This window comes from Eulemur rufifrons, chromosome 1 (genome assembly GCF_041146395.1).
Source record: "Eulemur rufifrons isolate Redbay chromosome 1, OSU_ERuf_1, whole genome shotgun sequence".
In the NCBI taxonomy this organism is placed as follows: domain Eukaryota; kingdom Metazoa; phylum Chordata; class Mammalia; order Primates; family Lemuridae; genus Eulemur; species Eulemur rufifrons.
The window spans coordinates 9,018,850-9,595,565 of record NC_090983.1 but is presented as its reverse complement, the minus strand read 5'-3'; the positions used below and the strand labels follow the sequence as shown (position 1 = coordinate 9,595,565).

The 576,716-nt window shown below is 41.3% G+C and overlaps 2 protein-coding genes and 1 non-coding gene across 5 annotated transcripts in view; 1 reads left to right on the top strand and 2 right to left on the bottom strand.

Moving 5' to 3' along the window:
* PID1 (phosphotyrosine interaction domain containing 1) overlaps positions 1 to 198,974 on the bottom strand; it is a 216,042-nt gene extending 17,068 nt beyond the window's left edge. Inside the window, exons 1-2 of one of the 3 annotated variants that reach the window (XM_069474347.1) lie at positions 198,676 to 198,974; positions 97,369 to 97,515 (exon numbers count right to left, since the gene is read on the bottom strand). In XM_069474347.1, the coding sequence (XP_069330448.1) occupies positions 97,369 to 97,515; positions 198,676 to 198,705 (177 nt within the window). In that variant the 5' untranslated portion in view covers positions 198,706 to 198,974. Of the gene's footprint in view, positions 1 to 97,368; positions 97,516 to 198,220; positions 198,265 to 198,675 lie in introns of those variants that run through there. The other 2 variants (XM_069474425.1, XM_069474503.1) reach the window with 2 other exon arrangements.
* Positions 198,975 to 259,952: 60,978 nt separating this feature from the next.
* Positions 259,953 to 553,018, bottom strand: DNER (delta/notch like EGF repeat containing). Its single transcript, XM_069466390.1, has 13 exons — positions 552,605 to 553,018; positions 431,947 to 432,249; positions 429,191 to 429,285; positions 426,878 to 427,044; positions 399,653 to 399,798; positions 371,937 to 372,090; positions 351,819 to 351,932; positions 325,407 to 325,631; positions 300,556 to 300,678; positions 289,851 to 289,964; positions 274,438 to 274,569; positions 267,854 to 268,100; positions 259,953 to 260,968 (listed from the first exon to the last, which is right to left on the bottom strand). Exons 1-13 carry the CDS (start codon positions 552,881 to 552,883, stop codon positions 260,857 to 260,859), a joined length of 2,211 nt encoding a protein of 736 aa, XP_069322491.1. The 5' UTR covers positions 552,884 to 553,018; the 3' UTR covers positions 259,953 to 260,856.
* Positions 519,990 to 520,114, top strand: LOC138388044 (small nucleolar RNA SNORA19). The gene has a single exon (XR_011234056.1). It is a non-coding gene; the product is annotated as a small nucleolar RNA SNORA19 (small nucleolar RNA).
* Positions 553,019 to 576,716: the final 23,698 nt, after the last annotated feature.

Genomic DNA, 576,716 nt, shown 5'->3' with positions numbered 1-576,716 from the left:
TAGTAATAAATGTTTCAGGTGAAAAGCATCAATAGATGCTGGAACTCAGGACTAAACATCTGACGAGAAACTGGATATTTACATAGTCTCAAAGAGCCTCCACAAAACATCTATTAGTTATAAATGGAAAGTAATAATTTTCAGTGGAGAAATCTAACAGATCCCAACAACCAAGTGATAAAGTAACATGCAACATCACGTCTATGATCTCCCTGCCAAAGACCTGGTCCTAATCACATGGAAATGTTGGACAAACCCAAATGGAAGGGCATTGTTTAAACTTCAAAAGTATAAAGGTCAGAAAGACAGAGAAAGAATTAGGATCTTTTCCAGATTAAAGGACACTAAAGAGACCAATCACATGATCATGGCTTGGATCCTGGGCTCTCATTTATTAATTGTTGATATAAAAGAATTAGTTCACAATTATCAAAATATGAATACAGTCTGTAGATTAGGTAATAGTATTGTATAAATGTTAATTTTCTGATTTTGATAATTGTACTGTGGTTAAGAGAATATCCTAATTCCTAGGAACTCTACTCTACAGTATAAGGATGTCATGTCTGCAATTTACCATCAAGTAGTCCAAAAAATAATAATTTTGAGTGTGAAAGAGAAAAACACACACATACACACACAGAATACAAAAGATAAAGTAAACCAACATTTGGGGAACATGGGGAAAATGTACATACATGTATTAAAATATTTTGTGTGAACTTTCAACATTTTTGTGTCTAAAATTATTTCATACTAAAAATTAAAAAGAATGTCAATGAAGACACTTGCCCTTGGCTCAATGCTGATTTAAATGAAAAAGAAAAAGACTTTTTATGAGCATATGTAGCTGACTAAGACATATCCATATCATGAAGAATAAATTTAGTTTTAAGATATATTCAGCCAAAGACCTGTTTCTGGTCAAAATTCATCCCCTCATGCTGATTGGATAAATCTATGTCAGTGATATGTGACAAGTTCTACTCTAATTGTCCTGGTGTACCTGTGTGTGTGTGTGTGTGTGTGTGTGCGCGCACATGTGTGTTTACCTCCAGGGATTTAAGCAGAAATATGACAGGTTAAATATGTTCCATGTGCCAAAGCAACAGCCCTTATGAAATAAAACCTTTGGCAATAAAATTTGTGATCACTCAAGAGCTTTCAGTGTCATATTCTACCTTCTGTTTACAAAGGAGAACCCAATGCATGATGTGAAAGTAATTTTTAATGACTGGCCCCATTACGTTTTTATATTCTTAAAATAATCTTGGAACCACAGCTTTCCTGCTGTTAATTAATGAGCTGGGCCAAGGAAATTTTGTGACAATTTGATAATACTATTCTTTTCATATTAGAATCATCACATTGGGAAAAAAAAAATCCCATGGGAGTTTCCTACTAGATTTCTTTTTGAGAAAGGAGAATGATATCAAACATTTAGCAATACAGAAGCAGGTACTTATAAATAGAAGCTTATGTACTGTAGCTTTGAAGGGTGTCTGGTTCAAGTCACTGCCAAGAAGCATATTCTTAAGAGAAGAGAAAAGAAAGAAGCTTTTTTATCTTTGAATGTTTGGAACACGAGAATAAGGAATGAAGTAGATCATAAGGTATTGCAAGATGGACAACTGCTTCGGCAAGTACGTTTATTTGTAGCGAGCGTGTACTTGCTCTGGAGCAAAGGTTTCAAATGATGATGGATTAAGGAAAAGCCAGAAGCTCTTTCGTTATTTTCTAGAAGCACCTGTTCAGCGGTTCAGAAAGTGGGTCTCACGTTTTTATTTTAGGCCACGGTAGCACATTACCAGCAGGGCAATGCGTGCAGTGTCCAGCAGACAAATTCAGAATTGCTTCCTTCTGTTTCACTCAGAAGCAAAGAGCCACAACTGGCCAGCCATGGAAGCCGTCAGCCTAGGTAAGCAGGAAACGCATCCTGGCACTGCCAGGTGCAGACTTGTGAACGATGTCAGCAAGGGAGAACAAGGACAGCATCCAGTTCCTATCTCCTGAAGTCCTTTACAAGGGGGGATTCTCTGGCTTTCTGGACCCTTCCATATTTCAGGACTTCATGTGCATAAAACAAAGATATAGAAACTGTGACTCACAGATTTAAACCAGGAAAGCAGATGGCTTTTTAAAAAGAACTTTATTTCCATTGTTGTAGGAAATGTCTCCCTGTGAAGCTGAATCATGTCCCTGTAAATTCACTGGATTTTAGACACGGCTGTTTGCATACTGACTGTCTTGATGGCACTTTCCCAATAGTCTTGCTTTCTCCCTGGCACCTGACTTGCAAGGATGCTGAGATGATAACATCTACCAGGAGTCACAGGGCAATGCGTGGTCCTAGGGAGTATAAAGCCATATCGCCGGCAGAGCTTGTGCTGGTTCGGCTCTTCCCTGCCCATCCTACCAGGAGGAAGGTGGGATCTGCCACTCTGGTGCCCCCTGTCCCCTTTGCCCAGCTTCCTCCCTAAATTCTCTCCCTCACCATCCTATCTGAGAGACAACCCTGAATGTCTCTCTCCTTCCTGAGAGGCAGCTCTGAATGTCCCTCAGTCATTGCCAGCTCTCAGACCCTGTCCTCAGGATTTGATGCTGAATCTAAGTTGTGAAGCTTTGAAGAGAAGTGCACTAGGAAGACAGATGATTTCTTTTCAACACCAAGTTCTATGTGCAATGATAGTGAAGATAAGTCTTTGTGCTCGCTGTTTCCTGAGGGACAGGCCATCACAGCCTTACACAGAAAGTGGCCCCACTCTGCCCCGTCCCCAGGATTCTTTCTTTGTGCTTCTTGCAAGGATCCTCCGTTTTGCCTGTGTACAAATATGTAGGAATTCATAATGACAGCCCATGTTAGAGTGTAAGGTCCCAGAATGGAGAGATGTGAGTCATATTAACAGCTATACACTGCTTGAGCCCAGTAAATATTAAATGAATAAAAAATGAATTAATTCTCTTTAACCTCCAACATTTTAATGGCTTAATAATATAGTCTGTAGTATAATTTCTAATCTCTTAAAACTCAGGCTCGTTTCATATGAAGAGTGTATTTTCCTTTTGAATGTTGGTCTATTTGTAATGGTGAATAAGTGATGATAATGGATTAATTAATAATTTCAATAGATAGAATGAATGACTGATATCCTAATAAGTAAAGATGTCAATGAAACCTGAAATGCAGCCAACCTGATATTTAAGGGTCATAAAAATTAATTTCCCTTACTGATTAGTTCAAAGGAAAAAGAACAGACAGAAAAGGTTAGCGGCTGGTGGTGGTTCTAATAATACTTGTTTTGATGGTTTTGCTGATTCATTCACGTTTTCTCCATTGTCAGGTTTCTAGGTGACAGTGATGCCTTATTTTGTTTGGGAAGTGCTTTGCATAAAACTGGGGAATGTGCTCAGAAGGTGACAGTGAGTAGCACCTGGGATGGGCTGTACAGCTAAACAGAAAGGTAAAGACGGTGAGTTTGGGGGTGAGAGAGAGCGTTGATCAGGAAACCTTCCTTCTGTGAACACAACTACAATGACAAGTTTCAGGAACCTTGCAGGCGACTTCGATTAAACAGCAAATAGCTCAAGCCACGAAGCTGCCCTGCCTTCCCAGCACATTCCCTCAGGGGTGGCTCTCTGGGCCAACTCCCACAGTCATCTGTCGGTCACAGTGGCTGTCTCGTGTCAAGAGCAGTAAACCCCTGCACAGTCGTGCAACCTGCCCTGAGTTTGCAATCACAAGATTGGCTGCAGGAGATGACAGGAAGGTCTCCGCTGCCTGCCCCAAGTGCCAACGGCTCAAATCAAACTGAATGCAGCCCGTCTCTGACCACGGTCATTCTGCCCCTGGCTGGTAGCAATTCAATCCAGGGGCTAAAAGACAAAATGGCTCTAGGAATGTCTCACATATTCCATGAAAGAACCCACCAACTCTACCAGAAACCACACTGCAATAAGGCAGTGTTTCCTCATCACTGTTGACTGTGCATGAAACTTAAATCTCCCCAAACTCCCAGTGTGTGGTTATAAAAATAGTATCACTCTCAGCTGATATGCACTCAAGTAATGTGGCAAGATCTCCTATCATCTTCATTGCTGCAAAATAGCTCCCAGTAAAAGACTGGCCAGTTATTTGGGGATTTCTCCAAGGAAAGTCCCCCTGTAGCCCCACAAAGTCTGCAATCGCCATGTGACACCACCATGTTCCTTCCCAGCTCTGGTCACCACTTGTTCATATTTGCTGCTGCTCCTGCGTTTTGGAGCAGAGTCACGTCCATGAGGGTAACACCAACATTCTCACCAAGAACACAGCCCCTGCTTTCAACAACCCCTCGGCTTCCAGAACCACTCAAGGTTACAATCGAGCTGAAAAACGGGCTCCTTCCCACCTTCTCTTGAGTTGGTCCTTCCATCCACCCTCACTCTTCTAGCAAAAGGAATTTAACCCCACGCCAAAGGTCTGGACAGGAAGCCCAGGCCAGCTGGATGACCCTGTGACCCCACAATAAGCTAAAAATGAAACAAAACATAATCCTCCTCACTGGAAGCCAATGCCATACTAAGTAATGATCTAATTAGGGGGAAAAAAAGGAATAAGAACAAAATGAAATTTAAAGAAAGTTTTTTGTCACCAGGAAATTAAATTATAATGAACTTGTTAGGACTTATTATTTTAGAAAACTCATCTAAAATATAAAAATAATAATAGCATCTAACATTAATGGAGTGCTAACTATTAGGCATTGTTTTATTTCTCTAATGTATCAACTCACTAAATTCTCACAGTGGTCCTGTGAAATAAGCACTGTTATCATCACCAATTCAGAGAGGTGGAACTGAGGCAGAGAGGTTAAGTCCCTTGTCCAAGGACACACAGGCAGCATGGTATCAAAGCTCTTAACCATTTCTCATATCACCTCTTAAAGTCAAAATGGGACCTGCATTCAGACACTCTCCCTCTTAGCTCAAGTACCCGAGCAAAGGTTTTTGAAGGGCTGGGCTTTCAGACTCTGTTCTACGTCTTGGTGCAAGATCTCAATCAGAGATGGTACAACCAATCACAAGAGGAGAAAAGCACTAGATTCTGCATCATAAGAGTTGGGATATAAAGAAACCAAAATGTCCCTTTATGACAAAGTACTGTCACTTAAACAGATTTTGCTTTTCAGGGTGGGCACTATAGTGGCAGATTTCTTCTTGATACATTCTGTTCATCATACCAGGAGCTGTTTTCTAATCCTAAAATAGTCTCTTCTTGGGTGTGAATAAGTGAGTTGAAGCAGCATAGCATAGGATCTAGTGATTCTCCTCTCATGCAACAAACCCTCCTCATCGGCCTAAGTCATGAATATTCCCCTAACCCAAGAGCCTCCTTTGGGGCAGTGCCATCAACATGTCTCAACCCTCTGCACGACCAAGCTGCCTCACCCCATTGTTCACCCACACCCCACACAGCCTCTTGTCTATCCTCACTGCAGCCCCACTCCCTAGAAACATTAACAAAAGGCTGCACCTGGCCTGGGGGAAGAACCCTTTGAGGGAGCAGGTCTCTAGTGCAAAAGGGAATTGCAGTCCCTCCTGGGCAGGTATTTTTTATTCTCTCACAAATCTCTACCAAGGAGAGAGAACAAAGCAAAATTTGCAACTCAAAGGTGTCGGCCAGAGCAGAGGAGAGGCCCCAAAGGTGGTCCTCACAGCTCCACTCAGGGGTGCTAGCCATGGCAAGAAGGGACTGAGATTCCACCAGCTCCATGGAGGCTGCAGCTCAGGAGGGGCAGAAGCCAAGTGCTAGTGATGTACATTAAAGTAATCATGGGTACTTAATTTTTAAATTTTTCGAAATGTAAAATTTTACTTTATGCTTTATTTCTGTAATTTAATATATAAAACATTAAATACGGAGTTTCACAGATTTTATTTTATGGATTCCTTCCAATTTTTAGAGTAACAGTATTTTGGGTGTTATGCAAAATCAGTATTGCAATATAGGGTACTGTCATTTTGCTGGGGTCAGGCAATCACTGCACGACCCAAGAAATTAAATGCAACCTTGAGTGTACATTTGCATTTTTCCAAGTGAGGATTCATTCCTTTCATCAGATTTTCAAATGAACTAGCAATGCAACAGAAGAAAGAAGACACTGCCTATAGTAAATTCCTAGAGTAGAGCTGTAGTAGCAATGAATATGGGCAATCCTTTTTAAGATTTTCATGTATATATTAAATTGTCTTTCAGAAACATTTTGCCCATCTTTAGTTCCCTTAGCTGTGTAGGAGTCTCTTTCCACATGCCAGATGTTTTTCTACAATGGCCATCATCATTTTACCATCTTGCCAATTTGTCAGATGGAAAATGTTATCTTGCTATTTTTTGATTGCTAATAAGATTATATTTTTTCATATGTTTATTGGCAATCTGTATGTCTTCCTTAGTAAATGATCTGTTAAATTGCTCCAACCCTTTTTGTTTCTGCATAGGGTTGTTATCGTCTTTCTAATATTTATATTTGTTTTTGTTTTACACCTCACTCCATTGGCCACAACGTCCAGAACGAGGACAAAGAATACAGGTGATGATGGCCACCCTGGTTTGCAGCCTGAATTTATTTAAAAGACAAGCCAAGTCCAGAACATCAGGAACATACCATGTGCAAATGTAAGCACCCAAATGGATTTCAACAACTTCTGCGTTACCTAGTGGTTACTAATACTCAGAAAACTGATAGCCAAGAGCTTACTACAGCATGAGATGATACAAGAGACGTGTTCTCTCTCATTTCTCTCCCAAGTTTAACAGCTCAGAAATCCAGAGGTTAATTTCTTTGCACTCAGAAGATCATAATGAGCTTTCTTGTTACATTCATGCTGTTTTTAAATTCAATCAGAGGGGGAAAATGAGGAAAAAAGTCATCTATACAGAACACACATAACTCTGAGAAGAAAATCGCTGCACTAGTGTCCTACTATTGAACTGCCTTTTCTCAGAAACAACCGATTCTCTTATAACCAATTTACTTAATCACTATCTCATGAAAAGTTCACATACCAAGATATATATACACATGCACGGAAGTATTTATATATACACATTCATATCTATATGCACACACCTATATACTTCATGCAGTCAAAATTCTATAAATATTGATTATACAAACGAAAAATATGGGGAAAAAATGCCCAAAGAAGTCATTTGTCTATCAAACTTTTCCGAAATCACAGTCTCCAATTCTTCAGGTTAACTTTTCTTGAATCTCAACAGAAGCGCAATCCCTGAAGCAAGCGGAGAGGCTGGAAAACTGCAGGCAACAGCACAAAAGGACCTGCAGCCGGGTCTGTAAAACCCTCCGTTAGAACACGCGGCCGTTAGTTCCACATCTCTCCCACATCACAGTGCAAAACGAGGGCCGGGACTGGTGAAAAGCGTGGAGACTCCTCTGGCTGTCAAAATGTAGAGCCTCTCCAATCAGAGCCCTTTGGCTGTCTCGGTCCTAAACTGGGAAATCACGCGGGATGCCGCAGCAGCGAGTCCATTATTCTGACGGAAGACAGACTGTGCACATCTGGAGAGGTTTTTAGGCTCTGCTGAATTGAGCCATGGGACCTTAACAATATTCCCTTTCTAAAAAGTCCTTCTGTCCAGATATTCACATGGTAAGTATGCTCTCGGTTCGCAGCATGGTAGCTGCCAAATGATGCTGGGTGTGGAGAAGCGGCACGAAGCCGTGGCCACTCTCCCTAAGTGTGGTGTGCACTCTCCCTGTGTGCGTGCAGTATACACGCAAGGGCCTCCCACAGAGGCACACCTGTCCTGCCACTAGCCATCTTGTCATCTAGTGTCCCATCTCAAGCTGTGGGTGGAACTCAGACAGACGTCACTGTGGGCCTCTAGTGAATGAGCCACACCACCCTCCTTTCTCAGCAGTACAGTATGGGTCAAAATTTAAGACAAAAAAAAAAAAAAATCCTATGCTTAAAAGCCAATCAATGCTTTTCAAACTATATTTCTTTTGAGCATCTATTAACATTTTCTATGATGAAAATGACCATTTGCTGCCCATAAAACATTAGAAACCTGCCAGGCGTGTGATGTGCACAACGTAAGAGAAAAGCTTGCAAAGAAATTAGGCAGGAGGGCCAGGTAAAAAGGGAGTTCTACTCTAGGTCTCCAACTTTCCAATTTTCTTTTAGGATTCTCTACATGTACTCTCTCAACTGTCACCACAATTCCTGGTCCCACTCCGTGACTACTTCAGGTACGAACCCCTGTTCCTTTCCTTTTGCCTGCTGCATGGAGAAAAGAAACTCAAATTCTCCATAGAATTTTATTAAAAGAAAAGAACAGAAAATGTAAACAAATAGAAAATGTTAATCCATTACAACAGATAAATATGCAGAAAACAACAGCTTTTGGATCCTAAGATATCTGATTTCTTATTACCTGAATCAAGGACTTTTTAAAAGTAGCAAGTGGCTGGGCTACCTAACTGATACATGGTCTCGGGCAGATTCCTCAATCTTGGTGTCCTTATCTACAAAATGAGGATTCATTCAACAAATGTTTGAGTACTTAACTCTGTCAGACTCTGAGAACACCGCAGTGAATGAAACACAATTGAAGCTAGTAGCCTATTATGTAATAAAAATAACAATACTCATGTTATAGGATTGTTGTAGGGAGGAAACTAAACAAGGTGATGTGCATAAATGGTCAGTATAACATCTGCCTCACTGCAAAGTCTTCATCATAAATGCTTTCTGATTGTTACGCCCGGATGTGGCCCAGCTTGGATTCTCCTCCAGTTCCTAATTCTCTTTCTCCCTATTTGGTAGGTAACACATTCCTCCTCTAACATTGGCTTGAATTCTTCACATCCTCTCTAAAGCCAGACCTAGACTAAATATCTCCCTTCAGAAAAGCCCTTGCTGCCTAGTGCTCAGCTCAGAGGTGTCCTTTGGTCCCCACCACAACTGAAGGTCAGGGAAGGGCGTGGGCTCAGGGTCCCACAGATGCCCAGAATTGTCCCAGTTCAGGCTTTCCCTGGTGGAACCATATGGAGGACACTGGATGGTAGTTCCTGCCGACCACTTTCCTACCCTCCAAATTATGCTAAAGTGGTTTAACAACATTATAACACCATAATATTCAGGAATAGGAATAAACAGTGTATATGTGAAATCAGCCTCATAGTTTACATATAGACCCAAAGGTTACAACTGCCCAGAAGAACATACAGACTGAAAATCATCTTCTCGGGGCTACTAGAAAACATCCGTAGAAATATGCTATGAATGTTCGTGCCAGAGGAATTTCGGACTCCTTTATAATGCTGGATATAGGGGGAACCTGTCCAATACATCTAGTTTAAAAATAGCTTTATTTCAACTAATAGGTTTAGCAATAACATTCCATAATAAGTTTCTGCTCCTCTAAAGAGCAGATTGGCCATGTCTCTTGCTACCAAGGACCTTCCTACCTAATCGCTGTGTTAGATGGGACTTGGCTGAGCCTCTTTCTCAGCAAATGGGGATCGATAAAGCACTTGCTGCTTTTAAGACAGATTTATGTGTTGGTCCATTTTCTCCTCCAGAAGCCCTCATACAGGAAATAAATTTACTTGGTAATCCATTGTCTAATTCGACCTGTGGGAAATACTCATTTCAAGCAGGAAGGAAAAAACACTGGCCTGAAAACTACCTGGAGGCTACTGGCATCTATTTGACATGAGGGAAAAGGCATTGAATAATGCTTTCGGGAGCCAGCTCCACGTGAATATTGACAGTGGACGAGGAATAATTAAGCAGAATTTTACCTTAAGCCATTTGGAAGTTTCCTTTATGAGTAGGAATTTTATTTAATGAAAGGTTCTTTAATAGTAAAACACAGCTTTGTCTCAAATGATTTTCATTCTTTTATATGTGCTAAATATGATTATTTTGAAGACTATATTTCAATCAGGAAATTATTTTAAATGACATTTTAGTCAACTATGGTTTAGAGCAACCAAAGCATGTGCCACAAAAATCTAATAAAACATTTGGAGACATAAGCATACTATAACCACCTATAGATAGAAGACATTTCTATCAATTAAAACATCTGTAAGGCATATACATGTATATGAATATTAATATGTAATACACACATGCCATATTTTGGCTCAAATTATATTAACTTCTCTTTTTCTTGACCAGACATTTCTCATATAACCGGGTTTTTTACCTCAATTTCTGTATCTATTGGGAAAACAGTTTAATTTGAATACCACCAAAATGGGATTTTCAAAAACTGCAAATTCATAAACTATAAATATGTTACACTGATTAGAGAATGAAAAACAAGCATTTGTTCACTTAAAAGCAAACATTTACTGAGCACTTAAAATATGCCAGAACTGTTATAGGCATGTGGAGATATTTAAAAAAAAAAAGGGTTTGCAATCAAATTGGAATCAGCAAACATGAGGTGATGCAAGACAGGTAACTAAATGTGAGGTCGTTTGGTACAACCCATATACCTGCTAAGGGGTCAGAGAAGACAGGCTTAATAAGGTATAGGATTAAAGAAGAGATTCTGCATAATACTTGGCTGAGGAACTAATCACGTGCAAACAGGGAGTGGAGAAGTTTCCCTGAATGGAGCAGGGTTGGTGTTCTGGGGAGAAGCGGCAAGTACATCTGAAGATGGAAGGAATTATGAAAGGACCAGATTAGTGGTATGAATTCAGACTAGGTGGACTCAGTGATGGAAAGCCAAGGAAAATTTGGTGGGAGTGAGCAAAGTGATGAAAACAGTGTTTATAGAAGTTCACTCTGGTGGTGTGGTCAAAGTCAACACAGTGCGACCGCTCAGTCACAAAGAAGAATGTTATGTTGTGCCTCGGTGGAAAACCAGGCACTGTCTAGACTCTAGAGAAGCCCTCAGGGTTATCCGATTGCGGTACCAGGGGACTATTTTATAATTCCTACAACTCCATAAGTTGTAGGTAAATGATAGCAATGCAAACTGATTCTTGAATATGTATGTACAAATTCTGTCCTGTTCAAAGCAGTTTGAGTGGCTCCCCCAAACGGGAATTTTTCCTCAATTTGCACATTCATGTCAATAGTCCTTATTTATCAATGAGTCTGTTCTTTGGATTTTCTTTTGAGAACTGGTTGTAACACCTGCCTGGCTCCCTCATTGATGGATGAGTAGAATAAATTCCTAACACGTGTTCATTTTTTAGCTGTACGAAAGTCAGGATTTTGTCTTTTTCTGAAAATTGTCTTTTAACACATACTGGGAGATAAAGTCAAGTCATGGTGCAGACATGATTACCTTAACAGAGTTCAGAATCAATGCAAATAGCAAATGGAGAGAAGAGAAAAAAACAGATTCTTCAAAGAAAATGAAAAATGATGGACAAGACATAGTGACTGAAAAACTACGGTGAACAATTCCCAGCTCATCCGGGTGGTCTCATACACTGATCATTCACGCTTGGTGCTCATGCTCTCAAAGTTTACAGACCTTCGATAATCAGTGAAACCAAGCATAGGCGCCTGGTGCAAGAGATTCAAAGCAACTCAGGCAACTTAGCTTCTCTCAACACCTGCTCTTTTTACCACCTTTCCCATTCCTTATGGGCAGCTGATCTCCCAAAATCTATTTCAATCACCAGCTCTTCTACCTGTGACTTATCTCTATGCTTCAACCTTCCCTAAGGAGAAATGGGATGAGAAAAACAGGGTAATTTCATAGGCTTACAGGGCTTTTCCTTTTGTCCTGCTAAGCCACAATTTAAAGGGGAAAATTGAAAAACAAGCAGAGGAGAAAATACTGGCACGAGAAAGACAAAAAATAGAGTTGCCTCAGATATGCACCCATTTGATTAATCTATATATGGATAATTAGAAATCGATTCTGACCATAGCGGTGACTTCTCCTAATCATATAAGCCAAATCAAGACAGCTATTTGTATCTTTTAAGTTATCTGTACATACAATATATTTTTGGTTTGGCACATAAAACACAGCATGTGTTAAATTGGAGATAACACTGTACTCATATTTAAGCAAATAAACTTATGAATGTATCTACCACTTTCGCTCTATAAAGCAGGATAAAGCCTGAGAATATAGCCACAGATGCTGGATTTGAACATTCTTAGAGGCACAGAGCCTGATTTCAGTATGATTTCAGTATGGTTACCCATTTGTAGTACTTTAACAGTTTGCCAAGTTATTTCCACGTGGAGCCTTATATTCAATCCTAATCTGGTAAGTCAAAGTTCCCATTTTACAGAGGAGCAAGTTGAGGTTGAGAGCTTGAACTGCCTGCCCCAGTAGACACAGCTGGTTATTAAGAGCTGGAATTCAAATGCAATAAAATCTCAAATTCCAGTTCATTCTTCATTAACCAGAAAAGGCAAGTCATCTATGTACTATATACAATCCGGTTACTCTGAGTGGTAGAGCATATCTATTCATGGACACTGTTTCTCATTTCCAAATGAAATCTCAGTGGCTCCTCTCAGGGATCTTACTCAAAGCTCCTGCGTCCAGGTTAGCCAAACAGTAAGAATATTGTGAGTATGAAAGCCACAAAGTAAAGCCCCAACCTCTAGGAGACTAATTGAATCATGTTCATAATTAATGCCCAAACCCTTAGCATTAATGGCCACGATATTGCTGCACAACAAACCACTGAGTTTGGGGGTAATTTGCTATGATTAATATTGTGGCCATAGAATACTGACACCCACTGCCTTCTGTTAGGCACACTTCTGCCTGCCTTTGACCCTGAACATATATCCCTCCTGCGAGGAGTAATTTGAATGATTAAGTGGTCTGTCTTTAGGAAACTAAATTCTGAAATGCTAAATGTAGCAAATCAATACTGTCTCAGCATAATGTAGTATAAATGAATCTCTTTCCAAAAAAATAAAAATCCATTCCTCTCTAACTCCAATCCAGAATTAAATTAATCATTTCACATGATTTGGCTTTTTTTTTTTTTCCTTCCCAATACAACCACCAGGCAATCTGATAATGAAAAGGTGTTCACACTTTCCTTGCTAAAATCAATTTCCAGGATAATAAAGTGCATTGCCACTATGATTAAAATAATTTTACCTCAATGTCCTTAGTGGTCCCTCCTCTAATATACTTTAATGTTAGAGACTCATATTTCCTGATTTTTCATGCTTTGAGGTGAGGCAGAGTAGCTTGGTGTTTACCTAGCTGGAAGAGACAACGTATCTATTCCAACAAAGGACTGCCAGCTTTACTTGATACAGAATTTTTTTTCAAATGGAAAGTATTAATAATATACACAACTTCATAATAACAGACAGAAATTATTTTTGCTGACCTCAAGATGTGCTGAATGCCACTGTGACAACACCAGAAATAACAACAAAAAAGCCCCACAACCCAGAAGAACATAAAAGTTTTTTTTTTTTTTTTAAAAAGTTCATCTTTCAACTTTATTTCATCTTTATTTCTGTCTAGTGCTCCTGCCTCCTGGAAACAAACTAATGCTAATTGCTTCATCAAAATAAAGATACACACTACAAACAGCATTGAAACTGAGTGAGAAAATGTTTGACACCATGACAACTAAAATTATAAAAGAATGAGAATTTGGCAAATAAAATACCTAAATATTATTAATGTATCAGAAATACCACCAATGAAGGGAAATCTAGTTTAAAATACTATTCAGCAGATTCTGTTAGTTGGTACAACTCGTCAGCCTTAAGAACTGTCTGTGTGGGGTTTTGTTTCAATTTTCCTGAGGAGTTGTTGAGTAGACACATTGAGATTACACACCTAAAAATAATGTTCTTCTCAAAATTATGATTGCAAAGAGAATGGACATAGTGAGTTTTCCACTCACATTCATTAAAAGCTGCATAGACACTTAAAATTAGTATTAAATATGTGTCAGAAATGGGACAATGATATTTTGCTAAATGTTTACGAAAGAATGAAAAGACAATGAGAAATGCAAGGCTTTTTTCCCCTCTGAGGCAGGAAACAATTAGCAAGATCAATTGTGCTATGCGAATGGCTGTGTCCCCCCTTGGTAGATGAGGTGCTGGAATAAATACAAGTCCCATGGGCTTGCAAGCTGCTGATTCTTCATGGACGCCTGAATACTAGAAAATCCCAATCCTACCCTATATTATATCATCCTAGGATGGATATGCAATAAAATATTGTTGGAAGCCTGCTTAGAAAATCAATAAAAATACACCTAGCATCTTTACTGACAGCTTTCAATATTTCTATTTCTTTAATGAAAAACACCACATATTGAAAAGGAGAGAAGAGAGAAGTTCACATTGCATGAATGTTGAAATGTATAAACTGGTTATACTGTGAAGATGCCCATATGAGAGATGCTTCTGCTGACATACATGATACATCCTGCAATTCTTAGTCGTTCTCTTGAGTATATAATTCAGAACTACAGCTCTCTGCCAGCATCTCATTTTCAGTCAACCTGAGTGCGATTGCACTTTCAAAGAAACTTGATAAGAAGGTCAATACATGCGCCTTTGATCACATTAATGAATTAAGTCGAGAGTAGTAAGTTTAAAAAAAAAAAACTGTGAGTTACATGAAGGCAGAGATGGAATCTAGTTTTTTCGTAGCACTGGTTATATCGTGTCCTTAGGATGTATTTGTCAACCATGAAATATACTTACAGAAAAAAGCTCCATAAGCACAGATTAAAATTTAGAACTTCAAAAATCCATGAAAAGTGATGTAGCCAAAAAAAAAGTGTGACAATACTTCAAAAAGGAGACAAATGTGAAATTATCTGTTAAATAACACTGTCTTTCTTTCTTCAGTGTCAATATAAATTTTATAAATATAAATTTGAAGTTACTTCAAGATTCTTTAGCTCAAAATAAAACAAACAAAACAAAAAACAAAGCTAACTTACAGACACAGTTATCCCAATCCTTGAGTGTTTTCTATAGCATAAGATACAAAGGGAGAAATGGCTGAGAAATAAGGGAATGGTTAACAAACGGAATTCTTGGAAATGGGGTGTGTATATATGTGTGTGTGTGTGTGTGTGTGTGTGTGTGTGGCTAAGTTGGTTAAAGTTGTATTATTAGCTTTTTTATTATTAGTTTTTAAAGTAAAATGAGGACACAAAGTTTGAATTGGTAAATTATGTCACAAATTGTGACCTGAATTCATGTAAAAAATACCAAAGCATCTTGACGTACATGAAATGTTAGTATTTCTTCGCTCTCATTCATGGCCATACATGAAACCATCATTTATTGAATATCTACTCTATGTTAGGCACCAGGTGAGGGATTTTCACATGTATATTTCAGGATCATTATTACCTCATTTAGCAGAGGAAACAACTGAGCCTTAGAAAAGTAAACTGACTTGTCCAGTTCCACCATCTAAGGGATACCACCATGGCTTGAACCCAGGATTTTCTGCATCCAATTTTGGGGTGCTTTCTACCCAACCATGCTACTGGAGCTAAACACTGAACACTAAATCAAATTAGATGGTTTCAGCTAGCAAGTTTACTGTTAAAGTGCCATGATGTCTTCACTTTGCATGAAGATGCTAGAAAATATAATTTGATAAACCAACTACAAAATCTGTTGAATGACATTTTTACCTCATCTTATAACATGCCCCCCAAAGTGAACTTTCCTTGATTAAACAATTATTTACAGAGCACATACCATGTGCCAGGGGACAGGGATGTAACAAGGAAAAGAGTCCCTGGTCATATGGAGCTTAAATGGAAGAGATGATGCAGAGATACAAACAACATTCACAATCAGTCTGTGAGGTCCTATTTTTCCCCTCCAGTTGACTTTTATGTATTTATATTTTATTTTTTAATTGACAAATAATAATTGTATATATTTCTGGGGTACACGATGATGTTTTGATATGTATTTACATCGTGGAATGATTAAATCAAGCTAATTAACGAATCCATCGCCTCACTACTTACCTTTTTTTGGTAGTGAAAACATTTAAAATCTACTCTTTTAGCAATTTTGAAATATACAATGCAGTACTATTTATTACAGTCACTTTCTAACTCAAACTTTGCACCCTTTGATCACCCTCTCTCCTTTCCCCATCACCCTCCTCCAGCCTCTGGTAACCCCCATTCTACCCTCTACTTCTATGAAATCAACATTTTTAGATTCCACATGAGTGAAATCATGCAGTATTTGTCTTTCTGTGTCTGGCTTATTTCACTTAGCATAATGTCTTCCAGGTTCATCCATGTTGTTTCAAATGACAGGATTTCCTTCTTTTTAAAGGCTGACTAGTACTCCATTGTGTATATATACCACATTTTCTTTATCCATTCATATCATGATGGACGCTTAGGTTGGTTCCATATCTTGGCTATTGGGAATAGTGCTGCGATGAACATGAGATCGCAGATATCTCTTTGTCACACTGATTTCAATTCCTTTGGATATATACCAAGAAGTGGAACTGCTGGATCACATAATAATTCTATCTTTAGTTTTCTGAGGAACCTCCATACTGTTTTCTGTAACATCTGTATTAATGTACATTCCAACGAACAGTGCATGAGGGTTTCCTTTTCTCCACATCCTCACCAACACTTGTCATCTTTTGTCTTTTGGACAATAGCTATTCTAACAGGTGTGAGTGATAGCTCATGTGGCTTTATTTTGTATTTCTCTGAGGATTAATTATGATGAACATTTTTCATATATCTGTTGGCCATTTGCATGTCTTCTTTTGAGAAAAAATGTCTATTTAGGTCCTTTGCCTGTTTTTTGATTGGGCTATTTGTTTTCTTGTTATTGAGTTGTTTGAATTCCTTAAATATTTTGAATACTGGCCCCTTATCAGAAGCATGATTTGCAAATATTTTCTCCCAATCTGTAGGTTTTCTCTTCGCTCTATTGATTATTTCCCTTCTTGTGCACAAGCTTTTAAAATTTGATTCAATTCCATTTGTTTATTTTTGCTTTTGTTGCCTGTGCTTTGGGGTCATCACCAAGAAATCTCTGCCCAGATCAATGTTGTGGAGAATTTCCTTTATGTTTTCTTCAGTTTTACAGTTTTAGGTCTTACTTTTAAGTCTCTAATCCATTTTGAGTTCATTTTTGTATATCATGTGAGTTAAGGGTCCAATTTCATTCTTCTGCATGTGGCAATCCAGTTTCCTTAACTGCATTTATTAAAGAGACTGTTCTTTCTCCATTGTGTATTCTTGGCATCTTTCTCAAAAATCAATTGACCATAAATGAATAGGTTTATTTCTGGGCTCTCTATTCTGTTCCATTAGCCAATGTGTCTGTTTTTATGCCAGTACCGTGCTGTTTTGATTATGATGTTCCATTGGCCAATGTGTCTGCTTTTAGGCCAGTACCATGCTGTTTTGATTACTATAATTTTGTAATAGATTTTGAAGTCAGGTAGTCTGATGCCTCCAGCTTAGTTCTTTTTGCTGAGTATTGCTTTGACTATTCAGGTTATTTTGTGGTTTTTTAATGATTTTAGGATTATATTTTCTATCTTCTTGAAAAACAACATTGCAATTTTGATAGGGGTTGCACTGAATCTGTAGATCACTTTGGATAGTATGGACATTTTAACAATATTAATTCTTCCAATCCATGAACAATGAGATACCTTTCCATTTATTTGTGTCATCTTAAATTTCTTTCGTCAATGTTTTATAGTTTTCAGTATAGAGATCTTTTACCTTCTTCGTTAAATTTACTTCTAAGTATTTTTTATGTTACAAATGGGATTGATTTTTAAATTTCTTAAATCAATTTAAAATTGATTTTTAAATTTCTTGTTGTTAGTGTAAAGAAACACAATATTTGTGTGCTGATTTTCTATCCTACAAATTTACTGGATTAATTTATCAGTTCTAACAGTTTTTTTGGTGAAGTCTTTTGGGCTTTCTACATAAAAGATCATATCATCAGCAAATAGAAATTTTCACTTCTTCCTTTCCTGTTTCAATGCCTTTTACTTCTTTTTCTTGTCTAATTGTTCTGGCTAGAACTTCCAGTACTATGTTGAATAGAAGTGATGAGAGTGGGTATCTTTGTCTTATTCCTGATCTTAGAGGAAAAGCTTTCATCTTTTCACCATTAAGTGTGAAGTTAACTGTAGGCTTTTCATATATAGCCTTTATTATGTTGAGGCACATTCCTTCTATGCCTAATTTGTTGAGAGTTTTTATTATAAGAAGATATTGAACTGTGTCAAGGTTTTTTTCTGTCTCTATGGAGATGACCATATGTTTTTGTCCCTCATTTTGTTAATATGGTGCATCACATTTATTGATTTGGGTTTGTTGAACCACCCTTGCATCCCATGGATAAATCCCATTTGATTATTATGAATGATCTTTTTCATGTGCTGTTGAATTCAGTTTGCTAGTATTCTGTTGATGATTTTTGCATCTATATTCATCAGGAATATTGTACTGCCATTTTCTTTTCTTGTAGTCCTTGTCTGACTTAGGGTAACGCAGGCCTTATAAAATGTGTTTAAAGGTATTCTTTCTTCTTCAAGTTTTTGGAACCTGAGATTTCCTTTGAGAGGGGATTTTTTATTACTGATTCAACCTCCTTCCTCATTACTGATCTGTTAAGATTTTCTATTTCTTCTTGATTCATTCTTGGTAGGTTGTATATTTCTAGGAATTTACTCATTTCTTCTAAGAATTTGTTGGCAAATAATTGTTCATAGCAATCAAGTAAATAATCCTTTGTATTTTTGTGGTATCAGTTGTAATATTGCCTCTTTTGTTTCTGACTTCACTTATTTGAATCTTCTCTCTCTCTCTCTCTCTCTCTCTCTTTTTTCCTTACTTTGGCTGTTTTTTTTTTTTTTTTGTCTGTTGGTTTTGTTTATCTTTTTAAAGAACCAACTCTTAGTTTCATTGATCTTTTCTATTGTCTTTTAGTCTCTGTTTCATTTATTTCTGTTCTTATCTTTATTATTTCCTTCCTTCTACTGAGTTGGGCCCAGTTGATTCTTCTTTTTCTAGTTCCTTGAGGTGTGATGTTAGGTTGTTTATTTGAGATCTTTCTTCTTTTTTGATGTAGGCATCTATTGCTATAAACTTCCCTTTTAGAACTGCTTTTGTTGCATCCCATAAGTTTTAGTATGTAATGCTTGTATTTTCATTTCTTTCAAGATACTTTTTAACTTCCCTCTAAATTTCTTCTTTGACTCATTAGTTGTCCAGGAGGATTTTGTTTAATTTCCATGTATTTAGAAATTTTTACAAAATCCCTCCTTGTTACTGATTTCTAGTTTCATTCCATTATGATCAGAAAAGATACTTGATATGATTTCAATCTTCTTAAATTTGTTAAGACTTGTTTTGTGGCCTAACATATGATCTATCCTGGAAAATGTGTGTGTGCTTGAAAAGAATGTATGTTCTGCTGCTTTTGGATGGAATGTTTCATATCTGTATGTTAGGTCCATTTGGTCTAAAGTGTTGTTTAAGGCCACTGTTTCCCTATTGATTTTCTGCATGAATGATCTATCCATTATTTAAAGTGGAGTATCAAAGTCCCCAATATTATTATATTGCAGTCTATCTCACCTTTCATATCTATTAATAATTGCTTTATATATATTTAGGTGATCTGATGTTGGATTTATATATATTTAAAATTGTTATATACTCTTGACGAATTGATCCCTTCATCATAATATAGTGACATTCTTCATCTCTTTTTACAGTTTTTGTTTTAGGGCCTATGTTAGGGGAAGCAATGTGTGCCAAGGAGCACAGAGGAGACCTCCAAACCAGACTCAGGGGATCAGGGAAGCGTCCTAGGGAAAGGAGTTAAAAGTCGAGGCCTGAAGAACTGAAAGGGGCCAAGCAGAAATCCTGAGGCTGGAGAAGAAATGAGCGTATAAGTCACATAGAGAAGCTTGCACTTTATTCTGAACCTAATGTTGCAGCCATTCAAGAGATTGGAGCAGGCAAATAACATGCACAGATCTTTTTATTTTAGAAAGATCCTTCTAATTGCAATGGGTTAAATGAATTGAGGGGATTAGAGGGGGGCAAGCAAGGTAAGAGGCTATTGCAGTAGCTAGTGAGAAAGAGGAGAATGTTATGAATTAGGGAGGGAAGGGCAAAAAGAAGTGGATGGAAAAAAAGCAGAGCTGGTTCATGCATAACTGCCTGGACAGGCATGATCATGGGGCAAGAAGTGATGACATCAGATGAAATGTCCCCTAGGATACTTGACGCAGTGAGGGTTAGTGCCACTCACAGGAGAAGCAACAATTTGGGAAGGGAAATGATGTATTCACTTTTGGATAAGCTGAGTTCATGTATCTGCCAGGTACTTTAGCACCCAGGTGAATGGTCTGGGCTGCATATAAATTATTATGCTTTTCAGGGAACTTTTTTGAATGGCAATAAGCATTGAACTTTCTTTTGATTTCCTTAAAAATAAATAATGATCTTAGGATTAATTCTTTAAATTCATAAATTCTCTAATTTTTGATAAAGAAAAACTGCCACATCAGAGGGGAAAAAAAGGTGTATTTGTTTAGTGTTTTTGAAGAGCCACATTGCAACTGCCCACTAGCATAATGGCTTAAAATTATTTAAATTGTGGCCATTCTTTCTTTGATAAAGAGAAATTTGAGGAAGTCATGGAACATGGTCATATTGGAATCTTCTAAACTAAAGCCTTGGAGTAAAAATGTAATTAAAGAGAAATAAAACCTACTTAACTTGAATGCTGACTCCAAAGACAGCCCATAAAATGTAGACCATATAAAGCCAGCATAATGGAAAATGTGCAGGAGTCATGGAATGGTATGGCGATTCCTTGTAGTGAACAGATGGTGGCTATGAAAACTGTGAAATTTAATGAGCCTGGAGTAGCCTTTTAAGTGAGCCAGGCTCAAGAGAGCGATAACCAGATGCCAATCACTGGCCCCGTATTGACAGTTTGCTTCTTATTTTAACAGCTTGCACAGATGAACAGCACATTCTCAAGGTGCTTGGAAAGAAAGATCTTGGCACAGTGGTAAGTACCCAGCACTTTCAGAAACTTTGCTTTCAGTTTAAACTACTCATTTGAGTACCTGAGGGGAACTCTTCTTCTGACCGCCAGCCAAAATCCAGGATTCTAGAGCTGCCTTTTTTTGAGAAACAGTTTTAAGTTCTAGTTTGGTTTGTAAGTGTGATAGGAAAAAAAATCTGTTCCAAAGCAGAGTAGGTATGACAGATATAACAAGCAATGCTAGTGACTATTTTTCCCACTGTCGTGACCAATTAGATCCTGCAGAGAGTGAGTGCAAAGCAGAAACTGTTGGCTTTGCTGTGTGCTGCATGGATCTGCTGTCATATGGAATATTAATTCCATTTATATTACAATTTCTTAAATGCTTCTCACTTTCTACCTCCCATCCAAGTAAAGTGCAAATACACACACACGTGTTGCATACACAGACACAGGCACACACATGCAAAGCAGTTTTTAAATGTAAATTAAAACCGTAAGGAAGCTTTTCCAAGGTTTATTGAGGTCATAATTTCCTCTTGAGACAAGTTTTTTCATTGTATTTCTTTTTCAACTAAAGCTACAAATGTATCTTTCGTGATTAAAAAAAAAAAAATCCAAAAAACCCAGCAAGTTAAAAAAGTCAGTGATTTCTATTAAGCATTAACCTGGGTGCTAAATTCAGCAACTACAGCTACCATGTTGACCAGCTCATAGTCTCTTCCACCACATTTCCAAGGGTTCTGCTCTAGCGGTCAAATGCATTTGCCAGTGGTGGATGAAAGTTATCTGTATGCTTGACAGTAAACTATGGACATAAACATAGGCCCTACCCAAAACATTTCTTGAGTGCAGAAATGGTGTAATCTGTACTTCTTTATGCAGTCCAGGGAAATCAACATGATCCACCAACAACCTTACTACCTCTAACGGCACTGCAGTTGAAAGGAAACAAGCACATAGAACTATGTTTTAAGCTGCACACATAAAAAAGGAAGAAACAAACAAACAAAGAGAACTAAATTGTCAAAATGAGCACGAGAGGAGCTGGCATATGGTAGAACCTTTAATTTTCAGAAATCTATGTCTACATTTAGACTGCACCTATTCAATGAAGGGAAGTAAATGTGTATATTAATATTTAATTTCCTTTGATTCATTTTTTGAAAACAAATATTGCTAATACTGAAGAGGAGTAGAATATGATCTTTAAATGCATTTTTACTATGAATTTTAAAAGCAAAAAACTCAGAGCAAGGGGCATCTCTGAGTTGGAAAGTTTCCTTGATGGGCTTCAGGAGGGATTGTCTCTAAACTGACCCTAAGAGGGGTTCCCACCTGCCACAGGACATTGTATCGCCTCATAATCCTCAAAGCAACATAACATTTCAGCAACCACACCACACTTGCTGCAAGTGAGGGCAATTCTCCTTGTTGAGTGGCATTGTTGTTGCTGCTGCTTTTGTTGTGGTTGATGTTAAATATTCTCTGAGCACTTGCTAAGCACCAAGCCGTCTATGCATGCATTGTGTTACTTAATAACAACCCTATAAGGTAGATATTATCATTATTATTATCCCATTTTACAGATGGGAAAAACAAAACAGATGAAGTACAGCTGGCCATTCTGTAATATCCTCTCTATATAACTAACAATGTTCAGTTTTGATCATCTTTCTGCCATACACAGATTCATACATGTTAAGTTCTAGTTGAGGTCATTAAAACCCTGGATGAAATTATGACTACAACTTTGAAACAATAGAGCTGGAAAAAAGTATCTGTTATGAAAAGGCCACAATAAAAGAAAACTCTTCGGTATTTCCCAGTTTATCATCGTGACCAACTTTTTGAAACAACCGAAATCTGTCATGAAAAAAGATGTTATGGTGAAGAATAAATAATGGCCTATTTTATCTATGTTGGCTCCTACAAAATAGAAATCCCTGTTTTACTTCTAAATATCTTTTCTCATTGAATGGAAAACATTTTCCACACTATCCTTACAAAAGTAATTTAATTTCTGTGACATAATATTGAAATTTTCTTATTTGATATTCTCAAATGGCCCAGGATCACTCTTACAGTTTGGCGAAGCCATGGATCAAATACAAATCAATAAAAATAATGATTACATTCCCCTCTTGTCAGCAGAATTTGCATTTTCAACGGTACAATCTGACGGAGTCCATCAGTCTGAATCAAATAACACAACTCACTGTTTCATTATGAACCAGGCATGTTTCTATACTTTTTACAAGTTCATAAACAATAACAGACTAGGAGAAAATAATATATAATTAATTGGCAATGGGAGTTTTGTGCCATCTCAAAGTCTTGCTGTTGTAACTTTAATATCCAGATGTATACTAACTGTATAAAACTATAACTAATTCATCCAAACCTAGTGGTAGATTTTCAGCTTCACTGGCAGTGTTTAGCTGTGGCTTTCCTTGAAAGTTCTCACATTAAAAACATGTATTCTTATGGATTTGGCAGTTGTGCTTCAGCTGTTTTCAAAGCGGAGGTAATCATCAAACTTGAAGCAGGCTTTACGCACAGGCATGAACACCAAGATAGGAGTTTAATCAGGTGGGAAAGACTCTAACAGGGTGCAAAAAGATCTTCTGGGAAAATAAAGAGCTTCTAAAAGGTGTTAGAGTGCTTTCAAAATTGGAAGCCAAGGTTAAAAGATCTCTCCATCATTCCAGGGCTGCAATCTGGACAAACCTACTTAGCAAGGTGCTTCTAAGTTGCAGAGCCTAAAATGGGGCTATCTTCACAAATTGGGTAACTGCTGCCACCTTTAAGCTAGGGTTTGACCATATAGTTATCAGCAACAACTTGAAAGACAATTTATTGCAAAAACTAAACTTTATTTTAAAAAATGGGAGGATTATATCATGGTTACATGCAAAGCTCTGCTCTGTACTGCTGGAGGAGTTTGGAGTTCTCAGGTTCAGCACTCTCCTGTGGTTAACAGAGCTAACACTAACCCCTTAGGCTAAGCAGAGGACATGCACTGGCCTAACTTGGCCATATTCAGTAGGAAGTCTAGGCATCATGGAGTACTAGACAACTAAAACTAGCTTTTAAAGAAATCAGTTAAAATTATTACAGATCCAAACAAACCTTTATTGGGTTCAGCCAAAAAAAAATTTTTTTTTTTTTTTTTTTTTGAGACAGAGTCTCGCTCTGTTGTCTGGGCTAGAGTGCCATGGTGTCAGCCTAGCTCACAGCAACCTCAAACTCCTGGGCTCAAGGAATCCTCCTGCCTCAGCCTCCCAAGTAGCTGGGACTACAGGCATGTGCCACCATGCCCGGCTAATTTTTTCTATATATTTTTAGTTGTCCAGATAATTTCTTTGTATTTTTCAGTAGAGGCAGGGTCTCACTCTTGCTCAGGCTGGTCTTGAACTCCTGACCTCAAGCGATCCTCCCTCCTCGGCCTCCCAGAGTGCTAGGATTACAGGTGTGAGCCATTGTGCCTGGCCAGTTTAGCCAAAATTAAAGCTAACACAACTTGCTCCAAGTTGGTGAATAAATTTTTACCATTTAGGGCAATTTTGAGAGAAACCAGGGCATTTAGGTTCCTAAAGATTTTGGCTACTAGGAATAGAGCTGGAAAAAAAAAGTTTCTATTAAAATGAACCTTACTTTCTTGTTTTAGAGGCTGCAAAATGGCTCACGGAAAGCAGTATGTCTAAGTATACATAAACAATTTTCACACTATTGTAAGAAACGGCATGTTTTCCAATCACGGGGGCATACTTATCTCTCTGAATCATCCAAATCAAATGTGTGTATTTGTTAAGGCTCCTTCAAAATAGAATTCATTAAAGTATAAATCAACAGCTGACAGACTGACTATTTGTCAGATTTACATTTAGGTTTTACAGGCCTTGTGAAATGGCAAGTCAGATGGTAAAACCTGTTTATAAATACAGTACAAGAAGTTTCAACAAATGCTACAATCTGTTCAGTTAATGATGTTTAAGATATTTGATTTCTGACAACAGATACCCACTCTTCTAGGTTTTCTGAGAAACAGACCCATCCCAGAAAATCCAGAATAAAATATACGTCAAGGGATAAATATTACTTAAAGGGAACTAATAACAAAAGGATGGAGCAGTAGGGACTGGGAAGTGGAAATGGGGAGCAGGGAAGGGAGAGAGAATGAGGAGTCAACCAAAGCAAACGCAAAATACATGGAGGATTTTAATCACATTTTTAAAAATGTAGTATTGTTTATTAGTAAAACTGATGGACAGTTGTGAAAATGACCTTAGGAGATGATGATAATTTTAAACATTTAATAAAATCTCATGATTCCTCATCATTCTTCAGTTAGGTGTGCCTGGATAGAGCCCAAGTGTTAGAAAACATTTACTTATTTTTAAGTAGTTAGTGTAGAAATGATTTAATAAGCCTGGTCTAAAATATGTCCCAGATAGTTTCCAAAATATAAGTTTGGTGATAAACTACATAAATGAATTAAATCAACTAATAACTCTATTTCCCTAAATGACTAATAGCCTATAAATCTATGGCAAAACATACATTGAGATTTCAAAGTTATTTGAGCTCACTGTTGAGAAAAATCTAAAAAAAAAAAAAAAAGGCGGGGGGAGAAAACCAGTATTATTTTTTCTTTTGCTGTTCATTTAGCTAAAAGTATAGAATTAGTAATTATGTAATATACAGATGCTCCTTGACTTACAATGGGGATACATTCCAATAAACATGTCGTATCATAAGGTAAAAATATTTTAAATCAAAAATGCATTTAATACACCTAACGTGCCGAGCATCATAGCTTAGCCTAGCCAACCTTAAACATGCCCAGAACATTTACATTAGCCTATAGTTTGGCATAATCATCTAACACAAAGCCTGTTTTATAAAAAAGTGTTGAATAATTCATATAGGAGTAACATATCACATGACACTAGCTTGGGAAAAGATCAAAATTCAAAATCTGAAGTATAGTTTCTACTGAATCTTATTGCTCTCACACCATGATAAAGCCAAAAATCCTAAGTCAAACCATCATAAGCCGGAAACCATCTGTATATGCATTGAGACATTTTATCTATATTAATATTCCAGTAAAATATACCAGTACTTATAATTTTTAGTCACTTTCATAGTTTTCACAAAAGCCTGGCTCATCTGTCATGCCCACCACATATCAGTGAACACTGATTGCTTTTAGAAGTTTGGATTTCGAAGTATAAACCTAATGAAACTCTAAAAAGTAATTTGAAACATGTTTGTAATCAAAATAGCCACATGCCTGTGGCAAATGTACAAACGAGAGGGACTATCTACAGAACAAGGTCACAAAGACAACAATCACAGGGAAATCAGTCACCATCTACAACACTTTTTCCTATGTTCTCCTCCATTTATTGTCACAGAAACTGGGTCCCCAACTCTCACTAAAGATCAACTCAACACCTATGCCCTTTTTTTCTCCCTGAGAAGTATTGCAAGGATACTGGCCTCATACTTGCTCCTGCCCTCCCTAGTATCTTACTTGTCTTCCACCACTGATCCTTTCTCCTTAGTGTTTAAGTCAGAATCTCTTCCCTAGGGCGGTGGCTAGATCACCTTGCTGTTGCTTCCACCCACCACTTTGTCTCTTACCTTCCTTTCCCTAAGTCACTTCCAGAAGCAGCAGGATATACTGGTTGCCTCTGCTATAGAAGTTCTCAAAAAGTGGTCTACAGACCATTTATAATTCAGAATCAGGAGGGATGCTTAGTTAAAAATGCAACTTCATTAATCTACACCAGACCTCCTGAATTGGAGTTTCTTTGGATAGGACCCAGTAACCTATATTTTTAACAAGTTTTCAGGATGATTATTAAGTAAATTTTGAGAACCACTGCTCTCTTTCCTCAACATCCAATCTCTTCTTAATCTCTCGGGTGTGACTTCTATTCCTGAAAATCCTCTTAATCTTCTCCCCAATCCTCAATAACTTCCCTACTGCAAATCCCAAGCAATGTTCCCATTCATGCTCCTAGACCACTCTGCTGCCTTTTGTGAAACTCTCTCTTGTTCTCATTTTCACAGATGACACCATCTCCATCTTACTTGCCACCTCTCAGAACACCCTCTCTTGTTCTGACATGTTTCCTACTTGTCCTCCCACTTTACGTCTTCTCTGTGACTGAATCCTGCCTTTTCTTCATCCTCTTGCATTTTCCTTTGTCATCTCAACCTTCTCTCTCAAAGAATTCATCCTCTCAAGACTTTCAAGACTTTCACACTGTCAACTCAGAAAGACATATCTCCAATACATACATACCTCTCCCTGAAGTTACAGCCCTGGATCCTGAATGATCTATTTAACATATATATTCACTTATTTATTTGGTGTGCCCTCCTACTGTCTATGTCCAAAACACATCGTAATCCGGTGATGGTTAATTTTGTGTGTCAACTTGACTGGACTAAGGATGCCCAGATAGTTGAGTGGCAAAACCTTATGCATTTGTAATGGTGTTTTCAAAAGAGATTAGCATTTGGGTCTTTGGACTCAGTAAAATAGATTGCCCTCCGCAATGTGTGTGGGAATAATCCAATCCACTGGGGGCCTGAATAGAAAAAACAGACAAAGGAAGGGCGAATTTACTTTTTGCTTGAGCTGGGTCATCTAATCTTCTCCTACCCATGAAAAATGGCCTGGTTCTCGAGCCTTCAAACTTAGACATGAACTTACATCATTGGCCCCTGGTTCGTAGACCTTTGGACTTGTACTGGGATTTATACCATTGGCTCCCCTGGTTCTCAGGCCTTCGGGTTTGGACTGGAACTACACCATCAGCTTTCCTGGGCCTCCAGCTTACAGACAGCAGAGCTTGGGACTTCTCAGCCTCCACAATCACTAGTCAATTCTTTGTTATAAATCAATCTTCCTTCCTTCCTTTCTTCCTTTCCTATTGGTTCTGTTTCTCTGGAGAACTCTGACTAATACAAACTCCCTTCTTCTTCAAGCTAGATCCTTCTCCATCATCACTGAGAAATCTACATATGCAACTCTAGAAAGATACATTGATGAATTCCCCAGAGCAGTATTCCTGAATTTCTACTAGACACAGAGAACCATGTTGAGTATAGCCCATTACTTAATGAGATTTAGATCTTACCCTTGCAGACCTAAGGTTAGAGATAAGCTGCAGATGTAACATTAAGACAACGTAGATGGCAGTACATACTCTAGAATCATTACAAACACAATGCTATGATTTTTAGAGGCAATCATATAGTCCCAATTCATGTGACATAATATGAAACATGGTAATACTGAACCTAAGTTTTTCCATGGAGGTAAAACTTGAAAATTCATCCTATTGGCAGGTTGCCATATAAAATATGCATTGCTATCGGGTTATAACAAATTTTCACCCTTGTTCCTCAACTTCTTTGCAAAAAAAATAATTACTTTTTGGAGAATAATGGAGAAACTTGGAAAAAATGCTGAGGTAAGTGTAGTTTAAATAAAATTGTTTCATAATGTTGCTTAAACAAAACAAGCGATGCTAAGTTTTCAAGGTGGAATTGTTTGCAATATCAAGTGCTTGTGGGAATACCAGTTTAAAATATAAATGGAGAAAATAAGTTGAAAGTAGCAAAAAGTAGATTATTTAAAAGACTTACTTCTATTTTTTTTCAGGTTATTTTAAATCAGAAACCAAAGCAAATTTACATATCAAAGCCCAGGCTGAGCCTGAGTCTAAGTGAGGGGTGACAGGACTGGCCTTGAAATGATATTTTAGCTCCAGAAAAGCCTCTTTGGGATATTTCTTATTTGCCTAGACTGCTATAAGGCATATTTTATGCACAATGTTTATTCATTGTCTCTATTTATCTCTATTCAACAGAACTTCAAAGATTTAAAGATGCATTATTTTCAATAAAAAAATTAGCATCTCTCTTAGTTTTTCAATTTGCCAAGAATATAACCTCTGATGAACAAAAGACGGGCAAACTCTGAAAGGATTTCCATGAAAACATGTCCTTTGAGTCCCCTTCCTATGTTGCTGTTTACTATCTGTCTTTTAATCTTCTCTAGCTCCATTTTGGTTCTTATCATTTGTTTCCCAGTTCTCCACGGAGGCACAGGCTGCTGTTGGATGTCTGGCACTCAAGGCATGCCAGGGAAGGTTGCCCACTACATGTTTCTTGCCCTTACTTTAAGTTCAAGAACAGGATTTTCAGTATCTCAAGTTATTCCATTTGAGGAGATAAATAGTGGCATGGCAAGAAATAAGATGAGACAAATCTGTGTCTCTGTGTGTGTGTGTGTGTGTGTGTGTGTGTGTGTGTTCTTTTAAGAATCAATACATCTAAAGTTAAAAGAGCAGAGCCTGGAACCAAATGGCTGAATCTATCCAGCATCTATTGTGCCCCCATTGTATTGTAGGAAGAAAAGAAGAGTTTTAAGCAGAAACAGTCTCAGTTATTCCAAAGCAGGGCCACCTCTTACCGTCCACCCTCCCCGGGGCACGATTCAGGAGCACCAAGGAGCACATGCCCCTCCAGCAGCTGCATGGACAGTAGTAGAGTCAGGCAAATTTTCGTCTACCGTGGTTCATGTGAAAGAATAAAGAAAAATAAAATACTAATCTCATCAGCTTCCTTCCTTAAAACCCTTCCATGGTTACTCACTGTCTATGAACAAAGTTCAAAGCATCTGAGGCTTTTTATAATCTGACTTCTACCTTCTTTTGCAGCCTCACTTTCACCCTGGTACTCAGGCCCTAACAAATTAGGTGCATTTCCTTCAGCGCACACAGCAGTACACACCTCTGTGCATGCACACGTCTGGCCTTCTCTTCCTGGAGCGGTTTGCCAGAACCCCATCCCCGCTGCCTGATTCTCTTTGCAATTGCTCCCTCATCCTAAGACATACTCCAGTATCACCTGTTCCAAGGTGCTTAGCCTAGTTTTCTCCTAACCCACCAGGTGAAATTAGGTGCTCAGAATTCTGTGCTCAATCCTCACGCACACTCCCTATTAGAGCTCTCATCATAGAATAATGCATGTTTTTATGCATGTTTTTTTCCAGGAAGCCAGGATTTTCTCAAGAGCAGAAGTCACATCTTATTCATCTTGTATCTTTCTGCTGTTAGCACAGTGCAGGAACACAGTAGGGACTCAATAAATATTTATTAAATAAAGTGTTGCGAAAGTTGTCTGAATCAAAATGGAGTCACTTGGGTAACTTGTAAAAAACAAACAAACAAACAAACAAACCCCTAACAAATAGAGCCAGGGAAGCCCATGAGAGGGTTCTCATGTACAAATGCCTGCTGATGATATGAATTGTCACACAGCACTTACCACATAGCAGACCTCTGCAAGACCCTGAAGTTATAAGGGTAGATAAAACATCATCATTATGCTTGAGAAGCTTAGAGTCTTGCAGGGAAGACCAAATTTGTAGACACATAATTATAATGCAACATAAAAGGTACAGTGCTAAGGTATATAATAGGTTCAGAAGTAGGACTTCAGAGAAAATACTGAGATACAACCTAGTGATAGCAGAGGCTTTAATCTAGGCAACAGGGAGAAATAAATTCAGCCTGGAGGCTTCACGCTGATTTAGCAGCCAGCAGAGAGCCATGACGGGCTTGGGAGAGGAATGGCATGCTGATGCAAATGCCACTGTAGAAGAACCGTTTGGCAGCAGCGTGATGACACCACTGGAGCAAGGAGAAGGTGCAACAGGAGATGCCGTAAGCTTCCTTGTCCTGAATTACAATGTAAGATTCCCTCCTTTACAAAGCTGCCTTAGTGTTTGTACCATCCGAGAAAGGCAAGAAATGAGTGCTGCAAAGAGTTAAACGCTGGACAAACAAAAGGTGGTGGGGGATGCAGAACATGGTGCACGATGGCATTTACTGGGCAGTGCAGCTAAAAGCAGAAGAATTTGCCAAACAGCTCAGGAAAATACCCTAGAATTCTCAAAGTCCAGGGAGTTCAGTGGGACCCAAGTGCATCCAGAAGCATTTTCAGTCTAGTACTTCCAGCTGGCATTTCAGAGAAACTGTTTAATTTTGGCAATACTTAAGTCAAATGAGGGAAATACAAAATTACAAGCTTAACTTAATAGAAAATGTGCATGAAACCTCAGTATTCTTTAATATGTCTCAAAATTATATTTCCTAGTCTAGAGCAGTCAAGATCAGGACTTCTGGAGACGTTGCCATGACACTGAGTAACCACTCACAATTATCAAATTCAGATCCTCCTTCAGACTCTGGGAGCAAAGAGGATGAGGCTCAAACACAGACTGGGATGCCAAAAAAGAAGATATGATGTTGCGTAGAGAAATGCATACCACTGCCAGCAAATTAAAAACAAACAAACAACTATGCTCATATAATTGTACACTCAATGTGGCATTTCTTCCCCCTCACCCCTGTGGTAAGCATAATTCTAAGACAGATCCTCTGCCCTTTGCCCCCTGGTGCTACTCCAGTGATAATGTTACATTACATGTTAAAAAAGATTGTGCCAGTGTCATTGCGGTTACTAATCAGTTGACCTCAAGAAAGAGATTATCCATGTGGGTCTAACCACATAATTCCTTTAAGCAGAGAATTTTCTCCTGCTGTGGCAGAGCGGGGAAATCAGAGAGACTGGAAGCACGAAAATGATTCCAACACTGCTGCTGGTTTGAAGAGGGAGGAAGCCACAAGAGAAGGAATGGAGCCGGTCCCTAGGAGCAGAGAGTGGCTCCCGGGTAATAGCCACCAAGGAAATAAGGACTTCAGCCCTTCAACCACAAGGAACTGAACTCTGCCAAAGACCTGAATGACCATGAAGTGCATTCTTCTTCACATCGTCCAGAAGGAAATACTGCTCAGCCGACAACCTGATTTCAGCTTTGTTAAGATCCCAAGCAGCAGACCCAGTCAAGCCCACCAGACCTATAGATAATAAACAGGTGTCATTTTAAGCCAAAAGTTTGCAGTAATTTGTTATAGCAGCAACAGAAAATGGATGTACCTTCCCAAACTTATTAATATGATACACATTAATTGATGTACATAAAGGTCTTGAAACTGAATAAATACTTCATCCTAATTTAATTTTATAAAGTAGGTGAATGGTACAGGAAACAAAAACTAAGAGGTAAGAAAGAAAATTAAAGAATGGAGAATTTAGGAAAAGCACCCTGAAGGAAATGTGGCCCCGTAGGAACAATCTCTGCCCTGCTGTTCAGAGAACCCATTCCTTTCCATGGCCCAACTGAACACCATATTTTATGGTAACATAAATACGATGAATCCATCCAATCAACTGAACATCCATTCAGTCACTCATTCAGTCCAACATGCACGGAAGTGGCTGATCTACACCAAGCAATGGAGTACTCAGCACCCCAGGCCAAGAGCACAAGGCCAAGGAATTCTACTTGGCTATGCTACAATTCATCACTGCCCATGACAGGCAAAAAATAAACAAACAAAAATAAAATCCAATGTTACCAGGAAATAGGATGTTAAGTTAGAAAGGGAAAGGGAGCCTCTGCCCAAACACTGAATCAATACTGGCCATAAACACTAGTATGAGGCCAAAGAACTTGAGGCAATCAAAATTAAAATGAGGGGTAAAATGTCTATTACTTAAAATATAAGTGAAAAGCATGATACCAGCAAACAAATACTTGATTCTGAACCATCTCTTCAGTGAAGCAGTCAAAATACGTGTCTTATCATCCTTTGGTGACTATCAGAAATAATTCTGTTATGAAAAGATCTCTTGGTTTGATGAGAGTGAAATTGACCCAGGGAAGCTCTTGAGACTCAAGGGTTACCTGTTCAGAGCTAATGTGTTTATGCCAAGTACAACCTTGGCAAGCAGTCAAAGGCAATTCAGATTATTCTACCCTTGGTCACGTGCAATAGCTCAAACAAGCCAGTGCCACACGGGACCTGCCACAAGGGCAACCCTCATGGCAGAAGGATGTGAAGGGTTGATGGAACATTGAAGAAGTAGCCACAGAGTTCAAGGGCTGCCAGATTTTTACATTCTTCGCATGACTTTAACCAGGCAGTGATGTTCAGTAACCTACCACACGCTGCCTGTATAATAGGAAACATTTACTATAGCGAATGATTATAAACAGAAGGTTCTTGAAATAGCTCCCTGCCAATTGGACCCTTTAAATATTTACATTCTGCTGCCTGACAGAGACCTGGTGTTTATTACTGTGGTTGCTCCAAGCAAGCTCCAAACTAGAACTACACGCAAAGAGGGCACTCCGGCTTCCCTGACCACGCCACTGGCTATGTCAGGGATAAAGAGGCAACAAGGTCAGCCTCGAAGCCAGAGAATACGTGTCCTCCTGTTATTGGCCACCTGCTATATTATTTATTGTTATCATTATTTTTATTCATTGCCCACGTGGTCACCATTGCAGACGAAGGGGAAATATTCTCTTGGTATATCTGCATGGGACATTCTAATTGTTCCTAATCCCAAGAAGTGGAGGAAAATCTTTTCTTTCTAACCAGTAACGGTGTTGATGGCCCTCTGCTTTGTCTCTAGGTTAACCAAAGATGACTGAGCTGGCAATAATGATTTGACTCAGCTGGTAGGCTTACAGGCAAATGAACTGGGACTGTCTCATCCTGGCCTGCCGTGATAAATGGTTTCTTTCCCTGGCTCCAAATATAATTATGTTTCTGATTAATAACAAATGTGAAGACACAGGCTCTGCAGCCATGCTAAGGCAACTGATTTTCAACCGCCACATTTTTTTTTATGACCATTAAAAAGAGTTCACCAAACTCACAGCCAAGATGACAAACCTTTGAAGAACAAAGGGCAAGTGGGGTCTGTGCAGCAAACATAACATCACACCTGAGATGAAACGCAGAGCTTTAACTCTCAAGTCACTTGAGGGAAGCACACATTCTCTTTACTGCCTTAAAGCTTCATAATTCACAGCAAGCAAGCAGTTCCTTTCTCTGTTAGGAGATGGCCCAAGAAAAATATTGCTTTATTTTCCTTAGTAGTTCAAAGGAGACGGTTCATGCCAGTAGGAAATCAATTCACTTCTTTTTAAAAAGATATTTTATTCTTCTCCTTTCCTTTCTCCTTATCATGTCTGGATTCTGAATCTCTCTCTCTTTAGAGAACTTAAAACAAAGGTTCCTAACTAGCAAAATGAAATAAGATAATGTACCATATTTTTCTTTAAATAAATAATTGCAACCATTTTATTGCAATTATTTTAATGATACAGATAGCTAAAAAATAAGAAAAGATTAAACCTATTACATGCATATATCTCTCATCCTCATACCATATATCCTTATGAAAAACAAAGAACAAATACAGGTATTGTCTTCATGCAAATGAGGGAAGCTTAATTACATGATTTGATATGACTTCGTTGGTCTTTCAGGAAGTCCATGAAAGATCTTATGGATTGATTCTAGAGTCCTCTGACCTCTGTAAGAGCATGAGTCTTTATAGTCAGGAAAGCTGTCTCATTCATCTTTGCAATCTTACCATCAGTCCCATGCCTTGAACTTAAAAGGCGTTCAATAAAGCTGTGTTGGATTGAATTGAACAAAGAGAGAGCTGACTGACCAACCAATCGTGGCATTCAGGTTCTGAAACATTTTAGAAGCTTCACGATCATTTGATTGACTATTGTAGAAACATCAGGCAAAGTGGCACTTAGAAGATATCCATGAAGAAACATTGCTTAAATATATATGAGATATATATATATGTATGTGTATGATAGCTGGTAACACAAGTGACCTATGACAGAAATGGAAAAGTAAATTTTACCAATCAAGCACGCCCCTTTGTCCTTCAGTTAATCAATTGAGTATATGGTTCATCTGACTACAAAATTCAATTCAATTTCAGGTGATCTGCATTATACCAAATTGTATTAATCCATATGATAACTGTAAATGGGACAAACTCGAAATTATTGGGAGCATGAAGGAGGCATTCAAAAGAACTGATTATAGCTTCTGAATAATGAATTTGGAGGAAAATTATCTTGTATTACAAAATATACAATTATATTCAGATTAACATTAAAAATAAGGCAAATGTATTTCCTTAACAGTCAATATTTTCTAGACCCTATAATACATACCCCATTTTGTGCTTCCTAATTATATTTAAATTCAAGGCCTTGTCAAAACTATAATGGACATGAAAAAAGCAATGTATCTTTATTTTTAAAAGATAATTAGTTTTGGATGATTTCTTATTTTCACGTTCTCTATTAGCTTAAACTTCTATTACAGATGCTACTGAACTTACAGCAGGGATCCCAATAAACCCACTGTAAATTCAAAATATCATTAAGTCGAAAATGCATTTAACACACTTAATCCACCACACATCACGGCTTAGTCTAGCCTAGCCTACCTTAAACGTGCTCAAAGCACTTACATTAGCTCACACTCAGGCAAAATCATCTAACATAAAGCCTATTTTATAATACAGTGTTGAATGGCCCATGTAATTTACTGCACTGCACTGAGAGTGAGAGACAGAATGCTTGTGTGGGTACTCAAAGTACACTTTCTATTGAATGCGGTTGCTTTTGCATCATCGTAAAGTCAAAAAGTTGTTAAGTGGAACCATCGTTAAGTCGGGTTCATCTACATTTTTAAAGGTTTTGTAAAAGTAAAACAAAAAAGGAAAGAATTTAAATGACACAATTGCTGTTGTGGCAGAAAATTAGGCAGCTCTTTTATTTTGGCGGTGTGGAAACAGTTAACAGAAGGCTTACTGGGAATGAAGTAGAAGGCAAGGTAGCAACTAGAAACGGATACACAAGCTAATGATACCAATTAAAGTTTCCTGGTGTGAGTGGCCAGAGATAGTGATTTGTACATAATATTTGTAAAGTTTATTCTCATAAACAGCAATATCATCTTCCAGGGTAGCATGCTTCATATTTGCAGAGCATCTGCATATGAATGACACCATTTTTATCACTACAGTTATACATGTTTGCCCATGCTCGCTCGCGCTCTCTCTCTCTCTCTCTCACACACACATATACACACACACTGAGAAGGCAGTCAGTGACTACCTTCCATTTTCCAACCCCAAACTGCTGTTAGAATGAACACTATATTTTAGCTTTTCAAATAACCAGAAATAACACCAGACTAAGGAAAGGAGACAGCTGCTGCATTTAAAGTTTCACAGTTAGGCAAACACATTGCGCTCAACGTTGATCAAATTCACTAGATAATTGCTTATCAAATTACGTCAGGTTTTTTCCTCCCCCTTGGGAAGAATTGAAGATCATGATAATGATTATCAGGGCAGATATTGACAACAAAAAAAAAAATCTTATTGTGGTCTAGAGCATATATACATTCTTCAAATCAGGTGCAGTGGAACTCACCAGATTTTTAAGAGTCACTGCCAAGGGCAGGATGTTAAAAGAAGCCACACACACAAAAAAGAATACTTGCTGTGGGATTCCTTTTATATGTAGTTCAAAAACAGGCAACACCAATGTATGTTGTTAGAAATCAGGGCACTCTCCCTCTTCAGGGCTGACGACTGGCAGGGACCAGAAAGGGACCTGAGGGGGGTCCTGCAAAGGTTGTACAGCTCTGTTGCCTGAGCCCCGTGCAGGCTGCACAGGTGTGTTCACATCTGCAAAATCCATCAGGATATACATCTATTACTTCCATGCTTGTCAGAATGTACATTATACATCAATAAAAGTTCCTCAAAAACAGTAACCATTGACTAAACAGGTCTACAATCTTTCTCCTTTTCTACCTTTTTCCTTAAACACACACATCACACAACACACACACAACACATACCACACCCACATGTACCCATACACACACTCGTACCTATATACACTCATGCACCCCACACACCCAATACACCACACACACAGCACACACACACACAATATACATGCATAACACACACACATGTCATCAGTATGTTCCCAGTGAGCAAAGATTAAGGAAAGTGTGTCCAGAATGGTTTTTCCCTTTAGACCTTAATTCTCAAGTTGTCATCATCTTAAACACTCACAGTGGAGATCCATTTGAAAGCCAATAAACCAAGTTTTCACTCTTGCTTTAAATTTTTAAAGTATTGTAACAAGAGCTGTGCGGCCACAGAAGGCAGGCTCAGGGAGATTAGGAACACTGAGCACGCACTAACCCCCAAGACACAGAACTGAGCTCCTCTCACTAACAGCTTCTTGCAAATAGTTCTGGAGTTTCTAAACACAATATATTCTGAAGGCTTTAAAGATTCTTTTTTTTTAATTTCAGCATATTATGGGGGTACAAAAGTTTAAGTTACGCATGTTGCCCTTGCCAACTCCCCCAAATCAGAGCTTCAAGATTCTTAACAAAACATTTAGGTCCCTATGAGAGGTCAGGCACCTGAGGAAGGTAAGCAAAGATTTCATTTTGTTTTATTTTGTTTTGGGGTTTTCTCTTATACATGTCTTCATTTCAAAACATCACTTGAGAAACTACTATATTCCAGGCCCTCAGGGTGAGATAGTAAAGGAGGCAAATGCCTTGGACACAAGGAATCCTCTCTAGTAAGGGGAGGACAGGCTCTCTGTACCATAATAAAGTGACAGTGGCAAATTCATAATGAAATAAAGGCGTGGACAGAATACATCCTCCCAGCAGAAACCAGAGCCCCTGCACAATAAGGAATACTCTCTTGTTCTCAACTTTCCACCATTAGAGAAAGGAATCTGGAAACATGGACCTGAAATAGAGACTAAACACATACGGTATCAGTGGCTACACAAATGAGAGTTTGACTTTTGACTATAGTTTTCAAATTCATGCCAAGCACTTACTTCCACTTGTGTTCCATTGTCATAATCTACAAAGGAAAAAAAATCAGGGGCAAAAATATACTGGACCCCTGCTTCTACTCTGCTGAATAATCGCCAAAAACCAGTTCACTATTGCCCAGGAATTCATCTTTGTCCAGTTTCTCCTCTGTTTATATATGCAAGCTATACAGTAGCTTATAAAATTAGAGCCACTAGAATAAATTCTTCTGCTTGCAAAGAATTGCAATGGTGATTTCCATAATTTTCTCAGGAAATTCTTAATCTTTGCTATTGAAAGCCTGTTTAGTATTTCAGTTCTAACTTCAAACTGGCAAACAGAAGATAGGAAAAAGAATCTTATTTCCATACTACAAGACACTGAGAAGTAAAAAAAAAAAGAGAGAGAGAGGAGAAAGGCCATCATTGTTCCTTCTTTTTTATTCCATTAGTAGCCATAGCTGGCCATCAATGACTCTTTTACTTGCTGCTTGCCTGCAACTATTCCTTGACAGATACCAGTAAAGCTCTATATATTTAATGATGTCTGAAAGCATTGGCTTATTTGTAAACTTGAAAAGGCACTGTTTAAAATGTATGTTGAAATACTCTGTTTCTTGGAGTTACAGTTAGTCCTCAAACATTTAAGCCCCATGGGTTTATTTCTACTAAGAGTTTAGTTGTATCAACCTTGAATAATCTGGACTTCTTCAAAAGGAAAAGGTAACGATCAAGTCATTGGAATAACCTTGATCCCTAGACTCTGGTATTTCCCTCGAGTGAGCATTTCTTATTGTCACACTAATTAAGTAAAAACATAAAGACTTTCCCAACGCTTTTCACAAGGGAGCTCTTCTCCCAGATTTTATTTTATGAAATCTGTAAAATGCTTGGAGGCATGCTAATTAACTGCAGCAATGCTAAACATATATGGAATGCATAATTAATTACCACATATGATATACTTAATACTTGAATCCTGAAGAGTCAATTCTCAGTGATTTCTCTAGGAAAGGAGCCTTTGTTTCTAAAGAAAGGCAACATAGATTTTAGACTGCAAGGGTAATTTCCATTTTGCCAGATGGAAAATGTCAGTTATCAGCAACTAAAAGGTATATTTCTATGTGGATTGCAGTAAAATACTCCATGGTGGATAAATGGGGGCAGAAGGTAGAAAGAAGGGAAATAAATGGGAGAGAGAGAGAGAGAGAGACTGAAATTGAGATTGATTGTGGCCTGTGGTTCTCTAAGTAAGTGAAAGCCCCATTTGATTGAAATGATTTTGCACACCAAATATGTAACATACGTGAGCAATTCCTACTGCTATTTCCTGGCCAAAGGTTATTATTTAATTTATCCCGGTTAAATCTGATCTTAACTGTAATTACCATGCAAAGCTCAAACTCAATCCAGACTCTATTCAGATCTCCCTAAAATAAAGACAATGATCTCAAATAATTTGCTCACGAGGCCCCCAATCAGAACATCTGAATGTTAACCTATTAGTAGTGTATTCCCCTTTGTTATTTTATGTCTAGTCAAATAAGTTAATCAACTTAGAAATAAAAGAACAGGATCTATAATAAAAAGTTCGGATAAGACAAAACTGGAATCTGCAGGACAGACTACTTTAATTAAATTCATTTTAACCACCTTTTATTGAATACCTGAATATCCACAAGGCACTCAACACTGAAGAGATTTAGGTCCTATCACCCTCTACTCTCTCATGATATGTGGAAGGAGTTGGAAATTATTTTCCTGCTGCTTTGGCTCTGTTTCCCTGCCAGGTCACGGGAGGCAGGAGGTTGTCACGGGGCAATTGTAGTGTCAATGGCTTGCAGCTCCCAGCATCCTGATGCTCAGACCTGAGTTTTCTTCAACTTAACTAGTACAAGTAGGCCCGAGTCCTACTCCTCCCGTCCTTTCAGTAATTTTTAAATACCTGATTCCCGGTATTAAATCCCTGTCTGCTTAAATACTAAGTGCTTTTGTTTTCTGCAATGAATCCTAATGGATGCCTGGATGCTTCATTTCAGTAAAGTAGACATGAAATAGAAGCCAGGCAAGAAATGAGAGAAAAGTCGGTTATGAGCTGTCATCATTCCTTCATCCACGCTTGCATTCACTACACAATTCACGCATATAATAATTTACTGAGCACACACTCTGTGCCAGGCACTGCGGTGTCACCATTTGATTAAGGGACCAGGGTACTGATGGGAGTAAAACAGAACCTGGGAACATCCACTAGTGTTAATCCCTCTGGCTCAGTCTCCTCTATTGTGCATCGTGTTTGAAAGTCATATAATGATTATTAACCAAAAGGGTATGCAGCTCCCTTTAAAGCAGCCAGGTGTTAGGCAGACGTGAATAGGTAAGAGATTTTATTCAAAGGAAGGGTCACAAAAACACTCTGGTAAAAAAAATGTTGATAAGTTATTACATTTTCAGGAAATATCATCAACCTCCCTGCCATGGCCTGAATGTTTGTGTCTCCCCCAAAATTCATATGTTGAAATCCTGACCCTCAAAATGATGTTATTTGGAAGTGGGGCCTTTGGGAGGTGATTGGGTCATGGGAGTGGAACCCTCATGAATGGGGTCAGTACCCTTATAAAAGAGGTCCTAAAAAACCCTTTTCCCCTTCTGCCACATGAGGTTGCAGTGAAAAGAGAGCCATCTAGGAAGCTGGTCCTCACCAGCACCTTGGTATTAGACTTCCTCGCCTTTAGAAAGTGAGAAATAAATTCCTGTTATTTATAAGCTCCTCAGTCTAAGGGTATTTGGTTACAGCAGCCCAAATGGACTAAGACACTAACAGCTTTGCCGGGTAGTCACATCAATAGACAACTTGAACATCAGTCCTGATAGTCACAGTGAATGGCAATGGTAACCCTTTGGCTGGAATCCATGTGGATTATCCATTGGCATCTGTGAGCAGCAAGTATCTGCTGCCCAGGAATTATCCTTATCCTGTAGGATTGCTCTGTCCAACAAGCTACTACTGGTACAAACAAAAACTGAGGATGCAAAATGCCTCACTGCACATTTGGCTAAATCATGCCTTGAAATCAAAGTGCACGTTCAACCTCTTCTTGAAGTTAATGGCCAATTTTCCTGGCCCGTGCTGATCTCTTGTCATTATGAATGCCTATTAACATTTACAGATGAACTAACAAATCTACCAGCAAGGTGTTTCCTGCTTGTTTCAGTATGGGTTTATAATCCTCAAACTGATATTTGTGTTTAGCTCAATATTTAAGCATATACTTAGCACCTAGTCATCTAAGGGTTTCCACTGTAGGGTTGGTGGAACACGGATGGAAAGACACAGTAGCCTGACTTTAAGAAGTGCACAGTCTAGTCTGGGGGTCTGGTAGACCAGCATAGACAGTTTTTGTCTGAAACAAATGAAAAGCAAGGATGAGAGAAGCTTTTCAACTAACTACCCATCTCCTGTGTTTTCACACTGCAAAAGAGAAAATAGTGAAGGTGTGAAACTAGCAAAAGGGGACAGAGAGCCACCCTGGCTCAGCTGGCCTTCCTTGAGGAGCCTCTCCCACCTCCCCCTTCTCGTGTTGACGTCACCATGGTCCATGCTGAGAGGCAGCGTGTCCAGTTTGTCACTCAACTAAACCACCAGGGACTGTGTGTGATGGGTAGGACCCGAGTACTGCCAATTAAGTAACAGTTCTACCTTTCCTCTCTTTCCCAGTGCTAATCGGGAGCTCCTAAAGTCACAGCACCCTCAGCTCACATAACTGGAGCTAATGTGGGTCCCACCAGTGCTTTTGGAGGTGCCCAGGAAACCAAATCTCTTAAACTCATGCTTAAATACGTCCTCTCGCCAAAAAAAAAAAAAAGAAAGAAAGAAAAGAAAAGAAAGACAGCTAATATACTCCCTGTGACACCATTTCTTTTATCAGTAACAGATCTTTGTACCTCTCTCTCAAACCTTTTCTTCCTTGCCAAACTGTGGGTAAGAGAAGTCTACAAATCCTGTTTAAGTTTCTTCATGATCTGTTCACTGTCTTACACAATAGCTGGGCTTCCACTCCAATCCCCGCACTCAACTCCATTGAATTCCATTCTCTATCAAGGTTAAAAAGAATGCCCAAGTGATAGATTCTGGGTCCACTTCTTATTATCAGCCTCTTTTTTGTGGTTTGTGATGTCCCCTGGTTCTCCTTTCTACATCCTGTTTCTCCCTCTCCTTTTCTGGTCTTTCTTCTTTAACCTTTCCTGTATCAGCTGATTTTTGCTGTGTAACAGAAACGTCGGAAGCATGAGTGGTCTGCAACAAGACATGCTGATTCCTTACACATCTGCGGCGTTGAGCTGGGAGGCTGTGGGTCTCCACCACTTGTCCCCATGTCTGTGCGTTGGCTGAGGGCTCTGCTCTAGGATGGGCTTGACCAGGGCACCTGAGCTGGGGCAGCTCTTTGTCTTTTGCTTTTCTTCCCAAGAACTGGGGGCCTAGCCTGATCATGTCCTTCTTGTGGCCATGGCAATAGTGTAAGAGGGTGAGTAAAGACATGTGCGGCCTCTCGAGATCTAGGGGCTGAACTTGCAATTGTCAACTCCACTTCATAGAGTTGCCCAAAGCAAGTCAGTCACACACTGAGCCCAGATTCAAGGGGTGGAGTAGTAGACTCTCTTGGCACTCAGAAAACTGTAAAGTTACGTGGCAGAGAGCATGGATCTAGGAAGGGGTAAAGGAATGGAGTTCAAGGCTATTAATACTATTTATCCACTCCCCTGCCCAATATTTACACATGTATGTATAATATGTATATACATACACACACACACACACACACACACACACAGAGCAGTGGATCTCAACCAGAGACAATTTTTGCCCCCGTGTCCCAGGGACATTTGGAGATGTCTGGAGACATTTTTCACTGTCATGACATAGGGGAGGGAATTTAGTGTGTAGAGGTCAGGGGTGCTGCCGAACTTCCTACAAGGCACAGAACAGCCCTCCACAACACAGAATGATCTGTCCTAAAATGTCCCTCGGGCCAAGACTGAGAAACCTGGAGCACACTCAGTCACACACACTCAGAGAAAGGAGGAGAGCGAAAGAGACTGCCCCACAAACCTTGCAGTCCTCTCACTCACTCCTTCCGCCCTTGTGACCCCTGGCCTGGGGGCGGTGCCTAAATCCACATCTCTCAGAGCTGGCCCAGCTACATTAGGCCAGTCCCTCTACAGTGCTCCCCGCGTATGTCAAGAGAACTGACTCCACTTGAATTGATCTCCAAAGCCAAGCCCGTGATCCTGGATCCCCTGTCTCCAGGAGCAGCTCCATCATTGCTCTGTCGCCTCAGCACGACATAAAGCAAGCACTGGGTCTGGAGTCAGAGGGCCCGAGATGCCATTCACTGTTTCAGGTCCCAGCTGTATGTTCACAGGCCAAGCATTCAGCTACTTCATGTGCAATACTACCTTTCTCAAGGTTGACATAAGCATTAAAGTAATTAAAATGTATGAAATTCAGTAAATATTAGTTTTTTCTCAGAAATGAAACTTTGGGCTTATTGTTGGTCCAATGAATTGCCAAGCTTGAGAAAGTCAAGAGCTACCACTCTGGAAAGCCTTTCGTCTTTGCGTCCCACTGCATCCTGGGCACTGGCCACCTGCTTACAGAAACCACCTGTTCTGCCAATCATGGTGGGTGATTTCATTATACTTGCTCCATACGATTTTTGTGAGTATCAAATAAATTGGTGCCTGTACTTGCTAAGCAAAGTATCCAACATGGAGTAAACGCTCAATAAATGTGAGCTGCCATTTTTGAATTACATTATTATTATGTATTGGTATTACGGAAGAAAAGACAACTATAAAATTACATTTTGCTTCCAACTTCTTTAAGTCCTGTTTTTTAAAGAAGATTTTAGTTGGGTCACCATTTACTACGGGCCAGGTGCTATGCTACATGTGTTATATTATGTGTATCACCTACAAAACACTCCAATAATAGATGGCACTACCCCCCTGCACAGATAGTCACAGACCTGTAATTCCTTCCCTTTTTCCACTTTTAAGGACAGCAAAGCTACACTTTCTGTGTTCTTCCCTAGTCCCTAAACCATACAAACACAGACAGACCCTGGTTTCTCCTCTCAGAAACACAAAAATGGAAACATTTAGAAAGATTAAGGTAATAAAAATTTGGTCTATTACCTCTATCTTGGGTTTTTTCATCTGAAGGCCAAAGTGAGAGAAAAATACTTAATGCAAAGGGATGAGACTTTCAATCCTCTAATGGTAGAATGTGAGCATCCTTGAGGTTTACATATTGCAGTAGGTAAGCCTCCCTCAAATTATAATATTTAGGGAAAATTGCCAATTTTGTATTTTGGGACAAAGGCACCATGGCCTCATTTTTTATTGTACAAATTAGGGGTAATTTCTGATTAACAAGTTACTTTTAAATTGCTTTCTCTGCATATTCTTTCAGAAATCCAATTACAATTCCATTATTGGGAGGAGTGAATTAGAAAGTGAAGAGATGCTTGCATAAAATTAACATACCAATGGTTTTCCTTGCATTGATAAGCAAATTTCTTTTCATATCAGAAGCCATTCATACAAAGATATTCATTATAGACATTGGAATCTGTCAGCACATTGCACACGGCATCATGCTGTACCCAACATTTGCCCAATTTCACATAGATTCATCAGTCCTTCACTGAAGCCTACAGACTGAAAAATGCTTCTTCAAGATGTGGGCAGGGGTATAAAAAGTCTTTGATTTATAGCTGCAAAGTTATTGCTCACTCTTACATATGTGATAATTATTGGACTTTTCTGATAATTACTAGATTTGGTCCTGCCCAATTTGATTTCCAAGTTTTTAGGTTGAAAAGAATAAGGTATCTTTGCATCAGGTCAATGTGGGAGAAAGAAGTTATAATAGTTTCATCTTGTATGGAACTTTTAACACATAGGAAGATCTATAAGCATGTCAAGTGATGTTGGAAAATAGTCATACAAGTAACAGAGAAATGTCTACAAGCAAAACCTATCATTTTGTCCATAAGCAAAATTCTCTAATTGTCTATAAGCAAAGTAGCCATATTTGTATTAGAATTAGGCTTAATACATAAGAAACTTAAATTCAAGTTTCAGCAGACATTCATTTAGAGGTGGGATCTAAGGAAATATGCACATATTTCTTTTACTTTGGAAAAACTGTGGTTAATTTGAAATAGGGAAGGGAATCACAATGCCAGCATTTGCCAATTTATTCCTTTACATTCTCATTTTACTGAGTAAAGGGGTTTGTCACTTTTTGGACAGTGTCAGCATTAGTCTAAATAATTTGTTTTGGAGGCAACATCCCTGCTAAATGGAGTGAAGATAATTTGTAGTCTGCCCTCAAAACAAAGTCTCTTTAGGCAGCAATTTTCCCTTAACATGTCATCAATAAAGATGTCTTGATCTCATCCACCTGAGGTCCCTGTCATGGGCTAATTTCACAACAGGTTGACCACATGACGTAAAGAAGACAACCTGGTGATTATAGCTGACTCATGGACGCATTATAGCTCTTGACTTAAGCTTTAGAAATACTTTATCTTTCCCACCTAGGGCATCAGCTGGAAGATAATGAAATGAGGCTCTCTGAAGAGGATCAGATGGGTCATATGAAAAACACCAGAGTCCTAAGTGCTCAAAGCTTTCAGAAATTCAAGCCTGGCTTATATCTCCTTGGGAGGAAAAACATCATGCTTATGTTTGGTCAGGAAAGAAAATAATTTCTGAACCACGTCTCTTAACCTCTCACTAAGGAGCCCCTCAATGTGCCCTTGTACTACTAACCCCACAGTTGGATCTCGAGACGAGTGTCCTGCTTACAAGAAGGCATTCAGATGTGTCATGAAAAATAAACAAGTCAAAAGGAGAGAGCAAAGTAGGAACATATGAAACACACTATAAATCTCCAGCACTGGGACCTCAGCTGTGAAAATAGCTTGTTAAAGTCATCCTGTGTTTGATTAAAAAATACAACATTTCTACAAAAACAGCCATGTTTGAAGTCCACCACTGCTACAAGATAAAATAAAGCCTTTAAGGAATTTTCAAGGTGGAAATGCTTGAAGTGTTTATGAAAACTAAGTCCTGTCGACCTCACGTGCGAAATCTCACTTGAAGCTGGTATACAAATGCCTTACTGAAACCTTCAAGTTGAAGAAGTCAGACCTGGTAGGTGAGCATCAAAAAAGTGACAAAAATGCCCCCTATCTTACATAGTGTCCTTTGTTCTTTGTCACAAATGGGAATGCTGAGCTTTGAATGCATTGGAGAAAATATTTTGACCAAAATCTGAGCATATTAACTTGGGATATCACTGCTAATATAGCTGTCTCGGGTTGTATGTGCAGCAATGAGGGAAACTATACGCCTTTAATTAGATGTTGCTAAGTTTCTTTCTCTCTCAAGTACCTCCACCCAAAGAATAAGAATCAGATATTCTATGAACCCTACAGCTTTTCTGCCTCTAATAACTCATTTAGTTGACAATGTTAAATATAGTTTTTCTGAAGAACAAAAGAGAACATTAAAGAGCGAAGCATCATTAGGAATAGTTTCCAACTAACGGCTTGTATGCTCCTTGAGTTACTCTGTAGAAGCACCTTCCAATCATCTTTTTCCCTCGTAAGTAACATTTATAAATCCCTCTTTCTTTTCTTAACATAGCCCACTGGAACAGTTCCTCTTACTTTTCCTGAAGAGGTAACGCGTAGGACTTGCACTGAAACCACAGTAGTCTGATTCTACAGGAAAGACAAGCAAGGAGAAGCCCCTGGAAAATTTGCTTTAACTAAGCAAACTTGCTGCCAGTGAGACGCAGAATGAGGCTTATCTGAATTGTTCTGAAACCAGAGCTAAGAATTCAGTGAGGTCAAACCCGTGTGATACTGCCAGGGTTTCTTGGATCTCTTAACACAGACATGAGCTTGGGGTCGAACAAAAGTTGTGCTCAGTGCAAAAGCATCATTTGGGGGCCCATGGAACCATGAATCTATGTTGTATAACATTCAAAGAATGCTCCTGTTGGGATCTGGGACTTCCAACAACTACAAGCCCAGCTCTGTACACAACTCTGGGCTTCTCCTCTCAGCTCAGTCCTTCCCGAATAAAGAATCTTAGACAACTACCTTTTCTTTTGGCTCAGCGCCTCATTTGTAAAAATGTAGGAGATGGACAAGAATTCCTTCTAAGTTTGTTTCACCTACCAGTGCTTATGTTCAAAGCAAAAGATAAAAGGAGAGGGAAGTGATATCATCGTTAAAAAAATTTGGAAAGTGTTAGAATGGGGGACAGTTTATGACGAGACTTCTCAGAGCCTTGAAATAAAGCCTATTTGTCCAATCTATGCATGTCTAAAGCACATTAAAACATTCCTAAGTAGTTTCCACTTGTAAAGTAAGTGCCCACCATGAGCCCATAATTTTCTATTTCTTTCAGAAGAAACATATTCCTTGCGGTTGAAACAAATAGGAGCTGCTCTTTCCTAGGGTTGTGAGGGAAGAAACTGGAAGAATATTTCATCCCAAGAAACATTTAACATGCGAGAGTGAAGGTCCCTTCTCAACCCACTGTCTTACTCCTATAGACACTTCCCTGAGCGCACAATTCCTCCCCTTTCTGAGACGATGTTCACGTGGCCTCTCTAAAGCTCTGCTCCTTGTTCGTTCTTTCTGAGACAGCATCTCTCCCACTAGCTACTTGTGCCACGGATTTCATATTCCAAGTGAGTTAGGAGTTAACAGACTATTTGCTTTGGCAGTGCACAGCAATTTGCTTTCACCATGTTCTTGCTTTTTTCCAGCTTTTCTTATTCCTTTTCCCGACTGAATCTCCATCATCACTTTTTGGCTTTCTGTTCCACTGCGTCTCTCTGATGCTAGGGGGATGCTGAGAACTTTCTCTCCCTTGTGCCAGAGCAAACAGTCAGAGGACTGCGCCCGGCCAAGTCACTGCGGCTGCACCGGGGAAGCTGGCTTATGCCTGGGAACTTTCAAGAACCAGAACTCTTTCCCGATAATTTCTGCATCTTTCAACCACTGACATAGTTTTTAAAAGACCAACCTAAGCCCTCCCCAGCCACTCTTGCACTGTATGATCAGTAAGTTAGAAACAAGGGAAGAAATTTTTAGAATATGTGTTTCCAAGAGTAGAAAAAAATTAATTTTAATTGAAAGAGAAGACATCGGGCGGAATAAAAATCATAGAAGTAATTCGTATTTTATTCCTTACCTTCCCACACATTAGGCAGCAGATACGGTTTCTATGAACCACATTACTCGGGCCAATTTGCACCCCTGGCTTTGACACAGACCATTCTGAGGCAGGAAACTCGATACCAGAAGGCAGGACACCAGCAGCTTAGCTTACTGCACAGGTTTCCATGAATTTTGAACTGAACGTTATAAAGATACACAGAAAATTCAGAGAGATGGGAGAGTTTATGTGGTTACAAAGTTGGAGTAAGAACATTCCCGTGAAATTTAAGTCCCATGTTAGGATGGCACCCTGACAGTGACTGTACCACAGTAAGCTGAAATTCAGCCCCAGAGGAAGTGACAGTAAAAGGCACAGCATTTGATGAGAGCTTGAAAATTTGGAATCATCCATAGGAGACCCCGCTCTTGGTCCAGAAATTTTGTTTTTTTTTTTTAATTTATTTTTTATTTCAGAATATTATGAGGGTACAAATGTTTTGGTTACACGCATTGCTTTTGTATTGCTTGAGTCAAAGTTGTAAGTGTGGCCATCACTCAGATAGTGATCAAAAAACAAACACCACATGGATTTTTTTCTCACTGTAAAATAACTCATTTACCCAAAGTGATAATTTAAAGATTTTTAAAAATTAAAAACTTTTGCCATTTGATACAAGAGTCAGTTTTCTAAACAATAAGACCTAATAAAGATAGCACAAAGCACACAGAACGTCAAAAACTCTTTTCATTGCTTAAAAGCATCAAATTGAAAGAAGCAGACAGTGGGAGAAAATGTCATTCATTGTACCTGCATTTGAAAGCATAAGGACATCATTTAAAAAAGAAAGGAAAATATATCTATGACTTAAGGGGCATAATTTTTTTTAAAGTAAATGTATAATCATCTTCTTTCCTTTTTTATAGAAGTTGGTCTTCTTATATTGCAAAATTGGAACATCATGCCTTTTGCAACAGAGTTGCAAATGTTTGTGTCCCCTCAAAATTTGTACATGAAAGCCTAACCTGCAATGTGATGGTGTTAGGTGCTGAGGCCTTTGGAGGCAGTTAGGTTATGAGGGTGGAGCCCTCATGAGGGTATTAGTGCCCTTGTAAGAAGAAACATCAGAGAGCTTGCTTCCTCCGTTTCTGATCTCTCCCTTGTGAGGATACAACAAGAAATTGGCCATCTACAGACCAGGAAGAGAGCCCTCACCAGACACCAAACCTGCCAGCACCTTGATCTTGGACTTCCAGCCTCCAGAACGGTGAGAAATAAATTTCTTTTGTTTAAGCCACCCAATCTATGGAATTTGTTATAGCATTGCAAAGTGACCAAGACACCTTTATATTTATTTTATATTTCAAATTCAATTTGAAAAGGGTTGTGATAGTTTATAGAAAGACCATATATATTAACATTTTAATTCCATGTACTAATTTACAATTTAAATAAGTTCCTTTTATCACATCAAACATTTCAAGGAAACAATTAGAAAAACTACAAAGGAAAGATGACTGCCTAATGATCCAGTGCGTTTTCTCCCAGAGGATAAAAACCAAGCTTCTCACTTATAACAATGGTGCAACCCGTTAAAAAAAAAAATGCATCATGGATTTCTTTCTTGCTTCTGGCACAGGCAATAATTTAATATTTAAATATGCACACAGACCAGATTCTCTGTCTTTCACCAACTACTGCAATAGAATTTAGAGAATTCACTCTGTGCCTACTCCTAAGGAAGTAGATCTGAGATCCTTTGACTCCTCAGATGGTTTAGTCCTCAAAAGCCCTTGTGCTCAGATAAAACCCACCCCAGGCCTGCTTTGGCGGTGGAGACCTATTTAAGTTGAAACAGAGTCAGAGCCCCTCTGCAAGCAGTGATCAGAAACGAAAGGTTCCAAAGTCAAAAACCCTTTCCTGCGCTTACCTGCTCCTTGGTAAGCCAGATGCTCAGGGAAGTCCGATATTGCAGCATAAGATCTAGCAGCTGACAGCCCTTTGTTCCTTTAAATAACCCACTGCACTATCCACACTTCTTAGCAAATACGACTACTGGCTTCCTACCGAATACATCTTCCAGTGATCTGTTACCCAAGAGATGGTGTGCGCTTTGCACAATCCAAGCAGTGAACTTGACTAACAAGGGGCTTCCTCCCCACACGCAGACTCAGGAAATCAGGGAGGATGGGGAAGGTGTCCTGCCCTTTTTGAACACAGGATTAGTGGACGTGAGGTGAAAAAACAGGACTGGGTGACAAATGCAAAAAGGGAGAGTTTTCATTTCCAAAAGGGCTTTTATGCTCCTCTGTAAAGAATCTTGACAAGCCACTCTGCCTCCACCCATAGAATGCACAAGCCAGCGTAGCATGCGCTGAAGCTGAGCTGGGCAGCACACTGCCATGCCCTGGGTGGGCAACAGCAATAACCCGACAATGACCAACAACCAGAGCATCAGCGCTAAATGTGAGCCAAATGCTACGCAAAACGTGAGTGTGTCATTATCTGATTTAAATTCACAATGACTCTATGAAGGCAGTCTTATTATCATGCTCATTTTACAATGGGAGGGATGGAGGCACACAGAAACCAAAGAGTTTGCCCAAGGTCACAAGGATAATAATCGACTAAGGTAAAAAAATCTGATGCCAGAGTCTCTGGCCTTCTGCTCACCAGCTTCAGTTGCCTCCTCCTAGTCTCAAACTTCTGCTCTAAGACCGCGAGCAGACGGGTTTGCAGAGCCTGTGGCAGGCAGAGTAACAGCTCTCTAGACATCCATATCCTACTCTCCAGGACCTACGAATACGTTACGTTACATGTTAGAGAGGACTTAACACAGAAGATGAAATTAAAATTGCTAAGTATCTGACCTTAAAATAAGATCACCCTGGATTAGCTAGGGGGCCCAATGGCTCCTTAATGTAGAGAAGGAGGCAGAACAGTGAGTGTCGGAGTGACACAGTATGAGTCGGCCTCCACTGGCTGTTGCTGGCTTTCAACACGGACGAAGGGTCACACAGCAAGGGATGCCGGCAGCCTGGAACCTGGGAACAGCAGGGACACAGATTCCCCCCTACATCCTCCAGAAGGGAACACAGCTATGCCCACTAGCAGATTTCAGCTCACTAAGACCATCTCAGACTTCTGATCTGCAAACTGTAGGAGAGCAAGTTTGTGTTTTCTGTAACACTATATAGAACTGCTCTAGAATACACAGGCCTCCTCAGGCCAGCCCAGAGCTGCGCCTTTTCTGCGGGGGAGGAGAACGAAGCCTGACTCGAGAGGCTGCTCGTGTCATTTCTGGCGCTGCCTGTAACTAGGCAGGGAGATGTTTGTCGTTCTTATCACAGAGTGAGGGCTCGGTCTCATCAAATCTTCCTGTCATCTTAATAGAAGTCACAGGAAAAGAGCCCTCGAGGTACAGTTATATATAGCCTCTGTCCTGAGAGGCCCCACCTGACAATCAGAGTGAGGCACAGCCAGGCACAGGGCACCGTGGGAGGACCAGGCCAGCAGGTGGCAGGACCAGGACCTGCCATGCAGCTCGGAATCCAGGACCGCTTCCAGGGCCACCTCCCAAAAGGGTTTATAGAAAGTGCCGTTTCTTGGGCACTAAAGCCGCAAGGTCCCTCACAATTTTAGCAGAAATTTTGTCCAGTCTCTTAGCACCAAGGAGCCTGACAAAGAGGGAGTTACTCTCGGTATTCAAATTTCAGACGTTACAGGCAGGGAGAAAAAGCCTTGTTTATCAGACATCAAATGTTAACAGAACTTCACCTCCTTAGGGCTAAGACTCCTCTTTGTAAATTGGGATGATAAAACCCACATCACAAAATGATGCTTGCAAAGCGCTGAGCACAGTGCAGTGGCACATGCCCCAGAGAGGCAGATTTCTAGCGAAAAACAAAAAGTATCTGGGTGAGGGAGGAATGTCCAGTGCCCAGTAACATCAGAGTCCCCCACTCGGGGCTGGGCACTCTGCTAGGTGACAGTCCCCAGTCCCTGCAGTGAGGTGGGGTCATGTGACTAGCACCTGTCAATCTGACGAGGAAATTGCTGATGTGGTCACCTTCAGGGAAGGCACATGGTCCTCACTCTTTGTCCTCCTTGTTCGTCACCAGATGCCAAGGACCCAGGGTAGAAAGCCAAGGCCCCAGGGCATGCTGGATGGAGGGACCAGATGGCAAGAGCTGAGACTCTGGACCCTAGAGAAGAGCCCCCTTATTGACAGCTCATACTAGATTTTTCTGTGTGTAAGAAATAAAGACTCATTGTATAATATTAAGCCACAGGGATTGTAAGACTATTGGTCATGGAAATTAGCCTAGACTAACATGCTGGATTTTATAAACCCAGGAACTTCTCTGAGACTGGTGATTCAGTGAGCTCTCCATTCATTGCCTACCTTTGGATCATCAAAGAAAACCAGATGCTCTGTTATAATAGGCTTATATTTCTTATTAGCCTTTTTTATTTCATTGTACAAGTAACTCGGCCTTAACTTGTGTATCTGCCTTTTCTACAAGAGCCTAAGTTTCTAGAGGGAGCTATCTAATCTGTCCTTCCACCTCCTCCTCTGAAGCAATGTTACCAAATTAGCTGTCCTCAAAGATGAATGAAGGAAGGAAATTTACATTGCCTGACACGTCACTGGCTTACTTGGTTCAGCCTCAGTTACAGACAAGCTTTCAATAGCCTGAATGGCCACTGCACATGCCCTTGTGGGATAGCTATTAATTAGTCTGACAAAGCAATACAGGTAAATGAAAATAAATGTTTGCAAGAAATGTTTAATATGAACAGCATATTCAACAATACAACTAGGAACAAGCTAAGAATTGACTTCCTGGTAGAACATTATAGAGGGGTGTTAAGCTGATTTTAAATAATAAACTATATGTTTTATTTGATTTTTTTGAAATACAAATATTTTGGACTCAAATTAGTCTGAACTCATATAGTGAGTATTGACTGTGTCACTCATTAGGAATTATGCACTATCTTTTGGAACATCTTCTGTCCTCTTGAACCCATAGGAAGTTGCTAATCACCACAGCAAGCTTCCAACTTACAAAAGCCCAAGGTGGGCAGTGCTCACTCAGAAATGCCCTGCTGAGATTCTCGGTTCTTATCTCGTCTCTCTGGCTTCCTAGACATGGAACCTTGGAGAAGTGACTCTATAGCTAAAGAGCTTCTACCTCTTGGAGTTGACTTTCTCACCTGTAAAATACATATAATATTGGTGCTTAACTCATAAGGAGGGAATGACATGAGAAGTCACGTGAAGCATTTCACATCCCACCTGGCACGTAAGGAGCCTAAGCACATTGCTGCCTGGAAACAATGTAAGTGTGGGGATCTTGGCAGGTCCCTAAATCTCTATGGGCCTGAATTTCTTCACCTAAAAAAATAAGAACAGACACTGACACAAATATCCCTCAGGCGTCACAGAGCCAAATGCACAGCTCTGACAAAGTCCCCACACAGGAAGCAGAATGCCTGCTGAGCCAGTTAAGTGACAGCCACCACTTGCTGCATGGTTATGTAGTGGGTGCATTTTGTGGAGCAAAGTTTTTTTTTTTTTAATTGGCCAATAGACTTTTGAAACCTCCTAGTGCAAGAAAGCCCACCACACTGTAATATGTTATTGCTTGATTTATCTCAGTTTTAGAATAGGAAGGAATTTCCATAAGCCAGGGAGATCTGGGGCACTTCCTTTAGCCCGGACTCCAATCTGATCTGGGCCCACTTCACTCAGAGCAGCAGCACGTGGAAAGGAAACACCACGTCCTCCCGGGGGAGATTCAATCAGCATCAGTGCGTTTCCTTCCGGCTACGGGCAGTTAAAAGCTGAATAACTGATTCAGCAATGCTGAACACAATCCCTCCCCTCAGGACAAAAGGAAACAGTTCATTTGAAAATGGATTAGATCCTGCGATCTGAGATATAAAAATGTTTTTAAAATTCCTTTGTAAATGGGTGAGAGCAGGGCTAACGAGCGTGAACTCACCAGTTCTTGTAATTGTTCAAGTGCCACTAGTGACTTCACCTGCTGAGTACTGTCAGGTCCCTGAGTCACCCAGAACTATAAAGTGCATGGCTCCAGCAGACTGCCTGAGAGAGAGGTCAGTCACTGCGCTGCGTGATTTATGTCCCTCCTTTTATGTCTGTCCTCAGAAAAGCCCAGCTACGTACGTACTATTATCCCAGTTACAGATGAGGAAACCAAGGCCCAGAGAAGGCCAGTGAGCAGCTGGAGTTGGCCTTGCCCTAACAAATATTACTTCTAAAAACAGGCTCTGTCCCTTAAACACCTAGCCTGGCACAGAGACAACATGCAGTGAGCATTACTTTCAGCAAAATGTACCTCCTTTGAAGAAAACCACAGGAGGAGTTGGAATCAAAGAAAAGACTACTTGGGTCCCTAGCGTATCTCCAGGAACAGAGTCCACTGAGGCCTTGCTTACCAACACGCCTGCCTTCCCACAACATTTTGACATAATTATTCATAACCAAAATTTCTTCCTTTCCTGCAGCATTTTGTATTTTATAATACATTCCATTACTGGCATTATATTTGACTCTTACCAATAAGATTGTGATATAGGTTTATCCAATAGCATCATCCATTTTGTGGGTATGGTAAGGTGATTTGGTTAGGCCGGTGGTCTGCTTCGTGGTCCATACACGTGAGCCCGTGGGGCAGCGCAGGCCAGAGCTGTGCCCCAGACCACGTGAGTCGGAATCCACAGGGATGGCAGCCAGAGATCACTAAGGTGATATATCAGATGAATACTTTTTGCACTGAGGACATGTCGAAGTGAACATATTGGGTTAAATAAAATATACTATTAAAATTAATTTCATGTTTTTTTCACTTTTCCAATGTGGCTATTAGAGAATTTGAATGGCCTATGTCACATTATATTTCTGTTGGATGGTACCGCCTTAGGGCAAGTCTGTGCTCACTTCACATTCATTTCCTACTTAGCATCCCGTCAACCCTGTAACATGGAGACTCCAGTTAGCCCCATTTTACAGATGAGATAACTGAGGCACACAGGGTGGATGTACTTTGCCCCAGCCACACCACTGGGGAGAAGTGGAGCTTGGATTTGCTTTAGACAGACTAGAGCCTGGTTTACTCTTAAACACCACACTGTACACTATGTTTTCTGTGCAATGGAATCTGTGTAATATAGGTTAAATATGTAGGGAAGTACCTAAAGAAATAAAAGCTTTCTATTACTTCACTGAAGGATCTACTATCTACACATAAATTTGAGCTCATATGTCAAGGCCAAATATTAATAATTTGAAGAACCAAAGTAGCATATTTTTTTGGTGATGAAATACTTCACTCGTAACAAGGCTGGCATAGGATACATATCCTCATCTTTAAAGGCAGCCATTTCAAATCACAGGATTCTGGCTTAGCTCTCATTGTTCACCAAAGAATAGATCGAATATTCTTTTCTGTGGATACAATTATAGTCCTGGAATTTTGTTTTTGCAATGAAGATTGATTTCTGGAAAATTTGGTTTCTACCAATTCCAGATACTGAGAACAAAGCTCAAAATAAAACAGCTAAATCCTGTGGGAGGGCTCAGGACAAGTGAGGACTCTATATTAAGACACGGTGAACCATCCTAGAAAGCACTAAGGACTAAATGAGTTTTCCAGTAGCTGCTTGTTAAGTCATTTGTTAACCAGCCATCGCTTTGAAAGATAAGACCAGATTCTCTATTTAATGGCAAACAGCAGTGGGACATTCATACACATTGTCAAGAGACTCTGAAAAAGTGATACAATGAAGAATTTACTTCCATCCACCATCTGGCTCCCTGTAAAAGCAGCTCGCCAAGGAGATAGGTGGTGAAATATGAAACTTACTTTATGCAAGGGAAACACATCCTACTTTCTGCAATCAACTCACAACGAATGAGCTGTGTATAAACTGATGTTCTGATCCATCAAATGATCCTTTTCAAATGCCTCAGAAATACTTTGTCTTCACATTAATTGGTGTTGGCTTCTAAATTCTTCTATATCTAGGTAATCAATGAACAACAAACCAGGACTTGTAGGCACTAATAATTCATAGTCTTGAAAAATGCCTTAGTACTTTCTGGGATGAGATGCAGCACCAATAACTGAATAGACAGCAGACAGCTGGGTAGATGGCTGGGCAGCTGGGTCAGTCAGCAGTCAGAAAGGAAAGGAGAAAGGTAACAAGAAGGTTGGCACAGTAGAAAGAAGTAGATTAAAAGGGAAAAAGAAAAATGAATAAGTAAACACAGAACAATTATCTAAAGGCAACTTCTTAAAACAAAGGAATCTGAATATCATTCAATAATAGGTATCTCATAGTTGGGAAGATTAAACAAACACTTCAAAAAAGTCCTTTGCACAGACTCTATCACATATAAAAATCCAGTTTTGTTCATTGTTGTTTGTCTAATTACCACGATTACCACTTTGAGGGCAGGGGCTGTGGCATAGGCACCTTCCTAATCCTTCCTCTGACAAAGGACCTCCTGCTGTGCTCCACACAGGACAGGATGTTTGCATGAATTATTCTCTTGCACCAATTGTTATGGCCTGAATGTTCATATCCTTTCCCCTCCCCAATTCATACGTTGAGACTTAATCCACAATGAATAGCATTAAGAGGTGGGGCCTTTAGGAGGTGACTAAGTTATGAGGGTGGAGCCCTTATGCATGCGATTAGTGCTCTTATAAAAGTAGCCCTAGGTAGCTCATTTGCCCCTTCCACCAAGTGAGGACACAAAGAAGGTGCCATCTATGAAGCAGAGAGCAAGCCTCACCTCACAGAATCCACCAGTGCCTCAGTCTTGGACTTTCCTGCGTCTAGAAATACATTTCTATAAGAAATAAATTTCTGTTGTTTATAAGCCACCCAGTTTATGGCATTTTTGTTACAGCAGCCAAACTGACCAAGATACTAATGTTGATATTCTGGATCCATCGGGGATTGAGGGAACTAAGGTCCAGTGGACTGAACAGTGTCCACCAAAAAGTCCTAACTCCCAGTACCTGCAAATGTGACCTTATTTGGGAATAAGGTCATTGTAGACATAATTGAGTTAAGGATCTAGGGATAAGATCATCCTGGATTTAGGGTGGCTTCTAAATCCAGTGACTGGTGTCCTTATAAGAGACAGGAGAGGGAGGTGTGAGACACAAAGACACAGGAAGGAAGGCCATATGGGGATGGAGGTAGGGACTGGCATCATGCGGCCACAGACAAGAAATGCTGGGAGCCCCTGGAAGCTGGAAGAGGCAAAGGACCCTCCCCTGGAGTCTTTGCAGGGACAGTGGCCAATGACCCCATTGACAACTTGATTTTAGCTTCTGGCTTCCAGAACTGTGAATGAATAAATTCCTGTTGTTTTAAGCCACCAAGTGCATGGTGTTTTGTTGCAGTGGCCCTAGGAAACTACTGTGCAGGTGCTTTTTAGAACCAGTGGGAAAGACGTTCTAATCTCTGGACACAAAGATATTCTCCTACAAAAATATTCTATTTCTTCACCCAATGGCAATGGGAGGCAATGAATTGGCTTGGGGAATGCCACAAAATGGCCAGCTACTCTCATGAAATTTTACTCAACAGAACGGTGAGATGTGCCTCCTTTCAGGCTAAATCTGACAGCCAAGAAAAAGAGCTGAAATTAATCAGGATGCAGCACATCTTGTTTACGTAACATAAACTTCCACAGACTCCAAAAATGTCCTTCATAAGCCTAGACAGACAACAATATGAGTTTTACCCAGGTTTCTTATAATCAAGTTGTTGATAGTGCTTTTTTATTTGAGCATTTTGAAACAGAAGGGAACAACTTTGCTTTAAAGTCTCACCCGATAAAAACACTGAGACACCGTCTGCATGCTAATGCCTCTCACTCTAAATGTGCTCTGTGGACTGGTAGCATCGACAACCCCTGGAAGCTTGTTAGAAAATGCAGAATTGCAGGACCCTTGCCAGAGCTAGAGTCAGAGTCTGCATTCTGACAAGAGTCCCAGGTGTTTGGCTGGCACAGTAAATTTCGAGAAGCTTGCCGCCAAAGCATTTACTAGACAACTGGAAAAGGAAAGGAAAACATGGAAAAGATTATTTCATGTGTTTCGCTGTTTTTGTTGAATACGATATTTTCTAATTGGGTTAGACTCCTACATAAGAGTTAGTCCCAGAAATCGAAGGGATCAGAAGCAGTGCTTTTTGTAAATTAGCATTGTCAGCTGTGGCTTTAGTCTCTTATTAACTCAGTTATTAGGAGAGCCCAGTGCTCCCATTACAGCTCAGTGAGTGACCGCTACACCCTCTGCCACCACTACTCTGAGCACACAGCACTGAGGGACAGATGACGCAGACGCATTGGTGAGCAAAGTGACCAACACAAAGCAGGGGAGAGAGAGACAGTCTCCTTCAGCATGGTGAGGCAGGGGCTGCAAGTGCCTGGGTTCGAATAGAGCACACTTAGTCCCACCTGGGGGGACCAAGAAACACGTCCTGGAGGAAATGGTGTCTATGCAGAATCTTAATGAGATGCACAATCCTCAGAAAAGGAGGTAGAGCAAGGCAGGCTAGGCAGAAGGAACAGCATGAGCAAAGGCACAGAGGTGTGAACGAATCTGGGCTCCAGCAACCATCGAGCACAAAGTAGGAACTGGAGAGCCACGGAAATGATGCTGGAGGGGCAGGTAAAGGCCACTCTGTGGGGACAGCCTCCTGGCCCATGCTAAGGGCCTTGGACATTGTCGTATGAGTGATGGGCAGGTCATCTTCCTACACTGGCGCTGGGAAGAAAAAAACTTCCTGAATTCTCTGGAGTGTCTTACAAATCAGGCTTGATCGTGGAATAATGAAGCTGTGAGTATTCTCAATATAATATCAGCAAAAAATTGGAACACTTCTAAAAGGCAAGATGCATTCTGTTAATTAGATTTTATGATGACAAGGTATAAAATACAGGAAATATTTAAGTCATACCACATGGTTAACTCAGGGCAATAATAGCTCTAGAAGGGAAATGTTATGAGAGGAAGCTCACTAATACCAAGATGTGTAGGTCTTGGTAATTATACAGCTAAAAATGCAGAGGGTGGATTTCAATCCTTACAAAATATTTTCTGCTAAAAAACATCCTCATGAAAATCACTGTGGTAATTTGGCAGCTGAATCACTTATTTGAGGAGATTCTTTGACCCTTCAAAAAAAAAAAAAGATAAGGCACTAAAGGGCCTTCTGAAGAATGTGCGAATTCAAGCCCTTCATGCTGCAGAAACCCGAGTTCTAATACAGTGTGCATTTGTGTATTCGGGGCAAGGAGTCAGAAAAATAACATGAAATTTTCCAGGCAATTAGGGAAAGAGAAAAGCCTGTGTTTGTCAGCCACACATTAGTCGGTGTGTAATGCACCGGAGGCTGTGGTGTGGGATCCCACGCGGGCCAGCCGGCAGACACAAACTGCACCATGACCTGCCACCCACTGCCTGGCAGATGCTTGCTCCCACCACAGAAGGCATCAAGCAAGAGGACATGGATGATTTAGGACCGCTGTCAACATCACCCCCAAATCACCACTGGTACTGATAGAGGACCATTGGAGCAATCCTCATAAACAGAGAACTGAGATATTATCTATTTCTGTTATGATTATTTAACATAACCGTATTTTGTATCTTTAATTAGAACACATGCATACAAAGGAAATACATGCAATACCTGGAATGCACTACACCGTGGCAAGATTTGGCATCCTGGGTGAATTAAAGAAAAAACAAACCCAACAGATTCATATCTGGTGAGTAAACAGCAGCTGCATATGTTGCCTGGCCAGGGCTGCAGGGCACCAGGGAAGAGCAGACTCCATCTCTGCATCTGTCCCATGCTAGAAACAACACTTTTCCCCTTTAAATAACCAAGCTGTTTTGAGATATTCCACCTCATCGTACAGAACATATTAGAGAGGACTCGGTCACTGGGGGAGTCACTCCACCTGCTTGGGTCGATGGGTAGGAGCTTCGAGACTGTGCCCCTCCTTGCTGGGCAGGTGCCTGGACTGTCACTCTGCAGGACCACTTTGGACACAAGACCTTTGGAACACAGCAGCACTCTTACACAGGCTGGCGTGGAAGGCTGGATAACTGTGTTAACAGGACCCTTTGATTTTATGTGCTTTGTATCATCGTTCCTTGTCCCATGACACATGCCAGGGACATCCACGCACCTTCCTGGCTGTGGGGGTGAATCAGGACTCAGCCAGGGTGGAGATCCTGGAGCCAGTTAGGGAGGAAGTGACTACAGCCCCCCATTGCCAGGAAGGATGAGCTAAGAGGAGCACAAAATGGGACAGGTGAGGACAAGAACATCCAGTTCAAGGACAAGAGTCCTACCTAAGAGAAAGTGTCTGTACCTGAGGAGAGGCAAAATAAGGTGAGGGAGGAGGGAGGGGGAGGAAGGGGAGGAGAGGTTCCCTAGGAAATGGGAGGCAGAGCCACGGAACAGTTCTCAACATAGCAGCGGGAGGACGTTCTTTTTTTTTTTTTTTTTTTTTATTTCAGCATATTATGGGGGCAGAGACTGCATGTTGGAAAAAAAAAGACTATGAGATCTGAAATCAAAGGGTTGCAAAGACTTTGTTTTGATATCAAAGATGATAACAAAGATAAAACCATTAACTGTATCAGAGAAATAAGGAACCCTAAATCTCTGGGTGAAAATGGTTATAGAATACTGTAATTATTACATTTATATATGATAATATATACTAATATTAAACATTAAGCATTAATATAATAATAGGATTGATCATTTCTATAAGGTTTGCACTTTCAACTTTCTAAAAAGAAATTTCATAACTATATTTTGTTTACTTTCCCTGGGAATTAAAACACACACACACACACAACAATAACAACTTGAACACTCTAACCTATCACGTTAGGAGTGGTCTAGCCCTAGGCTGGGATGTGAGAAGCAGAAGCAGTAGACAGTGAGGCTGGGTAGTTAGTGCCATGACACACCCTCTTCTTCAGTGTGCCTTGAGCCTTCCGCCCTGCCCAGCTCTCCAGCCTGGGACCCACCTGGACAGCCGGGAGAGAGCCCAGGGCATAGGATGCCCACAGAGGATGCTAACAGAGTAGCAGGTGCCACCACCCGCAGGGGCAGAGCCATCGTGTCTGGTTTTTGACCCAGGTGGAGTTCAGGCAGGAAAGAAGTTTCCAATAAAAGTCCTGAGGAATGTCCCAAGCATCTCCATGACAAAACTGACATTGGATTAGCCGGAATTTTCATTGTCTCAAATTAAACCATAAAAATATACACTGATATAGTGATATTTTCTGACCCAGAAATCTACAATTCAAGCATTGTATATTTAGTTGAAATCTGCCTTTTACAAAACCCCAAAGAATGGGGGAAAGATACGAGATTAAGGCTGAGGAATTCAAACAGAACCACTTTTCACTTCTTATATCCCAATTTTAGTAAACAAAAATGAATTCTTATCTGTTTTTTTTTTTTTTTGGTTCAAATTGAATACTCAGTGTCACTGAAACAATAAGAACAATTCCAAAATGAGATCTTAAAAATTGTGATGGACTTATTTTAATCTAGTTAAACCTTTTAATAAAGAATATATTGATTGAAAAGTAAAGTAGATTTAAAACAGCTTGTCCAACCATAGCAGTGAGCCTAATGCTCTGATCATATAAGTTATATGACATCAAAATAAGAATGAAGGCAATTTAAGATAATTTGGGAATAATCTTTCAAAAATTGTCTCAAAATGCCAGAGACAAAATTCTAGAGGGTTTAGCAAGAAAAGAGAATGGCTGGTCAAAGATTCAAAGATGAATGTCCTGCCTGAATTGCTGCGATTGAGGGAAAAGGTACTTGATTGAATGTCACAAAATCTTCAGAGCTGTGTGGACAGTACATTAGCACATTGTTCCAACTGTTGGATAGCACATGACAACTAATTCCAGAATGTCCACTAGACGTGCTAAGACCTTTTCGTCTATTATTTCAATGCTAAAACTATTTCATCCATGCAAAGCTCTCAGTTCACACTGGGTCACATATACTTCTTTTTATCATTATTATTATTATCCTTATAGCAAAACAAAACTAAAAAATCCTCACCCTAGACAAGCAGAGAATTTTTTTTTTTAAGTTTGATTCTATTGGCCATTTTCCTAGTTTCTCTGCTAACAAGAAAATGCTTCTGATGATTATTTTTCTAAGTAACTTCTCCTAACATTAGAGTTCACAACTAAAACTCCCAACCTCTCCCAGCAATATACTCAGCTGCGTCAATGAACTTCACATCCAGAAATGCTTCTCCTAAATAGAAGGGGCAAAGTATTTCTATTTTTTTTTTTTAAAAGAAAAATGAGCCAGTCTTTCTCTGAATGCCTCACACCTGAACGGGAACAATGGAACCCTAAAATCAGCCCACAGATGCCACTGCTACCTCCCCAGACTCGGTTAATTCAGCCTTATAACATTAACAATATTTTCACTTTGCTCTCGGTCTTGGAAGTTTCTCTCTGTACAGGTGAGCCTTATACCAAGGATCCATCTTTATCTACCTTACAAAAATTCAATAATATATGTTAATATCTGACTTCTCACCAGACCTTATGTAAGGGTTCTTTTAAGTAGGAAAGCCTCCTGGAATGTTTCAAACATGATTTAAACTGTGGAAATTTGATTTAGTTAACTTTAGGGGAACATATCTACTGCGTAGCATGGAATTCTGAAATGAGAACGATGTAGTGACTTAGTTGTATGAATTCAGCAAGTCACCCAACCTTCTCATGCACTGTAGGAATGTGTTGGGGTGGACAGCAAGGTACCTCGCAGATCTCAAATTCCACAATCTTAAAATAAGTTAGGCAGCACCGCTTCACTCTGTGACAAAGAGATAATAACATATTCTGGTTCAGAATGGATATCGGAATGGATCTCAGGTGTTATGCAGCCCAGTGTCACCATTTCATACATGAGGAAACCAGGAGGGGACCCAGACACTGAAAGTAATTTGCTCAAGGTCACCTAGGCCTTTCCTAGTTACTGTGATGGTTATTTTATAACGGTGGTGGTTATTTTACATATATTCATAAATTTCCCATTTCATAGATGGGAAGACTAAGGCAGAGAGGCTAAGTAATTTGTGCAAGACTGTGTGGGCAATGGTGGGTGGGCTAGGATTCAAACTCAGGCCCTCTGGCTCTTAGATTCTGGTTCTAACAAGGCCAAACAAGGATATGGAAGGGAATGGTTAATTTTCTGTGCCAATTTGGCTAAGCCACGGTACCCAGATACTTGGTCCAACAGACATCTCTGTGAAGGTATTTTTCAGACGGGAATAACATTTAAATCAGTAAATAAAGCACACGCCCCCTGTAATGTCAGTGAGCCTCATCAGAGCAGCTGAAGGCCTTGACAGAAAGAGACTGACCTCCCAGGAAGAAGAGAGGATTCTGTTAGCAGAGTGCCTTTGGACTCAGACTGCAGTGTCATCTCTTCCCTGAATCTTCAACCTGCTGATCTACCTTGTACATTTTGGACTTACCAGTTTCTACAACTATGTGAACCAATTCCCTGAAATCTCTCTCTCTCTCTCTCCATGTATATATATGTATATATATATATATATATGCATATATATATGCATACACACACATCCTATCAGTTTGTTTCTGATTAATACAGTTACAAAATTGAAATTGGAGCCCAGACCTTTTTTTCTCACTCTTCAGTTTGTTTCTGTTCTATCTGAGAGGTGTAGCCATCTTGTCACTGGCAATGTTTTCTTGTGCTATGCCCGGACCACTGTAATAGTATCTTGACCAGCCCCCCTGCCTCCAACCCTGCTCCCACCCTAACCCTGGCCAGAGATTAGCCCTTGTAATGCATAAACTGCCAACAGTCAACTGCTTGAAATTCCTGGACAGCCCCTTAGCTTGGCACGCAGGTCCTTCACAATGTGGGTCCCCCCTTCCCTGACAGATTCATTCCCTCCGCTCCACTAGATTCAACTTCACGCTGAACATGCCAAGGGACCCCTCCCTCCAAGTCTTCACTATCCACATTGTTCAATGTGACTCAACTCAAGCTGTTACTTCCTCTGTGAATCTTGCCCCACACTATTCCACATTCCTTCTCTGAGTTCCTGAAACACACTTCGTAATAGAAATCACCTCCTTGTCCTATAATTACTTGTATACACTTTCTTCCCCACTCAACTATGAGCTCCCTGAAAACAAAGCCCATGTCTCATGAATCTCCAGAAACTTGCACAACGGATTTTCCATGCATTTTGGGGCGGGGGGGGGGGGGGGATCTATAAAAACCGAATATCCTAACTCTTAGTTAAGGATAGACCTAATTTAACTTGAACGGTAAAATTTGGTTGTTTCTTTCTATACTATTTTTCACATATTATTGAGCAATAAAGAAAATCAGAATTTAGATTTATAATCATCTTAATTATTTAAAAGAATAATAGAATACCTGAAATTTATATCCAGCTTAGAATTCAGTTCCCTATTTTACACTGCTCTTTTATGTGAAGAACCCAATCAATCAACCAAAACAAACAAAACAGCTGCACTCCTCATTCAGGTGTGTAGCACCTAAATAATAATTAAAGGAAATTCTATAACACTGACCGGAAATGTCAACATTTTCAAAACTTTACCATAAAGTACACATTTCAAAGCAGAATTTAAGGAGAAGAAATACATGGTTTGAATCCTTCAAGTAGCAGTGTTTCCTAATCTGTGTTTTTAAAATCTTTCACCCAAGTGTTATTTTTTTAGACTGTGCCCTATTCACAGCCAACACTCAAAGCCCATCCAGTGGGAAACCACGGGAACATCGATTCACAGTAATGGCCCACCAGACGTGCCCCACATCATTAAATCATACTGGAGAGGATATTTTCAATATTTTATTTTGTTAAGGCCTTGAACTAAACAATCCAGAAACAGCATTTACTCAAAGTTACTGTGTGGCTTTTCTGCTGGCCCCAAATCCAGAGGCGAGTCAACTGAGTTCGTTTCCTAATTGCCTCACGTGTTTCATTCTACATTCTAACTGGCTTCCAAGTCAAATTCCAAAAAATATATATAAATAAATCATTTTAATCCGAAGGGGGAATTCTACACAGCTTAGTAATGAGCCATTCAGTTGTCAGGGCAAAATCAGATCCTGAGTCTTTATGCTTTAAGGTCTGGGCCTTCCCTTCCCCTAAGGGCACCACACCCTGCCACGCCCTCCGCAGCATCCACACGCACTCTTGTGTCGCCGTCCACAACATCACACTGTCCTGGCTTTTTGCCTTCCACCCGGGTTGCTTTCTCTCTTTCCTCTCTGAGGTTCTCCTTCTATCTCTGTACACAGTCTTCGTTCGACCTTGCGGCCCCCACCCGCGACCTTGCCAGAGATGATCTCCCGTAACGCACATCTTAGGAGGCCATTCAGCCGCTCCTTGGGGCTCGTCCTGCACCCACTTCTCCTTTCCTCTGCCTTTCCCCTGTGGTGACTTCATCCCCCCACGTGGTTTTACACGTCATCTGTAAGTGGACAGATCCTGTATGGATCACTTCAACACAGTTCTCTATTCTGAGCTCTGGAGCAACACAACCAAGATCAGCACCTCTATTTTGATGACCCACATATCAAACTTAGTATAAGTCCAAAAGATACTCTTGTGGTTCCATCCCCCAAAACAAAACAAAACAAACCAAACAAACAAACAAATAAAACTTCTTCTTCTAGTCATCCTGTCATCAGTAAATGGAATGTGCCATGACACCAGTCTCCCGTGCCCCAATCTGGGGAGTCAGCATCGAAATCTTCCTGTGCCCCAGGCTTCACCTCCAATCAAGTCTTCCTTCATAGTCTATATCAGCTGTATCCTGCCTCTCTCCCCTGCCACCTCCTCAGCCAAAGACAACTTTATCGCTTGCCTGGATTATTGCAAAAGTCTCCTGCTAGTTCTCTCATGCAGCTCTGCCTTTCTCAGTCCTTCCTTCCTCTGAAGTCAGGATGGTGATGTTTCCACCCTCTCAGAGCTTTTAGTAATTTCCTGTTGCTGTAAGATACAGGTCAAAATCTTTTGCATGATCTCCAAGGCTCTTCCAAGACCCAAACCAAAGATTGTCAATGACTCTTCCCTGCCGATCCCCGTTGCATCTTTCCACCTGCTCTCTCACTTCAAACCTCTCTGGTTCTCATACATGACAAGATCCTTGCTGCCTCAGGATCTTTGCTCATACTCTTGCCTTTGCCTAGGTTCTTCTCGCCCCCAAGCCTCCACCAGCTGCCACACTCCTACCCACGTGTCTTGTCTTAGCTAAAGGGTACTTATTTAGGAGACTTCCCTGGACTTCTGCACTCAGTCTAAATGTCCTAAGAGAGGGGCTCATAGTATTCTGCCCTTTTCTTTCAATTATTTATCCTCACTGCAGTCACAGTACAGTAACTGGGTGGTTTCTGATGCACTGTCTATCTGTCTCTCTAGATAGACTGGATGTTCCATGAGGCTGGGACAGTTACTATTAACATCTTCTTCACTCCTGTATCTTTAGCGACTAAAGCAGAATGTGGCACATAGTAAGTACTCAATAAATGCTTAATGAGTAAATCAGTAAGTGGATGAATCACTGAGAAGGAAAGAGATATTTGCTCAATTTCTTTTTCTGTCTTCCCTCTACATTCACACTATTCATCCTCCCAATGTAAACACAGAATAATGAAAGGAAAAGCAAAGGGATGGCTTATCTGGAAAGTCTCTCCTGCTCAGGATTGGTAGCGATAAGCAATATTATTTTAGAGAAGCACTAGAATATTACTCCCTGTTTTTCTAGGCTTAACAAAGTGTTCTTCATTTCTAGTATTCAATTGCCTGTATGTCAGAAGAATGCCAAGATGATGTCCTTAGTATTGTAAGGGGAAAAAAAAAATCTGGCTCAATCACTAACCAGCTCTGAGACTAAGGGTGAGTCATTCAATAGGTCTACATCCCAATCATTCTTTTACTGATTATTGAGTTGTAACATTTCTTCATAGATTCTGAATACAAGTCCCTTATCAGCTACATGATTTGCAAATATTTTCTTCAATATTTTAGTGCACAAAGTAGGCTAATACCAGGTAATGAATCTCCTTTCAGGAATGATGTCTTGGCAGGTCAGATTGCTGTGAGGCTCTGCTATATCTTAAAACACAGCAAGACTAGAAGGTAGCACAAGAGATCTTCTCTGTATGTGGTTGGTAAATTAAAACCTAAGGCAAAAACAAAGTAGAATGAAATTTTTAGTCTTCAGGCATCATGCTGAGTTAATTTTATTATTTTCTTTTTGACCTAACAAGGAGTTTCAAAAGAGAAATCTGGAGTTTTGTTTTTGTTGGTGGCTGTATTATATGGATATTAGCTAATCTATTTTCCTCATCAAAATCTACCCATCTGTCCTGACTTCCCACAGCCTGGGATGGTTCCATTTCATTGCTATGTTGTTTCTTTTAGTTTCCCCAAGGCAACTGGCATTTTACTTATTTTGGGTAAAAAAAAATTTAAAAATTGTAGCAAAGAAGACAAAAATGAAAATAATACCAATATAACATTGTCTTAATGCTGTAAACAGTTACAAACAAGAAATAACTGAGGTTGTATCTGTGGCAATCAATTCTTGATAGCATCACCTTTAATTCTCTCTAATTACACCTTTAAGTCTTTTTCTCACACTTCATATTTGCCTTTAGTCTGCTCAACAGACCCTGAAAATGAGATTCAGTGACTTTGTCTTACATATGTGGACACATTGCTCACTGATATTCAATCTGCTGTTTGAAAAGAAAAAGAAATTCTTAAAAGTCAAAATCTAGTCTAAGTTATATCCACTGTATATTTTAAAATGAGATGACTAAGTTAAACATTCTTGGTTCAGAGACTGTATTGTGCTAGTTATTAACTGAGTCTGGGGCGGGTAAGTGGCCCCTGAATGCCTTTCTACTACATGTTGACTAACGATTCCTCAACCAGCAGAAGAATCTTACTCATTGTGCAGTTTCTGTTCCAAGCTACAATTATGAAACTGTCCCTAATTGGACTTCTTTATTTTCCTCTGGGGTCCAGTTTTGCATTTGGACTTAGGGCTAAATGTCTATATGTGTGTGAGTCTATGTCCGTTAGGATGGGACAGTGAAATACACACTACTATTATTTACCAATATCCAGGTCCTATTTCTGGTATTCAGGATGATCAGACTTCGCTCTTAGAAGTTAGCTTTGGCTATAAGATTTGCTGTGGCCAATAAATTGAGTAAAAGTGATGTGTCTCTTTCTGGCTATCACATTAAAAAGCCCACGTGTGCTCCTCCATGCTTTTCCCACTTGTTGCTGTGTTCTGTGAAATTCCATACAGAGGAGCCTTTATCAGCCGGGGTCTCAGAGTGAAAATGACACGCACTGGAGCTCTCCAGCAATGAGTATGTAGTGTGAGTGAGAAATAAACCCTCATTGCTTTTGATTACTGACATTTGGGGATGTTTGTTACTGTAGCATAACATTCCACTCTGACTAATATAGACAACAAAAAGGAGCTGTTTTCATTTTTGGTCCCATTCTGCATCAACACACTTAGAAGCTCTTTTCCATTAATTATTGAGGCAACTGACAACCCAAATCCAATTTGGTAAGACCATGTTGCAGAACTTGACTCTTGGAACACAAAGAAAACATAAAAAAAAAAAAAAAATCCATCTAAAATATAGGTTCTACTATGCTGAAGTGTATTAAGTGGCTTCCCCTTTCCTTTCCCTCGTGTGCCCTAAAATGTACATTAGAGACTCATATCCATAAAAATAAAATAAACTATGAGAATACACAGTTTTGCTGAAAATCATCCCATTCCTTAAATTTTTAAATATGGAATATTGCGGGTTTACTATACTTGATATGTGCACTCCGTGCACATGTTCCCATGTGCACTGCAGCCTGTGGGACTCTGGCCTGCCTGCGGGTAGCTGGTGGACCAGTGAAGGCTTTCTGTCCTGAAGAAAATGGAGCATATCAAGCAAAATCTGAACCTTCTGTTTCTCAGCAACAAAGTTCCTGCTTAGGTTCTGAAATGACTGTGGTCTGTACATTCCTCAGGTACTATTTAGGGAGCAATAGAGGATAATCTACCTCTAATGTGTTTACCAGGTCACTTCTCCACATAGTTTTAAAGCCTAATTTCTCTTTCAAGCCATCCCACAAAGATCGTGAAATGCAACCACATCACGAGTTTGAAACACTCTCAGAAAGAGCCACGCCACCTGCCAGATGCAACAGCAAATATCTCTCATAAAAACACAAAAAAGCAAAATGTCTTCATAAAAAGATGCTCCTGCCCAAAATTTCTATGAAATAATGATGATGCAACCCCAAAGGAGATAGGATTTTGGAAAGGGAGGGATAAAAGCAAAATGCATTTGGAGCCAAGGCACTGAGTTTTTCCCACTGTGCTACATGAAAAAAGATGGGTCTGGAGGCAATTTAACAAGTTTAAATTACAATTTGGAAAGTAATAAGCTTTGGCTCCTGAGATGTGCAACCCACTGGGAATGGTCTGGCAAAAATACCACGCTGTATATTCCACATTTCTCAGCTAAATCCCAGACTCACATGCAACATTTAGCATTTAGGAGATAGTATGTGACTTTATGACTCTTCATGCAGGGTTTAGGAACCTGAAACTAAAATGACTGCCTGTGATATAAACAAGCTTTCCTCCATCATGCAAAATTCTGATAAAGGGATTTTAATGTATATTTCTATTCTTAAACATGATTCAGAAGAGAGTATGTGCAAATATGAACACCAGCATAGTCAGAAGCATCATTAATTTCCAAAACTTTGTACCTTTGCACATCTGGTTGAGGTGAGTTTCTCCACATAATCCCAGGAAGGTGGCCACAAGCCGTGTCCCCTCATGTCTACACTTATCATCTATTTCACTGTTTTATTAGTCAGAGCAGGCTAACTTCCTTAACTATTACCTCAACATTTTAGGGGCTTAATACAATATGTTTTACTTTTTGCTCATGTAACACTCCAAGGCTAAGCCTCCTGGTCGGGCAGCTCTCCTCCTGTAAGCAGCAAATCAGGGACCAAGGCTCCTCCCAGCTCATCCTCCTCCTAGGACACATGCTTCCTCCAGACGTGCAGGTGCGGCTGATGAGGCCGTGTGCCTTCGTGTGCAGTGAGATGGCGGGGCTCTCTGTGTCTTCCACTCCCCCAGGACATCAATGTTGCAACTTTTTTTTTAGGGAGTAATTACTAAACAAGCCTCCAACAAAAGGCAAATGGATTGGGATCTTTATACCAGAGTACTGCAAACTTCAAGTCCTCCCAACAGCTAAAGGTGTTCCCCGAGAGGCAGTAAAGAAGACTCGACATGTGCAACCTCACCACAGGGCACTTAATCCCAAGCATAATCCAATTTAGCAAATGCATGCCCTTTAAGCCTCGTCTACAAACTTACATAGAAAAACATGTCTAAATCTTGGTCCAAATAGTGACACTGATTTTTCTCCCTTTAATTATTAATAGCTGTCCCATTTCAGTAATTAGGGAAAGGCTCTCTGATGTCTGGTATAACTATACAAAGTTTCAAGTGTTTCAAGCTGAAATGTGCAAAGGCACTTATTTATTACTTTTGTTGCTAAAAGAAGCAATGGAAATGAAAAAGTAACTTTGCCCCTTCGATAAGGAGAAAAAAATCTGTTCAAAGCCAAAGTATCTTTTTATTTGAATATAGTGAACTTACCGCAGGATGACAATGCTTGGAAAACCCAAGCTATTTAATGAATATTATACAAATATTACAGTAAGAACTGTGAGATTTTCTTCATTTCAATTTATTTTTAAACTGAAAAAAAAATAAATTCTAAAAAATAAATAAGTAATAATAAACACCATGCATTGACTGTCTATTATTTCTTAGGACATTTATGTTCATTATCTCTAATTCTTGCAAATACCCTGTAAACTAGGTATTTATATCATAATTTAAAGAGATGAATAAATTGAGGCTTAGAGAAGGTAAGTGATTTGCCCTGAGATGCAAAGCTTGGTAAATACAGAACCAGGACTTGAGCCCAAATCCCCCTGACTCCAAAGCCCACCACACTTGTCCTATTTTTCCACTAGGCTGTAAATGGTTCCATAGGAAATTCATTTATTGAAAATTCCATATTGGCAATCCCAGGTACTTCTACACACCAAAACCTAAATGTCACTATGGTAATAAGTATTTTAATTTTCATCCCATTGCCTGGCAGTTCTCCTCAACTGGATAATATTCTGGGTTCTGGATAACTAAATGAAATTGAATCCCAGTTACTTAGAAAGCATTTATTCGTTAATATCTTGGAATAGTAGTTTATGCAAAAGTATTGTTGAGAAGCACATTTCTAGCAACAATCTTATTTGTCTCTTTCCCCCCAAATTAGCCATGGTCTCTTCCCTAAGATAAGCACAGGGAACCAAACAGAGTGTGTCCCCAGCTCACTGCCCCTGTGTGGTGACTGCATGAGCTAACGAGGGAGGTGGCTCCTCGAAACAGCGGCACCCATGGCTGGGCTGTGGTGTTCAACCTCATTACGATGAAAATCTGTCCTGCTGCCCAGTGGGCTCAAGTAACCATGGCAACCTACCAGCAACATTGCTCATACAAATGACAGCAAAGAAGCTGGGACCGGCTCCACCCAGAAACTAAAGCAGTCACACGAAGAAGGAAACATTTTTCAAGGACACTTTGCTCTTAAGTAGCCATTAGCTATCCTGCAACTGTTCAGCTTCATCAACAGAATAAATGTCAGCTAGTTTTTCCCGACTGGTGTGCAAAGCTTTTAAACATAATACACTTGAATCTTGGTTATAACCAAACTGATAAATCACAGTTTTGAATAACTCTCTGTGTCACAAGCACAGCACATCTGGAATGGTGCAGGCACACATGTCCTCGTGTTCACACAGCAGCACGACTTTCCCCACAGAGGGGACGGGTCCCAGCGATGCGTCTGCGAGACAGAAGTGTGGCGTGAAGTCATGCCTGTGGGATGTCGGTGGCAAAAAAAGGAAATGCTGCCCTTTTGGAAAGCTCTGGTTTTCTTTTCTTAGAGAAAAGACTGTAAAAGTCTTGCAAAAAATCATCTTTAAGAACTACCATATGAGAAGTAGTAGAAAGTCATTTGCTGAGTGGTGATGAGGAGAGTGGTGATTTGAATAGTCCCTGTGGTATGTGGTTAAGCAAGTTCATTAGGAAATTAGTAGGCTTGTCAGGCAGTTTCATGGGCCTCCTTGAAGCTGGTGACTATGGATTTAGAGGGACATCAAAATTCCCAATCCACATCTGTCCACCTCTCCCACCAGACTGTGTTCCTGGAGGGCTTAATTCATTTTGTATCACCAGCACCTAGCTCAGCTTCTGGAAGAAAGCAGATGCTCATAAATGTTAGGTAAACTCAACCAGAATGGCAATGTCTGCAGTGTCTGATGTATTAGTTTCCTGGGTCTGCCAGAATGGAGTTTATTGTCTCACAGTTCTGGGGCTAAAAGTCCAAGATCAAAGTGGCAGCAGCCCCTGCTAGGGAAGGACCTGTTCCAGCCCTCTCTCTCAGCTTCTGACAGTTCCTCGACTTGTGGTAGCATAAGACCGATCTACACGTGGCATTCTCCCTGTGTGTGTCTGCGTCCAAATCTCCCCTTTTTATACAGATGCCCATGTTTTTGATCAGGGGCCCTCTCTACTGCAATATGACCTCATCTTCACTAATTAGATCGGCAATGACCCTATTTCCAAATAAGGTCACATGCTGAGGTACTGGCAGTTAGGACTTAGGCATATTCATTTTGAGGGGTGATAATTCAGCCCATGAAATCTGAGCATAAACTTTAAGCAAATACTAGATGTTTCTATGTGAAAAAGTCATGTGAAAGGGACAAAGAATCCTCTTTGTATACAAAAATTTCCATTTCAGCTAGACTTTAGAAGTATTTTATAGTTCAGGCAAATTGTTCATTTTCCCCAAAGTCATCATAAAATATTCATATTAGACAGGAATTTCACTAATTAATCCTATTTAGCAATTAAAAGCCAAGATCTCAGGAGTCAGCAGAGTTCTAAATAATTGACAATGGTCAACCAAGCAACGTTCAGTTCTTAAAAAGGGCACAACATTTTCTGAAAGAGGCAATGAGAATCAGTTTCAGTGGAAAGAAGTATTAAATAGTCATCTATCTCAAAATCAATCATTGTTGAGCCACACTGATGTAAGAGTCGTCAGAAGGTTAGTTACGAGCTAGTAATACCATCCTCTCATCTTAACCCCAGAGGTGAGTTAAGCTCTAGAGAAGGTTAAGCTATCTCAGAAAGAGCAATACTGACATTGACAATCTTTATAGTTCTTGAATCCAATTTCTTGAATATTCACTTTGCTTCCATGCACTCCAGATGGTGGTCTGTTTTCATTTACTTAAAGGCACTTAGTAGGACCATCTCCTTTTAAAGGTATATAGACTGTTCACTTCTATGAGATGGAAGACTTAAAATTGGATATAGGAAAGGAAGGATACACTTCATCTCGGAGGATAAAGGATTAATAGCCAAATAAGGTATGTTCCATCTTTTTAGAGTCATGGCTCCAATGATCTTCTGAGGACCACAACCGTTTACGTCCCATGTAGGACATCAGGAAGAGGGAGTCCCCTCCAAGCCCTGGCTCCTCTGTATTCACGTGACAGTCAATCACAATTCCAGGAAAATCAAGTGAACAGTCAACATTATACAATTGGCATTTGAACCACACAATTCAACAGAAATAAATAAACATGAGCTATCCAGCTTTCGCTGTCACTATCACTATATGCTTTTCTGGTCTTGAAAATTGTCATAAAGCCTCATGCTTACTACTGGCATGTACTGCTGAAGCTCTGAAACAAAGGTGCAAGTGCTAGAAATTTTTAGTTTTTCTCTGATGCATACCAGTTTGAATTTTGTGTGAATTAGCTTTTAGATTCAGGTTAAGAATTAATGCAGGCTCATTATGTAATTAAATGTTTGATTAGGAGCATGAATTAACATATTATGCAGAGGCATATAATTTTATGAGACAAACTCTTTAATCCCAATAAAGAGATTCCCCATCTCGACAAATTATCTGACCCATCCAATTCAATATGTAATTCAAAATGATTTTTCAAATTACCTAAAAATATAGTCATTATTAAATAGATATATTATGATGTATGCACTGCACTGTAGAAAGTTTTTAAAAATACTTGGGCAAAAAATGAGAGGGTTTTAACTGTGCTTTTAAAAATACACAGAGAGTAAAGATCAAAGCTGAGATTGTGAAAAAGGATAAAATGTTGATAATATTGTAACCAACACTATGTGCTTTCATTTTTTTTTAACTTGGTGACATTTAGAAATGGTGCATTTAATGTATTTTTAATCTTTCTGGTTATCTTGGTAAAATGTGACTGGCTCGGAGCATTCTACCTGGAGACAGATTTGTTTTAACTGCCAGAAACAATCTGTATTAATCACTCCAAGGTCTTCAAGTACAATTTAGCTTGGTACTTCAGGAGCGGGTGGCACACAACTGTTCACCGCTGTTTCTAATTACACTTTGATCCAATAATAACTAGATATTGTTTAGAGTTCTTGCAGTACCTACTTGAGGAGATGTGCAAGATCAATAAATGAAAGTTAACACTTCCAGGCATAAACCTGCATAAATTAGAACCTGTAGAAAAGAAACGCAATTCAGTAGGTGGCACTATTCCCTCAGCCAGAACTCTCTTCACTCCCTGCGACTTGAGGACTCTTTATATGGCAATTACCTATATTAATTTCTTCCACGGAGTTCTGTGACCTAAATTAGTATCAACATACTAACTTCAAATCTGGTTTCTTCCCTCTGAGCTACAAAACCCAGATAAAAACTATGTGTGGTAGCAGGTATAAGAGTGAAAAACAGTTTGATTTCATCTAAAAGCCTTAGATATTTAGGTCAGCATAGTGTTACAGGTTACTTGAAAGCAAATTAATTCTCCACACCCACTGAAGATAAGTCAGTTGATTGACCTCTTCCATGGATATTAGCCAATGAGCTAATTTAAAACATTTAATTAGCCAAAGAGCCATTTCTCAAACGAGGCATTGACAATCGAGCTGGATAATTCTTAAATGGGGAGAGGATGGAACAACATCCTAAGAATTCTGGAAAGTTTAGCAGCATCCCTGGTATCTACCCATTAGATGCCAGTATCACCTCCCTAGTGTGACCACCAAAAATGCCTCCAGACATTGCCAGATGTCCCCTGGGGTAGGGGTATGACCATCCCATTTGAGAACCATCAGTCAACAAGTGATCTTCCTTTATACTAAAGACAGATCTCTGGCTTCCTTGCCAAGGATTGAACTATTCCACTTACATACTTTCAATAACTATGTTTACTACTCTTTTTATCTGATGCCAAAAGTTAATGCACATGCATTGTTGAAAATTTTGAAGCTATAAAAAGCACAAAGAAAAATAAAAGCCACCACTAACTGTCCCATATCACAGTAATGACTTATAATTTTCACGTGCATCACCTGAGCTTTTTCTGGCATAAAGACACACATAGAGTACATGTAATACTAATTGATTTATTAAAATCTTATAAGCACATGGCAGTACTACTTTGTAAAAAGCTCTTTTTTAAATCTCTAAATGTATCCTATGTCATTAAATACTTTATTAAGCATGATTTAATGGCTACATAATGTTCTTTCCAAGAGATATAACCTTCTTTTTTTCACTCTTCTCTTATATGGACTTTTTATCTGATCTGAAAGGTTAATGTATATTACTTTAACTATGTACTTGGGATAAATCCCCACAAATAGAAATTGTTAGTACTAACCTATTTTAGTTCTGTCTTTACACAAAGGAAACATAAGAAAAAATGAAAAAACAAAGAAGGAAGAAAATGAAGAGGGAAAAATGAAGGACAGGAGGAAAGAAGAGAGAGAAGGCAGAAAATAATTAGAGGGGAAGCATGGAGGAGGGGGAGCTGCATGGAAGGAAGGAGGGAAAACAGAGGAAGGGGAGGGCTCTGTTACAATAGGAGATAATTTAGAAATGAACTTGACTGGCACAGTCCCCACGTGTCTCTTCTCTCAGGATTTGCACAGTTCGTGGGGGTAGTCCTCCCACAAAGATGACACTGCTCTTGCCCCCCATTTGCAGAGCATGCACTCTGAAGTACTTGTCCTCTTGAATTCTTCCCGTGATGTGCACACATTGGTGAACTGGCAATGTAAAATAAAAGTGAAAACCTTGAAAACACTATGCTAAGTGAGAAAAGCCAGACATAAAAGGCCACATATTGTATCATTCCATTTAAATGAAATATCCAGAATAGGCACATCCATAAGGACAGAAAGTAGATTGGGGAGAGGGAATGGGGAATGATTGCTTAACTGGGATGAGGTCTCCTTTTAGGGTGATGAAAATGGTCTGTAACTGGATAGCAGTGATGGTTATGCAGCGATCTAAATGTACTAAATGCCAACGAGGGATACACGTTAAGGTGGTTAAAAGGGTAGATTTTATGATACATATAAATAAAAGGCCACAAATAAAACAAGGAATAAAAAATATACTGTTTAAAAATCATTTGAGTTGAGGGGATTTAAAAAATAAATAGAAGTAAGAAAATAGCTACTATTTCATTGAATACCACTACCTATCGATACTAGTCTTTGCAACAGCCTTGACAGGTGAGTCTTGTTTCCACTTTACAGGTGCGTAAGAGAGACTCAGAAGGTTAAGTGGCTCAAGGAACTACTGAAATGCAGAATCAGAATTTGCTTCTGATCCCAAAAACCAGTAGCCAGGGAACAATTCCAGGTCAACTAGGTGCATAAAACCCTTGACTATGGCCTCACAGATGTATTAGCCTAGCAAGTCACCAAGACACATGGCCCACAAGTCATTAAGGAAAGGAGAAAAGTCCCTACATTGGCAGCCTAATTGAAATTTCTCATCCCAAGGACGGTACTATTTCTCAGCAGAAAAAGAAATGGAATAAAAACACAAAACACACAATTCTAATTCCTTCATCCACAACTGTCTGCAAGAGCACAGGAAAGCCTTAATCTCCCACTTGGGCCAAATGAGATGTAATCAACCAAACAAACTAGCTAGGTCATTGGGGCTGGCAGGAACATCTTGAAAATTAAAACAGAAAGTTTTATGCATATATGACTAACTTCAGAAATCGTCTTTTTTTATGATGCTCATTGTGAAATGACAAGCAGACAGGAATAGCTGATAATCAACCCATCTCATGTACATAATTTTCATTGGCTTACAAAGGGTCAGCACCCCAGTCAACCGCCTATTTTGTCTTTATTACACCGTAAAAGTAATTTAGCCAATGCCTGTTGCAGTGAATAGTTAGTTAAAAGTACCAATATCTACTTCCTATGACTTGGACAGGGTTCTTTTATTACTGTGGTTCTGAACAGGATTAGTCAGTCAGAAAATACACTGGCACCTGCTCTTCCAACCCTGATGGGATGATGGGAGCTCCACTTAACAGAAAAGCAATGGTATGTCAATATCTCTGGTTTGCGAACTGTGAGGTCTGTATATTTATACACAAGTAGACTATCTTATGAAAAGGGTAGTATCTTCCTTGTGTGGTACTTTATGCAAAGTACTATAAAAATGCTTGGTATATAATTACAGTAAAACCTAGGGCTATAGAAAGACCAGTTTCCAGCATGTCCAGTGATCCAAAACAGCACTGAACTGAAGGGTGGAGGCCTGGGGAGTGATGCTTGGCGTAAAAGCATCTCATGTCAAGAAGGAACCTCAGTGTAGCAAGAAAGACCCGAAACTAAGGATATGCCATGTTTTGAGGAGGGAGAAGAACAATCCTATGAAATATAGAACTCAGGTTATTACCAATCTTAGCAATATGCTCACTTTAGGTTTATTGATTAATTAATGGAATGAGGTCCAAAAAGTGGTCTGCAAATGGAGTAGGCAGGTTCTAAGATGGCTCCAACCATCCTCATAACCTAAAATTCATGCCTTTTTATTCTCCCCTTGAGTATAGGCTGGATCTGATTGGGACTAGCTTCTAAGACGCCCCGTCCAAGCCTGGGTTACAAAATAACCCTGTTTTCTGTCTTGCTTGCCCTCTCTTGCTCTCTCACTTGCTTTTTGGGATGAAAGCCAGCTGCCACATTGCGAGCTGCCCCATGAGAGGGTCTTGTGGTAAGGAACAGAGGAACTCTCTAAAGCCAACAGCCCAACAACCTACAAGGACCTGAATACTGCCAACCACCACTGGAGCAAGCTTAGAAGTGCAACTGCCCTCAGTTGAGCTTTCCAATGAGGCCACCGCCCCAGCCAACAGCTTGATGGCAACCTCAAGACATACCCTGAGGCAGAGGCAGCCAGTTTAGCTACACTCAGATTGCTGAGCCACAGAAACTGTGAGATAATAAATGTCTGTTGCTTTAAGCCACTGACTTTGGGGTAATTTCTTATGCAAGAGTAGATAACCAGTACTGCAGGGTTTTCTGGTATCTCACTGTTCATTAGATAAAGAGAATCATTTCAGAAATGTAATTTTCCTCCCTCTTGGACATAGCTGTATATTAATGTCCCTAAACAAAGTGCCTACATATAAAATGTTTCTTCTGCCCCTTTATGTGAATTAAGGATAATGAACTGTTTACCCTCCATTAAAAAAATCAATTAAGGATTGGCACTTTCTCTCTTTGATTTAAATCTATTGACCGGTTCTCCTGAACCTCAGGGACACAAATTGACAAACGAAATTTTTAGTGCTATTAGAGCCCCTCAGAAAATTCAGACACATATTCCCTCAAAATTCTCAGCCCTCCTTTCACTTAAAACTATTTGCAGCAGTAATGGACAACAGCAGTGATGGAGAACATTAAGGTTCACATAGCCTATGCTGACGCTTACTGCATATCTTTAGGGTAAATACGTTTCTCTTGGAGAAATAAGCCACAAACTAAAGTCCAGGCAGCAGAAAAATTCAAGACCCTGAAGGCAAGTGGGTATCTTCTACCACTGAGCTTTACTTTGCTCATGACAGCAAGGGAAAAGTGCAAAGGAAAGATGAGGGACTTTTTTTATTTTTATACATTTAAGAGCTTTAATAAATTAAGTTCATGATCTTTTTTCTTTAATCACAAAATCTCTGCATATGTCATCAATTTCAAGTAAAATAAACTGCACAAGGCAATGCCCTTTTCTGATTCCTCATAAGTAGCTGTTCTGTTTAATACACTTGAGAGGATCCCAGGAACAAAAGAGTAGAGAGAATAGAATGATTTCTGTCAAATGAGCTATGCCTATTTGTATGAGTAAGTAGCTTAATTGTGACACATGCGTTTTAATAAAAAGAACTTCAGGTCCTGAGTGGGGAAAATAAAGCATCCTCCCTTATCCCTTTATCATTCTTCACCATGAAACATATTTAAGTTAATTTCTCATAGTAAAGATGACATTTATCTCTTACCAGAGGACTAGCTTTTAATACTGACTACATTTCAAATCAAGGACACTAAATCTAGTCTGATGTTTCCAATTAGATGTTAATGGTTTAAATATAATAGTTCCTGAATCAAGGCAGAGAAATGCACAAAGGCACAAAGGCACGCAGCACACTGTAAAGTAAATCAACCTGCAGGTGCTGAAAGACTCACAAAAACAAAGACAAGCAGACTCCTCCACTTAGAAGTGCACAGAATAGGTGAATTTATACCAAATGCATCTGCCTCAATTATGCAGGTAATTCAAGCTCTATAAACCAGCACTAAGAGTTATGCTTTCTATAAATGAAGCACTTGGGTAATTTATAAACATATATATAAATATATACATATCAAGGCCATGGAAAGCTCACTGGACAAACTCTCTACTGCTCTGTTGAGAAACTGGAATATAGCAAGGGAGAGACTTGGTCAGAACAAGAGTAAACCCATCGTCTGTTCTCTACGTAGAGCGGACAAAGCTTTTGCTTTGTGCAGATGTCTACAGACGGCCAGATGGAAACAAAGCGCACTGCGCTCCGCAGAAAACACTGGACCCTGGCCAGCAAAAATGAGAAACCATGTTCCTGGAGAAAGGCAAACAAGTTCCCAGAACCCTGGAGGATAACTGACAGCAAAGGGCCTGACACCTCAACTGTCAAATCAGAGAGCAGCCTCTGCCCTCTCCTGGACCTTTGGAAGGAGGAAGAAAATGGCAGTGATGCTCATGTCCCCAAGAGCAAAAGCTAGCACAGCTCCTGTACAAACTGTGTTCTCAAAAACGCCATGCGTATAAAAATGGTGCTGAACGTTAATTCATGCAGCTTTTCTCCTCTATCTGTCCATCACCAAAATCTGACTGAAATTCCTGCTCTTCAATATGGGTACCAAGAGCCTCTTGCAGAGTTCCCTACATATCCTCTTGCTACTCACTAGAATGCCCACTTGACTCTTGGGTGATCACTGGACCAAGACTGGAGAAGCAGCAAGATGCACCATAGCCCAAGGTGTAATGCTCCACCTCGTCCTCTGGCCACATATGATGTGTGTACGGGCTCCCTCTGCAGCAAAGCAGGTGCCGTTTGTTGTACACAGTATTGTGTTGTTCCCCAGTGTCCACTGCTCCCTTCCACATTCCCAACATATCTGAATTCCCTTTGGGAGTCCACGTAGCTCTGAGCAAGCTGACCCCAGGCCCAGCTCCATCATAGAAGAATCCTCCCAGGCTAGTGCATTCTCCATCCTGGGCCAAAATCAAATCAGAGAGAGGTCTGCCTGTGTTTCTGCTGGACAGGTGAGACGGAGAGTGTAGGAGAAGGGAAGGAAATAGAAAGTGGGGAGAAAAGGAGCACAGGGGGTAAAGGGACGGGAGAAGAAAGGGGTAGGAGGAAAAGGCACTGAAGGAAAGGGAGAAATAAAGACAAAAGAGAAGAGTAAGGCCGAGAAAATAAACAAATATAGCTGCCCTCAACCAAACACTCCCTTGGAATACACGTATTCTTAGTTTTGCTTCAACATCATTGTCAAGGCACTTAGCCTATCTTTAGCTACGCTTCAAAGAAAGAACAAAGAATACAGCGTCCCAAATGCCACTTCCCTCACAGTGATGGTACAATCATTAATGAGTCAAATGCTGAAGCCAAAAGACAAACCTCTGCAGATTAATGAACTAGGCAAAGAATCTATTTGTTCTACAAATACAATGAAAATACATTTTGTTTCTCTCATAGAATTTAAAAGTTTCCATATTTCAGATGGTGCTGACCTTAGCATCTTTCTCCTCCAGGAATGCGTGCTGTGAACTATTGAACAAGGAAAAAAACAAAAGTCAAAAAACAAAAACAAAACCTCCTAAGTCTAAATACCCCAGCACTGAGAAAGTCTCTTCATCCTACAAAGAAATCTTTATTGACAGAGGTATAGTCTTCCCAAACTAATGAACCATGCAGGCTATAATAACAAGCTGCTAGTTGTCAATAAATCCCAGACCATGGCCAAGGCTACACCAGCTACATTTCATTTTAATGTCTTTAACATCCATACAAATGATTATGACTTCTTTTCTTAACTGCCCTGCGTTGTAGTAAGGAGGAACAGTGTCCCCACTGGAGGACTGGTCCAAAAATGAAGAAAGCTAAATGCCAATTCTGCTTTTATACCCATTTGTTGATAATGTCATTCGACCTGACAGGTGTAGGGTTTCTCACCCACGGTGTGGGGTCCAGGAGAGGATTTTCGTCTACATGAGAATATCTGACAAAGACCCATCACTTTCTCCTGAAACAATAGCAAATATCAATGAATGAGGTTGGCATGCTCTTCTGCAAAGCCACAAAGCAGCCTCCATATCCTCAACACAGTACTCCAGGGCCTTCTCTCCAAAGTACACTATGTACCCATGTACACCCCGGAAGGTATATAATAAAGTCACCTACGCCGGGGACAGAATATATTAGAATTTCTATGTACAGTTATTTTTATCTTCAAAAATATGAAATAAATTCGGCATTATTAATGCTTAACATACTGGCTGACCAGCATCCCCATCTGGTCCATGTGTCACGTAATCAGTGTCACACACAGGATTGGAAATACCTTACGGCAGGGAGGGAGTTCTACAGTGGAAGAGGAGTTGACAGGGGCATCTATCTCACAGGATCACTCGACTCAGAGCGTTAAGATTCACATTTGCTCATTTCAGTGGATTTATGGATTACATGATCTTGTTTAACAAAATCCGGCTGAGATTCCTGTAAATATACGACAGACTTAAGATAATGAAAACAACGCACACACAGGCACACGATAGGAAAATGACGGGGCTGCTCTATCTCCTTCTCCTGGAATATGATCTTTCCTACCTCACTCTGGGCTGAAAACTGATGATCCAATTGGACCTGACAAGGAGTCAGCCAAACAATACAAAACTATCAGAGCCATGTGAAATTTGGTTTTACATCTGCTATTATTAAAGAGCCTTTCCTAAAGTAACTGTAATAGCCACCACAATTACCAAGATATATATATACAACATTGTTTATTTCTAATCTATTTATAGCCCATTCTTCTAAAAGTTCTATTTTATGATTATTTTGAAATATACATAATAATTAGTAACCATTACATAGATTTAATCTATATGTTAATGCTTTTATAATGATAAGTAGTGCTTATTTCATTTAAAGGGGTGTGTAATTTAAAAAGAAAAAATGTGTAGGGTCTCTAGGGGAGGATTTTACTGACCGTGAATGAATAAACTAATTTTTTCATTGTCCTACTGTGTCTGTACATTCCCTTCCCCGACTGTCTTTTTCTCAGAATGACTCTAATACATAAGTGGCAGGGTGAGTTATCCCCCTCCCTGCTCTTTCTCTTTCGGGAGGTGACCCTTGCTAAAAAGGAGAAATGAAATCAAGATTCCTTTGGCATAATAACGATGAATGCATCAGGTTTTTGTTATACAAAACAGTTTCTTTATCATCAAGATTAAGGTCTATTTGTCCTATTGCAGATTTATGCTGCAGGTCCTGAAGCTCTCTTTCCTTGGAGTTCTCCCTACCCCCAAACCAGCTGCTCCTACCAGGCCAAGGCCCTCAAGGATGGGGCTGCAAGGAAGGGCCAAGGAGAAATAGGCTTTAGGAACTTTCTAGAAGGAGAATGAAGAAAGGAGAGCAGGAGAGAAGGGACTTTTATCTACAAGCAATGAGCTTGGCAGGCTCTTCTGCAAAGCCAAAAGCAGCCTCTGTATCCTTAGCACAGGACTCCAGGGCCTTCGTCCCCAAAGTACACTATGTACATCCCAGAAGGCAGGTAATAAAATCACCTATGTTGGGGACAGAACATGCCAGTCTCTGAATGTGCTGGTGAGCTCTCCGATAAGCAAAGTAAAAACGTGTTTTGTGCCAGCCCATGAAAAAACTGATAGGAAAATGCCTTTGTGATAATGGATGGTATTTCTCCTGCCCTAACAAATATTATAGACATACTACGTGCTGACAGATGAGAGAGAACTCTAGTGCTGATCATAGGTGTCATAAAAATAATTTTTAAAGAGAATGCATTACTCAATTGGTGTTGGGGCGGGGGAGGGAACTAATTTCAGTAGGATCTTCAGCTCACAAGGTAACTTTCCTGGCTCCCCAGATGATAAATTTCATTTATCCCCATTACTTCCCGAGTAAATTATTTTATAATTCCTGGATTTGGCTTATGAAGATGCCTGGTGACTCATAAATGCCAATCTGACTAATGTCTCATTTAGAGAACTCAGTACGCACAGAAGCTCAGACATCATTTCTCTTGCCAAGAAATGAATGTATAATATTTTCAATAAAAACAAAGAAATTAACAGCCAGCACACCAAGGAACACATCTGCACCTGTTGTTACAGTGGTTTTTATGTTCTATTTGCTGGGTAGTCAGGAGCTGAAACACCCAAGGATATAACAAGAAATCACTGTTCATATTTAAAAGAGCATCTTATGACCTTTTTTATGACCCCAAGTTATTTATTGCCACTTTTTTGCCATACCTTATTTGCCAGCACTTTGTCTATAGTTCATTGACCTTTACATTCAAACCAAGAGGAGCTGTGTTTGAATTGCAGTATTTTATTTATATAGCACTGCTCCTGTGAAAAGTTCAAAGTACTTTATAAATATCTCTTTGAACCTAAAAGTAACTTAAGTGTCACTGTTTCCAACTTAGATAAAGACACCAGAATAAAAGGAAAGTTCAAATAGCTAAAATTAGCAATTTAGAGAGGATTTAACAATTCAGAGAAGAGTTCTGGATAAAGACGGCAAATTGACTTTGAATTTGTATCTCCTCTCTGTTCCAAGCCCAATAAATTGATCGTAATGGAAAATTCTAAGTTATAAACAAAAAGGACAAAAATGAATGGGAGAGACACAGCATACTAGAAGTTTCAGGAAAGATTTGGAAATTCTAGGAAGTTCACTAAATCTACACATATAAGCCACATCTTCCAAAGCAAGTTTTATAAAATTGATGTTTTGACCTAATCTATCTGCATCATATGACTTTATTTCTTAAATGGTTCTCAAATTAGGTGGGGAAGTCGGGATTTTACTTAAAGTTGACTAAACAATCGATAAACAAAAATTTCTACATTTAAAAAGACCCCCAACCATCGACTGGATGAATTAAGGGAAAAATCCATACCAAGGCATGTCACTATGGAATTTTAGAGGACCAAGATCAAAAAGATCCTCAAAGATTCCACAGTATAGAGGAAAAAAGTCATATACAAAAAAACATTACTATCTGAACCAAATGGGATCAAATTCTTCAAAAGTATTCATAACATAGGACAATAGAAGTCAATGGGCAGTGCCCTCACAGTTTTAAGTAGAAATTTTTTCCAATCTTTTTATACCCAGCCAAACTTTCAAAAAGGTGAGGCCAGAATAAAGAAATTTTCAGAGGCTGGACACCATGTCTCATGCCAGCAATCCCAGCACTTAGGGAAGCCAAGGCTGGAGGATCCCTTGAGCCCAGGAGTTCAAGACCAACTTGGGCAACATAGTAAGATCCCATCTCTACAAGAAATAACAATAAATTAGCAGGGCATGGTGGCATGCACCTGTACCCAGCTACTTGGAAGGCTGAGGCAGGAGGATTACTTGAGCCTAGGAGTTGAAGGTTGCAATGAGCTATGATTATGCCACTGCCACTCTAGCCTGGGCAACAGAGTGGACCCTGTCTCAAAAACAACAATAAAAACAAAACAAACAAACAAACAAACAAAAAAGGAGAATAAAAGAAAAGAAATTTTCAGACATGCAAGGCACACAATTTTTACTTCTAGAAGATGCACTCCAGCATAACAAAGGAATAAACCAAAGAAGGGGAAAAAAAATAGAGAATTATACAACAGAGAAGTACAACAGAGAGAAGTCCCCAAGTCACAGAAGTGCAGCTGGCCTAAAGACAAAGAGTCTACTCAGGAGAACAAAGAACTCTGGGGTAGAGACCAACAGGAGGAGATGAAAAAGAATTCACTATCTTATATGATTGATTAGTTGAGTAACATATTGACAAGCATATGCCAAGTCTGATAGAACATGTGTAGAAAATTAAGTATAGGTGCATATAAAACTATACAGTTCTAAAAACAATGTTTTTTAAAACTGAACAAGAAAGAAAATAAAATTATAATGCACTAACGGGCCCTTTAGTTATCACACAGATATTGACTTCACTCAACTTTCAGAAGTTAACTATATTAGGAAGATGGAGGAAAGAAAGTGAGTAGGGTTATTTTAGGTCTAAATCTTCATCTACCAAAATAGAAAGCCAAAAGATATTATCTAAAATGGGATATAGCATCTGCTTGGAAATATGAAGGTAAACATAAGAAGAAACTGACAAAATAAATAACTATGGTTACTTCTTGAAGCAGGAGTGGAGTGTGCAGGAGGAATGAAGGAGACAGCTAAAAATATTTTATGTTTAGTTTCTCATTATTATTTGATGTTTTCATCTCTGCAAGTACTGCTTTGATAAAATTTAAAACTTTAGGGGAAAAGAATCCCTTACCAAAATAGCCCAAGTTTACATGAGATCACACTCACAGTCTATATTATTTAATGCTGTTTTATTTAATGCTCATTTTTCCATTTAACAAACAATAAATTAGATTAGTCTTAGAGTAGCAGGTAGACTTGCTCTAACATTTGACTCCCTTGGTACAGATGCCTCTAATGTAGAAGGTGGATAGAACACTGCGGAACAAAATGACCTAAAGAATGCCAAGTCGAAAAAAGATAAACTTGAGAAAATCTTTTAAAAGTTAACTTCTTATAGTTAAGCATTATATTTGTATAAACCAGATTTTAGTTTTGAAATTGTCATAACCTTCTAGGAGTCTTTACAAAGGGGTATAATCTCTGCTGGAAACCATAAGGCACATTATTAATGAATTTTTACCAACTTAATTGGTTTTCTGGGTGGTGTTTCTGTGGTTGCCTAACAAATGAAGTCTGCCACAGAAGAACTATATTTTATCCACAAAATTAATCCAGGAAAATATGCAGAATAGTTAACCTATTTTCTCAATAAATGAACCCTAAATTCAGATACCAAGTAAAATACATTTCTAGAACTAAACCAATAAATTGTTTCAAAGACAAACTTTGCAAACAGAAAATCATAAAGGGAAAATAACTGCATGACAAAGCACTTCTCTCAGACATGCACATTATCCTCATAATATTTTCTGTATCATTTTCAAAATTACGCTTATAGCTTTCTGGGCATGGGGAGAAAAGCATTTATTCACATTCCTTGTGGTAGTATTGTGAATTTTTTATAAATGTGGCTTAATATGCCTACTGCACTGGAACATGGTAAACTGCAAATGCTGACAGATTTGTGTAATAAACCTGTCTTCCATATGAAATTTTAAGGTAGCTCTTCTTTTTCAAGAATTTTGACAAAAAATAAATTTGGCTCAACACAGGAGTAAGACGCTACTTCTACAGACCAAGCTTCCTCATTTTTCTATTTTTTTAATAGCTCTCTGAATCCCAATGGAAGAATTTTCTTAGGCTCTAGAAAAAATAAATGTAACCTAAAGAACTGATTAACTATGAACATATAGTATATTATATATTATATACACTAATATATATAATTTATAGTATTATTTTTAGAAATCTAGACATTTAGATAGTTTTTCCATTTTTCACTAATGATCTTTGCTGATCTCCCAAGAGTGTTTATAGGCAAGAAGTAGACTAACGTTGTCAACACCACCACAAATTTGGAGATACAGGAATAGTCCTTGACATTAGCCCAAAGGTTAAGCTTTAATGCCAAATCTGACTCCCTAGAGTAAAATGGCCATTTGCAGCCACAGCTCTTGTAGAATGGGGGGCACCTGGAAATAAAGTTTGAAGGTTTCGGGGATCCCCACAGAATCCCTCCATGGGACAACAGCTCTACTGTACCCATCAATCATGAGAATGAATGACCCCATAGAGAACTCTGTGATCCAACTCAACAAGCATAAACTGAGTGTCAATTCCATGTGGCAAACTAGAGAAATCAGACAGAATGATAATTTTCACTCCAAACACTCTTATCAGCTGAAGTGAAGAGAATTCCCAGCATGAAAAGATTTTAGTCAACAAATAACAAAAGTGATCTCATGAAAGACAAAGAGCTTTGCTGAAGCCACCATGGTTGTCAGTGAAAAGACCAAAGGATAGAATTCAAAGTCATAAGTCAGGAAAGTTTACATTAAAACCACAAATAAAATATCTTTCCATGCTAGGTACCATAGCAGTAGCATTAAGTGTCTGTATCTCAAACACATGTATAAAGACCAATCAATACTAAAACAATATACTGGGGCTTCAGCTGTCCCTGAAGTCTTATCCATCTTCTCCCCTGAGTCCTCTGAGACTAGAACAGGGTGGTTTGGAGAATGAGGATCCTCTTGAGTGGGATGAAGATGGAAGAACATGACTTAGTGTCAGTACCTGGAGGTCCCTCCGGTTTCCATAATGTGCCTTTTCCAATGATTCTGCTCTCTCTCTGATCCTTAAATAGTAGAGGTGGGTGCACGTGTGCCTGTCTGTCCTTCCTCTTCTCAAAGACCCATTCTCCGCGAGGGACCAGACATCTGTAAAATTCCAGATCCGTATAGCAACGTGCCCTTTGGGTGTTGTCCACTGGTGGCCCCATAGACATCTCAAATTTCACAAGCTTGAACTCATTATCTTCCTGAAATCCTGCTTCTCTTTCTCTATTCCCGATTATTTTTTTTTTTTTTTTTTTTTTTTTTTTGAGACAGAGTCTCACTCTGTTGCCCAGGCTAGAGTGAGTGCCGTGGCGTCAGCCTAGCTCACAGCAACCTCAAACTCCTGAGCTCAAGCGATCCTCCTGTCTCAGCCTCCCGAGTAGCTGGGACTACAGGCATGAGCCACCATGCCCGGCTAATTTTTTCTATATATATTTTTAGCTGTCCATATAATTTCTTTCTATTTTTAGTAGAGGTGGGGTCTCGCTCTTGCTCAGGCTGGTCTCGAACTCCTGAGCTCAAACGATCCGCCCACCTCGGCCTCCCAGAGTGCTAGGATTACAGGCGTGAGCCACCGCGCCCGGCCTCTATTCCCGATTATGAGTCATGGATTGCCAAAAATAGAAACCTGGGGTGAAAAGCCTAAAAAGGGGAGTTCAGGATTTCTACAGTGAACGAGGACATCCTCACCAGTAAGACAAAAGCCCCTAATTGCAGAAGGCCAAACCACTTGGCAGCTGATGGTAGCTCACAATGGCCTGCAACAAGGGCCCTAGGGCCCTAGGGCCCTAGGGAGTGGCCTGTAGCTCACTGAACTTGGGCTTAACTCCTCTATGCAAAAAAAATAAAAATAAAAATGAAAAACAAAACCTCCTCCATAAGTATTCCAGGAATTGGACTGGACTGTAACAGGGAAGGGAAAGGCATCCGTTGTTCTGCAACCTGAGGACACTCTGCACCTTCTTCCACTGCCTTTTGTTTTGTTTAGTGCAGTGTTTATTTGTCTCACTCAAGACCAGGAAGCCTAACTATCTTATTTATACCTCTAGCCTCTCTCTTTCCTTCTTTCCAATACATCTCTGATTTCTTTTGGGGGAATTTGGGGTTCTGGGGAAACTGGTTCCCCTCCCAGTTCTGAAAATAGAACACTTCAACTCAGGCAGGGCAACCGGCATATTCAAACATATTCTCCAAACACAAACACAGCTTCAGAGGTGAGCACGTGACCACATCCAGTCTAGTCGGAGCAAAGCCTAGGACGGCTGCCTGGAATGCCAGGACAAAACGTACCTCCCACGGCTTGCTGCGCTGGGCAGAGCTTGGCCTGGAACCATCGTGCCAATTTTTGTTAACATAAGAGAAGCTATTCTAAGAACAAGGCTGGACGTGGAGGCAAGCAGAAGCGAGAGAAGGGTAATTTTATGGAGCCAGACCAGGGATGCACCCCTGGAGTGTATCCGAAGCTAACCCTCCTGCCAGAATTTACCGACTGGACAGCAAATATATTTCAGTGATTTGAGTCGATTCAGAGTAGTTTTTCTATTATTTCAAACTAAACCATCCAAACTATTGTTCATGTTTTCCTATTAACTCCTGGAACATCTTGAGAGTGTCCAATATATTCTTGTGGATAAAGAGAGAAATAAAGGAAGAAAATTAGGAAAGAAGGAAAGAGGAAGGGAAAGAGGGAGTGAGGGAGGAGGGAAAGAAGGAAGGAGAGATAAACAGAATTTACAAATCTACAAAGAGTAAAAATTGCAGAGAAATAAAAGTTTGTCTCTTAAAGAACAGATGTTAGCTCATATTAATTTTTAGCTTCCTATATTTGAGGAGACAAGCAGAAGTGAATGTGTTTTGATCTGTTTATAGAAAAGTCTGAGAAACAATAAAGAAAAAATAAATTAGATATTACCCATTCTTAATTTAGAGAAAAATAACCAATAAATACCATGACCTTGTATCTACTTTATATATTACTATTATTTTATTTTATTTATTTATTTTTTTATTTCAGCTCATTATGGGGGTACAAAAGTTCAGGTTATATATATTGCCCATGCCTCCCCATCCCCCCTCCCCCCCCCTCCCCGAGTCTGAGCTTCAAGTGTGTCCATTCCCTAGACAGTGCACATCGCACTCATCATGTAGGTATGCACCCATCCCCTCCCCCCACTCCCATCCCCCCCAGTCAGAACTTCAAGCGTGTCCATTCTCCAGGCAGTGCGCATTGCACTCATCAAGTAGGTATACACCCATCCCTTCCCCCCAGCCCCCACCTCTGTCCGATACCTAATTGGTGTTATTCCCAAATGTGCACTCAGGGAAAACAGTTTGCTGGTGAGTACACGTGGTGCTTATTTTTCCATTCTTGGGATATTTCACTTAATAGAATGGGTTCCAACTCTCTCCAGGAGAACCAAAGAAATTCTCATTTCTACCCAAAGTCATGGAAGCTAAACAACCTTCTCCTGAACAATCATTTTATAAACGAAGAAATCAAGTCAGAAATCAAAAGATTCTTTGAATTAAATGACAAAGGAGACACAACTTATCAAAATCTGTGGGACACAGCTACAGTAGTCCTGAGAGGAAAATTTATTTCCATAAATGCCTATACCAAAAAGACAGAAAACTTACAAATAGACAATCTAATGAATAGACTCAAAGAGCTGGAGAAGGAAGAACAGACCAACCCCAAACCCAGCAGGAGGAGAGAAATTATTAAGATTAAATCAGAACTAAATGAAAAGGACAACAATCAAACCATAAGGGAGATTAATAAAACAAAAAGTTGGTTCTTTGAAAAAATATTATTTTACATATATTACTATAATTTACTTCATTTTTATTCTGCCTTGACGTTGAAATCAGAAACTAACTTTGTAAAAAGAAAGTCTGCATAATTGGCATAACAGGATTCCAGCAATGTCCAAAATGACCTGCACCACTGCAAAGACACATTTGATGGGGATGACAACATAATAAAATCAACATTTCCATTTGTGTTAATGGGTAAAAAAATGGACTTTTGTCTAAAATGAGAAAAAAAATGAGACAACATGACTATATGTCTAATTAAATACATAACTGATCAAATAAACACAGATTTAAGTATAGAAATCAGGTACACGTGATGCTAATTTTGAATATACTTATATTGAAATCAGGAGCCCTTTCATAAGATAAATTGGATTGCTGAAATTCACTTCTAAGACTGGCCATTTTACACAAGTGCTCAATGCTAGGATTTGAGGATTACCTGCAAAGCCTTCAGCTCAGAAATGTCTCTTCTCTGTCCCATGAAACTATAAATCAACCACATCCTTCCTAAGAACTAAAGGACTAGTATTGCTCCTCCTGAATGCAAAGAACCTCAAAAAGAGTAGTATAAAAATTGCTATTAGGCCGGGCGCGGTGGCTCACGCCTGTAATCCTAGCACTCTGGGAGGCCGAGGTGGGCGGATCGTTTGAGCTCAGGAGTTCGAGACCAGCCTGAGCAAGAGCGAGACCCCATCTCTACTAAAAATAGAAAGCAATTATATGGACAGCTAAAAATATATATAGAAAAAATTAGCCGGGCATGGTGGTGCATGCCTGTAGTCCCAGCTACTCGGGAGGCTGAGACAGGAGGATCCCTTGAGCTCAGGAGTTTGAGGTTGCTGTGAGCTAGGCTGACGCCACGGCACTCACTCTAGCCTGGGCAACAGAGTGAGACTCTGTCTCAAAAAAAAAAAAAAAAAAATTGCTATTGATAAAGAATTATTAACACCTTCTGAGAAATTAGTTTGTTTGAGGGTTTCCGCCCTCACAAAGGGGAAGACACAACAACAAAAGCCTTAGATGGGGCTTCACACCACACCAGGCCGAGTGCTGCACTCAAGAGGAGGTGGATTTGGGAACACAGAGCTTCCTGTGTGAGCACAGACGCAGGTGACAGGCTGGTGGGGCTCTCAGTGAAGGATGAGAGGACAAAGGCTGCTGGTCACTGCAGAATGGGCTGGTCTGAAGGTAGTGAGTTATCTCAATTGATCACAGTCAGTTACAGATCGAACTCCTTGTTCTACTCTTCCCCCCCCCCACTACTGCCCTTGACTAGTTTAAAAAAAAAAATAAAAAATAAATAAACTAATAAAAAAAAAAAAACAGGCTGCAGAATGAAGATAAGGACACTCTCAGTCTAAGCAGGGAGGGGACAGAAAGGGAAAGGAGCAGAAAGAAATGTCACATGCTGAATTAGCCGTGTTCATCACTGATGCCCAAGGTTGCCTTCTTGGTGGCCAAGAGAATCACCCCCCTTGAGCCCACCCTGCAAGACCTGCCTCAGGCCCTGGCCCTGCCAGTTGTGCTAAGAGGATACAGTGGAAACACAACCAGATAAATACAGAACCAAGGCAGACAGATTCAGGCCCAAACAGGAGACCCATGCCAACAATTGCTAATGATCCTTCTTGCACCTTTTCCTACACATCTTCCCTTGGTACTTCTCCTCTGGATTACTTTCCTTCTGCAACTTATGGAAATCCTTACACTCAGAAATCACCACCAATCACAAACTTCATGAAATATTTTAAGTTAAAGATAAATGCTGCATGCTAAACTCCCAATTATGCATCCGTTTATTACAGCATTGCTACTATTTTGCCTTAAACTGTAAGCACCGTGAAACTGGAGACAGTCTCTATGGAATGGGATTTATACAGTGTCCACATGGCCACACAGGAACTCACTGGCATTTTGTTTGTGTTTTAGATACATAATTTTCATTAATATAAGGCATATGACTTTTCACTGTAGACTGTCTTTTTTTCATAAACTAAATTTGAGAATCTGAGTGGCATATCTGGGGTAAAATTATATGATATCTTTAGTACACGTTGCCCATGCTTTCTGGATTCTGTAAGAAAAGATAAAATTCTAGTCCAATTAAACAAGGTAAATCTTTGAGGCTTAGACATTGGGATAAATGAGTCTATGAGATTGACCAACCCTAATTCTGGCCTACCAAGGGGACAAAAACTGAAGCCTACAGAAAAGACAGGACTTGCTCAAAATCACAGCCCATTTTAAGAGCTATCTGTGGACAGATCCGGAAACTCCTCAGTGTCATTACGAAGCAGTGGAATTTGCTGAGGGAGCAGAGGCTGTGGAGTCAGAGCAGCAGAGTTCAAACCTGGGCTCTGCCAATTACTCACCGGGTACCCTGGGACAGGCTGGTGAACTTCTCTATGCCTCAGCTAGCTCATCTGTGAAGTGAGGCCACATATGGCACTTACATCACTGAGTTGTCACGGGGATGAAATGTTTCTAGACCCCGGGAAGTGTGTGGATGAGTACTTGGTGTATTAATAAACATATGTTCTTTGGTATCACCATTTCTGTATCATTGGTATTTTCATCACAATTTTTATAATTATCATCATTATCTCTGTTTCATGAAGGTTTTGAGACCTTTCGTGAGTGGGCCTGGATGTGAGTCAATGCAAAACAGGGCAGCTTCCCCTGGAGGATGAGGAGGTACACGCAGTAATCCCAGAAGCCTGGGTCTTCCTTAGAAGTCGGTCTCCTGGCCTGGCCCGCTGTAGCGAATCCATTCTGACCACTCAAGTACAAGTCAGGCCCCAAATACCATTTTCTACACCATCCCCCACCTCCCAGGGGACGTGTCCATTCATGTCACTCCCATTGCTCTTATCACACACCTCTCTGTGGCACCGATCTTCAAGACGCAAGCACGGTTCCCCTTCATATAAATTACATGGCATATTTCAACACAAGCTCCTTTTCCCCACCCGGAAGCCGAGTGCTGGAATCCAAATCTCTGGGATGAAGGTCCAGGAATTTTCCTGCCAGGGTGTACTGACACACACACAAGTTTCAGACGCACTTGTGCTTTCTTTATTTGGGCCCTTGTCTTATTCCATCCACTTAGCTGTATGTTGCATCACCCACTACACCTACTTTGATTCCTTTTTCTACGACTCCATGCACACAGTAGGTTTTCCATGATTATCGATGCAGTAAATGTTTGCTAACAAGCAGAAGCCACCTGCAACTCCACCCTGCTAGACGGGAGGAGAGAGGTGTGACGAGCCATCGTTGCTGCAAAATCGGACACAGCGTCTGATACTCCAAACAGTTCCAACAAGCGTCCTAATGGGATGCAGTGGGTTGTACAGTTAAATAACTCCACTCCAGAAAAAGAAAGTGGCAGCAATAGAGAAGAACACACAAAGACCCAGCTGCCCGAAACATGAATAGCCTGGCAAGGCAATCCCGTCAGGACACACGGAGAATACAGATCAGAGGGAAGTGGGAAATCTGAGATGAGCGAGGGTCTCAATGGCACTCACCGTAACCCATTTTCAACTCCCCCTCTCCTTTGCTTCCCCCCTACCTCTTCCCTCCCCAAACCCAAAGTTGTAAGCGCTGTTAGGAAAAAAGAACTACCACTGTGTGAAGACGGAGGGTCCCGTGCGCCGGCCCTGCAGCTGGGCCCGGGCTACATTGTGCTCATTATTCCTGGGAGGCATGAGCTCCAGAGAGCTCCTTCTGCAGCTGGCATCTCGTGAGCTAAGTTACTCGCAAGAATCGGAGAGGAAACACTGGACTTTGTTCTTGAAGATGATCAGAAAAAAACTGGAGGTGGTCTTGGGATTTTAAACAAAAATATCAAGGTTCAAAATTCTAACTTCTTAAACAAAAGAATATGACTCTGAACACAAGCATGACATTGTCCTTTAGAATTAAGGCATGTAACTCCCGTACATTTACAGTTAAAATTTAAATGTGTAAAGATGATAGTATACAATTTGGAGAATTACACGTTGCAAGTTTACTTCCTTCACATACAATGATATTGCTGGAAGGGACCTCAAGAGGTATTGGCCCAGATCCCTGACTCCAGGGCTGTGATTATCTACGCCTGCAATTCCCTCTTCACCATTCCTAGGGAAGGAGAGTTCATAAATTTTTTACAGCCCGTTGGAATGTGTTTTTCACCTTGAATGCAGAAGTTCTTCCTTGTGTGCAACTGAAATCATTGCTGCCTTCCCCCTGTCTAGCTCACCACACCCACTGATGCTGGTGCGACCCTCACTCTCTTTGGCGTGCTCTTCTGAATTCCTACTATTTTTTCCACATCCTTTTAGAAGTAAAATAAATGAACACAACCTAAGGCAGTACACAGAAAAAACTGGTCCATGAAACATGAACCCTATACTCCTTTTCAAAAAAAAAAAAAAGATGGTTTTTATCCTAGCAAACATTTTTTTCTCTCTCTCATACACACGCACACATACACACACATATTTCTTTCATATCTGGATCAGACGGTTAGATTGCTAAGGTCTCTTTATTCTGCAACTCTGGGGTTTTTCTTTCCATTTTAAACAACCTCTGTAGACTTTATCATGCTAAACTCTCTTCCTTATACTGGTCCCTATTGACTTCATCTTGCTTTGAGGCACCATCTTCCCTAATCGGAACAGAATTCAAAATTACATTAGTTAATCTTCTAAAGAATGTATAAAGAATTTGATCTCACATCACTTTCAAATTTAATGAGTATTTTTTATAATTCCTTTATATCATCAATTCACCAAAAACATTAAATACAACGGGCTTAAGGCCGGCTCTGTTGATTTACTCTCTCCAGTTACAGCCGAGCCACCGGCAACTGCTCCAGGAAGTTGAGCTCATCAGTCATCATTTCAGATCACTTTTCTAAATGGATTCCTTCGGCTCCCCTGCCTAATCCCACCGATGGTTTCCCATCGTCATCAGAACAAACTCTAAACTCCCTGTCAAGACCACGGGGCTCTTCCCCGCCCCACGCCACCACTCCCCACCACTTCCTCACCTTCTCAGGTACACTGGCCCATCCTCTCCAGTCCAAAACATACCAAGACCACCTCAGGGAACTAGCACGCTCTGTTCTTTCTGCCTGAAAAGTTCCCCTACAGGTTCTTCACAGACTGGCTTTCTCACCCATCAATGCTTGTTTGTCTGCATTTTCTCCTCCACGTCTCCCCAGTAGCAGCAAAGTTCCATAAATATTCTGGTGGGTCCTGTGACCCAGTGCCCGGCAGACAGTGAGCACCCAGTAAGTATGTGTGGAATGAATGACTGTGTGTGAGGCTTTGTGCTGCCACCAGCGCCCCAGATTGCTGTAGGCTCCGAACTGACCACAGCTATGCAAGGACTGCTTCCCTAACCGGAGCAATGAGGAAGGGAGTGTCCCCAGAAAGCAATAAGGAAAGCGATAAGGAAGAGCGTGGATCTACAAGGTTATAAAAGACATCCATACACAAACATGCATTTCCCTTGCCCCTTGTTTTATTTTCACTACTTGAAACAAATATCTGATGACAAAATATGCATAAAACATATTTTCTTTGTGACCTCTAAACTGATGACTATAGTCATCAGCTCAAGCAACAAACATCATGTGAGGAATAATCCAAAATCTCACCAAAATTATACCTTTCATTTCTAGTTTTGTTTCCATGTTGGCATTCCGGTTTGCATAAATGAAAAACACTTTTTTATGGATTCTGAAGCATTAGTACAAACTTTCAGAGCTGAAGCAAAGCAAAAATGCAAAATTACCCCCAAAGGACTCGGAGAGTACAACTGCTGGAAAACTTGTTTTTTGTTTTTTTCATTCTCTAAGGTATGTTTTATGCAGATTGAAAGTACAAAGGGAGGAATTATCATTAAAGATAAAACTTTCCTTGTGATACCTAAAGCTCCATAGAGCTACAGAAAATACAAAGAGAATGCTATTTTATTCATATATACTAAAACCTATGTCTTTAATGTGTGCCCCAAAATGATAATGAACGCTACATCATTAAGGAAAATAAAACAGGATATGAATTCAGACTGCTATCACTCAATGAGCTTATTTTGTTAGTCATTTTATATTTTCATCCTTAAAAATGGTTACCATCGTAAAACACAGGTCTCAAGGCTACGCATCTGTTAGCCTGGCCCGCCACGAGAACCCATGCTGGCCACGTGCCCCTTACCTTGCAGCCACTGTGGGTCCTCGCCTTCATCAGCGGGGTGGTAGTGCAGAGCTCGATGGCCTCCGGCTCATGGAAGATGACGGCTGGGAGAGGTTCCTTTTTCAGTGTTAGGACATTTAATTTAGACTTCAGCATGGTCTGAAAGTGCTGAAAAGCAAAAAAAAAAAAAAAAATAAGTCAAATGTAGTTAAATCTTTGGCACTTATATATGGTGCAATTGTACATCAAACCCAGTAGCAAATTCTTTGTTTTATTCACTCTGTTTTACTAGGGGAGGCCAAGAGGTATTTAGCAAAACAGAGGGTGGGAGGCACCTGTCGCTTAGGATGCTACTAAATGAAACTGTGGTAGACAGTCAATCCCTAAGCAGGGACCATGAAAATATGGGTTAGTGGTAAAGTCAGCTCACCCAGGACCTATGTTCTAAGCAGCTTTTCCAAGGTGCTATACACAGATGAAATCATGACAATGTAATCTAAGTGGATTCAGCCACACAAGTAAAGATGTTTGGAAGAGAATGTTATAGGAGTTATTTTGAGAAAACATACTGTGGAAGGAGCAGAACAGACAAAAAAGAGTTCTGTTCTCTGCATTTCCTCAGCTCTACCCTGCACTGGCTGTAGAACCTTGGGAAATTCACTACTTCTCCATGGACCATTTTTATCCTCTGTCTTGGGCCAGGACCCTAGGTAAATATCCTTTTCATATGCAACTCCTGTTGGCACCAATTTTGAAAGACACCCAGAATCCAAACATATTTAATCACTGCTATCTATACCACCCAGTCCAAGACCCCCTCTTTGCTTGGTCTATTATAACAATATCCAAACTCCTCCTATCACTTCCAACCTTGTCTCCATACAGAGTATTTCCACACAGCAGCTAGAGAGATCCTTCTAAAATCTAATCGTCCCATGACACATTGCTGCTTAAACTCTCCCAACTCTTCCCATCTCCCCATAGAAAACAACCTGACCTTGGCCTTTGAGGCCATTCATGCCTCTCTGATTTCATCCCCTACCCGTCACCCTCTCACTTAGGGATCCGCCACAGTAGCCTCCTGATGCTTCTGAGAATAAGCCAAAGATGCACATGCTTGGGGGCCTCTGCCCTGGGGGTCTGCAAGCCTTGCTTCTTTGCCATCTCGAAGACGCTGATCAAATGTCACTTCATGAGACAGTCCTGTCTCATCGATATCTAAAACAGCATGCACAGACACACACCTGGCTTCCTGGGTATGCAATCTGTGCAATCACGCAAGGCCCCATGCTCAGGAGAACCCCACACTCGGAAGGGCTCCACGCTTGGTTGAAAGCCTTTGGTTTCATGTCCCCATCTTGAAATTCTTAATAATTTTATCCTTGAACCTGTGTTTTGTAAGTAAAGCCTGACAGGACAATGGAGCACATGTAAGAGTAGAGGAGATACACACAGTATGTGCATCCCGCATCCTCGCCACCCGTTTTCAAAGAGCCTTAGTGATGCCCATGAGCACAGAATTCTGATGGACCCATGACACATAGGAACTCAGCAAGAGTCAAAGTGAGGACAAGGGAAGCACGTTAAGCCTAAGACGCAGCAAGCAGGGGCACACACAGACCCAAGAGGCCACACTTTGGAATCAGGACGTACTTCAAATGCAGAAAGAAGTCAGTTGTGTTCTACGAAACATGGATGCTTGAGGAATCCTATCATACCCTTTCCCACTTGTATTATTTCCCTGTATTAGACAACCACTTAGGCTGAAAACGATGACCTAGAAGGAAAGGGAAAGGTCGGGCAACCGCAGCTCCCTCTCCCCTTCAGCCCCTCCTCGCTCATCAGTAAGCCCAACGAGAGGTGCTGGGAGAACACACACGTATCAAGAAGGGAAAGAATAACAGGTAAGCTCATTTCGTGCAGTGCTTTCACTGTTCTGATAAAAACAAAATACAGTATGAGTTAGAAAATGCAAATTGTGTAATTTCAATGATTCTACTCTTACATTTGCATTTAAAGTGGGCACCGCACAATATAAATACCAGCTCATAATCTAAATGTTTAATTTTTCTTTCCTTAGAACAGCATTAAATAGCAAATAATAATAATTTTTAAAACACCATGACTTTTCCAGGAAGAGATTCAAGAAGAAAAAGGAAAAGGCTTTAAGTTTTAATACTTTTAATGGCAGTTTTTTCCTGCTTTTTGAACAGCGAACGCAGCGTTTTCACTTTGCACGGGGCCCCACCAGCTGTGTAGCCAGCTCTGCACACACACTCATCACTGTCTAGTCCCTTCCTCTGCTCTATTATTCGTATCACTTATCCCTACTTGCCGCCACTATAAAATAATATAGTTATTTTTTATTTATCTTATTGTCTCCCACTAGAATATAAGTGTCATAGGAGTAGAAACCATTTTATTCAATGAAGCTTCCCAAGGGCCTAAAACAGTGTCTGGCGCATTGCAGAGGTCTGATGAATATTTGTGGGAGGTAATGAAGTTAGGAACAAAAGAAAAATACAAACTACAAATATAAAAATAATCATCTCTGAATCAGGGTTCATAGACTAAACCTGCTCGCTACCTCATCCAAGTGGACCTTACTAGACCCGCAATGGTTTATGAAACCAACATAGGACTAAAACAAGTGAACAATAACACACATACACAAGCACATTCGCCTAAGTATAAATCACCAAAAACAATAATTCAAAAAATCTATACAGTTTAGTATAAAGGCCGTAGAGATTTTGGAATTTGTAGGAGGACAAAGCCTGTATTTTGCAAATCCACAAAGTGTCTATTAGAACTCCAGCAGGTCACTCTGGCGGTTAGTTTGTGTGCCCACGTGGCTAGTCCACCATGCGCAGTTATTCAACCAAACACTAATCTACGTGTTGCTGTAAAAGTATTTTGTAGATGTGATTAAAGTCCATAATCAGTTGATCTGAGGTAAGAGGGATTATCCTAGATAATTTGGGTGAGCTTGATCCAATTAGTTGGAAGACCTTACTTAAGAGGTGAGTTCAGGCTTCCCTGAAGAAGAAGATATTCCTCCTGTGGATGTCAGCTTCAGCCCAGGACTAAGAGCTCTAGCCCACCCTTTCTGACCATCTGCCTTATGGTTTCGGACTTTCCTAGTCAGCCCCCACAATTGTGTAAGCCAATTCCTTAAATAAATCTTTGATTATAGATGTCTTACTAGTTCTGTCTCTCTGGTTGAACCTCCACTGATACAGCCACCTTTTAGAATACAAACTTGCCAGCTCTGAGGTCAACTTTTTTTTCTTTTTTTAATGGGAGGGGAGACTTCATCATACATTTTCCAGAGAGTATTGATTTGTGTTTAAAAAGAAAAGAAAAGTAAGGGTAAGCCTTCATATTCATCTGGAAGTGTCTGTCTTTGCTCCTAATTAATTCCAGTCCAATGGAGGGTGTGGGGTTTGCAGCTGCCAAGCAGGGCGAGCGGATCACTGAGAGCAAGAACCGAAGTTGTTTTGCCTCCATGGGAAAGAAACGAGGGCGGATGGAGGAGGAGGATAAAGGGGACAAGAGCTCAGAAGCCAACACACAAGCAGGTGGTGGCACCTCCCCCGCCTGCCATCCTGTTCAGGCTCTATGAGAGGTACACGAAAGCACAGACCATCGCAATCTGACCTCTGCCACACAGCAAGTTCCTGAAGGTGGCACTAGAAGTGGAACCTCCTCTCAGGAGGGTGGAACAAGCACACTGCCTGGAAAGTCTGAGACTGCCCTCCTGTCCCCGCTGTAGAACCAAATGCCACAGCTGTTGATTCAGTCACTCAGCACACCCGGAGGCTGAAAGTCGGTCACTGGTGCACATACTGCCTCCTTGATTGCTTGGCTGGGGAGCCAAGTTAAAGAAATAGATAAACAGAAAAAACACAAAATGCCTAAATTGGGGATAGGAAGATAACAAAGTTCAAATTCCAACTTCCACACACCGTGTTGTGCAACCTCAGCTTCCCGACATTTAGCCAGACGGGCACATGCCACGTACCCACCCCCCTCACCCCCCCACCCCCGATCCATTCCATACACCTGCCCTGAACAACCACGTTGAGCCAAGGACTGTGGTGAGCACAGCTGGGACAGAAATAAAACGTCAGTGTCTGCGTGAAAGGGTTTCTCACAGCTGGTGGAGACTGAGAAGTCAAATGGTAACTACATATCGGTGCGAGAAGTTCTTTAGGAGAGCCAGAGACAGGCTAAGACAACATTTGAAGTGAAATAGAGAAAATGATTCCTTTAAAAGACATTCTTTTTCTTTTGATGGTTTTGTCCCCTTTGCCACTTTGAAAGTATAAAGATAAAAGAGGGAAATAAAATGTGGATTACTTGATGCATTATTGAATCTATAAGACTACATATTTTTTATGACAAATTAACACTTTATGTCACTCTGAGTTGTTCCTGGAAATTTTTGGTGGTAAAAATGTGATAGTTATGGCTGTTTCCGATGAGAACACTCTTCTGCCCCCTTCCTTGGGGAAACTTCTACACTACGATATACTGCTTTGTGGAATGAGGTTGTCGATCATAATTCCCTGTCCTCTGACAGCATGACACAAAGAATTTGTGACACAGGCTGATCATCTGAGTCCCAGGGACATCATATGTCCCTGCCCAAAAGCAATGGGTCAGAAGAAAAAGGCTCTTCTGGCCAAACGGGCTCTTCTGGAGATCAACATATAGGTTTGCAAGACTGGGGTGATGTGAGTCCAGTGCTCTGACCTTCCCCATGAAGGTCAGCCCGAGAATGGGACCACATAGAGACCAGGACAGCTGGGCAATGGAGAAACAGCCCTGACGGTGTCGAGCCCCTGCACCCAGCCATGTTGGACTCATATCCACCCACAGACCCACCTGGACTATGAACCAATGCATTGCCTTTCACGCCTAGGCAAGCTTGAGTTAGGTGTCAGATCCTTGCAACTAAGAGAGTAGTACAATACAAATTGCTTTGAAAGGAAAAATCATCCGTGAAAATAAAATGGAGCCATTAACAAAAATTTTAAAAGGACTTCATCAATTTTGAATTGCAGAAATGCAGAGTAACATTATCTTTTTTTAAAGAAAAGTGAATACTGCACTTAAATAGACTGAACCTTAATGGTAAAGTATCAATTAATAATCTAAAGTAGGTATTATAGTCCCCAGGTTATTCATATCTAAGATAAAGCCCTCTGAGCTACTGCCAAAGTGAGGTGAATTACAAGGTTCCAGAGGCAGCCAAATAGTGGAGCTGCAGTGACATCCAGCTCTGGTGGCCAGTGCTCTTACTAGATAACAAAGACCCAGATTCCGTACCCAGCTCTGTCAGAGCTGTGTGGCCTTGTCCTTCCTGGGCTTCAGTTTTCTCATCTGTCAACCTTAAAATGCCACGTTAGCCATGTCAAAAACGTCACTTGTACTTTACAAGGACAACAAGTGCAATAAAGATAATGCAACTTAGCATAAGCCAGCAGCATTATAAAAAAAAGCAACAAAAGAGGAATCAAACAGAGGAGCATGGAAAAGCTACGGCTCCCAAATCAAAGATGCACAGAGTTGCATAAAGAAAATGTGTTATTCATTCTTAAATCAGGGAAGTGAATAGTGTTATAGAAAATTAGGGCACTGCCCTGGACAAATTAAACAAAGCTCGGCTTTCTGCTGGTGGTGCTTTATGTGTGATCCCAAAATAGAGCCTCTAAATCAAGCCCTATTATGTGGATGGGGTAATCGCTATGCCCTGTATAATTTTACAGTTGGCGTTGCTTCCTACTCCTATTCAGACATTAATCTCTGACAGTTTAGCAAGCTGCGATTTACATATTTTACCAATTCAAATTGGGTGTACCTCACCTTTGCATTGATTTTCTATCCAAAATATAAAGCATCTTTGGAAGGCAAATCCTGCTTCTTTTAATAAGATAACTGGAATACTATCCTCACTCAAATTAGAGGTAAGGCATTAAGATTTTAATCTTTGGTACATCCTTGCATTTTGAAGGCTGACTATAATGGTCAGTTTTAACTTGCAAATTACTGATTCAGTAATGCTCTAATCAAACTTCAAAAATATTGCAAATGTTCTTCTTAACAGAACCACAAGGAACAAGTGGGTGAACCAGAATAATGGAAAATTTCAGTACTCCAAATAAATGTTAATTTGTACAAGTGCATAAAAATCAGTAGAGCTTAGACATTCTATTCATAATCACATTTCATTTTATTACTTTAGGATTACATAAGAATTAAAGGAATTCACCTGTGGTTTTTTGATATTTTATACCATTTATTTTAAATAAGGTATACTCACGCCCCAACTATAATAAAATAAAAAACAATGGCAACACTCTTTTGTGGCCTTTAATAACATACATATTTTGCTTATCATTTTCATTTTTAAATGTAAATTCTCAGATTTCTGCTTTTAAATATTTGTTCTAGTATTTCCACAAAAATAACATAATAGCAAAAAAAAATTTTCTGTTAAATAAACAGGAAATAACTTGCATGTAATTAGGTGTAGTTATATGAATCAAAAAAGAAAATTTTAATTAAATTCAGCATTTATTTAAATGTTTTTAATGCAAAGAGCTTGCCTACTTGTTTTTTTTTTTTAACATAAAAAAGATTGGATAATCTCCCAAAATCTAGCAATCATACAAAAAATTAAACTATTTGATTTCCAGAATTAATTTATTTATTCAGTTAATGTCAATCTAGTATTTCAAAAAAAAAAAAGAAAGATCTATACCAATTTGGCATTTACCTCCTTGCTACAAATTATCCTAGTAACTGTTTTATTCAAAATAGTTCCAGCTTAATTTTAAAGGCCTACATCCTGACACTCATAAATTTAAAAGGCTGTCTATATCTATTAAAGAGATGGCTATTGCTAAACTAACTGAAAATGCTTCATGTTCACACAGCCGTATTTATTCATACAACTTTGATCACGGAAGCACTTCTTCTGAACATCACAGATTCTCTCAAGTGATCATGTGGGAGAGGCACAAAAATAACTCCCTGCCCAAGGAGTATGCAAAAGCCCCCCAGGCTTGTGAAAGGCTCACTCTGTGTGTGTGTGTGTGTGTGTGTGTGTGTGTGTTCACTTTATTTTCGCTACTGATCTGAAATACACACACATATATACAGAGTTTTTTCTGTCATCTCCTAAACTATTTTATATATATATATGTAAACAGGTATTTTTCTACTTTTGTAATTGTGAGGAGTTTAATGTGCTGTGAAACATGAGTTGGAAGCTATCAGCCCAAAGGCATATTTGGCCTACAGGTATGTTGTATTTGATTCACAGACGGCTTTATGATTAAAATTTGAAGTAGGATGAGAAAACTGAGATATATATGTTTAAAATCTGTATTTCCCCTTCTTTTAAAAAAGCAGATTTGCAAAAGTAATATTCATTTCATCACAGCAACAATTAGCTGGGCCAGCTGGTTGCTGCAACTGCCGCTACTGACCTAGCGGCTTCCTCTGCAACTGACTTTGGTCTTCCCCTGCCCCTGCCAGCTTTCTCTTCTACGCTAAATACCAGTGGCTATTTTTATAGTCATTTTACACCTTACCAAATTCATTTCTATATATTACTTGCTGACCCTTATAGGCATTTGATTTTGCAACCCCCGATGTAAAATGAGAAATGCTAGGAAAACAAAACAAAAATTTGACCTACTCATTAAAAAATTTTCAAGTACAGCTAAATTAAATCTTACCTATATTTAAATTATAAAAATTCAATTAAGAGAGTGTGAGTCAGAGAATAATAGAGAGAAGTAATAATACAAACAGGCCATCATGTCATTCCACTCAATGAGTCTGGGCCAGGAATTAGCACTTAGGAACCTGCTCTTCTCTAAGTTATTCCCACATGCCCCTGGTGGTGTATCTTTTTGCACTAAATATAATTCAACTGCTAAAGATCAATATTGTTTACTCCCACTTTCAATCAGGATGCATTAACAGGAACCAGAGTGACCTTCCTACTTAAATCAGCCAAATAAACTTTAAAAAAAACTATGAAACAACAGTTTGTGAGGCCCTGGGTACCAGGCAATGAAGGACAATGCTCCCAGAGAGATGGGAAACAAGTGAGGTTAGCAGTACGACTGCTGGCCCAGCTTGATGCCTGGAAAGAGTTTGCAGCCCACAGAGCAAGGAGAAGAAATGCAAGCAGGGCCCAGCAGACTCTCTGAGCTAAGGAGGCAGAGACAAAAACCCAGGGAGACAAACAAGAGGAGAGAATTGCACAGAGAGAGAACTCTGTAAATCTTCAGAGGGTCCCCTTAAATATTCAGCTGAGCACTGATCAGCATGTGCACGAAAGAAAACTACTCAAAGTTGGAAAAAACAGAAGAATTAGAGATTAGAGTGCTGGTGCTCACACAGGGCCAGTTATATTGCCCGCTCCCACCAACCAGCCTGGAAAACTCATGTGTCACAGAGCAGTGGGTAGAGTCTGCAAGAGGGTCTCGTCTCAGTAGTGGGGAATAATTAGGACTAGACTAAATGTCATTCCACTCCCATCTACAAATCTTAAAAGGAAGATTCAAAAGGATCAAATTGCTTCTAAGTAATTTAATGGAACCCAACAACAATACAACAATAAAAGAAATGTTAAAGAATATTTTTAGGAATGCAAAAATACCCAGCACCCAACAAGGTAAAATTCAAATTGACATCCAATCAAAAATCACCAGACATGCAAAAAAGGCAAGAAAATAAAATGCATGATGAAGAAATAAACAAATTATTCAAAATCTATCCAGAATTGACACAGAAGTTATAATGAGCAGGCAATAAAAATAGAACTCTATTCTGATTGGGTGCAGTGGCTCATGCCTGTAGTCCCAACACTCTGGGAGTATCCCTTGAGCCCAGGAAGTTTGAGACCAGCCTGAGCAACATAGTGAGACCCCATCTCTACAAAAAAATAAAATTAAAAATTAGCCAGGCATGGTGGCACACACCTGTAGTCCCAGCTACCTGGGAGGCTGAGCAGGAGGATTGCTTGAGCCCAGGAGTTTGGGGTTGCAGTGAACTATGATGATGCCACTGCACTCTAACCTGGGCAACAGAGTGAGATTCTGTCTCAAAAAATAATAAAAAAATTAAAAGTAAAACTCTTTCATATATTCAATAAAACTTTATAAAACTGAAGTTTTAGCCAGTGCAATTAGGCAAGCAAATGAAATTAAAAGGCTCCAGAGTCTGAGGTTAATAGTATTTATACATGAAAATGACCGTGTCTCTTCTGCTGCTCAGGTTCCTTAGTGTGGGGTGTCAAGTCAATCTAGTCTGGAATTGAGTTTGGTTTGGGTTTTACTGCTGGAAATTTCTCTATCATTAGCTTCTCCTTAGGATGGAGTCTGGTTTGCTTAAAGGTAGTATTCCACTATTGCATCAGTATTTCTTCTCTACCCTCAGTTTTCAGACAGACTTCCCTGTATACTTGTGAGTCCCAGAAGCTCCCTTTCCTCACTCTTGCCTTGTCCCCAAAGGCTGACTGCAATTGCTCCATACAGGTGCTTTCTAGCCTGGGGCTTGGGGGTGATGGGGGCAGGTCCTGCGTCCTTCAGTCTTGTGAGTGCGGCTTTCTCAGTGATCCCAACTTTGCCGCAGCTGTAAGGGGACCTCTCACGGGCTTGATCCAGGCTGGCTTCCTGCCTCTCCTCACATGGAGAGGATATTTTTGTCTTTTCCCCAACACAAGTTGCAACAGATCTTCACCTATGTCCTGAGAGCAACGAGATTTGCCACCTTACCCCCGCTGTGCAGTCTGTGCTCCTTAGGGGAGCCCGGTCCAGGTAGAGCTGTGTGCAGGGTGACCATGCCTCCCCTCCAGGACTGTGCCGTCCACAGAGGCTTGCTCTGGTGTCTGTTCTGGCTCTTGATCTTTCTCCTGAGCCACAGTGATAGTGTATTTAGAAAAGTCTATGAGTTGGTGTAACTCTCTTCGGTCACCCAGCTCCCAGGGATTCTATACTCTTACCCTATCCCACAATTGACCTTTAAAAATTTGTTAATAATTTTAGCTGAATTTTTCTTACCCTCTTGCATTGCAGGGCATGGTCCTCCTGTGATTCAACACGAGTGAGTCAGAATCCATATGTAATCTCTCTTTTGAGGCCCCGTTTCCTATATATTTCAAGCTAGGTGGATGTGCTATGACCACAGCTCTTTGATGAGTTCAAGTTATGATTCTGTAAATTATCTGTATTTTTCTTATTGGTAAAATGAAAGTGATGCTCTCTCCAGCTTTCTACATCATAGGCAGAAACCAGTAGTAAAATTCATATTTGTAACCAGTCAAAAACTAACTGCATTGAGGAATGTTCTGTGTTTGGAAGACAGAAACAAATATTATGAAGTACATAATAGTACACAATCTATCATTTCCAAAGGTTCTTTCCCCAAAACTTTATCTCTTTCCAACCCAGATATTTATGTCTTCGTGATGCTGCCTACTGTCTGGTTGTGGTGAGCTTTCTATCTCCGTCTCCAACACCTCCTCCTACAGACAGATAAGCCCTACCCTCCATGACAAATAAATGTGGAAACACGAATCCTGCAACGCTCTGCGGGAGGAGCTACTCAGAACCACAGAACATTAAGAATCGGGGCAATCTTCCAGATGACCTAGACCAACTTCCTCATTTCACAGATGAAGAAACTAAAGTCCGGAGACGTGAAGCAACGTGTCCAAGGTCACCCAGAGCTACAGGCTTCAAAGACAACAAAGCCCAGAACCCAGACATCTGATGACTGGCTCAGTTCTGGAAGCAATGTGTCATCCCAGATCACTTCTGCACACTGTCTGCAGCTGACAAAGTGGCGGCTACATCATCCTTTAGAACTGCACAATGGATATGATTCTGTAGTAAATAGTACCAGGCACACAATGAAATGGGAGCCTTTATAATCAGAAAATCGTAAGTTCAATAATGAATCTGAATATTTGACTTTGGCCAAGTTGTATATGCTTTCTGAGCCTCGTGGCCAATAGTACCTTTCCTGGAAAACTGATAAAATGTCTGTGTATGTGTGTATGTGTGTGTGTGAGAGAGAGAGAGACAGAGGAAGCACATGCACACAGCACACGTGCCTGGGCATGAGTGTGAAATCTACACCTCTCATCAAGTGCCTGGCACTTTACAAAGATGACCTTATTTCCCTTCCAATAATACACTTTACCAAGCAGGGCAGATTCCTTCTGAGGCATTCTGACGTCCAAGCCCAGATTCTCTGACATCCTGCAATATTTCCCACCATATTAAGTACCTGGAAGAGTCACTGGCACATGTACACACACACCAAGATTTTTTGTTCCTTTTTCTCCCTGTTTTCTGTCATTTAAATAGAGACAACCATTTAAAAATGTCTGGAAGCACGTACACAAAAGTATTCACGGTAGTATTAACAGTAGCTATTTCCAGGTTGTGGAATTGCATGTAATTCTCTTCTTTGCTCTCTTTCTTTTTGCTAATTTGTATTTTCTACAATTTATAAAACCAAGGCACTTTCATTTTATGGAAAGTTTAACGTAAGTTCTGTATAATTAAACAGTAGATGAGGCACAGCTCCGGGAGCTGCCTTTCCGTGCCCTCCTCCGGCGCGTGTGTGGGAGGGCTCCGGGAAGCGCAGGCAGCCTGCGAAAAGCTGACCAAGACCAAAGCACAGCGCAAACAGCCCTGAGTGCTCATCTTCCCCCAGAGCCATCAATGAGGGCACAGAGAACAGAGATGAAACAGAGTAAATACACTTTCAAAAGAATGAAAGAAGTCAGACAAAACAAGGTAAGATTTGGAAACCAGACCAAATGTTATGAGTTTAAGATTCCCAGGCCTGTTTCTCAGATTTCCCTCGGGGACTTCATTCAGTCCCCAGGGCACCTCCTGGTCCCACTGAAGCGCTTTGCTTGATGGTGTTATGGAATACCCTGCTCATCAGGACATAGCACGTATCTGTTATAAACGCGCATACATTTGTGTCCATGCACATTTGGTTTTGTTTCCATTTCACTTTTGCTAGGCAAAATTTCTCTGCAGCACTGTGCTTTGGTTGATGCAGAATTGAGTATCACCTTGGTAGTTTGGGAGGAAACTAAAAATAATTTTATCCCAGGGCTGCAAGCGGTCAGGAAGGTGACACACCAGAGCTTTGGCAAGCCAGAGTTCACTTTGAGAAGAGCTCAGTGGAGAGCACTGTTCTGCAAATCCATCTATAGAGGACAGAATTTACTTATTATACATGTTATCTTTAGGAAGGTTAAACAAAAAGAGAAAAAATTGCCCACATCTAGGGAGACAGCAAGTCTAATATTTTGTTGACATTATCTTCACATCTACAAAGGCTTTTCTGAAACTCCTAACTTCTTGTCCTGGAACTAACCTTTCCCCCTGCTTAATGCCTGAACTGTGCCTTATATGATAATTAGTATTTTCATGGCACCTGTAACACCTGAAAGCATGTTGTCTGTTTTTTGGATTCCCAGTCTCTAAGAAAATGCCTGGCACATGGTAGTCACTAAATGAACATTTAATTAGTAAACGAATGAATATGTGACTAAGGAAAAGACATTACTAGAATTTAAAAACAATGCCTTCAAACCAAGCACACGCCTAAGTCGCACTGTTCCCATCGTGCCTCTTTGCCTCCATTCCTTGCCTATGTACCAGTTACCCCAACTAGACTGTTCCGTCCTGGAGACCATCTTGGCAGTGGGCTCTGCTCTAAATTCACAGCAAAATATCCAAACTCGTTAGTGGGATGCTGACAACGTTCTGCCATGTGGACCATGACTAATGGCCACACTTGGATCCACTGGAATCTTGTGGATTTCCTTGCACAAGAATCGCTCTGTGCCCACAGCTCCATGGACAGCCTCATGCAGGAGGCATTGGCCACCTCCTAGGCCAGTCACCAAACCACAACAGCAGAAAGAGCTCGTTCCCACTGGATCCCGGCAGAGACGTGAAACCATTTCAATGAGGAACATGGCTCCCTGCTGAGTCACAGCCAAACGGTACCACCATCTGCAGAAGGGCCCCTCTGCCTCTCTGCCCTCCTGCACATAGTTTAAGAGTGGAATGTCCTTTCTAACCAGAGGAAACCCAAAGGCAATTATGAAATATTAATCAATGAAGCATCAATACAAAAGGAGGCAAGAAGCAGGAAGAGGAGAAGCAAGGACAGCAGGGGACAACTATTTGGAAAAAGGCTTTGGCAGACAAAGAGCGAGAGAGAGAAAAGAGGACTTTCCTGGAGTTGCTGTTACAAAGTACCAAAAACTGGGTGGTTTGAAACAACAGATTTATCATCTATAGGTTCTAGAGGATAGATCTAAGTCCAAAATCATGGTTTGACAGCTCTAGGAAAGAAGCTCTCCTGGCCTCTTTCAGCTTCCGGTGTTGCCAGCGACCCTCGGCGTTCCGTGGCTTGTGGCTGCGTCACTCCAATCACATGGCCGTCTTCTCCTGCGTGTCTTCACATCGTCTTTCCTCTGTGCACGTCTGTCTCTGCGTCCAAATGTCCTTTCTTCGTAAGGACATCAGTCGTATTGGATTAGGGCCCACCCTAATGACCTCACTTAATTACCTCTGTGAAGAGCCCATTTTCAGGGCCTGGTGTGGTGGCTCACACCTGTAATTGTAGCACTCTGGAAGACCGAGACAGGAGGATTGCTTGAGCTCAGGTGTTCGAGACCAGCTCTGAGCAAGAGCAAGACCTCATCTCTACTAAAAATAGAAAAAATTAGCCTGGTGTGGTGGCACATGCCTGTAATCCCAGCTACTCGGGAGGCTGAGGCAGGATTGCTTGAACCCAGCAGTTTGAGGTTGCTGTGAGCTAGGCTGACACCACGGCACTCTAGTCTGGGTGACAGAGTGAGACTGTCTCAAAAAAAAAAAAAAAAACAAACCTATTTCCAAATAAGATCACATTCTGAGGCATGGCGGGGGCGGGGCTGGGTAAGGGGTCACAATTCAGCCCACAACAGAAAGGAAAGGTGCCCACCATGTGGAGACTCTGTGAGTCCATCTGAGCACAAGTATTCCACCGGCTACTGCCAATCAGTATTTGTCTTCACCTCACCTGAACCCAACATAATCCTAAATACCTCAGGACTAAATATCAGTGTCAGCGGGCAGGACGCTGCCTGGGGCCTGCCTGAATTCAGTGGACGTGAATTTGACTCTGGGCTGCAAAGTCACCAAGATACCAAGGAGTCAATCAGCAGATCAGGCTGCTGCCAGGCACAACTCTACCAGTCTGTTTGTTTGCTAAGAGTTCACGGAGCCAAACAGCACCTGACACTTGTCAAGTTTCATTACCGGCGTGTGTCTTTCCTACTCTGACCGCCCTTGGATTGGAACACAATAAAGAACACGCCCCTTAAATCCCAGTGCTGGTTTATTTGGCCATTTGTTCATTAATCCTCTTATTTGATGAGTCAGGCAGGCACTCTGCTGAGTATACAGTGTTGAATAAGACAGGCATGTGTTCTGTCTTCACGGAGCTGAACTTCAACCAGGGTTATGGACACTGAAAAAGTGAGAGTCCACCATTTCAAACAAGGCCACTCATCACCTTTCTTGGACTGCTGTAGTCGTAAAGTGCTAAGGAAGCCTGGAGACCTAGATGGTATTGGGGACCTTCCCTTATTCCACTTCTGTGTGCCCTGAGGCTTCTTGCAAAGCCACAGAAGGAAAGTGCAGTGGAATCACACACCCTAGAGTCCTCAACCAATGAATGAGGGAGTTAAAGTATAAGTACCCTAGCTCCCTGGCCCTGCAAGTGGTTTACCTCTGCATTGGGGGGTGGGGGGGATATTTTGTTTTGGTTACATTTCTGAGAAATTCTGCACAGGATTCAGCTGCACTCACTTCGCTGGAGGAAGCTAACTCACTTACCCGAGAGCCCCATCCCTGGCACCCCACCCCTGTCCCGCTTCCCTGATCCCCAACAGGGTTTCCTGTACTGCACAAAAGCCTATTTGCACTTAATTCCTTATCTCCAGGTCTGTATCTGCAAGACCCCAAACCAAGACAAAACTTAACTTTCCCTTAATCCATTTTAATTCAATTCACTGTGTATTGATTGAGGGCATTCCACAGGGACATGTTATATGCACCTAATGGGCTCACAGTCAGGTCAGATAAAAAGAGAGACATTATATAACCAGCTTAAATACATTGCAGATATACAAATGAAATGGTCTGAGTGTATGAAAATGGAACGATTAGGTGTGACTGCTGGGATTGGGCTGAGATGGTCGTCACGGAAGAGAGGATGGCAGATCTGGGCCTGGAAGTAAAGCAGTGTTTCTCAAACTTTTTACATGATCACCTCCCCGCCCAAAGTAGCTTTTTAGATTTTTGTTCATCCTAATTGCCTTTCCCCACCCACAGGTATACTTGTGTATCTGTTTATGTTCTATGGTGTAGAAATTCCCATTGTAACAGCTATTCGCCCCACCCTACCCAAGAACTAATTTTTACTCCCATTGAAAGTGTATGAAGTAAAAAAAGAAAAGAAAGAAAAGGAAGAGAGTACAAGTAAAGAAATACCACAAGAAATGCCAAAGGATATGAAAGTGAACAACTTAGAGAGGCAAAGGTAAATAGTCCAATTTGGTCCCTGGTAGATTAATGATGGCTGCAACTTATTGGATACTCCTACCTCAAGAGGAGGTGTCTATTTCTCTTCCAGTTCAACCCTTAAGAGACTGGCAGCTTCCACTTGCTGTCTCTTGGATCATTAGGTCTTGGCATCCAGCCGCCATGCTGTGAGGAAGCTCAAAGAGCCCTAAGGAGAGGTATGCAGAGAAGAAACAGCACAGCCCAGCTCAGCTCCTGGCTAACAATCAGCACCAATTTGCCAATGAATAAGCCATCTTGAAGTGGATCCTTTAGTGCCAGGTGAGCTGTCCCCGCTGGCCCTCACAGCCCTGTTCAAATTATAGATTTGTGAACAGAATAAATGCTGTTGTTTTGAGCAACTAATTTTGGGGGTGATATATGATATAGGAATAAATAACCAGAACATGATGCTGGTAGACAACACTCAAAACTACCAAATCACACAGCAGGTCCGCCACCTATTCATACACCACAGTCTGAACCAGTCTTTATTCGTTGTTTTTGACTGTCGTACATGCTAAGAAACTCAAGTAAACACTGGGTAAACAAGTTCTTAAGTGACTGATTCATTAATTAAGGTAATAAGGTCATACTTGGCTTGTCAAATGTACTTTTTTTTTATTTTAAGAAAAGCTGTTCTTGTTTATGAGTCAATTAGCTTATAACTAAAAACTATCACAAGTCTCCATGAACAGCATTATTGTATTTCCAAGAAGCAGGGAGACACTTAATAAACACATTAAAAATAAACATCCAGCCCTCAAAGACCAGAGCTCAATCAAGTGAAAATATTTTCAAATCCATGTGGTGGGAGCACTGCCCCACCCCTACCCTGGCGTACAACACAAAGGGGGGTGAGAGAGGGGAGTAACTGAGGAATTCTCATGCACAGCCCCCATGCCATGCTAATCAAATTACCTCTTACTCTAAAACAAATAAGGCCCTTTCTTATCATTGCTTCCATTCACCACATTTAATCAAATATTGACCCAACACTACGATTCAGACAGTTATTAGAAAAGATATTTTTAAAGTCCAGATGAACTTTGCTGTGTTTGTCGCCACAAAGATCGGTTTGGGAAAGTTGGGTGCAATTTCTCCCATAAAATCTCCTGCTGGCTCTAACTGGACTTTCAGCGTGCGGGGAATTCGGCACCGTCCCCAAGCCTGCTGCCTTCCATAATCCGCCTCAAGTACAGCACGGGCTCCCTGAGCTCATTCCAAAAAGTAACATCTATCAAAGCGACAAATTCAAAACAGGTGCATACTTAGTACGTACATGTAGAACAACTTTATATTTCCTTGGCCGCATTCAACATGCTCATAAAATCTAGATTTCTGCAGTTTAGGCCAAAGTTCCCACAACCTTTAAAAATAAGAAAATAAAAAATAAAAAATAAAAAAACAATTAGTAAATTAAATTACAAACAAGAAGGATATGGAAACTTGAGTCACCACCAGTGAATGGACTTGGTAAACAAACCTCCAGTCTCCATCCAAGTGTCCATTAATTAGTTCCATTTGGCTCCAAGCTTCCCGCCTCAGCTCACAGTCACACACCCAGCTGACTTTGCCCAGGGGGCGTATGATTTTCAGTTCCTGGATTCAGCATGCATTCCCCACACAGCTTGTGCTATATGTTGTTTCTATTAGGTAACCAGGCCCCCAAATCCAAAACCCTACCTTCTGGCAAGTTTTGAAAACTCTAGTATTCTAATAGCACCAATGATACATAATAAAACAAGATATTTTCTTATAACATACAGTCTGTAGATTAGTCATGCCTGATTTCAACAATTCTTGATGGATGTCTACATCTACTATGTAGTCTGTTGCCATTAATGTTTCATTCAACCCTACCATGAAAAATAAAAAGACATTGTACAAGCCCTAAGCTTCCAAGTATTTCACTTACATGACAACATTTTCATGTGCTTTCTCCTTAATCATGCAATTAACAAAAGAAAGCAAAAAACTCTACTGTGGGCCAGAAGGAATCCACTAGTAGGTCAAGAATGAATGTAAGAAGCTTCTTTTCCCACAACAGCAAAGGTTGCCTGAATTTGAATCCTGGTTCCACCTCTTACTAGATGCATGATCTTGGAGGATCACTTAACCTCCCAAGCCCCGGGTTGCTCATCTGCAATGGGGACAATAACAGTACCTACACTTTATAGGGCTGCGCAAGGATGAACAGGGTAAAATGAGCAGGCAGGTAGCACAGCTCCCGCCTACTTGAAGGAACTGCAGCGAGGCTTGAAGTTAGCCAGAATTGCAATGTGAATCATTACTACATATTTAATCGTTATTTTCTCCTCATCTTTATTTGGTTTGGTTTTGCCTTTTGCTTTGATTTTTTTCATTTCTCATTCTTTTAATTGTTCATCACATTTCTTTTCTTCCCCTCCTTATTGCACCAATTTCAACATTTCTTTTCATCCTTCTCATCTCACCAGGTGGCTTAATTCTACTAGTGACAGATGAATTCTGCAGATCATTATTTTTGACTTCTGATAAAGGAAGGATTAATTAAAAAACATGTTGATCAGAGAGCAACAACAACCCAATGAAGCCTTGGAAATCATCATCATCATCATCATCGCCATTATCTTGGCTAACATTTATTGAGCTGTGTCTCCAGCGCTATGTTAGGTGTGATGACCCAGGACATGCTCACAACAACCCTCTGGGTGGAAACTGCAATTAAACGCACTTTGCAGAGGTCAAAACTGAGGAACAAAGAAGTTAAATAACTTAGCCCACATGCATGCAGCTCAGAGTCAATGACCAAAACTGGGCTACTTGCCTTTTCCGGGGTAGCTCCGGAGAACCTGCTCCTGTTTTCAGGGTATTCCTCAGCCCCAGCGTCAACTCAGAGCCCCAGATCAGAGACCTGGGCTGCGTTTCCACCCCTATCTCCTTCCTAGGCTGCATACCCACTTAATCAAAATAGCCAACCAGTTAGTCAGTTTAATCAAATCCCTCCATGACTACATTTCTATTTTATCAGAAGCTGAGGAGAACAGGTAGAAGCTCTCACATTTGGGGCGAACGTGAATTTAAATTGCGATGTCACCCTCAGGGCTCTCCATGCTTGTCCCCCATAGAGGGACCACAATAGAACCGAAACTTCACAGCAGGGGAGCCCAGGCCTTTGCGTGCCCCTCCTGGCTGTCATTAGCAGCTGTCTAGCAAAAACCAGTAAGCCCATGATCTCAAAGGCACCTTGATCAAACAGTTGTACAAAAGATTTTAGCCTATTTTCTTCAATTAGTTTTTTTAAGAAAAAAATAATTTACATAATAATTTTTTTGTTGGTGATTATCTTATCTTCCCATCATTAATCTTGATTGTAGACCTTTCTTTTTCAGTGATTCTACCCCTTCCTTGCAACCATACCCTAAATTTTATGGTTCATTTCCTATAATAGGCCATGATAAAAACAGTCCATTCATTTCTTGTGTATGTTTATTAATTCTATCCAATTAAATGTGTTTTATTATTTATAAAGGCATTTTAAATCACACAAATTGAAATTAATTTTTATCATTTCAGTGCCAAATACTATACACAGCCAGACTAGGTGGTCAGGACTACGTGTGCTCTAAAAATTCAGAGGCGGAAAGGACCCCCTGTGGTCTGGAGTTGGAAAAAGATGTGAAAGAGGAAGTGGGACTGTCCATGTGCACCGGGCACAAATCAGGACGGGGAAGGACGAATGGACATGTGCAGACCATGCTACGAGCAGAGCTGACCCCAGGGTGGGGCTCCATCTGACTTTCCAGAGAGTGCGGCCCCAATCCAAAGCTAGATGTCCTCTGAAAAGGTCAGATGTGAAAACTCTGTCCAAAGAAATTAAGTGTAATCAACCGCTGGCTCATGCACTAGGCACCCTCTGGTCTGCATGTGTTTGAAAAGAGAGGGTGAACATTTTGCTCCCCTCTTGGTCCCAAGGCCATTAGCAAATCTCGCCACCTGTGATCTCAGGCTCTGTGCCCCTCCCCATTCATGCAAGGACAGTTTCCCACAAGTCTTGGGTTCCCACAGGCGGAAGCCAAAGAGAAGGGAATTGGCCAAAGAATGGCAGGTCCTCACAGACAGCACCTGCAGACTGGGGCCCCAGTGGGCCCCGATGGCTCCATCAGCCCCCACTGAGCCTGCAAGTCGGAGCCTTTTCACGCCCATAACCATCTAAAGACATCAGCAGAAGCCCGGGTTCCTCTGGTTGCTAATCTTATGTCTCATTAGGAAAATGCTTCACATTCAAAACTGTAAAGCCAAACTCTTAAAATGGAGTGATGAATAGAAAACACCAAAAAGAAAGACAAAATTTGGGGGGAGAAAAAGTACACACAAAAAGATTTTAAGTAAAAGACACCCTTAAATTTTTACACCGTTTATAAAGAGATGATAGTGATCATTTTAAAAACCAAACCATCCTCATTACTAACTTATCGAAAATTGTATCTTCCTTTTAATGCAACATTATAATAAAACTCAGTCATGCAAGATTTCCAGCTTTTTTAAAAAAGAAAAAAAAAGAAAGAAAGAAAAGGAAAAGAAAAAGAAAAAAACTCCTAAAAGCAAAGGTCACTAGATACAAAGTAAATGCCAGATTTTATTTGGCTGTTTGAGAACACAGTCTGCTGAGCTGATTTAAGCAAAGGCAGCTGCGTGTAGGTCATTTGTTTGTCCTGGATTTAGCCTGAACTGAGCAGCACAAAGTGAAAAAAGAGGCTAGAATATCCTTGACCACAAGGACCTTTGTTCAGAAACAGCCCAATCTGCCCAGACTTATCTTATCCCTCTTGTCCTCCACAGAGCCCCTCATGAGACATACCCCCCACCCAGCACAAGCCCAGATCTGCATCAAACACAACAGCCAGGTCCAAGGGACTGGCTAATTCTCCCGTAGTTCGAATAAAGGCCAATAATTGCAACCACATGCACTTTGTATACATGTCCCAAATCTGAAGTCTCCGTCATCTTTTAAACCTCTGCTTTATCCATCTTTGTAGAAAGTTCAAATGACCTATTTTTTTGTAGAGTATCAAAAGTGACTGATGTTTATAAATGATTTACCTTAGGCAATACATAAACAGAGGTACCTGTCGACGCACTGAAGATTAAATTATGTTCAATATAATGTCGTGTTGTAAATATAGTTTGTTGGAAATTAGTAATCCCTCAAAAGTGCATAATCTTTCTGTGTATAGAAGGCATTAGATTTATTGCTTACTAAGTATGTCCTGACATTATGTTTGCAGTGTGACAGAATAAAGCTTTGGGGGTGGGAGAAGTTTCAAAAAATGTCAATGGAACTAAGAAAAAGATTTTGAACCTTTAGCAGCTAGTTCTTAAAGAGTGCATTCCAGACTCAGCATCAGCATCACCCGGGAACTCACTGGAGTCATGGGGGTTCCATCTCCCACCTCAGACCTGCTGAATCAGGAACTCTGGGGATGGGGCGTCTAGCAAGCCCTGGAGGTGATGCTGATATGCGATACTGTTTTCCAATCACAGCACTAAAGGGAAGCCTCGTTAATGAGGAATCCTCTGAGCAGGGCCTTGAAGGTCAGATGCGATAACAGGATGTTAACAGATGAGGCCCTGGGAGGAGGGAGAACCCAGAGGCAGGAAAAAATCCTGCATTTGAGAACCAGCAGGTAGTCTAGTTTGGCTGAAATATATAATACAAAAAGGCGAACAGTGGAAGTTGATGCTGAAAAAAATAGATATGGGTCAGGTCATTAAAAACTATACTGTTCTGCAGGCCATGAGAAGTCAATGGGAATCTGAAAGAAGAGCATGATAAGATCAAAGCTACCCATCAGTAAATACTTTTTGAAATCAGATTTGCTACCACATTATAAATAACAAACGGCGACAGCAAAGGGAGGAAGTGACATGGATGCCTTTTCTCCAAATAGTCCTCCGAGTAAGGCATCTCTACTGATAATCAGAAGACTCAAATTTATAACCTCAATATCCTTAGCATCTTAATTTTACATTTAGAAGTTCTGAACCAATGAACTGCAACAGAACAGCTCAGAAATGACATTCTGTTTTATTTCTCATTGTAGACATTACTATCATCAGAGATGTCTCTCACGTAAGTGATGAAGACTTAAGAAAGCATCACCAGTATCAACAGATTACTTTTTTGTAATGAAAATTAATAGCCCTCTGAATTTGCCCACGGCAAGAAGACTGAATGGCATAGTTAAAAGTAATAAAGAGAAACTTAGATGCATACTACTAAGTGAAAACAGCCAATCTAAGAAGGCTATACATACTACATGACATTCTGGAAAAAGCAAAACTATGGTGACCGTAAAAAGATCAGTGGTTGCCAGGGGCTTGAAGGGGAGTGGGGCAGAGAGGATTTTTAGGGCGGTGAAACGACTTGGTATGATGTAATAATGGTGGATACATACCAATGTAAATGTGCTCAAACCCATAGAATATACAACAGTAAGAGCGAACCCTAATGGGAACTATGCACTCTGGGTGACAATGATGTGTCAATATATTATAGGTTCATCAATTGTAACACTCGTACCCGCTCTGGTGGGGGATACTGATGATGGGGGTAGGATATGGGGGGTGGGGAGAAGTAGGGGTTTTGTGGGAACTCTACCTTCCATTCAATTTTGCTGATATACTGTAAGTGCTCTAAAAAGTAAAATTTATTTTTTTGAAAAAGTAATAAAAAAGGCTTCTTAGAACAACAGTGAGTCCTAAAAGGAAATTTACTTAAAATCTTAGGTAGTTAGAGGCCACTTGTCCACAGCTCCATTTTAAGCATCTATCTCTGACCACAATCTCCTATTTTTTCAGCTGACTGCTGTAAATAGCTTGGACTCCCACCATCTCCGTCCAGACAGTGCCCTCAACCCATTCATTCCTCTACCACCTGCTCCCTGTGACCCACCTCTCATGTCCCCTTGGCCTTTCATACCCGGCCTAATTTCCAAGATCAATCATCATAACAATTCCCCTTCCTACATTTTTAATGACCACCTCATCAACTCTTTTGGAAAACCGACCCTGCTAAAACCCGCTTTCTGCTGGAGTCAGGGGTGCACTCGCCCAGCTGCACAGGCTGAAGAAATCCACACAGCCAAGCCGGCTCTTCCCATGTGCAATTCATGACCATACAGCCCAAACGGGCAGTTCGGGGGGCTCAGCATTCTCACTGCACTTCCTCAACACACTCTTTTACATGAGTATTTTACACCTTCTCCTCTCCCCTATTCTCATTCTCAGCTGAGAGTTTTGCTTCCTGTTAGGCTAAATGGTATCTCTCCATGCGTTTGAAGTCCTAGCCATGACACCTGTGAACGTGACCTTATTTGGAAATAGGGCCCTTGCAGATGTCATGAAGTTAAGGTGAAGTTATACTGGGTTAGAGTGAGTGCTGATCCAATTACTGGGTCCTTATAAGAAGAAGGAAATTTGGACACAGACACACATAGGAGTACACGGCATGAAGACGGAGGCAGAGACTGGAGTCGTGGCTACAAGCCAAGGAACACCGAGTTGCCACCAACCACCAGAAGCTAGGGGAGGAGAGGCACGGAACAGAGTCTCCCTCAGAAGGAACCAACCTTGCTGACCCCCAGATTTTGGATGTGTAGCCTCCAGATATGTGAAAGAATAAATTTCTGTTGTTTTAAGCCACTGTGCTGGTTAATTTTATGTGTCAGCTTGATTGGGCCACATGGTGCCCAGCTATTTGGTCAAACAGTATTCTGGGTGTGTCTTTGAGGATGTTTTGGGTGAGATTAACACTTGACTTGGCAGACTGAGTAAAGTAGATTGCCTTTCCTGATGTAGGTGGGGCCTCACCCAATCAGTTGAAGGCTTGAATAAAACAAAAAGGCTGGCTCAAGTAAGAGGGGATTCCTCCTGCCCGACCTTCTTGAGCTGGTACATCAGTCTTCTGCTGACATCAGACTCGAACTGAAACATCAGCTCTTCTTGGGCCTCAAGGCTGCTGGCTCTCAGACTAGAGCTAGCACCGTCAGCTCTCCTGCTTCTCGGGGCTGTGGACTCAGGCCTGAACCCCATCCTGGGCTCTCCCGGGTCTCCAGTTCGCCAGCTAGAGATCTTAGGACTTCTCAGCCTCCATCACCACAGAGCCAACTCCTTATAATAAATCTCTCTTAAATCTGTGTGTGCATTATACATACATAGATACACATATATGTATGCATAATACATGTGTACATACATATGTATGTACATATATATGCGTGCAAATTTTTTTCCCATTGGTTCTGTCTGCCTGGAGAACCCTGACTAATGCAGCCACCCAGTCTGTGGTGCCTTGTTACAGCAGCCCTAGGAGACTAATACACCTCTTGATGCACACAGAAGAGCCTTGCTGAGCTCTCATCCCTCAGCACCTGTCCTCCGAGAGCTGCCTTGCCTCATGCTGTATAGACGTCCCTCCTACACCCCTAGGGGTGGCAACTGGCCCACTCACATGCTGACCCTGTGCCCTCCTGTCTACTCAGGGGCACTGCTCCCTCAACTCTCCCCTCCCTCATTTCATTTATGTCTCTCTCTCCACAGGATCATTTCCATAAGCAGAAAACATGCTATAATTTTCCCAGGTTTTACAAAAGAAAGTCCTCTCTTGAACCTACCCCTCGCGACCTCCCCTCCACGACAGCTATGTTCTCATCTCCCTCAGCCCCTCTAGAGCAGAACTCGCTTTGCAACGTTTCTTTTTCCTCTTCTCCAGTTCCCCTCATTCCACGCTCTTGCAAGCCCATGCTCATCAGGCTTTTGCCCCATCGCTCCACGGAAAAGGTGCAAAAATATTTACTGAATGACAGATACACACCCTGCCACCACTAGGAATGTTTGTATCCATCGCATTCCTATCCCTACGTATTCCCACTGGCTTTCAAACCCCTAGTTATCCCATCGATTCTGAGGCATGACACAAATTACATGTTACAAAATGCACATCGTCACAATCGCACAAGTGGTGTGTCTGAGGCAAGTCGTTCATTCTCTCTAGGTTTCTTCATCTTGATATAGACGTGGAAACAGTTGACTCTGAACCCTTCCTGCTGTGACGCTGTGTGACTGGCTTCCATTCATTTCCTGGTGGTCAGCTATGGTCTAACAACGCCATGACCCATAAGGAAAACATCTGCATGATTAGAGACTTTGGCATGTATTTACTTCTCCCCTGAAAAAAGAGAAAGGGAAGGAGAGGAGAAGGGAGGAGAGAGGGAAAAAAGTGAGGGGAGGAAAGGAGAGAGAAGGGGAGGGGAGGGGAGGAGGAAGAAGAGAGAAGAGTTGAGGAGGGACCAGAGGTAGGAAGGAAGAAAGGGAGGGAAGGAGGGCAACATCACTCAGAACACAGTTCTGTTAAAGACATATTGATTTTTATATCATTACTCTAGTTCATATAATCATCTCTTACTGTAACAGCAAGAGATAATTATGTGAACTAATTGCTCCTTAAATCTCCTTGGTCTTTAGTAAGCATGCTTTTAAATATTTATATAAAGTCTATTTTTCTTCTATATTAAATTTTTTCAATGACAATTACTGGTAACTGCTCCTTAAATGTTCCTTAGAACAAAAAATAAATACATAAAGGGCATACCTGAAAAAAACGGAACTTCTCGGATTACCCCTAAATCATGAGAAGAACCTGAAAAAGTCATCCCCTTATCTATTAACCCATATCTCATTTACCATTATACAGAGCAGCTGGGTGTGGTTCTGTAGGTTGTTCTTGCAAACGAGTCCCCACAGCCAAGGGCAGTGGAGGGTGAAATCCACTCGATCCTCTGCTCGCCAAGCGTGCACCTATGGAGATGCACCCAGCCCCAATTCACACAAATACACCCTACGTGCTAGCTGGGGCCATGCATGGTTAATGAGGACAGATCTTCATTCGGTCATGCAAGTGACAGGTGACACTGCTGCTCTTTGTCAGGTGTGGTGCTTGGCGCTAGTAACACAAAGGGAAATAAGAAGCCCCAAGTGGCTCATACTTGACTGTTGATGACATGCATGGACAGGACAGTCAGGGGGCAGATGAGGGAGAAGCACAAAGTTTACTAGGCTCACCCTGACCAGTGTTTCCCAAAGTGTGGGAGAGACCCCTGGGGTTCACGAAATAATTTTAGGTAGGACACAGATACAGAATTACGTAGCACTCATCTCACCTAAATAGTGAGAAGGTTATTCCCATTTGAATTCTCTTTCAAATTGATAATATCAGGGAGAAAGTCTCAGTTTGATGCCAGGATACACTGAACACCTTACACGCGTATCTCCCTCTTTAGCTCAGTGGGTACTGATTCCAAGCTTAGAGCCCCCAGAAAGCAATAATTGCTCATGAACACTTTCCCACTATATTTATTTTTATTGTTTCCTTCTAGTTATGGTAGGTGACATTGGTTCCCCATGGAAGGCAATGGCATAAATATTTCTTTTTAAATAAATGTATCACCTACTAGGGTATGTCAATTTAATGACAATGGAGAGTAAATATTTCATTTAGCATTCAGTTATACAACAATTTTGGAGGTGGCAAAAGGTATCAAAACACTGGAGATTGCACCATGCAAATGAGAGAGGTGGACCACCCTGGGCTGCACACCAGGCTGTGGCGGCAGGGCCATGTCTGTCTGTCCTAGTGGCACCCTGGGCATTTGGCATACTGCCAGACATACAACGGGTCTCACTCAGTACTGCTGGAGTGAATTAAGGAAATGGTCATTTCCTGACCAACTACAGAGGAGATGGGCATGTAAAGATAGGATATGAACACGAAGTTCTGTCTGCAGATTGTTTTTGTGGAGGGTCTGTCCAGGGCAGGGTGTTTCCCTGATGAGAGGCAGGAGAAAGAGTAAGTGAGAATCTGTTTTATCTGCCTGTCTACAACTCATAGTTGACTACCGATACCACATTGGGCAGACATTTTGCTTCCAAGCATCCACATTAACTCCTAGGCATATTGCCTCTTCGTGTGTGCGCGCGCGCGCGCGTGTGTGTGTGTGTGTGTGTGTGTGAATGTGTGCATATGTGTTTCTCATTCAACACTTTGTTATGGACTGGGTGACTTGTAAGCCTCTCACCTCCCAGGGTGATCCATTGGCACATGCACTCTCCACAGGGACCATATCACCCCCAAGGGGCCAAAAACTGGTTAAAGGTAGCTGAAAAAAAATCTTATTCTTTTTATGTGTAAAGCATAGATATCACTACAGTACATAAACCATTCTATTATACAATATATTAAAATTTCATTGAGAAGGGTGTTAGTAGGGGAAAAAAGGTCTAAAAGGATCTTTAGGAAGGCACAAATAAAAAAGAAAGGTTGAGAAACCACAACTGGGTTTCTCCGCCTTGGCACCACTGACACTTGTGCCACATAATTCTTTGCTATGGGGACTGTCCTGGAGTTGTTGGGTGTGTAACAGCGACCCTGGCTGTCTCCCAGTTGTCTCCAGACACTATCAACTGTCTCTTGGCAGGAGGGCAAATTGCCCCAGTAGAGAACAAGCAGGCTAGAGGAAACTGTTCACAGGTATCAGATGAAGGTAACCAGCAACTCAGCTACGTGCTCCAGTGCTCTGAGAAGAGGGAGCTTCTAAGGAGGAGAACATCCCCTCTCAAGAGAATGGGATGAAATTCTTATGTAACAGGCAAGGTTCCTCTCTCCAGGCTTCCTTTGGCATGGCATAGGGCCCAGTTTCATATACAAAATAGTTCCCAGTAAATAACATGGAAGGACACATCCATCAGTGCCGGAAAGAGATCGTCACCGTGAATAAATCTGAGTTCAACAGCTAATACACACCCTGAAACTAAGCTCTAAAAGGCTTAGGGGTATTTTTCAATCCACTCAGCAAGTTCATTCATGAGATTATACTTAGACACTCTTAATACTTCAACCAAAATTAATAGGTTCAAAGCACAAGGGAATGCTATGCAATATGTGAATCAGCACTCTTAAATTGGATTAAGATTTTTAAAAGAATCAGTAAGTCAAATTTAAGTAAAATAAATCTCGTCAACTAAAGAGCAAGCTCATGAGAAACAGTGAGGCATTTCACATATCACAGACAAACAGGGTTAGAAAATGAATTCAAAACCCAGTTCCAACTTTGACTAGCCATGTGGCTTTGGAAAACCAAATCAATTTAAAGTGGTAAATGCTTAAAATTTTAAACCTGAAATAACACATGTGCAAACACAAATTAAAGGCACCCAATGAATATTAGTAGTTTCTTGATTTATTTTATTTCTGCCTGTGCATGCCTTCCTTCCTACCCTCTGCCAAGATCCATTTCTTTGGAATATGTGTCAACTGTTGTAACGAGTATGCTTCCATTTATTAGGTGCACCCCACACTTTCTAGTGTGGCTTCCTCACAACCTGACCATAGACCAAAAGAACCTTTTGACATTTTTGATTCTTTCTACTGCCCCAATGTATCATGATTACTGAGATAAATCATGCTGCAGACTACTAGTGTTGTACTACTTTACAATTATGAAGTTTATTTTGGTACAATAAAAAAGAAATTATTATTGAGCTATCAAAAAGAGGAAATCCTAATTCACAAGCAATAATTTGAAGAATCTTTGACACAGAATGCTAGAAGACTAGAGGTGAACAACAAACGTATCTTATAGAACATACAGGAGCAGGTTCCTGATCTCTCTAAGCCTGTTTCCCCATCTGTAAATTGGTAATAATCATAATAATGTCTAGAGTTTACAAGGATGGTGCGGTGATTACATCAGATAATGCATTAAAATGCTTAGTTCAGTGCCTGGAACAACTGTATTCAATAAATGTTTGCTTTTATTGCATTGAGATTAATTGTCATTGTTACTATTATCATGCCAATTCTATCTGGAAAAAAAAAAAGTTGAGAGAAGTCAGATAATTTGCTCACATAAGTTATTAGGAACAAAACTGCAGCTTAAATCTCCCAGCTCCTAAATTCCACACTGTTTCCACAATAGTCCGTTTAGTCACATCCACACTGTTCTTAAGAGATTTGTATATATATGACATTTTGGTTATCTCTTATTGTATAAAAAAATTACTTCGAAATTCAGTGGCTTACTACAGTGTCCTTTTTTACTACATCTCATGATTGAGTGGGTCGGGAATCTGGGCAGGGCTCAGTGGGGTGATTCTTTTGCTCCACGAGGTACTGACTAGGACCACTCAGTATCCTGTGATCAGGGTCAAGACGGCTTCATTCACAGGCCTAGTGTTTTTTGCAGGGACAGTTAGAAGACGGAGCTCCAGTGAGACTCCTGACCAGAGTCCTTGCCCATGGCTTCTCTAGGATGGTCTCCAGGTAATCAGATGTCTTTCATGGTGGCTCAGAGCTCCCAGAGAGCATGTTCCAAAAGGCCAAGGCAGAAGAAGCTGCTGCTGCAAGACTTCTTCTGACCCAACCTCAAAGTCTCAGAAAGCCACTTCTGCCACTTCCTGTGAGTCAAGTCACTGAAGCCAAGCCACATTCAAGTGGGGTGGAATTAAACTCTATCTCCCAATAGCAGAAGCATCAATGAAATTTCAGACATTGTTAGTCTACCACACAGATCACATGTAAACATAAACGATAATATTGTTGCTCTTATGGGTCAAGTCCCTAGTATATTACAGAAGAGGGTTGTGTTTTGTTATTTGTCCTGTCATGTGTGCGCATGTGTGTGTGTGTGAGTGTGTGCGTGGGAAACTTAATTGACCTGTATAAATAAACAGTATGCACTTAATAAAACTACATTGTAGCCTTATTGGAAAAATGACCTTTCCAAAGTAGCTTTTCCAGAAAGAAAAACAAGTAAAATTGATGTCAACTACAATTTGTTCCCAGCCAAATTAAACACTGACTTCACAAAATGAAAGGGAAGCCATATGTTATTTTCAAAATGGCTTCCCAAGAGGGCAAGCAATATTTTGAAGAGGCATTGAAGCCGCGGAATGGGGTCACTGTCAACGAGGACTTATTACCCCATGTATAACAAGAATAATCTCCAGTCCCTAGACACTAGGTTATGGTTCAGAAAGCCTAATGAAAATTCTAGAAGGGAATTAAATTTAATCTGTTGTGCTGGGCTTCAGACTGACCCACAGCTATTCCAAGGGTATAATAAACCTTTTGGGTTTTAAAAAAAATAATTTCAAAATGGCTAGTTAATCTCAAGGTCAGAAGAGAAAAATAAGAAGTCACAGATCAAATAAAAAAGAAATCTACCTAATTGGATTGAAGCAACAGAAGACCTAAGATTTATTACTGGCTCAATCTTTATGACTTTAGGCATTTCTCTTTAAGAAAGAAGAAGAAACCAACACAGAGCCCTTGGAAAATACTCTAGAACGAGAGAAAAAGGATGTCATTCTAAAGACTTAAATGAAGAGGCAAGCTTTCACATATTGTTTACTATAGGAACACAAAAATTTTTAGAAAATCATTCTACAAGTTCAATGGCATATAAGATATCTCTTCTAAAGAACAGAATTTTAAAATTAAGGAGAATGTGAATTGAAATGACAATAGGATTACATTAAATAACAGAGATAGTTCCAATTCAAAATTAGAATTACAGGGTTTTCATTTAATACTGGGTTTTATATTTACTAAACTCTAGGTTCCTTAATAACATCAATGTAGTCACTGATTTTTTATTTTATAATGTATATGTAATATATAGAATAGAACATAATAGTCTACTATAAATCTGTTAGTGTATGTGAATGAGTGTGTGTATACATAGGATAAAGCAAATGAGTAACAGAGGATAGGATATTGTATAATATAGTATATTAGAATAAACAATGATTACTCATATATATTATAAATATATACATATGCAAATGTGCATTATATATTATACATACATGCCCATACACACACATACAAAATCAGTTCAGAATAACAATGCCAATATCATCTCTATAAAAAGATTACTAAAAGCAAATGATTACCAAATACAGTTTAAGATATCTTTGCAGATTTTTTTTCTTTGTTTTCAGGTTGTATCTTACTAATGCTGGACAGTGACTGTTACACAGTTATTTGAAATAATTCTTAATTTTTTTTTCATAACTGCACAGTGCCCAGGACATGGGTATCCCACATTTTATTAAAGTGGTCCCCTCCTTATAAATTCTGAGATATTCCTAGGCTTCTGCTAATATGGTGTCACAATGAATAGCCCTAGGATTATGTCTTTTTGTATTTTCAGCTAGACTATTATAGAATTTTGATCAAAACAAAGAATCCATCCAATACGTCATTTATATAGATTGTAAGTGCTCAGAATATATGTCACCCATATTTCCTTCTTTTCCTATAAATGTACTGAAAGATGCAAACTGAGAGAAGTACCAGCACTGAGAATCTAAGGATTGTAAAAGTTTGCTACAGGAGAACTGACCACAAAACCAGTTAAACATCAGGTGAATTCAACAGTTAACTGATATATGGATAAAACACTGAAGCAAGAGTCAAAACTACTGATTGAAGGAGAAAATATGTAATCCAAAATAATAATTAAATAATCAACAACCTGGGCATAAAACCCTTAGGTTATATTTTCAAAGACTGGACAGCAGGGAGGGAGAAGAAAAATAGAAGTTTGCTGAATTCCATTTTATACTTAGAGAGAGGAAAAAAATACAGTTTTGTTGTTAACTTTGATAACAGAAATATAGATTAAACTTTTCAAAAACATCCTTCAAAGATAACCAAAGAATCTATATCCTCAAAGACAAAAAGCTACTGTACTTGCCAGATCACTGGAGAAAACACAGACAATTCATGAAAACAAAATACCAGGAAACATGAGACTCACTGGCTCAAAACCCAGAGTTATAAAGTAGTGGCAGCAAAATGAAGAACTGAAACGAAATTTTTGAGTTCTTGGTGCAAATCCAACCAATTACAAATAAAAATGCTGACAGCTTTCAAGTTTAAAGTAACAAGAGACTAAAATATTGGCACACTGAGAAAGCTATCAGCTTTTCAAACAAATATTTCCGGGAAACTGCACGTACAAGTCTTTTCCAAAGTTATTATCTTTCCCATCATACTAGGACAATACCAAACAAAATACTTTTAGTTTTTGCATGAAGGTTTCATAATTTAGTAAGGACTCATATGCAACATAAACAGCTTTCATACATTCACCAACTGTAAGGCAATAATCTGTTCTCAACATCTGTCCTCAGAAACAGTCGATACGATAGTCCAACATCTCGAGGTCTGGTACGGGAGGATCCAGCAGATCCGTCCTCTGCTCTCACTCTCTCCTAGGTAATCTCATTCTGCTCTGTGGCTTTAAATCTCAGCTATATTCCAATAACTCTCAAGCACATTTGCCTAGATGAGACCTCTCTCCTGTCATCCAGATTTGTAATACACTTGTCTTCTTCATGTCTTTAATTAGATGCCCAAATCAAGATCTCAAAATTAATGTAGAATACACAACACTTTCTACAAAAATTATATCATCATCTCTTCCCTGAAATCCTTCCCATCCATTTGTCTAAGGTGAAATCCTAGGAGACACTCTTCATTTCTTTCTCTGAGAGTCTGCACCCTATCTATTGATAATTCCTGTTAGGTCTATATTCAAACTGTATCCCAAATCCAACCACTGCTCACTGTCTCCCTTGCCATAGCATCTAGTTCTCTAGACTTAGTACAGCAGCCTCATCACTGGCCTCCTTGCTTCCACTCTTGTTCACTACAACCCACCCTCCAAGATAAAAGTCAGACATGCACTTTATGAAAACATAGATCATAGAACAGCAACTTTGTTTTACGAGCCACCACTAGCTTCCCGTAACTCATGGGATAAAATTCCAAACTCCTTACCTTGGCTGGCAAGATTTCCCTCCTGACTTTTCCAACCTCATTCTCCTCCTGTGTCCTGTTTGCTCACAATGTCCTAGATACTGTGACCTAGCTTGCTCCTAACCTAAGGCCTTTGCCAGCGCTATTCCTTCTGCCTGCAACGTACCTTCCCCAAATTTGCATGAGACAACCTTGTTATCGTTATTCATATTTCAACGAGCACCTTCTCAAAGACAGTTTCCTTTTCCTGAGCCAAAGCAGCCCCCACCAAGTGTCACATTGATTTATTTTATCTTCTACGCAGTATTAGTACCACCTGAAGTTATATTATTGTGCTATCTTATACAGTATTATATTTTCATTTTTTGTTAGTATGTTTATCTTATGTTCTCTACCGTGGCAACATCAGCCCCTGAGAGCAGGAACTCCCTCACTCCCCCCGACACTCATATTGGTACCAATGTTCTGGTACCCGGAACAGTGCCTGGCTCATGACAGACTTTTCATATAATGCGCATTACTGTGGTTGTGACGAATCGGAAATTCTAATCAAAAATATATACATAAAAGCTGATATTTTCTATTATAGCCCATCAATTCCAAAAGTCTTCCAGTAATATTTGAGAATTCTGTAAGTCAAAGCTTGTCTATACAATAAAACATGCATCATGGATCAAAGAAATGTAATTTTGAAATCAAATAGCAAAATGTTCCTACATATGCAACATATATATGTGTGCACATAGACATATATTTTTAATCACGTTTTATAACTGTATTTCACATCACACTTTCAGGAGGTCAACTTGAAACTCATGCCCTCTCATTCTGGCAGGAAGCACAGACTCCCGCACTGGGAGAACCTGGAGAAGGCAATTTGGTTCATTTGTGAAGCTGTGTGGCTAAACGACAACTCTGCCGCTACACTCCGCAAACCCACGCTGGGCCCAGCGGGAAGGGAGACCCTGGCCGTTTAAGGAGCTCTCATACTTTCTTCTCAGGTCGTCACATCCATCTGCCTCTCCCTGCTTTACAGGGGCCAAATGAGCAAGTGAATATATACAGAGAACTGTTTTGGAGAAGTGTCCCACAATGTTTTTTTTCTTTTTCCCAAAAAGGTACTGAGAGTAGAGTAGCTAGCTGAATTAGCATTCATATGGGGCCCATACCGCATAGACTCTATGAAGGAGCTCTCTGAGGCCACATATCTGTTCAGTTAGCCGTTGAGATGCTGGTCTGAATCTCTCTCTATCATGTATCCAGCAGTAGCCTAATTGTGAGCAACAGTATCTGCCTTCCTCACCCCACAGTTTGTCAGGGGAAAGGAAAAGGTCTTTTCAGCCCCGTCACTGAGCTCCCACTGCGCCACCTGCCTGGCCAGCACCTCTACCTCCTCACACTTAGGACTTTCAACCATGTCATTTTCTTCTTTCGTGACTTAATTTACCTCTACCATTAGAATGACATGATTTTCACTGAAACATTTAATAATCTCTTCAATTTCTTTCCAGCCATTAAAAAATGCAAATAGAAAACTAAGCATATTATCATGAAATTATGTGAAATGACATATGAGAAGCCAAGGATCAGGTCACAAAGCAGAATGCATCACCTGTTTCCTGTTTCGTACACGCATCTACGTGCCCACATGTGTATGCACAGAAAACAGTAATGCCGAACAGATACCAAAGCATTAATAGCGGAGTATGATCCAGGTTTGCTTTCTTTTTCATACCTTTCTATACCGTGAAACCTCTTAGTATGAAAACACTCCTGTGCTCAAACCAAAAAGTCCAAAAGACATTTCTTAAAACTGTGTGAAAACACCTTTAAATCATATTCCTTTCTTTTCTCATTTTTTGATTGTAGTAAAATGTAAACATAAGATTTAATATATTAACCATTTTTAAGTATACAATTCAGCGGTATTAAGTCCATTTGCATTGTTGCGTAACTATCACCATCATTTCTCTCCAGAAATCTTCATCTTCCCAAACTGAAACTCTGTCCCTATTAACCATTGCCATTTGTGCTCTCTCCCCAGCCCCTGGCAACTACCATTCTATTTTCTGTTTCTATGCTTTTTGCTATGAGAACTTCAGAAAAATGTAATCATATAGTACTTGTTTTTCTGTGTCTAGCTTATTTCATTTAGTACAATGTCCTCAAGGTTCACCCATGTTGTATAGCATATGTATATGCTATAGCATATATTTATAGCATATAGCACAATTTCCTTCCTATTTAAGGCTGATCAATTCCACTGTATGGACATTCCACATTCTGCTTATCTTTTCATCTGCCAATAGACACCTGGGTTGCTTCCCTGTTTTAGCTACTGTGAATAATACTGCTATGAACATGGGAGTACAAATATCTCTTTGAGACTATGCTTTCAGTTCTTCTGGGTATATACCCTGAAGGGAATTGCTGAATCATACAGTAATTGTACTTCTAGTTTTTTGAGGAACCATCATACTGTTTTCCACAGCAGTTGTAACATTTTATATTCCCACCAATAGTGCACAGGGTTTTCACTTTCTCCACATCCTCACCAACAGTTATTTTCTGATTAGTAGCCGTATTAACAGATACGAGGCAGTACCTCACCGTAGTTTTTATTTGCATTTCCCTAGTGATAAATCATATCCATTTTTGCTTCAATGGCAGTTTTTTTCTAGCTGCGAAGATTAAGCCTTTTCCTGTCTCAACTAGCCAAAGCCACATTACTAAAGCTCCCACAATAATTATTAGGCCAGGGCTTTCTCCCTACCACCTGCTATTCTGTAAAAAGAAAAAGAAGTGAAGCTAGTACTTGACTTATTTGTTTCTTCACTCACAGAGGGAACGCGGACACTTCTGGGAAACAATTGTCAAACACTTCTTAAAGAGAAAAGCACACCTAATCCCTAAAGAAAAACTACCTACTAATTTGACTGTCTGGAAGTGTAAAAAAAGTGTCTGAAGAATAGGAGGTTTTTATCACTACTCTGCAAAAAGTCCTTATTATGAAGAAGTCTTAGAGAACCGAAGAAACGACGAATCCAGAGCAGGCATCGATTTGCCTTTTATTCACTTCTCTCATTGAACCTCAAAGAATTTTTCTTAGAATTCAAGTTAATTACTTTGATAACATGATCTTTTAATCTATACTAGCAGTGTGTCTGTCCCAAGTTATTAATGCCTTCTTACCATTCCATTCCTATGAAAATGAATGGCAGATGAGGGGTTTGGCACGAAATAAAAACTTCAGGAGCATTGGGCTGGACAGCTAATTGTCTGGAAGTTTCCCAGTTGCTGTTCCAATATTCATAAGGCGTCTTCAGATTCCACCACACCAGACTCAGGTAAGATATCAGTAATGTACTTCTGCATAAACAGTAAAAACCTAATCTGCCTGTACATGACACCCTGCCGTCAACTATTATTATTTTTATGTAGTATTGACAAAGTACATAAAATGGTATTTCAAAAGCAGTTCTTTTTATTAGTTGATAAATAAAATGGTTTATTCTAATAGTGTTCTAACTGCAATATGCTTTCATCACATATTGCTAATGGATTGGTAAATTCAATCCATTTGCCTCTCAAGCTCAAGGAGTAACAAGTATATGGTTACAATTAATGTCCTTCATTCCATCCACAAGAACAGTGGTTCATAAACTCTTTTGGGATTTCAGGCCTCTTTAGGAATCTAAATAAAACCATGGATCCTGTCCCCACAATATGATCACAATCCAAATTTAGAAAACAGTTTCAAGGGTATCTAGTCATCCCTCCATAAAGTCCATATAACAGAGCTCATTAGGTTTCAGAACCCTTTGAGGTGCTGGGGAGAAAAGAAGATTCTTGAGTAGGAGAAAATTGTCTCCATTTTTAACAAAAACCCTGGTGATTCTAAAGAATATCAGCACTTGAGAGCCTGTGTCCTTGCAGTTGACAGACACCAGGAAAAAAATTCCTGATGCAGGCTGGGCAGGGTGGCTCCCGCCTGTAATCCTAGCACTTTGGGAGGCCGAGAGGGGAGGATCGCTTAGCCCAGGAGTTTTGAAACCCACCTGAGCACCATGGCAAGACACTGTCTCTACAAAAAACAGAAAAATTAGCCAGGCATGGTGACACGTGCCTGTAGTCCCAGCTCCTCAGGAGGCTGAGGCAGCAGAATTGCTTGAGCTCAGGAATCCGAGGTTACAGTGAGCTATGATGACGCCACTCCAGCCTGGGCAACAGAGTGAAACACTGTGTCCAAAACAACAACAACAAAAAAATCCTGATACAGAAGGTGGGGCTACAAGGTAACAGGATGGGTTTTCAGCTCTCATTTGCATAATCAATCTCATTATAATCACATCTATGAAGGGGATGAGGAAGGAAATCCTTAAGCCAAAATACATGAATACAGTAAGTCCTCACTTAAAGTCATTGACAGGTTCTTGGAAATGGTTACTTTTTCTATTTTATTTTTCAATTGATGAATAATAATTGTACATATTTATGGGGTACCTAGTGATGTTTATATATGTGTGTATATATGTATATAAAATGTATGGTGATCAGATCAGGGTAAATAGCATATCCATCATCTCAAACATTTATTATTTCTTTGTGTTGGGAACAATCAATATCCTCCTTCTACCTATTTGAAACTATATAATATATTATTGTTAACTATAGTCATCCTACAGTGGTATAAAATACTGGAACTAATTCTTCCTATGTAGCTGTAATTTTGTATTTTTTAACAAAGAAAACTGCAACTTTAAGTGAAAGACATATAGCAGGTCCTCAAATGTATCCTTCAACATTGTTTCATTGTAACACTGATGAGGAAAAAATGTTAGTTTTTCCATATGTCATTCCACTTAAAGTCAGTTTCCAAGAACCTATCCATGACATTAGTGAGGATTTACTGTATAAAAAAGATAAATAACATAATTACATATACATTCAATACCACAGACAGTAGGCTGTACGACTATAATTTAGTATCATTTCTAGTAAAGTGCTCTTGTCTTGAATGTTTACTGTGTCAACAAAGGATGGAAATGTGAGCAATGGAATATGAAAGACTTGTGCACACAGGTGACCCACAAGCACAGCCTATGCACAGGTGGACATACCCAGGTCCTTGAGCACCTGGCTCAGCCTCTGTATATCTTCCCCGCTCCAAGCATGGGGACTAATGCCTTGTGCATGGAAGATGATTAACACATACCCTTCAGATTTCATTTTAATCTGTCTCTGCTGACAGCTCTATTCCAAATCCAACTGTTTGCTTAATGATAACTAGATCTTACTGTAATGGCCTAATGTTTAGACCACTAGACCTATCTAGACCTATGAGACCAATAAGGTCTAATGTAACGGGCCTTATTGATGTCTATTACAGTATTAAAATAGAATTTAATACAGCTGAAAATCTGACAAACCACACTTGTTCCTCTCTTAATTCTCAACACACACCATGCCTTCATTCAGTCCCTTCTAAAGCAAATGAATTTAGAATGGTCAGAAGGACTCAAGTCTACATATCTATTGCTTATTGCCAGAGCTGCCAGTTAGGGGTGGAGGATAGATACAGTGTGACCAGCGAGAAATGAGAACAACTCTTAAATGAGTACTTAGAAACATCAGTTTCTTAATTTAAGAATCATGTTTACTGTACAAAAAAAGAGATGATGCAGAAAAAGACAACACATATGAATCCAGTCCAGTATGACTGCATAGGCACTGAGTTAATAATCTGATGTGTGGTAGAATGATCTTTGCAAGGATTACCCCTTGAATAATCAGCTAAATCCCAATAAGCACAAAATTCATGTGAAATTTTCACATCCTGTCAAGGAGTTCTTGGGTCCCTAGAAAGCCATCTGTGCCCACCATTTTGTTTCAGCAGCGTCTGGTAAGTTCGTCCACCGACATGGACGATTGTAAGGGAAACTCAGACAAGGAGAAAGGGCCACGGGAGGTGAGGCTGCTCAGGCTTTGAGTCTGGGGTGTTCTGTGCAATAGAATGAACAGAGGATCTGGGCCCAAGCAGTCCTGACTCGAGGCTCGACTGTGGCTTTGTAAGCACAGAATGGCCAGGACTGCTGTACAGACCCAGTGGATGAATCATTATGGACGGTCTCCAGCTAGTAAATGAGATGTCATTTTTATTAAACAAATGTTACACATTTTTTAATTATTTAGGTGCCTAGATGTTATTAATACTATCCTCTAGGTCAGATTTATGGCATGAACTTCTCAGATTATAACTAGAACTTTACACAAAGTGACTTTGGTATTTATGTTCATAAGACATTTTGGATAAAATTCAAGAAAAACTTGACTTACGCTAATTCTACTCCAAAGTGAAAAGAAGAAAGTAATCTTTTTTACGTAAATAGAATAACATTTAACTTTAAATTTCTTCTTAAGAGATAGCCAAAATCATCATTCCTAAAAAGGCAAATGTTTAAAAAGTAGCTAGAATATACATCATTAAATTGCACCCTGAACATTTAGCCACCAATCTACACACATACACGTACACACACAATCACATATATACACATATGCATATTATTTTTACATCTATGCATCTTTCTGTGTATGTGTACATATATGAATCATCATATAATCTTGATTTATTTTTGATTTCCTGACCTCTGCTTGGCAATAAGTAACTTTTTATCTACCAATTAAAATCTACTGCAAATTCATGTCTTTCACAAGTTAACATGACTTTCAAAGAACACATAATCTGGTGGGTGGAGTAGTGGGGACTTTGCTCAATAGGAACTTAACTAAACTATTATTTTCTCACCATATTTTATCAAAAAAATTATATTCGATCCTAAAATTATACTCTTTTTCCATATTGTATCAACAAAATGTGGAGTTACAAGATCAGCAACAGCAAGGATTTTGTGAGGCAGACGCCACCATTTCAAATCCCAGAGTCAATTCACAGTAGCTACTTAAGAGATGCAAAAAGCCTGGCAAGAGTATTTATTTCCTGCAAGAGTCCTCTGCAAGCAAACTGTCCAGTCAGCAGTTCTGCAGGCTACTGTTTGACCATGCGACAGGCCCACTTATTCATAAACAAATCATTAACATTCTTGACATAAATCCATAGTGGACCCTGAATCCCAGCTATGATAATGTTTTAGTACATTTGCTCTGCCCATCATGAATGAGAGTGTTGTTCCGCCGAACCCATCCCTGACAAATAAGAGACAAATTATGCCCCGTGAGAAAACTTGGAGAATGAACGGCTTACACACCAATTACTGTCTCATTATCTGGCTGATGCAGAAATAGATCCTGTGTGCTTTGGGTGAAATGTAGATTTTTCTTACTCGGACCAAAAAAATATACATATAAGTATATACAAAACCATTTGCCAAAGTGATTTTCGTTGCTCAGATTCACCTTCAAGCCACACTCTCTGGGAACATTCCTCACAAAAACAAATCAATAATTATTGCTTAAGAAAAGCAAGCAAGCAACAAACCAACAAACAAAACGCCAAAGACACTAACAACAATAAAGACCGCTGGTTAACATTGCTTGTTGGCATTTCAATGTTCATTATATTTTGCCTGAGAGTTATCAGGAAAGGGGTATGAATGACAGGGATAAGAAACTTATTTAAGTTAAACAGACTCCATCCCTGTCAAGTCCCTTAAATTCAGTTTATAAATTCTCCCCACAGAACTCGAACAATAAACCTCTTCATAATCAAAAAGCCTGGGACGCACCAAGGCATAAGAAGTACCCTGCTGGCTGTTTATATGGTCTAAGCTAAATTAATCCAATTCTAGCTCTTTAACCCTGACATCGTAAGTTAAATAAATATACTAACAACCCTGCAAAGGTGACCAACTCAAACATCTTATTTTACGTATTAGTGTCCATGGTTGTACCTGCACACATCTGCTGCGCTGAGGCTCAGGCTCGGGCTCTGTCGACCAGCACTTCATCTATTTGCATTGGCAGAGGCAACGCCACGAGCCTTTTAATTTCTCCATAAGGTATCTGGCTTGCAACAGCTGTTGCGTAGAACAGTGCTTCCCAAACTTTATGTGTATATGAATCACCTGGGATTTGGATAAAATGCAGATTCTGACTCAGTAGGTCTGGGGTGGTACCTAACAATCTACACTCCCATCAAGCTCCCAGGTGACGTGGATATGGCTCTCCTGGGACCACCTTTGAAAAGCAAGGTGAGACTTGACCATGTGTTGATTTTGGCTTAGTAAACCAATAGCTGGCTTCTCTTTAGGTGTGAAATGGAAGCCTCCTCTTCCGTTCAATTTTGCTTTTCCTGTTACTAATATAATTATTAATTTAATCACCAAATTTAAAGCCAAGTTTTACATGAGTCTTGGTTTAGAGTAAGACTGAAAGTGCAGAAATCTAGAAGAGTATTTGTATAAGACTGGTGTGGGGGAAATCACCCTACTGATGACCTGGATCTGCATCTTAGTCTACCCTTTCATTAAATGAAACCAGGGGACTGTAGTTCTCTCTGCCTCAGTGTCCTGATCTGTAAAATGGGAATGGAAAATACCCACCTCACAGTATTAGCACAGGATGAAATAAAAGCATACGAAAAGTGCGTTAGCACAACAGGTACTCAACAAATGTGAGTTTCTTCTCTTGCTTTCCTTGATTATTACCAGATATTAACTAGTGTAACCTAGTTAACTAGTTAACCTGGACCTAGTAGGATGAGCTCAATCAGGTTAAAAGACACAGCTGGGTTTGAATCCGTGTTCTGCTATGTATTAATTATTCGTATTGAGGCAAATCCCTTCTTAGATGTGATTGTCGGACCTATATCAAGCTATGTAAAATCACTTGACAAAAATTCAGATTAGATTTCTCTGCCTACTGCTTTGGAATTCTCATACAACAGGCTTGAGATGCCATCTCGGAATCTACATTTTTAAATACTTCCTTAGCGAGGATTAGAAATCACCTCCTTCACCTTTATAGCCTCAGATGCCTCGAATGTAACGATGCCCGTGACAACAGTGATGCTCACCCACCTGCTGGGATGGGGCTGTGACCACAGGGCTTGGTAAACGGCAGCCTGTGAAGGCCTTGTTGCCATCGCCACCCCTGCACTCAGGCTCAGAGGATCAACTCAGCGACTCCCCTTAGCTGGAGACACTGCTTTCCCTGACTCTGTACTCCACTTTACAACTCTAGCCATGACTGAATCAGAAGCAACTGCAAGCTCCACTGCCTGGTTTTGTTTTTTTTTTTTTTTCCTCTTTAATCACCACGAATAATCCCTTCACTCTGCCCAGGCTCCTGGGTCTTAAGGGAGATGGCTTCACTGAACCCTCCTACCTGTGTGTTCAAAAGTGGGTCTGTTCCCGGTTACCTCCATGCTCTGCCTTTCTCTGACACTTCTTTGCAAAGTAGGAAAGCAAGGCCCCGGTCACCACCCAACAACTCACCACACAACTAGTGCGACAGCCTCACCAGTCACTACCACCAGCCTTTGCAATCAGAAGGGAAGGATGTTTTTCTCAGATCACCACTTTATCATGCCTCTTTTAACACTTCCCATCTGGGTTATCTTGGATATGTATATAATCCAAGCAACAACTGTCACAGAAAAAAAAAAAACATATATTCCTACCCTTTGGTTTTAGAGGATAAAAATCTCATTTGCAATTACAAATCTTAGATAGAATAGGATTGGGCTCATGAAACATATTTATGCAAAAGGCAGCTAGGTTTTAATGCAGACTGGGGAGTTTTTCCCAAAAGCACAGAATGCATCCCCTCCCCTATTCGCTGATTCCTTCATTCTTCTCCCTTGCTCCTGCCTTCCTCCCTACCTTCCTTTTTGCTCTCCAATGGCATTTGTATTTCTGTAAATGCACTGAAACATTTCCTAACCAACCAAAATATTATTTCTTGGCCCTAACTGTCAAAGCAAATGTGTCCCTTAACTCCTACAGTATAATGAGAGACAGAGGGAGGAGGGAGTAAAGGAAAAGAGGAGAGGATGGGGGGGAGACAAACAGGGAGATGCAGAGAGAGAAAGAGAGACTGGAGGGGGAAGAGAAGGAGAGGAGAGACAGAGAGAGAAACTGAGAGAGACAGACAGAGACAGAGAAGGAGAGAGAAAGAGAGACAAAGACAGAGAGAGAGAGAGACAGAGAGAGAGACAGAGAGAGGGAGAGAGTCAGTCTCTTGGCGCTCTGGTTTCCAATCCTGGAGTCATGCAGGTAATGAAAAGCAGAGAAGAGCCCAGGTGTAAGACGATAAATGGCAAATAATACTTGGCTTTCGTGGCTGGGGAATGGGGGTTGGGGGTGACCAGGAGTGGCCAGAACTGTGCCAAACAAAAGAAAGCATGCTCCCATTCAATGTAGAGTTTCTGCTCAATTCTAGACAAGAGTGACACGCAGGAATATGGAATCAATACTGTCAGACTGTCAAATTTTTTCATAAGGCCACATATTATGTGAAATCTCCTGATCTTTTGGTCCTTGCTATGGTTTTAAAATTCTTTAAGCACTGTGCTGGCCAAAGGAAATATAGCAGCAAGGCAAATGTGGCTTGCTGGCCAACCACTTGTAAACCCTCACCTGGACAGTGAGGGTTTGTTTCTCTTCCTTCCTGGGCACTCGGCTGGACCACACTTGTCCACCTCCCCTGGCGTTAGGTATGAATTGAATTCATGACTGAGTTCTAGCCAATGGCATATGTGCAGAAAGAACACGCGCCTTTTATGAGCGAAGACTCTAAGGAAGCAGCTGCACGTCCTCATGCTATCTTTCCACTTGTGTTTACTAGATGCAAACAATAAGGAGACTATGAGGGCCATGGGACCATAGTGGGGAAGAAGCCTGGGTCCCTGAATCATCACATGGAAGAGAGCCACCAACTGTCCTGAAACACAACTTTGGATTGTGACTTGCAAAAGCAAACATCTATGGCGTTTTAACCGTTTTATATATTAGGGTCTCTTAATCACTGCAACCCCGCCTGGGATCCTTTGGCTTTAAAAAATAGTGATCCATCTTCATCCTTAAGATGTCCTTCCTTCCAATGTGGGTGAAATGCTATTTATTTTTCTTTCCTAGGAAAGTTTATCTTTAATTCTGATTACAACAGGTCCTCTATGCCAATTCAGATTGGTTTAGTTTTTATTTGTCAATTACCTAAGGGCAGAAATTATGATCTTCTAGAACATTCAGAATTCAGGCACTTAGGATCAGATTGCAGGCTACCATGACAGGTCTATCAAGGAAAGGTTACTACAGGGAAAAATAAACACATATTTTGAAAATCCCACCATCCAATCACTTTAAAAAAAAAAAAAAAAAAAACACAAAATATCTCCCAAGAACAAGGTAATTACTTCCATACAGTCTCCTTCCCTAAATTTGTGTTTATAGCCCTTCCTTTCACTTGAGATGACCCCTGAGAAAGTTTAGTATCAGAAAGAGAATAAACTGAACTTAAAAAAAAAAAATGGTTAAAATCTGTGAAGGGGAAGGGGCAGATATATTCCAGATTGGGAGGAAGGATATGGCTCAAAGACCTAGAGGGGAGAAGTCAGAGGTCTTCACAGCACTTTTCTCAGCATCCTTTGCTACACAGGTAAAGATAAAATTCAAAGAATGTAGCTTTTTGTCTTAAAACTTCTTTATGTGCAGATATTTTTTGGGAAAAGTGAGCAAAGAGACTGAATGCCATGTGCCAGTATGGTGCTGGAAGCCAGCAGTGAACCTTGGCAGTCAGGAAATAGGACCCAACCCTCCAGACAAGCTCTGGTATCTCCCAGCAGCAGCGGTCCCTCCGGAGGGGCACACCTAAAAGCTTAGGGGAAACTTGGTGAAAGCTTGGCAAAAACAGTTAAGGAGGGTTAATCACTTTTTCCATTTACTTTCAGCCAATAGGATTTAATTAAGCATACTTTAATTAAAATTTAATCAAGCTTTCTGTGGCTGCAGACAGCCATTGCTGAAGATTGCATTAACTAGCATTTTCCAAAGCCCCTTTCTAAATAAAGCTGCCTTATAATGAAGAAATATTTATTGTGGCAATGTCATAGTCTCTCCTCAAAAGTGAGAAAAGGAGACCAACCGGGGGACAGTGAAATGATTATATAAAAGAGATTATACAAAAAAAAAGTATGAATATGAGAGGCTGGTATGAAGAAAATATTATCCATAAATCAGAGAGTTGAGCAAAGGAGGATTTGCTAGATTCAGAATTACAGTTACACCTCGTTTACATAAGTCCCCGAGCAACGGAGCGTTCCGCGTACCCTAGCATCTACGCTCCTTCCGTCCTTCGCTCATTTGTTCATTCGACACAGTTATGGACAGCCACTGTTCTAGGGACAGTGGTCTGAATGCAAAGCTAATCTCCCGCAATGCCAAGCCTTTGGCTGACTGTGATGAATGAAAAATCTTTATGTGCATAATTGTGGTTCTCTTAAAAAGTATGTAAGTAAAATTTAGCTATTTATTGATCATGTTGATTACCCATTTGAACATACATTATGTTACTGGGATTACATGGGGAACTGTTGTCTAGGCTACTGAGAAATGTACGCTTCTCTTCCCTTGGTGAAAAAGTACCACACTGTATTTTTGATACTCAGCTGTGAGCTCTCTATCTCGTCCACAGAGGGGTCTGCATGGGCTTTGTGTCAGCTGTCTGAGTCCCACGGGACTTTCTTACCTGCTTCTGGCCAGACCCCAGTTGTGTTCTGGATGAAAGAGGTTATCGGAAAAGGTACTCTCTAGGAAAGTGAGTATCACAGTACAGCTTTATACATCCCTTCCAACAGCAACACGCAGTGAAATGTTTGGCACTATTAGCAAATTCTGATTAATTAGAATTTTAAGAAGATTGTATGTTCTACTTAACTGAATTTGTTTCTCAACTTGAAGTTGGACACAATTCTGAAAATAACTGCAGATTTCTCCAACGAATAAGAATCATAGTGGGTCTTAAACTCATTCTTCTGAAATCAATTTTAAGTTTATAGTTTCATAAATATAGAAGGTATCAGACTGGTCTAATGTATAACAGCCCCAGACTCACTCAGAGTGTTTTTAAAGTTAGGTCTTTATGATGTTCTCTTTTTCTTAGAATTTGCATTTTCCGGAGAGTTGGAACCCATTCTACTAAGTGAAGTATCCCAAGAATGGAAAAATAAGCACCACATGTACTCACCAGCAAATTGGTTTCCCTGATCATCACCTAAGTGCACATTTGGGAATAACACCAATTGGGTGTCGGACAGACGTGGGGGGTGGGGGGACGGGATGGGTGTATACCTACATAATGAGTGCGTTGCGCACTGTCTGGGGAATGGACACGCTTGAAGCTCTGACACGGGGGTATGGGGGAGTGGGCATGGGCAATATACATAACCTGAACTTTTGTACCCCCATAATAAGCTGAAATTAAAAAAATAAATAAATAAAATAAAAAGGAAGAAATGCCTGGTGGAAGGTTCTACCTATTTCGTTTCTTTTTTACTATTAATAGTGTGCTTCCTAAGTCATGTTTAAGGGAGAATTGTCCTCTATGCCCTTGAATCAAGTGTCCAAAAGTTTCTTCTGGAGAAACTTACTATTCTCTTTCAAAGGACAACTTTTTGAAGTTCACCTGGAGATGAAGTAGTAATTCATCACAGAGAGATGTTATAGCTGTCATATGTTGTACAATTTCTTTACTTTTCCCTCCTACGTTGAAAGAAACACAGCCCAGGGTCCTGTACAGCAGAAAAAGAAACTCCTATGAGAAAGTCACTAAGGAATGAAGTCAAGTGTGAAGAAGCTCTCTGTGTTCTAACATAGAGCTAAAAAGGGGAGCTAGATTTGGAGAAGTGCCCTCTCCAACTTCCTATTTTAGATTTATTTCTAGTCTAAGATATCCCTATAAAAATGTTAGTAGGAACAGGCCACAGAGATATACTAAAAGTTTCCTTTTACAAAGGCTGAACCTTGTGGTCATTCTCGCCATCTGAAGGTTTATAATTTAGGGTGGGGCACAAGTACCTGCCCATAAACTACACTGAGCACTTTACAAGCTTTTAGCATTTACTTTCCCCACAAACACTGCAAGACAGGTAATATTATTCCCATTTTACACATGAGAAAAATGAGGACTAGTCGGTGACCCCAAAGCACAGCAAGGCAAGTGAAAGAGACAAAATCAGAACACAGGAGCTCTAACCCCCATACCCCAGCCATTCTCTCTCGTGCATTCCAGTGGGCCCACCATGAAGTCCCCACTCTCACCACCCCCATCCCATGACCCTGAGCCGGTTCTCCAAACTCATTCTCAAGTCTAATTCCCTTTGCAACCAACAACACAAACTAATGATGCCAGGGGAGGGGATTAAGTATATAATTTGTGGTTCATGAAATTAAACATTAAGTTAACCAAGGAGACTAGAGGGAGAAAAAAAGAAAAATTACATACATATATATGTATATATATATGAGTTAAGGAGTAGGTCAGGCCCGGGCTCCAATCTAAGCTCTGTGACTTACTACTTTGTAAGTTTGGGCAAGTAAATGAACCCTGCTAAGCCTCCATGCTTCACAGGTAAAATGCCCAATTTCCAAGCTATCTGGGAAAATTATAAATAAGTAGATCCTGGGGCCCAGCAGACAGAGGGCACCATCCTCTCTGCCCTCCACCTCTGACGCGACATCCAACCACGACCCTTGTTCAACAGCACCGGGTTCTCTGGGCATTCTGAGTGCCATTTCTTTCTTGTTATTCATCCATCTACACCATCCATATGCATCAAATGTTGGCTTTCGTCAATTAGGAAAATCAATTTCAGAGGATTTGAGCCAAATACAAAGGCAAAACTTAGACTCTAGAAAGCTAGAGAAAGTGTTGACTTGGAGGACAATTTCCACATCTTAAGCTCTAGGGCTCCTTGCAAGAATATCAAATTGTTCACAATTCTTCCTCCAATCACCTTCTCAGTCAATAATATGTTGACTGACACAGTTCATTTTATGGGCATCCTCTTCCCCAAAATTTCTACAAGTCATTATACCCCTATTTCTCTCAAGAATAAACATTATATCTTCTTTCCATTCTCAGTCCTCAGCACAACAAATATGTGATACTGACTTTGTACAGATATACATGAAACAAATCATGCAATGTGCTGTCTTCACTTAAGCTAGCCCAGGACCCTTGATTTAAAAAAAAAAAAGCAGTAAATTCACTATCAAACACCACATACAACTATACATAACCTTAAACCATGTAGGTTTTAAATACAGAACATGCCAGAAATGCATGCATTCAATCATTAAATTTTGGACTGGAAGAAGTCCTTCCACTTTATCCTGTCCAGCTCTCTTAAATTATAAGAAAACTGAAACATAGAGGTGAGGTGGGCATGTCTATAAAAAAGCAAAAATGAAAGAGTAACAATATCGGATGTAATTAAGACTATGTTCCAGATTCCCTTTTAAATGTTTTATAAATGTTATGACTTTTCATTCACACAATTCTGTGTAGTTGGTATTATTAATAGTCCCATTGTACAGATGAGAAACAGGCTGAGAGAAGCTAAGTAACCTGCCCAACAGCATAACTCAAGCAGGTGGTAAAGAAAGAAGATGATCTAAACCCAAGTCATCTGACCTAGGAGTCCATTTTCCTAACCACTACCCTTGACTGAGAACCTGGAGTGTAGGATTCCCCACTCAGAGTAGCCTCGGTTTTCTTCCACCCTGACCTATCCTGCCACTGAGATTGCAGTGAGCTGTCAGGGCAAGTCAGTCAACACACACTTACTTTGTAAGAAGTACAGTCTAAGGATATTGAAGCCTTGATCAATTAAAAACAAATCTACAAGTATTTAGATTTTAAGAAACAGAAAACTAGAATCAGATATGAGGAAGGATTAGGGGATTGTTAGAAAATAATTGAGAAAGAACGAAATGTTTTTTTTTATTAGTTTTCTTATCACTGAAGATCTACCTGTTCATTGTAAAAGAAAATTGTAAAAAGGAAATTGAATTAATACAGAAAGGCAAATAGTGAAATAGAAAAGATCTCTCCTTATGCCCTAGACCTCAGGGTCAAACCCCAGAGTCAACTACCGTCAGCAGGGTTTTTTTGTTGTTGTGTTTTATTTTGGTTTTGGTTTTGCTTTGCATTTCTTTCCAGAAATTTTTAATGCATTCGTAAGCACAAGAAGATTTTTCTTTCCATTTTCTTATGTATATAAATGTGATCATACCATATGTACTATTTTACAGCTTATTTTTTCCTCTATATTGAACATTTTTCCCTAAGAGAATGCAGAATATCTTCTCTCTCTCTCTCCCCCCAGCCCCCCGCCGCGTCCTTAGGCTCTATAGTGTTGCCTTAAATTATGGTACCACAATTTCACTAATCATATATGGAGATTAAGGTTGTTTTTAGCAGTTTGGGTTTATTGCTATTATTACAAACACTGTATAAAAAGTACACATGTCTTCAACAACTATGGAAATAAATTTATGGAAGGGAAGCTGTTGTGTCAAAAGAGTGTGGGTTTTTATTCAGACATATCACCCGAACTATCCAAAGAACTGCAGCAGTTTACACTCCTACAAATAACAGTCGCGTCTGAAAGTGCCTATTCCTCCTGGTCCAGCAGCACTGGGCTTTGTCTTACTTTTTAACCACTCCCTGCCTGCCTCACAGTTGGGTATGTGGTAGAAGCAGGGACCAGAGGAGCGGAAGATTCTTTCCCGCTTCTTGTAACATTTTACAGTTCATTAACTGAATGAAGCCGAACATCTTTGTTGCATATTTATTGGAAATTTATACTTTCTTTCTGTTTCCCTATTTGAGTCTTTTACACATTTTCCCACTGGATTGTTTGAATTTTCCATATTGATTATGCAAGAATATTTTGCTTTGTATATGAGCAAAACAGACCCTTTGTTAGTCAAACGTATTGCAATACATTTCCCCCAACATGTCATTTATATTTTGGTGCTATTTAGGGTAGTTCTGCCTTAAAGTTTCAAATGCTTACTTAATCAAATACACTAGATTGCAGCACACTTCTTCATTCTCACAAAACCACTTGGCCATGAGCAGATTGGGGGCCAAGCAGGTGCACCTGGGCCTTCCTGGCATTCGGTTGAGTGCTCAAACGTGCCAGGGTGGGGTATTCCCGAGGAAAGTTATGCATAAGGACAGGTGCAGGCTTGAATTCAAAAACAAACTGTATAAAGCTAATGTCTAATCAGGGACACATTTTTATCACAAGTTCAAATATGTGCACAGACATGGCAGGAGAAATTTTATTATAAAATCAAAATAAATAAATAAATAAATAAAAGATTTAAATGCATGTTCGTGGTCTCTAGTTAATGCCCTGGTGGCCTGCCAACTTGTTAAACTGTAATGCGTAACACAGTGCACCATTTCTACTTACTTATTATTACAGTTTCTAAGTAATGAAAAGATACTTTAAAAATATAATCAAAACCAAAATCCTTCATGAGACACCAGGATCGCCTCTGCCGAACGTGGTCTGGAGATCCCAGAACACCAAGAAGAGGCCGGCAGAGCCTCATTACCCCTGTGGCAGGGAATGCCCCCTCGGCAACCCACCTCCACTGAGGCTCCACTGAGGCTTCACAGCCAGACCCTTGGCTTTGAGAAGAAAGGCTCTGGAAGGGGACACCTGTAAAACATGGCCTTGTGACCTTCATTGCAGACTTAGGCAGCAGCAGAACGAAATACAAAGGTGGCTTTTTAAAATGGCTAATAGCAAATGTGATGCCTGCCATGCGGTCCCCCTCGACATGCCAGGGGCCACGTGAATCGTGGCAGCCGTGCAGGAATGGACACTCACATTCATCGGAAGGCTCCTTCCCCCAGTGCCCAGCAGGATACTGCCAGTCTGCTCCTCAACCCAGACATCCACGTCACTGTGACGTACGGTTCCCCCTCCCCAAAATGATGGGGTGAGAAAGCAACATAGACAGGGGCTCCAAGGAAGAAGAATATACACTACCACCAAGATAGCCAGCATCACAACGACCATGTTGCTGAGAAAAGATCAGAAAAATGACGGCGATGCTATGAATTAAAAAGTCAGTAGATGCAAGACTTCGATGTTAATCTTCTAAAACATGTGCAGGTAATCCTCAAATTGGCAGGCTCTTAAAAAGTAAAATATCATAACTCTTGCTGCTGTGGACATCTTGAACTGTTTTTTACACAGTATTTATTACATATTCTTCTTCTATGAGGGTAAAATAAACCAGATCCAAAACCCATAAAAGAACCTGGCATGTCACTTTTCAAATGAGGAAACTGACACACAGAAGGAAATAACTGTCCCAGAGCCATAAATGATATTGTTGTTGTCACTGTCCCTCTAATTTTCAAAATTCTCTCCTGAAAAGACACCTCAGAGCTCTCATTAGGAAAAAAAAAAAAAAACAAGGAAAGGAGAAGGAATATTTTTGAAATTATAGACTTTTTAAGTTAGAATTTTTATTGGGGTATAATTTGCATAGAGTGAAATGTACAGATCTCAAATACACAAAGATTCAACTTTTAAATAAACAAATAGATAAACCCACTATATAACCATGGCCCAGAGGTCCATATTCCAGGCTGCTGGAACAATCTGGCCACAAGTATCCTTTACTTTCTATTGCCTTCTATGCCAGAGCATCCCACTAGGGACAGAGCCCAGTCTGGTCAGGACTACAGGGCGACCCATCAGAGCTCTGGGATGACTCCGGAAGACTCTATCCAGACAGTAAGGCACAGCATGAAATGCTCTAGCAAAATGACTGTGTGCAGTAGGTAAGCTCCAAGTTTAATTTATTTTATGCTGATGAGGTTTATGGGACCTTTAAAATATGAAGCTCAGCTGTTTTGGATTTGCTTTGTTGACTGTGCTTTAATTAATGATAGTGCCTTTCTGGAGAAAAAGCAGCATCAAGAAGAAATACAGTCAGAAATGATCCACTCAAAGCCTCTCCTTGGCCCTGGCTATGAAGTGGATGAGATTAGTTAATCTCACTCCGGGTCAGAAAGTGGGGGAGTGTGGGCGAGGGGATGGGGTGCAGGTGGCTCCACCTGTGGAGGGGGGGAGCTGCCATGGAAATCACAAGGCCCATCCCTGAGGCCGGGCTGGCTGGAGGTGGTTGGTGTACGGTCAGTAATTTATGAAGAGGAGCCAGGATTACTAATTTCGTAAACAAGATCTCCAAAGATCTTCAAATAATATAGAAAAACCCAACATGAAACTGGCAGTAGTTATTTCCAAGCTTCTCATAGTAAAACCTCATTCATTTAAAGTCAGTGCATCAGAGTTTTCAAATATTCCCCAGCACCTGCCGACATCCTGCTTCCCACAGCATCCCAAGGTAGGTCTACACACGGCCCCAGCTCTATCTTTCTGGCTCATCTTCCGCTTCTCCTCATGCACCCTCCAGCCACCCCAAACCAGTCCATTTTCTGCCCACGTCTTTCACTCCTCCCAGCCCTTCCCTATGCTGTGTTCTCCACCATCAATGCCCCTCAACGTTCGGGCTGACGTCACTCCCACTGGGAAAACCCCCCAAGCCTCACTGCAGACAACTGGCTGTCTCCTCTCCTGGGCACCCCAAAATCTTTGTGCCTGTATCTAAAATAGCCCTTTGTTTTCATGAATTAGTTATTGTCTTTCTCCTCCACTAAAGTACTAATTCCTTTCCAGTGGCCAAAAGGGAGCCTACAATATAGCAGGTGGTTAAAATGATTCAACGTGAATGAATACAAAAGTTCATGACAGTGGCTCGTATAGATTCGCTCATGAAATTCTTATCACTTTAAGTGAACTTCTCCATAATTGTGAATCCTGAGGGGGAAAAAAATTCATGACAATAAAAGAAACATAAAAAAGAAGAAGAAAATCACTGACAATCCTCACTTGTTTTATTTTCCTTTGTTCCCATTCATCCCACGTCCACACACTGTCGAGTAGTACAAGCTGTAATCACGGGGCAATTCCTGCTGCATGTACCGCAGAGATCTATAGAGGAGCCAAACCGAAGCTTTGGCAGTGACAGGACAGGGAAGGGTAGAGGTCAAGATCAGGGTCACTAACTACCTGGAGGACAGAAATGTTACCCTAAGGCAGGATGGTCCTGAAAGATCTTAAAGGACAGATCAGCAAACAGGCAGGATGTCCAGCGTGCAAGAGGAAGGGGAAGAGCCAAGCCTGGAAGCAGATTCCAGGTACAGAGGCCAGGTTGGGAGCCCTGGGATTTGGGGAGGAGGAGGAGGAGATGGACAGCCAAAGTCCGAAGGCACAGGACAGATTCAGGGATGGAGAAGAAGGAGCTACAGTAACAAATGGAAAGATGAGAAACAGGGATGCAAGCGACCAAGCCCAACATTTGCCCAATTTATTGATTTGCTCAGCAAAATCCCTCTGCACGGATCTGCATAGAGATGGATTAACTAATCTCGGTCCACACTCCCTTCTTTGTAGATTCTCTTTGAGTCTTTCTTCCCAACTGCATTCTCATTTTCACGTCAGGATGGGTCGAGTTGAAACCTTCTCTTGAAGTCAGTCTCTCAAACCACCACACTAATACACACGTATTAATCCTCAGCCCAAGCTTCAACCAACGGTAGAGAAAATGCAATATTCAAAAACTGCACAAGACCCTACAGAGATCATCTAGTTCAGGCTTTTTTTTTTTTTTTTTTTTTTTTTTTGTAGATAAGGAAATTGGGAGCAAGAGACAAGCCTAATAAATGGTTGGAGAAAAACCAGTAATAATAAAAATACGGAACAGACCATGGGCTAAGTACCCTCTATTCCTGATTGACTTTAAACCCCACAACACCTTGAAATCTCTTTTATTGACTGAGACACAGGAAGGTTGGGTGACACGTGCAGAACTAGCAAGTAGCACACAGCCAGGTAGAAGGGCCCCAAACAGAGGGGCATCCTTACTCCACAAACATCATTTTTAATTCCTGCAAAAGATTTGTATAACTGACGAGGGAAATGAGTCACAGAGAGCCTGAAGCTGGCCCCATGCCCATGTGGGTTGGACACCAGGGCTCCGGTGGCCCATGCTCTGCAGCAAACCAATAGGCAATGCGACAGGGAACCTGTGCAGAGAACCAGACCGGGGGTGGCAGCTCCGACACCCAGGGGGGAAGCAGGCAGGGCCCCGCCTGCTAAACAAGCAGGTCTGAACTGACTCCGTGAGCTGAGTTAGCTCCACTACATGACTTGGGTCTCTTCTGGGACAAAGGGGCTACTAGCATTGTATGTCTTTAAACTCAGTGTCTTCACGTATCAAATTGCGCTCTACCTCCCCATTAGTGCAAATTAATGAGGTGTTTTTATAGGTCTTTATCCCCCTTGGCATAAAATTAAAACAAAATAAATAAAACAGTAATTAGAAACTCAATAAGGAAGCTATTTAGCTTAAAACTGACAATGTTTACAGTGCCGCTTTACTTGCTACAATTTTATTGTGCTACTGTCTTGAGTTTTTTAGCTAAAAAAGTCTTTTTAAAAAACAAAAAACTCAGCTCATTTTTCCCAAAATTTCACCAGATTGCTTCAACCCAAAAATATTTTCAAAAATATTCCCAAACTCTCTGTCCCACTGAATTGGCAGCGCAGGGCAGACTCGCTCCCTTGGTGTCACTATTTAACTGCATCATGTGCATACATCTGGTGTCCCCACCCAGCTTTAGTCTCTCTTAGAGAACAGACAGTTCAGCTTACACACTTCTGAGTGGAGTGACCAACGTGCCACGATTTCCCCGGGGACTTTCCTGATTTGAGCAATGAAAGTTCCACATCCTGGGAATGCTCTCGGTCCCAGGCAAAGTGGGACACTGCTCCCCCTATTTTTGAGCTTCTTAAAGTCCCGAGTGTCACCTCCCTCTAGTTTCTCACTGCACAGTGTCTAGTTTCTTTCCCCCATTTGGACCCCATTCCCTGCTCCAGTGTGACCTGTACCATCCGAGGTGCAACAGCCCACCCCAAGGCCACCTGCGAGACTTCGGCCTTTGGGATCTGCAGCCCTGTCCACTTCCTCCTTGAGATCCGCTCCTCGTTCCATGTCCATATCGCCCCCCAGCTGCTCCTTCTCCAGCTGTTCATCAACGTCTCTCTCCATCCCCGAGCCTTGGACCTCCCAGAGTTCTGCCTTCAGCCAACTTCTTTTCTCCTGAAATGCACTTTGCCTGGGCATCGGTTACTCTTCCAACTTCAGCTGTGCCCCCAAGCCACCATGCCCAAGTTCCACCAGCACCCCCTGCCTCCTGAGGACAAGATCCATATTCCACCTATCTTATGGAACAAACACGGGGCCTCACAGCGACCTGATTCTGCCATCTTGCCTCTCTCCCTTTTCCTCTTGAGAGCACCCCTCTCCAAGCTAGGAGAGTGGCAGCCCTCCTCTTCCTCCCCGTCCCGCGTTCCCATATCTGAGCACTTGGTGAACACTGGGAACCACCCCCCCCCCCGGCAGTCTCCACCCCTCTTCATCCAGCCCCAGCCCTCCCCACCGCTGTCCACCCTGCCACGGCCACATCTAGCTGAAGCTCCCACCACCTCCTGCCCAGACCTTCAGAAAGTCCTAAGCATTCCGCTCCTACTCGGAAGCACTTGGTGTTGTCAGAATTCCCCAAACATGAATTTACTTATGACACCTTCAGTGACTTTCCGATGCCGCTAAGGACAAAGTTAGGGCTATTTACGATGGTATCTGAAACCTTTTCTCATTTGGCTCCAACTTCTATTCAGCCTGATCTCAGAACACTCCCTTTCGCACCCCCAGAACTCCACTCCCCCCAGGACCACGTGCCAGGGCCACCAGCAGCTCATATGCCCCAGGTCTGAGATGAGCCAGAACCTCCCCATCCTGTCACATCTGTTATTTTTACTTTTCCATATTGACTCTTAAATGCTAATCCATGTGTGGACTTTTATTTTTGTGATTAAAGGCATAGTATTGGTATAATTTTTCTTTCCTTTTTCAATTAACATCATTAGTATTCTCATATTTCTGTATGGCTTTCATAATCAATTCGATGGCTATACAGACCGTCGTGGTTAATGTTACATGTCAATTTGACTGGGCCACAGGGTGCCCAGGTATTTGGTTAAACGTTGTTTCTGAGTGTGTCTGTGAGGCTGTTTCTGGATGAGATTAACATTTGAGTCAGTACACTGAGTAAAGCAGTTTGGCCTCCCTAGGGCAGGTGAGCCTCATCTGATCTGCTGAAGGCTGGAATAGAATACAAGGCTGAATAAGAAAGAATTACTCTCTCCACCTGTCTTTGAGCTGAGACATCATTCTCCCCTGACTTCAGACTAGGACACCAAAGGAACCTACACCATCAGCTCTCCCGGGTCTGGGCTTCTCAGCCTCCATAACCACCTAAGCCAATTCCTTATAAAAAATCTCTTAATACACACACACACACACCCACACACCCTATTGGTTCTCTTTCTCTGAAGAACCCTGACCAACACACCAACCCCCATAATTTACCAAATCACTTCCCTGTTATGGGACCTTTAGGTGGCTTTGAATTTTTTACTATTACAAATATTACTGCAACGAACATTTTCTTACACATGGCTTTTGTTGTCTTTTTAATAATTGCCTCGGGATAAATTCCCAGGGGCAGGATTGCTGGGTCAAAGAGTGTGGAAATTTTATGATCCCTTATAATTGCTGCCAAATTGTTTTTCCAAAGAGCCGTACAAATTCCATGGCCACCACACCAAGGGCCTAATAATTTCCCTAACATTGGCCTAAAAAAAAAAACAAAACAAATAAAAAACTTTTATTCATTGAAAACATGTAAAATGCTACCTCATTATTTTATTTTGCATTTCTGTTGTTATTAAGAAGCTTAATTTTTTCAAATGTGCTTACTAAGCACATTCTAATGTTTATTCATATCACTTATCTGTTTATCAACATGGTGTTTCTTATGCATCGGTTAAACTATTTGTCATAAAATGTAAACCTTCAATTGTCATACCTGATGCAAATATTTTCCCAGTCTGTTTTACTGTCTGCTTTCAGCTACATTATTGTTCATTTTATGGAAATTTAATGAGTCCTACAAAAGAAAGTGCTAATGTCTTCCTTCATTGTGTTTCCTACCAGTCGGGATGGAAGTGATTCTAAGACCTTATGGTAGTTAACGGTACTGAAACTGGAGTCAGAGCAAGGAAGGCTCCTACTGGGCTGCACCACTGTCTGCCATGGGGCTCTAGGCAGGTTTCTGGGCCTTGGTTTTCTCATCTGTGAAGTGGGTAGTAACCTCCAGCCAAGGCTGTGGTGAGCCTTAGATCAGAAGACACCTTGGAAGCCCCTACACTGCATCTGGTGTCCAATAAACAACCATAAGGCCTAACAAAGTCAGCCACATTCTTCATGTTAATCTACTTGTCTCCCAATAAATTAAGCATTTCTATCTAATACTGTAGCTTACCTAGAATTGTGATATTGAATAAATCATATAAGTTTTAAATCGCTAGCCATCTATTCAAACATTTTCCTTCCTCTTGTTTTTGAGTCATGCATTATTTGCCTACTTATATGGACCATCACTATTGGTGGGCTTCGAAATGAGTAAAATGAAAGACAGTGCTCTGTAAGGTAAAATAGAAATTTATATTAATATTTCAACAGGATATCTACATGACTTTTGTTTTCTGTTTTGTTTTGGGTTTTGACTCAATTTAATTAAACCGTCCTATTGCCAGCATTTTCTAATTAGTAATGTGGTATACTTGACTGACCAATGGAATCAGAATCAAAAAACCTATATTCAAATGCCAGCCCTGAGAAATGCTCCTGCAGCAAGTCAATTGGCCTGCACCTTTGGTGTTCTCCATCAGTGAGGTGAGGATAGTAACAGCCAACCCTTTTAACTCCCAAGAATGTTGCGAGACTCAAGTGAGATGTAAAGCAGGGGTATTCTTCCCGTTATTATGATTATGACTGTTACCATAAGGCTGGTTTCCATATTCCTTCTACTTCCGATACATCTCCACGTCCTTCTCATAGCACAGAAGTTAAGAGCTCGGACACGGGAGAAGAGTTCAGGCTACTGACCAGCTGTTTGTTTAATAGATTCAGGGAAATTTGCATAACTTCCCTGAGCTTCGGGCTTCTTGTTAGTAAAATGGAGATTGTAGTGAGAACGCAATTAGTCAATGTATGTAGAAGTATTTAGCAGCCTGCACTTACAAAGCAGAGCTGGATAAATTACAGAAATGTGTTGCTTATTCCCCTTAACCCTCAAAGAGTCATTCTCTACCTACCACGGATTGCATTTGTCACTTGCTCTCAGGCTTCTGAGGGGTATCAGGCAATGAGAGACAGGAGGGGCGGGGAAGGAGCAACTGGAGGAAGATATAAGGGTATTTATTTTCCCACCCTTCCTTCAGGGCCAGGTTTTTCGCAATGGCTGCCTCTCCTGCACCCAGGGACGTAGCTCCTGTGTGGTGGCCTCTCTTCCAGAGCCAGGGCTCCAGTGGGCTCTTTGCAGGACTAGAGGCTATGGGGGCTTCCCAGTGAGCCGGCCTTCGGTGCTTCATTATCTGCTGTTGGTTCTCTTAACCTCGTCCACACTTCTGTAAAAAGTCTCTTCCTAAAGTCACTTCAATTGATCCTTTGAGTGCGTCATCTTCTGGTGCGAGTCTTAGTCCTTGTTTTAACTGATGAGCCAACTCTTCATAGTTCTTTGAGTACTACAGGTGTGACACTTAGGGGGCAATGTCCATATCCCACCTAGGTCTGTGGCCTGGTCAAAAAGTAAGCACTCCTCACCCTTCCCAATTTTCTAGAATTAGTTTAACAGTTGCTTTTAAAGTTATAGAATTTCCCATTAGAGAATTTCATTATTTTTGTTCTGAATATCACATAAAGCAAAGGACACATTGTCGTTGAACCTAAAATAACATGAAGATTCTAATTGGAAGATAAACTGACATGATGATGTCACATCTCCTGACAAAACTCAGCACGAGATGACACCTCCCAAATCCACGTGACACCACCCAAGATGCTAGACCTCCAAGCTCTAGTGATGTTTCCTATTAGCACATTTGAGATCCGTACTCTTCCAGCTTGGCCATGTTCGTTCCATCAGAGCTTTGGCCAAAGAACACTGACAGAATGTTCACCAACACCCAAGTGTACAAGGAAATCAGAGCCTGGAAGGATTCACAATACTGCAAGTTCCCTGATATTTCTTTCTCATGAAACTTGCCAGAAATAAAATTAAATCCAAAATAAACTCACATATTTCAGAGGTTGGGACCATTTCATAGGGAAAAATGCACTTGCAGTTTATATAACAGCAGACAACAAGGAGGTAAATTGTTAGAATGACCACCTGCAAAAAAAAATTTTTCCCCACTATCACTGCAATAGCACTAAACAGTACTGTGGAAGAAAATGAGGTGTTCAGATTTTTTTTTTTTAATTTGTAGTAGTGTCAAATTTTCATAATTATAAAAGAGCAATCTCCAGAGTAGAAATTTTCATCCAAAGACATCTACACTTAGGCAAAGAAATTGATCTGCAGGTTGACTTCATAAAGCCAAAACAAATAAATGCAAAATAAAGACATATACGTGAGGAAGTATCCATTTTGAAACTTTTTTTATAAAAAAATAAAACAACCACAAAAGGACTCACCCTCCCACGTCATCCTTGCTCTCCACAATTATTCAAATAAGGTTGCCCAACATGAAAGTCACCACATATGACCACCTAAATTTAAATTCATTACAGTTAAACTAATAAATCAGTTCCTCAGTCACAATAGCCACATTTCAAGTGCTCAATAGCCACCTGCAGCCAGTAGTCACCAAATCAGACAGTGCAGATTATCGAACATTCTCATCATCACGGGAAGTTGTATTGGACACCAGTGGGTCAAACTACTTCATTCCAAGCATCTCTACATTTTCACTGACAGCAGGTCAGTAACTACAATTGACGGAAGTTACAGACCTTGTCAGGGGCAGCAATTATCCATTTCCCTAACCTCAGCCTTCCTGTGGCAAGGCTGAGTGGCTGGGTAGGCTGCCATGTAACTCCGGCCAACAGGATGCAGACAAAACTCTCCTGGGCACTCCTGGGACTTTTTTTCCTTCATAAGCATATTGCGCCTTGCTCCTTCTTCGTCCTTGAACATAAATATAATCAGCCCTCCGTATCGATCCTGGCTTCCACATCCATGGATTCAAGCCACCACAGATGAAAATACTGGGGAAAAAAACTGCATCTGTACTGAATGTGTACACACTTTTTTCTTGTGTTATTCCCTAAACAATACAGTATAACAATTATTTGCATAGCATTTACATTGTATTAGGTATTATAAGTAATCTAAAGATGATTTAAAGCATATGGGAAGATGTGTATAGGTTACATACAAACACAATGCCATTTTATATCAAGGACTTGAGCATGCGTAGATTTTGGGATCTACGTGGTGTCCTCAACCAATTCCCCAGGGATACCGAGGGACAACTGTATTGAGACTGGAGTTGCAGCAGCCACTCTGCAAGCGAAAGGCAAATGCTTGAGGAAGAAGGCCAACACACCAAATTCAAGAATAGAAAGACCGAAAGAATCTGCAATTGTGGAGGAGTCAACAAAACCAATACAAGCAATTACTCATCTCTACACTATTTTTTTAAATGAGGAATCGTATCCATACTTGTTTACACCCCTATTAGAAGGGTTTCTGTTAGGTGCAGTCACATTGCTGTTACAATTGTTAATCCACAAAGGGAAGGCCCTGTAACTAAGTATCCTAAGACCTAAAGTAACCCAAGTCACTGGAATCACTAGGTCCCTAACAATCCAACTGCTAATAACAATTTATATTTATATTTACTTTTATGTCAAGGCTCACATATAGTAGATAATATAGTCACAAAAGAATTTGATTAATTAAATTTTACACTTACTATTTAACTCATCCGTGTGTATATATATCTCACAAATATATAAATTTATATTTTTTAAAAGCATGGTGAGAAATTACAGATTGAATGGCAATATACTGAAAAGTTTTAGCAAATATCTTTGAGTGTAAGTATATGGGTAAGTTTTCTGCTTTAAATGTGTTCTATAATGCACACAGACTCCTTTTGTGTATATATATATATGTGTGTGTGTAATTTATAAACATCCAGAAACATATGTGGATAGGTAACTTAACACTCTTTCAGATTTAAACAAAATGGTTTATCTGCTAAAACCAAGCTGATAGTTGTTTTCCTGAAATGATCTTAGAGGTTATGGAAAGATCTCTTTATCCACAAAAATACCATTTGTTGGTGTCTGAAATCTCACTGTAAGAAATATCTTTAGCTTAAGCAAAACGGGAGTTTTGAAGTCTGTGAAAAATACAATTCTCCTTGAGGAAAGAACGTATCCCTTGTTGGTTCTTTACAATACTTGGTATGAGAAATATACCTTACCTCAAAGGACGCCAGCACCCTGGAGTGCTACAGTTTGGAGTCTCATCAAAATGGAATAATGGAGACATGGTCTGCTGACACCCTTTTTCAATCTTCCCACTGTCATCTAGGACAGCCAGGGGCTATCACTAAGTCTACCTATTAGCAAAGACTATGACTTACAGTGAGAGCTGGCTAACGACTTGTGAGTGAATGAATGAGTGAGTGACCAGCAGTCAAGCCCACCCTTTGCTCTGGAACACGGACTTCCTGCAACAGCACCACCTTATCTCCAATGCTAACCCTGAAGCCACGGTGGCCTCCCAGACTTGCACTGCATTTTTTGAAGCTCTGCATCACATTTATTTTTACCCCAATTTCTAAGGTGATTGGATGTTCTTGCATTGTCCCAAACAAAGGGAAAGTTTAAAAGCAACATTACAATCACTACATGGTGATTAAAAAATTGTTGTATAATTTTCCTCTTATCAAAAGGTTCCAACACACAGACAACTCAAATGTAGGACTTCAACAGGCTTTCAGATGTGGGCCTCCTCTCTACCACCTGCAGTTTCCCACTCCCGCCCCTCTCCTGGTTTTGCCCTGGAACTTTCAAAAGTAAGAAGCCCTCTTTGCTTCACGTACCCTCCATCATCACGTGCTGGTCCTACGAAGAGCACATTGGAACTTGACTTAAAGCAGATGTTGTATTCAATAACTGTGACTCAGGTGATCTATTAAGTTTTATTTAGCTCTTCGATTGACACATATGGTACACGTTAAGACTTTTATAAAGACATAAGGCATGCTGGGAGAAAGCTCTGCTAAGACTTTATGAAGTAAAACAACTGTCCCAGTTTGATATTTTTCTGACATTTTAATTCATTGCTTATATACTTCTCTAACTGCAATGTTAAACCTTGGCCTGAGAAAGGGTGCCGATCTAAGAGAGTAATTGTTTCTAATACATTGTCAAGGAGTTTTTAGATGTATCCATGGGTAAATTAAAGGTGTCTGGAACTATAATTTGGTGCCAAAAGCAGGTACCATATTGTACTCCACAATCAGAAAGAAAGAAGAGACAGACAGACTGACTGTCTAGAACAATAAACTTTGAGCAGTGAAGCAGAGACCACTAGGATTTTAAAGTGCTAAGATTCTTTAGTAAGTCCCGTGTTTTGCAATACGAACCCTTCTTGGCCATTACTGCATACTGAGATTAAACACCACTCAGATCCAAAGCTTGTTTATCTAATTTACAGTTGGAAGTTTTTCTGTGAATAACTTCTATAAGCCCTTAGGTATAAAGCCCCTTCAGCCATCTGGTTTGTCAGCTATACAATTTCAACATTTGGTTCACAAGCTTGGACCCTAACGGGATTTAAATCAACAAGAGGAATTTATTGCTGTTTTGGGGGCTTTTGCAATATCTCCTTGTGAAGGTTTGTCTGAGTTACTGGGGATAACAAAAAATTAGTTTTCATTTTTCGTATCAAATCACAGCCTACTTTTCAAAACACAACACACTATAATTTCCAAGGGAACATATTTTGTACACACATGTATAGATTACATTTATAAAGTGTATGTTTGTGTGGTAAGTGTGTATACATATACACAATATAAAATATAGTATATAAGTATATAATATATACTATTCATTTCTCTTGATTTGTTTCTCTTTGTTTCATGTAACACTTAGCAAAGTTTGTTAAACTGAGAAGTCTCCTCAATGCCTCCTCGTAAGACAATAAGGGAAAACAGTAGATTCCTCTTACCTTTTTAACAACGAGGAGAAAACCACAGCCCTTATATAAGGTGCCGAGTTCTCCCCCAACCAGTGTTCCAGTGGAAGCCCAACCACCCACAGTCAGGAACAAGGGACAGCACATCTGCACCTCAGCCACCTCTGTCCAGCCGAAGCCTGGATGAAAGGCCACCGAGCTCTCAGCAAACCCTCACAGACCACAGCAGCCAGCACAGCCAAAGGGGCCAACCCAGGAGCAGCCTAGGTCTGGTTCAAGGAAAGCACACAGCCCCTAACCCAACAAACTCAGACCCGAGCTGTCCCTTTGGTCTATGGGGAATTATCCAAGTCCCAAATGTGGCCTTCTATGGTAATTTTCACAGTCAGATGCCCCTGTTTTCCTTGAAGCAAATCCCTTTGTGCATAAAGTCATCCTGGAAATATATCATCATATGACTATGTCACATAGAAACAATGTCTGCCACTTACTTAGTATCTACCAGGCAACAGGCATTTGACCCACACCCTCTCTAAGCCTTCAAGGCAAGTATCAGGAGCCACATTTCACAGATGAAGACACTGGAGCTCAGGCACTCTGAGAGACCTGCCCAAGGCCACTCTGCCCATAAAGTGGCAGGGCCAGAAATAAACCCAAGGTGTGTGGCTTTGGAGCGAGTCGGAACACTGCTTTGGGGTTAGCACTCTCTCAGCTGTGCTGAGTTCCCACACTCTGGTCGGTCCCCTCCCCAGTTAGGTTTTCATCACGCACGCTGCCACCAATGTCCCCTTATTCCAGATGTGCGATGCCATTTTCTAAAACCCACTTCCCACACCTCTTCTTTAACCTCCTCATCTTAGTCCTTTTGTGCTGCCATACCAGAATACCACAGACCAGATAATTTATAAGGAACAGAAATTGATTTTCTCATAGTTCTGGAGGATAGGAAGTCCACAATCAAGGTCCCAGGACCTTCAGTTGTCCGGTGAGGGCCGCATCCTTTGGAAGGTAGGAACCAACGCTGTGTCCTCACATGGCAGAAGGTAAGAGGGCAAGTGAAGCCTCTTTTGTAAAGCTCTTAATCCCATTCACGAGGGGAGGAGCCCTCATGACCTAATCACCTCTGAAAGGACCCACCTCTTAATACTATCACGTTGGCCATTAAGTTTCAACATCTTCATTTTGGAGGGGACATCCAACCATGTGCATAGAGAAGGAAAGAAGAAGGTGGGACGTAGTGTCTCCTAATGCTCCCTCCCTCATCCAGCCTCACCCATCTTCCATCTCCACTCCACCAAAATCAGGTAAATTTGCATATATGTGTCCTTATATGCATACATGTGTGTGTTTGTGTGAGTATACACCTCACTCTTATAGGAAAAGAAACTGCTGAGGAAAGTATGTGAAATATGAAATGCAAACTAAAGTAACAGAAAATCCATCTGAGTTGAGATCAGAGGATTTGTTTCCCAAGTCTGCTTTTGAACATCATAACGTGGCCACTGAAAGAAATGTGGGCTCCATTTCTCAGTAAAGCTGAGCTATTGCTGTTCAGATAGGAAGTGACAAGATACTCTTATTAGCAGGAAGGGCAAGAGGAAAAAGCAGTGGATTTCTTTATAAACCACATAAATTCCTTAGTTTAATTTTTCAAAATAAGATCTTTGTGACAAAAGACTAGAATGGTTATAATTGCCTATAAGTCTTTCATAATACAATATGAATTATTCTAATCAGATTATTTGCACAAAGCTGGAATATGAGATTTTAGATGTGCAGTGAGAACAATAGGATATGAATAATACATTTTGTAATAGGGGAACTTTTAGAAGGTAAAGGCCAATCGGCCTGCCATCATAAGGGTCCTAAAACCACTGCATAGTTCTAGATGTACCTGGGCAGGGTAGATGTGGGGCTGATGGAGATGGAGACTAAGCTGAAAAAAGTGATACAGGAACAGAGGGCCTGAAGTCCCAGTAGATGAAAGCACCAGTGTGCTCGATTTTTGATGGTTACTGTACAATGAGGAACCTCTACTACCAAATGTATGTCTCATTTATTTTCATAAAATCGCTTATAGTCAGTCAATCAACATACACTTAAGTACTAGCAATGGTGCATCATGTTGGAATATCCAAAAAAAAGGTCCTTAATCTCAAGGAAGCATTACCTTGGAAGGCTAAGGCCTATATAAGAAATATCCAGAAAATAACATGCAATGCCTAATAAAGAAGTCGAACACCCTATGTCAAAGATACAAAAGCTATGGGGAGAAATCAGCATGGTGGCCAGAGTTTCCAGAGCTTCATGGAAAGGGTAGGACTTGAGTTTAACTTTGAAAGATGAAGAGGAATTAGAGACATTGAGGCAAGAAAAGTAATCAAGGCAGAGAATACAAATAGAACATAAAACCGTGGAGAGCCCTGAAAGAAACACAAAACAGAGATTTGCTAGGCTTCAGGTACAGGATCCAAAGCTGGGCAATGAAGGTTGCTAATCCCTTAAAATATGGAGATTCTCCTAGATTGTCCAGGTGGATCCAATTTAATTCAAAGGCCCTTTAACACATCAACGGCCATGTGAGTTGTATTTAACTCATGCTAGTTTCGAGCCAGGGACCTCGTGAAGTATGTATCACTCACACGTCTCTTCACCTTGGGAGCTGCAAGAACTATTTTTTAGGTTGCATACAACTCATGCACAGAAAACAATAAAAAATAAATTTTTCATTAAATTAGAACAGATCATTTTATTTTTGAAGTTTTTATTCTATTTTCGTAATAGAAAACCATGGCCCCAAGGAAAAAAAAATTTTACAGTGTGGCAGTCAATGTGTTAAATGTGGAAGAAGGAGGAAGAAGGGTCAGTTTCATAGTGAAGCCACACAAAAAGTACTCCTGTGAGTACAGGAAGGGACCTCGAGCCAAGGAATGTGGGCAGCCTCCAGAAGCTGGAAAAGGCAAGAAAGCAGCTTCTCCCCAACACCTGCAGAAGGGGCTCAGCCCTACTGAAAGCTTGCATAGAGCCCAGCGAGACCCACTTTGGACTTCTGGCCACCACTGGTCTGAGAGTCAATCTGTGTTGTTTTAAATTTGTGATAATTTATTACACCAGCAAAAGGAAGTCAATGCATGTAACATTCTCGAGTTTCAGGTATCAGGGTGAGGACAATTTTAGGGGCCACCTGGGCTACTGGACATGTGCTTATCTCTTTGATTACATAGAAAGCTAAGAGGACCAGTAGGCAAGCCTGAGTTTCTGATGGCCATGTTACCTTCAAACAAAGACCTATTTTGAAAAGTCATTGATACTATAACAGCTCAGGCATTTTGAACACCTAGCCTAGGGCCTGACATAACAGCCCTCCACAAACATTAACTGTTATTCTTACGTCATTGGTGACTGCAAGTCCAGTTCCCTACATCCTAGGAATCCAGTGCATCCTGCTTTATTTTAAGTGCTGAAATGCCGGTTGTGATACTGCTATTTCATCCTCTGCTCGACAGCTTCTCTTCCTCCTCTTGGCCCTCTCCAGTCTTTGCGTCTCTCTCCCACCCTCAACAGCCTCACTTCAAGCTTCCTCTGCTCCTCGTCACCACTTAGCTCTGACAGGTGTAGCTCTCTACCCCCAACCCCTCAAAAGCCATCAAAAGGCTGCCATCTGCAGCAGGAGGAGCTCTCAGAAGCAGTGAGTCTTTCCACTGGATAAAAAGAAAAGTAAGGCCGAGTTCAGGAGGAGAAATCAATCAGAACTGCCGCTGCTCTATGTAGAGCCTCAGGCGGAGCAGAGGAGCTGCCCACAGGCTGTGGTCCTGAAAGTCACACTCTACTCGGGGAGCAAAACAGCAGGAAGAGCCTGGAGTCTGTTGACCAAGACCTCAGAAGGCAGGGGCTTCCAGGGAGCCCCAGGAGGGTAGAAGGACGCAGTAGAGTGAACAGCAGCCAGACGGATGTTCTGTACTATGTTTACATTTTTTTTTCCCATTAGAAATTTGTTAAGACTTATTTTCACTGATTTTTTTCTGACTTTGGAACACTTCTTTCTAGAAATGCTGAAATGAATCCTTGAAATAGCCACTGGAACACCAGCATTGACATTTTCTTCCACTGCTGCAGTAACTGACAAGTGTTATCATTGTTCTTGAGCAAGGAAGGGGAAGAGCTCATGCAGGGACATTGTGGTGCTATTAGCTACTTCGAATGGATGGGCTGGAGAGACAAGAGATTAAAATCATTCGAGGAAACTGGCTAATCGGCATTCCAGTTTGAAGCAAGGAGACATCAGCCAAAAAGACCTCCATGGAAAGAGAGTCAACATGATGGTTTCCAGGCATCTCAAGGGGAGAAAGAAAGGGACTCATGCCAGCTGGACAAAAGACGCAGCTTGTGGCAAAGTTGGCAAAATACATGAAGACATTTCTTCTTCAGTAGTTCTTCAATGGAGTGGAAAACCAAAGCCTGTATTTTGGAGAGAAGGGCATGAATATTATCTTGGAACAAGACTCTATGAGAGCTGGAGGCGACTCATTCCCCCAAAGATGATCACTGGGGCCAGGCGAGTGCCCAAGTCTGCAAATAATTAACTCCAGGACCGTATTAGTCATGGCTGCCAGCTTCTGGGAAAACCCTGCTACATTTAGCAGTCACCCATAGGGTCAACTCAGGCATAAAGTTTTAAGAAAAAGGTCCTCTTTTAAGCACAGAGGTCTCCCTAACATAAACTCACCCCAAAGAAAAGCAAGGAACAGAAGGAAGAGGGAGAAGCAGGGGGCACCTCATGATGGCAGGTCAGAAAGCTTCTAGGGGATTTTGAGAGTCGGGGAGGCCATTTCCAGCAGAGCTTCATGGAGATGGTTCTCCCGTAACCCCTGTTGTGGCAGGAAGCAGCCACTGCTTTGCCCCTTAATTAAAAAAGAGCCTCCTTTATCTGAGTAGGGCACCCTTTTCTGCTGGAAGTGCAACTTCAGGAGAGACTCTCCCAGAACGGTAAAGGAGAAAAGAGAAGCCCAGTGTAGACAGTACAATCAACTGAATAGACCCTTGGTTGTCAGCGGGGAAAAGAGATTGCACCAGGTCACCTTCACATTCTGCAAGAAACCTTCAAGGAACAGCATGGACAGAACACGCAAGAAAGCAAAGGTGGAGAGCACAACTTGAGCAAAGACGGGGAAGAAGAAAGCACGTGATCCTCTTTAGGTAGAAGGAACAGGCCGGTAAGCTAAGAATTATAGAGGACAGATCAATCCACAGTTGTTAACACAGAGCAGGGTGGGCAAATGTCAGCCCATGCCAAATCAGCCCACCACCTATTTTTATAAATAAAGTTTTATTAAACACAGCCATGCCCATTTGCTCATGTACCGTTTATAGCTGTTTCATACTCCATCATAGTAGTACTGTGTTCCACAAAGCCTAAAATACTCACTGCCTGGCCCTTCACACATACACAGATGCTGACCCCCGATGTAGATAGATGATGATTTTTGAAATACTGTAAAATCTCACCCTGTTATGAAGAGATTAAAATAAATAGAAGAACTACATGGTAGGTCATGTGTAATCAAGAAAATTATCCACTTTGGGAACTAGGAAATCTTTTTGCAACCAGTGAATAATAATAGAAACCCAAACTACACTTTTATTCATTTTGTGAACATGTTAAAGGACTTAGGAAAAAAATATGCAGTCACCAACACTTCTCAGTGATGTAGAATGAGGCGCTCAACACAGAAAAAGAGCACTGCAGTTCTGATTTCCTTGGGCGGACAAGAAGAAAAGCAAAACAGATGTCATATCAGCACCTCCACTTACCATTTTCACTCATTTAAGAGTGCCCCTAACAACATCATTCTCTAGATAGCACACTGTTTTCATGGAAGACACAGCAATAATTTTTGAAACAGAAAAAGAAAAAAAAATCACTTTGTGCAAAAGAAAAAAGAAAAGTCTTTGAATCTCAGGCAAGTGCAAAGCTGTTCATTTGTTTCCAACTGTATGTGGTGTGAGAGAGAAAGAGGGAAATGGATATAGATAGATGAAGAAAAAGAGACTTTTATCATCCGAAATAGACATTTTGCTTAAAACTGAAGGCTAGCCTAACATAAATGGGAAGTTGGAGTGTAACATTTCTTGAGTAACTAGGCATTTTCACGCCCTTCTCTCCCTTCACACACATATCTGTGCACATACAAATCCTTTTCTGAATTCTTAGGAACGACTGATAGACTCTCAATTATTGAAGCAAACCATAGAAAGGAGGTCTATGGAATTACTAACATTGGAGTTAATTTATACTGACTTACACATAATGAAATTAATCATTCCAATTTTAATTAATGTCCTTCTGTTACTCTCCCCTACTAAATGGAATCTCATGGTGGGAAGGGTGGAGCTAGCATCAAACTAATTAGTAACTTTGAAGGTTACTTTAAGTTTTCACTTTTATGTTAAAATAGGATCACATTAAATTTCAATTTAGAGAGCTCTTTTCTCTCCATTTAATATTGTTTGTCTTACTTCTTCAAAACATTATATTTCCTTGTTGGTCAAGAAAACAAAAATATCTTGGAGGTAAAATAAACCCCTCAACTATTATGAGTGGAATTTAAAAGGCTGCCTCTAATCATCCAATAAAGATTTTTAAAAGGTGGAGGGGGACCATAACTCAGTAGGATAAGGACTTCATTCAAGCATTAATTGCTTTCAAAATCATCCAACTTTATTCTGTATTGGCCATTTAAAATGCCAAACCACATCCTTGCTCAGTTGATCTTGGAAAGCTTAGAAAACCACAAACCAGAGCCCAAAGATAAAAGGTCAGTGAATTCATTACTTCCAAAAAGAGATAAACTTTTGAAAGAAAAGAGGCCATAAACATTTGTTTGCACAGGGAATGCAGTATAACACTCTCTCTTCTTGATCAAGGTAACTATGGATATTAATTTGGGACAGGGGATAAGCCACAAATGAGTAAGAAAGACAGGAGCTTATCTGCAAAGATAGGGACTTTGGCTCTACTTCTTGCATTTTTACAAAGAAACAAGTCAGTCTCCAGCCTCACTGCGGAGATAGAGGCAGGGATGGGAGGAGATAGATGCTGTCTGAAGTCTCGGGCAGTATTACCAAGTGGGCCATGACATCAGCGATGGGACTAGTGAGATCAGCATCGTACTGGCTCCACTACTAAAAACCTTGACCTCGGCCAGCTTCTTCCCAAACCTGTTTTCTCACAGTCAAGCAGCAGCAATCGGTACTGACCGCAGGAATATTGTGAAGGATTAATGCAGATAAAGCATGCAAAGGGCTTGGCCCACACAAAAATGTTCAGTAAATATTAGGCTTTTTATTTCTTCATTATTACTAATTATTATTATTATTTAAAATACACTTAATTTGAAAAGTGGTTAATTCAACACCCAGCTCCCACCACCACCACCAAGAACTCTTAGATTTCTGCTTCACCTTTGTCGTTAAATAACAAAAAGGGTGAAAAAAACTATTCAAAAGTGTTTCCTTACTATAGAGAACTGGTTCTCAAACTTCACCGAGCCTCAGATCTCTGGGAAAGCTTGTTAAAAGCACAGATTTCTGGGCCCCACTCCCAGAGTTTCAGATTTAGTAAGTCGGTGGGAGGGGCCAAGAATTTACATTTATAACAAGTTTCCAAGTGACAGATGCTGAAGATCTGGGGACCACCAATTAGAGAACCCCTGCTGTAGAAGAAGTTTCTAGTCCGTGGTTAAACGTCTTTGGTTTAGAGGGAAAAGGAACAAATTCCTGCAGGAAATGAGAGAGGGAAAGACAGGGAGACGAATGTCCACTTTGTCCTTAACAGCTACAAGCAAGCCAGGAGACAGAGCACAGCCCCCTCTGCCAATCAGGGCTGACCCAGAGCCGCAGAGCCCCGGTAGGGGCCACGCAGAGAGCTCACACTCAGCCTTAGAAAGGAAACGTATCAGACTTCCGGAAGCTATGGCTACATTTAGGAATAGACAGTGAAGACAACGAACAAATTTCAAACTAAACCTTTTGAATGATGATTATAGACAGTGAAGACAACGAACAAATTTCAAAATAAACCTTTTGAATGATGATCTCTTAAGCTCCATTTTCTAATACACTCAGAGAGAAGATCATGTCATTCAGTAGCAGCAAAATTTAAGTCACTTAATCCTTCACAGAATTATTTCAAGAAGTTGAAATTTTATTTTAATTAGGTGGCTTACGTCATTTACAATGTAATTCTGGACTACTTTTACAACTTGCCTTTTGTAACATTAATTTGCAACACTTCATGCTTAAACTACAAGTAAGAGTACACATAAATACTAATAAGACAGAGACACAAAAGATAATGATTTTATTGTAATCCAACTCATCCTATATTTCTGGCACTATTACATTCATAAAATATGCATTGAACACTCTAGGTGGGAGCTCTATTTTCATCTATATCTAAACTGTCCAGCAAGGCAACACTGAACAATTTAGCCCTGCTGGAAAATATTTCACCTGGCAATAACCCAAAGCCATTCAACTCTAAAAGTGTTATTAGAAGAAAGAAAAGGCCATGTAGGCAAAACTTCATATTTTCATTATCACAGACACAAACAAATATACTGCTAATTATTTTCCAAAATCACTTCATCTTGGAGATATCATGAAAATAAAAATGAAGAATAAATAACATCCAATTCTATTTCTGAAGCTTAGTATTTCCAGAAGTGTTTTACCAATAAAACTAATCCCCTGAGACATTCTCTGAATAAATGATTTATGGTCCAAAAAAAAAAAAAAAAAACACTTAGAAATTGGTGAATAATGTGACATCCTTTTCACAGAACTTCTCAATTACTAAGAAATCACACAGTACAGAAATCTGTGTAACTTTGTTTAACTCAGAGGTTCCTGAACTAAGTAAGCAGAAAATCCTGTTTCCATGTCCCTGGTGCATCCCCCTGGGAATAGAGGTCTGGGTTGACAGATTGTTCTTTTGTTAGTCATTCCCACTGTCTCCCGCTTTCCATGATTTCTGATAGGTTAGTGATCATTCATATCATTACTCTCTAGTATATAACGGATTGTTTTTCTCTCGCCGTTTTCATGATTTCCTCATTATTTTGATTTTCAGCATTCTGATTATGATTTATTAGCCTAATCATTGCTTTCTTTAGGTTTCTCCCTATTGGGGTTCACAGAGGTTCTTGGATCTTTAAGTTAACATTTTTCACCAAATTTGTGAAAAAAAATTTTTTTTATTTTTATTTCAGGATATTAAGAGGGTACAAATATTTTGGTTACATTTTTTGACTTTGCCTCACCCAAGCGAGGATTACAGGCATGCCCTTCCCCTCTACAATGCTCACAGCATCCATTAGTTGTGAGTTTACTGCCCCCAACCCCCTAATCCCTGGAGAATATTACTACCGTGTGAGCACCATAGTGTTGATCAGTTGGTGCCAATTTGATGGCGAGTACATGTGGAGCCTATTCTTCCGTTCTTATGATACCTCACTTTGGAGGAGGGGCTCCAGCTCTATCCAGGAAAATATAAGAGGTGCTAGATCACTGTCGTTTCTTATAATTGAGTAATATGCCATTGTATACATATACCAAAATTTAATAATACACTCATGAATTGATGGGCACTTGGGTTATTTCCACATCCTTGCAATAGTGAATAAAACTACAAGGCAAATTTGTGAAATTTTTATCCATCATTTGTTAAAATATTATTCCCTGTGCCAGTCTCTTTCTGGACTCTTTTGGGGACGGCAATCACATGTATCTTATATTGCTTGATGTGTGCCACATGGAGCTCTGTTAATTTATTTAATTTTTACTTCTTCAAATGGATTTATTTCTATTGATCCATTTTCAAGTTCACTGGCCCTTTCTTCATCCTTCTCTAATTTGCTGTTAGGGCCATATTGAAAGATTTTCCCTTTTAGATATTTTGCTTTTCCATTCTAGAATTTCCATTTGGTTCTTTTGAAAAGTTTCCATTTCTCTGTTGAGATTTTCTATTTGTTCACTCTTTATAACAAAATCTTTGGTTCCCTGGATATATTTATAGTAGCTGCTTTAAAGAACTTGCTATTCCAACATCTGTGTCTTCTTAAGGTCTGTTTTTATTGACTCCTTTTTCTTTTGTCTGTATGTTTCATTTTTCTGCCAGAATATTTTTATTTTACACTGAAACATTTTAGGTCTCTGGATTCTGTTGTCATTCTGCAATAACAAGACTGTTGATTTGTGTTTTAAAAGGCATTTAAGTTACTAGCTAATCACCTTTGCATATGGAGGCTTGATTCTTACACTTTAGTAGGATGGGTTTGTTTCCGTTTTGCCCTCAATCCAAGAGAAAAATTTATTTTAGCTGGAAAAGTCTATAAAATACTGTTTACCTAGCCACAGGAAATCTGTCAGTTGCACAAATAAAACAGAATGAAAAAGTATTCTTTATGTGAGCACAAATTTTCTAAGTGTCTCATTCTTCCTTTTTAATTCTGAAAGCTACTCAAACTATATCTTTTCCTGAAAAGTCGGTGAGCTTTGAAGTAGTACAAAAATCACATCATATGTAAATCAAACTTTCTTTTCCCATATGGGCAGAAAAGTTTTAATGACCAACCTAAATCACCAAATAAGAACCAAAATACCTTACAACTTATCTGCCGCAGTTAAAATAGAATATTTTCTTTTTCAGCTACTTTCCCATAAAAGTTATCCTTTCTCAAAATCACATATAACAATATGCTTGCATATAGTTATGTTAGTGCATAGAACTGATACGATCCCATCTTCACTACTTTCGACAAATTTGTTAACCTCTACAGGTATCTTTCTTCTCCCCTATAAAACACTAGTAATAACAGGTACCTTTGTAAACACAATACCAGGCACAGGGTTATCGCTCACTAAATAGTTATTTTTAAAGGCAGAGATTTCTGCCTTTAGATCATGAGGTAGAAAAAATACTTAATCCAACAACTAAAATATAGTTTTCCTTTTCTGTCTAATTAGAGGCCAGCTCAAATCAAAACTCACACCACTTGGTACGACTCAGCTGACGCCACATAACAATGAGAACCGCATGTCCACAAGCTAAAATAGCTATAGGCATAAAAGTAAAACCCACGATTCTGCACCCCCCTATGCCACGGCCACCTGAAATCTGCTCCTTTTACTACAAAACCTGGCTGACTCCGTATGGGCCGTCACGTTCCACTCAGCTGCCCAGACCAGGAACCTCATTTTCCTCCTCTCTAATCTGCTCCCCATCCATTCTGCCTCCTAACTGTCACTCAAAATTTCTGCCACCTCCTAAACCCCAACAGTCACTGCTTTAGATGACACCTCCATCCTCTTTTGCCGCACTATTTCCAACCACCTCCTAAAAAGTCTCCCTGCTTTTAATACCACCACCAGAATGACCTTCCTAAAATCAATCTGAGTCCTTTGTCTCCTATAAGCCCCAGTGGTTTCCCAGTGCCTAAAAGATGAAATCCATGCTCAGACATATCCCATAAAAGACCTTCCAAATTGTGCCTCGGTTATATTGTAGCTTCCACATTCTTTCGCCTCAGTCCTTCTCCGACCTTCCAGCCTCACGTGGTGTTCTCACTCTTGCCTGGACAAGCCTGGCTTCACAGCTCTGCGCAAGTTCTTCCCCATGCCTAGGGTAATCTTCTGCACCTAGCAAATGCCTATTCATCCTTGAATAGCTCACACCCTCTCCTCTGTCAAGGATTCCATCTAGGACAGGGTTCCTAACTCCCCCGATCTGTTTCTAGCACAACATTGATTCTACTATACTGTAATTACACATTTATATGTCTATTGCATCCTCAAGACTGTGAGCCCACAGAAGACAACAACAATGCCCAGTATAGTATCTGGTTCAGAGAGGTGCTCAATAAACATTTGTTGAATTAATAAATTAATATCACCTTTTTTTTAATGTCTGTAGCTAACATTCTACAGATATGTGACATTTGAATATTAAGCCCAGAGATGAAAAACAAGAATAGAACGAAATATTTTGCCTCACAGCAAATCCCACCACCCAGGGGAAATAATCAAAGAAAATAAGAACTAAGGAGGCTTAGTAGTAATCTCAATCATCTTTATCTGCATTCCTCCAGTACCAAGAGGAAGGAAAATCTTTTAGTTTTACAAAATCAAGGTCACATCTACACCAGTCAAATCCCAATTTAGTAGCTCTCGGCTTTTCCTAGCTCATACATTTTGGTTATAATGCTTTCTTTCCAGATCATCTAAAGTTTAAAAAAAAAAAAATCATCCTCACTTGGTTTTTGTGAAGCAAAGATTAATATTGGATACTTTAATCACAAAATTCATGTTTGGCACTGGGCCTTGGCAGAAAGCCCCACATGTACTTTCTCTGGAACTAAATTACTCATTTATAACACAAACATAAGAATAAAGCAAAAACCAGCATTGTGTAAACAAAATGTGTCACTTTTTAGTTCTCAACAGAAAATTAGCGCAGCCTCATTTAACCACTATTTCAATGAGAGTTGGGATTTTAATGTAAGACAGAGAAACCAGAATCTTTTGTCAAGCATTCAACGCAGAGCAAAAGAACCCCACGCTCAGTAGCCTTTTTCCAGTGCAACATGTAAGCAATGTGGCATCATTTTTTCCAAATACAGAACCAAGGATCCCTGATTCTTATCGTCAACCAAACAACTGCAACCAGCTGTGAAAACTAGAACCGGGAATAAAGTCTGTCTGTAGGGAGTCCCCTCAAAGCTACCAAGCGTGACTGTTTTCACCAACAAATATTCATGATCCTCTTTCCCGAAATTCCAACTCTGCAGACCACCTCACAAAAAAAAGAGAAACAGAGACTCAATCCATCCAAATCCTTTAATTTTTCTTCATTTAACTTAGTCAAAATTACGTAACCTCTCTTAAGAAGACCAATTATCTTCTCCTTTTGGGATTTATTTTATATTCCCTAAATAATGCAATTACTACAAACCCAAAATATCTCCTCTATCCCCACAATCTCCACCTATTGTCTCATCTGCAAAAGCAACTTCTTGGTTTTTGGTTTTTAAAGTAAAACCACGTACTCTTCCTTTCTCACTTCCTTAAGAGGGCTTCAGGTCCCAGACTTTGCTCTCTGAATTCCCATCATAAAGCTTCTATAAAACCCTCCTCAACTTATGCTTTACTTCTGGCAGCATTAGGTAAGACATCCGCCATGGCATTAGTCACTTCGGTACTCAGAGAAATGGGAAAACCATCCTGAAGAATTGCGAAACTCCATACACGGAAGCCTCAGGTAACATAAAGGGAATGTTAGTTGCTTTTCAGTTGCCTAAGATCAAACCCCCACACATGGGTCTGTCACGTAACCAAGCTCATCTCCACCGGTAGGCATGTTTTCCTTTACACTTAAAAGAGCTGTCCAAACTAATTAAGGCATTTGCATCTTCTCCTTGACAACACTCCTAAAAGCCCACCTGTTGTGTGAAACTCTTCTGCATGACTAAGTCTCTTGCACTCCACTTTCTCTGTGTTCTCTTTGGAGCACATGACTTCATAAAGCTTGTCTCTTGGACACATGCCTCCCTATTCTCAAACAGGGCCAAGAGGAAAATGATGCTGCTTGCAACACTCCAAGCTTCCTGGTAAGAGATGCAGTCAATAGATGCTCAAGTACTTCTTACCCCTTATTCCCAAGGTCAAGGGAGACAAGCAACTTGCATTACCTTGCCTATTTTCCCTTTCATGAGTTTTTACTAACAACAATAATCCTGAAGGTATGGAAATGCTACTCATCTTAATCAGAATAGATTTTTGCACATTACATAAAAAAAATCTGACAAATTCTTAACAATTACTATACGTGGAGTGCAAACTACAGTGCTGCTTACCAGGAAAATCAGCATTGAAGGTCTGAGGGGGGCATGCCACTTTTTGATTAGCTGACTGCTAACAAATACTTGAACACATTTTACAGTTTATGAAACACTTTTGTATATATGATCTCTTTCTTTTTCTTTTCTTTGACACAGGGTCTTGCTCTGTTGTCTAGGCTGGAGAGCATCATTGTTCACTGCAACCTCAAACTTCAGGGCCCAAGGGATCCTCCTGCCTCAGCCTCCCGAGCAGCTGGGACTAGAGGCATGTACCACCACATCCAGCTAATTTTTCTTTTTTTTTCCTTAGAGATGGGGGTCTCGCTCTGTAGCCCAGGCTGGTCTTGAACTCCTGGCCTCAAGAGATCCTCCCACTTTGGCCTCCCAAAGTGCTGGGATTTCAGGCATGAGCCACTGTGCCAGGCCCATTATGATCTCATTTCACACTCAGGAGAACTCCATGAGGTAGATTTTATTAGACTCATTTTACTGAATGGGGGCATTTGAGGCTCAGAAGTTTGTGTAATTTGCCCAAAGTCATAAAGGGAGCACCTAGTAGGGCTAAAATTTCCATGAAAATTTCCTGCTTCCTATTCTCACCCTCTTCCCATTATACCAGGCTCACTAAGGCTAGGGAGATACTTAATACTTAAGTCATGTTTTATCACACCTGCCTTTACATTTCGGTTTTAGTTTGTTTGGCTGTTGGCTATCTTTGGTATGTCGTTCATTTTGTTTTGCTGATCAAATTATGACAGGGATCTCTTTAGTTAGCCTGAACAAATAAAAGTTGTTTGCTCTCTTTTTCTGTAGGAATAAAAATAAAATGTGCATATAACAGAATCACTGATTCCTGGGTAGGTAGGCTAGTTAGAGTTTAAAGAGCTGGAAGACTTCACCCACAGCATTCCAAATACAATCCTTTACATTTAAGTCATTATCAATATCAATTATCTTTCAAATTCATACTGGCCAGCAAACCAATATAGCCAGCCCACCAGAAAGAAATCATGCTTCAAATTACAGAGCGGCCAGCATTCAGGCTATGAAACAACATTGCTATGGAAATTATGCAAGTTACAATCTTCATTCACGTAGCATTTGAAAAATAAATACTTTAAAGGAAATAAGAGAACAACACCATGCACTATTCCCGCAAGGTCTTTTTCCTAGTTCCTATATTTCACTACACAGAAACACACATACATGTAATTGAGGAGTTAAGCTTCTTTGCTTACATACCAGTCTAACAATAAACAAGCTGGAAGTCAGTTACTGTATTTATGTTACGCTGTGGGCACACACACCCATTCATTATCTGTGGGACTGACGGGGCCGCAAACCTTAGTGGCAATAAATAGTTTCAAAGGAAGAACCGTCCGCTGAACAAGTAAAAACATGAGTGGATTCCAAAAATTACAAAGATTTGCTACGCAAAACTCACCAGGCAGAATGAGCACTTAAAAACCTGCTCCGAATCCTTCAACTGAAGTAAAATGTTTCTGGCAACTGGAAATAGTTAAAATTTCCTATTTTCTGATTGTTCCAAGTGCTTACCTCTCTGCACATCCGGTCTCCTGCTGGCTTGGTCAGGACAAGGAATCTCCCAAGAAAGCCAGTTCTCACAATCTTTTCAGACCGATTTAGCCGTTTGCAAAATGGAGAAGGTTTACCATGATGGAGAAAAAAGGAGGGTGTCCTCAGCATGAAAGACACCCAAAGCCACAGGTACTGACCCCCCCAGCTCAAGGACAGAAACAGAATCCGTTTCACAATAAGAAACATTCTACTTGGGGAAAAGGGAAAGGGAAAACAAACAAATAAACAAAGCCAGAGAACTTCTATAGTTAACATGCATGTGAAACAAACGGAATTCAAAGCTCCACAAAGGAACAAAAATTCAATAATGACATTATTGAGAACGTACAGTGTATCACTGAGGATTAGCTTCAGCTGCAGATGAAAGCAAAAGCCAGAATAACAATGGTTGAAAGAAGATGTTTATTTCTCTTGCACATAAATGAAGTCTCCAGTAAGCAGCCCAGGGCAAGTATGGCAGCTCTACGGTACCAGGGACCCAACCACCTACCCTTTTGTTCTACGGTTCTTAGCACATGGCTCTCCCCACATGCCTTAAAAGAGCCTCTCAAAAGTCAGCCCTCACATTTGTATTCCTGCCAGAATAAAGGAAGAAGGGGGCAGAGAAGCAGGCACCCTGCTTCTCCCTCTCCTTACATCCCACTGGCTACGACTAACTTGTTATATGACCATAACCAGTGCGAGGGGATTTGGAAATAGCAACGTATTTCTTTACGATTGCCATTTGCAATTGCAGGAAGATCAATATGCCACAGCTCAAGGGAATTCTAGGCCCTGGGGTCCATACAGTTATCAAACAAATATTTAGGAACTACCTATTTTTGCCTGGCACTGGGCTCTGTTCTGGGTGCACAGTGAGGAAGGAAATAAATAGAACGGCCCCTGCACCGAGGCATGAGGAGTTTAGTGACCACGGCGCCCCCCAAAACAACTAGAAGCGATGTTTGTGAACATGTATACATAGTGCATTCTTCTTTAACATTTTATTTCTAAATAATTTCAAACATAGTGAGAATAGTTATAGCTTTATCAAATCTACCAACCACCAACTCTTTATCACATTTCCTTTACACTATAGTGTCATTCTCATTCATTCACTTTCTCACTCCTTCTCCTCCTCTTTCTCCTTCACTCTCTCTCTTCTCTTTTCTTCCCCCTCCTCCCACTTGTATTTGAGAGTAAGATACAGACATCATTGTCCCTAAATACTTCAGTATATGTTTCCTAAGAACAAGAATGGTCTCTTGCATAACCATGGTAAAATTACACGTCACCAACTAACTCCATGAAGTCCTTTGAAATTTTAATCCTGATCCAGGATCCGATTCAAGACCATGCACTGACTTTGGTTTTCATGTCTATTTCATCTGGAACAGTTTCTCAGCCCTTCTTTGTCTTTCATGTCATTGATATTTTTGAAGCGCATGAGCCAGCTATTTTGCAGAATACATGCTCCTGGGGCAGGATCCTCAGTGCATCATGCCAGGAGGCACATGTTCATGATCTGCCCCATTACAGGTGATGCTAACTTTGATCACTTGTCTAAACTGATGTCCACCTGACTTCTCCCCTGGAAAGTTACTATTTTCCTTTTGTCAACTCATAATTTATGGAGAGATACTTTGAGATTCTGTAAATAACCTATTCCACATCAAACACTCACACGGTAGTTCTGGTATTCACTAATGATGCTTGCCTAGATCAATTATTACTATGATGATTGCCAAATGGTGATTTTCTAACTCTGTCATTCCTGCTTTATTTATTAGCTAACATTTTATTGTAAAGAAGAGCTTTCTTTGCTCGATTTATTTTTTATTCTCTTGTTTGTTTAAATAAATTTATACTAGTATGAACTCATAAACTCTTACTTTATTCAATGGAATATAATCCGAAACAGTTGTTATTTATTTTGAGCTATACCATATTTGGCCAATGAAAGTCAGGCTGGCTTCTGTGTCTTGGTGAAATAATGTCTTTTTTTCTTCTGAGCACTTCCTGGAGACCTTTAGGTTTCTTGATGATGCTCAACTGGAGCTCATTTCATCTTATACAAGGAAAAGCAACCTAGAAATTCCTGCCAGTCTAAAATCTCACCAGAAGATAGATGTAACTCTAACCAAGACAGTTCTAGATTTTATATTTTCAATTAATTGTCATCTATTATGAATAGCTCCAACTTTTGACATCTCTTGCATTCCTGAAATTAAATATAAGAAAGATAATGTCCCTGTTAGTAAGCAAGCAATAACCTGGGTACAAGCTATATGCAATGTGCAATATTTTGACTTAAATGTCAAGGAAACCCAGGACGCATTTCAGAGTTTAACAAAGGCACATAGAATTGTGTGTTTTTCCCATTAAGAGTTGGCTCTAAAGACAAATACAAGGCTGGGCATGGTGGCTCATGCCTGTAATCCCAGCACTTTGGGAGGCCAAGGCAGGAGGATCACTTGAGCCCAGAAGTTCGAGGTTGCTGTGAACTATGATGACACCACTGCACTCTAGCTCAGGCAACAGTGAGAGACTCTGTCTTGAACATAAAAATAAAAATAAAGAAAATACAAGGAAAAGTCTGTTTGTCTCTCTCTCAATACAAAAGTCAAACTCTACTCTTATCATCCTCATTAAGCCATTCTACCTCTCCCTGTTCCTTCTACAGAAATTAAGAGAAATGGCCAAAACGAAGTTATAAAATATCACCAGTTTACTAAGGCACTATATAAAGATACTAGTCGAACTTGTTGTGTAGTCCAAGTATTATGCCAGGTGCAACGGGACATGCAATGATGAGCAAAGGCCCAGCCCTCATCCTCTATGCTTTTGGGAGATGAAAGTCCACATCTAATTCTAGTAAAAACAAAAACCAGAATGGGCTAAGTGGTATAACTGAGACAGAAGAACAAACTAGACACCAGAAAGGATGACTCACTGCGAATGGAGATCAGGAAAGACTTTGGCAGAAAAGGGGCAACTTCACCTGCTATGAGAGGAGTGTGATCCCCCAGGCAGGGCAGGCAAGTGATGGAAAAGGGTATTTCAAAGTAAGGAAACATTAGCAGAAGCATCAGGCATCAGAACACACAAGTGTGGGGCATGGTCTGGAATGTATGGAAGGATAGAGAGAGAGACGAAGAATATGGCTTATGAGCTTGAACCAAAGCATCAAGCCAACTCCTCAGCATCTGATGAAGGCACTTCTTTACAAATGCTAACCACAGGAAGCGGGGAGGGGAAGGGCTGTCACCTAATCACTAACATTTTAGTTCATTTGGCCTTCGTCCATACAATCTGCTCACATCCAACGTGTGAAAGACTGAAGAAAAAAAAAAGAAAAGAAAAGGAAAAGAAGTATAAACTGAATGATAGTTTCCCAAATAAAAAAAAAATTAGCCAAACAGCATCTGTCCAAACAAACATATAAATTCTAAACTTCTGAGCACTCAGATGTGATTTTTTTAATCACAAAAAAGTCTTTCTTTCTTTTTAAATACTCTTGGCAATTGTCAATACATGCATTGGACAGAATCCTTTTATTTAAAGATGGGCTAGAAAGCCCTCTGATACCGTATCAGATCCAGTATCAACTGACCGTTAAAATCAGAGGACTATGTTGATTTAAATGTTATTGCACCAAACTACAAGAAAAACACAAAGGTTCTTAGGCAAATAAAGACACTCACAGAATCTGCAGTAAAACCACATCTGCCATTATTTTAAATTCAGCACCCAGGGTAGAGATGGTTGGAGTGTTGCCTGCCATTTTCCCCATTGTCCTCACTAACAGAACTCTGAATTGGTTGGGAGAAAAATGTACCCAGTTAAAACATTTGCTCTCTCAACCAAATATATGGACACAGGCCACACTTCTCATCCCTGAGATGTTAGTATCCTCCTGGGTAGGACTTGAGGGAAAGCTTTTGTATTCCTCACACAAAGGGAATGATTACGAAGGCCCTCATCTTGGCCTTTCCCAGGGACTTCGGATGGAAGTTTCCTCTATAATAACAGCAACGTACTTTGCATTTAACTCAGTGAAACCTTCTTGAGCACAGAGACCACTTCTTTATACCCACCTTAGAACTTAGTTCATCTCCCGACCCAAAAACAAAAGGTCAGGAAACATTAGTTGAGAGTAAAGCCTACAAGAAATGGAGACACGAGGAAGCATCATGACACATCTCAACCAGAGTCAGTATTAATTTGATCGTGCCCAACTCTTTCAAGCATCACAATCCTTTTGAAATCCAAAATGTTGCTGACATACACTTAGTACTTTGGTGCTCACTAATTGAAAATGTGGATAAAGTCCAAAAGCCACTATGAATCAATAATGATTTCAAATAAATATTTCTTTTATTAAAGCACACAGGATTTCAAAAGTAGTTGACATAATTGCAAGGCGTTGTATATTTTTTCAGTCTACAGGAAATGTGCAATGCACAGAAGGTTAACAGGGGCCTTAAAACAGTTCCATGACCATCTTGAGTTCCAAGATCAATTAGTCAGCATTTACTGATCAATAATAAGAGAATTTTGGTTGGGTTTATTTCACTGTCAGTATTCTACCCTGAACCCCCAAGAGTGTGAGCTCTAACATAGCCATAACTTCACCTTTTGCCTTGCTTAAACTTAATCTAGTTTTAAATTTCTAAAGTAGGCTTCAGGTCATATTTGTAGTGTGATTTAAAAACAAAAAGTTAACACTCATGAAATTGTTACAGTATATAAAAATTCCCCTGAGTCTGATACGCACAAAGAAATGCAAAAGATGAAAAATAATTTGCTCTATCACATACTTTCTTATTTACCAGTAAGCATAAACAGCTTCAAATCAAAATTAAATTTTCTATTTAGGGGCCAAGATTGAAATAAATAGCATCAGTTCCTTAACTTAAGGAAAGCAGGCATCTGCTAAGTTCCAAGATAGACTTTCAGTACATTTTACAAGAAATCAACAATATATCAATTTCTTCCAGTCCTTGTATCAAAACGAATCCATTTGTTCTCTTCATCTATAACCCAAGAAATGAGTTTCGAGGACCATCTAATGCAAAGATAATGTTCTCTTTATCATAAGCATAAAAAGAAAGAACGAAATGAAAAAAAAATGGCTTTGAAACAATAGTCAAATTTGTTTTTTGTCCAATTCATTTGTGACTTCCAGCCCACCAAAGCATACAGCTGCTGAGAAAGGAAGATGGGAGAAAGGAGAGGTGGTGATGACCCCTTGGGAAAGCTATAAAAAATGTCTAAAAGACTCAGCAGCTAGTAAGAGAGTTCAAAGAAATTCAGGAATGGAAAGAACTTCACTCTCATTAAGTGTTGAGAAAGGAGGAGGAGAGAAGTAAGAAAGGAACAAAGGAAAAAAATGGGGGGAGGGAAGAAAACATAGACATGGTCCCAAATCAAAGAGCAATTCCACCTTCCCTGCAAACATGGGACCCTGTAAATGCAAATTAATTTTTATTTCCCAAAGAAGGCCTCCAGGTTTTCACTGAATGCTTGTCCTGCTCCCAGGTACCTGCCAGCACACATCCTCCCCAGTTCAGAGCAAACGTATCTCACAGGTCAGCCCCTACTGGGCAAGGGCATTGAATTCCATTATGAAGAAAAATGCCAACTCTCTGGGCCAAGGAGTAAAGAGATCAGCACTGAGCCTGTGCTATTTACCATTAACACAGCAGAGAGAGGGAAACATAAATTAGCAGGTTTTTTTTAAACTCCATTCTCCATTCCCTAGACTGCTTTACTTCCAGAAAACCACCGAGCTGTGTCATTCAGTCTGTCAAATTCCTAAAACAGATATTGGCTGTACTCTATACCTGAATATCTAAATATAGCTTCCCCAAGAGGATTTCCACAAGAGGAATACTAATTTGAATTTTCTTTGGTTGCAGAACATTTACCCAAATTTGCACTTTTGCAAAGCCATTTATTTTCTACAAAGCATCAGGCTCCTAGAGAAAAGACAAGGAGGTGGGTGGGGAAGGGGGTGGGGGTGCCAAGCTAACTAACGCCAGATGAACTTTCCTGGATCCAGAGGGCTTTTTGTTTTGAAGATTTCCGCCGTGTGTTAAATCAAAGTAGCAAAGCAGATCTTGAAGACTGGGGAACTACATGCTCTACCCAGAAGGTCAGGACTGCCAAAGTTGGAGGTATTTAACTTTCTGGACTAAAGAATCCACATTGTCCTAGAGTGAACTTACAGAGTCATTCACATTTTTAACCAACAACTACAAATGTTTCTCAAGAAAGGACGCTCAGACAGCCGAGACAGTGTCTTTTTGGCTGTTTTGGCCAAAACAAGTGTTTGCATCCTGGACACCATTTCCACTCCGGCTTCGGAGATAAGAGGAATTTGTTTTATAATGTGTCCCAAAATTACTTTATTTGTTTTGGAGGCAGTAAAAGCATCGTTACTTAAAATGACACTTTGCTTTTTCAGTGCAGAGATTTGGCAGGAAGGTGAGAGTGACATCCAAGTTGTAAAAACCTTAAGATTTATAGCAGATGCCAATAGCAGGGCTCCACCCTTATAAACAACAGGGACAAAATTCTTTCTCCAAAGATGGGCCAGAACATGGAAGCCATGGGCCAGGATTATCTTTGTAAAATTAGGATTATGTTTGTTCACAATCATTTAATAAAGTAAGGATATGTGCATAAGAGAAATTCCAAAGAAAAAATATTCGCAACCTTTCTTCATTCTCCAGTTAAGCAGGCACACTTTTTATAAGGAAGTGTAACCATATGCAAGGACATGTGTGCATCCAAGGTTTCTGGTATCTCAGGGAGTCTTCAAACACAGCTCCTTCCCTTTTCCCCAGACATATGCTCTGCACCACATTCTCATCACCTTCTGTGAAACAGAATTTGAAGACTGAACATCATGGGTTCAAGGAAAATTCTACCTGTATATCAGTCCTGTGGTTGCAAGCAATAGACACCACCTCTGGCTCATGTAAGCAGAAAAAAAAATATTGGGGTGGCACTAAGTTACAGGGAGGGTAAAAGGACCAAGCTCAGAAAGGAGAGGGGTGGAGAAGCTCCCAGGTCTATGCAGCGGGACTGTAGACTAACTTCAGAAAATGGTTGACAGATTATCAGCTCTGGCTACTTCTAGCCTTTTGTTCGCCCTGCTCAGGAATCCAACCCCGAGGGGAAAGTGTCTAATTAGTCTAGTCTGGGGCACACATTGGCTCCAAGGCTAAAGGACAGCACATCCGTTAGCAGACACGTCCTCTCCCCACTGGAATGAGGGGAAGAATAGTTTCCCAAAGCAAAATCAGGGTGCTGTTACCAGAAGATGGGAAATGAAGCTGAGCAGGAAAAAGCACAGATGTCCACTTTCTACATGAACATGCTTAGCATTCCTATTGAATTCTTTATTTTTTCAACTTCTAGGGACAACATTGGCAAAAACTACAACTAATACTACTACCAAATAGTCTGAGTTACAATATCCCATATAAAGAGCCACATGATAAATTCCAGGGTCTTCAAGTTAGAAAAAAGTTTGGTGCTCTAGGTGATCTGATGTACATTCTTCCATCAGGGAATGAGGGCTAAGTAATTCATCATGTTTCTCTTCTTACTTGGGCTGCCAGGAAGCTCTGAGCTAAAAGTTTTAGGCTCAGTTATGACCTTGGTTATAACCTTAGTCTACATTTTCAAGTACAACTAAATCCCTCCGTTATACAGCTGGTGTTTGAGGGGTTTTGTGTTGGTCTTGTTTTAATGTTTTAATGGTATTTTTATCTTTTAGTGAAAAATACTTCAAAAGCATGTCATTGTTTTTCCTGCACTAACCAAAAGCCAACCTTTTCAGAACCATATACGGGTCTAATGTATATTTGTATTTTCTGAGTTTATAGATTAGCCAGGACTTTTGTATTCTGTGGGCAGCATCATCCCTTTCCTTTTTTTTTTTTTTTTTTTTTTTTTGAGACAGAGTCTCACTCTGTTGCCCAGGCTAGAGTGAGTGCCGTGGCGTCAGCCTAGCTCACAGCAACCTCAAACTCCTAAGCTCAAGTGATCCTCCTGTCTCAGCCTCCCGAGTAGCTGGGACTACAGGCATGCACCACCATGCCCAGCTAATTTTTTCTATATACATTTTTAGCTGTCCATATAATTTCTTTCTATTTTTAGTAGAGATGGGGTCTCGCTCTTGCTCAGGCTGGTCTCGAACTCCTGAGCTCAAACGATCCGCCCACCTCGGCCTCCCAGAGTGCTAGGATTACAGGCATGAGCCACCGCGCCCGGCCTTCCCTTTCCTTTTTTGCTAATACAGAAATAAGCTTGTGCCACAGAAACTATTTCAGATGAATTTCTGGTTTTAAAAGGTGATATAGGAAAAACAGATGAGAAAAAAAACAGATGAGAAAAAATAGATGAGAGAGGAAAAAAGAGAAAGAGAATGAGGCTGACCTAAATCTCAGTCTAATTATAGTGTGCAATAATTTTTAGAATAGTTATCAATAAAGTTCACCTTTAATTGGAAGGGGGGTCAAGGGGAGGAGCAATAGAAAACTATTTAAAACCTGTAACAGACAACCTCATCCAACTCAAATGGATGATGGAGACCTCCTGGAGCACCACGATGCACACAGCATCCGTGCTTTCATGAACCAGGTAGATGGGCTGAGGGTGGGGGGTCTAATTCATTGTTCGGTAGCTCAAGCCACTGTGTGAGTTAATTCCCGTACTTTTCGTGCTTAGAATAATCAGAATCCCTAACTCCGCAGGAAATGGGCGGCGTTAAGTAGAACGGTGACACCCTGGGAAGGTGAGTGGAGGCACCCGCAGATCTGCTCCCCGAATGACCCGAAAATGCCTGCAAAGCGCTTTCGAGCGTCCTTCGCTGGACACGGAGATTCTCCAAACATAAAGGCGTGACCACCGTACAGGTATCTTTCAGTTTGGGTTTTCTGAAACTGCATTTGAATGGTTCTTCATTGGCTGATAATCTGCGAGGAACATGTTGAAATCCATTAAATTAAAAATTATTTTCCATCCTCTAAATGTCCCCCACTTCGGAAAGTAATCTGTGCCAATGTTTGGCAGCAGAAATCCCCCAAATCAGCCAATACTGTAACGATGAGAAGTTTCAGTTGCCCGGCGTGGGATACGTAGGAAACAGTGATCTGCGCGTAGTTTAAAAGTAGAAGAAGCCTCCCACTTCGGCTTGGAATCCCTCCCAGATGCTCCAGATTAGAAAATAGGAAGAGCAGCAACATTTCCAGTTCTTGTGCATCGGTTTGCCCAGAAAAGAAGGGCTGACCACGTCTCCCCACTCCAATCGCACAACCTCCGCCACGCAGCTCCCAACGAGAGGGGGAGGAATCGGCCTCCGGGCACCTGAAGGTGGGTTGCCGGAGTTGTGCTTGGAGAGCAGCGAATGGCGAGAAACCAAAAAACTTGGTTACAAAATTACTTATCACCGTGGCCTTTGAGAGTCAGAAGACCAAGGACCTGGTCCTGATTCCAACACTAGGTGAACTTGGGATTCAGCTTTGTCATTGGCCAAATGAAGGAGCTGAACTAGATTGGTGTCCCCTACTCAAGCACCCGCAGGGCCCAGCAGGCTGAGTGAATCAGCGAGACGTGCCAAGTAAGGCCCAGGAAAAGCAGGCAGCCACATCCCATCCAAACGGAGCAGCAGCTGCTCAGTGGCCACTATGCGAAAATCCAGGCCCTCTGTGGTCTGGCCCTCCCATTTTTTGAAAGAACCGAGAAGTCTAGATTTTCTCATAAATTCTTCTAATTTTTAAATCCTGGAAACTAATTTGTAAAGTTTTTATATACACTGAAGGAGCCAAAGGAAATATTTCTGCAAGCTAGAGCCAAACCTCAGGCCCACAGTTTGTTAACTTAAAGGAGTTCAAGTTCTATGTTGAAGCACCCTGGGCAGTGAGATGCTCCTTCACAAAGGAGCTAGGACTGTCTTCTCCTGTCACTCAGAATCCCATGGGGCGCTAGAATTTCAAAGGCTACAAGAAGTCCCGCACTAAGTAATCAGACCCACTTTGTTTCACCTAAGGCCTTCCAAAATTATTTAAGGACTGAACCCTTTGTGGCAAGGCTCATATGAGCCGAACTCACAGAACACACTTTGGGAACACACCAAACAAACCTCTATTGCCCGTTCGGCTCTAAGGTTCTACGCTTTTATTCCTAGTTTACTCTTGAATCTGGAATAAGAGGAAAAATTAGTACTACTGACTCCCAAAGACGTGCCTGATACCATGCCAAACTCTTTGTAGTCCATATCTCAATTAACACTCACAATAACCAAAAGCTAAATGTTATTACCCCAATGTTAAACTGGGAAAATACAATACAAAACACAAATCAGAGGCCCTGAGGTAATCCCCAGTAAGTGAAGCAACCAAGATTTGTATCCATGGGTATCTGATTAAAAACCCTTGGCCAGGCACGGTGGTTCATGCCTATAATCCTAGCACTCAAGGATGCCGAGGCGGGAGGATTGCTTGAGGCCAGGAGTTCGAGACCAGCCTGAGCAAGAGCGAGATCTCATCTCAAAAAAAAACAAACAAAAAAACATCTTTCTACTACTTAACAGTCTGTATGGCTTACAGGTAGCCTGACCTGTAACCTAAAGAAATGTTCTCATCACCCCCCATTTGCCCCAAAATGCCTACCCTTGAGGCTTTGTATCTGCTTTCATTATCCTTTGAGGTTTCCAGGCTCTTCATCTGAAGGACGTTGTTTTTTCTATAGAACCAGATAATCCACCAAAGTATTCAGCACCTGAGCAGGTGTGAACATGTGATGACTTTGGTCCAAGTAATAATATATTAATACTCAACAACTGCATTTAATATTTGACAGCTAACTTTCGTGGACCACAGGTATGTACCAGGGAGGATGCTAACTGTTTGTTTGGCCTCTTGCGCCCTTCCACTTCTTCCTCTTTCTCTACATGGGCATCCTTTACTCCTCGACCCCCAACGTCCATCTGCTGTCCATCACGTCAATCTAGTCCATTTCTTTCCTTCACCCTCAAAGTGAATCTAGTTAGGAACAGAAGCCTAGTGTTTCACTTGCTGTCTTAGGATGGCCACATGTCCTGGTTTGCCCGGGACTCTCGGTGTCACACCTGCTGTTCCACTGAATTATCCCCACAACAGACCCCAGGTTGGACAATATGCCACAGCCTCTTTACATATTTATCTAACAAAGCCTTATATTCCTTGCCCTTGACCTTAAAAGAAGTTGAACTGAATGCCTCAAATTTCCCTCCTTGAGTGGAAAAACATTTTTAAACCATTAATACTAGATTAAAGTCATTTTTGTGAATGTTTCTCAAAACCTTTTCACTGAGGGTCAGTGGCCACTGGTAAAGTTGTTCCATCCTGTCTGAATTTGCTAGTTGCCACATTCCTGAGAAAAACAGTTGTGTCACAAGGAACCAGACCCCACATCTGCTAGGCACATTACTTTGATCCACAAACTAGAATGAAGACCCACTAATGGTTTTGCATGCTGTATTCCCTCTGAGCTTTCTGTCACGGAAGGAAGAATAACAAGAAGGTGGCCCAGCCAGTCACCGGGCCACAGTCCCAGAAATTGACCCTTTCAACAGCAGCATCTCCTGAGCCTGCCGGCCTCTGGGGCTGGCGCTGGGCACTGGGCTACAGGGCTGAAAAGGCCTCAGAGGACTGAGCCAGCTGGGAAAGTCAGCTGGAAAAGCAACATGTTAGAAAGAGGTGAGAACTGCATGAACTGGGAGCCCAAACGAGAAACAGGGCCATCCAAGATGAGGAAGGACCAACAGGGTACCAACCTGAACTTCCCATCCATTGGTATGGATTTGTTCTCTTGCTCAACCACAGTTTCAAAAAGATCCTTATCTAAATGAAGAAATGTTTTAAAAGGAGACAAGAGAACTCCAAGAAAAATTATAGACTTCATTATTTCCATTCTGAGTTAGAATTTCAATTCCCAGATAAAAGAAAACGAAAGCCACAGAGAATTCTCAGGAGTGAGGGTTCTACGTAGCTCTCCCAACATCTAGCACTGTGCCTGGCATAGAATGAGTATTTCACATACACATTATTTAATAGCTTTATATAGGTAGAGTTGACATATAATAAACTGCACAGTTTGACACATGTATAAACCCATGAAACCACAACTATAATCAACATGTTGAACATATCCATCACACCCAAAACTTCCATCAAACCCCTTATTCCTCCTTTCCTCCAGTACAACCTCAGGCAACTACTAGTCTGCATTCAATCATTTTACCTTTCCACCAGCCATGTGGGGGGGTTCCAGTTCCTCCACGCCCTTGCCAACATTTCACACTATCACAGTCTTTTTAATTTTAGCTATGTTAATAGTTGTGTAGTAATATCTCATTACGGCTTTAGTTTGCATTTCCCCAGTGATTAATAATATTGAACATCTTTTCATGTGCTTATTTGCCATTCATATATCTTCTCTGTTCAAATCATTTGCCTGTTTTTAAAACTGGGTTTTTGTTTTATTATTGAATTTTGGCAATTTCTTTATATAGCCTACATCCAAAGTTCTTTAATAGTAATACATGTATGAGTTGCAAGCATTTTCTCCCAGCCTGTGTCTTATTTTTTCATTCTCTTATGAATATATTTTAAAGAGCAGAAGTTTTTAATTTTGATGAAGTCCAATTTTTTTTCTTTATTGATTGTGCTCTTGTTATTGTTCTAAGAAATTTCTGCCCAACTCAAAGAAACTTTTGGATGTGATAAATATGTTCATTATCTCAACTGTAGTAATGTTTACACAGATGCACACAAACTTACAAAGATTTTCTGCTGTTTTTGTCTAGAAGTTTTATACTTTTGGGTTTTATATTTAGGTCACTGATCCATTTTGAGTTAATTTTTGTATATGGTGTGAGGTATGGATTGAAGTATTTGAGTTTGTTGTTGCTGTTGTTTTGCATATTAATATCCAATTTTTCCAACATCATTTGTTTAAAGCACTATTATCCTTTCTTTAGTTGCTATGATCTGAATATCACCCCCCACCCCCTCCACCCCGCAAAATTCATATGTTGAAACCCTAACCCCCAAGGTGATGGTATGAGGAGGTGAAGCCTTTGGGGAGGTGATTACGTGATGGGAATGAAGCCTTTATGAATGGATCAGTGCCCTTATCAATTAAGCCCAAGGGAGCTCATCCGCCCCTCACACTATGTGAGGACACAGCAAGAAGGCGCCATTTCTATCAACCAGAAAACAGGCCCCCCCAGACGCCGAACCTGCCTGCACCTTGACCTTGGACTTCGAGCCTCCAGAGCTGTGAGAAATAAATTTCTGTTGTTGCTACAAGCTACCCAGTCTACGGAATTTGTTATAGCAGCCCAAGCTGACTAAGACACCAGTGAACTATTGTCTTTGCACCTTCACCAAAACCATATAAACTTTTGATGAGAAAGCAGAATTCTTAATAAAGGCCCTCATTGACAGCTGCTAAAATTTAAAACATGCATACTCTTTGACTCAGCCATTCCAGTTGTGACAGTTCAGGTTAAAGAAATACAAGCACACATAGGTAAGGATGTGCACAAAAACTTTTAACATTATTATTTACAGGGGAAAAAACAACATGAACACAGCCCAAATACTCCCTCATGGAGGAATGATTAAATAAATTACAGTCCAACTCCACCACAAAAGCCTGTGCAGGAGCTAAATGGAATGAACTGGAGCTACGTGTATTGACCGGAAAAGATACCCATGAAACACGGTAAAGTAGAAAAAAAGTGGCAGAGCTGTGTGTGTTTGTATGTGTCTGTGTGTGTGTGTGTGTGTGTGTATACACACACACATACATATAAAATACATATTGTATGATTATATTATTGAAATACATGAGGAAAAACCTAAATATGTATTTATATATTTGACTATGTTTGCAAAAGCCTGGGGAAAGTTATAGAAATATAACCACCAAACAGATCATATGGGCTTCCTTCATGGGTAGAATTGGGAATGAGGGAAGAGATAAGATTACTAACCTCTCTACATACTTTAAACTTACACTGCTACCCTAAGCAGATGTTATTTTGTAACTTTTTACCATCAAGTATAACATAATAGTCATGACACGTAGCAGATGTGGCACTCCATTTCACACCTGTACTGTCACTCAAAAATTCTCATTATATTTGTGTGTGTGTGTGTGATTGGTCAAGTAGGGAGAAATGTATTGGTACATGGCAGATGCCCAAAAGAAAATTCTACGCTAAGTGTGACGGATGTTATGGACTGAATTGTGTCCCCCTCCAAATGCATATGCTGAAGTCCTAACCCCCCAGTACTTCAGAATGTGACCTTATTTGGACATAGGGTCCCACTGCACATGTAATTAGTTCAGATGAGGTCACACTGGACTAAGATGGCCCCTCATCCAATATGACTGCTGTCCTTATCAAAAGGGGAAATCTGGACACAGAGACACGCACACGGGGAGAACACCACGTGAATACTACAGTGATGCTGCCACACGCCAGGGAATGCCAGCGAGCCACCAGAAGCTAGCAGAGCATCACAGAACACGTGCTGTGTCCCCTTCACATCCCTCAGGAGGAATCAACCCCTCCAACACCTTGCTTTCGGATTTCTAGCCTCCAGAACTGTGAGACAACAAATTTCTATTGTTTAAGCCACCCAGTTGCAGCACTTTGTTATGGCAGCCCTGGGAAACTATTAAGCTACTGAGAATTTAAATCTAAAAGCAAAATAGCTCCCCCTTAGTACCAGGCCCACAGCCCCCCACTCAGGTCCTAGGAAACAACCCCAGAAGACTTAGAAAGGAAATGCTATTGCCACGATCCCACATCATAGGCGGCCGGCACACCAGGACCCCACTCACACCTGAGGACAAGCCAGCCCATTCCTGATACAAAGCCATCGCGGCATGCGGCGGTCATGGAATCTGTGTGTTTACCCTCAGACCCACAGTTATAAAGACAATGTGAGGAAAGGCTTGTCATGAAAAGATTAGGATGGATATGGTCTTGAGGAAGGATGACAATTAAGGAGCCCCTTTCTGCTGGTAACTCTCCACTCCCCTCCTGCTCCACGCACAAGGTAATACTCCCTTCGGAAGAAGACAGTGAAAAGCGAACTAGCATGTTACAACCAGAATGCCTCTTCACTCTAAGAAATAAAAGCTGAAAGAGCAGTTCTGCAGTGAGACAGACTCCCTGTCCTCGTCTTGTAAGGACTGGAAATGATCGTGCCACCGTGGCTACAGCACTGCGGAAAAGAGCTTGCCCAGGAAAATAAGTGTTATGACACCTGATGACATTTATCTTTTTGTCTTAAAGATGAGTTTCCAGAATAGGAATAGATTCTTCACTAAAATAATGTATACAGTTTCCAAGTTAAAATCAAAAACAAAACAAAATATCAAGCCAGATACAAATAATCAACCTGACATACTATGACGCTTACCTGGAGGTCAATTTGAAATACACTCCTTTGTCAACCTACTTGGGAAGAGGCAAATCACAGCGGCTGCTACCCAGGGACCCCACAAGGACTCTGACAACCTGGATTGTTCTGAGGACAAAATCCTAAATCCTAATCCTCCCTTGGTCTTGGTCAGTCTGGAAAAGTTTCACCCAGGTCTACCTTAAAGTGACTGTGTTTCCCCACCCACGCCGGCAGGTTTAATCACCAAAGTGAACTATCTTCAGTTCTGAAGCTCATTTTACTGTATCACCAAGGACTTCCCCTTAACAACACAGCACATGTTACAGTCAAGGTTTTTGTTGCCTTTTCCTAGGATGATGACCAAAAAGATATGAAGGGGAAAAAAGCAATAGTTTAGTTTGTCTCTGTTTTAATTTTTCTCAAATCACAGTGGATAAATTTACACTCAGTATAAAAAGAGCATTCCATACATACACATGCATTTTGTCCCAGAATATGAAGTTTGGGGATTGCCTACGCCACGAGGAATAGAGTGACGGAACGTAGTCAAAATGCAGTATGGTTTTGTCAGTGTATTAGTTTCCTAGGGGTGCTACAACAAGTTACCACAAACTGGGTAGCTTAAAACAACAGATGTTTATTCTCTCACAGTTTGGGAGGGTAGAGGTCCAAATTCAAGAGGATGGCTGGGCCATTCTCTGATCAAATGCCCTGGGGAAGAATTCTTCCTTGACTTTTCTAGCATCTCCGCATCGCCTCTGTGTCTTCAAGTCTGTCCTTATAGGGACGGTAATCACTGGCTCTAGGGTCCACCTAATCCAGTATGACCTTGTCTTAACTTGATTACATTTGCACAAACTTTATTTCCAAATAAGGTTACATTCACAGGTACCAGGAGTTAAAACTGCAGCATATCTTTTAGGGGAACACAATTCAACCCACAACAATGAGTAAGAAATGGAGACCTGGGTTTAAACCCGAATTTTTGTCCCTTGGTCACTGTGTCCATTAGGAATGTCAAGGGTACAAGTAATAGAAGTCCCAACCAATATAGAGGCATAAACAAATGGAAGGGGTAGCGTTTTTCCCACAAACTTTTCTTTAGGAGGTGGGTTCAGCTGCTGCTTAACGATCCAAAGTCCTTCCATCTTTTCACTCCAGCCTCTTTAATGGATTCATTTTTAGACCTACTGTTTGTTTAGGAATCACAATATGGCTGCTGCAATGCCAGACATCACATCTATGCTCAGGACAAGAAGAAGACAGAAAAGGGGCAAAAGGCTATTTTCCCAAGACTATTTGTTATTCATGAAAGTAAGCCATTTTTAGTAGATAACTTCTTATATCCCAGTGGTTAAAAATTGGTCTCTGACAATCCTTAGACCAGTATAATGAGATTAGCATGGCTGTGCTAGACCATCCACCCTGAGGCCCAGGCATAACCAGCTGCTGCCGGATCAAGGCAGGGCTCTGTCCTTCTCCTCCTCCCCACCCATACCCAGCATGGTGCTTGGGACCTACTATTAACAGACTCACAATAAAGGCTGGTGGAAGAGAAAACAGGCGTTTGGACATGAACTCAAAACTCTGTTCCCAAAGTGAGCTGATAGCATTAAGGAGAAGTGATCCTGTTTGTTGAGTACCTACTGTTTACCAAAATCTCTACAAAGTATATCTCTTCATTTTATAGACAGGGAAAGCAAAGCTCAGAGAAGTTACAAAACCAAATGAAACATTGCTAGTAAGCAATCAAGTCAAAATTATATGAAAAGAGATATGTTTGCCTTTATTTTTAGTTATTTTTTACCCAAATGATTTCTGATTCTGGAAACAACCTGGCTAGTAAGGCCATTTCTGGCATCTCCCTTATCAAAGTGACACCTCGGTGGAAACAAAAGAGGCCAGAGGAGTCCTGGGCCATCAGGCCTGGGAAAGAAGCATCCACAGGGAGGTAGCATGACATGGAAGAGCTCGATCACACGTTGGAAGTGTTGAAATACGCCACAGGCACAAAGCAAGTCTGTGCCTTTTCCCTGACACCTTCCTTCTGCAGTCCTTGGGCTCAGAGGTTGGGCCTGGTGAACACTCTGATGCTTTATCACTGATTAGCAGCTAAATTGGGATCAAAACATTTTTTTAAGTTAACACGAAATGGTAGTAGACTAATTCCACTAGACTTTAAGGAGGCCTTTGAACAAACATCTCAACTATTTCTTCTTGCTCTGCTTATATAAAGCCTCCGTTTCCATTTGTGCCCGTGGGGGCTAAGAGAAGTACACTGCAGTCATTGAGTCTTTCTGGGCGGGTTTTGTTTGCTGACCACTAACGAGTCCCTGAACTGCTGCTATTCAGAATAAAATACCCCCAAGGCAGTCTGATCTCCGGTAGCCTTGAAGCTGAAAGGCTGACTCTCCCAGAGTCTCCTCCAGGGCTAATCTACATTTAATGGAGTCAGTGCAGAGGGAAGGGGGCCAGAGAGCTAATCTAGAACATCAAACAAAATGCAAAAGTTACCTAACACTGGAAGATAACTCAGTACAGTCAACATTAAACAGCCCTTATGCAATGGGTAAGTACTAAGGGGCAGAGTGTCATTCCCAAGGCTAGCATTTTGCAAATCACTTGGTAGAGACTTTGCTGACAAACTTGGAGAAAGATCCAATGATGTCAGATAGTATTTTACTTTTGAGAGAGACTAAGGCCTCAAATTAATAACTCCAAGTTCTCTTTACCAACGATAAGGTCGAATGCTTTGTGCTTACTCAACTACAAGAGAGGAAGAGAACAGCAAAATCTAGAATGGATTGAGTGAGAAATCTGTGCCTCTGTATGAATAGCTGTTGCTTGTTTTTAAGCAACTGCTCTGAAACTCTCCAACCTGGACCCTCTGTTCCCCCCGCACCACCATTTTCTGTCTAAACGTGGAATGACTGCATACGTGATCAAGCCTGATTGCCAGCTTTCAAGATCTCTAGTTCAGATAAATGCCACGTGCTCCAGATGAAGAGGCTCTTAAATGGCACTTGTGAATTTCAGCTTCGATATGCAGTTGAGCACAGGACCTTATTTCCCACAGAGATTTGGGTCACCAAAAACAGGGTAGCCCTTAGTCAATACACTGTTTCGACATATTTCCGAGCCCACAAGACGCCCATTGCTCTAATTCTATTTATTAGTAACAACAGCACCGATGTGTGCAGAGCATCGTGCTTTGTCTTAGGCATCATCTGCGCTCCAGTGAAGTATGCAACAAGCAAGGTTTGGAGCCAAACCACCTGGTTCAAATTCCAGCTCAGTTTCTTTCTAGCTGCCCAACCCTGGTTAAATTATTTTAACTTTCTGGCCTTCAGTTTCTCTATAAAATAAGGATAAAAGTGGTTATGGAAGGAAAATGAGCTACATGATTCAAATAAAACTCCTTAGCACAGTGCCACACACACACACACATGGTGCCTTCTCATGAAAGCACGTTGCCATCATCTCCCCACTCTTGTCCTGTGTCTCTTTGTCAATTTGGTCTGCCGGGAAAAGTGACAGATTTGCCAAAGTTTTCACTCTTTCCTGATGGGCCAAGTTTAACGGTGCCCAGCTGATGTTTCAGAGGGTTCCTCAGTCTCACTTTTTAGGGGATAAGTGGAAGTGGCATAATAATAGAGAAATAAATTTAAAATAATCCACACTCCAAGTCAAGACAAGAGTAAGGGCAAGATAATCTTGGGGGAAGAAAGACTTTACCTCCCCAAATCCCTAAGTATTATTTAGTTAAAAACTTCAGCCTCTCTATCAGCCATAAGTTTAAACCAAGAGAAAGATTCTTTAGGATTCAGTTTCCTTCCTACCCTTCCCTCAACTCTCCCTCCTTTAGAAGTGCTGATGCATGGCCATTGGCCAAAATGAAAGAGAAAAAAGAAATGTCATGGGGAAAAAATTGTTCAGGCTGAGAAATCAAAATCTAGATTTGTGGATAAAAAGTTCTGTCTTTTCTAGACCTGCAGTGGAGAAACTGTAATCTCAGGGAAGACAGGCAAATGATTAAATCGGAACCTTTATAGAATGCCTTAGAGAGAAAATGGTCACCTGCAGACTCCGCAGTTAGAATTTGCTAGAACTTGTTTCCTACACGTGCCTACTATTGTATTCCTCTCTATTCTCATAATAACAACCCCACAGACCAGGATGTGTTTGGCCTCCTTTGCTTCAAACTCAGTCTTGATTCATCTTTCTCCTCCTTTCCTGGCCCCCAGAAAATGCATGTGGTGGCTCCCTGAAGACATTTGCTCTGGGAAAATACATGTTCCTTATGGCAAAGTCAACCCACGCTCTTGTGTGGATGGTCTGTCACTTAGAAGGGGTCCGCCCAGCACAATAATTAAGTCAACCCAGAAACCCATGCAAATTTTAAAATATCAAGGCCAGAAGTAATCTCATCTCCATTTTAAAAAGCCAATACTTTGCCCTTTTCCACTGAAAAGTCCCCTTTAACTTTTCTGAAAAGAGTCTGCTTCAAATGGGCTTCTTTAAAAATTTATAACTCTCCTGAGTCCCGCCAAGAAAAAAAAGTCTGTGCAGACGAGAAGGTGAAAAGAGAAGAATTCATATTTATTCATTTTTAAAAGTTAGGGTGGTAAATTACATTTTCACATCCCTTTTGATCCTATTATATTTTTAATGGCAGAAGCTCCCAGCGAGGGCCGCAGTGGGATGCAACAGAAGTTTTAACATTCAAGGGAGCAGATGAACTCGCCTCGGTTCGTGCGACTGAATGAGAAATTACCCAGCTCAGTCCTGCTCGGGGCAATAGGTCCCTTCTCCTGCACTGGATTTGGGTCAAACAGCTACACCTCCAATCTGAAAGTATCAGCATGGTGGGTTTTTTTGGCACAGAAGTGGGTAATGATAATGATAATCAAACCTAATCAAAGATGCCATTTCCTGAGCAAGGGAGCCGGCTGCGGCTCTCGGAAGTCCCTTAGTTAGAGAGTGACTGCTCTAAGCAAAGTTCTGCCACACTCCCAGGGCCACAGACCTTTCCCATCAGCATCATCTACGATGAACTTTGAAATCAATTAGGAAAGGATCTAGGTTCTTCTCTTCCCTAGCCTCTTTTGTTCCTATGTATTTATATAACAAATCTACTCCTTAGTCCTATTAGGAAACTGGGAATGCCTCCTTGAAGCATTTTCTACACTCTGGCTCATCTAAATTATAATGTTTGTATTAAAATGGAATGAGAAAAAAATTAATGAGGTTTTATGAGAAAATTAAAAAGATTTGTAAAAGGGGGGGATAGGGCTCATTCTCTATTTCTGCCCCCAGCATGATTTCCAGGGCTATCTCCATGGCGCCAGAACCTGGAAGGGGCAAGATAGTCCACTCCCCAAGGAATCGGATGGTTCCTTGAAGGCAAAAAGGGGAAGAAAAAATCCCAGACAGCAGAGACCATGACAAAGACAGCCACAAGGAATGTAAATAAAATATTATTACAAGCAGCTCACTCACCACCTCACCCTCAACAACTCTCTCCTTAAGGAGCAAACAGTAACAACATATAAATTGTGTGATTTCAAGAAAAGTTGAGCTATTTGGGAAGAAGCCATGAAAATGAAGATTTTTCCCCATTTGTCTCACTTTTACAATCTTAAAGCTTGAGATGTACATACTTTTAAAAGAGAACCGGGTCCACTGATTAATTTAAATTTGGGGAACGGAAGGTGAAGTTGAGCCCCCTGTTGGTATCTTTCCACAGTGACTTGATCTTAGTGATAAGCCTTGTTTACCTGAGCTTTTGAAAGCCTAAAACCCAGGCTCTTTCAACATGACGCCTTAAAATAAATAAAATAAACACATTGCAAATGCAAACTGCAATAAGCCAGACTCATGCCAAAATACACATGTGCACATTTCACAGAAGAATGAGGAGACATTTCTACAAGGAACAATCTCCGTGGGGAACGTGAGCCAGAGCCCTTGCCTGCCAAGGGACACGTGCTCCAGAGCGTCCACGATTCCCTAAGTGAAACTGGCCAGTAGGAATAACTTCAACAGGCAGAAACCTACCAACCCTTCAGAGGCACAGATCACTAAGCCATGACAACCACCTCAAGGAACTTCAGTCAAATCTCTCTAAGGACTTCCAAAAGTTACTCCCTGCACTTGGATGGGGAACCTGGCAGCTACCCTCAATCATTCTGCTCCTCTAGAATAGAATTCATGCCTTGAACTGAAAGAGGAATTGAACATACCACTGGTATCTGGTGCCACTGCCAAAATACATTTATATCACCTTCTGCCGATCATTCATTGCCCAACGTTGATATTCTCTTAATAAGACAAGGAGAGGGTTAAGAGGCTGGTCACCCACCTCCCCATCTGCAAGGCTAAATGCAGGTTTTCTTGTTTATTCTGTGTGAGACCCTGGGGAATTGGCCTGGTGTCTCAGGCTCCCCACAGATAGCAGCCCAGGGAGACTTGTTAAGGAGTGGGGGGCATCTGTTTCTGCTAAAGGCAATGCCCTCCGCAGGTTAATCCCCAGCATGAGGACTCCTAGGCAAAGGTTAGCCTCTCCCAGTATCTGAGGGACTGTCGTGTTTGGGGCTTCAAATGTTCATTGAGCAACCTCCAAGCCAGCCAGGACTCCTGACTGGACTGTCTTAAGTCTTCAGATGGGCTCAGCCTCCAACGGTGCTATATTTTATCACTTAAACACTTTTCAAAGTTTACTATGAAACAGTGTGGCTCTGAGCCTGCCAAAAGTTTAACTGCAGAATTCAGTAGATTTGGATTTTATCTGGCAGAGTAGCTGCTGTCGCTCTTGAGATATTTGCCAACAGAAGGCAGTCATCAAACCTTACAGCCAGGGCAGTCCCAGGGCCCAGAGTGTCTCTCAATGAGCTCCTCTGGGAAAACGCCCCTCTTTCTCTCTTTGACTCCCTCCTCCAACTCCCTAGTTTCAGAATCCAAATCAAAGGTAGTTTGGTATTTCCAGAGGCAACAGTAAAAAAACTTTTGATGGGATGACCTGGGACATAACTATTCCTGGCTGAACTTAACTTTTGATTTTCAAATATCTGGAGGAGCTTGGATTCAGGGGAGATAAAGAGAGAGCACCAGTGAATAGGGAAAAATAAAATAAAATAAGTAGCATACCATGACCAAGCCAAACCAAGCTTGATATTTCCAAATTATATTGGCAAATGGATGCTTTCACAAATCATTTGTTCTGTCTTTCCTGGAGACAAAAAGAAAAAAAAAATCTGGATTCAGAAACCCTAACCTCAGACCAGTAAATTGTATCAGTGGAATGCAATCTAAAATTGCCGGTCAGAAAGTCCAACATTGTATATATATATTTCAACACGCACACAAACGCCCCCAAGCCAAAAGTTGTACCTCCTAAATCCCTGCCTTCGTCAATTTCATCATCCCCCTTATCCCTGCCGGGTGCCTGGCTCTGGGTTAAGTCGACAGCATGAGCTCCCATAGACGCGTCCTACAGGATCGTTTTGGGCAGATCCCCGCAAGTGGGCAGAGGCACCCTAGGTTCCTCCAGACTGGGCACCTCCTCCTCCAGGCTGGCCCCCGGCCTCCCGGGTGCCCCTTACCTGCAGGCGCTCCGTGGCCGGCTGCCACATCTTTCAGCCCTGGGGTTTAGCAGAAGAGACGTTGGCTAGACTCTGTCGATCGCGCCAGGGGGCGAGGGGCTGCGGTCCCGATTTACATCTGGGGTGGGTGCCCGAGGGATGTGCGTCCTGGCGCCGGCCACCACCGCCGGGTGGGCACCGGGGGCTGCGAGCAGGAGGTGGCGGCGCGGAGCTCCGCTGCCGGCAACTTGTGGGCACGGCCGCGCGCCGGCTGTCCTGGCGCAGCTGCGAGAGGACTGCGCAGCTCCGCCCGGGCCCGGCGAGCGCACGGCGGCGGCGGCGGCGGCCGCTCCCTCCTCCTCCTCCTCCCCCGCCGCCGCCGCCCGGACCTGCGCGCTCTGAGCATGCCCGGGGCGGGCGCCCGCCCGGGGGCCGCGGGAAGCGGGGGTCGCAGCGCGGCAGCCCCCAGATCGCAGCAAGGGGTGGGTGAGGAGGCCAGAACCCCCGGCCCTGGTCCCCGCGGAAGCCCCCGTTAGGATGGGGTCTGGGAAAGGGGACAGACTGGCTGCGGAAGGAAGGTCCTGGAGACGGGGTGAGGGGGCCCTTCCCAAAGAAAGAAACCGTAGCCCCTGAGGGTCCCATGTTTGCATCTAGCAGGGATCTCTGAAGCGCTTGTGCTGTGCCTGGCACTGTGCTGGGGAGAAACTCCCATTCATTCCTCCCACTCCCCTTAACTGAACACCTATTATGCTCCAGCCCTTGTGCTGGGTGCGGAGGATGCAGAGCGCAGAATAGAAGACAAGAACATGTTCCTCCTCTCCTGAGCTTACATTCTGGTTGGGGAGACAGTCGTGACTGAGAAAACACATGAACGAGCCCGTGCTGTGTGGGGTGGTGGTTGGGAAGAAAATGAAACGAGCTGATGTGCAGAGAAGGGGAGAGGAGAGCTTCTTAAGAAGGGCCCTGGGGAATGTCTGGGGTACGACCCAAAGGTGAGTGAGATTGGCACGGTGGGGCTGACATGACAGACAGAGGACTCGGAGCCTATACAGGGGTGAGGAGGGCAGCACATGCCCCCCATCATTTATTCACCCTGAGATCTGCCAGGTGCTGCAGGAGGCTCTGAAATCCCAAAGGAAAGCCACTCGGGGCACCTGGCCACCGTGAGGTACCTTTTCCACACACCCTGGCTCTTCCCATCCTCTTGACAACTTAGCAAGAGAACTATTGATATTTCCAGCGTGTGGATTAAACAAATGAGATTAGAGGGGTTTAGGTCACTTGTCCAGGTCACACACTCAATGAGTGGCTTAGAGAGTGTACACTAAGATGACTCAGGGTAGGTGGTCTTGCCATGCACCTCGCAACTGCTCTGACCGTGGAAATGCAATGGAAAGCACAACTGTCTGGGGCTGGGACCAAGGGGAGTTGGCAGGCTGAGATGCCAAGCTGAGTCTGGAGGGCTGATGAAGAGTGGGAGGGGAGAACATGGTGGGAAGAGCTTACCAGACAGAAGGACACGAGAAGGAGTAGGGAGAACACAGTCTTTGTAGCGAGCCCAAGGCTCCTGAAAGGTGGGGTCCCCAGAGCAGAGGGGCTGGCAGGAGAAGGGTCCTGAGAGCATTTCATGCTAAGACGTCTGCACAGCCTGGGTCCTGGGCTACATGTGCAAGGCCAGAACACACACCCCATGTCTGGGAGGAGGATCTATCCATTTTCCTCATCCCACATGGGTACAATGATTTCCAAATATGGAAACAATCCAGAATCCGGCTCCTAGCTCATCAGCCCCTCCCAACAACTCTCCAAGGGAGAGAAGCCCCCATCTTCTAAGGCTTGGGGGACACACAGAGGGGAGTCACGGTGGTATTTTAGATCTAGGGCTTTAGGCAGTTCCTTCTGGGCCCCTAGATTGGTGCCACCCACCCAGGCAGGCCTAGGACCTCAGTGCCCCCAGGAGCATCTGGCAAAGCCACAGAACTGTCTCTGAAGGTCTGGTCTCTGTCTCTCCAGATGTCCGCAGGACCCTCCCACTTCTGTCTGAAAACAACACGGACCTTCTCAGCTCCTTCTCCAGTCCCTGCTACTCACTCTGGACCTATCAATAAATCCCTTCTCATGTAGTGTTGATGTGTCAGCTCTACGTGGAAATGCACCTCAGGTGCTTGGTGGTGTGGTCTCTCTTTAGAGATATTTTTCCTTTTCCAATAACTCATCCTGCATGTCTCCCACACCTACAAAATTCCTAATGAAAATAATAGACCTCCCCAGTCCCCTAGTTCTCTTGTATCAAATCCCAAAGTAGAAAGAGATGCACTTCATTGCAAAAATCTAGAAAATCCAAATGTGCGTATTAAACCCCTCAGGAAGCTAAAACAGGAATATTCAGTTGCCAGGGATGTCTTCAGATGTAAGCTTTGAAACCATCCTCAGTTGCAGATGCTTCCGTGGAAAAGTGATTTTGTTTTAAATAGCAGTGGAATGAGATAACAGCCTAAATTCAAATCGCATTAGAGCGTTAAATCCTGTCTTCTCACCTCCAAATGTAATTAATTGTTATGACTCAGTAATACAGCTCTTAGTTCAGAGCACGGTGCTATTTAAAGAGAAGAGGCTTTGGCTCTGCAGAGATTGCTTTCAGTTACTGTGCCCACTTTGCAAACAGGTTTGGAAGTCGAGAATGTGTTTAAACTCAAATGGCACTCCCGTCTCAATTACCTCTATGCCACGATTCAGCAAGCTAGAGGAAAGGAGGGGGAAGGGGCAGGTGGAGGCTGGAAGGAGGTGACAAAAGGGATGGGACAACCTCCCACCCACGTATTTTGCTCCCAAGTCTTCCCATTCAGGAGGAACCTGCAATGGAGGGTGAATGAAATAGAGACATCTACTGGCAGGAAATGGGACCTGCATTCGGATCTCTTCCAACCCTGTTCTGTGACATGGGAACTTCACCCTCGCTAGTGAATCTGAAAACGCTGCCTTACAATGTGAACAGGCTCCGAAGAACCACTCTTAAAATAAACAGAAGGTATTCTGGTGTAATGAACAGAAATATTAGACACATAATCACGTGCCTAATTCCATGTGCTTAGTCTCCTACAATTTTCTAGGCAGGTTTAATCTTGTTAATAAATATAATACCATTTGAAGGAAAATGACAAAAATCAAAAAAGATTGATGAGGCCCAGATGAATTATAAACATAACATTTGGTCCAGAAAAATAATTACAACCGACCCTAGAAATTGCATGAAGCAAGATTTAATGTAGTTCATGATTCTGAGTCCTAACATAAACAACCTCGATGTCCAAATCAGGATAATGGTGAATTAAATAATGGTCCAGCATATCAAGGAAATGTTGGAATATTATGCAGCAATATTAAAGAGGATAATTACGAAGTTTTTGCAACCGATAAAAGACTTCTGATATAATCATAATTTTTAAGTAGGTTAAAATGTGTTTAATTTTAATAGATGTATAAAATATATATTCATCTCAATAAATATTGGAAAGAAGCTAGGACAATGAGGAGATCTAGGTTGAATCCTGGCCTTTGAACTGTCTATCTAGGTGACAACTTCTCACAAGTCATTTGCCTTGCTGAACCTCAGATTTTTTTATCTGTAAATAGGGCGATGTTACCGAATGCTTAGGATTACCGGGAGCAGCGAATGAGCTAACATGCACAGCATCGCTGGCACGTGGTAGGTGCGTGGGAAACATTCGCTTTCATCCCCATTTGTGTGTGTCTCCCTCTTTTTTTAATTATTGAAATGATCAAATTCTCACAAAGTAGCCCAGGCTTCCTATGGTTAAGTCATTTGGAATGTTTATGAGTTTCAATTATTTGATTTAGTTTATCAAAAAAAAGTGACAACCCCTATTAAAGCTTACTTACAATTCTAATTTAAGCAGATGGCCAACAAAAGTTATTCTGGTTGTATATTTAGCAGAGTGAGCATTAGATAGTCCTTCTTATGGCATCATTAACCTTATTTCAAAATTGCCAGAACAGGCCGGGCGCGGTGGCTCACGCCTGTAATCCTAGCACTCTGGGAGGCCGAGGCGGGTGGATCGCTCAAGGTCAGGAGTTCGAGACCAGCCTGAGCAAGAGCGAGACCCCGTCTCTACTAAAAATAGAAAGAAATTATCTGGCCAACTAAAATATATATAGAAAAAATTAGCCGGGCATGGTGGCGCGTGCCTGTAGTCCCAGCTACTCGGGAGGCTGAGGCAGTAGGATCGCTTGAGCCCAGGAGTTTGAGGTTGCTGTGAGCTAGGCTGACGCCACGGCACTCACTCTAGCCAGGGCAACAAAGTGACACTCTGTCTCCAAAAAAAAAAAAAAAAAAAAAATTGCCAGAACAGCTGTAGATGAGCAATACAGAAAAGTCTGAAAATTCATTAAACCATTCAAACCTCCCTGTAGTGACAGAGCTACTGGCTTTTGTCCCCATATAGTGATAGGTTTTGGGGGGGATGTTAACATGACCCTTTTCCTCCCTTAAAACAAAACCTTCACAGTTCAACTTTGCAAACTTGGTTAAAGGGCAAATGGTGCAGGACTGGTTCATACATGTGTTGTGATTCTCTTGCTCATGACTTCCGCATACCCTCACAGCCTCACACATGTGATAGATTATTTTCAAAGATGTCGGCAAAAATCTCCCCTCCTCTGGGGAGTCTGGCCCCTTTGCACTATAACTTGCCTGCTTCTCCCATGAGATGGAATCTGTTTACACTCCTTAAATCTGGCCTGGATTTGCAATTTATTGACCAATACAGTGCACCAGATGTGACACTGTGAAACTTCTAAACTTGGGCCACAAAAGACCCTGCAGCTTCTGTTGTCACCCTTTTGGAACCTGGGATCAGTCGGTGAAGAAGCCTGGACTGGCCTCCTTAAGATAAGAGCCACATAGAGGGAGGCCAGGACAAAGGTTAGCACCGCAGCCAGACATGCGAATGCACTCATCCCAGAACACCCAGCTCAAGCCACCAGAGGACAAGCAGTCACATGGGTGACCGTAGGTGTGACCAGCAGAAGAGCCACCCAGCCGTCTGAGACCCACCCAAACTGCTGACCCACAGAATCGTGAGCACATAGCATGGTTGTTCCTTTAACCCTTAAGTTTCAGGATGCCTTTTTAGGTAGGGGTAGATAACGGATAGAGAAGACATCGCTAATAAGTCTCAGTCTTTCCCAGTAAACCTCACATCCTTCTCCATGTTTCCTAACAACCAATCTATCAGGGTCAGCACTAAAATGAAGCCTACTAGCCTAACATAAAGATTTCTTTTCTTTCTTTTTTTTTTTTTTTTTTTTTGTTTTATTTCTGCTCTTACAATTCCCTGATCCACACCTCCATTCTAGTCGCAGATTGTGTGGGCTGTGTTTCCGTGTCACACCAGTTAAATTTTCCAATAACTCTCTCTAAAAAGAAGGCGAGGAGTGGGCTGGGTTCCAGCCGCATGGTGATCAAGGTGAATATTTTTCTGGCACAATTTTCAATAAACATAAAGTCATCTGCTCCTTTACAGCACTTCACACCCTCTCTGAGACACAGTCTATGTAGACAACAATGTGCCCATCCTTTTGGATGGGTAAATATACTTCCTGTTTTAATTAGAGTCTGGGGGGTGGACAGTGGAATTGAGAGTGGTGCTTAGATCTACTTTCTCCACACTTAGACCAGAAAAGGGCAATTCTATACTAGTGTTGTTCTCTGTGGACTGGTTGCTAAGGGTTCTTCTTGTCCTCAGCAGTATTCCTGATCAACTGATTATCTCTGTGATCCCAAACATATTCCCATGGGAACTTGTGTGAAGCTACACCTTATGCAATCTTCCCACCTCATCGCTTCTACATCTGAGCCAATTTCACACAAAACCCAATCTTTCTTTGCTTCTATTTTTCTCTCTCTCTCTTTCCTCCCACTTCAGTTATCAAAGCCAAGAATTATTTATCCTTAAACCTATAGGAAGTGTGTTGGGCATAACTTACAGAAATTAGGTTGTCTAGAAGAAAAATCTGCAGATAAGGAAGATGCTTCTTGATCTACACTGGCCTTTACTTAACTTGGAACCTCCATGTACAATTCTGCAGTGCACAACTTGTACTGCGGAACATGGCAGCCCTGGCTAGACTACTTTTCTCTGCCATTCCTTCAGACACCCACAGGACTACTCCATCATAAAATCATAAGGGAATGACACAGATAAAGTTGGTGGCCTTATAGATGAGAATTGGGAGAGAGATAAGAAGAAACGAAATCTTCATCTTTAACAAACTCTACCCAGATTGTAGGTAAAGTATTGCAGAAACTATGGCTATATATTCTGTGATCTATTTTTTACTGGTCGTATTGTGAGTGGCAGAGAAAAAGAGCAGGAAATCATCAATGACCTCTTGAAGTGTGGACAACATGCCCTCCTTTGATGAAGTCCACTTCCAAAGGCCGGTCAGTGTGGGAGTGCAAAGGCCTCAGTGGAGGCCCATTGGAGGAGCCATCCCTGCTCTAGAGGTTTCTATTGGGTCAGCCAAAGCTCAACTGCAGCCACCTCACAGTTCAACTTCCCTTCTCATTCAAACCTGCTTCTCTCTCTTGCTTACAGACTCTTAAATATGGATTTGGGAGCCAGACCACCCACTGGAGGGCAGTGGGTAGAGTACTGATTGCCTCTGGAAGGTGGTAGCAAGACAATTGTTAAAACTTTCACTAGTGGTGAACTGACATGGGACACAAATGGAAGGGAATGTGCTGACGGGTGCAGTGGCCCAGGCATTAGCGAGACTGTGGAATCAAATGACTCTTGCTGAGGCCGTGGATGCCTTGGAGAAAGACAAGGAGATGCTGCTGCTAAGGCGAGGTGCGAAGGCCAAGGTGCTCCTTCGCAGCACATACAGAGACGCTCATCTCTGCAGCTAAATGAGGAGAGAGCTGAGGTCTGGGCCCAGGAATTCATTATCCAGAGAGTGGAGCTTGAATGTGGAGCTTGTCTTTCAGAGAAGATTGAATTCACCACTCCAGAAAGTGTTGTGACAAGTTCAGGGCCCTTACTGGAAAGGAGCGAGATGCCGAGGCCTAGTCTGGGAACCCAGGTTGATGTGCTTGCAAATCCTGAATTCCCAGATTCTCTGACTCCGAACCCAGAGAAGACGCCCACTCCTCTACGGAGAGGAACGCTGCACTCCTTGCTCGTGAAAAATGCGTCAAACTCTGCTTTGCAAGATACCTATTTTAACATAATTGATTTTTATAAAACGCCACACACAACAAAAGCAGATATGCGTTCATTTTAAGTGCATGTGAATGTTCACTGGTATAGACCCCATATAGCTCAATACCTCAAGTTGTAGTTTTAAAAGAATTAGAATCATACAGAATATGTTCTCTGAACACAATTGAATTAACTGAGACATCAGTAACAGAGACACCTTGGAAAATTCACAAATATTCGGAAATTAAATACCACACTGTGAAGAAAACTTTGGATGCAAGAAAAAAATCACAAAAGAAATTTTAAAATGCTTTTGGTGAAATAATAATAAACACCAGCCTATCAAAATTGTTTCATGTAGAAGAAGAATTTGTAATTTATATTTAGAAAAGAAAAGATGCCGAGAACCAACTCTCTGAGCTTCTGCCTTGAGAATCTGGAAGAGACGAGCCAGGGACGGGGAGATTTGAGCACTTGTAATGCAACATGGCACAACCACTTCAGAAAACAGTTCAGCAGTTTCTTATCCAGCTGAACATATGCTTATCATATGACCCAGCAATTCTCAATCTAGGTATTTACCCAAGAAAAATGAGAACATATGTCCACACAAAGACGTAAGTATTTATAGCAGCTTTATCCATCATAAGCCAAATTGGAAGCCTAAATATTAATCAACAGGTAAACGGCTGAACATACTGTGGTATATCCTCGTAGCAGAATACTTCTCAGTGCTAAGAGAGAACAAACCACTAGCACATGCAACAATGTGGATGAACCTTAAAAACATTACGCTGGACCAAAGAAGCTAGACACAAAAGACACTAAGATAGATAATTCCACTAATAGTAAATTCTAGAAAGGGCAAAGTTTGTCTATAGCCATATAGTGACAGAAGATTAGTAGTTTCTTAGAGTTGAAGCTGAGGTGTGGGGCACAGGGTAATTGAACGCAAATGGATGTGAGAAGCTTTGCCAAGACCAGCTGAGTTGCCAGCCAAGGTTGAGCGGCTTCTAGAATAAGCAGCAAAGGAGGGAGATAACGAGTTTCAGTGCATTGATGAGACTGTACTTGCTCCCACCTAATCTTTCCCCTTGCAAGCTTCTTTAGGAAAAAAGACCTATCAGAAACCTGGAGGTGCCATTCCCTGATGGGTGAGCTTTCTGGATGCAGGAAGTGGACCTGAGCCGTGCAAGGGGTGGACTGTGGTGGGCACGGGGTCACACTCATTCCTCCTCATCACTCCCTCGGCTCTGACTGTTGACTGTTGCCAGCGCATGGCCAAGTCCCATCTGGGGCTTTGCCCTCAGCCAAAGGAAGTTGACTTGCTCAAAGTTATGTCCCCTCCCTGGGTGCAGTTCCCATCTGATGACTGGTTGGTTCCAGGATACAAAGGCCTGTGTCAATGAAGGACCCCTCTGAGGAGCCATGGTGGCTGCAGAGGTCCCTCCAGGGCCAGCCAGGGTCCCGTTACAGCCCCGTCACTGTTTAACTTCACCCTCTGCCCAGTGTCACTCTCACCCCTGGCTTACAGATGTGGCTTTCTAGAGAACTCCCCAAATACCTCCTGCACATACGTCTCTGCGTCAGAGGCTGTCTCCCAGAGAACCTGACCTAAGATACAGGAACCTTTGAAGTTACAAAAGGGGAAGTGTGGGTTTAGTGAGATCGGTTGCCTCTTGCTCAGACTCTACAGGCGTCAGTCCTTACTGCCGGAGTAGCGTCACCAACTCCTGTTCCGGACACACAGTCATTGTTCCTGCCTCCTCCCCATCCCCCACTCACAGTAACCAGCACCCGAGACTCAATTCGATATTTCACGGGGGATATTTCTGAAAGCTTCCAGAAACTTAAATTTTTATAGTGATATTCCTCTAACATTGTCCCATTTTGTGTTTTTGAAAACATTGTACTGCGTGGGGCTTTTTCATCTGAGTTATTTTATTACAGTGAAATACATTGATTTTCAAGGTCATTAAAGGAAACAGGAAAAGGGACAAACAGGAAAGGGTTAGTATCACCAATAGATGTTTTAGGGGATGGTCAATATGGGAACATTTTTTGAGTACATATACATGCAAATGTGCAGATTTGAGTTATGAAAGAGAATTTTTCTGGTGCTCACTCTTAAGATAAGCAGGGAAAACGTGAGGATGCTGCCCAGTTACACAGAGAGAGCTTCAGAACACACGTGTTTCACAAGCTAACTCAGGGGCCACTGGGGCAGTGGATGCACCGCAGCGGCAAAGTCCTCAGGGGATGAGACCAGTTTTGTGCCCACAAAGGGCTGGGTGGTAGTTGCCACCCCCAACCTGTTACCAATATAGGCCTCCAAAGGTATTAAAAGAGATTTTAAGATGAATTGTGAGAATTTCCTCTTCTTATAACAGCAACGAAGCATTACCATCTAAAAAGTCAACTCAAAAGAATGAGGCAACTCAAGTTACTTTTTCTACAAAATCACGTCTTTGAAAATTGAGAACCATAAAGCTTATATGTGACCTGTTCTCTTTAAAAAAAAAAAAAAAGGCAACTCATATTTTTGTCCCTAATTACAAAAAAATAACACATGCTGAATTTTAAAAAGTTGGAAAATACAGAATATTATCAGGAAGAAAATAAATATTTCACATAATCCGGTCAAGCAAAGAAAACCCCTTTTTAACATTTTGGCATATTTCTTTCTAGATGTTTGGATAAATAAACATAGACATAATTCATATAAATATACAGTTTAGATGATACTATGTATCCAAGTTTGAACCCCACCCTTTTTCTTTCTTGCTCTATGCTCTGCTTGTGTAATTACTCTCCAGGGAAGCTCCCCAGAGGGTGAGGTGCACAGGGAAACAGAATAGCCACTCTTTGCCTACAGAGCTCACCCTGGAGCTTCTGGGCCCTACCGTTTACTTCTGGCTACTCTGGTCCATGGATAAACATAGTTCCAGAATTTTAACTTAAATATTTTTCCAATATTAGCTGCCTATCTTTTCCAAAACATTTTTGTTTTTATTTTTATTTCTTTTATAGCTAAAACCAAATTCACATTCTATGTGAAAAAAAGTCAAAAACAAAATTGAACATACCGTATGATCTCAATTAAGGTCAGGAATGTAGCCTGGTCCTGGCTGCCAGGAAGGACTGTTTGCGACAAGGCTCACCCAGTTGTTCAACAGAGAGACAGATACACACAAGAGCGGGTCCACTGCAACCACCTCCTTTCCATCTGATCGCTCAGGTTTCTCTACTTCCCCTCACTCATTTTCAACCCATTTTAACAGGTTGTGAAATCCGTTTCGTGAGTCATAATCAGCATTGTGAAAAAATAATTCAGTTGGAGAGAAAAAAGAAGAGCAGAACATACCAAAGTGTGCCACACATAATAAAGGTAAGTGTTGCTTCGTGAAACATTTGTGTTGGCCGTGTGTGTGTGTAACTTGTCATGATGCAAAATGCATTCTTACTGTGTGTCGTCAAAGCCATTCTCTAACATCTTTCTCCTGTAGTCTGAACAACTGTTGAAAAACATTGCTTTCAAAATAGTGCTCAGACTGTCAAAGATTCCCACCATCCCCATACCCTCTCCTGCCCACCCTCACACACCCACCCACACACACACACACACACACACACAGAGACCACCTATCTCCATCTCCTGTCTTCATTCCTGGCTATGTTTTTTTTTTTTTTTTCAATTGCATAGGAATAGGATAAGGATGATTATAAAGATAGAGGAAGAAATAACAAAAATAATTTTAAAGTCAAGGAAGAAATATAGAAAGAAGGGAATCCACTAAATAATTATAACGACTGTCTCTCGGTGATGGTTCTGCAGGTGATTTTTAATTGTGTCTTTCACTTGTTCTATAATTATCTCAGCTTTCTAGCAGGTGAGAGCTCAGGCTTCAGAGTCAGACAGACCTGGGTTCAATGACAATTCCAAAAACTCACCAGAAACTAACATCGCAGAAATGGTCCCACTACATCAATAAATAAATACAACATTCTAGAACTTTTAAAGACTTTGAATATTTTTATGTAAGGTTGCATTCTCTCTGTCACTGGCAATACGTTGAACTTTGGGCCCTCCATGTTCCCACTGAGATTGCTACAGACAGCAAGCAGGTAGTCGTCCTTGCTTTTCTTGGGCTACCTACAGTGAGTCAACTTTTTCTTCTTCTCTTCTCTGATGTATAATTTTTCAATGCAACTGGAAATTAGATTTTAGAATGTTGTGTTGAATCAGAGGATATAGTGGCAATGTTTCTATGGGCTTAGCCTCTAATGAGTTATTGAGCTTTTTAATTATTATTTTTTTTTTTTTGAGAGAATAGGTCTCACTATGTTGCCCAAGCTGGAGTGCATTGCCGTGATCAGAGCTCGCTGCAGCCTTGAACTCCTAGGCTCAAGTGATCCTCTTGCCTCAGCCTCTTGAGTAGCTAAGACTACAGTTATGCACCACCAAGCCTGGCTAATTTTTAAAAATTTTTTTTGAGATAGATAGGGTCTCACTATGTTTCCCAGGCTGGTTTCAAACTCCTGGGTTCAAGCAATCCCAAAGCACTAGGTTTACAAGCATGATCCACAGAGCCTGGCCAAGTTTTTCAATATTAAGCTTCAGGGCTGATAGTCCTTATTTCACAATTTTGAGATTCCCCTCCACCCACCCAAAGGCTCACTAATAATGGCAAGAGCGTTGTGGAGGGGAAGAGCATGCCTCTAATCCTCTCTTGGGTGAGGCAAAGTCATAAAACATAACCAAAATGTTTGTACCCTCATTATATCCTGAAATAAAAATAAATTTTAAAAAAAGAGCATATATGCAGAGAGCCCTTGCTCTTTTACTCACAATATATTTCACACAAATTCATAAACATTTCTTGCTCCCTGGATAGTCAGTACCCTGCCATGCCATCATGAGCATCCATGAGAATAGCAACACGCCGAGCCAGGACTGGGTACTAGCTGCAGCCCCGCTGCTAACTCATGCAGTGACTTTGAGAAAGTCACTTCACCTCGTTTAGTCTCATTTTCTTCATCTGTAAAATAAATGATTTGGATTGGTTTACCTCTAAGCTTTGTTCATCCTTTAAAATTTTATTATTCTGTTCTTCAGCTAATGATCCCATTAAAAGCATATAATGTGATACATCAATAACACTAATGGAATTTTTTAAGACTCATGACGGTTTCAAAGTTTTCACTATCATTCAAATCTATTTTTAGAATAAGAGTGGCTGTGGGATTTGCCCTTTAAGGATCCCCAACACCAAATATGGTGGGTAAGGGTGAGAAAGGGTGGGGAAGGATAAGAAAGTGGAATTGGAAGTTATTTTATATCCTAATACGTTGGTGTAAGGCAGATGAGGGTTAAAACAGGAAATCGCATCCGATAAAGTAATGAATCCTTTGTTGCTAAGACCATCACTGCTAGTTATGGTAGTATCACTTCCAACAAGTTTTCCCAGAACTTGCTAATTCCAAACACATGATCCGACTTCAATAACATTCCACCTGATAATTTCCATTAGTGAGTCCATTTCCATTTATTTTGTATTATTTCCCAAAAGATATTATCGCCCTTGACCCTCATTGCTGTCCAGCATCCATCTGCCCCTCTAGCCATGATTTCAATCCACAGTGAATCATCTCTAAGAACAGTAACCTTATTTCCTGAGCCAAAAATGAAAGCATATTGGGATTATTCAGAATTCTGAACCTACCTAGTAAGTAGCAAGAAATTTTACTGTTATATAACATTTGAATTCCCAGCACAAATTATAGTTCATGTGCACAGGATATTTAAAATCAGAACAGCTACTGTATTTCTAACATTCTTACCAAGGGCCAAAAACTGAGATAGTGTGATTCTAACCATGTCCAAATCATAATAACAATAGCTACCTTGCATTGCACCCTTATCTTTGCCAGCCACCGTGAAGTGGACCTTACCTCTACCGTCTCTTGAAATCCTCACAACCACCCTGTGGGTAGGTACTCATGTTAGCCCCATTTTACAAGTGAGAAACTAAGACACAGAGGGCTTAAATAATATGCCCTTAATCACATTGCTAGTAATAGACATAGCTAGGATTTATATGTAGGTATGTCTGAGCTCCAGTAGTTTAAGTTCTCAGGCACTAGGCTAGACAGGACTGTCTCCTAAGAAAATTTCTAAGGCTGGAAGTATGTGCAAGATCATCTAATCCAGTTCAACTGTCTGAGAGATTAACTGATGTGTCCAAACTCACCTGGCTAGTTAGTAGTATGCTAGGACCAGACCTCTAGAGTCTCCGGGAGACATATTGCAATGAATAAGAGCCAAAGTTTATTTAGTGGTCAAAATGTACCAGGCACTGAGCTATGTACACTATTATCTCATTAGTCCTATCAGCACCTTCAGGCATTATTTGTATCTCTACCTATGAAAGAGGAAATTGAAGCATAATAAGATTATACAGAGTCACACAATTAATAAGCCAAGATCCAAACCTTGCTAGTCAGTCTCCAAAGCATAGGTTTATGACTACCATCTGTAAAGGCCCAAGTAGGGAAATTGGCTGAATGTGGCGGACCTGAAGTCTCCTCTGTTCCTAGGACCTGCACACCACATCCCAGGGTTGGGTCTTAGCATTGGCCTTTCTTTTATCATTGTCTGATCTCACTCTCTTTCTGTGGTTTGGCACTGACCACAAACTGCCCTCTGAGCCAGTTCCTGAGTGACTGTACCAAATTCCTTTTCCACTTAAGCAATTCCTGAAACTACTTTAACATAAATCCAGGAAGGAGTGCAAGAATAATCATATAATTTCTCAATTTGTTTTAATCTTAGAAAATACTTCCTATTATGCAAAAGATATGAATATTTTTATGACTCTTGGTACATATTGCCAAATTTTCTCCAAAAAGGATTGTGAAAATATATAGTCAACAACAAAGTATGAGAATATCATGTCATCATGAGCATTGGGTATTTTCATTAGACTATTAACAACTTAAAAAAACAAAGATTAAAACATATATTCTTCAAATCATTCTCATGTTGTAAAAAATCTTTCTGTAAGCAAAGAATTATTCCCCATGGTTTAGCTGTATCCAAGTGGCTTTTAAGATTAAAAAGGACGAGGCATGGAAATGATTCCCAGAGTGAAACGGAGGTCTCATTTCTTTTCCTGATGAAGAGGGAAAGAAGATAAGAAAAATTTTTTTGAAATAATGTTTCAGTGGAATTTACTGGAAATTTGTTGTGTTAAACAAAATCAAGCAAGAACTAAATACATGGAGAGATACTCCATGTCCATGGATAAGAAGACTCAATATTGTCAAGATGTCTGTTCTTCCTAATCTGATCTTTGGATTCAATGCAATTTCAATCAAAATCACGGCAAGTTATTTTACAACTACTAACAAACTGATTCTAAAGTTTATATGTAGAGGCAAAAGACTCAGGATAGCCAACGCAATAATGAAGAAAAATAAAGTTGAGGGATTGTCATTACCCAACTTCAAGACTTATTATAATGCTACAGTAATCAAGACAGTATGATATTGAAGTAGTGTTGTGGAAGTTTCCAAAAGGTTCCACTAACCTTCTTAAATTAACTTTTCTTTCTTCACTCTGAGATTTCTAAATCAGACCTTATAAAAATAATTTGTGGAGGCAGAAAAGAGGTGAGAAGGTAGAGGTGGAAAGGTACTTTAGGAACATTTTATTTAGTTAATTTGTGTGCATCACCCCATTGAATCCTCCAAGGACACTTTGAAGTAGATGATACTAGCCCTATTTTTAGACAAAGAAACTCAGACCAGATGAACTCAAAAGGTTGGTTTGCAGCCGTTTAAGGAGCATGTGCAGAAATGCAAATCAATGCACTGCTTCCTTTATTGAGAAAGTCTTGTTATGGAAAAAAAAAAAAAAACACAATAATTTAAGCAGTGTGCTTTGGGAAGTGATTTGTTTACAAGCTCCTTATCTTACTTTAAAGTTGAAAGGAACAGTTCTTGGAAGAACAGCCTTCTCTTCTCTAATCACACTCTGAGTTGCACATTGTAGACATTACAATGCTGTGAATAAGAGCACACTGCCTGGCATTAGACTACCTGCACTTAACCCAGGTTCTGCCACCAACTAGCTGTGTAACTTTGGGCAAGTTATTTAAGCTCTCTAAACCCATTTCCTAATTTATACAAAGGAGATCGTAATATTCTCTACCTTTTAGGGATATTGTAAGGATAAATGAGATTATGTTTAATACACACAAACACGTACACAACTGACATATAAAAAGACATAGAAAATGCTAAATAAATATTAACAATTTTTATTACATAATCTGCTGAGGGTTACACTGTTAGATTCATAACTAACTATTACTAGATTCACAATTCTCTGTCTTTGAAGCCTGTAGTCTTAACCATGGAGCATACTGCCTCTTAAAAGACCCTTGCTGCTTCTCTAGGACACTGTGACTCTAAGTTTTGGCCAATCAGAAGAGTTTTGAATTTGAGCACTACAAGCTGCATCTAGCCAGCCACTACTGGGTGCGGGGACATCTGAATTCTTCTTAATTTCTTATGAAACAACAGCTAAGACCTCTAGCCCTTAAACAAACCTTCATAGTCTGTACAGATACATCTTTAGGACCAGCTAGCACCTGCTCCAGGAAGGCTCACGACACAAAATTTCAAAATAGTCAAATTAGAGAGCTAGTATTCACATCAGGAAAGAGCTATTTTGAATAGACTCTCCAGCTTGCATCACATGTATTTTCTTAAAAGGGTAAAAATAGGACTCTATCTACAGCTTTTTAAATGTGTGCATAAAATAGGATAGTTATTAATAATAAAGGAAAAAGTAGCAAGCTCTGATGTGGTTAGATGCCAAAGACTATCTTTGGGGCACCATAAGATACAACCAAGACAGGCCAACCCTCTGCTTTCACTCTTGCCTTGCACCTTCTAGATGATATGTGTCAGGGAGAAGGAACACTAATTCCTTCAATCACAGTTGATCGGGGGAGCTTTGCAGTGTCTCTTGGAAGATTTTCCCCATTGACTTTCCAATGAGCAAATGAAACTGGCTGACCTCATATTTCTTAAGTTTTCTATACGTCTTATTTTGAACAGTGAACTTCCTATTCCTAGTGGAAAAAAAAGCCAAATAAGAAGAGAAGACATAAAGCCCTGCCCTGGCCAAATCTCCCATTGATGTCATAAGACTTGGCTAAAACGTGACCACAGCATGGAGCCCGGGGTATCATTACAGTAAACTAACCGGAGAGGAGAACTCTCTTTATTTCATTACACATCATTAAAGCCAAAGAAGACAGGCTGGAAAATATTCTCCTCTTAGGAAATTTCTTTCTGTGCTCTTGTTTTTAAAAAAATTCCACACACTGTGTTCTGTAGGTGACATTGCTGTGCATGTTTTCTGTTTTGAAAAAGAAAGCTACATCTAATTTTTACATTTACATAATATTTCATGTACTTCATCTTTTCTAAAATCCCCATTTCATGCCACACGGGTCTTGATCTTATTTCAATCAAAATAGAAGCAAATAACTTGAAAAACAAACTCTCAATGTTTTTTGCATCTTCTATTTCATCATTCGAAGGGTCAATATTTTACATGTGTCATTTTTTCACCTCACACACCAGTAATAAGTCTACTACATTCCATTTTCTAGAATTAGCTGCAATTTACTTGAGATCTGTCTTGTTGAAATGCAGGCTGGCTGTGTTCCTTCCTTTGATTCAAATACCAGCAATTTGCTTCCTTTAATAAGTATATTCCTTCGTTTCAATATTTTCTTTTACCACGCTGGAGAAAATACTGGTTAAAAGAATGTTTAAACATGGGCTGAGGCTGCATTGACCAGGTTGAGGGGTTAGCAGACAGGCTCTGCTTTCTCTCTTGAGGTCTCCTCTGTGGTTACAGGTCCTGAGTTCTCAGAAGGAAGCATGCAGCTCACAGGAAGCGCTGGCAGCAAGACCAGGATAACGACGGGAGAGCAGGAAACAGGGATGAGCATACTAAGGTGATCAAACCAAGTCTTGGTGATGATTCTTTAAAGGACATGCCTCCAGGTTCCAGCAAACAATTGTGGGTATCCTTTTATTGTCACTTCAACTACATAATCACAGTTCTGTGTAATCAGGTATCCTTTAATCACTGGTTCTGTTGTACCAAAAATAAATGGGTTTGCATTTCCTTTGACTCATTGGAAAGCTGGAAGGGGCAGAACCCAGAGACAGAATCTAGAAAATATATATTCCTCACGTTAAATAAAAATATTTGGGAAGATTTGTTCTCAATTAGCTCAACAAAGCATCTGAGGCATCGAGAAGGATTCCATAAATGTTGAGGTAAAAGAGTTCTTAACTCTCAGACCTCAGTTTTCCTATCAATAAAAGTAAGAGAAATGAATGAAGTTGCTTCCCAATATTCCTTTCGAAAGATCATTTTTATTATGTATGCTTCTTGAGGAATATTTGAAAATATTTTTACCTCCAAAAGAAATACTAATAAAATAACAATTCAATTGTTTTCTCACTTCTTTATTCAAAGACATATATAATTGCTAATCAGAGTTTCTCATCAGCAAGAGATGAACAGGGTTAGCACATAAAGCTGATAAAATACTTGCCAAAGGCAAATAAACTTATTTTGTTTAGCTTGCATGCATGATCGTATCATAGGAAAATGTATGTTTTCTGTTAAATTCTTAGAAAAACTAAAATTAGCTTAGAGATTTTTTTGCTATCTGAGCAGACCCTGAGGTTGGGAGACACTGGGATAGCTGATTAGCACATTTCTCCACTGGTGATTTCTGCAGTTCTGTGATTCTTCTATTCTTGCCAAATTGGACAAGATAAACAAACACAGACTTGAAGAAAACATCACAGGAGAGAGGGAACGTAAAGAAATACATTAAACCATTCCCTTCTAATGGCTGAAATAATAATCTTTGTTATCCATTGACAATCAACCATTTATTTTTTGTAGAAATTTCAATTTTCCTCAGTTTTAGTAAGCATTGTTGCATCCATTTTCTTTTATAAACCAAAGGACAGTACAGAGAGAAACTTTAGCTTCTGGAATTTGATCCTTTACTGATCTTTGACACCATAGTTGATCATCAAAAATAATGGCAAGATATATTCATACAAGATAAAGAGCTGAGTTCCATTCATCCTGAGCTTTGAAATGTAACTCTTAACTACTGGAGGTTTATCTGTCAAGAGAAATAGAATGCACTTCTTTGATCAAAAACTTGCCATGCTGTTGGCCCACCCTATCTCATCCCCAGTCACCTCAATAACTTAAGACGAAATCCAAACTTGATCTGCCAATCAAGACTCTACAATCTGGCACTTCAATTTATATCTTCAGTCATGTCTCCTTCTTAGTTCAGTTCAACTGAACAAATATTCATGAGTCCCTTTTCTGTGCCAGACCCTGTAGTGGACGAGAGGGTTACAAAGATAAATAAAACACTATCCCTGCCCAAAAGATGCTCACAGCCTCTTATATGAGGAAAGCTTTGACATAGATTTCACAGAAAACATACTATTGCCTGCCTTGTTGGATTGTTGGGAGGATTAAATGCGATAACATATAAAGGGCTCAGCATGGCAAAGAGTAAAATCTGGCTAAAATGGTGTAATCAGATGTGGCAGGTCCCTCACAGGTGGCTTTGGCTTCACACCATCCACATACTCTCACACAGACACGCACACCCTCACAAATACACACACACACACTTCCCACTAGGAGACCCACAGTCCATTGCTCCATCTTCTAAACAAACCAACCCACACAGTACGCTGATAAGTCATTTAGATCCTACTGAAAATTTCACAAAGAAACAGGGAAGAGAATTTAGAAAAAAAATAAAATAAAATTATCTATTAGACATTTCTGTGCTTCCTCTGGGCACTCCTCTCCAAGTTCTGACATTCGTCTTTCTACTCTCACCCCACCCCTACCAGCACCCTAGACAAAATCCACACTACTGGGCTAAGTGTTGGTCCTCCCCACTCAGGGAGAAAAATCAGCCTAATGGTTTAGGGGCTGTGATCCCCCAGAAATCACTTGATCTTCTATGTCTCGCACAAGCATGCCCCTTTGCTGTTGTTCTACAAGGGTGGGGAAGTTGGTGGAGGGTCTTCTCTCCCTTATCAATATTTTTACCCAACAAAATGCTGATCTGTTGTAGGCAAGAGGGGCTGATATCACTCTTTTAAGAAAATAAGATTTTCTCCACACTTTTGGACTCAAAAACAATAAGCACCAAATTTTCTTGGAGTTGAAAATGTCACCAGACAATCTCTTTAATTAAATGTCAACCAAGCTCAGGGGCAGAGAAAGAGATGGCCAAGAGGGAATTTCTTTTCCTGGATTTTGGCCCCTGGCCTTTGCGTTGGACACTGCTTCCAGGATCAAGAGCCCAGTCTTTCCAGCTTGCCCAGAACTCCACTCACTGTGCTGTCCTCACCCGTCGGATCCTCCCTCGATGCATCCCCACTGCCCGTGGACTTCACTCCACTCCCCATGATTTGCTGGTACATCTGAGTAGAATCACGTGGCTTGAAGCAGAAAAGGACCAAGTCTTCTTAGAGACACTCCATAATTTTCTCTTGTGGCTACTTGCTCTATATCTTCTCCCCCTCCATCTCATGAGACCAGGAAATTACACCAGCACTAAATAAAGCTCTCAGCACCACCTCCCTCTGCCAAGTACACTCATCTCCATAGGTGCAACCATAAAGCTCTTGGTTCCATTCCCGACATCCTCAGTACCACACTGAGTACCATGGCTCAGTGGTTGTGTTTCATGCTACTGTACTCAATATAACCACATTTCTTCCTTGAGTTTCAGATCCATTACCTTATGCAACAGTATAATAAATAGTGACATGTCATTTTACATTTGACTAGAGTTTGGGATTAGTACACTCATAAGTAGAAAGGTCACTTTGCTGTGCCTTTGGATGCTTCTCACTCGAGGTGGACCTCTTTCTATTAGGAGTCTCTCCATTTGGCATCTGGACCCTCACAGTACCAGAAGGGAGACACACAAATGGGCTTCTGCCCTAGACCCAAGGAGAGGTTATATCTTCTCCCTCAGGAACATACATTTTCATTTGGAAGCCTCCAAAGGACAGAACGTGGTCACCACTGTCCTTGGGAGTTTTTGCAAACACAGTCATCCTAAGGAGAAAACTTGCTTTGTTCTAAAGCACTTGGATTCACATTCCAGAACCTAGAACCTCCTTGGAGCTCTGCCATCTCATCTCCTGGGAAATTCTGCTAAAACCCAAACAGTGTGGAGCAGCTCCCCGGGGTGTCTGGCAGCTCAGAGCTCTGCGTCTGCTCCACACAGCTGCTTTATTTGGCACCCAAGCAGAGCTGGTTCCTCTTCTTCTCATGCTATCGAGATGTTTCTTGCTTCTGATAATGAACTATTAATAATAATATTTACACAAACAAGCCCCTCATTGTACCAAAAGATCTTGAAGTGCTTCCGAAGTAGTCTGCCCAAACCCAGGGTCAGATGTATCAGTGGAATGTCCAGTGTGGTCCCTGAGAGCAGCCAACTGATTATCAAGATAGCACAGCAGAAGGGACAATTTCTGTACATAGGACAGTATGATGGCCCAGCTACCAGCTGGAAAAAAGCACTAGGACCACTCTAGGGGATGTGCATGGATTAAAGTGTGCACAAACTAAAGAATGGAATGTTCGGATGCAACTCTCCCATGGTAAAGAAGCTCTTGGTGGCCATTTGCTGCCAATTTTCCTCTCTGCCTTCTTCTGGCTTTCTCTGAGGGCCTGGGCTCCACCTCACTGAATCCAGTTGGATGGATCAGTTCTCAAGGTGCCTCGTGCTCTCTAGCCAAGGAGTGTGTAGGTGGCCCAAAACAGTTCAGTGATCCCAACCCCTTCCTAGAACAAGAATCATATGAGAGTGAGGAAGACAATGAACTGGTTGAGGCTGATAAATTCCAGCAGCAAAGCCTGATGATACTCAAATAGTTCATGCTACCAAGACTCTTTGGAGTCACCTGTTTATCTCACATAACTGAAACATTGTACCCTTTGATTAATATCTCCCTCTCCCTCCAGACCCTGGAAACCACCATTCCACCCCCTGCTTCTATGAGTTTGACTGGTTTGGAGTCATCATATTAGTGGTATCATGTAGTATTTGTCCTTCTGTGCCTGGCTGATTTCACTTAGCATAGTATGCTTTCAATTAATCTATGTTGTGTCAAATGGCAGGATTCCCTTCTCTTTTAAGACTGAACGATATTCCATTGTATGTATAGACCACATTTTCTTCATCTATTCATTTGTTGGTGAACATTTAGGTTGTGTCCACGTCTTGGCTATTGTGAATCATGCGGCAGGAAAGGAAGTACAGGTATCTCTTCAAGATCCTGGTTTCAATTTCATTAGATATACACCCAGAAGTGGGATTGCCAGATCATATGGCAGCTCTACTTTTAGTTTTTTCTGTTTTCATACTGTTTTCCTTAACTGTTGTACCAGTTTACATTCTCACCAAAACGGTACACACGTTTGCTTTTACCCATATCCTCACCAACAACAAATAAGGAGATTGAATTTGTAATAAAAACCTCCCAACAAGTGAAGCCCAGGACCAGATGGCTTTGCAGTGAATTCTACCAAGCATTTAAAGAAAAATTAATATCAATCCTTCCTAAACTTTTCCACACAATAGTAGAATAGGGAACAATTCCAAACTTTTTTTATGAAGCCAGTATTAATCTGATACCAAAACCAGACAAAGACATCACACAATAAAAGAAAACTATAGGACAATATCCCCAGTGACATGGATGCAAAAATCCTCAACAAAATATTAAAACTGATCTCAACAGCATATTAAAAGGATCATATGCCACGACCAAGTGGGATTTATCCCTGGGATGCAAGGATGATTTCACACATGCAAATCACTGAATGTGATATACTACGTAACAGAATGAAAAATAAAAATCACATCATTATCTCAATAGATACAGAAAAAAGATTTGACAAAATTCAGCACCCTTTCAGATTAAAAATGCTCAACAAATTAGACATAGAAAGAATTTACAACACAATAAAAGCCACATATGAAAAGTCCATAGCTAACATTATATTCAGTGGTGAAAAAAGTGAGTTTTCCTCTAAGATCTGGAACAAAGTAAGGATGCCCACTCTTGCCACTTCTCTTCAACATAGTTCTAGAAATCATAGCCAGTTGGGACTTTCAGGAGCAATTAGGCAAAAATAAATAAATAAATAAATGCCATCCATGTCAGAAAGGAAGAAGTAAAATTATGTTGTTTGCAGGGCATGATCTTATATCTAGAAAACCCTAAAAAATCCACAAAATTGTTAGAATTAATACATGAATTCAGCAAAGTTGCAGGATACAAAGTCAGTGTACAAAAGCTGCATTTCTATGTGCTAACAATGAATTATCCAAAAAGAAAATTTTTTTAAATCTCATTTACAATAGCATCAAAGAGAATAAAATACTTAGGAGTAAACTTAACCAAGAAGGTGAAAGACTTATATACTGAAAAATGTAAAACATTTATGAAAGAAAATAAAGCAGATACAAATATTTAAATGGAAAGACATCCATGTTCATGGATTAGAAGAATTCGTATTGTTAAAATGTCCATACTACCCAAAGTGATTTACAGATTCAATGCAATCCTTATCAAAATCCCAATGGCATTTTTTGTAGAAATTTAAAAAAAATTCTAAAATTCATATAGAAACACAAAAGGCCCCAAATAGCCAAAGCAATTTTAAGCAAGAACAAAGTTGACGGCATCACGTTTCCTGATTTCAAAACGGATTTCAGAGCTACAGCAATTAAAACAGTATCACACCGGCATAAAAACAGACATATAGACCAGTGGAATAAGATAGAGAGCCCAGACATAAGCCCATGCATATATAGGAAACTGATCTTTGACAAGGGTGCCAAAATACACAGTGGGGAAGGGATGGTCTCTTCAATAAATGGTGTTGGGAAAATTCGATATCTACATGCAAAACAATAAAATTGGGCCTCTATCTCAGACTACTTACAAAACTTAACTCAAAATGGATTAAAGACTTAACTGTGAGAACTGGAACCATAAAACTCATAGAAGAAAACATGGGGGAAAAGCTTCTGGATGTTGGCCTTGGTGATGACTTCTTGGATCTGACACCAAAAGCACTGGCAACAAAAGCAAAAACAGACAAGTGGGATCACATCACACTAAAAAGCTTCCGTGTGTCAATGGAAATAATCAAGAAAATAAAAAGGCAGTCTTCAGAATCAGAGGAAACATTTGCAAATCATATATCTGTGAAAGGGCTAATATCCAAAATATATTTAAAAACTCCAAATCTTCTCTTCTTAATAAAGACACCAGTCAGATTGGATCAGAACCTACTCTAACAGCCTACTTTTAACTCAATTACCTTTTTCAAGGCTTTTTTTTTTCCCCAAATACAGTCACATTCTGAGGTACAGGGGTTTAAGGCCTCGAAATATGAATTTTAGGGGGGTATAATTCAGTCCATAACAAGTTGTATAAAAGAATTATACAACAAATGAATGACACAATTTTCCTATGAAAGCTAATTGCCTCCTAATGTAAGTTCTTCTATCCTCCAACCCCCAAAGACTCTGAAGCCCTAACGGTCCTTCTATGTTGATGTGTTACGACCTGTATTCATTTGCTGTGGCTGCCATAACAAAGTGCTGCAAGCTGGGTGGCTGAGAACAACAGAAATTTACTATCTCACATTTCTGGAGGTCAGAAGCCTGAAATCAAGGCATCAGCAGGTCCATGTTCCCCCTGAAGACAACAGGGATGGGTCTGTTGCAGGCTTCTCCCTAGTTTCTGGGAACCCCAGGCATCCCTTGGCTTCTGGATGGGCATTTTCTCCCTGCATCTCTTAGAAGGTGTTTCTCTCCTGTATGTGTCTGTGTCTAAATATCCTCATTTTATGAGAACATCAGACATATCGGATTAGGGGCCCACTTTAATATGACCTCATCTCAAATAATTGCATCTGCACTGACTTTAGTTCCAAATAATGTGTCACATTTTGAGGTACTAGGCATTATAACTTCCCTATATGACTTTTGGGAAGGACTGAACTCAACCCATAACACCACATAAGATGCTAAAGGGATTCAGTGCCATAGACTAAAATCAAAGATCCTGAAATTTAAACAGGCTTTTACCTCCCCCCACTGCCACTCACTCCTGCCAAAAAAAAAAAGTTTGATTTATGATTCATGGGTCAATCAGGTCCAAAGCACTTAGCCAAAATTAGTTTACTATGTTTATGTTTGAAGTTTAAGTAATAGCATAATTTATGACTTTCTTAAGTTGTCTCCTTGCTGCAAACATTAATGTATTCTTTGATTGTAACAAACAGGTAAATGATTTACATGAAAAATTCTGTGGATCGTGTCATCTATCACTGACCAGCCAGTTGGCTTCTGCAAAGTCCAGAGAATCATTAGTCACTATAGAAGTCAAATGAAATAAAAACCTGTTTTTAAGTGAGCCTAGAGCTCTGCATATATAAACTACTCTCTGTCTTGGACTAAACACATTAAATCATATCTTTTAAAAGCACTTACAAGGCATTTAGGCTTCACGCTCTTTATTTTGAACACTCTGAAAGGCAGGAATAAAAGATGTTTGAATTAGCTCTTATTTGGATGGAGCTGCTTCTGTTCATCTTAAATAAAATAACAAACTGTATGATTTTTAACAGCCATCGATGAGTCTTCATGGTGGCTCTTTTTAAAGGAATTTATACAATATACCTTTGTAGTTATTTTTAGTTACTTTCTCCTCCCCTAGATTCTACCTCCTAGAATCAGGCCTAAATCAGTGTCTGAAGAAATACCTGAGCGAAAAAAAAACAAAAAACAAATAAGCAAAAAAGCTTAATTCTTCTAATAAAAGAATAAATAATTAGAAAACATACATTCTCTGACTTAGAAAAATGGAGCAGGTGATCACAGATGATGTCCCAGGAGATGGAAACCAAAAGAGCTACAGGGAGAGAAACCTCCCAGTGGATCTGGCCTGGGTGGGATCGCAATTTACTCAATCCATGTAAAAGCTAAGGAGACAGAGAAGACAATATTAATTGTCAGAAACAAAACAGAGAGCCCAAATTATCTATTTACTTAAAAAACATTTTGTAAGGGGTATAAAACGTCAGCTTTGAAAGTTACATTTTATATACTTAACTTTTAGCTGATGTTAAAAAAGACATGTCTGTATTCATTGTATTAGTAAATACCTACACACAAGGAAACTGGAATTCTGACTGATACTTAAACTTTGGGCAGTGCCTCTAAATTGCAGTGATAGAGAAAGAAGCCACCCAGATCAAATGTCACATATGGAACAACTTTGTGACAAACCTCCAAATTTCTATAAGCAAAACCACAAAAAAAAGAATTGTATGTTGACAAGTGTCATCGTGATGGTTTTTGTGTCATTTGGACTTTGATACTTTTCTGTTAAGTCGGAAACAGTTTCTTTGAAGGTAGACCAGGGCCAGGGACAGACAGGCTGGCGTTAGTAACTGAGCTCCTGGCCTTTCAACATCTTTCAGCTTACAGCAAACTCAGATAATTCTCACTACCATCTGCCTCTGTGCGCTTCTGCACACAACCCATCTGAACTGTAGTAGAAAGGGCTGAATGAAACATACTCAAGACTTCTTTGAATGAGTTTTACCCCTCAGCTAGAACTATTAGGTAAACACTTATCTCCTTCTCTATTTTTTTTGTTTAATTTGACTGCTGTGATACTCCAACACATCTTCTCTCAGATATATAAAGTCTCTGCATCATATTTTAATGCTGAAATTGCTGTTTAATTAACAAACGCTCTTGAAAGTTTTGGAGTACAGAGGTAAAGACGGACTAATCTCACTTATTTTTCTCATGTTGACATAAACTCTATGGGTACAGTTTCTTCATCTTCACTATGGCATCATAGCACATCTGGTGCCTCTATTTAATTCTTCTACTAAATGTGCCTTTACTAAAACTAATTTCAATAAATTGATGCTTTGAGAACCTCTGATTAGTGACTGTTGCAGCATGTAACAGTGGAATCAGAAGATCAAACGAGATCATTCTTGATCATATCAGTGAGGGCCAGGGGGAGCATAACAAATCCAGCAAACCAAGATGCGCATGGAAAAGACAGGAGGTAAGTCATCAACCCATAGAAATTACACTTAATTGTAATGACTTTTCTCACTTAGATACTCATTTGTGGTACCCAGCCTAGTAGAGATGGGTTTTGCCAAAGTCTTTTTTGCGAGGCGTGGGGGCAGCAACTCCCTCAAGCACAAAAATTTGCAGAACTTAAAATTATTTTTTTGGCAATGTTTATCCCCAAGGATTATAATAGCAGAGTTCCGAATGCCAATTGGGGAAGTAAACTGGAGAACTGGCTTTCTTCCCCCACCAAAAAGAGAAATGACCATATTACTCATATGTGCAGTCAAATTCTCTGCCTCACCTTCTAATGTTTCAGCAGTTCTGGTTCCTCCAGGACCCAGCCTAGGGCTCACTGACCACACTGCCCAGGGTCAGACGGGCACTGAATAAGGAGGCAGTGGAGGTCTGAACTAACAGGGGAAGGAAATGAGCTGGGCCAGGTCTTCTACAGGCTAAGCCTGTAGACCCAGAACAACGGACATACAAAGTCTTGGTTGATTGCACCATTGGGTAAACAAAGAAAGGTGAGCAAGAAGTCAACAAGTGACAGCCATAAAAGTTCCTGGGTCTTTTCTCCTATCACTTAATGCCATCACAGATCAATGGAACGCTGTATGCAGTTCTCCTCCTAACACATGAATTGACAGGGCCATGAGGTGCGGCTGCCCTGCCCTGCCCCTGGTGGTCATCAATGAGTACAATTTTGTAGAGCAAAGGCTCAATAAATGTGTGCTGAATGTATGAAGCAGAATTTCAATTGAACATTGGGCAATGGGCTAAAAGGAAAACAGGCCTCAAAACTATAATAGTAACACTTTTATTAAAAAGGCAAAACAGCACCTGCACTGCTTATAAAGTAAGACACAAATTCCATAAAGCCACACTAAGAAAATATCTTATTTCTTTCTATTCAGAAACTTTGGACCCGGAGTTGGAAGGGAAAATGGGAGGGAACTGGTGAAGGTCGGAAACTTTCTTCCCACTACCCCTTAGCTCTGCGCTCCCCATCCCACCTCACCTTGTGCTCCACACTGGTAGGTTCTGAGACACACAGGGAGGACAGAAGAGATGAACTTCACGGAGAAGCAGAATGTGAAAAACGAAATAGACAGGAATGTGGAGAGGGCAACTCTACCAATGTTCAGAGGAGCAAAATTTACGGTGTTTAAAATGTTTAAAGAATCACTCAATTCTTTCTCATTCTGAAACATCGGCATAGGTACTCCTTCATAATTAGGACGACGCCTCGGAAAATAGTGTTGCAATGTGCATTTGCTGGTTGTCTGTCCAAACCCCATTTCTCCATTCCTCCTTCCTCAAAGCTGCCTAATTTAGGTCCCCCCAGGGTTTGGGTACAGTCGAAGCTAGGGGTGGCAGTGTCCTGATCTTTGCCTTCTGTGCTACTTTCTTTTCTTTCACCTCCCTCTGTTCTGCTGTCCTCTTCTCCATTTGTTTTGTAGGCTGTCTTTATTCTAACCACAACTCTCTTGTTTTCCCTGAGACTTCAATCCTCAGCTCTTGTCTTCATTTACTCTGCACCTGCTTCCATGGAGATCATAGTCACATCTGTGGGCTCCACTTCAACCAAGCTGACCACTTTCATGCTTTGGTCCTAACTCTATGTTTCCAGCCAGTCCATGAGAGGAAAGAGCTTGAGGTGCATGCAAATACTGTATACAACTTAAAGGTTACACACTACAAACAAAGGAGCAAACAGAACCCAAGGTCAAGGACAATTATTGAAGCGGGGCCAGTGCAGGGGGTTCAATGAGTTCCATATTGTCAACTAGCATGGCAGATCCAAACTGAGAAGTGTGGAGCAGCAGATTCAGATACACAGCCAAAAAGAGACCAGTGACCAGGACCATGGAATCTGGCATAGTAGGGAGGGGCTCAGTTATTGTGGACATTGGGTGGAAGTAAAGATTGCAGTAATATCTTCAGGACTAGTCCAACAGCACAACTGAAAATGCAGACAAAACATTTCTTCTATTCCTGCCTAAGCCAGGGAAATTTAAAAGGCATGCCAGTGAAGCAAAATAGCAGAGACACATACATTCTGCAGCCACAATTGAGAAGCTAAGAGGTCAGAAATTTGGGCAAATCATTAACATTCTATTTCCCTGAAGTTCTAAGTATAGAATTTTACATTTGTCCTCATTAAATTTTATCTTGTTGGTTTCTGCCTAGTGTTCTGGAATGTCAAAATAGTTTTGAATCCCAATTCTTGCATCTGTCATATTAGCTTTTCTTGTCACTCAGCTCTGTTATCATCTGCAAATTTTATGTGGCCTTCTATGTCCTTAGCCAAGCGATTGATAAAAGGTTGAAGTCGGCCAAGAACTGAGAGACGTGATGTTTCTCTTCGGCATTTCCTCCAGTTGACATCAACCCATTAATCAACACTTTTTTGGAAGTTATTGTCAACCAGCTACAATTTCACCTGATCATTCCAACATCCAGCTGATATTTCGTTATTGTGTCTACCAGGCTATCATTTGTCTTTGGCAAATGCACTTTTGAAACCAAGGCAGGCTTTTCTAAAGATTGCCTTCCATTTTTCCTGCTCCACCAATGTAGGAGTGTAATAAAGACAGAGGATGATCATGAGTTTGGCATGACTTTTCCTAGTGAGTCACTGCTTCCTTTTCTCTGCTCACAGCCATCTGTTTAATATTCTATTTTAGAGGCTTTCCCTGGAATGAAATCTGATTTGCCAGCGTGTAGTTTGCAGAATTCCCCTTTTTCAAAAGTGGAAGAGCATTTGTTTGTCACCAATCTCCTGGTCCTGCTTTCATTCTCCAGGGTCAGATGGTTCAAAGATTCCTGAAAGGGACTCTGAGCTCACATAGAGACCTGTTTCCTTTAGCCCTTATAAAATGAAGTCATCTGAAACTCCGAAGTGCTCTTAATGTTTCCATATCTATCTTCAGCTTTTCTTCCCATCTGATGATGAAAATTCAGAACAAACCATTTTTATTGCCGTTCCTGTTGGAGATTATAGAAATAAAAGTGTCTCTCTCTTGTCATCAGTTAAAACCTCGTCATCTGCCCTAAGCAGTTGGACTTTGTCCAGCCTGTTGGCTCTGAACATAGCATGCATGCCCTCTATCTTTATTCATTTACTCAGATCTCAGCTAATTCTGAGTTTTAGTCTCCTGAAAGTACTTTTACATGCTCTGGTGGCTCCGTCCACTTCTCAAGCAAGTCCTTTTTAAGTGTGACTCCATTCCAAGGCTTCCTATGTAGCCACAGCCATGCACGGTCCTCAACTCTTCTGAATGCTACAAATCCCTCTTTGGAGATCTCTTCCTCCCTAAAATAACAGTACAGCTTTGGCCTAATACCCATGGTCTTGTTTTTAATCCTCTTGGGTTTCCTTCCATCCAGAGGGAGTGCCAGTCAAGCCAGGAATCTGCTGAGCTTATTTGTGTTGGTGTGTGACAAAATAAATGGTAGTCGCATGCCATGCCCAAGACGCTTTTCAGTAGAAAGGAACCCCAAACCTTCCGCATAGTCTCTTCTCAAATCATTTCCAACTGTCACCCCAAATCCCGTCTCCAAAGTGGAACCGCAGGACTGTTGCTTAGCCCCTGACTGCTGCATTCGCAGGTGGCTCTGCAGCATCAGCCTGAGGCGAGAAAATCTTTTCCGGGGCAAAAAGAAATGACTCTGACAGAGTCTGCTTTTTAATTGAGATCTCTGCCCACTTGTTTCTGACTCAAAGTACGTTCCTGGATCACTTCTGTATTGTGATCTCAAGAACGGAGACGCTCGATATGGCCTGAGTCTTCGCAGACCTCCCTCACTGACCCAGACCTGTTCTTCTAAATCTATGTATTTAATACGTTCTGTTTCTCCCGACATCACCCGCATAACATTCTCAAGTTCATGTAAACATAGCACCTTAGCTTTATAAACCCTCCGACCAAATATATTTTCTATAATTAAATGTTTAATATATTTCTTTCAGTTTGATAGATATTTTTTCCTGTGACTACTGCTCCTCATACCGAGTTTGAGCCAGATTGGGAGGTCTGAGAGAATATATTTTCCAGAATGTTCTTTCTTAACAAAGGACCATTTTTTTCTGAAAAAAACTTTTGATATCTGATTGTCCATATCGGATTGTTCTTTGCATTATTTCCCACATGTCACCCTACTGAATATGGAAAAATGAATATATTTTATCTGGCTTATCACCTGGGTTTCAGCCACAGCTCTTCTGACCCACCCTACAGATTTTGAATTTGCCAGCCCCAATATTCACACAATTACATGATCCAATTTCTTAAATTCAATCTCTTTTATGTATATTTATGTAAATATAATCTCCTGCTGGTTCTGTTTCCCTGGAGAACCCTGGCTGATACAGATTTTGACACAGCCATACGAAAGGATTTTTCTCTGTCAGTATTTCATGAAAATTATCAATTCCTGAAGAATTAAAATAAGTCTAATTTTCTATTAGAAGGAAGTCCAAAGCTACACATAAACACTGATACAGGCTTGCTGGGAACTCCAGGCATGAGGGCGGAAGCCAGAGGATGTCACCAGGATGAAAAGGACAGTAGTCTGTGAAAAATCCACTTGGGGCTGGTGGGAGTGAGGGGGCCTCCAGGAGGTGTCCGAGTCGGAGCTGGGATCCACACAAGGCAGGCTGAGGGGCCCTGGAGGTTGGATCCACTCATCAGAAGTGCCTCACAGGGGTGGTTTGAGGGGGGCAGTTCAGGGCTGTGTTCAGAGCAGATGTGGAACGAGACTAAAACCCCAGAGGTGTGGGAGAAGCAAGCTCAGGGCAGACTGGCCTCCACAGTGGGGGCAGACAGGAAGCCGAAAGGCTAGAGTCAGTATGGGCACCATGACGAGGGATCAGAGACTGTTTTTCAATTTGCAGACACTGTCCCTAAGCCCTACCCTACTACCTCACTCTTAATAGAAGAGAAACTAACCCAGTACAAGCCAGATTCTCAGTGATTCAGCCAAGGCAAGCGCAAGCCTGCTGTGGACAGGCCGTGACAGCTGGAGCCGGGTGGGGCTGGGCAGGAGCTGACCGATGCTTCTGAGGCTGCACACTTGGCCCACACTCCCGATTTGTGCAGGAACAGGGACTATTGAGATTGTGCGGTTGTAGAAATGTGCTCAAATTCAAAATAGTGATAAAAGTAATGATAAAAACTATAAAATAAATAAATATTAATAAAATAATAATTAACATCTTTTGAGTTAGCTTTTTGGCTTTGAATAAACTCATTTCAATGTTTTTCTTTACTGAATTATTATGCCGATAATTCTATTTACCCAGGCTTCTTCATTTTCTTTTAATAACTATACAAACATACTTTAAATTTTTAATCCTACTTTCTTCCAGAGATTTTTAAACAAAATTAACACATATTCAAATTTTCATCTGTTTCTGTGCATTAATAGTTGAGGTATCTTTTATTCAAATATGTATTTATTTTTATAGACCTTTGTGAACTACCTATGGGTCCATGACACTGCATCAGGTGTCGGGGATGACACGTACAAACTTGCAAACATCATCCCTCCCTAACAGATTAAGTTTCTTCTATTTACCTTTCTCCAATCTCCTTATTAAAATATAATATATTTTTAAGGAAATTGCTTCAAAGAAAAACATCTTTAATCCTTAGGAAATGTGGATATTAGCTGCCTTTAAACCAGGTTATCCCTACTGTCATAAAAGTAAATTTTTTAAAATCTCTAACAAAGATGCCACGTACCTAGTCGGCTTTATGTGTGTATAGCTCTGCTAAAATGTTTCAGCCACATACACTCTACTCTAGAATTACTATTTGAAAATTTTCAGACTCTCCCTTCTTCTCATTTTTTTTTAAATTCTTTTTAATTTTTTTTATTTCACAGATCTATAAAAAATAATTCTATACTTTGTATGGAACCAGAGAAGACCCTGTATAGCAAAAGCAATCTTAAGCAAAAAGAACAAATCAGGAGGCATCAATTTACCAGACTTCAAGCTATACTACATGGCTATAGTAACCAAAACAGCATGGTACTAGCACAAGAACAGAGACATAGACCAATGGAACAGAACTAAAAACCCAGATATGAAACCATCCTCATATAGCCGTCTGATCTTTGATAAAGCAAACAAAAACATACACTGGGGGAAAGAATTCAATAAATGGTGCTGGCAAAATTGGATAGCCACATGCAGAAGACTGAAACAGGATCCACACCTGTCACCTCTCACAAAAATTAACTCACAGTGGATAACAGACTTAAACCTAAGGCATGAAACTATAAGAATTCTAGAAGAAAATGTTGGAAAAACTCTTTTCTTTATCTCTTTTATCATTCGAGTTTTGTATTAGCCTTTTTGTGGGTCTTTCTTATGCCTTTATGTTTGTCAATTTTAGTTTTTTATTGATACATAACATTTGCACATTTTCCATCTCTTTCCTCCCCAGATTACTCTGTGCTGAGTAGCATTGAATGCGATTCTCCATGGCTCTTTAGTAAACTACATTTTGCTTTTTGTTAGCCACATGCATGACCACTCACATTGGTGTTCAATACACCTATTGCCTTCTGCTTGCAATTGTAACTACCCTGGAGAACCAAGCCTCCATTGATCCGACCACAATTTCCTCTCTTAAACTCCCAAATTGAAAGCCAGATTCACAAACACAGACATGTGCTCACCCACCTTCACTGTGGCCCCCAAATCGTGCCTGCCCTGGCAACAGCCTTTTCTCCATCCAGCGAGATGAGGCCCCACGGCAACCCCAACTCCCTTGCAGCAGCGTTCCTGGTTCTCTGAAGCGGGACTGCAAGCACCTGTCCTCTCTTGTTCATTTATTGCCTTACTGGGCCTCGTACATCACTGCCAGCTGGCCTTCCTGGTTTGAGGGCAACAAATGCTTGCAAATATTTTAAAATCTAAATCCTACAGAGTTAAAGGGCCTGTAGTTTTTTTCCTAAATAAAGTGGGCAATGCTCATTTTATAACAGACTTTGTCATTTTCCCCTTTTCCTAAATTTCATTAAAAGCCTTTAACAAAGGCAGATTTAGCCCTTCAGGGAGCCTGTGTAGCACCTGGCGGTGAGCCCACCTGTTCTAGGAGCAAGCAGTTGTCAGTAGCCTTCAACCACCCAGATGCTTCCAGATAATTTCCCAGTAAACTGTTAATTTCTTCTGCTGTCAGAAGCAGTTTAAGGGACTCCAGAGCTTTCCCCAGGCCTTTTTGCTGCCCATTTTCTGATCTGCATTTCTCATCTTTATTCCGAGGTGATCTGGACATCCACTTTTTTATTCTAAATTATTTGAACCACAGTTTATGGCTCTTTGTTTCTTGACATGTTCTTATCTTTATACAGGTAAAACTTCAGTGTGTGAACACAGGAGATACATCATGGGACATGGAGTTCGGTTCACAATATGGTTATTGGTGTTTAAGATTTATCGTTTACCCTTTGCTACGTATGGAATTTCCTGTTGGCCGAAAACATTTTATTTAAAGCATCTTTTCAGTCCTTTAGCTTTATTCTTTTCTCAGTCATCCTAGCTTGTTTCTACTCCTTGCTGTCTTTCTCATCATCACAGTGCACAGGGTTCTATGGCCACCTGCATGGGGCAGAATCCAGCTCTGACTCTTAGCATCTTGCAAACTGAGCTAACCTCTGTAGCTCAGCTTTCTCATCTGTAAAATGGGGATCATGATAGTACCTGCCCCAGGTAGAGCTTTTGAGAAGATCAAATGCATTAGTATTCGTAAAACACCTAACACAGGGCATTGGACATGTTCAATGTTAGTTATTATTATTTTCAATATCTCTTCTAACTCCTATATGTGCTGAAAGCTAACCATAGTTCATAGTCTTTTAACTACCTTTGAATTATTATTTCATGTGTGAAATGTGGTCTCCATATTTCTGAAGCCCCCCAAGATATCCCCCCAAAGATCAATACTTGACATTAGGCAATCTGAAAACTGCAATTTCTCCCTTTATGCTTCATAAATAAAGTCAACATGGTCATATTACAGCACACTATCACTTCTGTTTAGCATCTTTCTCTGCCTATCTTTCTATAAGTATATAAAGTCACAATAAATATTAGAGACAACCAGAATTTAAGAAGGTGAAACTCTAGCCTGGTGGGTTGCCCTCAAGAAGGACATCACAGAGCCCAAGAATTCATCCTCTGTCCCACTATGAGAGACAAGATGCTGAAATGACAATGACTTCAATCCAATGGGCAATCCTTGTGTTCTAATGTCCACATATAATTCTGTCTTCATTGCCGCCTTCTTTCATAAATCATCCTAATAGTTAAAGTGATCAGAAGTTTGTCACCTCTTACAATTAATATCATCTCTTATATAATTAGTGCCTCCTCCAAAGTGACCTTTTCTTGAGGCTCAAAGATAAAAATCTATTTCCACTACAAACTATTTCTGCCCATTTCATTGTACAGATCTGTTAATTCACTTCATATTTGGTGCCCTCCCTTTGATGTCTAATACCAGACATCTTCCAGCTTAAATGCTTAAGATTTCTCAACACTTTTATATGTGATTAAAAAAACTTAAGAGGGAAGCTTTATGTATCCAATTTCTTCTTACTCTTTAAATCAGAGTTTATTTGTTATATAACTTAACAGGCACAAGAATTAACTACAGAGCCTGTTAATACAGGTTGTTGGTCCCACAGACTGCCTGGGAACCTGCTAACCTTATTCAGCCCTGCATGTGAATCGGGCGTAAGTGGCCCATGAACACACACGGACAAACTCTGCCTTAGGTGAAGAGTCCCATCTGTCATATCCTCACTGGTATTATTTTGTATTTTAAAGACCCAGCTCTGACCTCTCCCCAGAAGTCCATATTCATCTGTCTGCACTTAGATGTCTCAAAAACAGCTCAAGCACAACACATTCACTTCTGAACTCATGATCTCTCTCCTCAGATTAGCTCTTCTGCACACATCATCTCAGCTGGTGTCATGACCATGGGTCCCATCACTGGAGCTGAAAAACCTGGAAATTGTCCAGCACGTCTCCATCTCCCTTTCCTCCAACAGCCAGTCAACCACTTAGTGCCACTGATTTTAGATCCTGAATTTCTTTTGAATCAGTCACCTCTTCTGTATCTCCATGGAGATTACATCTCTCCAGGTCCCCATCTCTCTGATTTATTGCAATCTACTTGATTTATTGCAATGGGCAGCTGACTGTTCTCAAGCTTCTCACATAAATTTTTCTACTGATTCCACAGTGATCTTCTGTACAGTGAATATTTGGTTATGTAACCTGCACTGCTTTGGGGATAAAGTCTCAAGTCAGTAAAATGGCACTAAAGGCCTTCCAGAGGCAGGTTACTCCAAACTTCTTTCATCTAACTTGATATGATAATTTATCATATGATAAATATGTTCAACTATTAAAAGAAATGCATGAACATATAAAAGAAAAATAAAAGACAATAAAAGGAACTTCCGCAGATGAAAAATATATCTGAAATAAGAAATTATTTTATAGTATAGTATAGTATAAGTAGATTAGGCACATCAGATAAAAGTATCAGTGAACTTGAACATATGATAGAAACTGCCCAAAATGAAGCATAAAAATAAAAATTGATAAATGAATGAAGCCTTAGTGACCTACGATAAGCAGAAGTGTAATTTAAGCCACAGAAAAAGAAAAGCTGGGCAGAAAACAGTATTTTCAGAAATAGCCAAAATTTTAAAATTATATGACAGTTATAAACTCACATGTTGAAGAAGTTCAAAAACCTCAAGCAGGATAAACACGAAGAAAATGACACCAAGTCACATAATCAATTTGCTGAAACACAATGAAAAAGAGAAAGTAATATTTATCAGAGAAAAAAGACAAATTACATTTAGAAGAACAAAGATAATAATGAGCACAAATTCATCATTTAAACACTATACAAGCCCTGCCACTGGAAAAAAAACCCAATAGAATGACATTTTTAAAGTGCTGAAATAAAAACATACTCTCGAGAGAGAATTTTATGTACAGTAAAATTATCCTGAAAATAAAGGCAATTTTCAGAAAAATAAAAACTGAGAGAATGTGTCACCAGCAGATGTACAGTATAAGAAATGTTGTTTTTTAAAGGAAGTTCTTTAGGCAGAGATAAAATGGAACCAGATAGAAACTTGAAGCTACACAAATGAATGAAGAGGGCCAGAAATGGGAAATATATGGAAAAAATAAATGAATTCTTCTCATTTTTAAGTACTTTAAAACATAACAAATATATATATAATAAAATATGTTTTTACATGTAATAAAATGTTTACATATATATGTATATATGACACATCACCACGGTGCTTAAGATTTCAACATGTGCCTTTTGGGGGAAGACAAATAGTCTATAGCAATTAGTGTTTGCATATTTATCTATTTCCATCCTTTTACTTTTATTTATCTATGTAATTATATGCATATAAAACACACATACATATAACATATTTTGAATTAAATGAAAACACAACCATATCAAATATTATGGAATACAGTTAAAACAGTGCTTACAATAAAATCTACAGCTTTCAATGCTTACACTGGAAAGAAACAGAGGTATAAGATCAATTAGCCTATACCTTAAGAAGAGCAAACTAAACACAAATAGGAAGAAATAATAAAGATTAGAGCAAAAATCAATGAAATAAAAGATGTACAAATGATAGGAAAATTAAATTAAATCAGAAATTTTTTAAAGGTCAATGAAATTGATAAACTTCTTCCTAAAATAGTGATTATCAAAACCTTAGTGTGCATTCAGTCAATGGAATGCTTATTAAAACACGGATTGATGGACTGTGAATCAGTAGGTCTGGAGTAAAGCCCAAGAATTTTCATTTCTAGTAAGTTTCCAGGTTATTCTACTGTGTCTGGGGATTACAGTTTAAGAAGCAGAAAGCTAGAATGATCAAGGAAAAAAAGAGAAAATACAAATTATTAATGCCAGGAATAAAAAAGGAATATCACTATAAATCCTACAAATATTAAAAGGAAATAAGCGATAATAAAAAGGATAATAATATTATGATCAATTTTATGCTAGCTATTTGACAATTTAGATTACATTGACAGTTTCTTTGAAAGACACAACCAAAACATATACAAGAAGAAATACAAAACCTGAAGAGCCGTTAGCTAGCAAACAAATTTAATTTATAATTTTAAAATGCTCCACAAAAAAACTCTTAAGCCTCAAATGGTTTTACCAGTAAATTCCATCATAAATGTAAAGAGGAAATTGTACCAATCCTACAGAAATTCTTTCAAAATTAGAGAAAGAAGGAAAACTTCCCAACCCATTATGTGAGGCCAGCGTTATTCTAACACCAAACTCAGAGAAAAACATTATAAGCAAATAGCAAACCAATAGCTCTCATGAATGCAGATTCAAAAATGTAGATTCATAGACACAAAATAGTACCTCCTGTATGATCCCATCTGTACACCACAGAATAAGTAGATCTAAGCTAGAATGACCACAAGCAGATCAACAATTGCCTAGACAGAGGTGCGAAAGATGCTGACCACAGTGGGCATGAAGAAACTGTTTGGATGATGTATGTTCTACATATTGATCATATTGGTTAAATGGGCTCATATTTTGTCAAAACTCATCAAACTGTACTCTTAAATTGGGTGCTTCTTAATAAATCATACCTCATTAAAATGGATTTTTAAGAAAATGATGGCATGTATTGGTAAAGAGGCTCTTGAAGAAAGATGACAAAGCCACCACGGAGGAAGGTAGATCAGTGAGGAAAGTGGTCAGTGAGCATTCCCCTGGTGAGATGGTGCACAGACTTTTAAAGATAGGACTGAGTAATATTATATAATTGAGTCATTGAAAAGTAAAACCCATTCCCATGTATCTTCGTTCAATTCAGTTGTACCTACACGTGCCTTGTGTGAAGAGCTGATTTTCATCTGATAAAGTAGCCACACGAGGTTCTTTTACAGCAATGACAATTTTGACTGGTGGTGGTTCATCCTACTCTTCAGTGTCCATCTCTATACTGTTATTTTTCAGCATAACTCCAGCTTGTGTGAAAGCTTGCTGTAAAAAAAGGATGAGTTCCATGTCTGGGTCAGAATGGAGCAGAGGAAAGATAAGCTATCGAAAGTGGGACACACCTGGTCTTGTGAGTCAGACATCTGTCAGGTTTTCAGAGTCTCTCTGCATCCACACCAGCAACTATTATTTTTGGAATTTTTAATAAAACCCATTCTAACTGGGGTAAGGTGATATCTTATGGTAGTTTTAATTTGCATTTCCCTGTTGATTAGTGATGTTGAGCATTTTTTCATATGTTTATTGGCCATTTCTCTACCTTCTTTTGAAAAGCTTCTGTTCATGTCTTTTACCTGTTAATGGTATTTTTTTTCTTTGTAGATTCTGGATATTAGCCCTTTATTGAATGTATAGCTTGTGAATATTTTCGCCCATTCTGTAGGTTATCTATTTGCTCTATTGATTACTTCCTTAACTGTGCAGAAGCTTTTAATTTAGTTAAGTCACATTTATCTATTTTTGTTTGTGCTATAATTGCCATCTGTGTCTTAGTCATAAATTCTTTGCATAGGTCAATATCTAGTAAAGTTTTTCCAACATTGTCTTCTAGCATTTGTATGGTTTCATGCCTTACATTTAAGTCTTTTATCCATCTCAAATTAATTTTTGTGAGTGATGAGAGATACAGGTCCTGTTTCATTCTTCTGCATGTGGCTACACAGTTTTCTCAGCACCATGTATTGAATAGGGCTTCTTTGCCCCTTTTGTATATTGTTGTCTGCTTTGTCAAAGATCAGTTGTCTGTATGTGGGTGGTTTTATATCTGGGTTCTCTGTCCTGTTCCATTGGTCTATGCCTCTATTTTGTGCCAATACGATGCTGTTTTGGTTACTATAACCTTGTGGTATAGTTTGCAGTCTGTTAATGTGATGCTCCAAGATTTGTTCTTTTTTTTTAAGATTGCATTGGCTACTCGGGCTGTTCTCTAGTTCCAAATGAAACTTAGAATTATTTTTTCTAGATCTGTGAAATATGACATTGGTATTTTGATGAGGATTCCTTTGAATCTGTAAATCACTTTGGGTAGTAGGGACATGTTAACAACGTTCATTCTACCAATCCATGAGCATATGTCCTTCTGCGATTTCTTTCCTCAGTGTTTCATAGTTCTTTTTGTAGAGATCTTTCATCTCCTTGGTTAAGTATATTTCTAGGTATTTTATTTGCTTTGTAGCTATTGTTAATGGCATTGAGTCTTTGATTTGGCTCTCAGCTTGACTGTTACCAGTGCCTAGGAAACAAACACTTATACACTCCTGGTGGGACTGAAAATTAGTATAACCTCTATAGAAAAAAGTATGGAGATACCTCAAAGAACTAAACGTGGACCTACTATTTGATCCAGCAATTCAACTACTGGGTATTTACCCAAAAGAAAAGAAACCATTTTATCACAAAGTCTCCTGCATGCAAATGTTTATTGCAGCACAATTGCAAAGATGTGGAGATAACCCAAGTGCCAATCAATTCATGAGTGGATGAATAAAATGTGAGGGGGGTGTGTTTGTGTGTGTACCTATATATATATATACATATATATATATAGGTACACACACCATGGAGTTCTACTCAGCATAAAAAGAAATGAATTAATATCTTTTGCAGAAATTTGTATAGAACTGGAGACCATTATCTTAAGTGAAGTATCTAAAAAATAGAAAAACAAACACCACATGTACTTGCTATTAAATTGGAACTAACTGATGAGCACACATGTGCACATAGGGAAATAAAACTCAGTGGAAATCAAGCAGGGGGGAGGAGGAGGAAAGGTTGGGCAAAAACATATCTAACGGTAAAATGAACACCATCTGGGTGATGGACACACTTATAACACTGACTCAAGCATAATGAAATCAATTCATGTAACTAAAACATTTGTATTTGCATAATATTTTGAAAAATAAATAAAGGAATAAAGGAATGTATGATCCATATATGGGGAAAAAAGTACTCAAATTCAGAAGGAACTATGAGCCAAGGACTCCAGAAACAGACAGAAATTCTGGAGAGGGCATTGTATGTTCCCTAATTATGAGCTAGGGGGCTGGAGTTAATTTTATTTATGTTTCAAAGGACAGCTGGCAGGTGAGCTCCACCTTCATTGACCCCATGAGCTATGAAATCACTCCGTCTTCCTAATGGGTCCTGTGTCTTGTACAGACACCAGTGATTAAATCTACAAAATGTCAGTGGCAGTCTCTGGACTAGCCAGTGATCTTGAGGTCTAATTAATCTTTATATATCCAGCACCTTGCGTAGGACTTGGCACGGAGGAGTCATTCGATAAATGTTTATTGAAATAACCTTTGATTCTTAAGACAACTGACTTCCCATGGCTCATCAAGTCTTGGCCGTATTTAACTATCACCGGTCCCCAGATCAGGGCTCATTTCCATGCTTCCTCCTCATGGCTTCCTCATTTTCTTTATTTTTTTCTCTTGCAGATGGTCCTGTGGTTTCACTTCCTATTTGGCTTCTGAATTCTCTGAGCACGAGACTTGGAGACACGAAGCCTTTTCACTTCAACTTTTGCAATCTTTCCTAGGGCTGATGTGACGAGGGCTGGTACTGCATAATTGCTGTGTGGGCACTTGGCAACTTCTGCAAGTTGCCACCAAGGCCTCGCTGAGAACCACCATCCTATGGAATGGATCTGGTTGGTGAGGGAGAAGAGAAGACAAATGACCTGGGTTAAAGGTGTCATGCGTGAGTCTTGGCCCTCTTATCTGCCATGAGGCTTTGGGAAAATCTCCTGGTTACCCGTCTTCAGATGGACCTGCTGCCCTGTCTCCTGAGTAGCTCAGTGGCCACCACAGACCCCAGGTTCTTCCTCCATGTCTCAGGATTGTGTACATCCTGGCTTTCTGTCCATTATCAAAGGGGAAGGCTGAGACCCAAGTCAGGCTAAATTTAATTCAGAAAAACACCTGTGGCATTTTGTACTTGAGTACTCAGGAGCAAATCACATCTTTCATACCTGAGTCTGTTAAGAATTGTGGCTTCATTCTTTTCTAGAGAGCTTGTATTCCTGTCTCTCCAAGAGACACCTTAAGCTAGATGGTCCTTTGGCAGGTGATGTCTCCTTCCTGCCTTCATGAGCATGGTCTGGGTCCATGGTCTACCTTAGCGGAGGACCTCTCCCAGCACCTGAAGCATTTCTATCATCCTGGACCTTGACATGGAATGGCAACACCAACATGTGTCACCAGTCATCACTACCTTCTTCCCAGCACCGCCAATGTGTCTGCCCTCCAGCACTGCCCGCTCCCAGCACGAGATTCGTGGGAGGCAGAACTCAAGTGTCTCCCTTAAGCGTAGCTTCTGCACAAGTTTGTTCCCAGTTGTACCTTAACTTCCATATCATAATCTCAGAGGGGCAGTACCGGAGACTGAATGCTTATCCAATTTATGGTTTTTCTTAGTGGTGGTTGGTTTGTTATTATTTTTAAATGAGTCAGATTCATTTTTAGATGTAAATGGGAAATGATTCCCAAGTTGTTGCAGGCACTGTGCCAAGTATTTCAGACACTTATGAATATCATTAGATAATTATCATATTTACTGTCAATAGCACTCATTAATTTCGTGTTCAGGGAGAGGAGTCCTTCAGAGCATAATTGCAATAGTCAGAAGCGTCTCTATCCCAGGCATGAAGCAATTCCGTGTAACCTGCCCCTACGGACTGCGGACTAGACAGCCCCATATTTCTCCTTAATGCCAGGCTCTGTAGCCACACACACCCCAAATTCACAACACCTCCGCCTTTCACCTAAGCAATGAAGGGCCTCATTCTATTCCACTCACCTAACTTCATGGAGCCCCTTCTGTGTGCCAAATACTGTGTTTGTGCTAGAAATATAGTAGGCCATTAAATATGAAATGTCCAATTTCAAACCAAGAATGTAGTTTATTATATCTCAAATGAGAAGCAGTACAATCAATCATAGTATGCACCTAAACTATTGACATGGTTTTGTCATCTTACTGGTGGCTTGTTTATGCCAGCAGTAAAGAAACCCGGAGAACCAATAGCAATGAAATTGCAAAAGGTGTTTTTGACAGCTTGTTGAGAATTGAGTATTTTTCCTTGCAAGAAGTGGCACAAGGCCTGGAAGAAGTGGTGGTCAGTTGGTGCAAGGTCTGGTGAATACGGTGGATGACAGGGAGTTTCCAAGTCTCTTCTGACACTAGTTTAATTCATGCAGTACCCATGTATCCAGCTTCTTTACTTTGCCAATTTGTTTCAAATAGTACAATATTGTTGGAATGGTAATGTCAAACCTTGCTGCTAATGCACATGTAGGTTGAGATGCATTCACTTCTACTACAGCTTTCAGCTCATCATTATCCACCTTGGTCTCAGGTCGCCCACACGGCTCATTTTCAAAATTAAAATCAGCAGAACGGAACTTCTCAAATCATCAATGTTCATTAGCCACGTCCTTCCCAAACACTTCATTGATATTTGAGCTGCCTGCGCAGCACTGGTTCCACGACGGAACTCATATTCGAAAATAACACAAATTTTTGATTTATCCACGGTTTCACAAAAATTGATCTAAAAAATTTTTGAAAGATAATCACAAGCCAAGCCATGTGTTTGAAAGAATGAGGATGTACCTTCACAACAAAAATAAAGCAAGGAACGTCAAAGTGAAATGTCAGAGATACCAACTGTCAAACTTAGTACTTAAGGAAACCGGACATTGCATAGTTAGTAACCTAATAGCTGTTCCCTCCCCTCAAGGAGTCCACAGTTTAATGGTGCGAGTGGAAAGGCAAACAAATAACCTCAACTCTGGTGACACGTGCAAGGGGAGAAAAACTTGCAGATGTGGTTCGGAGAAGGACGAGACAGGTCACCCAAAGAAGGCGATGCCTGAGTTCTAAGGGATGAACAGGGGTTTCGAACGTACTGGAGAAAAGTATTGCTACGTGAGGACCCACTGCCTCTCCTCCTCCCTGTTCTCACCCCTGCTTTAGTAGACAGATCTAGGGTGTCAGGGGGTGAAAAGCAGAAGGCAGAGTTACTGAGGGATTTTACTTTGGAAAGGGAGGGTACCACTAGCTGTTGGAAAGAATAGACTAGGTGGAGGCCAAGGAAGTAATAACAACAGCAAAGGTGACAGCTCTTCCCGTGTGCCAGGCATAGTTCTAAGTGCTTTACAGGCATCAGCTCATCAGATCTTTGTCCCCGTTTTATGGAGGTGGAGAAAAGGTTAAGTAACTTACCAGGGAGCACACAGCTGGGACTGGGAGAGTGGAGACTGAAGCTCAGGCCGGCTGGCTCCTGTGTCTGCAACTGTGAAACTGCGAAGTCGAAGGATTTTCAGGCCACGTTTGGGGAATGCTCTCACCGGGAGCCGAGTTTGAGCAGGAAGCCATGAAATCCAAGTGAAAGATCCTGAGAGTGACAAAAATGCCAACGGAAGTCTTAAAAAAACGTCATTATTTCTTTGCCCCCATCTCCACCCCCAACACACACAGCTTTAGCCACTTTCTCAACAGGCTGTAGTAAAGATTTAAATTGCTTCTCATGACTGTATGTTCCGCTGGGCTAATTTTTCTTTAAATGTGGCTCCCTGTTGAGACCAGCACTTGTCAGAGGAGCCAAGTGTTATGAGACTAGTACAAATCGTCCAGACAGAGGTGGCCAGCTTAGGGAGAAAGTGACAAAGAGGACAGAGCCGGATGTTCCCGGGTTGGGAGGGGGCAGCTTGCACACGGACATGGGGAGAGCCTGGTGTTTGGGGAATTCGTCTGTAAAAGATAATGGCAGAATTGATTTCATTTTCTATCTCTTCCAGGTTTTGCCCAGAGACTCCATGTCCCAACAAAACCCCACCGGGTGCTCACGTAAGGCAAGAACTGAGAGATGTCACCGATAGCACCTTCCCCATCTTCATGCCTCTCTTCTCTGCACCAACCCTCGATTCACGCAAGGGCAAGAATGCCGCCATTTGCTTTCTTCTCGCACTTTAGAAAGCAGGGCTCATCCCCAGGCAATGAACCAGAGGACAGCAGACACTTACTTTGGGGGGAAATGCAACTTTTTGAAATTAAAAGAGCATTTGGTTTTAATTGCAGAACATTCAGATCAGAAACCGTGGGTTAAAAATAAACACTGCAGAATCAGAAAGGCTCTCGATGTGGGGGTCTGTTCAGTTTTCCAAGTGTCAACAGCCTGGTCATTCCTATCCGTGTTTCTTCTGTGGTTGTGTTTACACGTTGGTTTCTGGCAAGGGCAAAGTGTTTGCCTGTGACCTTGAAAAAAATGCAGACATCACCTCATTGAGTCTCATCAAAAGCAGAACTTGTCCTCTCATTCATCTTTGTCAGACCAGCAGCAGCAGCCTAGCGAGGTCATCCGGGGCCACCACTTCTCTCCCCACGAGGGTGAAGATTCATCCTCCATTCTGCTAACTAGGCTCGGACACACTTTAACCCCATGAGCTGCTAATGCTCCATTAGGCCCCAGCATCTCCCTTCAGATTGTTTTTCACCAGGATCAGTGAATCTTGGGGCCCGTGGGGGTAAGTCTGGAGTTGGCTTTCAAGGGTGCTCAAGGGCTACAACTCTGGGCTTTTAAAATAATATTCCATTATTCGGTTTGGGGACCCCTCTTCTCTCTTTAAATGTGAGGTTCCTGCATGAGATTCAGGCTCCCAGACTCTGATCCCACCCTGCAGGCCTGTCTGCGGCACCCTTTTTCTCTCCTCTAGGATGGTTTACAGAGTGTCGGGAAGCCCAGGGAGAGGTCCAGAGGGGCCGCTGCCAGTCTGCAAGTCAGAGGAGACTGTTTATCCTATTAGCAAAACCAACAGAGCCTTGCTTAGCCCTCCGCTGAAAATTCCCCAGGGCACTGAGCAGGCTATGACAGACTGTTTTGGAAACCGCGAGAAGAAGGGATCTGTTCAATGTTATTTACAATTCAGTAAACCATAGCATTTCCCTGGTCTAGCCAGTTTCCTAACTGACCGAACCAAACTCTGCAAAGGTTTCCTACTGCTCAAAAAACATGGTCAGCTCACGAAAGGGCCGACTATTCTCCAGGTCAGCATGTGAGCACACAGCCATCGTGGCCCCAAGTGACATGCACACATCTGGCAGTCACACTCAGTCCCGATTCTGTGGGGACAGATTAGGAGAGACGTGCAGACACGGATGGTGTAAGAGTTGGGATTGACACGGATCAGAGAAACTGCTGGACCCAGAGTGTGTGCAGCAGACTCAGTTCAGGTCCAACCGGCTCTCCAGTTCTCCACAGAGAAAGAAATTTGCTTGGATTAAAATAACAGTTACAGCAAAAATTATATGGATAATTGCTATTTATAAACACATGATCAGATAATTTTTTTAAAATTGTCATTCATATGTGGTGAAAGTAATACATAGTGATTGTAAGGCTTTAATCAACCCAGAGTTGTCTGCAGAAGTGCTTCTCAAAATTCAATGTATATTCAATGATGGAATATTATATAGCCACAAAAAAGAAAGAAATCCCACCATTCATAACAAGATGGATGGAACTGGAGAACATTAAGTGAAATAAGCCAAGCACAGAAAGACAAATCTCGCCTGTTCTCACTCATAGGTGGGAGCTAAATATTAAAAACGATTGATCTCATGGAGACAGAAAGTAGAATCACTGTTACCAGAGACTGGGAAGGGTAGCGGGGCGGGGGTGGGGGGGGGCCGGATAGTTAATGGGTGCAAAAATATAGTTAGATAAGATGAACAATTTTTGATAGCACAACAAAGTGACTATAATCAACAATAAGTTAGGGTATACTTTAAAATAAAAGAGTAGAATTGGAATGTTTCTAATGCAGAGAAATGAGGTGATGGATACCCCAATTACCCTGCTTTGAGTAATTCATATTGTATGCCTGTATCAAAACATCACATGCACCCTATAAGTATATATGACTATTATGTACCCATAATAATTAAAAATAAAAAAATTTCAAAAAAATTTAATGTGTATTCAAAACACCCAAGAATCTCATTAGATTGCAGATTCCAACCAGGAGGTCTGAGGAGAGGCCTGAGATTCTGCATTTGTCAACCAGCTCCCAGATGATACGGATGCTGCTACAACGAGTCTAGTAAATTTGGGTTCAGAAAACGTAATAGTCTCCCTCCATCTCCAGCCCACTCATGCCCATCTCTCTAATGATATTTCACATTATATTATCATACAATCTCCTTTCTTCACTAACTATAAAGAATGAGCATCCTTCCAGGTCAACACCAAAAATGCAAATCATTCTTTTTACCATATGCACAGAATTTCATAAGCAAAATACCATGATTTATTCACTTTGCCCCTTATTGATAGAGTCAGGGTGTTTCTAATTTGGGGGCCATTTGTAAGCCTGCCCATATTCCTCTCCTTTCTCTGTTACTGAGCCAGATCGGCATGATCAGCAAGCTCACCTGGGCCTCACACCAAGCGCTATATTTCTCCAGGTGAGGAAAGGCAGTGCACTGTGTCTGAGAATGAACTCATTGAATCAAACATCACAGTACACAGGAGCATAATTTCTGTGGCTCTCCAGCCCAGGTGTGTTTCCTGCAAGGGGTCTCGCTGGTCAACTAGGAGGCCCATGACATTGTGGGATAAGCAGAGTCCATCTTCCTTTGTCTTCAATGTTACTTGAATATTGTAGAGGCAAAGCAATTCCTTATTTTTATATTAAAACACACACATGTGTAATCAAAAAGAAAACACAAAATTCACAGGGATTGTTTTTCATTAAATCATGAGAGCTCAAAAATATTTTCTTGCCTGTGGCCGGTTGCTTTGACCATCCACGATACAGCTCACGCCTCTCTGCACTTAGAAGCAATGTACTGGATAACGTCGAGGGTAGGTCCCACGGCCTCATCTACAGGTGAGAAAACTGAGGCTCAGGGTGGTTGACTAGCCCAAGATAACTGATTACTTAAAGCAGGTTAATAAAGTAGTCTAGATTGTTAAGATGAAGAAACGTGAAGCTTTGCAAAGCTGAGGACCTTTTATAAATCACTATTTTAGCCCAGTGGTGGTCAAACTTTCTGCATATTAAAATCCCCATGGAGAAGCTGTTAAAATCTCCAGTGTTCAGGCCCAATCAAAACCAATTAAATAAGAAGTTCTTGGAGTAGGACCCAGATCAGGCTTTTTTGTAATTCCCTCAGCCAGGAGAGTTTTGCAGGAAAAAAAAAAAAAAGAAGAAGAAAAGGAAAAATCAAACTTGACTTGGCATCCTGAATTTTATCTGGGCCTCCCTAGTCAGCCAAGTTTAAGAGGGGGGCTTTAGGGAAAGTCTTTGACTGCAAGGGCTCCCGGGCAGCACGTCAAGGTCAAGGTGCCAAGCTCTGTGCACGAGTAATCCTCAATCCCAAATTTGTCCAGTCTGAGATAGGATTTTCCGGAGCCACGTGGATGGCATTTTTTGAATCAACAAAGTCCTGGGCCTGACACTCGTGACTACTCTCCAAAAAGAGAAACATGATGTTAATCATTGAAAAGTGAAACAGGTGGTATATATTAACGGTTCATGATGCTCTGCTGCGTGTAGCTTACAGTTTGCTGAAGCCTCCTTTCATCTGGTTCTGCAGACGTATACACAGGGTAAATAGTTAAGCCCATGACCAGACCCTGACAAAGGCTTAAATGCTCCCAGCAGAAGAAAGTCCTTTCTCATAAACATCAATTTCATGGCACGAGCATCTCTGCATCTTCTGAAAGTGATTGCAGGTTTGTACTGCAACCCCCTTCTTCCCGCCAGCTTCTTATCTCCCAGACCTGGTGAGTGGGGCACTTAGAAACTCTCTATTTTTGTTAAAGTCTCTCGGGATTAAAAATGCAACTAAGCCAAGTGGCAGCCACTTGGGAGGCTGAGGTGGGAGGATGGCCTGAGCTCACAAGTTCAAGGCTGCAGTGCGCTATGATGATGCCTGTGAATAGCCACTACTCTCCAGCCTGGGCAACATAACAAGACCCCATCTCAAAACAAAAAAAAAAAAAAGGAAGCAATCCAACAAGCAAGAAATAAAATACTGGTAACCCAGCCAGAACAGCAAACACTGAAATGATGAAAAGAGAAAGGCTGGCCCAGGGGCCCAGTTGTTTTCCTCCTGGGACGGAGAAGTCTGGCTGCCAGGTGAAATGCTCACAAGTGGCCACCATTGGAAGCTCCTGAAGCCAGCAGCTGCCAGCTGGCCATGCAGGAATCGTCTAAGGGAGTCATTCTACAGGCCTGACCTCCCAGAGCTCCAGAATTTCTAGACCCATCTGTGATTTGCAAACAATGATCTTATTACCAGGAAGGACCCTGTGAGCCACCCAGCGTGTAGAAGTGCTAATGTCCTTATAATCCAGCCGACAGTTCCATGAACAGAGGGTCCTTCCCCGCCCACATTTTCTGTTTGGTTACTTTCTCTCTGATTTCAAATGCATAAATGGTACCCATGGGAAATCAAGGTGAGCTCTGCTCTGCACTGTTCAAACAGACCCCAAATCCAAGACAAGCAACATGTGGGCGAGGGCAGCATAGAGGGATGACGGGGCTTTTCGCAAAAGCACATGTGGGAGGAGGCTGGCTTCCTCCTGCCCGGTGTCCCAGGCTCCCAGCCACCCAGCCCAGGAAGCGAGCTGGCAGCTTTGCCACCCCCATTCTCCATCAGTGTCAGACACACACACAGCCAATTAGCCCCTGCCTGCCTCCCTCCTGGCACTCCAGATGGCCCCTGCCAGGATGCCCCTGTGGTCTTGCTCCAAACACGATCAATTACAGCCCAGAAAACTCTTGGTGGCATTTGTTGCCTCTGAGGTTAAGACTATGAAATCCCACTTCTTCACTGAGGTCCCCTCTGAACCTTGGAAGCCGCAAGATCCTTCCTGAGGCAGAGAGCCCATTTCATCCGGCTGCCTGCACTTGCCTGTGGCTCGCAGTGGCCGTAATGACTCATGTGGCTGCCGTCCACCCACGAGGCCTCCGTGGGCGAGGACACCATCTGGTTACCAGGAGCAGTGCGCACGGCACCAGGCCACCCTGGAGGGCCAACGGGACAGGCACTGAGCTCCCATGGGAACAAATTCTCCGCCTGCTCCACTTGCTAAGCAATGGCTTCGTTCACCAAACATTTCTGGAGCTCCCGATACATTCTGTTGGATTCTGGACCTTAAGCTGGGTAACAGGAGTACCAAATGAGTAAGATGGGACCTCTGGGCTCAAAAATCTCAGTTCACGAACCTAAAAGAAGGTGTGGGGAGAGGCAGGAAGGCCTCCTGGAAGGTGTGATGCCTGCAGAGAGACAAAAAAATTGGTCTGGCATCTAGGGAGACAAGAAAGGGTGAAAGGACCACAGGGTTGGGAGGGCCAAGGACAACTGCATCGCCGAGCCTTCCTATGCCCACCCGGCAAAGTCACATCCAGTGATCTGGCCAAAGAAAACACCCAGTGACACTGGCAAAGATTATGATACAGAGACAATCATTAAAGTTTTGCTGATTAAAGGGAAACGTTGGAAATCCCTTGACTGTCCCCCATAAACCTATGCTGAAAAGTTTGGAGAAATACTTTTTTTGGGGGGGGCGGAGGGTGTTGGTGAGAACCAACTCACCAATGCATTGTCTCCTAGTATTTATCAAAAACCTAGCTAAGAAAAAAAGTTGAAGTAGGACTGGTCAGAAGATGTAGAGTAACAATGTGATGGTCTATCCTGTGGCGTTCATTCACCCATTTATTCATTCAACAAGTATTCAGCAAGCACCTACTGTGTGCCTGTCTGCCTGGGGTAGACAGGTGTGAACAACAGGGAGGAGGGCCCTGTCCTACCACAGGTAAGCTTAGCAGGAGACACATACATATCATGTGTATGACTTGCTACTTTAGATGAGCCAGTCACAGTAGAGTGGACTCTTGTTGATCAATAGCTACTAAAGACCCCTATTGGAAACAGATGGGCAATCAGCCAGAAGGCTGCTGGGGGGACGCAAAGGATAAGTCCCTTTTCAAGGTCTTCAAACACAATGCTCTGTGCATGGTGATAACGGGTCTCTATGTCTTGACTTAGAAGGAGACCTTTTATAAAAATACTAGCATAGTTTAATAACATAAATCTGAAGGCAGAAGATCATTACCTGAAGATCATGGTGATTTATATGAGTTAGAGCTTGCTGGCTCCCCAGAGGTCAACTCTAATTTGGGTGATTCTCTGAGGACACTGCTGGATGCTGGAGAATCCACCTGAGTGGGCACAGGACACCCAGCCCTTATTGCTAGACCCCTGCTCTTCCGGAAGGAACTTTCTCCTGGAAGTAAGAACAAAAAAGATGCTTTCATCTCTGGAGCAAAGGCAAGATGAAAGAGCAGCAGACAGCTCCCAGCCCCTTTTAGTGAATGAATAGCTTAAAAACAGACCCATTTCCAGTGCAAGGTTCAGAAGAAGCCAAGTGGAGCAGACTCTGAGGGCACCTCTGATGCCAGATGCCCCTCAGTGCTCCTGTCCTTAGGTGGACCAGCCCGCTCAGTCACCGCGAGGCTCCCCCAGGGTCTAGCAGAGGCAAACCCAGGCCAGCAGCCTTGTCTCTGCTGATTTCCCAGAGGAATCTGAAATTAGTTATTTCAGTCTGAGAGCATTTTGAACAGAAAAATCTATTTTTTAATACAAATACATTAAATGTACAATTACCAGATTAAAATTCTGGGGTGCTCCAGAGCTGGGAGGTCTGGGTTATTTTTAGTGGCAACTATAATAGATTTAAACGTGCAACTGCGCTGCAAACATTCTCCATTTTGTTGAGCCTGGTCTTTGGCACTTGCAGTCTCGCTGCAACAACGAGGGGACCTCTGGAAGCGCAGTGGGCCCAGGGTACGCAGCTGTGACTCCTGGATCCAGATTCTTGGATTTTTTTTTTTTTTTTTTTTGACACAATGTCACTCTGTTGCCCGGGCTAGAGTGAGTGCCGTGGCGTCAGCCTAGCTCACAGCAACCTCAAACTCCTGAGCTCAAGTGATCCTCCTGCCTCAGCCTCCCGAGTAGCTGGGACTACAGGCATGCGCCACCAGGCCCGACTAATTTTTCTATATATATTTTTAGCTGTCCAGATAATTTCTTTCTATTTTTAGTAGAGACAGGGTCTCACTCCTGCTCAGGCTGGTCTCGAACTCCTGAGCTCAAACGATCCGCCCGCCTCGGCCTCCCAGAGTGCTAGGATTACAGGCGTGAGCCACCGCGCCCGGCCTGGATTCTTGGATTCTTGCACCAACGGTTTGACAGCAGCTAAATTGGAGAGCGGGCTTCCTGGACAACAGGTAGGGTAGGAGCAGAAACAACCAGCCGTCATTTGTTTTATTACCCTCTGCTTCCGATAAGGGCCTTCCCACTTGAGCTGACCCAAAGACCCTGCCCAGGGAGCCGGCTCAGCCGTGGGCATGCGGGAAGTGGTGTCTGGCCCTTCAGCATCCTACACTCTCCGCCTACCTCCTACCTTCAAATACCCAAAGCCCCCTGTGCGCTCCCTCCTCTCCTGTCGTTCCTTGAAGACAAACAACCTGGATCAATATATTCACCCCGAACTGTTAGAACACGGCTCAAAGCTTAACCCAAAGCAGGCCTGAAACAGATGTTTGTTGAATCAGAGCCTCCAGTGTGAAAGGTTCTGACGCCTGTTATTTTCACAAGCACATCAGTGATTCCGGTAATCAGGCAAGATTTGGTGCAAACACACTCCATTTGGAATAGTAGAAATAAAGGAATCGGGCAAGGGGGCGTGTGGGGGCTGGGAAGAGCTCACTGACGCTTTTCAACCACGTAAATGTGATGGGCAGGGGGGAAGCAAGGGAGACAGCGGGAAGGACAATCACGCAGCAAGCAGTGGACACCTCTGGTGAACGGGCAAGAGTGAGAGACGGCGTTTCCACCCAGAGGGACCAAAAGCTCTAGTTGAGTACGCACCTAAACAAAACAAAAGGGACTAGAAGAAAAGCTCTATGTGCCTTGGGAGCCACGGATCTGGGCATGAGTCTACTTTGGAAGGAAACAGCTGGAAGTGGGTCCTGGCTGTGTGAGGTGCTGGTTGCCTTCAAGGGAAGTGCCGAGAGGAGTGAGTGGAGACGTTCATCCCACGGAGCGGTTGCAACTGGCCACCGCCTTTCAAGGAAGGCTCACTCTGCTGAACCCCGAAAACAAGGCCTTGAAAAGCAAACACGCCACTTGGACATTAACCGTCGACTTAGCCCTAGTGCCTCAGGGTCATCCGCGACATCCCAAGTTGCCAAATACACATTTAAAGCTATTTGGATTGAAGTTCTTATTCTATTACATAATTATTTCTCATCATTAGCTTTTGAGACTCTTTGAGGTCGAAAGTAAAGCCATTTGTAGCACACCTTCAAACCCATATGAAAAACAAAGTCATGCCCCTGGCTACCTGATCTGAGGAATGGAAGCTCGTCCACGTGAATATTCTCCTGCGCCAAAAGCTTTCTGCACTTAACCCCGTTGAGAGCTGGAGCCCTCACGAGCCTCTGTGACTTGGGCTATACTAACATGCTCACGTGGCAAACGAGCAGAGTTAAGCCATCTCTCCCAAGGCCCGTTTTTGATCTCTCTACATCCCACCTCTGCTTTCTGTGCACAGACCAGGGCTCTTTAGAAATAAGAATGAGTTATGATTTACTGAGTGTGACAATGTTCCCGGAAATGTGCTGTTAGTCCCTCCAGCGAAATGAATCCATTTTCTCTTGCTTACTAGCACTATCGTCGCACCAACCTTGGGAAAGTCACCTTCCACTCTTCCTGGGCCCCAGCTGGCTTATCTGTAAACTGAAGGTTCAACAGAGTCATTTCCAAAACACCCTCCACCTCTGCACGACTAGAAGGCTGAGTCAGTGTGAAAAGCTCAGCTATCTTTCCACAAGTGCCTTCTTCACACACACCCCGCACGCAAAGCTCAGAGCCAATTCTTGTTCTTCACCTTCTTAACTCAGACTCGGCAGGCGCTTCTGTGTACCTGCTGCTGTTAAGAGATGCAGGCACAGCATCCTGGATGGAGCCCACGATCTCCAGGGCTGGGGGCAATTCCTGGCCTGTCTGCTGTTGTGGTACTTCTCTCCTTCCCTCACAAAGCAGTCCTGAGAAGCTGCGGGGGAACAACTCCATGGCACATAGGAGGCATTTAATTAATATTTGCCAGGTGGATGAATTAATGAAGGTCTAAATGGATGGGTGGGTGGATGGATAGATGGTGATCACCAATAGGATCTCTGGTTCCATGTCTTAAAACTGGCTCCATGTCTTAAACACTGTGGGTCGCTGGAAAGTTATTTAAACTCTCTAGGACTTAGTTTCTCCACCTTAAAAATGGCAGTAATGGAAATTCCTGCCTCACAAGGTTGTTGTAAGGATTAAAAGAGAGGATTTGGAGAAATTGATTAATACTTTTGCCCGTTTATAGTTAGCTTCAATAAATGTTAACTACTTTCATTGGAATGGTGAATGCACGTCATCTTATTCCAAAGAAAATCTTGAAAAGGCAAGATGTTTACAGAATCCAATATTTTAGAATTAGAAGCACATCTCTGGCTCCACACTCCCAGACCAGTCATGAAACACCAGCTGATCATGAGAAAGCATCTAAGGACACCACCTGTACAGCACATAGCTGGTGCTCAGTGAAGATCTGTCACATGAGTGGATGGAATGAATTGCATGTGTGAGCAACTGAATGAATGAATGGACAGATGGAAAAAATGGAGAGTATAGCAGGGAAAGCAGATTGTCTAGTTCAGTGGTTCTCATCCAGGGGTGATTTTAACCCATAAGGGATATTTAGAAATGTCTGGAGATGTTTTTTGTTGTCATAACTTGGAACATCTAGTGGGTAGAGGCCAGAGATGCTGCTGAACGTGCTGCAATGCTCAGGACAGGCCCCCAAAACGAAGAATATTCTAGTCTGAAATGTCAGTGGTGCAGAGCTTGAGAAACCCTGGTCTAGGTCATTGGTTTTAAAACTCTGCTGTTTCATAGAACATCCATTTGTCTGTCCGACTCTCTCTCATGCACCTACATGTGTATTTAGAAATAGGACTGCCTAAAATTCAGCTGGATCTAAGGACCACTTTGTATGCTTGTTATACTCTGTATGTCAAGGGAATTACAGACATCTCACTGTAAGAAAAATCATGCCATAAACAGTTGAAATTCCCTGTGGGAGCCACATTTCTGCAAGACTGCAAAAGTTGCTTGGCTCCAATATAAGGGAACCACAATATCTGAATTTCAAATTGTTAAGGGGCCTTTTTGGTTGGAAAAACAGGAAATCGCCTTATTAAAAGATAATTTGACCATGGAGTATTTTCCACATAGGCTCGTTTAATAATAAAAGGATTTCAATTTTGTGAACATTCCCATTAGCAATTTGAAGATTTTCAAATAAAGCAGTAGAAAAAAAAAAGATCAACAATTTGTCATCTATTGATCTCTACTAACACAGAGAAGTCGGGGGATGTATCTGTGGGTTAAATATTGATCTGCAGATTAGGAAATTTTTAATGTCTAGCATGGAAATTGATCTGAATAAAACCTACATTATAAAAATCATGGAGTTACTGATTCAATCCAGAAACTGAGGTTCATTAGGTACTGACCATTTTTCCTTTCTGCCCGAATCCCTGCAGCAGGGTCTTCCTTCCCCACTAACACACAGGACTTTCACTTTCTTCCTGTCCTGGCACAGAATCAACCCCACCCTCACCTGAAATCCTCTGGCCTCTGCCCTACTCCCCATTTTCAATCCACTCACGTTCCCTCGTGCACTTCTTCTTCTTCTTTTTTTTTTTTTTTTTGGCAGTCTTGTTTTTTAAGTTTTATTGATGTTTTAAAATTTATATACAGCACAATGCACAGATCTTAAGTCTATAGTCTGATGGCATTTGACAGCTATATTTTCTCGTTACCAGCACTCACATATGGATATAGGCCATTTGCATACCCCAGAAATTCCCTCCATGCCCCTTTCTCAGTTAATCCCCCCACCCTCTGTATCCACAGGCAACCACTGTTTGAACGTCTATCACCATAAATTGGTTTTGCCTGATCTGGAATCTCACATGAATGGAATCGTGCTTTAGGTCCTCTGTTGTAAGTGGCTTTTGGGCTCAACATTTATGCCTGCAAGATTCAGACATGTTGCTATGTGGTAGCTCTTTCCTTTTTCTTTTTTAATGGTATTCTATTTTATTAGGGAAAATTATGAACAAGATTGCTATAAATATCTTTATACCAAACTTTCTTTTAAACACATGCTTTTGTTGCCCTTGGGCACTTGCCTTGGAGTGAAATTGTTGGGTCATAGAGCAGCGCACAGTTATCCTAACCTTGCTCTTAGATGTCCAGCCTGACTTAAATTTTTTTTAGTTTCTCAGAAGTGTCCACTCTCACCCTCCGAGAATTCACACACCTTCCCCTCCTTTCTCCTGTGTCATTCCCAAGAGAACACCAGGGTTGCAGGTGGCAGGCAGGGGCGGCCACAGGCACTGGGGACCAAGGCCTCTTATCCAGGTTTGATCAGAGCATCGTGTTCATATTAATCTGTTTTATGTACCACACTGCCATGTAATATTTCACTGGAAGACAATTTGCTATTGTTGAAAATAACTTTGGGAATCACTGATCTAGTCCTGAGCTCCCAAACTCAAATATCCTCAAGGACCAGGAAGGCAATATAAGTCGGTCCGTTCGTTAGTCAGATGTTTCTGCATATCAGACACATACACGTAGTCTTCACTTTCACAATAAACTATGCTTTTGCTCACCTTCCTTGAAACACACAGCCCACTCAAGGGAATGCTCATTTTCCCGTTTTGGTGGCATGGTTACAGAAAAATGTTTAGCCATGAAAAGAAAATAAAGCAAAAAACAAAACAACAATAGCGTGGCAAATAAGATCGTAAGGGGTAACTAACATTCATTTGCAGTGTCAGCGAGACGGTGGAGAGCGGAGGGGATTGCGCCCGTCTCTCTGACGGGGCAGCTTCACTTCGGTCTCAGCCCCTTGCTGCCACGTGGTCATTTGGACAGCGCAGCCACGACCTCTGAGTTTTCAAGGCAAACCAGAAAATTGAAATTGATTTGTGTGAGCAAGTGTGTGTGAGTGCGTGTGTCAGAGAGAGAGAAAGATCCTAACTATTTTTAAGTTTTAGTTCACACATGTGGTGTAGGACAAGCAAAAACACATCTGTGGATCATATTTGGTCTGAAAGCCAAGCTATCACCGTAATCCAACTGCTCAGTATTAAAAATGATGAAGCACGGGCCCAGAGAGGGGAAATGACTCGCCCAGTTTCTGTCAGCTTGTTGGAGAAAAAGCTAAGATGGAAACGTGGGTTTGTAAACTCCCAGCCCAGCGCTTGTTCGCCTTCCTCACCCACTCTGCTCACTCCTTTACCTAAGTGTAGACATAGGGGACACGTTTGGTCACCTCTTGGTCCACTCACCGCCCCCCATACCCCGCAGCGGTGATCGGTTCAGGAATCAGGGTCTTTGTCAGTGAGCATACGGCATTTAGCTGGCCGTAGGGATAATTCCAAAATGTGAACATGACCCAGTTTGGGTCAGTGAGAATTAGTAGATGTTTGGGGAAGAAGTCCCTTAGCCCGGAAGAGGGAGCCTCTGAGTCAACCTCTGGTTCATCCTCTGAATTTCCTGACATTTATTCATTCAACAAGTGTTTCTTAAGCAGCTGGTATGTGCCAAGCACTGTTCCAGGCACTGGTGATAAAGTGGGGACCAGAACATGGAGCTTACATACTGCCTGGAAAAACAAAAAATAAACCATTAAAAAAGTAACTCAATGGCATATCAGATAGTAGCAAGTATGACAGAAAATATAAATAATAATGCAGAATAAGAGAAAATAGAGCGGAGGTAGAATGAAGGAGAATAAACAAATATCTCGTGCAGAAATCCAAATAATTTAGGTAGATACTTTGTCCTTAAGGAGGTGAAGCATAATTCCCCCTTCTTCAGTGTGGCCTGCACACAATGACTTCCTTCCAAAGATTACAGTATGGAGAGAGGGAGAAAAAGAGTAATTTTATAGTGGGAACGTCTGACAAACACGACTTCAGCCCAACAATCCAGGTCAACATCAACAGTGAGAAGTCGTGTTAGTATGTGATGAAAAGGGCACTTTATCTCTGTGGCTTTCCTCCCTCAAACCTAGAACCACAGTCTGATCATGAGTAAAACATCATAAAAATCTACATACGGGAACGTCCTACAAAATATTTGGTCAGCCTCCTCGAGGTCACAAAAAACAAGGAAAGTCAGAAATCATTACAGCCCAGAGCTGCCTAAGGAGCTGTGATGGCTAAATGCAGTGTGGCCTCCTGAATGGAATCCTGCAACGAAAAAGGACATTAGCTAAAAAACAAGGAAATATGAGTTAATTACGGATGTTAGTTAATAATAAGATACAATATTTGTGCATTAACTGTGACAAATCTGCTATACTAATACAAGACATTAATAACGAAAACTGGATGTAGGGTCTATGGAAACTCTAATAATCTCTTCACAACTTTTCTATCAAAGTATATTTTTCAATAAAAGGTTTATTAAAAATTAATGCACTTACAGCAGTAAAGTATTATAAAAGCTATCCATATAACAAGAACATTTTTACCCCATTACTATTTTGAAATTAAAAAAATAAAGAAAAAATTAATGCACATGCACACACACAATCACTCTTAGTGTAAAGGATGTACAAAAGCAAACTTTGGGTCATATCTTGGCCTGTGGGCCATAGTTTACCGATCCCTGCTCTAAATTAGCTACTTTCATTCTCATTTTGTAGCTGAGAAAAACTGAGGTCAAGGACTAGTTCTAATCGTATCAGGCTTAATCAAACCCTGTTATGAACAATGCCAAAGTCTCTGCTCTTTCTGTCGTAGTGTAATAAAATTCTTCTTTTTCCTGCTCAGAAACATCTGATGATTCTCCACTGAGATTTTTAGGAAGTCTCAGATTTCCTCCAAGGTCCACTGACCAAGACTGAGCCACATTCTCACCCCTAAAAGCAACGCAAGCTGGGAAAGGTGACGGCTGGGCTGCATTTTCAGTTCTGCGGCGCATCAGAGGAAGGTCTGAGAAATGCTTGCAGTGGAGACACCCAACGGTGTCTGCCAGGCCTGCTGTGAGTGGTTACCTAAAATTTAATAGTTATTAAATTCATATCTTTCTATCCTAGGGTTTTTATATTTGTCCCTATAAGTAAACTGCAAAACCCTTTAACAGTAAAAATTGTGACCTAAACTTATTTATACCTGAAAAGTATATTTTTTTTTTTTTTTAACAACGTTGTTTGAGGAAAGATCAGATCAGCCTCCCAGACACCCTTCAGTTCTCAGAGAAAATCACAGCCAAACTAAATTGTTCAAAAAAAAATTATAGCCCTATGAAATGAAGCAGAAGCCACTAGGGCAGAATCACTAAGCGATAGGGTCAGGGCTGGTGGTCCAAGGCCAGGCGGTCCAAGCCTCACTGTGCTATGTGGAGACTTTGGTATGTATGTCAAAGAAACTAACTCTCAACTGTCAAAACTACTTGGAAACACCTTACCTGTGTGTGCCATTTCCTTCCAGAATGAAGAGCTCTGAAAAAAACTCCCGAATCAGCTGGAGGCAGGGCTGTACCGTTCCTAGACGGGCAGGGATCCCTGTTATCACGTGCAGTGGCTTTGTCTGGTAAAGATCCACATACTAGAACAGGACAAATTCCAACCCTACTAAGTTATGAGACCTCCATGAGTCCATAAGCTCAAGCAGTCCTGCCTAGCAGTTAATTCTTGCTTATCAAGCACTTTTGTCACCGTGCGAAGTCACAGCTTAAACAAGATGCAGAGTATTTGACACACTTAGAGAATGTGCTCCAAGCTCTAGGAGACCGTTGACCCAGTCACGATGTGCTAACTGCCGATCAGTCAGTAACCACCAAAGCGAGGGTACTGACCTACTTTGTGTTAACGTCTGTATCTAAAACAAGAATAGCAGCAACAATAGCTAACACGTGCTGAATGCTTAACGTGCCCTGGCGATGGGGGCTAAGTGAATCACATGCATTCTGGCGTTCTGGACTCACAGTGATCTTCCAAGGGAGGTCCTGTCATGATCCCCATTTCCCAAATTTTGAAGCTTAGGCCCAGAGAGTTAGTCGCCCAAAGTTACTATCAAGTAAATGATTAAAGCAAGATTTTAACCCACTCTGCTCCAGATGCGCTCCCCTGGAGTAGAGTTTACCTTTCCTTCACCGCACTCTTTGAAGCCTAATTCTATACTTCTGTGTTTAGCAGATGAAGGTCTGGCTCAACAGAAGCTACAAACTCAGGAGCCAGGATCCTTTGGTGTGGCTCTTGTTGCTCCATCTGCCCGACACAGAGCAAGTGCTCAGAGAGATGAATCGTTATTACTGAAGGTCCAAATGAACAAGCGAATGTGCTCGGTCGCCACTCTCGGACTGTCAGAAGGCGCTGCCCAAAATCTGAATTAGTAGGTTCCAGTAATTTGCTTTAAAAAAGACAACTTGTAATTCATAAAAGACTGTTTAGTTTTTCAAATGAATTTTTTAAGGGTTATCACATATAATGAATTTAGGAATTTGGAAGACTGAAAATGATTTCATAGGGTATGATCAAAGTAGCTTCCAAATGAAGACCAACATGCAAAAAAGACATAGCAGCATGGGCACTGTGTGAAGGAGCCAACAGATACGGAGTTCAGCTCACACCAACCTTTCCAGCCCTCTCCTGTCACCGATCACAGTGTCTGTGCACCGCACAACCAACGAGGTCTTTTATGGGAAGATGGGAGTAAACGAGGTCTGTGTATCTCTCTGCTGTGTGTTCCCATGGATGCTTAACCAACCAAGTTAATATTTTGTTCTAACTTCACTTCCAAACACTTAAACTAAAAATATTAACATATTGCACTGGATCATTTAATAATCAGAGTGTGGGTGCATTGCTGTGTCATTTGTAGAATTAGGAACAGATGTTTTGAGGGTAGAGAAGGAAGGAAAAGTATCTTAAATAATTCTTTTTCCTTAAAACTCTCCCTCACACCTGGTTTCAGGACTTCTCTCGGCCTTACCAAATGTTCCCGTGTGAACCAAATATGCATTTTAAACAATGACTCTGGGACTGCAGTGCAGCATTTGGACACAGAATGGAATTAAATGTAGGGTGGCTCTAAACTGCCTTCACGTTTCTAAGGACCAAGCAGCCGTCTGCTAAGGCAATTTCATTTGCCCTCTCAGGATGGCAGCGTGTCAGGTATCTCTCGAGGTGCCTGCAGGTACTGCCTACTAGAAGCATCGTCAGATTGCAACGTGCCCCACATCCGCACGTGCTACATTTTGCTGGCAAATCCAGATGCAAAAGTTCACATGAAAATTCTTGTTCTTTTTCCCCCAGCCTTCACGTTGACAAGAGCTAGGGTGAGCTCACTGATGATTAGGAGCTCAGACAGGCTCCCAGAGGCAAAGCGAACGGCTCTGGCAGCCACAGAGGTGTTCTTGGAATATTTAAAACATCGTCAACAGTGGGATTGTTTGACAACGAACATCAAATTCAGAACTTTCTATATGACTTTAAAAGAACGAGAGAGACAAGTGCATCCTTGACTTGATAACATTTATTCAATATTCTTTGAAATTAGCAAGAATCAGAAGAAGCACAGATCAATCAAATACAGCCACAAAAATGTCCTCGATATAAATAAAGATGCACTATGAGAAATACTCACTCCGGAAGGGACCGGTACTCTCTTACGTTTACTACCTCCTAGCAACAAACAACTCAAATGTAAATTTACTCACGATACAAAAACCTTGACTTTTTAAAGAAAAATATAGATTCAAATCGATCATAATTTGCCTCCCTAGGCCCTTTCTTGACGCATGGTTTCAAGGCCTAGTTCGACAACTGTTACAAAAATGACAAAAAAAAAAATCAAACAAGTGTTTCTGCAAAGTTCAACAGAACAGTGCAGAAAGAAGTTACTTACCCATGCACAGAATAAGGCAAAGGCTAATTTCATTCATGTTAGGAATAAATTTAACTAGTTTCTTTTTCACAAAACAAACATCTCAGACTTCTTTTTAAGTAACGGGTATACTGTATTATGCATCATACTCTACTTTACATGTTTTTCCTAACTCTACTCAGAAAGCCAGCACTTACATGTCAAATAGAAACTTCTCCTTGACTAGACTTATTCTGTAACAGCCGCAGGAATGAATCTGGGTTTTGTGATCGTGTCTACCATGGAAAGAGCACACACTAGTGGAAGCATACAGTGTAGAGAGCTGAAAGTACATTAAAACGTAGTCTATGGATTTCACAAATTCTGTTTTTAAAATATTTTTTCCAAACTAAAAGCTGCAGAAAATTAGTTCTTAAATATTCTACCGAAAACTCTTGAGCAGCTACCATTTTAAATTTCTTAAGCTTTTTATTTTCTTAAAAATATTTCAGTGAGTGTAGTATCTCATCTTTTTGAAAAATAATCCCAAAAAAGATTACAAATCTTTTGTTTTAATCAGCGTGACCAGGGGTTTGTCATCAGGACTGTAATCCTCATAGGCGATGGGGCTCACATCATACATCGCGGGCCGGGATTTCTTTCCAAACCTGAAATCACAGACAGAGAGGACTTTGGTTAGATAAATATTGGATCTCAAGTCCTATAAAGGCAAGTGGTAAGAATATTTTATATTCATGAATCAAATGGAACTATACAAATACTGTAAAAAATATATGTAAGACATCCTGATATTAACATTGAATGTGTACGAACATTAGTCTTCTGTGCAGGAGGCAAAAAAATGGATTTCATAAAACATAGAGGCCAAATTAATGTCAAAGCTTCTAGGTTAAATCTCGGCAAAGCAGTCAAGCGTGACAGCTCTACAATAGGTTTTAAGAAAATGTGTATCGATTTGTCTTTTCCTTCTGAGACCCATAAATATTTGATGAGGCAAGTTTATTTTACATCCACTCTAGTGCAGTCTTCCTGGGCTGTGGGCAGACAGCCTCTCCTGTGGGATTTTCAGGGGACAAGCGGTAAAGGCTCAGAGTTCACCGGAGATCCCAACACAAGAAGGGGAGAGGGAGGAAACAATTTCAGATATGAAGGTATTTGTCCACAGACCATGGTAGCACCACCACGGAATCCCACCCACTTACTGCCTCCCAACCCCAGGCACACACAAGCCAGTGTTTTTCTCTGAGCGCAAAGCCATGGTCCCAACAGATTTGTATATATCAAAATTGCCTGGACAGCAGGATTGACTCCCAGAAACAGGGGAATCAAAATCCAATTTCAGGACTTCCTGCCAAACCAGTCTTAAGATGGCAATTATTAAAATAAAGCCAATTCAACTTCTGGGTGGTCTCTTCCCATTCACGACCTCACCTTCCCCAGAACCCCTGGAGTGCAACATGATTCAAACAACCTTCCATCCTCACCCACCATTCTCCTCCTTTGCAGAGACAACATTTTTTAACTGTTTCAAGTCCAATAGGGCTCATTAAAAAGGCATTTTAAAAGAACCCTAAATTTTAAAAGGGCTCCCTAGGATGGGGCCCCTAAGAATGAAAGGAGCTTATTTATTACGGTTCCTGTCCCATTTTTCCTGTTTTCCTATTTTTTCCTCCTTTGATATCTTTTGAAAAGTCTATCTTCTCATGTACAGAGATGGGAAGTAGAATCAAGTGGGAAATGAGAAAACAGAGCATTCTTCATACGATCTTTTATTTTTAAACAGTCATCCACCTTGTGTTCCAATTCACTCAAGTTTTACTGGCCTTTAAGAGCACAAGGGCAAAAGCCATGCCAGACAGAATATGGGATTAAAGAGTTAAAGTGTTCTGCCCCCAAGAAACCCACAGCTATCCCTGCCATGTTACCAAAGCCTTCAATAAAAGGGTTCTACCATGTGAGGTCTCACTAAAGGTCCAGCCCCGTGCTTGCACAGATGGGGGTCGGGCTCCTGTACTCTGTTTATCTGAATTGCCCGAGGCCTGCATAATCTGAGAACAGAAGTGTCCATGGGAATTTAGTAGCCCATTGGGCCTTACACTTTCTCCCAAGTCTGAAAATTTCCAAGGCTACTTTAAGATGCAAATGTCTCAATAATTTATTTCTCATAAAATAGCTAGAGACATTGGTAATAACATAGCACCAATAATAATTTAACAAAAAATCCAGCAACCCAGTGAAAGCTCTTTCCATACCCTAACATAGCAGGATAAGTGGGATGGTTTCCTGTGGGAACTTGGACCTGAGGGCCAATCAATCATATTAATTAATTGATTAAGTAATCAATTGGTTGGCTGAGAGGAAAAACCCAAACAACTTAATAGATTCAATATATCTTTAAGACACCCGTTTTTAAATATGATTTCATAGTTTGAAGAAGAATCTGCTTCCCTGAAATTTAGAAAGTTAAATGCCTTCATTTTATACAATGCATTACCAAGCTGCAGTTCAAAGAGCTGTAAACTTAAATGTTGTCGTGCAGCTCGTTTGAGGATGAGTGTGGCAGCCCCGGGGAGTGTGACAAGGCCAGGGCCCATGCAAGAGTGACCCGCACCCCACACATTCACCTGGCCATGTTCGAAAGTGGCCTAAAGAACAAGGAGCGTCACTTTGTGTCCACACTGGTTAAGTCAGCTGTGTGGCCTGGTTCTAACAGGATTAACTCCAAACCAGGCTGGGTCATAAAGCATAATGTTGGTTATAAAGGGAACCTGGTTAGAGTAACATTAGCATCCCAGCACTAGAAAAGGGAGCAGGCAAGCTTGGAGCTGGAATCCCTTCCCCGAGACCTCCTAGCTGCCAAGAACTCTGTCCAAATTCCTTAGGTGAGTTGGTCTCCACCCGAAATGCAGGGCCTACCATATGGGAGGTAAAATGGCCCGCTTTGCAGAAACATTGTCATTTTTAAACACACAATAAAATGAAACAAGACTTTCTTGAACCTCCCATACCTCTCCCGGTGGCAGGCTCACACTTGGCGATGAATGAATGTGCGTTCATACTTACATTTAAAACACAACAGCTTTTTATATCTCCTGTGTTTCTGAAAGTTGGGTGGATGTTAACAAATCAACAAGCTAACACCTGTAGAATTCCATCTAGAGCTCTCAGGCACTAAACCAGTGTCAGAGGCTGCCTGTTTTATTGCAGGAGTTTTAATGGAACTTTTTTTTTTTAATAACACATTCTTTTCCTTATCATTAAGGTACATTTTAATTGTAAAAAATAAAATAAAACTGGAAGCTAGAGAAAATGATACTGCAGACTAGGGGTTAGGAAACTGTGGCCTGCAGGCCAGTTCTAGGCTGTTCCCTGTTTTTTAAATAAAGTTTTATAGGAACACAGTCAAGCCCACTCACACTGTCTCTTGCTGCTTTTGTGCTATGAAAGCCGAGCTGAGTAGTCACGACAGAAATTGTGTGGCCTGCAAAGTCTAAAATACTCTGCAGACGGTAGGGATGTCTGGAGACTACAAGGATCACCCTAGTCCCCCTCTGCCAAGGACGAGCTGTCAACATTCCTGCATTTTCCTTCAGTCTGCCCATCCTCAGTCCCACGTCCCTTCAATTCACTTTACAAATATGCATATGTATTAAGAGTCTCTGAAAGTGTCATGTATAAAAATATTTATTACGTACTTTAACAAAACTGAGAAAATATTCCCCATACTGTTTTGTGACTGAAGTTTTCAATCAGCATTCTGTGTGATGTTTTACTCAGAAAGTATTCTTATCAAGTTAAAAAGTAAAACATATGAGCTTAAAAAATTAATTTAAAAAATGTCCTTCTGTGCTGGGGGGGGGCACTCAGTGGCTCTAGTTACGTGTCCCCACCTGAGGCGGCTTACGTGCCACGACACGAGCGCAGACTATTACACTCAGGAAGTGTCTACGCAGGATCTATGGGGGAGCTAGATTTTTAGAAGATGGGGATGGGTGGACGCTCACCCTCTCCTCCCAGAAAAACAGCTCTACAGCCCTGATTTGGTGGCTCCATGCCCAGCACCCCGCACCCCGGCCGGGCATCAGACACCGTCTGAGCGCTCACTCAGCACCCCCTTCCACTGTCTCATTTTCGTAGATTGATTATCTCATCTCGTTGCCATAACAACCTTGTGACATGAGTACATATCATTTTTCCCATGTTGCAGAGGAGGAAATGGAGGCTTAGGGATAATTTCCCTGAGACCACACCCCTGGTGGGAGGTGGAGCTGTCTGGCTTCCAAGCCCGGTTCTGAACACATCGCTGCAGCCTCCCGCACGCGACGACCTGTGAACCGCGGGTCCCGCTTCACCTGTTCCCGATGAGAGCCTGTGGACTGCAGCATTCAAAGGCATCACCTTCAAATCAGCAACCCTGCTTTCTCATTTACAAACTCTGCCTTGCAAATCTCAGGTACAAATCCTGGCTTTCTCACTGACAAACTCTGTGACCCCTGTGTAAATTGCATTATCTTGCTAAGCCCAAATTCCTTTCACCTATAATAGGGGACTAACGATACACGGGCCCCAGGATTCTTGTGAAATTCTTGCAAATGAGTTATTTGTGAATGATTCAGCACAGTGTCTGGCCCAGGGGAAGCTCCCAGTAGATGCTGGTTGACATAGAAGCACTAAGGAAAGTCGTAGCACCAGTAGTATCAACGGCACTGACATCTCAAACATCATATTTGGCGACGTCTTGTGTGCCTGTTTTTCTAAAGAAACAAAAGATACTGCAACCAGTTATAAGGCAGATAAAAGAGCGTATGCTCTAGTTCATAGCCCCGTGAAAGTCAACCGCTGAAACAATACTGCAGAGAATGTCAGATATTGAGAAAGGACAAAATTGTAAGGTTTTGAGCTATTTCGGAAAAAGCAAACATGTCCTTCCACAGCTCTCCTTTTTCTGTTTTCTGTGATCAGGCACTTCTAGCTGGTAGAGCAGTGAGCAATCAGCAACTGAGATGTGACCTCAGCCTGAGAACGTGGAGAGTGTGGCTTTGCTCCCCCGGTCGGTTACCCACTCTGTCCTGCCTGCGTGTAAACAAAGCCAGCCGTGGAGCAGGTGACTCCCGGGATGAGAAAGGGAGGAGGGCTCCTCTCAACCCGGCCCCAGCACCACCTGACTGCCGACATCAGAATCACCAGACATTTCCTCAGTCGCCTGTGAACGTCACAGGTCACCCACTCAGTTTGTGTCCCGTGTGGCCACTGGGCTGCGGTCATTCTGATCCAATGTCACCTCCTGGCAAGTGGCAGGGAGACAGCCCGTGAAAATGGACATTACAGCTACTGAAAGCTAGGGAGAGGATGACATCCAAAGGTCTGAGATTCTGCCGATACCTTCCTAGGGTTTCCATCCAGAGACCCAGCCTTGGCCTCCACACAGCCACGCTGCAGAAATCATGGGCTGAATATGTGTTCAAAAAGAGAAGTTTTCCTGGATTCCAGATATTTGGGAAGATATTGTTTTAATCAATAGTTTTATCTGTAGTCACTGATGCATGTAGGAGCTTGTTAGGAATTCCACAGTAAATATTTTTGATAAAAACCAGCACCAAATAAGAACCAGCTTTGTAAATGCTTTCAAGTTTATTCTTTCCATCCAAGGGTATTCAGTTAAATATCTTCCCAGTGGGCTGTATGAGCAGAAGGCTCAGAGGAATCTGTGCTAAACCATTCTGGGACTGAAATAAAATAATCCTCCTGAGCCCTGAAGGATCTTGGCCATGGGTGCCTACGGGGATGGGAATCTGATTTCTTGGGCCTCCCAATACATGAAAGTATAAAGCCATGGTCTCTGCTCCCTCCTGGTGAACTAAGCCCCTCCAGGAACAAAGAAGAGAGAAGACTCCAGAGCACCAAAGCAGCTTTTCAATTCTCTGCTCCTTTTTACACTCTCTGCTTCTGGTCCAGTAACTTCAGGATACTGTGAAGACTCCTGCAGGGTGGGGTCACTTACTGAGCTGGTACCCTGGGATGAATGAATCCACCTCTCAAGCAGGTCATGGCATCCTATACCAACCCCTAACTGATATCACCCATTTATTTCAGACCTCAAATTTGAATGAGGCCTGCCATGTGCCTGGACCCACTGGAGACAAAGAAATAAAAACCACTGCCCTTTATGTACGAGGCAGCAAAGAGTCAAATAAACAGTTAAGGTGGGGCTTGCAGGGGCTGCTACCAAGGCTTCTTGGGAGCTGTGCTGCCTGAGTTGAAAGGAAGGAGCCTGGTTGGGAGGGTTGAGCTCTCTTCTCCTCCATGATTGTCTAAGGAAGGCTGAGTGCAGCTCCCTCCTGGGCGGGTGCTCAAGGTCTCCCAAGTTCTCTCTCCCCTGGGCTCCCCCTCCTGGAGGCTGAGTTCTGGCTTTTGCTTCTACTGGAGTTGCAAGACCACTGTAAGATCTGAGACTTGGCTTTGGAGGCTTCCTTTGGAGAAAGCAAACTTTTTGAACCTCTTAGCTTCTATGCCATTCAGATAAAATTTTGGTCTTCTCATGGGTTGACCGACAGTAACATCTGACATCCCAGCAAAGATCAGACAGCGAGCAGTTGCCTGGAGCCCCAGTCCCAGGACACCAAGCCCAGCCCACTTTTGACTACAGCATACTGACTCTTTGAATTGTGTGCTTTAGATTATTCTATCAGGTAAAAGAAAAGATGGCTTACTTCAAAGAACAATATTGCTATTATTTTTGGATTAAATACTCTTTGCAAAAGTTAGTAAAAAATGTTATATTAGCTGATTTTTAGTGTTATATATTAGACTTGAAGAAGTAAATACAGTGTTATTTGTTTATACAACCCATTAAGATTTGTAATTTAATATGGCTGTGATAACTCTCTAAAGAAGCAGACTTATCCCTTTTTACAGTTGAGGGAATTGTATTTATGGAAAGTTAAATGATCTGTTTAGACTATAGAGTCAGGTAATGGAGTAGCTAAGGCTCAATGTTATATCTCAAGCACCAGAACTTCTGCTCTTTTTATGTTACCACACTAACTCCTTATCCCTACAGAAGTCCTCCCTCCAGACAGGGACACTGCTTCACGTAATACAAACTCTAGAAATGGAAAGATGGCTTCTTATCATTTCTCTAGTAGGCGCTTACATCAAACAGAATTATTTGTATCCATGTTGACTATTTGAAGAGCAACATAGCAAAAGACATTAAAAAGAAATCATCAAAAAGTGTGTGCGATATCCAGTGATTAAGAATCAGATATTTATAGTCACAGATCAACAAAAATTAAATGAATGGCTGTATTCAATGTAAACAAAAGCAAACCAAAAGCTAGCAGCAAATTAAAAGGGGTTTGCTTATAAAGTGGCGGTATGATCTTCCCCCTATGCTCTGTTGAACCTATGTTTTAGTCTTTAAAATCCTCTCTTTGCAGCTGTAAAGTCCAGTTTATCATACGAACCCGGTTCCAAGAACGTACATGCGAAGGCAGCACCTCCCTCCCCCACCGCCGCCCCCAGCAGCTCACCTGGCGTGTCGGATGGACGCGATGGCGTTGCTGAACTCGCTGTCGATGCTGCGGCAGTTGTAGAACTCCTCGTAGGCCGGCCGGGAAGAGCCCTGGTACTCGATGCGGCTGATGCGGCAAATCCCCACGATCAGGATGATCAGCATGAGGATGAAGGCCACGCAGAGGGCTCCGATGATGACGTAGAGGGAGTGCCGAGGCATGTTGGTGAGGCTCTCCGCCATGTGCCCGGACTTCCACTGCAGGTCTGAAGGCGAAAATGAGCAGATGTCTGGGTGTGAGCTCTGCCCTTTAGAATGTGAAGGTCTTTCTCTTCCTTGTATCAGTAACTTAAAACTTAAGGGCCATCCAAACTGGGAAGAATGATTATCTAAGGACAATCCAGACCAAGGGTTAGTATCCTTAACGCATGAGCAACTCCTACAGATCATTAAGAAAAACCAGGAACACACTACAGAAAAAATGGGCAAAGGGTGTGAAGTGGACTTCATCAAGGAACACAAATATAAAATTGTTTTGCTTCATAATTATTCAAAAAATGCAATTGCTTTACCAGATCCCAAATAATATTTTAAAATTATGACTCTGAGAATCAGAATCAGCTATTCTTTACCTTGAAAAGTTGCAATTGGAAGAAGAGTGCAGGTAGATGCCCAAACAAGGGGCCAGGCTTGCAGACCCATCTCCTAGAAGCCTAACAGAACAACAACCCACGAGCCCAGCCCGTACGGTTCCTGAGAATGAGAAGAATGCACTAATGAAGTGACTTCTAAGTTTGTGTCCAGATCCTCCTGGTTGTTCTACCGAGGACTCTGAAGGCTGGTTTGTCATTCAAGTCTTCCTGCCTGAGCTCATAAGGCCCGTGGAGCTTAGTGAGACAAACCGACCATTAGCGCGTCCGCTGCTCCATCTGCGCCAACACACACAGAGGCAGACGGACCACCGTAAATCATCACAGATAAATGGTTGCGATGGGAGGGAGAAGGTGCTCTGTGAAACCAGAACCAAGGCCCAGTCCCCAAACCCGCAGCCGTTTCACTTGGCAATACCTGGTGCACACTGAGAGAGACGATTCATTTTTCTGGCTGAAAAAGTAAGCGTGATTTACTTGATTTCTAAGTATGATAACATTCTCTAAAAAATTCAGTTGCAGGCTGGAGTCCAACGTTTAGCAGAGCATGTTATAACATCCTTTAGCATCAACACAGGGCAGCCAGTGCTGTGTTTCTGCTCCAGCTCGGTAGAGTGCTCAGATCTGATCACGACGGAGGGTCGCATGAGTTCTCGGTGAGTTCTTGAGGGCCATGCATAAACTTCGCAGAAATAACTTACACGTCATGCCGATTGCGTGCACTGCCACCTAGCCACCACGGTGAAAAACCACCGCACTGGGACATGTGCTGGGCGCCGTGTCCCAGGCCAGACCGCTTGCATCTCTGACCATCTGCTCCCTTTCCCAAAACTCCATGTTCCAAGCTATTTGGATTCGGGGGAAACCTTTCCCAAAATTTCTCCTAAAACCTCTTCATTCCTTCCCCTGCCCTTTTCTTTAAGCCGAGATTCCACATACTGTCGCCTAAAACTTTCCTGCTAGAAGTGACGGTGGCTGCTTTATAGGCTAATTGGCTTAGTAGTAGCCGGGATTGATCTGAATAAACCCAACACTAGGTCTGAGAGGCAGCAAATTTATCTGCACCAGGTGGTTGCAACTGCTGTCTCCCAGTCCAGGCGCCGGCCTCATAAGTCATCGCTTTGCTGCATCCCGGGAGTCCCCTCGCATGAATCATTTACTGTGTTGGCTGCAGCATGGCATGGGGGAGAGTCACGAACCAGAAAGTGCCAGATGGGTTGATCTCATCAGCCTCGGCAGGTGCATGACCAGGAACGCGTGCACTCGAGCTGCTCAGGAAAAACGTCACATTGGTGTGTCTGGGGGATCATTTGCATTCTTATTTAAGCTAAATTTGTTTGAGGTTTTGTATTTTCCAAAGTACCTTGCATTTAACATTTCAGTTGGCCCTAAACAATCACATTGCGCTAGGTAGAGGTGCGAGACTGGGAACAGGCACTCAGTGGCCAAGCTGAGAATAAAACCAGATCCACCAATGACTTCCACTATGCCAAAAATAGACTCTGGTTATTACATATCTATTCTAAAATACATGTATAGTTTTTAATTCACCTAGGTGAACATAGCTAGACTAATTTGCCCACCTATGTTATTTAAAAAGAGAGTGCAAGTGAGGGTGTGGCAGTCGTGTGAAGATGTCACCTAGGCAGCTCAGGAAGTTTTGAGATGACCTGCTGCCTAGAGCAAGGAGGGAGGAGGGATTTCAAATGACTTTGTGTTTTCTATAGCTCAGGTGAACAGGACAATGCCGGCAGTTCATGAGATTGAAAAAAATCTGAAAACCCTTGTTAATCTTCAGAAGAGGAATGAATGGGAAAAGGGAGTGAAAGGAAGAGGGCATCCCCTTCACAGGGATGCATTCACGGAGCACACGCATTGAGCACCTACTGCTAAGCACTGCCAGGCACAGTGCCTAGTGCCGGGGAAACAAAGTGAGGGAACCAAAGAGAAAAGTGGGCTCAGGGCAGCCCAGGTCTTTTGAGGGATGCAGGGATCAAACAAATGATCACAAAATACAGGTACAACTGTGGACGAGCTCTGCTGTGCTGCAGGAACGGACAGCGGCTGTCCCATCTAAAGGAGCACTAAGGGAGTCCCAGGGAGCTGGGCTCTAGGAGGGAGTGGGCACCGACCAGGGACCAGAAGGAGCAGAGGGAAGCCTGTTCCAGGCACAGGACCAGAATAAGCACAGGCCTGCAGGAGGATGGAGAGAGCAGGAGGAGGGCTGGAAGGAGGACAGAGAGTGGCAGATAGTGGCCCCGGCAGGGAGGACGTGCCACCCTGCAGGATAGGGTGGCCACACAGGCCAAGGAGACAACAGTGTGGCCTTGGGTCTTGGGTCATTTGGGCTTTAATGGGAGCTTGGCACAGGCGGGGATGGAAACAGCGGGGAGTCCAAGTGTTCCATTCGCACTTTGAAAAGATCCTTCTGGCTGCGTGTGAAGAAAGAATTTGAGGGGGAAGGAAAGAAGCCAGTTCAGAGGCTACTACAGGATGGGGCAGAGTTGGCGATGGCTCGGCCTTGGGCGGTGGTGGCCAGACAGGGAGGGGGGACGGATGCGAGTGCTGTGTTAGAGGGGGAGTCAGCGGGACTCAGCGCAGCAGTGAGGGGAGAGAAAGGTGGCCCTGACTCAGTTTCCTGGCTTGTGTCGCTGGGTGGATGAGGTGTGGTGCCGTAGTGGAGCCAGACAACCAGGTTGGAGTGGAAGATCCTGGAGTTTGGTGCTGTACTTGTTAAATGGGAAGTTTCTTTAAGACGCCCAAGTGGTGACGTCACACAGTTGTATTTGGATGTCTGGCTCATTATTTTGGTTAACAAGAGCTGACTGTACGGAGAGCTCAGTATGCGCTGGACTCTATTCCAAGTGTTTTAGGTGTTAACACTCATTCCTCCTATAATGCAATGAGGTAGAAACTGTCATCATCTCCATTTTATTAATGTATGGGAATCAACTGAGACTCTGAGAGGGAAGTTCCTTGCCCAGAGTGACACACATAATGAGGGGTTTAAAGCCAGGTGCTCTGGTGCTAAAGCCACACACTTCAATTAGTAAGCAACGTTTTTCAAATTCAGATTGTGGGAATCAAGGGACTGGGGCCAGCCTCCCATTAAAAAGCAATTTAGAAAACTGCATCAGAGGGTCTCACGTTTGTGAACATATTACTTTATGTTTCATGTGTGTGTGTATGTTAGTCCGTGTTATATATGTAGCATCAAGATGCAAAACATATTTCTTAATGTAGACGCAGTCGGTCACAAGGCCTGAAAAACATTTCCCTGTGCTATGCACCCTCCAATGCTCTTCGGGCAGGGAAGGTGGATTCTCCTCACGGGGTATCTGCATCCACTTTAGAATGAAATGTCAAGGTCTAATTATATCAATAACAACTACCTATGTATACAATGCCTATTACCCCAAAACATTCTGTATTTATAGAAAATTAACTCAAAAGCATCTATTTTATCAATATTCCATCAGGGATAGAGAAATGACATTTTGAGCAGCCACCCAGAGCCTTCTAGTTGTTCAAAGAGGGTGATAGCTAATAATGAGGCAACCATTTATGCAGCACCTACTATTTACCAAGTGCTGGTATGTGCTTACAGGCAGGCGGAGAGTATTGCTCACCCATCTTTAACTTTATTATCCCATTTGTCAAGGCATGAGGCTCAGAGACCTTGTCTTCTGGCCCAGGAGTGAGTTCCTGCATTGGAATTCAAAACCATTTCAACTTGCAGAATTGAGTTCTCAACCTCAGAACTCTGCAATAGCGTTCTTTCCACTCAGTCAAGCTCTTTCCCCCCATCTGGCCACAACCGCTGCCCAGGAAGGAAGTAGAGGATGCATTCCTGTTGTTCAAGGTATTTAACAAAGTAATATGGATTAAATGGGATTTGCAAGTCACCCTTGGGTCCCACATCGTTGCTTCCTGGTAGCCCTCCAACGCCATGGAGCTACGTGGGCCACGGTTCCCTCTGTGCATCTGCGCTTTCCTGTTTAGATCTGCCAACCAGACCTGTGCCACCCAGGCATCCTCCACTTGGTTTCTGGCCACTTCGAAGGATCACAGGTGCTCAGGATTAGAAGGAGACCTCAGAGGCCGTGGGTCCCGCAACTCACGCAGAACTAGAGGCCTCGTAGAGCTGCCCTTTGAAGCCAACCTGGGTCCTTTCTGTGATTCCATCCTTGTATATCTTTTGCCCATATTATCATCACCAGAAGAAAGTAAACTTCAATTTCTTTTTCATAATTATAGGATTTTTAATTCTAAAACTTCCTGATGATATCCTATGTGTTCCGGACTTTTCTTCTTATCTATTTCTCCTACATATTTATCTTCATGAAAGTCTGATTTTTAAAAGGTATAAATAGATATTATTCTGCCCTAAGGTACCAAATTTGTCATGTCATAGAATTACCAAATTTTAGAATTGAAAATGGTCCCATTTTGTGGATAAGTAAACTGAGCCTTAGCACAACTAACTGCAGTCATCCAATGAGTGCCTTGGCCTGGGCAAGAACCAAAGTCCTGTTACCCCAAGTCTAGGATCCTTTCAACCAACAGATTCCACCAGACTGGACTTAACATCCTCCACCAAACTGCAGCCACTTAGCAGTTTTACCCTTGGAATCCCTTTCTGTCCCTTGTCTCTCTCTTCAGCAAGAGAGTATTTCTCACCCATTTTCAGCAAGGAAAGTTAGTTCTAAGACCACTCTGCATGGGAGCGTTTGAGAAGGTTGAAGGGGAGGCCTAACAATGATCATCCTCTTCCTTCTCAGGTTATGAACCAAGAGGAAACACAAAGAGTGAGTAGACAAGAGGCCAAATAGAATCTTCGTTATTGGTCAACTTGATGTCACAGAATGTGGCCCACATTTGGAAAAGAGAGTTTCCCAGTACTGGCCGTCCTCCACCCGAGACACGCACTGAGAATTAGACCACCCCATCCAGCCACAGGCAGTACTGGGCCCCTCCCGAGGGCCTGATCTTGTAACACTGCGTGGAGAAGCAGAGACAGCAACAAGTCAGCCCAAGAAGGAGACAGACAGACAGACAGACAGACAAGCAGGCAGGGCTGTATATACTGCTTTGCTTCCTTCCAAACTCAGAGCAGATAAGTCATCCTTATCTGTCGAGGGGCAAAGGAGCAGGTAAGAGGGCCCAAGAGGTTTCTTATGAAACCTTCCCAAGAAAAGAAGCAATCTGGGATGGGGAAGAAGCATTCCCCCAACCAGCCCAGTCAGATTTCTTCTGCTGTGAAAAATCAAACTGCCCTGCCTAATTTAAATGAGTAAAAAAATACCTTTCACGGTTGAATCTTGAACAGTTTCTAAAATATCTGAAAACCCAATTCCACATCACTTCTCATTTTCACTTCAATCCTAGTAGATACAATGTTTTAATAATATAAAATCTTGATTATGACATTTTCAAACTTCTGTTAGTTCACCATAAGAGAACACTTAGCTTTAAGCAGCCTAAAATGTTTTTCAGCTTCTCTTTTAAGCTTGTCCTCACTGGACTTTTCTCCAGGCAATAGATGGAACCTGATACATTTGAGGATACTTGAAGACATAAATGAAAAGTGAATTTACATTCTCCGTGTTTTTTTTTTTTTTTTAATTTTCAACCCAGAGACTCTATTTTTTTTTTATATATATATATGATTCTGATGCTTCTCTGTTAAGCACATTTTTGGCTGCATGGGTAGCAGTGAACTCTGGATGACATCTGAAAATCTCATCCTGGTGGGCAGGCCGATTCAGACGCAGGCAAGCATCCTAAACTGGGCACTAAGTAAACTGAGGCATGGGTAGCCCAGGGTGTCCCTCTGGGCCTGCCTGCCTCATCTGCCAGTGACCAGGGGCTTTTTGGTCCCAGTGGACCTCCTCTTCTTGCTGAAGGAAAATGCAGTGTTAAATACTGCTGGCTGAGCTGCGGAAATACTTACGGATCTCACAGTTTGCTCCCACCCAGCCGTGCGGGCAGTGGCAAGTGTAACCATTGGGCTGGTCCAGGCAGGTCCCGGCGTGATGGCAGGGGTTACTGTCACATTCATTTATGTCAATGTCACACTCTTCACCTAGCAAGATAAGGAAAAGCCTCGGTGAGGCCGCCGCACCCAAGGTTCCCATCATTTCTCTGGCAAAACAAAGATCTGAGGCTCGGGTTCAGGACCTCCAGCGATGCAGCCCCATCTGCTGTTCGTACAAAGTGCAGAACTCTCAGAAAATTTCAGACAGGGGATTATTTTACTTAAGTACAACTAAAAAAGAAAACAAAATAGCGTTGGTAAAAAGAATCCCACTTTTAGTCTATTTAACTACTTATCCAAAGCTGCTTCCCATGTCTGAACAAACCTTTCCAGGTTGATCAGAAAAGAGAACTTGAGTTTCTGATTCTATTAAAGAAATCTATTTTATTTTGGATTTCATCGGCTGACTCTTGTTATTTATTTTTCTGAAACTGCAGAAAGCTGAAAAGTCACAGTTTATGATTATTCTATAGCCAAGTGTTTGAGTGGGTGAGACTGGACATTTGACTCTTTTCTGGATAGTTCTAGGACATAGCCACGTACCTAGACTGAGCCAATTATGAAGATTTACTCCAATTTCCAAATCCTTGGATATGCTTCTGGCTGGAGGGGAGTGGACCAGAAATGCTCAGAAAGAGCATCAGGTCCTCCTCGGGGGAGAAGGTGTGAGTCCTGGAGTTAGCCTAGATCTGACCACCTCTTCCCCGGGGAACAGTGGCCTGAGGGAAGCTCACATCCGCTCAGGCCGTCCTTTCATAATGAAGAGTGTGACCTTGATCTCTTTTCCCTGCCTAGACCCACCTTTGCAGGGCATCTTTGCCTGCCTCAGAGGAACCTGATATAAAGTTACAAACCAGACCCATGTCACTGGATCCAAACGCCAACTTACAGGAAATAGCTTGTTATCAAAAGTTACACGAACAAAGCCATCTTCCTATGAGTTAGTACAAAATGGGTGTGCTTCTTAAATGCACAGGAATCTCACCAAAGCTGAAGAGAAAAGGGAATTTCAAATTGAGGCATTCTCGCCCCAAAATTTGAAAATCAGAAAAAGAAATTTTCAAAATTAGCCCCCTTTTGCTTAAATGTAGAAAGTGATGAAAAAATAAAACTCCTAGCATTACTGTAGTCATAGACTAAAGCAAAGGAGCAAAATCAAATATTTTGTCCATTTTTAAAAGGCAATATTTCATTGCACATCCAGGTAATTACTTCCGGGCTCACATAATTAGCATTAAATTGTTTTTCTGTTATTGGTTTACTACATGTTTACAAAACCACTGTTTGTCTCTCACAAATCATTTTAGAGGAGGAATCTCACACTAAGCTATTTCACGTCTGTTTCATTTCACACTCTTTCTGCACCTGGCATCTAACTATTTTATTTTTAAAGTAAAATGGGTAGAATAAAACATTTACTACTTCTAGGTCCTACTAGGTTGACTGTAATTCAGTAGTGTCCAAGTGAATTTGTTTCCTACAATAAATACAGTCATTTACATCAATAGAAAAGGCGTGAAGAAATTGATTGCCTCTTATAACGTGTTTCAAGGATTGTCTTTCTATTAACGGGGCAATCACTCTGAGTGGAAAAGGGCACAGACTGAACTATTACAAATGGCATTACATGGCAGACTAGTTGAAGAGACATATAAACAAAAACGTGCTAAGAAACGTTGAAAGGATGAAATCAAGACCTCGACAAATACATGCATCAGTACTACCTTTCAACTGTTTAAGAAGACAAGCTTAATTGAGATATTTACTAAACAATACCTGTCTTTAGCTGGCAATCTGAATGCCGCAAATTCTGAAATGAGATGCCCTGTTACCTCTACAGCAATAGCTACAGAAATGGCCTGACTTTTTCCTACTTCTACAGTCTGGCAAAACTCAAATGCCCCACTCTGCTCCGTGAAGTCCAATGTCAATGTCATGCCCACCTAAGTCTCTAAACTCTGTGCAGTCCCAGAGCTGCTTGTCCAGTCCATCTAGTCCTGCTCTGGTCCAGGGAAGTGAAGGCCAAATTCAGAATCCAGAGCATCCCTAGTGCATGTATTGTATCTTGGATCACTAAAGGGCTCTAATATACAATCAGGATAAGTCTATGATCCCCAGAATTGTCTGTTCTTGGGACCCACTAGATTGAAAAGATTTGGTAAAATTGGAGATGGCATGGGAAAAAAATGGGATGAATTCTTTCTGTAGACATTTATCAAATACAGTATCTAAGATCCACAATCCTAAGAACTGAGGCCCAGAGAGAGTGCCAAACCTATCCCATTCTGAATTTCATCACCACGATATTCTTAGAGCTGCACTGGAAAGTAAATGGCATAATGATATAAACTCCATGCTGGTCAGGGGCCCAATTAGCTGGCAGCTATTTCTGCAGCATACGTGCTCCGGCAGAACCCTGGAGTGATGCACAGCTCTCAGATACCTTTAGATTTAATCTAATGGCCTATTTTATAGACTATCACTCCTACACATCTAGTTGAATCAGTTATTCCTCAACTGGCTCTCGGTTTGAGGCCTCCACTGTGTCCCATGTTGGCTGAAAGTAGGAATATGGGGTGACTCTAATGATGGAGCCATTCAAGGGAATTTTCAACCAGAAGACTCCCGAGGATGACTGCTGTTCTCTGCCTTACAGTGAACATAAGTTTTGCCATCAGTCTTATGCAAAGTGTTTGAGGATTTATTGATTTATTATGAATTAGGGAAAACAAGTCTGGTTTCATTTATGTTTCCTCATAGTAAGAGCATTATGTTTTTATTTACACTTTAATATGCCAACATTCCATCCCTAATCAATATGCATTTTAGCTTATTTTATTAGAAGAGTTTTTAGTATAATCTTTCTCTACTAATAGTTACTTAATAAATCTTTAAGCTTTTGCTGGCCTGAGCCAGTTGACTTTTTAGTTGACTTGCTTACTATTTTTTATTTGAGTTAGAAAAAAAAATCAATTATTCTGAAATCACTGTTGTTCTTGAATAACATTTGTGAAGAGAATATAAAATGAAATTTCTAGTTCACTAAGGTTTATAATCAGGGTCTTAATTTTAAATCTTTTATAATTTTTTAATCCACTACTTTCTAAGAGGCAATATGCATAGTAGATATCACATTTGGTAGTACTTATGCAAATTTACAAGCATACTGATTAATTCTGTATGCATTCCTAAGATAACTTAGGACATGAAAAAGGCAAGAAAAAAGAAAAAATCCAAAGTCACTGCTGTTAGTAAATCCTTGGGTTAGTAGAGTCCACAGTAAAAGATATTGATGACAATTACCATAATCAGAATATCTAGTATTATATATATGCCTCCTATGTGCCAGGCACTGATTGGGTGCTTTAACTATAACTCCTTCATACTTAACAAGGATTTTATTCCAGACAAAGTGAATCTAAAAAATTATTTGGAACTTTTTCTATCATGATGGAGTTACTGGAACCTGCCTTGTAAACCTCCCACTGTAAACAACTAGACAACTGGATGAAACATATGAGGGAAAAAACCCCACTTTTAAGACACTAGACAACAGGCAGTTCATGACTGTGATTGCTTTTTTCAAGAAGGGAAATGAAACAGCTGAGCATGACAATCACCCTGGCTTTCTTCCTGGAGCTACTTTAGAACACGATGATTTCATTGAATTGAGGAGACAAAGATTGGAGTTTGTGGAGGCCAAGGTAACTGTAGTTTGTAGGGAAGACGACAACACAAGATTGAGCTACTCAGAAAATGAACACCAGAAATATGCTGCATCCCTTGAGTTTGTTGTTGAATGCTGAATAAGAGGAATTTGAAACACCAAGAGCTTGGCAAACAAAACAATAGATAGGCAGTTCCTAAACTTACAGAGGACTGAGAAGTATTCAAAATTCTCACAAGCCAGAGTGGAGCAATTTCACTGATCACCCAGTGTATTTAGTAAAGCTACAAAAGGTCACATCTTAGTAATAGGGCATTTAGGGCATAACTATCCCTAGAGTAAAGGCTAGTCTAGGCTCACCTCCCCCAAAATATAGAAGGAAACCTTAAAAGGATCACTCAGGTCAACAAGTTACTTACTGTCCACAAAAACATCATTCACTTTAAAAAAGAAACAATAAAATCCAATCACCCAACAACTTAACCCACAATGATCATCATCTAAATAAAAATTATTAGACACGCAACTAAGTAGGAACATGTGACTCATAACTAGAAGAAAAATCAGTCAAAAGACAACAATTCAGAAATAGTAGACAAGAGTTAACAGATAAGAAATTTGTTCAAAATGTGAAGTAAAACATAAAAACAATGAGAAAAATGGAAGATATAAAAAAGAGCCAAATGAAATGTTTAGATATGAAAATATAATATCTGAAATTTTTAAAAAACTCAATGATCATAATAGTAGATTAGACACTGCAAAAGAAAATGTTAATAAAATTGAAAACAGAACAATAGAAGCTAGACAAACTGAAACTCAGAAAGAAAAATTTTTTAAAAACCTGAACAGAGACTCCATGACCTGCTGGACAATTTTGAGTGGTCTAACATAGATGTAATTAGAATCCTAGGGCAAGGTGAGGCAGAAAATAATATTTGATAAAATAATGGCTAAATTTTCCAAGTTTGATGAAAACTATAACCACAGGTCCAAGAAATGCAACAAATCTCAAGCATAATAAACATCAACAAAACCACACATACATCACAGGCACATTGCAATTAATTTGCTAAAAACCAGTAATTTATGAATTCTAAAAACAGCCAGAGTGCAAATTCTGATTCTGGAAAAATAGAGCAGATATACAAGGTCTGTCCAGAAAGTAACCAGCCGTTGTTAATACAAGAAGAATGGTTGCGTGGCTGGATACTTTCTGGACAGCCCTTGTAGTTCCCTATTCCTCCCACTAAGTCCAAGTAAAAACCCTAGATGTTATATATAAAACAAACATGAGAAGCTTCCAAGAGTTTGAGAGAAAGAGACAGACTGGGTCAGAATCCAAGAGCAACACAATAGTGATCGCTCATTACAGATTAGGTTCTGGAAAAGGCAGTAACCCAGAAGTATCAAAAGAAGCAGGAAAAAAGCCCCAACAAAAGCCTGCTCTGTATAGTCAAAGAACCAGGGTACGGGCAGCCTAGCAAGACAAAAACAATTATGAACAATAGTAACTGCTCCACTCCAGCCAAACATTACCAAAAACCCACATGTCCCCGCACGCATGCCAGGAAAGGCTGAATGGAGAGCGTAGACTTCCACTCTCCAAGCACCCCAACCGCCCAACAATGACAGAACGCAAATTTTTTTCAGGTACACACAAAACATACACCAATATAGACCATATTCTGGACCATAAAATAAGCTCCACAAATTGAGAAGAATTGAGATCATACATAGAGTGTTCTCTGTAATGAAATTATGCTAGAAATCTATAATGACAGCAAGAAAATCTCAAAATACTTGAAAACTAAAACTAAACAATAGGCTTATAAATAATCCATGGATCAAATAGGAAATCTAAAGGTACATTAAAAATAAACATTAAATTGACTGAAAATGAAAACACAATATGAAATGTGTGGGATACAGTCAAAGAAGCAGGGTAATTTATAGTACTAAATGCACACATTAGAAATGGAAAAGTCTCAAGTCAGTAATCTAAGGTCTTACTCAAAGAACCTAGAAAGGGAAGAACAAAATAAACTCAAAGCAAAGAGAAGGAAGAAAATAATAGAGATAAAAGAAGAAATCAATGAAATAAAAAAATAGAGAAAATGAATGCAACAAAAAGCTGTTTTTTGAAAAGAATAATAAAACTGGCAAAACTCTAGAAAGACTGACAAAGAAAAAAAGAAAAAACACAAATTACCAATAGCATGAATGAAGCAGGGAATATCACGACAGACCCTACAGGTGTCAATAGGATAATAAAGGAGTACTGTGAACATATAAACAACTCAACACATAAATTTGACAATTTAGAAAAAATACACCACTTCCTCAAAAAACACAAACTATCACAAGTCATCCAATATAAAATAGGTAATTTTCACAGCTTTATAACTATTAAGAAAATTGAATATATAACTTAAAAACTCCAAAAAAAGAAATCTCCAGGTACACATGCTTTCACTGGTAAACTCTACCAAATATTTAAAGAGGAATTAGTGGAATTCTAACACAATCTCTTATAAAAAAATAAAATAAAAGACCCAAGAACACTATCCATCTCATTTCCTAAAGCTAGTTTTACTCCAATGCTAAAACTAGGCAAAGGAAGAAAGAAAATTATAGACAAATATTCCTCATGAATATAGACACAAAATTCCTGAACAAAATATTAGAAGATAGGATTTAGCAACATATAAAAAGAACTATACACCATGACCAAGTGGGGTGTATTCCCAGGATGCAAGACTGATTTGATATTTGAAAATCAATAAATATAATCGAACATATTAATCAGCTAAAGAAGAAAAATCACATGATCATATCAATCAATATAGAAAAAACATCTGACAAAATTCAATACCCATTTAAGATTAAAGTTATCAGCAAACTAGGAAGAGAGAGGAACTTCCTCAACTTGGTAAAGAACATCTGAAAAAAAAACCCTACAGCTGACAATATATTAATAGTTAATGTTGAAAAACCAAATGCTTTTCCCCTAAGATTGAGAACAAAGCAAAGATGTCTGCTCTTATTCAGTCTCATGCTAGAAGTTCTAGCTAGTGCACTAAGACAAAAAATAAAATTTATACGTATCAGAAAAGGAGAAATAAAATTGTCCATATTTACATATTACATAATTATCTATGTAGAAAATCCCAGGAAATCCATTTTTAAAAAACTCTCCTAAAACTAATAAGTTCAGCAAAGTCACAGGATAAAAGATAAACATGCAAAAATCAATTGTATACCTATATACTAGCAATGATCATAGAGATACCAAACTTATAACTCTCTTTATTATACAATCACTAAAAATACACACACATACATACATTCATACTAGGGTGTACATGTATGGGAAAAAATATTGACGAAAGAAATCAAAGAAGATCTAAATAAATGGAGAGTCATACTATGTTCATGAATTAGAAGACTCCACCATAGGAAAGATACTGATTCTTCCCAAACTGATATATAGGTATAATGCAATGCCTATCAATACCTTAGTAAAATCCCCTGTAGGTATAGACAAGATTATTCTGAAATTTATGTGAAAAGGCTAAGGAACTAGAGTAGTTATAACAATTTTGAAAAAGAAAAGAAAAAGTGGTAAGATCATTCTACCCAATTTCAGTAGTTATTAGGTAACTACAACAGTTAATATGTAATCAAGACTGAGTTGACTACATAATATTGACAGAGGAATAGATACATAAATCAATGAAAAATAATGGAGAACCCAAAAATGACCCACAAAAATATTATCAACTGACTTTGACAGAGGTTCAAAAGCAATTCAATGCAAAAAAAAAAAGGGGGGTAGCCTTTTTAACTAATGATGCTTGAAAAATTGTACTCCCATAGGCAGAAACAAATAAATAAATCTCCTCTAGGGGGAAGACCTTAGGAAAGAATGCAGACTGTGAGAGAAGAATTTAAGTGTATTACAAATATATGGAACAACCTCTCTAAGGGCTGGGGAAAGGTGTTGACCTAAGTAACTTTGGAAATAAGTAGCACTGATAAAACTAAATGCAATATAAGCAGTATATAAGCACTATGCTCTAGTTGATAAAATTGTTCCCACAAGGATACAAGTTAATAATTCTGACACTGCTATACATGTATACTGGAATTGAACAATTAAGTAAATAGATATTGGGTGGTGGGAGCCAGATATCTTGCTGTTGGTGTGAGAGTTTACAAATAAGCCAGGAGAGAAGGCTAGAGTGATCCATACAGTAATGAATTAGAGTTGGATACATCACTATGAATTCATGTTTAGCTTAATATAGATAGCTACATGCTGCAATATTTATAGATATGTATATATACAGTGGTTAGTATATACACACATATTTCCTTGCTCTGCCAGCTGAGAGGACCTAAAAGCAATGATATCCCAATACAAACAAGCACAGATAGTGCCCAGATCTTGGTTTCTAATGTTATTCTTTAATAACAGGAACCAGTGATCTTTGGAAAAATGGATGATTCTAGGACTGGGGCAGGAATATACAAGATGAGATGGAAGCATCTTCCAGTGCCAGAAAATATATAAGTGCTAAAAAATAAAACAAAACAAAACTAAACAAAAATTAGCAACACCACCACCACAATTATAAGGATATGTCAAAGAGACACAGGAGCCAACTGAAGAACTCCCAAGGGCCAAAGCTGGAACATTTTGAGCAAGAAAATAAATTTCAAAAGTACTGGACTATAACCCAAAGTAAATATCCATGAGTCCATATTGATATAAATAAATGATTGAATAAATACACAAATGGAGGAGTATAAACAAATCTCTCATGCAAAAGAATTCCAAATAATTCATGTAGCTACTCCATCCTCAAAGAGGAGAAGCATAACTCCCCTCTAGTTAAGCATGGGCTACACAAAGTCACATCCTTCTAAAGAGTAAAGTGTGGAAAGGAGAGAAAAGAGCAACATTACAGTGGAAAAACTTGACAAACACTATCGCAGGTAGGTGACCAAGGTCAACATCAATTATTATAAATCACATTGACAGTGTATAGCCTTGATGGGATGTGATAAGATTAGAAAATGGACAAGAGAAATTTCATCAAAGAGGCTACACAGATGCCAAATAATCACAGGAAAAGATGTTGAGCATCCTTTATCATTAGGGAAATGTTGAGGGTTAGGGTCGAGACATGAAAAGCCCAGGAGTGGGACAGGACTTTGCCAAAGAGCAACCTGTGGACATGTCAGTTCACTGAGCAAAAGCTGCTTGATCTTGAGGGGGACATTCCACCAATCAGGAATGTCTGCAAATGGACCCTGCCTGGAAGCCTGAGGGCTAGGCATGGATGTCTACAAACAGAATGGGCTTGTAATCTGAAGGTGGAGAGAATGATCAAAGGATGTCAGCCCAGCAGATAAGAGCAGTTTGCTAGTCTAAGCCTGAGGCAATGATCCTATCTCTCTCTCCTGAGTTCATGTCTCAGTAAGTGAGGAACTAGATAAAGTAGAAAGAAGTACATGGTCTCTTTGTTCCCATTTAGATTATATGCTTTACTGCTAACTCACAAGCTTTTCACCTGAAATCACTGTAATCTATAACATGAAAAAGAGAATAAAAATAGGTGCTAGACTTCAGTCAGTACCACCTGGCTCATGGGAATGCTGGTGGTCCCCTGACCTCCCCACACCCTTGCACCTTACTTTTTGTGTCTGTGTCTTTGTCTCTCCCATCTCTTGCAATGCACACTGCCCGGGGACCTGGTTATATCAGGGGCATCATGAACCCCCATAAGGAAATTCAAATGGAAACCACAATGAACTATCACTGTCCACTTATCAGAATGGCTAAAATAAAAAATAGTGACAACACCAAATGCTGGTAAGGATGTAGAGAAACTAAATCACTCATAAATTGTTGGTGGGAATGTAAAATGCTTAAGGCACTCTGGAAACACTTTGGCAGTTTTTGTAAAATGAAAGATGCAAATACCATATGACCCAGAAACTGAACTCTTGGGCAACTGTCCCAGAAAAATGAAAATGTATCTTCACACAAAAACCTGTATATAAAGGTTTACAACATTTTTATTCATTATAGCTAAAAACAGGAAACCATCCAGATTCCTGAATGATTTAAAAAAAAAAAAAAAAAACTGTGGGACATCCATACAATGGAATACTGCTCAGTAACAAAAAGCAAGACACTATTGATGTATAAAACAACCTGCATGAATCTCTAGAGAACTACACTGGGTGAAAAAAGCTAATCTCAAAAGGTTACGTACTATATGATTCCATGTATATAATCTTCTCAAAATAACAAAATAATAATGCAGAACATACTAGTGGTTTCCAGGGATTAAAGAGGGTTGTGGTGGGAGGGAAATGGGTGTTGGAATAAAAGAGTAACATGAGGAATCCTTGTGATGAAAGTGTTTCATATCTTGACTCTACCCATGTCAGTATCTTGGTTAGGGTTAGGGTTAGGGTTAGGGCTTCACAATATGTTATCATGTAGGGAAATTGGGTGAAGGTCACACTGGATCTCTCTATCATTTCTTGCAACTGAAGGTGAAGCTTCAATGAATGATCTCAAAATAAAAAGTCTGAAAAAATAGCCAAAGGAAAATAGATAAATATTTAGTCAATTGTTTTCTAATAAATGTGCCAATGGAATTCAATGGAGAAAAGATTGTATTTTTAATAAAATGTTGTACTAACTGAATTTTTATATGGGAAAAAAAATAAATTTTTATCCTTAAGTCATATCATACACAAAAATTAACCCAGAAAAGATTCTGGACCTAAATCTCAAAGTAAAAACTATTTTTAAAACATTCTAGAAGAAAATACTGTACAAAATTTTAATCATCTTGAAGTAAAGATTTTTTACAATACCAAAAAAAAAGCACCATAAAAGAAAAAAATTGATAAATTAAACATTACCAAAATTAAGAACTTTTCCTCCCCAAAAGATACCATTAAAAAACTGCATCATTGAACAAAATGAGTATCTGACAAAGGACTTGTATCCAGAATACATAAAAAACCCCTAGAGGTCAGTAATATGACAACCAATACTTTTTTAAATGGGCAAATATTTGAAAAGATAATTCACAAGTGAAGATATATGAATAGCCAATAACCACATGAAGATGCTCAACATCAAAGAAATGCAAATTAAAATTTCAATGAGATTAAAGCATTGATGGCATTTTCTTATGAAAAGGAGCTGGAAATTGTAGAATATTGTGAACTGAAAGACAAATATTAAAAAGTAGTTGTGTTAGAAAAGAGAGAGAGATATCTTTAATTATGCACAGGGACTTCCTGCTCTGGTGAAAAGGGAATGTGTCACTGGTGTCCCTGTTGTTCAAATGACAATGTCAATAGGCCAGGAAGAATCTTTGGCTTCCTTGTTGGAATGCATTACTCTTATATCTAGTCTATGGTTTCAGATAGGAAATAAAGCAGGTCCTAGAGAATTAATGTTGCATCATGGTGTCCTTTTCTTCCATCTACTGGTCCTCAGCCAAACAATCCTAGAGGGCAGAACTGCAAAGCCTTGGAGACAAGAGTGGGCACCAGGTAAGTCAATAACTGAAAGGCAGGACCTTAGTCAGGTGAAGGGACTTACGGAGCCTGCTGTGTGGAAGGCATGCAGGGAGCAGAGAGCAGGGAGGTGCTGTCTGGGTTCACATGACTGGAGGAGCTATGTTTTCAACCAGAAGCCTAAGTTCAACAAGAAAGGGCAGAGTCCCCGACACACCACACTCCTGAGTTCACCTGCTGGCCTGAGAAAGCCAGTGTCATACGATAAATGTGACATTGGATTGAGTATCTAATTATATAACAATGACTTGCCTAACTCACTCTATTTAGTCAAGTAGGGAGCTTTTGCACTCAGTAGTTGGCCAAGTGTAAGTTTGCTAGACCTCAGGTATAATGAAAGAATATTTGGTTCTAGGGTAGCAACTCAAAGAACAGAGACACCACCCTCCTGAGGTGGAAGCAGTTAATATTTGATCAGCCTCACCCATGGAATACTAGCTCTCAGGATACCACAGGTTCTTTTTTAAGGGGAAAAAAAAAGGTTCTATGATCAAATATATTTGGAAAATAAACAAAGGCAAATACGATTCTTTACTGCAAGACCTCTGAGAGCCTTTGGTGTGTGGACACCCTCTACGAATCCCCACGTGGCAGTAACCACGTTTCAAATTTATTTGGTCACAGAACCCTTTTTCCATGAAGTATCTCCAGGGACCAGTTTTCTGCAAAACACATTAACAGCGGAACCCCTCAAACAACTTAAGGAACTATTCTGTTGTCCTCTACAGGCTGAAAAATTAACAGGCCTGAATAGAAAGAGACATTTGTTGTTTTTAAACCAGTTACAGTGATGCTTGAACCTACTTCAGTGGGTCCTACTGACCCCTGTCGTCAGGATGGGTACCATGAAGAAACGCCCTGGGGTGGACTTGGTGGCTGCATGTGTATGGGTGCGGTGGGGCTGGGGGGTGGGGGACAGGCAGGGGGCGTGGCCAGGCAGGAGGGGAGGGGAAGAACATGACAGAGTAGAGCCTAAGGTGGTGTGGTCAGGTATGCAGCAGGCAGAGGGGCCCAGGACAAGGCTGGAAAGGCCAGATGGGGGTGGACCATTCAGGTCTTTAAGATCAAGTTAAAGACCTTGAACTTTTCCATAAGGACGATGAAATGCCAATAGATGATTTTAGGTGGGGAGTGATGAGATTAGATTATCATTGCATAAGGTCTCTGCAGTGTGGAAAATGGATTAGGAGTCAGGGAGCACAGGTGTGAGACCAGTTCAAAGGAGTCATACTCGTGATGGTGGGAGGAGAAGGCAGCCTGGTGCTGATTCTGCGAAGAAGTGAGAGGATATGAGAGGTTTTTAGGAGTCCTTAGAAGTTGGATGCAGTAAGTGAGAAGAAGAGGAGGGTATCAGAATGATTCCCCAGTTTTTGGCCAGAACAACCTGGGGTGTTAGTGATACCATTTGATGAGCTCGCAAACCCTTAAAGAAGGAAAGAAGAAGATCCACGAGTTTGCGGTACCTTGAGACATCCAAGAGTATGTGCTGAGTAGACAATTGGAGATTTGCTAAATATTTTGGAGAAAAGATGACATTTTCTCTCCCATAAGATACTAAAGTAAATTTCAGATGGATTAAAGATTTAAATGCACAAAATTAACTCATACATGATTCAAATAATACAGGATATTTCTAAAATCTTGATATACAGAATCTTTCTAGCATAAAACAACAAGAAAAGAGACCAAAATAAAATATCCAGATGTAATTATGTAAAATTAAATTATGATATATGGAAAACAAAATATCTTATACACACTTAAAAGGCAAATGCTAGTGGGAAGTATTTACAACTTATGGCAGAAAAATGTAAAGTATTTAATCTAACGGGCTATTTCGAATCAGGCAGAATAAAGATTGGCATGAACGGTCTGGCTGAGAAGTAGACACAGCAGGAACAAGAAGTTCACAAAAGAAGAAACATGAAGAACCAGAAACATATTTAAGAAGTTTTCAACCTCACTAGGAATCAAAGACCAACAAAGTAAAACAACACTAAAATGATACTTTTGACCATCAGGATGACAACTGTCAGCATTTGTGTCAAGATGTGGGAATAAATGCTCCCGTGTACTCTTGGTAGGAGTGAATATTGGTACAATTTCTTTTTCCTGGAGAGTTATATGGAAATATGTATGTATTCTCCTAGGCCCTCGGATTCTATTTCTGAGAAATTATACCAAAAAATAATAACACAAAGATGTACATACAAGAATATTCCTTGCAATGTTGTTTTAACAGGGAAAATTTCTCAACTGCCCAAACATTCAACTGTGGCTAGACTAAAAAGAGTCATGATATTTCATACAATGAACTACAGGACAGCCAGTAAAAATGATAGAATTTCTATTCATATCCCTCGATATGAAAACATATTTATGAGACACATATATTTTTAAGTGAAAAGTAGGTTACAAAATAGTATGAGCAGTATTATTTCTTTTATGTTCAAATATATATGCATATACACTATATACTACACACACACAGACCTTTAGGAAAATCCCTGGATATCAAAATGTATCAGAATGCTAATAATGGTTATCTAGTAGTGCAGTTTTATGTGGTGGGTTTTTTCCCCCTAGTCCCATATTTTCTAATTTTTCTTCCATGCTTTTTATTACTCATGGGATAAAAATGTCTGGAAAAAACCCCAGGATGCTTCCTCAATATTATTTTTGCCACGACTGATGAGTATTAACGTCTGTGTGTGTTTATAAGTCACTCAGCAAAACAAAACCATCTGCGAATCATTTTCTGGAGTGAGCCCACTGCACAGTCCCAGGAAAACCCAAAAGGAAAACACAGGATGTGACACACATAGATAGAAGGAAGATCAGAAGTTGTTTCTCCCGCATCCTGGCTGTTGGCAGCTTCCCTAGAAGCACAGATGAGGCTGCCTTGGGATGGATTAGGGACCCAGGCTCTGTGAAATTCTCCAGAATTTGGGAGGGGGCCACAGTGGCTTCACAGGGAAGAGGTGAGCCCAGCAAGGTGCTCTGCAGCCCATGATAACACATGTTTTTCTGGGGCTTAAGTGCCCATCTTCTTCTGTGGGCACCTGATATGTCAGCCTTGCCCAACTTCCAAACCAGAGCGACCCTGGTGCTTTGGTTAGTTGAGCAGAGCTCTGAAAACATACGAGGGCTGTCCGGAAAGTGTCCAGCCATCGTTAATACACTAAATGACTCTGTTTGGCTGGATACTTTCCGGACAGCCCTTGTAGACTTTGTCCTACTCTCTAAATGTCAGGACTCCTGGGTTCTGTTGGAAAAGAAAAGGATGGAACGTTTTCTATTCCAGTGGTTTAGACTTCCCTTTGAAAATCTAATGAAAATTGGAGAGGCTCCGCTCAGCACATACACATCCATAGAACATTTCACGTCTATTTTCAGAGATTCACAAACTCCCAGAAGCTCACAAGGGGGAGACTTAGAAGGACTCCAAGTCAGATCGGACCCCTCGCCTAGAAGTGGCTCCTCACGCACAGTGTTCAGTGGTCACCCAGACACCTGGTGAAGCCAGCCCTGTCCACCCCGCTCTGCCCACCTGCTGCTGTGGGGTCTGCACTGTCACTACCAACAGACCCTGCACCTGGAGTATCTCCCCCTACCTTCCTACCACCAGTTTTCTGCAGTTTTCAAAATCCTGTCACTTTTATGTCTTTCAGTAAAAATAAATGTGGTCGCCGAAAGCAGCTTCTGTAGAGGACACATTTTGATCCTTCTTTTCCCTCCTGACTTTCACTAGCACTTAGACTTTTCAGGTGTTCATGTAACGGCTCATTTCTCATGTTCCAAAGCCACAGCCCCAGAAATGTACAGCAATGACAGTCTCAGCAAGTTTAAGCACCAAACGCTGATTTCAGAAGAGCCTCATTTCATGACAACACAGTCAATTGTTTTCATCCAAGCAATGCCTCATTACATTTTGCAACTATATTCGTGTTTTGCAATACTTTACTCATGGAGGATTTGGGGTTTTCTCACGTCTGCAATCTCAGGGATTTGGGGGTAAATTTGAGAACTCATTTCATGTGTTACTTGCCTGTAAATCCTGGCGCACAGATGCATGTGCCATTCAGGCCTTCGCTGTCACAGGTGGCTCCGTTCAGGCAGCTGACATTGGCACAGGGATCCTTGTACAACTCACAGTGTGTTCCTGTGGAGAAACAGGCAAAACAGGGTGACTCATCAAGGAATCTCCAGCTCCCATGGCCTTTAAAAGCAAAGTGTTTGAACAGCCTAGGACGATGAAGGAGGAGATTCTTCCTGGTGTGAACGCACGCGTGTGTGTGCACGTGCCCACTCGTGACTGGAGATTGTTGTTAAAAACATGCCTTATGAGAAAATAACAAATTCAATCCCTGCCCATTGGTCCCACCAAAAAGTCTTTTAACTGTACTTCTCCCAAAGCCTTGGGAACAAAAAGTTAAAAGCCTGAAAGATAAAATTAATCAATAACATGCTCTCTAAGGCTCCAAAAGAAACAGAAAATAGCTAGATGGCCTTAATAAAATATCAAAATAATTGATAACAGCATCCAGAAGGTGCAGATTTGGAATCAGATATTTAAATGAGTCCCAGTTCTACTTTGGAGAACTGCAGGAGGGAGAGAGAGAGCTGCTCTACACTTAGATTTCATTCTCAAAGACATGATCGGCTCAGCACACGCTAAAGCTGTTGTGCACATAACACGCTCTAGGTCCCCACTCTGTGCTTTAGATCTAACTCATGCCTCACAACAACGCTGCGAAACAAATACCCTTATGCCCCCATTTTACAGATGAGGAAACTGAGGAAAGAATCCAAGACCAAAGGCTGGTAGACGAAGGAGCTGGGATTTGAACCCGCTGGAATTCTGAATCCAGAGTCTATGTTTGCTGGTTTGCTGGTTTGCTGAGAGTGAGCTCAGACTGGCCACGGACGTACACAAAATTCTCTGGAGCTCAACACTTACTTAACAAAGAAAAGGCATTAAAAAAATCTGTGAGTAAAAACAGCAAGTTTCCCATCTGTGTTAAAAATTATATGTGTGCACGCATGTATGCAAATGCCTGAAGTGGAGCTGAACCACTTTCAGGGGAATAGATTACTCCGACTTTCCCATCTGTGTCCCTCTACATCATTGGCATTTTTTATGAGTATATATTATTTTATAACTTTATAAAAACCTTTACAAACCCGATGCTATTTGAAAGGTGGGATATCTGCTGGCGGCACACTGGGGTACTGAGATGCATGAATGAATCGCTGTCTCTCCCCATCCCCTGCCCCCACCCCCCAATCTTTAGAGAGGAAGATAAACTACATTTTATCCTGGATAAGAAAGTACATAACGTTATTTCCACCCTTCCCGACAGCCTCGAGAAAAGCATAAAGCACACAGTCACCGAATGGTATTTAACTTAATGCTCTCTCCACTTCATTTCTTAGCTGGTACTGTGCAAGGGACCGCCACACCCAATGACTCATCATTTAGGCTCTGAAATGATCCTTGCTGGCTTTTCTCTCACTTCTTTTTCAATGCCTTAAGAAATAGGGCTTAGGAAGCGGGAAAGGAAGTTAGAGAAAAAAGAAACAGAACTTCCTGTCCATATTCACATCAAGGACTTATCTGAGCCAGGTAAGCCATTTCAGAATGAATGGTCTTTAATTCCTTTTCACCCTTTGCCCCTCATATCCAAGCTGTCAGCGACACTCTGCCGGATACTTTCTGAAGCGACTCGCAGGTCTTTGCCTTGCTTTTCCTTCTGAGACCACTACCTCGATCCCACTGCCTCGTGCCTGGTGGGATATGGTGGGATACGGCATCCTGGCTTCTTCTCTACGATCAGGGCCTTGAATGAGCTTCCCTGGCTTTTATCATTCCTAACAAACCTAGGATGCATGTTAATACAAAAGATCAAACTAATTCAAAGATTAGCCTGAATCTGGTAATTCTCCTTCACCTGGGTGTGTACGGCCTCTTTTCCAGAAGTGTCTGTTTTTATTTTCCCACGGATTACCAAGTAGCATGGGCTCAACTGAAAGAATAAAATGCACGAGAGCCCTTCCTGCTTCAAAATATTTATCACAAAACAAAGATTTGCATGTTTACAAGTTCCTACTAGGCTGACCAGTGAGAACCAGGTGACAAAAAAAGGTTTTCAATTATAACGGGAAATATAGCCACTACCTAAGTTCAGCGATGTCCGAGGCCTAAAAAACATTGCCATTAGACCTAAAGTAAAAGGAATCAAATGATCTCCACTGGGTTTCTAGTAATACAGTAGCCAATAACTAACACAGTAACACGCAAATTACTGCATATTTATTTATCTATCTATTTTCCTAGTTGAAAAGCAGGAGCATTTTCCAAACAAGGCTGAAAAGCAAATTCCAGGCTAAATATTTAAGCATATTAACCTTAAAGTCTTCAATAAAATAGATTTGATTAAAACACTCAAGATAATAGGAAATTTCAGTCTTTTGGGTATTTGGGTTGGGAGGCTTGGCAATCATTTTATCCCGTGTTATTTCTCTTTTCCAAAAGATAAGACATTTGGGCACGTGAGCATCTAGTGAGAGGTTTCTGGCAGCAAGACTGGACAAAACCTAATCTTGAAGGAAACACGGTTACTGTGAAGCAAGATGGTGTCAAAAATCCCCAGTGAGCACTTTGGTTACTCATGCTTCCATACTCTAAGCCTTGCTATTAATAGTCCCTATATAAAAATATTTGTCATATTGCTCAGCTTGTCATTAGAGTTGAGCAACTCTACATACAGAAAATAGAGTCATGGATTGTACCCATGTGACAAAAGGCCTCCAGTCAAACCCTCCCCCTGTGGCTGCTGGCCCCACCTTCCCACCCTCCTCAATACCCCCCAGGACCTGAGTCTTGGGCTGTTCCCTCAACAAGCACACCTTGTTCCATCTTCTCCCCCAACCTAGTCTTCACCTGGCACTTTTCAACGTCTCTGTCCAGTCCCCATTCAAACGCCCTCTCCCCTCTCCCTGGAAAGCTTGACTCTCCCAGACAGACCTCATTCTTCAGCCATTGCGCATAGAGAGCACAGTGGGATTCCCATTGTTGCAGAGTTTCCTGTGCCAAAGCATAACTTACCTGCTCTCCTGTCTGGTCCCCCACAAATCTCTGAGGTCCTATAGAGCAGAAGCCGTATCTTAATGCATGGAAGAAATTATGGCTATAACACCAGAATCCTGTCCTTTCAGGAGGGGCGACAGCCAGTGTACTTTGGCTGAAACAGAGGTGAGATTGCCAAGGGGAGAGAAGCCATTCCAAATTCCAAATCTGCCTCAAAAACACCCTATTTTGTCAGGGACAGCCAGGTCCACACTTCAGGCTAGGTCTGTGGAACGACACATGCATTAGCCATTGGCAAAGGACGTAGCACGCACTATTACAAAACTTATGTTTAGTCTCAAGCAAAAATAAACTGTAAGTCAGTCAAAACTAATAAAAATTCATACTTTTCATATTAAGGGACAGAGAAGCAATGTTTCTGAAAAGATTCCTATTTCAACAGGGCTCTTTACATAAGTTAATTTCAGCACTGAAATGAGGAAGGATTCAGAGAGCAGCGCACCAATTATAAATCTTTGTTGTCATCACAAATGTAGTCACATTTAATATTTGAAAACTGAAAATCATTATTTTATCTCCAGGAAAAGTAAGCCAGGTAAAGAAAATTAACTGGAAGTGTTCTTTGTGCTTAATATTTACTTTAAGATATCATTTTATTTTATTCAAACTTCTTCCATGAAAACTTTCCCAGTATTTCAACCTCCACAGAGCTCAAGATTTGCTAAAGCATTTCAGAAATTACTATTGACATCTCAACCTTAGCCTCATTATTTCTTCTGTGTGTCAGACTCAGTCTGCTCTTCTGGTTAAATAATAGCATGAAGAAGGAAGAAACCCTGACTTCTCCTTTTTTGTATCTACTGTAGTACTTGAGAAAGGCCAGGCATACAAAGTAACCAGAAATTCTTCATCACTGGTTAAGCAGAATCTAGCAAAGGAAATAATTTTATCCAACACAGGACGAGGTCTCATCCTTTCAGTTAAAATTTCTGTAGCCTTTAAAAATAAACAAGTAGGTACAACATGATCAAACCTATAATCCGGTGATCTCATTTCTGAGACTCTATCCCTAAAAAAATAATCCAGAAAGTATGAAAATTATGTAAATAAAGATGTTCACTCCAGAATTATTTATAATAACTCCACATCAGATACAACAACAAGGCAATGGATGAATATTCCCTCATGGGAACATCACAGAGCCATTTCAAATAAAACTAGTGAGACTTCCTAACAATATATAAATCAAACATAAAATCCTGTTAAGTACATGCAGAACAATACAAAATTGTAGGTATACTAAATTATAACTATAAAAATATGGATATTAAAAAAGAATGGAAAATTACTATGGCTTTTGTGTTATGCTGTAAAACCAGGAGCAATTTTGAATTTTCTCTTTTTTCTAAATTTTTATTATTGTTATGTTCATAATTAAAAATTGAATTTTTTTCCAAATTTTGTCATCAAACATTTCAAATGAGTATACTATTGATCATTTAATTTGTTCTTCTAGAAATAAAAAAAGTCAATATGACACGGGGATATACCTTGACTTTTTGACAATATGAGGTTATAAACATTAACCAAAAGTCTTACAAGTTCCATCATGAACTAGCTTTGAACTGGTTTTGAAGGAACTATCAGAATTTTGATGTCTGAAGGGAGGTTACAGTGAGTCCCTCCCTACATTTTGCTTTCTAACAATTTCACGATCTACAGTGGAAAGGTACATCCCAAGAAAATGCTCAAGTTTAATTTGTGTGTTAAACAGCAGTTTTAATTCATGTAAAGATAACTGTGGAGCATTTGCTTTGTGCAAGCCACCATATTAGAAGATGCAGCGAATTAAAAGAAAAAAAAAAAACCTATACAGTCACTGCCTTGCAGGAGATTATAATTTGGTGCAGGGAAGAGGAAAGTCTGAAGCCAGAAAGAATTGAATACAAGGGTGAGCATAATTGTCGTAGCAATATAAAGAAAACCCTGGCAGAGTTCAAGAAGGGAGCAGTCACCTCTACCTGGGGGTCAACGCTTCACACCGTGGATATGGCCACAGGAGCGGATGAGGGCAAAGGTTGGGGGTGGGCGGAGAATGGGGCCAAGACCCGAACCCCGGGGGGCCAATGTTATTCATGGTGTCCAGGGTACAAGGACTCAGTGAGGGCAGGGATGCAAGAGCCAGGAGGTCAGGAAGGAAGCTGCGGAAGACAAAGCAGGGCGATTTTCAGGAGAGGCCCAGAGATCAGGGGGGCAAAGGGGCAGGACTGGAGTCAGCAGTGGAAGGGAAGCCATCACAGATTTCACCAAAAAGTCTTCACTTAGTTCACATGGGTTTTCCTGAAATCCATCTCTGTGGAACGGTGTGGACAAGAGCCCAAAAGAAGAGTGTTAAGAGAAGAAAAAAAATTAAGGAAATAGACAGTGCTGTCTGTTCCAACTCTCAGGAAATTTGGTTGATAAAAAAAAAAAAAAAAAGAGGAAGAAAAGACTTGGAGTAAGTAAAGGAGGACACAAAGTCAAAGAAGAGGTTTTCAATTATTATTCACATGGAATTTATTTAAAAGTATAAGCATTTTTTTTCTGTTTCACAGCCCAATTTTTCTAGCACCATTTATTTAAAAAGAATTCCTTTCTTATTCATAGTAATTCCTCTCTAAGAGTCATACATTATTATTAAAGATAATGGTTTGGGGATTATTCTTCAGTTTTGATTGCCTGTCCATCCTTCCACCTGCAATGTGTGAATGTCATAATAACTGTGGCATTATAATGCATTCTAATATCCGGAAGAAGTTTCCTCTCGCTGCTTTCCTTTTTCAAAATGTTCTTAGCTATAATTGCCTGACTTCCTCTTGCACTTATTCTCAGGAGGCTGTATTTATTTAAGTTTTTTTTTTTTTAAACACACAAAACAGTAGAAATCACCGTTTAAAAACTACATATGTAAAGTAAAAAGTTAAAGTCAACCCTACGCATAACACATTACCTAATCAAGTGCTAACTCCAGATACGTACTAGTTTAGGAATTGACGCCTACCCATCTGATAGTTTCCTAAATGTATATAGATATGCTATATCTAAATAAATGTTGGCAGAAATGCTTCCAAAGAGGGGAGACTGTCCATCCCCCTAAGGAGAGGAAAGCACAGGATCTTGTGGCTCTCCCCTCCCCTCACTCTCCCTCTGCCCTGGAGAGCAGGATCTAGCTCCTTCTGTCTCTTTTCATTCCTTCTACCTGCCCTCCCCACCCCCCAACCCCCCAGCTCCCCACCAGTCTTACATGTTCTACCATTTACTGCTACATTGATGGGGTCTGCCCTCCTGTTCTCAGCAGCCTTATTTAACCCTAAACCTAAATGTCTTCATAGATACACTAAAATTAAATAAACATTTTACCTGCCCATTGGGATGAAAGCTTTAGCACATGTGTGTGCCTTCCAATGCTTCCTATCCCCACCCCCTTCCAATTCAAATAATATGAGTGTAAAATAATATGAATCTAGTCTGGTTGTTTAAATTTTTCCTTAAGAGCAGGAGTGTTGGACACTCTATGGGGTGACCCCCTCAGTGAGTCACACCCGTGTGTAATTCCCGTCCCTTAGTATGAGCTTCTAACTAAGACCATATGGCAGTTTAGAGGTTTATAAAGATGTAATTAAGGGCTCTAATCAGTTCACTTTGAGTTCACCCAGAGCCTGAGCTAATCAGGTGAGACCAGGAAGAGGGTCCAGGCCTGCCCTGAGGTTAGAGACGTGAGGCAGCGGGGACCCTGTCACGGTTGCTGGCCATCAAGCAGCTGGCTGCCGAGAATTCTACAGCCACAAGGACATGAACCCTGCCAATAACCTGGGGGGACTTGGAAGTTGCTCCTTCACTATTCGAGCCCCGGATGAGAGCTCAGCCCAGCCAGCACCTTGCTTCAGCGTTGTAAGAGCCCGAGCCGGGAATCCATCAAGCCACGCCTGGACCTACAAACTGTTGGATAATAAAAGGGTGCTGTTTTAAGCCACTAACATGTAATACCTTGTTATGCAGCAATGGATAAGTCATAAGGCAGGTATACCTGTTTTTTTTCAAGAGACTTTCCTTCACCATGAAATTACCATTCACAGTCAGATCTATTTATGTTTATCCCTGCAATTAACAAAGTCTGCTCCACACTTCCTTCCCATTCTCCATTTTCCCCATCCAGGTGTCTTCATTCTGATTTAGTTCCTATTTAATGGTGAGCACACTTTTTAAAATGATTCTCTTAGAGAAGGTGTGTGGTGTTATGCTTTCTGTATCCTTGAACGTATAGCAATGTCTGTCTTTTGCCCTCAAGTATAAATGATTCTTTTACTCCCAGACCTCTCCACTTAAAAGTCTGAAGCACTGCTCAACTATTGTTTCCCTTCACTACAGAGACAAGCAGGACAAAGCTGGTTTGATGCTCTTTCTTTTTTATGTAACCTGTACTCCCTGTGAAGAATCTTATAAAATTTTCTCTTTATCCTTGCAGTTAGAAATTTTACCAGGAAAGCTCAAAGTGTGTATCCTCTCCTGCATTGATCCCTCTGCTGCCCTGCGAGCTCATTCTACTTGAAAGCGAGACTTTCTTCGGCTCACAGACTGCTCCTTCTAGCAATTAGTTGATTCTGGTTGTATTTCCATGTGCTCCTTCTTCTGGAGCATTCACTGCTCCGACGGAAACAGATCTCTCTGCTCTTTGCTCCGCATTTCCTATCTTTTCACTCGTGGTTTCTGTTTCCTCATATTTCCATGTCTATCGTGAGATCGTTCCCCCTTCTGCCTTTCCTGTTCCAAATTCAATTTGGAGTAGTATATGTTACTTTTTTCACTTCCTCTCTTGAATGTTTAGAGTTGTTGTTGCAATTTTATTTTTATTTCCTAAAACTTTTCTGCCTCTTTGAGTTGCTGGCACGGGCCCACTGTCCCGGCTGGGCTAGAAGGTAGGAATCTGGGGAGAGACACACAACACTGGAGACTCCCCCTCCAGGGGGACAGGCCAGCAACTGGGTCATCTACTAAGGCACAAGGTAGAAGGAAACCTCCCGGTTTGGCTTTCTCAGGTCCACAAAAAAATGATAGGACCAGCTCAGCCCAGCTGTGCGGCCAGTACCCGTGAGACCAGCAGGACCCTCTGCCTCCTGAGGGCACGTGCAGCACATTCACAGCGTGTATTTCTTCTCCATACGCTGACGGAGTCCTTTGGGCTCAATGCCTGGAACCCTCATTCCCTACTCCTGCTGTAAGCAAAGCTCCCCACACCTGCGCCCTTCTCTTGAGACCCCAAATCCTCAGATGTGTTTGAAATCCCCTCTTCTTGGGTCATCCCCAGCAGAGAGCCAGGAGGGATCAGGGATGTTGAATGTTGATGTGGGCTGCCATCTTCCTAAAATCTTCTTTTTCTCAGAGGAAGAGTTGCAGAAACATACTTATGTGGTGAAGGAAAGGAGCAAGGAGAAAGTAAGAGGTGGAAGATATGCAGAGAGAAAGGTAACAGCTAGAGAAAGGTCTCAGAAAGATGGAGGGTGGAGAATCGAGAGCATATAGGAAAGGATTAGCTTTGAGTAGGATGGGGAGAACATGATCAGCTATTACAGAAAAGAATAAAGTTGCAGTGGCTGTGATTGAAAATAAGTTTGTAGGGCAAGAGTTCTCAAAGGGTGGCCCATGGACCAGCACATCAGTATTATCTGAGAACTTACCAGAAATTCAGATTCCTGGGTCCCACCCCAGACCTAGTGAATTAGACACTGTTAGGGTGGCCTCCAGTAATCTGTGTTTTAAAAAGCCTACCAAGAGATTCTGATGCATGTTCACGTTTAAGAACCACTGCTTCAGGGTGTGAAAAATTAGATAAATTCAAAGATGTCTATAAATGATAACTCTTTTTTTTATCCCTTGAAGATAGAGATGAAGTCAGTTATATTCTAGGAGTGAGTGATTCAATATGGGGTTGGGGGGAAGTAGCAAAATTTTGAAAGACCCATTGAGAAAAAGGGAAGAAAATGGAAAAAGGCTAGGATCACAGTCTTATGAATTTGCAAAGACACTAGTGAGTCATTTGCAATGGTATTTTTTATTTTTAGTAATGATAGCAGGAGCAAAGGTTCAAAGACAGAAAGTAAGAGGCATTATTCAGGATATATCCAGCTAATCATTCTGTCATTTATAAAGATGAAATCTGCTTCATAAAATTTATGATAAAGAATTTTGGCATTTTTAATTTTTTGAAGCACAATTGCCATTACTAATTCTGTTATTGAACAAATCTCAAAATCTCTGTAAGCATCACTGTCCATCATAGAGAACATGTAAGACAGTCAGTTTGAGAGACCTGCCCAGGCTCAGCAGGAAGCCAGTGACACGATCAGGATAAGCTGCCCAGGTCTCCTGATTCGTTGCTCCTTTATTCTTCCTTCCAGAATTGAATGAACTCCCTTTTTCTCAATGCTCCGATAGACCCGGAACTGAGAAACCACAAGGATGAAGCCAGCACGTCTGGCTGGATGAAGCCAGCTCTCATGCCCTCGTGGAAACCGGTGGAGTTTAGTTGTTCTAAATGAGCAGCACAGTCCAAAAGAAGCACCAGAGCTGCTGGGCATAAAGGAGAGACTTGGCCTGGCGTCAGCCCTTCCTTCCAGGGGTTGATCAAGTTCCTCAGTGTAGCCTGTAAGGCCTCAAAACTTGTCCAAAAGGTCACCAAATAAAGGTGGGTGTATCCAAAGAGAAGCGACAGCGGTCACAATGCAAGGTCACCAGGCAGCCGGATGGTATCAAGTAGGCAATGATGGAAACAAGAGGTTAAGTGAAATGGCTATAAATAGAGCCCACAAAAACATTACAAAATCTCAACTCAGCCCTGAATTTAGGGCTTAGAGAAATGTGTGTGCCAGCTGATAAGCAGACTCTCCTGGCACAGCACCGCTGAGGGTGACTGGGCTCGATGAAGCCACACCATCCACGAATCATGGCCAGAGGCCAACCGAGAGGCAGGGAGAAAGGGCCTCAGGAGCCGTGCTGAGCAGGCTGTGAGGGACAGCGCTACCGTCCACCTCGTGGGGTTGCTGGGAGTATTTAATGAGCTAATGCACATTGGGAGGGAGGACAGGGTCTGCACGTTATAAAGACTCTGTCAACATCAGCTGTTTTTCCAGAGTGACACTGACATATGTCCATCCAAATGAACTAACATTTCCCTCCCAACAGAGTCATTTAATGAGAGCTAACTTATTTGGCACCACGTGAGACTCCACCTGCCTCCTCCCCCAGGAAGCGCGGCGTCCTACCCTTGCGTGGCAAGCTTTATAGGGCAACAGGCTGTCCTCTCCCACATCTTCCGCAGCCGCGGCCCTGCCCTAGGTCTGACAGTCCACCTTCATATTGCTTTCTGTTTTCAGCTTCTTACACATTCAACAGAGAGGAGAGTGAGGGTACAAGAAGAAGGAAAGGGCAGGAGAGAAATTTTTCAATCTATCTGGAGGAAGCCTGAGACTGGCAAATTGGTCTCCTTGGACCCATTAATCATCCCAGCTTCAGAGTTTGACTTTTATTCTAAACAAATTCATGCTCCAATTAGAGGTTTATAGATCTGAGAAATCCATGATGTCATTTAAGCCACTCTGGCACAGGAAGGCCAGGCAGCCTCTCTCACCTTTGTACTCCGTCAGACACACACACTCATAGCCGTTCACCAGGTCCCTGCAGGTGGCAGCATTCAGGCAAGGAGCGGACAGGCACTCGTTATACTCCTCCTCGCAGTAGAGGCCGTGGTAGCCTGCGGGACAGAGAGAAAGGCCTGCTGTGAAACGCGTCCCATGTAAAACCCACAGGGACCAGCCCGCAAGGAAGGCGGCCGGATACGCAGCGGAAAGCATGGCCCAGGCAGACGGGATTTCAGGAGCCGGGTCTCTTGGGGGAAAACTGGAAACCTGGATTTGAGAGAAGGCTATGAAAAAAGAGCCTGTTCTTACCACACTTTTTCATGATCCCAACTTTATCCCATTTATCCACCAGACGGTCTCATCATTATGTGTCCAGCGGTTCTTGTGCTAGGGAGACCTGGTCACTGAATGTGCCTGCTGTGGCCACGGGACACAGTGAGCGCGGCAGGGGTTATAGCAAGGGAGCAGCAAACAGCTCCTTCTATGCATAAGAACCATACTTTTCCTTCATAGCAATTAGAAAAATACATTTTACTAAAGAAAATTTTATTAAAGAAGAAAAGCATTAATGTATTTCTTTTTTGCATTTCAAGTCAGAAAAGAAAATCAGTTCAAAGGGCTTAACCGAAATCCCTGATGAAACATAGATTTGCTTTTCTGTTGTTGCTTGTTTAAAAAATGATTATATACATTATAATATTTTAAATTGTACTTAAATTTTTTATTTATTAAAAATATAATTATACAAATGAAGAAAAAATAAAACAACAATTTCTTGGTAAAGATAGCTTTTACCCTGCCATTTGCAAAACAGGTGTTTATTCTAAAGGACAAGAAGACAACATTCTTTGAGATTCACTCGTGAGTGTTACGCTGTTTTCAACTTTCAAAAACATGTGTTGCTGCCAATTTGCAGTGAAATCAGGCCATTTTTCTCTGGCCCTGTCCAAACAATGAAAAACATATGAGCGCTTTCAAAAATCGCCCTGTGTTAGTTCTGAATGCAGATAAACAGAAAAAATAAACACTTGCCCAAGTAAGAATTAGAACTACTAGCTTTCCCCAGCCCTTCCAACTCACAGCCAACTCTCGGCCTCAGAAAGTCCCACTAGACCATGCCAACGCTGTTGAACTGTTTTGTTCCCTGTGCCCATCACAAAAGTACGCTACGTTCATATTTGCATTATTAACAGGGCACTTTTCAAGGATGTTGCCATTTCAGTTGGTTTTGAACTGCTTTCCAAATTGAGGTTGTGATAATGGCCCCTTTGAGGAGAACTCGACCTACCTAAGACAAATATACCATGATTTTCAACTCTTCAATCTGACCCTACTTTTTGTACTTTTAGGGAACTATTTCCTATTACTAGATTAGATGATTTCAATCATTTAGATAAGAGGTTCCAACTAGCAGCAATTTTGTCCCCCAGAGGACATTTGGAAATGTTTAGAGACATTTTTGGTTGTCACAACAGGAGGTGGGGGGAAGGGGTTGCTACTGGCATCCAGGGGGTAGAGCAAACAGTACTTACTGCTAAGCATCCTGCAATGCCCAGGACAGCTCCACGACAAAAGACTATCCAGCAAAAAGTGCCACTATAGCCAGGTCAGTAAACTCTGCTCTAGAACAGAGGTCAGCAAACTATGGTCACAGGCCGAATGCATCCCAGTCTGTTTTTGTATATAAAGTTTTATTGGGACACAGCCACACCCATCTATTTGCGTATTGTCTATGGCTACTTACACACTACAACAGTGGACTGAGGAGGTGCAACAGAGACCCCATGGCCTGCAAAACCTGAACATTTACTGTCTGGCCCTTTACAGAACAAGTTTGATGACTCCTGACCTAGAATAAATAGAAAAATCTTTCTTTTTACAAGAGTTTTGGGTATTAACCCCTTATCAAATATATGGTTTGCAAATATTTTCTCCCATTCTGTAGGTTGCCTTTTCATTCTTGGATTGTTTCCTTTGCTGTACAGAAGCTTTTTAGTTTGATATGGTGCTACTTTTATGTTTTTGCTTTTGTTGCCTGTGTTTTTGAAGTCATAGCTAAGAAATCATTGCTAAGACCGTTATGAAGTTTTTCCCCTATGTTTTCTACTAGAAGTTTCATAGTTTCAGGTTTTACACTTAAGCTTTTAATCTATTTTGAGTTGGTTTTCATGTATGGTGTAAGACAATACAAATGGCCAACAGGTATATGAAAATAACATCATGAATCAACATCACGAATTATCAGGGAGATGCCAACTGAAACTACAATGAGATATCACATCATATCTGTTAAATTATTAAAAAACAAAACAAAAAAAACCCAAACCCGGAAAATATCAAGTGTTGGCAAGGATGTAGAGAAATTGGATCCCTTGTGCACTATTGGTGGGAATGTGAAACGGTGCAGCGGCTGTGGGAGACAGAGGTTCCTCAAAAAATTAACAATAGAACTATCAAATGATTCAGCAACCCCACTTCTGAGTATTTATCCAAAAGAATTGAAAATAGGATCTCAAATATTACCACTTTCATGTTCAATGCAACATTATTCACAATAGCCAAGAGTTGGAAACAAACTAAATGTTCATCGACATGTGAATGGATAAGAAAATGTGTTACCTACACACAGTGGAATATTATATATACAGCCTTAAAAATGAAGGAAATCCTGTCATTTGCTACAACATGGATGACCCTTCAGGGCATTTTGCTGGGTAAAATAAGCCAGTCACAGAAGGACAAATACTGCATGATTCTACTTACATGAGGTGTTCAAAATACAGGGTGTCACAAAAGTTGCCATACATAGGTGACTAAGGCACATTTAGCTACAATTTTCCATTTTCCCTATGTATGGTGACTTTTTGGGACACCCTGTAGTCAAACTCATAGAAGAAGAAAGTAGAATAATGGTTGCCCAGGGTCTGCAGGGAGGGAGAAACGAGGAGGAACAGGAAACTGTTCAATGGGGAAAAGTTTCAATTATGCAAGATGAATAAGTTCTAAATATCTACTCTACAGCAGTGTGCATATGGTAAACAATATTGCACTTAAAAATTTGTTAAGAAGGTAGATTTCAAGTTGTATGTTTTTTTGTCACACTAAATATATTCATATATAGAGAGAGTTAAGTGTCTTTTGGCTTTTTCTCCTGATTATAAGAATCTTTTTGAGGTTAGTGTGGAGCAACAATTACCAGCAGCATCTTTTCAATTGTATTTGCTCTCCTAGCAGATCTTTTAACAATCAACAGAGAAAGATAATATATAACACTACATGCATCTTTGACCTCTAAATTGAGGTGTTATTTAAATAGGCAAAAATCAAAAGCAAGTTTCATGACATCACCTATAATTGTTCTCGTTTTTTGAAAACAGTATCATTATCTTTTTCCACTAGCACCAAGAAAAGCAAATGAGGAAGTTATTTTACAGAGATAATTAAGCTGGTGATGTTTTTCTTCCCTGGGGGAAAAAAAGATAAAGGTTTCGTATTCTAAAACTGTTTCTTCAGAGACGGTAACATTTAAATGCCTTTATGGAAATGTCAAGGCACCCTTTACACTCAGTGCCAAGGAACCTAAATCGGACTGTTTGAATAAAAAGGCATTCCTTCCAAAAGAGAAGGCTTCTGTGAAAATGAGGCTGTCACCCCCTGCTGATAATTAATTCGGGCAAACAAATTAGCTCAGGGCAGTATGCCCAGGGTCTGAAAAAAAAAAAAAAATAGGCTAGTCCAAAGATTGTTTAAAAAAAACAAAATAAAAGATGAGAAGGGTGGGATCAGTGCCTTCCAGGGCACTGATTTTATCAGCACTGCTCTTGCATGACTTGCTTCTGAATAATCAGCGCCAATCACTTCTTTAAGAATTGACACAGCCTGGAGACCAACCAGATGCAGGGAGCGAGAAGGAGCCGTTGAGATGGCCGCCATGTTTAGCTGAGCGAGTGGACAATGTCATTGACACAAAGAGATACAGCCAAAGGAAAAATAGGCAGTTTAACTTTGGGCATGGTTAACTTGGGCTCACTCAGAGGTCCAGCTGGCAGTTGGAAACATGGGTGTGAAGGGCACAGAAAGAGCCCTTTGGGAGCTAGTTGCCTAGAGGTGGTACTAAAGTTTTTATCAAAGAAGAGACTAGAAGGGAAAAGAGAAAGGACCGAGGTCAGATCCGCACAGGTGGGCAGGTGAAGAACAAGGAGCCAGATCAGGACACTGGACAGGGATTGGGTGAAAAAGAAGAGAAAAGCCCAAGGACGCAGTGTTACAGAACCGAGGGGAGGAAAGGAAGTCAAGGAAGGCTGGTTAGTGTCAAAGGCTCCAAATAACAAGAATGACAACTGGATTAGAAGATTAGGAGATCAGAGCAGATCCTCAAAACCATGGGAGTTGTACTGCCTCTTACAGGATATTTTGGAAATTGGAGGTGGGAAGAGTTCTTACCACAATGATTAGAAGATTCTACTGAAATTTAGTTGGGGGAGGGAGGTCAAAGATATGAAACATCTCGCAATGTCCAGGATATTCCTGCACCACAAAGAATGCTTCATCATTCTTCACAACTTTGCATTGTCCCACTGGACATTCATGTAGCTGAAAACCCTGTTTATAACTTTCCAAGACTAAAACCTAACTGCCTTACATGTGCAGCACAGTTTTAAGATATACTGAGTTTTCCTGGAATGTGCTACTGGATAAATCGAGAGAAGATTGTACTAAGAGTTGTTCATCATTTTGGAAAATTATTTCACAAGAGCAACAGCTCTAGTGAACTTTAAGTCACCCATAAAGAACACTTGTAACAGAAAAAAAAAAAAAGGAAGAGAGGAAGGAAGGAAGAAAAACAAAAAACAAAATTCACTTCTTTAGATAGTTTTCTGACAATGTTGTGTGAAGCAGCTCTTTGCACCAGTTTCTCATCACAACACTCAGTTGATTTCCTATTTTCGGCTCAGTTCTTTACTTGATTGTCATTTCTCTTCCTCCTCCAGAATATAAGCTTGAAGGTAGAGGCTGCAACTACAGTGTTCACAGCTGTGCCTGCAGCATCTGTTATGGAAAAGCTGCACAAACAATAGTTCCCAAAGTGCTATTAATTAATTCAACACACTTTAAAATGTGCCTTTAAAATGGTGTTCCAGGAGCTCCTGGGTGCCCCGAGTATGAAGCTGAATAACAGGGTCTCCTTCTGCGAGGAGCTTCCAGTCTAGTATCAAGTTTGTGGCAGCCGCTTTGTGTCAGGCCCTTTGTGTGGGTTAACTTGTTTAATTCTCGTGAAAACCCAAAGCGAGGGGCATGACTAGTCCCAATTTATGGACGAGGAATTAAGAGTCAGAGAGGCAAAGAAATTTGCCCAAGGCCACATCGTGGATCCTGCATGAGCTTCCTACTTTCCCATGTTGTCCCCAAAACCCATCGCTTAGTGTGTTCGTTTGCTAAGGCTACCATAACAAAATGCCATGGACTCATAGCATTAAACAACACAAACTTATTTTTTCACAGTTCTGGAGGCTGGAAGTTCAAAATCAAAGCACCAGCAGGTTTGGGTTCTCCTGAGGCGTCTCCCCTTGGCTGGCAGAGGCCGCCTTCTCGTTGTGTCCTGACGTGGCCTTCTCTCTCTGTGTGAGCACTCCCAGTGTGTTCCTCTTCTTGTAAGGACACCAGTACTACTTACTAGAGCTCCACCCTCATGACCTCACTGAACCTTAATTACCTCTTTAAAGCAGCGGTCCCCAACCTTTTTGGCACCAGGGACCAGTTTCATGGAAGACAACTTTTCCATGGACATTGGTGGAGGGGGATGGAGCTCAGGCGGTGATACGCAGCCTGGTTCCAAGCAGACCTCAGACCAGTACCGGGGTTGGGGACCGCAGCTTTAAAGGACCCATCTCCAAAGACACTGGAGGTTAGAGAACTTCAACATATGGATCTGGGGGGACATAATTCGCTCCCTAACACCTAGAATCAGAGTTCTCGACCACAACCCCATGGATATTTGGGGCCAGATCACTGTTGTTGGAGCTGCCCTGTGTACTGCAGGATGCTGAGCAGCGAGCCCGCCCTCCACACCCTGGGTTCCAGTGACACCACCCTTCCCAGCTAGATGATAAAAACGTCTCCCATTATTGTAGTACGTCTCCTAGAAGACAAAAATCCCTTTTGAGAAAGGGATCCTCCATCCTTTTTACAAGATGAGAGTAACTTGAGATTTGAGGACACACTGGTTTCAAATTGTTGGTGTGAAGAATGAGAGTTAACTCATCAGAGAAAAAGCATTTCTGGGCCGTAGTGAGGGGACCGTCTGCCACTGTGGGACTAAAGTCAGCTCAGCCCATGGGGAGACTCTCTCCAGCCCTGTCCCACAGAGAAAACCAGGCACTGGGTTCCTCTGGGGCTGGGTCACACCAAACGAATGGGATAAAGAAGAGTGAGGAGAGACACCTACCTGCCTGGTGAGTTTTGAGCTACCGAGAACCCTGATGAACATTCTGCTCTTAGGCCGGGACTCCTCTGTGTCCTTATTTTAAGACTCCCCTTAACCAGCCAACTGGCGGAGCTGCTATTCCTACTTTGCAGACAAAAAGACCACAGCCCAGCCCGACAGGACTGGCTAGCTCGGTGGAGGCCTGGTGGGGCCAGGACTCTGCCCGAGAGTCGGAGCTGCTCCAGAACACAGCACCCAGCTGCCTCCAGGGGTATAGAGGCCTTGGATTTTATCTCCCCAAGGAAAGGCAGGGCCTTCCACTGCCTCCTCCGTCACCTCCTCTCTCAAAGCCGTCGCAAGACATCACTTAAATGTTGACGTGAGACCCACCAGCTCTGCCCCCCACTGTTTACTAAGGGGAACTCTTTCCACCCTCATCCGTCCCCGTCATCGTCACACTCCGAAAAAGCCAAAACTGCAAGACTCTGGCTGTCGCCAGATGGCTTTCACACTTTGTGCAACAAATTCCTGGCACCTCATCGTCTGCACAGCCTCCGGAGGGCTGTTTGTGCTTCCTGCTCCCTCAGAAAAGGAGGCCTAGCAGGGCCGAAACCTCGAAACCAGGGCGCCGCGCTCAGCACAGCCAGGGCGAGGGCAGACTGCACCAGGGCGACAGCAAATTCGGAGTGTTTTGGATTTGTTTGTTTTTTTTAACATTACAGTCAGGCTGAAGTAAGTGTGGGATGTGGGGAGCAGTTCCTTTAAGGGTGTGTTGCAACTCAAAGGATGTTTTCCCTCTTTTCAGTATGAGTGGATAAAATGTGAACACCCAGGACTCCCTGATTCAAGCCTAGGCCAGTTCCCTGGAGATCAAACCCATAGTAGTTAAAGACGTGGAGAAAATAATCCTGTTATAGTCACATGATTGTCTGTGTGCTTTCGGATTCTGGCTAAACTCACTGGTGGTCATAGAGCCCCTTGATGCTTTGGAATGTCAGGCAATGCGTCCATTTTATTGTCCAGAGCTTTGTTTCAAGGGAAACTGTGTGTGTGTGTGCGTGTGTGTGTGTGTGTGTGTGTGTCTCAGTCTCTCTCTTTGCTGGCGGGTCCACAATGGAAATTGATTTTAGAACAGAAAAAATATACAGGCAAGCATCCCTGCTCACATTAATCCTATTAAGCGTTCAGACGCTCTTGTTCCAGAAGATGCTCTTGTTTCAGCAGAAACTGCAGATGTTGCTATCTGAGTAATCACACTCCTGTTACACACACACACACACACACACACACACACAATAAAGCGAGCAATATTTGTGTACATGGAGGCAGTTGTGTAAGTAAACACAGAGCATTCCTGGGCATGTGGACAGCGGCTGCAGAAGGTGCTCATTTCTTTTACTCCTTAATTTCTTATCCTTTTATTGCTCATGGCTCCTTGGCCAGGAGAGAAAATATGAATAGATGTCAAAAGACCGAAATCAGTCAATGTTTCCATTTGCTGTGGTTCTTATAAACATTAAATTGGAAAGACTGAAGATAGAAGCTAAATTAAAGTTTTAGACTATAAAAGCTCCCTATTATTTATATGTGACTGAGCCAGCAATAAATTCCCACCTCCCTCTCTGGGCTTCTGAGAGGAGGGACGGTGAAGAGCCAGCTCAACATCACATCCTAACTGTTCATGCGAGGAGTTTGTGTTCCCTATGGCCTCAGAGACTCGCCACCTTTAATAGCCGCCTGGGGAAGGCTGGCGGTTCTCTGCGTCTCATGTTTGCCTCCTCCATCGATTCATTCTTTAAGTCAGCAAACAGTTATTAACTGCCCGCTATGTGTCAGGCACTGTGCTAGTTACTGGGGCTACATGGTGGCAAAAACAGACATGATGCCTCTGCCGGGACACTCACAATGACTGACATCAACCAATCATCCAAATTGACAGAAAATCATAACTGGGAAAATGTGAGCTACAAGGGGACTGGGGTTCCGGGTGGGGAGAGAAGCAAGAGAGCCAGCTCTGCCCTCGAGAGGCTGCCCTGAGCGGGGGACAGCGAGCTGAGAGCGTGCAGAGGAGCAATGGAAAAAGTCAAGCAGGAAAAGCAAAAGACCCACAGTCAGGTGAGCACAGCGCACAGCTCGTTCTGGAGAAAGGCCAGGGCCTCCCGAAGCACAGGCAGGGGAGAAACAGGAGCAGGTAGGTGCCAGGCCTGCTGGTGCCTCTAATGGGGGGGTGGGGGAAGGTTGATACAAAACCAGATTTGCATTTCAGAAAGATCACTCCAGAACACCTTTTGGAGACTGGGGGTAGGACCTGCAAGAATCAACATGGAGACACCAGTGATGCTGCGATTATCCTGGGAAGTCATGCTGGCATGAGGGTGGTGGCAGGGCCAGTGGGAATATACATCTCAAGAGCCACTTACAAAGCAGCCAGAAACACTTGGTAATGACTAGGACGTCAGAGGTGAGAAGGAGGGAGAGGTGGAGGTGGGAGCGGTCCAGGTTCTGGCTTGTTTTATACAGAGATACCGCAATTTCCTTCAGAGGATTGGAGGAATTGACACTTATTGAGTTTCCTTGTATGGGCCAATTTCTCTTCTAGGCACTTTCAAGTACAACAGAATCTCATTAGTAGGATGGGGCTGGGCTGGGGACATAGAGTGGAAAGGGGTGTGGAATCGCTTCTAGAAGGAGACCTTAACTGAACAAAAGGAACTGACAGCTTCTCCCAGGAAAACAGAAGTGATTTGAAGAAAAAAACATCAGTCCATTTTAATGAGTATTTGCCAGATTCTGACTACATTGCCAAGCACTGGAGATCAACTGTGCCATAGTTAAAAAAGAAAGGTTATATGAAACGCTATAAGGCGACAGGAGAAGTCAAAGGTGGAGGGAGGGGAGAGAGAGCAGAGAGAGAGGGGGGAGCACGGGAGAAGGAGAGAGAGGAAGAGGGAGACAGAGAACCAGAGGTGTCAAGATGGAAACAGAAAAAAAAAAAAAAAAGACACACAGAAAGAAAATCCACAAAAGATAGAAAGAGAAAGTGGTCCAGAACGTGACAGAATTACAATGGGCAGAGAGCAGAGTCCCTGCCAGGAATGTTGTGGGTCCCCTGCAGAGTCATGTCCTGTCTGGTGTGATAACCTTGGGCACTGCCCTTGGAGGGTCACCAAGATGGTGGGGCCATCGTGGTGTGGGGGGGGGGGAGAGTATAATTTGATAGTTTGAGAGACTGCAGGATTCTTGCTCCCCGAGTTACTCTTTATGAAAATAAAATGTATTTGACACCATTTTCTTTTCATTAAACACTTTCTGTAGCCCAGTATTGACGGTGTGTCCAGGTGGGCAGTTCTGGACCACCAGGTGTGCAGCTGCGGCCCAATGCCAGTGTGTCACATCTTCCATCAAGGTGACGTGGCCACTTGAGGCAACAAAAGGCATTTATGAAAGGAGGGGCTCTTGCTCCTCCCTCAGGGGAACACACAGGTGAGGTGGTAACACCAGGACAGTATCTAGCACAACACCAGGCACACAACAAGCACCTAACAAACACGACATGTGATCACCAGGCCTGCAACGCAAACATGATTTAAAAAGACAATGTGGGCACCAAACGTCTGCAATAGGTGCTTGCAGCACATACACCAAAGGCCCTGAGCATCACAGCCCCGAAGGATGCCACTGCCCTGAGCCACTGTTTCACGTGCACAGCAAAGACCACTTGCTGGAGAAACACAAACAGTAACAGCCAAGCACGTCCATAGTGCCTGGTTGATCAGCCCAGATTTCACTGGCCAGTAGCTAAACGACCTGGATTTTTCTAATACAAAATAGTCTGTTTAATGCTTGGCTTTTTAAAAACCTGCCCTTTCTGTAGCCTCATCCCCTGAGACTAACCTCTGGGCTGGATCTGGTTTCCTGCTTGGCAGTAAAATTTTGACTCACTCACTGATCAATATTTGATCCTCAAATCTGTACTATTTAACAATAGTCTGTTCTCCTACCCATTCCTTAGCCTGCAGGTTGATGAATATAGAAGACACTTGATCAAATTGGGTGAATTGAATTTGCTAGAAAAATGGAATCAGAGGGCAGAATAACCTTTGCATACATAAATACAGATGAGTTCTTTTCTTTACAAATGTCTGTTTTATACAAATATGAATCAAAATGCCTGGGAAAATATTTTCCAAAATTGACAACAGTTTTGTTAAAGGATAATTTTATAAATTTAAATATGTATATTCATGTTTTCTAATTTTCCACAATGGAAATATGTTATTTGTGCAATACAAAGGGATAATATCATCCATGCTTTATGGGTATTTTATTTGTAGTATCACAACTCCACAATCATGTTGCTGATTACCAGGGAAATGATAACCATGTTCTATGTCTAATATTTGATTGAACAGTAAGAGAACAAATAAGATTAGAAAAAGCCTAACTTTATTAAGAATTTTTTTAGGAGGGGACACGAGGGCAATTCTTATAGTCTATAAAGAGAAAAGACTAGTCTTGTTAGAGGAGACTTTTTAAGACACAAAAATAGCTATCATAATAAGATGTACTAACAGAGAAAATGCTTTTTAAAAGAAGTATACCTTTTAATATATAGAAAATAAAAACTTTGAAGATATTAAAAATCCTGAAACTTCTCTAGATTTATTAAGAATATAAATTATAATTAATTCATATTAGGAAGAAAAACTTCTTAAATATAGGGCAGAAAAGCAAACAACCACTATTCTGAGTTACACCCTTACAACTAGTTAGCATTCTTCTTCAAAAAATCATTTAAGAACAAATGAAGGCCGGGCGCGGTGGCTCACGCCTGTAATCCTAGCACTCTGGGAGGCCGAGGCGGGTGGATTGCTCAAGGTCAGGAGTTCGAGACCAGCCTGAGCGAGACCCCGTCTCTACTAAAAATAGAAAGACATTATATGGACACCTAAAAATCTATATAGAAAAAATTAGCCGGGCATAGTGGCGCATGCCTGTAGTCCCAGCTACTCGGGAGGCTGAGGCAGTAGGATCGCTTGAGCCCAGGAGTTTGAGGTTGCTGTGAGCTAAGCTGACGCCACGGCACTCACTCTAGCCTGGGCAACAAAGTGAGACTCTGTCTCAACAAAAAAAAAAAAAAAAAAAAAAAGAACAAATGAGAGGCTCTATAGTAGATGACAGCGGAATTGTGACTGAGCTCATGAAGGCATCATAAGTCAAGAGGACTCAACAGTGAACCTGCTTTAACAGAAGCACTTGTATGTCTAAAGGCATTTGACCGTAAACTTGTCCATCATTTGGGGAATTTTTTTTAACTATGTTGATCTATACATTTCTGAAAGTCTTCTCTTGGAACTGCCTTCAGAATTAGGTTACAAACTAGTCACCTGAAAAAAAAATCCATCTCTTCATAATTTTTTAGACTTGTCTTATGTCTTTGTCTCATGTTGCTTTTGGCCACTAGAGGGTAGATTCTACTTATGATCTATACCAGCTATAAGAAAAAAAAGTTACTCAGGAGTTTAACAAAAGAGGAACTATAAAAAGATGTCTTTTACAAAAGAAAACAGATGGCACAGAGGGATGCAAATCAATCTGCCAGATAATATTTAAAGAAATACCATCCCCTTGAATAATAAAATTTAACATTCAAATATTTCTTTACAGTTTACAAACAAATGCACCAACATGTCCTCTAAACATATAGTACCTACAGTTTAAATTTTCCATTAGAAAGTGGCATACTTTTCTTACCAATACTCTATAAAAATTATTTTTTTAAATGCAAATGCTTGTAATACCATGATTAAAGCACCAAGATTAAAGATTAATGACAAAATAATATTTCACAACTTGATGTTAGAGATTGTTGTGCTATGTGTGTTTATGTATAAACAATAGGTAAAGCATTGTAATGAAATAATCCCATACCCTCAATTGATTATCTAGCATGTTTTTAAACACATATGGCTTGGTTTACAACTGAGGTAAGGAGGATGATAAGGAGATTTGGAAAAGAAAAGTTAGGTTCAAACCCTCACATTCCAGACATTTTTCATCATGAATTGCACCAAGATGGATACTGGGTCCAGCAAGGCAGCAAGTGAGTGGTGGGCAAAATCAAACATTAAGGCTCCATTACAGAACTTTGGAGAGAAAATAAAACCCAGAAGGCTATTTTCATGCAAGTATGTATATTAACAAAGAGAAATTTTAAAAGGTTAAAAAGTACAGAAAAGTTTTTTAAATATTTAATTTGTTTTGTCTCACAACCGATTAAATTTGATTTAAATTCACCTCTTACTTATACTATTTTGAGGTGTCTGCATTCATCACACTACATCAGTGGTTCTCAGAATGTGGTACCCAGACCAGCAGCATCAACTTCCCCTGAGAACTTGTTAGAAATACAAGTTCTCAGGCCCCACTCAAGACCTGCTGAATCGGAAACACTGAGGGTGTAGCCCAGATCTCAGTGATTTAACAAGGCCCCTACCTGTGTCTCAGGTTTGAGAACCACTAAGCTATAGAATAGCAAAGCAAACAATATCTCCCACAATTTCTGACTCAAAAATGCAGGGAAATGGAAGGATTGTCTATGTCGAGTGCTACATATTTCGTGTTTATGTACTTTAATAGCTATGGCTTTGCCTAACCATGTAACTAAAGCAACCATAAAATACATGGTCAGAACATGTAGCAGTCACTGACATATAAATAAACCAACAGTGAAACTTACAGTCAAATGATCTACCGCCCGTAGACACCTGGACTAAATGAAACTACGCTCCTATCAAGATTTACTTAAGGGAAGAAAGGAATATTAATGGAATAAGAAAGGAATATCTTTTCAAACGCCGAATTTGGAAAGGAAGGCCAAAATGAGGGAAGGAAATAAGGATACAGAAGTGGCACCACATTTTATAACTCCTCCCTGTATGACTGGGAGTCAAACATACCTAATCAGGGAGGAGAGACAAGGTCAAATTCAGATTAGTGAGCACAATTTGTCCTACATCTCCAATCCAGCTTCCTGGACTTGGGGGGAACAACATTTTTGCTGAAAGGAATGTCAGAAAATGAAAGATAATCTAAGGTGATAATTTTTACCAAAAAAATGGGAAACGTGGTCTGACAAAGTTGTGCTATTTCCGGTAGACTTGTAGATATATAGTTTGGTACCAAAGTATCCATGTGATAGAAAAAAAAAAAACATTGTGATTGGGATTATTCCAGAAAACTTTGGTACATGGAATCCACAATGCAGAACATGACTTTTTTTTCCTGGGCATATTTAACTCTCATATGACTGGGGGAATTTGCAGACACAACTCAAATGTGCAATCCTCTAACCTTCTTATTAGTCATTGCCATTCTCAAGTAGATAAGCTGAGTCCCAGAAATTGTTACACCAAGGAAATTTCTCATAGTCATTCACAAACAGTTTTAGAAACACAAACCTCCCTCTTGGCCATCATCTCTAAGGGCTGTAAACTCACAAGGGCTGATGCTGACTCTTACAGTCAGGCCTTCAGCTACAGAACTGCATGGAGAAATTTAACCACCAGAGCTGTGCCTCGAGGCAACTGCACACAAAGAAAATTTCAGAATGTAAATAAACTGGAGTTGCAACTCAATTATATTAATAAACCACGAATTGTGTTCCGGCTGCCTCTATGGAAATAAGGATGCCTAAAAACAAAACATTTGTTCACTTAAGAAGTCATAAAGCAATGAAAATCAAAAGTCTGTTTTTATTTGGTGACTTAATGTCCTAGGAGAATGTGCATACTAATAATCCAATTTGAAAAACGAAACATCTTTGAAACAAGGCTAGGAACAAGGGTCATTCAATACGGAATTATGAGGTAAGGAAAAAAGTTTTCTCCTAGACATTTCTTATCACTCGAGCAGGCAAGTTCAGGAGGGCCTCATCTCTTCAAGTAATCAAAGACTATACATATATTGTTTTTGTTTTTCAACTTTCTTTTTCCTCAAATTTGCTCTTTCATAAATAGAGAATATTTATATACATATAAATATATAAATGTATATACATATATATATTCTTCACATATTTAGGTTTAAGGTTGTGGTAGATTGAAAAAAAATGGTCACAAATTCTTTACAGCTCCTACATCAAGAAATAGAGCCTATAAGCTTTACCCTGTGACTTGCTTATGCCAATGGGACATCAGCAAACATAACAGAAGAAGCTTTGCAAAGTGCATGCATATTGGGCCGTCAGGTGAAGCAGCCCAGACTGGTCTGCCAGACAACGAGAGACACGTGGCACAGTTGCCCCCATCACTCCAGCCACGTGAGCAAGGTCACCCAGGACCAGCCAGTGCCCAGCTGACTTGCCAGCTGACCACAAAAGCATGAATGAGCACATGGAGCAGGAAAGAGACATCTCAGCTAAGCCCTTCCCAAATTATCAACCCACAGAATTGTAAATAAATGGTTGTCTGATGCAACCAGGTTTTAGAGTGGTTTGTTACACAGCAATAACTAACTAACACAAAGGTTTTATTACAAGGAACAGTTCCTAATTTAAAGGAATAAAACCACAGAGACAAACTTTTAGGTATTAGAGACCTGGGAAGAAAGGTATTTTTATGGGGTGATAGATAAAGGAGAGCCTTCCCGAAATCATACCACCGGGCACTAGAAACTCCTTAGTTCAGATCTACTTTTATTAATAGTTGGGCTTATCGAACCTAAACGCAACAACATCTTACTAATGAATTAGACCTGGTACCTTCACTCTGATCTGTGCCATCAGAAACCATCTGGTAGCATAAAAATGTGTCATTAAGACTTCAGTCCAACCAGCCAAGGCAAGTCCTATACAGCCAAATGGGATTTTAAATGGGGCACTGTGGCATCACATGAGGAAGCACTTGGGTGAGATGGAAGAGGACATGCTGTTCTGCAAAATCAATAGCTGCTTTGAGTTGACAATGTGCTGGGATTAAAAGAAAAAGAGGTTACGTATCAGTCTGCTTCAGGCAAACCTGAAAGCTCTGAATCTTCATTAAAACTGAAGCAATTCTATAAGAGCACTCAGTGAATGCTGCAACTTTCACAGTGTGCTTTCGAATTGAAAATTAATGGGCGTGATAGAAAACCAATGGAAAAAATACAGGGCATTGTCCTTGGGTTTTTGTACAAATCCAAATAAAGAAAGAATTTTAAAAGCACATTGAAAGCTAGAAGGCCAGAAAAAAGTAGGACATGCACACAAATCTCCTTATTGGTTGTGTAATTGGGACTCAGGATGCAGGCTCCCATCAGTCACAATGCATCTCAGACACCAACTGTCACAGCACATTGTTATAGAGTTTCCAGTCCTGGGGCTCCAAGGCCCAGCAGATCCTCCATTATTGACACGGATGACAAATCATTTCCACTGAGCCTGTCCTGTGGGAAGAAGTGCCACTGAAAGTACAGGACATCAAAGCTATCTCAAAGTGGACAACTAAAAATAACAAAAGTCAAATATGAAAAGGAAAGAACATTTCAGGAACTATGATATAACCAGAGCCAGGTGAAAAGAAACAACATCAAAGGAGTCCATGATGTACAAAAATCAATACAGGAAGTTTTCAGGGATTCAGGTGGTAAAAAAAAAAAAAAAATTGCTAATAGGCATTGGGGACCCCAGAAGTTGAGAAGCATTAATCAAGAAAAACTACCTAAGCTGAAAGGTGGCACAGCTGTCATGTGGCTATGTCTGCATTTCTCTTTTGAGTCATAGGAAAGACACGTTCTTTAATTAGGTGCATCCAGCAGACATCAGGTCTAATGAAATCACAAGCCTCAGTCACAGGTAATCCTCAGCATCGGTTTCAAAGCAGCGGATTTCTAGGTCTTCAGAGTGAAGCAAAGATGGACGAAGGGCCTACCTACCTAGGAGTGGGTCAATTCCCTTGGAAGTCAGCGTTGCACTTCTCTGTGCTGGGAAGTGAGAAACTTCTATTGGTTAAGAGTCACTCACCGAACCATAATCAAAGTCACTTTTCAAGTCAGGCTTTGAGGCGTCCATGGAGAGACCCATCTCAGCAGCAGTGCTGAGGCAGGGGAGCCTGGAAGCATATTCTTGTGAGTGGCTCAAACGTAAGTGAGGGCCCAGGGTCACACCCAATTTGGGCGGCCACAGCTAGGTTTCCGAGACATCTAGCTGGTTGGTTGAGAGCAAGAGCTTTATATTCGTCAAATCTAGGCTAAAACCGGGGTTAAAATAGTACCTCTACCTCCTGTTTTTTGGACTTTCCATGTCTCAGTCACCTTCCCCTTAAATAAGAAAATAGGACTACTATAACCTGGGGGTGAGTAAGAGAGAATGTTTGTCAGGTGTTTGGCACACAGTCTAGATGCAATGAGTTCTCATAGATGGAAGCTACTCTAGGCAAAGCCAGACTAGATAAAGGCATTCCTGGGGTCTGTAGAGCTAAATCAATGAGGCTGATGAATCCCAATTTAATGTGTCACTTTGAAGTGGCTATTAAGACAACTGCCACTTAGAAAATCTAGTGAAATGTTTCAGCTTTCTATCAGTTATTTGCCCTTGGTGAGCTGAGGTCACCTTTTGACCCCACTTCCAATTACTCTAAGCTAACAGAGGCTCCGGATCCCAATTACCTGGGTGCAAATCCCAGCTTCATCCTTAGCCAGCTCTATAGTCACGGGCAGAGAAATGGCAACAACCATGGTCCCCTTCATAAGGACCGTGGGGAGTTCAGAGGCCAATGTAGTCCAAGAGCTTCGCCCAGCACCTGGCACTTAAATATTCATCACTGCAGGCACAAAAAGCCACGGTCAAGGCAGCAAGCAATTCATTAATCCCTTCAGAAGTTGGATGTGTACCCATTATTCAAACATGCCCACTATGGCCTTGAAAATTGATCCCACCTCCAGGCCAACTCTAAACTTCAACCTCATATGAAAAGAATCAGAGCACACATTTAATAATTTCCTCAGTGGTCTTTCTCAGGAAAAAGAATATCTGACATTTGTACCACTGCTCCATCATTTTACAGGTTTCAGAGTGGATCACCACATATATATCACTTCCGAGCTGCACAAGCCAGCTGTGCTTATCCCCATTTTAAAGAAGTAGAGGCCAACTGCACAGCTGTTTCGGGGCAAAGCTGGGACTTAAATTTGCCTCTTCTCAAGTCTAAGCTCAGGCCCTTTCCATCACACCACGGAAGAAATACAAGGAGTGCAGGATTTCAGGTCTAAATTCCAGATTCTCAGACATTCTCAATAGCTGAAAGAACATTAGCAATTGGATCATAATAATTTCCAACCACAAAACAAGAGCCAATGGCTTCATTACAAAATATTTTTAGATAAGTCCGCATCTGACCTCCAGGGCCATGAGTTTGACAAGAATGTTCTGCAATTATGTGCTGGCAGGACTTCGAATAGAGCTGTCCCCAGAAACGCATAGGTTAGTGACATAAGTTGTTATCAGCTGCCATTTGCAACTTTCATTCCAGGTAAGATGATGTAAAATGTTTCTGCTGTCGTCACAGACTATGCTAACTCCTATTTTTAGTAGGTAAATCTCAAGCCTTTTCATCATTAGGTCAGCCAAGAATGAGTTCGGAACGGTTTGAGCGTTGAGGGGAAGTCAGTGTGCAGTGGGAGCAGCAGTCCCTGATAATTAAAGGCCAGTACATTAACACTGTCATACATATGGATCAGCCACTTAAAGTGAGGTGGAAAAGCAGCCTCGTGAACAGATTTTTAACATCAGGAATCTCACAAAAATTCCATACGCTCCACCAGCCAGTGCCCTTGACTCATTAGCAGTGTCCTTCCTCCCCTCGTATTATCCCTCAGGTCACTACCCAAAGAAGGCAAATGTCACAGATGCTACCTGAATTTGTGAAACTTATCATCAGACAAAGTAGAGATGGAGAACGGCTGTGCAGCGGTTCTGGAGCACCCTCTGGAGCACCTCAGCGTCCCAGTCTGGACGAGCCTGACTCAGCCCCTCACGCCCTGGGTGGGCAGCGCCCTCCCTCCCGCCTCCCCCAACTCCCACCGCAGTGCCCACACCCGCACTCCCGGCTCAGTGACGGCTCCTCCATCACCTCCTGCGGCTGCTTCTAGCTCCCACCCCAAAGCAAGAACTGTCCACCTCTCTCCTTAACTTGTTCCCCTTCCTTATACCCTCACCAGCCTGGATATTTCCATGACTTTCTCTAGCACCCATGTAACAGGAACTCTGTACTTATTTCCCTGGTTTCAGCCTCCTTCCCACGTTCTGGCCCCAAGTAACAACCCCTTATTGGCGTATCCATCTTGCTTGGCGGGCTGCACCCAAGCACCTAAAGAGGCTCCTTTTGCACATTTCTTCTTTTCTCTGAATTACCCAAATTAAAGTCTTAGGGGTCCTTGGACTCCATTCTCACCTTTGTTCCCTACATTCAGCTGACAACTAAACCCTGATGATTCTACTCCACAAATAAATGTTCCTTGGCACAAACCCAAGCCCCTACTTCCACTTGCTAGATCTCTCTTTTACACTCGTCTTCACTGTGACATATACCAAATACCATGAGAATAATCCATCTGAAACACATATCAGTTCACATACACCCGCTAATGTGAAACATCCCCAGGTCTTCACTGTCCAAACTCCTTAGCATCTATGTTTTCCCCCAGTCTGCCCCATCAGCATTTTTGGCCTTACCACCCATGACTGCATCTGACGCTTCTTACCCCACAGCCAACTGCTCTTCTCTGAATTCCGCACACCCAGGGCTCATAGTGCCCTTCCACATATAAATCCAAACAATATTTCAATGTCCAACTCATTAGAAATTCTGATTGAACTATTGTTAATATGAAAATTCAATCAATTGTCATCCTCAATACTCTTTGAGCATTTTAATCAATTAAGCTCTGTCAATGCCCTCCAACCAAGGGCCACCAGGGACACACCTGTAGCAGACCAAGTTGGGTTTGTTACTCATTGCAGTAAGGGACACTGCATACCATCAGGAACCATGGAGTGTCTCAGTAAGAAGTGTTGGACAGGATTTATTATAGGATTTGACCTCTGGTTGGGTTATTTGGGGAGGATTCACTCTAGAGTGGATGTTGGATACTGTCAGAAAGCAGGAGTAATTCTATGCTTGGGTACCTCAAAAATTCGTACCTAAAAGGGGGCAGGCTAGAGCAAAGCGAAGCTGTAATTGTTAAAGAAGCAGCTGTCACTCAATGTTTTTGACACTAAGAACTGAGAAAAAAGGGGATGTTTGGCATTGTGTGGGTTGCATGATGACCTTGTTTTTGTCCTAGACCAAATTATAAAGTGCTTCTGTTTTGTCTTGATGTTAATGTAGAGATTTAAACTTTCTCCTAGGTAGCGTACAGATTGTGAAGAGTGAAGCAACTGAAGTGTGTTTCAGATAGATTATTCTCATAGTATTTGGTATATGTTATGTTATTGTCAAGAGGATTCTAAAAGACAGGAAATCTAGCAAGTGGAAGTAGGAGCTTGAATTTGTATGGTGGAAACATGAATTGAACATTTATCTGAGGAGTAGAATCATCAAGGTTCAGTTGTCAGTTGAACGTAGGGAACAAAGGTGAGAATGGAGCCCAGGGACCCTAAGGCTTTAATTTGGATAATTCAGAGGAAAAAAAGAAATGTGCAGATGCAGCCATGCAGACAGGATTCCACTTGGGATCCAGATGGTGAGGACAGGTGTCATATTTTAGAATATTAAAAAAGGAAGGGTATAACAGGATTGGGATCTGGGGAAAGGAGATAATACATTCAATTCAATCTACAACTCTCAAAAATAATGTGATATGCAGATCAGAAACCTCCTAGAGCATGTTCAACACAAGAACGTCTTCATCCTGGTGAACCAGATAAAATTTTCTGGTTAATAAAAGATGAAAGTTGTCCACTGTACTTATCCAAGAATCTAAATGCATTTAGGCATTCATTAGTGAGCTAAATGGTTTCATATCTTTGCAGGTGAACTTAATTTCTTTATTGCTATTCAATTGCTCTTAAAATCTTGACCAATAAGGCTTATCTTTGATTCTCTTTAAAGCAGATACTGTCAGAGTACTGATATTGCCTGGTCTGAGTTTAACAGAAGGAAGAAATGCCAGCTGTGTCTTTTGGGCTATACAGACAAGAAATGCAGCTCACATGCAAGGCATATGTAGAAAACAGAAAAAAAATAGTATATAAAATTCCTATGAAAATAATTTTCTTTCAAAAAAAATCTCACTTGGAAAAAGTCTACACTTCTTTCATTTTACAGTCTAGTATATATCTGGATGATCTAATGGAGTTACCAGCCATTTGGTGGAGAAGAATTGGCAGCGGAACTTGGTTGGCAACTGTCCCATGTCTAGTCTTGGGATCTCAGCTGCCACTGAATTGACAAGCATCTAAGACATTATTTATAAAAATAAAAGCTGATACATGTTTTTCCGTGTAAAAATCCTCTAATACCCTGTACCTTAAATACCTTTAACAGTAACATTTAAGGCACATTCTGTAATGGCAGGGTTAATTCAATTCACAAGTTTAGAGTAAATAACTCAAGTCCATTAGGCAGGAGCCAAGACCAATGAACTCGGGCAAACCATCTCCCCTCCTACCAGAGACTCCTTCCAATACCAGCCATCTACAGCATTCATTCTCCAGCTAGCCATCTCCAGATGCCGCCACTGTATTGAGAACGAGTGAAAAACTGTGGCTCCCACCTACAAGGGCAAGGGCACGTTCCGCCGGACAGTGTTTATAGCAGCTCCAAGTTCTCACTTTTTCCAGTCTTCAGGAGATTTTAATTTGTAATTTTTTAGAGAATGGGTGGCCTATCACTTCGCACTGTCACCGGAAGATAACATTTCAGTGATTACTCAGTGCTGACATTTTATTATTTAATATTAAAATCCCATCAGAAATCTCTAGCCTGATAAGCTAAACATGAGGTTGGAAAAGAAGGCACCTGGCAAATCCGATTTGCAGTAATCAAAATGGCATTTTGTCAGATGGGAACTAATTATCAACCTGACATGATTTCAATCTGCTGCCATTTTATGAAATGAAATCCGTTTGCAATCTTTAAAGATGATCAGGCTTGCCACTCCGTAGCTAGACACCCAATTTCACCTGTTCTCGTGAGATTCTTCTCTTATCCAAACTGGTGGTAAACCAATTACATGCTCCAAAAGATTAAGACGAGAAATTTCCCATTCACAGACTTGTCATGCTCACCTCTTAAAATGTGACTTCTTGCCAGATGTTAGGATGCCTTTTTTTTATTTGATACAGTCACCTAACGATCTCAGAAAGCATCCTCTCTGAAGGCAGTTTCATCTCCCAAGTTCAAGGAGAGAGTCCGTACAGAACTCCAGGGCTCTACACGGAGACTGCCTAATCAACGAAGGTATCATGTTCATTTATGGAGTGGAAGATGCATGTCTTCAGGCTGTTCAAGGCTACTTAGGGGCTACTGCTGCACCGTAGGCAGTTGCCAAGTTAAATGCTCCAAGCGGACATGAATGAAGTTTTAGCAGAGAACAGAGAGAGGGGAAAGTGGAACTTAAACAAGAGCTATTTCACCCCTTTGTGGCTTCAGGATGCCATTGGAGTCTCCATGGGTGGAAAGAAAGGAGAACGGCTTTTACTACCTCATGCCAGGAAATGTGCTACCTGCCTGTCACTGAACGCTCTCACACATAACTCCCCTCTCTTTTCCAACAGAGAAGGAAACTGAGGCCCAGGGATGCCCTATAAATTTCACAGTCTTAGTAAGTGCGGATCTTAGAGACAGGTTCTTTCCACCATTCTTGGCTACCTCTCCCATCATGGAAAGAAAAACACGAGGCAGTATATTTTCTATGCAGCTTCCTCTCACATGTTGAAAAACTCTACTTAGCATTATTAAGGAGCAATATTTATCTTTAAATAATGAAATTCAATTTAAAGCTTTAAAAATAAATCAGTGAAATACAAGGAAAAGTTTCATGTGGTTAAGAAAGGAAATCAGAGGAGAAAACAAAGTTGTGTTCTAGTCTCACAATATTTGGTCCTTCTTTGTGGGGCTTCACTGAGGGAAACAGAGCTGTCAGGAGACAGGTGAGGAAGTACTGAGGGACGGATTTCACTGAGGGGAGTAACACCGTGCATTACGACATCCAGGGCCGAGTGCTGGGGACAGTGTGCTCGTGAGTCAGTACGTGAGCAGGACATTATTCTCCCCAGCACAACCGCAGCTCGTTTAGCTTGCAAACAGCAAGGTGTCTTGGTGACCCGCACTCCCAGTAGGTCAGGGCCCAGCACCACGCTGCCCCCTTCCGCAGCACGCCCAGTTCCAGGGCACATGCACCCCAATCCACACGGAAGAAAACTGGGCCCTCCGGCGGGGGCGGCCATTCCCGTCTCCGCCAGGGCTCTGACCAGAGAGGATGGGTGTAAACCCTGAAAAGTAGCCTCACATCCTATGTCGAACTGGAGAAACTCCTTCACTTAAAGGTTTATGGGAAACCCAAAAATGTTGCTGTGATGGTTCATTTTGGGTGTCAAATTGGCTAGGCCAGGCTTCCGAGCTATTTCCTTAAACACTAGTCTAGATGTTTCTATGAAGGTATTTTTTAGATGAGATTAACAGTTAAATCAATAGATGTTTGAACAAAGCAGATATCCCCCACATTGTAGGTGGGCCTCACCCAATCAGTTGAAGGCCTTAAGCGCAAAGGAGCAACGGTTGAGGTTTCCTGAAGAAGAAGGAATTCAGCCTCAAAACACGACACAGAAACCCTGCCCGAGTTTCCAGGCTGCCGGCTTGCCCTAGGGATTTGGGACTTGCCAGTCTCCACAATTGCAATTGCATGAGCCAATTCCTTAAAATAAATCAATCTCTCTCTCTGCCCCTCCCTCCCTTCCTCCCCCAACCCCTCGTCCTGTTTCTTGGGAGAATCCTGACTGCTAACACTGTTACCAAGCAGATTAAACAGCCCATTCCCTCTATTTCAAGCAGAGAGGAAAGAGGCATTTGGCAAAATATCAATTGCTTAGAAAATCAGAGAATTAAGAGTCTAGGTGGAAAAAAGCTTTTCAACACCCTTCAAATGCCAAGTTGCATTTCCCACTAACTCCTTGAAATTATTTGTGGGTATGAGACATGGCCTTTGGAAGTTCTGGGCCAGGACTGGGGCGGTGGGGCCAGGGGCACCTGCATTGGAATCTGGCCTCAGCTCCCTCCTGAGTGTGTGGACACAGGCACGTGACTGAACCTCTAGAGGACTTTCAAACCTGGGTTTAAATGCAGCAGTGAAAGGACCACAGACGGGAAGCACCCAGCTCAGACCCTCTACAAAGATTAATGTTCACTAAGTGGTAGCTTAGGGCAGCGATTGTTGTTGATACAAAAGCTGTTAATAAAACACACTTCCTCCCAGCCCTAAGGGGGAGAGAGACACATAGAAGGATAATTAATATAATGTTTTAAAAGACCAAGAGAGTGCTAATGTGAGTGATTGTTGGAACTTGGGGGAAGGGAAGCTGAGTCAGGCCCAGAAGGAGAAGTTAGCCAGGCGAGAGGGGGTGACGGGGAGCAGGCAGTCCAGGTAGAGGGCACTAGGTCACTGCACAAGCAAAGCCAGGGTCAAGCAAAGCCAGGTGCTGGCCAGCACGCTGACTGGCCAGGGACATGTGTGGGGACTCATTGTGCTGGAAAGCATTCTGAAGAGCCAGCTCATGCAAGGATGGAGACGTGCAGAATACAAACGAGAGGAAAGAAAGGCTGCCCCGTGCATTCTGTTCAGACTGCACTAGGAGGTTGTGCAGACACAAATTTTGACTAGGAATCACTCTGACTTCTGGGTATCAAACTTCCCATAATTAAAAAGCAGTAATACAAACGCAGAAGGCATTTGGAAAATAAATGATAAAACATTTGAATGATTACACAGGGAGCCAGAGGTGTAACATACTGTGCACCAAGTAAGAATGTTAATAGATGACACAATTCTGAATGGATTGCATTGTGCTTTTCATGCACATTAAACTGGAAAAATATCTTCTGTTAACTTAAACATGCAGTAGCAGCAAAAGATATGGACTACAGTAAAAGCTGCGCAATGACATAGTAAATTGTTAAAAAAACATTTAGTCTGTTATAAGCTTAAGTTTGTCTCTAATTTTCTCCATTTTACTCATATTTTCTAATTTTTCTACAATGAATGTGAATTGCTCATGAAAAGGAGAAAGGGTATTTTTAAAACCCTGCCAAGAATGAGTCTAAACAAGAAAGCTTGCCATAAGTGAGTAGAATTCACTTCTATTTACACGTTCTGTGGGCTGACATTTGCTCAGATGCAAAAGAAAAACTAACAGTCTTTTGGGATTCTATGGGTGGCACCAACCTGGATCACAGAGGCATTTGTAGCTGGTGCCCACACTGCGACACGTGCCGTGAGCGCACGGGCTGAGGGCGCAGAAGTCGACGAGCTGGGCGCAGGCCGGCCCCGTGAAGCCGGGGCTGCAGCTGCAGGTGAAGTGCACCCCGTCCGCGGAGCAGGTGCCGTTGTTCTGGCACGGCGACGACGCACATGGGTCCACCTTTTCCTCGCACGCAGAGCCAAAGTATCCTGCGAGAAAACGCACAGGGGCTTAACAACATGAAAACACATTTGCACATAATGACTAATAAACTGAGTCTGCAGATCTTGTCTCCATTGTATATTGATTAACCCATTAATCCGTTCATAGTCTCCAGATATGTCACAACCCAGCATGGTAGGCAACTTGTTTTTCTGAGCTTTGGTAACCTAGGGTTAAAATATTAAGCCCTATAATTCTGTTTTTTGTTGACATATAAAATACATCACTATTTAGAGATATATATGTGTGCATAAATATATTTATATGTATACATGTGTATGTCTGTATGTATAGTCTAAAAGGATATCAAAAATTAATTAATGGCAATTACCTAAAGGAAGGTGGTATTTTGGGTCAGCAGAGGGCTGATTTTATATACATTCCAGGGGAACACATTCCTTACTTTGCTTTAATAAATAAGACATGATCCTGAATTTTAAAAATTAAAACCATATGAAATGTTAAACATTGAAGAAATCTCTTTCCCATCCCATCCCCTTGCTCCCCATTCCCTTCTCTACAAGTAGCCACTGTTAACAGTTGGTTACTGTGATGGATAAACAAAAGTGTTCTACCTGCACAATGGAATGCCATTTAGCAATAAAAAAGAACTAAGTACTGACAGAAGCTACAACATGGGTGAACCTCAAAAACATTATGCTAAGCTGAAAGAAGCCAGATACAAAAGATTACATATTGTATAATTCCATTTATGAGAAATGTGCAGAAAAAGCAAATCTATAGATACAGAAAGTAGGTAAGTGGTTGCCTGTGGCTGGGCTGGAAAGAGGAATTAACTGCAATCAGGTATGAGAGGGCTGCTGGGGTTGATGGAAATGTTTTAAAATTGGATTGTGGTGATGGCTGCACAACTCTGTAAATTTACTTAAAAGCATTAAATTGTACACTTCAAACAAATGAGCCAGGCACAGTGGCTCATGCCTGTAATCCAAGCTATTGGGGAGGCTGAGGTGGGAGGATCACTTGAGCCCAAGAGTTCAAGGCTGCAGTGAGCTATGATCACACCACTGCACTCCAGCCTGGGTGACAGAGCAAGACTCTGTCTCTAAAAAAAAAAAAAAAACCTTCACAAATAAATTTTATGTAATATAAAATTATGTAAGGTTGTTAAACTTTTAAATTTTAAATATAGTTATTGTGTAGGTAATTTTTACTTTGTTTTCTGTATGATTCAGTATTTAAGTTAAAAAATACATACGTATATGTGCGGTTCTATACAGCTGCATACATGTGGGCATGTGTATTTAACATAATGCTTTGGATTAAAAACTATACTTCTTTTAATACTTTAAGTACAGTTTGAAAATTAAATAAAGATTATTCAAATTTTAGAAATAAAAAAGTTAAAGGTACTCATATGCAATTTGTATTCTAATAATCTATTTCACTTTTCTTATCTAAATTAAGTTTATATTTACCCATCTTCATACAGAACTCCTAGCAATATGGCCAATTTTTGTTGTTATTGTTAAGGACATAGTGAACATATAAAGCAAACAAACATAAATCCCAGATTTAATTATCTGAAGCACTACTCGTAAATTGGCATAATCCATTTGGTATTGCTCTGTACAGTACAGAAACATAGAAATAGAAAATTCTCCTCCAAGAAAATCCAGTGCTATTCAACATTCTATAAAGTTCCTGGTAGCTTTTAAATTTTAGAAATCATACTAAAAATGTCCCATACAATCAGTTTTAATAATCCTGGAATGCTCCAGAGTCTCTTGGCAGCCTAGTGTGGAATATAATTCTATCCTTTGTCAGATATATTCCATTTTACTCTGATTGTACTATATGTTATCAACATTGTTTAACATGTTACTTTCAAAAATAGGTTTTAATATCTCAAACCTCTTAATTTTAGAATAAAATAAAATTATTATCTGTCTAGAAAATGTGGCATAGCCATTTAAAATATAAAAGTTCCATTTAATTTTCTCATTTGAATGTGACACTGAAAGTAATTAAATTATTTTTTCCTAGGTTAACCCTTATGGACCTATCGATGTCTTTACAAGAAATTCAGGTTCAGGATAAATTGCACATTCAAGGCTAGGTGCTAGTTTACCCAAAATAGAAGCTTAAGGTGAATAAGAAAATTCTAAGTTTTGACACTCAGAAACAGAAATCAAATTCAAGAGCACATTTTAATTATTTTTTTCCTGCAGGAGAACTGAACTAATGACCACAGAAGGGGATAGGTGTCTTTGAGTGGAGAACACAGAGAATGATCATAGGAACTGAAAACCCTCTGAGATTAAGATGGGTGAGAACCCAATTGAAAGAATATCTTGGGAGGATCAAAGATAAGAAAATTTGGGAACAAAAAGTTTACACCTAAGTTAGGAGCATAAAAATGAAAAGTATTTGTACTAAGAACTCCTGGAACCCAGTAGAAAGGTTGAATATTAATATTGTTCCCAATGGAGTCCATTTTGATGTTTAAGCATCAGATCAGCAATGTCATGGGGTAAATTGCATCCCTCCAAAATTCATATTTTTCAATCAGCTTTCTCAGGTTGAATAAAATTCATATTTTGAAGCCCTAACTCCTAATACCTCAGAATATTGCTGTTTAGTGCTATGGCCTTTAGAAAGATGACTGAGTGAAAATGAGGTTGTTAGCATGAGCCTAATGGAGTCTTACTAGCGTGTTTATGAGCAGAGATTCAGTCACACAAAGAGACACTGGGATGTCTGTGCAAAAAGAGAAGAGCATGTGGAGAGGCAGCAAGAAGGTGGCCATCTGCAAGCCAAAAAGAGAGTTCTCAGAAGAAATCAACCTTGTCAGTACCTTCATCCTGAACTTCCAGCCTGTGGAACTGTGAGAAATAAATTTCTGTTGTTTATACTAACCAGCCTGTGGTATTCTGTTATGGCAGCCCAAACAAACCCATGCATACAAGGAGCATGCAGAGACGGGGAAGCAGGCTTGGGATTCTTGTGCTTGAATTCTGTATTTACCATGCCCAGCAAACTGGGAGACCCTAGCATAGCAAGTCCCAATCTCTCTCATCTTCCATGGCCTCACCTGGTAATCAGGGCTGAAATTATCTTATTTATAAGATAATTATGGGTTCTAAAAAGATATGTATCAAAATTCCTAGAAAAGTCCGTAGTCCAAGGCTGGATAAATGAATGAATGAATGAATGGAATAAAAATAATAATAACAGCAACACCTAATATCCACTGGATGCTGACATGCACCAGGTGGTTCTAAGCCTTTACGTGGATTATTTCATTTAACCCTACTGTAATAGTAGGACGTACAGATGGAGAAATGGTGAGACAAGAATGTGAAGGAGGCTGCTCAATCAACACAGCTAGCAGATGGCAGAGCTGGGATACCACGGCCAAGCTCTTACTACTCTGCTGTAATGTACAGAAGAAAAGTGAATGATGGACCAATTAAGAAGATGCTGTGATGCACAAGCATAACTGGGACTTATGTTTCTATTCTGTTTGTGTCTTGGTAAAAGAAGAAATTCCTACTTGACATTGATTAAGTCAAAATAAAGGAAAAAGTGAATTTTAGAAAGGTAATCACTCCAGTTTTACGTCAATATACTGAGTTACAGATATTAATATTATCCACATAGAATAGTTCAAGTAGAAAGGAAGACAGGTAAAAAGGAGACACAAAGGGTCATGACTTTGCTTTGAGGGAGCCAATATTTCCACAGGGCCAATCACCTATGCAGTTTTTATCCTCTTATTCATATGACATGCTTTTGCAGATGACTCACATCTTCTTCAGCCACCCTCTAAATGACCTTCCTAAGAGAAGCAGGACCATGGTTTTATAATGCAAAGAATGCAGAGCCAGAAAATCAAAGTTTGGATCTTCTTACTAGCTGTTTGACCTTGGACAAGGCACTTAATCACTTTTTACTGTAATTTCCTTACCTACGAAATGGTGTTGACTCCTACTTTGTAGGGTTAAATAAGACGTCACATGGTGCTCAGTAAATATTGGGTTTTCCTTCCTTTAAGCAATGGTTCTGGGGAAATTTCAAGTTGCCTGTACACTCAAAAACTGTGGTTAGGGAAACTGGAAGGAAGCGGCCTGTCAGTCCATCACTGGAACACAATCGACTTTTACATTTGCATGAATCCTTCAGGATCATCACCCTGGATATATCTAAAAGAGGGCTTTCTGGAATCAGGAGGGGTCACATGCTGTCTAAACACATACACAGTTACTGGGCCACCCAGTGATGAGGTCTCGGGGCAGACAGCTGAGGGAAGAGGTGGTAGGTAGAACCATCCCTGAGAACATCGCTGTCCAGGTTCAAAAGGACAGTCTGCTGAGACCGTGTTTGTTAATGGCAAACACTTGCACGTACCAGGCACTGTTCCAAGTGTTTTAACTATATTAACTCATTTAACTCCCACGTCAATCCTATGAGATAAGTACTATACTTTTCCCATTTTCAGATGGGAAACAGGCATAGAAAGATCAAGCAACTTGCCCCAAATTACAAAGCTAGTAAATGGCAGAGTTGAGATTTGAACCCAGGCAGTCTGACTGTCAAGTCCAAGCTCCTAACCAGTATTCTCTGCTGTAACACTCAATAGCTGGGGTGTGGCAGAAAGGCCAAGAATGGGAAGACAGGCGCTCCAGGGTCTGTCAGAACTCCGTCACTCACTGCTGATGTGTAGCAGAAACTGCCTGTTGTCCTGATGTCCACCTGCCCACTTCCCACAGCCATGTACCCACACAGAATAATGACCATATTTACCAGCCTCTTCTGTGGCTAGATGTCCACCTGTGATGACCTTCTGGATAGTAGGACACAGGTGGAAATGTCCTAAAGTAGTTTCTGAGAAACTTCCTTAAAAGAGAGTTGCATGCACCTTTTGCACCTTGACTACTTTATCTCTTCATCCATCCTGCTGTCTGGACCACAGATACGATGGCTGAGTTTCTCCTAATTTGGTGGGAAACGTCAAATCCTAACCAGTATGCTCAGTGAACGTCAGAAAGAATAAATTCAAAGAAAACACACAGGAATATCACAGTCAAACTGCTGAATCCAAAAATTTAGAGAAAATATTAAAAGAAGCCAGAGGAAAAAGACACAAGACAAACATTAATCAATATAAGAATGACAGATGACTTGTCACCAGGATCTACGGAGGCAAAAGATAACAAAATGACATCTTTAAGGTGCTGGAAAAATAAACCTGTCTACTAGAATTTTACTTTCAGGGAAAATAGCTTTTAGCAGTGAGGATTAATTAAGGAATTTTCTGATAAATACAGCTGTGGAAATCTCTTGCCAGCAGATCCCCCCACACTATAAAAATATTAAAGAGAGTTATTTAAGCTGAATGGAAATGGTAACAGATGAAAACTCGGATCTACAGGAGGAAATTAAGGGCCCTGGAAATGGCACATTTGGGGAGTAAATATTCATTTTTTCTTTTATTAATTTATTTAAAAACTGTTAAAAACAAAGATAACAACATTGAATTATGACAATGCAACATACCTAGAAGGAATATACACGATAACAAAGAATAAAGGGGAATTAATAGAACGATACTATCATTAGGTTTTTACATTTTGCATGAAGTGATTAAATGTTAATTCTAAGTAGAAGCTGATAAGTTAAGGGCGCATACTATAATCCCCAGAGCAACCACTAAAAATAAGACAGAAACAACAATAAAAACAAAAAACAAAACCCACCAGAAGTATAGCTAAAAAGCCAAGTGAGAAAATAATACATATCTAAAATATTCTATTTCCCCAAAAGAAGACAGGAAAGGAGGAATAAAACAAAGAGCATTTGAGACAAACAGAAAATAAATAACAATTAGGTAGACTTAGATCCAACCATATCTATAGTTATATTGAATGTAAATGGACTACCATTCTGATTAAAAGGCAAAGATCGTCAGACTGTATTTTAAAAAAGCAGCCAGGCACTGTAGCTCACTCCCATAATCCCAACACTTTGGGAGTCTGAGGTGGAAGGATCACTTGAGGCCAGCAGTTTGAGACCAGCCTGGTCAACATAGTGAGATCCCATGTCTACAAAAAATAAATAAATAAAAATTAGCCAGGCATGGTGGTGCACACCTGCAGTCCAAGCAACTTGGGAGGCTGAGGCAGGAAGATTGCTTGAGCCCAGGAGTTCAAAGTTACAGTGAGCTATGATTGCATCACTGCACTCCAGCCTGGGTGACAGAGCAAGACCCAGTCTCTAAAAAGAGAAAGAAGCAAGATTTAAAAGAAAGCCACTTTAAGACACATAAAAATTGAAGGTAAAAGGATGAGGAAAGATACATTATGAAAAGGAAAGCATAAGAAAGCTAGTATGCTTTATTAATATCAGAAAAGGTAGACTTTAAGACTAGGAGTATTATCTGACATAAAGAGAGGTATTTAATATGAAAAAGTAAACAATCCAACAGGAAGATCTAACAACCCTAAATGTGTAGGAACCTAATAAGAAGCTTCAAAGTCTGTGAAAGAGAAACTGCAAGTGGGAGAAATAGAAACCACAGAGAAAGATGCATTCTTAGTAACTGACAGAATTGACAAAATGAGCTAGTTTATACAATATTTGAATAACATATTCTTTTCATATGCACATGAAATAAGTCAATCATTTCAATAGATGCATAAAAATTATTTGACCAAATTCAATACTCATTCATTATTTTAAAAAACAAAGAAAACCTCTCAATAAACTAAAATAAAGGTAATACTTTCTCTGTCTTATAGGGCATATGCAAAATAACTTATGGCTAATCTCATATTTAATGGTGAAATAATGAAATTTTCCTCCTAAGAGAGAGAGAACAAAGCAAGGATGTCTAGCCTCAGCACTTACATTCAATATGTAGGTGCTATATATGGAATAAGAAAAGTACAAGAAATAAAAAGTATAAAGTGAAGAAAGGAAAAAATAAGACTCATTATTCACCCTTCTGTGGTTTTATACAAAGAAAATCCAAAGAAATCTACAATAAAAATTATGGGAACTGATGAGTAAATTTAGCAATTTATAAGGCTATAAAGTCAATGCTTCCATACACTTATTTCTATATAGTAATAAGCAATTAGAAATAAAAAAATTAAATGGCATTTACATTTAATAATGTTATCAAAAAGAATAAAATAGAAAAAAATTTAACAAGATATATAAGACCTCTGCACTGAAAACTACAAAATATTGTTTAGATAGAAATTTAAAATGCCCAAACAAATGAAGAGACATACCACGTTCATGTATCGGAAAGTTCGTTATTATTAATATGTAAATTCTACTCAAATTGACTTACTGCAATACTAATAATTTTGGGTGTCTGTTTTTTGTAACTAAATCAAACTCTAATTGATAAACTATGTCAGCACAATCAAATAACTAGCTCTTTTATGTCTCAGTTACCTCATTCGTTAAAAACAGAAATAATAGGGCATCTGTATGCATCAAGTGGCTATAGTTGTACTAGCAGAAATAAGAGAAATTGTAGTATTAAAAGTGATAGCAAATATTTACTGAGTTCTTATTATATACCAGACACCATGCTGAGTGGTATTCATTACCTTTTACTTAACACAACTCCTGGCTGAAGTGTGGTCTATTAGTTTCCACTCTTACAGAAGCAGGCTTAGAGACTTGATATTAGAAAACTAGTCTAGGAACACACAGCTAGTAACTGGGAAAACAAGATTAAAACTGAGGTATGTCTGACTCCAAATCTGTGCCCTTGAGCCCCCGGGCTATACGCAGCCTCGTGCAGCAGAGTTTGTGTAAAAGCATTTGACAAGTTGAAGGTGCTATATGCTAGCATAAAAATTATGGTCAGAGTAAACCCATAATGATTGTAAATTCTGTAATTTAAGACAGCTTTTAGAAAACTAAAATAACTTAGCAATTGCAAATTTTGAACTCTGTATATCTGCATACATGGCCTGAGCCTGATTTGCCTATTGGCTCTCTGTATTTCCAATATCATATGGAGGATGTTTTTAAAACAATTATGAAATTTGAGTCCTAAGGAATACACATATGTTATCAATTCCTTACAAAATCAGAAGTCATCAATAAGATAATCCAAATATTAACAGCTGAGATGCCAACAGATGCAGGCATGGCCTACTAATCTGCTGATCAAGGCCAGGTGTTGGTTGATTGATGGCTCTTTGCTAAAATGCATGTTACAGGTGTATTAATGTATGCTTTTCAAGATTTTGAATCAAAACTAGCTTTTAAACATGATACTGATCACAGAAAGATTTAATATTACAAACATAGTTTCAAAAATTAAACCATGCCCCAGATATAAAAAAAATGCATTAATATATTCAATAGCTAGATATATAAATAAGCACCTATGTAAGTCATCCCAAACTCACATATTGTGCTATGAGTCTGATTTTCCCTTGTAAAAATATAGAGGTCTGTGATTCAAAGCTAAAGCAAAAATTGGTATGAAACACACTTCCATGTTGGATTTACTGAGCGTAGGGGAAGTATGATGAGTGCTGGTGAAAAGATATTTAACAACACACGGTGGAAAAGGCCTTGGATTATCTGTAGCTGAGACTCAGAACAGACTTCCTCTTTCCAAGAAACATTCTAAAAATGAACCAAGATTCTCCTTCACTCTATGTTCTCCTGTGCCTCCTCCTCCGCCCTCTCTCTCTCAACATATATACACAAATATACATTATAGAGAGAGATTTTTAAACTCGATCTCTAATACTAGGAATCTCTCTGCTTTGTCCTGTTCCTATACAATGTTACAACTCTAAAAGAAATTATTTTAGATAGCCTTTGGTAAAGTTTCTCTTTTTATTAACATAGCTCTTTAAAAGCTTTGACTGGTCAATCTAACAATAATGATCTCCTTACGTAAATGTTTTTGAAAATTCCCTTTGTAGAATATGCAAACTAAATTAGTTATGGTGGCAAAGGCAAGAAGATTGGAGAGCAAAATTTAACATTCTTGGGTTCAAGCATATTGATGGACACATTCAAACTCCAAGACACAAAGAGCTGTATATAGGAGAATAAATGGAATATCACTATGTGGAATATTGTAAAATATGTAATAAAAATAATAGTAGTGTTTCTGAAATGACTAAAAGATTAATAAACTATAACAGAGGAATAATATATAGTTCTAACTGGAAGCTAATGAACAAATATATTTGGATTTACAATCCTCTTTGAAGAGCAGAAAATGAAAAACCATTTGATCATGTTAACCAAAATGTGTAGAGAGGATGATGAACATAGTGATAGCTCTTGTGTGGAATAGTATATTTTAAGTGATACAGACCTCAGATGATGGACATAAGGAAATGTTGGAAAGAGAAAATTAGCTCCAGTGAAAAATTCTATCTCAAACACATGGAGGCAATGTCAGCAGCCAAGAAATCTAAAACAACTGATTGCAACAAAGGAAAAGTTTAGAAAAGGATGAAAGATTAAAGGATTAAAGTGAAAAATAAACAAAATAGAACTACAAAAGAAACCTACCAAGGATGAGGGGTTAATGTAAAAAATCCATAATTTAGCTAGTTGACTTCCTTCAAATTTTGTATTTGAACCAATATTTATATTAGTAGGCCTGCTGAATATTTACTACATAAGTAAAAAGAAATCGACACCCTTGAGATACACCCATTATGGAAATCAGATATCTATCGCCAAAAGAAAATATTTCTGGAAGATTTTAAATTGCAAGACAATGAAGTCACTCTATGCATTATCAGAAAGCTATCTAGAGGTCAGAAACTTCTGCAATATTAATAAGGGAAAATATGGAATAAGGTGATACTGGCATTTTTGCTGACAGTGTAAAGATCATTCACATGAAAGAAATGATGTGTCCAGGCATTTAGAATAGAACTCAACTCATGATTTCACTGCCTTGGCAAACAGTTCAAATCAGAAACCTGGGCGTCATATCTGACTGTTTCCTTTTTCTTAACCCCCATATGCAACCAGTCAGTGGATCTTATGGATCCTATCTCCAAAATACATTGTGAACACAAATGCTTTGTTTCATCTCTGCTGCCAGCATCCTAGTCAAAGCTACAATTATTTCTCCCTTATTACAATAGTTTCCTCTGATAAGACTCTCTGTTCTATCTTACCCCTATAACCAATTCAAGCAGCAATGAGAATAATTTTCTTAAAATGTTAATATTATCATGGCTTCCAATCATTCTTAAAATAAAATTTGACCTCCCTTCCATAGGCTACAAGTACCGCATGCTCTGAGCTCAGCTGACCAGTTGGCCCCCCACGCGCCAGGAGCTGGCCCACTGGCTTCCATTCAGTTCCCAGTAATGACACGCCATGCCCCACTTAGAGCTTGCTGCATGCCATTTCCACTGCCCAGAAGTTCCTGTTCCTACCTGCTTACACAGCTGTCTCCTTCTTACATGTTCATTCTCAGCATAAATGCCAGACAGACAGGCCTCCCCTGATCACCCCACTCTAAATGTGTGTCCCGTTCTTATTCTGTGTCACAGAACCCTGCACTTCACCTTCATAGCACTTTTCTATATTAGTAATGACACAGTTGCACATTGGCTTACCTGTCATCTGTCTCTCAGCCACAACGAGAGCATAGGGTCCTGGATAAGAGGCCACATTGGTTGGTTCCCCAGCACATAGCATAGTGCCTGAGCTATGGGAGGCACCCAGTAAATATTTGTGGAATAAATGAATGGATGAGTGACAAAGAACATAGTCTAATAGGTTTGTTACACAATAGGGTAGTTAGAAAAGGCAAATTGATAAATATGGATTAGGTTTGGAGAGTTTCAATGAGGGAATATGAAAACGATGAATATTTGTCATCAGATGGTTTGATGACAAATACATAAATGAATCGCTAGATCAAAATGAAGGTAGAAAATTTATGTCATGAAGTGTTCTCTTGAGTAGCACAAGCAAGCAAGGACAAGGTAGAATCATGACTCTCAAAGAGCTCACTCGTTAACAGGAGAGACCAGGAGGACAGATCTGAGACATATCTCATTGAGCATAAGTTGAGGCTATTTTTTATTCCTGAAAAACTTAAGGGATGATTCCAGATGGTGTGAAGGGTTGGAAGGTCCAGCCCAGGCTGTCAACACGGGTTCAGCATGTGTAGCTCTGGCTCTAAGTATGGCAGAGATTCAGAAGATGGAAGGACTGTTACAGGGTGGGCAGGTCAGGAAAATCTCATGGGAGAGTTGGGTTCTCCACTGGGCCTCAAAGAAAGCCTGCGATTTGGCTCAGCAGACAAGAAAAAGAAATGATGTTAGCATCACAGAAGGGGTTTTGGCCAATGTTTATGGAAAACTTAATTGGGACCACATTTGTTCTGGTTCTAAGAAAGCATACAGTTATGCAAGATAAAGAGAAAAGGAAATATCTAGGAAAATCAATTACAAAACCATCAGATATAAAAGACCCAATAGGATTATATTTTAAAAGTGACTTTTAATTTAAAAAAAATCTATTTGAGAAAGTAAAAACCACCTGAAGGACTTTTTCTTTAGCAAAACAGAAAGACAAATTTAGACCTAAAACAGGAAAAAGAAAAATAACTAGGAAATAATCAGAGGAATGTTAAATCAATTTTTCCCCAGTTTAGACTAAATAGATAAAAGGGCAGAAGAGATAAAACCTAAAGTATATAATTATATGAGCAAACATGATTGGCTATTAACAATGGAAATTTAAAGGTTGAGTCAGAGATCTGCATTTTCCCTTGGGTATTCGTTTAACCTAGAGGAACTGAGACCACCTATTCGTCAGATCTGCTTCAAGACCTTACGTTCAAGTGAGTAAAACATGTAATAGAAAAACACACAAGAATGGGATTAGGATGGCGGCCCAGAGACACCAGCTGCCAGATTGTCTCAGAAAGAAGGAAAAGTTTCAGATGGAAAACAAGCAAACAAACAAACAAACATAGATCAGGTGTAATTCTGAGAGAAAAGTACCAGAACCTACAAGAGATTCCATGGGAGGAAGTTGTGGAGCAGAACAAGAAGGAGCAAGATATCGGCAGAGGGGCCTGGAGGGGCCTGGAGTCGAGCATGAAGGGTAGGTGGGCGGTTTGTTTCTCCCTCCCTCACGTCTCCGGCAGTCAGCAGGCTCCGGAGCTGCCTGAGAGCCTTTCTACCCTCACAAGCCCAACAGTGGCTGCGGCCAGTGAACTGGGAGCTTCTTGAGGACAAGGCACCAGCATGCCAGTGCCCTCAGGGTCGCTTCCTGTCACTGCAGACCCTAGCTGAGATGGCAGGCACCACATTGATTCTCCACTCACCGTGCGCCTTTGTCCTCCCCAGGGGGGTTCAGCCCCTTGGTTTTCATCTTGCTTGTTCCTGCACAAACATTTCCCAACTCTAGCCCAGACTGTAGGAGCCACTGGGGCCAGTGGGTCCCTGGGGATCTGTGTGCCCCAGAGCGCAGATATTCAAGGCAGGCTGCCTCCCAGAGGGAGGGAGATAGAGACAACAGAGAGCCAGCTGTAATCCATCCAGCCTTTTTGCCTCCCTTTCCCCTCCCCTGCCAGCAGCTGCCTAGAGAGAGGATTGAGCTGGGGCGCTCAGGAATGGCTGCTTCCCCTGTTGATGCATCCACCACACTGAGGCTTCCACGTGTGGGGCTCAAACCTTTCCGTTTAAAGACCTGCAGTGGAAAAGGGATGCTCGGACTGTGAGCTCTCGGCTCCCCAGCCCTCCCCGATGCTGCTTGCCCGGCTGCTCCATCACAGCAGGGCACACCCCGAAGCAGAAGGACATCAAACCTGCTTGAGCACCCCATAGGCACCTCAGGGTTCTTCTCCCTGGCACAATCAGGGATTGATCTTCAGGGACCGGGGGGCAGGTCCGCAGGCCAGATCCCACACCCCCAGGATTTGACCATGTTGCTCTGGGGCACGGAGGGGAGATTTGTGAACTAACCCAGGGAGGCGAGGGAACCCACCTGGGCAGAAATGAGAGGAGAGGGCGTGTGGGTCACAGCTGCAGCACACTTATGGGGCACCCCTCCCCCCACAGGAAGGCCGTGCTCGCAGCCCAGGGCAGGATCCTGGACAGGGAAGCTCCCAGCACAAGCACCATCGTGGGGAGCTCAGCTAGTTTGAGCTTCTCCCTGCGGCCAGACTGTGGAGCAGGGGAATGAGGAGAAGACTGAAACCTGCTCCTGACAGCCAGATCGTGAATCTCAGACAGTCCCCACCCCACAAGCAGATTTTCTGGCTGGGTGGGGCCACTTCAGCCTCCTCCCTGGTGGCTTTCCCCAGAAGCTGGGAGCAGACCTTTGACCCCTGCTGAGACAGCTACCTTGCCAGCTTTGGTGGAGCCTCAAGGCAGGCTCACCCAACCCAGCCCTGCCCAGCCTCACTCTCCCACCCACCTCCACTGTGGCAGAGAATGAGGACTCACCTGGAAGTTCCAGGGCCCCACCCACCTCCTGGGGCATTTGAGTGCTTCTCCTGAGGAGCTAGAGTCAGTCACAGGTCCCTAAAACAAAACTGCAGCTTGTTCGTTCCAGCAAGCACCACCTACTGACAGGGAAGCCAATTTGCACAGCTCTTTAGTGCATTTACTGACTCAATCATACAGGATGTGGTTGATTCTTACCCACAAGCACCACCTACTGTCTCAGAGATTAAACTGGGCATGCCAGTACAATTCACACTGCTAAGGAGACCACAGGACTGGGGTAAGAGAAAGGATTTCAAAGACCTCCATCCTCCCTCATCAAAGAGAGACAGGGAATCTGCCCACACACACAGCTCACCACTGCTACAGCCTACAAACAACTAGCAACTGAGAAAACCACCACACTAAGGATATCTATAACCAAGGCATCCATCCAGAAGCTAAATCACCATCAAAGCACCCACAAGCAATGCCAAATCTTCTTACCCAACAAGTGAGGGAGAAAAAAAAGAGCCCCATCTAAACAAAAGAAAACCCAAAAGTAAGAAGTAACAGCTGCTCCAGATGAGAAGGAATCAATGAAAGAACCCCAGAAGTATGCAAAATCAGAGCAAAAGGAAACCCACAAAAGGGAACACCAGCTAACTAGCAATGGATAACAATCAAAATGAAAAAATTAAAATGAGAGATAAGGAATTCCAAATATGGGTTGTAAGGAGGCTCAAAGAAATCCAAGACAAAATGGAAAACCAACTCAAAGAAACCAGAAAAACAATTCAGGACATGAATGAAAAATTCACTGAAGAGATCAACATATTTAAAAAAAAACAATAGAACTTCTGAAAATGAAAAATTCATTTAAGGAAATATAAAACACAGTGGACAGTTTTAAGAATAGACTAGATCAGGCAGAAGAAAGAACCTCAGAGCTTGGAGGTAACTCTGTCCAATTAACTCAGTCAAAAATAAAGAACAGAGAATTAGGAGGAATGAAAAAAGTCTATAAGAAATATGGGATTATATAAAATGGCCAAATATAAGAATCATAGGCATCGCTGACGGTGAAGAAAAAATCACACAAGGGTTGGAAAAACTAATTGAGAGAATAATTGAGGAACACTTCCCTGGTCTTGCTAGATATTTAGGCATCCAGGTATAAAAAGCTCAATGAACACTTGCGAAACTTATTGTGAAGAGGCAATTGCCAAGACACACAGTCATCAGATTGGCCAAAGTCAACTTGAAGGAGGAACTCCTATTAGCCATGAGATGAAAACATCAAGTAACTTACAAAGGAAAACAAATCAGGCTAACTATAGATTTCTCAACAGAGACCCTACAAGCCAGAAGGGATTGAGGCCCCCATCTTCAGTCTTCTTAAACAGAACAACTGCTAGTCTAGAATTTTGTATCCTGCAAAACTAAATTTCATATATGAAGGAGAAATAAAGACTTTTCCAGACAAGCGAACACTAAGAGAATTTGTCAAGACCAGACCTGCCCTTCAGGAAACACTCAGAACTGTATCATACATAGATCAGCAAAATAGACACCCACCAGGTAAAACCACCCAAAAGCTAAAGCTCAGAGCTCATATAAAACAATACTACACAAGGTAAAACAAAGCAATAAGGTACCACCCAACAGGATGAAAAGACAGCACCCCACATATCAATTCTATCAATCAACATGAATGGCCTTAATGCCCCACTCAAGAGACATAGGCTGGATGAAAAAATACACTTCAAATATCTGCTGTCTCCAGGAAACACATCTAACCCACAAGGATTCATACAGACTCAAGGTGAAGGGATGGAAAAAATATTCCATGCAAACGGAAACCAAAAGAAAGCAGGTATAGCCATTCTCATATCAGATAAAACTGACTTTAAATCAACAATGGTAAAGAAAGACAATGATAGTCGTAATATTAAAAAAAAATAGATGTTAGCAAAGATGCAATGAAAAGGGAATGCTTACACACTGTTGATGGGAATGTAAATAGTACAACCTCTATGGAAAATAGTATAAAGATTCCTCATAAAATTAAAAGTAGACCTACCATTTTATCCAGCAATCCCACTATTTGATATTTACCCAAAGGAAAAGAAGTCATTTTATCAAAAAGACACCTGTACACAAATATTTATTGCTGCACAATTCACAATTGCAAAAATGTGGAATCAACTCAAGTGCCCATCAATTCATGAGTGGATTAACAAAATGTGGTTCATGTATAGTATGGAATACTACACAGTCCTGAAAAATGATGAATTAAGGCCTTTTGCAATAATTTGGATGGAACTAGAGACTATTATCCCAAATAAAGTATCTAAAAATGGAAAAACAAACACCACATGTACTTGCTATTAAATTGGAACTAACCGATGAGCACACATGTGCACAGAGGGAAGTAAAACTCAGTGAAAATGAAGTAGGGAGTAAGGGGAAGAGCTGGTGGGTGAAAACCTACCTAACAGATACAACGAACACTATCTGTGTGATGGGCACACTTATAGCCCTGACTCAAGCATTACAAAATCAATACATGTAACCAAAAACATCTGTACCCCTGTAATATTTTGAAATTAAAAAAAAAAAAAAAAAAAGACACATGAGTAAGTAAGTGTCCTCAGCCGATGCTACATGCTATTGAAGCAGGTGAGGGGAACAGAGTGATGGGGGCTTTGCTAAATACTGTAGTCAGGGAGACCTAAGAACACGAGGAGAGAGCCATGCGTGAGTCCAGAGGAAGAAGGTTTCCAGCAAGGTGCAAATGCCCCAGGTAGCATTGGCTCTAAGGTGAACAGCGCCCCCTGGAGGATAATCTCCAAACCCTCCTGTAGAACAGCAAGAAGCCAGGAGCTAGAGAGAAGAGGAAAAAGGAGAGAGTCGTAAGAAATGAAATTGGAGAGGTGGCCAGGGACGTGTTTGCCCTGGACCACACTTTGGGAAATCAGCAGAGGTGTGAGAGACAAGGGATGAAAGCATGTCATCTACATTTAGAAGGATCACTTTTCTCATCCTCTCCTCTCAAAGAGGCTCACCACCCAACACCACCTCCGTACGTCCAGTTGACTAAAATTTGCTGAAAGCTGGCTTGTCCTCCGCTGGCCTTCTCCTCCTCTTACAGCCAAATCCATCCACTTCTGTCTCCATTGTCACCACCCTAATTCGTCCCCCCATTACAGCCCACCTAAATTACTGTAACAGATTCCTAGCAGGCTTCTCTAATTCTTGCCCTCCCTAGAGTCACTCTTCCCCCTTCAGCCTCAGTAATTTCTTCCAAGTGCTGAAATCTTTCCTTCCCCTGCTAAACCTATCCGCGGTGCCCTCCCCCACACTCTTAGGTGAAGTCCAATCCCGTAGCTTGGTGTTTAAAGGTCTGCCGGAGCTGCCCACTACTTGTCTCTCTAGCCCTCTATCTTCCCTCTGTCATGTTCTGCATTGCAGCTCTGCTGAACTTCATTTGTTCCTCGAATCTCTCTGTCTCTCTCTCTTTGCCTCCCTCCACCCCCAGTTACTCTTTCCTCCTGGAAGACTCTTTCCTCTGGCTGCAGCCCCAGCTTGTTCATCTTCTTGCTACTTGTCCTTCAGCTCTGTGTAAACATCACATCCCTTGGAACACTTCCTGACTCTCCTTCCAGCCCCCAGCCTGGGTGAGTGGTCCCTCTTAGGACTCTGCCACCTGATCACCCGGGAAGGGCCCTGACCATCTCTGATCATACTGTCCACACTGTCTCTCCTGGTCACTATTCAATAAGACCCATGAGGCTAAAGCCACATCTGTCTCGTTCACTACTGAATCACTTGTGATTAACACAGTAACTGCCGCAAGGTAGGTAATGAATAAATAGTATGTGAATGATTAAGTCTTTTACTAAATGCATTATGCCATATTCATATGATGGAATAAGTGCAACAATAACAATTCTTTAGAAAAGTAATCATTGATACAGGAGAACATCTGGAGCACGTTGTTCAGTTAAAGAAGATCATTACAAAGGAGAATGCACAGTAAGATCCAATTTTAGTTTTCTAATAAGGGCATTAATAAAGAGACTTCAAAGATGTTCTCTTAAAAATTTAAAGTGATTCTCTCTTAGGGGTAGAATTATAGGTATTTTTTTTCTTTGAGCTCATTTGAGCATAGATTTCTTTGATAAACAGGGAAAAACTTACAAAAATGGTTTAAAGTGCTATATAAAGTCACAGGCTGTCACAGAAAAGAGGACTGAGGCTAAATGCAGCAGCAATGGCCCATGGAGAATAGATAATCCCACGTGAATGCCCTGGGTCACAGTGACCAGAAGCATTACTGAGTACAGACTATCTGGGAGTAAAAAGTGAGGATGAGACTTTAAAAATGACAAATTTTTCATATAAATTATAATCAAATATAACAGCATAATTCGAAAGAAGAGCAAGGGGAAAATATCTTAAAAGTGGGCTAAATTAACTAAGGAGAAGCATGAGTATCCTTTTATTAATATGGTATTAGGTCACAGGAGATGAAATTAGGTTGGAAAAACCGTCAAAACAAGGTTTATCTAATCCAAAATAAAATATGATAAAGCAATTAACAAAACAGCCTCTTATTTTGACAGCTTTATGTTAGTTCAACTTTGTCTTAGGCCTGAATCTCTATGTATGTCCCCTACCGTAAGATGCTCATAGCGTCAGAGCCTCGACCTGAATAGCTCAGAATAAGACCCAGGGCTGCATCTCACAATATTTTGGTCCAAGATAAAGGCAAAAATTTCACTCTTGCCTCCTCCATTGTTGTGGTCTAAAGAGGGATATGTGTAAGGAGATGAATTCTGCACCAGGGAAAAATGAAAATTATATTTACTTTTAGATTATTTCAATTTCTATTGTAAAGGATCTTGGTTGCATTTAAGAACAATGATACGAATGTTCTGCTTTTACTATGGAGAAGTAATCTTTTAACAAACAGATCTTTCCACAAACAACTGTAAACTCCACATAAAAAACAATTACCTCAAGGCTCTGGAAAGTGAATGAAAGCAGGTTTGGCAGAGGAGTCAAAATATGGAGGCAGCGCCCAACATGGGGTGGGTTTCGTGTTTGGGAAGCTCTGACTGTGGCCCAGAGAGACCAAGACGCCAGCACTAACACTGGTCTCTCTGTCCAGAGGAACCCAGAAAGGAGTGGAGGACAGGTACACCATGGCGGGGGAGGGAGGGGGTTCCAGAGAAAGGACAGAGCCCGGGAAGTGATCCCCAAATTCTACATATAAACTCTGTACGAGGCTCTGGATCACTCCTAAACCAGGCACTGGACATGACTGAACGAGATCCAAACCCCACTCCCTGCTGGCATTACTGAGTTTGCAAAGAGTCTAGCCAGTGAGATTTACTTGTTTACCTTAGTGAGCTTTGGTGAATCCATCTTGGTTATACGGGAATTTCCTCCCATATAAAATGTTACTAATGGAATGGTTTTAAGATATTTATTCTTTCATTCATTCAACAAATGTCTCATCAGTACTTAAGTGCTAGGTTCTCCAAGGGATACAAAAATGTTCAGCATCGCTGCCCTCTAGGAGCCTGGAGCCCCCAAGGGAGAGTGTATGTGCATCCAAACAGCTACACGTGAGGCAGGACTTGATTAGCAAGGAGCTGGTGCAGCAAAATGAACATGAACTTCAGAATCAGAAAATCTGGGTTTATACCTGGGTCTACCGGGACCTTTGAGCCTCAGGATTCATCAGCAAAATGCTATAATAATATCTACCTTGTACAGTTGTGGGGATTAAACAGTGACATCTATTAATCACTTACTCTGTGAGACACTGTTCTAAGCACTGTGTACTCACAGGTCATTTAATCCTTATAACAACCCCTTTGTAGGTACTAATGCTACCCTCACTCGATAGATGGGGAAAATGAGGCATGGAGAATTTAAGTAACTTGCCCAAGGTCACCAGGGACTAAGTGGTCACAGATTCAAACTCAAGCAGCAAAGTCTACTCGAGCCTCAACTGTTGACTGTTAATTTATGCTGAATAATAACTTCAAAGTGCCAAACACAGTGCTTCACATAGAGGAGGCACTCAACAAACGGCAGAAATCATCATTACTGTTATTGATGCTGCTGACGCTGTTATTATCATGGGCCATAAGAAAGAACAATAGTTGAAGCTCAAGACATATGCCTGAATTTTTAAAGCTAAAAAATTATAAGAATGCTAAATAATGGTCATGTGCAGATCTAGACACACACCTTAAAAAATCAAAGTTTGTATTCATCTGTTGGGTATATGCTACCTCTTTTTAAACAAAAAGCATCAAGGTATCATTGTTTATGTATTCATTCATTCATTAAACTGTAACTTCTGACTGCCACCCCCCACCACTAAATTGGGCACCAGAACAGTTTCCAAAGAGGAAAGACAGCTAAAGCTAAGAGACAGGAACCGAGCCATTCACTGAAAGTTAGTGCAGCTGCTGTCCCCACTGCTCATGGAAAAAAGAAGGCAACAAAAATTCCTTGCAGCATTTTTATTTAAACAATCTCAGAGAAACTGTGCTATGTGAAAAAGAAAAAAAAAAAAAAAGAAAGGGAGAAAAATGAACTTAGTTGTAAAACAAAAATTAACCAGCATGCACCAAACATACAAATAAAATTTTACTCACACTAAGTAAGTCTTAATACCCTGCTTTGTTTCCAAATGGTGAAACTATATACCACTTGGAACTCTAAGGATCCTAACTGCTATGATTCCTAAATAAAGTGGTGATTTAAGAATAATGCCAAATTGTAAAAGAGCAAGAACAGCATTTTATTCAGGCCTGTTAATTTTATGAGGACATGTTGCATGTTTCTTATGTAAATACATGCATTTTTATATGGTCCTAAGAGAGTGCTTTCACCAAGATCATACATATCAGGATATTGGAAAAACAACCAAATCCCAGAACTGTATCACTCCTAAATCCTCACCGGGTAACATGCCCAGTTTCTGAACAATACACATTATCTCAGAGATAACTTTTATGACATATGTTGCTAGTGCCTGTAAATCCCTTTGAGATGAAAAGCATTACCACTAAAATTTGAGTTGGACAAAAGGATTTATATGGCTAGATTACTCAAGGCTACAAAACGTAGAAAAACTAAACAGTTTGGGTAAGCCCTTGGAGCTTGTTACAGTGGGATTTAACCTATAGGACCTCTGGGCTGACAAAAACGTTTATACCCCAGGCCTTCCCTAGAGTTGCTTAGAGGTTATGAAGCTTTTCTCTATAAACACGACTTAAAACAAGATGGATTTATTGCCTCAGCAAATGGCTCTTAAACTGACATATTTGAATTAAAGACTTTTAGGAATAGTGTCCCTTAAAGGTAACAGTCAACCCTCATCATTTTCCGACAAGGAAACAAAGGCTGGAAGAGATAAAATTGTATGACTCACCCAAGGTGATAAGACCATCATCATAATAGCTAATATTTATTCAGCAGTTATTATTTGCCAAGCACAGTGCCAAGGGCCTTTTCTATTCTTCACACCACTGTAAAGGTCTGTACTAGTATCAACCCATTTTATAAATAAGCAAAATGAGCCTCAAAGAAGCAAAGAGCTTGCCAAAAGAGGTGGGTCCAGACTTCAAACCTAAGCAGTGTGACCCTGAGACCCAGATTCATAACCACTCTGCTCTGTTGCCTTGTCACTGGGCCCAGACTACTGACCTCCAGGCCAGAGAAAGACACCACGTCTTCACACTCGGCCATGGGAGTTTCCATGTTATAATATTTGATGTCTGATAGCAAAATCCAATGTTGCATTCTAACAGTTACAGGCCTGAAAGACATAAGTCCCTTACCCAGCTGAATACTTGCCTTCATAATTATAGTGCAAGAGCAGTTATTAACAAATCCTGTATATTTGTACAAATCCTATCAGTAGGACTAACAGTAGAAAATATCTTTACATTAATGTTTTTTAAAATGCTTCGGATAAAATAATATTTTCTAAAAATAGTACACAAAGCCCCATATTCTTACTTTGCTCTCTGATTGCCATATGGCTTCTGTAATAGGTAGATGCCAGGAAGGTGATTTCATTCTATCAGGTGTGCTCTACATGATGTGAACTGTCACACCTGCAGAACCAATAGATGTCCTTTACTGCTGAGTGCTGTAATCACTATTGATTTCTCTTTATTCGTTATTAATTTATGTGGTATTCTACTTCAAATCTCAGGAGGAAGGGAATAAAAATTGAGATGCTGAAGTAAAGATAGTAGTATTCGGATTTTATTTATATATGTATCTCAATATATTCATATATTTAAATATATATATTTAAATGCCAATATGCAGTGTTTAAGTACATACAATTAGACATCTTCAGAATTAAAATGCATTTAGTTTAAAAAAATTTAAGGATCTCAAAGTTCTCAACCAAACATAAAGAGAATCTCAGGGTAAAAAGTAAATTCAAAAGCAATAATGCCAAGTTCTAGTTTCCTCTCTTTGGTGTAGCGGTTACTCAATAAGGTCTATACGAGCGAACACTCATGATATTTTTACTTTTATTTCTCATCACCCCTACTGTCCCCACTGTAACTAGAATCTAAAATTACACTTTTCCAATATGAAACTAGTAAAAGTAGAAATTCAAAGAAAAGACAGAACCCGTTGATGAAAGGTAAAGATCTCGGCGTAGAAGCAGATGCATCCAGGAAGGAGCACGTGGGTGAGCCGGCACCTCGGGCTCTCCAGCCGCCTTGCGACTCTGGGAAAGGGCAGGGCCAAAGAGGCAGCCCCCAGGCGGGAATCCGACCTCTGAGGACCTGGCCCAGACCAGAAGGAAAAGGATCCTTGAGGGAAACAGGAGGGAGATGAAAGGGTGGAAAAGAGGAAAGATATGGACGGTGATGTTGAAAGCACTATCCAGGGGGGAAACCCAGTTTTAACAGCTTTCTAGCCTACGAGGGATTATTGTAAAAGGATTTCACTGTACTTACCAAAAAAAAAATACTTCTCACTTTTTCCAGACTTAAGAATTTAAACAGCAGAGACATTTAGAAGTTTTCTTTGCATGTATTTTACTCATAATTTTGGTTACAAAGACAATCTTTAAAAACAAACCTTATGGGATTTCTTTTAAAGAATATTTTCAGAGACAGTATGGGACAGTGTGTTAGGAGCGTGGGAGCCAAACTGCCTGGGTTCCCGTTTCTGGCCATGTGACCCCAGGCAAGTTGTTTACCCTTTTAAGTTGTTTACCCTCTTGTGCCTCAGTTTTCCAATCTGTTAAATGGAAATATTACTATGCATGCTTCATAGGGTTGTTGCAAGAATCAAATTAGTTAGTAGACATAGTAAGTGATACCTAAGTCTTGACTTTTATAATTAAATTCTTTGCCAAATATTAATTAACCTCCTGCTAACATAAAACATGATCCATGAGTAGGTTTTTGGGAGTAGGCAGGGCAAGAAGATAAATAAAATACATTTCCTTCCCTCAAAGAGCAACACAAGGAAGCAGGACAGAAAAAACCAACACAAACGTGCTAAGGAGAACTGACAAGGAGGCGGGCCCAGGGCGAGGGCTGGCTCGGAACTCCAGGGCACTCTGGCTGAGACTCTTCTCAAACGCTTTCACACTGTGGCTGAAGTGAGAAAGATTCTGGAGACACAGGCTCTTCTCAAAGTGCAAAGTGCTCTATAAATATTACTTACTGCTAATTCGCGAACACAAGCACTCTAAGAATGAGCCAGTGGGAGGGGCTGCTTTGGAAATGCGGGTTACCAGTTACGTGCTCCTGCTAAGTGGCCTCAAGGGGTTGCAGTGAATTCTCTAAACTATCCTCACAGCCCTTTCCCTGGTCAGACTCCAGTGGGGAAAAACCTCTGAATGAAAGTCTTCATAATGAGAGAGCCATCTTCATCTTTTCACTTCTAGAGCACCACATTTTCTCTAGGCTTTATGTGGGCAGCACCGAGGAACTGATAAGCCATTGGAAAGGAGGGTCCTTAGACGATCCCACTAATCTGTAGGCCAATGTCTCTGTGTTTAGACTGGGCCCAGGTTTCTTTCAGATTCAAACACTAATTGCCCAGTTGACTTCTTCTCTTGAAAGTCGCAAGGGTCTCTCAAACCCAACGTGTCCAAAATAGAACACTTCTCTATTCTTCTGCTTCGCCATGAATGCACAACCAACTACAAAGTGGCAGAAGTCACGAACTTGCTGCCTCACCCTCCACATCCCACTCTCCTCCAGACACCCTCCACTTTGCCTCCAAAGTTCTCCCACATCCATCAGCTTCTGTCTTTTTCAAATTCTACTTTCTCTTCCCAGCAGCCAACATCTACTTCCAAGACCTCTGCAACAGCCCCCAAACTGCTCCTATTCCCACGCTTTTCTCTCTCCAAATTATGTGTAACATTGTTCCAGAATAAAAGTTCAAATTCCCCTATTTAAACTTATCAGTGGTTTAACAGTAATCATTAGTATGGAAACAATAATGGTAAAACAGCTAATATTTACTGAGCACTTAGCCAGGTACTGTGCCAAGCACTTTATCCGCATCAATTCATTGAATCCCTACACTGACCCTAGGGACTGGCATCATCTTCGCCCCCACTTTACAAATTAAAACACCAAGACAGAAAGAAGTGTGAAGTCACCTGGCCCTGGGAAAAAGCTGGTAAGAAGTGGTGGAACCAGGCCTCCGACCTGAGCTCTGACTTCTTCCCCTCTAGGATGAGGACAAAAGGCCTCGCTCTGCAAGCTTTGCCCTGCACGCTTCCACCTGCTGTCAGCACCACCCTCCTCATCCTCTTAGTGCAGTCATGCCCTCAGCAGCGCCATGTCCTCCCTCTCCTCTGTCAGGGTCTTTGCACGTGAGTGTCCCTCCCAACACCCCAAGGCCAGGCAGAGCCCTTTGTACACTCTCAAGGCATCCATTCCTGCATCAACTGCGCACCTGTCTGTGTATGCACCCCAGGAGGGGCCACCTTCACTTGGCATTATATCCAGCACCCAGCACAGTGCCAGGTACACAGGAAGTGCTCAGCAAATCCTTATTGAAGACAGGAAATGGAAGTATGCATGAAAGCAAAAATCCCAGGTTCTAATTCTAGGACCATCTTTTATTACCAGTGTTATTTTGTGCAAATTACCCCTTCTTTGAGCCCCTAGGGTCTCATTGTAACTTTCTGGTAACAATCACAGCCATAATAATAAGTTGCTTTGGGGTTCCTAAAACACTTTCGCAAAATTCTCATTTGATCCCAGAATGACCCTGAAGCCCACTCTTGACTAACTTCCTCAACTGATGTCCACTTCTTCAAAATATTAGAGAGTGGGAGGTGCTGCCGATCACAGGGGCAGCTCCCAGGGCCCCCAGCACAGGGATTATCAACACCCATCCGGCCCCACCGCCCTGCCACAGCCCCTCGGCTTCAGGCAGTCTTGGGGAACTGAGTACAGAGATGTTTCCTCACGCACACGGGCTCTACATTTAATCTCTGTGGAGGATGTGACTCTATGTAGCTGTCAAAGTCACTTCTGTGGATCAGGAAGCTTACATGCTGGTCTAAAAAAAAAAATCTAATATCATGTTATTCTTGCAACAATAAAGATTTAAGGTAATCCCTTCCATAACATCCCCTCAAGCAGAAATGAGAACTAACTTCCTCAAAGTACAAAATAATTCCTTGAACACTAGCTTGATAGCTGTGATTATCTGCCTGCTTCTTCGGGTAAAACTATGCCAACAATAAAATTGTTTTGTTTTTTTTTTTTTAAATAAAAGCAGCCCTGAAAACACTGTGTCCAGGTGACTTGAATTTTCTAAGACATTATAAAGTTGACTATGTAACAGAGTAGTCACTCCTCCTCCCATAGATATGGAAACATAAAATTGAGAGTGGGGAATGTGTAACCGAGGGAAGGGCCTGAGAAAACGGCTCTTTAAAATTTCCCCCACTCTCTTTGGGAACTGTCGCCTGGCCTGTGTCCCTGAGGAAGGGAGAAGGTCTTTCATTTTTCACATTACAGGACATAGCTCAGCTATGCCAGGCCAGCGCCAGCCTCCCAGGTGGGCCCAGCTGGGGCTTTGTCTTTGGCAGAGATGGGATGATTAGAATCATTAACACAGTAGTCTAGAGCTGAGGGCAATCCCTTTAAAAGCTCTGTATTTCTGCTTATGTTCAGCAAATTTGGATTTTGAGACGAGAAGGTCTACCACTTTTCCTCCTTTGCCAGCAAAGTAACAAACCTCTCCTTCCTTCTCCTCAAACCACTTGTTCTCTTGTTCTCGTTCTTCTGATGTGGCCTCAAGGACAAGTGCTGAGCTTTTGGTAACAATTTAAAATCAAAAGTAGGTGAACTTTATGTTGAATTTTTCAATGTGAACGGTCATCAAAAATAAATAATTTAACAAAACAGGAATTTGAACAAGTAAAATTTCACCATTAGAGATTCTATTTTATCATAGCTAGTCCTTTAAAATGTATAAATAAAAATCACAGAAATTCCTAGATTATGTCTAATATTTAAACATAATTTTTAAGCTATTATAGCATAGAGCTAAAAAAAGAAGCATTTTCTATTTTTGTTTTATTAATGGAACAAAGTAGGAAATTTTCAGAACTAGTAGAGTTTTTCAGAAATTTAAAGTATAAGGCTAACCAAATTAGTCGATTGTTTAAAATGGAAAGCAAGAGGTATTCCTGCAGTGAGGAATAAGAGTTACCTTCTGGACACTGGCAGGTGAATCCACTGAGACTAGAAATGCACGTTGCTCCATTTCTGCATGGGTCTAGGATACAATAGTCAATCTTGGATTGGCAAAGCTCTCCAGTGTAACCTGAATAAAACAAGATGCACATTTTATAAAATATGCTATTCAAAACCACCCTGTAAATTGATGGACCCAACTGGTACCCACCCATCAAAGGCAGCAGCCTTCAGCTAAATTCTCCCAGCCATTCTTTGATCTAATTTAGTTTTACAAATTATGATAGTTTAGAAACAATCATAACAGTTGAGAATCACAGTTCAAAAATAATTTACTTTGCAAAAATCTTTATTGCAGAGGGACACTTTTCTTCAGCATTAAGTTTGTGTTTTATCTTGGAATATTAATCAGAACCCTCAGAAGCTGAGACTGAATACCACTGTCCACGTGACAGTCTCCTGACATAAGAATTTACAATGTTCTGCTTGAGCTAACTGAGATGGTGGCCACATTCCCTTGGTCATCACAGTACCTCTATAAAAAGCACTAGGAAAATATCTAAGTATTAAAATTTTTAATTTATAATATTTTAGAGCTAGAAGGGCCCATCTAGGTTAATTCTGTGCCCTGTCCCCTCATTTGAAAGATAAAGAGAGGTACATAATGCTGAGTATATTAATATATTTTTTAATATTTATTTGAGTCACAAATCCAACTCTAAATTCTCTATGAAGCAAGGATCCCGTGGCAATTCTGTTGGACTGTAGCACAACCACACATATGTGAAGAGGAAATAAGGATGTAAATCTATTGGAACACCTGTGCAGTCAAAAAGCATTAAATTCATTCCAGAATTTTTTATTAATTTTTAAAACAAAGCTCCCCAAGAGACAAGTTCAAAAAATAACATGCGAATATGTTTCTCATTTTAAAGTGGGAAATGGTAAAGAAAATTTGGAAAATATAAGACACAGATAGAGAAATAAAAGTTGTCCTTCATTATGTTATTTGAGTGACAGAACTATCAATACTTTGAAGATAATTCTAATCTGAAATTTTTATTCATAGATATTTTCTACACACTTATGATCATACTATAACATTTTATTTATTTCTAAGATGGTTTTAACTACATAAAAACTTGTCTTTCTAAATTATTAGTTTTGAAAGACTATCATTAGCATGTAAATCTGAGATTTGCAAAAATAAATCAGTAATATTAGAAGAGAGATGATTTTCCAGAGCTTCAATTACCTGCCAAACTAGTATAAATTATAACCTGTGAATGAGGAGGCATTCATTTTCAAGCCTACTCTTCCTCACATGATTTCAAATAGTCCAGGAAAGTCTAGCTAATTCGTGGTATCAGAAGAGGAGTAAGATGAACAAGTGAACTAAAAATCCAAACACCAAGACAAAAGGCTGTTTCAAAATTCCAGAACAGAATATTTTAAAATGATAATATTAACACTATATTTTCAAATAAAGGCTCTAAATTCAAAATGAAAGACAGTGAATTGTTATTAAGAGGAGTAATATAAAAAAATTTTTTGGCTAAAAATAATAGCTAAAATGTATAATGGAGCACTTATTTTTTTATCCACACATTAATTCATCCTCACTGCAACTCTGTAAGGTTAGCACCATTATTAATATAATCACCCCCATTTTATGAAAGAGGAAACTGAGGATTAGGAAGGTTAAGTAATTTGCACATGGGGAGACAAACCCCTATAGCCAAGCCCTTAAACACATTATGCCTAAGGCACTATGCATCACCATCATCTACAAACATGTATTTAGTATGAAGGAAAAACAACAGAAAACAATGGATAAGAAAATATGTAGATAAAGACACAGAGATAGATATAAAAGTATTAATAGAACCATAAATATTCATCCATAACTTACAGCCTATATGGGGTTGCTTATGCTTAGGCTGGAGGTGCCCAGAGTTATTTTCTCAAATCCCTGACCTCAAAAGTTCTATAATATGGCTAAAAAGGTATAGTGCACTTATAAAAAAGGTAACTGATTACAGGTGTTAGCATCTTAGAAGTTGTGTGGCTTAAAGGGTATGATGGCATCATGAATCCTGTCCTTGAAAAGACCTTAGAATTGTGACCACAGAATCACACAAAACCATGAAAAACAGGCTGCATCCAATTAGGTATCATCTGTAAGAGCTATATATCCCCACAAGACAAAAAGAATATAAGAAGATTGCAAGATTCTGTGAACTTCAAAGTTCTTTAAAGAAAAGTTTAACAATCACTTTCCTTGAACTTCTTATTTAAGAATTTTAAACATACTTAAACATAGAAAGACTAAGATATAAACCTCACATATCCATCACCTAGCTCCAAAGATTATTAACATTTTGTCTGTTTAATTTCATCTGGTCTCCTCATATTTTCTTATTTTCCCCATGAGGGTATTTTAAAGCAAATTTCATTTCACCTATAAATACTTCAATATGCATTCCTAGCAAAAGGAGATTTTTTAAAGATCACTTTTAATGGCCTCTTTGATTAATGTTTGGTCCCACTTATAAATTTAATTAAACAATTTAAACCATATTTATTTTACTTATTAATGTTTACTAATATCAACAGCTTCCTTTTTAAGAGCCACAATTGTCTGATAATGCATAAATCTTCCCGTGCCCTTAATTTGTTCTTATAGATCTAATAAATTAAATCTACAAGTAAGGTGAATCTTAATGTTAAATTCTCCAATACTGTATGCGAGTTTGGTATGATTTCAGCCTAAGGGGCTAATTCACATTTCTAATGCGTGGGGTGTCTGGGGTTGTCGTAACGGTTTGGAGGTCCCACCAACATTTTATGGGTGAAAATACTGAAGTCCTTCATGACTTGAGCTGGGCTTATGGGATTACGGGATCACCCAGCATCCTTAGCGGCAGGAGCCAGTGCTACTGGCAGTAACCAGCTGTGGATCTGCAGTGTGGTTCAGCACCTGACCCCTCTCCACGCCAGGCTCATCGAGAGGAGCCAGCTATTACTGTTGGCCTCAAGGGAGTTACGCACTGCAAGTCCCAAGAGCACCATCACTGACTGCATTACTCCCACCAGCCCACTGAGGACAGCTCTGGGAGAGAAAAGGCAGAGGACAAGGAACCAGAGCATCCTGCGGGCTGGATTGATTAAGGCACTCTTAGACACCAGAGGGTCATTTCTTGGACCTTCAAGAGCAGTGACCTAATTGAAGTTTTCAGACAAATCACTGATATTGTTATATATGTGACACTCTGAACTGGATAAAAAAGACTTACACAAATCGCTCACCCTATGTCTTTTTTTTTTTTTTTTTTAATTTGATCTCATAACCAAGGACTCAAACCTAAATGAGTGATTGGTAGAAATGTAAATGAAAAAGACCATTAAAGCTTTGCCTAGGTTCTTTCTTCCATCCTGCTGAAAGTTCATTCTATTAATAGTATAACAAAGATATAAGAAGAGCTGTGACTCAGGATGTATAACAAGGATGCCTTTCAAGGACATACAGGACAACTGGAAAGCTCTAAACTGAGGAAATGCATCCAACTACAAATCTATTCAGTGGGCGTGAACAGATTACATTTGGTCTAATACAGACTTAGAGTATTGGATTTTATACTATTTTGTATTTAAGTATAAAATATAATTCAAAATGTATTAGTGTATGAAGAGAGAAGAATAGCTAAGTTTCCCTGTGAATGTCTGAATGGCTTGGAGAAAGCTACATCTGAGAGGTATCTTTGGATTTCCAACAACAAAAAGTCCTGCGCCCCCCCCACCCCAAATATTATTATCTATATTTCCCATGCCCTTCAAATGAGCAAAACCTTCCAGAGGTCAATGAGAAATTACATAAGGAGTAAGTGAAGTTGGCCAAATGAATCAGACTATATCAAAAAACAAGGCAATCAATCAGTTGTGCTTTTTTAAAAAACATTCTCCTTCCTTGTACAATTGTTTTTGTGTATGATGTTTATTTCATGATTTCTCTACTGACATAAAAAAATATTCCTCTGTATTGCTTCAGCTCCGTGAGCTAGAATCTAATTGTTTCTTCAGAGAGCTGTTCTGAAAGCTTCCAAGGTGGGAATTGTGGTGAGAGCTATTTTTAACACTCCTGGTCTTTTAATAGTCTGGTCTGTGCAGTGAGGCGAAGCTACCAGATTTGGATTGAAAGCCCAGTACTACCAAGAGAACCCACCAGTCTCAGCTCTCACCCTGGGGAGATGTGAGCAGCTGGTACCAGGGCCTCAGCCACTGCTGCTGAGATGGCATGCCTAATATTAGCACACCGAAGCAAGAAATATCAGGAATCTGTGCCCCATCAAGACATTCGGTCTCAGAGGCGTCCGGTTTCAAAATCAGAAGGAAGACATTATTGAACAGAAGAAAACAAGTAAGATTCACCGGCGGAAGGAAAACAAACACATCTGGACAAATGCAAATGATTTAAAAACCAAGGACAAGGAAAGGAAGATATATGAAGCCAATCTATAAAAAACAATCTGTAAAATATAATTAAAATGGGAATATGTAGTAAAAAACAAAAGCATGATAGAATGCTGACAGTCAGCAAAAATTAGAAAAGATGATCTCAGGGTTAGAAGAAAAAGTAACCACATCTAACAAGTAAGTAGGCAAGAGGCACAGTGGAAAGGACAACGGCGTGGGGAGTCAAAGGTCTGGGAGGGTAACGCAATGATCATCTGAGTGAGTGCCTTGAAGGGTTGATTTTGACCTTCATTTCCCTCATGGATGAAAGGAGGATAATGATAGCTAGTACCCAGGGATGCTGTGCAGAGATCAACACCCAGGAGGCTTGGAGTCCAGTGAGAAAGGTAGGTGGAATGGTTTGTTTCTTCCTCCCTCGCATCTCTGATGGACAGTGGGTTCCCAACTGAATGAGATCAACTCCAAGCAGTAGGCAACATTTCTATCAAGTGTACCCACAATTGTGTGCACCGTGCCTGGCACGTCCTAGGTGGTTCAATATTTTTTGAATGAATGAATAGTTTATGGATTTTAAAGCTGAAAAACAATACACCAAGGCTGTTTGATCTCTCCATTTTCAATAGGCAATTTAGAGCAGTGGTTCTCAAAGTATGGTTCCCAGACCAGCAGCATCAGCATCACCTGGGAACGTCTCACAAGTGCAAATTGACCAGCATCATTCCAGATCTACTAAAGCAGAAACTCTGGGGAGTTTGAGATTTAAGGAATCCTGCTGGTGATTCTGATACAAGGTACATACTAAAGTTTGAGAACCACTATCTATAAAGCTAGCAGCAGCAGGTTTTTAACATCAAATATTAATATTATTCATTTGAGAATCACACATATAATGCAAATTACAGAGGATAAAGATCAAAGGCTAATGGGTGAAAGTCAAATATTACAGTACACAAAAAGCCTTTAGTGAACACAAATGAGAAGATGGCTGATCGGAGACACCAGCTGCCAGAGCGTCTCAGCAAGAAGGAGAAGTTTTAGATGAAAAAGAAAAAACGAACAGACAGAGATTGGGTGTGGTTCTGAGGGAAGGGCTCCAGAACCTTCAGGAAACTCCATAGGAAAAAGTTGCAGAGCAGAACAGGAAGCAGAAAGGTATCAGCAGAGATCAACCCCCAAGAGGCTTGGGGTCCAGTGAGAAAGGTAGGTGGAGCGGTTTGTTTCTCCCTCCCTCACATCTCTGATGGACGGTGGGTTCCCAAACTGCTGGAGAGACTTTCTGCCCACACGAGTCCAGAGGCTGCTGCCGCCAGTGAGCTGGGAGCTTCTTGTGGACAGGGCACCAGGCTCCCAGCCCCCCTGGGGTGCCTCCCATCTCCACAGACCTGAGCTGGGACGGCAGGTGCCATATTGCTTCTCTAACCACCGCTGTCCTCCCCTGGGGGCTTCAACTCCTCAGATTTCGTCTTCCTCATTCCCACACAGACATTTCCCAATTCCAGCCCAGACTGCACGAGCCACAAGGGTCCAGTGGGTCCCAGATGATCTGTGTGACTCCAGTGACTGGACATTCTGGGCAGACAGCCTCCCAAAGTGAGGGACAGACATGACCAGAGCTAGTTTCCCTTCATACAGACTGTTTTTCTCCCCTTTCCCTCCTCCACCTGCGGCTGCCAAGAGAGACAATTGAGCCTTCACATTGAGGCTTCCACAAAGAGCAGGACTCAGACCTTTCCTCTTGGGGTCCTGCAGTGGTGTTCAGACTATGAGCTCCCTACTTGCCAGCCCTCTCTGGTGCTGCTTGCCCAGTGGCCCCATCAGAGCAGGACATGCCCTGAGGCAGAGGGACGTTGATCCTGCTCAGGTACTCCATGGGCAACTTGGGACCAGAATGCTTCTCTTTGGCATGATCAGGGCTACAGTAACCAAAATAACATGGTATTGGCACAAAAATAGAGACATAGACCAATGGAACACAACAGAGAACCCAGATGTAAAACCATCCACATATTGCTATCTGATCTTTGATAAAGTAAACAGCAATATACACTGGGGGAAAGAATCCCTATTCAATAAATGGTGCTGGGAAAATTGGATAGGCACATGTAGAATACTGAAACAGGATCCATATTTCTCACCACTTAATTCAAGATGGATAACAGACTTAAATCTAAGACATGAAACCATAAGAATTCTAGAAGAAAAATATAGGTAACCCCTTCTAGATATTGACCTAAGCAAAAAACTTATGAAGAAGACCCAAGGTCAATCACAGCAACAACAAAAATAAATAAATAAATGGTACTTGATTAAATTAAAGGCTTCTGCACAACCAAGGAAACAATCAACAGAGCAAATAGACAACCTACAGAATGGGAGAAGATATTCTCATGCTATATATCCGATAAAGGGCTAAAAACCAGAATCTATAAAGAACTCAAGCAATTCAGCAAGAAAAAAAATCAAATGATCCCATTAAAAAGTGGGCAAAAGACATGAACAGAAGTTTTTCAACAGAAGATAGACTAACAGCCAATAAACATATGAAAAAATGTTAAACATCACTAATCATCAGAGAAATGCAAATCAAAACCATAATGAGATATTACCTAACCCAAGTAAGAATGATTTTTATTAAAAAGTCCCAAAACAATAGATGCTAACATTGATGGGCAGAGAAAGGAACACTTATACACTGTTGGTGGGACTGCAAACTAGTGCAACATCTATGGAAAATATTATGGAGATTCCTCAAAGAACTAAAGTAGTCCTACAAGTTGATCTAACAATCCCACTACTGGGTATCTACCTAAAGGAGAAAAAGTCATCTTATCAAAAAGACACTTGCACTAGAATGTTTACTGCAGCACAATTCACAATCGCAAAGATGTGGAATCAACCCAAATGCCCACCAATTCATGAGTGGATTAATAAAATGTGGTATATGTACACCATGGAGTACTACTCAGCCATAAAAATTAATTAATATCTTTTGCAACAATCTGGATGGAACTAGAGACCATCCTCCTAAGTGAAGTATCACAAGAATGGAAAAACAAACACTACACGTACTTACTATTAAGTTGGAACCAACTGATCAGCACTCATGTGCACAGATGGAAGTAAAACTCAACGGAAATCATGCAGAAGGGAGAGGGGAGGAGGGGATGGATGAAATCATACCTAACGGGTACAATGTACACTATATGGGTGATGGGCACACCTATAACTTTGACTCAAGCAGTATAAAAGCAATCCATGTAGCCAAAACATTTGTAACCTTGTAATATTCTGAAATTTAAAATAATAATAAAAAAGAAAAATAAATTTTTTTTTTTTTTTTTTTTTTTTGAGACAGAGTCTCACTCTGTTGCCCAGGCTAGAGTGAGTGCCGTGGCGTCAGCCTAGCTCACAGCAACCTCAAACTCCTGAGCTCAAGCGATCCTCCTGTCTCAGCCTCCCGAGTAGCTGGGACTACAGGCATGCACCACCATGCCCGGCTAATTTTTTCTATATATATATTTTAGCTGTCCATATAATTTCTTTCTATTTTTAGTAGAGATGGGGTCTCGCTCTTGCTCAGCTGGTCTCGAACTCCTGAGCTCAAACGATCCGCCCACCTCGGCCTCCCAGAGTGCTAGGATTACAGGCGTGAGCCACCGCGCCCGGCCCAAAAAATAAATTTTTTTTAAAAGCCTTTAGTAATTGCATTGTCAGCATGCTTTGTTCTTTTTATGAGTAGGAGCTCCTAAGCTTAATTATTGCAACTTTCAATGCATTCTTTCCACATCTAATTCCCTATACTTTACGGTCAGATATTGATTCTTTTTGTCCCAGTCTCTAGCACCAAGCCAGGGACACTATAAATACTCATTGTGTAGTAAACTCATGACTGTATTAAACACCATGCATTACTCTTTTCAGAATAATCCCTTTTATCCCATTTCCCTAGCTCCCAAGTAAGAAATTGCAATATTGATATAGGCCAGACTTATATATGATAGGTAATCTTTTAATCTGGTGATGACAAAGGGGGAGAGATTTTAATAAAGTCCCTTTCATTAAGTGTATCCTGATGACTACCCCTGAGAAACTGAAATCAAAAGGAAGAAAACATTAAGTTAATTAAGAATTTATACGCTGTGGGACAGACAGGTTACGGGAGTCAATTAAAGATATTTATTAGTTGAAGTCTAAGTCTGTGTAATAAATCAACCTATAGAGGAGGTACTCATCCAATCTTTCAGAATGAATTTTGCGTGAGTGAAAATTCACGCTTAGGGAATCTAAAAGAAGTGCGGGAACAGTTCCTGCCTTCAGGGAGCTTACGCTCCAGATGAGGAGGTAAGACACGTATGTTCATGTGAAACGTGAGCAAGAGCAGGGGAACAGTTCCAAGGCTGGATGAACTGATGTGCTGGGGGAGCATGGCTGTGCTGGGGTCCCCAATCCTTGTGCAGAGGAGTTGGACGCCACGACACGGCGTCTCAGAAGATTTCTGCACAGAGTGGAGATGTGGTAAAGATGTGCTGTAGGGCGGCCACTTCCAGTCCTCATTCACTTCCACTGTGGAGGAGAGTTTAAGTCTCTCCTCCCTTCTCCCCGGGAGCAGGTGCTCTGGTCTGGACAAAATGAGGGAACTCATTGTCACAGGGGCTGTTGACACCAGGCATGGGGTGGGGAGTGGACAATACCTTTGGAGATAGAACGAGGAAAATGAAAGCTCCAATTCTTCCCATGCTTCCTCCTCTTATTGGTATTTAGAGGAGGAGGCATCAGCAGACACACTGATGCCCTGTCCAAGCAAAGTGAAGGCTGGAAGTGGGTCTGGACACCATCACTTAGAGGTGACAGTTCAGGAGAGAATGCCACCAAAGGCAGAGGTCAGCAGCTGAAGAGGGAGGGGAGGAAGGCAAGGGCTGGAGAGGTTTTGGCAGAAGGGACACAACACGATGTTCTGTAGGCCAGGCGAGAAAGGCTTCTGGAGAATGACCAGCATCGGCAGGATGAGGACAAGGAGAGAGCCCTGGAAAGGATGCCACCAAGGACCTCGGGGCACAGTTTTATGATATAGAGAGGAGACAGTGTGAGTGAGTGGGTGTAAAATTGTGAATTAGGTATCGGCCAATATGTGGCAGCATGGAGAAGACAGAGAGGAGGACAAGGAAGAGGAGTAGAAGAGGATACAGAGGAAGAGGAGGAAGAAGAGGGAGAGGAGGAGGAAGAGGAAGAGGAGGTGTACATGTAGAAGCAGCAGGGAGGACTTGCCAAACTCTTGCTTGTCTGAGGGACTGGTTTTAAGGTAGAGAAGACCATGGAATCCTGCACATAAGATGCCAGGGGAGAGGTGGGACAGGCAGGGGCTGCGGCCAAGAGAGGGAGCTGGGTGGGGTTGGAAGCAAGTGGTCCTGGAAGGAGCTGAGAGGGAGACTGGAGACTGGAGCCCCCACACCAGGTGAGGTCCTCAGCTGCAGGGTTCACCATGGCCAAAAGGTGGAAGTAATCCAAACGTCCGCCAGGGGACATGTGGATAAACAAAACATGGGGAAGCCACACAATGGAACATCACTCAGGCATGCAAAGGAATGCCGGACTGACACAGGCTGCACTATGGATGGACCTTGATAACATTAGGCCAAATTAAAGAAGCCAGTCACAACAAGCTACATATCCTATAATTGAACTTATATGAAAAGTCCAGAATCAGCAAATCTATAGAGACAGAACACAGATCAGAGGTTGGGTAGGGCTGGGGGTGGGGAGGACGGTAGATTCAGGGTGTAATAGCTAAAGGGTAGAGGGTTTCTTTTGGGGGTGATGAAATGTTCTAAAATTGATTGTGGTGATGTCTGCACAACTCTGTGAATAAACTAAAAAGTATTGAATTGTACACTTCCATGGTATGTGGATTGTATCTCAATAAAGCTGTTATTTATAAAACAAACTCTGGAGTCACCCATACCCCCTACTCCCACTCACACCTCACATCCAAGCCTCCAGCCAGTGTTGTCAGCTCTACCTTCAAACAGTTGCCCAAATCCAAAATTTCTTACTACTTCGGTACCACAGTGGTCAAGCTGTTCTTATCTCTTGCCTGGATGGTAAATAGCCTCCCAACTGGTTTCCCAATTTGCCCTCCCCAGGTTCCACAGCAATCCTTTTAAGAGGGAAATCAGATGGCCATGGCCCCACCCAGGTCACACCTTCAGTGGTTTCCTGTCACTCCCAGAATAAACTCCCTGTCCTTCCTCCGTGGCCCAGTCCAGTTTCTGTCTCAGCTCACATCTTGTTGCTGGTCCTTAGGCACGGTGTTGCAGCTCCTCAAACATGCCAGGCATATTCCTGCCTCAGGACCTTGGTATGTGATCTTAGTTCTTCCAGGCTGCTAGAACAAAATACCTTACACTAGATAATTTATAAACAATGGAAATGTATTACCCACCGTTCTGGAGCCTGCAAAGTCCAAGATCAAGTTGCCCACAGATCCAGTGTCTGGTGATGGCCTGTTCCTCATAGATGGCACCTTCTATGTGTCCTCACACGGTAGAAAAAGAAGGCAGCTCTCTGAGGCCTCTCTTATAAGGGCACTAATCCCATTCATGAGATTGGAGCCCTCGTGACCTAATCACCTGCAACAGCTCCACCTTCTGCTAATAATACCATCGCCTAGGTGATTAGATTCCCCCACATGAATTTTGGGGGACACAAACACAAACATCAGCGCATATGCATAGCACGTAACTATTCCCTCTGCCTGGAAGACTGTTCACTTTGTTCACAGGCTCATTCTGTTCAGGTCTCTTCACAAACCCTTACCCTTCCGGGAGGCTTCACCTAATTGCCCTATCTACAATCCTGCTCCCGTTTCCCTTTATCTCTTTACCCAGCATTTCAATTTTTCTTCATAGCACCTATCAACACCTGATCTTTTCCCTGGACTACACAACACACACACACACACACACACACACCCCTATGCAAACATACACACACACTCAAATACACACCCCAAAGACTTACACATATGCATACAGTTTATTCATCTCCCTCACTAACCTATGACCTCCGTGACTCAAGGACTTTGCTTTGTTCACAGTTGTATTCTCAACACCCAGAAAATGCATGGCACATAGTGTACGTTTGGTGAGTAATGGTTGAATGAATGAATGGTCCTTATAACAGCTCCTTATTTTAAAGATGAGGAAACTGGAGAGGGTTTAAGAAAGAGGGTTTAGGTTAGGACATCACATGAGGTAACGTAACCAGTAAGCTGAAGAGGCTGGATTGAACCCTGATGTGCCACATCACAGCCTTGTCTTGTCCCCCTCCAGCCCCAGCCAGTACTACCTCCAGTGCTGAGAGGATGAGTGACGTTGGGGTGACGTGTTCATAGACAACACCTTCCACTCTGTCCATAACACACTGTTAATACATCTCAGTGAAGCAAACTCTCAGACTCAAAGAAGGACCCCGAGTGAAGGGGCCTGAATTCCAGTTTCCCTCACGAGCTTTGTGACTTGGCCAAGTCCTTTGGCTTCGCTAAGACACCAGCACTTCACACGCAGAGGCACAGTCTACCGTCTCTTCCGGTCTGAAACTCCAAACTAACCCGCCTTTTAAAAACAGCATTCATGATCTGCTCGTGCACTCACTTCTTTGGTTAAAAAAGGCTAGGTATGAGAACTCATAGCAAATTCTAACCAGGATTGATTCCAAGAGAAGGTGACCCATTTCAAACCCACAACACAAAGGTGTTGAGGCTTAATCACTGCGTGTGTAAAAGAGTAGAGCTGGGGTGGGAACACATGTGACATTCCCCTTGCCTCAGAAATGACGAGTTTTTAAAAATAGGCTGAAATCACCAATTAGTTGGAACAATGTAGTGCTTTGAAGTTGAAAAATGCTTTGCATAATGCTAATAATATTTTGGCAGTGGTGGTTCTGAACGCGTATCAGAGCTATTCTTTTCAGAAAAAACATAGCTCCTTTGAGGAAAAATTATGTTCTTGAAATTAGAAAGCTTTTATAAAATACATTCTGATGAAAGAAGTTAAATTTCAACTTAATCATGTGTTGCGTGACTACTAACTGCAAGGCACAGGTCTCGGCACTGACGTAATGGAAGAATAAAGAGTAACATAATGTAACTGTCGCTGCCCTCAAGCGGCCATGATCTGACGGGAAAGGCAAATAACACAGTTTGTGTTACAGGGGAAAGCCCAGGGAGAGAAGGAAAAGGGGAGAGAAGCAAGGGAGTTGAGCCCCCACTATAGCTATACCTGGATGGCTCATGTAGAATTTAACTTATTCCATCACTCATTCATTTAGCAAACCTTAACTGAGTACCTACTGTGTGCCAGGCTCCAGGCTGGGTGCTGGAGATACACATCAACAGAACCGACCAACTGACTTGTGTTCATGAAGCTTGCATTCTCAGTCAGTACTCAACACTCAAGCTGTGGTGAGGGTTGTTCTAATCTTTTTGCAGCAATAAAAAAGTAGGCCCAGAGGAGTAGTGTAATTTGCACAAAGAGCATAGCTCCAGAGCTGTGGCCAAGTGGGACAGGTAAGGGTCTAGATCCAGGGCAGATGTACCAAGTTTGTACTTGACTCTGGCATTTAGGGCTCACGTAACGTCAGGCAATGAGCAGGGTCTCCAGGGACCTTGTTCTGAACCAAATGGTATTATATTGTGGATCCATGGAAAACAAGTAAGAAAAATAGTCCACATTTAAAGTCTGTTTTGGGTGGGATTTATGATTATAATCTGGGTATTCTGTGCTCTTAAACTATATGCTATTATTTTTTATAACAAAATAAAAGAGATTGTATTAGCTCAGGTTTCCATAACAAAATACCACAGACTGCGTGGCTTAAACAACAGAAATGTATTGTTCTCACAGTTGCAGAAGCTGGAAGTCTGAGATCACGGTGCCAGCATGGGCAGGTTGTGGTGAGGGCTCTTTTTTTGGCTTGCAGGGTTCTCCAAAGAAACAGAACCTATATATATAAATGATGAGATTTAGTATAAGAAATTGGTTCTTATGATTTGGAGGCTGAGAAGTCCCAAGATCTGCAGTTGGCAAGTGGAGACCAAGGTGTAATTCCAGTCTGAGTCCAAAGAGCTGAGAACCAGGAGAGCTGATGGGATAAATCCTAGTCTGAAAGCCGCTGGCTTGAGACCCAAGAAGGTCAATGTTTCAGTTGAAGCTGGAGGGCACGAAAAGACCAACGTCCCACCTCCAGGCAGTTAGGCAGGAGGAGTTCCCTCTTACACAGCTTTTTTATTCTATTCAGGTCCTCAGTTGAGGCCCACCCACATTGGGGAGGGAAATCTTTACTCAGTCTACCAACTCCAGTGTTAACCTTATCCAGAAACACCCTCGCGGACACACACAGAATAATGTTTGAGCAGATGTCTGGGCACCCATGGCCCACTCAAGGTGACACATAAAATTAATCATCACAGAGACCTTGCCCTGATTGTGCTCCTCATGTTAACAATTTGCCACTAAACTTACCTTCAGAGCAGCCCATATTTGCCGCCCATTCATTCTCACAACCTGTCTACAGCCTGTTCAGCCATCACTGCCGACCGGTGTCACTTGGTGGGCAGCGGGCAGCAGAATTTAGTAACTTCTCAGCCACATGAACACCAAGCGATATGACAGCTCCAAGCACAGTGTTGTCCTTCAGAGTGCTGGGTCACTCCTAGCTACTCTCCCCTGCTTCTGTCCTTGTAGTCTCTCAAAGAGACCTGCAAGCTTCTCATACAGCCTGTAGCAGGTCAATGTAATGGGAGACCACCAATGGCTTGAATAATCTTCTCACCAAATTCAGTAACCTCCTCTTAGAGGAGGTTTCTTGCAGTATTTGATGCTGGTGACAATCTCCTTTCTGAAAGTATTATAAGTTTCAAGAAAAAGATCATTTGATCAAATATGCATTTGATCAAATTTTCCTCACAAAATAGAAATTTTACTGATCAAAATCTATAATTCATTTTATATTGGGCAAACGTGTCTAAAATTTTATTAGTGTTTTACAAGTTAAAAGATTATCTCCTGCTTCCAAGCAATTATATTAAAAATCAAAATGAAAACTAAAGGAGAAACAATAAACAAAATGGCAGTAATAAGTTCTTACCTATCAATAGTTACCTGGAATGTACTCTAAGGACACAAATTGAAAGTAAGAGGATGGAAAAAAATATTCTATGCAAACTACCACCAAAAGAGAACAGGGATAGTTATATCAAATAAAATAGACTTTAAATCAAAAACTGTGAAAAGAGACAAAGAAGATCATTATATAATGATAGAGGAGTCATTCAACAAGAGGATTAACAATTGTAAATATATATGTAGCCAACATCGGAACACCTACATATATAAATCTCTCTCTCTGAAGGGAGAGTTAGACTACAATACAATAATAGAAGTGGACTTCAATACTTCACTTTCAAATATAGATCATCCAGACAGAAAATCAATAAGGAAACGCTGGACTTGAACTATACTTTAGATTAAATAGATCTAACAGATAAATACAGAATGTTCCATCTAACAGCAGCAGAATATACATTCTTCTCAAGCCTATGAAATATTCTCCAGAATAGATCATATGTTGAACCACAAGTCTAACAAATTAAAAAATATCTAAATCACATCAAGTATATTTTCATATCACAATGGTATGAAACTAGAAATCAGTAACAGGAATAATTTCAGAAAATTCGTAAATATATAGAAATTAAGCAACATACTTCTGAACAACCAACAAGTCAAAGAATAGATCAAAAGGGAGATTTAAAAATATCTTGAGACAAACGACAACAGAAACAACATACCAAAACCAAAGGGATGCAGTAAAAGCAGTTCTAAGCAATCAATGGCAATAAACAACTACATTAAAAAAGAAGAAAGATCTCAAATAAAACCTAATATTACATCTCAAGAAATTAGAAAAAGAAGAACCAACTAAGCCCATAGTTAGTATATAGAATGAAATAATAATAAAGATCTGATCAGAAATAAATGAAATAGAAAAATAATAGAAAAGATCAATAAAACCAAGAGTTGGTTTTTTTTAAAGATAAACTCAACAAACATTTAGATAAACTATTAAATAAGATGGAAGACTCAAATAAAATCAGAAATAAAAGAGGAGACATTACGGCTGATACCAGAAATACAAAGAACCATAAGAGACTACTATGAACATTATTTGCCAATGAATTGGATGACCTAAAAGAAATGGATAAATTCCTAGAAACACACAACCTACCAAGGCTGAATCAAGAAAAAACAGAAAGTCTGAACAGACTAATAATGAGTAAGGAGATTGAGTCAGTAATAAAAAGTCTCCCATCAAAGAAAAGCTCAGGTTTTTTCAAAAGACTATACAGACAGAAGCCAGGGAGGGTAGCTAGGAGTGGCCAAGCACTCTGAAGGACAACACTGTGCTTGGAGCTGTCATATTGCTTGGTTTTCACGTGGCTGAGAAAGACGATAGCTGCTTAAGAGAACTGTACCATATCCTTGGTGCCAGAATAACATTTCCTAAATCTCTTCCATCTCTGATCAGGATTTGTTTTAGAGCTTAAGGAAGTACAGAGCCTATGAGGGAAGGGTGTCCCATGAACCCAACCCTCTGAAAGGGGAAGGAAGGAAAGCCACAGCTTCAAGGAGAGCAGAAAGGATTTTAATTAGCTGCTGTGATTCTAAAGCTGCCTTAAAATTTCATTAAACAGGAAAGAACTTCTTTCACATGGAGGGACTTTTCTCACACATGGACAACTCAAAGCAAACCACACACCTTTCAAGAAGAACCTCAGAAAACAGGATGACGTAAATGTTAGTGGTGATTACTTATATTATTTTTGAAAAGTATTTAAACTGTGACCAACACACAAAGGCACCTAGATCTAAAATAAAACCTCATGAAAGTTTGGGAGTATTCAATCTGTAATAGTCAGGAAATGATAGAACTTCTGTTAGAAAGTAGCTTATTAAAATAATAATTTGCTATTGTTTACAAGTGTGGTGCTACAAAATAGTTTTGTTGCTTTAATAGAAGAAATAAAAGATGATCATTTTGTAAATCAAGATCAATTTGCCCATGATGATGAATTTACCAACAATCACCAACTGTCCCCGGGTCTGTCTAAGTAGAATTATCAAAATTCACATACTTGTAATGCAACAACTTTATGGTCCTGATGCCAATTGAGAGACAAAGCATTATAGTCATGCACCACTTAACAACAGGATATGTTCTAAGAAATGCATCTTTAGGTGACTTTACTATGTAAACATCATGGAGTATAGGCACATAACCTAGATGCATGTCAGTCTCTGTCCGCAAGAGAATAGATGAATGGAATTTTATGTAACAGTCAAAAAGCATGAGCTCCAACAGTGCGGGTGTGTCTCAGTGCACAGTATTAAGTGGAAAGAGTACCAGAAACTTATATGAATGATACCATACGTGATTCATGCATGATACCATTTTTATAAATTTAAAAACATGATTCCATAAAAACATGTAAATATTGAAGCTATAAAAAAGGAAAACAAAGTACTGATCAACTCGAGATACAGGGTCATGTTACTTCTGGAGGGGAAGAGGATGGAAGAACGGACAGATGAGGAGACTCTGGTTAGTTATTAAATATAACTTCTGTTTTGGGTGGAGGTTTCAAATATATAAAAACTTAGCAAATATATAAAAATAGGCTATGCATGGACAAAATGAGAGAGTGTCATGAACCAAGGATTATGATCAATCCAATTCTGTGCACATGAGATCCTTTAAAAACATGGAGAAATCCCTTTGAGAACAGACCTGGATTAAACATCAACTGAAAATCATTTCAGTCCAAATAGCAAAACCCTCCACCTATCAACTCTGATCGATACTGTTTGTAGGACGATCTTTATTTGTATTAGCATTACTTATAAAAGAGAAATTGCAAACATCTCAAAGATCCATCAGTAGAGGAATGGCTTAAAACATTAGTCTACATTTATACTCCTTCATTAATTCATCCCATCAACACACTGACTGAGAGTCCACAATCTGTCAGACACTAGGATATAATCATGAGCAAAACTGATACAGGCCCTGCTCTCATGGGGCTTAACAATCCGATGGGGAAGACAGGCCGTAATGAAAGAATCACACTCGCACACAAAGCTGTAAACAGGGCTGTGAAGGAAGGAACACAGGGCTATAAAAGAGAAAAATGAAGGGAGACCTGTCTTGAAACATTTAGTTAAGACTTCCTGGGAAAAGGGTTCTTTAACAGAAGTCTGAAACAGGAGTCTGAGAGAAACTAACCAGGCAAAAAGGAGACAGGGAGGGAGGGTGTCAGGCACAAGAAAGAGAGGGTGAACCCTGTGGCAGAAGGGAGCTCAGCAGTCAGGGAGGTGAAGGGCCAAGGTGGCTGGAACCAGAGCTAGGGGGACACGAGTGTCAGATGAGGCTGGAAAGAGGCAAAAAGCCCCACAGCATGGGGTAAGGGGGGGTGAGTCTAAGGATTTTGATCTTCATCCAAAAAGCAATGGGAAGAAGGGGTTTAAGCAGGAAGACGACAATGTCAAATTTCCACTGGGAAATGATCACCCACCACATGGAGAATGGAGGGTCCCAGGGGAACAGTATGATGAAAGCCAATGCTCACTTTGGCGTGATCACTCTGGTCCCAGTGCGCGGCGGTGTCAAGAGTGGACAGAGAAAGAGGGGAGGCTATCTCAGGAGTGCAGGCCTGTGGTGCTGGCAGTGGGCTGCACAGAGGGTGGTGGGCTTGAGACTTTGGGTGGTAAAATGGCGAACACTGGAGGTAGAAAGAATATGGACAGAGAGGGAGAGGGAGGCACCTAGGACGGCCTTTAGGAATGGATGAGACACTGGGAGATGAGCTGTGTTGCAGCTGGGGCATGATGAATTAAGTTTGGGGATGACTGAGCTGAAGGTGGCCTGGGACATCTAAATGGAGATGCCACGTAGGCTCTCAGGGAGGTGGGTCTGGAGGGGAACCTGACCTGGAGATACAAGTCAGGGAGATGCACTATGCAACAATTAAAATGAATGTGGTTGCTCCGTATGTACTGACATGGAAGGATGATTGTGTTCTACTGACAAATGCATACTGAAAAAACCAAGTTATAGAACAATAAGCATAACATAATCACTTTTTACAAACTTGTAGAAAAATACTTAGCCATCTGACTTGCAAGAGAAATATATATACTGAGACACACGCACACACACAATGGATGATCTGGAAAGAATATATCAAACTATTGACCTATCGTTATGATGTCACAAAGTTTGGGTGGAAGTAGATGAATGAACGAATTTCACTTTTTAGTTTCTAAACTTCTACATGTTGGCTCTTGTTTCTCACTCTGAGTACTGAAGCACTTCACTCCAACCCCAGCTCCTACCTCATCCTAATCCCCACGCAGTGGCAGAAGTTGGCAAAAGGATGAGATGGAAAGAGGAAAGACGTCAGTTTTGCACATTATTTGATAATAAAGAAGGAGTAACTTGGTGCTTGCTTTTAAGCTGCATCAAAACAGCTGTATCAAAATGTTCACTGGTAAAATGCCACTCCTGCTGCTGAAGGGTTTATAATCAACTCTGCTGGGCAGCCAGTCAATTAAGAGGATTGTCAGGGTGCGTCAGTCTGCAGGCGCATTGCCACCGTGCTCTCCTGAGAGCCACTCGATGTGCTCTGAGGATTTCAAAGTCTCACGGAACATCCGAGAACCCCCCCATACTAATCAAGGAATGTTAAAGACTCCCCTACTGTGGAGAACAATATACCAAGGACTTGGGCTAATGAACATACGCGAACAAAAGGAAATTAATATAAACAGGAGGATTAGGTGGCTTTACATAACAATTTGTGTAGTTTGTTCTAGATTTTTCTTAAATTACTTAACATAATCACCCAGCACAGTGCCAGCCCATGCTCAGTACAAATTTGTGAAATTGTTTTTGAAACATCTAGGCCTCTGTTTGACCAAGAATATAATTTTCCCAGAACAAAAATGGTGGAATGCTAAAACGGAAGCATTCTAATGTCAGAAAGCAAGCCAAGGGACGTGATGCTCATCCCCAGGTGAACTTCCTTCTTCCACTCCCTGATTACATAAAGCATAGATTAATAGAATCAAATGAGATCTTGAAGTTGCTTCGTCCAACAGCTAGACAAAGTATTGTTTTTTTTTTTTTTTTTTTTTTGAGACAGAGTCTCGCTCTGTTGCCCAGGCTAGAGTGAGTGCCGTGGCATCAGCCTAGCTCACAGCAACCTCAAACTCCTGAGCTCAAGCAATCCTCCTGTCTCAGCCTCCCGAGTAGCTGGGACTACAGGCATGCGCCACCATGCCCGGCTAATTTTTTCTATATATAGTTTTAGCTGTCCATATAATTTCTTTCTATTTTTAGTAGAGATGGGGTCTCGCTCTTGCTCAGGCTGGTCTCGAACTCCTGAGCTCAAACGATCCGCCCACCTCGGCCTCCTAGAGTGCTAGGATTACAGGCGTGAGCCACTGCGCCCGGCCGACAAAGTATTGTTTAATCATCCTTAATTACTAAGTGCATACAGCACAGAGAGAGACATGCTATTAATAACCATGAACTATGGATACTATACCGGCAAGGCAAATGCAAGTGAAATTGCTCCCATCTTGCTTTTCATTTGCATCGATACAGCTCGCATTGTTGTGACAAGGTTTCCTCTGGCAAGCGTCGTATTCTTCGCAGAAAGTACCCACATACTGGTCCTCACAGGTACAGGAAAAGGTTGCCTAAAACACACAAAATACACTGCATGTTACCAGGGCCTCTCAAACATATGCTTTGGCCATGAGCCTCAAAGTTCAAAAGCACCACTTCCTTTTATTATGATACCAATCCTGAGTAATTTAATCATATCTCACGTCATCATCTGGTTAAAATCATAGCTTTAAGAGAAATAGCATGTGTTTCTTTACAGTCTAAATTCAAACATTTATTTTTGTATTTATTCATATCTATGCCAACCATTTTCAATCCTCCTAAAATAGAAATAGAAAGAACTTGGTGTAAGCTAAAATTGAAGTTTTGCTGACCAGACATGGAAATGGCAATTTTGCTAGAGCAGACAAGCTGTGCTACAACCATTAAATTAGATGTTACTCCAACCAACTAAAATCCTTCAGCACAGACAGCACTTGCAACAAAAGTGTCATTGAATGTCCCGCCCAGACCATCCTTCCGGAGCATTGAGAAAATTTGCTGAATCTCTCTATAACCTGGCCCCAATGCACAGCTATGCAGATTACCTGAGTACCTGGGAAACTAAAAAGAGTATATCATTCAAGTAACCGTTTTGTTTGGTTTATCATATTAACATTATCTTAGTAAAAGACCACAACTCAGACACAGAGAACGGAATTTGATTTGAAGCTTCATTTCTCAGGTAGTTGTAAAATCTAAATAAAACTGGACCTTCCCGCTCCCTTCTTAATGCTGACCTGAGGGTAGTGACGTATCTGAAAAAGCCACAGATCTAGCTCCAAAGCCTGTGCAAAGCAGTGTAGATTGTTACAGAAGACTTTCATGAGGAAAGGAAGAGAAGCAATAGAGAATGGCATTAGCAAACCCTACAACTTAAAAAAATCCAAACAAGACAAACAGACAAAAGCACCTTTCCCAGGTGTTTCCCCAAGCCTGGCACGTCGACAGGTGTCCAATCTCTACTATTCCACAGCCACTGTCCCCTCACTCTCCCTGCCCCTCCCTGGCCCCAGCCTCCTGCCCCTAATCTTAGAGAGAGACTCCCTCCCTCCCCCAAGTACCATCAGCTCAGGGTCTCCACCCCTTTCCCCGTGACACTGCCCGGTCCCTGCCTCCCTCCTAGAAGAGGAAAGGGTGGTTCATTCTTTTCCCTTTAATATGTTTTTGTCTCTCAATCAAGCTTCATAGTTATTGTACATTTCTTTATAAATTTACTCCTGCATATTTAGATTTTTTTGTAGCTATCAGTAATGAGATATTTTTCTCATCCCATTCTTGTAATACTCATCACACTTTTTGGTGATTATTACTCACATATAAGATGACTGGGTTTACGTTATCACTGTTTACCACAGGTCAGAGATTTTAGTTGATTCTCAGGTTTTCTAGATCACACACACACACACACACACACACACACAAAGTCCATATCAAATTACAAATAACGATAATGTCACCTTCTTTTCTCCAGCTCTCAAGGTGATATTGGCGGCTCACTCAGAATAATTTTGACCTCAAAGGGATTTTCGTAGAATTTACCATTAAGTGGAATGCTGAAATGATGGCTAAATTTTATCAAATGCCACTTTAGCTTCTATAGAAATTATTGTTTTCATGTGTGACCTATTAATACATGAATTGAATGTCTAGATTTCCTAGTACTGATTCAACATTATGTTCCTTGAAGGAACATCTACTTAAGTCATTATGTAAAATGGTTTTAATATGACTGGTCTAGGTGTAGTTATACTTCTAGTATTTTCCATCTAACTCTCCCTACCTCCTCCCCACAACAGATTTCTTTTCTAAGAAAAACTGTCCCTTGCCCATAAGATCATGTTTTACCCCATAAGGGGATACCCCTTGCAGTAAGTGATTAAACGAGGAGTGGACGGAGCCCTGTCCTCAGACAACCGGCCAAGAGGCTGGACAGTAAAACATGCGGTGCAGCTCGACCAAACTGCCATATATTACATAGGTGTGTTTCTTTTAAATAAATGTGCTTTTCTTAAGGAAATATGACAAGTCGTTGTAATCTGCACAATCAAGTCTCCTTTAGTTTAAGAACACATTCCTGAATTACATCTTAGAAACTAGAACAATTGGGATAAAAGGAATAGCCTCTCTTCTTAAGTTAGAGCTACATTTTCTGCCTTCTATTTCTACCATCTCTCAGGCCTCCTTGTGGTAAACAGAAATTCCCTCTGCATTCTGGCGATAGGTTGTGGCCTGTCCTGTTTTTCATCATGTTATGAGTTTTTCCCTTTTGTGTGTGTTTGCACACGCTTTGTAGCTGCAAGCTGGGAGATGCTACATCAAGGGCTATCACGTAGCCTTTTAAAACAGGACACTCCTTTTTCTAGAACTGTCATCGAAGAAAATCTCATTCTTGTTCAAATGCACAACAGCGCACACGTTTGATATTTGCAGGAGTCGTGTCTGGAGCCCTTTGAGTCTCCAAAGATTGGCAACCGCCTTTGAAATGTAAATGCTGTGCACACCCAGCGCATACAATTCCAAAGTGGGCCTCCCCATCATGATGAATTACTGTATGTCATTGGTTTTGGCAGCTGTCCTCTAAAATTTACTTGGTTTGTTTCCAGACATTCCATATTGCAGATAAATTTCCTTGGTTATGTGAGGGACACATTTAGCATGTAATTCGTCCCGTGACTTCCACGGAAAATATGCTCCTTGTGAAAATAAATTATTAAAAGTCCCAAATCAGATATCTTCAAGTTAGCTTTGATTGAGTTTAGAGCTAAAACAGAAGACATACATTTTGTTTTATTTTATTTTAAGCAGGAATCTGAAAAGAAAGTTTAAGAAATTGATGAAACAATTGCTTTAGACAAAGCAAAATACTGAATTGATTCTCAAAGCAGAATTGATGAATGAGGAAGGAGATTAACAAATGTTTACACATCCATGATCATAAAATTTTAGCTAAATCTTTGTGTATTGTCTATCACATCATCCATAAAGTTAGATTTCTCCCTATGTCTATTTTCTAAGAACAAAGAGATTTCCTGTAATAAAAGGTTTGTTTTGATTGTTTCAAGACCATTGACTTGTCAGAGATCATGGATGTTTATTATAGGAAATGATGTTTGTTAGCATATTTTTTGTGGAAAGCTGTGTTTGACCATTGGAAGTTGTAAACTGTTAGACCAACATTGAGAAGCTTAACTCACTGCCTATGAAATCACTAATCTAGGTCTAATTAACTCAACCAGCATAAGGGACAAAATAAACTTACTTAAAATTGGCAGCTTAGCAAAATTGCAGAAAGATATTTCCTTGTAAAAGTATTGTGTAAGCATATGTAAAAGTATTTTTCAAGTAAAATGAACAGTGACCCTTAGAGATTAATTCTAAAACCCAATACAGAATCTCAATTTTCCTCAACAGCTTGAAGTCAAATATTCCATTTGTACATTAATGAAACTTTCTCAGTCAGTGGTGAGAAGCTTACCTTGAAAAATCCTAGGTTAAAAGAATTTCAGTCATACACACATTCATTTATTCACCTACTCAACCAATATTTGCTGAGCACATACTATGTGCCAGGCACTGTTCTAGGAGCTGGGGGTCACAGAAGTGGACAAAACTCTCTCTTGGAGATCATATTCTACTGGGGGTGACTGATGATAAACAAAATGAACAAGTACGTGCTACAGTAAACTAGGTTATAAATGCCATGGAGACAAACAGAGAAGGGGAATAGAAGTTGTGGGGGGCAGGTTGTGGAGGGTGCAATCTGAAACATGGTATCCTGGGAAGGTGACAATCAGGCAAAGACCTGCTGGCGGGGAGGGAATGGCCATGGAGTTCTCTGAGAGAAGATACTCCGAGTAAAGGGAACAGCTGGTGCAAGGATTCAAGGTGGAACATTCCTAGCATGTCCAAAAAGGATCCAGAAGCCAGTGTGGCTAGATTAGACCAAAGGACAAAGAGACTTAGAAATTCTGGTCAATTCTTTACCAGAATTGGAGGTCCCTGATGTCTGGGACTTGAGTCACTCGGACAAAATAGATAGTTCGGTGTTCACTGAAGTGAGCTGACTTTATTACACACTCCTTAAAAGTAGCCTTGCAGGAGATTTCTATATAGGCACAGGGTCTTCCTCCCCTATTTCCTTGCCTATCCCTGGATCTTGGGTTTTGTGGTCATTCCTTGACCACATGTTCTTACTAAAGGGGATACCTGGAACGAAGATTAGGAGGACAATCCTAAGCCAAAAGGCTACTAATGGGCCCCTAAGCCTCTGAAAATGAAATGGTGATGATTCAAGCCACTCCTTGCTAAACAACTCTCCAGGCTAATGTTGATTTCCACCACGGGGCCAGCCTAATTCCAGATAACATCTGGGTTATTCATAGTTAAATGGCCCAACATCTGCAAGGTCAAAACGCAGGCTAAAGAGTTGATAATGCTTGAAACTAGGTGACGCAGACATGGTTTTTGCCAAATTATTCATTTTTTATATACGTTTGAAATTTTCCATAATAAAGAAAATTTGTTACTTTTATTTTAAGGATCTGGCTAAGTACCAAGAAAAGAAAAGATAAAACTTTGAAACATTAGAATCTCCTTTCAACATCCTGCATCTAGCTCCTCCCTGTGGAATCTGCTATTGCATCTGCCGGAGGAGTGTTGTGGAGAACATCGTGTGCACATCGCTGAGTCCTCGTGTCTGAAGTTTCACTCCAGAGATTAATTTCACATCCAAGTGCCAGGAAAAGCTCTGATTGCCCTGAGGGGCTGACATGTTTTTCCTTGTGGACAACATGAATCACAAAACGGAGCCTATTTCCCTCTAAACAACCCAGTCTGCTTGAAGAGAGGGCTCAGTCATTCCTATGCCAAGGGAACACTTGGCGGCCTCTCAGCCTCCCCAGCACGCTGGGGTCATGTGTAGGGCACACCCAGCCGGGGCCTCGGCTGGAAGAGAGGAATTCCTGCTTACAGAGCCCAGAGGGGAAAATTCAGAAGACCTCTCTAAACTAGTTCTCCATCCACTGGCAGCATCAAAAAGTCATCTATTTCCTAACGTTGGAAAGCTCTGGAATCTTTTCGTTCCTAGTTAATGGAGGAGCAACTGGCTACGAAGATGATTCCAGGAGTAAGGGCTTTCTGCAGCCCCTTTTGCTCTCAGCTTGCACTGCTCTACGCAGACACAAGGCGAGGGAGGCAGCCCCCGGCTCACTCAAGTAACGGCACAGCCTCAGGCAGATTCTAGCCTGAGCTGTCCATCGCCCCAAATGCATTGACCCTGAGACTGTGGAGACCAAGGCCACAGAAACCTTGTCCTGATAATCCCCACCTATTAACCCAGCTCCTAGGCCTTGGAAACCACACCCGATGCTCATTTGGGTCTGAAATTACAAAGTTAACAAACACTAAAACCCAGGTAAAAAACAGTAACCATAGCACACATTTTTATATGATTAAGCACAGGCGAGCTATAACTAAAGGGTCAGAATATCAGTCTAGCATGCTCTTTTAGACAGAATTTCTGCTTCTCCTAAACTCATGTTTAATATTTTAAAGAGGCAAAAAGGATTTTGGGGGTAAAATTTAAGAGACTATCTGATAATTCTATTTATAATGTAAAAGTGACTATAAATGCTGAGCCCAGACCACACAAGAACACCTGGAACCCAGCCACAGAGACAAATTGTTGCCTCTTTTGGGGGACAGAGTGCTCAAAGGAAAACTATGAATTACATTTTTAAAATTTTTGTCTATTGGCTGGGTCATGCTGTTCTATTTCATTACACATGTAATTTAAACAACATATTCATATTGCTTATAGCTTATAATTTTATTCTCCCATTAGTCTTAAACATGGTATTGCTCTTTTATTTGGGTTCATTAGTTGCAAATGTGGTACCTTGTCACAAAAAAAAGCAGCTTAGAAACACGCAGATCATCTCAACATTAAATTCAAGACTTGACATTCATGAATTCATAGAATTCATTCCTCTGGATTAAATGTTGAATTTTAAATAATAGTAACAATAATGAGAGTCCTGCTCTTTCCTTTCAAGGACATTGACGTTGACTTTACTACTCAGGGGAGAAGAAAGTAAATGTCTTTTAGGGAATTTTGTAAAAGCTTTTCTTCCTAAAACTAGATGTATGGGTGGGCAAAATGCAGCTTCCAGCCATATCCTGGCAACTCACGTGTTCTCAGCACTCCTGCAGTGGTTATCGTTAGGTGAAAGATTTCCATGTAATCAGCCTTGATCTTCAATTCACTAACATCTGTGTATTTATCTGCTGCAACATTCTAATCCATTAACAAAAGCAAAGTTTGACTTTTAAAAAAATGAACGTCACTGAAAATTTATCTTTTATTGAATTTCCCTGAAAAGAAAAGCCTGTTCCCTTAAGTAGCTGACATACCACTCTATTTTCTCATTTTAAAATTCCATCTAGCCCTCTAGATGGAATTTCCTCTGCTGTATCAAAAGAGAATGGTAAGAAAAAAACTTTAAGAAAATGGAAATTTTTATGTACAAATTACTAAAGAGAAGGACTTGTTGACGAGTAGAGATTCTTCCCAACATCCTGCTCAAGTTGTCTCACCTGGGAGCAAAAATGATAAATCAGCGGCAACTTTTTCTAAACATGGAAAGCAATGGGGACAGAGCATCATCTCCTGGAGAAAGCCCTGCCACGTGCCAAGTATCATGTGAGGCTTCTTTCACTTCATCCTCCCAACAGTCTTGCAAGATAGGTATTATTTTTCCATGTGACCAATGAGGAAACAGATCAGAGAATTTAGGTATCTTGCTCAAGGTCACACAGAGAAGTGGGGAGGGGGCATGATTTGGTCTCATTGTACAAACGTCCTTACAAGTTATGATAAGCAGAAATGCAAGGAATTAAGTGACCAACTATGGGGGACAGGGTTCAAACAACACTCTGAGAAACGTGCATAATGTACCGAGTAAGAACTGGAAGGACGTGACCTCCAAAGGCTGCATCCACTCTTCTATCTGGTGGCCCTGGGCTTCAGTCCCATGTAGGGCACAAAGCCCCATTACCCCCGTCCTATTCCCAGAGACGTCGTGTCACTCCAGAATGCTAACAACCACTTCACGAGTTCCTTTCCTACTCAGTGGATTTGCTTCCTAGGGCTGCCGTAACAAAGCATCACAGACCAGGCAGCTCAAGCGACAGACATTTATACCTCACGGTTCTGGAGGAGGATACACAGCCTGAGATCAAAGTGTCGGCAGGGTGGGGTTCTCCTAGGGCCTCTCCGTGGCTTGCAGATGCCATCCCCTCCCTGTGCCTGTCTGTGTCCTAATCTCTTCTTAAGAGGACACTGGCTGTGGTGGACCGAGGCCCCACCCCAGGACCTCATCTCACTTTAATTCCCACTTTAAAGACCCCACCCCAATGCAGCCACATTCTGAGGTACTGGGGTTTGGGACTTCAACATATGAATTTGAGGGTACACAGTTCAGCCCACAGCACTTCCCCTTCCCCCTTCTGCTTATTCCTCCCACTATTTGCAGAGCTGTCTTCAGTCCTGCACAAATATCTGACGCTCAACCTATCACCCCTCACCCCAGAGGATGCGCAATATTCACTGAGCAACCTCAGTGTAAAGCGATTGGCATTGCATGTACAGAGACAAATAAAATACAACTCACGTGCCCCAGGAACTGACAGTCCAGAGGAAAAACATCTGTGTCACTGTCATCATCACTACCATCTTATCTGCGAGTATTTACTGGGCCCTCAATAAGTGCCAGGCACTGTTCTAAAGGCTTTGCAAAATGCAGTTATCCTCATAGCTACTCTGGGGTAGCTTTTGTTGTTACTCCAATTTCCCATTTGAGGAAACTGAGGCACAAAGAGAGTGAATAAATCAACCAAGGTTCACCAGCTTATAAAGTGACAAGTTGAAATCTGAGCCTCAGTTGTCCGATTGCAGGGCCTGCCCTGTACCGTAGAAGAACATGAAGCGCAGATGACAATGGAGCACAGTCAGAGAACACACTGCTCTGTGCTTGCCGAGACCCTATTCCTGGTTCTTCCGCCTTTTTGACCTTGGGCAAACAGTGTAGATTATTTATTGCTTTGTTTCCTGTTGGGCCTCAGTTCCATAAAAGGAGGAAATGAAAAGAGATGTGTTATAGCCCAAAGATGCCATTATTTATGTTGTGTTTTTTTTAAATTTAACTGTGGAAAGCTCTAAAATGACACAGCTGATATTCAAACATACCTACCCAGTAACAAAGGGGTCAGTACAGACACTCAGGGATACAACGGCCGTATCCATGACAGAGGACAGTTGACTGGTCCCTGCCCAGTTCCTGTCTGAGTCAGGTAATGAAAATCAACAAATCAAATCACAGGCTGGATTCGAGACCAGGCTGCAAGCAGAGATTAGAAACTGGGCTCGGGCAAGATCACCAAACCCCTCGATCGCTTTTTTCCCATTAAGAATGCCCTGGCACTTCATAAGTCCTGGAGACAGGGAAGAATCGGGTGTTCCAACAGCTGTGGAGACCAGGCAGGAAGGAGCTGCACCTGCACCTGGTCCAGGTAAAAGGTGCAGCACCTGATCCCTTACAGAGAACGCCCAGGTCACCGACTGTTTCAAACACTCTGATTGCTCTGGGTTGATCCTGGGTCCGTCCTAAGTGACAGCTTTTGTCCTCTTGGGGCTGAACCATGGATTTCTCAAGACCTTTGTTGCCATCTACAACTCAAGACCCTGAGATAGGGAGAGAGACCTGAAGACCCCACCTGTGTGACATCCCTGTTAATGACGAGGCTGCTGTCTCAGAACATCACTCTGACATGTGGTTCTTCTTTCTTCTACCCTCCTTCGTCCCTGTGTCCCTGACTCTCCTCACTCCCTTTGGGCTCCTTCACACGTGCCGTCCATAACATCATGGGCCACAGCTAAAACCGTGTGTGTGTCCAATGTCCGTCTCTGCCCAGCATGCGGGCCGTCCTCTGTGTATTCATGACTGTAACCCAACTTCACTTTCCTGTTCAACCTTTCATTCTCCTTTGCCTCAGTCTTCACATTTATTTTCCTCTTAATAGGTTATTTTATAGCTTATGTATTTTTGTGGGTAGTCTCAAATCCAATACAGAGAGAGACTGTAAATAAACAAAAATATAAAAACAGCATGGAATATAAAGGATCATGTTAGTCTTCCTTCTGGAAGGTGAATGCCAATTTTTCAGCCCATTGTTCTCCCATAGAAATAAAAGTATACACTTAAATCTAGAATATTGATATCATAGCCTAAATTCCAAGAGGTTTATATAATCCCTGATAATGTGGAATTTGACTAAAAACATTTATTTGGTATTTGGGAAAAAACCACTATCTTTCCACGTTAGTGTAAAGAATTTTATTTCTACAGAGTCCCTGATCTAACCAAGGCATTTCTTACTTAATTGAATCACACCCACACAAATTAAAACACCACCAGCAAAGGGGGGAAGGTCCTATCATCCATCTTAATTAAATCTTATCTCATTAAATGCTTGCTGCTTTCATCATTTTAATATTGAACAAAAGGCAGGTTATAGCTAATAAATGTGTTTCTCCAGAATAATTAGGAAATAATCATTTTAATAATCTCCAGAAGACACTCATCAAAATATCTAACTCAGGAGTACCAAAAGAATCAGATAAACTCACAAACAAAATGAATCTTGCTCGCTTTTGAACAGTTTTTATTAATCTATAATATTCACATGAAGCAATCTCTTTCATGGGATAATTTAATTCTCTAATTTTGAGTAAGAAAGGAAATCTAAATAGACATTTGAATGTAAGGAAATTAACACGGCTCGTATCTGCCTCTCAAAAATGTCTTGCTTAATGTATCATATTTTACTCATTGTGATGCTTGTCATTTCTTTTCTAGCTCCTTTAATGATCACTAGACGAGGATATTTTTTTTTTTTTTTTTTTTTTTGTTGAGACAGAGTCTCACTTTGTTGCCCAGGCTAGAGTGAGTGCCGTGGCGTCAGCTTAGCTCACAGCAACCTCAAACTCCTGGGCTTAAGTGATCCTACTGCCTCAGCCTCCCGAGTAGCTGGGACTACAGGCATGCGCCACTATGCCCGGCTAATTTTTTTTTTTTTCTATATAGATTTTTAGGTGTCCATATAATGTCTTTCTATTTTTAGTAGAGACGGGGTCTCGCTCAGGCTGGTCTCGAACTCCTGACCTTGAGCAATCCACCCGCCTCGGCCTCCCAGAGTGCTAGGATTACAGGCGTGAGCCACCGCGCCCGGCCTAGACGAGGATATTGAATTTAGGTTTCTTATTAGAGAAAAGGAAACCACGCTTAATTCCCGAGAGCCTGCGTACCTGCCTCTGATGACGGGGGTGACAAAAATGTCTGTGTCACAGGGCCGTGTGGTGCGGAAGTCTTTGGACCAACACAGATCCACGTGTTCCGGGAAAGAACATCAACCTCACTTCCTCATTGAGGTGCACAGCCTCTGGCAAGGCCGGTGCACCCTGGAGTGAGGCTGCCAGGTACTGCAGTCCTTGCTACGGAGGCCAATCTCAAACTCTTTCTTCTAATTATAATTTCTAGAGGCTCGTGTTGAAAAGAAAAAAATCCTATGAGCTGGCCCAAATTCCTGTCTTCTCTGAAAGCTGCATCACTGGGCTTTCTCTGGAATGAGTCTCAAGGTCATTCCTATTGTCAGGTGAGGGTTTCACCTGGAGTTTCTCAGGCTCCTCTGGAATGAAAGTCGTTTGGTTTATCCGGCATAACATCTGCCTCAGAAGAATGACTCAAATATCACCAGCCTCCTCCGTTTCGGAACAGGGAAGAGATGAAACCCAAACATCAGGCTCAGATTTGCTGACATATCTGACAAATCTCACCTCCCCAAACCCACACTCCTATTCTCACCGCCACCACCTCCAAACAGCACCTGCATTCTAGAATGAGCTACTATTCTCTCCCTCCTACTGAAACCAACCCCTGACTAAACTAAGTTATTCCCACTTTAATGACAGATAGCACCTTAATGTGTTACTATTTTAGGGACATCTGCATTTAAATAGAAAATCATGCCTTTATTATATAGGAATTAAGCTCAAAGAACAGGAAGCCAGGCACCCTGCCAGGCTGGTGTCTCAAGAAAATTTAGGATGAAGAAACCTCCCTAGATAGCTTTGAATCTGCCACCAAGTAGGGCCTCCCAGCCCACTGCCTTCTGTCCAACAGCATGAGCAACCGGATTGTATCAATGTTGAGTTACTTTTATTTTTTAAAAGCATAAAAAGATTATTTAATTGGGAAGCAAAGACCTTCATGATAAAATTTTTTTTTAAAGTTGTTATCTCCTACTACTATTCCTAGCTGGTAAATATGGTTTTGCTACTTTTTAAAAGTAGATCAGGTTTATTCTTGGGGAACAATTATACATTTGTGAGTATTTCTGGCTAAAATTGATATTTGTCAATAATTTTATATGTTATCTGTAAAACTGAAGCACATTTGGCTGAGCAGAGCTTCACAACGATGGCCAAGAAGTAAGGCATAGGGCGCATTTGTGCGGCAGCTGCACCAGTGTTTGCCACAGGACACGTCTTTTAAAAGATAAAATAAAAAGCAGAGTGAATGGACCATATGCCAGTGGCTCAGAAATTCCAGTATCAACTTTCTCCCAACAATTATCCTGTAAAATTAGAACTCCAAGAAAGAAATTAAACAGGAGTGTAGCCCCAATGATTTCCACTAAAGTCCAAATCAGTGGCGTTGGCCAGGAGCATCCTGGGTAGTTCACAAGAGGATGAGTGGAGGCAGCAACTTCCAAGCACGAGTCAGGGCACCAAGCGCAGCTGGGGCCATGGGAAGTGGCTGCTGACAGAGGCAACAGATGCCCTCTTTGGTGGTTTGCACATTGCCTGTACCATCTTTTATTTGTAAAACACTTTACAAAGTGCTTGCACATATGTGATCCCATTTCAAATTCCATTAGAAGTTTTTCCAGTACCTGTACAGATTTGTGCCAGCTCAAGGCTTTCCATACGCCACAGCCCTGTGGCATGGACAGTTTCATCATTCCCAGGACCACATGGGCATACTGAAGCCCTGGGAATTAAGTAATGCAATTTCAGCAAGTGCTGGAGTCAGACCTTGAACCTGGATCTCTATCCCCGAGTTTGCTGGCCTCTCCTGGGCCACAAATCCTCATACTTCATCAGATGGTGCTGTACAAATATGGAAGCCCCCTCTGACATCACCTGGACTACCTACAGGAACAGCTGTCTCTTAACACATAGGTATTTGCCGTCACCTTGAATTCTCTCTCTAAATAGGCAACAGAAATAAGGCCTTCATGTGCTTCTTACTGATCTAAACAAAACTAAAAATGTGAGTACCCTTGAAGCACTAGAAAATTTTCAAATTTCAACACTTACTGAAATTATTTCATTTAATTCCCCAGAGATTATTGGATAGATTGGATAGATTATTTCTATCCAATCATCTGGTGAAAACAATGTCCGTGTCACAGGACTGTGGCATGTGGGAGACCCTTCCTACCAGGGCCCAGTGGACACACTAATGTCTCATTAGCACTCTGTGAATTTAAATCAAAGCTAATGCCATGGAGTATATTTAATTAAATTGAAAAGTAGATTGTTTTTATGGTAGAAAATGGGCATATAATATTATACTAATCTAAATATGGAAGCCCATACTTCTCACATTTTCATTTATTTTAGCAACCTGAAAAAGCCCTTCAGGCGAAAGTCAAATTTGGCTGCTGTTACTGATTTTAGCTACCACAACATAATATCGGTTTTTTAATCCCAAAATCTACCATGTGGAGAAATTCTAACAATAGAGGAGCAAGCTACGGTTGAAAAATCAATGAAAATATTTCAAGCTTGATGAAAAGTAACCAGATACCACTACAAGTTCCCACTGTCTGTGGTTAAGCCCCACCCTTAATCTCCTCCAACTCCACATGAACCAAGACCCTGGCCACTCATCCACTCATCTGGCCAAAGCCTCTGTTTCCATTCAAAACCCTAACAACCGTTCCTCAGAAGATTGTTTTGTTGTCACCTCAGTTGGTGCTTTCATGACATATAACTCATCCCTTTAATATTTTAGTTTCTACTGACCATTAATACTTCTGGCATCAACACTTAACTTGCATAATGTTTTGTTCAACTTTGTTATTTATACCTAGTGCACTTTGCTTACCAGCGTTTACCTATATACAAAACCAAACTGAGACCAGAGAACTGTAAAGAAAAAGGATAAACATAAAATGCAATAAAGAAATCATGTAAAGGAATAAAGGTTAGTAGAAAAGAAAAATTAAAAAAACATACCAAGGAAGTTAGGAAAGTGCTTATTGAACTATAATGTGGAGATATAACGAAGAGAGAAAAACCAAAAATTTTTAAAGTTTTTCTATAGATATAGACCTAAACATGCATAGTTATTTATGAAATGTATAAATGGTATCCCATAAGCAGCTATGGGTACTTACTCTGTTCGTATGGTTCAATTTTCTCCCCGTTTCCTGCCAAAATACTGTGATTGTGCGAAAACAAAATGTGCAAATGACAGTTCTGATGTTCTCCATAATTAATGACCTTTGAATACTGGGCAGCTCTAGGACACTCCATATTTGCAGGGGCCTCTTCAGATTCCTCGGAAGACTATCATGCTAGAGTCCTCTGTGCCCTTCTCTCTGCATTCAAGCCCTGAATGATATCCTACTGCACGTATCATATAACCACTTCTGTCTGAGGTTTGAGAAATAGCTCAAATTTTCTGCCCAGCAATTTTGTGGAAACTAACTACAGCCATATAGAAGGGAGATGATTGCGTTCATGGCAATGGCCTGAGAGGGCCTGTGGTCACCTTGCTGGGTTTGTCCATTACTGAGCAGCTGTGGTATTCCGGGGGAGCTTTCTCATTCCCTTCTGGGGTCAGCTTCTCTATTCCTTATTGACTTGGAAATATCCTGTTTAACCGCAGAATTATCATTAAACTAGAAACTCTCCTCTACTGTGAACTTGGAAAGAACTAATGTCTGTGGCTCAATTAAATGCTGATCTTAGCCTCAAAATGCCCATTATGAGAAAGGAAATTGAGAATGGGATGGGTCCCCTGTGGCCGATCAGTAACAGACATGCAGGTTTAGGCCAGGTTTCTTGGGATTATTCTTGGAGTACAAGGAAAGGGCAATCTAGAGGAAGAAACTCACAGGAGAGCTCTCCACATCTGGCAGATGGATGGGGTGATATTTGTCCTGCCTCTTCCCCACAGAGGTGGTGGGTTCCTGGCCAGTTTGGGGTCAAGGCAATATTAGGGTACCATCTTTTCTGAATCTGCCTTTTATCACATTCCCTAGAAACAAACCAAGCTTGTAAAAGACTTTCAGGCAAAGGATAACCTGGGACTGAGCAGATATCCCAGCTCTCACCTAGCCTAGACCAATATTCAAGGTGTCCCAGGCAAATGGAGTCAGCTGCCTCCATGCAGAGACAGAGCAACCCAGAACCCCAGGAGTGCTGCTCCCAAGCAATTCGACAAAGTGGCATTGGCCATTATTTCTTGCCCTGAAACCAAGATCTGCCTCATGGACAAAGAGGATATGACTGGAAATCAGTTTTCATATGGAAATAAAATAATAATATTTAAAAAAAAACTTTGATCAGTATCGAATATCCATATCATTCTTCATTAGAGAAATGCAAATCAAAACCACAATAAGATACACACTAGGGTGGCAAGAATTTTTTAAAAATGGAAAATAACAAGTGTTGGTGAGTATGTGTAGAAATTGAAACACTTATACACTGCCAGGAATGTAAAATGGTTCCGCCACTGTGAAAAACAGTTTGGCAGTTCCTCAAAAAGTAAAATAGAATTATCATGTGCTTCAGAAATTCTACTCCTTAGGTATTCATCCAAAATAATTGGAAATATTAATAGGAGCTCAAACAAATACTTGTACACTCGTGATCGTAGCAGCACTATTCACAATAGCCAAAATGTGGAAACAACCCAAATGTCCACCAATGGTAAATGGATGAACAAATTGTGGCATGTCCATACAATGGCACACTATTTAGACACATAAAGGAATGAAGTACTAACAGATGCTAAACATTACACTGAGTGAAAGAAGCCAAACACAAAAGGTCCATTTAATATTATTCCATTTGTTTGAAATGTCCAGTATAGGTAAATCCATAGACAGAACACAGATTGGTGGTTGACAGGGGGAGGGGAGGAATGGGGAGTAACTGCTCAATGGATACGCGGATTTATTTGGGAGTGATGAGAATATTTTGGAACTAAATAAAGGTGGTGTGAATGTACTCAATGCCACTCAATTATTTACCTTAAAATGGTTAATTTTATGTTATTTGAATTTCACTTCAATTCAAAAAATTTAAAATACCTCTGTCAAGTCTTTTGCCTAACATCACTTTCCTCTTTCCTGCAGCCTTCCTCTCCTCTCTTGATTCCATTTCCTCTAAGACCCTCATCCAGGAATTATACCCCATCTAACCATTCTGACGCATCTCCCACCTCCCCAGCTGACAGTTTCTTTCCCTTGGCCTATTTCAAGGTGATCTATCTTCTGCTGTAGAAACAAAAGCCTTTCTTTTGTCCCAATTCCTCACTCGGATACCATCCCACTCTGTCATCCCACTCCCTCCAATGCCAAACTTATCAAAAAGGTGAGCCACACAGTTACCCAAGCTCTTCCTTGGTCCCTACAATCTGGTTTCCTCCCCACCACCATCACTGTCTTCCTAACAGCAAGGTCCAGGGGTGAGTTCTCAGGACTTCTTTCAAGGACAAGATTCTAGGCCATGGATGGAGCCCAAGAAGTGAAGCCCAGGGAAGCAGGCCAATTTTCTGAAAGGCAATTGCTCAATTTCCTTGTTTCTTTTTAGTATCTAGAAACTGAGAACTGAAATAAAAGTCCTAAACCCCTCCAACAGAATAATGGACCCTCCTTTGGCTAAAAACCCCAAATTTTTTATTTCCCAGCCATGGCAGGATGGGAGAATAGTCACATCACATTTGCTTTCAACTCTCCCTTACTAATCATTATTAGATTTTAGCAAAGACCAGCTGGAGAGAACAAAAGGCCAGAAGACCCCTCCACTTGCTTCATCCAACCCCTAGGGCCCTCCTCCTGTTTTTATGGTTCCAACATGATAGCTATTTCAGAACACAAAGAGTTTCTTTCTTTCAATAAATGACTGCTGGCCATGGACTGGTTCTGGCCTGAAAAGACACAGTTCATGGACTGTGTATTTTATATTTTTATATATAGGACCTAATTATAATGCATTTAAACATTAAATCTCTACCTCAAAATGATCATGGGATGTATGTTACATACATGTAAACTTCATATGCATGTACGTGGGTCTCCTTCATGAATATTCATAACTCCTCCTGTAACATGTTGAATATGTATACTTGGCCAACCTGTTCAGCATAATTTCAGTTCTCAAAATTCAGTTTCTAGACTTCTGAGGGGTCTCTGAGACCCTGTCAGGGGCTCCATGAAGGACAACCCCACCGCTAAAGTGTTTGTCTCTCTGCTTCTGCCAAGGCCATGCTTTCCAGCCTGTCAGGATGACCAGCCTGCAGACTGTAATCCTTTATAAAGTCTCCTTTCTAAATTTATAGACTTGGTGACTCTTTTTCAGTTGACAAAAGTTTGCAATAATGTTTAACAGAAAGGTTGGTTATAAATACCTTAGAAGATTTCCATAATTTTAATTGGCCAGCTTTCATTTTGTCTTTTTAATAGGATTTTAGGGAATGTTCAGTTTGTTTCCCATCTGGCCCCCTGTGGGCTGCCGGCAGAGAAGGAAGTGGGGAGAAGGTGCCTTGGGTACAGTAGGGGAGACTGGGCTGCAGATCCTGGGGTGGACACGGGGGCGTGCTGAGGAGCAGACAAAGAGGGAGAACTTTCAAATCAGCTTTTAGCAAATTGACCCAGAGCTGTTACAAAGAAGCCATTCAAAGAATCACCATAGAGAAGAGACAAAAGCTACAAAGCAGTTTCCAAGGTCAAAGACAGAAAAAACTGAATTATCCAAAACTAAACTTCGGATGCTTAGAATAACAGGTTAAAAGTATAGAACATAAAAACAGAGGTTCAGAGAAAAGGATTAGAGACAAAGCCTGGAGCAGGGCAGAGGTTCTCAAAACGTGGTTTCCAGATTTCTGGGAGGTCCCAGGCAGGGGGTCCACGAGGCCAAAACTATTTCATAATAATATTAATAAGACATCATATGACTTTTTCATTCTGTTGACATTGGCACTAAACATGCAAAAACAATGTTGAGAAACTGCTGATGCCTTGGTAAAAATCAAGTGACTTGAAGCAGCCTTTGGATCTTCACCATCATCAGGCATTTGCAGGAGGAAGAAATGTTAGTTTCACTGAGACTGTCCTTGATGAAGCAGTAAAAATTAAAATTTCATGAACTCTCAACACCTGAGTGCACATGTTTTTAACATTCTGTGCGACAGAATGGGACCTACGCACAAAGCACCTCTGCTGCACACGGAAGCTCAACGGTTGCCTCAAGGAAACACTCGGGTGACTGCTTGTCCTGACCTGAAGTAGCCTATTTCTCATGGAACACCACTTCTTAAAAGAATGGCTGAAAGACAAGCTATGGTTATTCAGACTTCGCTATTTGGCAGACATTTTCTCTCAAATGAACGAAGCGAGCCTGTCACTTCAAGGAAAATAACCAACAGTTTTTGTTGTCAGAGATAAAATCTGAGCTTTCGAGAACAAATTAGAATTTTAGAAAACTTCTATTTTCTGTTATAAGCTTGACAGATTCCCAATACTTAAAGACGTTTCTGATGAGAGTGATGGTGATATTAATCACAGATGTGATTTTTTTGATATTGTATAATGAAATGTGTCAACATTTGGAAGCTCTGTATAACTCAGTGATCCAATATCTTCCAAATGACTGATGCATGATGTTATAAAACTCATTCATGGAGAAAAGATCCAAAACACAAGACAGACCAATAGATTGTAGTGTAACAAAGTACAAAAGTTTACGGATATGGTTTCAGATTCCACATTCAATTAACCTTTAAGAATCTACTGCGTGTCAAGTTTTGGAATATTTTCAAGAATATCTACAATTATCTGAAAAGACTATTAAAACATTTCTCCCTTTTCCAACTAAATATCTGTGTGAGGCTGAATTTTCTTCTTAGACTTCAACCAAAACAACATATTGCAACAGATTGAATGTAAAAGCAAATGTAAAAATCCAGCTGTCTTATTTTAAGCCAGAGATTAAAGAAATTTGTAAAAATGAAAACAATGCCACTCTTCTTACTATTTTTTTTTGTTTTGGAAAATATAGTTATTTTTCATTTAAAAGGTGTATTTATGTTAACATATGATGTGTTTGTTAATTAAATGAATTAATGTTTTTTAATTCCTCAGTTTTAATTTAATGCAATAATTAGCAACAGATATAACCTAATCAACAAAAGCTCTTTGGGGTCCTCAACCATTTCTAAGAATATAAAGGGATCCTGAGGCCAAAATATCTGAAAACCACTCTGCCAGACGAAGTCAAACATTTTTTACAATAAAATTATTAACACGGTATCCAATGGGCAAAACTTTGATGGGTTTCGAATTCAGTACGCAGAAAATGGGTCAAATTCTAAAGACCAGAGCACTGTGGGAGGTCAGGGAGGGAGCTAGTCTTGGTCCTGAGGCCCAGGAGATCTCAGCCACTACCATGAAGAAACCCTCCAACTCTGCCTGCTATTAAAGATGCATTAGCAGATGATGTCCAGAACCCAGGAGTGTTTCTGTCCGGTTTTGAAACAGTGATGCTGTCCTAGCCCCCAAGAGCAGCTTACTGGAACCCATATGACTGGTCATTCAGAAGACACCAGACATTCCACAACTTGGAAGGAGACGCTGCAAAGCCAGGCTGATTTTTAAACTCTAAGATGGTTCCCAGAAGGAATGGAGCAATTATTGTAAAAAAAACTACAGGTCTAATCTCATCAGACATAAAGGAAACAGAGGAGTCTCTTGATACTTCAAAGCCATATTTGGAGTGGGTGCAGAAGACAGAAGACCACGGTGGGGGGACATCAAAAGGGTGTTTCCCCTTAAAATCTGAAAGAAATACCAACTGCTGCCAGTGGTCATGGGCTACATATTCAATCAGAGGCTGAAGAAGGCTGAGGAGGTTGCTAGCCTTTTAGAGGAGGCTCAGATGAGAGTCAAGTTCAATGACTCCCAGTACCAGCTTTCTAACCAGAAAGGTCAGGAGAGCCAGGGACCACATCTGTGTGCCTCCCCCGTGGTTTGGTGACGGTGCAACTCGTGCCCAACACAGAAGAGGTGCTCACAGATCATTGGAAGAGGAAATGAAATGTGGAAAAATAAATATATCCTCCAAGATGATAAATGCAACAGACCCCTTTTTCGGGAATAGGCAGTGCTGGCGGTTTTAGGCCCTAAAGAGGACACAGCGCCCCACGGAATGCCCTCCCTGGGTACAGCCCTTTAGCCGCAGTTTTCCCAGCGGCTTGCACAGGGCTCACGGACTTACAGACTGAAGAAAAGTACAAAGAGATCAACATTTCAGGCAGAGAGACGACAAGGAAAGCACACACACCACACTCCAAAGCAATGGTTTTCTTCTCTCGGATACAAAAGTCTTGTCAGAGCCTATTTCTGTATTTTAAAAGTTATGAATTAAAATCTAAGAATTGTAGCGCTCTGTCTCCAATACAGTTCTGAAATGAGTCTCTCTCCTCTCTGTAAAGACTTAGCGTTGTGGCCAATTCAGTGGAAAACCAGGAGCCGCATGCAAACAGTTCCTGTGGGCCACGAATAAAATGGCTGCGCGCTGCATCCGCAGGAATCCTCTTTCCCTGAATTACTGATTCCACCTATACTGCCGTTGTCTCAGACTGTGCTCCAGAGAAACAAAAACCCAGGGAGTTTAGTCCCCCAGTACAACATATGCCAAGGAATATCATGGAAGAGCCGTTGCTGAATCTTCCAAGCCTCTGAGAGGTCACTGGAACGGAGTCTTTAATGCACTTTAATGGCCTGATGTCGGTGGCCAGTAACGTCAGCCTCACCTGCGTCTCACCTCAGGCCCCATCCCCAGAGCTTTGGAGTCAGGTTGTGCATTTCAGCAAGACCCCCATGTGATTTGTGTGCACACTGAAGTTTGAGAAACGCTGCACTAAGATGCCGTAACTTCAAACCGCCCTCTCCCTAAAAAATCCCATTTCCACCCCATGCCTGATGTTCCTTGTGGTAAACAGTAATACTTTACATGAGGACACTGAATGGGCCACAAAGGCTGCTATCATCCTGAATGTCCTAACAGAGGACACTGTTGAGGGGGGCAGAGGGAATTAGAGGCATGTTGTTCAGCAAGAGGAAACCCCGAACAGAAAAGTCCAGAAATCGATCTTGTCCTCCTGTACCATGAATTAGCTCTCAGGCCTTGGGCAAATGGCTCAAATCTCTCTTAGACCTTGATTTCCTGGTGTTTAAAATAAAATAGGTGGAGAGGCCTCTAAAATAACTTCCCACTCTAAATTCTAAGACCCTGAAAATGTCACCAATGATATAATCCTCACTCTAATATACTGGACATTTCACTAACATTGCACGACACCTCTGCAACAGTTAGCATGGGAGATACACACAACCTCCAAAAAATACTGATGCTGAATAGAAACGTGATGAAATGTCTATCCTTCGGGATGCAATTTTAGAATTTTTTTATTTACAATAAATGATTCAAATACACAACTGTATTTTTTGTGCGGGCAACGATATGATCATCCTTCTGTTCTATAACATAAAAGGCAGCAATAGCTTTTTAATTACATTAGTACCAAGAATGATAATTTAAACATATGTCAATGAATTCTAGACAGGCTGATGCTTTCTTTACCCATTAAAAATGTAACAGCTGGGTTGCACTTACTTTTATGATCTCTGTGGTTAATGTGTTTCTAATAATTATTATTGTGTTTTTTATTATTCATAAATTCACTTTCTCTCTTGCAGGTCCACAAAGCAGTTTCTGCAAGTACAATCTGTGGAAGAGATCACCCTTCTTCTGTTAGCAAATAAATATATCTCAGACACCTTCACTTTGGCAGTAAGTCTAAAGTATCTCTATTCTCTGGCTCAAAAGTTTTTAATGGGCATTGTCATAAATCCATTTATTTGGTCAAGAGAAAGAGCTTTCCTCTCTTCTTAGAAGAATAATTTCTTAGAATAAATTAGTCTTTTTTCTCTGTAATACCACTTGCCACTGGTTCAGCAAGTATTTCCCACGCACTATCACACTCTGCACCCTCTCTTGCTGAGTTTCATTCCCCGCTTAAGGGAGAAATTCCTCTAGAGTGCTGGCGGAGCCCCGGGGACCCAACCCCATGACACACTGAACAGAACTATTAAAAGGCAACTCCGTGTCTGGCGTCCTGACTGCCAGCTGCTGTTTGGATGCTGGAAAGGATGCCGTGAAGGCCTTTCCTCTGATTCTTGCAGTCTCCCTCATCCACCCGCCCATCTTGTTCCTTTCATACACGCCGACCAGGTCACAGTGCCTTTGCAAGGTCCCGTGAGGCCCTTGGTGTTTGCACTAACGATGTGGAAGAATTAGCTCTCGGAGAAGTGAGGGATGAATGAAGGTGACATCTTTCCCTGCCCTTCTGCACATTGCCACCATCTAACCCAGAGAGGAGTTCACCGATGATCTCAACCCCACAGGAGGACAGCATCAAAGACCCACAGGTTCAAATTATTCTGACCTACTTCTTTTTGAAATGATGGGAAAAGGATTGGCGATGCTGCTTAAAGTGTTCCTAGGGGGCTGCTACAACTTTCTGGGTCACACTTTCTGCGAAGCAGCCTTACTTAGATCAGAGAATCTTTTCCAACTCATTATTTTGTAAAACTAAATTCACCATTTACTTTCCATGCTCCCATTTTTATCAAATACAGGACCACAATTACATATCTAATTCAAAACTCAGAGAACTGATTTCCTGTCATATTTGTGTTCTCTTATTTATTTTTCTCACTCAGTTCACAGGAAGTTTTTGAGCCTCTCCTATATGGAAAGTACCACGCTAGTCATTACGATGGACATAGAATGAACCAGACACAGATGCCAGTGACGAAGGGCTACCATTGGAGACTCCCGGAGAAGCTCTCTGCGATCTCAGGTCTGAGTCGGGCATTTCTCTGGGCCTCCAGAACACACGTTTGCAAACCTCTCCTGCACTCACCGCACTGCGCTCCAATCCTTGAGTTACTCACCCATCCCTGCAGCCCCCCCAAGGTGTGATCCCCAGAGCACAGGAAAGCGCCAGGAACTCGGCAGGTGCTTGCTCAGTAACTCTGCAATGACGTGAATGCAAAGAATAATGGACATAAAGAAATATAAGCATAAATCCAAAGTCACATGTGTTGTAAGAGAAGAAAAATTCTACAGGACTTGAGAGGAGGGAGTAACTTTGCACTGGGGGATCAGGAACAGCTTCTGGAAGCAGAAAGATTTTGAGCTGATCCTGAAAAATAGCCGGGGAGGAGGGAGGGCAGGGGGCAAAGGGCAGGGGAGCAGGGGTGGGGAGGCAGCTAATTGCTCCAGACGGGGAGTGGCATGAACAAAACCACAGAGGTCGGAATCGGGGGTGCAGAGGTTGTGGGAGGGGCTGGGTCAGGTGCTGGTGAGGCTGCTCAAGTGTCAACTGCGGTGCACGTGTCATTCTGCTCTGACAGTGAGCTCTGAAACCCGCCCAAGACATGAGAATTTACCGGGAGTCCTAACAAAGAGGCACATGTTTTTGTAACAGGGAAAAACAGAGAAGGGGAGGTGATGTAAGGCAGACGGGTTCCTGGAAGAATAGTGTCTCTCACCTAGGCCACATGGGACAGGGTATTATCGAGCAATGGTAAAGCAACTGGTTCAGGTCAGTGATTTATTTCCAATAAACCAAACCCAACTGAAAGAACTCAGTCATAGGTAGGAAAAGTAGGATTTCCTAGACCTCAAGCCTTTGACTTCCAAGGTTAGGGAGAGAGGTAACAGAAGGTTAGGACTCCTCAGGGGCCAGACATGGAAATGCTTCTCAGGTACCGGCCCATGCCTGGGTCTAGAAGGGCCTGAGAATGATGCCAATTCAATTTTCTCTCAAAGCAAAGGCTCAGTAGTCAGCTCTGGTACCCAATCCAATTAGTTGAAGAGTGATGGATTCCTAAGGCAAGAGCTAGAGAGATTTCTAGGAACCTTCCAGGAATGGAGGCCTGATCCCATTTACCTACCAATATAGACCAAAGCCAACAAACAGGAAAACTGCGGGATATTTATTGAACCATTGCATCACCACCCAGCATTTATCTTTTACTATTAACTCCATGTGCCCTTGCAATGATTAACATTGCAATCCTTAAATAAAAAGATGTTGTGTATTTGCTTTAGGAAGTCAGCAAGAATGGGGAGATGATAAGTACTTTTCTGAGGCCTGTTTCCAGACCTGTTGTTTACAATCTACTTTTGCATCAGAATTGCGGGGCTGCCCGAAAAAGGCATCGGAATCTGAGTGATGGGGCCCAGAATGGGACTTTTTACCAAGGGCCTCAGGCTATTCTTAGGCAAGTCAAAATTGTGATACTCCCTTAACTTTGTGGGCACAGGACTGAATCGGGTAGAAAGGAGGCAACAGAGAATTAGAAGAAGAGAGAGAATCTTGTGATGGTTAATTTTACATATCAACTTGTCTGGGCCACAGTGACCAGACATTTGGTCAAATATTATCCTGGATCTTTCTGTGAGGGTGTTTTTGGATGAGATTTTGATCTAAATCAGTAGATTGTGAGTGGGTGGGCCTTGTCCAATCAGTTGAAGACCTAAAGAGGATAAAAGGCTGACCCTCCCCCAAGCAAGAGGGAATTCTGCCCGTGGACAGCCTTTGGACTAGAACTGTAACTCTTTTCTAAGTCTCTAGTCTGCAGGCCTCCCCCAGCAGATTTTGGACTCACCAAGACCCCACAATTGCATGAGCCAGTTCCTTAAAACAAATTGAGAGAGAGAGAGAGAGAGAGATGTGTATACATATGTGTGTGTACGTGTGTGTATGTGTGTGTATACACACCCATCCCATCCCATTGGTTCTATTTCTCTGGCAAACCCCACTAATACAAATCTCTTGGCCTTGAGGAACAAGGTCCACAGACTCTACTTTGGATCTACAGAATGCTTACAGCTCAAGCCAACAAACAGCCCCATGTGGACTCCCTGACACTTACCCGTAAGATAATTAAGGAATTAATCACCAAATAGGCAGCAGCCAGTAGCCTAACAATCTTGGTGACAAAGGTCAAAGAGAAAGAGTGGGCAACAGTTTAGGGTTTTTTTTCTTAAGGAGAAGGAAAGATCAGAATCAATTCTTGTGACCGAAGCGGCTTTCAAAGACAGAGAGCTCCTTCCAGCAGTAACATCAACATTTACAGAGACGCTCCCGGAATGGTGCGAGCTCAAGAACAGCAAGCTTGAGCTTCATCACGAGCCACCCGTCACTTGGAATTGTGAAGCATGCCCAGCCAGAGCACATCTGACAGAAAAGAAATGAGTTCCATTACCAAATGAGAGTGGTGTGGAAATAACAGAATTGCTTTTATTTTGATGGATGAGCTAATAAAAAGATATAAAAATGATTAGAAACAATAAAATTAAATCACAAAATATCGTTCTATTTGTTTTGTGCTATGGAATGGATTCTTAACATTGGGTGGAAGGTTGGACTATACAACTTATAACTTTAGGAAACAGTAAAAAGAAAGAAACGTGACGACAACAGTCTTTTATTGCTAGCGAACTACTCCTAATATGCTGAAGCAGCCCCAGCGACAATCAGAGTCACGGGAACCTCAGGTAGACACAAAGAAGATCAACCACCCTTCCAGTCCCCTGTTCCTCCCACAGGGAGGTCAAGTACCACCAGACACTTCTCTCCAAGGTAACAGTGTGACCCAGGGTGACGGGTCTTGGACTGGAGTTGGTCATTCCAGCCCCATCATATGCTTAGAGGCACCAACAGGTCATTAGCTAAGATTACTGGCCACCACTCCCTTCAATGCATTGAAGGTAAAAGCAGAATCAACAACAGCAGAGGCTCTACATTCCACAAACAAGGGTCTCAGTAGTGGAGCCGAGAGGCAGGAAGGAGGAGGTGTTATCTTACAGGTACTAGAAGCTCTTCAGAGAAATTGGTACCCCTGATAAAGATGAGCTTCCTCTGAAATGATCTGCTGAAATTAGTATGGATTCTCCACCAAGGCTTCTGAGTTGTTTTTTCACGTTAACAAGGTTTTCCAAGTTACCTGCATGGTGCTAAATCCCTCTATTGCCTTTTCAATGAGTCCCAGACTAAGTCTCCGGGCAGAGCATCCAGCCACAGCTCTCTCACAGAGGAACCTTGAGTCCTGGTCGCGTGCCCACAACACGCATGAAGACAACACGGCGACAGGTTCAAGGTTTGCCCAGAAGGGTCACACGTCGTAACACAAGGCTCACAGTGAATCTTTGTCAGACAAGCATTTGGAGGACAGCCCTCTGTTGCTCATTTAAGACACTTCCCTTTTGCCAGTATTATCTTTTTCAGAGCTAATCAGACCTTAAAAATTATTCACTGGGAATGGTGAGAATGCACTGGGGAGGGTCTGCGCCTCCCCACTGTGGGCTCACCCAGGAGGCCTGTGCTTTCCTGGTCTCTCACCCTTCATCTCTTCTGGAACCTTCTTATCAGATAAGTTCTCCATAGAGTCCTGATCCTGTCTCCAGTTATTTTACCCCTCCCTGGCCTTGGCTGTCACAGGAGAACACTCAGTATCCCTTACATTTTTTTTTTTTCTGTAAAGTACATTGATAAATGAGGCTTCCCTCTGGAAGGAGAGCAGACTGGTCCAAATTGGCGCAGACAGAAAACCACAGGATCTAAAGGGCGGGCTCGGCTTTGTGAGAGGAACCTTCTGAGGCTCCACCTCCGGGCTTCACTCCAGTCACTCTCCTCGCCCCCAAAAGCAGGGATGCAGTTTTGGCTTTGGTTCACATTTGTGCCGAAACTATTATTTCCACTACTCTCTTGGGTTCCTGACCACAGTCTGCCCCTCCAGGGACTATCTTACAGGAAAATGGTGCATTTAATCAACTGCAATATTACCCCTAAGACAGAAAGTCACATGTTTTCCAAGACTACAAGGGCAGATTTGAACGTGGCTTCCAACATTCCTTTTGTCAGCCCCGTTCCTTTCCCTTGTCAAAATCACACTAGCACCGAATGTGCCAACATTCCCCTGAGGAGGTGTCACCCAAGAAAATTTACCTGTGCTGCCCTTCAAATCAGTCTAAAACAAATCACACTCTTTTTGGGCTTAGGGGACTCACTTTTACTTAACATTAACTACAACAAAAACGTGTGTAACTGGAGAGAATAAAATTAAGGAAAGGGTGTTGGAGACAGAAGTAGTAAGTGGCGAGAGGAATGGAGGTCCCTGATAGCAGGCCCCTGGCAAGGTGTGGGGTCTCCCTCCTTAGGAATCTTCAGGTGGAGCCCGGGGTCCGTCTGCAGAATGTTCGAGGGAGCCCTATGCGGACGGAGACTGGCCTCGGCGACTGCTGTGATCCTCAGTTCTCCTGACTCCCAGACTCCTGTCATTATTCAGAAAACAGGAGGCAGAGGAGGAAGCTACACTCGGTCCCTTGCCGCATGCCCAGGTCACCACAGCTGCTAAGGGACCAGGGGAACAGGGCTCAGGTCTTCCAGAGTGTTTGCGATGCTGGCTCCCCAGGAAGCAAAGCCTTCTCGTCCCTGCCTCTCCTCTGACTTCTGTGACCCTGCTATTGCAGCCAGGAAATTGCAAACCCTAACTTTTCTTCCTTCCATTTCTCTTGATCTTATTATCAGATTTAATGAATGACTATTTCTTCTTACAGAATCTCTACTTCATACCAAAGCAAGAAAATCTATCACTGCACAAATTTATTACAATTACTTTAAAAATCATATGGAGATTTATATATATCAACACGTCACAAATTAACATCTCATTAACACCAGAAATTTGAACGCGTTTTCAGCAAATGCACTTGTTCTCTCCCCTTTCATCCTTGCTGCCATGTACATAGGACACTTTGCCTGTCCCAGTGGTTTTAATGCCATCATATTCAGATGAGTCCCAAAGTGAAACCTTCAGCCCTGATGTTTCTAACTACCCATGTTCTAAGTCCAACCACCACTAAAATCTTAAAATTGCTCCCTTAATTCTCTGGGCAAGGGATTTAATTGGGTAGAAAAGAGGCAACAAAGAATTAGAAGAACAGACAGAATCTTGTGATAGTTAATTTTATGTATCAACTTAGTTTGACACATATATTGATATATAGAGCCAGGACGAAAGGGGAGAGAACTCACACACTTACTTATGTATTTATTTATGCCAGTGTAGGTATTTACAAGCTACCAGACATCCCCTTACCTCCGATGGCCTCGTGGTGCACTTTCCTTTTCCTGAACACTCCACGTCGCTTGCGTGGCTCTCCCCCGGCAAGCAGGTGCTGGCCTTCACCACCAGGGTTAAGCGCAAAGCCACAATAGATTTAGTAACAGAATCATTCACAAAACCTAAAAGAAAATGGGACAATAGGAAACGTAAATAAAGTAAAGCTTTCCCAACAGTCTTGCTACAAGACCACGAATTTAGTTTTGGCAGCATTCAAGTCTGACAAACAAAACAAAATGCACTACGGCAAAGGAATAAAGCACATGGCTACTGTCCATTCAGACCTCGGGGCTTCCCAAACCTCGAGGGGAACCCCTAAGACCAAGGAAAAGCAGCGCCAGACATCTGAGTCATCACCTCAGGTCCTCTGGCTTTGCTCCTGCCCCTGCCCTCTGAGGGCCGCCATGTCTTCCAATTCCATCCCCGTGCTCGCATCTAAGAATTCAATCTCTGCTTTGGAACTCCAGTCTGCTCCCAGGGAACAACTTGCCTGCATCACCCAACTCTTCCTCCTCCTGGCTACTTTGGATAGTACAAGTGCTGGGAATCCGCAGAGGCCCCACCCAGTTATCTGCCTGCCCTGGCAGCTCTCAGTCCCCTCACAGGTGGGCATGCAATACAGGTACACATTTTACACTGGGTTTATTAATGACTTTCTTTTTTTTTTTTTTTGGTGTTTTGTTTTTTTTTAATTTCAGCATATTATGGGGGTACAAAAGTTTAAGTTATGTATATTACCCTTGCTCCCCTACCCCCAATCAGAGCTTCAAGCGTGTCCTGTTAATGACTTTCTTACTTGATCACCAGTCTGACGGCATGGTATCAATGCAAGTCAGGTGGTTTTAGCCATCTTATAAAACAGGACTAGTCATAGTTAAATATGGATTGCAATATCATTGACATGTCACATTTGTCATCGAATGATCTTTATGTCCAGTGTAGCCGTTAGTACAAAGTAAGTTGGCAACAAACATGGAATAAACTGATGAATAATAGCGCCTCTAACGAATGGAGAAATAGATACTATAAGTATTTTTGTATAAATGATTAAATTATTTCACTAAGTGAGCTTTTTTCTAATAATATTCATTCATGTCTAATTTTTAATTTTAGAACAAAATATTCAAATGTCTAAATGTGACAGAATGATCAATAAGATTTTTCAGTTCTGTCTAAAAGTAAGATCAAGTGAAAAAGTCTCAATATCATGAAGCCATATCCACAGATATTTTTACAACAAAAGATTTTTAAGACCAAGGTGGTACCAGAAAACAGTAGGGGAAAGATAGAAGTGAAAGCAATTAAGTCCAGGTCAACTGAAATGACTTCCATTATCAGGAAAAAGTGTATTTGGATCTCTACCTTACACCATACACAAAAATAAATCCAGATGGCTTAAAGATTAAAATGTGAACTAAAAAACTTTAAAACTCCAAATAGAAAATACAGGGGGCTGTTTCATTAAACTTGGGGTAAGGTATTTCTTAAACAGGATATAAAATAATAACCCATAAAGATAGATTAGTCAATTTAACTTTATTTAAATTATATATAAATAACCACCACAAACAAAGGTAGTAGATAAGACACAGGCTTGGAAATGAAATTTATAATGCATAAAACCAGCCAATGATTAGCTCCCTTAGTGAACCATTAAAGAAATCAGTCTTTGCAACAGTGTGTCACGCATTTCCATGTAACTACTAATGATATTACCTAATCCCCTAAAGTGAGTCCACAGGACAAGCATGCTACTTTCGGCAATATGCTGTTCACACAACATGAACACTGGCTGGTGGTTCCTTCCAGGTAAGAGCGTAATTTCAGTAAGTTGTTTGCACCTCCCTTTGATCACGTCTAGGGGACAATGCCTGCATTCCCTCATAATGAAAAGTAATACTGTCCAATTTAACTTTCATCAAACTGCAGCTGGGTTAGAGCAAAGTAGCCCTCAGTAAATCCCACATGCCAAGAGCAGAAACTGTGGCCCCTTACAAAGGGCAGCAGGAAGACTCTTAAATGAAATAGAATTCATCCAAAAGAAGGAAGTTCTTTGGGGCTTTATAAGTGATCATTAGAGAATTGTTGAAAAGCCAGTGTGATTTCTCTGACACAGCACTCAAACCGAGAGACACTTCTAACATACTCATCAGAAATGCAAAGCATATGGTCACTATTTTTCTCTTCCTCAATGGTATGGAATCAAGATATGAAGCACAGTTCCTGAGACAGGCCTGCATAGAAAGGCTTGTCCTCATATTCAGAATTCTAAGATCCACAGGCCAACTGATCAACCACAGACAAAAACTGTCAAAGTAGGCGTGAGGAGAATACTCTGGTTGCATTTACAAGGCTGTTGCAGAAAGGGCTTTTGCCAATACCTGCATCTCCCACGGTCCTTCAAAGACTAAAGAACCGGTGTTGCACAGGAAGCGATGAAGGCTCCCCAACGAAAGCCTGGCGTAAATAAAAGCAAGAAAGAAAAAAAGGAAGAATATCTTTATGAAACAAAGAAAGAGAGAAAGAAAGAAAGAAAGAAAGAAAGAAAGAAAGAAAGAAAGAAAGAAAGAAGGAAGGAAGGAAGAAAAAAAGGAAGGAGGGAGAGAAGAAAGGAGGAAGAAAGACTAAGCAGGGTAAAGAGGACAAAAAAACCAAAGCATAAGACAGATACTGAGTGAGACAAAAGAAAAGAAAACACTAGAACAGAAAAATGAGCAAAGTAGAAATGGGGAAAAAAAAAACAAAGGCTTTCTGTCAAAAGTTCCAGGGGCTCTCACACCTTTTGTTATAAAAGGGCATTTTATCATCTCATTTTCATGATCATATATTCCTCACTCCACACACACACACAAAAACATAAAATTAGAGCTCTGTGAAAATTTTCATGAGTAAACATTTAAATCATAAATTCATACAGTCCAAGTCTGGGATTATGATTATGAGACCAAAATATGGAGCCACCCTAAGTGGCAGGTGATGCTGTCCATGAGAGTACACGGGTGCGGCGGGGTGGGTGGGTTGGAGAGCAGGGTAGGATGGGCGGGTGGAGTCCGTTCATTCTACACTCAGCAGATGCTTTTTGAGCTCCAAGTGGGAAGTAGCATTTAAGTTGAGCCCCGAAGGCTGAGAATGAGCCAGCAAAGAGAGCTGATGAGGTCAGTGTGCCGGACAAAGCGCCAGTGACCAGCGTTTTAGAGGAGGATAGAGAAGAAGGAGGGGCCACAGGGCTTACCCATGAACCCTAGTAAAGATCTGGATTCCACACCAAGTGCAGTGGGAATCCATTGAAGAGTTTTAAGCAGAGGACTAACACATGATTTATGCTTTTTCAAAGATTACACTTTAGGGAAAAAATCTACAAGACCTTTGTACAGATTGGTTGTGGGGTATGAGGGAAAGGGAGGAGTCATACGGAGATGGCTTAGGGGACTTCGTGGGGCCACAGTGGTAGGCAAGGACACATTAAATGTGAGATGGTGATAATACCCCGAATGGAGCATCAAGTTGGCAGTCGGGCATAGGACACGGATAGCTAGAAACACCAGGGCTGAAGATTTCACTTTGGGACACATCTGAGTGTGGATGGCATTAAAACCATGGAGACAGGGAAAGTGCACTTGGGGAGAGAAGAGACAGCCAACAGGGCCCAGGACCAAGCCCCACAGCCAGATCGTCACAACATAAACAGTTCTGCGTAGATATCATACCATAACCATAATAGAAAAATCAACTAAAACAGAAATAGCTATACAATTTTTCCATAGTAGAATTGATAAGAAAAGATAAGATCTCTGCAACATGAAGAGCATAAACAGCTGCGTGATGACAGACCTTTGGCAACTTTAGCACTGAAGAGGGAGACTTTGGTCCACGAGAAAGAGAAAAGTCTCCAGGACTTTACACAGTTCAATTCAACAATTAGATCCTGAGGGCGGGGGAAGAGAGAAAGAAAAGGGAGGGAAGGAGGAAGGAAGGGAAAAAAAGGTACCACGGGACTTGAGAGACCCACTTCTATGTACTGCACAACTGGGTGATTTCCCTAATGGGTTGTAAAACTGTAATGAAGGAAAACTTTCTCCAAAGATTATCCAGGGATCTGTTAACACCCTCAAGTAACTAGTTATGATAACAAATAAAAGTTGGGTTTCCTTCTCCCTCCCCCCGTTTCTCTTCCCCTCCTTGCCCGCTCCCCTAACACAAAAATACACACTCTGCTCTTGCCCACAACTCCAAACCGTGCTCATTAACACAGTAATGAAATGTGCTGCCATCATTATGGTCCTTTTAAAATGGTGACTTTGCCAAACTCTCTTCCCTTGGTGCAAATGAGAAGTTGAGAGCGACTGGACGGGGCTCCAGTCATTATCTTTGGCACAGAGTGGCCACTGAGAGCGCACAAATGGCTGGCTGCAGGCCATTAACTGTTTATTTTACTACTTGTCTTCCTTAATATCAACGCTAAAGAGTCTTAAATGGACTTTGTAGTTAACACCTCATTGGGATTAATAGCAAATGGGATTTGCATTTCTCACTTCAGTCGTTTGGCTGAAGACCATTTTCTTTCCTATTAAAGGGAAAGCATACACGGAAAATAAAAATTCTGACCATAAATACTTGAGCAGTAGGTGTTGGAAACAGGCTGTGCTGAGTTTTCCTATTAAGACTGGGAGAGTCACTTGGCACAAACCTATAACCTATAAAAGTTGTTCACAGTCCATGAAGTCCCACGGCTGGCACCAGATAGGCATGAAGGGTTTGAAATACCACAGTTTCCAGCTCCAGCTGGAGATCCAGGGTTTTTGCACTAACTTGGGCACTGGGAGAGCAAACACCCATGATCCCTACGTCTCCCCCCTCAGAGGCAGGGATGAAAGGGCACACCTGTGCCCACTCTGTAAGGCGGTAAGGTGAGGTTGGTGCAAAGCTTGGCAAGCTAGTCAGGATCCCCCTGGATTTGTGACACGAGATATGTGGGCTAGAAAACAAAACCTAAGAAAAAAATCATCTTTTTGAGAATGTCAGGCCAGGGGCAAAAAGTGATTGATGCAGGAGAAGAGAACTTGAGACTGGACCAGGTCCAGGCAGCATGACAACAACACTGGGCTCACTAACACACTTCAGCCATATGGTGCCGCTGTCCTTCATCACATGCACATGGAACCATTCCAGACCAGGAGTTGGGGAGGAAATTAAACAAGCACGTAAAGAGATGTCACCACACCCGTGTACTAACACAATTGTGCCTTATTCACGGAGAACCTGCCTGGCCACACCGGCTAGCTCAAAACCTCGTTTAGGGTCTTTTTACCTTTCTCAACAAAGCTTCTTCAAAACTTCCATTTAAAAGGTTAGTTGCTGTTGTTTGCTTGCTCGATTATAAGTTTTGATGCTTAAAAAAGCAAATCTCCTTTTGGAAAATTCACCTATACAGAATATCTCATTTCCATGGGTTCCCAAGTAAGGTATGACCAAAAACGCTTTCCGAATTAGGAGACACGATGGCACGTAACAGCAACAGTCCAAATATTTTTGCCTTTGTCACTCATCTAAGTCATCAGGTACATCATACCCAGCCAAATGACTATAAAAATTACATATTAAGTAATATTATTTGCTCCAAGGAAAAAAATTGTAAAGATAATGTGAAGCTATTCTAAAAAACATATAATCAACTTGCTATCACCTGAAGATTGATTTATTCTCAACAAAATCTAACTGTCAAATATAATGACTCTTAACAACTACCTTTCTACTTTGTCAGCATCTCAGCAGCACCCTCTGGCTTTGCATCCTGCACAGGAAACTCTAAAAATTTAATATCGAAATATATAGGCTAAAAAAATGAACAAAAAAATTTAGAGTGAGAGTTCTTAAGTCAATGTTCTACATTCTTTCAAAAGAAACTTCTATTCCCACAGTAAGGGGTTACTAGTCCACAGTACTATAATATATTTTGTTTACTTTTTTATTTACCCTACCACATTGCTCTCTCCATTAATATTAGACTTAATTATTTGTCCAACGTCAAATTATTTGTCCCAAGTTGAATATGTGAACTGTGAGAGTGACTGCTAACTACCACTGATGCCCATTCTCCCCACATTCCTTTAATAATAGAATGTGGAGCTTTTGCTGCTAAACAGTATGTTTCCCGTCCCCTATGACTAGTGAAACAATGGGTGGTGATGCTATGTTGTCACTTAAGAGGCCTGAGCATGTGACCGCTTGCCCTGGTCCCCTGCCCACCGACTGACATGCCAAAGTGATGGTGACAGTCAGTTTGGACCCAGGGATGGAATCTGTGTTGAGGGTGCAGAAGTGCACTATCAGTCCTGGACGAGCTATCTCTGCACTGTGCCACGAGGGAGAAATTAACTTGGAGCTTGTTTAAGCCACTGTGTTTGAGGCCTCTCTATTACAACAGCTTTGCCTGTTCCCTAAGCAATACAGGCCTACGAATGAATCACATAAAACTCCCTCTCCTGGGCCACATCCCACCACCTCCGCCACCTGGCCCAGAGGAACCACCATTGAGCTACTCCTTGGTGTCACAAATGTAAACTACTAACTCCGTCACATCCCACCCCCCTTCTTCCTCAGCATTTACAGAGCTGGGTTAGTCATCAAAGTGGCTCACCTTATATTGAACAGGGAGGAGGAGGACACCAGCTTGGGGAAAATATCTAACGTCATTCCTCTGATTATATAGGGATATCTTAAATATTTACATAAACAAGTATATTCCATAATTTGATTTTAACATTTTATGTATTCTGTATAGAGTGTATGTTTCACATTACAGAAGCGGTAACTGCCCACAATATCCATTCATTAATTCCAAATGAATGCCTCCTGAGGAGTGGCTTTACTATGAAAACCAAAATGAGTAACCAGGCCCATGTGCTTACATGAGGGTAATGGGAGGTGACACCAGGCTCTGCCACCAGATGGTCTGAGTTCTCTCCAGCTCTGTGACTTTGGGAGAGTTAGTTACACCCTTCATGCCTAGAATTCCTTCTTTCTGAAATAGAGGTAATGACATTACCTTTGCTGGGGTGGTTGCCATGATTAAAGGTCTCAATATTGGCAAAGCTTTTAGGACAGCGCAAGCATATGGTAAGGACTATATAAATCGTCATCATCACCATCATCACCACCAACAGCAACATCAACAACCGTCTATTTAAAACAGGGTCCTGTCTTAGTGCGTTTGGGCTGCTGTAACAAACTACCATAGACTGAAGGCTTTTAAACACCAGAAATTTATTGGGGTTGGGAAGTATAAGATCAGGGTGCCAGCAGATTCAGTGTTTGGGGAAGGCCCGTTCCTGGTTCATAAATGGTCATCTTCTTGCTAAGCCCACACATGTTGGAAAGGGTGAGGGAGCTCTCTGGGGCCTCTTTTGTCAGGGCACCAATCCCATTTCCAGGGGCTCTGCCCCCATGACCTAATCACCTCCCCAAAACCCCACCTACAAACACTCCTCATATTGGGTGTTAGGATTTCAACATATGAATTAAGAAGACACATAAACATTCGGTCTATAGCAGGTCCTAAATGGAACTTAGAATTGTGTAAGTCTGAAGAAGAGGCTCTGGGATTTTTAAAACTATGTTCCCCTGAGGAAACAGCACTGCCAGGACACAGGCAGGGAGGTCATTTAGAAGAGAGTCCCCTAACTCAGCCATCAAGTCAAACCTTTGAATGGAATTTTTTAAATGATTTCTACTTTCTAAAATTATTGCTACAATTTAAAAATAATGTCCAAATAAAAGTATACCATATATTCATAATGCAAATAAATGACTTTTAATACCTGCCATTTTGAATAATCCAAATCTAATCTCTACTTTAAAAAGCCTAGGCTCTAGCCTTTATTTAAAGTTGTAAAAAATATGTGAATAAACAAAGTATGGCTACAATTCATGAGCTTTAAAAGGCATTTTTTTTTAAAAAAGGAATAATCAATAACTAATACAAGAGAGGCTGGCTAGTATAATGGACATAATAGTATAAAAATATTCAAATTATAAAATCCTTTTTTCTAATCAAAACTTACAGTGAGACCTGTCAAATCTCTCCATGTGCCTATTTCTGGCAGTAAGTAATCTCCATTTAGAAAAATATTTTTTTATTGCCACATCATAATTGGATACCTTTTTAAAAATGCCAGTTTCTGAATACACATTGGTAGAACATGAAAATTAATTTGTACCTTCTTTTGAAATTTCGTTGGCTCACACAGAATATACAATTAAAATTCTTTAATCTCTTTTTCAATGTCTATTTGATCACCTATTTATAATCAGTTAGAATTGTATCACTTTATCTCCCTCTAGTACAGTTTCAGCTCATCAAATACTAGTAAATCAATTGCTAAATTACTGTAGCACTCATATTCAATTGCCCACTACATCCAGTCATTAATACCCAATGAATGCCTCCTGATTAATGGCATTACTATGAAAGCCAAAATAATTAATCACTTCTCTGTGTTGACGTAAGGGCAATGGGAGATTATAAATGCACCGCTAATTGGGCTGTGAATGACTTTATAAATGTTAGGGAGTCAGGGAATCAGGCTTTCAAATGAGCTAACATGAAAAGCTGTTGATTGACATGTTTACCTTCCTGGCTATTGCAAGCTTTGCGAACATGATCTTTCAATTACCCTTGTTCTAATATAGCTGTTTGCTCTGCTTTAAAAATCCCAAGTTTTTAAGTGGTCACCAACAGGCCTGTCTTGTAATTTCAAGTTCTTATGAAATAAGTTACCTGAATTTACAAGTGTTTGGTGAGATTTCTAACTTGAATTGCATTTGCTTCCTAAAGTGTGCATACAAACTTTATTTTTCAGTGCATGTATTTATTGCACTAAAAATAGAATTAACCAATGTATTGCAATGATGTACCATGATTTGAGAGAGAAAAAATGCAGGGCCGTGGGCAGATTGAGTCTCTGATTCAGTCTGGGTTATTTCTAGTTCATATTAGCATTCTCATCACGGGAGCTGTCATACCCTTAGCCTAAGGCCTCAAGAGACTCAGCTCATCTCCCATCTGGCTTACAAATGCCTAGACTCTGCAGCAAGTCAGAATTGCCTAGAAAGCTTACTTAATAAACTGTTTCTTAGGCTCCAAGACATCTGTGGGTTTACCAATTTCCCCAGATGCCTAATGGCCAGGTATGGAAGGTGTTGACTTAGGGATGACTTGTTTTCGGCAAAGTTAAAATGCATATATTTCAGCAGAGATCCTACACCAGAAGGAGTGTGTTTTTCCTCTCCTTCCCTTCAAAGGCTCTCACTGCCACTAGGATCCATCTGAGATCTCTGTAGCCCGACACGTCTGCCCCAGCCTACCTCTTCCCCACATGTCCACCACCCTCCACCTTACTCTGTGAGCCCCAGCCTCATGGCCTTGTTGCAGATCCTCTAATATTATGCACTCTCTCCAGCCACAGGGCCTTTGCACATACAGTTCCAGCATTCTGCCTGGAAGAGTTTCCCCACTGCCAATATCTCAGCCCAATCATCTTTCTTCACGACAGTGATCTCCCGCCCCAAGGTTATAACATATTTTTATTATTAACTACAGTGTGCTGATCCAATTGTTATTCTCTATTTACTTGTGTAATTATTTATTTAATACCTGTCACCCCACTAAAACATAAGTTCCACGAGGGCAAAGATTTTTGTCTGATTTGTTCATTGCTCCATTGCCAGCGCCAAGCAGGTGCCTATCAGAATCATGTTTGAGAGGGGGAAGGAATATGTGAATACATAAATACACGAGCGCAAGAGAGCTGACTGTGGTGACAGCACATCTGAGGAGGCGAGAGGTACAGAGTGGCAGAGAGAGACAAGGAACCCAGAAAGGAAAGCTGGTAGCGACGAGAACACACTCTGGCTGACAGCTCCAGTGGGGGAGTGATCAATAACAGCTCTGACCACGGAGCAAAGTGGCTTCAATTTAGCTCGGAGACACCCTGATCACAGCACCCCAAGCCAATTAGGTGGAAGGCCTCACTGTAAGCTATGCCTCACCGCAGACCGTGAACAATGCCACCAACCCTGCTTTGAGGGTTTACCAAGAAAGAACAAATTACTGATTGTCCTGTTCCCAATCAGCTCGCTCCTGAAATGAAATTCTTTAATTCAGTGTGACTGTCAGCTCGGTAGGCTGAAAGGAGTTTCCCTTATCTGCCCAGAACAGATTTTGTTTATGCTTCAGACTTTACAAAAGTCTTGGGACTGCTATCTGATAATCGATTCTTTCCGTAAGGGTCAATGTAGCAAATTAAAAATTCAATCTCTCTCCCTTACAACCTTTACTGTCCAAAATCCCAATCTGACTTTGTTTGACAAAGCAGACTGTCTTCACTGCTAGAATTTCTAACAGCGATCACGGTGCGTCAGGTGGAGGGTTCAAAACAAAACGAAACAAAAATGAACCTTTGTTCATATTCTAAAGAAGGGAAAAATTATCAAGCCCATCAAGTGGATCTCACTCTTTTCTAGTTTCCATTTCTAATGCCGACTGTAAGCCCTGCCCCCTTGAGGGCTGCCTGCCACCACAGGAAGAGAGACTCCCCAGTGTGGAATGGGGAGTTTTGCAATCAGCTTCCTCTTAGAAGTCATCACACTTTAATATTCTAAAGGAAATGATTTTTAAAATACAACTATCATGCTAATAGAAAATTAATTTGTTGTTTTGCTGATTCTTTTGTATTCATGAATATTAGTTATTTATACTATACCCTCCACATTAACAATTACAGCATTATTTCTTTTTATTTTATTATTTCAGCATATTACGGGGATACAAATGTCTAGGTTACATATACTGCCTTTGCCCCACCCGAGTCAGAGCTTCAAGAATGTCCACCCCTAGATGGTGCACACCACACTCCCTTCCCTTCCCTCCCAGCCCCCACCTGCCCGACACCCGATGAATGTTATTACTATTTGTGCACATAAGTGTTGATCAGTTAATACCAATTTGACAGTGAGTATATGTGGTGCTTGTTTTTCCATTCTTGGGATACTTCACTTAGAATGGGCTCATGCTCTATCCAGGATAATACAAGAGGTGCTAGATCACCATTGTTTTCTGTGGCTGAGTAGAGCTCCATGGTATACATATACCACATTTTATTAATCCATTCATGCATTGATGGGCACTTGAGTTGTTTCCACATCTTTGCAATTGTGAATTATTCTGCTAGTGCAGATGTCTTTTTTATAGAATGTCTCTTGTTCCTTTTGGTAGATGCCCAGTAATGGGATTGCTGGATCAAATGGTAGTTCTACTTGTAGCTCTTTGAGGTATCTCCATATTACTTTCCACAGAGGTCGTACTAGTTTGCAGTCCCACCAGCAGTGTATGAGTGTTCCTATCTCTACTCATCCATGCCAACATTTATTGTTTTGGGATTTTTTGATAAAAGCCATTCTCACTGGAGTTAAGTGATATCTCATTGTGGTTTTGATTTGCATTTCCCTGATGATTAGAGATGTTGAGCATTTTTTCATATGTTTATTGGCCATTTGTCTTCTTTTGAAAAGTTTCTATTCATGTCCTTTGTCCACTTTTTAATGGGGTTGTTTGATTTTTTCTTGCTGATTTTCCTGATTCTAGTTATCATCCCTTTATTGGATGTCTAAAAACTGTTTCTTTCCAAACCAATTGCCCTCTCTTACACATCCCTATAGACCTACACACTCACTCTTGCATACTCCAACCTATACTCTTTTGTAGTTATCTCTCTACCAAATCTCTTAAATCATATCTGTGCATATACATGTCTGTGCATCTCTGTGTGTGTGGGTCTATGTATGGATGTGCATCTATGTATGTGTATACACATGAACATGCATCTGTGTGTGTGTATACAGTTGTCCCTTGGTATTTGCAGATTGGTTGTAGGAACCCACCTAGATCCCAAAATCTGAAGATGCTCAAGTCTCATATAAAATGGAGTCGTGTTTGCATATAGCCCATGCACATCCTCTCATATACCTTACATCATTTCTAGATTACTTAAATACCTAACACAATGTAAATGTCATGCAAATAGTTGTTATACTTATTGGGGGTTTTGGTATTATTTTTTATTGTTGTATTTTTACTTTTTATTGAGGTTTTTCCCCAAATATTTTCAGTTGGAGGCTGGTTGAATCCATGGATGTGGAACTCACAGTTAAGGAAGGACAACTGCACACACATACATGCACCTATGTGTGTGTGTATCTATGGTGGGTGCATGGATATAAGCAGGTACATCTATGTACCTCAATAATGTATTCTATAAAATATGATCAAATGCATGAAATCTAAAACAAGCCCAAACCAGACGTGTCAGAGGGCTGTCATTCTCTTGCAGGAGCTCTGTCTGATTCAGGTTGGCTGTGACACTTACTGAAATCGGATTCACCCCTGGACTTTCAGTTGCATGAGACTCTACCCATCATCTTTGCTTGCTGGTTTTTTGGTTGTTTCCATAAACAAGTTTGAGCTGGGTTTCCACACTTACAAAATAATCCCCCTCTGATTACTCACCAGTAACTCAATATTCATTGAATTTATTTATTCAGTAAATATTTATTAAGTGCCTACTATGAACCAGGCACCACATTAAGTGATTGTGACTAAACATTAAACAAAACATGCAGAGCTCCCTGCTTCCATCATGCTCACCTTTTAGCAGGACACACGGGTAATAATCTATAAGTTATACTCTATATTAGAAAGTGATAAGTTCTATGAGGCAAAAGAGAGCAGGGTACAGGGGTGTGGAGTCCTAAGGGCACGAGGAGAAGGGAGGTTGCAGTTGTCCAAGAGTGGGTGACAAGTTAGCAAAGACATAGAACAGGTAAGGGAGGGCCCAGGTAAGGGAGGGCTCAGGTGAGGGGTGGCCAGTGCACAGGCCTAGAGATGGGAGGTTGCCTGAGACGTTCCAGAAGAGGCAGGAGTAAGAGGGAGAGGGGTAGGAGACACAATCAGAGAATTAAGGGGCAGACATGTCAGGCCTTGTTGGCCTTTAAGTCTTGGCTTCCGCTCTAAGGGAAATAGGAGCCACCGTAGGAGCGTGAGCAGAGACAGGACATGCTGTGGCCCTCCCAGGATACAGCCCCATTGTGGGGGGCAGGGGTACATCAGGGAGGCCAGACAGGAGGCTCCTGCAATAACCCAGGTGAGTGAGGCTGGCGCTGGGCCAGGCTGGTGGCTGCAGAGGTGGACAGATGAGGTCAGATTCGGGATGTGCTGAAGTTTGAGCACAAGGGGCCTCCCTGTTAAATGGATGTAGGAAGTGAAAGAAAAATGGCAGGCATGATGCCAAGGCTGGGGCTTGATAAACTGGAAAATGAAACTGCCTGTCTGATAGGGGAAGCCCCACTCAGAGTTCGCGGCCTCTCGAAATGACTCTCCTGCTAAGATCTCAAACATTAAAATCCTCTCTTCTGTTTGCTCTTCCCATCCCACTCCCTCTCACCATCTGCCTCCCTGCTTCTCCTCGCTCTCGTACTCCTCCTTGGCTGGCTCACTTTCTCCTCCCATGTGCTACACTCGCCTAAGTGTTAGCACTCACCCAAATCCCTTTCTCTCCACCCCTGCACCTCCTCTCTCGGTCCTGCCTTCCTTCTCAGTAGCTTCAATTCTAACATCCAAACAGAAGAGGCCCAGTCTCACTTTCTAGCACTGGCCTCCCCACTGAACTTGGGTGCTGCCTTTCATTTCCAACTGCCTTCTGAATACCCAAAATACATCTAAACTGAACGCAATCACTCTTTGTAGAAAAGAGCCTTTCTTTCTAGCTGGGTATATTCCCAGGAATAAGACCCCCAACTTGAAACTCTGGTATCTGTCATTCTTGACTTCACCTTCCCTTTCTCCCTGCTTCCTTCCTGCACAAACACATCTACAGACTCAACCTTCACAACATCCCTGGCACCCAAGGGCCCTGCTTTCTGCTGCCATATCTACCTGATTCTGACCCTCAGGACATGCTGTGCCAGACCACCTCCACCCTCACCACCCACACCCCTCATCACCTAAAACCCTGAACCGCCACTGCCTGCAAACTGAAGAAAACCCACAACACCACATGTAACCCCACAGCCTATGCCCTGCCTAGTTTTCCATGGCTGACTTATTAAGATCCACTGCCCCAGCTAAATTGCTCTATCATTTCTGAACACGCACCCTCCCTCTTACCCTCAATGCCTTCCCCTCTCACAGCACTCTTCAGTTCAAGCCCAAGCTCAAGACACATCTCAAGTCTAAAGCCTCCACTTGCCCCTTGGTGAATATTCTTCCCTTGTGAATTCATATAGACCTTAAATTGACTGTATCATTCATCTAGTGTTTTATATACACTCCTTTATCTTCTCATTTACCTCTCTATGTGCAGCATTGTCTCAAAATCATTAGCATCTAACACCGTGTGAATATTGACAGTTGCCCCTTATTTCAGCTTGTAAGGACTCCTGCTTTCTGGGTGAGTTCTCAGTCAAGTTCTCCGTTGTGGAGAATCCAAGTCATGGACAAGACAGAGGGAAGAACTAAGAACAAACAGACAACAGAGAGTCACATTGACGTACAAAACACAGTGCTCAAAGGACAGAACAAGAAGTGAAAGGAAGTAAAAGCCTCAAAGGCGGAGACATTGGGAAGCAGACATTGAGCGTGGGAGGGAGAATTTGAGGAAGCAGGTGCCAAACACATGGAGACTATTAAGAGAGCAGAGAGGATGAGATGAGATGGATACCATTTTTGTTGCACAATAGGAATGCACTTTTCCCACAAAGTTCATATTCCCTCAAAAAGATGAATAAAGACATCAATTGTTTTAATTCATTTTTTGGTTACTGGACTGTGTTTACTTGCGTAAGACTTTATAAACAAGACTGTGCTGTGGGACTACAAAATTTATCTCGGTTACATAACAAGTATGTCCTATCTTTTTGGAGGCTGAAATATGTTAAAGTTCCGGAACCTGATATTTCTTTGTATCCCCAACACTGAGAACTGTGTTCTACATGTAATAATTAATCAACAAGTGTTTGCTGATGATAAACAGGCATACAGAGAGATGAGTAGAGGATGTAGACCTTGTTTTTTATCCTAGTGGTGTTCCAGAGGCTGTCATCTGTTGGCAGTGATGTAGCCAAACAGTATTTGTCAGTGTATTTATTTAAGGAGATTTTCCATTTGTCTACCAAGCAAATATAACTTTTGTAGGTCAAACTCACAATTACAGCATTAAAACAGGACAACCGTGAGAGCGTGTGATGCTTGTTAAGGCTGCATGTGAATACCAAAAATATCATGGCATTCAAAACCCAAATGTCAGGGAGAGCATCAGAGATGAGGAAGAAAGAGAGTCTTTTTGAAATGCAATCCCAATTATTTATATTCCTCACCAAAAACTAGACAATTTTTTCCTGCTGACAGGCCCTACTTCCAACCAATTACTTGCTGCTCTGAGTTTTACACCCAAGACCTTTGCGAAAAACTACCTTTACGACTACCATGATTTTGTGTCAAAAGTAAATGATCATCTCTAAAGCCTCCCTGATAGGTTTTCAAAATATTTGTCTTCTTTGGACAATCCTTTGTCCCATTCTTATGAATCATTCTGACCTCATAAAAAGACTACGGTAAAAGGGACTTAAATGTCTACCTTCAGGATATTGTAGTGGAAAAGCAAAAGAATCACAGAGAAGGAAATGGAAATGAAGCCAGGGATCGCAATCCCCTGGAATACGAATGTTCTCTGCATAACACTAAGTGTGAGAAATGTCACCAGACCTTAGCAATGTGACAAGGACCATGAGAGCAGCGACCACTTGCTTATTTCCTACCTTCCCTTTGCCAGTCCACGTTTACTCTGCTTTGCAAATGCAATAATCCAATGAAACTGCTGCATTTACCACCACTGTGATATGTAATGTAATACTGTGATGAAACAACTTGAAATATCTTCTGCTTAAAGAGATTTGTGCTGTCCTTTTTCTGGAAACTGTCAATGACCACTTTTCTCCCCAAGGAGATCCCTCAGAATCTCAGATCGTTAGGGAAGTTGCTAACAGGTATATGTAAATTTCCAGTTGAATCTATTCATAGTTAACAGCACCTAGCTGAAAGTTAATGGAAGAGGAATAACGAACAATTCTAAAGATAAACTGGCTGTCCTGAGTGAAAGGTGGAAGAAAGTTAAGGACAATTTGATAGCACGTATCAAATTTGTCATTAAAATGTACAAACCCTTTAATCCAGCAAATTCCATAGCCAGGAATTTAACCCAAACAAATCACCAGAGAAGACACGCGATCTGGTTATAGTAATATTTGAAATTCTGTCCAAAGAGGCAAAATAAAGGATAAAAGAAAAGAAAGTGCTAATTGTTTAAATTATATTAGTAGTACATTGATTTAACTGAACATTACACAGCCATTAAGAAGAATTTTATGGGCCGGGCGCGGTGGCTCACGCCTGAAATCCTAGCACTCTGGGAGGCCGAGGCGGGTGGATCACTTGAGGTCAGGAGTTTGAGACCAGCCTGAGGAAGAGCAAGACCCCGTCTCTACTAAAAATAGAAAGAAATTATCTGGCCAACTAAAATATATATATATAAAAAAAAATTAGCTGGGCATGGTGGCACATGCCTGTAGTCCCAGCTACTCGGGAGGCTGAGGCAGGAGGATCGCTTAAGCCCAGGAGTTTGAGGTTGCTGTGAGCTAGGCTGATGCCACGGCACTCACTCTAGCCAGGGCAACAAAGCGACACTCTGTCTCAAAAAAAAAAAAAAAGAAGAAGAAGAATTTTATGGACTTATATTTATTAACATAAAAGAATGTCATTGATACATTAAGGGGAAAAAGCAAATAACCAGATCGTACATCAATGTGTCCTTCTTTCAAACAAACCTGTGTGTCTATATGCACACATCCTCATACCAAGAAAAGGAAATACCACAAAACATAAACCCTGGTTGTCAGTAACGGGATGGAGGTTACAGGACAGGAAATTTCCATTTTTCTTCTCTTTCTTGTATATATTACTTTCATAATAAGAAATAGACAATTGAGCCTTTTTCATTCTTCAAAAGAAAGTAAATTACTTTCTGCTGAGAGAAAACCATAGTCCCAGAGGTTTTTATATTTAGTCCTGAGAAACTTTCTCTTCCCTCTCTCTCTCTCTACCCCTCTCCGGCTCTCTTCCTCTCTCTCCCCCCCTTAGAAACAAGAAAGAGAAGAAATGCTACAAGGAGCAGAAATCTGGCTAGAAGAAAGGCAATTTAAAAAAATTACTTTCTTAGTTGAAATGCGCACTGACAGGAGCTAAGAAAAGCTTTTGACGGTAAACTGGCAAAGCCCTGAGAAAGTTTGTCTCTAAGTTAAAAGAAGCAGGGAAAGCCTTAAAGAAATATCTTAATCAGATTCTGTGGACAAGATTTGGGTTAAAATTCACTAGTATGGGTTAAATAGTAAGGTATTTCTTTCCAGAATTAAGAAGACATTCTTTAAAATATAAAAATAATTTTCTTTATTATTTAATTCTTACAAATTAATCTATAAATAAAATGTGCTAGCTTTAGTTTTTAAAATAAAGTGCCCAGGGAGAGGGAGAGAGAATGAGGCACAATGAGGAAAGAAAGAAAGGGAAAATTTGTCGTTATAAAGGCAAACCTTGAATTTGTTTCTCGAAACCAAGAAACTCCTCCACTTAATGCATCAGGCCCAATTTATAGAATTATCTGAAGCTGCTTTGTTCTCTTAAATTTTGAAATTGATGCACAAGAACTGCAAAAGCACTTTAGTAACTTACAACCGTGTCCTTACACATGCACTTGGACTGGTTTTACTCAACCGAAGGGTTGTCCTTTACTTCTTAATTAGTTCCCAGAATTTGCACAAATTTTAGCGTGCAAAAGAATCACCTGAAGACATTATAAAAAATTCTCCTAAGGACCTACCGGGTCTGTGAGTAGACCAGGAATCTGCCTTTTTAACGAGCCTCATTCCAGGAACATCTTATTCATCTTTGATCGCCTGCCCCATTGCACAGCCTGGGCAACTGATCCCCAGTGGGCCACTGAATCTTAGACTGCCAGCCGTAGGGACCAGGCATGTCCAGAATAGAGTACTTTTAATGATGCTCAGTTTATTGCCACAATCAATATGTACCAACAAATAAATGATGCTGACCATGACAATATTTAGAAAGATAGAAGTAGGGTGTGAAGTTCAAGGCCAACTAATAAAAAAAAAATCCTGATATTCATTAACAATAATAAAAAGAAGATCAAAAGGAATAATCCTGGCTGGGAGCAGTTGCTCATGCCTGTAAGCCCAGCACTTTGGGAGGCTGAGGTGGGAGGATCACTTGAGGCCAGGAGTTTGAGACCAGGCTGGGCAACATAGCAAGATCCTGTACCTTAAAAAAAAAAAAATGAGTCAGGCATGGTGGTGCCAGCTGCTCTGGAGGCTGAGGTGGGAGGATCACCTGAGCCCAAGCATTCAAAGTTGCAGTGAGCTATGATTACACCACTGCACTCCAGCCTGGCAACAGAGAGAGACTCCATCTCTAAAGAAAAAAAAAAGAATAATCCTGATTGCTGATAATATAGAAATGTGGTCTGAATTTAAGTAAAATTTAAAGTTTTTAGAAATCTTTGCACTAAGCAAACGTGAATTTGGATCTAAATTATGCCATTTGGGGCAGCTTTATACTTCCTCTGTTTTTGTTCTTTTCCAACTATTGCTTTTTATTTGAACATTCTTAAGGGTTTTTTCCCCTCCTTCTATTGCAGGGAGTTCAATAGACCTTATTCAACTGTGGTTTTAAAATGACCATGAAAAGGTGAAATATTTGCATTTTCTTCTTTAAATCTTACACTTTCAGCAAAAGAAGATGTTAATGGTTCTATAGGTGGGGTCCTTTCCAAACTTTCTTCAACTATTTTACCTCTGGCCCCGAGACCAAGATATCTTAAAAGACAAAGAATACCATTCCCAAAAGAATGATGAAAAGTTTCTTTTCTTTTCTTTTTTTTTCCCTTTTCATTTGATCCTCTAAAATACTTTTAATGTAATAAAAGGGGGAGAAGGATTTAAATGTCACAGAGGTAGGTTATAAAAACCCACAAAGGATTCTTAAGATTGACATTTTGCAGCTGGGAATTTTCTTCACATGGCATTTCCTGAGCGGAATAATTTATGTATGAACAAAATTTAAGCAGTCAGGTGACTACCATGTGGTCATCATGGTTGCAAGGAGCTGTGACATGGTCCCTTCTCTCTAGAAGTTTGCTGTTTCATTAAACGTACAAAACTAGCATACCAATAAACAGGGCGGGGGGATGGTGAACATTCTGGTGCGAAGTGTGTGATGCTGTAAATGCAATTTGCAGAGAGAAACGAGACAAAGGACTGGTAAAGCAAAGACTTTATAAAAGCCTTGAAAGAAGGAGAAGGGGAGCCACAAGTGGGGGGCCAGGAGAAGTGACACCAGCTGTACAGAGAGGAACAAATGGAAAACTTGCAGGGCTGGGTTAGGGGAATAGCCAGGAGCACTGAACAGCCAGCCAGACCACAAGGTTCAGAGGCAGGAAAGACGCAGCCCCAGTCCAGGCTGGCCTGGGTCTCAGAGCTGGATGTGGTCTGAAGCAGAGCTAACGGGGTTATCACGACGTCAGGGTCCAGACAGAGGGAGGGGCCTGCAGCGGCAGGTGCATTGCCAGACAGGGTGGCAGTCATGAAGGTGGGACTCCCAACAGTGGGACTTTATGCATAAAGGAAATTAGATTTCACTCCAGGAAGCTGAAGGAAGCTTGGGACCTGTGCATTTAGAGCGGAAGATTCTAGTTCAATGTACAGCCAAGGGGCCAGGGACCTCAGAAACCTCTATCTGAATGGTATATGTACACTCAACCCAACTTGACCAGTAAGAGCTAAGAAAGTCCTGCAGGCTTGTTTGAGAATGGCCTGGAGACTAAAGCTTCATGTAAACGGGCAGGCATGGAGAACAAGGGCCTGACACCATGAGAGTGACAGGGGCAACTTTAGAAAATGGTCTGCCAGCAGCCTGCCTGCAGGACAGATGGGGTAAGAAAGGTGAGTGAAGATGTTTCAGAGAATCTGCCCAGCTGTACTGCACCAGAGCCAGGATAAAGACTCCCTTTTACTAAGGGACCTAAAAAAAAAATTATAATCAATGAAGATATTATCAAGGTAAAGAACATTGTGAAAATTTATGTGCCCCGCCCACTATCTGTATATCCTAACTTAATCCAAACTATCTGAGAGGCTCATAGCAAATTCACACCATTAAATAGTGAAATGTAAATGTAAGTGGACATCGGAGGCAAGAAAACTATAACCCAAAGTGAGAGCGTGTAGAGAAGACACAAGCCGGCCACAGGTCTTCACCGCTGCAAGAGGCGAATTACCAGGCGGGTCCTGCACCTGTCAGTGGCCGCTCCCTACCAGAGGAAAACGTGTGTTAAGCATCTCTCATGCCACATGGGAACCCTTTCCTCTGACATGTCCTGGTCTGTCCCCAGCCCATCTCCTTCCACCCTGAGTCCTCCACAGGGAGCCAGGTCCTGGCTGCTCCAGGAGACCCGCATGGCCAGGACGCTGTCACCGCAGCTAGGAGCCAGCCAGTAACACGAGGGAAAAGCAGGGCAGGTGGGGAAGCACAGGCACCGGCCTATTTATTTCCGGGTTCCTTTTAACTCCTGAGCAAGAAACCAAAGGATACACCACTAAATGGCTGAGATAAAGGAATACCCATCGAGAGCCCTGATGCCTAAATGGCTACAATAGGCACACACATAAAAAATGAACACTGGCAGCTACGCCTGGCTTCAGGGAGCTCTCCAGCCAAACTGAGATCTTAGCAACATCTCGTCTCTGCTTTTGTCTTGGAATTTCTTCCCCTTTTAATGCTGCCGCCACCCTTAGCCCAGCTTGTGCGGTCCCAACAGTGTGCCCTGCTTTCAGGAGAGCATTCCCCAAATCCCTGCCTCTGTCAAATTTACAGGCTGAGATGTCCCAACTCCAGCAAAATTACTTTTGAAACTTTCATTTTAAAGAACAAGGCTTACAGAAATAGTTCATCCAGAAGGGAGGGAGGAGGTCGAGTTCAGGAACAAGAATAGAGTTTTATTCCGGAATTCCAAAGGACTACCTGAAAATCTAGTCAAAGACTAGAAGGTCCCTCCTTTCCCTTGCAGGATAAACAGAGAACTCAAGAAATACAATTCATACCTTGAGGACCTCTTTATATAAATTTGTTCCTATCCAAGATGAGAGGCAGTTGGAAGGTGGATGGAATTTTCAAAGGTTTTGTTACATGCCTTTGAAATTAAACTCTGTTTCCAGTTGTGGTGGTCATTAGTCAATTTGTAGCACTATTATTAAATGATCTTAATAGCACAGACTCCTGTGCCATCAGAATGCCGTACACTGTCCTTCGCACATCCAGGGGGAACCCTTTGCCTGCCCTACCCACCCCTGGCAGAGTTCGTTACTCCTTCCTCTGAATCCTACAGCCACTTTTGTACTTGTCTGTGGCACTTGTATAAGCTTCTGTTGCCCCGTTCACTCAGAGGCCACATCTAAATCATCTTCGCATTTCCAGACTAGCACAGTGCCTGGAGAATAAGACTTGTACAGCAAGATTTTCTAAACTAATACAGAACTATTTCCCACAGCCCTACTGCCTACAAATATAAGGAGATAAAACTAGGTTAAGTTCCTCAATATGGAGACTTAGGAAGCACGTAAATCTGTCAAAGGAAATGTCATTGGATGAGAAGAGAATGTTTAAAAGCATACATATTCTTGCATGATCTCACACACATAGCTTAAAGTGGTGGCTCTAAAATTTTTTAGTGACTCAGATGCCTTTGAGAATCCAATGAAGTTTTGACTGTCTCCTGAGAAGGATGCACAGATACAAAAAAACTACAGTGCATTTTCAGGAGATTCATGAGATCCATGAAATGAACCTTTGACCCCCATGACTGTCCCAAAACCAGCTGCCAACTGAGCCCAAATTAGGAAGTTTTGCTTAAGAATAACAGCGTCGGTTTAGTATTAAGAATTCCATTTGGGGAAAAAAAACCATATTGTAAACTGTATGGCGACAAGATTGTATCTCCAAGGAAGCTTCACTTTTTCACTATGCTAGTCAGGACAAATGCATCAGGTAAGTACATAAAGAATTAACCCTGGGGGTTGTGAAGGACCATTGCACCCAGGTAGTCTTAGTACCTTAGTAAAAAAAAAAGTCTTAACCCTCCTGGTACCTGCTAAAGTACCCGGTTATTCCTGTCTTATTTCTCAACAGGAAAAAAACAAAGTGAATGCACTGTTGTGTGAACCATTTTGCAAATCGAGAATCTTTTCAAACTGAAAATTTAGGACCAAGGCAACTGAAAGCACTCTCTCAATAGCTCCCAGGAGACACAAAGGGGTCATGGGCAGACAGGGAAATCTTCTAATCCAATTACATTATCAGTTACAAAGATATGAAAGTTGTTGGTTTCCAGGGTTCTGTGATTAATAGCCACAGTCCTAAAGAAATGTTTCCAGCTCCAACAAGGACATTCCTATGGGCCACAGGTGTACCATTCACCCCTTCATGAAATTAAAAGTGGATCTAAAGTTATAAGAGAAGCATTTTAGGAGGTCACACACGAAATACCACCAGCTTGGATTAAACATTAACATGCAGTTATTTTTATAATGTAAATTCAACATTTAAAAAAGTACTGAAACTATAAAAAAGGATGGTGTAAATGTCTACCTAATAAAAGTGATTTAAAAAATAGTAGGTTATGAGCAGGAGGATAGGATGAAAGAGAAAAAGGCCAGTATAAGGGGCCAGACAGACCACTATAAAGGAAGGCTAGAAAGAAGAATAAACTGGGTCAAAATGAAAGTAATTTCAAAGACTAAGAAAGGGATAAAAAAAAAAAAAAAGGATTGAGGAAACAACAAATACGAACCACATGAGAGAAAAGTGTGTAGGAAAAATTGGGATTTCTCCGAGTGAGTCTGCAGACAGGAATTATGGAGAGAGCAGATACAGCTGCCTGAGTTTTCCGACCAAACAGAGAACTAACCTCGAGAATGTTCCAGGTTTGCCTGTGTGTGTGTCACATTTTATGAGTTAAAGGAGATCTGAGACTCCATGTAGAGTGGAATCTTTAGCTAGTCATTTTCTCAAAAACCACTCCAAAAGAAGTGGGTTTAAATGAGGCCTTGGAGACAGATCGCATTTCGGGGTCTGAGGCACAGAGAAAATGGGGGTGGCGGGGAGGGGTGTGTGCCAGGTAGGGCTGGCCCTGGCAGTGAGGTCCGCAGCGCAGGAGTGAAGGGAGCTCCGCCTGAGGGCAGGAGGCGGGAGGGGAAATAGCCCAGAAAAGGGGTCCAGTGGGTCCAGTGGGGCTTGCCCCTAAGGAAATGTGACCTGCAACAGTTTTCCAGCATAGAGGCCACCCCGCAGAGGGCTGGTTTGGCCCTCACCCCCAAGGTGGGCCATTATATCAATGTCTCCGGACAACCACAAGGGGAAAAAAATTGACCATACTTAAAACAGGAAAGCCACACCTGTGTTTCATGCAAATGTGACTGGGGCAATGAGCTTGACTCTTGGGAAATCCAAACTCTGGGGCAAATGAATCACTTGGGGAGCTAATGAGCACCTCTGATGCTCCCCACGGAGTGGAGGATGTTAAACAAAGGTTAAGTTGGTTATTTACCCCAAAACATCGCATAAAGCAAATAACATACTTGGAAACAGCATATTAACGGAAAACAAAAGATAATTAAAGAAAGGACGGAAGGGTTCAAATGTAGTGGCAACACAGGACGAAAGAGGCGGATGCTATGAGGTAGAACATTCTATCATCTCTTTCTTTCTACGAAAGAATGTAAATATTAATGAGGCAATGGTAATGAAGGAAAAATGTTTAAAAAATTTAATGTAGCAACACTGAAAAAGGTCAAATTTAAATGTATTATCTGCATCCAGAATGCGTAGAACATTAGGCTCTCAGCAATAAGCTTTTTTTTTTTTTTTTTTTTAAAAAAAAAAAAAAAGAGCATTGGTGAAAATCTGGGATTAGCAACCAAGTTTGTCTCCCGAAGACACAGCAGGGACTCCTCTGCCTGTTGCATAGAAATATCAAAATACCTTTGGCAGTCAGGCATGTGGAGTCTACTCAGAGTGCAGGGGAGAGAGGAAACCATCAATACCCCAAAGTGCCTCAAGTTTCTTTCCGAAAAGGAGCAGCAGGGACTGAAATACAAGACAGTTCTGGAACTTTACTCTCCTTTTGCCATGGAAGTTTTCTTCTACCCACACTAGCATCCGTTTGCTGGGCTATCAAATGCACGGCGGCACTGTACTCTTCAGAATAGTCTTTGGTTCTTCGCTAAAACGTGTTCATGTCTAGAGGGCCCAGACTGTAAAAGTGAATCATTTTAACAAGCTCCTTTTTAAAAAATAAAATGAAATGAGCATTAAACACATGTCAATGTATTATAGTAAGCATAAGCCTTCCACAATGATTACAAAAGATAACTCTTGTTTCTTTAAGATAAAAAGATTTTGTAAAAGAAGTAGCTGGCAGGATGTAGGTGCAGCCAATGTATCCTCGTTAGGAAGCTGGCTGTTCGTCCTTGGGAGGAGCTTGTGTGACAGGACTGTCTGCTACCTTTCAAGAGAATAGCACTAAAAGATTGTGATCTCCATTACCAAGCTATGTGAAATACTTAGCTCTAGCTAGGAAATGAAAAAAGATATCAGATCACAAATTTTCAAAATAGAAAAAAATGGTTTATGGAAATAAAGGGTGTTACTCATCATTGTCTCTTCATTGTAACCTAAAGTATACTTTTTATGAAAGAATTCCTTAATTTAGTTATTAACATATCAAATTAAAGTTTTTAAAATTATTCCCCTAGGGAATAATACAATTCAACCAAAGATAATTTTTATCATAAAACTTCTGGTTAGCAAAATGAGCTCAAATTGCGTATGAGTCACAAAATTTCTTCTATCTCAAAAAAATTAATTTATATTAATATTGGAAGTTCCTTCTCTATTAATATCCATTCCCACTCCCAATGTCAGTCTAAGGTTATAGTTATGTTACAACCAAAGGTAGTATAAAATGTAAGCTAATACAGATGTTCCTTGACAATGGAGTTACATCCTGATAAACCCATCACAAGTTGAAAATACTGTAAGTTGAAAATGCACTAAATACACTTAACCTACCTTAAACGTGCTCAGAACACTTATATTAGCCTACAGTTGGGCAAAATCACCTAACATGAAGTCTTTTTTATAACAAAGTGTTGACAATCTCACTTGATTTATTGAATACTGTACTGAAAATGAAAACCAAAATAGTTGTACGGAAATAACATATTTGAACTCATAAGTTTGAACACACTCCTCTTTCGAATCATCTATAAGTTGAAAAATCGTTGTCAAACCATGGTAAGCCAGGGAATGTCTGTATTTCAAATAGGTATCTTCTGGTAACATTAATGACATTTCAGAGTAGTGATACTTCATACATTTCCTTGAACTATTACCTCCCTCCATGTCATCAATAAATTTTCAAAATATACAAACTATTTCCTTTTAGATGAATTGTTACAACAGATACAGAAGTAAACAATAGGTACCTTGAAATGTATTGGGGAGTGAAATTTAGATTTGACTCCTGACAATACTTTATCCACAATTCTGATTACCTAGTAACCATCCTGACTGGTCTGAAGTTAAACACGCCTACCCCACCCCCTTTGTCCAGCTATGTCCATTTCCCAAACTGATGTCTCCTTACCTTCTCTCCATCCAATAAAATCCCTGCTTCCCCAAGCTGGATTTCCAAAGATTGGAAAAAGACCTTCTCATCAGAGGAGGTTCAGTCAAATATAAAATGCAATATAAATTATATAGTGCTGAACATTTTCTCTTATGCCTTTATCTTCATTATATTTGCTTCAAACATATATTGTAGAGAAAAAATAAGTCTAAATGTTTATCTTCCATCTATTGAGCAAAATATTTAGCATATCTCAGAAAAAAATAGAGAAAGTATCCTAGAATAATCCTTAACATTTGTAAATCATCCTTTCATACCGAATGTCTCATTTAATCCTCCCAACCTCCCTGAGAGACAGGTGCTGTCACTGCTCACCCCAGCCTGCAGGTGACAACCAAGTATACGGTCAGACAGGAGAAGGTATTGACAGCAGGATGAAAGAAGCTGCTTGGGTGCACTGGACTGGGATGGGTAGATTCTACACCTTTGCTTGTGTCTCTGAATTGAGGCTGCAAGCTGGAACAAGCTCTAATAAAGCAGCTGATTATATCAGCATGCTAAAGGGCTGGAGTTGCAGGTTCCAACCCCAGGGGTACCATATGCCGGGTGAGGGATGAAGACAACTGGGAAGATATAGCTGGAATGCTAAACTAGGGGAAAGGTGGCCCTCTGAGAACTGTCCAAGTGCAGCTCTTGGGAGGAGCAAGAGGGAGGGTGGCAGGGGATGCAGAGGAAATATGAGGATCTTGCTTTCTGACTGCCATTTCTACTCCAAGGTAGGGGAATTTGAAAACAGCTAATTAGACATGTGATCATTTAGAAAAGTTCAAGAAAGGGTAAAAAGTTAGAATTGACTCATGCAGGAGGGGTGGTTGTGGGGGAGAGGAGCCCCAAAGAGAGTTGTAATCCCACAAGTTGCTACTGAGTCAGGGGCCCCGAAGTGGCAAATCACTAGTGAGGTGCTGTGCCTGACAGCCCTAAGTCAGGCTGAAATAAGTGGAAACAACATCTGACATCTCAAGTTGCCCACAATTCCCGGAGAAAATGGACAGTCAAAAGGAAAACTGACATTAAGTGCCAAAGATCACACAGCTATGATGCTCTGGCCAGGGCTGGAATACAGTCTTTCCAGAGCTCACGCTTTTTCCAATTTGAGCCTCACTGCAAATACATTAGAACCCATTTGTGGTTGTAAAACCTTATCCAAAATGAAGAAAATAGTACTGATGGCTAGAATTCAGATTATCTGGGCAAAATTCCCTGCCTACTATCTCTAAACACCAAACCAAGGTTGAGCTGAATCAGATGTGGTATCGAGTAAAAGATTTCCAAAACTCACCAATGAAGTGATTATTCCCCAGGGCGAGCATCTCCTCCAGGAGAACAAGGCCCCCTGGAGCCTGGAGAGGGGTCACACTGCGTCCATCTATGAGGGAACACTGTTGGAATCCCGTGGCCGTGACCTTCCATAGCAAAATCAGCGAAGCAGTGGCATCTTGCCGAATCCTGAAAACGGGAATGATGTAAACAGAAAGTCCCTTTCCGAAAAAAATTCATCTTCAAACCAGTCCATCAATTAAAAATAAAGACAACATGTACATCCACAAAGGTATCAGGAAATTGACCACATGATCTTACAGACAAGCATCCACTTTGCGCACAAAGTTTCCCGCATTTGTTAGAAACGTCTACCTCCCACCTGTTCAAAATATACCACAAAATGACTCATTGGTAACTCACCTTTGGGCAACAAATTTAATGACTAATAAAAGAGCACTTTGAGTTGTTTTTTTTTACAGCAAATCCTTCCATATCCACACAATATAAAAAAGAGGCTTGCGTGAATTTAATATATATGTGTACTGCACCTGCGTTATGCTGTCAAAATAAGCAAACATGTGTCCCTCCCTCCTCTGCTTCAGGTCCCCCCGCTTATTTTCAGTGTAAAACCCAGAGGATGCGCCGTCTACAAACCCAGTCACCCCGGCCCCAGCTCCCCTCCAGCCTCACTTCCTCCTCCATCCTAGTGGCCCGAAGCTCCAGCAAGAAGGAGTTACTGGCTGTGCCCCAAGCCAGGTCTTTTCTAGCTCCCAACCTTTGTATCCTTCTCCACCTGGGACACCGTCCGGGGACCACCCCGGCTGCCCGTGCTCCCCTGCGCTCCTGGAGAACTGGGTTTCTCTACCTGGGTCAGAAGGTCACTGACTCTGCACAGAGCCCCCCGACTGCAGCAGGGGCCTCAATAAAGGTTCAGTAAGTGATTAAATTCACGAATAAAGTGTAGGGAGCCAGTAACCCCCGCAAGTGAATTCGGCACTCCCATCACCTCAGCCTGGGTCAGACTCTGCTCTTTCTGTCCAGTTCTGCAGCCGACAGACAGTCGCAGAGAATTTCAGGGTCGTGGAGAAGAAGAAAACAAAAGCATTTAAAGGGATAGAAAACCAGAACATTTGGAAAGACTTAGAAAGTTAAGAGAATAGGAACTAAACAAGAAAGGCTGAGAAGGAAATGTCACTGGTCCTGATCCTTCCGTGGGACCAGCGGGCGGGGCGCCCATCTGCAGCCCAGCAAGGAAACACTTAGGGCCGGGCTCCCCCTGCTGGCAGAGCTGGGAGCTGCCTCACACGCCACCTTGCTCCCCGTGGGGAAATTCCTCCTGTGCCCCAGGAGTTCACGGCCCTTCTTGGCTCTTCTGCCGCCAGTGGGAGTTCAAGGCGGGGGTGGGGGGAGGATGCAGGGGCAATGTAACCAAGTCCCTCTTCCAGACATTTGCAGGGACTCCATTTTTAGAAAGCAAGGTGGGCAAAAATGACCCAGCACACAAGGAAGAAGTCTAAAGTGCCCAATGGCCCCTTAAAAAGGAGCCGAGGCATCAAACTGGTGAACTAGGGCCCCAATCTTCTAAAATCCCCAAAGACTGGACAGCAAAGGCCCATTAGGGTCGCGGGGAGTGTGGGGAGGGTGGCGGTTAATGGCAACAGAGAAGCACAGGCAGCGGGGGCTTGTCAGCCGGTCGGGACACTGTGGCTCTGGTGCCACCTCCACTTCCCAGCTACACGCTCCTGGGCTGCTGCTGACTTCTCTGAGCCTCTCATGGAGCACCGACACACACCAGGTGTCAGCCAGCGCCACGTCACTTCGCCCCTTCCCCATCCCCACCAGTGACAATGGGCAGTCTGTAATTTGAAAGAGCTTAAATTTTTTTAAAAAACACAAAATACTCTTTTTGGCTGCTGGCTTTTTAAGAGAAAATTGTAATATGCAGATATTAAATTGGGGGCAAATTATGCATCTGAATTTAACCAACGGTCCGTTCAAATCTTAAGAGGCCAATGATGTCGGAAGAGAAATCTCCTGGGGGAGGAGGCATCTGGCCCTGGTCTCATCCAAGGCCTCAGGGTTTCTCACCTCGCACCTGACTCATCCAGTCCAATTTCCCAACTCCACATCCCCAGCCTGACTGGATCCTAACTGCAATCTCCTCTGAGAAAGATTCTCTAGTTTTTGAGTGACATAGGCCATGTCTACACATGGAATCCGTTCACTATTCTCACTGGACTGGCCAGTTACACCCCAGTTACATGGATGGACACAACCCAGCATAGAGATCATAGTATCCATCTTGACAGTTTTTAACTCATAATTTTCTTACTTTACTGAGGTGTTCTGTGGCACTTCAAAGGATACCAGGCGGCCGCCCGCAGAGCTGTTGGAACTGGCATTCCCACAGGCAACATCCGGGATCACCTGGGGGCAGGAGGAAGACATGTCATGGGGTTGATCACAGTACAAGATAATATGATTCTATAAAGCAAAATTCCATGAGCTGCATTTCCCTCCTACTTTTCTATGATGATGGGGGGAACAGATTGGGGACAAGTGAAACCTCATGAACTCAAGAGACAATAAAAGCTTGGCCATTTGATCTCCTGAAATGCAAAAGCTTTCCTGAGAGCAGTCAACAAATTCCTAGGATTGTTCAAACTGATCGATAGGATGTTGCAGGGAAGTTAGCAGGATTTCACTCCCTGTTCTCTTTCCTTTCATTTAACAAGCAGTCATTGGCCACTGCACTGTGCTCAGCCTGACAGTAACCAGGGACTAAATGCTTGCAGAACCGGGAGGCAGACTAGCTCACAAACAGCAGGTGTAATCAGCCTTAATCACAGGACAGCGAGCCTGCAAACCTGCAAAGGGCAAGACGTAGCTGGTCTGCATGAGCCTTCTGAATGCTGAGCGTCTCAGGAACACACATTGAGGCTGGAAAGCTGAGAAACTGCCCTCCTTTTTCCCTGTGGGCTACACCTTCATTTTTAAACTATGGTCCCAAAAGTAGTATACTGATGGGTATATATGAAAAAGGAGCTCAATTAAGGGTGGGGGGAACTGTGCTTATAAAAACCAGATTGTGAACACTTGAGTTGTGTCCAGTGAGGTCACTTCTGGCCAATTTATGCAATTTATTCCTCGTGCCATGATTACTGTCCTCACCTATCACAATGAAAATGAAGGGATATTAAAAGTATTCCTCATCACAGAATTAACTGAGAACAATACAGAAACTCTCAACAATTTCACCCCACAACCAACACTTAGAACTTATTTTCCAGAATACTTTATCCACAGCTAAATGATGTGGATAAAGCCCACCATTCATATTCAAAGATGTAAGTCTTACTTATTACATTTGTGTAACAGACAGCAGTCACATAAATTTTAGTCCTCTCTGCTCCAGATAACTTTATTTTCCAAAGCTTTATGAATTCTTGAAAAGAGGAAGCCCAACGTATTTACATTTCTTCCTCTGGCACTTTGCAACCTCCTTCCTGAACAACCTAAGAAATAACACATGATGGGAAGGCAAGGAATTTCTTTCTTACACTTACCATCTGTAAAATAGCATGCATTTAAGTATAGATTGAAATGGCTGGTTAGGGAGAAATTTTCCTTAAAGGACACTTTCTTGATAAACTAAAAATCAAATCTAGTTCACATTCAAGAAGTGAGTCAGCCAGCAAAGAAGCATTAAAATTGTAACTTCAAAGCATTTATTAGAAGTCTGAAATCAGAAAAAGTTCACAGTTTTTAGGTAGGCTAAGATCATTGCCCTGCAGTCTGAACTGGCCTTCATAAACTGCATGGCAATGTAAAAAAAAAAAAAAAAAGTGGGTCAACTGGTTAGAATTACCCAAGAAAATAAAAGGAGAAATGCTGCCTACCTCTGTTATTAATATAACAATAACAGAAATTTCTAGACACATTCCTTGATTTTAATACATGCTATACAAAGATCTGTATTTTTTCCTCTAAACTACAAAACTTGTAATAATATGCCACCACAGGTTTATATGAATGCCATATTTATAAAGTGTAAGATACAGAATAGTATTATACTCTATCAATGTCACCTCAAAATCATGATTTGGACTTGTTCCCCAACTCTTCTAGCTAGGGAATTTATATTTTATGTCAACTTTTAGGAGTCTGTGAAAAAAATCCTTAGAATGAGACTTTTGTAGAGCTTGAAGATACAAGAGCCAAGCCCAGATGGGAAAAGTTGCAACAAATAGAATTTGCTATTGGCAAAATAAATAAAATTTGGAAGTTTATTTCTCAAATACATTCTCAAAATATTTTAAAAATCACTGATAGCTTCTTTTTTCTAAATCCCACTGAAGTACAGCAAGGTACCAAAAATGGAACCTAACCAATAAACAGCAACACACACACAAAAAAAAAATAGTTATGCACAATACTCTGCTATGGTCCAGATATTTGTGTCCCCCCCTCCAAAATTTATATGTTGAAATCCTAACCCCCAAGGCGGTGGTATTAAGAGGTGGGGCCTTTGGGACATAGGTCATGGGGGACAGGGCTCATGAATGGAATTAGTGCCCTTATAAAAGAGGCCTGTGCAAGCTCCGGAAGGCCCTTACCAGACTCCGAGCCTGCCTTGGTCTTGCCTTCCCAGCCTCCAGAGCTATGAGGAATAGATGCTCATTGTCTATAAGCCACCCACTTTGTGGCATTTTTGTTATAGTAGACTTAACAGACCAAGATACACTCCACGAAGGAAAATTAGATCAGCAATGAAAGATCCTGTGACGTATTCCTTTATAGGAATGCTACACTGAGCTGTCTGCCCCCCCAAAATCTGAGATTATCTCATAGAAATGCAGGTGGATATCAGTCCAGAAAATAATTTTATTCATGTTTTTGTTTGCTTATCCTTTTTATGCTCACAAAACCATCGTACACACCAGTGCAGACGGGAGTAAGATTAGGCACATCGGTTTGCCCAATGGGTAACTTAAACGTCTTCCATTTTTATTGCTGATGTTAGAACCACTGGAATTATTTTAACATTTCCGGTTTCTCACATAAAAATATATGCCGCACAACGCTCACCTCCACTTGATCCCATTTCATTTCTACAACTTTCTGCCCTGTTTTCGGCTGCCAGGTTGGCAGTGTCTCGGTTGCCTGAGAGCGTGGAAGGCTTATGTCGGGCTCCGGGGTGGCAGAGACAGGCTGAAGCTGTCTGGGTGCCATGGACTCTGTCCAGCCCGAGGCTGGAAGACTGGGAAGCGCCTGTTCGCAGTCGGGACCTTCATAGCCTGCATCGCAGATGCAGAGGTAGCCATCGCTGCTGCCGCTGCTGCTACAGTTGCCATGGTGACAAGGGTTGCTGGCGCAAGGATCTGCAACAAGCTGAAACGAGACCATAAATGGGTCAATTATTCCCTCATAAGAAAAGTGGTGCCATCGCTGGGAAATGAGCTCTGTGTCTCAGAGATACTGCTCTAATGGAAACGCTGCTCCCTGAAGTCATCTCAACGTCAACCTTACCACAGATGACAGGCACCCAACGTGGAAATACATAATGGAGAACAGCCTCCTCGAAATCCAAAAATCCCTCAATAATGTTGATTTCGGGAACACATCATTTAGAGGAATTTTCTAAGGCAAAATAGTTTAAACTGAGGCTCATTTAGAAAGATACCAACTTTGACATTTTTAGCTGTGGATCATGACAAATGATACGATAAATCTAAATTGGAATCTCTTTTTTCACATCCTAGACCTTTGCAAGTTTTCCCCGGGAGAAATGACCGCCCAGTTTATCTGCCCTACGGATGTGCTCACCTATGTCTCTTAATTTCCTATCTGATCAACAACCCTTTTTAAGGTGACACTGTGCTCTTTAATTAAAGGTTTCCAAAACGATTACTTTGCATAACAAATGCTAGCTAGAAGAGAGTGTGGTGGAGAGTTAAATTAAGCAGAGTCTTGTAAAATTGATCTCATGACTTTGGAGGGTTATTACAGAGAAATGTGACCCCACTGGATACAGAAGATAAAATTTCAGTTATATGTCTTTAAATTGTGTTCATGCACTGAGAAAAGTGTTTATCTCTGAGTCCTTTGCTGTTGACCTCTGAATGGTCAATTGTTGGTATTTGAAGACACGGCTGCAAAACAATGTGAAAAGACCATCTCCTCTCAAGACGGCGCAAGGATTCAGGCACATTCCCAGGGCTTGTTCGATTACAACTTGTTTCTGTGATAAAAGAAAATCAGATCTTTATCTGATATACCCCTGGCTTCTCAGGGCTGACCCCAATATAAGATTCAGTACAGAATAAATGACAGGGAAATGGGACCCTCAATTCTCTCGTTGAAATGAGTCCATGCACTTAAACACACATGGATAGAATTCTGCATGGTAAAATGGCTACTCGGTCTGCTAATCATCCTCATCAAACAATTTCCAACAAACTCCCTAAGGAATATTAAGAGATTTTTGGATTGAATCAAATGCAACTCCAAAAATACCACATTAATTCTATGCTATCACTTGGCAATTCCTTCACAGAATTTCAGCTAAGAATCGATGGGTTAGTATCTGAAGAGAATATTTAAACTGTCAAAATTTAAAATATTTATAATCTATCAACTCAAACTAAAACCCAAACTCCTTCCTCACAGACAAAGCCCTCCCTGACCAGGCCCCTTCCTGCCTTCTGAAGTCCTCCCCTCCCACAAACCGCCCTCCTTCCTTGTCTCCTTCTCTCCTCACCGGTCCCTGGACTATACCAAGTTCATTCCGACCTCAGGACCTTTGCACCTACTGGGCCCTCTGCCTGCAATGCTTTTCTCCCAGACTTTGCATGGCTGTCTTCCTCATCTCATTCAGTTCTCTACTCAAGTCTCACCTTCTTGGAGAAACCTTCTCTCACTATGAAATCTAAAATAACCATTTTTTCCCCTCTCACAAAAATGTGAGCTCTGTGAACGCAGGCACTTTATCTGCCCTGTCCACGGCTCTATCCCTAGCATGTCAAGGAACCCAGGCTATGTAGGGGGGAATCTTATTTAAAGTTGAGCAAAATGAAGACAGATAGATTGATCCATCTTTGGCAAGCAGTGAGTGATGAGGGAGGGGTGTGAACTGCTTGTTTAGTCAGAATGTTGTTATCTCCTTTCTGATTTATTTTTAGGAAGGCTGCTTGGAATGGGTGTCACCTCAAGAATTATTTGACAAGAAGAAGAAAGAATTTAATTAACTAGCACAAAGTGGACATTTAAAGCCATGTGTCTGAAATCAACTTATAAAACATCTGACGTTGACCTAGACACAAATAAGAATTTTAATACATGCATTAAAAAAACAGAAATACCTTTAAATCACAACAGGTCGATACAAAAGCTAATTCTGAAATCTACACCTCCATTGTGCAGCTTAGAAAATGGCATCAGGAAGGCAAGGACCACATATCTGGTGGCCAGAGAGGCCCCATGGCTTCCACCTCATTCCAAGCATAGCATAAACCAACATTTCTCCAGAGAAATCAGTCAAGGCACATGCACTCACCCTTCCCACAGTAAAGGGGAACACCCTCTGTACTACATCCCCTAAAATGGCCATTTAGAGTTTTCAAAGAACATTGCCATTTAGCAGCTCATCTGTCCTCATAACAACCCTGAAATAGAGAGGGATTTTTCTGAATCCCTGTCACTGCAGGGAAGCGGAAGGGCAGAGGGGCTGAATGACTCCCCACCCCCAGCCCCTGCAAAGGAGAGCCAGGACCATGCCACATCTCCCGCCCCCACCCAAGGGTCCTTTCCTCAACACAGCACCACGCCTTTGATATCAAGTTATGATCATGCCAAAACGTGTTCCTGTGGAGAAGGCAAAAGGGAAGGGTTATACTTCTGCAAGCAACAGCAAATGAGCAAGAATTCAATGTAAATCAATTGAGACCACCTCAAATGCTTTCCTAGAATAAGGTATCAGAGTGATAATATTCAAATGTGGATTGGGGACTTACTGTGTGCCAGGAACTACACCAGGTCTGGGAACTAAATGCTGAAAAATAGGCCGGGCTCAGTGGCTCAAGCCTATAATCCTAGCATTCTGGGAGGCCAAGGCAGAAGGATCCCTTGAGCTTAAGAGTTCAAGACCAGCCTGAGCAAGAGCGAGACCCCCATCTCTACTAAAAATAGAAAAAATAAGCCAGGTGTTGGGTACAGGCCTATAGTCCCAGCTACTTAGGAGGCTGAGGCAGGAGGATCGCTTGAGCCCAGGAGTTTGAGGTTGCAGTGAGCTAGGCTGATGACACCGTCTTCCAGCCTGAGCAACAGAGTGAGGCTCCGTCTCAGAAAAATAAATAAAAATGCCAAAAAACAAACCCCATAGGTTCTGCCCCTGGAGAGTTTGCCCCTAGTAACCCACCTAGTACAAGCACTAAGAACAACTAATACTACCTGCCGTGCACTGAATGCTGCCGTGTGTCTGCCATGACGGTAAGCATTTTACATTTCTTACTTTAGTGCATCCTTAAAACAACATTCCAAAGTACGTTTATGATTCTGATTTTACAATTGAGACTTAGCGATGTTGAGCAAATGACTGACTTTTACTCAGGATAAAAGCCAAAGTCTTCACAACGCCTTTCTGACCTCATCTCCTACTCCTGCCCTCCCTCACTGGGCTCCACACACACTGACCTCCTCACGGTCCCTCCAAGCCTCCAGGCACTCTCCTGCCTCAGAGCCTTTGCACTGGCTCCTCCCTGTGCCTGGAATGCCCGCACTTTTCACAGCTACCCCGAGCCTCCTTCCACTCTTGGCTCAAATGCCATCTTCTGATGCAGCCGTCCCCAAGCACCCAATTTAACAGTGCAAAGTCTCCGCCCTTTGGCATTGTCGACTCCTCTTCCCTTGCTTTATTTTTTCCAAAACAGCCATCGTCTTCTAACATAGTTTTTAATTATTTATTTATTTTCTCTCTTCTCTGACTAGAATGTAAGCTAGGTCAGATTTCTTTTTTCTGTTTTGTTTACTTGAGTATCTGTAGACCTAGAATGGGAGCTGCTGGATGAACATTTACTAGTGAATGAGTGAATGGATCAATGAGTGGATGAATGATGTTATATACAAGCAACCGCCCTGGCCTGTGAGATGTACTGCTGTGTAAAATGGAATTAGGATTCTCCAAAGCCCAGTCCCAGGTCTTGAGAACATAAGTCAAGGGAGAGCCTTGAGTATCCCCTCTACGGTGTTTTTGAAGTGATTAAATAAATTTAAATCTGCTTTAAAGGGGAGTGGGGAGGAGTCTCTGGCAGAACCAGCACATCAGTGGCCTCTGCCATGGTGGCAGGCGGAGCGTGGATCACTGCAGGTCACGGGTAGCTCTCAACGCAGTGAACCAGGCAGTGAACCTAGTCCTCAGAGAGCCCCTCCATGAAGCCCGTCACCCAGTGGGCAGGGTCAGAGATGCTGGCAGATGGAGCTGGGGCGGGAAAGGGCAGATGTCATGGCAATGCCCAATTTGCCATAGGCAGGAGTCAGTCCCAACAGGTAAGAGAGTGAAGAGCCAGAAAGAAAATCTGATGAGAATCAGCAATACCCTAAGTGCTGCTGTCCCAGCTTTATAGATGAGAACAGTGCACAAATAGCACATGGGCTAAATAAGAACAACTGATGTAGAAGGCCAGGAGAAACACTCTCAGTAAAGAAAGAAGGATATATCATAACGACAGGGTTATCAGCAAGAAAAAAGAAGAAGAAGGACAAAAGCTAAAAATTAAACAGTCAACTCTAGATTTCTAAGGGGATTCACAGCAGTGGAAATGTGATGGTGTGCACACACACACACACACACACACACACGTGGAAACAAAGCAAAGAGTTAAATGCATTGCAGGGTTATCGATCCCTTTCTTAAAATAATTACTTCATCCTAGCGTTACTTCCTTGGCATTATTAGTTGTTTCACTAACAGTGTTGACTACCTGCTGTTATATTCTCTAACACTTCAGACTAGTTTCGTTTTAAAAAAAAAAAACTGTTTCAATTCATAACAGAAAATATAAGATAAAACAATCACTTAAGCAAAATCTGAGCACTGTACATGTTCATTGTAAGCCCTGCTTTTCTGTACAGGAAATTTATCAAGATATTTTTAGGCTTATATTTGCATTTTCTCTCATAAGGAAAAGGTCCTGTTGTAGAAGTCACTTCAGCTCTTGTGTCCCATTAAGTTTGAACTATAAGCAAGTAATAACCAAACTGCCAAAATGGATAATGAGACAAAATATCACCATTAATAGACCTGACTTTGGGAATACACAAAATTTAATATGTGATGTTTTCATAGCTATTACTTCTAGCTTCTAATGATGGGGAAAGATGATTAAGCCTTTGTAATACCACCTATAATAAAGAGTAAAGAGAAAGCCCATGGGTCAATGGTTTTCTGCTTACAGTTAAGCAACAGGCTCATCTATTAAATGCTGCATGCTTGCTGCATCAGATTAATTCATTTGCTTAAGCCAAATTTTCCATATCAAAGAACTAACCTGAACCTGTTCTTTTCACATTTAATTTTAGACTGTGTGAAATAATTTATACTACGACCGTCCAAGAGCACTTATGGGGCATGGCACAGAGTGAGATGGGAGGCCGGACCTGGGCAAAGGTACCTGCTATCCCTGGGGCTCATGACTCAAAGGCCGTTGCAGTGTGACACTTTAGCCATGGCCTGCTTTCCTTCCTTAAATTTAAACTTAAAATTTTTAATGCTGAGACAGAGAACAGATTTGATCATTGCAGGTAGGAAAGGAGAAGATTATGAGCAGGTCTTGCAACCAGGCTCTTTTAGAATGACAGTGGCACTTAAACTGCCTGCTACCCATACTTCTGGCAATTCCCATGTCCTCTGCAGCATGCAAGCAGAAGGATGAAAGGTCAACTTAAAATAGGACCATTTGGTAGATATAGTGTGTCAAAGCTAATAAGGTTGCTTCAAAGTGTGAACACCTACATCTGCCTTACCTGAATGATGGTGGGGCCTGGGGAGATGCACATATAACTATCTTTCCTTCCATGCTAGTTTAGGAAATTTATGGCTTTGTTCCTACCTTTCCTGTACTCTTATAGAAAATTTAATATGGCCAATCAGTAATTCATGGGACATTTATCAAGCACCTATGATGTGCCAGGTGGGATGCCTAGAAGAAGGATTGGGAAGATGAATAAAGCCCTGCCCTGGCCCTCAAAGAGCTCGCAGTCCAATGGAAGAGTCAGATACATTAACTTGTACTTGACCTGAGCAGTCAATTGTCAACTGCATGCCCTGCTGGTATGCATGTCAAACATTGTAATCATGTGTTTGCCTAAGTCCTCCTTTTACATTAAACTAGCTTAAAATGTTTAATGCTGAGACAGAGAATGGATTTGATCATTGCAGGTAGGAAATGAGAAGATTATGAGCAAGTCTTGCAACCAGTCTCTTAGAATGATGGTGGCACCTTTCAACAAAACCAAGGCAGAGACCCTTGGTGCTTCCAGCAAGAAGACATAGTCTGGAGTTTTCCAGTGGAAAAATGGAGGTGGCTGAGCCAGCAGCATCCTGTTGTCAGTCCTGTTCTGCACAAGTGGGTGGGAGACTCAGGACAAGCTGCTCACCTGCTCTGCACATGTGCACCTTGGGCATTAAGAGAGGAGCTGGGGGTCATACATGGCAAGACCTCCTCCGGCTCGATAACAGGATTCTACTGACAGTCACTTGGATTTCTTTATTTTTTCTTTTTTTTATTTCAAAATATTACAGGGGTACAAATGTTTTTGGTTATATGGATTGCCTTTGTAGTGCTTGAGTCAGGGTTATAAGTGTGCCCATCACCCAGATAGTGTTCATTGTACCTGTTAGGTAGGTTTTCACCCATCCCCTGCTCCCTCCTACCCTCTGCTTGATTTTCACTGAGTTTAACTTCCCTCTGTGCACGTGTGTGTTCATCGGTAAATTCCAATTTAATAGCGAGTACATGTGGTGTTTATTTTTCCATTTTTAAGATACTTCACTTAGGACAATGGTCTCCAGTTCCATCCAAATTGTTGCAAAAGGCATTAATTCATCCTTCCTCATAGCTGAATAGTACTCCTTGGTATACTGAATCCTACTGATTTGTGTACATTGATTTTCTAACCTGAGATTTTGCTGAATTTATTTATCAATTCCAGGAGTCTCTTGGTGGAGCCCTTGGGGTTTTCTAGATATAAGATCCTATCATCAGCAAAAAGCAATAGTTTGATCTCCTCTTTCCCAATTTGAATACCCTTTATTTCCTTCTCTTGCCTGATTGTTCTGGCTAGGACATCCACCACTGTGCTGAATAGAAGTGGTGACAGTGGGCATCCTTGTCTTGTTCCAGGTCTTAGTTTAACAGCATCCCTCATCTCTACTTAGTAGATGCCAGTAGAATCCCTCCTTCTAAGTTGTAACAACAAAAAAAGCCTCCAGACCTTGCTAATGTCCCCTGGGCAAATCATCTCCAGTTGAGATCACTGCCTTAAAAGAACAGATTGATGCATTTTACTATCAATTTTTTTGAAATTCATATGACCCCATAAAGTAAAAAGGCAACACTGTATTGAAGGAAGATATGTACAACATATTATTAATACAAAGGTCTAAATCCCTTATAATAGAAAGAATTTTTTGAGATCAATAAAAGATAAATACCTCAATAAAATGGATAAAGAAATAAATAAGCAACACGCAGAATGATTTGTGCAGCATCATACCATGTTATATTATTTTAAACACAAAACATAATGTTACATAATTATTTGTATGTATTTATAAGGAAGGAAGGAAGGGATGGAGACTGGAAAGAGGAAGGAAGGGAGGTAAGTAGACTGGACTGTTGCTTTAGTAATGTGTCTGAGCAGTAGAATCAATTAAGGAACTTTGTAAAACACAGATTCCTCAGCTCCAAGCTGTTAATCAAAAATTCTGAGGGTGAGGCCCAGGAACCTGTAACTTCCAACATTTCCCAGATGATTCTAATGCACCTGGTCCAAAAAACAAAAATTAGAAACTATTGGTATAAACCAGGGGTTGGCTAATTACAACTGTAGACCAAACCCAGTTTGTTTTTGTAAATAAAGTTATTGAAATACACCCACAGGCACCTGTTCATGTGTTGACTGCTTTTGCACTACCCCAATAGTTGAGTAGTTACAACAGAAACTATCTGGCCCACAAAGCTTATATGATATTTATTATCTGGCTCTTTAGTTTGCCAATCCCTGATCTAGACAGTACATAATTTGGGATCCACAAAAGGAAGAAAACAGGTAAATGGGGTCATCTCAGAAGACCTCCAAGAAGAAAACCACATTGAACAGGGCCATATAAACTTAGCAGCAATAACATCTATTTTCTCTCCCCATCCAACTTGTTACTGGGCTGGTATACACCAAGTAATTAAATAAGAGACAGACCCTTTGCAATACAACTTAAGGGACTAGACATTCTTTTAATCATAATTATGTGCAGGAATGTAGCAGTATAAATCTTGGCACTAGGAAAAGAATGCTTATCTAGATAATCCACTATGAAGCAGGACCACAATGAAGAGTCATGCCCCTACGTTTCCTTCCCTAGAATGAATGTGGAAATTCTCCCCCTACCCTCCCATCCATCAGCTGAACTAAATGGAGACGAATGATGGGCAGCCTGTGAGGAAGCTAAATATAGAACTAGGCGACCCCTGGAGGAGGGTGGGTGGGGAAGAGTCACAGACCAGGGGCTTAGAAATAGCAGGAAAGTGTCAACATCTGCCAACTGGGAGAGGGCAACCATAACAAAGATGGCTCGAGAATTTAGAGAATTTAGAGTTTAGTGTTACTGGAAAAATAAAAACAAACAATGGCCACCCTGGGGCACCATGATACAGTAGAGAAACCCTGGGGTTCTACTCTCATTCGTGGGTGATCTTGGACAAGACAAGGAAGTCTCCTGGGGCTCAGTGCCCTGAACTTTAAAAGGAAGGACTAGGACTACAGAACTCTACAGTCCTTTTAGTTCTTAATATTGTGTTTCTACGTCCAAAATAGGAATTGCACTGGTTGTAAATGTCATCTTCCTGCTGAAAGGCAAATGAACAATGTTGGGGTCCAACTGTCACAGTATTTTTGTCTTAAAAAGGAATTTTTCCCACTTTCTTCAATAAAGATCTCAACTCTATTTCAACACCAACTGCTTACCCACTAGGAGTAAAGATACAAGAAAAAAATCACTACAGTGCTTATGCCAGTAGGAGACTCCGCCAAGAAATGCATCCCAAGAATTTTTTTTGCCAAATCCAAATAATAAAAATGCTCACTCACTTTACTGAATCAAGAATGGTATATCTTAGTGAAATACACATTCCTACGTTTTGGTATTTCTTTACTTCTGTATTAGGACTCTAGATCTACTCAAAAAATGATTCCAAGACTAATCTGGGCAGTAATTGCCCCCGCCCCCCAATTCTGAGTCAGTTTTCTTGAAACCAGCCTGTCCTGATTTTTACATGGAAATTGAGTCACATTTGTAAGTAGGCTAAAAGGAAATCATAAGCAGAATTCAAACTTGTGACTATGAAATGAATCCATTAAAAATAAACTATTACATGTATAACTCTTTTCCTACTTTTTCATGGTGTCTCCTTAAAATATGCTGCATTTGGAAATTACCTTGAAATCACAGTGCTTTTGCATTAGTCTGGCCAACACCCATAATCCATAGTCATGATGATGAATTTCAAGCCCTGCTCAGCTTCAGATACATCCAGAATTAAATAAATTGTTCTCCAAAAATCTGGCATAGGGGGAGGGATATATACCTATATGATGGGTGCAACGCGCACTACCTGGGGAACGGACACACCTGGAGCTCTGACTTGGGGGGAAAGGCGGTACATGGGCAACGTATGTAACCTGCAATTCTGTATCCCCCATAACAATAAGATGAAATAAAAAAAAAAAAATCTGGCACGCCCTTTGTCCCTTGGTGTCCATATTTAACTAAATCCTGACGGATAGTCCTCAACTGTACTTACTAACATGAGCACACCAGCCTCAAATTAAATGCTTTTTTTTTTCTTTTTTCTTTTACCCAAAGACCAGTTTCTTAAATCAGAAACTGACAGCACAAGTCTAGTACACACATTCTTGTTTCACCTCTCATTAGAGGTGCTCATATGTACTAGCGTACTCTTTTTACAAAACCACAATGCCATGAATACAGGAAATGTCTCAACTTTTGTCTCCCTGCCTACTCAGGAAAAGAAGTCTGCAGGCACATTGGCAATTAAACTTCCTATGAGGATCATATGATCATCTCAACCGATACAGGTAAAGCATTTTATTAAATTCAACATCCACCTAGAGTGAAGACTTTTAGCACACTAAAAATAAAAGGGAACTTCTTTTATCTGATAAAGATATCTACAAAAACCCTTCTACAAAAGTAATACTTAATGGTGAAATGTGGAACGTTTTCTCTCTGAAACTGAGACCAAAGCAAAGATGTTTGCTATCACCACTTCCATTGAACACTGTACTAAATAAAGGTCCTAAACAATGAGTGCAATGAGGAAAAAATAAAAAGAAAGTATAAGGATTGAATAGTAAAATAAGCTGTCATAATTCACAAGCTATGTGATTATGCATGCAGATAAATTATTAGACTATGGAACTTCAGCAAGTTTGCTGAATATAAAGTCAAAATTTACCAAAAAAAAAAAAAGGCATCTCCATGTATCAGCAACAAACCAAAGATATTTTTTTTAAAGGTGCTGTTTATAGTATATCGAAGAAAATCAAATTCCTAGGGATAAATCAAATGAAAGAAGTGCATGATCTCAACAGAGAACTGTTAAATAAAATCGTGTTTAGGGAAATTAAAGAAGATGTATAAATGGAGGAATAGTCTAGTCATGGTTTAAAGAACTCAGTATTACAAAGATTCAAATTTCCCAAAAGTAATCTACAGATTAAATGTAATTGCAATAAAAATCACAATAGTTTTTTTTGTCTTTGTGCAAAATGGCCCAGAATAGCCCAGACATTCTTGAATAAGAACAATGTGGGAGGGCTTGCTCTACAAGAGATCAAGAATTTTAAAGCCATAGTAATTAGGACAGTATGACATCAGCAGAAGGATGAACAAATAGACCAAGACAGAGAAATGACCATATGGGGACACTGGACTTCTGGACCAGAGTAGTGGGATGAATATGGTCTTTTCAATAAACTGACATCCCATTTGGGGAAAAAAATGAGGCTCTTTCCCTCTCTCATACCATACACAAAAATGAACCCCATTGGACTATAGATTTAAATATGAAAGGTAAAAAATTAAGCTTCAAAATGATAACAGAAGAGAGTCTCTCCATAACATTACAGTAAACAAATATTTAACAAATAGGACATGATGAGCACTAACTATAAGAAAGAAATTAATGACTTGGAAGACAGCAAAATTATAAACTTTTCATTAAGACACCCAAGTAAGAGAGGAAAAAAGACAAGCCACAGAATGGATGAAGACGCATGTGTACGTGTAGCCCACAGAGGGCTGGTCTCCGGAGTAAAGAAATCTTTACATTGTTGAAGGTAGGGAGGGAAGACAACTGGATGGCAAATGGGCACTTTGGAAAACTGTTGAGCATCATCTACTGAAGTTACACAAAAGTCTACCCCTTGACCCAGCAATCCACCTCTAGCAATATCGCTAATATAAACAAGAAGCAAATGTGCACCAGGAAACATGCACAAAAACACTCATAGTGCCACTATTAGTAATAGCCAGAAAGTGGATACCACCCAAGAGTCTATTAAGAGTGGAATACATAAACAAATTGTAGTATATTCACATCAAAGAATACCATACAGCCATGATAAAGCAAGAACTATAGCCTTATACAACAATTTGAATAAATTCCCCAAATACGATGTCTTTCTCACTTATATAAAGGTGGCCAACAGCAAACCGACCCATGCTAGAAGTCAGAAGAGTGGTTCCCTCTGGGGCACACGGGGAGGTGGGGACCAGGAGGAGACCAGAGGGCAACATTATCACCCTTGAGACCATTTTATGATAATACACTGAGCTGTACATATTTGTTTTGGGCACTTTTCTGTATATGTGTTATACTTTGCAATTTTTTTAATTGTTTTTTAAATATCTGCTATATGGACATACCAAGCATACCCTTTCTTCCTTGATTTTCATATTTAACAAAGTTGATGAAAGTATCAATGACTTGCCTCTAGCCAAGATTAACCACAAGGCTCCTTCCTGACTGTCCTCCCAGGTGGGAGCCCAGGCAGACTTTCCCCCAGCACAGTGGCCACCAGAAGCCACCAGGACCATGGGAGTCAGCAGGCCCCTGTGTTCTCTTAATGGGTTTGTCCTTCCTCCTAGAAGCTGTGGAAAGCCAACAAAACATGTCCAACAGGGGTGGGAACTCAAGTCAGAGTAGCACTTTCAAAAGAGCCTTTTACTTTTGTTGGAGATCTCAAACTTTTAAAATGTTTTAATCCCCTTTTTTTTAACACATTGCCACACTAGAAATTTTTTGCCTTGGGGCCACGGTGTTTTATCACGAAAATAGAATAAAAACTTCAAAAACAAAACGATTCTTTCTAATTTAATGAAAAATTTGTTATTTTTTATTGTTTTCTGTGTGTGAGTTATATGCAGCTTGAAAAATAGTTCACACGGCTCCCAAGGTGAAGAGACTTGTGAGTTACATATGCCTTACGAGGCCTCAGGTTCAAAACTAGTGTGAGTTAAATACAAATCACATGGCAGTTAATTTGTCAAATAGGTATAAGTAGCAAATGACACTAACATGGGGTATCAGGGAGCAGGAAAACCAGGCACATATTAGGCACTCAAAAAATATTTCTTGTCTGAAACAGAGACTACATTGCTTTCTTTTAGACCATTCTTCACTCAGAGCCTATCCCACCAGACAAAATGTTCTTCCATATCTGCTGGGCTCAATAGCTTGGGATTCTTAAGAAAAACTGGCAGACGCTGGGCATGGTGGCTCATGCTTGTAACCCTCGCACTCCTGGAGGCCAAGGGGGTAGGATTGCCTGAGCTCAGGAGTTCGAGACCAGCCTGAGCAAGAGTGAGACCCCCGTCTCTACAAAAAATAGAAAAATTAGCCAGGCATGGGGCATGTGCCCTGAGTCTCAGCTACTCAGGAAGCTAAGGCAGGAAGATCAGTTGAGCCCAGGAGCTGGAGCTTGCAGTGAGCTATGATGATGCCACTGCTCTACACTGGGAGCAACAGAGCAAGACTTTGTCTCAAAAAAAAAAAAAAAAAATTGGCAGAGAAATCTATGGGTGCCTGTGAAACCAGGTGCAAGAGCAGAAAACCCAGGGTCACCTTGTTCGGGAAAGGCTTTTGCTTTAAGCTATAAAGTGCCAAGTGTGCTTGTGTGCTTGTGTACCTTGCTGGCCTCTTGACTACTTTGATGTGTGTTTTTCTCTCTGCAGGCGCACAAAATTCCCTCTGCTCTCTTTTCAGCTTTCCTAACCTTAAGTGGAAACAGCTGCTCTAATTTTAATACCCATCTGCTCCCAGAAACAGAATAAGAATCAGTGGCTGTGCAGATAAATCTGAAGTCTTCGTGTTGTCCAATCTCATATATCTGGAGATAAGCCTTCTCCATATCAGCGGGCTTCATATAGGCAGTTTCACTAAGAAGAGAACTAAAAAGGAAAAAAAATAAAATTCAAGCCACTAAAAGGACAGGCCCTAGAACTCCGGAAGCGATTGTTTTCAAATCAACAAGAGCCAAAGACCCCTAAAGTGCATGCGTGCTCAGATTAGTCATCTCATTGCGTGGTTGGAAAGATGTTCTTTGATTGGCTGGCAACAACTACTCAAAGGCCAAGGGTTTTTTTCACAAGGAAGCTGAGGGGATCTTTATAGTTAGGAAAAGCAGAAGAAGCAAAAGAAAAATAAAGATTAGAAAAACAGGGCTCCAAGTGGAAGAGGTCATCCATAAATGCCTTACTAAGTAGAAACAACCATGGGTTGGGAAGCAGAGAAACAAGGATGGTCAGCAACAGGGCCAGGCATCTCTGCAGTCTAGGAGTTGGGGCCTGGAGTAGAGGGATGAGGGCAGAAAACCACCACCACCTTTGTTTTGCAGCCCAGTGGACGCAGGGTGGTTCTACAAGGAAGCAGAAGAGAGAACGTTCCACCTGCACTTCTGTGCATTGTCTTCCAAGACACAGAGGGGTTACCTCCACCGTGACAAGAAAAACCTTAAATCAGTAGAGAGCTGGCACCCGTATAATTATATCTATAGAAGCACTACAGCAACGGTATTGTAGCTTTGAAGACCCTCTACACTACTGATCATTCAAATTACCTCTTAAAAATGCAAATATTTAGCATTTCCAATTAAAGCATAAAATTAGAAGCCTAGAAAAACCCACTGGGAAAACTTTCAGTAAAGCATAACCATATAGAATTAAAAGTTTTTCAGCAAACTAATTGTGAACACAGAGTGTTCTCCGAACTGTTTTAGAATGTTGATGAAACCAATCCCATTTAATAATGCTTGCCAACTTGGACTGTGTGAATTGTTAGTGTATAAAGATTATAGACACCATGACTTATCTTGCATATTCAAATGCTTGTAGGCATCCATAAAATAAAAACTTTCATGGAACATTTCACAATTCAGGACTTTGATTATAATAGATTGAACTGATGGTCAGGCCCTTCTCCAGCTAAAAATATATTTAAAAGTATTAGATAACATTGAAAAATGCTTTCATTCAGAGGTGAGCTTTAAAAAAGGGTGGAAGAAAAGGAGAATCCTCAACTTTCAGAAATGACAAGAGAATTAACAACCAGAGAAGTGGGCAGAAGATGACCCTGCATTTATCACAGGGGTTAGGGACCTGGAATAAGAACTGAATTTCTGGGGATTTGGGTTCTAGAAATCACATAGGAATGGGAAATGTGGCCTTGAGCACAGGAAAAGAGGGACAACTGTAACTGAGCCCATACATCAAGCCTCTTAGAGCCTCCTGTCTGTTTAGGAAAGAGGGCAGAAGGGGCGCTGCCAGCAAGGCCTGGAGAAAGAGCAGGAAACTGACATCTCTCCAGGTCATTGGATGAAAAAAGAGTTGCCCATGAGTAATCATAGCCTCCCATATGAATGTCTCATGTGATTAACAACATCCCTTTGATGTTTACATCCTAAGCCAAGAAATTAACATTAAAAAACTTGTCCAGGATCAGAAGAGTGGTGGAGGGACACTTTTCACAACACAGGACACAGGAGACTTACACACCTGCATGCACACACATGGACACTTATCATAATGAGCTCACAATAGAAAATTACAAACCAGACCAGGAAATAAGCCGCCATCAGCACGTGGAACTGTGGGTAAAGTGTCAACAAAACCTCTTCCCCTTGCATGAATATACATTTATATATGCATTTTAAGATGAAATAAGAAACTTCAAGGAATCTGAAACTTTTTTATGATTCCCCACTTAACTTCTTTGATTAACTGACCTGACTCATTGTCCTGATACCTTTGATAAGAATACTTCTACCAAAGAATACTAATAGCTAATAATAACTAAGATTTCTGAGTGTTTATGCTATGCCTGGCACGGTTCTCAATGTTTTCCTTGTATTAACTCATTTAATCTTCACTAGAACCCTACAAGGCAGGTACTATTATCTGCATATTATCTCAGAGTCTCAGAGACTGAGAAGAGTAAATTGTTCACAGTCCCTCAGCTAGTAACATAATAAGAATACTAATCCAGGCAGAACAATACAATTCCAATCAAAACAAATGTTTCTTTTCTTGTTTTCTAACTTATCTAATTGATCCAAAACTCATATGGAAATACTTTCCAAGACAATTTGAAGAAGAATAAAGATATATTTTCCCTACCAGATATAAAAATTTATTACAAATCTATGATAATTATAACTTATAATGAAGGGACAGGGATAAATTGAACAATGTATCGGAAGAGAGAGCACAGAGATTTACCATATAAAGAAACTTAGTATATAACAGGGAAGGCATTAAAAATAAGTGTAGGAAGGATAAACTTTTCAGTAAGTGATACTTGAATAATTGCTGATCCCTGTGGGTAACATAACTGTCTAACTAACCATACATACATACACAAACACACACACACACATACACATACACAAAATGAATTCCAGATGGATTTTGTATCAAAATGTTAAAAATACAACCTCAAAACTTTTACATCAAGGGTTGAAAAACTATAGTTTACAGACCAAATCTGGCCCATCACCAGATTTTATAAATAAAGTTTTATTAGAACACAGTCACACCCATTAGCTTATCCATTGTCTATAGCTACTTTCCCACAGTTGAGTAGTTGCAAAAGAGAAGACGTGGCCCACAGAACTTAAAATATTTACTCTCTGGCCCTTCGTTGAAAGTTTGCTGATTGCTGCTCTAGATGAAAATTTAGGACAATTATCTTTATGATAGCAAGATAGGAAAGAATCTTTCGAATAAGACTCATAAAATAAAAGGTAAATATATTAAACTGCATGAAAATTTGAGTGAATGAACTAGAGCTACATCTGAAAACTATAGACAAATCACAGAAATGCAGTAGTGAGTAGGGAAAAAAGCAAGTTGTGAAAGGACTGAGCAATGCAACTCTTCTTTGTGTATTTTATATCTATGTTGTAAAAATATACAAACACAGACAGAGGCTTATATACCAACTCAGATTAACCATTACTCCTGGGTAGTGAGGGAGGGAAATGGGATATGGAGGAGTGGGGGTGGTGGGCTTTAACTGTATCTGGCTGTTTTATTCAAAACAAACAAACATACAGGAGCCAATATGGCAGAATGATGTGTGTTGAATCTCACCAGTAGAAGCTAATTAGTTATATTATTCTCTGTGCTTTTCTGTAAGTTTAAAATATTTTAATTGAAAATGTGATCATCATTCAAGCACCTCCTCTGTGCCAGGCATTTCTCTAGCCCAGGAATTAGCAAACTTCGGCCCACAGGCCAAATTCTACCTGCCACCTATGTCTGCACAGACTATGAATTAAGAATGATTTTTATGTTTTTTAAAGGTTGAAAAAAATCAAAAGAAGATTAATATGTCATGTCAAAATTAAATAAGATTCTAATTTCAGGGTCCATCGATAAAGTTTTATTGGAACTCAACCACATTCATTCATTTACGGATTGTTTGGCTTCTTTCACATGGCAACAGCAGAGTTGCCACAGAGACCTTGTAGCCCGCAAAGCTGAAAATATTAACTATCTGGCCCTTTACAGGAGAAGTTTGCTGATCTCTGCACTTAGCCCTGGGAATGGGCAAAGTCTCTACTCCCAAAGTGCTGGTGGAGAGACACAATGACAACCACCTAGACATATTAACATTGTCACACAGTGTTGCTTATATGTATTGCCTAATGCAGGAAAAGGCAAGGACAACTTTCCTGCATGGATTATACAATCTATTTTTTTAAAGCTTCAGTAAAAATAGCTAAATGATTGTGGAGCTCCCCCAATGAGGCAGGAGTAATGTCTGGAAATATTTTTACTATCTTCTTCCCCAGAGTTATATCACTGATTCAACTCATTGGCTAGAAATATTCAGAACATGAAATCGTATCACATAAAAAGTTTTTTCATGAGAAAAAAAATCAATCCATCCTACAAAAACTATAATAGGAATTTAAATAACTGCATAATTTTTAGATGACTCTTCTAATGTTGTTTGTGCCTCCAGATCTGTTTGGAGTAAAATATTAAAACTGTGCCCTGTTACCACTTGTTTTGATGACGGAAAGTTCTCAGACTTTGAAATGAGCCACAGCCAATAAACTCAAGCACAAGCTCTGAAAATAAACATGAAGGATGGGTGTTCTTTATAAATGAAGGGTGCAAATGACACAGAAAAGACAGCGTTTGTGGTACACTGTGTCATGTTGCAGAAATCACAGGAAACAATCTGGTCTCAAAGTCAATGGACACTGAAGAAGAGAATGGTTTTCCAGAGAGCAATAAGTTCACTCAGAAGAATGATATTCAGAAAGACATCAGTTCCACATTCATAACTGAGCTCTGCATTCAGACAGACAGATCTATCCAGAGGGGACCCTGCCTGACACTGACACTCATAATGATGGCATGTGGTCTGCAAGAACTCCACAAACGGGTTTGCATTTGCTCCGTTTGGCAATGCACAGAAGTGAGTCATTTCCTTAACTACCAAGAGCATGCTGGAAGACCACTCACCAGCACTGGCTTCCAGGTGGGGGTCCTTTCATGACAGTTGTGCGCCTTGGGCAACCCCAAGCATAGTTTCCACACCTGTCATGGCAATAGCAATGAACATGCTGCTCACATCCACAGTTCCCAAACTGTGTGCCAAAGTGCCATGGGGTGCCACACTGAAGGCACAGCAGCACCATGGATTACATATATTTCTTAAATTTAAAAAAAATACAGGATATATAACTTCTGTCAGACATCACACAGACTACTAGCTAGAGGCAGTTCATGGTTTCAACATTAGATCTCATTACATTCCTTTTGATGATATCATATCTTGCCAAAGCTGGGTTTTCAGCAATTGCTATGATAAAAAAGCCAATACTCTATGACAGTACATGTGAACAGGAAATGAGGCGATCAACTGAGAAGCTGTGCAGTGCCCAGCAGGCACATGTGACCCATCAGTATGTAACTATGGTTACTTAAGAATGAAACAAAGGTATATTATTTTCTCTTTCAATCTATGTGTATTATTTTTCAAACAGCTACAAAGTTGTTTGGACATAAGTTGTTGGTATCTAACTACTTAATAAGCAGCACCATTAGCCATTCCTTGTGGCTTGAGGCACTATAAAAAATTTACCGTGGCAAAGGCAATATATGTAACCTAAACATTGTACCCCTGAGAGATCAAAGATGGCGGAGTGGTGGTGACGGCCTGAATGTGCACTCCCGGGAAGGAAGGCATCGATCCGGACCTGCCACAACGCTAGAAGACCGCTCCCACACAGGAACAGCGGTGTGAATCCACGGAGAATCAGCGTGGGACAAACAGAGCGAGTGAGGTCTGAGGTGAACGAAAATTGGGAACGCGGGACAGACACTAGCCAGCGGAGCGCGGGTCGGATACACCCGCCCCCAGCCGGGGCGGGTGCAGCCTCTCGGGAAAGCGGCTAGCCCTCCGCTCCCAATTGAACAGAGCCCTGACCCAGGCCAGCACAGAATCACTGAGGGATACGTGGCGCATTGGAGACAGGAGGATTTTTTTGAGAAATTACCTTAGAACCTGGGGGATCTCAGCTGAGACAGCGCTTGGCGAGGAGGGACGGATCTGCCCCAGGGCAGAAAAACACAAAAGACTCCCGGACAGCAAATAGCGTTGTACCCCGTGCTGCCTTTTTCGGCAGTTCTCCAGCCGGTCACCCCCGGTGCATGTCCTTGCTGGCCAGCCCCTGGGCAGTGGCGGTCTCTGCCTGCCAGGGAACCGGTCCCATCCAGCCCCGGAGCTTGGCAGGCGCCATCTTGAAAGCGAGAGCGAAACGGCTCAGGAGCCAAAAAGTGCCCAGCGGCTCTTTCTGCCCGTGCTGCCTTTTTCGGCAGTTCTCCAGCCGGTCACCCCCCCGGTGCGCGTCCTTGCTCGCCAGCCCCCGGGCAGTGGCGGTCTCTGCCTGCCGGGGAGCCGGTCCCCTCCAGCCCCGGAGCTTGGCAGGCGCCATCTTGAAAGCGAGAGCGAAACGGCTCAGGAGCCAAAAAGTGCCCAGCGGCTCTTTCTGCCCGTGCTGCCTTTTTCGGCAGTTCTCCAGCCGGTCACCCCCCCCCCGGTGCGCGTCCTTGCTCGCCAGCCCCCGGGCAGTGGCGGTCTCTGCCTGCCGGGGAGCCGGTCCCCTCCAGCCCCGGAGCTTGGCAGGCGCCATCTTGAAAGCGAAGGCAAAATCGCTCGGGAGCCAAAAAGTGCCCAGCGGCTCTTTCTGCCCGTGCTGCCTTTTTCGGCGGTTCTCCAGCCGGTGACCCCCCCGGTGCGCGTCCTTGCTCGCCAGCCCCTGGGCAGTGGCGGTCTCCGCCTGCCGGGGAGCCGGCCCCCTCCGGCCCCGGAGCTCGGCAGGCGCCATCTTGAAAGCGAAGGCAAAACCGCTCGGGAGCCAAAAAGTGCCCAGCGGCTCTTTCTGCCCGTGCTGCCTTTTTCGGCGGTTCTCCAGCCGGTGACCCCCTGGTGCGCGTCCTTGCTCGCCAGCCCCCGGGCAGTGGTGGTCTCTGCCTGCCGAGGAGCCAGTCTCCTCCAGCCCCGGAGCTCTGCAGGCGCCATCTTGAAAGCGAGGACGAAACCGCTCGGGAGCTATAAAGTGCCGAGCAGCTCTCTCTGCCCGGCGCCCTCCGCTGGTCTCTGAACCAACGCCAGGAGTGCGGGATATGCCGGGGCCGCGCTCGGGGTGAAGGGGCAGAGCTGCGCTAAGGCAAAAAAAAAAAACAACACGAACAAGAAGAATAGGCTCGCCGAACTGTATATTTTATTCTTGGTAAATTTCTTCTGGGTTTTGTTTGTTTGTTTGTGTTTGTTTTTGTTTTTTTGGGGGTTTTTTCTTTTTTTTCTTTCCTTTTCTTTTCTTTTTCTTTTTTTTTCCGGCGGCGGACAGCGTCGGCGGGCACCTTTGCCCTCTGGGCCTCTGGCTGCCGCGCCTTTTTGAGCGCGGAGGTTGGATCCCCACCACCCTCAGAGCTGTGCGGGAGCGCAGACGCCATCTTGAAATCCACTGCGAAACCGCCCGGGACCCAGCCGGGCGGGCGTGAAGGGGCGGAGCTGCGCTAAGGCGTAAAAACAAAAACATCTAATGGCCGCTCCGGACCCAGCCGAGCGGAAGTGAAGGGGCAGAGCTGTGCTAAGGCGTAAAACAAACAAACAAACAAAAAAACATTGAGTCGCTGAATTATATACTTCAGATTTGTGTATCTTTCTGCCTTGCGGTGTGGTGAAGTGCTATGTAGTTTGTTTTTGTTCATTTTTGTTGGCATTTTTGGTGTTTTTTTGGTTTGGCTTTTTGCGTTTCTTTTCTTTTTTTTTTTTTTTTTTTTTTTTTTCTTTTTCTTTTTTCTTTTTTTTTTTTCTTTTTCTTTCTTTCTTTTTCTTCTTTTTTTTGTTTTCTCTTTCATTTTCTCCTCTTTCTTTTCTTTCTTTCCTTTTCTTTTTTCTTTTTTTTTTTCTCTTTTCTCTTCTCTTTCTCCTCTCTTTTCGCCTTCTAACTGGGGACCCACGGTGAGCTTCAGAACGGGCCAGGTCCCTGGCTCTGGTACATACCGGATCCTGAGTAGTCACCCCCAGGGCCGGAGATCTGCGGGCACGCAATTGCCACTCTAGGGCCCACAGCCAAGTCACTGCGGAGCAATAGGGTACCAAGAGGCTCCCTGGACGGCCCTCTCCCCTGGTCCACGGACCTTATATAGGATCGCTGCCCAAGTGTAAACACTGAACACTTCTCCAGAAGCGAGAGTGTGGAACCTGATCCCTGGGGACACTGGGCCAAGACAGACTTTTGCCCGTGGGAGCTACAGCAACTGGGGCGCTGAGCAAGCAAAGTCACCGTCCTTTCCCCATAGCTAGTATCTTGCCGGCAGATAGAGTCAGAAACCTCCCCTATAGAGGAAGAACCAAAGGGAAACAAACAAACAAACAAACAAAGAGAATTTCGGTCTATTATTAGTGTGGACCCTGCCTGCCTTCTGAAAGACCACAACACAGTGTCCTAACTCACCAAAGCGGTCCTGGATCACTCCAATCCTCTAGGATTGGACCCATCGGAAGCAGTCCCCCAACGGAAACAGAAAAATCTCTGAACAATACACAACAGTCTCCCCCTCTTGCCAAAAGAAGCAACATACCTAGACTGTTTCACAGCCTAAGAATAGAGCACAAAGAGTCCTGTTAACCAGACTAAACCTATAAGTAAAGATCCAACGACAAATCTAGATGGGAAGGGCCCAGCGAAAAAACACGGAGAGCAAAAAGAATCAAATGGAAAGCTCATCCCCAAAGAGAAATACCAGCTCCCAACCATTTGACACAAACCAGACTCAAAACACCAACATGTCACAGGAAGAATTCCAATTATGGATTATAAACAAGCTGAATAATATACAAGAATCAATGGATAAACAACACAAGGAAAACACAAAAAAAATACAGGATTTGGAGGAAAAATTCACTAAAGAAATTGAAATATTGAAGAAAAACCAAACTGAACTCCTAGAAGTGAAGAATTCACTCAGAGAGCTACAAAACACTGTGGAAAGTCTCAAGAGCAGGGTAGATCAAACAGAGGAAAGAATCTCAGAAATTGAAGATAACTCCTTCCAACTAAATAAGTCAGTCACAGAGATAGATCGAAAAAGTAAGAGAAATGATCTGAGTCTTCAAGAAATGTGGGATTATGTGAAGAAACCTAACTTGAGAGTTATTGGCATTCCTGAGGGTGAAGAAGATAACAAGCAAGGGTTGGACAAGCTATTTGAAGACATAATCGAGGAAAATTTTCCAGGCCTTGCCAATACTCTAGACATACAGATTCAAGAAGCTCAAAGGACCCCTGGGAGATTCATAGCAAATAGGAAAACACCACGCCACGTAGTCATCAGGCTGACCAAAATATCCACTAAAGAGTCCCTTCTCCGAGCTGTAAGGAGAAAGAAACAAGTAACTTACAAAGGAAAACCCATCAGAATTACGCCAGATTTCTCAGCTGAAACCTTACAAGCAAGAAGAGGTTGGGGCCCCATTTTCACGCTTCTGAAACAGAATAATGCCCAGCCTAGAATCTTGTACCCAGCTAAGCTAAGTTTTCTATACGAAGGAGAAATCAAGACATTCTCAGATAAACAAAGGTTGAGGGAATTCACCAAGACAAGACCAGCCCTCCAAGAAGTACTCAAAAGAGAATTATACACGGATCAGCACAAGAAAGATCCACGAATGTAAAACTACTCAAGAGCTAAAGATCAAATTCCAGATACCACAATGGCCCAGGAGAGAAAACATCACAATGAAGTTGTACCCAACAAGCTGAACAAAAAACTGTCTCACCTATCAGTTTTCTCAATAAATGTGAATGGCTTGAACTCCCCGCTCAAGAGACATAGACTGGCCCAATGGATAAAAAAATACAATCCAAGTATCTGCTGTCTTCAAGAAACTCACCTAACCTGCAAAGATGCATTTAGACTGAAAATAAAAGGATGGAAATCGATATTTCAAGCAAATGGTAACCAAAAGAAAGCTGGTGTGGCAATCTTAATTTCCAATAACTTAGCTTTCAAACCAACAAAAATAATAAAAGACAAAAATGGCTACTACATACTGATTAAAGGCACAATTCATCAAGAAGCCATGACTATACTCAATATATATGCACCCAACCTAGGTGCACCTAGATTCATAAAGCAAACCCTACTAGATCTCAACCAAATGATAGATAACAATACTGTAATAGCTGGAGACTTTAACACCCCACTGACAGTACAGGACAGATCCTCTAAACAGAAAATAAACAAAGACATAATGGACCTCAATAGAATGCTAGAACAAATGGGCATGGCTGACATCTATAGGACATTCTACCCAAAGTCCACAGAATATACATTCTTCTCATCAGCTCACGGGACATTCTCTAAGATTGACCATGTCCTAGGACATAAATCATGTCTTCAAAAATTCAAAAAAATAGAAATTATACCATGCATCTTCTCAGATCACAGCGGAATAAAAGTAACAATGATCACAAACAGAAACCCTCACTCTTACTCAAAGTCATGGAAGCTAAATAACCTTCTCCTGAATAATTATTCTATAAAAGAAGAAATCAAGATGGAAATCAAAAATTTCTTTGAATTAAATGACAATGGACATACAACTTATCAAAATCTATGGGATGCAGCTAAAGCAGTCCTGAGAGGAAAATTCATATCCATAAATGCCTATATCAAAAAGACAGAAAACATACAAATAGACAACCTAACGAATAGACTCAAAGAACTGGAGAAAGAAGAACAGAACGATCCCAAACCCAGCAGAAGGCGAGAAATTACTAAGATCAAATCAGAACTAAATGAAAAGGACAACAAAGAAACTATAAGGGAAATTAATAAAACAAAAAGTTGGTTCTTTGAAAAGATAAACAAAATAGACACACCTCTGGCTAGACTAACCAAGAGCACAAAAGTAAAATCTCTAATAACCTCCATTAGGAACATGAAAGGAGAAATCACAACCGATGCTACAGAGATACAAGATATCATCTATGAATTCTACAAAAATCTTTATGCACACAAACTGGAGAACGTGGAGGAAATGGACAAATTTTTAGAAACACATAGTCTTCCCAGGCTCAACCAGGAAGAAATAGAGTACCTGAACAGACCAATATCAAGAACTGAAATCGAAACAGCAATAAAAAACCTTCCCAAAAAGAAAAGCCCTGGTCCAGATGGGTTCACACCTGAATTTTACCATACATACAAAGAAGAACTGGTGCCCATCCTACATAAACTATTCTCCAATATTGAGAAGGATGGAGTTCTCCCTAACACGTTCTACCAAGCCAATATAACATTAATACCAAAACCTGGAAAGGACACAACAAAAATAGAGAACTACAGACCAATTTCCCTCATGAATATAGATGCAAAAATTTTCAATAAAATACTAGCAAATCGAATCCAAGTACTTATCAAAAAAGTAATCCACCACGACCAAGTGGGCTTCATCCCCGAGATGCAGGGGTGGTTCAACATACGTAAATCTATAAATGTAATTCACCACATAAATAGAAGCAAAAACAAAAACCATATGATACTCTCATTAGATGCAGAAAAAGCATTTGACAAAATTCAACACCCTTTTATGATAAAAACGCTTAACAAAATAGGCGTTGATGGAACCTACCTAAAAATGATACAAGCCATATATGACAAACCCACAGCCAACATCATACTGAATGGGGAAAAACTGAAAGCACTCCCACTTAGAACTGGAACCAGACAGGGCTGCCCATTGTCTCCATTACTTTTCAACATAGTATTGGAAGTCCTTGCGAGAGCTATCAGGCAAGAGAGCAGAATCAAGGGAGTCCAAATAGGGAAGGAAGAGATCAAACTCTCACTTTTTGCTGATGATATGATGTTATATCTGGAAAACCCCCAGGATTCAACCAAGAGACTCCTGGAATTGATTAACGAATACAGCAAAGTCTCAGGCTACAAAATTAATATACACAAATCAGAGGCATTTATATATGCCAATAACAGTCAATCGGAAAACCAAATTAAAGACTCAATACCCTTCAAAATAGCAACAAAGAAAATAAAATATCTAGGTATATACCTAACTAAAGAGGTAAAGGACCTCTACAAGGAAAACTATGAAACACTGAGAAAAGAAATAGCAGAACTTGCAAATAGATGGAAAAATATACCATGCTCGTGGATCGGAAGAATCAACATTGTTAAAATGTCTATACTACCCAAAGTGATCTACAGATTCAATGCAATCCCTATTAAATTACCAACATCATTCTTTACAGACATAGAGAAAATAATTATACACTTTGTATGGAATCAAAGAAGACCCCGTATAGCAAAAGCAATTTTAAGCAACAAAGACAAAATGGGAGGTATTAATTTGCCAGACCTCAAACTATATTACAAGGCCGTGGTTCTTAAAACAGCCTGGTATTGGCACAAGTGCAGGGACACAGACCAGTGGAACACAACAGAAAATCCAAATATAGAACCATCCTCATATAGTCACCTAATTTTCGACAAAGCGGGAAAGAATATACTCTGGGGACAAGAATCCCTATTCAACAAATGGTGCTGGGAGAATTGGTTAGCCACTTGTAGAAGACTGAAACAGGACCCACAGCTTTCACCTCTCACAAAAATCAAATCACGGTGGATAACAGACTTAAACCTTAGGCGTGATACAATCAGAATTCTAGAAGAAAATGTAGGAAAGACTCTTACAGACATTGGCCTAGGCAAAGAATTTATGAAGAAGACCCCTAAGGCCATCACAGCAGCAACAAAAATAAATGAATGGGACATGATTAAATTAAAAGGCTTCTGCACAGCCAAAGAAACAGTCCAGAGAATAAACAGACCACCTACAGAATGGGAAAAAATTTTTGCATACTACACATCAGATAAAGGACTGATAACAAGAATCTATTTAGAACTCAGGAAAATCAGCAAGAAAAAATCAAGCAACCCTATCAAAAAGTGGGCAAAGGACATGAATAGAAATTTTTCAAAGGAAGATATAAAAATGGCTAACAAACATATGAAAAAGTGTTCAACATCTCTAATCATCAGGGAAATGCAAATCAAAACCACAATGAGATATCACTTAACCCCAGTGAGAATGGCCTTTATCAAAAAAACCCAAAACAACACATGTTGGCGTGGGTGTGGAGAGACAGGAACACTAATACACTGCTGGTGGGACTGCAAACTAGTGCAACCTCTGTGGAAAGCATTATGGAGGTATCTTAAACAGATTCAAGTAGACCTGCCATTTGACCCAGCAATCCCATTACTGGGCATATACCCAAAGGAAAAAAGGTCATTCTGTAACAAAAGCACGTGTACCCAAATGTTTATAGCAGCACAATTCACAATAGCAAAGATGTGGAAACAACCCAAATGCCCATCAATACATGATTGGATTAGTAAACTGTGGTATATGTATACCATGGAATACTACTCAGCTATAAGGAATGATGAAGATACAACATCTCTATGGTTCTCCTGGAGAGAGTTGGAACCCATTATATTAAGTGAAGTATCCCAAGAATGGAAAAACAAGCATCACATGTACTCACCAGAAAATTGGTTTCCATGATCATCACCTAAATACAAATCTGGAAACGACACCAATTGGACATCAGACTGAGGTGGGGGGTGGGGGAGGGGATGGGGGTATGCCTACACAATGAGTGCATTGCGCACCGTTTGGGGAGTGGTAACACTTGAAGGTGCTGACTCGGGAAAGGGGGGGGTGGGGAAAAAAATATGAAACTATTGTTTTTAACTTGCACTGTTCACTTAATAATTTATCATGAATATTTCCCATATTATTTCATATCATTGTACAAGAAATAATGTATACATTATGAGGACATACTGTATCTAACAAGATATACTGTTAGACTCTTTGATTCTGTAAAATTAAATAAAAAAAAAAAAAAGATTTCAAAAAAAAAATAAAAAAAAAAAAAAAATAAAATAAACATTGTACCCCTGTAATATTATGAAATATATATATGTATAATTTACTGTGACACTAAGACCACCAGGAATCAAGAAAGTTTGTGCACCTCTGGCTTACATCAAAACAGTTCTTATGAAGCAATAGATTAAAAAATCCTTCCTAAAGTGTGTCCCTTTATAGATAACTTCCATAAAAAGTAAATTTCCAAAGTTTGGCCACTTAAAATTGTAGAAATCTCAACAATCTGGAAGCTCAGCTGTCCATCAGTCCTCATCTTCTAAGAGAGCAAAATAGATGAAATTTCAAGAGACCAGTAGGCACACCACAGAGAACAGGCTTATCGGCAAATGGATTGAAATCAAGTGGGTTGGCAACTCATGCAATTGACACAGAGCTAAAAGATGTTCACAGCTAGCCTGGGAGGATTTACCTCCATTTTACTCCTAGGCCAGAAGGTTTTAGCCACACACACACACTCCCCACTTTATAGGGAAAGAAACCAAGGTCCTAAGAGGTTACTTGAATGTTTAGGAACCTTAAGTGACCGAATGGGACTCGAATACCGTTTTTTGAACCTCTGTCCACTAACCCTTCCTCCAAGATGTGCTGGTGGGAAACCGTAAACAAGCCAAGTGGCAAGTTACAGTCTATGTAACCACTCGGTCCTGGGTCCCTTTGACGCCCTTTCCATCAGTGTGCAGGTGAGGAGCGTGAAGGCTTTGCAGCGGCAGCCTGTCACTTTTGGCTCTCCAACCTTCTCACGTTTTGGTCATCGCAATGTGGATTACTCAGGCATTAGCTGCAAACTGAAGCCAACCACACTATGGAGTCAAGCACAACCAGGATCAAATCCCAGCATGGCCACATAACAACTGTAAGTCCCTGAGGAGTTAAAGTAATTTCTCAACTCCTAGTTGTTCCACATTTGCTATGGTGATAATACTTTCTTTGAGGGAATGCTAAGAATTATTAGAGAGACTCTGGGACTTGGATATAAAATTCTGGTAAGTGGAGTTGGGGGTCTTGGTCTGCCACATATATATCAATTGATCAGGTTAGGAAGACTTCAGCTGTGTCCACTGCTGGGGATCAGACATTAACCAGCACTTTTGATGCCCTGGGGGACCATGATGGGAGCCTGGCTGCTGTCAGGGACAAATGTCCCAGAGAGAGATGTGAAAAGAGAAGGTATCAGGTAGGGACAGTCACAGCCAGCAAGGACAGCCCAGGTCAAGGAGAAGAGTTCCGCGTACAAAGCATCAGCTGATACTGGACTTGGGCTGACCTCGCTGTCCATGAGGCCTGTCCCCTGAGAGAGCTGTCCCTCTGAAGGTTGCAGTACTGTGGCTGCAGCAACCTAGCTGTGGATCCAGAGCTGAATGGAACATTCCAGGCTCATTGTCTTTTGCACTTTGCCAGAGTGGCCTGGAGATGGGTGTTTCCAAACTCCTCAGCCCAGGCTCCCTTTTGACCAGTGTTAAGCACAAGGAACTCCAAACCAGTTGGTCCAAACCTCTAGGCCCTGTCAAATAGTTCTATGAAAGATTCTGTCATTTATTTTCATTATGGAAATACATATGGAAGGAGAGCTGGATGAATTAATAAGAAATCTTAAAGTGACTCAAGCTATATTACTATGTGTTATAAAGCAAGAACGTACTCCAATACACAAAATTATTTTAGACCAAAACATGTGCTTGCATATTTAAGGCAAATGTACCAGTGACTTCCTAAAATAAAACAATGGCTTGGCTCTATTTAAAATTCACTTGTGTCCTCATTAAAATATTTGCATTGCAAAATATCTGATGTGAGATACCATTATCAGTATCTCTGTTGTCTCAAACTCTTCAGGGAAGATTTTCAGCAAGCAGTCATTAAAAATCTAATTTCACTGAATGTAGATTAATAGCCAGTTCATGCTATAAATATCACTTTTAAAAACAGAAGTTTTGCTGGTAAAGAAAAGAAATAAAATCCAAACAGCAGTATCAACCACTACAGTAGCATTTTTAGTATTGTGGCAATCAGGTATACTATTCTAAAAAGCAAAATTATGCATTTGAGTGCATGACTTCAAAAGAGGCAGATCACCTGAATTATAGTCACATCAAATTCAATTTATGAACTACGATGCATCCAATGCATTGTGTAGAAAATTGATGACAGAAATTCTCATATACTGAGTTAGCATTCTGTAGCGGTGCTTATGAGTGTTACAAACATTATTTCTTTTTTTTTTTCATATTTGTTTTATTTCAGCTTATTATGGGGGTACAAAAGTTCAGGTTATATATATTGCCCATGCCCCCCCACCCCCCCGAGTCTGAGCTTCAAGCATGTCCATTCCCTAGACAGTGCACATCGCACTCATCATGTAGGTATGCACCCATCCCCGCCCACCACCCCCCATCCCCCCCGAGTCAGAACTTTAATTGTTACAAACATTATTTCTACACCTAAAAATAACTTTGCAAGGCAAGTATTACCAACTCCATTTTAGAGGTGAGAACTCTAAGACTCACAGAAGTTCACACACACCAGAAACACAATTTATGGCACAGTGGAGAATCATTATTTTTATCATATTCACCCTTGCAAAAAATTAAGAGTTACTAAGTTTTCTGGGTGTTTTTTTTCTTTTAATCATTCACTTTTCAGGAAGGACAGTTTGAGCTTGGTGAATCTTAGCACACATTCAGAAACAGGTGATTACACATACTATTAAGCCCCAAAATCATTAGCATTCATTTCAGCCACTCTTCACAACCACTGAGCTTTAAAGTCTTAATTATACATGCTGAGTGAAGGACATTATGGCATAGACAAGCAAGTTAGGAGTAAAGTAAAAATAATTCTATGTTTGGCACTGAAAGAAATCTGAAATTTATATCTGAAGATGAGCATCTGAAAATTCAAGACCCATCATGAAACACAACTGGATGGAACGTAAGAGTTTCCCAACTTGCCCAGCCTCTCTGAAGCCCACTATGCTCAGACTGGGAGCAAGTGAGGGCAGCTCCAAGCCCAGTCTACTCCTGGCCTTACCTACCCTGTTTCTAGATTCTTCTACAGGACATTTGCATTGGCAGGATCATAACTTCCTGGTCTGGGGAGGTAGTTCTGTAGGCCCCAAAGCCCTTTTGTGTTTTTTTCTGGAGTTAGACCAGAATTGTCTCTAAGCCACAGAATGAGGCAGAGAGCAGAGCTAAGAGCTTGGACTCGAGGGCCTGGACTCCAGCCCTGCTCCCTGCTAACTGGACAGTGACTCTGAGTTGCAATCTCCTCATGTAAAATCTAAGGGAACAATTCCCACTTTCTTCATGGCTGGTTGGGGAAATCAGATGTCCAGTGCAATATGATCTCAAATTATTCTTATAAAGTTGTATTTACTGCACATTAGCCAAGATACAATTATTTGAAGTCTAACGTTCTATAGTATAGTTGCTTAAGACTTTTATATGCTAAGATTACAAACTAATCTACAAAGACTTTAACTACTAATGTCAACAGTAACATTGACCACTAAAGTCTTATTCTTGGAATGGTAAATAGAAATGTACAACCATGACAAAATTGAGGGTAGGACAGTTAGTGACACTTCCCCACTCCTCACTCGGTGGTGCATTTTCCAGATTGTCCAGTGGAAGATATGTACCAGGGGTTTTGAATTATTCTGCAGAGGACAAAGTATAACATTTCTTTGGTGGTCATCCCATCACCATGAGACATGGTGGCCAAAAAGAAATTTCTATCTAAAGTTACTGCAACATAAGTAATCACAAGAAAAGAGGGTAGGTAGGATCCAGGTAAGAGGCTGTTTCTGACCAGACTAGGCGAATATGGGCCTGTGTGTAGGAGTCTGAATGATAAGGTCAGCATGGCATGGTATACTTTATCTAACTTAAAAAATGAAGGGACCCCTTTTACTAGAAAACAAGTTTCGCAAACACTCAATGTTGACCTAAATTGAAATTGCTACTCAGATACAAAAAAAAATTTTGTGAAAAAGGATAGATTTAAATTAATATAATGTCGTAAAGAATAGTGTTTTGCTGCAGCTAGTTGGCTGCTCATAAGTGACCATCTCCGCCAGGTTTCTCTCCAGCTTGCCTACCCATGCTGCCACCACGGGCCACCAAGGCTCCTTGGGCCAGTGTGGGCTGTGTGACGTTGCACCCTCCCGCATCCTCACCTCATCCAGTCCACCTTGAAACCATTCTCACATGCTGCCGTGGTGAGTTCGGACCTTTACTTGCAGCAAACACATCATTTACTTATTAATATTATTGAATTTTTTCTCATTAGCCAACTCTATGATGAACCCAAACAGGCCTTGATTCTCAGAGTGCTGCTCAATTATAAAGTGGTCATCTATGATCTAGGGCCTTAGTAACAAGGTGAGAACACAAACATTACCCATTGTTTCAGCCAACTCACAGACCTTGCTGAGGATGTACCACGGACAGTGTGTGTGTCCCTCCTTCCTCTCTCCGTCCCCAGAAACACTGCTGTAGAAGAAAGAGCACTAGCCAGGGAATCAAGAGAAGTGGAGATCTCCACCCACTTCTGGGCGTCACCTCCCCTCTCTGGGTGTCACGGGTAAAATGAGGGAGCTGTCTGGAATCTAGGTAATGTCTAGGGCCCTTAGGAAGTCTGCTTTCTATAATGTTATTACTCTGTAATACCCGGGGTGATGCCAGGACCATCCCTGAGCAAAAGGCCAGTAGAGGCTGAGCATTCCTAACGTACCTTAAATCATAGTGTTTACCTGGACATGCGGCCAGTCTTCGACTCTGGGCTGAGGCTTTTGCCACCGTTATGTAGATGGGAGAAGCTCCTACAGGTTGCTCTAGCCATGCTGTGAAAACTGCCCTGGAAAGGTCCTGAACACGGGTAACACCCGCCACACCAGAGCACAGCCACCGAAGATGCACCAAAAGATGAAAAGCAGGCACTTCAACCTCGAGTTAAAATTAGTATGCAAAACAAATTCAATAAATAGGAAATCCTTTATCCCACTTGATCTTATTCATCAAAGCTCAACATTAGCTTTACAGCAAATAAAAATCAGGATGGAGAAGATGATAACTAAGATGAGGAAGAAAGAACGTGCTCCCTTTCTTGATTCTATAACAATAAATTTACATTCCAGAGCAGAGATTATGACATAGTTATAGTTTCCAGTGTTTAGATCCAATTTATTCAAATAATTGCAACCTAATTATATGGAGCTATTTTAAATACTGATTTGCTTCCCATTTAAATTAAAACCCGTCACATGTGACCATTATTCCAAATACATTCCTCATAATTTAGACAATGGAAAATTAATTATAATTTTTAAAATTAGCTTTGCTTAGATACGACTGTTCTCAACAACTTCCAACCCTCTGAAAAAGGCTATTAAAGGCTGACCCATCAAACACATTGGTTACATTCTTTTGTATTTCAATTTTTAACACAAAACAGAGTATATATATTTTTCCTAATATTGTAAGTTATTTATTTCTTCATAAAGAATCCAGAGAAAAAGAGTTTAAGCATGAAAAAGGTCCCAGATCAGAAATTCAGTCCCCAGTCCTCTGATCTTGGACAAGTCACGTGACCCCCAGTTTCGGAAGTTTCGGCTATACATGGTGGTGTGCACCTGCAGCCCCAGCTACTCGGGAGGCTGAGGTTGGAGGATCACTTGAGCCCAGGAATTGGAGGTTGCAGTGAGCTATGATGACATCACTGCATTATAGCCCAGGAAACAGAGTGAGACCATGTCTCCAAAAAGAAAAAAACAAGAAAGGGAAATTTCTGCTAAAAACCAGCTCAGTGACATCGGGTTGGGAAAAAGAAGGAAAAAATATGAAAAGGGAAAATATGGAGGCCACTGAGTGGAGGGGCAAGGTCCCAGGCCTTCCGTTCACCTACATGTTGTTGTAACTACTGCGCGATCCATAATTAATGCTCAAGATAATGCCCTCAAGTCACAACAAAGAAACTAAATTGTGTTCAATGTGTTCCACTAATATATATAGAGTACTGAGTGAGGGATCATTCCTTAAAAATGATAGCAAAAATAAGCCAGAACTTAAAGCATACAGTTCAGGTATCTGGAAAACTCATTTAAAGTAATTTCTAAAATGCTAGGTAAATGAGCTGGTACTGTATTTTAAATAATTAAATAACAGTGGATATAAAATTACTACAGTGATTTCCAACTGAATTATTTTTACATATATTATTTCATTATGTTATTTCTTAGAATACCTAAAAGGCATGAATGCAAGCTAATAGCCTATATGCTATAGGTACAATATCTGGTTGCCTCAGCTTGGAAGCAGAAGTTTAAAAATATATTTATGTATAATTAATCACAATAACAATTAGCACCTGAGATTTTTTTTTTAACACTTCAACTATCACAAACTTTACTTTGTAGGAAAGAATATTACCTTCAAGATCTCCCCCAGGCAACTGTGTATAAATAATAACTAATAATAGTAATGTACCAGCCACTATGCCAAAGAATGTTACATACTTTCCCTCTGAGATCTGCACAAATAACCCAATGTACATATCGAAAAACAGAGACCCAGAAAGGCTCAATAACTTGCCAAGTCCCCAGAGCTGGTAAGCATTACAGAGAATACTGATACATTAGGGCACAGTGCAATATCTAATTTATGTTTATAATATGAGCCCAAACCAAAAATTTACACAATAATAATAACAGCTAGTGTTTATTATGTGCTTAGTGTTTATTATGTGCCTGGCAGTTGACATATATTTGCTCATTTAATCCTCCCTAGACACCTACAAGGGAGGTGCCATTTTTAGCCCCATATTACAGATGAGGAAACTGAGACTGACTATTTAGACCATTTGCCAAGGAGCCCAGGCAGTCTTACTGCAGAGCCTGAGATCTTAACGATGCAATACTGGCATATTCACTATATTATCCACTATTTACACAATGGCAATAAAGTGTGAAACACAATTTAGAAATTGATAGTAATAAGGAATGACTAAGGAGGCTAGCTTTGTTCATCTGGAAATTTAACTTTGGTAAAAATACACATTTCTCAACATTGTTAGGTCACTTCTGTACAGTTCCAGTGCAAAACTCTTTTCTTCCCACTATTCTGAAAATCCCAAATTTTCATCTTTATAAAGATAAGAAACATACTTTTTAAGAAAAGTAAATAAACTTAAAACTCTGTAAATATCTTGGAAAAAGAGAAAAAGTGTTAAATATCCATTAATCATTTAAGGAATACCTCTACACCCTGAAGTGGATTGGCTAACAGATAATTACTCTACGTGTAGTGAAGGAAAGACCCTCACCTTTAATCAGCTTCATTACATATCACACAACTCTGAGTTTTCACATTTAAGGCATTAGTGATAATGACATAATCCATAGTCACAATACTCGAATGTTAGAACTGGATCGAACTCAAAGAATTTCTACCCAATTGGCATTTTATAATACTGATAATTTCATAAACCAATTTAAATAAAATATATTCAAAAGTTTTAATCAAAATAAATACCAAAGTGACCTTGACATTAGCTAAAATTTCAATTAGGTCAAAAAAATAAAACCTTCTATACCTGGTTTTGCAATCATGTTACTCAGAAATGAGCAATTGGTAGATTCACATGGTTTTCAATGACTTGGTTTTCAGCATAAAGTCACTCACAAAGGACAAGCTACATGCATGTTCAGTCAAAGAGCATCCCCACAGGGACACCTCTGAAGCCTCAACAGTGTCCAGGGGAAGCAAAACCAGCCCAAGTAAAGGCATGAAGGTCACATACCACGGAGACAGTCTGCGAAAAGCCACAGCTGAAACAATTGTTCCTCAGTTGCACAAACAAATAGATGAATGAATGAAGTGAGGCTCGGCGCTACTCGTGGGTTCAAATGTAGTGCACTCTATCCTTACCCTATCCTTTACCATCTTCGAATAAAATGTAATATGAACATAGGAATCATTCATAATAATTTTACGTTGGTTAATAGCAATTAGCAAAGTTACTTCTTGGCATTCTAATCATTCAGTGGTCTTTCGTGCAGGTTGCCCGGAAGTGAACGCAAGGCTGCCAGACGTGCTGTGTTTGCTGGTTTGGCATTTGGTAGGACAACCTAGGCCAAAAGAACAGGACCAGATTTTAAACAGAAGATGTGGCCCAGGCTTTGGAATCTGTCAGTCTCGGGTTCTAGTCCTGCTCCTGCTCCCTTCTAGCTGTGTAATGCCGGGCAAGTTTCCTATCTCCTGAAACCTTAAAACATAGCTAATCCCAGACTGAACTCCCAGACATCCTCTAAGAGGATGCATGTGAGGCACTCAGCAGAGGGCCTGCTGGAGAGTAAGCATTTAACTATGCCAGCCGACGTTAACGCTATCCCGAATTCTAAGAATGCCTGGATTTGAGGGCAATGAGTTTATGGATAAGTAAATTAACTTCCTTGTCTATTCTCTCATCCCACGGGTCATTCTCAGCCTGCACTGCTATTCCACCCTCACCTTTGTTTCTGAACAAGGAAAAGCCTTGTGAGATCAAGCAGTTAAGGATTATTTTATTACTATAAAGCTGAGAGGAAGAGAAAAATCGCCAGGGTGAAGTTTCTTCACACTTGAGAAACCAGATTGATGGAGCTAATACGGAATTCATTGGAACTTTGTTTGGAAACAAAGCGGCTGGGCCAGGCACACTCTCAGCTCGTGTGTGTTGCTAAAGAACAGGATCACCTACACCTCCTGGGCCTGAATGGGCCATGAGGACACTGCTCCCAAGAGACACAAGGAGTGGAAAGAAAAATGCAAAAGAAATAGAATCAGAAAGCAATTAAGGAACTATCAACGGGAAGGGTTGAGCAAAACCAGACATCAGCATTATCATTTAATCTTTTCTCATCTCACGTTTTGGCTTAAATTACTTTCATATCAGAATGATAATGATGGATAATCACTACAATCCACATTGGTCTCACAGTTGACACTCTCCTTACCTCCAACCAATTAAATGTCATCCACTGAGCTTCAGCCAACAGCATCCCTTTCAAAAGGGGATCCTGTCAATCATGTCGCTGTGGGCGATGGAAGGAGCAGGAGATGAAGGCGGAAGCATCCGTCTTCGGTGCTGGGTGCTCAGACACATTCAGTCCTCTTTGGCTTTCCCGACAGAGATCCCTGTAAAATCCTCGGAGAAACACCATGCCCACCCTGGAACAGGGCCTCTGACTCTTGAGAAGTGTCATGGGCTGAACTGTGTTCCCCCAAATTTCATATGTTGAAGTCCCATCCCCCAGTACCACAGAACATAACCATATTTGGAGATAAGGTCTTCAAGGGGTGATTAAATTAAAATGAGGCTGTTAGAGTGGAGCCCTAATCCAACAGGACTTGAGTCCTTCCAAGAAGAAGGAGAGACACGAGGGATGCACACACACAGGAAAGGCCATGTGAGGACACAGCCAGAGGACGGCTGTCTGCAGGCCAAGGACAGAGGCCTCAGGAGAAAGCAAACCTGCTGACACCTAATCTCAGACTTCCAGCCTCCACGACTGTGAGAAAATAAATGTCTGTTGTTTAAGCCACCCTGTCTGTGGGGCTTTGTTCTCGCAGCCCTAGCAAATTAACCCAAGAAGGTTCTGTGTGTTTCTAAGAATAAACAAGTCCTTGATGACCATGTTACTAAGTGCTTTTACTAAGGTTTTTAATATTGCAGATATTAAAACAAAGGTAATAAATAATAACTACATGAATATGCCCAACATCAGAAATTATTGCAGTAACTTTCTAACATGTCTCCTGCAGTTAATCATTCCCCTATTTCAACAATTCCCACATACCACTGTCAAAACAGAATCTTCCCAAAGCACAGTTTTGAAAACTTTGTTCACCTGCTCAGAAACTTCCACAGGCTTGTATTTGATGACCAGATTGAACTCTCATACAAGGCCCCGGAGGATCTGCCCCAAGACTGCCTTTCCAGCCAAGCCTACAACCATACTTCCTCCCCTGACCACACTCTCCCAACAGGACAGCCTGCTGCCACCCGGACACTCCTGGGCTCTTCTTCACTCCTTGCCTTTGTTGTGTTTTTTTTTTCACCTGGAACTTAGAGACCTCTAGAGCTCAGAAGGCTCCCAAGGCATCTAAGAATCCATTGAAATTGAATGCAAATAGTTATACCTCCCTGTATCAGAGCCTTTTTAGAGAAAGAGGGCTCATAATTCTCATCAGATTTTCAAAGAGCTTGCTAATGTTGAGTTTTACCTGAGCCTTGTACTCCTGGAAAACAGGGATGGTTGAGACCCCCACCCTTTTCTGTAACTGCAGAGACCCACTCTCCACCATATGACTTAGATCTGGCTTGCCAATGACCCCCTTGTTTACCTGACATGGCCAAACATGGACCCTTTAAATTCTCACACTTTGTCTCCTAAATGATGAGTGGAACTCTCTGTCCCTGCTGACCAATCTGGACGAAATACCTGCTAACATGACGTGACCAAATCTGAGTCTGTCTCTTTTCCCCTGCAGGCCTTTGAACTGTGACCCACCCGCAGCTGGAGCCAGCAACAGGATGCTGAGCAACTTCTTTAAGGGCCCAGACCGCGAGTGGTATGGATCGGATTGTATGTCCCCCCTAAAATATGTTGCAGTTGCAATCCCAGCACCTCAGCATGTGACCTTATTTGGAAATAGGGTCTTTGTGGATGTAATTAGATAAGATGCGTCAGACTGCTTAGTGTGGGTTCTGGTCCTACATGACTGGCAGCCTTACAAGAAGAGAGGAAGAGACAGAGACACAGAGTGAGAAGATGGAGACAGACCAGAGTGAGGCATCTGCAGCCCCAAGAATGCCAAGGATTGCCAGCAACACCAGAACCTAGGAGGGAGGCATGCAAGGGATTCTCCCTCAGAACTTCCAGAAGGAAACAATCCCACCAACACCAAGATTTCAGACTTCTGGCCTCCAAGACTGCAGTAGAAGAGATTTCTGTTGTTTAAGCCATCCAGTTTGTGGCACTTTGCACAGAGGCCCCAGCAAGTACCACCAGCAAAGAAGACAACTGCTCAGCTGCCAGTTCATGCTACCTGCTCATCCTACTCCCCCACACCCAGGTCATTCTAGCCTGGTGTAGTCCTCCCTATAAAAGAAAATGCCTAGCTGGGCATGGTGGTGCTCACCTGTGGTCCCAGCTACTTGGGAGGCTGAGGCTGGAGGATCTCTGGAGCCCAGGAGTTCAAAACTGCAGTGAGCTATGATGGCACCACTGCACTCCAGTGTGGGTGACAGAGTAGGACCCTGTTTCTAAAAAATAAAATTAAAAAAAGAAAATAAAATTCCGTTCTGCCTGACCTTTGAGACACTTGCAGACCTCATGGTGGGAGCATTCTCCTTATTGCAATGAGCCCTCCTCTGCTTGCCATGGTTCCCCTCCCCCATTGCAAATAAAGTCTTTCCTTACCTAAGCCCAGGGTTTGTTTTTTATTTGACAAGCTCTATGGCCCATAAATGATTAAGAACCAGTGCTTCTCACAGACTAATCTCCACCCTCCGTCCTTGCAACCTGCCTAGCTTCAGCCATCCCATCACACCCTTTCCCCACAAATCCTGGCCTGTCCCCTCCCCCAACAGCAGAAAGGGCCTTTCCAAGTCTACCTTTGGTAGTGGGACAAGGTTAAAAAATTAACCAATGGGTTCTGCACCCCCAAACCTCCTTGTATTCCAAGACCCCTGTTCCCAGCCCAGGCAGCTGATCCCTGACCCCAGCCAAAGGCCCTTAGGGGAGGGCTGCTACTGGGAGCCCGAGAGGGGAGGCACTGAATAATGGCATTTGAGTTTCAGAAGCCAAGGTAAGTTCGGCAGAAAATGCCGGAGAAGTCCTTGACCGCTCTGTGCAGACTACAGAAAGGCTCCATGGGTGAAGGCAGGGAGATGGGTACGGAACTGCCCACACCTGAGTGACACTGTTGCCATCAGTGTCAGGTGGAGTCAGGACCCAGGGAGATCTGGTCCCACTGCAGTGAGTGCTGCCCCAGCACACTGCTGCTTCTCATCCCAGGGCCAAGGACCCGGCGGCAGCCCAGCTCCCTCCCACCCCTGCTCCTCTCCCCCTGCGTGTGTCCCTCTCTAGCAATCAGATGTTCCGATGTTGAAAGGAAAGCCCTCGGCAGATGTCTGATCCCAGGTGTTACTGTCCACGAACTGGGGCAACAGGCCTCACAAGACTAACCAACAGCTATGGCGGGGCTTCATGGAATCACAGAGCTTCTGGGTTGAAATGGATTTTGAAAGTCTTAAAATCCAGCTCCCCAGCCATCCTGACATTCACAAATGTTCTTTAGACGGTGTTTATAGAAGTCTCTTGAGGGACTGAGTTTCCTGCAGAAACCTGGGGTCAGCTAGTTGTTCTCCCTGAGCACCTGCTGAAGACGTGCATCAGGAAAAGGCAACAGCAGAGAAGGAAGGTGAGACGATAATGAAAGCCTAAGTTAGAAGCGAAGTTAAGAAAGAGAAAAAAGCAGGAAAATGGAGCAAACCCTGAGAGACCTTAAAGGGTCCTAAATCCTGTAATAGGAACTCAAATCTTTCACTAATGGATGGGAAAAGTTGTGCAGCAAGGGAATAGTAGAAAAATATTACAGGAATCTAAAAGTCATTTCTCTCTTCAACATTTTACCCATTTTTTCTCCCTTGCACTAAAAAGTAAAAAAGTGAGTCTCTGGAACAATATAATAAACTAAAAATAAAATTAAATAATGGCTTTATGAGACCTTCCAAACTTTTCTCCACAACCAAAAATACACTAATGTCTTCCTATACCTCCAGCAAATTAACAGAGCATAAAATAGTCCCTGCCTTAAATATAGTAGCGTGTCCTGATTTCAACAAGAACAGGTATGTTTGCCTGCATGCCATCAGCAGTTTCCACCCATACTAAAATAGCCTAAAGTCATTTTTCTCTGTGCATTTTGTAGGCTGTGACATTCATTCCTCACTGCCAGGCAGTCTTGACAGAGCCGGAGTTGAGCTACATAACACCTTTGTGTTTGTGTACATTTCTGGAGGCTACACAAAATTATCATTTCAAATCATTCCCCTTCATTTCATTCCTGCTGAAGCTAGCTCAGTGTACTCTGGGACTCTAACTTCTATTACTTCTTTTTTAGTCAATGTCTTCAGATTTCCAATATGTAATCAAAATCTCCTAAAGTCCTTCTATGTGGTGGTGAGAAATCCACTATTATTTCATTTTACTATATTGAGGATAAATGAGGCTGTATGAGAAGTTTCATAGGATAATGGCATTTCTTTAAAATAGACACCTAAGCCCAAGGCTAAATAGAAATTGCAACCAAACCAAAGAAAATCACATAAAGCAAATTCAGAAAAATCTGCCTCCTCAATGTAGTTCTCTTGTATTTTACTTTCATGGAAAATCAATTGGGCTGGGGAGGTGGGGAGCAGACAGAGAGTGGAGAATTGAATCCAGGGCTGTGATCTGCTCGCACTCTTCCCAAACATCCCTCTCTCCATCTAGTCCTACCTGTTCCCATCTGACACCTGCTAGAAGACAAAGGGAGAGGGTTTGAGAGCCAGAGGAAAACTCTATTTTCTGCCTGTGTAGGATTCAAACTCTAGACCCAACAAAGAGCCTCTTCTCAAAAACTGAAGGGCTGCAAGTCAAGTCTGTTATCAGCAGGAAACATAAATTATGGAAGAAATGAACGTGAGTTTGAACGAAGAAGAGAGCCTATGGAATAGGGCAAGAAATTTGCCCTAAGTGTGGGAAACCACGTAAGCAAGGTTTGGAAGCAGGAATGCATGAAGGGGCATTGAAGGACAGCAAAAAGTCAGTCTGGCTAGACGGGAAGGAGAGCTGAAACATCACTGGAGAGAAAAAGCTCACAGGCACGGGCAGGCTGGAAGGGCTGTCTACTATGTACCTTTGATGTCAAAGGTCGGACCAGAAGTTTCTGTTTAATCCAAAGGTTGAGAGGGGAATATTGAGTGAAGGAGAGACAGACTTAGCTAGTACAGCCATTACACTCAACTCCAAAAAACTGATCAGAAGCTAATATCTATCGTGTGATCTAAGCAAAGTGTGTATAGACGTTTTTTAAATTCTACGGAGAGGAGAGCTGGACAAAGCACAAATTTAATAGTTTCTCCTATTTGCTTATACAACCATTATTTAAGGCCTTTTCTTTAGACCTTTTAAAAAATTCAAGCACATTACCAGAAGCAGTTACAGAGAATCAAGCAATTACAGAGAATCAATGTTCCTTTCAATGTGAGAGCCTCATGAGGGCTTGGGATCAGGTGGAAACTATAAAAGAGGCAGCTTTGTGCTTTTCCACATTTGCCTGTTTGGGAAATAATACCAGCTTTCCACATGCGAAGGTAAATCAATAGATCAATACATTCAGCCAAAAAAAGCACGCACTGGTCTGATATATTTTAATTGATTCATCTTAAAGTCTGGACTTGCTCCAAGTTGTCTTTTCACTTTAAGTAAATATCAAGTAATCCAACTTCTGAAACTGCTTTTGAATATAGTGTATGCAACATATTCTCCCCATAATAAAAAAGAGATCATGTAGAAATGTCCATTTGAAAATAAATAAAAACCTACCTGACTCCAGTTGTCTTTAAGAGCACAAGAGCATTTTACAGCATTTGGAGCCATGGCAATCGTGGGGACGAACTCTATTATCAATTATGTTGGAAAACCGAGGTCAGAAGAGTTTAAATAACTCACCCCAAATGCCAGAGCAGATGACGTATTTTTCTTTTTACTAAAGCACACTGCCCCAGTGAATTTATCAGAATATCTCTTTGTATGCAGCATAAATCTTCCCAGTACCTCAACTATATTCCCCTTCAAATAAGCCACCAGAAACACTGCCGGGTGCCAGCCTCAGACAGGGACCCTGTGACATATCCATGCAAATGCTTTACTCTTTCAATTCCTGCCTGCACAATAAGCACCTACAGAGCACTTACTACAAATATTTATAATTTAACAAACACACATTACCCTGCATTTTATAAACATGACTAGTTACAAAACAGAAAGTAAAATATCACAACACGTCACCCAAGAGCAAATAGTTCTGTTTATTTCACAACTTTAGACACAACAGGTTTCAGTTAATAAAGGCTTTTCCTAATGTTAATAAAAGCTCAACCACTTGGTACCAAACCTTCTAGCCTTCTGGTATAGCACCCACTTCAGAGGAAAACGATTTTCAAATATTTGAAGCAAATAAACGGGTATTTACCTTTTAACAATGAACAAAACCAAGGGAGGAAATAAAGACACAAAGATCGCGTCAATGAAACCATGACTGACGAGGATGCCGTGTAGAAGAAACTGCGGGCTGGTTAACAGGTGATGCTTTAGCAATGGCAGCTTGTCCAATGAAAAGACAAGGCACCTGGAGAAAATAAGCCACAACCAGCAGGAAGACAAGAAGTGAGGGGAACCATTGTAGAAAGCACTAGTGTGCCCATGTGAGCCACAAGCTGTAAGTGTGACTAGGGGAGGAGAGAGTCCCTCACAAGCAGGGAAATGGGAGATGTTGAAATTGCACCTAGAGCCCCAGCGGCACCGTGGTGGCCGTTGGACGTGGCAGGTGGTAATTTCCAACATGGCACAGGAGTGGCTCCCCTCCTGCATCCTCCTCTGCAAAGTGATAGTGCCACTTCGAGTCAGGAAGGGGTCTTATTCTCCACGCCCTTGAATGTCGTGGGCTTGTGGCCGCTTTGGCCAATGGAGCAGGGCAGAGGTGACGTCACGCCAGGTCTGGGAAGGTGCCTACCTGGCCTCTTAGTTACTGCTCCCTGCCTCTTACAGGCAGCCACCGTGTTGGAACTGAGGTTGTCCAGAAACCACATGGCGGTGCCCTGGCGCAGAAGACACCACACTGGGGGCAGAGGAGAGGGGTAACTAGGCCAAGGAGCCAGTGGATCCACAGCCCAGGCACTCCGCTGACGTGAGGGCCAGAGACAAATTCCTCAGCAGAGCCCTTCCTGAATCCCCAGCCCACAAAATCGTGAGCAAAATAAGATGGCAGTTTCAAACAACTAAGTTTTGGGGTAATTTGTTATGCAGAAATTGATACCCAAAACACGACAGCACTGTAGTAACATGTTAAGTCTTATAGAGAAGCAATTTTCAACTGATTTTGAATTGCTGGACCTTTTGCCCAAAAGATATCTTATTAGAACCCAAAAATATGAAACAGAAAAAATCAGAGCTGCTCTAACACGGGTAGAAAAGGGTGAAATCTAAAGTGGGGTAGGCAGGCACAGAAAACAGCAGGGCCCTGTCCAGCAGCACCCATGCGATGCCTGTCCCCAAGGCAGGGGCAGAGCGGGCAGTAGGCACCCAAGCCACCCGGTTCCTGGCGCTACCGCGTACAAGCATCCGCATCCAAGAGAGGTGTGTGTGCGCCAGCCACGAGCACAGCACCCTCCTTGGGCAAGGCTGCTCTGCCTCCGGACTCCTCTCAGGAGACCGGGGACACTGTCTGACTCGTGTAAGACAAACAGAGCCTGAAGCCAAGCACATTGGCAACTGCCCGAAAAACACGATACCAGAGTATCTATCCAAGTAAAAACACTGTGAAGACTCTGAGTTTAAGGAGTAAATTATAAAGGCCAACACTCGCATGCTCTGACTTTGTCCTCTACTAAGGGACAATGACACAGGTACACAGCCTATGGAAAATGTGAATGAAGGCAGGTTAAGGAAACAGAATATAAAATTAAATGTAGTCCATGATCACAACTGTTTAAAATATTTGAAAAAGCAGAAAATTATGATAGCTATGTTTGTATTATGGATTCCTTCCTTCCACCCTCCCTTCCTTCCTTTCTTTCTCCAAACTTTCTCTGAAACGATATTATCTCACTCCAGAAGGAGGAAATTGACAGGCAGGAGGTAAAATGTCCCAATAAACTCCATTCTGCTCTCCCCACATTACTGCAGCGTTTCTTAACAAATTTGGGGAGAGGATTTTTTTTATGCAGTTAGGTTGTATTCGGGATTATTTTGAAAGTACTATAATGTTGCTTTTGAATCCTAGAAACATATACAAAAGAAAAAGTAAAACAGAAAGGCAGTATATTTAACAATGATATAATTACATCTGGAATTTGTTTTTGGTGAATTACTTTCTCTTTAGAACTTACGATGTAAGCTCAGAGAAACCACTTTTTCTGGAAGAAAACAGATTGGCATTTACTGCCATTTCACAGTCTGGGCAGAAATGGGACCTGGGGAATTGCCCATCTTTTCTGCTCTGGTGGCTTTTACAAGGCTGCCAGGCCTAAGGAGTCTGTCATCACCATGGCAACCTGGCACCGCATCCTCCCTGAGGCAGGAGGAGGGGCCTGACTCCCTTGTCAGGTTCACACCACCCACATGACGGTTGATTGCCAGCCGAGTTTTTCATTTTCGTTTTTGTTTTCAGAATATTATAGGGGTACAAACGTTTAGATTACACATATTGCCTTTGCACCACCCGAGTCAGAGCTACAAGCCTGCCCATCCCCCAGACAGTGCCTACCGTATCCATTAGGTGTGAATATACCCATCCCCTGCTTCCCCTCCCACCTGCCCGACACCCAGTGAATGTTATTTCCATATGTGCACATAAGTGTTGCTCAATTAGTACTAATTTAATGGTCAGTACAGGTGGTGCTTGTTTTTCCATTCTTGTGATACTTCACTTAGAAGAATGGCTCCAGCTCCATCCAGGATAATACAAGAGGTGTGTTTTAGTTCACCATTGTTTTTTTGTGGCTGAGAACTCCATGGTATACGTATACCACATTTTATTAATCCATTCATGTATTGATGGCCACTTGGGTTGTTTCCACATCTTAAATTGTTAATTGTGCTGTCAGCTGAGTTTCATCTCAAGCTCCAGTGCAGCTGGGGGTGGTGTCCTTGTTGAAATGATTCTGTGCAAGATTAATATTCAGTCTGTTTGTACAGGGTCAGCTACACCAGTTGTCCACATAGTGAAATACTTCCATTCTTCCATACTGCCCTAAGCACTCCCCCTTCACCTCTCCCTCCTCCCAGTATCCTGAATGCTTTGGCTTTTTCCCTGGGAGCTCCTTATACCTCCCCACAAACTCAGCAACTAAGGGGCTAATTCCTGGGACAGCAGAGGACCTCCAGCCCTGCCCAGGGTCGGCCCTGGTTGGTCAAGCAGTACTATATGTTAAAGGTTTTCACTAAGGAGCCCTTTTATGGAGGCACTGAGATTCCAGAAAAAACTCCCATATTGATTAGCAACATCTGCCAAGGGTGTGAAGGGGAAGAGGGGCAGACACACTGACACGAAGCAGCATCGTTTGGGCTGGCACTTCAGTATTGCCACAAGTCCAATGTCTTTACTCCTCTCCTAGAGGAAACAGGATTGAAGGAGGGAGGAAGAGAGTAGAGGCAGTAAGGAAGAGGAAGACCACCCATAACATAATTAGGACAGTTTTTTATTTTTTGTCAACAGGCTGCGCTACACAATCTGTTGAACTGACTGCCAATCTTAAAGATCATGACTCTTTTACTTCCTATTCACAATGCTCATAAGAGCACCATTTCCTTAAGTCCTCTGGGAAATAACAATTATATTAATAATGACACCAAAAACAATATTTTTATAACATTCACCATGTACTGGGCACTGTTCTGTGCATATTACAGGTATTAGCTTACTAAAACCTTTAAAAAAATGCTCTGAGGATTAGTTGATATAAAAATATCTTCATTTGTAATTTATTTTATACTGTTATTTTATTTTATTGACATTTGACAGAGGAGGAGACTGAGACACAGAGAAGTTATGTAGCTGGGCCGTGGTTACAGACTCGAAAAAGGCAGAACCAGGATTTGAAATCGGGGCAGTCTGACTCCAGAGGCCACATTCTTCCAGGACACACTGCAATTCCTCCAAGACATTGTTTGCTGGAGCAAACTGTACCAACATACTGAACTTGGCGTTTTCCTGACTGAAGCAAAGAGAACAGCTTCCCAACAAGCCCCTGAACTGCACCACAGGGTCCTCCCCAGACCCAACAGCTGTGCTCAGTCCCCAGAACCCCTGAGGCAGAAGCACCCTATGCTCCCTGGCCTGGTCCCAAACCAGGCAGGTGGTATAGAGGAAAGACTGTGTTCCACTGGCAGAAAGGGGTTCATATCAGAACCAGTGGATGAACAGAAGGCACCCTCAGGAGACCAGAAAGGACAGACAGGAGAATAGGAAACACTAGGAGGGGAAGATGCAGTAAATGAGCAGAGTCACTGCATTTTGCTGATGGGGCCCAGAGAGAAGACTGGGCTTATCGAAGAACACAGTTCATTAATAATAAAACTTAATTAATTTCAAGTCTCCTGTTCTCTAGGCCAGCACTCCCCAAATCATGCTGCATCTGCACAGCTAACAAGGCATGAAGAAATGGCCTGCTCCCCTAAATCTGTTCTCCTCTTCCTGAACACACTGATGGACTACATTTCCCAGCCTCCTTTGCAGTTGAGTACAGTCACATGACTGGGAGTGGCCAATGGGATGGAAGAGGAAGGTACCAGTACCATTTCCAGACCTGGCCATACAAACCTCCCCAACTGCTCCTCCGTGGTGGGTGTCCTTCCCACTGACCAGAATAAAACCCCTGTGTGATCGTTAATAAAGCTGCAGGGCTGTCTTTAACCTGATCCCAGATGCTTCCCAACAAAAATAAAAGAAAATTGACCATCATCACCTGTAACTGCCCTTGTCTATCACTGTTGTAATGAGCCATTACATGTTTAGGTCAATTTCTTCCCTCACCCATCCCACCCTAACTGAGGAAAAGTTCCAGCTGATCGTCCCTGACCTACCCCTCAACACACACAAATGTACATTGATCATTTAATTTATAAAATGGTAATATAATGTCTACCCAACCAATTTGGTTTAGAATTGTTGAATTGGGTATTCAGGGTTACAAAACATGAGCCTCATTTTATTTTGTTTCATTTGACAATTAACTAATAACTATTAGGTCTGTTTGATATTAAACATGCTTTACTCTTTATTCTTGGCCCACAATGGTGTGCTAGAGATAGCTCATACCAGCTTGCTAATTGTGAAATTTTCAGGAATTTTGTCAGCTAGTTATTAAACAAACTTACAATTCAAGGAGTCCTTTGTTTATCTTTTCTCTCTCTGAGACCAACTTATCTGAGTCCTTGGAATCTGGTTTTTTGGCAGAAAGTGGGGCAGAGAGTTGGAGCGGAGAGCTTGCATCCCTACTGTCTGCTTAGGGCTCTTCAAGGCTGAGAAAGAACTCATACAGAGAATGAATTAGGCCACAGGTGTTTTAATTAAACAAAGGGTAGTTGTACTATGAGTTTATTTCCCTTACTTTCTGTTAGATAGGTTATTTTCCTCTGTTAGATAGGTTATTAGTAAGGCCACCTTTCAAACATCATCCTCTTAATTATTTTAAAGCAATATAGAGGTATTTGGCCTTTTGTTAATATGGAAATACCATCATTTTTTATTTGCATATTTTTCTTACTTTAGTTTCTTTCAAAAATTACTAAGTTGCTTCAAGAAAATTATTTAATGTACCCACTACCATGGAAACAATTGGAATAGATGCCACATTAAAGCAAATTGGTGGAAATTTGAACTCATTATCTATTTTCTATTTAGAGTATACATTCACTAACCAGGATTTCTCTTCCTTATGAACAATCCTTTAAAACCAAAGCTAACATGACAGAGAAAAAAAATCTGCAGTGATTTAAATGTCAATTCTTTCCCAAGTGATCTATAGATTCCATGTACCCCTAGTCAAAATCCTAGCAGGCTTTTTTGTAGATATTGAAAAAGCTGATTCTAAAATTTATATGGAAATATCTAAAGGACCTAAAAGAACCAATTGATTTTGAGAAAGAATGAAGTTAGGGATTTAAACTATCTGATTTCATAACTGCAGTGTAGTACAGACAACCTACAGAAATCAAAGCAGTATATAGTATTGGTGTAAAGACAGACAAACAGATCAGTGGAACAGAACCCAGAAACAGACACAAACACACAGTCAATTGATTTTCAGCAAAGGTGCCAAAGTAATTTAATGGGGAAAAAAATACTTTTTTCAACAAATAGTGCAGGGCAACTGGATATCCATGAGGAAAACATTTCCTTGGTGCTCAAGTATCTTTTTCTACCTGCACATTTTGACATGCAGCGTACCCGAGTGGAAGGCAGAAAGAGAGGCTTAGAAGGTGTATCTTCCCTCTTGATATGAATTTAATTTCAATCAGAAGATACAGGGAAATTTTCTATTCTAATCATTTAAATAAATTGACCAAGTGCAGGACTCATTTATCTACTGGGACCTGCTAAACCTGTGGCTAAAAGTCTAAAATAATAATATTGATAAGAATTATATCTTTTCACCACTAAGTCATAGAGTCATGTCTTTGGAACAAACTATGAGAGAGATGATCAACAAAATCATGTTCGTGAAATAATCTAATTCAACCCACTTCACAGATTCAGAAAATAAATTCCAATGCAATTAGGTCACTAGTCCAAAAAACCTAAAGCCTCAGGGCCATGTGTCTCCAAGCTTCTGCTCCACTGCTTGATTCCAATGAGTTTCTTAAAGTGGCTGCAACCACCTGGACTCGTTTGCAGCAGAGTCACCTGGGGAATTCCTATGACTGTGGCTACCTGGCCCCACCCCGGTTTTCTAGCCGGCAGTGTCCAGAAGTGGGGCTAGATTTATACTCTGAACACACTCTTCGGGTGATACCTGTGCACATCTCTATGTCCATACCATGTGGACTCAAAGAAAAGCACTTAGGAGCCAGACAAAGCTATGGGAAACCAGCTTCCAGAAATGGGAAAATAGAGTTTATTATTATAAGCACAAATTATCTTAGACTGTTTTCCCTCTGACAGTTTTAAACATTTTGAAATGTCTTGTTGGAACACTCAAGGACATTGAATAAAGAATAAGAACACTGATTCCTAAATGCATTATAAAACTAAAGATAAGCTTTTGAGGGTTTATATTTGCATCTGAAAGTGACTCAGAGCAAAGTTCTAATAAAACCAGGGATTCAGGCTCACTCCTCACAGAAACTGAGCAGTTGGCCACCAAAGGATGGAGCCAGGAAGTCAAGATGAGTGCTCACCACCCCCCGCCCCCCAGGCCTCCGGGCAGCCCTCTGAGGACAGTCCCACATGGGACTTGGGAGTTCACAGAACTTGCACATTTTCACTGATTCAGTAACCTGGACTGCAAGCTCTGCCTTCCTCTTCCAAGGGACGGACCTCCATTTGAACTTGGATCTTAATTACCAGCATATATTTATGAAACAGCCCTTGAAGAAAAATTACATTGAGAAAGAGAAACATCAGCAAGCCGTTCCCCATGGCTCCAACTACCAATTTCTTCTCACAGCTTACTTACCTGAGCACTCTTCCAACCTATCATACTTCTTCAATTATAGCACCTTGAGGAGGCTATTTTTAAAGGTTACGAGACAAAACAAAAACTATGGAAGGCCAGTATCGGCCCAGGTACGCTTTCATGAAGTAAGGTCAATGCGACTCTAACTCTTTTGTAGCAAGTCTTTGCCTCTTCGGTTCTGGGCTCTGATTTGCATGTCTCAGGATTACATTACAAAGCAATACTTCCCACTCACAAAGTCATAGCTTTGTTGAAAGGATTAATATAGAAATGTGCCAAATTATTTAAAGATATCTGAATAGTGAGCAAAACATTATCATCAGCTAATACATGAAAAATAGCTCAGTATATCCTGTACAGAAGCCGTCACGGAAACACCTTTTTCTCTATTTACACTGTGCAAGGAGTTTGCATATTGAGGCAATTTCAAATTATCTGCGATAGTTTCTGGAATCAAGAAATATTCCAAACCAGTTTAGCTTTACTGAACTTCTACTCAATCATGGTAAACCTGCATCCGAAGTTGTAATTTCCTCGAAATAATGTGTGCACCATAAAATTGAAGCAGTATCAAAAACTGAATGGCAGAGAGGATTCACTGGAGCCATGAAAGGATCACTGGGCAGTGCTGAGGACCCAGCAGAAGTTGGAGACCATGAACATGCAGTGGCACCGGTGTCTAGAATGGGCGATTTCCCCTGGCAGAGCTCCACAGCCTGGGTTTTGGGTAGAAAAGCTCAACACCTGGTTCGCAGTTCTGCTGAGCTGGTGTAGTGCAATGTCCAAAGGGGTCAGGGAGCTGAGAGTTATTGGCAAGAGATTGCTTCAAGTGATGGATCACACAGCTTAACCTGGCAAGCAGGAAGAGAAGATTGGAAAGAGTTGTCATGGATCTGGGAGGGGCCTGGGTAAGAGAAAATGAAGGCTTAAAGGCCCTGGAAGTCTTGGTGAGGTTGAAGGACAGGTGTGGAGGGAATAACAGGCGAGGAGCTGGAGGATGCACGGTAACGGTTCAGGCGGGACGCTGGAGTTGGAAAATGCAGAGGTCAACAGCTCCGGAGATGACTTTGTCTAGGACGCGGTCATGAGCCAGAACAGCGAAACTGGAGCCGGGGTGAGGCTAGTCGCAGCGCGGGGGCGGAGCCACAGGGAGGCTGGAGAGTTGGGTGAGTTTTCCGCAGGAGGCTACATTGAAACAGTGTCATCAGGACTTGGAGGTGGGGAAGAAAACTGAATCAGACATGAAAGATTTCAAGGAATATGGGATGTGGCAGAGTGGGCTTCATGGAAGGAAAAGCTCCCAAGGAGTACAATTTTGTACACAGATGTGAAAGGGCAATATTTTCAAGTTACATTGGGGATCTAGCAGAAAGTTTTTCCTCCCTCCCTCTCTCTCTCTCTCTCTCACCAAGTCAGTATCAGGCCCAGACCGGTATCCTGGGACTTTTTAAAACAACCCCACTAGACAGGGAAGTGAGAAACTGTAGCGTTGGTCTCCTGATCCATGAGCAATACTCCAACCTTCATACTGGGAAAAGTGAAGGAAATTGATATATGCTAGCTGAATAGTCCTCTAAGAAACAAAATCAAAAATGAAAAACATGCAGATGTTCTCCAGGGACATTTTTTTTTTTTAATGTTTTAATGGAAGTTGGGAAATGATGTAAAATTCTGCACTTCTATGAAGTAGCCTGGTCTCCTCTTCGCTGCTCAGCTCCCTCTGGTGGAATAGTGATTTTTAGGGTATGCCTGGTGACATCAGTAGATTCCAGGGGGCTGGCCAACCTTCCACGCACCGAGATACGACCATCAGGACATCAGGATGGGAAAGAGAAAGACAGTAGTCAGAGAATGGAGGGGGAAAAGGAGCACAGCTGCAGAAGCAGCAGCAAAAAAAAAAAAAAAGAAGAAGAAGAAATATGATTATAAAAATCCTGCTATTACTTGTTACGTTTTGTTATATTAAATATAGTCTATTACATTATATTAAAATACTGTTAAATGACTAACTCATCTTGAAATAGATTTTACTAGAATTGGGAATGAGGTTTTGTAGCTTTCAGAGAAATCACTCACATTTCCCCAAATTTATGTTTTTTCAATTCCCAACAATTATTTGCATTTTTACCTCAGGAACAATTCACCCGAGGAGATGTCCTTCTCTAACAATGAGAAAGCCACTTTGACACAATTGCTACAAAGTTTTGCAAAGTGCATCACTGCCTCCCCGCAGTGACAGATGCCAGCGGAAAATACCGTGGGGAAAAAGCAAAGTGGAACAGTTACCTTGGCCTGTTGGGCACAAACGTCAAGGTTCAGCAAGGTCAGTGACTTCAGAAATGACAACACATGACAAACTTTCAGGCAGGAAAACATTACCACAGCGGTCTGGCTGGCCTTTGGCTCCCAGCCAGAGAAGAACAAGGGAAGTCCTTCCCTCAAGCCAGTTGAGTCAATCACAGAAGTGGCAGGTCTCTGAATGAGCCACTGCCCCTTCTGCAAGCAGACTGTATAAAAACTGCCCAGACCATCTGGCTCCTCGGGGGACAGAACTTTCAGAATTCTTCAATAGATTTTTCCAATAAAAGCAAGTTTCTCCCTAAATCACACCAAACTTTTCTGTGGTATAAACAATCCCTATAAATGCAGAGAACCAGACTGGACAGAATAGTCCAATAGCAGTCTGAGTTGGATCAAGTATCATGAGAGCATTACTTACATGTTACCTGAGGCCACGGAAGCACATAGAATATGGCAGCTTAAAGAAAAATAAAGAATTCAAATAGCATAGAGATCTCAAGAGTTACTGGCTGTGTGGTCTTGGGCAAATTATATCCTCCACGGGCCTCAGTTTCCCACTGAAGAATGTGATGACAGCTATGTCAGGCTGTCGTCTAAATCAGAGGAGGCGATGTGGTGCAAAGGTCCTTGTAGTTTGGAAAACATCTTGCATTCAGAATTATTGTGAGGGCTTTATTGAGTGGCAGGATGACTCCTACAGCCTGGAACCTGGGGAGGAGGGTAGCACAGCAGATAGGAGCATGGGCCCTGGAACAAGTCCGCATGAACTTCAACCCCAGTTCTGCAGCTTTCTAGCTGTCAACCCTTGGGTAGGTTACCTAAGCCACAAATACCTCAGTTTCCTCCCTGGTAAAATGGAGATGATGATGATGATGATGATAGTAATGATGCCCAGTTTGTAACCCATTTTGCCAGGGTTAAATTAAATCCATGTGCCTAAGAACCTAGACAATAGTTGGGCATCAGTAAATGTTGGTTGTATGTTATCATAGTACACACAGTGTCACTTTTGCAATATCTGGCCCTTTTCCTATATTCTGTCTCTATCTCATTGTTTTCTTTCCTTGTGTATGCTCCAAAGCAGTCCCTTCATTTTGTGATCTTTTTTCCTAACTTCTCCAAGTCAATTATTTTCTTACCTGCGCAGATGATGGTGGCCCAACCTCATCTCAAAGAACCTTGAAGGGTAAGAACCATGTGAACGCCCTCATCTCTGCCTCAGTGCTTCGTGCAAAGCCACTGCTCAGCAAATGCTTAATTGGTTTGCACAGCCAGTGAGCACACCCTCGGTGCCATTCACCATGCAGATCAGTGAAAACCCTAACAATGCCAGCCCAAGGATCAGCCCTGAACTTGATCCCAAGGTTCTCAAAAGTCACTGGTCATTACACTTTGCCTAAGTACCCTTCATCCACCAAGTATGATGGTTGTCGTGATTCCTGAAGAGAGCTTTTTTTCAGTATTGTGGCATGTGGAGATGTTCCCAAACTCAGTAGCCACCTGAGAGCTTCAGCTGCAGGTTTCTGAGGCTGTTTGATCCTGACAGTTGAGAGAAGGTGAAGGGATTATTCCTTAGAGATGTTTATGCTGAATCTATAGCTATAATTTTTAAATGCAATGGTCACTTTACAAGGTCCTCTCAGAGGTTCCCTATCAGCTGTAAATATCACTCCATGATATCAGTTACTGTTGAAGTCTGCAGCATGTGTTTGTTGACACGAACAGAGCTAAAGCCAGACCCTAGATAGAGAGGGTGCCAGCCACTGGAGTCAGAGTCAAAGAAGCCATGGTATTTGTGCCCTCTGGCAGGAAAAAACTTTAAAGCATCTCAAATGGGACTGGATATTGAACAAGCAAGAAGCCCAGGGTATTTGCTACTAAAGAAGTAAGTTGTAGTTAATAAGGGCACAGGATCAAGGTTGTGCTGAACAACATTATAGATCCTTCTTGACCTGTCCTTTTGAGACAATTGAAGCTCTTCTAAGCCCTAGAAATAGGCCATGTATTTTGTACAAATTGAGTTGCACCTTCTTTTAGCCACTGCAAATATGCTCACCAATCTGTCAATAGTACCTGAAAATGTAGGATGACTCTGTAATTTATCATCCAAACCTGGACACTTTTAGAGCAAAAGGGGTGCCATTAAAATCAGGAACTATGGTCACCCTGTGTAAATGTTGGTGGAGAGTTTACCTAATGTGGCCTCGTGGAACACTTTTACTCTGAGCTTCTTTCATTCACTCAGTTAAATATTTTCTAGGAGTTGACCTTGTGCCAATCCCTGAGCAAGGCACTGGGGAGAACAGTGAGAAAAGAGCTGTCACTCCTAACTCTGCAGAGCTCCTATCAGAATGCAGACAGAGCCATCAGGCGCATTCACAAGCCCATGTGCCAAGTGCAAGCCAAGTGGGCACAAACAACTATGGACACAGTCCTGAGAAAGGTGGTTGGGGAAAAGAGGGCTAGACCTCCCCGAGGTAATCAACCAGAAAGAAATTGTCTCTGGGAATCTATTTCTTTAGCCACTTTGCAGGGAGAACAAGTGGTGGACCAATTCCTTGACAAAATGGATTCAAATCTTTTTTTTTCCCCTATTGCTGCCTGGGTCTGTAACTTTAGGCAGCTCCTGCTCTTTCTACATCTTTCCTTTCTGTGCCACCTACAAAAGCTGCAGTGAGTAAATACAACAAGGGGTTATATACCCAATAATCCTACCCTGGGTGTGATGATTTTCACCTTCTAATTTTAAGGCATTATTACAAGAAGTTCTGATGACTAAACAAGTCCCAACAAGCGCAGACTAGTGTATTGCTTGGATTGCCAAGAAAAATCTGTAATAAATAATTTTAAAAAGCCAAAAAAAAAAAAAAAAGATTTGGAAAAGCATTGTAAACACAGATGGCTTACAATGCAAAAATACATAATGTTATATCAGTTTAATTCAGAATCCCAAACATCAGAACTGATAAGTCAAATAACCATAAATTTGTATTCACATTTTGCTGATGCCGACCTAATCCGTTATGCTTATCTATGCAGTTGTGGAGTTAACAGAACGACGGAGAAAAAGGCTTGAGCCAGCCATCTCTGAGTTACTAATAGGACGAACTAAACATCTGACAGATGCTTGTTACACAACATTACACTCGGGGTTTCAGAAGGAATAAAAATAAACAATATAAAATCAACCAAACTCCACAAGTATTTTGACCGTGCTTTATTGGCACATCCATCCAGCATCTGTTTCCTGAACGCACACTGTGCCGGGCACGGGCCAGGTACTTGGGGTCCACAGCAAACCAGACAAGCTCCCTGTCCTCATGGAACTTACACGCAGTAGGCCAGAGACAATAGGTAAACAAACAATAAGTATTTAATACCAAGAAATTCCTATGAGAAGAAGAAAAATAAAACAGGTTCAGAAGTGGTCAGAGGGCTCCAGGACGGGCTGCCTAAGGAAGTGATGTGGGAGGAGAGTGCTGAATATAACCAGGGAGCAGGGACCCGGGGAGGACAAAGCAGGCAGCAGGTGGAGCCGCAAGGGCAAAACTTACTTTACCTGTTTAAAAACTAATAATTTGAAAGCATTTGTTCAGAACTCCACTTCTCCACTTGTACCTATTACATTAATATTAAAACATACACTTTAAGAATATTCACATCCTTGCAGGTAGGAATATAAACTGGGAAATCCTTCTAGAATGCAATCTGGAAATACATATAATATCAAAAGCTATTACAATTATGATAATGGTTTGATTCAGTAATTCTGTTTCTAAGAATATATGGTAAAGATGTATTCAGAAATGTGCCTAAAGATTTTTATATAGGGTATCTACGGATATCTACATGAAAGATATCTATAACATAATAGCAAGAAATTGGAAACAACCTCAAAGTCTAACAGAAGAAATGTTCGTGAATTATAATATATCTATACAATGAAGTATCAGTTGATGATTAAAAAGCAATGTGTTCAATATTTAATGACATGCAGAGATGCCCATGAGAAGTTTAATGGAAAGGACAGAGTATAAAATGGTATATGTAAATGATTCCAACTTGAAATCTGTGATATATTTATATATATATATAAAGAATATTCTGGGAGAAACATGCTCAAAGGTGATCATCTCTGAATTGGGAGGGTACAAGTGACTTATCTTCTTTTTACTTCTCTAAAGGTTCTAATTGTTCCACAAAGGACATGATTTACATTTATAAGGAGAAAACAAAGAAATGGAAATATACTATTTTATATCAGTAGCCTTTTTATATTAAAAAAAGGAACTTCACAATTAGAAATGTATTAACTCCTCCATAAAATTTAGGGTATCATTTTAGTGTACTGGGGAGGCACTGAGTTCCCCCCTTTCATTCTTGTATTTGTATTTTTTCTCTTTCCCTTTATTGGTGCAGTGCCTTTCCCATCAACCTAGATACAGGACTGTGCCATGATCATGTTTGCATCCCGAGAATCTAGCACAGTATGTGGCACATATAGTAGATGCACAATAAAAGCCAAGTAAATTATGTAAGTTACGAGTTTGAAGTAATTCGTTCTACTACTTAGAATTGTTTATCCACTGGGTAAATGGAGATAATTGTCTTTTATTTAAGCTAAAGCATATACTATTCCTGGAGTAACACTTAAGTGGTTCTGCATTCTGATTATTTAGGGCTTTCTTTTTGCAGAGCTTTTGCGTGCTTGAAATAACTACAATTTTTGTGCCACTTGTAAGTGCTGAATTGAACCTGTCCAAAGTCACTGTAGCTATCCCATTTCTCCATTTTTTTTCATTCCTTTGCCTCAGAGATGTCAAATGACTTACGTGTTTTATAATATCTAGTTTTTCAAAGAATTCTTTTTTTTAAATCTTTAGTCTGGTATTGGGAATTCTAAGCATATGCATAATAGTCATTATGATAATAAAAGCAAGTTATAACAGGTGTAAACATCTCTACATAAGTGCTGTGATTATCTATGACCTGACACATTATTCCTCTCTGATTGAAATGCAAAAGCTACACACAGTTCTTCAAATGGTACACTTTGCCCCAGAATAACTCATTTCCTCCATTCCCATTGTTCCATATACTCTTTTTTAATTTGCAAAATCTTTCTCTGTTGAAAATGTGCTTGCAATTACAGTAAGTGTCTTCCCACCAAGCGATAATGTGTCTCTGCTAACCTGTGTCGTGAGGCCAAAATCCATGAACGAAGCATATGTTGTCCTGAACTCATTAAATTTAACAGGTCACTGACACTTGTAATTCTTTCCAGTAAGTGACCAGAAAAGAGGAGGAGGTGAGAAAAGGCCAGACGACAACAGTCGGTTAGAAAGGCCTTGGCTAACACTGTCAACTTCTAATCCACCGTCATTTCAGGATTTATTTCTGTTGCAATCAGAAAACAGCATTTTCCTTTCTTCTCCTTTTCTTTTAAGATAAAAAAGCTAGTATTGAAGGTTGACTACAAAGATGCTTTGGAAAGTTTACACATTTATGCACACATAAGTACTACACATTAAAATATGTTATCTTCCATAGGAGGGAAAGCATTAAGTATGTAATCACAATACGTTAAAATGCATTATATCCAGTGATATTCAGACAAATGTTTAACAACCAACTCTCTGGGGAAAAAAAATCCTGTTTTATAGGGTTTCCAATTTCCATGGTGTAAATGCTCCCACCATGTCCAATTTTCAGCTACTGATGTGATGTCACCAAACGCCAAGATGCACACAACTCTTACAAGCCAGTAGGCACCGGCTCCAACACACCACTGACTTTAGCTAAGAACATCGAGGGATTACACGAGGACTACAGCAACTGAGATGATAACAAGGAGGGTTTTATATTTATAGCCTACAACATGGTAAGAGAAAATTTCCAACACCTGGGGTCACCATAACTTCTACATAGTGGATGAGAATGATTCTTAACTCTTCCTTTTCTGCTATCTCTTCTCACATCTTCTCTTAAGCAATGGCATCAAAATCATTAGCTTAACTCCCAAGTGAGTCTTACACACCACAAAACAAACTGAACTATTACCTACTCTTGCCCATGTTCTAAGGAGATTCCATCAGCTGGAGATTCAACCCTTTGCTTGGGCTTCCATTCCCAGTGAAAAATGCACATATTCCACACTAAACTATTCTAGTTTGCTCCTACCACAGTGTGAATGAAGTATCAGAGTCCTGGTTTTCAAGGCACTTTACAAGAAAGAAAACAAAAAGAATATCCCATACCCTACACTTTAGTGGAGACCACCATCACCAAGGAAAGGGAAAAAGTTTACGAATGAAAATGCATTTCTCTTATCCGGCAACCATGCCCAGGGCTAGTCCTGAAAAGCAGCCTTCACTCCACATACTCTGTTGGGACAGACCGTCTCACGAGAACACCAGACTTGCAATACCAAATTTTCTCCCCTGCAAAGATGGGCATTTTGATGCTAAATCTCAGCCCTTCACACCTGCTACCAACCTTCCCTGAATGACCCACTCCCCAACGGCCCCTACATACGGTTTTCTTTCAGGCTTCCCTTTTGTGGTATTTTCATTACCTGGCACCCCTCACCTGCCAAAATGTGCCCCACCTGCCTGCCCAGAGTCACCCAACATGGTGCACTGTCGCTTCCAGCTGGTGCTTGCTCCACCTGACATCGTCTGTCTCTGGTTCTGAAGAGCCCAGCGGTGTAGACTGCCATGAAATGCTTTCTATAGAATTCACAGAGCCTGGGACAAACTCGTGGTGTGGGGGACACACATTGGCTTTGCTCCCTCTCTTCCATTTGCCCTTCACCTGGGATGAGCACCGAGGTTTCCCCCAGGGAGGCTTAGTGGAGCTATCCGTCAAGCATGCCCCAAGGTGGCCCAGGACGCAGCCTGGACATTCCGCCTCCCTCTAACTCAAGTTGCAAGGCAAACAGCGAGAGAACAAAGGCTACGTTGTCCCAGGGCAGCCCAGGAAAGGCCTGTCACTGGCTCCTGCTTCCCAGAGCCGCCTGGTCCCTCTCCTCCGGCGGCTGGTTGCTCACCCTCAGCTTCATTTCTCTGAGCTGCCCTGCTGCTTCCAATTAATTCTTTTTTTGCTTAAATTAATGAGAGTCTATTTCTGTTGCTTGCAACTGACAGACTCTAATTGGCACAAACACATTTATAGATGACTGGTGGATAGGTAGGGTAGAGGGGAGTAAAGTCTTCTTAATCATCTGTGTTTTCCTACCATCCTCAGAGGGCACTTGAGCAACTTCTCCCAAGCTCTGGCCACGAGCAAGCCCTGGAATCACTCCTTTTCTCTGCCCTCTGTCTCGAGACATTGCCATTCCCTGAGCAGGGTCTCAGGGAAAGCAGAATTGCAGGAGGAGAAATGCTGTTGGGGAGCTGAGGGCAGAGAAGGACCAGACCAGGTCTCCGTCTGTCCTCAAGCTGAGAGTCCCTCCCTGGCTGCTCCCTGGGGTCTGTTTTAGGAAACTCAGCAAGTGGAGGAAGAGGATAAAAGCACTTTGGATCAGGATACAGATGGAGGATTCTTTTATTTCCAAACAATGAATTGGCACCATATTAGCCAAGGGGACCACAAGGACCTTCAGTAGGTGACATCTCAGAATCATGGGAAAGAAACTAGCAGTCAAACGGGGGCCAGACCAAGGAGCAACATGCGGTGAGCGTGACCTCAGAACAAGACAAGTGTTCAAGCGCCAGCGAGCACGACTCTTTTAAGATTCAGCATCACAGCGACGGTGCAGGGTGAGGGCAATTAAATCAGGCACCCTGGCGGTAGAAAGGCAGCGGTGAACGTAATGGATTTGTCTCGATTAGAAAAGGAAAAATGACAGGCATTTGACATCCTAGCTATTACTGGTCATTACTGTAGCATTTCAAAAAAGGGAAAACTGTACTCCAAGAGATTTACTTAATGATAGAATCAAAGAGCTAGAAGAAACATCAAAAGAAAAATGGAGTCCTGCCCCTCCAATCAACAACAGTTTGAGATGGGATTGGGAAGAGCGGCCGAGGTCTTCAAAGAAAGAGTGAGGTCTTGGGGCAGAACCTGGGTTCAGATTCAAGTTCTCCTGGGACTAGCTAGGTCAGCCGAGCGGGTTCCTCTGCTCTCCCCACCCTGGTTCCCTGGTCCTTCCTCTGTAACATGAATAAGGCCACCGCCTGGCAGATTTATTCTACAGAATAAACGAGATGATGTGTAAGACCCACTAACGCTTAAGTTCTCAACAAGATACGGCAAGTACAACGGATGCATATACTAGGGCATCACACAGGGGAAATGGAAAATGAACTGTGGACCACGTGCACATCAAAATACCATAAACAAATGATCCGAATCCCGTGAACATAATGTTAGAGAGAGAGGTGGAAAAAAAGAAGAGCAGTAATTGTTACAAAACGCCATCAGGTGAGCTGAAAGAGATACCACAAAGGGGTAGTGACCTGATGCTGTTCCCCAGTGTCTGCCCTGGTGACAGAAGAAAGTGTCAGCCAGAAAGCCAGAGTATGGAAAACAGTCAATATTTTGCTCAGAAGGCGGCAAAAAAATCAATTTTTTTCTGCCTCGCATCTTGGGTGTTTTAGGTGTGGAAATACAGTAATCAACATTGAGCTTTCAGCATGCCTAAAAATAGTTCTTCACCTGCTGCTGCTTTTTCCATTGGTTACAAAGGCTATTGTTTATTTCAGCAGATAGAAAAGAAGCTGAGAAAAGCTGTTCACATGGTACAGAAGGGAGCAGGGAGCGGCGGAGGCCTGGGTAGTATGTTAATGAGCGGGTCAGGGATGATTAGTTCTATTGCTAACACAAGATCTTTCTTCTCCCCAGAATTTGCTGTTAGTACTCGGATCTGTGGGCTCTGGTGCCAGCATGCTAATTTGGACTTGCGTCTCGGTGGGCCCAGCAGTCAGCATTTCCATTAGGCCCAGTTTCCATTAGCTTCTACAGTCTTTCCCGCTGCCCTCCGCAAATTCAAGCTTTCTTTTCATGTGTCACACGGTACCTTCGAAGTTCCCAGGTTAGAGGTTTGGGGGCAGAAAATCATCTGGCATTTTTGGCTTTGGGAGGCAGCTGCCCCTGCTCCTAGCAGCTGCTGCCCAGTCTTGTTGGAGATGAACAGTCTAGGCTGACGCGTCTTTTGGAGACAGCAATAGCAAAGGCATTAATTAGCTCTCGGGGCTCCCAGAGTCAGCCATAAAAAGCAAATTCAGGTTTTTCTTTCGATGAAGCTGAGAACTCTTAGTCCCAAACCAGCCAGGAGCTCATTGCTTTTTCTCCTGAGCCACTTGCCACAAAAATAAAAAGCAAACAAATTCTCCAAATCTACAACTATTTTTCTCTGTGGATGGCCAGTATCTTGGGCTCTGTGTGTTCTTTTTATAAATACTTACAGGCCAAGCCACAGCTAGAGTGTGTGCAACTGTGGCGACAGCCTCACCTTCAACAGCTCCCTGCCCAACACCAATTTTTCTGCAACTTCCCTGCTATGCCTGAGCAGTTCAAATTGATGAGAAAAATATTAATTGAGGCTCACTTTGCATTAAGCTAGCTAGCAAACCCTCCATCACCAGGCAGGAGACCATGGAGTACAACCAGCTCCCATTAAGCTTCCATAAATCCACCTCCTACCACTCTGACTTCTGTCCCTGTGCGTGCTGTGTCTTAACATTCATAGCCACACATATGCTGTATAAGCCTCATACCACTGATTATTCTAAATGGAAATACCCAACATAGGAAAAAATATGCGGCTTAGGACTGGCTAATGGTTGAAATTCCTCGGTGTAAAATTAGCCATGTTACAAAATGCCAAAGAAAAATACAGAAGTCATGAAGAAGCTTAGCAAAATTGTTTTAAATCCATATTTAGAGGGAGGTTCAGGGAAAGGGTGTAGGAGAGGTTTGGTCTTATTTCAATATGTGTTAATAATTCCTAAGGAGAAAAATAGCAATTTTGGAGACCCCACTCCAGAGGGTCTGTTTAGTCTGGTTTGTTATCTATGGTTGTGGCAGCCAAACCCTATCTGGAGACAGTCCTGAATTCCAACTATCCCCCTTGAGTACTGGACACGTTTATGGATCAGATAAGTCTCAGATGTGGTGTTAGAATATAAGGTTCCAATCCCTACAACAACAAGATTAAATAATTCTTAGCTGCAGAAGCTACCATCAAATTAACACATTTCATATTTTTAAGGAATGTCCTCATAAGCCACCTGAAATTCATTCTGTTACACTATTGAGATCACATTAATGAAAAGACCAACATATTACCTTTCACAGGTGAAAAGCTTAATTTTGACCCAACTAGAAGTTTTGACTCTATGGCCTTAAACTCCACAAGAAAAAAAAAAAATCTACATAAAGAAATACCAGAAACATCATTAAAATAGCATGTGGCAATTTTTAGAACATCTTTCATATATTGGTACTGAGATGAACCTAATAGAAGGAACAACTCACTGACCTAGTTTCTAAAACATTGCCAAATCCCAGGAAATTGTCCCATAAGGTGGTGGCACTCACTGAAATATGTGGTGACCCATCGCCACCACCAAGACTCCATGAAGTTGCACAATATCTTTACACAAACCCATTAAGGTCAGGCACAATCAAGAACAATAATCAAAAGGACTGTAATCAAATATACAAATAAATAACAAAAAGTCATTTTTAATTAAAAAAATTAATAAAAAAAAAGAAGCAAAAGGAATGAAATCAAAGGAGGGACTAGCAAAAATAGGAAATAAAATGCTAAAAACAATAACTGGAACCAGAAAAGCATCTTTTAAAAACTCCATGGGGGGGTGTGAGGGGGCCCGTTTAAACACCATCAGATTCAGGAAAAGAGATTTCACAAAGTCTTCATAAGCCTAAGATCCAGGAGTGCAGAGGCAAATAAGAGACAGTTCAGAAGGTCTAAATGAATAAAACAAGGTATATATTATTCACAGCAAACAGATCATTTGGTGAGTATTTTTGTTCCTTCATTCAAAAAGAACTTGGTTTAATTTGGGGTACATAAAAGAAATTAAGAAATGTAGTGGGTTGAATGGTGACCCCCCCAGAACATGACATGTCCACATCCTAACCCCCAGAACCTATACATGTGACTTTATTTGGAAAAGGGGGTGTTTGCAGATGTATTAATAATTAAATTAAGGATCTGGAGATGGAATCATCCTGGATTGGTTGAGCCCTAAATCTAATGACAAGTCCTGGGAAGAGAAGAAGGGAAGGGAGGGGAGGGGAGGGGAGGGGAGGGGAGAGAAGGCAGGGGGAGGGGCATGAGGGGAGGAGGGAAACAGACACAGGAACACAGGAACACAGGAAGGAAGGCCAAGCGCAGACCCATGTGAAGATAAAGGCAGAGATTCACATCATGCTGCCACAAACCCAAGGAGCCAGAAACCACCAGAAACTGGAAAGGGCAAAAAAGGATCCTCCCCTGGAGTATCTGGGGGGAGCATGGTCCTGCCCACACCGTCATTTCCGACTTGTGGCCTCCAGAACTGTAAGAAGGTACATTTCTATTGTTTCGATAATGTGTGATAATTTATTAGCGCAGCCCTAGGAAATTAACACAGGCACCTTGGCCATTACTGAAGTGACTGGGAAAAACCATCCTTTGCCTGTGGTTACCACATATGGCCTGAGCCTGGTGGGAAACAGGTATCCTTATGGCTGAAAGCAGAAACTTTCAGATTAAAGAGACCTAGGCCAAATCCAGATTCTGACAATCACTCACCGTGTGACCTTGGACATGTTTCTTATCCTCTCGGTGCCTCAGTGGCATCTCTAAAAAGGTGGGCGATTAAGACAGTCCCTACCTGATGGTGCTGTTGTGAATGAATGAGATCCTCCCCGTGTAAGTGCGTGGCACAGGGGCAGACACCTGGGGAGACACACCCCCTCCCACCAAGCACGGACTGAGCTCCAATCCAGAGCCACCCGCAGTGTGAGTGCTGGGGGTTCAAGAATGAGTAAGAGAAAAACTCACTGCAAATGGCATGTAAAAAAGCCAGTTTCTAGCTCTTTGAACCTGTTTTTCTCAGGACACTTCTTGTCAATAATTAAAATAATTCCAATGCCCTGATATCCACACTTCTATTTATAATACTTAAAATTATCAGCTTCGTTCCCACTGTCACACCTCAGCACTTATTCATTAATTCTCGCAGGAGGAGTTTAATTTCAGCAAATGTGTTTTTGAGCTATTTTGATGTCCTGGAGCTCTGAAACTACAGTGCAGTGCATTTACTGTCTGAAAAACATGAAGACAATAATTTTTCTCTATTTTTTCCCAGCTTTACTGAAGCGTACTTGAAAAATAAAAACTATATATATTCGAGGAATACAAGATGATGATTTAATATACATATATGTTGTAAAATGATTACCAAGTCAACCTAATTAACACATCCATTAACACACCTCACAGTTACATCTGTGTGTGTGTGGTGTGTGTGTGTGGTGTGTGTGTGTGTGGGTGTGTGTGTGTTGTGTGGTGAGAGCACTCAAGATCTACCCTTTTAGCAAATTTCAGATAGACAATGCAGTTTTACCAACTATGGTCCCTGTGCTATACCTTAGATCCTCAGGACTTGTTCATCTTACAGCTGAAAGTTTGTACCCTTCGACAACATGCCCATGTCCACTTGTCTCCCAACCCTCAGCCCCTTGAAACCACTGTTTACTCTCTGCTTCTATGAGTTTGACTTTTTTAGATTCTGCCTATCAGTGAGAACGCAGTATTTGTCGTTCTGTGTCTGGCTTATTTCACTTAGCATGATATCCTCCAGGTTTATCCATGTTGACACAAATGACAGGATTTCCTTCTTTTTTATGGCTGAAAAATATTCCAATGTATACTGCATTCTCTATGTACCCACCAACAATCATTTAGGTTGGTTCTGTACCTTGGCTACTGTGAATAATGCTGCAATGAACACCAAGATACAGATAAACAGTATGGAGGCTCCTCAAAAAAATGTTAAAGGCAATGGTTTTTCAATTTCAACATTAATGTCATGTACATAAGTAACATAGCGACTGTAGATATGAAGGTGTCTGACTTTATTTAAAAGTCTCCCCTACTCTCATTCTCTCACCTGACTATATGACCTTAACCTATGCAAATTTTATTCAAGTATCTTTTCAAGTGTGTTTTATTTTGCCTGACGATGTCAGAGAATCCTTCCAACTGGTATTATTGGCCCTATTTACCCTGGCTAAGGATGCAAGTTGCGCAGGTGTTAATGAACGTGCCTTCCCTACGGAAGAGGCTTCAGGTACACTGTTACCAAAGCAGCATCCTTAAACTGCTATGTGGGACCCAAGCGAGACCTCTCCGTTGCAATATCCTGTTTGACTCTTGGAATGGTGCTTCCAAAGATTCACACAAATTAAAAATAAAGACTTGTCAATTCATTCAACATGAATTCTTTCATTCAGCATGACTTTATTAAGCACTAACAATGTGCCTATTATTTAGGGGTATGTGGGGGGAGGAGTTGTTTTTATTTTCCAACTGCCCATCTGAAAGACCTTGGAAAAATAGATGTATTTTACTTCTTTATCTGAATGACAACCAATTCAAAGAATCAGTGCCCAGACACCAAAAATCTAATCTAATCTTACCTTGATCCCCTATTCTTCTAGATTTAGGAACAATTAAAAACATTCTGGCCAATTTCTAAGGCTGTCAAGGTTGAAAAAAATAAACATAACTTACACAGTTCAAATAGTACAATCCATCATTAAAAAGGAAATTATAATAGAAGGTTTTAAAAGTAGACCTTAAAAAATAGAGGTTACAAAATTAGCCAGATTTCTATTGAAAGAAATGTGATACTTTTTTTTTAACGCTTCTCTACATCTGAATTCTGTCCTGAAGGATGTGGTGACCTAAATAGAACTGACACTCTCTGGTCAGAACTGTGAGGCACCCAGAACTGGCCGTCATTGATGAAGAAAACTACAGCTGCAGAGGCGCCCTGCAGTTGCAAAGCCGAACAAGAGCGTGTTTCTTTGTCCTAAGACAAGGATGGGGTATCCTTTCAAAGTCTCTGAAACTAGACTTCAGTAAGCACTGGAAGTAGGGCTGCACAGAGGGACTAGATTTTTAAGCCATTAACCTTTTTTTTTAAAGAGTAAGTTTATTTCTTTCAGTACTTACTATAGACACACCTACAAATTACTAAAAATTTCAAAGACATTCTGAAATGCTCTGCTAACAGCTTACATGTGCTAAAAGAATAGCTTCCCACTCCATTCAGTAGCAAATTCCCAACTCTGCATATTCACAAACCTTCAATATTTATATAGGACAAAAACATCTGACCTAATTTAACCTCACCATGATACAGATATTTCTTCTCATTTGTAGTTTGGTCCCAAGAACTGAACTGTAGGACCTGGACCTGGGCTGACAAAAATTGTTTGACCTTGAGCGAGTCAGTTCTTTTCAGAGTCTCAATTTTGCTACCTCTAAGATCTGTTCTCCATGAGCATGTCTTAAACAAACCACTCTGAGCGTCTGATGTACGTTACGGAGCTCTTCACAAAAACACTGGCATTTATGATCAATTGATGATGTTCAAAAGTAGTCACAGATCCCAGGTGAAAAACAGCTGACCTAAAGAATATTTATGATCCCTCCAAGAGCTGAAATTTTACTAATGTTCAGTAGGACAATCTGTACTCTATCTTACTGCATATGTTACATATACAGGTTACTATATTATATATTATGCACATAATACATAAGATGTTAGATACTATAATTATATTAATAGAATATAATTACTATATTATGCCTGCATCTTACTGTGTTTATTATACCTGTGTCTGTGCCTTAGGAATACACATAGATAGACAGAACTCAAAATAGCTGGACTAGTCTAACCCATCCTTCAGTATACCTGACATTCTTCAAGGAATTATGGATGTGCTCCTTAGGTAATTGAGCATTTGATCTCTTTTTATATGAGTTAGTCTAAGTTGCTGTTCCCCAGCCTGGTGGAGAGGTGGTCCCATTACAGACATGGGTGGGCAGAAAGGGACATTAATGAAAACAATACCATCAAGTCACCCTAATTTGTAATGCAACTGTTACATTGGATACTAATGAATTCATGAACACATCTGAAGCTATACCCTGGGATCATTAGCACAAAGTAAAAACGTGGTGAGCAGTTCTATCCTTTAGTTAAGGGAGGAAGGTGGTAAATCTATCAACCTTGACCTAGGGAAACTCTACATCTACATTCAGAAATTTCCAGGATGCAACTCTAAAGAGGAAAGTATGTCTTAAAACTGCTTATGTGGAGTTTGTTGAAGATTGTAGCCTGTCAGAAGAAAGATTATTACATTAAATAAAAATAATTTAAATCAAGGGAAAATAAATAATTAGCTAGAGTGAGAATGCTGCTGGCAATACTAATTACATTGTTCATTGCTTTTCTCCAACCCACACTCTCTTCACCACCCCAATCCCTCAGCCGCTGTTCAAATGTAAGCTCCATCAGGACAGGAAAGGGATCTTTATCTGTTGTGCATATTGGTGAATTCTAAGCATGTAGAACATTGTCTCATGCAATAAACACTTACTGAAAGAATAAAACTAAGTTCTTTATTTAGGCCAAAGACGTAATGGTGGTTATGAGTAGTAGTTCATAATTATATATAGGGGGACTTAAAAAAATTCATGGAAATCCATATTATGAAAAAGCTATGCATGGATTTGAAAATTTCCTTGCACCAAAATAAACTCATACTAACTTGTTACAACATGCCTGAACAGGATCTAGTTTGAAACACTAAGAATAATAAGACATCAGTTTGAAAAGGTCCCCTATCAGAGCAACATGAATCCTGCTAAAATTGAAGCAAGAACGAACATCAAATTTATGGTGAAGCTTGGGTAGAAGAATGGTGAAATCATTGATGCTTTATGAAAAGTGTATGGGGACAATGCCCCAATGAAATCAGCAGTTTACAAATGGATAACTCATTTTAAGAAGGGATGAGACAATGTTAAAGATGAAGTAAGCCCACAGTGGCAGACCATCCACATCAATTTTCGAGGAAAAAACTAATCTTGTTTGTGCTCTAATTGAAGGGGACCAATGACTAGTAGCAGAAACTACAGCCAACACCATAGACATCTCAACTGGTTCCGCTTATACAATTCTGACTGAAAAATTAAAGTTGAGAAAACTTTCCACTAAATGGCTGCCAAAACTTGCATCCAGACCAGCTGCAGACAAGAGCAGAGCTTTCAATGGAAATTCTAAACAAGTGGGATCAAGATCCTGATGCATTTCTACAAAGAATTGTAACAGGAGGTGAAACGTGGCTTTGCCAGTATGATACTGAAGACAAAGCACAATCAAAGCAATGGCCACCAAGAGGTGGGTGTGTCCAGTCAAAGCCAAAGTGAACTAGTCAAGAGCAAAGGCCATGACAACATTTTGTGGGGGATGCTTGAGGCATTTGCTGACTGACTTTCTGGTGGGCCAAAGAATAATAATATCTGCTTATCATGAGAGTGTTTTCAGAAGGTTAGGCAAAGCTTTAGCAGAAAAAAACACCCAAAAAAGCTTCACTAGAGAGTCCTTTTCCACCATGACAATCCTCCTACTCATGCCTCTCATCAAACAAGGGCAATTTTGCAAGAAGTTTGAGGGGAAAATCATTTGGCTTCCATCTTACAGTCCTGATTTGGCTCCTTCTGACTTCTTTTTGTTTCCTAATCTTAAAAAATCCCTAAAGGGCACCCACTTTTCTTCAGTTAATAATGTAAAAAAGACAGTATTGACACCACTAAATTCTAAGGACCCTCAGTTCTTCAGGGATGGACTAAATGGTGGTACCATCATTTATGAAAGTGTCTTCAGCTTGATGGAGCTTATGTTGAGAAATAAAGTATATTTTTTACTTTTAAAAGTCCCCTCGTGTGTATGTGTGTCTCCACAGTTACCTAGATGTTATAATCAGGCACAAAATGAAAAACTGCCTCCCCAAATCTCCTGTATACTAGCCTGGGAAAAAAAAACTGGTCACTCTGTACATGGGTCATTGCAGCTGAATAGTATGTTCTGGGGCTTTCCACAGAGCCATCGGATACTGAACCCCAAACTTCCAAGATCATGAACTATCAAGATCAGGAAATGAGATCCAATTTTAAGTAGCTATTGGGAATTAGCCTCTTTATAGACTGCTCAAAGAAAGATGATCTAGACCACGTGCCTTAGTCAAACATAAAATGTCAAAGACACTAAAGAGAAAATTTCATAAGAAAGCTAGCCGAGAAGAGAAGCCAAATGTTAAAAAAACAAACATTTGATTCATAGTGCAGCATAAAATCAATCCTACCTAAAGTATACCTTAAAATCAGAGCAACAAATATGAGGTAGCAGGAGTGGAAACTGTTTTTGAATTAAATGTTTACATGAAACATTCAGATGCCATCATTTCATAGCGACCCCTTTGAGAAATGGGGAAAAAAATGCTGTTCCAGTACATGATTTATTGGCATTAGGATTCATGATTCATAATCAAGACAGAAATGAAACTCCACGGCTGCATCCTCAAGATGCCAATACTGAAGGCTAGAAATAGAAAAACTCCAGCAGGCTTTTCTTGTCCATGACATCAAACAGTTTGATTGATTTTTTAAGTCAATTAATAGTTGGTTTAGCATAATATAAAACCAAAGGCTTATAATAATCTATAGCACTAAATTTAGTCATATTTGTGTCAATTTTGCAAGAGCATGCTACCTTCCAAAGTGCTAGGCTGACAAAGAAAATCAACAATCCCATTGGTTAGAGAAGAACAGAATGTCATCAGAGGAACTGGGACAGAACTTTCAGAGTCAGCACAGCAAAGACATCCAAGGCCACTCCCCCCAGTGGAGATGTAGGCTATACTTAGTTCATTAATCCTGCATCTCAGAGCAGCATTATCCAAAGGGTACACTTTTTGACAGACAAAAGTAGACCCAAGGAGAACAACAAGTAATCTTAATGGAGTACTCATTACTTGTCAGGCACTGTTCTAAGTGTTTTATATGCAACAGATTACTAATAATGTGGCTCCCACTTTACAGATGAGGAGACTGAAGTATAAAAGGGCAAAATAACTTGCTCGAGGTCACCCAGCAAGTAAGTGACAGAGCCAAGACCTGGAACCAGGGGCGCTGGGCCCAAAGGTCATGCTCTCGGCCACTACTAGCATGGACTCCAAGGAAGGAAACAACCACCCATTTCATCTCCTCTCCCACTTTTCAGGGCCTTCAAGCCAAGGTTACCTCACAATCTAGAACCTGCCCAGCCTATGGAAAAGCCAAGGATAAAAGCAGATCTCTCTGGTCTCTGCTGAGCAGAAGAGACACACCAGGCCCACCAGGTCAACAGAGCTAAACCAAACCAGTATTTGAGCAACCAAGCTCCCAAAACTTGCTAATTGAATGCAAAAGTAAATTAGCCTATGGAATCAGGTAGATCCGTCAGAGGTGGGAAAGCAATAAAGGAGACCAACGTGCTGATATTGGACTAAACAGAAATAGGAAACTGGGCTAAACACCCCTGTGACTTAGATCAAGTCCCTTCTGCCTAGTCTCAACTTTGGTTTAGGTAGCATGAGAGGGTTGGAAAATCGCTAAGATCCCCTCCTATTGGTACTCTTCTGAGAAATGCCACACTGGGCCTTCCAAATGCTTTGCCCCCGTACATGCTCGATCAATTGAATTGGATTAAAAACAACCTTCAGTTGCTCTTTTCCCTATCAGAGTGTTGAGCTTTGATCCAGGAAAACTGCAAAAGAAAAAATCCACACCAGTTTAATTCTTAGCTCTTCTTTGACCCACCAAAAAAGAAAGTGCAGTGGAGAATGCAATGAAATGGAAAACACAAGCTTCCTTCCAATCAAACCACCGTGCTATGCTGCAAGTCAATCAAAAACAGAGTCTTTACATGATTTTGAAAGCAAATACGTTGACATCACTCCAAAACCAATTTTTTTCCATGGCTTATTTCCATCCCAGGATCGTCCTGGCACTCACTTCCTGAGCATGTGAACAAACCAAAGCCATCATTTATCTAACAAAGTGCTTTCCATGTTGCATGCTTGGGGGAATCATAATTTGACATACATGTATTAATACACTACATGGACCAACCTAAATGAGTATAAAATCAAGCCTCCCTTTCTCAAAGACAAATTGCAATTTTCAGTCTCATTTTTATGTGAAATTTTTAAAAGTAATACTAATAAGAAAAAATATCACTTGTATTATGCAAAGCAGAAGTTCCACCTGTTTACATATTACATTGTTATCTAGCTTCTTCAGTAATGTATCCAGCAGGTTAGCTGGAAACATGTTGTGAATCATTTGTTGTAGAGAAGAGGTAAGATTTAAGGAATCTATTGGCACACCACCAGATACAGTTGGGTTTTTCATTTTTTTCTTGTGGGTTACAGGCAATAGAAGGATAAGTGTGCAATTTTTGATTTCTATGTTTAAGATGAATCTGACATTCAAAAAAGGCCTTGAAGTTAACTGACATGGTACCAGTGTAGTAATTGCTTCATTATCCTTGCTCACATTTCAGTTCTTGGCTTAAATTGGTTTCAAGGGGATTCATAAAATCCTGTACATTTGTCTTTTATTAACTACAAAGATTTCTATTCAATACTAATTCATTCCAAAATGAATAGGAATTTCCTCCTAGTCTATACATTAAGTAAGGCATTTGCCCCATTTTAACGGTCAAGAAGAATCACTAAAATAAATGTAGTTTGTACTTAGGGCCATTTTTCACACACCAATGGTAGGATGCAAACACCATCCTGGGCATCAAGAATGTAAGGCCAAGAAGTGATGCCAGTGGACAAGAATTCTGGATGAGGCCTCACTCTGGAAGCAATGTAGAAAACTGACCAAAGAGACCAGTTAGTTTTGGTCATCCCCTGCCCCAGATGAGTAAACTGAAGCACAGAGAAGCTTCACAGCTAGATCTTAAGCTGGTAAATCAAGGAGCTAAGATCGGATCCCAAAGTCCATCATATTTCTATTTCATATTGCTTTCTTTCAAAAAAAAAAAAATGGGACCCACAGTGAGAACAAGGCATTCTCCAAAGGTTACTGTATTCTTTTACATGAGCAGAAGAATAGGCACTTTCAGAACACACTGGCCTGAGGTTACTGTGCAAGGTGACAAGCAGGCACCAGGCTGGGTCAGGACATCTGGTTACTCTGACTTACCAGTTGCATGACATTAATCAAGTAAATCTTTCTCAGTATAATAATGTGTTGAATTATTTGGCTTTAATATCTCTTTAGCTCTTATAACATATAATTCTACATTTCTAAAAAAAAAATGAAAAGGAAAAATTTGAACCCTGTGCAAAAAAAAAAAAAGTTAAATATAATTATTTTTCCAGGGAGCAAACTTCAGAATTCTTTATCATGAGAAGTAGAAGAGTTCCCCCTTTAGTCGAATTACTCAAGCAGGCTTTAGGTCAAGCCTTCTAATTTGTGGAATAGTTACTAAGAACCAGTTTATCTGATCACACGTTATGGAGCAGTATGAACTTCATCAGGGCTAATTTTCTTTTTCAGGAAATATAACAGCTAAGGCTACTACCCAGCTAGATCTGATTTTAAAGCCCTGTGAAAACTATGAGGCCATCACAAGGAAACCAAAGTCTGGATCCTAAGGCAAGTCATTAAGATAAGAAAATGAATTCAAGACAACAAATCTTGCCAGGTTTAAGACACTAATTAAAGAGGGACCCAATAGAAAGAAAGTCATAGTGCCAAGGGATTCCAAGAAAGCCAGTCTTTGTTCCAAGAGTTGGTCACCAATTCCACCAGCATCCAAGCCAGATGAGAGACTAAGCTGGCCAACCCTGTAAGCTCCACAAAGAGCTGAACAAATGGGCAAACAACCAAAAGCAGAGATTTAAAATAGCCCAATAACACTAACAATTAACACTTTTAAACTAATTCTCTAAATCACCTATTGGAAAACATAATATTAGGAGGAGGCCAGGTATGGTGGCTCATACCTATATTCTCAGCACTCTGTGAGATCAAGGCAGGAAGATTGCTTGAGGCCAGGAGTTTGAGACAAGCCTGGGCAACATAGCAAGACCCCCGTCTCTACAAAAATTTAAAAATTAGCCAGGCGCAGTGGCATGCATCTGTAGTCCTAGCTACTTGGGAGGGCTGAGGCAGGAGGATCACTTGAGTCCAGGAATTTGAGGCTACAGTGAGCCATGATCACTTCAGTCTGGGTGACAGAGTGAAACCCTGTCTCAAAAAAAGAAAAAAAAGAAAAAGAAAAGAAAATATAATATTAGGAGGAGATATAGTCAGCAATGTAATAAAAAAAATATTTAAATATATGAGTAAATGTTGACCTCAAACAGTCATAAGGCAATATTAAAGCAATAGCAAAAAACACCAGAATGTCAGTATTTGATATTTCCAACCTACTCAGTGCTAGATACAGTCTACCAAAGCAATGCATAGCTGGATGCAAAGTCAAACTAAAACAGGGCCTAATCTAAATTCCGGACACTGTTAGCACTAGGACTAACAGGGCTGAAGGCGAGTCAAAGTGCTCTGGGTCTTTCTTTACATCATTGCAAAGGTGGAGTCACTTTTCCTTCTCCACCTCTACAAACCTATCCCTGACGTGCCTGAATCTCCACAACCTCCCCTTAGCTGGTCTTTCAGTTCCAATCTCAACTCAATTCCAGTCACTGTGCATGTCAGATAAACATTCTGCATCACACTTTCATCTTAACTCACCTTTATCCAAAAACCTGAATTTCTCGGAGCCCACCTAGCCTAGTCCTAAGTGAGCTTGGTATCCAAATCCAAATCCAGCCTCCAAGCCCCTGGCCCATCTCCCCTTAGCAGAGATTTCCTGTCCTATTTCCCATTACACCCCATGATGTTCACCTCACTACCTCCTGCACAAGTCCCCCCTCCCGGCCTTTGTTCATAATGTCCTTTAACTATGTTATATCCTCTTTCCTTTCACACTTAAAACACCTCCTCCTTCGCCTTCCCTTCTCTCTCTATCTAATGGCGATCAACATCATGTGAGCAACTGGGAAAACTCTAGAACAAATCATTGGTATCTCTCCCACACCCATTTCCAAAAATAATTTGATGTGGCTCATCATAAAAAGCACAGTTGCAGTAAAACAAACCCCCCAAAATATTTTAACAATAACCCAAAGACAATACCCAAGTTAGAAAGGTGAGGAAGGATAGGACTCATATTTTAAAAAGCTAAACTTAGAGGAGTTTCTACAATTGAGCACAAAAATTAGCTATGAGCTTCATAGCAAACGGGGCAAAAGACGAAACGTGATGTATTAAGCAGTTTTTATCTGACTTTTATCATACGAATTCATCAGTAGACATTCAATTTCCCCAGCTCTGAACTCAAAGGAAATTTCCATCTGTATCATTATATTAAGGACATTCTACAACGTGATGGATAATATCCTTAACAGCTGTTTTACAGAAAGTACAAACCCACACTATTTCTTACAACGATCCTCAATAAAAACTGAGAGCATAATATTAGCCTTGCTCAGTTAATACAATTCTTTTGGGAACTAGTCCAGGTCCGTAGCTTTATGGGTCTGTGACTTGGTATAGGGATAGTTCTCGCTGTATCAGTTCTTCTGCCCATACTTCTGACTGGAGATACATATCAGACGATTTAAAATGGAAGCAACCAGCACCTGGAGGGAACAGAGCAAACGTCCCTCTGCGGATGAAGTTGAGAAACGTCATGCTTGGGCAGGAAAACACGAGCTTCCCTGATGGGGGGCGGGGGCGGGAGGGGGGCCACCTGACATGCCTGGGGGACAGTTCCACAAGAAGTGCCTGAAGGTTAAGCTAAGACTATCTCTGAAATAGCTCTGTGTCGTGTCAGATGCTCAAATGAGTACGCAGCTGCCCATGACTTCTCTCCTGTATCGCAGACAAGGAAAAGCCTCAGTGGGCAGGATTAGCCAAACACCCACCCTGTCACAAATGGCCTAGATAATGGCCCCTGTCCAATATTGCTTTTCAGCAGGGCTACAGCGCCTGGAGAAGCTCCCCAGGATTCAATGGCAACAATACACCCATGGGGCGACTAATGGGCTGAAAGGATTGTACAGCACTATCTATCTGGACATAGAAATGCATCTGCCCAAAATAGCACTGCCCAAAACCACTCTGCAAAATGACACATAGAAAAGTGGGAAAAGGAAACCACGTACGAGGCTGCAGAGAGTTTCTGACAAACCCATGCCTTTGGGAATGCTGAGCGTAGCATTTTAATCAAAAAGTCATTGGGAGCAAACAGACGTCTTTAATGACTATTATATAAGTTGCCCAGGGTCACGTGTACTGGGGGTGCTGCTGTTCACCACTGGTACTTTTGTTCTTTATGCTACTTTGGTTTTATGCTGCCAGAATGTGGGACACGGTTATCCCACAGCATTTGCCCCAATAAATGACAGCCATTTATGAGCTGCGTGTCCTCTATGTCCTTGCTACCCCCGATACATTTTCCAACAAAGGTGTTGTCTATTCAAATGAAAGCTGAGATACTTCCATGTAGCTTAATGATTTTCAACAAGACTATTTTAAGTTTATTACCAAAAAAAAAAAAAGATAGATTTTTAATGTAATGCGGAAGGAGGAAGGGAGGGAAGCAAGGAAATGGAAGAAAGGAGGCAGGTTTGGACAACAGCAGGGAGGGACAACTTGCTTTCTAACAGTCATGATAACAACAGATTCCGGCCTCCACTTGGGAACGTGGACAAATCCGTATGTTAAGTTGGGCGTGGAGAGACCCACTGGAGATTTTATGTCAATGACCATGTCAGAGAAGTTATGCCATATTTTAGCTAACAAAATAGATGTGTGGAAGCCTTCAGAGTTTCTGAAGCCCAAACACTTGCCCAATAATGTCTATTACCTCATCCACACTTAAAGTGTTACACAGAATTGAGAGGATTTTGAGGTCACGCTGTCATGACTGTGTCCACCACCCTTCGGACAGGACATGAAGCTCTCACAACCAGAAAGACCCAGCTAGTGGAGACGCTGCCACTTCCACTGTCTCCGCCTTCTAATCGGACGCCTTTTGGAAAGGCTCACTGCGCGATAATGTCGGCTCAGGCCGTGCGCACATGGCTGTAACCTAATTTGCTTCTTATACTTGCTCGAGGAAAGAGTACATTCGGAGAGACTGTGTGCATCACTTTGTGTCCCAGAAAGTAAAGGAACAGCTTCTAATATCTTGATCCAGAAAGAACACAAAACAAGAACATCCCTTAGAGGTTGCTGAGACCTAAAAGGAAGAAGTGGAAAAAGGATCATAAAATTTTTCTAAAATAAATGATGTCCATAACACATAGGTGGAGTTCTTGCTAAGTGAGTATGAGAAGACAGGAAACGTCCATGCCAGACCTGTGACAATCAGCTCAAGTTCCCTAATCCCTGCTGGAGCCACAGAGGTGCATCAGCATCCCGCCTTCACATCAAAGCTGCTGAGCCAGACTGTGGTAGGGGAAGGGCCCAGAAGGCCCTACATCACTCGGAAACCATTAAAGTTCTAGAATTGCTGCTGCAGCAATCCTCACCAGGCATCAGGAAATCATGGTTATTTATGAACAAAAAAGACTGAGGTCACTCAAAGGATCCAGGCCAGATTCATGGGCATGATGCAGGGTTTGAATGGCACTGCCTTTGTCACATAGGCAAGTCAAAACCTAGGGCGCAAATGCACTAAGAAAAAAGCACTGATACTTACAAATGCAGGAATGGGATCGTATCTAGTACTGCCCTGTCCAACAGGACTCTCTATGACGCTGGAAATATTCTCTCTTGCACTGTCCATAGGGTAGCTCTAGCCAATGCAGCTATTGAGCACTTGAAACGTGGCTATTGTGAGTAAGGAACTGCATTTTTAATTTTATTTGCGTTTAACTAATTTAATATGAATTTAAATGGCTGCATATGGCTAGTGGATACCAAACTGACAACATAGGTCCAGTGTACAATTTCAACTATGAATCAAATGCACAGTAAAGACTGGCAAATGTGCAAAATGTTAAGAGTAGTTGCCTGCCTGTGAGTGAATTCTTTTCTGACTTTTTTCTATTTCCAAATTTTTTAATAACAAGCATGTGTTACTCTTATAATCAGAAAAAAATAAAAATAAGTGTATGCTGAAAATATTAAAAGAAGAACAAGATAGGACAGCTTCCACAGTTCCTGTATCCAGCACCTACCACCCTGCCTGAGAAGGCCGTTATGAAATCGGAGCTTGCTCAAACAATAACCAATAAATGATGAAACCACTGCTGGTCCCCAAACAACCGTCACTCATCAAGAGGCTCCAATTCAAATCCGCCTGAGTCTACCCAGCTCCAGCGGTACTGGCTTTCCCTTGGGCACTTGAACTTGCCAAGCTGCTCTCACTGAAGGTTACCTAAGCTCTCCCTCCTGCTGTGGGCCAGCTTTCCAAATCTCCTCCGTCTGGCTCCTTAAAATTTGCTTCTCAGGTGCAGTGGCTCATGCCACTTTGCTCAGCACTTTCGGAGGCCAAGTCGGAAGGATCACTTGAGGCCAGGAGTTTGAGACCAGTCTGGGCAACCGTAGTAAGATGCTGTCTCTACAAAAAAAATTTAAAAATTATCTGGGAGTGGTGGCACATGCCTGCAGTCCCAGCTACTCAAGAGGCTGAAGCAGGAGGATCGCTTGAGCCCCAGGAGTTTGAAGTTGCAGTGAGCTATGACGATGCCACTGAACTCTAGCCCGGGTGACAGAACAAGACCCTGTCTCAAAAAAAAAAAAAAATTCACTTCTCAGGTTAAATGTAACCTCCTATCCAATGTAATCAGCTAGTCACCTTCTTTGTTGTCACCTCATTTAATTCTGTGCACAGCATTTCTCATTCTCTGCTATTTTCTTGTTTACTTATGTTTATCTCTTCCCCCCCACCCCGTCCCCAGAACTAGAATATAAGCTCTGAGAAAGCCGGAATCTTGTCTGTCTTGTTCATTGCCCTATGCCCACCACTGAGCACAGTGTCTGAGTTTATTGGTGCTCAATAAATATGCACTAAATGAATTGCTAGAGTATTTCCCAAGGCTTCTCCGAGATGCTGCTTTTTAAGATTCTACACGCAGGCAACGGATGGGTTCTGGGGTCAATCGGCCAGGTTTGATCTGGGTAGATAAAAACTACCCTCTTCTCTGCATTAGCTTCCTTGTCTGTTAGTCCAGGGGGCAGTGATGGTGCTTCATGGAGCTGTGAGAATTCACAGGAGATAACAGGGGCAGACACTGAGTGCAGTCACTGGCACATGGAAATGCTCAGAAAGTATTAGCTATTATTATACTTCGAAGATCTCTTTGTGGGAGGAGGGTAGGACAAGTTTGCAGATATGTATAGTTGAGATCAAAGAAAGGGAGAATCAAAGCTTCAACTAGCAGCTTCTTAGCCTACTCTTTCTTTTTTTTTTTTTTTTTTTTCTTTTTTTTTTTGAGACAGAGTCTCACTCTGTTGCCCAGGCTAGAGTGAGTGCCGTGGCGTCAGCCTAGCTCACAGCAACCTCAAACTCCTGAGCTCAAGCAATCCTCCTGTCTCAGCCTCCCGAGTAGCTGGGACTACAGGCATGCGCCACCATGCCCGGCTAATTTTTTCTATATATATATTTTTAGCTGTCCATATAATTTCTTTCTATTTTTAGTAGAGATGGGGTCTCGCTCTTGCTCAGGCTGGTCTCGAACTCCTGAGCTCAAACGATCCGCCCCCCTCGGCCTCCCAGAGTGCTAGGATTACAGGCGTGAGCCACCGCGCCCGGCCTAGCCTACTCTTTCTGTTATCTATTGCTGTATAACAAACCACGCCAAAACGTAAGAGGTTTAAAACAATGACAAGGTTGATCTTGCCCACAGGGTAGGGGTCAGCTGGAACAACTCGTCTCTGCTCCCCCTGGCGTCCGCAGGGCGGGCAGGGCTGGGCTGAACTCACACGCAGGCTCTCTGGGTCTCAGGGCTGTGGTGGCTGGGGTGGGGACATTCCAGACGCTGAGGGCCAGGACAGCCAGGCCCCACGGTTTATCTCCAGCTGAGCTCTCTGTGTGGTCTCTCCAGCCTGGTGGTCTCTGAGGAGCCAGACTTCTTAGATGGAAGCTCAGGGCTCCACAGGTGCATGGAGAGGGAGAGGGAGTGGGGGAGGGGGCTCGGAAGGGGGAGGAGGAGGAGAGGCCAGGGAGGGGAGAGGTGGGGGGGAGTTTGAGATTGAGAGAGAGAGATTGAGAGTAAGAGAGAGATTAAGAGATTAAGAGATTGAGGGAAAGACTGAGAGAGTGAGAGAGAGATTGAGAGAGAGGTGGAAGCTGTATCACCTCTTCTAACCTCGCCTCAGAAGTCACGCTGTGACATTTCCACCACATTCTTTCTTGTCACAGAAGCAGTCACAAGCCTGTGCCCATGTTTAAGGGGAGGGGACATAGATTCAACCTCTTAATGGAAGAGTGGCAAGTTTCTAGAAGAGTCTGCAGGATCAAAAATATTGTTTCATCCACTTTTGGCAAAGAGCATCTCACAGGTCTACCGACAAATAATCTGCTAAGCGTTTCTTCCCCCAGTGACCACAGCTGTTTGGGGAGCCATGTGCACTGCCCTCTGGTGTGGGAGGATGTTTCAGGAACACCCGTTACTGATCATGCTCGGTTCAGAATGCCAGGACAGTGCTTAGCCATGCAGCGCCAGGGGAAACTGAGGCGCCAAATGCCAGCTGCTCGACTCCATCATGAGCAGAAGAAAGCTGCGCAGATGGGCAGGCTGTGCCGGCTCTCCTCCCTGCGTGCCCCTCCAGAGCCAGTCTCCGCTCTCCCCGCTGCTCTGTGCCCAGGGGCTGACACGTGGACGCGTCCACAGGCTCCTTTGACTCTGGCTGCAGGATGGCCTGGCCAGCAGGGTGCACTGGCCAGAGACCAGGGAGGGAAAAGAACAGGCATTTGTCACCCCCGCTCCTCCTCGTGCGTCACTACAGTCTGGCTGCATACCTCCGGGGAAGGTCTCTGCTCCTGTCCTCTAACACAACCCATTTGGACTCCAGGTCCCAAGAACGGCTTGTCTCCCCTCCGGCCCCTTCAGGACGAGGGCAGCAAAGGAGCTGTTGCTAGCCTTGGACACTGCAGGGTCCCTTTTTGGTTTTTCTGAGCCCTGCCCACTCCTGTGTAGATAGTTCCTTTATTTAACTCTTCCCAAATTATGCTAACTCAACAGTGTCATCCGTTTCTGGATGCAACCCAAACAGATCCAGAATCCTTGCTCTTGTGAATCAATAAGAGGCACAAAGCTCTCTGCCACTGTCACACTTTGCTCTCCTGAGGAGTGTTCCCTGGGGTTACGCCTTCATTATGTCACAGTTCATTCATTTATCCACAAATCACTGTGAGCTCTAACAGTGAAGGCACTAGGCTAGATTCGGTGATGAGGATAACTCCTGCTTTCATGGAGCTTATAGTTCACCTGCTCTATTGAAATTTATTTGCCCAAATATTTGTCGGGAAGCCAGAAGGAGTGTCTATTTCTGACACCCTGAGACATAAGGTAATGCAAATTGCAAATGGTGATTTCTGTCTTCGCTCATCACCTTGTCCTTAACAGGGAGCTGGAAGATGTCCCTGCTGCAGAGAGAAGCTACTGAAGAAAGGACATTCACAAGCCATCAGCCTTAGTCATCTTTCATGTAAAAATCATTGTTCTAGGCCGGGCATGGTGGCTTGAGCCTGTAATTCTAGCTATTCAGGAGACTAAGGTGGGAGGATTGCCTGAGCCCAATAGTTTGAGACCAGCTTGGACAACATAGTGAGAACCCATCTCACAAAAAAACAAAAAATCATATTGTTCTCGAAGTGGCCATCCTGTTGAGTTGTTCAAAGCACAGGCAGCATATTTGGGAATTGTTGACATGTATGTGTGTTAATGTTGGTGAGGGAGGAGGGAGCTAATTGTTCTAACTTTGACAATACCCTGAAGAGTAAAGCATACGCCATACCACACAACATAAGCCACCAAAGACACCTTCCTCCCCAGGAGGGCAAGTCAAAAAGCCTGCTGGAGGAGCCGTGTTGGTGTCACAGGACCACGCAGAATGAGGAGCTTCTGGACTGCCGTAGATGATGTCAAGGTACACCACGGTGGCCTAGCTCCATCCCGTGCCTCCTGCTCAGCAGTTTCAACTCTTTGCCAACCTCAACGCCCACCAACTGCCAGACTGTCGGCTCTGATCCCAGGCCTGCGTTCACTTTGCTTCACTTCAGAGAATTTGTGGCCAGGAACCTTATCTGAGCTGTCACTTTGACATCTTGTTACTGTCCAGCAGAGAGTTGGACTTAAAGGTGGCACAAAGCACAAAGGACAAGCCAAAGTGGATCACTGGCAGACACAGGCTTTCCTGATTTCTCACTGCTCAGCGCATCCCTGGAGACTAATCATCTGGGAGAAATCTCGTTATCCTACGAAAGGGAAGGCACTCCAGGCCTGCCTCAGCCACTCAGCTCACATTTTATAGAAGAAACGACCAACATGCCCTCGTCTGGCATCCACCAGTCTTCATGGGGGGTAGGAACAGACCCAGTTCCTTCAGGCTGCCAAGTCCCCTGGGCTTGTGCCCAGCCTGCAAACAGGCCGGTGAGGGCCAGCGTGCTGGGAGTGGTGAAGTCTATCTCCCAGGAGGGGCCACCACTGCAAGCCTCCAAGAAGCATGACCTCAAGGCTGGCTGCTGGTATTTCAGGGATGTATCAGGAGGGTTAAGAGGCAAAGGAAACCGCAGCTCTCTTTTGACAGTGCTGCTGCCGATGTGGGATCCCCGTATCCCTCACTCACTGGTAGCACCACAGAGGCAGCCTCAAAAACCACGGCTCTCGACTTTGGGGAAGAAATTGTGCTGGCTGAGCTGCAGATGGTGGAGAGTTCCAAACTTGGAAGGGTCAGACTTCAACCTAAAATTCACCCACTGTGAGATCCCAGGCAAGCTACTCACCAGAGAGTATGCTCATCAGCTCCAAAAGGCGGTTGTGAAGATTCAAAGCGTCTGAAAATACTCCTGACATTTGCTAAATGATAGTTGAATAAGGTCAAATGAGCACGAAAAAAGTCGTCACATAGTTATGTATGCTGAACGGCTTGATGCTAATACTTTTCTTAGATCCTATGTTTACATGCTTCTGTGATTTAGAGTGCTGTTTGCTCCAATAAAGGACTGTTCTTTTAGGTCTTCCCATCCCATCCCTGTTTTCAGCCCCTTCAACAAAGTCCTCCTCTCTAAGCAGCACATGGGAGATGTTTTGCATAGGGTCTACAGACATTTATCTCCCAGGGAGAACTCCTGAGAATGTCCCAAGTGATTTCCAAGTCACTTGTGAGCATGATAAACAAGGAACAGCGGGAAGTCTGCAGATGGGGCCTCCTGGGGCTGGGCCTGGGGGAAGGAGGCAGGACTGGGTCTTTTTATTTATTTATTTATTTATTTATTTTCAGAAGTCACTGTGAAGATGAACTTGAAATTCTCAGGCAGAACTGCTTCCCTCTCCATTTCATGAGCTATCATAGAGCTGTCACCCTGTTGTAGTGTTTGGGTACCATGTTCACAATGATCTACAGCCTGCAGATACATCTGCTCTTTGATTCAGGTGGGTGGACATGATGATTCTCATGTCCCCTTTTCTAGAGCATGATTTTCTGTGAAGCCTCAATGCTGGCCCACTCAGTGTGTGGTGTCACCCACAGACTCAGTGTGTGACTTACTACAGACTTAGCACATGGTGCTGCCTACAGGATTCTTGTTCTTCCCACTCTGCTTCCTCCATGCCTCATGACACTGGGGTTTCTTCTTTCCCGTCCTCCTGGTGAAGACCATCACAACCCTCTCCTCTGCATCTTCACCATCCCATCCACCCAATCTTGTCTTTGAAATGCCAGCCTCTGTTTTGCTGGTCTTCCGCCCTCTGGGATGACTCTGGTTAATGCTGCTTTCCTTGCTTGGTGTCTTTCACATTTGAGGCATTTCCTTCTGGCTCAGGAGCCCAGAGAGAGCCTCTGCTGTTGGCAGATAGCACCGTGCATTTCCACCCAACAGAGCACACTGCCCTCCTGCCTTCCCACAATATCAGGACCCAGATCACTCTAGGAAAAGGAAATCGGAGATGAGGATGCCAATTGAAGTTCTTCCATCATCACAGATTTCAAGGGTGTTTTTAAGGTTCCCAATCCCTCTCGTGACTCTCATTTTATATACAACACTGAACACTCCGAACTGAAGGAGGGAGGGAGTAGAAGCCAGGTGTAAATTCCCACCTCCCACAGCCTGGGCAGGTTTAGCCTTGGAGAGCAGCGCCACTCTCTTCTTTTCATAAATATACCACTTCTCACCCCCTAGCATAGATTACAATGATTTTTTAAATCTACATCAGCTATAACATTCAAAGGAAAGGTTCTATGGAGCCCGATGTAAATTTCAAAGTGGTGTTGTCTTCAATACACAGGTGAAAGCCAAGAATGTACTTTTTAGGGTTTAGAAGCAACGCCATCATCACATTCGTGCTATCGATATGTTAAAATTTTTAGAAGCATTAAAGTGATAACTAGGTGCCTGTGCTCTCATGATTGTTCCCTGACAGATGAAAAAATAAAATCTTAACTATGGCTTTCATGTTACACAGGCTGGGGGACTTTCCCTCATTTTCTGTCTCAAGCTTTATTTAACTGATGGTCTTTGTCATCCTTTACAGCTCTTAGGACAGGGGAAAGGAGTTTGTTGATCCTAACAAAGCATGAGTTACACTCATATTTACTCTTGTTCTAAGGCCAATTTGGGAGTTTTAAACATTTTTTTAATGAGCTTTGCACACAAAATGGCATATGTCAAAACTCATGCAAGCCAGACTTCCTCATCCAAAACCATGCATGGCAATAAGCAAGTTTGAGGCATGTGTCATCCAGGACTATACACAGTGACAGCCATTTGTTCCTCCCTAATTATTTACTAAAAACCTCTGGGCCAATGTTCCCTTTATACTTCCCAACAGCTTTCCCAGTCATTTCTTTATTCCTTCCATCGAATTGTGGAAATACTACAAATACCTCCTTCCTGAGTTTCTGATGTGATTCTCATGTGCCAGGGTTGCAGGAGAACCCAGATATCACAAATTCTTCAGGAAAGCAAGGATCTGGAGTCCCTCAAGATTCTTGTTTATAAAAATATTTTAATGTAGAAATTAGCTGCATATAAATAAGTAAGTTAAAAAGTATCCTGTGACCATCAGGTAGGTACAGTCAAAAAGATTTGGCAGATGAGGCTGAGGAAACCATATCACCCAAGATGAGCACTCTGTGTGTTGCAAAAGCTAGACCAAAGTTCTTCGACTATGAGGCATCAAATTCTCTCAATCCTCCATGTATGATCTTGCGCACAATTGACAACTCATTACTGCTACACCAGACCCTGTTCCCTCTGGATTTTAGAGCCATAGAAGAAAAGTACATACACATATTTCAGTACCTACAGGGAGTACCTCATCACACAACTTTTCTCTATTTACGTTGTGTGAGGAAGTCATAACAAAAGGGGAAGTGATTGACAGAAAGATACCAATAAACAGTTAGGACATAAAATGTGTCTGATGGTATACGATCTGGAAACATCATCTACATCTCCCCAAGATGGATCCACAAAGCAGGAGACCACATTGCATGCCCTCAAGTGGAGATTAGGGCTTTCCAGGTTCCCAAAGGCTCCCTACAGAGTCTCTGATGATTTTGCTTTGACACATACATGGCAAGAGAAAGATTCCACCATGTGTGAGAATCCTTCCCTTTTTTAATACTCGCCCGCTCAAACTCCCCCCAGAGGTCCTGTAGACACGACTATGTCACAGTCTGCACACCAGGTGCAAAGACTGCACCTGAGTGTTCCTCCTCAACAAGAGCAGACCACAGACCTGCCTGAAGTGTATTTCTGAACCAGAATATTAGGGGAGAAAGGAGAGAAAATAATTACTACAGCATTTAAGGATCCAAATCACTTTAACCATAATTTCTCTCCAATATAGTCCAAGAATTAATGTTCACCTTTTTCCTAAGCAATAAGATACATAAGGGGAGAAGGAGAGTGGCAAGTAGTTATAAAATATGTGAAACTATATTTTAAAACACATACTTAATAGGAAAATATTATTACAAAAGGACTTCATTAGCTTTTAACTTCACTTGTGCAAGCATTATCCTTGGATCTCTGAAACCCTATCGTATTCCATTTCTTAGACTGAAAACAGAATTATTGTGGCCATTTTCCATAACATCTAGCATAGTCTGACAGTTAAAAATAGTAGTCTTAAAAGACAGGTTATAACCTGCACTTTATCCACAGTATCTTCTCATCTACTTGTGCATCTCAGTAGAAATGTTAAAATCTATGAAAGCCACTAATACCTTGTTCTGCCTATGTGGTGGCCCATTTGATATTTGATAATACCAACTCCTCTGTCCTCACATTTACTGTTGACTTTTCTGCATTTGCTCACACAACTGTCATTCACTCTAAACTGGGCTTCATTACATGGCAAACCAATAAGTTAACCACCTGTCCTAACATCTTTCATATCAAAACTCAAGCCAATTCCATCACTCTTCAGGAGCACAGTCAGCCCAAGCCCTCTCACATAAAAAATGGAGTGACTCACTTCTAATCCAGAGGGACATGGTGTGCAATTGCATATAATCATATGCAGTCAAAGCAATCTGACCCATTTGAAAAAAGTCTGTAAAAGTTAGGTCTGCCCCAGCTGCAAAGTACCAGAAGGCATCTGATTCAAACCTACACAATCCTGAAGGAGTGATTCTGGATTCATTCACCAAATCCTAAAATACTGGAATAAGGGGGTACCTTCTACACCTCAAAGTATAAGGCAAATAAAAGGAAGCCAAGTATTCACAAAGAGTAATAATGGTATGAAACTCATTAGTCTCAAGATATGGCCCCAGGCATGTAATAGAAAGAGTATGGACATACTAATAGGCCACTGAGTCATGGATGGCTTCTCAGAAGGACCCAACCTATAAAGTTGCATCAAGGAAGAAGGTTTTCCTCCCATAAGTGCATCCTTTGGGGATCCTATTGGCCAACTCTTACATTAAATGGACCGTGGATCTCATTCTTGTTGGTGATTCTCATGTTCCTGCACAGGAGACTGTATGTACCTGGTAATTAGTAATAACCAGAGAATAACCATTGTCCCCCACGTAGTCACTAATTTCCTTAAAGTGCAGATATCACTCAAGTGCAGGGTCTGATAGGCTGGCAACATGGTCTCAACACTGGAGTGCCCCATAGCAGGCTAGAGCCTGGAACTTCCCTACCAAAGGCAAGTAAGCAAGCTCTACATGCTCTTTTAAGCAATACCATGTATTAGTTGGGCAAAATTAAAGAATCAGAGGATCCACTTACTTTTTAAGCTGATTTAAAAAACTGACAATTGGCTTTTCATAGAGCCTATCTTTCTCAGCAGTGCAATCTCTCTTGAAAGTAATGATCACATAAACTCTCTTTCCAACAAAAGTCCAATTTGAAAAATGTGTAGAGAATGGTTCAAAAAGACATGTATAGATGCAGTCAATAAATATCCAGTTATCCCCCTACTATGTTCTAGGTACTGTGTTAGTAGCTAAGGATACATTGATGAATGTTGCTTTCATGAAGAGATGAGCTTTGGCAGGGAGTGGGAGTGGGAAGGGTGTTAATCAAGGAATTGCAGACAATAAAAACCCACAACAGATAGGGTCCCCAAAGGAGGAGCATATATAGTGGTGTGCTGATAAAAGTTTAACAACCTGACCCCTGAAAGGAGCTCTGATTTGTAGCCTGTGCCAATTTCCATGGTGAAAACACTCCCAATGTGGCCAATTTCAAGGTACCAACGTGACATCAAGTGACTTGCAAAATTCCTGAAAATGTAACAATCAGCTGGTACAAGACGGGTACAAGCTGGCTCCTGAACACCAGTTATATAAAAAGAAGCTGACTTGGACAAGGACATGGAATGCTTGAGAAACAATAGACCAACCCCAGGTTCTAACACTCAGTCATGTACCCCAAACATCTCATGTCTGGCACCAAAATAGCGTAATAGTAACCAGATGCACCTGGTAATTAATAGTAACGAGAAAAGAACCACTGGCTCCCAGATACCAACCTAGTTGTGATAAGGGATAAAATAATAGGTCAGGGCCACACTTTGTCAACCCTGATGTTGCTCCCATAAGTCAGTTATGTTCAAGAAGAACTTTGGTCCTTTCTAGAGGAAAGCATCCAAACTCACAAAATTGGGGGTTCTATTAAAAGCAAGATTTACCGTTTTCCTTTAATAGTAAATTTCTTCCTAGTCATCCATAACACCAAAAACCATCTACAATTTTTGGTCAGTCTTCAAGTAAATTCTGCATCCTTTACTATAGTCGCCCACTTTAGTTCCTGAGTCCTGGGAAGGCCATGCAACACCACCCAAGGGGGCACGCAAGGGGAATGAAAATGATTTAACAAGGTTTCTCTGGGAAGCACTGTTCTTTAAGAGTCTGTGAATCCTTACCCCAACCCCTCATTCAAATTCAGTGGAGTTCATTAAATAGGTTATGGAATCGTATACCTCTGTGAAAAAGTCACATATATAATATGCTTATAATTATAAAAACATAATTATGTATTCTTTAATTTAGTAAATGTCATCTCAAGAAATTAGAAACAGGCGTGACAGATTGCCAGATGCTATGCACATATTCCAGAGAAAACCATATTCAAGGGGAACAGAAATCATTCGAAATGCAAGCAAGATGACGAACGAGGAGCTGGCACACAAAAAAGGGAGGAAGTGCATATTTCATTGTCTTTTTTTATGTCAAGAGAAAAGATATTTCCAATGTGCTAAACAAACCTTGGGAGTGAATCAGCAGCATGGCTAAGTTAGCCTTTGCTGTCAGTCACCTTCAGACAAGTATCAATAGCTTGGTGACACTTTTTTTTACTTCTTTGCGGTGGGATGTTTTTGCATGTTAAAAAACAAAGAATTTTAGATGTTTTAGTGTCTGTTACATAGAAAATACAATTCTTTTTAATTTAATGGATTTTATTTTTAAAAAAGAAAGAAACAAAAGGGAGGAGAGAATTCCGAGGATTTAAGTCTGAAGGCCACTGCCAAAGACTGCACTGCGCTCGGAATCATAATGACAACTGAACAGGTGAGGACATATTTGAAAACTAGTTTACAAATTTATCCCACACTCTCCCCCAAATCCCACTATAAAATTCAGCAGACCTGATAAACTGAAACTTCCTAAGAAACCTTATACACAGAATTTTTAAATTAAAATTCGGTTAGCATTTATTCAGCTCCTAAGAGCTTCAGCATAAAAGTTAGCATTTTCTTTTTTTTTTTTTTTTTTTAAGTGTACGGCACGATTTATTTTCACAAAGTCATTACATCTCTGTAGCTAGATTTCAAATCAAGAAATAGATTATTATTGGCAGTCTAGAAAACCCCAGTTGTGCCCTGTTCTGGCTACTATCCCCTAAAAGAGTAATTATTGTCTTGACTTCTAACATAACAGTTTTCTTCTTTTTGAACTTGTTGAGATGGAATCATATAGTGTGTATTCTTTTGTATATGACTTCTTTTGATCAACTTTATATATGTAAGACTCATGCATTTGTGGAAAGTAATAATAGTTTGTTCCTTTTCATGGCTGGGTAATATTCTACTTCGTGAATATACTACAATTTATTCTTTCTACTATTGAAGGACACTTTGGGGCCATTATCAATAGTGCTGTACATACTTGTACATATCTTTTGGTGAACATAGGTAAGAATCTCTGAATTGCTGGTCATAGAGTATGCATATGTGAAGTTTTAATAAATACTGCTAAATAACTTTCCAGTGTTTGTACCAATTCACATTTCCACTAACAATGTATGAGAATTCCAGTTGCTTTGTATCCTTGTCAACACTTTGTATTGTCTCTCTTTTTCATTTTAATCATTCTGGTGGGTATGTAGTGGTATTAATAGTGATATTAATTTGCATTTTGGAAAAAGGTCATTCTTTAACAAAGACACATGTACCCGAATGTTTATAGCAGCACAATTCACAATAGCAAAGATGTGGAAGCAACCCAAATGCCCATCAATACATGATTGGATTAGTAAGCTGTGGTATATGTATACCATGGAATATTACTCAGCTATAAGGAATGATGAAGATACGACATCTCTATGGTTCTCCTGGAGAGAATTGGAACCCATTCTATTAAGTGAAGTATCCCAAGAATGGAAAAACAAGCATCACATGTACTCACCAGAAAACTGGTTCCCCTGATCATCACCTAAATACACATCTGGGAACAACACCAATTGGATGTCAGACTGAGGTGGGGGGCGGGGGAGGGGATGGGGGTATACCTACACAATGAGTGCATTGCGCACCGTTTGGGGAGTGGTAACACTTGAAGGTGCTGACTCGGGAAGGGGGGGTGGGGAAGGGAGGGATATATACCTACATGATGGGTGCAATGCGCACGACCTGGGGAACAGACACGTCTGGAGCTCTGGCTTGGGGGGAAAGGCGGAACAGGAGCAACGTATGTAACCTGCAATTCTGTATCCCCCATAACAAGATGAAATAAAAAAAAAAGAAAAAGAAAAAAAAAAAGAAAAAAAAAGAAAATTCTAATCTTATAATTACAAAAAAAAAAAGAATATTCAAATGCCAACTATATATTAAATATATGTGTGTATGTATATATGTATACATACACACAGTTGTTCAACTTCATTAGTTATCAAGAAAAAAGTCAGCATTTTCTAATTCCTATAACTAAGAGCAACTTTCATTTGCCTATTAAGTTTTCATTTGCTTGTTGAACTGTAGTTAAATATGTCACTGAGGTGTTTCAAATACTTGTGAAGATCCTACTAATCTTGCTTCTTAGTGCTTCTTACTGATATAATCAGCTAGGCAAGTGGCATTTTAAAAGTTACACCAGTTATTTCATCTCAAAATCATGAAACTGAACAGAGGAAACAGAAGGAATGAGGGAGTGATAATATCATAGCAAACAACTGCAACAAGAGGTCAAGACTGGTTATCCACAAGGATGGAAGAGAGGTTATAAATGTTATTGCTTTTGATAAGATTGAACTATAAAACTGCAAAAGGCAGGCAACGATTTCCAGGCAGACTAGGAAAATAAATTTATTTATCATTGAGGTAGCTAATTATTTAGCATCTTAATTATAAGAAGTAATAACATGAAGTTTGATTTTTACCACAGGTAAACAGATACCAAAATTTTAAAAAATCGAGACTAATAGCCGGGCATGGTGGCTCACACCTGTAATCCTAGCACTCTGGGAGGCTGAGGAGAGAGGATTGCTTGAGCTCAGGAGTTCAAAACCAGACTGAACAAGAGCGAGACCCCCGTCTCTACTAATAATAGAAAAAGTTAGCCAGGTGTAGTGGCCCATCTCTACTAAAAATAGAAAAGGTTAGCCAGGTGTGGTGGCGCATGCCTGTAGTCCCAGCTACTGAGGAGGCTGAGGCAGTATGATTGCTTGAGCCCAGGAGTTTGAGGTTGCTGTGAGCTAGGCTGAAGCCACGGCACTCTACCCAGGGCAACAGAGTGAGACTCTGTCTCAAAAAATAAATAAATAAATAAAAATCCAGACTGATGACAGTAACTCCATAAACTAAACACCTGCTATGCCATCGGTGGTCCAGTTGGTGGCTTTTCAACATAATTTATTTAATCCTCACAGCACGCTCTCAGATATATGTTCTTAGTCCATTTTATAGATGAAGAAACTGAGCCTCAGCAGGTAATTTGTGGGAGATAATGACACTTCAAGTGATTCTGAAGTCCAAATTCCAAGGGGGTGTTCTTAGCCTCAACGCTTTGCTGCCTTCCACCAATTTAGAGCTTCTTATAATGAACAGTTATCCAGCATTAACCAAAAGTTATGAAATCCATAAACTATGAATGTCAAAGAGAATGCACAATAAAGAAGTTCACATTGTTCCCAATTTGTAAATTGGTTGGGTTTAAAATCTGTTTAGAAATCAAAGCGCATTTTCCCAAGGAAAAAAGAAAATGGAAAGGAAAGAAAACAAAACATTTGGGTTATAAGGTCAGTTCAGAAAAGCTAAATTCCTAATGGTGATGATGGTGATGGTGGTGATGATGATGGTGATGGTGGTGATGATGATGATGGTGATGGTGGTGATGATGATGATGGTGATGGTGGTGATGATGGTGATGGTGATGGTGGTGATGATGATGGTGACAGTGGTGATGATGGTGGTGATGATGGTGATGGTGATGGTGGTGATGATGATGATGGTGATGGTGGTGATGATGGTGATGGTGATGGTGGTGATGATGATGGTGATAGTGGTGATGATGATGGTGATGGTGGTGATGATGATGATGGTGATGGTGGTGATGATGATAATGGTGATGGTGGTGAGGATGATGATGGTGATGGTGGTGATGATGGTGGTGATGATGATGATGGTGATGGTGGTGATGATGGTGATGGTGATGGTGATGGTGGTGATGATGATGATGGTGATGGTGGTGATCATGGTGATGGTGATGGTGGTGATCATGATGGTGATAGTGGTGATGATGATGGTGATGGTGGTGATGATGATAATGGTGATGGTGGTGAGGATGATGATGGTGATGGTGGTGAAGATGACGATGGTGATGGTGATGATGATGATGATGATAATGGTGATGATCGTGATATACAAACACACATGGGCACACACTCTGAGCCAGGCACCCTGCTAAATACTTTACACATATAACTTCTTTAGTAGTATACCTCAAGGGCAATAGAGACCAAAGACGTATCTCCAGACTTTGAACAGAGATTTTCCCCAGAAGCCAAAACAGGGCTGGGGGCTGGGGGCCAGGGCATCATGGAGGCTGTGCAGCAGAGGCAAAGGAATATTAACAAGTAGGAGGAGGTTGCTTTCAAGAGCAAACATTTGTGATGCTCCTCTCCTATGCAAGCATCATCCTAGGGTCTGGGGAGAGATGAACAAGACACCTAAGGTTGGTTAATGGGAGAGATGACACTGAGACCCTTTTAACACAGTCAGCCACACGACCCTGAGTGGATTCTCCAGCCCGGCCGCCTCATCCCAGCAGACGCCACGCACCCCTTTCAGCCCTGCCCACGAGCAAATAAATAAAATGATTGTTAGTTGAAGCCACTACATTTTAGGGTAGTTTGTTTCTCAGCAGTAGACAACCAACACAATGGTTGATGAGACCTAGGACCCAAATGATCCTCCACTCATGGGGACAGTGGGGAGGAGGAACAGAGAAAGGGGGTTCTCTGTAAATTCTCCAAAAGCCCCCCTGTGTCCTTAGGATAAAATTAAAAATTTGACCACAATATACAAAGCTCCCACCATCTGGCACTGCCGGCCTCCCCGTCTGTTACAGCAGCTTCCCCTGTGCGGGAGATGCCGTTGTTGCTCCATTCTACAGATGGGAAAATTAAGGCTGGGAGAGATTAAGAAACCTGCTCAAAATCACCCAGCAAGTAACAAAGGTGTACCCAGGGACGTCTGCCACACCTCCTCCCCCCAGAATACTGTCCCCTGACCCATTTTTCCTTGACCATAACCTGTGGTAAAAATTCCTATCAAATCTAGTCTTCATGATTATGACCTATTTATGGCCCACAGTTCACACCACAAACCATAAAGCAGCATGGGCTGTTTTCCACCTGAAACTAATTTAAAATGATTTACTTTTTTGAAGAATTATAATGAGACTCTGTAGTTACAGATAATTTAGATGAAAGCTGTTCTCTTGACCTAGTAAAAATAAAGAGACTGAGCATATGGTTGGGAATACATGTGACTCTCTAGAATGCAATCTAGATAATCACTGAATTATTATAATCATTCTGGGGCATGTTTTTATCTTTGTTGATTTTTTTTCTATCCACCAGGACTGTGGCTGTATAATAATAACACAAGTTTAGAGAACTCTGATCTTTGGTTGCTTAGCAACCTACAGCTTTGAAGAAAATGAAGGATAAAGGGTCCACGGCAAAATAATGCTGTTTGCAATTCAACAGTTACTTTAAAGTTTTAGAATTATTAAAACTGTTCTGCTTTAAATACAAGTATGCAAATGAATAGTTCACAGGATCCGTCATCATTTTTATTTCTATCATAGTCTGAATTTGAATGTGGAGTCAATCACTGAATACATGACACAAATTTACTAATTTGAATAAAAATATGATGGGAACGATGTTTAACATGGCCATTTAAAAGCAGAGTGTCATTTTTCCTCCCACAGCAGAGCTCATAATGTTGAGGAAACTGCTACGCTTCTAGGACGGTGCCCAGCCTGTCGTACCTGCCCAACAAACACTAGCTGTCATCACCACCATCATCGTCACCCTCACCACAGCGGGTGGATAAACTTGCCTGTATAGAGAAGGCAGCAAACAATATCCCTTCCACAATGAGCATTTTCCCATTCATTTCAGTGACTGTAAACGTACGCGTCGGTTAATGTGTTCCTCAGTAATTCATTTATTATTTATTCATTCAACAAATGGTCATTGAGCACCTACAGATGCCAGGTGCTATGCCAGGCACAGGTCGAACACCTGGGAGCACAGCAGACGTGGCGCCCATCCTGTGGACTCTAGAGTGCGGACAGACAGCAAACAGGTGAGCAAACACATAATTGTAAGCATGACAAGAACTGGCAAGGAGGCGAGAAGGAGGCTAAGGTCAGTCTGAGGTGGTCAAAGGAGGGTGATCAGGAGTGACCTTTGATGGACACCTCAAGGGTGAGGGCAGCCGGACCCGGGCAGAGCCGAGAGAAGACAGAGCTTTCCAGGGCAATGACACACACAAAGGCCTGGCACAGGAAAGAGCCCCTGCGCTTGTGTTGGGAGGCCCCTCCCAGGATGGGACAGACACAGTGAGCAGGGGTAGGAGGGACACTGGAGAGGGAGATGGACCTGTGTCCTTAGGAATTACTAACTACTCGGAAGTGCTGGGGCCTCTCAGAGTCACCCTTTATCGGGCAAATCACCCACATTTTCACTCCCCACAAAGTGGAGGGCCTGTCGATTGCTCATCTGGCCCAGCCATGGCCTTGCCACCACCGCCACCTGCCCCACCTCCCAGTCCACCTGCCCGACCCCCCGCCCTCCCCGGCCCAGGCTCTCAGCCAGCTTTCCCCATTGTCACCAAGCCCGCACCCGGGAGTGCTGGGGCACTGTAGCACAGTGGCCTCTGGAAGGGTCCCCGAAAGACACAGCTAAGACCAGCCTGACCCAGGGGCTGGGCAGACAGAAATTATAGAAATTCGAATAAACCAACAGAGGCAAACCCCAGAGGCATTATGTGCTCACACCTCATCCTGACCTGAGCCCACGCTCAGTGTTGCTCAGGGACCACCCCGGCCCACCTCTGACCCAGCTACCGGGGATCTCGTCCAGGCCTGCCCTCTCCTGCCGCTGCTGCGTGAGCTCCAGACACCCCCATTCAGCTGCCTCCAGCACCCGCTTAGCAAGAAAACAAATCCCTGGTAAAGGAGTAGTGGGTGTTGACGGCTTCATGCCACGTTCCCATCCTAACAGTCTATGTATGGAACTTCTGGATGTCCTTAAAGCTTTAACCTGAACAAGAGACTGTGCATACCGACATGTTAGGGAAGAAGAGTTTCAGGGGCTTTAGCATCAGCTCCCTTCGAGTCACCACATAATGTGATATGTGATAAATAAAGCCAAAACCTTTAAGTAATTTAAAGGCACAGGATCTGAATTTTTTTAATACCACTTTGTCAAGGAATAAGGTATATTTCCTTCCAATTTTACTTTATGCACCTCAACATAACTGTGATTATAGCACTGGTTCAACTTCATATCTCCCTTTTTTTTTCTTTTCATTCAATCTCATAAGTACAAAACTGTCTTTAATAACATCTTTATAATGGCTGTTTTAAATTCTATCATAGAGCTATACCATTATTTAAACATTCTTCTATTAACTTGACATTTAGGCTTTTTCCCATTTTGGACCATTGTAAATGATGTTATGATGACTATCTTTGTTTATAAAATTTTGTTCAAATTTCCAACTACTTTCTTAGGACAATCTCCCAAAAGGGGTATTACAAAGCCAAAAGATTTTAAGGTTCTTGATCCACGTTGTCTAACTGCTTTCCAGAAAAATGAACCAATTTTCACATCCACCAGTGATATAGGGGCCCATTTCACTTCAAGGGGTATATTTTCAATGCAATTTGAAATTACTTTAATCCATCACAGTATCTTAATATCAGTAGCTGCCAAATTTAATCATAAGGCAAATAGAGGAATCTCACACAATATTTATATATCTGGCACTGCTTTGGGCCGTAATGAGTCCAGACAGATGCTCAAGTCGACTTTTCTTTAACTGTCATCATTTCATTCCTTCCTTTCTGTCCTCTTAATCTGGCTGGTAATTAAAATTGGCCGGCAAGTGTTTGGCAAGTTCTAGTTGTGACGTAGACTCTATGACGATCCTCTGCCACAGCAAACCTACATCAGCAAACATATTGGCTGGAAACTTCTCATCTCTCATCAAACTAGCTTAAATAATAGTTTCCTCTGACATACTTCACCAGAATAGAACACTCTGAGGGCTGAGCGCACCTCCCACGACAGGATACACCAAACGGACCTTCCTCGAAAGGACTGGTCCTGCCCACAGGGACATGGTCACTGCTTGAAACCCTAACTTCCCTCAAGCAATTCCTGGATGTCTACACCGGCGCTCAATCCTGCCCACCCCAGACCTATCTGAAGCAACTGACAGATGGGCCAGTGGCATCTGTGCCTCTTTGAAGTTTTGTAGCCTCAGCAACATTAAGCAGCAACATTAAATCCTCTCATTTAATTATGGAAATGTATGGAGAGGAAGAGGAGTTTCCCCAGCATCGATCTGAAGACTGAGATGCAGTTCAATGTGGGCTGCTGCATCAGCTAGACACATCCTCCCAGAACCACCTTTGGGTTCCTAGAACCCTATGTCCACAGTTTGTAGCAGACGCCACTAGATGGTAGGCTTGATTCTCTTCAAGACCGTGGCCCCCTAGGCACCAGGGTGAGCCCTTTATTAAATATCATGTTTCTAACACTATGTCCTTTAATAGCACATATGAGGATTTAATCTATAAGACTGGTTCCTGGGAGACATAAGAAAACATATATCACCTGAGCGCATATTTAAGATAAACTCAAGAATCTAAGGGTTACACTTGGCACTTTCAGCCTATGGTACCTGCAGTCCTGCTCACCACCTGCTGGCCACGCCCCTCCTTGGCCCTGGGCAAATGGTGTCTTTTTCTACGTAGGGAGTTAGTTGGTTTCTACCAAAGCCATTGAGCAGGTGGCTTTGGTAGAGCTATGGCTTCCTAATGATGCAAAAGTTTAGACATATTTCTCCTGTTAAAACTCATTTAAACATATGCAAAGTTTAAAACCATTTAAAAATGTGTTTCTGCACACAATTTGTTTTAGCCAAGAGAAAAAAAGCAAGACGCGAGCATTCACATCGGCATACTAGAAAGCACTGGAGATGTAACCTGGCAGGACATCAAGTCAGAAAAAAAATGTGTTGAACTCAGATTGAATCAAGAGGAAATACCACCACCTACCAGTGTGAAACTCCCTTGGCGCTTCCTGCATTCTAAAAGCGTATACACACACATGCATATTCCCTGTAATGGGGGCAGGGTGGGGGCAGACGCCACACCACCGGTGGCTCCAAGGAAAGAATGTAAGAGCCCCCACACCACTGCAACGAACATAACCTTCAAAGCAACCTCAGAGAAACTAAAACCCAGCCTTCCATCACAGAGCCAAAGTGACTAAGCCCCAGGAAGGTTAGGTGGTTTGTCCAAGGTTCTGCTGTGAGCTCTGACTGAGCCCAGCCTCTGGGGGCCCCATCTAGAACTCTCTCTAGCATACCACGCTAGCACCCGAGGCTGGTACTACTTACAAGTTTGTTCTTCCGTTCAAACGCATGATTCCTAAATACAACAAACTTTGGCAAGTGAAATTTGAGTAATTATATTTGAAGGCTACAGTTTTTTCCCTTCAGTGGGTCACTGTAGTCTCAGAATATCTACAAGTAAATCTTCCAAATGATCAACCCAAGTGGTAAAGTTTCTTCTCCACTCTCAGGTATCAATTAAGTCAGAGGTCCCCAACCTTTTTGGCACTAGGGACCGGTTTCATGGAAGACAATGTTTCCATGGACCTGGGGAGGTGAGGATGGTTTCAGGATGATTCAAGTGCATTACATTTATTGTGCAGTCAGACCTCTCTGCTAATAACAATCTGTATTTGCAGCCTCTCCCCAGCACTACCATCACCGCCTCAGCTCCACCTCAGATCATCAGGCATTAGATTATCATAAGAAGTGGGCAACCTATATCCCTCACATGCACAGTTTACAGCAAGGTTCACGCTCCTATGAGAATCTAATGCTGCCATTAATCCGACAGGAGGCAGAGCTTATGTGGTGATGCGAGCGATGGGGAGTGGCTATAAATACAGATGAAGCTTCACTGGCCCTATGCTCACCTCCTGCTGTGCGGCCCAGTTCCTAACAGGCCACGGATCAGAACCAGTCCTTGGCCCAGGGGTTGGGGGCCTCAGAACTAAATGGTCAACCATGCAGCCAACTAACTCCAGCAATTTCCCCAAAGAAATATACTCAAGGCAAGAATGTGTCATGTTTATTAGGCATTTGTCAAGTTCTTTAGAAAATAACGCACAGAGGCAATTACCAGGTAAAACCCAACTGATCTGATCTCGGCAACATCAGAAATACTTCACTTTCTCTCTAGCAACAAAAACTGAAATGTGGAGCACAACAGAGTAATCGATTCAATCTCAAGTCTTAAGGGACATCATTACAAGTCAGGTATGTTCCAGCAAAATGCTTCATTTGTACTATAAAATTGGTCCTTGTGACGTGTCTAGATTCCATAATTAGAGGCCAGAACTGCACTCATCGGTGGGAATAGTGAACCACAAATCACACATTCAGGACTCAGCTTGAAGACAACTGACCTCCCACTATAATGATTCTCATTTAAATTTAGCACAAGGGTGACAGAGGCAACAACAAAAGTCATCTTCACTAATCTATTCCAGTGAACCCCAACACAGCTCAATGAGTAAGAAAACAAACTTCTTTTCTAGTTGTTCATACTGGGGCCTCTATTAAAGAAACCAAGAAAAGTATATCTTATATGCTGTGTAGAAAATACATCAGATGGGCTGGGCACAGTGGCTCACACCTGTAATCCTAGCACTCTGGGAGGCCGAGGCGAGAGGATCATTTGAGCTCAGGAGTTCGAGACCAGCCTAAGCAAGAGCAAGACCCCTGTCTCTATTAAAAAAAAAAAAAAAAAAAAAAAAAAAAAACAGAAAGATATTAGCTGGACAATTAAAAATATATAGAAAAAATCAGCCGGGCATGGTGGCACATGCCTGTAGTCCCAGCTACTCAGGAGGCTGAGGCAGAAGGATCGCTTGAGCCCAGGAGTTTGAGGTTCCTGTGAGCTAGGCTGACGCCATGGTACTCTAGCCCAGGCAACAGAGGGAGACTCTGTCTCAAAAAAAAAAAAAGAAAATACATCAGATGAGCTGGGCATGGTGGCTCATGCCTGTAATTCCAGCACTTTGGAAGGCAGAGACAGGAGGATCACTTGAGTCCAGGAGTTTGAGACCAGCCTGGGCAATATAGTGAGACCCCTGTCTCTACAAAAAATTTTTTTTAGTTAGCCAGGCATCATGGTCTGCACTCCTTCAGCCTAGGTAAAAGAACAAGATCCCATTATTAAAAATAGAAGAAGAAGAAGAAGAAGAAGAGGAGGAGGAGGAGGAGGAGGAGGAGGAGGAAGAAAAGAAAATATATCAGATGTTTCTGCAAATATTTGAGTGCACCTCTATTATAGACTGAGGGTTTGCTTCCCCACCCTCGAATTCATATGTTGAAATTCTAAATCCCAATGTGATGGTATTAGGAGGTGGGGTCTTTGAGAGGTAATTAGGCCATGAGGGTGAGGCCCTCATGAATGGGATCAGTGCCATTATAAAAGGGACACTAAAGAGCTCTCTTGTTCTCTTTCTACTATGTAAGGATACAGCAAGGAGTCAGCATCCCAAAAAGGACCCTCACCAGAACCTAACCATCCCATGTCGGCACCCTGATCTCAGACTTCCAGCCTCCAGAACTTCAAGAAATAAATGTCTGTTGTGTTTGAGCCACCCCATCTATGGTACTTTGTTAGCGGAGCCTGAATTAAAACAACCTCCTAGACATTAGAGCAAAATGTACAGGGAATTTTTTTTTTATTTGGGAAACTCTTCCCTCTGGAGATGGGAAGGTCCTGGTGGACAAAAAGGAGATGGCAAGTGACAGGTCAAAGTCTTCCGTGTGCCTGAATGCACTATCATCCATGTGCCTTACCTGCATCATCATCACCCTCACAGCAACCAGAAAAGATAACTTCATAAGGCCCAGTTTAGAGATGAGAAAGATGAGGTTCAGAAGTGTTAAGAAACCTGCTCAAGGACACAGAGCCAGGATTCAAACCTCTGGGTCCAGTGAATAAAAGGGAGATCTCCCTCAGACTGGATAAATAGGAAAACAGGACAACAGAAGTGCTAATTTGAATTTGATCATTGCCAACAGTAAGTATGTCATGCTTTTCAGATAAGATTTATTTTTTCTTGGAGCAGACCAATATTAGTGGAAGAAACCAAACCAAGCTCTCAACCAAGGAAGTAAAAGAAAGGTAGAATTTCAGAAATGGAGAGGGATCTTATTTCTCATGGAAGTGAAAGGAATAACACAAAAATGCATTGTGACCTACATGAGTAACCTGGGCCAGTGGTCGTCAGCCATAGCTGCCTGTTAGAATCGCCTGAAGGTCTTCTTTGTTAACATTCTGCTCAGACACCGCCCCGCAAAGGTTCAGATATAATATGTCTCAGTAGGGTCCAGGAATTTGCATCTTTAAAGCTCACCTAGAGGTTCTAATATGTTGCCAGGTTGAGAACCACTAATGGAAGGAAGACACACTGTTTTTTCTCTTTTTGCCTGTAAAGCAAAATATGTCTTGCAGACATCTACTTCAGAGTCTCATGGAATGACAAGATATTTGCTCTTCTACAATCTACGTAGCTTTGGACAAGTCATCTAACCTCCTTTGCCCTGTTTTCCCATATACCTAGTAACAACAGTGCAGAGAAAACATCAAATTCATTTTGGTATGTCCAACACTAGGGTCCGGATAGAACCAAAGTTTGATAAAGTGTTTTGGATTTTTTTGGCTTAAACAACAGAAATTTATTTTCTATAGTTTTAGAGGCCAGAAGTCCAAGATCAAGGTGCCAGCCAGGTTGGTTTCTGGTGAGGCCTCTCTTCCTGGCTTGCAGACAGCCCCCTTCTCACTGTGTCCTCACATGGCAGAGAGAGTGAGAGAGCTCTAGTGTCTCTTACTCTTCTTATAAGGACACCAGTCTTATCAGATTAGGGCCCCAGCCTCATGACCTCATTTAACCTTAATTACCTTCCTAAAGGCCCTGTCTCCCAATATAGTCACACTACGGGTTAGGGCTTTGACATGTGAATTTGGGTGGGTGGGGCACAATTCATCCATACAGCATTTCTTCAATGGATATTTGTTAAATTATTATCACTTATTTTCTAGAGTACTCCTATTTGTTTTCTTTTCTTTTTTAATGTTTATTATTGCATTGAGTGCACCCAATCTCCCTTCTAGCTCTGTCACTCTGGGAGTTCTCACTCATTCACTCAGCACTAATACTAAGTTACTAACAATGAGCAGGTGCTGTTCCAAGGGCTTGGATCACACCTGTGTGTGGAAAAACAAAGACCTCTGCCCTCACAGAGCTTAAGATCCAGCAGGAGAAAGACAGACTACAAACAGTGGATCCAATTAAAAGTAAATAATAAAGTATTAGAAGATGACAAATGTTACAGAAAAACAGAGCAGCGTAAGGCGGTTATTTTCTTCCCACATATATGTGTTTGCGTGTGTGCATGTTTATAAATCTTGGAACCACTATTTTATTTCTGACTGCAATTTTTGCTCATCATATTGCAATGTTAAATGTTATAATATGACCAAGTTTACTCTTATCAGTGCTCATTTATTAAGAATTAATCTAGTATTCATTCTTAATGTTGTGTCAGTGAAGTTATGTGACTTTTTTTTTTAATCATCAATTTTAGGCTTTTGTTTCCTGTAAAGTTGGACTTGTTTATCCAGACCAACCATTCTGCTGGGAACAACTAAAAAGCTGGGCAAACATTGGTTAAAGTACTCTGAAGGACATCCAGGTTGTGGGGAAGCTTTTTCTCCAGGGGCATCTGCATTTTCCAGAAGAGGCTGCTAAAATCATGAAAAGTTGAGAATAGACAATAACAGCTTCACTGAACTAGGAGTTCAGGGCCTGCCTCAGAGTGGGAGCCTGATAAATCTCCCCTCATTTGGGGTTGGGACCTCAAAGGGTAACAGTTTCCCATTAGGAATGAGCCAGAGCTGTGATGGAACAGAAATAAACCCAATTACATGGGTAAGTAAATATAAAGGAACCAAATCTTCCCATTAAAAGGCAAAGATCATCCATATGCATAAAATACAAAATCCCACTCCATGTTATTATTTACAAGAGACACACTTTAAATATGAGGACACAAAAAGACAGAAAGTAAAACAATTGGGAAAAAAGATATAGTATGCAAAAACTAACCAAAAGAAATCCCAGGAGTGGACACATAACCCAAGCCTGACCAATGGGCAGAAGCCAATGCCCTAGCCACACAATTGGTTCAGAGATGCACATGTGACCCAAATCAGTCCAGCCAGAACTAATCTCAGGACTTTCCAGAGCAGCTGAAAATAGGAGCTCTCTCTCTCTCTGTTCCCCTTGGGCTCCTAGCAATAAGCACACTGTGAGCCTGGAGCTGTTGGGAGCTGCTGTCTAGAATCTGAAAATGAAGCCAATACAGAGGAAAGTGGAGCTGAGAAACGGAGAGTCGCACGGCTCAGGTGATATGAGGTGAGTTCCCAGACAATGCTGTGCCTACACTTTTCAGCCACATGAACCCACAGACTTCTTTTCTCGCTTAAGCTACTTGAATCGGGTTTTCTGTTGCTTGCCATCCAGAGAGTTCTGACTAATACATACAAAGAGGAAGAATCTTGATCTGGCCTGGTCTTCAAACCTCTCTGGCCTTCAGTTTTCTCATCTTCAGGATGATAAAATTAGATGTCACTTGATCACTAAAGTCCCTACAGGAGTGCTTAATACATTCACATTTAAGACACAGTATGTCTACTTAATAAAAACTCAAACACATCATTGTATTTCTGGCCTATTCATATCCATTCAAACATACAGATACCACACTCATCTCAAAATCAGTACTTCTATTGGCATTTAGCTGTTGTTAACCAAATCGCTGAATCTTATGTCACAAGTGGTTATGCAAGTGCAAGTTAATGACCATTTTTAAAAACTCATTTTATCGTTAGAGGCTTTCTGTAACTTAAACTATAAAACCACACTTTTAACAAAGTTATTTCTGAAAGTACTAAGCAAAAGCATTAAGCCATGCAGAAAAATTGCTTCTGAATAAATAAAGATGGTTTTATGGGTCTATCTTAAAACAATGGCCTGCCCATCTAAGATGTCTTAGTTGCCAAAAATAAAATGATGCAATGATTATTGTTAATATTCCACCATTTCGATTCTTTTCACAGTCTTCCCCTGAATGGGCTATATTTGAGAACTGTGACCAGCATCTTGTATAAAGAATTTTTTTATGTGTTACGGGCATAAGCAGACAGTTCTGATAATATAAGAAATTTAAAATATATATATAATATTATATATACTAGGATGCATAATTTATACATAATATTATATATATTTTAAAAATATAAGAAAGCCCTGCATTTGTAGACAGGGGATTCTAATCTCAACACACCTGCTGTGGGTGACTTGGGCAAGTCACCAAGAACCCCTGTCCATTCCAGTCTCATCATCTGTCATGGAGAGGAAATGCCTCCTCCAAAGAAACATAAGGATTAATATAAGGGGAGGAACCTAGCACGCAGCCATTCATATAAGTAGCTGAACATTTAACTTGAATCTGGATGTCCATAAAAACTTGTATAATATTATATGAACCCCCACCCACACCCACCCTCCACAGGAGTGTCTTCAGTGTTTGGAATGTCTGGGCTTAAATGCTTTGGTGGAGAGCACTGGAAAGAGTCAGCAAATTCTAATCCTATCTCTGACGTTCATCTCTTTGGCCTTCACTTTCTTCTGCCAAATTAGTGAACTGGCCAATACAATTTCCAGGATCTCTCTCAGCTCTAAATATCTATGAAACACATTTCCGTTGCAATCAGTACTCAGAAATTGCCAGTGGAAGGGTGAGGTCCCTAGATTATTAACCTCGCATTGAAAAACAAAGCCCTGTCTCCTCCCCCTCCCAATATTCCATAAAACCAAACATTTTAGTGTCAGATTGTGAGCAGTACAGCCTTAAAGACTCCAAGTCATGGGAATGGAGGGATGGATGATAAGCAGAGGTCCATGCTGAGCCCCTGACATCAGGATAAAATTGTTTTATGAGCTTCTCTGGGCCTCAGACTGTCCAGAGTTGCCAGAACTGCTCCCTGATGGTGATTTGTTTGTTTGTTTGTTTGTTTGGTGGTAGGGGCAGGGAGCTCTGTGCATTAGGAGCCAAACTGAACCTACAGAACACCCAGTTCTCACTCCTTGCTAAACCTCACTACCTAAATCCCAATCCCTGGGACATCAACAAGGTTCAGCTTAGAGGAAACAAGTAGCCTGGTGGTGGTTGCTAAGCAACAAGTGATCGCCAGTCCTTTAGCCCTGCTTTGGCTCATCAGCGAGTCCAGGGGGTCCCACCCCCCAGCCCACTTCAATTTCTCATTTATACTGAGCTCATTAAAAACCAGTAACATGAGTGCTCAATATCAACCCACATGAGCTAGCTCCTTAACAAACAAGTCAGCTGGGATGGTATTACAACCCACGGGTTCTCCACATGGCATATTGAATGTGCCTGATGGGTGCCAGGGCCTAGGAGAAGGGCATCTGAAGGTCACCCGACCAGATACCAAAGACCTTTCTCCAGCCCTGTGCAGCCGCTTAGGATCTGGCTGGCCTTGCTTAATTTTTTTACAACTTTTGGCCTCAGTTTCCTCTTCAGTGAAATGAGGCAATTGGACCAATGACATCTAGGGCCACTTCTTCACAGTAGCTCAAGTGCCCCCGGGAAGCTCTCTGTTCCTCCCAGAGGAGCTCCGCAGACCACAGGAATTAGCTCGGGGCATGACTCACTGGAGTGGAGGGCACCGCTGGGGGAGGGGGCTGAGTCAGAGAGCAGAGCTCTTCAGTGCACGGGCTTTCCCGGGAGGGAGCCACAGGGGTCTGGGCCCTTCCGTGAAGAGACCAGGGCTGGAATGGAGCTTCTGGGGCACTGTGTGCCTAGGCAAGGACAGTAGCAAGAAGACCTCAGTCTGGCATGTGAGCAGAGGCTGCAAGTAACCATCCAGGGAGGATCCTGGGCCTCAGGTTGTGTAAGAAGATAACACAGATGGAAAACCATCTGGCAGTTCCTCAAAAAGGTAAATATAGAATACCATATGACCCAGCCATTCCACTCTTAAATGTATACTCAGAAGAATTGAAAACAGGGATTCAAACAAACACTTGTACGGGCATGTTCATAGCAGCTCTGTTCACAATAGCCAGAGTGGAAACAACTTACATGTGTGTCCATCGGTAGATGAACGCGTAAGCAAAATGTGGCGCATACGTACAAGGGAATAGTATTCGGCCATAAAAAGGGGAATGAAATACTGACACATGCTACAACATGGATGAATCTCAAAAGAAGCCAGACACCAAAGGTCATAAATTATATTATTCCATTTATATGAAATCTCAACAATAAGTAAATCCACAGAGACAGAAGCAGATTTGGTGGTTGCTAGTGATGGGGAGGAGGGAGGAAGGGAGAATAACTGCTTAATGGGTGCAGTGTTTTGGGGTGACAAAAATGTTTTGGAACTAGATTGTGAACATACTAACTACCACCCAATTCTTCACTTTAAAATGGTTACTTTTATATCATGTGAATTTTACTTCAATAAATTTTTTAAGGTAACACAGCTTCCATCGATATACCCTGGGTGGTTTATGATACAGAGAATAGGCTGTATGGGATTATAAGAAACCATAGGACATTTTAGGACTCTGTACTGTCTACCTACTTCAATACAGACAACACCCCTTGATGTTCCTTTCTATGCATTAAGCGTCTTTCTAATGCACTGTGGTCAGAGCCCTAAGACTAGAATACTAGAACTCTCCGGGAAAGTATGCTTCTTTCCAGGTTTCTGGTTAGTAATATACACCAAGAGGCAAGCAGCCCTTCATCTGGAAGACCCACAACAGAAGCAGCTCTACTGGTGAACCCTAACAGGAATAGTCTCCCCTTTCTGGGAAAGAAGATGTGTCTCCGTCTGAGGGAGTTTGTAAGGGATGCACACAGAGGTGAGGCAAGGAGATCCACTGAGCAGTCCCTGTCATCAGCAGCCGTGTCCCCTGCTGTTCTCCATCTCCTGGACAACATTCGCAAGTCAACCACTTTTCCAATATATGGGAGAAAGAACAAAGGAATCACAAGCATACTTACATCCTACCAGGAAAAATCTGGGTTAGGAGAAAGGCCTCTAACCTCCCCTAAATTGCCACAGGCTCTGCTTGCCTAAAAAAAACCCTCTTCTAAGCATATGAAACATCTGTGGGGTCTGTGGAATGCAAGGGAAGCAAGGGAAACCTTGCATTAAGTCAACTTGTGACTTTTAAAAAGGCATCGGCATCAGTTTTTTAGCATTACACTATTAAGGTTGAACATAGTAATGACATTTTCCTTCCTTAGGAAACAAAAAGAAGGGTGACTTCCCTTTTGGTCAGTCTAGCTGCAAAATCCCCACCCTGCCCCATTCTACCCTCCTCCTGTAAAAGAAAATAATAATAATATTAAATTTACTTCTCTCCAGCTGAGATTATTCTGGGTCTCATAGAAATGCTAATATTAGTTCTCATTTCTCTGTCTCTCCTATTAAGTCTCTCATTATAAGGCTTTTCTACAGAAATAAAAGAATTCCCTTTTGCACAACCAAAAAAAAAAAAAAAAAAAAAACCAATCTCCAAATTTAAAGAGTGAAAATGAAGACAGAGGACCATAAAAATCCCTGGTCAGGAGAAATGAGGTTGTTCTCAAGGGGAAAGGAGCTAGGAGCTAAAAATACAACATGGAGATTAAAGCATAAGGGAAATTTGCATTTTGCTGAATATTAGGCCAAGCCTTTTTCTCCTCAAGCCTGGATAAAGAACACTTTTTGAAATCAGACCATTACACCATAAAGGACTTTTAATAAATACTCTATTATCTAATAATGTCATTAAAATTCACTTGGTGATTTTAACAAAATACTAAGGAACCCATGCCAATTATTAAAGGAAAAATGTGCTGAGTAGTTCTTTTTTAAAAAAATAAATAAAGAATCTTGATAAAATGGCTACAGCATTCTAGCCTTGATAAAAAGTCAATACAAATTAAAAGTATTTAAATATGATTTAGAAAATCTATGCCAACCCTTCTTAAAATAGGCATAAACTTGGGCTATATTTAATTGTATGTTCTAAAGAAATAACAGGATCAGCCCTATCAGTATAAATCTTGGCCAAAACAAAATTCTCCAAAAGCAAACTCTTGGCTCAAATCTCATAATTCTCAACATATTGGTATGTTGAGTATGGTGACACTATCAAACATAAGAGCTCTAATTAAAATTTATCAACCACCCCATTGATGAGTTAGGCTAAATAAGAACCAAAAATTATAAGCTTCTAAAGAGCAAAGCAATGAGCATGAGCAAACTCAAAAGCAAAATGATAAATAAGGAAAAGATGTTTATAACACAAAGGACAAAGAGCTAATTTCCTTCACTAACAAAGGGCTATTACAAATCAATGAAAAAAAGTGCAACCTCAAAGGCAAATATAAGAACAGGCAATTCATAAGAAATGTTCTCCCATTCATGATTTTTAAAATGCAACGAGAACCAATACGATACCATGTTATGCCTATCAGTTAACACATACACACACACACACACACACACACAAACATACACACACAAACACACATACACACAAAAGAAATTCAGAATACCAGTATTGATAAAATCTGGGTGAGTGGGCATTTTCATATGCTGTTAGTAAATATTAAAATTTTTCCAACTGTTTTGGATGGCAATTTGGCAATATTTATTAGAATGTGTAATGTATGCACATGGATATGCCATTATACACACACGTACACACACACACACACAAGTGGTCAGTGGATGGAAACAATGTACTTCAGTAAGGACTGAATACATAAATATTCACACAATGGAATACTATTCGACCATCAAAAAGAATGGGTTTGCTCTCTATTTTAAGATATGGAAAGGGGCCGGGCGCGGTGGCTCACTCCTGTAATCCTAGCACTCTGGGAGGCCAAGGCGGGAGGAATCCCTTGAGCTCAGGAGTTCGAGACCAGCCTGAGCAAGAGCGAGACCCCATCTCTACTAAAAATAGAAAGAAATTATATGGACAGCTAAAATATATATATAGAAAAAATTAGCCGGGCATGGTGGTGCATGCCTGTAGTCCCAGCTACTCGGGAGGCTGAGACAGGAGGATCGCTTGAGCCCAGGAGTTTGAGGTTGCTGTGAGCTAGGCTGACGCCACGGCACTCACTCTAGCCTGGGCAACAGAGTGAGACTCTGTCTCAAAAAAAAAAAAAAAAAAGATATGGAAAGGTGTGCAAAATACAGGTGTCTGAAAAGTCACCATACATAGGGGAAAATGGGAAATTGTGGATAAATGTACCTTGATTTACAAACTATTCATTACAAAATTTTTCTTTTGTATGGAGACTTTTGGGATACCCTGTAGATTAAGGGAAAAGTTGCACAGGATGATTTAGTCTTCATATAAAATTTTTGCATGTATATATGAATATTTACATAGGCTTAATATATGTTTATACGTACAGAGAGGAAAATGTCAAGCTACACACCAAATGTAAACACTGACTAGTGCAGAGGGATGAGATTAGCAGGAGAGGTGAGGGAGGTAAGATAAGGTTACCAACAGGCCTTTTTCACCACATTTTCACAGGTTTTTAATGCCTTAGCAATTTGACAGTTGCACTTAAGAGGACCCAGGAAGATGTAAAACTATGATCTAATTTCATATTTTAAATGCACATTAGTGAAATTTGCCTTATGTAATTGTTTGGCAAGAATTTAAAGTGCCATTGACGAACCCTTCAGAAAAAAGCTGGGAATCAGAGTAGGGATTAGTCAGGCCTTTGGGGTAAGGTTGACAGATTTAACAAACTAAAAATACAGGACTCCCAGTTAAATTTGAATTTCAGATAAATGATGTGCAATATTTGGGACATACTTATACAAAAAAAATACTGTTCATCTGAAATTCAAATTTAACTGAGCATCCTGCACTTTTTCTGGCAACCCTACTTTGGGGCCACTTCACAGTCCCAGGCTGGCTCCTGGTATATGCTTTAGTCCAGGCCCAGAAGTCCTGGTGTATTCAACCAGCTTCTTCTGCCTCCATTCCAGTGGTTCTTTTACAGGTGGGAGACTTCTTAAAGAATCTCATGAACTTGCGAGCCATTCCCCAGGAGTACATAATGTACAAAATTTGGCATCTCATGAGTACATGAACAACCATATACTCTTGAAATCCATCCAGAGCCCAGGTTAAGAATCCTAGTTCTACCTCAGTGTGAAACTAGGATTCTGTTTTTTGGAATTCTTGTCATCTCAATATGTGCTTGGGGAAACTGTGTTTCTCCAGATCCCCCATCTATGCTATTTTAAAAAGTAAGTTCCAAAGGATCTAGAATAGCCAAAATAATTTGGCGGGGGCTGGGAGAGGGACAAATTTAGAGGACGCACACAACCTGATTTCAAGACTTACTATAACTACAGTATTGTCAAGACTGTGAAATTGGCAAAATGATAGACACATAAATTCAATAAAATAGAATAAAGAGTCCAGAAACAGATACACACGTATGGCCAAATGATTTTCAACAAAGGTACAAAAATAATTCAGTGAAGATAGTCTTTTCAACAAATGTTTCTGGAATAATTAGATATCCATATGCAAAAAATAAACAAAAACTTCTCATAGGTTGCACCACATATAAGCACTATCTCAAAATAGGTCATATGAGGCTGGGCGTGGTGGTTCACAGCCTGTAATCCCACTTTGCAAGGCCAAGGCGGGAGGATCAACTAAGGCCAGGAGTTTGAGACCAGCCTGGGCAACAGCAAGATCTCATCTCTTCATAAAATTTAAAAATTAGCCGGGTGTGGTGGCCCATGCCTATAGTCTCAGCTACTCAGGAGGCTGAAGCAGGAGGATCACTTGAGCCCAGGAGTTCAAGGTTACAGTGAGCTATATCATTCCACTGTACTCCAGCCTGGGCAACAGAGTAAGACTATGTTTCTAAAAAAAAAAAAAAAAATGGGTCATAGACCTAAATGTCAAACTTTAAACAATACTGAGCAAACACAGAAATTTGTGTGGCCTTGGTTAGGAAAAGATTTCTTAGGACACAAGAAAGCACAAACCATAAAAGAAAAAAATTGATAAATAAGACTTTATCAGTATTTTGAAAACCTGCCCTTTGAAAGACATCATTAAGAAAATGAAGACACAGATTGGGAAAAATTATTCACAAATCACATATCAAGTAAAGGATTTGTAACCAAATGTGGAAAAAGTTCTCACGACTCATTCGAATAGATACTTCAAAACAGAGGCATGGGTGGCAAATACAACATGAAAAGATATTCAACATCATTAATCATTATAAAAATGCAAATTAGAACCACAGTGTGATATCACTACACACTTACTAGAATAGCTAAAATCTAAATCAACGATACACCACAGACTGACAAGAATGCAAGCAACTGGAACTCTCATTTATTGCTGACAGGAATGCAACAGTGCCACTCTTCTGGAAAACAGTTTGGCAGCTTCTGATCAAGTTTAATATGCATTTGCCACGTGACCCAGCAATCCCAGTGGGTCCTGGTTACTTTACTCAAGATAAATGGAAATGTATGTCCACTTAAAGACCTACACATGAACATTTCTGGCAGCTTTATTCATAATCACCAAAAACTGGAAACAAACCAAATGTCATCAATTAGTGAGAAGATAACAAATTGTGGTACATCCATACAGTAGGATAATACTCAGCAATGACAAGAAACAAACCACTGATACATGAAACCACACGGATCAATCTCAAAAGCATTATGCTGAGCGGAACAAGCACATGTGTGGTTTTATCTCTATGACATTCTTGAAAAAGCAAAACTGTAGTGACAGACATCAGACCAGTGGTTGCCAGGGGCTGGGCTGAGGACAGAGTTTACAAAGGGACATAAGGAAATGCATGGGGTGATTGCGGTGGTAGTTATGCAATTATTTGTCAAAACTCAGAGAACTAGGCGGGAGGATCGCTTGAGCTCAGGAGTTCAAGACCAGCCTGAGCAAGAGGGAGACCCTGTCCCTACCAAAAATAGAAAAATTAGCTAGGCATGGTAGTGTGAACCTGTAGTCCCAGCTACTTGGGAGGCTGAGACAGGAGGATCGCTTGAGCCCAGGACTTTGAGGTTGCTGTGACCTGTGATGACACCACTGCACTCTACCCTGGGGAGACAGAGCGAGACTCTTGTCTCAAAGGGAAAAAAAAAAAAAAAAAAAAACTCAGAGAACTGAATGCTAAGAAGAGTGAATTTTACTGTAAATTATACCTTAATAAAAAATAGTAACAAAGTAAAAAGAGCCTGGAAATTCTTTGTGTAAAGAGCCACAGAGCAAGTGAATTTGAAGTTAGAGATTTTGGGTTTCTTTTCATTCTTCCTATATTAAATCTTTCCTTTCTGAGGTAATATACCTAGGACATATTTAGCATTTTTCCTGTTCTAATGCGTTCCATTTTGCTTGAAAATGAAGCATGAGATTTTGCTCCAAACGACATATTATGGAAATCTGACCTGAATGTGGGCGGGGGACACCAAGAGTGGCAACAATGCGCCCTCGGGCACTCGGCCCACACCACAGCCCACTGCTATGGACTCTGAGCTCCAGGTTCCTCGTGGAGAAGGGGGACCAGATATTTTTTCTTCTCTTGTGATTACTTCCACCACAGAATGTCTTCCATAAGGGAGTTTCAATCTGCCTCCAAAAACCCAAAACTAATCACAAATGCTCCTTTACATTAACTACAAGGACCAGATAAGTACCAGCGTTGAAATTCTAAAGGATGTGCTTGCTTTCAGGAACCGTGAGCACAAGATAGCAGACATGTTTCCCTTTCCAAGAGCCTTTCTTTTAAGTACATCGATTTCATTTCTCAAATCCTCACCCTTTTTCAAAAGCCCTATTCCTTTCCTTTCTCTTTAAGAAAGAAAAGCCTTTAATTCACACCAACCCAAAACCTCCTACCAGAAACTAAAACTGCTGGAACTGGAACGGCGACCACTTTCCCTGGTGGTCACTTTGAAAGCCATGAACCTTGGAGCAGCTGGAGGCAACAACAGTATAATAATAGTAATAACCCTATACTTGAAGCCACAATGCCTGGGCTCATATCCTCAATTCTGTCACCGAGCCATATGACCCCAGGTAAGTCTCCTTAGCCATGATACGGAGAATCATATCCACTTCTATAAAAACAGCAGTTTGTGTTTATCAGGGTCCACTCTGTGCCAGGGGCTTCCCAAGCTACTTGCTTTCATCCTTCCATCCGTCCTATCAATGAACGAGGAAATGGGGTTTAGGAAGACTAATAAGCCTGGAGTAACTCAGCCAAGATTCACACCCACGCCCGAACCCTGTAGCGAGCATTTCTTTTCCCGACTGCACACACCTCCCTGGAAGTAGACTATAACCGTGGCGTCCAGACATATTGACAGGGGCTGATGTAAAATGGAAAGTTAAAGTCTGCCCTGGAGACTCTAGAGACTTAAGCAATTTGAAGATAAGGACCCTGTTTATCCTTCTGTCTGTCAGCCCCAGGGCTTGCCCTAGAGCCTGGGCCACAGACACCCAACAAGAAGCTATCACACTGGGGACTAAGGTTTTTAAAGAAATGTTGTGATTACAAAAAAAGAAGGAATGGAGGGAGGAAAAAGAAAAGGCAGAAGGGAAAGGAGACTTGAGCTAAGTCAAATAAATAAAAATGGAAAAATAAACTCTTTCCATGAATATTTACAGAAGTATTTAGAGCAGGTCAGCAAACCTCTTCCTTTTTCAAGGGCCGGATAATGCATATTTTCAGCTTTGCGGGCCCTGCTGTGTGCTGCAGCGTCTCTCCTCTGCTCCTGGGACACAGAAGCAGCCACGGGCAAGACTTACACAAATGGATGTGGCCGTGCGTTCAATACTACCTTATTGTGGACACTGAAATTTGAATTTTATACACTTCTCATGCATCTCAAGATATTATTCTTTTTATTTTTTCAACCTTTAAAAATGTCAAAACCATTCTTAGCTGGGGGGAGAGAGGGAGATGTGGACTGTGCTTTATGGACCCCTGATTTAGTTCATCAGAAAAGTATTTTTAAAAGAAAGTTTTATTAGCAATATTAAGGCCAGGGCTACTGCAAAGGATTTACTGAAAAATATTTTCACTTCCCTGAATAGAGCTGGCACCAGGGGAAATTATTAAACAGGTTAAATGTCTTCATGTGCTTTGCTCCTCCTACACACGGCCCCTTCCCACATGCCCTGGACCAGCCTGTGGGGCCCAGGTCCTGGTGCTGACAACTGCGCCCTACCAAAGCCAGTCATTCAACATTTATGGAGCACCTACTGTATGCAGCCCCCACATTGGGTGCCTGTCACTGCCCTCACCCTGGGGACAGAGCTGCTGCAGTCGGGGGCATAGGGAGGGAGTCTGAGAAGCCCCTCCTCTTGAAGATAACTGCCCTAAGACACACATCACGATTGTTGACTGGAGACAGGTTAGTGCATTCAAATAAAAACAATTAGTGATTCGTAACAGACTAGACCACTAGCACATGCTCCGCTCCCACTGTCCTCTCATCGTTCTTTGCACCCACCTGGTGAGGGAGCACAGAGGAGGAACTAACAGAAGTGAATACCTTTCATCAGGTGTCTTCTATGACCCAGACACTTTTCTAAGCCACAACAGCCTTCACAGTTGGCATCGGGACCCCATTTTTACAGATGAGAAACTGAGCCTTGGAGAAAGGAGTCACCTCCCCAAAGGCACCCAGAGCCGGGTTCTAAACCAGGTCAGTGTGACTCCCGTGCATGGATTCTTGCCACTCGGTTCACTTTGAGATGCAAAACCTATACCATGCGTGAAGGGTGTGAGCCAGGAATTCCAGGGCTGTGAACCTGGACACCTTGGGGTTAGAGTGACCAAGAACAGTGCGACTGTCTTATTTTTCTCTGCCACATCCACATGCTGGGCAGGCTGTAGGAGGAGATGACAAGAGTCTAGTTGGGGTTTCTCAACCCTAGTCATACCAGTAGAATCACCTAGAGAGCATTTAAAAGTTACCAGTGCCCAGGCCACACCAGGGGCCACGTAAGTTGGAATCTGGGGGACAGGGGACAGTAGGACCCACACACACATTTTTGTTCAAGCTCCCAGGTGATTCTAACAAGCACCCAGGGTTGAGCATCAATGTCGATGAAGCAGAGCAAGGGGTAAATATAAAGAAATTCTGCCTGCAAAGCTTTGCCGCGCTGTTAGATTTTCTGTCTGGGAGGCAGGACTCTGCAGTCACTGCCTCTGGGTTAAGCAGCTCCGACCACAGCTGCCTACTGAGTTGGTAAGGATATCTAAAAATACAACTCCGGCACTCAGCTTTCTGACTCAAATACCCTTCAATTCAGGCTAGGTTTTCTTTCTTGTTTGATGCTTGTGAAATGAGGGCATAAACAAAACCATTTTGGATGGTAACGTGTCACATGAGAAGCTTAAGCAAAGAAGCTAAAGACAGGAATGTGTTTTTGTCAAGTGGCCAAGCTGAGATGAATGATGTTTCCTAAGAATGCACCAAGAATGAAATGCAGAAAATAAGCAAATCACTTTATTTTAATAACATCAAGAAAATCGACTGTTTCCTTCTTTCCTTAAAATTGTTACAAGAATTTTGACAAATTTTTTTTCTTTCATTTCGAAGGAAAACTTCAAGTCACTGAGAATTTTCTAAGAAATCATTTATTTCAGGATATAAAGAACTACACATTTATAAAAGATTTTCATACAGTTAAATTTTCACTTTTAAAATTTATGTCATAGCATAACCCATCCTAGTGGAGAGAAAGATCTAAATGTGTTCATTGAAGCAAAACAATCACAGACACTGAATGAATTGGTATAATATTTTATATGGGAAAACTATGATCCTTTTCTTAGTATACCTTGCATTTGTGCAACATTTTACTCTTTTCCAAAATGTCTTAAAATTCATTCTTACATACTTCTTTGCACTTACAAAAAAAACTTTACTATGTTCTCATTTGTGAGTTGTGTCATTTCTATAAAGAAAATAAGACAAGGATTACTAGTCCAGTTTACAGATGTGAACATTGAGATTTGGGGAGGTTCGATGATTCTCCCAAGGTCACAAAACGTTAATAAAAAAGCCAGAGAAAGAAGAAATGCCCCTTGATATCTCAGCTGATATTCAACATTTTGCACATACTACATTGAGTGTGTGCATGTGTGTGTGTGTGTGTGTGTGTGTATAAAAAGTCCAGTAGAAAACACTGATGTTGTTCAAAGAACTAGAATTCTTTGGGTTTTTTTGTCTTTTTTTTTTTTTGAGACAGAGTCTCGCTCTATTGCCCGGGCTAGAGTGCCGTGGCGTCAGCCTAGCTCACAGCAACCTCAAACTCCTGGGCTCAAGCAATCCTTCTGCCTCAGCCTCCCGAATAGCTGGGACTACAGGCATGTGCCACCATGCCTGGCTAATTTTTTTTTTCTATATATATTTTTAGTTGTCCAGATAATTTCTTTCTATTTTTAGTAGAGATGGGGTCTCGCTCTTGCTCAGGCTGGTCTCGAACTCCAGAGCTCAAGGGATCCTCCCGCCTTGGCCTCCCAGAGTGCTAGGATTATAGGCATGAGCCACCTCACTCAGCCTAGAATTCTTGGTTGTTGTTTGTTAGCAAACCTCAATAAAAAAAATGGGTTCATTTGAAGCAGAGCCATTGTTTTAAGTGAGCATGTTTAATCAGAAGAGAAAATTACAGAATCAGATGAATGAGGAAAATTAACTTCCATAAAAACCAACTACACAGCCCCGTTTTTCCTCCAAGTGCAGAAATTGATGCATTTTTATTATAATCCCAAAGGATAAGATCCTTAGGGAACATGTAATGAAAAAATAAACAGACATTTGACTGCTTGAATACTAGGTAAAGAATTATTTCATTAAAATAAAATGGGTTTTACAAACAAAGTAATACAAATTTAAATAATCCCTACTTTTGATGGGTAGCCCAACAGAAGGAAGGAGTTTCTGTATCATTCACCAGAAACGAAAAATTGGCCCAGCAGCTGCAACCTCTGATACCTGCCCACTTCCCCAAATGAACCAGAAAAGACAAGAGAAGCCTTAATTTTTAAAAAGTTGAAGTTTTTTCTAACCTCTCAGAAATATTTACATTTCTTTCTTTCTTTTCTTTTACAGACACAGTCTCACTCTGCTGCTGTTGCCCAGGCTAGAGTGCAGTGTTGTCATTATAGCTCACTGCAATCTCAAACTCCTGGGCTCGAGTGATTTCCCCCATTCAACCTCCCCAGCTGGGACTACAGGTGTGAGCCGCCATGCATGGCTAATTTTTTAATTTTTTGTAGAGATGGGGTCTTGCTATGTTGCCCAGGCTGGTCTCAAACTCCTGGCTTCAAGCAATCTCTCATCTCAGCCTTCAAAGTGCTAGGATTATGGGCATGAACCACTGTGTCCAGCCTAGAAATATTCATATTTCTTTTATTTAGTATCCATTTGCTTATTATTATGGTAAAAATAACTACAGGTATGACCCAGAATTCTAACTCTAAGGTAAACGGTACTGCTTGGCACGTGGCATGAGGGGAATCTGCTGTGTCTTTGTCACCCCTGTGCCTTTTTACTCCAGCTTAGCACCGTCAAACAAGCTCAGGGTTTTAGAGCAAGACCAGACTCAGAAATCACTTCAGCTCTTTTTACTGATAAGACTCAAAGAGTTTATAGGTTTTCCTCAAGGCCACACAAGTAAATATGACAGGTCCAGGGCTTTCATCTAAACACCTTTTAGACTCCATAGCCCTGCATCAAGCCAGCCTGCCTGGTCTAAATTCCAGCTCTAACACTTACTAGCAGTGTGACATAGGGACCGTCACTTAACTTTTCTGCACATTATCTATAAAATGAGGATGACACTGCAAGGATCAGCAAATTATATCTGCAAAGCCCCTGGAACAGTGCTGGCACACATTAAGTGCTAAAGAAGAGGGTTAGCTACCACCATCATCATCATTATTACATCTCTACAAACTAGATTTCCATATACAGTTTTAGAATTAGCTGAATTTCTCATGATTCAAGATGTTTAAGTGTGGTAGAGGACTTAGAAAAGATGTATTTTAAGTGTTACATGATTTTCAGGACAGTATCAAAATGTGACCTTGGATTAGTCACTCAGTCAAAATGAGCTTCAGTTTCTGTTTGACAAAAGGAGCTGACGATACTTGTGCTATCTGCCTCATACAGTTAAAGTAATGAGTATATGAAATGTGTCCAGAAAGTTAAAAAAGAAAGAAAGAAAGGGAAGAGATGATCTTTTGTGGTGGGTTTTTTTTTTTTTTTTCCTGCTCCCATAGAAAATGAGAGTCTCAAGTCTTACTGTAGTACAAAATCATGACGACCACAGATGCTCAGGGACTTACAGCACTTAATTAATGTAATCTTCCCCCAAGCCTTATTGTGGAAATCCCACAGAGAAAGGATGGACACCCACCCAAAATCTGGCTTGGATGTCTAGACTGAAAATCACATACGCACACACCTCTAAGAAGGTATGAAGAGATTTACTGCTGACATCATGAGGCTTTCTGGGGAGAGCAGGCAGTTCCCAGTTCAAAAGGCTTCAGAAAGCAGGGAAAAGAGACTGGCTTGAGAGTGGGGGAGGGGTCTGTAGAGGGAAGGGCTGGTGCAGCACAATAGGGATTTGCAAGGTTTGAACCTCCCACTGGGGATCACCTGGGCCTTCTTACAAGTTTGCCTAGATAGGGAGGAAAAGAGAAAGAGGGAGATGTGAGGCTTAAAAGCTTTCAGCAGTCAAACACCAAATAATGGACTAGGTCTCTTCATGGCAACTTCTATGGGGTAGATCCCATCCTTGAAAATGAGGAAACTGAGACCCAATCAGCTTAGATCACCTGTCACGGCAGGTTTAACTGGAGCAGCTTCAAACCCACATGACCTACAATTCCCAGATCCTGTGAGTTCCTGTCACTCGGGTGACAGAAGAAGCACCGCCTGGACCCCACCGGCTTACCTAATGTCAATCAGCCAATGACAGAAAAGCTAAAAACAGCCTTAATCCATTTTTATCCCAATTGCTAGTTTATGATTTTCTTAAATTTCTCCACATACAAAAAAAAAAGAAACTTCAGGGTTAGGTTCTAATGTTACCATTGCTAACATTATTGTCGTTATAGGGAGAAAGATGACACTTTGTATAAAAGATCCTCTTCGCATACAGGTAAAATTCCATTTCCAATTTATCCACTGAGCATGAGGTTCTATTTCAGCAACCACACGGTCTGCAATGGCTGACATCCATTTCCCTTATCTGTAATTGGGTATGTGTAGTGTCTTCTCTCTCTCTCTCTCTCTGTTGAACTTCTCTATTGAGATGACCTTTTTGTGGTGGTGTCTTTTATTTTGTTTTCTGTTCCCATAAAAAATGAGAGTCTCGAGTCTTACTACAAAATCATGAAAGATTAAATTAAAATCATCAAGAATCAATTTTTTATGGGTTATAAGGCTCTGAATCATCTCAGTAAGTTCTTCTGGGTAACCAAGTCCGATCGGGTTCCCAATCTGCTAGTCTTTCCTATTAGAATTACAGTTGCTTCAGCTCTCTTCAACCGGGAACTCAGAGCACCTGGTATTGGTTTTCCTCAGGTGGGCAGCGTTCACACAGCTAAGCCTGCCTCAAATGAGAGCTATACAGGAAACCCAAATCTGTTTTGAGCCAGTTGGCTCTGCAATATTTATGTATTAGTTCATGACTCTTCTGAATGAATTAAATTGTATATCAAATCACCACTCAGAACTAATCACAATATTTATGCTCCTCTGTAAGTCATCTTTAGGGAGCACTAAAGAGCTGTCTCTCTTTCTTATATCTATTTTTAGAATCACCAAAAAAAATCTCAGAGTTGTGTTAAATTCCCAATGTCCATTCTTCCTTCTCATTTAAACTGATGTGCACTAACCTACCTTCTCCCGTTCATTCCCACGACACCTTGGGTCCAAACCAACTATTTCATTCAAGGATAAAATTCAGACATGTAAATAAAACAGCAGTATGATAGAAGCATTCAGGCAACTCATTTCTTCAGGAAAAGTTGTATAAATCATTGATCAACAGGGAAAATTAGTATGAGTCCATTCTCTGGCTTTGAATTTGCAGTTCTTTTCATTTTTGCAAAAGCAAGATTTTGTTCTTATGGCTAGAATGGCTCCAACAGGCATTTCCCAAGGAACTGTCATGCCCCAAACCTACTCCTGATGCTGGCTGGTATCACAATACTCAACATCATCATCATCATCTCCCTTGAGGGAATTAAAGCTTATTGATGCCAGTTAACAAAGAAGAGCACAACATTGAATGGATAGATTCAGGTTGATAATTTGCTATTAAAGAAAAAAACATTCTAGGCAAATAGCAAAAATTCTGGCTGTCAAGGTCAAGCTTCTCAATCCCATTTACCTCAATAAATAAAAACTTATCATATCAAAAGGGTAGCCTTTTTTCCCCCACTGAAAGAATCTATTTGAGCATTCTCTAACTCTTCAAGATCGTATCAAATGTATATGAAACAAACTCCTCTACCTAAATGTAAAAAAGAAAGCACTGGGTCCCATATATGTTCCACATTCACGTGGTTTAATTTAATCATTTCAGAGAAATTCGTTATTCACTCCTACGCTGCAATAGAGACTTGGCGTTTTCTACCTGTACACACAATGCTACCAAATCGCCTACTGAAAATGTTGATGTTAATAGGTTTCACCCAGCTTTAATGTACTTGTAAAAGCTCCATTTATTATTTTCTGTCAAATTCTTTTGGAAACCCCACATTCACGTGCGGCTGTTGGCCACGTCCCATCCCTCACACAGACCCACGTTTCCTGGAGGCTTCCCAGTGCCCTGGTCACGCCCTGGCCACCAGCCCCAAGCGTGCGCCTGGAGGAGCGTCCACCAGGAAGGCGACACTGCAGGCCCCACGCGCAAGGCCCCCTTGAATGCCTTCAGCTGTTCCAACACCCCCTCCTAAGCTTAGAAAGGGCCGGTCACAGGCCGAGGGGAGGCAGCTGCCCTCTCCGCCTCTGGCTGCCTTGACAGAGCCCTCAAGGGTGGAGGAAGGAAAGTGCCGGGCAGCAGACACGGAGCCCATCACCACTTGCCTCCCACACCGCGCACCCTCGACACACGAAAGGTCCGGCGGGACAGGGAGCAAGGCCACCTGGACATTGAACACCTCGCCAAGGACGCTTGGGGCGGGCTCCTCTGTGCTGCCAAGGCGGGCCCGAGACCGCGCTCTAGCGGAGCTTGCTCGGCTCGGCCCGGGCCGGGAGGGGCGCGCCGCTAGGTGGCCAACGGTAGCGCCGGGAATGCCAAGCCCTGGAGCGACACGCCCCGAGAGCCCCGGCTGGCACAGCCGAGAACCAAGGGAGGCAGGGGACCAGCACCTGCAGGGTCGGCCCGGGCGTCCGCGTCCACGCGGGCCGGGAGGCTGGAACCACTCCCTTCCCGAAGTAGAAGCAGCTAGTCTCAGACGTGCTAGAACCCAATGTCTAGCAGCAACAGCAGGGCGGGCAGAAAGAGGGTACGAGTCCTCGGCCAGCGCCCTGCACCGCGCCCACCGCCTCCACTCACCTGGCAGTTGTCGCCGGAGACCCCGGCGGGGCAGGTGCAACTGTAGTCGGGCTCGCCGGCGAGGGCTGGGTGCTGCGGGCCGGGCGCGGGGCGCGGGGTGCACACGCCCCCGTTCCGGCAGGGCTGCGCGGCGCACGGCCCGGGCGCGGGCAGGGGAGCGGCGGGCACCGGGCTGGCCAGGCAGCCGCTGCGGGGCCCGGAGCAGAGCAGCAGCAGCAGCAGCAGAGCCAGCGCGAGCAGCAGCTGCGCACCGGACGCCTGGGCGCGGCGGGGCGGCATGGCCGGCAGGGAGGGCGCGGGAGCTGCAGCTGGGGCAGGGACGCGGCAGCGGCAGTGGCAGTGGCGGCGGTGTTGGCGGTAGCGGCGGCAGTGGCGGCTAGGGCTTCTTGGCGGGGCCGGGAGCCTCCTGCAGCTGCTGGATCCGCGGTTCCCCGGGCAACGGCGGGCGGGGCCTGCGGGGGCGGGGCCGACGGGGCGGGGCCAACGGAGGAGGGGCGCAGGCGGGCCCCGCCCGGGAGGAAGCGCAGTGGGAGCCCTTCCTCTGCAGGGAGTTGGCCGGGAGTTGCAGGGAGGCGGCCCGGGGCCCCCAGCCCTGAAGCGTGGGGCCGGGGTGGTGGCTGCGTCCTAAGAAGCCCGAGGGGCGGTGGTGCGCCGGCCTGGGACGACGCTGGGCGACGCTCGGACAGGAAAGCGGCAGAAGAGGCGCAGCGGGTGCGCCCCCCACGGGCAGGGCGGGGGCAGACAGGGGCGAGGGAGGGAGGGGCGGTGGCCGCGGCGGGCAGCTCCACCCGCGGCCTCTTGGCGCAGAATCTGCGAAACGGCAGCCGGGACCCGCCTTACCTCATCTGCGGGGCTGCCCGCCCCTCCCCCGACACTGCCCCGCACACACTCGCCCGCGCCACTCCGACCCCGGCGCCCCGAGGCTCCCTGAGCAGCCGGGCCTGCTGGACAGTGACCTTGCGTATGCGCGACCGGCCCCCGGGCCCTTGTCCTTGGTGCTGACCGAGCAGCCTCCCTGCTCGCCAGCGCTTGCTGAGCGCTCGGATTTGTGACCGTGGCGCGAGAGTGGGAAGGGGCCTCGGGATCGGGGTTCCAACCCTAACGTCGAACCGAAGAGGAAACTGAGGTCCAGATAAGCTGGACTGGAACCCAGTGGGTCAATTGACTCCCAGCCCAGAACGCTGAACTCCTGAAAGAACAGTTCCGAAGCGCGAGTGCGCAGAGGCCCTGCCAGGGAAGGATTTACTACGGGGCTCCGGATAAAGGAGGGTTCGCTGTGACCTACTTCGGGGGGTGGGGGGGGGCGGCTCTCGCGAACGTCCTGGTAGGCTGGTCTGACCAAGGAGGTCAAGCCCACTGAGTAAAACGCGGCCTGCCTTGTCTCCCCCACCTGACCTTTCACACCTGCTTTGCACGGGCTCCCAGGTACTTGTTACCTTCCATTGAAGGTGATCAAATGAAAAAACAAAAGGTGACTCCCGTGAATTGACAGTCTGGGCAAATTTTTCAGGGAACACAAGAATAGTTTTGTAATAGCTGGGCTTTTTGTACAAAGTACTCCACATGAACTCGTCGTGCTCGTAGGTGCCAGGGGCTGCCAAGAGTCCTCCGGTAGAAACAAGAGATAAACTGCATGGCTTCTCTCCTGCTGAGACACAGAAGCAAATGCCACACGTTTGTGCTTTAGGAGACGCCTACAATTCATGTGGCCATTGCAGGAAATCACTGAACTCCAAACACATCTGCTTGCAGCAGCAGAACTTCTACCTCCAAGTGGATCACAACAGTTACTACATTTTCCCTCACACCTGCCGTCTTTTATCTAAGACCTCCTCTTTTTAAAAAATCCTAATTTTGTGCCACGCCAGCACCCTCTGCTGGTTCTAACCTCATCATTCAGGTGGTTCTTCCACCTTCTGTGCCCCTGGAATATACATTCTTTCCTAAAACTACTCCCACCTTAAATCCTGGACTAACGGACAGTGCTGCCCTCTCCCCTCCATCAAGACACATGCACACATGAAGCAAAATGAAGGGTGAAAAAAGGTGGCGAGGTAATTAAAATCGCATTTCACTTTACTTATTTTTGCCTAAGCAACCGCTTTGTGTGTACATTTCCTATCACTTTGAAATATGGGAGAATTAATAGGGATTTTACTTTCTGGATGCTGATTACTGATTTTTTCAGATAATATTCTTTTTAAAAAATATTCTGTCTTTAATTTCTAAAAGGCATATTATGGCAGAGACAATACAAGGCCCTTTCATTTCTCTCCAGGCTAAAAAGGAAGACTAAATCTTCCAGCACCCTTGCTTATTGGTCGAACAATATGATTAGTTCTGGACAGTAGAACATGGACTTGTATGCCCTAGCCCCAAACCATCCACACACTAAGCACCATGTAAGTGTTAACTATTATTACTATTATCTAATAATATTGGTTCTCTGTTTAACTGAAAGCTGAAAATTCAATTATCCAGGCCTTTGGTTCATATTATTCCAAACTTACAGAACATCCAATCTTCATCCTGACCCATCTCACTTCCTTTTTTGATAGAAACCTTATATTGATAAATCAAGGGCAAAATATACAAATAATGTGTCTTGATTTCAGCAAAAAATGTGATAGAATTTCTCATGATCACTTTATGGAGAAAGTGGGAATATATATAAAGAAAGTTCAATTAAGTGGACTTGAAACTATTTAACAGGCATAGTCGGGACATACTGGTCAGTGGGCCACTACCACTAGAGGAAATTTTGGGGGAAATGCCATAGGGTCTCAAAAGTTTGGCAGCTAATAGAATTCATACCAGAATCAAGATGTAAATTTATCTCAACCAGTAAAAATGCTAAGATAAAATAAACAAAATGGAACATGAGGTGAACGGTAGTATATTTGGCCTTACTGCTGTTTGCAAATATTTCTACCACTCCTCCTTCCAGAAACATCTTTGTAGGACTGTACTTTCCTGCCTCCCTTGACATTAGGTGTAGTCATATGACTTGCCTTGGCCAATGAAATGTATGGGGAAACAGTGTGCACCACTTCCAGGTGGAAATGTTAATATCCAGTGCATGACTCACTATGTTCTCTTCCCCTTACCATGATCACCAGCAAGATTCCAAGAGGTGGAATGGAGCCTTCTCCAGCCTGGGTCTCTGTGGGAGGACAATGCAGGGAAGCAATGTGAAACTGCAATGGGCGTATGGTGTGAGTAAGAAATAACCCAAGTAGTTTTAAGCCACTGAGTCCCAGCAATGTTAAATAACTCAGGGTTACACATTAGTAAGTGGCAGGGCAGGACTGATTGTTCCCAATGAGCCATGCATCATAACTAGCTATCTCCGGTGTGCTATTCTGCCAGACAGAAGCCTGGATTCCATCAGGTTTCTGGATTTGAAGGAATACAAAAATTTCAGAAAAAATTGGGGGACTCATTTCTTTTCATAGATCTACTTCAGAGTTAACAACTCAACTGCATGATGGCCATAGAATATCATAAAAATCTTACAAACCAATGCAAATACAATTGTGTGGTTTTGTGGGGTTTTTTTTTTTTTTTTTTTTTTTTTTTTTGCATTTTGTCACAAATAGGAAAAAAATTACTTCCTAGGCCAGCACAGGTTCATGGGCAGGCATTTGGGAACCACTGGCCACAACGAGAGCAACACTCCTTTTGTGATGAGGTTTTCACACTCTGTGACCACCACAGCATCCTGGGATGATGCCAGCCTGGATGTACAGTACAGTATGATAATTCACAGACTTAAAAACTTACATTAGAAGAAACTGCACAGGTTACCTAGTATGGTCTCCAGGATTTGAACTAAGATTAATATGGAACACTTACATGGGATGATAAGTCACCTTCTGCTTACCTGAAGTACCACAGATATTAATGTATGCATCTATCAATGATTTAGCACCCACCTTCTCCCCCAAAACAGCTGAGTTTTCTGTAGCCTTTGGCAAGATGGTCTCTATAACTCTTTCACCTACAAGTTGCTTATAGACAGTGACATCATTCCTACTGCCTCTTAACACATTTGGTTAACCTTTAAGGATACAAAGGAACACTCCTGCCCCCACAGAAGGTGGGCATGGATGCTGGATTGAAGCTAGAGTTGGCTTGAAAGAAAAGTCAGCCACACACAAAGAGAATAGACACATTGGCCTGTGACTTTTCTGCCATGAACAACAGCACCAAACAGCCTGCTCTGGCCAGAAGAGTTCTATCAGGACCCATGACGGCACTGGGCAAGTTACTCTGTCTCTTTGACCTTCAGATGCCACGTGTCTGTGTATCATGTAAGGTAGAGATAGAATCCCTACTTTATAGAGCTCTTAGGAGAATTAAATGAGTGACAGTAATAATGCAGAGGATGTACAGTGTACCAGACATAAATATGACTATATTTTTTACGTATTATCTCATTTAATCCTAGTGCACCATGAGGGAGAAACTGCAACTTGTGCCCAATTAAAAGACAAAATGGAGGTGAAATGAGGTGAAGTAAAAGGTCTAAAGTTACCCAGTTTGAAAGTGGTGTGGCCAAGATTCAAACATAGGGAGAAGTCTGGCTGCGGAGCTGTGCTCTGACTCTCTTCTCTACCTGCTCCGTGAATCTCCTGCAGTGCAGAGTCTGATACTTAGTAGATACTGCACACGAGCTATACTTAGAGATAGAGATAGATTTATACACATGTGTGATGTGTGTCATACGTGTGATGCATGAGCCATATCTGTGATGTACGTATCATATAGATGTACATATGCGTATACGGTATGACTGCACAGTGCCTGCTGGGTTTTGGTTTATTCGGAGGGAGGGTGCTTGAGGGTTTTAGTTTGTTTGCTCATTTGCTTTCTTTGTAAGGTAACTACTACTCCTCACTGACAGAATTATAGGATGTGAAAATGGGACAGCCACTCTCTAAAGATCTTAACTGAGAGGAAGACAAGGCATTGAGGAAACTAAAAGCTACCATCGGCTGGGCAGCAGTAGAACCAGAATGCGACCTCAAGCCTCCAAACTACCAGTTTATGCTCTTTCCACTTTCCTGTAGTACATTTTCTTCACTTCCAATATTCCTACGTAACAGTCAACCAACCCAAAGGTAGCGTAAAAATATAAATACTAAATGCATGGGAGTTTTAAATGTCTTTGAAGAATCATCAGGAAGAATTAATATGATTTGCATAAATTACAGCCACAAGCACCAGAACGATTATCTTGTTCCTTTAGTTAATAGTATCCTTATTACAGTCATTTAAGTGTTAGCATATATATTCAGATTATTGTATTCTGAATTATCATTGAACAATTCCTAAATGCTGTTTGAGAAAGATTCACATTTACTTTCTACCCCCTAGTCTTGCTCTGATTTGAATTAAACCACTGTTCTAACAGCTGTTTAAAATAGTTTTAATTTCTTTTACATTACCACTCTAATTGATCTAGGATAGGTTTAAATAAGAAGTCTTGAATAAAAAGACAGCAAGGAAGCAATATCTTCCCTATATAAATATTTCATAAAGCATTTGAACTACCTCCAAATGGAAATCAGATCTTTTTGCATAGATTCCTGAGAACATGAAAATTATTTTAAACTCAGTAACTTTTTAATTCCAACATTTCGTTACTATGAGAAATGTACTATACTGGAACAAATGAGTCTTTTCAAGGAGGAATCCATGTAACTGACCTGCAAATAAGGAGATTCAATTTAAGGCCTTTCCTTTGCACCTGAATTTACTCTGGGACCTTGAAATAGAGAAATGTGAAATACCTTCAGCCTTTGGATCGCCCAGTGACGATAGTTCATGTTTTTATTTCCATAGGAAGGTATTTCCATTAATGGCTTAAACAAATTAGGGATTTATTCTCCCACATAGAAGAAGTCTTGATGTTGTTGGTCTAGGGCTGATAAGAGTTTTCATGAACCACACAATTATCAGTGGAGAAGCTTCCTGCCTGTACTACAAAAAAAATTGAAATATCCAAGCTATGTTATCGCCAGCTCTGCCTATGGTGGGACATCTGTGGTTTTCTCCACCTACTATCTCTCTGCTTTAGGTAACTGGGCCCAAATTTCGCTTTGGGGAACCAACCTTATCTAACTCTCAGCCCACTTGCTCCACATGGAACTGACACCACTGCCAGATCCGGGAGTGTCCATGTGACCAAGACCTGCACCTTCCCCTGGTGACAGAGACTGGCTCAGAGATGGATGTGTGACCCCAGTCATGTTCATGTTGTGTTTATAAAATACACACACCATTGACACCAAAATTCAACAAAGCTAACAGACACATACAAAAAAATTGATGCAAAAATCTTGTAAAAACTAGCAAAATATTACAGCAGATTATTTAAAAAATTATACATGATGACCAACTAGAATTTATTCCCAGAATAAAAGCATGACTAAGTATCAGAAAATCTGCCTATATTAATAGATTTAAGAAGAAAAATCCTATGGCCTTCTTTATAAATGCTGAAGAGGCATTTGATAAAATGCAAAACACAGTCTTGATAAATACTCAATAAAATGAAAAAAGTTAGGCACTTTCTTATCATAATACAACACAGCTATCTCAGCTCAAAAGTCGGCATCATGCTTAATGAAGGGATATGAGACCAAATCTCACTAAAGCTGAAAATAAGATGATACCACCATCATTATCATTGAGGCATTTACCCGAACAAGTACTCAAAAGGAAACTTACAGATATTTAATTGGAGAGGAAGTTATTAGTACACGCAGACTATGATTTCATACCTGAAGAACTCAATTAAAATTGTGTTATGAACAATAAGAGAATTCCATAAGATATCAAAATAAATATACAGAATTAAATACCTTCATATATACAAACAGTTAATTTATGTGGGAGTGCAGGAATCTCATTTACGTTAAGAACAAAAAAGAAAAAACTGGTGATAAACATAGCAAGAATGTGAAATACCTATTGAAGAAAACTTTAAAATATTATCAAAGGACACTAAATAAACTTGAACATATATAAAGGCATATCTAGCCATTACTAATTCCCACTGTCTATAAAAAATATATAAAGGCATATCATGAACTTGAATATGAAGACTTAATAAAATATAAACGCCCTTAAGCTAACCTATAAATTCAACATGATAAATAAAATCACCAATGGGGTTTAGTGGGGGAGAGTATAGAATCAGACAAGCTGATTCTAAAATTCACATGAAAAATAAGCAACCTAGGAGAGCCAGGACAGGAAACTCCTGAACAAGCAAGCAATGAGATGGGATTAACCAATATTAAAACATCATATAAAACTACAATAATTAAAATTGTGTGATACATTAAATAAACAAATTTACAGGACAGACTAGGGAGTCCAGAGATAGAACTAAATATTTGCCAGAATATGCTGGATGGATTGCTGAATAAGTTGTATTGAGATAAGTGAGTCACCACATGGAAAAACAGTATTGAATCCGTATCTTACAACCTATACCTCAATAAACTCCAAATGGATCAAAGATTTAAATGTAACCCCCAAAATGAAGCCATACCAATATAAGAAGCCAAGGTAAAGCATTTTTACAATCTGGGAGTATGACACATATCCAGAAGTCATTTTTTAAAAAGATCAAAATATTTGTCAACATAAAATTACAAAATTTCATGTGGCAAAAATCACCATATGCAATGTGAAAGCACTAGGAAAAAAAATTTGCAACTTTTATCAAAATCAAAGGGCTACTTTTCCTACTATAGAGATAACATCTATAAATCAATAAGAAAGATAATTGACAAATGTCAAAGATCTCTATCCCTTAAAACACCACCTCCCAAAATGTTAAGGGCACTAGTTCTGTTGGGTGTTGGCAAACTAGTTAGATAAATACTTACAATAATCATTTGTATTCTGCACAGCAAGTAGGTGCATTTATAATTTTAATAGATATTATCAGATTGCCTTCCTTGGAGATTCCACCAATTCGCATTCCCACCAGTCATGTGTGGGATTCCCTGTCTTTCTCTCCATCATAAGGTTTCATCAAAATTCTTCATCTTGGAAAATATGATAGGTGAAAAAAGATACAATAAAAGGTATCTTTTTTGTAGAATATGACTTTACTATTCCTTTGCCCTCCCTAACATCAATTTACTACTCCAGTAAAGTGGAGTAGTAGTGTTCTTTTGTTTTTGGTTTTTTGGGGTTTTTTTTTTTTTTTTTTTTTTTGTGAGACAGGGTCTCACTCTGTCACCCGGGGCAGGCTACTAGAGTACAGTGGTATCATCATAGCTCACTGCAACCTCAAACTCCTGGGCTCAAGGGATCCTCCCCACCCCTTCCTCCCCGAGTGCTAGGATTACAGGCGTGAGTCACCAAGTCCGGCCTCCAGGATACTCTTCCCCAGGCAAATAACTAGATTATTCATTACTGAAACTTCCAGAAAGATCTACCAGCTCTTTAATAAAAACCACCAACAGTTTAAGCCCTAAAGCCCTTTGTCTCAAAATATTCACCTTGCTGTTTCCACCAGTTCAAATCCTGTTTGTATCATGATTCTTACCCAACCCTCATCAAGCCCCTGCATTCAAATTCCCAGTAGAATCCAATTTTTCTTCCCACCCCTCACCCCAAGACACTGCCAAAGTTTCATAGAGCAATATACTCAGTCTCTAGCCACTGCTGGTTTTTCTATTGTGTTATTCGTTTCTTTCTAGTTGATTGATTTGTAGGAGCTAGTTTAAGAAACCAAAATAAAACTAACCCAGCTGCTGGAACAGGAGCAAGAAGGGGGCTAGAAAGGAACAGAGCTTTAATCACGAGTAGTGTTGTCGACCATGACAGAGCTTAAACTGGTTGGCTTTTTGGTGATTTTTTTGTTGTTGTTGCTGTTGTTGTTTTTTGTTTTTCCTTCCATTGTGGAAGTTGGGAAATGATATGATTAAATTGAGACTAAAAAAATCACTGTGGCTCAACATGGATGAGGGAAGCAATGATGGGCAGCTGAAACTAAGGCGCTGGCACTGGAGGTGGAGAGGAGAGGTCAAATTTGAGATGTATTTGGGGAGACAGAGTCAACATGTCGCTCGGAGGCCCTGGCCGTGGGGTATGATTGAGAAAGAGGAGTCAAAGAGGACGCCTGGGTTTGGGTCCTGAGCAAGGGATAAGTGAAGTTGCCCCTTTCTGAGAGGGTGAGAGATTGGGATGGGACAGTGGGGGATGGGACAGTGGGGGCGGGGCAGTGGTGTTTGTGGGGGAGGGAGAGAAGCGGTTACTGAGGAGCAGGGCTCCACAGGCAGGGGTGAGTGACAGGCCAGGGGCTGAGCAAAAGGGAGAGGAGGGACGCACTAGAGACAGAAGTGATGCTAAAGAGCAACTGAATTTGTAGCTAAACGCTCTGTATGAAGTCGTTTGTTAGCTACTTCTAATTATTTTACCAGTGAAGACACTCAAATTGCTATTTTACATCAACAAGTTCATTTTACTTTATTTTATTTGGTACATGTAGTACCTTCCTACCATACATTTCCCCAAATAGTGCCACTGTTTGGGCTCACATCCTTGCACAGCAGACCTTGTGCTCCTACTGAAAGGACAGCGTGTGCCTTCACAGATTTGTTACACATCTTTCCAAAGACACTAAAGAAATAAGAGGAGACTGATTTTTTGTTTTTAATCTAGAAAATTTTAGGCTTAAGGGCTCTCCGAGTAAAATCAGGAACTCAGAAAACAGTTTACGCACATTCTGTTTTTGCTGAAAATGCACAAGAGAAAGCAGATTTATTTCATGGAATCTCATTAAATGACTCAAAGGAAAAGCTAAGGTTTTTCCCGGTGAGCGCTGAGGGCTCCAGCCTTCCTGGGCTGCTGTGCCACTCCTCCTGGTGATTAACTGAAGCGTGGGACCTACGTCACCATCAAACGTGATCACAGCATCACATGACCGTTTGTGCGTCAGGGGGTAATGTGTAATCTGAGCAACTCTCAAAGAACATGCTGGGAATAGTAAAGGACATTCATATAACTGTGAGCCACACCAACTGCAGTCATTTATCTCAAGATTAAGCCAATTTATTTAGAGGCAGATGTCACAGACTGATTAACAACCAGTCAGTAGCCCATATTCCATTTGTTGCTGAGATGAGAATTAATAGACACAAGCCAGATGACGTTTACCCAGGCGTGACACCTCATGGAGGGCAGCGTGTGCTCACTTTTCTGAATGCACAAATTAGCCTAAGGTGAACCTGCCCCCCTTCTATTGCAAACCGCTTAAAGGAATGCTAGTGATTTCATCTCTTTTTACTATGCCATATTATTAAGCTAGCAGGATTTTGCGTCATTGTCCTAGTTATCAACTATGATTTAATTTTAGAAATCAAATATTTAGGAATGCTCACAACATAATCCACAGACAGCAGAATAGGATATTTTTTAATTCCAGAAACAGTAATAGACTTCTCTGATACTGAATCGTGCTTGCATTCTGGGAATAAATCCCAAAGGATCATGGATGGAACCAACTGCTTTGGAACTGTGAGGTCTGGGCCAGGCATGGGGGTCGAGGTTGGGGACATAACCAGCTCACAAGCTATAGGACCAGCAACTAAAAGTGAGCCAGGACATAGCATCCGGGGACAAACAGTCCAACCAAGAGTCAGCTCAAAGGCTCTGGGTGGGAGGCAGAATCCAGGTACAGGGAACGGGTGGGAACCAGGCATAGCAGATGAGAGGTGACAGAGAGCCTCAGGGCTCACTGCCCATTGCTCAGCTCCATCACACTACTGAATGTTATAAAATCTGCACAGTGTTTTGCTTCTCTGTAGCAGAGAAATGTACAGAAAAGGCAATGGTAGCACTAGTCCAGACTTGGGGAGAATGTTTTACTTTTTTATCACTATGTTGCACAAGCTGATCTTGAATTCCTGGCCTCAGGTGATCCTCCTGCCTCAGCCTTCCGAGTAGCTGGAATTATAGGAGTGAGCCACCACACTTGGCTTACGTATATTTTTTAAATATACAATATAAAGTACTTAATGGCCATTCTAAAAGTATGAGTATCCATTCCCATGAGAATGGATAATGTACAGAAAATATATATCCAAATATTGATTTTTCTTTTTTCTTTTCTTTTTTTTTTTCAGAGACAGGGTCTCACTCTGTCACCCAGGCTAGAGTGCAGTGGTGTCATCATAGCTCACTGCAACCTTAAACTCCTGGACTTGAGCAATCCTCCCACTTCAGCCTCCCAAGTAGCTGGGACTACAAGCACACACCACCATGGCCAGGTAATTTTTCTATATTTTGTAGAAACAGGGTCTCACTATGTTGCCCACGCTGGTCTCAAACTCCTGATTTCAAGTGATGTTCCTGCCTCAGTCCTCCAAAGTGCTAGGATTACAGGTATGAGCCACCATGCCCAGCCTAAATACTGATCTTTCTAATTAAAGAAAAGAAATTAGCAACAAGTTTTCCACAGGGAGTCCTGAACTCTAGTTACCAAACCAGAATTTGATCACTTCTAACAGGTACCACCAGTACCATATTCACTGAAAATAAAAATTCCAACTATAAGTCATGGTCTTGAAGGATAAGAGGAGGAATCAAGAAAGAGGAAATTCAAATGACCAGTAAATATGTGAAAAGAAGCACAACCACATTAGTCATAATGGAAGTGCAAATTAAAATAAGAACAAATAATATTATACATGCACTAGAAAGGCTAAAATCAAAAAGACTGACAATGACAAGTTTTGACAAGGATGAAGAGCAGTGGTGACTCACATATGCTGTTGGAAGGAATGTAAATTGGCACAACCACATTGCACAGATTTTTGGTGGTGTCTACTAAAGTTGAACATAAACATACCCTATGACTTGACAATTTCACTCCAAGGTTTTACTTATAACCAACAGAAATATGGGTCAAAAGCACAATAGCCAAAAACTAGTAACAATCTAAATGTTCATTAGCAGGTGAATGGATGAACAAATTATGGTGTACTATACACAAGAATATGATGCATCAATAAAAATGAACAAATCACAACTCCATGCAACACACGGTTGAATATCACAAAATATTGAGCTAAATTAATGCATAATGTTAGAGGTCAGGATGAGGGTGTTTTTGAGAGAAGGGAATAGTTGACAATGGGAGGAGGTCTGTTTGGTGGTGTTTGGTGGTTTTCCAGTATTTATGTGGATCGTGGTTACATAGATATGTGAGAGTTCACGGAGCTGTGTACCCTTATGATTTGTGTACTTCTCTGTGTTTGTTTTACTTTAATAACAACTTTTTTAAGTTTAAAAAAGCAGGAGGAGGCCAGGCGTGGTGGCTCACACCTGTAATCTTAGCACTCTGAGAGGCCAAGGTGGGAGGATTGCTTGAGGTCAGGAGTTCGAGACCAGCCTGAGAAAGAGCGAGACCCCATCTCTACTAAAAATAGAAAGAAATTAGCCCGAAAACTAAAAATATAAAGAAAAAATTAGCTGGGCATGGTGGTGCATGCCTATAGTCCCAGCTACTTGGGAGGCTAAGGCAGTAGGATTGCTTGAGCCCAGGAGTTTGAGGTTGCTGTGAGCTAGGCTGACGATACAGCACTCGAGCATGGGCAACAGAGTGAGACACTGTCTCAAAAAAAAAAAAAAAAAAAAAAAGTAGGAGGAAAACCCATCAATGGTGACTTCCACGAGCCTGTACGAAAGCCCTAATGATCCCCAAATTCTTCCCTTTTTGTTGAGATGAGTCTTCAGATCTAACCATTAGATTCATTCCTTTTCCCTGTTTTTATAGGCAGCATGTATTAATTCAACAAATATTTATGGAGGGCCTATTGTGGGCCAGGCATGGAGCCAAAATACAAAGATGAATAAAACAGGTTTATCAATTCTCAGGGAATTCACAGTCTGGGGAAGCAGAACTGCTTTCTAATCCCATAGTCTGCTGAACACTCTTATGTACATCTCATTTAATTCTCTTGGCAACTCAGTTCACAAATCAGTGACAGGCTCCTAATCAAGCCTAATTCTTATGAACTACACAGTAGGCATCTTTCCTACGCACCAGCTTGGTAATGTGTCATGTATACCATGGTGACTCCTTCTAACCCACAGCAGACATCACTAGTCAATCAGGGTCCCCTTCTGCCCCTGGCTTTGACATAGCCTCACAATCCTTCCCTCACAGTTCCCAGGACAATCACTATAGAACAATGAGGATTAGCACATGGGGTGCCACTAATCTACCATTCTTGAATCACGGCATCAGCTACCCTTTGATGCCTTTGTTCCTCTTCATTTGGAAATATCCTTGGGGAGAGCTATAAATTGTTATTAGTCATTTGCTTCTGGTTATGAATGGAGAATTTGAGAGCGTATTTGTAGGCAAAAGAAGAAAGTATGCAATTAATGCAGGTCTAGAGTTTTAAGAGGGCTTTGGAAAAGTGGCTAAGGTGTTGCAACAAACTTGCTTATATCACTATTTTGCCTGGAGTATCAACTAGCCTTAGTGACAAAAGGTAAGCTGATTAAGTCATCTGAATGGGAATAAGGGACAATCGAATAGATCCTGAGATTGTCGGCGTAAATATTAGACCACATTACGTGCAAATAGTCTGTGTTGTTAAAAACGCAACTACTGGTTCAGCAGAACTCCTGATAGGTTCTCAAGGAAGGATTTACCAACGTGCTTCATTTGTGCCCCACACAACCATCCATCTCCCATTATTGATGCTGGTGACAGTGATCCAAACCCATCCATGTGAAACCTGAACTTGACTGAGCAAGAGCCTGCTTCCTTCCTCCAAGAAGCCACACCATCCTCTGGTCCCAGAAAGAAACACTTTGTAAGGAAGGAGTCCCTGGATCAGGACATTTGTTCAAACACCAAAGGTAAAAAGTAAAGATGGCACACCTTGGTGTGGGACTCAGTAGCTCTTTTGTTTTATTGTCTGTATATAAAGGCAAAAATACTTTCCAAAAATAATAAACTCAGAAATGTTTCAAGTCCTTACTATTTCACTTTAATTTTGGGCTGCTGTATCTTGCAGGCTTCTAACTCGTATGACTATAGAATTTCTAGCCTGAAGTACCTTAGACTAGCTCTTTAATAGAAAAAGGAACCCATCCAAGGAGACACACCACTTAGGACAGGTTCCTGACTTCCGGTTTCCAGTCCAGAAGTTTCCTTCTACATCTCCTCACCCCTGCCATGATTTGCTAACCATGTTAACACAAACACTCCAACACACACATATTACTCCAACTTCAAATTTCTTGAAACTTGGAAAATAGCGTATCTCCATCTTTAGTGCCTCCACCTTCCTTTGCCCCCTCCTCTCTAATCCTCACTCCTCACCCAACCCCCACCTACACTCTGATAACATTCTCATTCAGAGCACTTCTTTCTTTCTTCTTTTTTTATTTTAGCATATTACAGGGGTACAACAGTTTAGGTTACCTATATTGCCCTTGCCCCCACCCAGGCAGAACTTCAAGTGTGTCCATCCCCCAGACAGTACGCATCATACTCATTATGTATGTATACACCCATCCCCTCCCCTCATCTGCCTGACACCTGATTAATGTTATACCTGTATGTGCAGAGCACTTCCTTCTGACTAAGAAAAGAAGGCTTTTGATAAAACTCCACCTAGCTCTCTCATGGTTATGCACATTTTTTGAAGAATTCAAGCACAATTATTTACAGAAACACACACTCCATCCCTACCAGAAGGACAGCTCTATAATGGAGGAATTTTAGATATAATCAGGGAAGTTATTACTTTTATAGTGAAGTGGGAGGAACTTTCTACAAACTGTACCTACCATGATAGCCTTGTTCTACAAGTAAAACTATCCTCACACCCAAGCTTGTGGCACCTCTCTTTCTCTCTCTCTCTCTCTCTCACATACACATACCCTCCTACTAAATAATTGCTGTGAAGCACTTCTGAAATGGTAGACTAAGGACCTTAAAAAAATCCACTCTTGGCTGGGCATGGTGGCTCATGCATATAATCCTAGCACTTTGGGAGACCAAGGTAGGAGGATCACTTGAAGCCAGGAGTTTGAGACCAACCTGAGCAAGGCCCTGTCTCTACAAAAAATAGAAAAAGTAGCTGGGCATGGTGGCATGTGCCTGTAGTTCCAGCTACTCAGGAAGCTGAGGTGGGAGGATCACTTGAGCCCAGGAGTTCGAGGCTACAGTGAGCTATGATTACACCATTGCACTGTAGCCTGGGCAACAGAGCCAGACACTGTCTCAAACAAGGAAGGAAGGAAGGAAGGGAGGAAGGAAGCCAGACCCTGTCTCAAAAAAGGAAGGAAGGAAGAAAGGAAGGAAGGAAGGAAAGAAAGGAGGGAGAGAGGGGAGTTTCTGGAGTTGAAAAGTACAATAACTAAAATTAAATGGGTTCAACAGCAGATTTAAACAGGCAGAAGAAAGAATTAGTAAACATAAAAATCAATCAATTGAGATTATCCAGTCTGAGAAACAGAGAGAAATAAAAATGAAGAAAAATTTACAGAGCCTCAGAGACCTGTGAGACATCATCAAGAATATCAATAAATGCATAATGAGAGTCACAGAGGAGAGGAGAAAGAGAAGAGGGAAGATAGAATATTTAAGAAATATTTGGGTCAAAAACTTTCCAAATTTGCAGAAAAACATTAATCTCCATATCTAGAAAGCTTAACAAACTCTAGGTAGGATAAACACAAAGATATCCCCACCTAGATACATCATAATTAAACTTTCAAAAGCCAAAGGAAAAGAGAGAACCTTGAAAGCAGCAAGAGAAAAACAACGCATTATGTGCCATGGTTCCTCAATAAGATTAACAGCTGACTTCGCAACAGAAACAATGTAGTGATCAGTACATGACACATTCAAAATGCCAAAAGAAAAAAAAAAAAAAAACTGTCAACCAAGAATTCTAAGATCAGCAAAAGTACACTTTAAAAACAAAAGAGAAAGTAAGATTCCTAGATAAACAAAAAGTGAGAAAATTCATCACTAGCAGACCTGTTCTATAAAAAATACTAAAGGGAATCCTTGAAATGAAATGAAAGGACACTAGACAGTAACTCAAATCCACACAAAGAAATAAAGAGCAATGGTAAAGTTAACTACAGGAGAAAATATAAAAGATAGTGCAAATGCATCTTACTTATAACTCTTCTTCTCCTATAAAACATAAAAGACTGTATAAAAGAATAATTATAGAGCTGTGTTGATAAGTTTATAATGTATAAAGATGTAACTGGTATGACAGTAATAGCACACAGGAGGAAACAGAACTATATCAGAGCAAAATTTTTATATAAGCTGGTATTAATCCATATTGGATTGTTTTTAAGTTAGGATAGTAAGTGTAATTCCAGAGCAACCACTAAGAAAATAGCTCAAAAAATATATAGTAAAAGGGAGAACAAGGGAACTCAAATGGTGTACTAGAAAATATTTAACACAAAATAGATGAGTAATAGAGAAATATAGGGGAAAATAAGACACAATAGGAAGCAAATAGGAAAATGTCAAATATAAATCCTAATTTGTTGGTAATTATACTAAATGTAAATGGACTAAACACTCCAATCAAAAGGCAGAGAGTGGCAGAATGGATTTTTTTTAAAGCATCAGCCAACTATATGCGGTCTACAGGAGACACATTTTATGTACAAGGACACAAATAGGTTGAAAGCAAAAGGATAGAAAAAGATATACCATAAAAATAGTAACCAAAAGAGAACAGGATTGGGTATACTAGCATCAGACAAAATAGACTTTAAGATAAAAATTGTTACTAGAGACAAAATATATTTTATAATGATAAAAGGGTCAATCCATCAGGAAGACAACAATTATAAATATATATGCATCTAACAACAGAGCCCCAAAATACATGGAGCAAAACTGACATAATGAAAGGGAGAATTAAACAATAACAATTGGAGACTTTAACACCCACTTCAATAATGAATAAACAACTTAAGCAGGAGATCAACAAGAAAAGAGAAGACTTCAACAACATTATTGACCAATAAATCCTAACAGCCATCTATAAAACACTCCACCCAACAACAACAGACACCCATTCTTCTCAAGTGCACATGGACATTCTCCAGGATAGACTGTATGGTAGCCATAAAACAAACCACAATGAATTTAAAAGGATTGAAATCTAACAAAGTATGTACTCTGACCACAATAGAATGAAATTAAAAATCAATAACAGAAAGAAATTTGGAAAATGTACAAATGTGTCATAATTAAACAACATACTCCTAAATAACCAAAGGGCCAAAAATGAAGTATAAGGGAGATTAGAAAATTCTCCGTGATAAATAAAAACACATCACAGCAAGACTTGTGGGATATACTGAAAGCAGTGCTTAGAGGAAAATATGTAGTTGTAATATCTATATTAAAAATAGAAGAAAGATCTACAATCAATAATCTAACAATCCACTTTAAGAAACTAGTAATAGGAAAAAAAAAATCAGTCTAAATGCAAAGCAAGCAGAAAGAAGGAAATAGTTAAAAAAAAAAATAGAATGGAAATAATACTTGTCATGTGTTATCTCTGAGAAAGTGAACCCGTGATAGGAGACAACCATCTTCAGAGGCAATGTGTCAGGTGTTGATAGCTGATTTCCAAGCCAAGAGTTTGGGGTGTTATGTTTCCACAGAGTATCACTGTTGCAAAGGCAGGTGGGCAAGTGATGGGACACACAGGTAATATGAGATAAAGGCCTATGCTATGCACTTCCTGTTCCTAGAGGCAAGGTCCAGACTCCATGCTTTGATAGCTCCAAGAAGTTCACACCTCAGATTGTCTGACCCATGTTCTCTCTAAGTTATCAAATCTGTAGGTAAAAAGTACTTCTAGAAGACATCATGTCAGAGGAAAATCAAAGTTAACAGCCCATTGCCATTCAAATTCCATGAAGTTGACCACCTACTCAGGACCTGGAGCCAAATTACCTGGATTTGGATCTTGGCTCTGCCACCCCACATGACTTTTGGGCAATTAGCTTCTCTACACCACAATTGCTTCCCCTGTGAAATGAGGATAATATTATTTGCCTCTTAGTGTTATTGTGAGAATTAAACGTGATTGTGTGTACAAAGCATTTAGCACAATTCCTATCACATGATAACCACTCAACAGATGTTAGCCACTACTGTTTATTTCAGCTCACCAAAATCTTTTGAGTATCCGTTATATGTCAGGAGCTATATGAAGCAATAAAACACAAAGATGAGGAAACTGTGAAAAGCATTCCTAGCTGCTCACCAACTGGGGGCAAACAGGCAAACAAACAAATAATTACAGTCCAATGTGACAGGCAGGGAGTCTCATCAGTACACACAAGAACACCTAAGGCATTCGCAGAATCTGCAGGTGAGCTTACCACACTATTGTGAATTTCGTGAGCAATGGCAAAGGGAAAAAGATGCTAGAAGCATGGACCTACTGGCACATATAATCCAACTTTCAGCAGGTGGCACTGACCACAGTTAGACTGATGCTAGTTCTGGGCTGATGGCTCAGCCTTCATAAAAGCAAGCATTGATCCCTGGAAGCCTGCATAGGTCCACCATGAACAAATCTTGCCTGCTCAACCTCATTTCCTTTTTTGATAGATTTCCTAATAGGAGAGAAAAGAATCTCTGCAAAAGTTTGCTAGGCCTCTTGTGAGATGTCTGTAGATGAAGTGGAGAAATACAAGCTGATTTATAGTGCATTTGGTTGGATTCATAATTGGTTAAATATCCTAATCCCCAGAGATAGGGTGTTGGTGGAAGTAGACATGTCTATAAGTATGCTCTTGCTCCTGTGGTGGCCCTTATTCCAACTTGCATTGGCCTCACGTTGATACCATGTGAGGGAGACATAAAATCAAGACAAATAATATGGGACATGACCAAGTCAGGATCTCAAAAGATCTTTTTATACGTGAACAGTGGGTCATATTCAACAAGATCTTTTTAATTTAGAAAATGTTAAGTCATGTACCTGGAGTTTGGGCGGGGGGTGGGGGAGGAGGTTTCCAAGACAAGTTGGAGAAAGAATAGTGTGAAATAGAAATAAAATCCTAAGCCTCCTGCTGACCAAACTGACCCCTCTCAGCCAAGGGAACCCCAGAGAAACCTTAAAACTGAGTTCCCAGCCAGGATGGGATGGTAGGTGGGACACGCCTCATTTTACCCCTCCCTTGCTAACAGCCATCAGGCTTTATTTCCTAAGGGCCAGGCCAGCATTCTTTCCTGATAAAAGACCAGCAACCATGAAATGGTTTTAGCAGTCTACAGAGCATGTGCAGAGAGGGTTTTCATGTCCTTGTTTCACCTTTTTGACATAGAGGGCAGCCATTTTTAAATATGGACTCCATGAAAGGACAGAAAGCCCCATTGCTCAGGAGCAGAGATCTCTTTGCATAAATATTCATGAATCCTCCTATAGCTTGTTAAAAATGCATATTTAGCCACCCCCAACTCCCAGTACAAAATCCTGTTCCCTTTGTCCTTCCCTTGAAGCACATATTCCTGGCTTGCAGCCAGGAGTCGTTTTTCCCAGCCTGCCAGAACGGCCACTGTGAGATATAAATCCTTAGAAAATAAAGCTCTCCTTTTCCAAATTATAAACCTCACTTTTTTTTTCCAGTTACCAATAGGTATAGGAGAAAAACACAGCAGACTTTTTAACATTAACATTCTAGGCGTTTGTGGAGTAGGTAAGAGTTATGGTGAGGAGGTTGTGGAGGAAATGAAAGGAGGGAGAAAGAGGAGGTAAGGGAGAAATACTGCAACAAACTGGAAAATAGTTTTAGTATAATAATAACAACTAAAAATAATAAGTGCTAGCATTTACTGAGTGCTTACTATAAGCACTGTTCTAATCACCTAGTGTTTGGATGGATTTATACTGTTAAATATCCCAATCGAGAGTTAGAGTTAATAGAAATAATATTTCTCCATTGTATCTACAAAGATATCTTAAGAGGCCTTATAAAATGTTTTGCAGAAATGTGTATTTTGTCTACTGTCAGTTCCTACCTAAATCACCTTATTGGAATTATCTCTAATCATGAGGTGTGCATTATCACCATCCTTAGCCTTCAGGTGAGGAAAGGTGAAGTTGAGACACTTTGCCAAGGTTGTGCAGCTAGTCCCTGGCTCTGCCAGACCTGAGCCCCCTCAGCTGCCTCTGGAGCTCAAGCTCTTGGCCTGCATGCAACACTGCCTCCTGCAGGGTAGAAACTTCTATCTGTACTTACACATAATACTGTCCTATCTTTACATATTATTCTAAATATGTAAACAGGCTGGGCTCATGCCTGTAATCCTAGCACTTTGGGAGACCAAGGTAGGAGGATTGCTTGAGGCCAGGGGTTCAAGCCCAGCCTGGGCAACACAGCAAGATCTTGTCTCTACAAAAAAAAGAAAAAAACAAAAATTAATTGGGTGTGTTGGCTGGCATTATATCAAAGGGATAATGGCAGGAAAGTAGCTGGAGGCTTAGGGAAACGTGTGACATATAGCTTAAGAAGAAAAATATTGGGATGGGAAAGTCAGAAGGGGAAATGAGAGTGAACTTCAAATTTTAAGGGCTACCTCGTGGAAAGGGGATTAATCTAGAATGGTTATAAAATACTGAACTGGAATCAGAATCACCAAAGGAGGCAGATTTCAACTCCATATAAAATGAGATTTTTCTACCTAGAAATAGCCTCCTCCCTGTATAATGTGGACATTTAGAGAAGAAACCAGTTTTTGCTATTTCCTTGGGTAGTAGCTTAAGAGAAATTTCTGTGAAATAACTAATAATAAACTCAGGAAAAATGAGAGGGAGAGAGAAATGTAATAATCCCTAGGAATAGTCGTTCTCTATAAACCATCCATTTCTCCAATGACAAAAAAATAAAAGAGCAAAGACTTCCAGTAAATATTTCTGTCACTGGATTCAAAAAGTCAGGCATGTAAAATAAATGTTTTTCCAGCAAAAGTTATTATGAAAATTGGAAGAACTTTTTAATAATGAGAGATTTAAAAGCACTGATTGAAGAACAGGAGGGGTGCCAAAGGTTGAAGAGGAGGGATCTGGCCGAGCACACTGGGAAAAAGACTTAGCGCTGGAGGAGAGGGGAAGAGGATCAACTCTGATCACTCTGATGGTTCCTCTATCTTGAGCGTCCAGGTGCAGTAGAGAGAGCTGGGTCTCGAGGCTTGGGTTCTGTCCATGGCTCAGCCACTATAAGCCACACAAGCAAGTCCCTACACCTTTCTTGACCTCTTTCTTCGTCTGTAACTTGAGAAAGCTGGATCAGATGATTGCTAAGATCTTTGCTAGCCCTCTAAATAATAGGATTTGGAGAGAGTTACCAAATAGAGGCCTGTTCTTCATGTTTTAACAAACCAGACTAATACAGAGACAACTGCCATTCTGTCAGTCGTAGAAATATTTGAAAATTGCAGGTAAAACAGACTGACACAAAATTCTGTCTTAAAATACTTATAGACATTCAAAGTTGACATTACGCAAAAAGAGAATAAGGCCCACTTGGACAGCTCATCACACCTGAAACTACAAAGGTAACCCTTTAACTGAATAACTTATTTTTTTAAGCTACAAGTGATTTATAGAACATTTTGCCACCTGCACAGGGAGAAAAGAAATGCCTCTGAATATTTAAGTATGCTTTTAAAATATTAAGCACCTCCCACAGGCTGTGGAAATGATATATTTATCCTGTGTCATTATCTGTCTGGGCACTGCCTGCATCTGGTCTTGATCCAAAAACACAGCCAAGTTCAACATACTTTTAACAGAGCGAGGATCACAGATCACAGCTTTCTCTCACTTGCCTGGGCTGTTGGCTGGATCCAGTCGGCAGCAGGTAGTGGACCGTTAGAAGCCCTGCAAGGAGATGTTAGAAATGTGATCAAGGACCCAGCTTGGTTTTCTCCCCCTTGGCCAACATTTTTTGAGTCCCAGTTCTACTGGAAACGAAAGAAAATAATCTTTAAATAACTTGTATTGCTTGTTTTGTCTTACTACAAGAAGGGTTTGCTATGGAAAATATAGAAAAACCACAAAGAAGAAAAATTTGAATTCCATAAATGCAGCACCTAGAAATAGCCTTAATTGAAGAAGCGAGAAATGAGATAGAATAGACTAGAAAAGATCAGACTATATTGCTGGTAGTATGGGTATTACTTTGTGGAACTTTTATTTCAGTTACAAATGTATGGGTAGGTATCATTAGTTACAGTGTGGAATGTATTTCAGACTACGGGTTGTTGCAAAACCCGCCTTTTGATCGTACCTGAGTTTATTCTAATGAGGTAACTTAGGATGGGGCCCCTGGATGGCTTCAGGATGGGGCTGGTAACCAGAAAGACCAAGTGATTAGAAGGCTGGAACTTACAGCCCCACCCACCAACCTTCTGGAAGGAGAGGCATGGAGGCAGGGCTGGAGATTAAGCTGTATGCAAACTCTTGAACAACGAGGTTTGATGAGCTTCCAGATTGGCAAACGCATCAAAATGCTGGAAAGGGTGGTGGCCCAGAGAGGACATGGAATGTTCACTGCCTCTCTACCTCCATACCTTGCTCTGTGCTTCTCTTCTATCTGGCTGTTCCTGAGTTGTAAACATAAGTGTTTCCCTGAGTTCTGTGAGCCATTCTAGCAAATTATCAAACCTGTTGTCCAAGGTTATGGCTAATTAGTGATGTGTACATCTGAGTTTAAGAAATAATGACAAATACAATTTCACCCTCTTGCATTTTAACTATGGGAAGATATTATGACTAAGCATTTTGTTCTGCTTTGAACAGAACTCCTTGCTGTTTTTGTTCCACAAAACAAAACCTTTAAGAGATTGGGCCTTTGGGAGCTGCCCGGCAGAATCACCAGAGTGCTTGCTATGTATTGTAAAAGCTATGGGATCATACGAATCCAAGACAGCTGCAGTCCCCATCCCCCAGGCCGCTGACCGGTACCAGTCCCGTGGCCTGTTAGGAAGTGAGTGTCACAGGTAGGCAAGCAAGCAAAGCTTCAGCTGTATTTACAGCCACTCCCCATCACTGCATCACTGCATAAGCTCCATCTCCGGTCAGATCAGCAGCAGCATTAGATTCTCATAGGAGCGAGAACCCTGCTGTAAACTGCACATATGAGGGATCTAGGTTGCTCGTTCCTTATGAGAATCTAATGCCTTGATGATCTGAGGTGGAGCTGAGGTGGTGATGCTAGTGCTGGGGAGCGGCTATAAATACAGATTATCATTAGCAGAGAGGTTTGACTGCATAGTAAATGTAATGCACTTGAATCATCCCGAAACCATCCCGCAACTCCTGCCACAGTCTGTGGAAAAACTGTCTTCCATAAAACTGGTCCCCGGGGCCAAAAAGGTTGGGGACTGCTGTATTACAGCACTCAACTGGACGTGAAGGAAAGAAAACTTATTTTGCCTAGTCTATAATGAGTAGAGACCAACTTGTTTTAGTTCTAGAAAGCTAAAAACCTTGGCTTGAATATTTACTTAACATCCTCATTAGAACTATTAAACTTTTCTCAATGAATTTAGTTAAGGCTATTTTTAAATTGGACAAACAGGACAATTGTAATGACATTTTATAAATTCCCTCATTAAGAAAACGCAAACTGAGCCCACGGGGCTTTCTTTATATTACTGTTAACTTTGCAGATGATCATTTCAACTAACAGGAACTGTCCACGCAACATTAGCCAGCTAGTATTAGGCCTGTCCCTGCTGCAATCTGGATTTGTGTTTTCCACCCCAATCAGTTTTCCTTAGTAAAAATTGTTTTTTTTTTTTTTTTGAGACAGAGTCTTGCTCTGTTGCCCAGGCTAGAGTGAGTGCCGTGGCATCAGCCTAGCTCACAGCAACCTCAAACTCCTGGGCTCAAGTGATCCTTCTGCCTCAGCCTCCCGAGTAGCTGGGACTACAGGCATGCGCCACCATGCCCGGCTAATTTTTTCTATATATATTTTTAGTTGGCCAGATAATTTCTTTCTATTTTTAGTAGAGACGGGGGTCTCACTCTCGCTCAGGCTGGTCTCGAACTCC

Coding starts and splice junctions, on each gene's coding strand:
- DNER (XM_069466390.1), bottom strand. CDS start 552,883: ATGCCGCCCCGCCGCGCCCAGGCGTCCGGTGCGCAGCTGCTGCTCGCG. Junction 427,045..429,190: donor CCACAGAACACCTCAGTAAA/GTAAGAAAATTA, acceptor TCCCGTTTTCAG/GATTCGGCAAGATGCCACTG. Junction 372,091..399,652: donor GCACCACGAGGCCATCGGAG/GTAAGGGGATGT, acceptor TGTGTGTTTTAG/GCAACCTTTTCCTGTACCTG.